Consider the following 455,245-nt stretch of genomic DNA (forward strand, 5'->3'; position numbering starts at 1 on the left):
GCCGGTAAGACGTTGATATTATTCTAGAAATAGAGCAATTAAGACGAATCCGTCTCTTGTCTCCGTCCCTCCTCCTCCTCCTTTTCCTTCTCCCTTATTTCTTCCCTGTCAATAGCTGTCACGTCAAATTACAATCGTTGGGCAATTAGCTCGCGAATTCCTCTAAACAACTTATTTCTTTCCCCTTCGTGCATGAACGTAGATTTATAACGATAAAGGAAGAAATTACGACGCGTTTACGAGTCCGAGATTGATGGAAATTATTGATAATATACATAATATAATGTGATATAAAACGAGATTCCATTTGACAAACTTTTTCCCTCTCGAAATTCCTTTTTTTCTTTTACCGATTGTATCGATAGAAATTATTCAATTATTCGAATAAAGAAAAAAAAAAAAAGAAACTTGAGAGATGCGAGAAAAGGCAAGCAATAATCCAACCAATTATTCGTAAAAATCAAACGATATCTCCTCCTCCTCCTTCGAAATTAAATAACCAACAATAATTAACACTCGATATTCTTCGATCCGATCTCAAATTTTCCAAGAATAAAAAAAGAAAAAAATCCCGATTCGATTCGAAATTAATTAGATACCATTTCGATTCTCTTTCGACGTAGTTGAAGCGCAAAAATTGCTTCGCCGACAAACGATTCCATTTGGAAACGTTAAAGTTAATACAGGAATGAAGACAGGTTTTTCACTCGAGCGTGTTCAATTCAGCGTGTTGTTTGGGAATCGTTCAACAAATCGGTTCGGCGAGAGGTTGCGGCGGGCCGTACGGGGAGGCCCATTGACCGACGGGATGGGCGAGGGCTGTGGGTGGTTGCTGCCTGTCTAGACTGGGAACCGTGGTTCCCGCTGGATGGCTGGCCACCGTCGTCGGGTACGCCACTTTGCCGAGCGCCTCGGCTTGAAGGGACAGCATCAACCGATTCGCCGCCTGCCTCTCAGCCTCTCTCTCCTCCGCCGTTTGCCTCCTGGAAACAGAAGACGCAAGATCAATCATCTCTTCGTTTTATCGAGGTGAGGGAATGAATTAATTTTCGAATTTAAATTTGTAAATATTATAAGGGGAGGAGAAGGGAGAGGAGGATTATAAAATCAAAGTTATTGGTTGTTTTTCTTTCGAGTAAAAGTCACGAGATCGAATGGCACGAGAGATGGAGAGGTGGAGAGCACACGAGGGAGAAACTGTGGGGAGGAAAACAGAAGACAAACGTAATAAAGTTAATTCGATTCGTCCGTGGCGCGGCGCTAGCTCGGCGAGGGGAGGCTGCCTGTTTTCTAGCGCTAAGTCTATTAGAGAACCACAAAATGGCCGACCCCGTTGCCAACCTCGATAGATCCGCTTTTGTCGCGTCCAACCTTTTTCCACCCTCCTCACGATACGTACGATTACGCTTTACCATTTCTATTTTCTTTTCTCTTTTTTTCGGGATTACGAAAGAATGACTTCATTCTCGTTTCACCCATCGAAAGCGATCCCTTAGTCGTAAGTAACACTCGATCTTCGATGATCTTTCACGAATTTAAAACACAACTACTTATATCAATTGGATTGGCATTAGATTTATGAAATTCGCTTTTGTTGAAAGCAACTCTTTTTTTTTTACAATCTTTTTTTTTTTCAGAATTATCCAAGCTTTTCTCACCGAGAAAGATTTATCCATCGAAAGCGACTCTTATTCGTAAGTAACACTCGATCTTCGATGTCTCCACGAATTTAAAACAACTCATATCAATTGGATCGGCGTTAAAGAGACTTCTGAAATTCTTCTGTTGAATGAAAGCAACTCTTTTTTTTCTTACAATTCTTTTCTTTTTCAGAATTATCCAAGCTTTTCTCACCGAAAAAGAATGGTTTTACCTACTGAAAGCGATCCTTTACTCGATCTTCGACCGATCTTCGATGCCTTTCATGAATTTAAAACACGACTCATATCGAGGATCAATTGGATCGGCGTTAAAGAGATTTCTGAAATTCTTCTGTTAAATGGAAGCAATTCTTTTTTTTCTTACAATTCTTTTCTTTTTCAGAATTATCCAAGGTTTTCTTACCGACAAAGAATGGGTTCATCCACCGAAAGCGATCCTTTACCATTCGATCTTCTATCAATCTTCGTCGTCTCTCACGAATTTAAAACACAACTACTCATATCAATTAGATTTCTCAAATTCGCTTTTGTTAAAGCAATTCTTTTTTCTTACAATTCTCTCCTTTTTTTCAGAATTATCCAACCTTTTCTCACCGAGAAAGAATGGTTTCACCCACTGAAAGCGATTCTTTACCCGTAACATCCGATCTTCGATCGATCTTCGACGCCTTTCATGAATTTAAAACGACTCATATCGAAGATCGATTAGATCAGCGTTAGATTTCTCAAATTCGCTTCTGTTGAAACAATTCTTTTTTCTTACAATTTTCTCCTTTTTTTTCAGAAGTATCCAAGCTTTTCTCACTGAGAAAGTATGATTTTATCCATCCTTTACCCGATATTCGATCTTCGTCGCCTCTCGCGAATTTAAAAACACAATGACTCATATCGAGGATCAATTGGATCGGCGTTAAAGAGACTTTTGAAATTCTTCCGTGAATTGAATGGAAGCAACTCTTTTTCTCTTACAATCTTTTTTTTTTTTTCAGAATTATCTCAGAGAAAAAATTCGACTTCACCCACCGAAAGCTTTACCTTTACCCGATCTTGGACCGATCTTCGTCGCCTCTCGCGAATTTAAAAAACAAACCCGTATCGAGGATCAATTGGATCGGCGTTAAAGAGACCTCTGAAATCTTGCAGAGTCTCGTCCTGCGAGGAGAAGAGGGCGAGCCGAAAAGTTGCCCAGTCTGAAAGGCGCCAGACCGGATAACGCGGCCAATCAGCGAGCCGTTTCCATACGGGCCACGAAACACCGTCGTTCCATTAGAGTTAATCTCCGGCCCTCGGTAATTAAACGGTTTCGTTGTACCTTTGTTTATCTCTCGGTTGTGGAGCGGTTTCAGCCTCTCCTCTCCCCTTCCCCGTTGAGCCACGAGGGAGGAGGGGAAGGCTTAACCCTCCTCCTCCTCCTCCTCGGTAGCCCCCGATGTATCAAGGAACGAGGCGGGATTCGATCGGGACACAACTCGATCGGTTGTCGGACGATTAACGACTAGAACAGCCGACGATGTCGAGCAGAGAGATTTCAGATAACGGTCGATCTCCCCTCCTCCCCCTCCGCAATCAACATTCGATCGGGTTCGTTTATTTTATCCTCGTTACTACCGAGTCGCGATAATTGTGCATATACATATATATATATGTATGTATGTATGTATGTAGGAAGAGATCGCGGGCGCACACAAGGGCACATGACTGCGTTATCTTTCCGCGGCTCGCGCCCTCCCCTCCCTCCCCCGATTTACGATTTCATCCTTGAATTGTTGAGATATCGGAAGGGGAATTAAACGAAGATGAGGATTTACGATTTTGCGCTCGACGGATGTATCGGAGAATGAAATGTGAGAGGAGAAAGATGAATTTTTAGAAGGGAATTTTCTTAGTCAGGGATTATAAGATTGTGAAATTATTGGTTCTTGATCATTTTTCTTTTTCGTATCTATTGGAAGACGCAAAGGGGAAGTTTATTTGGAAAGTTAATCATAAAGATGACAATTGTATAGTTTGAAAAATAAATTAGATTTGTTTGTCCTCGAAATGTAAAATTTTTGTCAGGGATTATAAGATTGCGAAATTATTGGTTCTTGATCATTTTTCTTTTTCTGTATCTATTCGAAGATGCAAGTTTATTTGGAAAGTTATCATAAAGATGACAATTGTATAGTTTGAAAAATAAATTGGATTTGTTTGTCCTCGAAACGTAAAATTTTTGTTTTGTTACTTTCAACTTGGATTTTCCTGTACATTTCGTCCTATATATTTCATCCTTATCAACGTTTAAAATTGGGGTCCTACGATTTTCTAATCGAGAAACGCGTGCACGAGATTTCCTTTAAGATTGTTGTTGAATTATCGTTCTAGGGAGGAGGGGGGAATGAATGGCGATTGGTTACGGTTAATTGCAATCGAGGTAGTCGTGTTTTAAATCGTAAGTTAATCTCGAAGCTATAACCGATAGTGTAAGTGGAAAAACTTGTTAGGCACAGTTTCAGCTTCGTTTAATATAACGATGAAAATTAATGGCCGGGGCATGCCGTTTAACAGTATTTCGTAAATTTTTACGTGTACACAGATATAATATTTTATAATTATTCAAATTGCCCTTTTATCGGGTAATGAGTATATTACGATCGCGTGTATCACTTTCCTCTCTCGTTGCGAGAGAGATCACGCGTTCGAAAAACCGACGATTAAAAATAAAAGAAGAAAAAGAAAAAAGGAGGGCGATCCATCAAATATTATCCAAGCTTTATCCAACGTATCCTCCCGTATCAATTTCCAATTACTCCAAATTCGAGATCCGTTCAACCACGCTACTCGTAACACTCGCAATATCTTAACAAGTTGCAGATTTTATATAAACTTTCTTCCCCTATTAAATTTCTCTTTACCGCAATCTTTATCGTCGCGTTATCCGAATCCTATTAATTATTCACCGAGTCACGATATTAGATATTAATTTAAATACAAAATTATAGAAATAATTACTTGTATCTTTCAAACTAGCCACGCTTCGATCGTAAATCTCTCGAAACTGGTTCCCTTGCGCAACAACCGACACCAAGAATCAAAGACCGGTAGCCGGGTCGCCTCCCGTGTGTATTCTATTGGCTTGGCAACTAAGTAATTGCGGATTTCAGTTGAAGTTGACGACGACCTGATCGAAGCAATAATCGATTCGAATCGTCACAATACAACTCGTGAGATTGCAGAGAAGCTTCGTGTATCGCGTACACGCATTGAAAACCGCTTAAAACAACTTGGCTATGTTCGAAAACTCGATACATGAGTTCCTCACGAACTGAAAGAAAAGCGTTTAACGCAACGCGTTAACAGCTGCGATTTGCTAAAGAAACGTAATGAAAATGATCCATTTTTAAAACGACCGATAACTGGCGATGAAAAATGGGTTGTTGACGACAATATCAAGCGGAAAAGATGGTGGAGCAAGCCACGTGAACCAGCTCGAACAACATCAAAAGCTGGTATTCGTCGAAAGAAGGTTTTGTTATCAGTTTGGTGAAATTACGAAGGAATTGTCTATTTTGAACTCTTACCACCCAACCGAACGATCAATTCTGTCGTCTACATCGAACGACTAACGAAATTAAACGATGCGGTTGAAGAAAAGCGGCCCGAATTGACAAATCGAAAAAGTGTTGTATTCCATCGTGACGATGCAAGGCCACACACATCTTTGGTCACTCGGCAAAAATTATTGGAGCTTGGTTGGGATGTTTTGCCACATCCACCATATAGTCCTGACCTTGCACCATCCGATTACTTTTTGTTTCGATCTTTACAAAACTCCTTGAATGGTAAAAATTTCAATAACGATGATGATATCAAATCGTACCTGATTCAGTTTTTTGCTAATAAAAACCACAAGTTTTATGAACGTGGGTGATGCTGCCTGAAAGATGGCAAAAGGTCATTGATCAAAATGGGCAACACGTTACAGAATAAAGTTATTTAGTTCCATGAAAAAATTGTCTTTGATTTTCTAAAAAAAATCCGCAATTACTTAGTTGCCAACCCAATATTTATTTTTTTTTTTTTCAAAAATTCTGTCGAAGAAAGAAAAAAAGAACGAACGAAAATTCGTTTTGTCCTCGTAGATAGAAAGAAAAAAAATATATAGGATTGGAGGATAAGATTCGATTTTGCTTTCGTTTTATCGTAAATTGAGAACGCGGCTACGCCGTTGCAGGGGGCGCGCCTACTGCAAGTAATTAACGCGGTTACCAATTAATAATTGAGGGCGCCGTGCCGATTACATTTTCCAGCCTCGCCCCATTCGCCACAATCCCCTCGCGCGCATTACTCTTATCGTTATCCATTGCCCTATCGTCAACTATAACTTTCGTCCAACGCTCGCCGCCTCTTCTAAACTCGATTTCGAATGTGCGCGTATGCACATCATTTATCCGTATTTCAACCACCGTTTCTCACTTTTATCTTCGGTAATTGGAGGAGGAATTTTAACTGATCCGAGAGAGAAAGAGAGAGAAGTGTTAAACGAAGCGTTGAGAGAAAATAATTCGACGGAAAAGGAAACTGTTATTCGAATTCGTAAATTTGCATATAATCACAAGTCGGTTTTTTAAAAGAGTTTAACCGCGATTTAAAATTATCCTTGATTTTATTCCTCAATAAAACCTATCCTCTCACACAATTTTTTACAAAAGTTTCGATTTCATGTTTCAAAGAAGAGTGAGGAATCGAAAGAACGGACAAAAGAGAATTTTCATCCCCGAAAAAGGAAGAAAGGAAAAAAGAGAAAGGATTGATTTTGCGTGGCGGCGGTGCTCGTGTTACAGCCGTGATCCAACACGGGGAAACGATGAATGTTTAACGAGGTGAACGGCGGTAGATCGAAACGATCCGGAATCGCGGATTCGAGAGGGTTTGACACTTTAAAAGCGGCGGAGGCAAGGAGGCCGGAGAGGAAAGGAGTCTGTGACCGGACTGGTTCTCGCGCGAGACGACGAAGGGGTGCCACCGTCAACCGACAAAGGGGGGAGGTAGAGAGAGAGAGAGAAGAGTTGGCAGTCAAAGCAGGGGCGGACGAGGGTGCACGATGGGGTGGATAGACTGCATTATGTACGGGACAGGGCTAAGCTGTTAGGTATCTGAATTATTGAGACCAAGTTATCTCATCTCTGCCTACAGTCATCTCGTTACTTTAAACGCAGCTGCTCGCTGGACCGCGTCGCGGATGTACAGAGAACCGAGGGAAGGAAGCGGTATTTTTCTCTCTTCCTCCCTTCCATTATGTTACGTGTACTTTTCTCTCTCTCTCTCTTCCACGTTAAAGCGTTCCATATTCGTACATCCTTATTTCTCTTCTATCGAGTTTTCAAACATCACTCGACGTATCGTTTTGTAACGAGAATAGAAGGTTTCCCTGGCTTTCGACCCGAATTTACAAGTCGAGAGATTGATTCGGATTGAAGCGGAGATGTTTCGTTCGTTTAATCGCATCAGGAAGAAAGTTTATTTTGTTTTCCAAATTTGGATACACGGGATAGGAAAAGGCGTTTCCTCCTTGAAATCCGATTTGATTGACGGTGGATCGTTTCGCGATGGATTATAAAGTTGGTGTGCATCTCCTTGAAACGGAGAAATTAAATTATTATTATTATTATATCCATTGAACAATTTTTAATATCGTACGGTTTAATTTCGTTCTCAAATTTGTTTCCGATTTTCGAGTATATGTCGGATAATTTTCAATTACGATTCGTTTGAATGGAAATTTAATTTGACAATGAGACATGTAGACACAAACGCGTCCACCTGTCACCGCGTTTTCCTTTTCTCAACGCATTGAGACGGATAACACGTGTCGTCGCCGTACAAATCGAATTTCACGCTCGAGCCGCACGGTGCACGACTGCGTAATAAAAACGCTCCTATCTTCTCTTCCCAGTAAACTTTGAAAAACGATCGCAAGATCGTTGAAAAGTAACGAGGGATCGAGATCGAATGGCCGACGAAACCAGGCCAAACTCGTTCTAAAATTTATTCAAACTCTCGTAAATAGGCAACAACAACAACAATAATAATAATAATAATCGTTATAAGCGCAACGATGTATCTCGATAATTTTTTCCCTCCTCTTTTTAAACGAATCTATCACTCGTCCATCGATCGTTGCACTCGTTCGATCATTTCAATTCTTGCACAATTCTTCTTCCCTTTTCTTTTTCTTAACTAGCTCGAATAGAGCTAAGAAGATACAATATTGCGTCCGTGCCGATCTTACCTTACGGCGAGAAAAGAAAATTACCATTGGCCGGTTTCCAAGTAAGAAGCGTAATTTTCATTTCTGCGCGCTTTTACGACAAATGCAATATCGCAGTTTTAAACGGCAAGAAAGACAAGAGATCCCGATGCAACGGCATCGAACCCCCGTTTTTTTTTTTTTTTTTTCTGCGGCCAGTCCTGTTATCGATCTCTTATTAGGTCGTTACACCAACCTCCTGGAAGGCGGTTCTCTTCCGCTTTTTATTCCACCGCGTTTTACATTCCACGTTTTTTTACCTATTTTGCCCCTTTATTGCCGCCGGTCGAACAATGGCCAGGAGTGGTAACGGCACGCTGCCTCTGCTAAACTTCGTCCACTGTTATCCATAAAAAAGGCGAATGAAACTCTCGCGAAGGAAATTTACAGCTCGATACTTTTCGATGATAAAGAATTTTATTGAGTTTGACGAAACTGAGATAGAGAGAGAGAGAGAAAGAAAATGCTATAAAGCGGAAGTATTTACTCTAATTATTCCGAAATTTTAGAGAAAATCTCTACGTTTATCGCATTCCGTACAAACATCATTTAAGTAGTTTAAGTTCTGTGATTGATCGACATTTTTTCTTGATAAAACCGAGATGGAAAGGAAAAAGTCGTTTGTTTTTTTTCTCTCGAAACAATCTTCCGTAAAATATTTATTAAAAATTACATTGTATTTATAAAAACAATTATATAATTCATATTTCTCGTTCCAGTTTCTTCCAATAAACTCTCGAGAGAAATATCGTCACGGAAAACCGATCAAAATCCTGAAGAATCGTTCCAAGAATTTTAAACGACCTGGTCTACACACACGATGTAGAAAGAAAAAATGGCTAGTATTCTATCTCGTCGAACACGTCTGCGACCAAAGTGTACCAGATACCTACTAAAAAGCACGACTACGACCCTCGATCTTGGCCACTTGCTCCTCGAGGAGGGAAAAATACGAAGAGGAAAGTTTGTTGTTCGTCAAAGCATCCAAAGTTGGATCATCGCTTCCCGGAACGTTTTTAGAAATTGGTTGGAGAGGGAGGGAAAGGGAGGCAACTCGGGATAAATGCCTCTGGGCCCGTCTCGCCGCGTAGACGCCCCTGATATCGGGGGACGAACGCGCCACGAACGGGCCCCGTTTTATCTAAATGACGTGTTTTCGTCCTCCGTTATCTTGAAGAGACTCCAATACCGGGGACTTTCGATGCCTCCTCGCCGATACGGAGCACGTTGTTGTTGACCCGCTATTAACATTCCAACCGCGGTTTCCACCTCGCGTTTTCCCTTTCGACTCCTCTCTCTCTCTCCTCGGATGAATCACTCGAGAAAATGGAAAGATCGCAGCATTTTTCCCTCTTAATTATTATTCTCTTGTAAAAGAAGAAAAGTTCCCATCCAGGAATAACACAGGAATCACTGTGTTTATCAGGAGATTGTTAAATATTGGAGATTTAACATAGGAGATAATACAGGAGATTCAATGGATCACTCGAGAAAATGGAAAGATCGTAGCATTTTTTTTTCATTCCTCTTAATTATTATTCTGTCGAAAAAGAAGCAAAAGAAGAAGAAGAATCGTCCCCATTGACGAATGACATAAGAATTATAAGTGTTAGTTTATCGATACCAGGAGATTGTTAAATATTTCTTTTTGTATTTTCTTTCATGCGAGATTCGATAAATTACGAGAGAATTTCGACTCTTTTCCAGAGATTCGATGGATCATTCGAGAAAATGGAAAGATCGTAGCATTTTTTCCTCTTAATTATTATTCTGTCGAAAAAGCAGAAGAAGAAGAAGAATCGTGCCCATCAATGATTGACACAGGAATCACTGTATTTATCAAGATACACACCAAGATTATTAAATATTCCTTTTTGTATTTTCTTTCACGCAAGATTCGATAAATTACGAGAGAATTTCGAATTTCTTTTCCAGAGATTCGATGGATCATTTCGAGAAAATGGAAAGATCGCAGCATTTTTTCCTCTTAATTATTATTCTCTTGTAAAAGAAGAAGAGTCCCCATCGAGGAATGACACAGAAATCACCGTGTTTATCAGGAGATTGTTAAATATTCCTTTTCGTATTTTCTTTCTCGCGAGATTCGATTAATTACGAGAGAATTTCCAAAGATTCGATCATTTCGAGAAAATGGAAAGCATAGCATTTTTTCCTCTTAATTATTATTCTGTCGAAAAAGGAGAAGAATCGTCTCCATCGAGGAATAACACAGGAATCACCGTGTTTATCAAGAGATTGTTAAATATTCCTTTTTGTATTTTCTTTCTCGCGAGATTCGATCAATTACGAATTTCGAATTTCTTTCCAGAGATTCGATGAATCACTCGAGAAAATGGAAAGATCGCAGCATTTTTCCCTCTTAATTATTATTCTCTTGTAAAAGAAGAAGAGTCCCCATCGAGGAATGACACAGGAATCACTGTTTATCAGGAGAGTTTATCATTGTGTTTATCAGGAGATTGTTAAATATTGGAGATTTAATATAGGAGATAATATAGGAGAAATACATATAGGAGATTCAATGGATCACTCGAGAAAATGGAAAGATCGTAGCATTTTTTTTTCATTCCTCTTATTATTATTCTGTCGAAAAAGAAGCAGAAGAAGAAGAAGAATCGTGCCCATCAATGAATGACACAGGAATCACTGTGTTTATCGAGATACACACCAAGATTATTAAATATTCCTTTTTGTATTTTCTTTCACACGAGATTCGATAAATTACGAGAGAATTTCGAATTTCTTTTCCAGAGATTCGTTCAAGAAAATGGAAAGATCGTAGCATTTTTTCCTCTTAATTATTATTCTGTCGAAAAAGGAGAAGAAGAAGAAGAATCATCCCCATCGACGAATGACATAAGAATTACTGTGTTTATCGATACCAGGAAATTGTTAAATATTCTTTTTCGTATTCTTTTTCACGCGAGATTCGATCAATTACGAGAGAATTTCGACTCTTTTTCGGAGATTCGATGAATCATTCGAGAAAATGGAAAGATCGTTCGGTAGAGCTTTAACGGTAATTTGAGATTTTTCTATCAATTATTATTCTCTTTCGATTTTTCTCGAATGGAAGAGGAATCATCATCGACACTGAAATTATTAAATATTTCTTCTTCGCGAGATTCGATAAATTACAAGAGAATTTTGATTCTTTTTCGGAGATTCGATGAATGGAAAGATCGTTCGGTAGAGCTTTAGCGATAATTCGAGGTTCTATCAATTATTATTCTCTTTCGATTTCTCTCGAATGGAAGAGGAATCATCATCGACACAGAAATTACTAATCAACATTGACATTATTAAATATTCCTTCTTCGCGAGATTCGATGAATTACGAGAGAATTTCGAATTTCTTTTCCAGAGATTCGATGAATCATTCGAGAAAATGGAAAAATCGTTAGATAGAGTTTTAGCGGTAATTTGAGATTTTTCTATCAATTATTATTCTCCTTCGATTTCTCTCGAATGGAAGAGGAATCATCATCGACACAGAAATTACGTTTATCGACACTGAAATTATTAAATATTTCTTCTTCGATAAATTACAAGAAAATGGAAAGTTTTTCCTTTCGATTCTTCTGGAGATTCGATGAATCGTTCGAGAAAATGGAAAGATCGTGGTAGGAACTCGAGATTTTCCCGTTAATTATTATTCTCTCTCGAATGACACAGGAACGACAAGTTACAAGTTTATCAAGCCTATTAAATTCCTTCTTTCCTTTCGAACGGGAGATTCGATAAAATACGAGGGAATGTAAAATTCGTCTCCATTATTCCATAAAGGGAAAGGATTAACGATCGAAAATATCTGGAAAACTTACCTCCACTTTGTTCGTCTGTTTTGAAACCACGTTTTCACTTGGGCGTCGGTCATCTTCAAGGTTTTAGCGAGCGCCGCCCGCTCGGCCGACGCCAGATACTTTTGTTTGTGAAAACGTTTCTCCAGTTCGGCGATCTGCAACCTGGTGAAGCTCGTCCTCGGCTTCTTTCTCTTCGGTGGCGTCCTGTTCTGATAAGGATGCCCGATCCTCCTTGGAAACGCTCCGGCTACTGTCGACAAACAAGGAAAAAGAAACATAATACAACTCTGTAACAAAATTTAATTATATTAACGTACAACAATTTCGCCAATATTCATCTTGCATATAAAATATTGCAAAAGTAACCACAATCGATCGCTTACGAATTTGAACCAAAAAAATTAATAACTCGACGATGGAAAAAAAAAGTAAAATTACAAATTAATTTTACATCTTTCTCTGTGCTGCGAAATGATAATTCCAAGAAAAAAGAAATAGATAAAGAAGAAACGCAAACATTGACGGAAACACGACGGAGGCGCGTTTCGAAGCGAGCGGAGTTAAAATTCCAGGATAAAGTGGCGACGCCGAGTTTACGCCGCTCGAAGAATTACTTATACACGCGATAGCATACAACAACGCTCTCCCTTCCTTCTTCGAGAGAAAGAGAGAGAGAGAGGGGAACGATTATAGAATCGTAAAAAAGCGGGGCTTACGAGTTACACGGAACGATTTGCCGGCCGGGTGCAAATTGTAACGCCGATCCGCCGGCAGCAGGTGCGCTTCGCGATTCGATGGAAGGTTGGTATTAATAAAATTACCGTTAGCCCCGATAGGATCGCGCTTCCATTACCGACAACCAAACCTCCAACAACGGCGCACGAAATACGGGAAATCAAAACGAAGCTTTATCGTCCACTTACGCGAAACTAGCCGCGTAAATCGAGGAAGAGGGGGGGGGGGAGGAGGGGGATTGAAACTCGCGCGCACGAGATTGCAGCCTTATCGACGTTCGTCCTTTCGCTAATTATTCCACGAGTTCGATACCTGGATCTGGAAATATCGAGGGACGATTTAACAAGAAAGGGCGGTGGTTCTGGCAAACTTTCGTGTCTTCGTACGACTCCGATTATCGGAATATAGGGAATTGGAACAACGAAAGTTTTGCCTATTCATGTTTCCCTTTCGTATCTCTTTATTCGAAGGCGTTTCGAATTCGATAATTGCGATAATTGCGAAATTCGTATCGCATCGAAGGAGATTTTTGAAGGAAAACGAGAGAGATAAATTGTTCGCCGCTTGAGATGATTAATGAAATTATTATCGTTACAAAGTGGTGCTCGATCGAGTTCGGATTCGATAATAATAATTTACAAGGAATGAGCGATTCGGAGTCGGTTCACCGAGCACCCGAATCGCTGGAACATGACAAAAACCCTTCTCCCCGTTTTCCCCGTTTCTCGGAAAATGAACGAACGAGTAAAATATAATTTCGAAACTGTTGCGATCATTGCCGCTATCTATCTCCGTAATGTCGTTTATGACGCGTCGTACACGTGTCGTGCGTTCTGCGTTCTTTTTTTTTCTTTTTTCTCTCTCTCTCATAATTTAGTCTCGTTAGCGAAATATAATTCGGAACATCGTATATCGTTTTCCGTAATTCGTTCCCTTTGAAGCGTGACTATCGACATCATTAAGCATTTATCCGTCGTAGTAATAGCGCATGAATAACAGAAAGTGCATTTAATGCGATATGCATACCGGTAGATTTAATGCTTGGTGAAACATGATACGGGGTATGTAATAATGAGAACGAAGAATGCGATAAATGCATTATACGCGAGATTCCAAGACGAATTCTCTTCTCTTTCCTTCTTTTTTCTCGTTTGTAAAATTGGAGATTATTACAATGTGGCTACAAAAATTATTACTCACGCACGGTTACGATATCGATAAGCGAAATAATAATTGTACGATAATTATTAAACCCGAGTATCATTTAGTTATTCGATCGAACGATCTTGGAATTTTATATAGCAATATCGATAAAACTCGATCATCAAATTCACGCTCGACTCGATTCTTTCTTTATTTTTCCTTACATCGAGTGAAAAGTAAAATTTGTTCCACGAAATTGTACACTTGTGACTATCAATTTATGCCTCAAGGCAAATCGAATTACATTTCTCTTTTTCTTCTTTTTTCGATATGCAAATCAACGACGCATTTCCATCAAATCTTCATTTCCACGCGTAAATTAAACAGAAACGACTTCCAATTATTTCTCCTGGATAATTGCTGGATCCAATCGCGTCAAATCTCTCGCCTGTTTCATGAAAGAAAGAAAGAAAAGAGAAGGCTTTCCCCATCAATTCCCCCCTTATTTCACGTGTGATTAAAACGAGTAATTTCATCGATTCGATGAAAGAATCGCGTGCGTCTAAACGACGTTTATCGACGCTGGATCGTCGCGTTTTAACGTAACGCGCTGTTTCATTTCCCCGTGAAAAGGTGCAAAGGCTTACCAGATTATTAAACGCGGCGATAAACTGGCAAATGAACGGATGAGATATGGACGACCTTGCACGGGATGTTTGATTTGATTTGAAAAGTCAATCTCAATTCTCCCCTTATTATTTCTTCTCCAGATATTTCACTACTTTTTCGCTTCAAATTAACCGCATTTTCCCCTCCCCTTTTTCTCATTTTCCATCGAGGAAATTTAAAAAGTCACGTTGGAGAATCCAAAGAATCTGCTCGTTCGTAGAATGAGCAGAAGAGAATTTATTTATTCGATCGATCTGTAATTTTAAAACGCCCTGCGTGTAGCTGAGGAAGAGGGGGGAACTACTTTGGATGAGAGCGTGGCCCAGATGTCGCTGAAATATGGAAAAAGATTACGAGTGTACCGCGAAAACCACTCTTGACGACTGGTACGGGTCCCTGTCACGGATACGCAATAAAGATAGCGGCCCGATTAAAGGGGGCCCCGATATCCCCCTCCCCTTCCTCGAGATTAAGTTGTTCGTTTCACGTGCAATAAAAACGAATTAATAATCGAAGACGAGAAATCGCGAGGAACGCATTTGCCTCTTTGTTCCGAATCTCGTGACGCGAGTGAATAAGATAAACTCTGGGGGGAGGTGAGCGAGTAAGCGAGATAATATTTCACGTGATTTCCAACCACTTTATTATTCCTTTCTTCGATTTCACAACGATTTCGAAACGAAGAATTGAACGCGGTCTTTCTTTTTTCCCGTTCGATCTGAAAAAGCGAATATATTTTTATGCATATATATATATTAGGTTTAGCGGAAAGTTTTGTCCGAATCTATGACATCATTTTCGCCACGTAAGCACATGTTTATTTATTGCATATGTTCGGCTCTATATTTTTAACGCTTAATATTTACATATTGACGTAGCAAATAAGCTATAATAAAGTTGATTCACATTAGTCTTAAGTGTGATAGTATACCCATGGCGACTGATAAAGTTCATTTACGCCACTGTATTTTATACGAATTTCAACGAGGAAGAAATGCTACGGAAGCATGTAGAAATTTATCGAAAGTGTTTGGTGAAGGTACAGTTTCTGATAGGACATGCGGAAAATGGTACGAAAAATTTGAAACGGGTGATTTCGACCTTTCCGATAAGCCACGTTCTGGGCGACCATCTTTGATCGACGACGATGTTGTCAAGGCAATGTTGGAGCAAGATCCTTTTCCGACAACATCGGAGATCGCGGAAAGGCTTAATTCAGCTCAACGAACCATTTCTGACCATATTCGGAAGATAGGATTGGTGTGGAAGTATTCAAGATGGGTGCCACGTGAATTAAGTCGGAAAAATTTGAACGATCGAGTTGTCGTATGCACATCTCTGCTCGCTCGGAACAAAATCGAGCCCTTTTTGAACCGGATGATAGCTGAGGATGAAAAGTGGATTACATGCAACGACATTGTAAGGAAAAAGGCATATTGCGAACCCGGAAAACGTAGCCCTTCCACCTCTAAACCAAATTTGACTCCGAATAAGAGAATGTTGCGTATATGGTGGGATATTCGAGGACCAATACATTACGAGCTTTTAAAACCGAACGAAAAGCTCGATTCGGAGAAGTATTGTCAGCAACTGGATAATTTAAAGTCAGCGGTCCAAAAAAAGAGGCCGGCAATGTTGAATAGGAAGGACGTGATACTGCACCACGATAACGCCAGACCACACGCTGCTTTAGGGACTCGTCAAAAAATTGCAGAAGTAGGCTGGGAAATTCTGTCGCACCCGCCATATTCTCCGGACATAGCACCCTCTGATTATCACTTGTTTTTATTCTTACAAAATTTTTCGACGGGCAAAAAATTCAAAAATGAAGAAGATGTCGAACGAGTACTGGTTCAATTTTTCGCGTCAAAAGATGAAACATTTTTCAAAAATGGGATATACAAATTGCTCTCATGCTGGCAACAGATCATTAATAATAATGGCAATTATATTATTCGATAAAGTTAATTGGCGGTAAGAAAAAATTTGTATTTTGTTTTATTCCAAAAACGGACAGAACTTTCCGGTAGACCTAATATATATATGTAGATATAAGAGAAGAAAACAAAATTTTCCAATTTAATCAGGGATGGAGCATTTCGAACACGGCTTCGAAATTAACGATTAGTACGTAGATAATGATCCGAATGGCGTTTCCATTCGGAAGAGGAGAGGCGGAAAATTTCCCGTGAAATTCAATTTGACGCGTAACCGCTCTCTCTCTCTCTCTCTCTCTTTCGAAACCGAGGAATCATCGTTAAAGGGTAAACGGCCATCAGGCGGATATTATTCCATTATCCATCCCTCTTGCTCCGCCATCCACTCCGCCCCTCCTCCGCCGGCCGCCCTTATCCGAAAATACGATCTTCCGTAGAAGCGTAGAATTTTGCGAGACACGAAATAATCTCGTCGATAATGCCTGCTCAATTAAAATATAAATATACACCGTGAACGGGCGTTAATTGAGACACGGACTGGTTCCATGCTCTCCTCGATAAAATAAACCGATAATTAGGATAAAGTATAAATTCGATCGTTTCCTTTTCTTCTTTTTTCCCCCGTGATTTATATCCAACTAAACTGTTAACATTTGATAACAATTCTTACGTAATAAGAATTTTACGTGATTCGAAGAAGGGACTCTGATCACAGATAATAGATTATAATAACAAAGTTCGTTTCCTTCCACGATGGGAAATGGAGTATATCTCGTCCAGGTATTTTTCGAGAGAAAAAACTAAGGTCTCCTCCTCCTCGTTTTTCGACGAGGAGCGAAAGGAGAAGATAGATAGAGAGAGAGAGTGGTTGCGTCACAGTGTCGCTTTTTCCTCGCGATTTATATCGTCGATCCAACTAAACTGTTAACATTTGATAACAATTCTTACCTAATAAGAATTTTACGTGATTCGAAGAAGGGACTCTGATCACAGATAATAGATTATAGGGATAATAACAAAGTTCGTTTCCTTCCACGATGGGAAATGGAGTATATCATCGGTATATCTCGTCCAGGTATTTTTCGAGAGAAAAAACTAAGGTAATCGGCCTCCTCCTCCTCCTTCTTGTTTTTCGACGAGAAGCGAAAGGAGAAGATAGATAGAGAGAGAGAGAGAGTGGTTGCGTCACAGTGTCGCTTATTAGGACGATAATCGCGTACCGGTCATTATACTCTCCGTTACATTATCATGGTTGTGTACCGGTGGCACGGTTTCCCGTCCCTCTCGTAATTCATTCGTAATTACTTTCGTAGAATAGGTGGACGCACGCACGCCATTCCACCGTCCATTCCTCCCTTCCACACCTTCGACGGGAGAGGTGGAAATTTACGAATTGGACAAATCGGGGAGGGCTAATGAGACGCTGAAAATTATCCAGGGAATTTTCGATTGATAAAAAGAGGGAGCGAGAAACCACTTGTTCCTAACTTGCATCTTTCTTCTTTCTCCGATTATTATTTACGTTAATCGAACAAGTTATCGAGAGAGATAAGAGAGAAAAGATTCGTGTGCAGCGACGATATCCGCGAATATCACGTCCCGTCGTTAGCGTGTCTAACGACAGTCTGGCCGCTAAAACTTGTCCAATAGCGGCAGCACTGGTGGCTGACTTCGCCTTGGCGAGCCTGTTACCGAGCAATTTTGGTTAAAATACCACGGCGACGAGTGTTTGCGGTCGAAGTATTTACCCTGACGATGTAACCTTACGACAGAACCGCCGCCGCTATAACGCGTTTCAATGCCTCTAAAAAGGAACGGTTTTAGAAGCGAGGACGGGAGCCCATTACCGGGCAAATAACGCGAAGAATTATCTTCGAGAAGGGAGAGACAGAGAGAGAGAGAGAGGAAAAAAAAAGGAAAGAAAGGGAAAGGAAAATTCGAGGAGAAAAATAATGGGGGGTCGATCGTAAGTTTAATCGTAAAGCGGACGGTTTATGGGGGAGGCGCGCGTAAAACGCGACCTTCGCGACGGGGGTTGAATTAGAGTTAATTGTCGGTTCAATTCTTTCAACACTTTCTTCGCGATTATCGTTCTCGATCTTCTTTTTCGCAGAGAAGGGAACAAGGAATAGGCGTGGTCGAATAAATCTGCATACGTGGGAGGAGGAGTTGGAATTAAGAGGAAGGGATTAGAGATTCGTTTCGCGAGAATTATTTTATTCTCGAGTATAATCGATGTATCGTGTAGATCGATACAGAGATGTTGAAAGGTGATGGCGTGATCGGGGAAGGAAGAGATGGTGTAATACGCGTTCTATTAACGTGTAATATTCTTGGTATTCTTCGAACTATTATACCCGACACAAATTGTCAATTTGGACACGTGTTCGTAAGTTGTGTTTAGATTACACTGCGAAATATAAGCAGCGATAACATCACAATTTCCAAGTTTAATAGGTACATGAATATAAAACGGCGTAATTCTCGTCGCGCACGCGACGAGTGTGTCCGTTCACGCGTTCGCGTATTATTGCGCTCGCAACATTTACAACAACAACCGTTGTAAAACGAACGCCCGTTTGATAAAAATTTCAATTTCGGCCCGTTATCGTTCAAATTTAACGGAGAAGGAAGGCGGTCGAAGGGAGCGATATAACTCGTAAAACTTGGATAGAAACTTAATATATACGATGACCGCTATTAATAAGAAGTTTTATATAGAATTTTATATCCGTGCGAACACGGATATATTCGCGTATAATTGAAACACGATTTATTTTTAAATCCCCGCTTTTGATATCTTTTTCTCCTTCCATTTCGAAATATTTCGAAAAATATAACCTCATTTGTATCGCACGAGTAGTATAATCCTTTCCTCTTCAAATCTCACGTTCAAACGAATACGTTTTTCTACCCTTTGAAAAGGGAAAATTTAGAAAATTGGTGGAAGCACGAGGTTAAGGCAGCGAGCCCTCCTCCTCGGGGTTAAGTGGATGGCGGCGGTCGGCGAGGAATGCGTTTAAAATGTAATCGGGGCGGATCGACGGATCAGTCGGTGAATAAAACAAAGCGGGGGGGTGTTCGTTTCCATCCTGGAACGGGAAGAGTGGACGCGAATCTCGGCGAGGAACGGGGGCGAGAAGACGACGAGAACGTTTCGAGACGATGAAACGGCGGGGGATCCGTATATATCCGCATGCGGATGAGAAGGAGGGTTGGCACGACGTGGGGTGGCCGTAAAAACAAGATGGCGTTCCGTCGTGCCGCAAAATGGCCGGCATAAATAAAAAGCGGTATCGCGTGCGCGCGCGCGCGCCATACTCCCCCTCCGAGTTTCGTTCGTACGCAAGAGACGTACTTTTCCTACCTTGGTTTTCGAATTTTAAAAAAATTCCTTCCCTTCGAAGAAAGGCCTGGTTAATTATTTTTAACGAATGTGTTATCAAGATTATTTATGGAAGCTGGAAGAAGGGATTGGACGAGAGGAGCGCGATGACCTACTGAGCTTGAGACAACCTTTGCCCGTGTACCATCAATCGAGGAGAGGAAATGAAGTCGAGTTGAAGTGATGCAATCGCGAGCTGTGACACTAGAGAAAGTCGTCATTTTGCCAACCACGCTCCGCTCGGTAATAGAGTTTGCGGCCTTCAAAGTAAATTGTTTTCTGCGCGCCACGAGAATTCTTTATGTACCGAGCGAACGCTACGACGGCCGCCGCCGTCGCTGGAAAGGAAGTCGTTGTTGCGTCCTGTTTTCGTCCCTCCATTTTTTTTAATCGAACGATCGGGGGAAAAAGAAGAGGGAAAAAAGAGAGGAAGGGAAGGAAGAAAGGAAAATCTTCTTCGATAACGCGTTTCGATTCGATCGAAAGCAAAAAAAGGAGGGAGGAGAAGGATCGATGGAATCCCGACTCCTATTGCATCGAATCCCAATCTCTGACAGGGAAGAAAATTGAAACGAATCCGTCGAATTCGATTCGCGTCGGTTCACGCGGACGGAACAACGGGTTCTCGTTGCACACGCCTTGGAAATCCATTTTCGACGTGCAATTTCAAACGCAATACCAAACGCTACGGATCTTTACGACGTGCGTTATAAAGGGTTATCGTATTCTCGATATTCCAGGATAATCAAGGTAGTAGTATTTAGAAAATACGGCCGCCGCGAATGTAACGAGTAATGGGAAAGAGAGGCGGTAATTGAACAGACAGCTAAACACCTTTAAACGGGTTCTTCTTGGAACGCGCATATCCCGCCGCATAAAAATTTCCTCGTTTCCTTCCCCCTCCCCATCCCTTATTCTCTCCTACCTATTTTTCTTTTCTTTCGAAAAAACGCCCTCCCTTCCCCTCCGATAAATCCTGTTCGATATTTTTCTCAACTCTTCGAGATACGTTCGAATTGTAATTAAATTTATTATCATATTCGAGGAATCATGCGCGCCTCAGGGACGCGGAAAGTCTAGGGATAACTATATACGCCGGTGTTACGGTAATGGAAGCGGTAATGGTGGTTGCTAGTTAACTTAGGGAAAATGAAAACCAAACGTTTCCAAGAATGCGAAAACCGATGCAATTCCAATATGGAGAAAATTGCGGCGCGTTGGAGGGTGTTCGGGATTTATTTCCGCACACTTCGGGGAACGTTGAAGGAACGTTTCGGGGAGGGAACGAAATATCCCTAGAAATATCGCCGCCGCTTCTTCGAAAACGGCTCTCCTTCAACCAACGTGTTATGCAAACGCGGTGGGGAAGAATCAGCCCACGGGGCGAATATCATCATCTTCGAAAATCGTTTCGCGCGGAAATTGAAATTTTTTATCTCGAAATACTCTTCGAAATACTTTTCTCTCTCTCGGCGATCGTTAATTTTTCGGAATATTTTTGAAATACGAAAGAAATTGTGTCCCGTTTTATTCGCTTCGAATAAAATAATAACAAATTCATCGAGCGTTTAGAAGCCACTTCCGTATTAAAAGGCCGTTTATTCGATGAAAATTGGCAAAGGGGAGGGCCTCGTAACGCGGAAAACTCGTGGCAAGCGAGTTTTATCGCGAGCACGTGGGGGCTTGCTTAATTTTATGCGATTTTTTATCGACGCCTCGTAATATCGATAATGCAAGGCGCTGCCGCTTCACCTCTCGCTTCCCCCCGACCCCGCGCACGTAGGTCGAGGGATGGTTTATATCAAGTTATAGGAGTTTGAGAAATGATCGCCGCATCGAACCTATCCTTTTCTTCCGTCCTCCGATCCGAACCGCATTCGCAAACTTTTCCTCCCCTCTTCCTCGTTCTCGTTAATTCTTCCTTCTCAAAAAAACAACTACTTTCGATAAATATCGCGCGTGTAAATAATTTTCGCGCGACTTTTTAATAAAAGTTTTTAATTTTAGGAAAAGGGAGTAAAACGATCGAGTAAAGCGGAGAGCTCGATTCGACCAACTTCCTCTCTCATTTCGCTTTAAATATAAAGCGAGACCGTTGTATTATTCAAACTTATCCCTCTCTCTCTCCCCCTCCCAAGACGCCCCAACTCGTACGCATCTTAAACCGTATCGTAACCGTATCGTGCCTCCTCCACGTTTATCTCCCGTTTATCCATACGCGAGAATTACGAGTTTTTCGTGCTATTTTCCCGCTCGATATCGGCCCGAAATGCAAATTTACATCCCCCTCCGTGACTCGAGATCGTAGAATAGAATAACATCTCGAGAATCTAATATAGACTCGTCTTCTAGACGTATCTTTTTCTCTTACCAGGATTTCGTGGAAAATAAAAATCGAACGATCGTTATCCAACCATCAATTTCGCCCGAAATTCCGACTTGTACACCTGTATGTTCGAGGAAGAAAAGAATGGAGGAACAGCTCCCTCTGGGGAATTGTTAAGGGCGCGAGGAAGGAATCGGATCATCCCGTACATCATTGATCGATCGGCGCGCGCGAATAATCTACGCGTTATGGAAGGGTGGGACGATCGGGGCGGGCGAAATTTAGCCTGACGTCGGTGAAGAGCCCGCCGGCAAATCCCGCGATTTCTCCAGGGACGGCGAAAAATCGCGAATGATATGCCGGGAACCGCGCCCGTTCCCGATGCCTGCCGAATCGGCAAAAGTATCGTCACCGCTGGGGCTGCTATTTTTTTGACACGCTTCACGGATATATCGTCGATATATATATAGATAGTGATGCCGTATTTTCTTCTTTTTTAGAGGGAGGAGAGGCACTCTTGGGATGGCGGCCGAAGGATTGGTTAAGGATTTCACCTGATTTCTCGTATATTTCATGGGGTTTGCTCCCATAGGTCGAGCTTCGAAACTTATCGTGGTTCGTTACGTTAAGTCTTTGACCGAAATAGATCCGTCAGAGTTAGCTATTAACCCGTTGAAAAACTTTATGTAAAATGCTCGAATAATGTTCGATTTGCAATTACAATTAACTTTCGATTATCACTCGTAACGTGGATCGTTAAAATTTTCTCCGATCGAAAAGAATTGTGAGCTTTGAATCGAAGAAATGGAAAGAGAGTATCTCGAATAGATATGGATGAATGTCCAAAGGATACGAGTTGGAGAAGGCGAAGCGATCGTCTAAACACGACTCGAGGCAGGATATACGGTCTCTTTAGACTTTAGCCAAGGTGAATGGCTCGGCTTGCTAATTGTCCGGAGCAAAATTAAACCGAAGTCGCGTTAATTATGTAACGCTTCACTCTCTGTCTCTCTTCGGAGAGAAAGAGAGAGAGAGAGAGGCGGCTACGTACGACTGGTTTCCGGAGGTGGAAACGGGGTGATGATGGACGAGCGGAGCCGACCTTCCGGGGGCTGCCAAGCTCGAGCAGCGAAATCCCTAACTCAACGCTAACTCGATCAGTCAACGCCCACCGTGGCGTTGCCCGGCACTAATCTGCCTCCAGATTAATTACTACGTAATACCGGTTTGAATAATTATCGTTTCTAGGGCAACCCAGACCTCCCCCTCTCCCGCGGGCACACCTCTCTCCGCGCCCTCTCCTTATACCATTCCTCCGCTTTTAGCGGTTTCACGTATCCGGATTGTTTCCCATGTTTCTCGTTCGGGGAGAAGGAATCTTATTATGGGCGGCGCTCGCAAAAATTACGCTTTAAAATTACCCGCTTTTGCCCCGCTTATCGCCCCGTTCTATCGTACCGCGTGTAATTGCAGGATTCGGTGAGAAAGCGTGGCGAATGCGTTCCTTTTCTCCTTTTTTTTTTAAATAATATAAATGTAAATTCTTGGATCGAAAGGAGAAGGGGAGTTCTTTTTTTAATTGTTTATTAATAATTGGAAACGTTGAGCGATTTCGAGTGAAGAGAAGTTCGCGAGAATCTAGTTCTTATAAGTAATAACGAGTTGCTAGAATCGAGATGAATTTGCAGGATCCAGAAAGAAGAGATACGAGTGCGTTCTTTCTTTAAAACGATATAAATACAAATGATCGCTACTAATAATATTGAAACAATGAATTTAGAGTTCGTATTCTTTGTAAATGGTAACGAATTGTTAGAATCGAGATGAATTTGCAGGATCCAGAGAAAAAAATGCGTTTTTTTTTTTTAAATAATATAAATGTAAATTCTTGGATCGAAAGGAGAAGGGAAGTTCTTTTTTTAATTGTTTATTAATAATTGGAAACGTTGAGCGATTTCGAGTGAAGCACGCGAGAATCTAGTTCTTATAAGTAATAACGAGTTGCTAGAATCGAGATGAATTTGCAGGATCGAGAAAAAAAAAATTGTACTTGCATTCTTTTTCTTTCTTTAAATAATATAAATGTAAATTCTTTGATTACTTGGAAGGCGTAGGGAACTTTTTTTTTAACTGTTTATTAATAATTAGAAACGTTGAATTCGATTTCGAGTGAAGCACGCAAGAATTTAATTCGTATGAGTGATAATAAATTGTCAGAGATGAATTTGCAGGATCCAGAGAGAAAAGATACGAATGCGTTCTTTCTTTAAAACGATATAAATGCAAATGATCGCTATTTATAATTGGCAATGTTGAAACAATGTTGAATTCGAGTGAACACGCGAGAATCTAGATATTGTATTCCTTGTAAATGATAACGAATTGCTAGAATCGAGATGAATTTGCATCCAGAGAAGAAAAATTCTTTTTTTCTCTCTTTCTTTTCTTTTTTTAAATAATATAAATTCTTTGATCACTGGAAGGCATAAAGAACTTCTTTTTTAACTGTTCATTAATAATTGAAAACGTTGACCGATTTCAAATGAAGCACGCAAGAATTTAATTCGTATGAGTGATAATAAATTGTCAGAGATGAATTTGCAGGATCCAGAGAGAAAATACGAATGCGTTTCTTTAAAACGATATAAATGCAAATGATCGCTACTAATAATTGGCAATGTTGAAATAATATTGAATTGCTAGAATCGAGATGAATTTGCATCCAGAGAAAAAAAATTCTTTCTTCTCTCTTTCTTTTTTTTTTTAAATAATATAAATGTAAATTCTTTAATCTGGAAGACATAGGGCATTTCTTTTTTAACTGTTTATTAATAATTAGAAATGTTGAATTCGAATGAAAAATCTAGAGTTTGTATGATAATAAATTGCTAGAACCGAGATGAATTTGCAAAGAGAAAAGATACGACTGCAATTTACTTATTTCTTTCTTTAAAACGACATAAATGCAAATGCATCGCTATTAATAATTATTAATGTTGAAACAATGTTGAATCTAATAAATTGCCAGAACCGAGCTAATCACGATCTAAAAATTCAATCGATCAACTTCCGTTTTCCCTTCTTCTCCTCCCTCCCTCCTTTTCCAATTACGTAAAATTCCGAGTCGTAGAGTCGCGCAACAATTCTTAATTATCGCAATAGCGCGGAACAGGTCAGTAGCCTTTCGCCTGGGACGAGATTCGAGAAATGAAATGCTCGCCTAATAACACCGAGCGACTAACCGAGCTAGAAATTACCCTCGAATACTCGGAAACATTTTTCCGGCCCGTGGCCGATGCCGAGAAGAAGCGTTTCCGTAACGCGGCGGCAAGAAACGCTTCGAATCGCCTCTCGTACATCTCATCTCGTCGAGGAAAAACTCTCCCCACTTCTGTTTACCATCGACTTCTCCTCCTTTCTTTCTTTCGTTCCCTTTACGAAGAAAAAAACCTTTCTAAGTATTTCTCTTTTTTCCCCAAACGAACGTTAAAATTCTTCGAAACTTAACGGTACAAATACGTATATATACTTTAATATCTTTACCTATAAAAATGTGGAATCGTTGGAATTAACGAGGGTCTGCGGATCGAAGATAAGGGCGAATAGTGTCCTCTAAAACTATTGGGTTGGCAACTAAGTAATTGCGGATTTTTTTTAGAAAATCAAAGACAATTTTTTCATGGAACTAAATAACTTTATTCTGTAATGTGTTGTCCATTTTGATCAATGACCTTTTGCCATCTTTCAGGCAGCATCATAATCCCACGTTCATAAAACTTGTGTGGTTTTTATTAGCAAAAAAGTGAATCAGGTACGATTTGATGTCATCATCGTTATTGAAATTTTCACCATTCGAGGAGTTTTGTAAAGATCGAAACAAAAAGTAATCGGATGGTGCAAGGTCAGGACTATATGGTGGATGTGGCAAAACATCCCAACCAAGCTCCAATAATTTTTGCCGAGTGACCAAAGATGCGTGTGGCCTTGCATCGTCATGATGGACTACAACACCTTTTCGATTTGTCAATTCGGGCCGCTTTTCTTCAACCGCATCGTTTAATTTCGTTAGTCGTTCGATGTAGACAACAGAATTGATCGTTCGGTTGGGTGCTAAGAGTTCAAAATAGACAATTCCTTCGTAATCCCACCAAACTGATAACAAAACCTTCTTTCGACGAATACCAGGTTTTGATGTTGTTCGAGCTGGTTCACGTGGCCTGCTCCACGATCTTTTCCGCTTGATATTGTCGTAAACAACCCATTTTTCATCGCCAGTTATCGGTCGTTTTAAAAATGGATCATTTTCATTACGTTTCTTTAGCAAATCGCAGCTGTTAACGCGTTGCGTTAAACGCTTTTCTTTCAGTTCGTGAGGAACCCATGTATCGAGTTTTCGAACATAGCCAAGTTGTTTTAAGCGGTTTTCGATGCGTGTACGCGATACACGAAGCTTCTCTGCAATCTCACGAGTTGTACTGTGACGATCCGAATCGATTATTGCTTTGATCAGGTCGTCGTCAACTTCAACTGAAATCCGCAATTACTTAGTTGCCAACCCAATATAACGAGATATATATATAGAGAGACGATGTTGGATGGAAAACGAGGAGGAAACGGTGTTGGAAGATCGCGCGAAGGGAAGGACACCGAGAGGTAAAAGAGAGTAAAATGGAGGCAGCGGGGCGGAGGAGAGGGGGAGGAGGGATCGCCCGAGGCCGAAGATAACCGGGTACCGGGAACAGAGAAAAAAGGCATCGCGTGACCGAAACCTGAAAACCAGAATCCCGATGGTGTTGTAGCCGGCCGGCCGGCCACGAACGGCCTCCTCCCATACCTCTCCTCCTCGGATGAAATCGAAGCCGGGACACGCTTGTATATTCGGATTCCATCTTGTTCGTGTACGTGTATATACGGGTGTACGCGTATATATACGTGCTGTGTCGTTTTTAATTTTCTACCGAACTCTACCGGTAGCCGGACGGACAGATATTCGGCTACCGAATTGGAACTCCCACAGTGAGGATCGAGAGGAGATCGAAGGTCGAATTATTTCCTCTTCTCTCTCTCTCTCTCTTTCTTTCTCCTTCTTTCGTTCGATCGAGATCTTTGATACGAGGACACGAGCGTTGATAATTGTAGCAAGAAGTATCGTTATTTCCTTTTTTTTTTCGAGAAAATTCCTCGAATTATTTAATTATCGCGAAACGATTGTTCGAAGGACGCGAGCGTTGATAAGTGTAGCAAGAAAGATCGTTCTTTTTATTTTTTATTTTTTAAAAAAGTTTTCGAATTTAATAACGCGACTGATAACGAGGAAGATTCTTCTTTTTCTAAAAAAAATCTTTGAATATTATTTGATTACGTACGATAATGTACGGTTTCATTAATTATTTTTTATCGAAAAATAAGTTTTCGAATTTAATAACGCGATATGATAACGAGGAAGATTCTTCTTTTTCTAAAAAAAGTCTTTGAATATTATTTGATTATGTACGATAATGTACGGTTTGATTAATTATTTTTTATTGAAAAGTTAACGAGGAAGATTCTTCTTTTTCTCTTCGAAAAAAAATCTTTGAATATTATTTGATTACGTACGATTGTTGTATCATTTACTTTCGTACACATTTACCGATTGTAATTAAATATGCTACGAGTTGAGCAGTATTCAGAGATTGCTTTCATCGTTGCGAATTTTCCCGGATAAGATCTCGTACGTGTCGTTTTAATGAATCGTGTAAATTACCGCCTCGTGTTTCGCCTCGTGGAATCGGTTCTGGGAACGGGGAAATCTACTGGCTGGAAATGGAAAGCTGGGGTCTCTAATGGTAATTGTCGATCCTGTCGTCGATTCCACGAAGGACGCGTGAAACGAGAAAATTATAGAGAGGTATCGCGGTCGTATTGTCACGATTGAAACGGCGGAGTGACAATCGAGCTTTAATAATCGGAGGGGAGAAGGGGGGACGAAATTGGGGTATCGTTTCGTCGACGAAATGAAACGGTTCACCTGCGTTTCATCGTTAGCGGACAAAAAAGGATTGACCTTCTTCAAAAAAAAAAAGTGAGAGAAGAGATTGAGCTATTTGTTCCTTTTTCTTCTTTTCTTTTCCTTTGAACCAACCATCGTGTACGATACGAAACGTTAGATGACAATTATACGTAATTTCGAATCCAAACGAATTTTCTATTTTAATTTTAGATTTAAAGATTTCGCGTGTAACGGAGGAAAAAACGAAACGCGCGATGAGGATAGAAAGAAGAAATCCGTATAAACTGTGCAAACTGGTCGTGCAACATTTTCAACTTATTATTTTTATTCATCCTACCTTTTTACCTACTCTTCGTCGCACGCGCGTGATAATAAATCTATAAATTATTTATAGATCGATAATTTTCCTATCTCTTTTAATCGAAAACTGACCAAAAATTTTCCTTCGATGAAAGTGGAAAGAAGAAGAAATACGAGAGAGGAGGAAGGGAAGAGGAAAATATCCGAAAATGACGCAAAAAGAAGAAAAACAAATGTATTATCTTCAATATATTTTTTTCCATGCATCGTCGCATGTAATAACAAATATATAGAATTTATTTATAGATCGATAATTTTCCTATCTCTTTTAATCGAGAACTGACCAAAAATTTTCTTTCGACGATCGATGAAAGTTGAAAGAAAAAGAAATACGAGAGAGAAGGAGAGGAAGAGGAAAATATCCGAAAATGATATTTCAAAAGAAGAAAAACAATTCGATATATTTTTTTATGCACAGTCCATGCATCGTCGCACGCGCGTAATAACAAATATATAGAATTTATTTATAGATCGATAATTTTCCTATAATTCTCCTTTAATTGAGAAGTGACCAAAAATTTTCTTTCGACGATCCATGAAAGAAAAAGAAATATGAGAGAGAGGAAGAGGAAAATATCCGAAAATGACGCAAAAAGAAGAAAAACAAATGTATTATCTCCAATATATTTTTTGCCATGCATTGTCGCACGCGCATGATAATAAATCGATATAGAATTTATGTATAGATCGTTAATTTTCCCATCTCCTTTAATCGAGAACTGACCAAAAATTTTCCTTCGATGAAAGTCGAAAGAAGGAGAAATACGAGGAGGAGAGGAAGAGGAAAATATCCGAAAATGAGGCAAAAAGAAGAAAAACAAAGATATTATCCCCGTCCGATATATTTTTTTACGCACGGTCCATGCAGGTGGCGACGATTTCATCCTACGTGTTGGCCGAACTCGATTCTTTTGCCGGCCACAAATTGCAAATTGTTGCACCTTTTACGGCCGATGGAGTACGAGCCGGCCGATGTTGAAGGTGCAGTCACACCTGACGTCGCTCCGAATCATCATCCTCTTTGAAAAACTCGCCGGCAACATGCGAATTTATCTTATTCCGAGTAACTCGGTGACGTAGTACACGCGTATCGCGTGTCTCGTACGCCGATCCGATCGAGAGTAAACGTCTCTCTCTCTCTCTCTCTTTTTTTTATTACATTTCGGAAAGTGAGCCATGTTTCGAGAAAATTTTACACGAGTTTTACACGAATCGATCGAAAGAATTAAATCGAAAGATACGAATCACGAATTTCCAATTCATTCGAAACGAAACGATATTTCCAACGAGAGATGTTAATTTCTTCTGTGTATACTTGAAAGATATCGAGTAAATCGAAATAACAAGATAAAGACGTTGATATAACAATGATCGAGAACGGATTTCTTAATTATCTGGGGGATAAATTAGAAGAATTTCGATGACGGAAATTGGAAATTTAAATTTCGGAAGGGAAATTGGTGTTTTTTAATAAAATATCAACGTAAGAAGGATCTATTCTTAACCAAGCCTCGGGATGCTTCAATTTTGTCGCGCGTTTAAGAAATTCACAACGTACATACGAATCCCATCTCGGAATTAATTTAAAATCTTATTCGATTGAAAATTTTATTCGATCGAAATGACACGTTACGATTATTCTTTTTTCCGAAATTAATAATAATTTCTTTTTTCTTTACACTCGTCGCTTCAATCTGTCTGTTAATTCCTTGTCCCTTCTCTCTTTCATATTACGTGTACAGAGTGATAAAATTCCCAAGAAGAAGAAGAAAAAAGAAAGGAAACAGCTATACAAATAAAAGGACGACGAGACAAAAGGAGAGACGAGTTGCATCTATACGTATATCCTGTTGTGTTGTGAACTCGTTTTACACTGTGGAGGGGCCCGCAGGCTCGAAAGCAGTTTTTAGCTTACAATTAGAGAAACGATCCTGTCAAATCGGCAAGATTGTTTCTCTGAACGTAGATTGCCTCGCGCGGCTCCGCTAACCACCCGACATTTCGCCCGGTATATATATAATCCCGGCGAAATTTTATAGAACAACTTTTACGATAATTGGAACGTCGAAAACATTTTGGACGCCTGAAATTTTCCGTAACCGCGAACACCTAATGTGGAATTAAGCCCCGTCAAGAATTAGAAGTTGCTCGAGCGGAACGGACGCTATTTGTCCGAATGCTACGAGAATTCACGGTGATAAATTCTAATCCTCTCCCCAACGTGAGAAAGCGGCCAACGCACGTTTCCAGTTAACACGCTGTTCCGCAGATTCGAGGAACGAAGCGTTATTTCAAATATATATATATGTGTTCGAAAAACTCGTGGAAGGATCCTTTTAATCTCTCGTCGAACGTTTATTCCTTCGCTTCGTTACGAACAACCTGTTACACAAACGTAGTTGATACAACCGTGTTAGATTCCGTTAGACTCTCTGACGCCGCGACGACAGCTCTCGCGATCTCGGCCGACCGAGGGAATAATTTCTTTCCCACGTTTCCCGAGGAGAAAAAATGGCGGATCGACACCGTTCGATACCCACGATCTGCCAATGTTACAACCGTTCCGTTCTCCTCCTCCTCGTTCCACGAGCCACGCGTCCGATTCCGAGTGAAATTTATTATCGAATTTAATATTTTTTTTTTTCTTCTCGTTCGAAATTCTCGAGGCGAGGATTAAATAATTTTTCTCTTCGAAATCGAGGAGAGGAGAAATCTTTCGCGCGTGTTCTTACGTCACGAAGAGTAAAGGCAGGTTTCTAATTACGCGCACGAAAAATTCGAAAATTGGCAACGCGTTCATTACGCATTCCTTCTCGACGTTTTATATTTCTCGCGCACAATTATCGAGTCGTGCTCCTTTTTTTTCTCCTCTCCGATTAACCGAACCTGTTAAAAACATCGTTGGCGAAAAGATCGTTTTTTTTTTCCCCCTTTCTTTCGAATGTTCGTTTCGCGAGCGAAACTATGTTTGGGGGGAATCGGTGTTATTCGTTGGCGAAATTATACGATTCTGTAAATACGTTTGTCGGGGGAACGATAATACGGAGGGAGCCGGTTGATAATAAATTTCTCCTTCTTCTCGTTTCGAATTATTAAGACGGTTAATGGGACGAGATAAGTGGAATATCGGGTTAAAAAGGAAAACATTTTGGGTGAAAGAAATTTCGGGAAAATTTAATTGCGTCTCCTCGGCGCAATTGGTATTTTATTTATAAAATGTATAATTGGACGATCGTAAAGATAAAAAGGCGAGGCGATCACTCGACTCGATAGCCAATCGACGATTCGAATCGGTAATAAAATAATAATTCGAGCCTCGTTTCGAATAGTTAAACGAGAGTGAAGAGATTAACTGTCGTATGTAAAAAAAAGGCAAAAATGGTAGAAATTTTATACAATTTTAACATCTTAAATATATAAGTCATTTTGGGAATAAAACAAAATACCTAGCATCCAATTTGAAACATATCTAAAAGTGGGCAGAGAGAAGCTGCGCTCGCTATCGAAGAATTCATCGAATGTACCACGCTATCGTTCGAATTAATTAACGCGTCTCGTTAAGGGAAATGGTCGTCGAATACGAAAGGTTGCACTTTGTTCAATAACAATTTCGACCGATTAAAATGCTAAATATCAACAATTTTACACATACAATTTTACATTTTTTTCTCTCAATAAAACAAAACCTAAAAGTGGAAAACAGGAAAAAGTAACACTCGCTATCCAAGAATTCATCGAATGTATCGTATTATCGTAAAGCAACGGTTGCAAAATACTAAAAGTTAAACAATTTTAATCCTATTTAATAAATATATCAAATATATAAATTATCCAATTTCAAAACATAACTAAAAGTGGGAAACAGAGAGAAGCAGCACTCGCTAAGAATTCATCGAATGTATCGTAAGGCAACAGTTGCAAAATGCCAAAAGTTAAACAATTTTAATAAATATATTAAATATAAATAATAAACTTACTATCCAATTTCATACCTAAAAGTGGAAAGCAGAGAGAAGCAATATTCGAAGTATTCATTGAATGTATCGTACTATCGTATATAAAAGGCAACGATTGCAAAATGCCAAAAGTTTAACAATTTTAATAAATATATTAAATATAAATAATAAACCTATCATTTAATTTCGTATTTAAAATTGGAAAGCAGAGAGAAGCAGCACTCGCTAAGAATTCATCGAATGTATCGTATTATCGTATATAAAAGGCAACGATTGCAAAATGCCAAAAATTTTACAATTTTAATAAATATATTAAATATAAATAATAAATCTACCATCCAATTTTATCATTATCGAAGAATTCATCGAATGTAACGTACTATCGTAACAATTGCAAAATGTTAAGAATTAAACAATTCTAATTTTATTTAATAAATATATCAAATATATAAATCATCCAATTTGAAAACATAGATAAAAGTATGAAACAGAGAGAAGCAATACTCGCTATCAAAGAATTCATCCAATGTATCGTACTATCGTATATAAAAGACAACGATTGCAAAATGCCAAAAATTTAACAATTTTAATAAATATTAAATATAAATAATAAATCTACCATCCAATTTCATCGTTATCGAAGAATTCATCGAATGTATCGTAGTATCGTAAGGCAACGATTGCAAAATGCTAAGTTAAACAATTTTAATAAATATTAAATATAAATAATAAACCTATCATCTAATTTCATACCTAAAAGTATGGAAAGCAGAGAGAAGCAACACTCGAAGTATTCATCCAATGTATCGTACTGTCGTATATAAAAGGCAATGATTGTAAAATGCCAAAAATTTAGAATTTTAATAAATATATTAAATATAAATAATAAATCTACCATCCAATTTCATCGTTATCGAAGAATTCATCGAATGTATCGTAGTATCGTAAGGCAACGATTGCAAAATGCTAAGTTAAACAATTTTAATAAATATTAAATATAAATAATAAACCTATCATCTAATTTCATACCTAAAAGTATGGAAAGCAGAGAGAAGCAACACTCGAAGTATTCATCCAATGTATCGTACTGTCGTATATAAAAGGCAACGATTGCAAAATGCCAAAAATTTAGAATTTTAATAAATATATTAAATATAAATAACAAGTCTACCATCCAATTTCATCGTTATCGAAGAATTCATCGAATGTATCGTACTATCGTAAGGCAACGGTTGCAAAATGCTAAGTTAAACAATTTTAATAAATATATTAAATATAAATAATAAACCTATCATCCAATAACCTATCATCCAATTTCATAATATACCTAAAAATATGGAAAGAGAGAGAAGCAACACTCGAAATATTCATCGAATGTATCGTACTATCGTATATAAAAGGCAATGATTGCAAAATGCCAAAAATTTAACAATTTTAATAAATATATTAAATATAAATAATAAACCTACCATCCAATTTCATCGTTATCGAAAAATTCATCGAATGTATCGTACTATCGTATATAAAAGGCAACGATTGCAAAATACCAAAAATTTAGAATTTTAATAAATATATTAAATATAAATAATAAATCTACCATCCAATTTCATCGTTATCGAAGAATTCATCGAATGTATCGTAGTATCGTAAAGCAGCCGGTTGCAAAATGCTAAGAGTTAAATACAATTCTAATCCTATTTAATAAATACATCAAATATATAAATCATCCAATTTGAAAACACAGGTAGGAAAGTGGGAAACAGAAGAGAAGCAGCGCTCCAAGTTATCGAGGAATCGATCGAATCGAATACGCGTGTACCTCGCTATCGTTCGTATTAACTAACTCGCGTCTCGTTAGCGGAAACGGTGGTTAGATAAAAGGGAACGGTTCGTTGGTCCGGGGACTGGTTTCCGTGGCGCGAAGTCACCTTTCAGCGAAGTCACGGGGATGCCGGTCGTTCTCTCCGCGGGAGAAAACGAGGAAAAGAAAGAGAGAAAAAGAAAAGGTAGTCGCGAGGGTTTATCGAGCGAGTTCGGAGGAACGCGAAGGCTTCAACTTGTCTGCACGCCATTAAAATGTCATAGCCGCGACCGAGCCTACACTTACACGTGATATCCCCACACGCGTGTGATGTGACGCGGATCCGTACAAGGCGATTCATAAAGCGCCAATATCCAACTCTAATGTACCCCACTTTTCCAGCACAAAACGTTACGTTCATTTTCTCTCTCCGATCTTGGAAAAATATCGAGCAGCTGTCTATAAATTTCCATCAATGAATTACACGTTTTGCAATCTGAACGTAATTAATAACAAAAATAATCGAAGAAACTCGCAACACATTGTTTACAAACGAGAGGAAAAATCGATCGAAAATTTTGAACGCGAGCAACAAGATGCACCTTCTCTCGTTCCCTTTGAACCGTTTATTCCATAAGGAGAGCATCGATAACGCAGTTGTGAATCATCCTGTACGCATTCCCATACGTGTCTCTCTCTCCACAAGTCCGAATATACCGGATATATGTATTACATATGCCTTTTCAACGGCTCGGGGTTGATCGCGACGACGGGGAAGATTGAATAATTTCCACCGCTCGTTTAATAATTGATATCGACTACACGCGGTTTAGCCATCCTCGCGAGCCATCATCCTCGAGGCCGCTGCTTGGTCTAAAGATACACGAACCCAATTAGAGGAAATTCATATTCCGATCGGTGCTACCGATTCCTCCAATATATATATATATACACACACGTATATATCACGCCTTCTCTCGTTCCTTCGTTTCCTTCGTACCCGTCGCGAATTAATAACGATCCCGTTAATAATGATTTTCCTAAATCCGTACGTTTCCTATCCGCGCACCCGCGTCGACAACGTACCTCCACACGATTAAAATTATTAATGAGAATTGTAAGGGAGAAATTTTCTTTTTTTTTTTTTCCTTTTGAACAGCGTCGATGGATTTTTGAATCTTTTAACGCGGGACGAATGTGTTTTGGAGGATTATTATTTTAATTTTCGGATCGGATCGGTGAGGCGTGTAATTCGCGCGAGCGAGCAGTTTGTTTTACGTGGAGAGACGGGAAACGAAGGTAGTTACTACGAGATAAGTCTGGATAAGCGAGCTGTTTCGCTTATTTTTAACTAATTAGCGGATATGTAATGAGGGAATTTTTTTTTTTTTCCACCGCGTCGGATAAAATTTCTCTTCGCAATCCGCGTTACGGATACTTTTGAAAACGGATTTTAAACGGGTAGGCGTGTAGGATTAGCCGGAGACGCGAGACATAAATCGTCTGGGAGAAATGATCGATAAATCGGGGAAGGAAAAAATAAAATTAGAAGTGGAATTTAATTACGTAACAGGATTACGTATATACTTCTATTTCTATTTATAGAGAAACTTGGCAAAATAAACGCACCTGAATTTAAACCGATCGTAACTTTCAAAACTATTCGATGAATGCAAGAAAAAGGGAGAGAAAAAAACAGGTACTCGATTACCTATGATCGGAAATTCGCTATAAACATCTGCCCGAGTATTTGTATTCGAAAATTAAAATATCGCTTCGTTGAAAAGTGGACGAGAAAAAGAGAAGAAGAAATGGAAAGAAATAGAACGCGGAGCTTAACCTCGACACGAAACCGCAAATAGTTATGAATTCTCGGATCGTGAATGCGCAATCTGCGGAATTAGCGTTGAATCGATCCATATGCGCCTCTTCTCCTCCCCCCTCCTCTCTCCCGCCGATGACGTGGGAATCGTCATTGCACGCATTGACATCTCCATTATCCGTCTACGTATTATCGAGCGAAACCGCAATTCGTCCCGAATCCCGGTCGATTTTTCCCCCCTTTCTTCGTCTCGCGTCCGAATGATGGCACGAGCGAGTAAGGATAATGGTAACGGCGAATTGTTACGGGGAGGAATCGAGGGGACAGGGGAGGGAGACGCACGGCGATACACGGCTCGTCGTTTACGTCCTAACGAACCTAATCATCCCGCGTAGTTAATTCCACACCAGCCCCCGTGTCGTTGCGTTTATTACGAATAGAGGAAATTGAGTCAATTTCGAGGACGAGGGGAATCGAATGAACCGATGGAAAATGATAAAAGTATTTCGAAGTATCGTGGAGGAGAAATATTTAGATTCACGAGGAATTATTAGGATAAATATGAGACGAGATTTGATCGGAAGAATCGTGAGAATAAGAAATATCGTGGAGAAGAAATATTTAGATTTACGAGGAATTATTAGGATAAATATGAGACGAGATTTGATCGGAAGAATCGTGAGAATAAGAAATATCGTGGAGGAGAAATATTTAGATTTACGAGGAATTATTATTAAAAATGAGACGAGATTTGATCGAAAGAATCGTGAGAATAGTATTAACGAGTTTAGACACTTTCTCGTATCGTGATTATTGGTTAAAAGTTTAAGTAAAAAGGAAGAAATGGCAGCGTGTCGCGATGATCGAAATCGAGGAACGTTATTGATACGTATCGACGCCGATACTTTAATTCAAATACAGATGAAGAATCGTTTAAAATTCGCATTTTAAAAGGAAGCAAGCCGATAACGCGTCGAGATCGAAAGCGAAGATTAATTCCAAGACGGATGATTGAAGTTAAAACTCTGATCGCTCTCTTTTCAACGCAAGATCTTTAATTTTGAATCCCGTGCTGGTCCAAGAAAATCGGGTAAACCTTACGGAGGAGTATGCTTACCTGCCAGCCTGTCCTTGAGGTGCGGGTGTCCCTGGAGCGGATGCGCGGCCAAGTTGGCCAACAAGCTGGCCCTGTGAAGGCCGGCCGCCGCCGCCGCCTGTTGTTGGCTGTGCTGAAGGGCCTGTAAACTCCAGGGCGGTATCAACGCCTGTGCCGGCAGGGCGCCGGCCGCAGCCCCATTGGCGCCGGGTGGCCGATGGGCAGGCACCCTTATCACGCCGCCGCCCGTGTATATCAGTCCGGACCCGGTTGGGAAGAGTCTGAACGGCGCCAACAGATCGGTGGCCGACGCGCAGTGCAGCGACGAGGCCGAGTTGGTCTGGGTCTCGGCCGTGCTTCCGGTGTCGTCGTCGTCCTTCTCCGACAGTTTCTCCTCGATCTCGTGGCCCCACGACCCCCTGCCGTCGTCCAGCGCGGCGGACGAGCCGCCGTTGTTGTCCTCCCACGACCACTTCCTCTCCTTGTCCTCGGCGTCCGGGTCCTCGGACCCGGAGGGGCTCTTGGGGTTCGGGGGCCGATTCTCGCCCAGCAACCGGCTTATGCTGAACGGGTGGCTGCGGGGCGACTCGTTGTGCAGCGCTCTCGAGCCGGTTTGACTCGGGGGCGGGGAATCGGAGCACTCGGAGTGGCCCAAGCGGCGGTTGTCGCTGGCGTAATTGCGGGGGCTGCGGCTGGCCGAGTCCGAGTCGTCCACGTTTATCTCTTCCGTCGCGTCCGCGTCGCTGTCGCCGTGAATCGACATCATCTCCCGATCCAATCCGATCGAATCGAATCGATTTGCGTCCTCTTCGTTCCCGATCCTCTTCGTTCACCGGAAATTGCTTCGGATGCTCATCCTGCGCTCATCCATCCGGCTAGTTTCTTGCTACGTCGGCTAGGTATCCGTACTCTGATAAGGGATACGTATCGTTCGAGATCGATATAGTTATATAGCTCGAATGGCGGAGGAACGAGGAAGGTAGTTTCCGCTCCCTCAGCTTTCGGATCTCATCGTTCATCCAGCGTTCGATCTATCGCGCGATCCGATTCGCCTGACGGCCATCTTGTCCGCCGATGTCGTGGATTTGTTTCTTCTACGAGAAACTTGGAGTCATGATTACCGTTGATCGATCTAATCCTTACTCTCAAACTCGTCACTCCGTCGGGGCACTGTTTCCACCCACAAACAGTTTCGCTCAACCATGCACAAGATCACGTTTAATAATCGGTCAAGACTACCACTACTTTCGTTCTACTTTCCGTTTCACTGTTCCCCGTTCCTCCAGCAGAAGAGATGGAACGATCGGAAATACAACGTCCGGTGGGGAAAAAAAAAAATATCACGAGGCCGGTGATCGAACCGTGCGCGCTCTCAGTCCGGATCCTCGATCCTCTCGACACCCTTGGTCCATCGAGAGTCGCGCGATCCGACGAGCGGAAAAAGAAGGGAAGGAAGGGATCGATCGATCGCCAGATTTACGCGAGGGGGTGGGGCGGGAAAAAAAAAGGGGGGAAAAGTCGGCGAGATAGGAGAGAGAGTGCGGAGGAGGTGCTCACGTGGTGATCGAAAGGGCCGTGTTTTCCGCGCACGGGGAACTCCGGATCCGTGGCGAGTCGGGACGTGAATCCAGGTCGGCCGCGGCGAGAGAGACGGGACGTTGCGAGGGAAGCGGAGAGACCAGACGCTTCATCCCTACCCCACGGTTGCGCGGCGACTCGAGCCGCGACCCGACGTGCCGACCCGCGGCATCGCCCACCGCCGCGCCGCGCTCCAATCCTGTCCAACGTGGCCCCGCCCACCCGCTCGCCGATTGGCCGCCGTTAAATTGATACCTATTTAACATTTGAGCAGAATGTTGCAGGCGATCGCCTTTTTCTCCTGTATTATTTATTGCCCGATCGTCGTGCCTCCTTTTTTCTCTCCTACTATTTCCTCGCTTCTTCCTCCCTCCACGCAACGGGGCACGTTCCTCCTCCTCCTCCTCCTCCTCCTTCTTCCTCTTCTTCTTCTTCTTCTTCTTCGTATTCTTCTCCTCGCCTTTTCTTCCACTCCTCGTTGTCCTCGTCCCTCTCGCCGCGGAAACGTGCCGCGTTCAAGAAGCGGAGGGACTTAATTACGACGAATATCCTTTTGGCCCCCTCCACGTTTCCCCCTCGATCCCCCTCCTTCTCCTCTCCGCTTTTTTTCTTTTCCTTTCCTTCCTTCGAACGGCTTCTCTCTCTCTCTCGTCTTCGCTCTCCTCGTGCTCTTCCGTCCCTCCCTCCATCTCCTCGCGCCTCTCCACGGCTTTTATCGCGATGTTGCAATGGAGTTTTGCCCCGTGTTGTGCGGCTAGGTATGCGCAGCCCGCAGAATGCAGCCCGAAGCAAAAGGCCAGCCAGCCAGCCAGCCACGCCAATTCGTCCCCCCTTCGACCTTCCAACACCGCGGAGCAAACGAGAAACCGATGCCGTGTTGCGAGTAAGACTCGAAACGAATGCACTTTCGCGTGTCTTCTTCTTCTTCTTCTTCTTCCTTTTCTTCTTCCTTTTCTTCTCCGTGCATTGTCCTGGGTAATGAACCGTTTGCACGCGTTTCAACGTGGACGGACGTCGTTCGATTTTTCAGGCGATGACCGATCGATGGAAAATTTTCCATAAAGAAAAGAAATCGATCTCCCTTTCGATTTCTAATCTCTCGAGAGAATTACAAATTGTCACACGTTGCGAGCGACGAAAGAAAGTGTTGTTGGCTCGCTATTGATCGATAGTTTCCACTACGAAAGTATCGGTGTCTCCTCTCGCAGCCACCTCCTTACGTACGAGCCAATTTAAAATGGTGACCGCCCCGCCATTTTCCTCCTCTTATCGAGCGATTTTATCCAAACTGGAGCGTTGCTTATTAAATCGTTACTCCGATAAACGAGAGGAAAATTAAAAGCGACACGACTGTCGAACGAAAATAAATGTTTCTTAAATTAGTAAAAGAAAATATTTACGAATATTTGTCATGTTTCGTCGCTTTGTGAAAATTTAACTCTACGAAAGAGTTAAAGCCGCTTAAAAAAGAAAAGTATATTCTTCGAATGTTAAATCCCTCGAAGAATATTCCTCTTTTCCCTCCTTTCACAATTGAAACAATAATTTAAACAAGGATAAAGATTGTTTAAACTTTACGACTCGTTGCGACAACCCGTTGCAATCGCGTAGAAACGTCGTTGGTTGCGCAAGAAATATTTTTCGATCGGCAATTCATTTGAGAGCGATCGAGCGGTGTCCAGCAAGCGGCGTTGCGCAACGAACGAAACGTTGCGGTAACCGGGGAACGATAATGGCGACGAAATAATTTGCCGCACACGTAGTGGCGAAACACTCGAACAGCCTTACCTTCTCACCTTTCGCGTCGCCTCTCGTTTCCTAATAGCTGGCCATTATTACACGCGCGTATTATTTCCCCGCCACGCGTATTCAACGATTCCTATTTACATTATCTTCTCGTGAAATATCTTAAAACGCGCGTCGATCTGAAATTTAAAAAATTCTTCCGGATAGGTTATTTATTACGTATTCCTTTCTTTTTTTGTTTTACATTGAAAAATTTTCAAAGCGAATTATTATTATCTATCCAATAACGTCAATGATTATCGCCCGATGCAAATTTTAAACGGAAAATTGTATTGGAACGGCACAATCAATTATTTCGAAATGGATTTTAAATAATTACTCCCGGTTTCCCCCTCCTCCGCTAAAAGTACTATCGGCTGTTTATTCAAAACGACATTTTATTCCGTTTCCGACGGACGGAAAAACGAAACGAATAAACGGGGAATGATCGATATCGGCGTTCATCGATACTAGGAATCGATTAGCCACTTTATCCTCCGAGAAATGGGATATAAAGCAGTCACGAGCGTTAAGAAACGTCTGGAATGGCGATAATTCAACCTACTGAACGTTTCAAAGTAAAAAGAAACCCGATTACGAGTTGCTCGATCGATTTAACGTTGTCGAGGAAAGCAATTTAACGTACTCGATGAATTCGAGAAATTAACCTACTACCTAACTTCCATAAAAATAAGAAAAAGTGTTACATAAAATATTGAAGAAAAAAGGAATAATCGAGCTTGTAAAAACCGCTTAAAATTCTCGATCGACAGAACCGCGGTCGAAATTCGCGATTCGACAATTGAACTTGGTTTGATCAGCCTCGATGCGTATCGAGAATAAAAGAAAGTTAGACAAACGAGCGGTTCGATTTACATTCGATTGCGTTTCACGGATTAATGGGATTGGGCGAACAATGCAGGGAAGGTTTTACTCGCGCCTACACCCCACCCCCTTCGCCTCGATCCCAGTTTCGATCGAGGATCAATTCGGATGTCAGACGTCCGCGTGTCACTTAGGCGTTTTCACCGGCGCCCGAATAATTCATCGCAACCCTTTCAGAAACGCTTACAAATCCCGCGATAGCGTCGCGACGGAGGGGAAGGAGAGGGAGGAGGGCGGCCAGAAAAGGTTAGCCAGGAGGGAGGGGGATGAAGGGGTTGTCCTGTCGCGCGACGAAAGACGCGGCGACGTGTAAAAGGTGCACGCGTGCACCCCTCCTCGAAAAGGATTACTCTTCATTATTCAAAAGGTGTCCAGGGTTTTTCGAGCCGTGGAAAAGCGCGGGAATGATTCGAGTTAATCGGCCCGTTTTCTCCTTGGACGACCAGGAAATCGTTTGGAGATTCGCTGCAGAGACAATTCCTCTTTCCTTCCATCCAACTTGGGACAACGAAATTCGACGATTTCCTGTTGTAAATTGGTCGCTGCTTTTCGAGAGGAAAAAAAGTTAATTGCAAGAAAATCTTTCCAATTCCCCCTGTATATCGGTCCCTCGCGGCCCGGAGACACTCGTTACGCGTAACCGGCCACTCGTGCACCTCTCCCCGTCTCGCTCAACCTCGCACCACGCGCCGAGAATATTTATCCCGTAACGAAACACTGGCGAGTGGTAAATAATTGATTGGATCGGAGGAGGGTGGCGCGTTCTGCGTATCCATCCGCTCCCATCAATGGGAACCGTTCGACTGACACAGGGGTCAGGAAAACGGTGCATCGGGATCCATACCTCTGTTCTCTGTACTTTCTCGAAAGAAAGAAAAAAGGAAAGAGGAAAAGTATTTCGATTAAAATCTCAATATCTCGTCGTCTTCCACTACAAGGCAAGCGAACGTCGAGTTCGAATGTTAATCAAAAGCCTGTCTCGTTCCCTCCAAAAGCGTCCACTCGTCGAGGGTGCGATCAAGGAACGGGGCAACACTCCCCTCCCGTGGAACGTGATACGAAACAGAGACATCAATTTCGTTACGGCCGTGTGAGAAGCGGCGTGACACCTAGCGGCAGACTGTACGCGAAAATGTTATGATTCCCGGCCCGTCGATCTCCAGAGAATCGAGGGGAGACTCGAAACGGTTGGAAACGAATTGAAGAAGGGGGAGGGAGAGAGAGCTTTGTTCTCCTCGAAGGCAAAAAGGCTTCATCGAGCGAGCAACCGCTTGGACGAGGGAGGGAGGGAGGGCGTGCGGTCGGACTCGGAACGATCGGCTCGTTGTGAAATTGGGGGATCGTCGAGGGGGGTTGTTGTACACGCTCGTTACCGGTCCACCGCTCTTCTTCTTTCGAAACCCACGGGTCTCGGTTACAGGTTGCAACGGGGAGAAAGTGGAATCAAACTGTTGGCTGCGACCAGATGATTTCGGGATGAGAAAAGGTCGAGATGATTAATAATTCGCGGTGGGGTGGGGAAGCAAGTGTACGTGACGCGATCTTGGAACGCATTCTGTGTACGAGAAATAATAATAACAGACAATAATAATAATAATAATAATAGTGATATAAGGTAAGAGAGGCGTTCGAAGAATTTTTAACGTTCCAAGAAATCGTTGCTTGTGAACGACGAAAAAATTACGGAGCACAATTTGAAAAAAAAAAAAAGAAAGAAAGAAAAATCTCCATTTAATCGTCTACTACGTTACGCTAAGTTAAATTACGTTTTTTATCGCCGTTTAAAAAAGAGAGGGAGGGGGAGAAGAGAGATGGGTGGCGTAATTACAGACGCTTGACGATGCAGAATTTTCAGAGTTTTAACAGGCACTTTTGATTTACGGGTTATTATTTTTCGAAACGGGCTCTCTGCCCGTTGGCCGCAATAACAACCGGCAATAATCGCGATAGGGATACCCTTCGAGAAATCGTTCTCTTAGGCAATAAGCAATTTAGCGAAGTACGAAGTAATTCGGCCCGGACGATTTTCGCAATCCACCATCGTTTTAAGATCGTTGCTCGAATCTAGCGCGCTTTGTGGAAAGCCACCTCGATGGAAAGAATGCATTCGCGTATCGCGCTGTTACGCGAAATTTTATACTCGCTTTTAACGAATCGTTGTGCTCATGCGCCGCTAATAACAAAGTAATAGCGAGGAGAAACTTGAATCTTTGCTTCGAACGAATGTATTTCGCTCTCTCGCCGCGATAAAAAAGAAAAATAATTTATAATCTTCGAATTAAACCGATAAACACGATTTCGATCTTATCGACCGACGCGTTGGAAGAACACACAACAAGGAAGAAAGTTAATTTTAACCGTGGGAGAAAGAGGGGGGAAAAGCTGGTGTTTTGCAGCTTTCGTCGTTTTTATATCCGTTTCAAAGATTCATTCGATAACAGGATGTATCCCACGTACGCCGCAGCGGAATGGAAAATCGACGTATCTCTGAATTATCCTGCGCAGACTGTACGACAAATGGAGAAGGAAGTTTTCTTTTCTCCCCGCGGATTTCCGATCCAGATTTCCGGAACTTTAAACTTGCCCCTCCCACGAAGGATCGCCCTGAGGGGAATCCTGTAAGGTCCTTCGAGTTTGTGACGGCGAGGCTGCGAATACGTTCGTGAAACATTGAAAGAAAAAGTTTTACGTCGAGAAGAGACGGGGGCGGGGGAGGTCTCAAGCGGAGGGAAGAGATATCGCGGTTGCGGTTACCGTTTTGATCCGATCAACGATCATATTAGCTCTCTCTCTCTTTCTTTCCTTTTTGCGAAAGATGAATATGAATTTCCACGACTTGTAATCGATCTCTTTCATCTTACTATGTGTATCGATTGGAGTGTACTTTGAATTTCCTATTTTGTAATATTATATATATATGTATAAATTAGTGGTTACAATTTACATCAAAAGAAATTATCTTTACAAACTATTTAAATTTCATAAAATAATTTGCCATTATAATCGTTATTATCTCCTAATCACAACGAATTTTCAATATTTTCATACCGAAGGGAAAATAAAATTCTAACATAACCTCTAAATTAATTTCGGCCATTTTTATCCATCGATAATAAAACCGAGCGTCATCTCGAAAACCATCCTCTCGTTTCGATATCTTTTCCATCAACGAATAAAAAAAAATTTACAGTAAAGCAAACCAAAAAGACACCTTACCTTATCCCCACTCAACCGATATACGGAATACCTTAACGGATTAATCTTCGTTGCGGACGAGATAATCTAGCGAAACCCCTCGGAAACCGATAACCCCGTACTTCTTGCGAACACCTATATCCCGACATTGTTTCGCTCGAAAACTGGCAAGTACTGGAAAAGTATATATATATATATATATATATATATATATATATATACAGGTGCAACATACGATGGCGCAACACCGCATACAAATATACCTAGGCCAGGCCGGCCAGGGTGAAACATTTATTTAGCGCCAAGGGATTTTCCAAATGGAGGCAAAGTGGGGGCAACAGCGAAGCTGCGGGTGGGGGGGAGGGATAACTCGGTTAGCCCGGCAGACTTTCGATCTGTATTCCGTCTACCGAGGAGTTTATCACCGACCGCATCCCTCCCCCCAAACCGCCCTTGTTATCGTCCGCGATGTGCCGGGACGGGCTTCCTCGCATGCCCCACGTCGATTTCTTTCTTCTCGCCATTTATCCGCCGCCCGATGGAGATCCTCGCCTTTTTTAATCGCACGAACGAATTTTGGAGAATATCGGGCAAAGATGCACGCACCGTATATATCTCTCTCTGAATTCTCTACGATGAAACTCAATAGTTTTTGAATTGTGGAACGCGTGGTATTAGGATTGTTAGATCAATTTTTGATCCATAATGGAAAATATATATTAGGTCTAAACGGAAAGTTCTGTCCGTTTTTGGAATAAAACAAAATACAAATTTTCTCTTACCGCCAATTAACTTTATCGAATAATATAATTGCCATTATTATTAATGATCTGTTGCCAGCGTGAGGGCAATTTGTATATCCCATTTTTGAAAAATGTTTCATCTTTTGACGCGAAAAATTGAACCAGTGCTCGTTCGACATCTTCTTCATTTTTGAATTTTTTGCCCGTCAAAAAATTTTGTAAGGATAAAAACAAGTGACAATCAGAGGGTGCTATATCCGGGGAATATGGCGGGTGCGACAGAATTTCCCAGCCTACTTTTGCAATTTTTTGACGAGTCCCTAAAGCAGCGTATGGTCTGGCGTTATCGTGGTGCAGTATCACGTTCTTCCTATTCAACATTGCCGGCCTCTTTTTTTCGACCGCTGACTTTAAATTATCCAGTTGCTGACAATACTTCTCCGAATTGAGCTTTTCGTTCGGTTTTAAAAGCTCGTAATGTATTGGTCCTCGAATGTCCCACCATATACGCAACATTCTCTTATTCGGAGTCAAATTTGGTTTAGAGGTGGAAGGGCTAGGTTTTCCGGGTTCGCAATATGCCTTTTTCCTTACAATGTTGTTGTATGTAATCCACTTTTCATCCCCAGTTATCATCCGGTTCAAAAAGGGCTCGATTTTGTTCCGAGCGAGCAGAGATGTGCATATGACAACTCGATCGTCCAAATTTTTCTTAATTATTCACGTGGCACCCATCTTGAATACTTCCACACCAATCCTATCTTCCGAATATGGTCAGAAATGGTTCGTTGAGCTGAATTAAGCCTTTCCGCGATCTCCGATGTTGTCGGAAAAGGATCTTGCTCCAACATTGCCTTAACAGCATCGTCGTCGATCAAAGATGGTCGCCCGGAACGTGGCTTATCGGAAAGGTCGAAATCACCTGTTTCAAATTTTTCGTACCATCTTCCGCATGTCCTATCAGAAACTGTACCTTCACCAAACACTTTCGATAAATTTCAACATGCTTCCGTAGCATTTCTTCCTTGTTGAAATTCGTATAAAATACAGTGGCGTAAATGAACTTTATCAGTCGCCATGGGTATACTATCGTTTCACACTTAAGACTAATGTGAATCAACTTTATTATAGTTTGTTTGCTACGCCAGTATGTATACATTAAGCGATAAAAATATAGAGCCAAACATGCAATAAATAAACATGTGGCGAAAATGATGTCATAGATTCGGACAGAACTTTCCGCTAGACCTAATACAATATATACCCCGATATATCGATATTATAGAAATACGTTTACATTAGAATTTCAAGATGCGTTGTAATATTCGCGAGAGGAGGAATGGGGGGTTATTGAAACGATTCGAAAGTTTCTCTCGTGGAAATGGATCGTTGATTTAATCATTGTCTCGAATTTTCGCGGGGATGAAATGGTATTGTTAGAGCGGATACAAAAGAATTGGCGGAGAGAAAATTCTCTCGGTTACGGATGTTTCGCGAGCCGAAAGCGGTGATTCATTAAGAATTAAAAATAATCCTTTGCCTGATAAATTAACCGAGAGAAGAGAGAGAGAGAGAGAGAGAGGAGAGAAAAAAAAGGGAAGGAAAATCGCAATCAGCGAGCTATCAGTGCGAAACAATATTAGCAGTCGGTGTAATAATTATCGCGTTAGCGGGTCCCGGTGCACGCCACCGTGTGTGTAATTTACGGTAATTAGCGCCGAGATAATTAAATGAAAAAATATCTTGGCTATCGCCAAGAATATGGAGGGAACAAAGCGCGCGTTTTTCTTTTTCTCGCGCGTCTTGTGTAAATTTCACATTGTATTCGCGCGGAAGATTCTCGATAACGAGGTTTGTTCGAATCGAAATTGAATTGAAATAGAAAAAAAAAAAAATTGAACATTGCAAAATGCAGAGAAGAGTTTCGTTCTTTTTTTTCTAGTGGAAATATTTTTACCATCTCGCGAGTGAACTCGAGATCGATGATGTTGGAGATAAAGAAAAATGTTTTTTAAACAGGCGCGTCGCTTTTTTGATTTATACCCTCATGATTTTTTTGATTGATTAAAAGCAAGTTCAAGCTGAGACGCGTAAAGGACGGTGTAAGAAGATAAAAGAATGCTTAATTCCCGCCGGCAAGCTGTCCGTGTAAGAACGACTTATTCCCCTCTCGTCTTAATCGTTATACCATGCTCGTTTATTCGAGCGAGATAATTGCATCGTTTCTCGATCGAATTTAATTCCCCCCGCCGTTTTTTAATTAAAAATTTCCACCTACCTAGGAGAAACGTTCTTCTTTCTTTTTTTTTTTTGAATTTAAATTTTTCTTTTATCATCCCTCCGTTACGAATTCAAGAAGGAGGATTATTCAGAATTTTTTTAAATTCGTAATAATAAATCGAATTGATGGATATTCGAAATAAATTTCAAGCGTATCTCCCGTGTATTAGTATAAATACGGTTGGTGTTCCCAAGATACGATGGAATTAATCCGTTATGCTGGATTTATAACACGGCACCCCTTTCTCTCCCTTCGCTCTCCTAAATCACCGGCAGAAAGTCTTATTCGGTTGCCCGTTCGTCAAATTGCATTCTAATTAATTAAAACTTTGCACCCAGACCCAAACAGGCTGATTCCCCGAACGATAAATCCAGTTTTCCAAAGATTGTTTAAAAAGAAAGTAACAACATACAATTGATAAAAAAATCTCATCTCGGAAGAAGAAAAGAAAACGCTGCGAAAAATGATTCGGAGGAAAGTTTCGAGTGCGAGAAAAAAAAGTCGAAAAAAATATATGCCGAGGGGGAAGGGAAGGGGAGGGTGAAAGAACGAGCCCAAGACTTAATAGAAATACAATAGAGCCCGTTCAGGGGGTGGCCATCCCTCCCCTGGCGGCAGTTTGCCACGGAAAATAAATCAAACTCCAATACGCTAAGTGGTTACGGGTGACGTAAACCAGACTTCTGCCGAGGCTTGAATACAGGCCGCAGTCCCCGAGATTAAATTCTATTTAATTTCGAGCTCCATGAAATTCGCTCGAGGACGTGCCCGCGTACTTCTCTTTTATAGGAAATCGGATTAACGACCGGTTCGACTTTACCTCACGGAAATTGCTATTATACGCCGCTGCGTTATTGTTGTAACACTCGTGGATGACTCTCTCCCTCAAAACTATATACAGATACGTGTCGTTGAAGAATATTGATCGTCGTCGTTAACGATCGAAAGGACACGAAAATGAGATGAGATTAGAAAATTATTAAGTCGTATAGTTGATCGATTCGATAACCTAAAATATTTTTCATTTCATCGATTCGTGCGCAGAAAAATAAAATTATTATTTTTTTATTTGGATTAGCTCACAGAAATTGCTATTATACGCCGCTGCGTTATTGTTGTAACACTCGTGGATGACTCTCTCCCTCAAAACTATATACAGATACATAATGTTGGAGAATGTTGATCGTCGTCGTTAACGATCGAAAGGACACGAAAATGAGATGAATCGTATAGTTGATCGATTCGATAAGGGATAAGTTCCTTTCCAGGAAATATTTTTCATTTCCTCGATTCGTGTGCAGATTGAAAAATAAAATTATTGTCTTTTTATTTGGATTAGCTCATGGAAATTGCTATTATATACCGCTGTTATTGTTGTAACACTCGTGGATGACTCTCTCCCTCAAAACTATATACAGATACATAATGTTGGAGAATGTTGATCGTCGTCGTTAACGATCGAAAGGACACGAAAATGAGATGAATCGTATAGTTGATCGATTCGATAAGGGATAAGTTCCTTTCCAGGAAATATTTTTCATTTCCTCGATTCGTGCGCAGATTGAAAAATAAAATTATTGTCTTTTTATTTGGATTAGCTCACGGAAATTGCTATTATACACCACTGTTATTATTGTAACACTCGTGGATGACTCTCTCCTTCAAAACTATATACAGATACGTTGGAGAATGTTGATCGTCGTCGTTAACGATCGAAAGGACGCGAAAATGAAATGAGATTAGAAAATTATGAAGTATAGTTGATCGATTCGATAATCTAAAATATTTTTCATTTCGTCGATTCGTGCGTAGAAAAATAAAATTATTGTCTTTTTATTTGGATTAGCTCACGGAAATTATACACTATTACTATTATACACTGCCGTTATTGTTATAATACTCGAGGATGACTCTCTCCCTCAAAACTATATACAGATATATATATAATGTTGGAGAATGTTGATCGTCGTCGTTAACGATCGAAAGGACGCGAAAATGAAATGAGATTAGAAAATTATGAAGTATAGTTGATCGATTCGATAAGGGATAACCTGAAAATATTTTTCATTTCCTCGATTCGTGCGAAGAAAAATAAAATTATTGTCTTTTTATTTGGATTAGCTCATGGAAATTGCTATTATACGCCACTGCGTTATTGTTGTAACACTCGAGGATGATTCTCTCCCTCAAAACTATATATAATGTTAGATATATAATGTTGATCGAGAATGTTGTCGTTAACGATCGAAAGGATGATTTGTCGCGAAAATGAGATGAGATTAGAAAATTATAAAGTATAGTTGATCGATTCGATAAGGGATAAGTTTCTTTCCAGGAAATATTTTTCATTTCCTCGATTCGTGCGCAGATTGAAAAATAAAATTATTGCCTTCTTATTTGGATCCACGCTCGTGGGACAGCGATCGTCCAGGGACTGCGGAAAGAGGGACGGAGCGGTTTTTAGTGGACGTAAAAATGGCTACGGTCGATTAAATAATCGATGAACAACAAGTGTGGGGATGTGATTTCGTCTTTAAAAAATCGCTTCTTTTATTGCCAGGGATGGAAACGATATTGTATATTTAATGCCCGAATCCACCCCAGTCTTTTGTGTATATCCGCGATATTCTCGAAAATATCTTCCCCTTAATCGTGAATCGCAAAAAGAAAATTCAAAACGATGTTTAAAAAAGAATTATACAGATATAACTCGAATTATCAAAATTGCAAATATTATTCGTATCGTTTAATACCCCTCCCTTTCGAACAGCGTTTTACAAGTATTTCGGCTCGACCTCTCTTCAAAGCAGTGCCATCGAGGATTTCCAGGTGGCGGCCATGTTTTCATTATACCGCACAATGTCCGGTACTCGATCACGCCGGCTTCCATTTCTCTCTCTCTCCCTCTCATCCGTTTCGTCCGTCCTTTTCTCGGCCGGGCGGTTGTTCCACCTTTTGCAAAAGCAGTGATATTTCAACGGGTGTGTGTTCCACGTTCAACCTCGCCCCAGTCAACGAGAGAACTCTAATTTCATTATCGCGGGTCTCTCGGGTCAGGGACAGTGGCGTAGCTTTCGTGGGCGAGTGTTGCGCGCGTAACGCGCGCAACAAACCTTCCCGCTTTCCGCCATCGGGAGCATCATGATTCTTCTGACTATTCCATTCCGTCCAGATGTTTGAAACGGATACGCAGAAAATTTGATTTGAATTAAGATTGGACGTGGTAACGACTTATCGTACGAACCATCTTGCTCCCTCGTAATTTCACACGAGATCGAAACGCTCGTGCAATTAAATTACAATAATGATAAGCGGAGGGAAGAGAAAGGAGTAAAAATATTTATCTTTTAGCGATCGAGGAAAATGGAAAGGAAGAAATATAAATGATCGCTTATCTATGATTGGCTCGCGTGTTGGCATCGAGAAACTGTTATTGAACACGGAGACTGTCAATCGTCTCGAGAGATATTGGAACTTCTTACTCGACATCATCCTATTTCTCGATCCAATCGTGATATTTAATCGATCGAACGCGCTCCTTCCAACTGTTAAATTATACGTAGAAAATGTAGATAATCTTTCGAGACAACAATCTTTCGATTCGTTCTCTGACGAACTATACGATCGCATTGTAACTTGCTTGCACGCGTGCAAGAATTCTTATTGGGCAGTGAAACTGCCAATTGTCTCAAAAGCTCGGACCCAGTCCCGATAATGAGGGATTAAATATTAAGAATTGTATTCTGGCCGCGCGCACGCTCAATGTTCCTTTGTTTTACGGCGATACGTGAGCAGAAAGCAAGATGGCGAGCCGACCATCTAACGCGATTAGGCCCCCAGCCTTTCTTTCTCTCGGCCAGGCCAAGCTTTAGCATGGTTACGCTCCTCCAACGATAACATCGGATACGATACCATCGGGGATGAAGGAGAATTTTCGAAAGATTGGAGGGAATCATTGAAACGCGAGTTGTCCGTGATTTTTCTTTTTTTTCCAGAAGAAACATTAAGAAATTCGTTTCGAGAAATTTATTTTCATACAATTCCTTCCTGCAAAAATTTAGAATTTATCCAATAATAAATTTTCGTTCGATCCTTGAAAAACAAAGAATTTCCAGGCAAACAATTGATACTATTTTTCCATTATCGCCGAGTCTCGCCGCAAGAAAGATCGACGAACGTTCGTCTCGTTTACTCGACGGCCGCAAAAGCGAAGGCATGACTGCCGCGAGAATGAAGAAGTGGAGGAGGAGGAGGAGGAAGTACGCGGAAAGGAGGAAGAAGGCGAAGAGGAGGAAAAAGAAGGAGGAAGGAAGAGGGAAACGTGGAGTGTTTCTCACGTCCGTTTTAGGCGGAGCGCGCAATGCGATTCTCATGAAGAATGCAGAGTCGACAAGGATACCGGCTCATTCGTATTAGGCCAACAACGGGGCCGCGCGGCAACGAGCGTTCTTAAATAATTCACGAATTCCTTGTGTCGACATCGATTTTCAGAAGTCGTAAAAGAGAGCAACGAGCATGAAACGCGGGAACGCGTGTAAAACACCCGGGACGGAAATTAAGAAAGAAGGAAGGATGCGCGAAACGACCGACAAAGGATGGAACACGTTAATCCGCGTTTCGCTCGAAATCCTAGAATCATCTATTCCTTCCTTCCCTCCCTTCTTCTCTTTCTTTATTTCAATCCCCTCTGTGTGGCATCTTGATGTGCAGGCACGCCTCCCTTATACCACGTCTCCAAGGCTATCCCCTCGAAGAGAAGGTGAAACAGCGGTCGAATGAAAGAGCGAACGCAGACGGGCTTAATAGCAACCGACCACTCGTATATCCGATTATGCGCTCAGGTATCAATTTTAATCTACGCTTACCGACCGAAAATTTCGATTCGCTCCATTCCAAGTGCGATCGAAGAAATTAAAGAGAAAGATTTGTACGTATATTTTTAAGGACACGAGGATTCGAAATTACCGACGTATAAACGTATAAAAGCTGGATCCGGAGGGAGGACCCAGTGGCCACGGGACGAAGTGATTTCGCCTGATCACAAGTTGGAATAATTAAGCTCGCGGGGAAATAATTCGGCAAGGGCCGAAGAACCGTGCAAAAGCGATGAGAAACGGTGATCGCGGTGGAGGGACGTTTTAAATATTCACAAGTTGCAATAAGCGGCGCTGACATAAAGTTTCCAGCGGAATGAAATTTAGCCGAAAAACCGATTGCCCCGGGCAGATTGCTTTTCGCCCGTTTTTCCATTATTCAGCATCGATTTTAAATCAACGATATATATATATATTCGGCAATGCGGTCGAGATCGGTGAAATAAAATGTTATCGTGTTCGGTAATGCAATTGGATTTTTTTTTTCTTTCTCTTTTTTCTCTTTCTTTCGATCACCCGATCAACACCTGACCCGATTGTTGCACCCGATCGTTGAGCCGATTTCACTTTACGAAAAGTACTCGTTCGACTCGATCGATAATTTATCCGCCGATAAATTACCACCCACGTTTATGCTTCATCGATAATTTTTAACATCGCGTCATCGTCGTAGGTTATTAAATAGATCACCGAAGAAGCGCCATCGATCATCGCGAGATATAACCCCTCCCCTCCCGGGGAGGAAGGAAACTTATCGAGCTATTATCTCGGCTCTCTAATGAACACCCGTTCACGATCCCACGAACGTGTGCAATATCCCCGGCGAAACGTCGAACACTCTTAAAACCGTATTCGTAATTCGAAAATTATTCGAAGGAGAAACGCAAGACGGTGAGGAGAGGGCGAGGGGGGGCCCGGTATGAGATCAGGCCAGGACGAACGAGGCGCGTTTCGGGGCGGAGACAAAGGGGAGACGGACGAACGGAGAAAGACGACGCGTAATCGCGTGCATTCACGTGTCGAAACGGCCGAGCCGTGTGTGAGTGCGCGTATATGCACGCGCGCGTGCATAAGGATGACGGGAACGAGACGGAGGCGAAGGTGAGCGAAGGTTGGACGAAAACGGATAGAGAGAAGGGATGAACGAGAGCGAGAGAGAGAGCGAGCGACCGAGCGACCGAGCGAGAGAGAGAGAGAGAAACGAAGAGGAACGAAGCCGGAGAGTACTAAGCTAGAAACTCATTACGAGTTCGCTCCGCCCATGCTGTTCGACGAACCGCCGACCAATCGGATACTGGCGTATCGTAATCGCGCCTGCACGGTTAATCTCGGCATCGCGTCCAAGTATAGCCGTAGCCCTATTGCTACAGTCTGACGGCTCGATGTGTTATTACGGCGTTGGGTCGGTGTGAGTGGATCCGTGTGCGGCGGGCGGGGGGGCTCGAAGGGGTGGCGTGCAGTACGGTTTCTCGTTTACAGACGGGCGTCGTACGAGTCCACGGACGGTCCCTTTCCAATAGCCGAGGATCGTTAGAGCTTCGATGCTCTTTTGCTTCCGTTTTTTTTTTCTTCTTTCGGATCGTCGATTATCATCACCGTCTAATTTATTCGAGATAATTAAAGCGATATATCGAAGAGGAGAAAGAAACTTGAGAAAAAATATCATCTTATCCGAATGGAATTTTCCAGATTTCGAATTTTTCGTAAAAATAAAAATCGAAGATGCATATTCGAGGCATATTATTCGCACGACTATTATTTACTATTATTACGGTTAATCGGGGAATAATCGATTCGTAACTCTCGTATTTCGTTAAAGCCTGTTCGATCGTATTACGAAAGGGATAGAAAACGCGAAATTATTTTCCACGTCGTTCGCAATAAGTGGAGGCCACCCATTACAGGCCGAATAATCGTATATCTCTCGTGATTCAATCTGATCATGAAAAGGCTCCGGGTACTGGCCGGCTTAATCGGCAAATATGTTTTCGATTAGTTCCCTATGCGCCTGCAAAGACCCCCAAACACCGTGCAATTTCGGAGGGTTCTCTCGGTTGTGTTCTGCGCAACGGGATTACACACGTCGATCGAACCTAATGACCTGTTGCGGCTTTATCGTATCATTGGTATCGTTTCTATCGGTATTGCAGTTTCAGCCTCATAATTTCGAAATGGTAAAAGCGGGCCGCACGATCATAAAAGAATTATGTAAACGCGAAATGCATTAATCTTTCGATCGAGTAGACACGATTTATCGTCGGGATCAAATAAGATATATTCCTTGTCCTTTCTTTCTTTTCTCGAGATAAATAAATAATAATTTAAAATTAATTATTAGTTATTCCATAATACAATGGAAAAATTAAACACGCAATTATGAATTGCGTGATGAATTAAAAATCGATTAAATACTTCGATAACACGTAGAAGATAACTTAACACAAACTTGCTCCTCTTATGAAAGCGAGGTAAGGAAGTTGGTTTAAAAAAAATTTTCCACAACTTTTCTCATTTATATAACGATAAAGCACCCTGTAAAAGTTTTTCGGGAGGCGTTTGACTTCCGGGAGGAAAAGAAAAGAAAAAGAAAAACTTGCACGACATTTAAGCGGTAGTTAATAACGCGCTTAAATATTCCATCGTAAAGCGTAAAAGAAATTAGGTTTTTTTCAAGTTTTTTCCTTTTTACCAGTTTTTCCACAGAACTTCTATCTACATCACCTCCCTAGCGTAATAACCGTCGTAATAAAGGGAATAACTTTACCACCGGGTCAAATTGGTCATCGGAATTTCTCGAACGTTCGTAAAGTTAATCGATATTGATTAATCGTGAGTTCAAGTAAATTCTCTCTCTCTCTCTCTCTGTGTGTGTCGCATTTCTCGTTCCAATAAATTCATCAACTCTCGAAAATTTGCTTTAAACATACGAACGAAACGAAGCGAGAAGAATCAACAAACGGTAAAAAATTCAAGGGGTTGAAAACGAGAGAGTAATAAAACATTGTTGTTTTTCGCGTAAACTGGTTGGTCTCGTATTCGTTCATCATATTCCCGGTCACCTATAACAATGTCGAGAACGAAACGAGGAAAAACGAGAAAAATCGGAAAACACGTTCTCGCGGGATAGGAGATAAAAAAAAAAAGAAAGAAAGAAAGAAAGAAAGAAGGAAAGAAACGAAACGTTTCCCCATGAAAAACGAGACGCTAATTGCATTTAAAGCTTTCGCGTGTAAAATATTCGTCAGACTGAACAACGTAACGTCTGCCTCGTAACAATCCGAGTGCCATTCCTCGTTTTTCGAAAGTCACCGAGTGAAACAAACGAACTGACAAGAAGAAAAATTCGACCATTACTCACTTGCCTGCCGATATTCACCGGATCCGTTGAATAATTAACGACAATCAATGGTTTTAAATTTTCGGGGAATGGATAACATTCGTGAATTGTATTTTTCTTCTCTTTTTTTTTTTTTTTTTTTTTTTTTAAAGGTCGCTGAACGAACTAATTATTACACGCTTGTACACGTTTGTTTGGAAAAAAAAAAAAAAGAAAGAAGAAATTCTTTCTGATCGATTAATGTTAACGATTCGATTCAATAATCGTTCGTTAATAATCGAAAAGACACGAATTACATTACATTATATCGCTGTTAAATCGTTGCGAAATTGAAATATTTCTTGATAATACACCGACTCTACTATATATATATATATACCAAGAAAAGAATAAAAGAAGAAATAATTACAAGAATCTCATTCTATTATAATTACGAGAATATTGCTTAAACGACCTTCACAGTAAATGAATCATGCATTGCGGAATCGGGATAATAACGTTGGTAAGCACTACCAACGTTTAATCAGACTGTTCATCCACGAAATATTCTTTGCAATTGTAAAAGAAAAAATTATTCGTAATTTAATCAATTACCCTTTTACGTAAAAAAAAAAGAAAAATCCTAAAATGCATCTCCATTAAATTCCATCTTTCCGATGATTCAATCCTGCGACGAATGACGAGAGAGAGAGAGAGGAAAAAAAAGAAAACCTAACATTAACAATCTCCAACTTGAATTACATAATCCAAAAAAGACAAATGCCAACATCTGTGAATATCTACCAAGCAACAAAGTCAGATTAACGAAACGAATCGAGGAGGACGAGGATAAGCTAACTTTTGACTTATTCTCGAAACGGCGAAAAAGAAGAGAAAAAAAGGAAAAGTTGATAAAGTTGACTTTAAACTGTTAAACTATTCGAGATCGTTCTCTGTGAACCGACGTGGGAAGGAAAAGAAGGAGAGAAGAAAGGAGAGGAATGAAAGAAAAAAGAAAAAGAAAGAAACAGGAAGAAAACGATAAGTTTGTACTTTTAGTTTAAACTCTTCGAATCGGGTCGGTTTTTTCGGCGTTTCCATCGTGGAAAACGCCGCGATGGCACGGAAGAAGGGGTTGCGCGTGGAGGAGGTGGTTGTTGCCGCGCCTTTGGAGAGAAGAGGGGCGGGGAAAAAGAGAAGAAGAAGAAGAGGCGGAAGAAAAAAAGGACGAGGCGGAAAGAAAAGAAGGAAGATACGCGCCGCTTTGGCGAGGAAAGGAGGAGGGAGAGAGAGAGAGAGGAAGAGGGGTCACTCGTACACGGTGAAATTGCCCGGCCATTAACGATACTACGTTATTACGCTCGTCCTTTTTTGCAGCGCCAGCCTCTGCTCGCTCGCTCGCGCGCGCAACAAACCGGCGGCCATCTTGGAATATGGTAACGAAAGAGAGGAAGAACCGAAGAGAAGAGGCGAAGAAGAGGAAAGAGGGCTTTGTCCCGTTCCGGATCGATCGATCCGATCAACGAGGATCGATCGTCCGACACCCGGAAAAACTCTTGACGCGTTCGCACCTTTCGACAACCTCTTTCGCGATTGATCAGATTCGTTCGATTTGAGAATTATAAGGAGAGGATAGATGTTAATGGAGATATTAATGCGTAATACAAAAATAAGTCTCAATTTTTTTAGATGGAGAGGAAACGAATGTTCGATCGAGTATAAGATAATTGTTAAGAATTATCGATGAACATCAACAGCGAGCTCTTTTTTTAAGAGGAACTTACTAGTGGAAAAATCTCGATTAACGTATAATAATCTGAAAAGTTTTAAAACTAAACACTGTAGTTACGTGTATTAGCGAATTCTCAGGACTCGAATAAAGGTAATTGCGTGTTAAAATCTTGAAAATCAAAAGGTACACGATAAAGTTAAATACTCGAAAGAATTTGGTCTGTAAAAATTGTCAAGGCTGACGTAAATATATCTAATATAATTATCTCGACTAATAATAAATTCTAACAAAAATGATTATAATTCCTGTATTTGAAATCTTTGAAAAAAAAAAAAACGATGTATTCTGTGTAACGCGATTTATATAAAATTAATATAAAAGAGCTCTAAACGTTTTTTTTACACCGATGGAGAAATGGAGAAACTGGGAAAGGAATAATGAAAATGGCAGACATCAATTACTTAAGCCTGATCGGCTCGGTTCGATTAGCGAGTAACGAATTGAATATAAATCGGTATTTTATGCAAAACCGATTGACATCGATATCGATGGAAATATACGGGTAACGATTGAATTAGCGGTGTCTATACCTAACCACTCTTCATTTCACTCTCTATTGGATAGCTCGAAAAAAAGATTCGTAATGCTATGTTGTGGTTCGACGAAAATCTTGTTTCCTGTAATTATTTATAAAAAAAAAACATTTAAGAAAGATATTCAAAATAAAAAAATGTCCACAATTCCAAACAATTCTTTCGATCTTAATAAGAAAATATCTTATATTTAATTTTATATATATATATATATAGTTAGAAAATTGTTGGTATGTAATCGGAATTTCAACTGGGTCAGACTTCAATTTCTATAAAAGCAAAATTGCGGAAAAGTCGAGCGCGAGTATCGATCACACGAGAACACTTATCACCTCTGAATTATTAACTGTTAAATTTTATACACCGGGAAGGAGAGGAAATCTTATCGCGCGTTTCACCGCTCTTTTCGAGGAGGAACAGTCGATTCGAAGGCAGGGATTGGCGGTATATCATTATTAGTCATTACCTATAATCTGCAGTTGGTCGCTCCCATCATCCCCCGTATCGATAGTGATTTCGTACCGACATTTGACCCAAGTCCGGGGCTATAATCAAACGTAAATCGTGTCCAGCTCTTTTTATGGAACGTTTAAAGACGAAAAATGGGACCCGGCCCGATTCCCGATATTTCTCGGCGTTGTATTTGTCCCTCCGATGCTCGTCCACGTTGCAGCGCCAATTTTCCCAAGACCACCATTCGTAGTCATTAAATTATTTTCGACTCCCATCTTGCTTCGAGTCTTGACTCTTGACCTCTCCCCATAGCATACGTATAACCGTGTAACCTACACGGTTAGAAACGGCTGTTTCTTTTTTTTTATAAAATGGCTATTCAAATAATATGCTACTATATTTTGTCGTTCTTTTTTTTAATGCGTTCTCCGTTAAAAATTTGAGTAAAGTATGTCAGACTTTGCAGTTGTACGTGTGTTTTCGTTGTATCTAGAAAAAAGGAAAAAAAAAATTAATTCAATTACAAACATGTATGATAAAAATTTAAAATACACAGACATATTGCACGTCTTGTTATCTTTGATTTGATTGATAAAAGTTTATCAACAGGATTAGCGATAACGTTGTAAAATTATATATATATATATTTATCAATGTATATATATATATGTATATAATAAATTTTTTATTTATTAAATCTTATATCCATCTGCATACTCTTCAAACTGATAAAGCGAATGATAAAGTAATTTATCGTGTTTCGAAATGGATTAATTATACGATCGACTAAAATAACATAAATTGATATTCAGAAATGAAATATCAGTGAAAATTTTAAAATTAATTTTAAAAAAAACGTAAAAAATTTATAAAAATTAATAGAAACTTTATAAAAGTATTTATATTCGCGATTATTATTACGTAATTTTTTGCGTTGTTGATAAAAAAAAATAAGATAACAAAGATTTAAAAATCATATCTTGAAAGAAATATAACACGAATAATAACAAAATAAATAAATCATCTTTGCTTTCGAAATATTTATATTTCATCATTTTTATCTGATACGATCACGTTTCTCTTCTATATTCTATAAATAATAATCAAGTGCTTTATATAATAATTCAAAATAATATCTTGAACACATTTCCATAGTCAAAACATTGATAAATTTCGACAATTCTGAACCGAATGATACATTCTATCTCGAATAATGTTTCCTTAACCTCAAAATATTTCCTTAACCTCACAATATTCAAATAAAAGCAAGTGAAATTTCTAGAAAAAAAAAAAAAAAGAAAAAAATATCTCCCATATCCACAATTTGATTACATCAAGCTTCGAGTTAACTCATTTTCAGCGATTAAAACTCTTAAGAACACGAATTTTTAATCACTCAACACGATCTCTCGTGCGCCTATCTACGTGTACTTTAATACGCGTACACGTACGTTCGTAAAATCACAATCTTTGATCCTAAGATTCCTCTTCTAAGGAAGGAACGAAGGTACGTTTAGATTTTTCTTACGATGAACTTATCTGGTGTTCGATTTAAATTTTCAATCAGCCTTGAACGTTCCTTCATGCACACGAGCGGAGGATATCTCTCTCTCTCTCTCTCTCTCTCTCTCTCTCTCTCTCTCTCTGCCTTTCTCACGCGAGAGAGACGAGGCTGGAAGCGCCGATAAGATTCATGCATAAAAACGAATCTGGTTTACGAGAATGCTCGTCGTCTAGAACACGATTATTAAAACGTGCCGTGCCGCCAGCTCGTAGACCCCAACGAAGGAAACCTCACGGTTCCCGGCCTTCTTGGAACTTTAAATTAAAACCGCTCTCGTTGTTTTGCGATCGGTAAAGGATCCCCGATCGGTGCTGGAGGAGTTGAGAGCGTTCCGGTGTCGTTCGCAATCGGGGGCATAAAGTGTCCGCATAAAGCAAAGTCCGGCGTAGACACCGAACCATCCAGGTAAGGACACGCTCGAAAAGGTGCCCCACGTCCTCTCCACCGCCCGAGGAAAATCCTTCTTTCCCTCCTGCCAAAAAAATACCACACTTCCCTTCCACGGGATTTAAATCGTAATCTGCCGAATTAGAGCGATAGATTTATAAATTTGAAGACAAAGAGTATAATTAAACGTGTAAGAGGAGGATAATGCGAATAATAGCGAAAAGTGTAGGTACGAGACTGTTTTGTTTCCTTTCTTTGAAAAAAAGAATGTAAACGTATATATGTACGAAAATTGAAAAACGAAAGCAAATGTGAAATTTTTAGCGATAGAATTAATCGAAAGAAAAAAAAAATCGACAATCTATAGATCGATTATTTTATTTATTTACGTTCGTAAATAAATGGCGATAAATATTTCTTAGAAACGTTTCTTTTTTTTAAAACGTTGTGTAAAATTCTCTCGTTCGAATTAATCGAATTAATCTCGCTACGCTTTAAACATTTGCGTCTTATGTCCCGTTTTCTTTCTAGGCGCATGCATGCATGCGTGCATGCATGCTCCCATGTTGAAAATTCATCGTCAACCGTGCTGTTGCTACGGGTTCGTACGAATCTAAATACCTGATCCAACTTCTATAATGCAATTTCAATGTCGGTAGTCGATTACAGAACGCTATAAACGCGTATCTCCGGTAAACCCGCTAATTGATAACGTATCTAACGTTTTACAATCACGATAGCTAAAGATATTTATTATCGATGAAAATGTAGAAACATCTTTGATATCGATCTTCCTTTTGCAATCAGATCTGTACATATGATTGCAATTTTATATTCATATAATTTTTTTTTTTTAATGAAACTTTATTCATTGCAAGAGAGAGATATTCCATATATCGATATTTGTATTAATTTTGGATTAAAGTTTAGAACGAATTAACAATTGAACGCAATTTTCCCTAATTGAAAAATGATTTGATAATTGGTTAATTTCGATAATTTTTTTTCAATTTTATCCTTAATATTCGAATCTTTTAAAACCTGGTCTCGAAAAAACAATGTGAAATATTCCGACCCGTTCCTGTTCACCAGGAAGAATCTTATCAAGTGGACAAACGGCGTGCGGCCCTGCAGGGTTTTAATTCGAATAAATCCAAGTTGATGAGGAGGCGGCCTTTTAAAATTCCAATGATAACGGACCGGATCTACGGAGCTCGTCAACGACGTAACCGTCTACCATATTATCTTTCTCCATCCTCCATATTTTTTTAAATCGCTCCTCTGAATTATTGGTATCGTGGTATTTGAATACGAAACAATAACCAAATAAAATTTTCGATACGATACAAAATTCAAAATCTATTCTCTTTTCTGTACATTTTGATTATTTCAACGTTTCATTTGTATCTTTAATGAATCGAATAAATAGATAATTAATTACTTAACTACTTTATATAATACTTTATATAGTAATATCTATATAATTACGTTGATTATATCTAAATAGATATATTCGAAAGTTTCGTCGAAATTTAAATTAATATTTTTATATTGAAAAATGATAATTTTGTTTAATTCATTCTTTGTAATATGTTAATTGCAAACTTTTTACAATTAATCAATAATTTGTAACAGGAAAAAATAACGTAAATTGAAGATAAATTAGATTAAATAGATTAAAATTAAATATGTGCAATATATAATAAATCACCCTATATATTTATATATTTATATAAAAATTATTATAATTTTTTATATAAATTAGTTAGTTTTTATATAACATACAAATCATATATATATATATATATATATATATATATATATATATATATATATATAATACAAATAATACTAAAAAACACTAGCATAACTAACCTAGTAAATATTTATGCAAAATTAAAACGAAATATATTGAATACTGAAAAATAACTCACCGTTCGTGTATCGTTGAACAAACAATCGAAACTTTTTTGTTATTAGTTTTTACGGAAACAAATAAACGATTATTCATTTTAAGATAAACTCCCGCTGCAATTTTATATAATATGGCGCTAACACAGTGACCGTTAAACAACATAAATCAAAATAAAGATAATATTTCTCCTATAGTTTTTAAAAATTCTAAATATTAATTTAAGATATTGTAAAAATAATTAAAAAACAAAATACGATTTTTATTAATATTAATATATGCATTAAAAATTGAAAATAGATATTATTATTATCATTTCATCAACTAATATTAGATACATATCGATAATGTAGGTATTACATCTTTATAAAAAGCTGCCCAGAGGTCGCTAATGTATATATATAGAGATAGCTTATGTAGATTTCTACTTAACCACATAATTTTCTTTCTATATCTTCATAGTTAATTTTTTAAAAAGAAAATTTATAAAATTTTAAATGAAAGTAAAAATAGTTAAAAAATTTAGATACTATTTCATTTAAAACTATTTCTTTATAAATAAATATTACAAAAATTTTATTACATTTATTTTTAACTATAATATATATAAAACATTAAAATTAATTTAATAATTAATAAATCTTTAAAATAAAATTTTAAAATAATTAATATTCTTTAAGATAATTGTTAAATATTAACGAATAAATGTATATATTTTTATTATATGCAATCACATCAAATAATGATTTAATAAATTTACGAATTTTTTTTATATGAATTTTTTTAAATTACTTTCACTATTTTTACCTTCCTAAATTCAATAATTTAATATTATATTAACAACTTTATAAGACTAATACTTAAAAAAAATAAAAAAATAATATTATGAATAATTCCATATTCTGCTCAGTTCAATATTCGGTTGAAAAATATTTTAAATGACAGAAATTTAAATCTCTGAATAAACGTTAACATCGCCATCTAGAAGATATAACCGAATATATCGGAAGGTCAGACATAAGAATATTGTTCCATTCTTAATTGACGAAATCGATAAACTTACATATATGAGTTCGTAATGTTAGTGTTACATTACATATATATTTAGCAAAAGTGATATTGTGATGTAGCTACAGTTGTGGTATCAGTTACGTATATAACATCATCGAAGTAACGTCTCCTGTAACATTATTAGAATTTTGTATTACTTGTCTATAAAATAATATAAAGTATTTTTATTAGTGTTGTTTTAAACGCATTCTTTACTGTTTCAAGAATCAGGATTCTTCACGGATTCATCAACTATCTTATTATACAGGTACAAGATTTTTCTTAAATATTTTTTTTTTTAGTTTTTATATATATACTTTTGAAATAATTTTTAAAACGTTTTATTCTATATTTTGTATTGTATATTTTGTAAAAAAAATAATACCGATTATGAGTAGTAATGCAATTTAGATGGAATTCAAATTTATACAAGTACAGAACATAAAAATAACATTTACTACGCCCATTATTCGCATAATCATTAAAAAGAGTATCTTTTATAAAGTTCTTCTATAAAGTTAAATAAATCTTATAAATGTAAATATTTTTTCTTTTATATTAATTTATGTGTAAAATTTAAAACATATAATTTGTTTTATTATATATAAATATATATATATATATATATATATATATATATATATATATATATACATACATTACATACGTACATACATATATATACACACGATGTATTACGTTTTATTAAAAATATTCATTTTACAAATGATAGTAGCAGTATTTAATTAATTCACTTAATAATATAATAATAATATATATATTACGTAACTTTATTATAAATTTTTTTCATATATATTATTTTCTTATTAATATTAAAAAAAATTAAAAAACAGTATATTATAATTAAAGAACATAATTAAAAAAAATAAAAGAAATTTTTAATACGAAATATATTATATATTTATATATTTAGTTATATATTTATCATAAAGAAATAATATAACATATAATTATTCTAAAAATTATAACAAAAATATAATATTTAATTAATATTAATAAATATTAAATATTAAAATAGTATTATATTAATGTTTTATTATACTGATTTTAATTTTTTAATATATTTTATTATTTATAATAATTTTGAAAAAATTGTTTCATAATAATTAAAAATTGACTTATGAATAATAATAATAAAATAATAAAATATTTTATCTGATTTATTATTATTATTATTAATAAATATGATATTAAAAATTTTATATATATATGTGTATGCACATAAATATGCTCTAATATAATAAATATATTTATAAAACAATTTAAAAACTATTAAACTATTTAATTTTTTTTTTAAATCTATTTTTACTTGATAAATCATGCTATTTTTTAAGCATTTAATTTGAGAGATACAAAATTATCTCTATTTAAATGTATATATAATTGTCTTTGCATTAATATACAAGGTCATAAGCTATCATTCAGACATCATTAAACCATCATTAAGCTATCATTAAGCTATCATTATAAAAAAAATGTATATTCAAATCTATTTACATAATTATCATAATAGATAATATATAATTACAATATTAATTTCTTTTAATATTAACAATAATCAATATATATATTATAATAGGTGACTTTTAATTTTTTATTTTTAATATTCATATATAATAATTAAATAATTTAAATAATTATTTTTTTTATAGAAAATTTTATAAATATTCTATGTAAAGAAATCCGATGAAATGAAAGAATTATTCACACTATAAGGAAATGTATTAAAGGAATTTATCCTATTATAATAATCAAATAATATCAAAAGAATACAAATGTCTGTATTATCAAATTCAACAAAACAAGTATTACAAAATACATCATCTCTTTCAATGGAAATACAAGATGATAATACAATAATGTGTAATAAGGTATTTTGTTGAATATTTATATATAAATCATAACATTTTCTATTATATTTAAAATGAAATATTTATTTGAGTTTTTATCTCTTTTATCATATTTAATTATTAGAAATTTTAAAATTAATTTATTCAATTAAAGTATATTACAATTAAATTTTCAAACAAAATGGATCTGTTAAATTTTATTTTACAAATTTGAAATTCATTACATATTTCATTTCAGTCAATGGAAAATCTAATATTCAACTATATCATACACAACATTAAATTGTGTATTTCAGAAGAAGCAAGAAAAAAATATCGGGAGCAATGGTATATCTAATGCACAAAGAGTATGGACAAGTTTGTTATCAGGTGCTATTGCAGGAGCATTGGCAAAAACGACAATAGCACCTTTAGATCGCACAAAGATAAACTTTCAAATTTCAAACCAACCATTTTCGGCAAAAGCAGCAATTAAATTTTTAATAAAAACTTTTAGAACAGAAGGTTTACTAAGTTTATGGCGTGGAAACAGTGCTACTATGGTTAGAATAGTTCCATATTCTGCTGTTCAATTCACAGCCCATGAACAATGGAAAAGAATCTTAGGAGTAAATGGATCAGAAAGGTAAAATTTACATACAACATATGAAATATTTATTATAAATTTTTTACATTATAATAATCATATGTACTTAATATTATATTTTTCAATATAAGAAACATTTTTTCACATATTGTATCAAATTAATATTTTAAACTAATTTCCAAATCTGCTTCTAATATATTTGCAATGCGATTATATAATATTTATTTAATTATTTATAATAATTATAAAAAATTATTTATTCTCTTTGATAGAGAAAAACCAGGATTGAATTTTCTTGCCGGTTCTTTAGCGGGTATAACATCGCAAGGTACAACTTATCCTCTGGATTTGATGAGAGCAAGAATGGCTGTGACACAAAAGACTAAATACAAAACCTTACGACAAATATTTGTACGCATTTATATGGAAGAAGGAATAGCGGCCTATTACCGTGGATTTACTGCAACGCTACTTGGTGTCATTCCTTATGCTGGTTGCAGTTTCTTCACCTATGATCTACTCAGGAATTTATTGACTGGTGAGTCACTTCTTTTACAAACTTATTCTACGCCGTGACGGTGCTTGTACGCAGAGAAAAAGTCGTGATTTATACGAACGAGAGTGGCTCGTATATAAAGCAGGGTACCCGTGGGGCACATCGGGGCTGTTTCCCGATATTGGGACAATACTTACTTTAATAGCGACGCTTGTCGAGACAAGTCCGATGGCTGTGTTTTTCAAGTACGTGCTTCATGTTCGATGATGGCTACGTGTCGATGAACAGTGTACACGGTGGCTATTCCTGGCTTCTCGACATCACTGATTTGCGGCGCCATTGCCGGTATGGTTGCTCAGACTAGCAGCTACCCTTTGGACATTATTCGGAGAAGGATGCAGACTTCGGCGATGCATGGTCAACACTATCACACAATCAGATCAACTATTATAAAAATTTACAAGTGAGTTTTTATTTTTTAATTTGAGTAAAAATGATTAATATTAAATTTAATGTAATTCTAATACAACTTATAAAATATAATTACATTTTTTCATTGCATTTAAATTTTAAAATATAATATTTAAATAATTTAAAATATACAAAATAAAGAAAATAATTTTTAAATGAATTATTAAATGAATAATTTTTAATTTTTTTTCTATTACAATTTTAGCATATAAAATAAAAATGTTTATATAAAATATTTTTTATTATTTTCAGAGAAGAAGGTATAATGGCTTTTTATAAAGGACTAAGTATGAACTGGATAAAAGGTCCAATTGCTGTAGGAATTAGTTTTGCAACACATGATACGATCCGCGATACATTAAGAAAAATTATTATTTGCCAAAATACTTCATTAAAAACATAAAAATGATATAGGCAATTAGAAAAACTAATAAGAAATATCTAATTACATCTCATTAGAAAAGCAGTAAATATATTTTTATCTGCTAAAAAGTCCTTTGAAATATAGAATGTTTGATAAGAATTGCATACAAACTTTATCATTGTTTTGCTATTAATAACAGTTATATATTAGCAAAATTTGTACAGAAATCTATCAAATACTCAGACATCAATATATATAAAATTTATGATCATATAATTAATAGATTCATGTAATGTAGTAATGATTTAATAAATATTATAGTTTTCAAAGGACATATTTTTAAAAAAATAGAAAATAGTACAAATTGTTGATGTACATATTGTTAATCAAAATGTTATAAAAATTGTTAAATTACTAAAAAATGCATGTCATATAAGTATATATAAATCACTAAAAAGCAAAACTATATTGCGCAAATATTAACATTTAGTTTATTTGTAATGTGGATATTATGCATAACAATGCAACTGCCCTCACAAGATGTTTTTTAATCATTGATAAACAAAGTATTTTTTTCGTGAATTTCAATAATCATAAAAATAATTTTAAAAAACATCTACATTTTTACACATTAAATTACAGATATACAGATATAATATCTACAATTGTTAATGTGATAGTAACAGAATAGTAGTTGTTTTATATTATTGAATAATTAAATAATCATTAAATTTTGTATAGAATAACGCATTATTTTAACAATAATAATTAAGTTCTGACAATAATTTTATAAATATAAATGTGCAATATTAATAATTAGCACAATTACTTATACTGAAACAAATTATTATAAAAATTATTCATATCTAATCTTTTTTTTTATAAAATGATCTATAATTATTTTATAAGTTTATAATGATCCAAATTATTTTAATATTGTATACATTTGAATTAATATCTCATATACTGTAAATTTTTATTCAAATATATTTTAATTAGAATAAAATATTTTCTCAAATATCTAATTTTTTACATAAATTTTACGTAGGTGTTTTAAATATTAAATATATATACACACTTTTATACTTAAAAATAAATGATAAAATACAACTAATATTACAAGTAATAATAATATAACTGATGATGAAATAGACAATAAAATTTATAAATATTTAATATGTAGTATACTATTGAATAAATCTATTACTTTAAATAAAAATAATATTCTTTACAAAAAGTTAATTTATTAAAATTGACTAGTCTAATAATTTTGAACAGAAATTACTTCATTTCTAGAATTTGTATAGTCATCAATTATTTAAGATATAAAAATGTAAAATAGACAGAAAATATTGTTATTATATATGTTATAAATGGTTATTAATTTTTGTGAAAAGATTTTAGCATTCAGTTTTGCTTTGATAAAGCAAAGTATAGTTAAAAAATTTTTACTTCTTTTTTTTTTATATAAAAAACTTTGTACAATATTATTTAGGTTTAGTTTCTTGATCATTCACATATCTTATATAAATTTCTCTTTCATCATTTCCACCTGGTGGAATTTCAGCTTCATTCAAATATGATACTCCTATAGCAAGTACAGAACCATCATGACTGAAACTAAGAGCAGCAACACCAGCATTGTATCTATGAAATTGACATAAACGTTTTTTGTTAAAACCATCCCAAATATTCACATAACCATCTGAACCACCAGTTGCAAATGTATTATAAGTTGAATGAAAACTAATAGCATTCACTGGATATATATGTTCTACATTATTTTCCTTTATCCTATGACATTTAAAAGCATATTTCTTTTTTTGTGCTTCTGGTGTTGTATCAAGATATTCAACAGCAACACGACCCTCTATGCTACTAAGAACATATCCCTAAAAGTTATTAAAAATTAAAAACAAAAAAATTTAATATCAGTATTAAATGAAATTAAAATTTAAATTATTTCATTTATTTAATTATTAAAATATCAAACCTACCTGCTCATTAGGAAAACCTTTAATACAACGTGTTTGATATTTTAAACTGCTTTCACGTCTTTGAAACATACCAGCCATGTTTCTCAAATCCCAAATACAAACTTTGCGTTTAGCTGTACCAACTACAAACTTATCTCCACATACAGACAAAGCAAGAACAACATCAGGTTGTAAATAACTACCTACACAAGTAGGTGTTCTAGGATCCCAAAGTTTTACTGCTGCATCCCATCCTCCAGTTAATATTGCATTGACTGCGGCAGAATATTCAATTTTCCTAATTGGTTTATCATGTGTTCCCATGACTGATTCTATAAAATAATTCCTTTTTATGATATTTATATATTGAAGTAAATATAAATAAAGATAAAAATAGAGAAATATCAATACCAGTATTACTATTTATGTCATACATCTTTAATGTATTTCCTAAACCTCCACTATAAGCATGTACAGCATCCTATTAAAACAAACTTTTTTATTCTATTGATATTAAAAAATTTTCAAAACAACTAATATTATAAAGATAAAAATAAAGAAAAAAAATATATAATTATATTTAATGTATAATATTATATTAAAATTTATATTTTATTTTCTTAAATATATAATATTTTAATTCTTATTTTTTTTTTTTTTGCTTAAAAATACAAATATAATAATATAATATTAAATATTATATATGTTGTAATAATATTTTAAAACTTGTTTATATCTTATAAATACATAATATATAACATGATATAAAAATTTCATTTACCTGAAATGCAACATCTAAAACTGGTAAATCATGATTATATTTTAATCTCATAGTATTTGTATGAATATCATACAAGCGCACTGTACTATCCCATGAAGAAACAAGAAGAAATTGTGTTGAATTCCGTCCAAATTCTACTGCCGAAATCGCATCAGTTGGAGGAGATTTTATTTTGAATTCTGTCCGAGATTCCATTCTTAAAAAAGAAAACAAAAGCTAAAAGAATTAATAAGAAAAAAAATATATATATACACATATATTAAATAGTATAAATAAACATAACCTATAAATAGTAAAATATTCACATACATTTTAAAAGATTATTACTATTCTTAATAATAGACTTATAATGTTTCTTCGCTATATCAATAAATTCTTATATTATTTAAATAAAATTATAGATTGAAAAAAATGATTTAAGTGAAATTAAATATCGAAAAAGAAAATAGAGATATCCACTTCCATACACAATATAAAGGGAAATGTAAATCGAAGTTAATTGTGATACAAATGCATACAAGAGAAATTAAGAAATACAATCTTATTTCATTATCATGCTATTTAAAAATACATTATATGAAAGCAACTTTATTATGTAATTTCAATTAGCGATTTTGAAATATACAATTTTGTATGAAACTTTAGTAAACATTTGAATTTCAGGAAGTATCAAGAACTCCATTTTTATTCGTATTATATCCGGGACACATGGTTATTTTCTAACCTTAATAATACGTTTTAGTTTGGGTAGTGATTATTTAGAAATATTGAATGGAATATAAGATAAAAAAATCATGGTAAGCTTAACATTTTGATTATATTTTTAAATAAATTAGAAATATAACTTTTTTTAAAATTATTTTCATTTATGCCTTTCAAAACAATATATTAATTTTGATTTTTTGTAATAAAAATGTAACAATTATAAAATATGATACAATTGTAAAATATTTTCTTATAAATTAAAATTAAAATAAATTTTTATGTATTAATATTGAGAGTTTTAATTGGATTATTAAAAAAATATGTATAACTAGATAATTAATAACAAGTATGATACAAAACTTTATTTAAATAACAACAAAAGTAATTGTAATATGTTTGAAATTTTTTAAATAAATACATGTTTTTATATTTTAATATTTTTTTTTAACAAACATCGTTTTTATTAAGAATATTATATTATATTACCGTAATATTAAAAAAGATTATAATATGATAAATACATTTTAAATCAAATTTTTAAACATATTTATTAAATAAAATTTTTATTAAAATTTTATATTTTTTATATAATTAATTTCTAAATTTTTTATAAATTTAATTATAATATTATATTTTTCAGTCAAAGCTTTTTGTTTTATTTGAACATGCTGCTGGCTATGCCATATTTTCTGTCAGAGAATTTGAAGAAGTGGGAATGTTATTGCCTCAAGTTGAAGCATCTGTAACAGATTTGTCTCGTTTTAACTCAGTTGTGAAATTAATTGGATTTTCACCTTTTAAAACTGCTTTAACAGCTCTAGAAAGTATAAATAATATTTCTGAAGGAATTGCTCCAGAAGATTTACAGTTATTTTTAGACTCATGTATACCAAAATCTGGAAAAAAAGATGAAGTTGTGCTTGGAGTAGCAGATCCAAAACTTGGAGCTAATATTACTGAAGTATTAAATATAAAATGTGATCACACTGGTGCCATTCCAGAAATTATTAGAGGAATAAGATTTCATTTTCATAATTTGGTAAAAGGTTTTACTGCTAAAAGTTCTGGAATTGCACAACTTGGACTTGGTCATAGTTATTCTAGAGCTAAAGTTAAATTTAATGTTAATCGTGTGGATAATATGATCATACAAAGCATAGCTCTACTAGATCAATTAGATAAAGACATTAATACGTTTAGTATGCGTATAAGGTAATTATTTTAAAAAATATTAATCAATTTTTTTATATTTACAGATAGATAAAAAAATTCAATTATATTTTTAGTTTATTAATTATAATTTTATTATTTACAGGGAATGGTATAGTTATCATTTTCCAGAACTTGTAAAAATAGTTCCTGAGAATTATATGTATGCTAAAGTTGCAAAATTAATAAAAAATAGAAAAGAACTTACAAATGAAAAATTAGAAGCTTTGGAAGAAATTGTTATGGACAGTGCCAAAGCTCAAGCAATTATTGATGCTTCTAAATCATCTATGGGAATGGATATCAGTCCTGTTGATCTTCTTAACATTGAAATGTTTGCAGTACGTGTTATTGCTTTGGCTGACTACAGAAAACAATTAGCAGAATATTTAAAATCTAAAATGACAGGCGTAGCACCAAATTTAGCTACATTAATAGGTGACCAAGTGGGAGCAAGATTAATAGCACATGCTGGATCTCTTACAAATTTAGCTAAATATCCTGCCTCTACTGTACAAATATTAGGGGCAGAAAAGGCTTTATTTAGAGCCTTGAAAACTAGAGGTAATACTCCAAAATATGGACTATTATTCCATTCAAGTTTTATTGGTCGTGCGGGTACAAAAAATAAAGGTAGAATTTCAAGGTATCTTGCCAATAAATGTTCTCTTGCATCAAGAATTGATTGTTTTATCGATATACCAACTAATGTGTTTGGTGAAAAATTGCGACAACAAGTAGAAGATAGATTGAAATTTTATGAAACTGGAGAAATACCTAAGAAAAACATAGATGTAATGAAAGAAGCGTTAGAAGAAGCTGCACAAGTAATAGCGAGTATGGAACAAAAATCAGCTAAAAAGAAAAAGAAAAAAGATAAAAAAAGAAAAAGTGAAGTTTTAGAAAATGGAAAAGAAAATGGATATATTGAAAATGGAGTGGAAGAAGAAACTGAAGAACCAGTAAAAAAAAAGAAAAAAAAGAAGAAGTCAAAAAGTTTAAATGAAAATGAATGAGAATTTATATATTGTCTTTATATAATTATCATGCTATAATAATTGTATCAATTTTTCTTATTCATAACAGTGAACATTATATGTTGAATACTTCATCTTTTAATATAGTTTCAGTTGTAACTCTATTAATTCATGAAATAGTTTATTTTTAATCATATATTTTCATTGTAAAATTATATTAAAATAAGATTGACAATTAGATTTATAATTTAAAAACATATTTTCATATATTGCATATATTGACCCTTAAATCTTCTTCTAAAAGATGTATATTATTTTATGAAGAAACAATTGTAAAATATAATTCTTTATAATTTAAATTATTGTGTACATACATAGTATATATTATTTTTCCAATATAATTTGATTTCCTATTTTTTTTTATTTGGTTTTTATTCTTATTAATATAATTATTTTTATTAAAATTCTAATGTATTATTATGATTAATATAATTAATATAATATTAAATTAATTTTTTTATATATTTTGATATTAATATCTAAACATGTAAAATCTTTATTTTATAATGCTTATTATTTTAATTTATACTATTTTTTAATTTAAATTTTTTAACATTATATTCTTTAAGAAAATAATTTTTAAATTATATTATAAAATATTTTTTTAAAAAAGGAAACATATCCATTGATTAATCATAAAAAATAATTAAATTATAAAATTTGAAAAAATTATTAATATAAGATAAATTTTCTTAAATTTTAAATTTTGTAATATTTTATACATGTTTTATATCTAAGACTAAATTATAATTTGAAGGAAATTGGTAGAATGTAAAAATAAACATTGCATATATAAGGAATAGATGGTACTTTATGTTAAAAATGAAAATAAAACAGTTGACAATTTATATTAACACCAGCACCAATGAGCATTTAATAACGATAAAACTGTGATGTAAGTATAAATACCAGAATTAATAATTACAATTATCGCGACTAATGTAAACAATATTCAGTCGACAAGTGAGCTATTAGTTATCATTCGCACGTATGTAATACTATAAGCGACATAATAACTGTCCTGAATTTCACCAGAGGAACAATAATTTTCATTTTGTGTAATGCATGTAATACATTTTACATAAAATTGTAAGGCATATGTAAATAGCCATATATTTTAAACGCGCGATTAATATTGATATGTACCAGAATATGTACGTATTGCTTAATAGTTGAATATTTCTTACTTAAGTTTTCTCTGATAATAAATGCAATGTTACAAATGTATGTATGTATGAATATATGTTAAATTAATAGATAATTGTAATTTAATTAATATATAAATAATAAAAGATTACAAATTTTATATAATTTTATTTGTAACGAACAATAACGAATACTAATAAAATTATTGAGTTATATTCGTAAAATGTACAATGAACAATATCAACGCGCGCAAATAGCATAAAAATACATATCTAAATGTATTTCAATAAAATAATATTACTTTTACTTTCTATTTTTTTTAAATTCAGAATCAATAAAATTTTTTGAATATATGTCAATTTTCCAATATCATTATATAAAAATTTATAAAACTTATTTGCTAACAAAAAAATGTTCATTTAACTTTCATGATCTTAATTTTCATCCAGTTTGACTTTATAAAGGCCTCTGTAATTCTAGACTGTAATCGTGCTTCTTTATATTAATATTTATACGGATCAACTGACAATGATACCGCACTTATTGACTATATTTTTTTTATATTTGTACAATAATACATACATATATATGTATTTTAATACATATATATGTATGTATAGTTTAATACTTTAAAAATATATTCCCATCTACATCAAATAGTACACTTTATATAAAATACTCAAATAATGGAAAATGTAAAGAATTATTTTTCCCTTATATATACAAGATTCAGTCTCTGATACTCGCATAGAAGCCTGTAAATTAATTCCACATCAACTTTATGAAATGATTTAAACAAAATTTAATAAAATAACAATAAAATTTCTATTATGATTAATTCATAAAAAATGAAATACTTTCAATCACATAAAAAAGTTTTTGGGCACCTGTTCTATAGATATTTATATAGAGTACTATATAAGCAACAAATTATCTAAATTATTTGTTTAAAAACATATATAAATATGAATTTCAACTTTGCTGCAAATTCTGAAATATTTTATAAATTAAATTTTAATTATTTGATAAATAATAAACAAGTATATCTACTATGCTAAAATATAATTATAAAATAAAAATTTTATCAATTATTTATGTAATATATGTCATACATATATTATAGTAAAAACAAGAAATAGAGCATATAATTTTTTTTAATATTTTCTGATGAATAAATATTTTAATATCTAAACATTCTATAAATTATTTTCTAAAATGTATTTCAGTATCATGCAGCAAAGATATATCAAATTACTGATAATAAACAATACATAAAATTAAATGGATCTTAATCTATTAATTAATATCTAATTATTAATAATTATCTTTTTTTTTACTAATCCCACAATTATCTTAAAAGATATGCATTTCATCATTATTAGTAACAAAGAATTAAGGAAATGCTATTTAATTTTTACTTTCTCCTATTTTACAAAAATTGTAGAATATCATTATTTAATCACATAAATGATTAAATTTTTTATCACTATATAATTACACAAAATCTTTAAATAATTTACAATAACATAATATTAAATCACCATGCTGAGTGGAGCGCTTTTGAAGCGCAATAAATCCCGCTGATTTGTGCTTCTGTGCTTCTTTTTAAGATAACTTCTTGTATCCTGCATTATGCTTTCATATTTCACCTATTTTTTTTTCAATAACTACTAATTTTATATTATTTTCTTCGTGCAAAACTAACTATAATAGGGAAGCACTTATATCATTAGTAATGTTATTGCGCCTTTGTTTTTTTTATAGACGAATATCATCAATTGTCAAGTAATTATATTTATATAGAAAAGTGAAATCATTCTTACAATTCAAATTATCAATGTGTAAATGCAGCTTTCTAAAGTCTGCAATAATTCTATTTTCTACATTCAACCCCTGTAAAAGCATTTTCTTTTCTTTTAAGACATTGAATAACATTTAACAGAATGCCTTATATCCAATAGTAAATAAAAGTAATATACTACATTTTCTCGAATATCTATAACTCACTTTCATGCATACATTACTTATAATACATTATATATGTAAGGCATAATCTTGATTCATTCACTTTACATTATGTATAAAAGATTTAAGACAAGTCTGCCTGATTTGTTCCCACATGATTTGAAGTAACATAATTCATTAAAACATGATTCATTAAAAAAGTACAACATTCGTATTGCGGAATGTTATTGGGAACATATATCTAAAATTCTTATTTCAACAAATATGCATTAAAACTTAATGTACAGAGCTGCTCTTAAATTAATCATATATTTTATGTAGTATTCACGATTATATTTATCATAATTTTCAATAAATTTCTATTCTTCTCTTATTAAGTCAAATAGTAATCAAATTCATATGATATAGTCATATGTTAGAAAACTGAACAAATTTTTAATTTAATTCAAAACATAAAATATAGAAATGAATAGTTCTCTTTTTAACTATTTGTGAACACATAAATTATGCAATATATATTTCATTGACCATTTTGCTCTGACATTTACAATATGCAATTTTTTACAGTTGCACCCTGTATAATGAGATTGCTTTGTCCAAAAAATAGAAAATTTATCTTCATTTTTATTAAATAAATAGATTGTTCATAACAAGCCCTATTTGTTTTATAACTTCAAGTTATTTCATTTATGCCTTCTGTTTTTACTATTATCACCTTTTTTTATTTATTAAAAAAGCTTTCATTGAAATGCAGGAAAAAATGCTGGATTTATATGCTGCTGTTTCTGCTGTTGAGATTGAATCATTGGTGATGTATATCCAATTGTTGGTGATGCTAAAATAATTATATTTTTAATAATAAAATGTATAAAATTGAATTTTCTATAATTAACAAATAAATATATAAATAATTTTAAAATATATAATAATATATACTATATATACATATAATGAAATTATTTATATTGTTTCAAAAAAATATAAAATTAATATATTTATAAATATTTAACATAAATATAAAAGAAATATAAATATACAATTATATAATATATATACAATATATTTAAATAAACATTAAATAAACAAAAATTTAAATAATACAATAAATTCTTCTTAAGAAAAAAATTTTATATTTTTATTATCTTTATTTTATATTGAGTGCTTTAATTATATGTATATATTCAATACTAATTTTCATTATAATTTATTAAACAAAATTAAACCAAGTAGAAATTTCATATATAACTCACTCATAAGTTTAATTTGATGTTGTGGACTATTGCTTGCCAATTGATTCATTGTTGGTGCAGGTCCTGTTTGTTTTGCTTTACTTCCCATTATATTATCGAGATCTATATTTAATCCTGAACCAGCCCATGTAGATCCAATTTGTGTGGATGTATTTGATATTTGATTTTTAGAATTGGTAGATGTAGGAGTAAGAAGATTTGTAACTGATGATAATCCAATTGTTCCTAAATATAAAAGTTCTTTTAATTTTAATAACATTTTCTTTTAATATATTGTTCTATTCTTATGTACAAAATTTTATTAGATTGTAAAAAAAATTAAATCTTGTATATTAGTAACACATAAATCATCCCTTATTTTATTTATTTATAATATTAAGTAATTACAATTTTTTTAAAAAAATGAATTATAAAAATTATATAAAGTATTTAATAACATAAATATATTTTTTACACAATATTCACAATATATTATTCATATAAAGAAAAAAAACATGCAAAATTTTAAAATGAACTTTAGGAATTATTTTGCGAATATTTAAAAAAATATATATATTTTCATAAATAATATTTATATCTCATTAATAATTATATATCGAATGTTGAACCTATGATAGAATCAATCAAAGACACTACTTTGGCACCTAAATTTCTACAGTCTTCATCATGATCGCCGCTAATCACATTTTGGGATAAATCTAAAAGCCATAATCTTATTTCCATACAAATTTCAAACAATTCATTTACAATCGTATCTTTCGGTATTGCAATAATTACGGCTGCAACATTTTCTATTACTGCTAGTCTAACTTTTGCTTGTTCGTGATATCTCAAAATCCACGATAATTCCAATATTTCTTTTCCCATTTTAGAAGCTAACAAACAATTCTGTGCTGCTATCATTATAGTAGATAAAGTTTCTAAAAATCGAATTAATAAAATATTTTCTTGATCTGTGAAAATTTGTAATCCACTATTCAAGCAAGTGCTTTCTTTGCCAAAACCATAAAGTAATGGATAAAAAAATGAGGACGCAATATTTCCGAATTTATTTTCAAATGTTTCAGACATTTTTATACTATGTGCATATCTTTTTGTATTTGATTCAATTCTTTTATTAACAATTTCCCGCCAATTTTCTTTTACGTCTAAAGATTTTTCGAATTCATCAAAATCATCACTATATAGTACTTTGTATTGTTGACTTTTTTCAGTATTAATGAAAAGTGAAACTTTGTTTGAAATTTCTTTTGTTTTTTGTTTTATTTTAGTTTCATTAATTATGTCTTTTTTATTTTCATGAAGTGGAATAGTTGATAATTTTCTAGCCGAATATGCCAATATATCAAGAAAAAATAATCTTTGACTTACAGAATATTTATCTACTTCTAAATAAAACTGTCGACATAAAAATTCAGCACACTCTTTGGGATAAACAGTTACTATAGCTACGCAAGCTTTAAATGTTAATATTTCAAAATTTTCTACATAACAAGATTCTTTAAGCGTGATGAAAAGTTCTAATAACTCAATTGCAAATGATACATCATCATTTGGTAATTGTGACAATATTAATTCTTCACAGACTTCTAAAGATTCTGAAAAAATATCTGGATTGTTAGAATTTTTTTCATTTACTAAATTATCACGTAGATCTCGCAAATATGCTGGTCGTAATTTTTTACTAATTTTTGTATCGTGAGACATATCATATGGTATTAAATCATCATCACTATCTAATTCTGAATCGTTCTCAATATTACTTTTGTTAATTATATTATCTGTCAAATTTTCTTTATTCAATATAATCGATTCTTTCGAATTGTTAATTGAAATTTGATCGTTTTTATTATATTTTTCTTCTATATTCTTTTTAGATAAAACATTACATTCAATGCCTAATTCATACAATTTTTTATCACCCAATGTATTAAACTCAATATTTTCAATAATTAAATCATTTTTTTTAATTTGTTCTTTTTCTTTTGAGACTTTGATTTCTATAGCTAAATTTTTTAAAGATTGTACTAAATTCGTTATTTCATCAGGCATATTGTTATATTCAAATGAAAGTTTTGGTGCATCATCAGATTCGGATAATTCATTAGTAAAAATTTCACCAACAGACATTCCCATTGCTCTTAAAATAATATGTGTAGATTCGAGATGAACAGATATACCAGAAAATAACAATCTTTGAATATTATCTTTTTCATTTCTGTTTAAATGATGTTTACATTTTCTTACACATATAATTATTAATTTTGTAATATATTTATGTTGTTCTACAGAAGTATGATTTAAAGCACTTTTATTACCCCATATATCTAGAAGTTTCATTAATAATTCGATCAGAATACGATTATTATTCAAAAATTGCGCTAGATATGAGATCAAATTTATTACTAAATTATCATCTTTATAGTAACACATTAAAGGAATTTTTGTTGTTAATATATATTTCCAATTTGAATTTAATAATATATCGCCAAAAATTTGATGTATTCCAAGATTGATATCGCAATATTTTAAAAATAATACAGCTATTGGTTCTATGCTAGATATATCTAATGCTTTTAATATATTCTGAATTATATCTCGTTCATTATTTTTATTTTCAAAACACCATTCTGTTAAAATATTAGTAAACGGTAATAAATTTTCTGAGTTCGTAATGATTACTAATTTACTAATTAAAAATGAGAGTAATTTTAGTTCTGCTTTGATATTATAATGTAGTCCAATATTTATAAAAGATATTGCATGAGCAATATGAAAACATATAATTTTAAAATATTTTTCTGGAAGAAAACTATCAAATATTTTGTTTTTTAATTTATTAGCTACGCGATTAGGTAATGAAACTAAAATTTGTACTAATTTTCGCCATGTTTCATCAAATTCTTCTTTTTGTATTACATTCTGCACTCGATATTTACATGAATTTACTATTGCAGAAAACAAAGAATCACTTTTCAATAATTGTTCTAAAATAATCGAAATTACAAAAATTTTTCTCTCATTCTTTGTTTCTTTCAAAGCCAAAATTAAAGCATTTAAAGATTCGGTTAATATTAATAATGTAGCACCATCAACAATTAACAATTGTTTAAGTATTGGATCTAAAGTATTTTCTTGTACTGGCCAATTATGATCAAATTTTTCAATAATCTCTTCTAAAATTTTTCCATACAATATAGAATCAATTTCTGGATTAAAATCAAGGTTACAGTACTTTTGTGGAGTAAGTGGTCCTGGTAAAAATTTAATATATTCAGAAATATATGATTTCAGCTTTTCCAAACTATTATGACTTTTAATAGGACCCATAGAACATAATTCTTCTAAAAGTCGATTTGCAGCATGTTTTGAAAGATTTTCAGCTGAAGTGATGCTTTTTTCCATCTTGGTTGCTGTAAGGAAAATCTTTCTTGGGGGCATTACATTATCTCCAAACATATTCTCAATGTTAAAACATGCAAAAAATTTTTTAATAAAAATTTATGATTTTTTTTATAAAATATATGTATAATTATAAAAAAAACAATAAAAGAAATATTAGTATTTTATTCTCCAAATAAATATAATATTATTTAAAAATTTTGATTTTATGATCAAGTAATACTAAGATGTGCATTTATTAAAATTTAAAATATATTTAAATATTTTTAATTTCGAATTTCATATTGTTAGATTATATATTTGATATCATAATATAGTATATACTATATATATATATATATATATATATAGTAATGATTAGTATAACTAAACCATAAAATCATATTTGAATTTAATATGAATTATTTTAATAAATAGTATATTTTTACCTCCATGATTAACTGTAGCAGATGTTGAACTCATATTTATGAAAAGATTAGTATTGTTGGAGTTATTTACTCTTCTATCCATAGAACCAGTAGTCAAAGAATTTAAGCTATCTAATTCTGATAAAAGATCTGTATTTGAAGATGCTATAAAAGAATCATTTTGTATTAAAATAAATAAATGTTAATAAGTAAATATATTAATAAATAATAACACAATATCATTCAATTATTTTTTATAATACCTGTATTGTTGTTCAATGATTGCTGATTATTGAGTACTTGTGGTTGTATGGTATCAAACAAATTGTTACTCATACTAGGATTTTGAGGAAGTGTATTCGTAGTATATGAGGGAGTGTTTAATGATTGGGCATTAATAAACATTGAATTATTTACATTATCTGTTATTGAACTATTAATATTTGGTATTGTTGCGCCCATTAAATTTACTTGTAGCTGTATTGAGGGATTAGATATTGTAACAGAAGAGTTAAAAGCTGATGTGAAGTCTGCAAATTCATCATTAACATCTTTCGTTTTTACTGTAGTATTACCAAATGCACTAGTAAAATCTCCAAATTCTGCATTTGAATTCTGAGTTTGTATAGTAGTCTGAATATTTGCTCTTGGATTAAAATCATCATCATCATCAACAATTGATTTGGTATTATTCTCATTTTGAGAATCAAAAATATCATTTAAAATGTCATTTTTATTTTTTTGTTTGCCAGATGAAGAGTTATTTTGTGATCCAGATATACTATTCTGTAAATTTAATTTTTAATCTTTAATATATATTATAAATTATTACAAAATCTACAATTTCTTTATCTAACTTTCTTTTACTTACATTAGATTGTTCTCTTCCATAATTTGCAGCAGCTCCTAAATCTACTTTTTTAATAATTCTTGTCATTCTTGCTGGTGAAGCATTAGTTGAAGTTGTAGATGTAATAGTTTTGCTAACGCGATCTATACTATCCATTGTATCTCTATATTCCCTTCCACTTCTTTTTGGACTGGGATGAACATCATTATCAGAATCTTCTCTTTCACCATCATCACTATTTCATAAAAATATGCAATAAAGATATTTAATTATTATATATAATATAAATATAAAAATTAATATTTACCTATTATTTGTATCCTCAAAACCTTTTCCTCTACTATCACGATCCCAATCATTATAAGTATCTGTATTAGTTTTATCCCATTTTAATCTATCAGACCATCTATCTACACTTCCAAATCTTATACCCATTGCTTCACTTGATAAACCTACATATTTATCTTTATTTTTCTTAGCTTTTTTTCTTTCTTCTCTTAATTTGTCATCATCTTGAATAAAATCAATTAATTCTCTAACTTTATGCCTAATATTTATTCCTTGATCTTTTCCAAACTCATCAATCCAAGTATAATTTTCTAAAGATCTGAGATCATAAATGTGTTCTCTAGATGATGTGACTACTCGTTCTGATCCATTACGAACTAAATAATTCAACAGCAAAAGAGACTAAAAACAATAAATTATAAATAATTATTTAAATAAGTATATCAGTAAAAATTATATAAAAAATAAGAAATATATGCAAATATCAATACAAGATATTATAAATATATTATTTATTGTATTGTTGATTGTTAATCTTTACATATTTTATTTTTGTTTATTTATAATTCCATAAAATATTATATATATATAATTTATATAATATATTACATTAATATAATCAAGTATTATAAAAAATTGACATATATGTATAGTAGAAACGAACTTACCTTGTACGTTCGACGCCAATTCCGTTTATTTTCTTGCAACATCCTTTTCCACAACATAGACATTACCTCGGGAAATTGCTCGTATGTGAATGTAGCCTGAGCCAGTTCTTGCATCATTGCCCCTGAAGTAATACATGCAGTATAATTAATTTTGCCATATGTCGAATTTCAGCAAAGAATAAAATTATAAAAAATATCAATCAGTAAATAATTGTAATATATTTAAAAAAAAACAAAAAATAATTATTCGTTTAAAAAATTATTGATCAAATTCTTATTATTTTATTGTTTATCAAATTATTGATATAAAAATAAACAAAAATATGGATTTATATATAAATTATAAAGAATTATATATATAAATATAATTATATTATATAAATCTTATATAATATAAAAATACAATATCAATATAAAAAATAAAATCGGATCAATAAATATTATCTTCATAAAATTAAATTTTACTATAATAATAATTATAATATTATAATTTAGTTTAATCATTTATAAGTATTCTTAAATTTTAACAATTTTCAAATTATATCATTAAAATAATTTTATTTTATATAATAATATATTTTTTATTTATAATAAAATATTATAAATAATTTTATCACAAAGTTTTCTATTTTTATAACTGCAATTACAAATAATTATTGTTTAAAAAATAAAGGAAAAAAAAAAGATAAAATTTAAATATATTTTTTTCAATATAGATAAAAAATCAATTTAATTAAATTTATTTAAATATTTAAATATAATTATTAATTAAATATTTAAATATAAAAATACCGGTTGGACCCCAAGCATCGTCATTTGTTGCTTCTCGAACTTTGGCCTCTGTTTCCGTGTAATTCATAACTACATTGGTCCTATAATATTAAAATTTTATTTTCATTAATATAAAAATTATCACTTATATAAATATTTTATAATATATGACAATTTCAAATAGATTATATAAAATAGTATACATGATGATATTAATAATATTAAAATAAAAATACTTTCACTACATTTACGTGAATGATATGGATACCTGTTAATTGCGCAATATTTTTACGCTTTTGTTTATACATAATATTTTTATTTCTATTTTTCAATAACATATATTTTATATATAATTGTATATTATATATAATTCTATATTTTATTATATATATTTATCTAATTGTACATATATTTATATCAAAAGAATTGTTTTCACAAAATTTAATTCATTATTACAAATGAAATTGATAAAAAAAAGAAATTGATCTTAATTAAATTAAATACTTTATCAATAATTTTTTATGCAATATAAATTTATTTCAATACCCTAATTATTACATAAATATGCTGTTAAATATTCTATATATTTATATTTATCTTTTTTCAAATATTTATTTGATAAAAAATAATGTAAAATAGCATTTATTTCAAAATTCATAATTTTACTATACATGAAAACAATCTTATCATATTTTTATTAAATATAGAAAATAATAAAAAGATTAAGATTTTTTTAAGCTTTCATTAAAAGCAATTTAAAATATTTTATTTTATATACAGCGATGATTTATATTTCATAATATATGATTTGTTTATTATTAATAAATATTTAAAAAAATATTTAATACAATAATTTGGAAAAAGAAAAATAACAGAATTAATATATTTCTTATCATAATAAAAAATTCCCTATATATATATATATATACAGAATTATATATATATATTTTTTAAATAATTGAACTTATAAAATTACTTAAACTTGTTATTAAGTAAAATTATTAAGTATACATTATTTAAATAATATTTATATTTGGAATAAAAAATCTCTACGTATATATGGTTACGATTGCATTTATATTCAATAAGAGTTGTTAGAGATAATAGTATTCTTCCGTTTCTTTTTTTACAGATGCTAAAATATCTCACGTTTTTCATGATGATATAAACTAGCTAGTAATTATTTATCTTAACTAAATAAAAATATGAACGATAATAATATATTAGAAACATAATAATGTATATTATATTTTGTTATTAAATAAAAAGTAAAACAAAAAATTAAAAAATAATATAAAACGAAAAGATATAAATATTACTGATGTTTGAGAACTTCTATTCAATTCAACAATAACCTTATATGCATACGTTATATAGGATATATAAGAACCGATGTAATAATGATATTTAGATTTTGTGATTTCGTAAAAACAAAAGAAGAAAAAATAAGCGAGAAATATAGTATTTTAGTATATACTATATAGTTACGATGTTAATTTTTTCGTATATATTTAACGTATATATTTTCAATTTTTACAAATATTTTATGTTAATATAACGGTATATGTGTATATATATATGAAAGCGAAACTTAACAGGTGTGAGAATTACGTGCAAGAATTTGATATTCTTCTAAGCAAAGACAAATATAAACAGTAAATAAGCACAATAATAAATAGTATAAACTAAATATTATTTAATCATGATTTTATTACAAGATATTTTTTTACCGATATTTGATAACAGTTTTTATACATTTTAATATATTTGCATATATAATAAACAATTAATATATATGATATTAATAATAAATTCTTATTTATGTTAGATTTTAAAATTATTTTTTATTAAATAAAAAATTGATATTTTCAATATATTATCAATATAATTATTAATATAATCTATTTCTTTTTTTAATATACAAACACTTATTCAACGAGCAAATTTATTTATCATGGAGAATAACTTTGTGAGATAGGGTATTGTTAAGTATAGCTTATCAGTTAATTCTAATAATAAAATTCTTAAATAATAAAATACTTTCTTTTTTATATGTTTTTATTAGAAGGAAAAAAAATTAAAAATAACAAAAAATTATAAATAATTGAAAATTAAATCGATTTGAAATATAAAAATATAAGAAAAAATAAAATAAAAATAAAAATATGTAATTAAAAAAATAATAATTTCATGCAGAAATATAGTAATTTATAAATATAAAGATATTTATAATACAAAAGTAAACATGTTATATAATTAGCGATCATTATATTTCCAGCAATACAATTTATTGTGATAACTTTCGAACTTTTACATTTTTGTATTTAAGATTATATTGCTATTTATGTAAACAATATGTTACATATATTTAAATAAATTTCATAAAATATTGCAATAACAATAATATATTAATAATACTACAATAATAGTAATAAAAAAAAAAAAATATTAGATAAACGAATATTATTAAATTAATTTCATTATTGATAGATCACATAATTTAAAAACAACGTTTATTTTATTCTTTTATAGTCATATTATTTTCTTCAACGTTATATGTTTTATGTTATATAAAATTTTATATTTAATTAAATAATTATTTTTTTTACAATCTGCAGAAAAAATGTCTTTCTACCATAAAGCGTTATAAGAAAAATTTATTTGAAAATAAGTATAAATAATTTTATTTATTTTCCATGAATATTGTGAATTAATGAAAAAAAAATGTTTAAATGAAATATACATTCATATGCATGAATAATGAGTTAAACAATGTAGACAAAGTGACTATCAATCAATGTAAAAAGGTAGTTAAAGGTAAACGAAAACTTGTGTAGCGTATCGAAACAAGTAGAGTGGAATGCGTCGAAAAAAGTAAAAGCAAGGTTAGATCGCATGTAACTGACTTAATTGTACTTACGCCTTGTCCATTAACTCTCGCACTTTCCACATGTTCATCATCTTACTTTATACTCTTCAATGAATATAATACGTGTTTTTCGCGTTGAAAACTACAGAACTTGCACTGATAAATGTTCACCAGCTGTTTTCAGGAGCATTTGATATCGCGACGGCGACGGCGAACGAACGTCACCAGGCGGTGGCCATGTTATCCCTTCCACGTTCCATTAAGCTAATCGTCACAGGTGTTTTACGTGTGCCAACCTTAGTTTTCGTTATCGCAAGTCTTTCCACATAACATATTTATTATTTTTCCATAATATTATGTACCGATTCATAACCAAAGAAAATCCTGATTGGTTTAAACAATTGAAAAGAATTAATTTCTATTCGATGTAGTAAATTACAAAATGCATTTTTTACCTTGGCAAATACAATTAATGTTTATGTACACATTGATTAATTACGAACTACAAATTGTTTAATATCTAATTGTATTCGATTATTTAAAATAGGATTGTTATTCTCTGTATTCTGGTATGCTCTACGTCTTATTTAAATATAACATTTATTTGAACTATTGCCAATTAATTATAAAAACTAAAAATAATTGATTAATAATATAAATAATATTCAGAATATAACTAAATTATAAGATAGATGTTTGAAATTGAACATTTAATGTTTTTAAATTTGCAAAATGTTTTTTTAGAAACATCTATTTTTTTGTAAATAAAAATCATGTTATAATTTTACTATTTCCATTAACATTAATATTTTTATAATTCTGTGTTACAACATAATTATATAAAAAATATTCAAAATTATAAATTTTTCTTATATTAAACTATATTTCAAATTATTCATAAATGGAAATTATTTTAATACAATAATATTATAATATAATACAAAAATATAAAATTATTATAAAAGATTAATGAAAAATGAAATATATACAATATATATTATTTGTTATTCTGATATTTTATATAATTTTATATAACTTTATATAATAAAATTTTATATAATTCTAATATTTATAATTATGAAAATTTTTTTAGTATTTTTAGAAATACCAAAATTTGAACAAAAAATGACGAAAATATTTTTATTAAATAATATTAAATAATTTTTATATTATTCATGTTATTATATTATTATTCATATTATTATATCATTATTCATATAAAAATAAGATTTATCTAATAAAATCTAATTAAATTGTTGACTGAATTTTAGCTTGAGATATTAAAATTTTGGAAAATTTTTTTTAACGTCTTTTCATAAATTTTGATAAATAATAATTTGAATTTAATATATACTATTTCTATGATTTAAACGGATTGGTTAAAAATCCAAGATGGCATCATGTAACTCGTGAAAAACCCTAAAAATATGAAATTATATATGTATATAAGTTCAAATTAAGAAATTTCGACTGTTAAAACTATTATTTTCGGATTTTAAAAAATACTTTTTATTAGAAGTTCTATAAAAACTTATAGAAAAAAAATTCAAAATCATAGAAAAAATCCAAAGAGTCTTAAACTAAAGTTTAACTCATTAAAAACATCATTATAATCGATTCAACTGTTTAACAAAAAATTAAATTATTATAGATACAAAAAAAAATAATAATTTATATAATTGATCTATAATATAAAAAAATGTATATATCAATTTGTATAGTTCATTTGTGATTGGTAGACTAATGATCTTACGGAAGTGATTGAAAATAAACAAACCTATCATATAACTAAAGAAGATATTTTCATATAACTCATGATCTTATTCATTCGTTGTACAATTAAAACTGAATGAATTAGCAAATAAAATTTCACTTTGTGAAAGTTGTATTATAAAATTTTTTATTGAAAAGAGGTAAGTAAATAAATATTTTCTTTAAGATTTTCATAAAATATGTTTGACAACTTAGATATAAGTATAACCTACTTGATGCATCATCAATTTTTTAATAGTTTTTAAACTAAAAATCTTTACAAATATACTTATAAATTATTTTTACAATTAAAAACAATATTTTATACAATATAATACAAATAATAACAATAAAGCTATACAAATTAATCACTATAATATTATATAAAGGTTATATGTACTACTGTATATTAATTTTTAAATTATATACAATTCTATGCACTATATAATTTCTTTTATTTTAATATAAAATTATTGAATTCTTCTTCAATTTTTTCCCATTCCCATTATTTTAATATAATTATTTTTAATATTTTATAAAATAATTTATTGTAAAACATTAAAAAATATATTTTCTTAAATATAATTTTATATATTAATTAATTTGTAAAGACATGTTGTAATATAATGACATATTGTATATAATTATGTCTAAAATAATTAATTAATATATTAATATTAATTATTTATTTAATATATAATGAATATATAATGTATAATATAATAAAATATAAAATAAATATTATCATTATGGATAGATGTTAATCAAATATAGAATAAAAAATATTTTATAAATATGTATTCATATTTGATAAAATGATTCAATTTTTGAATAATTAATTTATTAAAATTTTATATTTATAGATGTCATTAACTTTTCAACAAATTATATTGGATGCTAAAAAGTTAGTTATTAAAATATCAGATCATGAGAATACAGCTGATAATTTGATAAGTGAGATAGAATCAGTTTGTAGTCAAATTGCTAATATGAAACAGGTAAATTTATTTATAATAATTTAATTAAGAAATATAAAAATAAAATATTATTAAAGTTCTTTATTATGAAACTAATTAAAATTTATTTATTTTTTATAGTATCAAGAAGAAGTAGAAATTTTGAATACTGAAGCAAAACAAAGACCACATATACAATTAATCTCAGGAATACAAAGAGAGGTCAAACATTTACAAGAACTGCAAGCTGAAAACAAGGAATTAAAAAAAGCATTAGAAGATCATCATCATGCTCTTGAATTAATTATGTCTAAATATAGGCAACAGACAGCATCTTTATTACGTCTTTGTAAAACAGATCTTTCTTCATTACATAATGCAAAATATGCTAATGTAAGTAAAAATTAATTAAAAATTAATATTTTTAATATACTTATAATGATTTATAATTCAATTTTACTAAAATTTTATTTATTATACTATTATTTTAAATAACTTATATTTTAGTCTAATTTAGATTTTTTATTACTTTAACATGAATAAATAACATTTGAATTATATTTGATATTATTTATTTGAATGAAGTATTTATTTACAATTTTATCTTACAATATTATTATTATTATTATTATTATTATTAAAAGTGATTTATATATTACAGATAATTACCAACCAAGCGGAAAAAATTAATGAAATGGCAGCAGTAATGAAAACTGCAGTAGCTTTAGATGAGGAAAATGAGATGAGAGAAAAAGAAATATATAGTAGTTTAAAAGTAGAAAATACTACATTACGAGAAATAGTTAATATTGCAAATAAGTATTGCTCCTTAAATAAGGAAACTGATGTAGAGAGTAAAACTGTACAAACAGATCCAATAGTATATTAAAAGAAATTTGTAATTTATATTTCTCTTATATAAATTTCATATTATTTATTTGATATTTTATAACATAAATAATGCTAGAAAAAAATGTATTACTTATATACAATAAAATACACATGTAAAGTATGATTTATACATATAAATTTTTTTTAAATGAATTTAGAAAAATGTAACTTTAATTTTTTCATTTAATATTATTTCATATTATTGTTTCATTTAATATTATGATCTAAAATTATTAAACTTTAGATCTAAAATTGTTTTTTTTTTAATTTTAATATTTATATACATTTTGTACATTTAATATATTTACATTAAGAATATATGTAAGTATACATTCTATTCTATTCATAATGTTATTCGAATACTCCCGCATTTGCGCACGCGCTTAAAAACTTTAGTAATAACAGGTTTGTTTTCCTAGGGAAAAGATGTCTCGTTTTCTATATTTAAAGAATTTGAAAACTCACGTTTATATATGTATATAAATTAATTGATAAAAAAATATATAATGTAAAAGCTAAATAAATTTAAATCAGAAATATTATCTCTTCAATATTTAATATTCACATTTAATTACATGATCGCATAATATACATATATGGTATTTATATATAGTATAATAACCATAGTTCTATCTATATTCTACTCTCTTATAGTAGCATCGTTAATGTACGTCGTGTTGTGAGGTGTTAGCCAGATACGTTTAAAGAAAGTGTAGGTTGGTGTGGGTGTGCATACTGCTGGAAGACAGCCGCACAAGTGAAAGGGTAATGGCAAGGAGTGGAGGTGATTTTCAGTGATCTTTAACAAATGGCTTTGTCCGAGGTGCACAATTTGGCTGCAATTATCGGCAACAATGGTTTTACTGTTAGCAAGGTAAGCATCCGCGTCTCTGACTTCATTGCCGAAAAAGTGACGTTCATTTTCCTTTACTGCAAAGTACAATGCGATAATTCCATCATAACGTGCAAAAAGGCGTAATTCTATTGCATAAAAGATATTATTTATCTAATAAAAGAAAGATATGTTTAACGTATAATGTAAAGATCATAACTTAAATAATAATTACTTAATAATTTAATTGATAGAAACTATTCGATTTTAGTTTGTTGCCGATGTATACGATACGTAACTGTACTTACTCATAATAGATTTAAATTTGAAATTGTTATTCTTGAAATGGAGTCATGAAAAATTATATTTATTTTAATAAATTTAAAATTAATATTATAATAATTATTTTAATCATTATTAATATATTTTGATAATATTTTTATAGTATATATTATTTCATATAAAAATTTTAACACATTTATATTATAATAATTCATAATTAATACATGATAAAAATAATTATAATAAAAGAGCAAATATTTATGTAATTGCTAATATTATTATAATATAATTAGAAATTTAAATTTGATTCAAATGCAAAATGATCTATTTTTTTTTATAGAATAACGTGGTTGAACGCAACATCAACATGTTGGAACCACGAAACAATTATCCAGCTGATAGATGTAATACAGAATATAATTATTGGAATTATGACTTAATGGAATGCAATACACAAAAAAATGTAAGGAACTTAAAAATTATTCTTAATTTTCATATAATTAATAATAAAATTAATTTTTGTATACTTTACATTGTTTTATTAAAAAACTATCTTTATACATAACAAATTAAATAAAATTATTATTATAACTTATATTAAAGATTTTATAATAATAAATGTATATATATAAATATAAATATATATATATATATATATTATATTTTTGATATAATTTAAATATTGAGTTATTATTATATATTTATTTTTAATTTTTTGCAATAAAAATAATTATTTTTTTTTAAATATTAAAAACTTGCTTATTTTCTTTATAATATTTTCATTTGTTAAATATGACATTTTACTGAATAAGCTATATACATGTAAGAAATTTCATTTCACTCTATTTCATTTAAATATAAGAATTAATCTTACATAATCTGTGAAATATGTGTTTATTTACACAAATCTATATATTTTATATATATAAAAAGAAAAAATTTAAATTTAATAAAATAAGATGTTATATATATGATATATTAGGTTATTAATTTTAATATAATTTATAACTAAATATATTATAGTTAAAAATATTATTTGAAAATTTATTGAAAAAAGAAAAAAACATTATATTATGATACTAATTTAATCTTTTTTATTCACTTATTCATATAGATGAATGTAGAAGATGAAGATAGTCAGGATTTAAATAATCCTATGGTCAATGATTTAGTGTCAAAAATTCTTGATGATGATTCAATAGTTGGTGACAACGCTCACAATAATAGTTATAATGGCAATATTCAATATTATTCAGATACTCAATCCTGTATTATGGAAAATAAAATGGAAAGTAATACTGATCCTAATTTTACTATGGATCGTTTCAATATGCATTCGACATTTAATAAATTACAAAATAATATTTCTAATAATGCTAAACTTGAATGTAATTATAACACTCTCTGTGGAGAGCTCAAAACATTGAGTCTCAATACATGTGTAGGGCAAGTATCAGATCAAGGAAATTTATATAACAATGGGATTGGTGCATATTCAAATATGTATCCATCCGATTCACAATCTTACGTACTACGTCCAAGTAATGAAAATTGTTGTATTAGTGGAAATACTATGCCTATATGCAATGATTTATTAACAACTACAAATGAGACAAATGTAGGTAAGCAGTCTGCTAACTGGACAGAAAATTTATCGACATCAGGATGTACATCAGACTTATTTGGAAATTATCAACGAATACAAAATTGTACAAATCCAGATCTTAACTTTAATATGGCTCTAACATTGGCTTTAGATTCTCCTGATCCAATAACTCTAAATGAATTAGAGTATCATAATAATATTGGACAAAATGGAACTAATACATATAATAATCCAACACCTTCTATGCATGAATTATACAGCATGACTGCCAATAATCAAACTTATAGACCAAGTTCAGCAATGACTGATTTGAGTATCGATTCTGGCTTTCTTTCAAATTCTCCATTACAACATTTTTCTCCAGCTGATACAAATTTGCATAATTGTTTTGGAAATAATATACAGCGGAGTAATGCTAATGATTATAAAGATTTACATGATTCAAATAGATTAAGCATGACAAATATCTCCATACCAAATGAACAACTTCAATTTTTGCACCAACAAGCTCGTAGCTACAAATTAAATCAAGCTGTGGACCAAGAATACAAACAATTAATTGACTATTATCCAGGTGTAAGCGATTTCACCACATCATCAATCAATAGTTTAGACACAAATGAAAATTGTCTTACAAATAATGATTATAAAATTGATAATAATTTACTGAAAATTATCAGTCCGAAATCAAAGACTATTGAAACTAAGACATATTCACCAATTGGATTTCCAAAAAATCTAAGTTCGCGTAATACTCACCAGTCAATTGCAAAATATGGATATCATAATTATCAACATTACACTGCCAATAACGGCGAGACTTTAAAAATGTTACCACAAAGTTCCACATCTTATCAGGATTTGAAGCAGCCTAATAATACTAATACATATAAAGTGGAAGGATTTGATCTTACCAAAGAAATAGCTTTTCCTTCTGTAAGTCATTTGACGAATCAAATAGCAGGGTCTTCAATGAACAAGGATACTTTTAATTATCTTATGAAACAACGACATCATATGCCAAGAATACAAAATAGTCCTGGTATTCCATCTGCTGATGTCCTTTTTAATTCAGGAATAGTACCAAATCCGGGTACAGTAAGATCTGGAGTATTCCCACCAGTAATGCCAGTTCCTGTACCACTTCCAGTTCCACGACTATTTTCCGTATTATATGGTGGAGGTTTGAGCCTTAGAAATGGAAGTGGAACTTCTAGACGTACAGCACCTTCAAGTATATTACACTTTAGACTGGAGCAAACTTATGAACAGTTTAAACAATTAGAAAAAGAACGAAAAAAATGCGAAGCGGGATTAGCTGCTCATTTTCCTGGTAAAAGAGTGACGAGTGCAAACAATATACCTATTCCTCGCCTTCAAGGAAATCCATCACGCGTTGATCGTTTAGTCATTGATTATTTGAGAGAGCATGCACGCGTTATAACTCTGATTGCAAAGGTAATATATTATTATAAATTTTTTTGTTTTCTCATTGATAGAAAAGCATAATTGCATTAAATAACAAAGGAATATTTTTTATTTAAAAAGATGGAACGTTTACGAGGGACCACGATGAATCAACGTGTACATAAAGCTATGGAATATTGGTTGGAAGCAATAAAGTTCGTCCAAGAATGTCGTAAACGTGAAGTTGCAAATGCTACTAAACGCCAAAAAGAAAATCCACCATGCATTCTTGTATACAATGATAATGGTACGTTCATAGCTTATTCAATTTTAATTTTATTCAAGATATATATTTTTTAATTTATTTAATATTAATTAGGAAAAGTTATGTTATTATTTTTTTTTATTTTTTTAAGTATTATTTTTAAAATAATAAAAAAAAATTACTTAAAACACTTTTAAATATTTTTATTTATAGATATATTAACATTGGCAGCCAGTGTATATGAATTGACGAAGGCATCTCGATACGCAAGAACTGGTATGTATAACGCATTACAAGCTACATTATTGTATGACTTGGAAATAGAAAAGAAAGTCGTTGAAACTTCTAAAGATCCAGTTCTTGTGATGAAACGTAATGAAAGTCAGGTAACACATGATGCTGGTGATTATTCAAACAGTACCTAGCAAGATTTTGAAAACCGCTTTTCCATTTTGTGTGAAAAAACATAGATCGAGTCCAGCAGCTTTTTACTTACGTATTCCGCGTTACGTTAATGAAAAGCTTTTGCTGGCGTTTATCATAATTTTATCGCTGAGAAAAAACAATGCCGCCCACTAATTGCGAAATTTTCAAAGCATCATATGGAGAAGTACACATACTCCCGCCGAAATAGGAAAATCATATGCGTATCTACTTTTTACAAGTTAATAGTAACTCCATAGTTTTCTACTGTACATATTTTTATCCCTACTATATAGTACAGTCTTGGGAGTGTCAGTTCTTGGAATCCAATACTTGTGATTCAATTGTCTATCACACTTTTCAAGTGATTTTGCTTGTTCTTCGCTAACAGACTAACGAAAAGGAAACTTACGAACGTCAACATTTTTTATCTTTGGATGTGTTGTGTTACATATTTCACAATGCCAAAGATAATTATCTCAAATTTATCGAGGATCCGATACTCGTAGAAAGAAAGAAACGAAGAACAAGATTGCTCAGACGTACTAGAAGAAAACAAAAAATGAAAAAAAGAAAAAGAGAAAAAAGAACGTTCGCAAGAATCTCTGACTATTACTCGTTTGCGTATGTGTCATAGGCTAGATAATATAGGCTAAATTTTACCAATATATTTGTTCAGAGTGCTAGGCAGTAATTTCTTAGACTAGTTCAATGTGGCCTTCCTTAAATGTGTGACCCAAGATGTATGTCAGGTAGTCAAAGTACATCTCGAAAACTTCGAATATTTCGAAAAACTCAAAACGCGATGCGGTAATTTAAATCGCAGATCGGGTGAGCTTTTTCAATCTGTGAAAATATGTGTAGCCTTTGATCTGACTCGATATATAGATATACATATATATATATATAAATATATATATATATATACATATATATATAAATATATATATACATATATATATATATGCGTGTGTGTGTGATAACGCAAATAATGTCCACTAAATATACTACACATAAATCTTTGTTAAAAGAGAGGACTTTTCTAAAGCATACTTGTTACACGCATACACAAAATCATGCTCTGGCGTAACATTTACGCACAGTACATAGTCGCATTACATTTAATTGCAAGATATAAAATATAAAATATTCGTGTATATAATTACACATAATATGTGAAACATTATATATATATATACGTACATATACGTATACATGTCTATGTGTGTGCGTGTACGTATGTACACATAGATTTATGTGCAAGTACGTACAATATGTATAAGATATATAGAGAATTTTTAACGTGCATACGCAAAAACATACATAAAACTATTCCTACATACCTACATTATTACGTACTATACGTTCTAGACAAATTGATTAGCTCTATAACAGCCGATTCGCAAAGTTCAACATTTTCTCTACTCAATACTTTATTAAATAAGCATCTTTCACACCTGATATAATTATTCCTAGGCTCAATATATTTTAACGTTCCAATCTGCGTATGTACGAATGTTCGTACGAATCCGTGTTTTATTATAATTTAAAAAAATCGCGATATAATCGCGTGCAAGTTCGAGTTCCACGGAAGCATCAAATCGTCGTTTCGTTCTACGTTCTTGACGAGACTTCAACGGTGATGATTATTTCCGTATTCCTATGAGAAATTACAAAACATATATTCGCACAACGATGAACAAAAGATACTTCGTGTTTAGAGAGAGAATTAAGAAAAAGGAAGGGAAAAAAAAAGAGAAATGTAAATTTATACAGTGTCCAACGCGTAGACGCATGGATGAGGACGCGCATGGAGACGAACAAAACTTTGATGCAACATTTTTGCTGTCTCGAGGTCTAACTTTCATAAATATTTAAATATTATTTTGAATCGGTCGGCCTGTATTATCATTAAAAAATGCTCGTAAAAAATCGGTTGATGTCGGTTGACAAATGGTGAAATATTAAATATAATCATCTCTGTATATATATCCGTCAATTTCCGTCTGAACTGTATGATCTACGTAGTGATTCCCAATGATAAAACGAGGAAGAATGGTGTTTCGGTTTAATTCCTCGGTATTTCTATATCGATCTTAGATGAGAGATATTATTAGCGAAGTATTTAATTTAGTAATAGTGATACTTGTTACGAATAGAATTTTCTGGCTGTCTTTGTTGCCGATCACCATTAACGAACGAATATTTTAATTTTTTTTGACAACGGATAAGTTTGTTTTTATACATTGATATGTTTTGCAAAATTGTTAAAACTTTTACAAAAAAATTTTATATCGGTTACTCAAAATGATCAATCGATCATTTCATCGAATAAAATCCGTTTATTTTTATACATTAAAAGACCGTATATTAAAAGTTTAAATTTTAGTAAAAGGATTGTTAATTCAAAAAAAAAATATCTAATAACTTTGAATCGAATATTCTAATCGTAATAATCGAAAAGATATAGAAGTTTGTTAAACATTTTTAGCAGACAAAATTGTTAATTGAGAAGAATATCTTGTTGATTTTGTCTTCGAACTCGAAATATCTAGACGAAATTGCTCGGCCGCAAAGACAACCCATTCTCGAAGAATGGTCCGGTACTCCGATCTTGTAAAAGACGCAAGATACACATACAGACTGCTTTTACATAGCGCTTACATAATCATTGGGGACCATCTCGAGCATTGTCTCCGCGTATATATCAGCATATCTTAGAAACTCATTTTTCATTAACACGAAGGAACATGCATTTGCATTTCTTCACAATTTCTTCTTCGTTATTTTTCTTTCTTTCTTTCTCTTCTTTTTTTTTTTTTTTTTTTTTTTTTTTAATCTAATCTCAGAGGTGTGCGGTTGTATAAATTTAACTCCTTTCCTCTTACGTTAATATCTTTTCGTTTGCGTTCCTCTTTGTCCCCTGTCTTTTCTTCCCTTCTCAAAATACGACGAGGGCAAAGTTGAATTAGAAGAATCGGAAGAGAAACGCGTGTGGTGTTCATTATGATGTTTAATCCTGTTCCTTTTTTTTTTTTTCTCTTTCCATTTCAAAAATATCAAACGAGATAAATGATTAATAAACATGCGTCCGGAAACGACGAAAGTATAGGCTTAATGAAAACTTTAATGAAAAAAGAGAAAAAAAAAATACAAAAAATATGTGTCTGTTAGGATAGAATAGAATTATCGAATTATCGCTCGTTAAGAAGAATTCTCACGAGGGATGAAAGGGAGATTAATCGTCGCTTGTGCGTAAAAAAATTTAGAAAATAGAGAAACACGAGTATTCGAGGCGCGCGTGATATTTCAGGCTGAAGAAGAAAGCAAAGCAATGCTTTACACAATTTCCTTCCGCATTTGTCAACGTGTTTATATTATAACTGTGATATATGTAATGCCAATTTGTACATAACTTAAAAAGCTGAAAAACTTACTTACTTGTCGCGGCAACGATACGGTGAACGCGGTCTACACATTAATTTTTCTTTTTCTTTTTTTTTTTCTTTTCTTTTCTTGTTCATACGTCAATATTTCGTTTCTCTTCTCTCATTTCCGCTTCAATCAATCGCTTTTTACCGCTCCTTTCGTCCTTATAACTTGGAATGTGATACCGATAGATAAAACATAACGTTCGATTCTTCGTTTCGATTAAAAAAAAAAAAACATTCTCTTGGGAAAAAATTCAGAAAGTATCGACGTGTATTTATATCCCGCGATATAAACGAATCGAATTTCTTAATAAGCGTTTCACTTAACGGATAGTACTTAGCACGAACGAATATTGTCAGTATCATGCATCTGAAATATCTACGCCATTTACACTCATTCGATATTTTTAAAGTAGCTTCTTTGTAGTTTTGGTGGGAAAAAGAAAAAGAATAATTTTTTATCGCCCCTTTCGATCTCAAAACAACGTGTAACAATTTTTATTTCGAATGCAATTCATCCTTGCTCTGCATTTTATTGACATTTCTTAATTTTTTTTTTTTTTAAATAAAATTTAAAAAAATAGATTTTTTGACCAAGCTTCTCAACATCAGATATCATAATTGTTCGAAATAAAAAAACTTAGGAATCTCGATAATCGATATATCGATTAGAAATTGATGGAAGAGTATAAAATTTTTAAACCGGTGAAATCGTGGAAAATTTGTTTTACGGATTTTCCAAATCTTGGGAAAAGAAAATGAGGGAATAAAAGAGATTAGGTAGCAAAGAGTAACGTCACTTGCGTTTGTTTCCTGTTGCGTGCACAACCCCCCCTTCCCCTCCACTCTTCTTCCTGTGTTCGAAAAAAAAAAAAATAAAAAAAAAAGAACACGAATAATGCTTTCTCGCGTGAAGTTATTATACATATGTGCATGTGGCACGTATTCAGTGATTACCTCGTATCATATTTATTGTACGCAGCATCGTTAAGAATAGGAACACTATCTGCACGGATAAGTGTTTGACAATCCTATTTAAATTGCATGTGATATTATATATTACCGAATATAGCTAAATATATATATATATATCTAAGCGGATATACGCATTTGTACAAATTGTTTCACTGATAGAGCGTATTAACAATGTTTAATCTTTGCTCTTATTAAGACTTTTAGAGCGTGAAAAATATTGTATTTACTCGTGTTGCGAACATAATAAGATAAAGTTTTTTAATTTTGATTTCAATTATTTCTTATTGAAATAATTTCTTTCTTTCACTGCGTGGTATAAAAGAAGGAAAAAAAAAGAAAAAAAAAAAAATTAACGTTTATCGATCGAAATTATCTTCGATTTCAATAATTGTTTTATGTATTTAAATCTTTTCTTAAACATTGGTTCTTATTTAAAAAAAAAAAAAAAGAAAAAAAAATAATTAATCTTTCTTAACTAGTAAATGAAAAATCGCATGGAAAATCATCTCTTCTTATCATTAGTTACATATTATTCATAGTAACGTTTGACGACATATTGACGACGTTTCCCCTTTGCAGCCTACTCTTGCCACTCTTCTTCCAAGTGTGTAACTCGCGTATTTTTTTTTCTTCTCTCTTACGGCTGAATAAAAACTATGTTGTTATATTTCTTAGTATATCACGTCTATATCTTTTTTTTTTTTTACGATTAATATTAATTAATCGATGAATTTTAAAATTAAAGTTACGTTTTAAGTGACAGAACGATCAGTGAAATATTCTGTACATGCGTATTCGCGCGTCTACACATGCTCGTGTGTGAAAACGTATACATGAATACACAACTAATCCTTTGAGTTATCCGCGACGAAGCTACGTAAGAGAAAAAAAATCTAATAAGCGTCCATTACACAGATGTAATAATATATAAAAAAAAAAAAGCAAAGTAATAACGAAAGGAAAATACACACAAAAAAAAAATAAAAACCGACCAATGTTCTAACTCACGAAAACTCTCAAGAGACGTCTCGTCATAGCGTGTAATTGTAAGGCTCAATGATTTCTTTGCCGATCGATCCGTCGGCCGTTGATACGCGGAAAAAAAAACACTTTTCGCTTACGTTAGATAACATTTGCGAAAATTCCGAACTGGCAACTATGGATCAATATACAGGGTCCGAATAATTTTCAACCGTACGAACTGATACGCAATACGAAACTGGACAGTGTTTAATTTCGTTTATTACATTTTTTTTACTTGGCGAAAGTTAGAATTCCTTCAATATCCTGTTTACGTACGATTGATCGATTTTTGTAGATTTTCTGCTCTTTTTTTTTTTTTTTTTTTTCAATTTAATTGTACGTACAATAAATTGTACGTATTATTTATCTTCGATCGTTTAAATTTATCATAGAGATACTTTAAAATTTCTTTTGTATTTTTCTACTTCTATAAAAATACGAAATTTTTAGATATAAAATATAATTATTTTTTTATGGAAAATTCAAGGAATTGGTTTCCTTCTTTTTTTCATGCCTACATTAATTTCGAATGATGAAACTTTAACATTAAAAATAACATTCGAGAAATCACAGCCATTTTTTCTTCAAACTTTTCTTCAAATTTTTCACTGCCAAAGTTGCTTTAATTTTTTTCTGTGATCATTGTTTTCTATCCGAAAAGAAAAATACTCGTGAAGCTCTGAATCAAGGACTGTTTGGCGTTAGATTTTATTATTTCATAATTTTGTGCGATTATAATAATAATTATAATTTATTTTTAAAAGATAGATAAGATATTTTTAAAAAGGAAAAATGCACTTTTTCGATATCCAAAAAGTTATTTTAATTTTTTTTTAATAAAAATCTAAGATTAAAAATAAATTGCAATCTCGTGCCTTTTTCTCGGTTCAGAATTAGTCTTTCTTTCGTGAATTTGTAAATAGATTCCTGTTATCAGATACGAATTATATTAACCTCGAAAAACGGCATTGTTTCACCTTAGATTGCCTATCGTTTTCTTAAATCTGACACGTGTTGTATCGTGACCATGGCACAAAATGTTGTATATCAAAAAGACTTAATAACTATTGTACGTGTCAGAGCAACGTTTCATGCTAATGAAAACAAATTTTCCGCTTATCAAATTAACGTTTTACCTGTTTTCGATTTTATATTTCTTATATAAATAACAAACTGTTTGCTGAATTGACATTTACCATATGCATTTTTCGTGCCCATTTCTTTGCCATTATTTGTATTTGTAAAATAACACTCAAGTGTTCAAATATCTATTAGATGATTTTATAAGAATTTCTAGCTTTCTATTTAAAAAAAAATAAATAAATAAATAAATATATTATATTTACAAATAAGTATTATAAACGATATTAAATACTGTCTTAAATTGATATCTCTATTTTTTCTTTTCTTTTTTTTTTTTTTTCTTTCTTTCTCCTTTTTCAAGCGTGTAGATCTTAATTCCACAGAGTCAATAGTCAGTCGGTCCAGATCATTCCAATCGACAAGTGTCAACGATTTACTTTCCACTTGTTAGTTGTCCGTTTTTCGTTCTCGATTCGCTCGATCATTCGACATTGCACGAATTGCCACGTTAACTCACGCGTTTATTACATGGATACATTCAAAGTACGTATTTAGTTATTTTCACGTGAAATTGAATTGAAGTTTGGTAACTCGATTGAAAAAAAAAAAAAGAAAAAAAGAAAAAAATACAATAGCCAGGATATCGAATAGAAAAGATGGATATACGCAATAGTCAATAAAGGTGTTTTACAGTTTAATCTTCCGATCAATTAGCACCGTCGATTAAATAATTAATAGATTGACCAATAGAACAATTTCGCCATAGAGAGGTGATTAAATGTGGCGCTAACTAACCAAGCGTTGTACGTTCAAAATTACCTACTCGGAGAAACCGATAGATCCCCGCAAAGGTTTCTTGTAAAAGACGAACACCCGTATGCCTAAGATACACGTATTACGCGCAACGTTAAATATTTAAATGGGAAATTTGTCCAATCGAAATGCAATATTTTTCTCGGAAAAACGATCGTGATTGATCGTTTTGTACACACAGGAACAGTATGATAGTATTGTATGATAGTTTAACAATTTTTATCGCGTACGCCCTTCGAACGCCAGTACAGCTTCAAAGGAATTTTTTAAAAAAAAGATGATGGTGCGAAGACTTGTTGTTTTGGGACAAGACTACCACGGCCACAATTTTATTTCTCTCGTGTAATAATCGACCGTGTAATACGCTTTAATGATCGTGCACAATTTAACTTAATTGTAGTGTGAATTCTCTTTCTCTATATCGACTCTAATATCGCATATCAGATGCGGAATTCATTTTATGTTTCAAATTTTTATATATATATATATATATATATATATATACATAATTTTTGCATAGACATGATCTCGTTCATTTGTTGATATTTTTTTCAATATTTCAATGAATTATTAAAATAAATTGAAAAGCTATTTGAAATTTCAAAATTTACCTTCTCTTTATTATCTCGATATCAATTATTAGAGAATTTGAAATGTTTAATTTTTTATTTTTACGATTTTTGAAACAAAGGTAAATATAATAAAGATATGCAATAAATATGTTGAAAGAAAAAAGTATCGATATAGAGAAGGAAAAAAAAAAGTTATAAGTAGATAATATAGTATTCGAGAACGTAATATTAGTGTTAAAATGGCTAGCTCTATCGAAGTTTCTGTATTAATACCGGTATAACTTTCTTTGATATTTGATAAAAAAAAAAAAAAAAAAAAAAAAACAAAAAAAAGAGAGAATGTTATAACAAGATATAGAAGATTATAGATATTAGGATAAACTAAGAGTTAGGTAATTCATTCGCTTTCTTCTAAAAGCTTTTCGAAAACTCGACTTTTCGAAGTATCGAAACTTTCGAACACTTTTCGAAAACTTTTGAATTGAATGGATTCGAAGATCTTGAGACGCTGGAATGTCTTAAAAAAATCTTAAGAAAACGTTATTACGATACCAGCACATAAAAAAATATTATTTTCTATATGAGAGGATTAAATTGACGATCACTTGAAGATCTTTATGATCTATTAAAAAAAAAAATCCAAGTTTAAAAATTAAGAAAAAAAATTTGTTTAAGAGTGAAAACTTTGAGTAAAAATGTTTTCGATTATGATATACGCATGGTGTATTACATTCATCGAGATATATATATTTGTGTCATCTTAAAATTAATTAAATCGTTTTTTCTTTCGATCGATCATTCTCTTCTTAAGATCGAGGATCGCTGCGTAACGATATAATGTTCAATACTCGACGACGTTCCATTCGACGATTTTTTTAAAAGATCGTTGAATCTAATTAATTAATTTTACGTGAAAATAGAAGATTCTAGCGGTCTAGTTGCGTGTTCGCGTAAAATTTATCGAAAGTCTGTTCTAAAATATGCATTATTCACGCACGCGTTTTCGTTCCTTCGTGTTTTCTCAATACCATTGCTTGGGGGACTGAGAGGACAAATTCGTTCCTTTCTTCGCAATTTTTATTTAGTCTTAGTATTACATTTAGTTAAATATAGTGGCCTATGCGTTATTAACGGGTTGTTTCGGAATTATTGGTACAAGTTTGATTTGTTGATAAAAATACATAATAAAAATATAAAGATATAGAGAGAAATCGCGATGGAAAGTGAATAAGAAATATTTATTTTCTATTTATATTATCTATTTACGTATATCTATTTCCATCTATTTTACCATCTCCATTGAAATGGAATACGTTTCAAAATTATTCAAATTTCAACGAAAAATCGTTCGATCGATTTCTTTCTAATTAAATTTTACTTTTTCTACGATAAAATAAATTTTTAGCATATCAACTGAACGCTTATTCACTTAAGAAAATATCTATGAATCAAATCTGTACTTATAATTCGCAATCCGAATTCGAGTGTTCGTGCTTTTGCCACTCTCTTCCTATCTTCAGTCAATAATTTAGTAAATAATAACATTAAGCCGTTATTTAGCGAATCGTAAACGTTTCTATTAAATGATTATACGATCGATTCCATTCGAAACTTGCACCCGATCGTATCAGACTCTTGAGGAGACCCGAAATACACGTTGTCGCACAAGACATTTATCGATTCCTACTAATAACTATTAAAGTATAGCTAATAATTGGATTGTACATAGAAAGCTTTGTCTTATGTGAGATCTTACGACGAGGAAAAAAAAAAAAAAATGGAAAACTGCTCAATCCGCGACGATAGAAATATTTCAATGTTCATATTTCATTGTTCGTACCACTTCTTAAGATAACGATGTTATATCATTTTATCAAAAGACATCGATGAGCTCTTATTAATTCTTGGACGACGAGTCTATGGTCGCGGAATTGCTCGTGAAACATTAACATCGAATATCAGTATCGATTCGCAAAACTAGACAGACTCGAGGGAGGACAATTATCGAGAAGCTATACGCTAAAATATTTCTGATACGAAAAGAAGCCAAGGATCGTAGGGAAGTTTGTAGTCAAAGAGATGCAGAGACATCTGTAATTCCTGATTAGAAACAAAGTGTAGTGAAAAGTTTAGTCACATCGGTGTTAAATATAGGTTAGTTTGCAAAGAGTTTCGACAAAGGAAAGGAAAGAATAAGCGAGTGACGACGTCGCGAACGAAGTAATCGAAAGATGATTAGTAACAATTAGTAGATAAATACATATTACACGTACGTATACATATATGTAAACATTTACGTGAATTATTCGTAGTAAAACGTCGAAAGAAGACGATTAGACACGTTTAGATAAATATTTGTATGCGTGTACAAGGGAAAGAAGATTTATGAAAATTCGAAATTGCCGGTGATGGGCACTCTAGAGAAATTTGATAGGAATACAAATTTTAGATATTATTTAAAATATTCGATGTTAAACCTCTGGCGAGATTTATTATTTTGTCGCTGATACGACAATAGTTATTTACTCGTTGATACACCTCTCATCATTTTGAGACTTTATAGGTGACGCCGAGAAAACAATTGCCTAGTTCAAATTCTTAGCAAAATAATTTTCAGCTAATCCTAGATACGTATAGTGCAACATTATTCCAATGATACGTGTCGATGGAGGGCGACGCTTTTAATTGTAAATACTCCTAGTGATTTTTCGATTGACGCTCTTTCCAGCGAGAAAGTTTTAAAAGAAAAATGAAATTACGCGGTATAATTATCCGCGTATTGCCAGTGATTTCTCTTGGTTTCGTTTTCGTCCTTTTTGATTTTCTTGCCTGTGAATTTTTTTTCTTCTCCCTTTTTATTTTGTTTATTTCTCTTTAGTGAATTTAGCTTAAGAATTCAATATTTGCATTAATGTCGTGAATTACACTCAATAGTATATTATTATACTGTTTTTGATCGGTTTGTAATTAATTCTTTTTTTTTTTTTTTTGCAACCATCAAATAAAATGCGTTAAATAAAATGAAATAATATTTGTTCTCGTTGAATTGAAGGAGAGTGAATAAAAGAGGAAGAGAGTTTCTCAATTTTTTTGAGATTGAAAACTTCCTGTTCCAATTCCTGTTCTTTTTTTTTTTTTTCCTATTAATAATTTTAGCTAATTTATTAGATATAATTAATAGATAATTATATAGTCGAGATATTATTATTTATTTTTCTTCCGATCATTAGATGACAATTAGTTTAACGTTGTTTGTATACCATAACACGTGGTCACATATCGATGATTAACTGACAACTATCAGCGATATCTTGCCAGTAGGTTTACGATCAACATTATTCCGCTTGTTTCACGTTTAGAGAGAAAAATTTAAAACAAAAAAAAAGGAAAATTATTAAAAAATGCAATCGTTAAAAATCGTTCGTATCGTTAAGAAAGATATCACAATTATTAATAGATTTAATGGAAACGAATAATTAATATCTCTCCTTGTCTATGGGGTTGGGGCTAAATGGTGAACGGAGAACGATTCAGAAAATTCGTTTCTTTCCTCCTTTTGAACGCGTTGACGAGGGGATATTATAGTTCGCATAGTAATCTTCTAGAATATTCTCTAGCTTAGCGATGCTTTTCACGTCAAATAAGTAATATTTCATCCCGACACGTTCCAAATTGTATTATTATCAAGAAGAAACGAATTTTTCGATTTCACGTTTTCTCAAAGCTTTTTCAAGCTACTATTGCGAAATACTATCTCTGCATAATAATATACATGTATATATAATATATGATGGACAAATGGAGGAAAAAAAAAAAATAATAATAATAATAATAATGGACACACAATCGTATCCATAATCGCATAAGTGGTATAAAATTATATGTATATTGGTTAGAACGTGCAGGATTGTTCGCTTTCGCCGCTAAACTAAACTATGGATCGCTATGGATCCTCAATCAAATTCAGCGATCGAATGTCGCAAACGATCGGTATATACGCTTTGGTGTCTAAGAAAAATGATTAAAAAAAAAATATATATATATAAATATATATACAATATATATATACATATATGAAAAAAAACGAAAAAAAAAAACGGGAAAAAATAGAAAAAAAAAAATAAAAGCAACGTGTTGTTCGCCAATGTTTAGATATGTCCAGCGAATAATCGAGGTCGCAGGCTGAAAGTTCTCAGGGAAATGCAACCGAAAGAGAGGATATAATTGTGAATGCAGAATTGCTTGCCCTGATCAATATTTTTTCGTGGTGCCAGACAGAGGATCTTGACAATCTCGAGGAGAATCGAATCGATGAAAATATGTGTGCGATGATAAAGCGATTGATAAATTAATATCTCGTTCGTTTGAAAAAAAATTATTCCATGCTGATTTAAAAATAGTTCTTGGAACGTTTTTTGTATTCTTGAATTTTTTTTTTTTTATTTTGTAATAACGGAACGTTAAAATTAAACAAAATCGATATATTCTTGATCCTAATGCTCTCTATATAATTGCTTTATTCTTTGTCACTGCTGATATTTTCTTATTTTTTTTTTATCTTTTAAAATAGTTTACGCGAAATATACATATTTTCTTAATAATTATGTAAAAGAAAGAATGATTACGAAGTACGATTCGGAGAGAATTGTCCAGATCCTTCGAGATCGCCTGATTGAACGATAAAGAAGAAGCGTGATCTCGTGGCCGTCATATACTTACTTATACGCATAAATTTATTTGTTCATATGAAGACAATCGTTTTACCGCAGAAAGTAAAGGGGAAAAAAAAAAAAAAAAAGAAACAAAAAATAGCTTTGCAAACTTCAGGGTAACGAGTCAACAATGGCCGAATATTATCGAGAAATTAAACAAAAAAAAAATAAATAAATAAATAAATAAAATAAAATAAAATAAAAAAATCTAAATAAACATCGACGTTGCGAGGGGAATACTGCTTGGTTTGCGGACCATTAAATACCAAATACTATACAACGATCGCGTTACAATAATTATTTAACATAGGTTGGAACACTGGAATATGGAAATGCAGTGGTGGATGCAGTGATTTTGCATCCGAACGATGAAAGCTCGATTGAGAAAGCGTGATTGAAATCCAAATTGGGGATTTCTTTGCCGTTTTTGCGGTTGTCGGTTAGTAAATTTGATTGAGGACGTAATTCGTAAAGAACCAGCTATAATTCATGTGCGTTTCTTTAGTAGTATATTTCGAAGTTCGATTAGTTTTTCTTACTGAAACATAATTGTTCAATGAATAATGATCAAGGTAGAAACGAGAGAGATAGGGAGAGAAATAAAGAGAGAATGCGAGTTCGGTCTTAGAAAACTTGTCGCATAAGTCTTGAATACTTTTACAGATGTACAGTTTCGAGATTTTGACAGAGAGAAAATTCTTCGGTGATGTATGATGTAAAAGTTTCATGATCAACAATTTCAATTCAATTTTTGGTTCTCTTATTTTCTTCCATTTGAATCGAAGCGAAAAATTCGCGCTTTTCATTTTCTGCTTATGCTCTTTATATTTTTTAAATGCTTTTCGCAGACTTTTAAATCCGATATCGACATTTGTAAAGAAAGAAAATTAGTTATTTTAGTTTTAAACGTCGATTCGGCAACGTACAATGGTGTAAAAAAGTTTTCAAGCTAGACAGATTATTTTATTTATTCTTAAACATATCGATTTAAAAGTTTTTTTTTTAAGAAACTTTTTCTTTCTTTTGTTGTGCATCGATTGAGAAAAAAATTATATCCATCTATTTTGAAAGTTTTCACAATTATTATATTGTATTATATATTATATAAAATTAAGTAAAAATTTTTTTTAATCTCCAAATCTGAGAAAACCTGTCCGCTCGAAAACTTTTGCACGTTATTTCTATAATGAAAGAATGATCTTTCGCATAATATAATCTAGATGATCTTTTTGAAATTGTGTAAAATTTCACTCGATTACACTAGTCTATCATTGCTTACGTAATTAACCGAAATTCAAAGCTCGGTTGCCAATTTTATCATATTTCAAACATATCGCAAAATCTTCGGAATTCTTCGCGTGCTATTCAAGATTACACTCTCTGCTCGCGTATAATCATACACCACTTGCCATGAAGGAAATAAGTATGTAACAAGTGCAGAATTGTTTCCGATTGTTTGCTCACGCGTTTGTATACATACATATATACGCGGGAGGGCGATTTATCATTCGATCTCGAATAATCGTCATCGAATTTTAAACTTCCCGCGCGATTCTCACCGATCATGCGCATCAGAAAGATAAGGACGAATGAATCCTTTGGGACATATTTTGCCATGTCGTTCGATCGCAAAAACAGAGATATATGCTTTGTAATGTGTAATCTACGTACACGCCCTGGACGATTAGGATTACGTTTTTCAGGGCACTATTACTTAAATAATCCTCCTATTTCGCGTGGTGCTTAAAATTTGACTGAACATTAACATTGCGTCCATGTGTATCAAATTTTAAGCAAACAAAATATCATGGTGTATAAGATAATATTGCGGATGAAATTAAACTAGAAAGTCAGTTACATAAATGGTGAATAATAATAAGAATGATTGAACAAAGATGGTAAAAAAAGAAAACAGTTAATGAAAAAAAAAAAAAAAAAAAAATAGTGCTCAAATCATAAGTGACTATGCGTCTTGACGTGCATCTTTTTAACGCATTATGCGTACAGAACGTTATATATTGATACACACCCATACACATACACACACACACCGGGCGTGCACGCGCGCGCATATACATGCATACACACGCATACACACACACTAAAGACTGTAGAAATTCTTGAAAAGAAATGACGGTAGCTTGCACCTTCTGTAAATTGCACAAAATAATTTTTTACAGATAACATTATAATTGATGTAAATGCGTTATTTATGACAGTGCCACCGAATTGCAAGATATGAAATGAAAAATAAAAAAAAAAAAAAATCACTTTTCTCGTCGTTTTTTCGCAAGCGATCGTGTACGTTTGCCTATACTCGAATGAATTTTTATATTCGTTACGCTTAACTCGTATTAACATTGCGTTACTCTTCGACTGTTTTTTAAATAAAAGAAAAACTCCTGTCAAGAGATTAATCGCGATAAAATATATACTGCCGGAAAAAAAAAAAAGATAATAAAAAAAAAAATCATTAACCGAGGTACATCATCGTGTTTTAGACCAAACGATGATTCTCGATGATTAGCGCTCGCCGCTTGAAGTGCAAGCGTTGTATGGGACGAAATGGAACAATGGTACAATAAAAGTAATTTTTATTAAAATTCCATTATAAATTTCTTATTTGAATTCCTCAGAATTTCTCAGATAATTAATTAAATTTCGAATAAAAAATATTTTTAGTTAATACGGTATTTTTTAGTATTATTTTATTAGTTAAAGTAAATCTGAATATTTTCATATTACACAAAGAAATAATTTTTCAGCAAATTTTATAAAATCTGTCATTTCCACTTATGTATTTCTTTCTTCTTTTCTTTTTTCTTTCTTTTTTTGCATATATTTAATAAAGTTTAAAGCCTGTAAAAATTACATACCATTGAAACCTTCAACGCTACAATTTTAAAATAGCTCATAATAAATATTAAAAAGAAAGAAAAAAAGAAAAAGAAATTCGACCAATCTTTAATATCAACGCATTCGCTTTTTGCTCTCGTAATGTTTTTTCTTTTTTTTTTTTTTTTTTTTCCCGCTTACATTTGAAATTATATTTCTTTCATATTATGTATTCATTTGCTCGTGACAAAACGAAAAAAGGGTTGTTCGAAATCGAAGCTAAGGCAACGGCAATAATTAAATTGGCGGATCGAATCGTGTCTGATCGATTCTCTAGCTTGTTCGTTTGTTCAACTTCTTCGATGTTTTTGGGCTGTGATTTTACAACGCTGATAACCCAAAACCGCATTAATTATTCTCAACTGAATCGACAATCCAAACCAGAAAGAACTTTTAAGGACTTTAAAAAAAAAAACGTTTTCTTATTAGCCCTTTCTTCGATATTTAGACAAGAGAATTCTTCAGCATCCTTTAACTTAAGCGCCAGTGAATAGATGTTTACCGTGAATCGTACAATTTTTTCGGATAAACGAATAATGTATATGTATAGTCACGAAAAAGAGGAGAGAGAGAGAGAGAGAGAGAGAAAGAGGGAGAAAGAGAGAGAGAGAGAGAGATGATGCGAAAGAAAAGAAAAAGAAAAGATGAAACAAATACGTGGTAGATGTGTAAGCTTGGACATATAAGAGAGGGAAAGAAAATTAACTGTCGTTCTTAGTGTTTTTTATATATATATTATATATGTTACGTTTCAATGTACACTACGAATCGTATTAATGATACGTATATATGATAATATAACAATAATATATATTATATACATATATATATATATTATATATATATATATGAATGATATATCGTTAAATGGGCTGTGGTAGAAACCTTTATATACTTTATATACCGGACGAGTCGGATCCTCTTGTTTCTTTTGTCTTTCTGGAGAAATGAACAATTTACTGATTATAATGAAGGAAAATGAAAGAATAAATACCCAAAAAATGAAATGAATAGTAAGATTTAAGAAAAGAAAAAAGGCAAAATGTATATGTACCCATGAAAGAAGGAAAGAGAGAGAGAGAGAGAGAGAGAGAACGAGGGAGGGAGGGAGAGGGAAGGGGAGGAATAGAGAGAGAGAGAGAGAGAGAGAGAGAGAGAGAGAGAGAGAGAGAGAAATGGCATCATTTTATAAAGACGCTTCAATGGTTTGAGTGCATAGCCACTTGTCCTATATTCTGTCACACAACGATTACCTTGCACAAAATGTACCTAATTATATTTAAATAGTAGGATCCGTCTTAATGATTGTCAATAATACTGTACCTATTGTACCCGACACGGGCAAATTATGATATTAGGCTATAAGGCTGTAAGGCGTAACTACGATTAGATAGAGAACCCAGTCGCTAAAAAAAAAACTGTATAACTGTGATGTACCTGCTTCGAAGACAAACGACTTAAATTCTCTAACAAGTATACAGATCATTAATTTTTGTATGGACTAAAATAATGTCATTGCGATTGTTTCATGTATCTCCCTTTCCCTCTCTCCCTCGTATTGTTTCTTTATACTTTCTTATATTAAATTAAATTCAAGGAATAAATGCTATTTTTAAAAGAAATTGTTAATTATAATATTGCATATAATATATAATGCAAAATGAATTGATTTTGATATTTGAAAGTTTTTCTTTGCAATGTTATTTTTCTGAAAGAAAATAATTAAATAATAATATTGATTTTAGAAAATATTAACATTGATTGTATAAAATATACTTAATAAGATTTTGATAAAAAATGTTAGAAAAAATACTTTCGACTAAGAAAAATATTTGTAATCTCGTTTTAAGAAATTGGGTACTAATTTTATTGCGATTAAATTCGAATAATGTAACAGTATATTTATTTTCATAATTGGTGTTTTTCTTTTTTAGTTTTAAAAATTTAATTTTTTTTTTATTTTTCTTCTTTTTCTTATTTTCCCATTTTCGATTTTACGAAAAACGCGAAAGCAAATACTAGCTCTTTTTCAGTTAAGTAATTTTTCGCAAAGATATGCAAATCTTCGAAGCAGCGTGCACGAATAATCGTTTATATGAATGTCATAGCCTTAGTTTCGCTAGTTGAGAAGAAGAAAGAATGTTTTAGACCCTTGCTCAATAAATAAAATATTAATTTCGATGTCAAAAATTATATATCGATATTAATTTTAAGTTAAATTCCCAAAGCAAAACAACATCGACCATTTTCGCTAAACAAATCGAATGGACAACGTAGGTTAATATAATATACATATGTATAATTTCGAAGCGAGCAATGAATTTTCGTATTCTCGTTATCGATAATTAAATAAATTGTAGTTGTCCGATCGACATCTATCATCAAAGTTTCTATAATATATTTAACATGTTTTTCCAGCTTTTATTTTGCTTATTTGTTTTGCGTCAGCATCTTTATGAGCAAACTTTGTTAATAAAGTTTGTCTTGCGTGCGTGTCTAAAATTACATTCTTAAACTCGCGCCGATTTCCGTCGATTTCTATTCACTCTTTCATGAAATGACAAAGGATTCATCGGAGAATTTCAAATGAAATATTTGTCGCGCAAAGTTGGACACACACAGGACCATGTTTTCGTAAAAGTAGAAATAAGACCTGAGCTTAATGTATTCTCTCGTAAAACCATGTATAAAACTCCTGTTTGTACCTTACTAGTTTACTATGACGCTATTATAGATTACGTATAGAGGAATTGAAAGTGAAAGAAAAAAAGCGATCGAATAAATAAAATGAGAACAAAAGAGAGCGCGAGAGAGAACGAGCGAGCGAGCGAGCGAGCGAAAGGACGAGAAATAAAGAAATAGGGATGTTTAGTGTCCATTCGAAGATCACGTTATAAGTCCTTTATTTTTCGCTACAAATCGACGAAAGATTAGTGTTAATATGATTAGTAACGAAAAATGCATATAATTATCGTGCTTTCGCTTCGAAAATGTTTCATAATTCTAATTAGATTGTTTTATGGCGCCGTTTTATGGCCGTTCGGTGAAAGACTATATCAGCAAGGCTGGTGATTAGACTTCGATTAGTTTCCTTTTTTATGTTAAGCATGATAATGACTTAGCAAATGTGTTTTACTCAAAGTGTCCTTCCTATGTAAATTTACTTGTTTGTCCTCATAAATTATAAATAAATAATATCTTTCGTGTTCACGTATCTCCGCAATCCTCTTATTTTTCTTGGAAATAAATAATGGCAACAAAAAGGTATGTAATAAATATTACTTCTTATATATTATAAATATTTCTTATTTATAATTAATTAAAAATATTTTAAAATATATGAATTTAAATAATTTGTAAAAATAATTAATAATTTATTTTTCTAAATTGAATTATTCTTAAGTTTTTTTATGTATTATTTATATTTTATGAATTTATAATTAAATTTGAAGTTAAATTATTTCATTTCATATTACGAAAAATTATAATAATATAATTTCATTTTTAAAAGGAACATAAATAAATAAAATATAAGATATAATAATAAAAACAAATTTTGATTTGTTGTTTTTTTTTTATGCTCTTTTACTCATTAATACACTTTGTACATTTTGACAATGTATACAAAGTAGGATATGTAACATCTGTTTAATAATACAACAAATTATATTTTTTAAATTTTTAATTATTGCATTAAAATCGTATAATTTGCATAACCATTATTATTGCCGTTTAACAATTTCATTATGAAAAACTCAAAGATAATTTAACAGTGATAATAAAGAAATATATATAAAAAAATAGTATTAAAGATCACGTATGATTTTTAATAAAGATAATAAGGCAAATATGAAAAAACAGTTCGCTGCAACATGGTAATATATAAACATTTATATAAATATCATGTACAAAATGCTTTATATGGCAGCGATATGATTGAAATAAGATAAATCTGAATTAGAATATACAAAAGGAGTAAGTTATGTATGTATAGTATATACAATACCTATTATTATTGTTATAATATATTCAATAAAGCTATGATCATATATTATACAATATCTTGCATATATTTGGTTGAATATTTAATACACAGTAATTCTCATATTATTATTGAAAACTGTGTAATATAAGTGAATGCAAAATATTAATGTTAATAACATTAATCTTGATCATATATCATAAAGCTCAGAATCTTTAATACTGAATAAAATCCACTAAACATTGAAAATTTTGAAAATATAAATAATAATTTTTTTTAACAATAATATCAATAAATTCAATGAACATTTATATAGAATTTATATTACAATCAATTTTATGTTAAATAGAATCTCATTATTTAAGAAACAAATAAAAACCAATTATATTCTATTTTAATTTAAAAAATCAATATTACAATTTGAATGTCTTCTTAATTATTATTTTACTATCATTATAAATGATGATACTACTGTGTACATAACATATTTATTTCGTATAAGCTTTATTTTATATGTGTAAATAACATTATTAAAATAACAAAATAATTTTATTGTAATTTAATCATAATAATTACTATAAAATAAAATATCTCTTTCTTACTAAGAAAGTAATTGCTTATACGTAACAAATAATGAGTATACATAATAATAATGATTAATTCGTTAAACTCGAAATTTCCTATCTTTGGTATATAGGTTAAAAAAGTCTAAGCAAACAGTTTTAAAATTTTTTTGTTCATATGATAATTTAATGAATAGTATAAAAAAAAGATAATATAATTTTTTTTACTAATTAATTTGATTATTTTTTTTTTTATTATAATTTATGATCGAGTTATATGTTTCTTTTTGTTTTTTTTTTTTTTAATATAAATTATAATTATAGATTCCTGAAAATTGAATCTTATAATTAAATCCGTTTATAATTTAACAATTATAAAACAGATTATATGTTTTCAATATTAACTATAATAATTCAATGATATATTAATTTCATTTCATTTCACATTAAAAAAAATTTGAATTTAATATTAATATTAAATACTGTTTGCTTTAAATATAAATATAACTATTTTTAATTATTTCAACTCTCTATTATCATTGGTAATTTCATTATTCGTTTTTTTTATACTACATTTTTCTTAAAAAAAAAAAAAAAAAAAATGTATTATATATTTTTGTTCATTATGTATAATATTACACAATGAATTGTATTAATTTTTATGTTGATGTAATTAATCTCTGTACATGTATACACAAAATGAAATCTAAGGTATATATTTATAATTATTTTAACATTATATGTATACATGTTAAAATATTAAATAAAAATACGTATATCAATTTGAAAAATTTTAACTACTTATTTTTAGATGTTCAAACTATTCTACGATTTAACATCAACATTATAATAAAAAAAATATGAATTTTGTTTATTCTTTTGATACTGTGATTAAAAAAAAATAGTATGTATCACAATTAACATTTGAGATAGATTATTTATCTCTGACTCACTCATTTAAAATATTAGTAACATTAGTACTAATATTTTATTAATAAAGCTTTTTCTATTATATGTTATTAATAACTGATTGCAATATCATATTGAAGTTGATTCAGTATTCAATCCTGTTATCATGTTATAGTGTTGTTGTAAACGTTTTAAATTAGCTGTTAAACAGGCATTTTCTATATATAAATCTTTTACTAATATATCAGTTTGTGCCAATCGTTCAGCCTATAAAAAATAATAAAAAAAATTAAAATTTATTTAATTATAAATTCTATATGAATGAAATTATATTATTTAAAATATAATTACATATTAAATATTAATTACATATTATAATATAAATTAATATAAAAATATTTCAAATTTTAAAAAAAGAAATTATGTACCTGTTCTGCATTTGTTTGAAATTCTATTTGAAGTCTTTCTTGTGTACTACGAAGAAGACATTGTAATTCTGATATTTCTACTTGATGTTGAGATATAATATCTGAAATAACAATTTAATATCTTAATATACACTACTATATATATATATATATAATTTAAATATTCAATAAATTATATATATATATATATATATATATATATAATTTAAATATTCAATAAATAAAAATTTCAAAAAATAAGTAAAATCAAAATAAAAAGAAATCAAAAAATTTCAAAAAATAAGTAAAATCAAAATAAAAAGAAATCAAAAAATTTTAAAAATTAGTAAAGATAAAAAAGTTTTTTAATTATTATAATTATATTTACATATAATTATTTTAGTGAAATTATAAAATAACTCACGTTGTAATACATGCTCAATGTGATATTGTTGTTGTTTAAAACATTCTTGCAATTGATGTCTTTTACGTTCTTGTGCCTGAAGTTTCATATTTAAATTCTGTAATATATTAATATTTATACAATCTACTTGTGTATCACTTCGCATGCACTGACAATTTGATGCTTTTAATTTTAATGTATTCTGTACAAAATCATATTCTGCATTGTGAACATTTTCTTCTTTTAAGATTTTTCCATTATTACCTACTATTTTCCATTGTAATTCTGGCGTTTCAACTTTAAATACATCATTAACTTTCATAGAATACTGCATTTGTAAATTACAATTGCCACTATCTATATCATCTTTTTTTAATCGTGGAATAAAATCATTTGATAAAGTTGAAGATTCTAGGATTCCATTATATTTAAATTCTTCAGATAGATTGCGAATATTATCACTACATTGAGTTAATTTTGAAACTGATTCACTGGACGGTTTAACACTGAATGAATCATTAGGAACATAATTTGATTGTGTTAATAAAAATGGAAAAATAAATTCATCTGTAACTTGTATAGACACATCAGTCATTATCGGTCGTTCTAAACACTTTATTTTTTCATGTAAATCTTTAATTTCTTTATCTTTTTGAGAAATTTCTTCTTCCATTTGTAGTTTCCATTTTTCAAATTCTTCTTCTAAATCTAAATACTGTATAAATAAAATAATGTAAGTGAGCATAATAAATAATAATTCAATTATAATTTAATGAATATTAATATAATTTTTTTGAATAATAATATTAAAAATAATATTAAAAGAAAAACTATAATAATAGAATACAAATTGTATAGAATAGAATGTAGTATATAATAGAATGCAATATATAGTAAAAATAAATAAAAATATATCTTACTTGTTGTTCTAAATTAAATTTTTCTTCAATTGGAGACAAACGTCCACCATTTTTTACTTTGTCAATTGGACTAATTAATTCTTCATATTCTGCCATTTTAGCTATAAGTTCTGAAAATTTTTCATCACTAATTTTTTGTTCTTGCTCAAAAAGTTGTCTTTCTTCTTCTAATTTAGCAGTCCAATAATCTTCACATTCTTCATATTCTATTTTAAGCATATCTAAACTTCTTTCTAATTCTGCACATTGTTCAATTAATTGTTTTTTTTCAGCAGCATGAGCTGCTTCAAGTTCTTTGAGCTTTGAGTTTAAAAGAATATTTTCAGATGATTCAGTTTTTATTAAATTTGAATTAGCTCTTGTATTAATTTCATTATTAGTTTTTGTGTTAATATAATTAATAATTGAAACATCTTTTTCTTTATTTAATTTTGGATTATCTGCATTTATATGTTCTTCTTTACGAGGAGGATAATCTCTAAGACTTAAAACTTTATTTTGCAACGAACTTTTTATATCTTGATTGAAATTATCAACATCATAATTATTATCATTACTATTGGATGTTATTATTCGTTTCATACAAACAGAATTTTTGTGTTTAGGGACAACAAAATCTCTTAAAGATTCACTCGTTCGTTCTTCACATTCTGTTTCTATTTCAGATGCAATACTTTTAACAAACTCAGCTTCTTTAAAAATTTGTGTATTTGAATAAGATTGTAATCTCATAATCATATCTGATATTTCATCTTTAAATGCACAATTGTCTAAAGTACATTTATTACTATTAATTAAATATATATTTTTTAATTGCTTTATAACTGTATCTTTAAATTGTTTTAAATCTATCACTTTACAATTTTCATCTTCATTGGAATTACTAGATAGCTATACAATAATAATAAATATATACGTTTAATATTTGTTTTTTTAAATTAAATATAAATTATTAATTATTACTTACAGATGTGGAATGTTTTAAAACTACATCTAAATCATCTTCCTCAACAAATGTTTCTTTATCTAAAAATATGTTAAATATTAATATATATAATATTAAAATATAAATGAAAGAATATTTAAATGAAAGATATATTAATTTTTTTTCTTACTTTCATTTTCATTTGACTGTGTATTCCTTGTATGAGTTATTATATGAGTACCAGAAAAATTATTCGGTCTGTTAATAATAAAATATAACAAAATTAATGTATATTATTATTTTTAATATATATTCTTATGTTTAATTTATCTTTTATTTTAAATGTTACCTTATATCTTTAGTATGACGATCATGCAATTTTAAACTTTCTATTTCTGCTGTTAATTCATCATTTTGATCTTGTAAAAGAACTGCTTCTAATTGTAATTGTTTAATACGATCTACCAAATATATAACTTCTTGTTGATGTTTCACCTCTACATTTTGCGACTAAATAAAATCACCGATTACATATGAATATAAACATAAGATTTAGATCATTTTCTTTTATTTATAATAAAATTATTTGAATACCTCATCATGCTCTGCCGCCAACATTTTTATTTGAGTTATTAATTCATTGTTTGATTGTTTAAATTTTTCAATTTGATTACGAAGATTTTCATTTTCATTTTCTAAAACTTGATTTTCTTGTAATGTACTTACAAACTTATTTCTAATCTCATGATTTTCTTTTTGTAATATTTGTATTTGATCATCTTTTGATTTCAGAATGCTAGCACTCATTTCTCGTTCAGAACTAAGTTGGTTTGATAAATCTTGTATAGTTTCAGAATGACGTTGTTCAATTTGTTTTCGTAAATTTTGAACAATCTCTTCTTGTCGAACATGTTGTTCATCAATTTCTTGAGCAAGAGTATTTGCTCGTTCATTAGCTTCTACAGCATCGATACGAAGTTTCTCTTTTTCACTATTTATATTTTCTATCATAAGGCTAAAAATATAGAAACATTTCCATTAATAAACTACATAATTTCTATATAAATTGTAATACTTACTTTAAATTATGTAATTCTTCCTGATATAATATGAGAACATCTCGTAATAACATTATATGAGATCGAATTGCAGAATAATCTAATGAATCATTAAAATTTTTTAATTCATCACATAAAGTAGATGTTAAATCTGTTAAAGAAATTTCAGATATTTTAAGACCTCCATCCGTTAATAAAGATGTATTTGTAATATTAGAAAATTTCCATGTGTCCAGAATAGTATTATTCCTTGTAAAACTATTGTTTAAAATAAGAATAAGAAATTAAATAAAAATTTTGTGAAATAATAATATTATATAAATTGAATTATACATGTTTATATTCAAAAATAATGCAGTACTTAGTTTTGCGGGAAGTATGTATATCAAAGTTTCGTTTTCTAAAATCCAATTTAGTTAGCTCTTTTGTGGAATCATTATTTTTATCTAAAGTTAATTGATCTTCCATTGCTTTATTTTGAAATATAACAAGAAATTCATCTAAATTAATCAATCCATCGCAATTTTGATCAAGTTTCTCAAAAATACACTGTGAAATCTGTAAAATAATATTTTGTGATGTAACTTATATTCATTTAATATATAAATTATATAATAAATATTAATATAATATTAATATAATAATATTATAATATTATATTATATATAATATTATAATATAGTATTAATATAATATTATATATAAATAATAATATTATATTATATATAAATAATAATATATCATATAATTATAAAATTATTATTATTATTACATATTATTATATAAAAATAATATATATAAATAATTACCTGTTTTGGAAGAGCTGGGATTCCTAAACAGTTAGATATAAAAAAGATTGTTGCAGAATCCACATTTTCTTTTAAATAAATATTTATCTTTTCCCATAAACATTTCAGTCTATTTTCATTTATTGTTACACCTAGAAATTAATAACATATATTTTATATAAATAAAAATAAATTACAAATATAGAAAGATAATGAATTATTTAAACATTATAATTACCTGTTTTTCCATTTAAAAAATCTACATTAGAATTAGAATTATTAGATGCTAAAGAATTACATTTTTTATTATCTATAATATGTGAATTTATATCATTTTGTGATTCTGTTATATTATCTTTCTCTGTTTGTATAATTGGATTTTGTGTTTTTCCTAATAAAGTTAATAAAGCAGTTCTAAACTCTTGGAATGATATAGATTGTTTTTCTTGTCCATGTTGTTGGATGCATGATTTTAATTCTTCACTTTGTTCTGCCAAATGTAATTTGTGGCATAAACTGAGCCAATTATCTTCTCGTAATTCAGTTTCTCCCTTTATTAGACAACTTTGAAACACAGCATAAAGCTGTTGTTCATAAGGATCATTATTCTGTTCATCCATGGCATCCTTTCACTGTTTTTTGATATGATATAAAATAAGGTAAATCTATAATATTAATATAATTATATAAAATTATTAAATTGTTAGATTTTAGGAAAGAAATAATATCAATATTTATAATTCAAATTCTATATAAAGTTTAGAAATTAAGATAAAATAAATTAAAGTGTATTTCTTTATTAATAATCTTCAAAATTATTAAATACTAATTTTCAATTTTTAAAATAAAATTTTATTACTATATAAAATTAATATAAAATTATATTTTTTTTTATTATTTTTAAATATATTTTCAAATAAAAATTTTCAATTTAATTTTTTTTATATTAACAAAAAAATTAATCATTTCTTTTTAAAAATAATTCATTAATTTATGTCATATATATAAAATATATGTATATAATATATGTTTATTAAATTTATTAATATAAATATTTTCAAAAATATTTTACTTTAAATTTTTTTATTAAAATGATTATTTAATCATTTATTTTTTATATGTACATACAACATTGTATATATTGTTATTAATTAAAAAGAAATAATTAATATTACAATGATTACAATAAACAAAATATTCATATTATTTTAATTACTAAATTAAATTAATTTTGTTCATTTGAATTCAGTGAAGTTTTTTTATATTAGGAAAATAAAAAAATATTTTAAACAATTAAAATATATTTAATCGAATATTATATAGGATATGTTAACCTAAAAAATATGTTTAAAATTATTAATTTCTAATATATAACAAATTAACATATTATAAGTACATATATATATTAATAATTTATAAACTATATTAATAATTAAGAAATATATATAATGTTAAATTTTTATTAGTTTTAGATTGCGTAATAAATATGTTTCAAAGTAAATTATGTTTGCAGCTAGATAACGGTATGTATAAATTTTAAAAAAGTTATTCTAATCAAAAATAAAGAAATAACAATTTAAAAATAATAAACTTTGTTGCTATGATTTTTTATTATATGAAAAACTAAACATTTAAATTATAAAATGATTATAACCTACCACTAAATTATAAGTTCGTTTCACAAATCACGCAAACATATTCTGTCTATTTATCTATATGTGTACGCATATATATATATATATATATGTATATATAACTAAATGTATATATACATACATATATGTATATGAATTTTATGTGCGCGCGTGTGTTCTGTATTTAAGTATATAAGTATGTAAATAATCATATCAAAATATATCTTATATTTATTTCGTTCTATTTTCAACTGTAATATTTACATTTTTTTTTTGAGTTTTACAGACAATTTATGAATTGTGCGCGCACATATATATATATATATATAATCACATAGTCACATAGTCATATCAAAATATATTTTATATTTATATCGTTCAATTTTCAATTATAATATTTTTTTTTTTAATTTCACAGAAAATTTAAAATTTCCCTTCTCATTCATACGAAAAAAATATATAGAATTTAAATTTATTAAATTATAATAACGAACGCTAGATGGTAGTATATTTCAAATTTAGTGATTTTATAATAAAAAATATATATATATTTCTATAAATTAATTTTTACTATTTAAATAATAATAATAATAAAATATTTATTCAAATACAATAATAATTAAATATTATTAAATTAAGTTTCTATTTAAAAATTATTATTTATCATTTATTATAAATTTTATAATAATTATTTTATAATTATTATAAAATACAATAAAAATTTAATAATAAAATAAATAAAATAAAAATTTTCTTAAAAATATTATGTTATATTCAAATATTTATAAATAACATTTTAAAATTAATGCAAGAAAATAAATAATGCAAGAAAATAAATAAATTTAGTATAAAATATTTTTCATATAAGAATAAAAGATTGCCATTTATGAAGATATTGATGAATAGAATCTTTATTTTTATAAAATCATTTTGCAACATAGAAAAGTTATTAAATAAATTAAGTATACATTTTTTTATAATAATAAAATATTCATGATAACAAAAAAGAAATATATGTACATGAAAAATTTGAAAAATTGTATTTTAATATAATTTTTATAATAATAATAATAACTTAATTTTTTTTTAAATATTAAATATATTAAATATATTATTATACATATATTTTTTTTTCTAAAATTAAAATTTTTTTTTAAATACAATTTTAATTGTTTGGACTATTTGGTTCCTCCCATGGTCGTGGTATACGAACATTTTCCCAATTATCAATGTCCAAAATCTATAATAATATTAAATTAAACATTATTATATAATTATTTAATATATTGATATAATTGCAATATTTTGTTCAATAACAATAATAATATTATTTTTATAAATAAAAGAATAAGATGTATTATCATGGATTTTCATTCAATAATACATAATATATGTTAATAAATCTTTATCTTATTATTTTAATTTTTTTTCTTATTGTTATTATTATGCATTTTAATATCTTTATTATTAATTTTTTGCTAATAATATTTAAAATAATTTTTTCTTTTTAAAAAAATAAATTATATTCTTGAATATTCAATATTTATTTTAATATAATTTAATATATACATTTTATTTAATAAACTTTTTTAAACGTTTTTTAATTAAAGTCTCACTTACCTTTATTTTTTCATATTCCTCTTCAAGAGTAGAAGATTTTTTCATTTCAATACCTTTTTTTTTCATTTCCATTTTGAAATCCTGTGATGTAACTTTTGAATATTTATATCTAGAAAAATTGAAATAAATTTTTAAAATATTATATTATTAAATATTAAAATACATACTTTAATTTTGTAAATTCTTGAATGAAGAATGAACCTCCTATAATAAGTATCATAAATGGTAAAAACTGCCGAAATAATTTTGTTTCATGAAATCGTTTCATTATAGGTTATGTACATACTGTCACAAAATTTGAATTATGAATGAAACATTATAATTTCAAATATATTAAAATTGTATATTATGATTGTAATAATTTTAATTAATTCAAATATTTCTTATTAATATTATCATTACTTTATAAATAATATTCATATAAATTTATAATTTAAATTAAATGCTTGTTTATATTTACATAATTTTATGCGTATTTTTTTTATATATATTATTTATAATTATTTCCTAAATTAATAAATATATATTATAATTAACATATTTCGAAATAATGATATTATTATATTTAAAGAGTATATAATATGAATATTAATGTTAATTAAATTAATTTAATTATTTATTTCATACTCATATTTTTATTTATTTTTATATATATGTTTTGATTTTTGTATATTAATCTAATAATTTATTTATACAATTTAATTACAAAAAAAGTTAATAATAATATAATAATTTTTTTAGTTATGACAATTACATTTTTTGTTTAGTTTTTCGATGATTCAAATTGATTTTATTTGACCAATAAAAAGTCAGCGAAATATATCGATTTATATGGATCTTTTAAGTGAGAAATGTGAAAATAATAATGATTATAATTTTATTATCTTCACTTTATATAGTTAAATAAATTTATTGATATTATTCATTCGGTAATTAAAAGTTAAAATAATTCAAACCATTATTGACTCTAAAAAAACAAAATGATTTTAGTTTTAAATTTCACTACAGGTTAAGCTGACGTATAAAGTTTTAATTTTAATTTGAAAAATATTTCTGCCAGAAATATAAGAAATTTCAAAATGAACATTTTGCCAGGAACGGCATCTCTACTTGAAGAACTTGACAGTACGTATTTATGTAACCTAAATAACGTTATAAATATTTCATTTGTTAGGTTATACCGGTATGTTATTATATTTTTACATTTAATCTTATTAAGTGCAATTTTTATAAAATTATTTTATAAAAATAATTATATTCTATATAAAAAACTATTAATATAATATAAATCGTTATTAACTTCTATTATCATATTAAAATTATATTATTTAAACTGTTCTAATCAAAATTTTATTTATAAAATTTAAAAAATTAAAATATTTTTTATAAAATTTTTCATAAATTTGTAAATTTTCAATAAAACTTAACACTTTGTTTATTTTAATATTTATTTAAAAAAAAATAAATAAAATTATTTTCATTGAGATATTATATATAATTCTTGTTTAGAAAAACTTATGGTTTTACTAAGAGATGGCAGAACATTAATTGGATATCTTAGAAGTGTTGATCAATTTGCTAATATTGTGCTCCATCGTACAATTGAAAGAATTCATGTTGGTAAAGAATATGGAGATATCCCAAGAGGCATTTTTATTGTCAGAGGAGAAAATGTTGTCCTTTTGGGGGAAATAGTAATATAATATATACAAAATATATACAAAATTATATTATTTAAAAAAAAATTTTGTTTAGTAAAACATTGTGATTATTATTATAGGACAGAGACAAAGAAAGGGATTTACCATTAACTGAAGTATCTGTTGATGATATCTTAGATGCACAAAGACGAGAACAAGAATTAAAACAAGATCAAAAGAGATTAATAAATAAAACTTTGAAGGAACGAGGTTTATCATATATTCCAGATATGGGTCATGATGATATGTTCTGACCCATATCCACATCATTAACTACTAATACTTTGTCATCCACATCTTCACATAATTCTGAAATGTGTGATTCATGTTATACATCACTATCTTTCTGATAATATTTAGTGATGATAATTTGTAAAATGTAACTATATTACATAATTGTGAAGATAAAAATAGTTATTAATTATGCCCAACAATTTCTTTATAAAACTATATTAGTACAATTGAAATTTGACTTAAGCTATCAATAATATGAAAATTTATATAGTTTACTTTTATTATATTAATCCTGTATTTATAATGTAGAAAATGTATGGACTATAATTGTATCATACTTTTAAAGATCTTTAAATTTCTGCTATATATAAATATTATATTTAAATGAAAACATTATAATTGATATATAGTCTTTATTGACTATATTAAATACATAAGTAAATATATTGATTATATTCACAGATTATATATTTCACTAGTAATCATATATTTTTCTATGATCAGTTTTAAATACTTTGTTTTATATAAAGAATTCTTGTTTGAATAATTTCCTTGTATTTTGAATTAAAAATAAAGATGAACAATTTGATTAAAAATTTGATTGAACATAAAAGATATCATGTGTAAATGTTACTTATGTATTAAATATTTAATAAATGTATAAAATATATTTTGTTAAAAATATATAAGATCATTTCATGATTTAAAATATTTTATTTAAAAAATCTAATATATTATGTAAAATTTAATTCAAATAGCACATATTTATGATAAATAATTTAATATTATCATTCTTTGGCAGTTATAGTTTTTTGTCTCCTTGTTTATATAATATTAAATATAATATTGTTTAAATGATATTGAACTTATTTAGGTTTTTTACAATATTATATTGTATTTTGCTTTTACATATCAAATATAAAGATATGTTATATATTTAAAGATATTAATAAAATATATGATTTTTAAGTTATTGTATCTTTCTTTTCATTAAGTCTATTATAGACTTAATAAAATTAATATATTATTCATAAAAATCATAAAAAATGAATATATTCATATTAAAAATTATATACAATTGCATATCATTAATAATATATATATATATATATATTAAATATATATATATATATTAAAAAATAAATGTTCTTTGTATTATCTACAAAGAAATCACATAAATATATTACAAAATATATTTTATTTTTTTTTTAATTCTATATTGTTAAAATAATGCATTTAAATATAAAATGAAATAAATGTATTTATAATCATTGCATTTAATATGAACTCATTAATTTATTTTTTTAATATATGCATTTATTAACTAATTTTAAATATAATTACAATATTTTTGTTTTTTATGCAAAAAAAGTTTATTCATATAATGAATAATTATAAATTAACAAAATATATGTGATGTATAAATTTTTAGAGCATTAAATATTACATCTTAGTACAAATTATTTACTATATAAATATTACGAATTCAAGTATATTACATATTTATGTATTAATCTACTTTTATTATAAAAGCACAAAAGTAATGGAAATCCCCAAAAATCAGTAACAATATACTTTAAAATTTTGTTCTACAAACACAATTGAGTAAATCTATCAATGTTATAGATTTTTATGTTCATTTGTTTGTCTAAAATAAAAATTATTAAAATAAGTGTATATAAAGATATAGAAGTGAACATATTAAAACTTTTATATGTTTAAATATTATTTTAATTTTTGGCATATATTGTGATTATTTCACAATCAAAATGAAGTTTCTTGAAATGTGTCTCTTATTTTTACTAAATTTAATGTTGATTCACTTAATTGCTTATGTCTAAAACCTTGTTCTTTTTGATGTATATTTTTTGATGTTTTAAATTCCACTATTGATCTTTTAGAATCATTACGTTGCAAACTAGTTGCTCGTTTTCTTGGCGAGCTCGCCATTTCGTCATTTTTTTCCAACGAATTGTTCGCACTATTCGTACTTCCAGATACGATACCAGAAGTATCAGATTCTGGTTGATTTCCATTTAAACAACATAATAAGCTTTCAGAAAGACCATCTTCATTTAAAATGTTTAAATCAGATTCTGATTGTTCAAAGTCTCCTGTACGCGATGAAAAACTGAGATCAACAGGACTAGCAGTTAATACACTTCTAGACAATAAATATTCTCTAAATGTGCTTGTTATAGACATAGTACTTTGTTGTTTGATTGCATAACAATCATCAGTAATCGATGTAACAAATTTTTGTTTTTCTGTTGTATTTTTATCTAAGTTTTCTTTATTTTCCAAGTCAATAATTTCACTGTATACAATTTCACTGTTTGTGTTATTGAGTTTTTGAGATTCTTCTAGAATTGAAGTATAATTCATTGAACTAATAATATCAATATTTGATCTATGTATGTTATTAGACATACTATATTGATTCCAACTGTTATTAATAGAAGCAAGATTACATAGATTTGATCCAGAAATCATCATTACTGGTTTTCTTGATCGTGGTGTCATCATTGTTTCCTGTAATCAATATAAAAAATTACTAATTCAAATTTATAATTATACATTATAAAATATAAATATATTAAATAATAATAAAAGTAAATAGGTGCAATAATAGAAGAAATAATATTACAAATGCATACCTGCATAGCTTTTGTCATTTTAGTAGCACTTTGTGTAATTGGACTCATGCTCTTATCATTATTAGTAATAGGAGTTAATATATAATCGTTAGTAACTAAGCTTTTACGTAATAAATTTGATGGTGTTGATGTATGTGCAACATACACATTCCAAAGTCTGTTCTTTACAACAGGAGATAAATGGACACATGCACTATCAATTTGAGATTCCAATTTTGAATGTTCCACTATTTTCTTGTTGTCTTCAATATAATTTGTAATTGATGCCATGTTTCCATGAATTGCTTTTTGTGCTATTATAGGTTCTGAATTCTGTCTAAATAATTCACTTTTACTAGTTTCATACAAAGTATTTTGGGAAGAATACATATCTGGTGGTTCACTAAGTTGTCTAGATGTTCTAATAGTATTAATTGCAGTATTATTATCTTCAAATTCCTTGCTATTAAAATCTTGTAAAGATATATTTGTATTACTTGGTTTTGAATTTATAGATTCATCAACGTATGACCCTTTATTTGATTTATGTACAGGCCAGTTATGATATTGATCATTCATTTGTTCCTTTATATTTATAAATTTCATTAATACAGCTTTTCTTTTGTCTTTGTAACTTTTTAATGTAGAAGTATTAAGACTACCAGTGCTATTACTAATATGTTTAGTGTGAAGAAAATTATCATTATTTGTATCATAGTTTTCCATACTAAGTTCATCATCTGATTTACTAAATAAAACTTTTGTTTGAAGTAATGACTTTTCTAAATTCTGTATAATAACAAACATGCATATAAAATATATTAATTATAGATTGTTATAAATATTTAACATGCATTATAAAATTAATAATGCTGTTATGAAATAAACAAATATTGATCATAGAAAATATTATATAGTATATATCTTACCGATGATAATATATTTTCTTCACTATTAGATCTAGTAATATTGCAACCTATATTAATATCAAACTTTTTATGTCCCAAAATCTTTTTCTGAAATATATGTTTTTTAATTGAATCTCCAAGACTCTTAGTTCGAAAGTGCTTAACTTGTCTTGGTGTTCCTTGACCGTTTTCCTTATTAAATTGTTTTACAAGTCTGCGTTTTTTAGCTGATTCTGGCATAGCTTGTATGTGAGCATAAAGTTGTGCTAATGCTGCCTGAGTATCTTGTGTAGAATTTGCTTTTGCTGTTAATTTATGATCCACAAAACTGAAAACTGTATGTGCTGTACCTGTTGTATCCTGTATAGATTCATTTAACTGTAATAATAAATAATTATTTAAACTATACATATAATTGTCCTATACATAATAATTGTCCTAGTTAAATTTAAGATATTATTAAAGATTTAAATAAAAAAAACTTACATCTGTATTTTTAGGACTAAGTAATTTTCTTTCTTGTTCTACCCAATATGCTCTAATATCTGTAGCTAGTTTTGGTGGAATTTCAAATAATTCATTTTCTTTTCTAATCATAAATGCAACTAAACATGATAAATTTTGAGAATTAATATGTAAAGCTTCTGGTGATAATTTTCTTGGACACATTAAATGTGGAGTAAAAAGAGTAGCAAGAGTATCACAATTCATTTTATTATTAGATTCAAAACTAGCCGTTTTATTAAGAAGATTCAAAATATATTTAAGTAAAACTCTATTTATAGATGGTAGAAGCAATAAAAGTAATTGCAAAGATCTTAATAATCTAGCATCATTCCCACTTACATCAGAGCTACATAATTCTAAAATCAAGAATAATAAATTTTAAAATAACATAATTAAAATTAATTTAGATTAATTAATTTCTTACCAGCAATTTGACAATGTGCAGGATAATGTAAATCTGATAACAACGGTTCTGGTAAATCAGCCAAAAAACCTTTTAATACTGATGCACAATCATGTACACTATATCGACCATCATTAAGATTTAATGGACTACCTTGATATAGTGCAATTTTTAAATCTTGTTGTCTTGTCAATTTACCAGTACGTCGAAATATACCTTCTTGAATAATATCTTTAAATTTAGATATAAAAAAAAAAAAATTATTTAAATTTTATTAATAATTATTATAATTTTATAATATAAATTTTTATAATAAATTTTTACTTACTTTGTTCTTTAGATAAATATTCTATTAACTGTTTCACTTGATTTATTCCATCTTCAGATAAACTAGCACCTTCAATTCCTTTTTGTAAATTAATTGTCGATTTAGGTTTTTTTGAAAAACTTAAGAGACCCCATTTTTTTAATTTCGTCTTTTCATTGATACAGTCACTGCTATAATATAGTAATTTTACAATTTATAAAATATATTTTATTTTGACAAATAATATGCAATTTATAATATCAATATTTAAATTCAAATTTAAATAATTTAAATAATAATTCATCTTACTCTTCGGTATTAAGGTCTAATTCAAAAGATAAATGCATTTTGACGAGAGTGTGAAATTGTTCTGGATTGACTTTTCGCATTCTAAAAGCCAATTTACCATCCACACCATCGTTAAAATCTTCCATTGTTAATTCCATAATAACGATAATTTAAACACGTTTTGACATTTTTGAATTATTATATACACATTTGTTACCGTTTTGTTAACGGCGGTTATTTTCATTCTGAATGATTTCTGTTTTGATGTAAAATATTTATGCACCCATTATAAATTATCTTTTATAAAATAATTGGTTAATGTGAGAAATAAAACATAATGCATTAATATTTTCATTCATTCGTAGTTTTCTTAAATACGTATTCAACCAATATTCAATTATCCGGATTTACACAAAGTAATAACGGTTTTATAGTAACACAATACTAAATCTTATTCTTAGCACCATCTGGTGGTGATATTGTACAAAATGTGTAACGTGAAAAAAGATGAACAATTTAATTAATTAATTTGGATTTTTAGAAATTTTTTTTGTATATTTAAATTCTGATGTATAAAAAAGTAGTTATTTTGAATAATTAAATAAAGGAAACAAAAAGATTAATAAGAAATCGATATCATCTTTCGAACATATTTGTAGAATAAATATAAAGAAGAAAAGCAAATGAATAAGGATAGATATAGGATAGAAATGTTAAAATCAGCGCCATCTTCAAAGTTTCATAAATGAAACAGAAAAAAAATAGTAGAAGAAGGATAAAGATAGGATAAGAATTGACTAGCAATGCTATCTCTCGAGTGCCAAAGATATCTTTTTTTCAAAATAAAATAAAATAAAATTTAAGAGATGGCAATGATATTCAATTCTTACTCTAAATCTTGGTTTTAAAGAAAAAAATTTTTGAGAGATGTCGTTGTTACTCAATTCTTAATATATTTCTATTTTCCTCTCATTGTTTTCTGTCCTTTTTTTTTTCTATGTTATATTTGTAATAAGATAATACTGATTTTTATATTTTTACTCTCTGTCTTCCTTATTTAAGCTATTTGCTTTCCTTGTCCATATTTATTCTTGGTTCGTGACCATAAAGAATGGCACGTCTATTAAATATATCTTTTATTATTTTTTTTTCAAACAACTTACATTGTCTTAATTTTGTAAAAAATATAGATATTGCATTCTTAACTTAAAATGTATGAAAATTTTTTAAAATACTTCGATATATTGTACGTGAATATTTTAATACGAATCATTCATAATACAACTCATAATATGAATATTTATAATATTTATAAATAATTATAATATTTAATATATTATAAAAATATAGGGCACTAATAATTAAATTTTAAAAAAAAAATTATATTTTTATATATTCATATTTTATTTTCAAAATATATAATATAAATAAATATATAATATAAATATTCCTGAAAGAACATGATAGAATGTCAAAATGTTTATTAAAATAGTTTATTTTGTAATATTTTATATATATTTTATATATACATATATTTGATAAAATCTTTTGTGTTCAATTTTTTTATTCATAAAAATTTAAAATTTAAAAATTTAGGTAAAAAAATAATTTGTAACATGTATATACAATAAAAATATAAATATAATCAAATATTCAATGATTCTAAATGTATCATAAATACTAATGTAATTACCAATAAAATTTTTTTATGTTATAAATTATCTATTTCCATTGCTGGATTATCATAAGATCTCTTTGATTCTATGTTTTCCTTTTCATTTTCTTGTGCCCATTTTTGTTTCTCACCAGATGCATATAAACCATATATTACAGCTCCTATTAAATAAATTGCACCAGCAATGATAAAAACTATTCTCCATTCTTCAGGACTCTGTAAAAACATTTTTTTATTATTAAAGTTTTTAGTTTAATTAAAGATAAATATTTTACAATTAAAACTTACTTTGTTTTGAACAATATATCCAGTAATAATAGGACTTACAACTCCAGGTAATGTGGCAAAAGTATTTCCTATTCCCATAAGCACACTTGCATGCTTAGGAGCAATATCTAAATGATTTACTCTATAATAAAAACAATTTATAAAATATGAATTATGTATAAAAAATTTTTTTTCTCTTTTGATAATAATATTTTTTATATAATAAATAATAAATAATAATATTTTTTCTTATCTCTTATTTATTTTTCTTCTATATTTATATTTTTATATAAAATTTAAAAAAAATTACCCAAAACCGGACCATGCAAAGCCACCAAGACCAACAGCTATAGTAATAGAAATAACAACCCCTGCTGTTGTTGAAATGAAACCTGTACAGGTCATAAATATAGTTTGAAATAAAAAAGCCCCGCAATTGAATAATTTACGCACCTGAAATATAAGTATGATAATATTTTCTTTTACATTTTCATTGTATAAAAAATGAAATTGAACAAAATTTGAAAACAATAAACTAATGTAATCATTTTAGAATATTTTTAATATTAATAAGAAAAAAAAAAGTTTTAAAATTTTAAATATTTAATAACCGACCTGTGTAGTCGTTAAAATTTTTTTCACTCTTAAATAATCTGCTAAATGTCCAGAAAATTGAACGACGAAAGTCATAGCTAAATATGGTAATGCAGATAAAAATCCAGTTTTGTCCAATTTAAAATCAAGTACATCTAAAAATAAATTATTTAAATATAATTTATATTATTGAATATGCTCATTTAATTAATTATTTTATTAAATATCAACTAACCATTCATAAATGTTGGTAACTGAGTAAGCATAGTATAGAAACCCCAATTTTCGCTAAAATGAGCTACGATAATTGCCCAAACTGGTGGAGATGTAAGCATAGCTTTCCATGGATGTTTAATTTTCTATGAAAGAGTTATAAAAATTATTGGTAATAATTTATAAAAATGAAAAACTAAAAAACAATATACGTGTAATTTTTGAAAAAAAATTATTTAAATTTTTTAATTTTTTATGAAAAGTAAAATTGATAATAAAAATAAAAATTAATAATATTGTAATTAATTTTTTTTAACATTTACTTCTTCTTTCAAATTTCCAAGACTATTTTTAATATATTCAAGTTCAGCTTTTGAAATAGATTTATCGTCCTCTGGTCTATCTTTGATGACTATCCACCAATAAAAAAACCAAATAAGACCAGCTCCTCCAAAACCATAAAAAACAGAAGGCCAACCAAGATATTCAGTCATCAATCCGGCAACTGGCATGGCAAATACAGTTCCAAAGAAACTTCCGGAGAATGTAATGGTTGCTAATTTTGATCTTTCCAATGGAGGTGCCCATTGTGCCCATATTGCATGTATACAAGGATATGTTACACCCTGAATTCAAATTATTACCTTCTATGATATATGTACCTATTTTATAACATATTAAATATACATATCTTTGAAAGAAATTTCATAATTATTCTAATTTTTTAAAATAATAATTATGGATTTATTTATTAAATAAAATAATTTAAATAATTAAAAATATCGTCTACCTCACAAATTCCTTCTATAATTCGCAAAGCGAGCAAAATGTAAACGCTCACTTTAACTAAAGGTGGTGTGATAATTGTAAGAAAAGCAGTAATTGCAATTCCAAAACCAAAAACTTTTTTCCCGCCAATACGCGTGCTAAGCAATCCTCCAAGTAATTGAGTACTTATATATCCATAGAAAAAAGAACTTAAAACTAGTCCTTGTGTTTTTGAATCCCAGTCGAATTCTTTTTCCTGTAAATAACATGCTAAATGCATTTTAAAGTTAAAATTTGTTATCTATTATATCTATTATATATTTTTTTAAAACTTTCAAAAATTTATGATAAATCATAAATAATTTATTGAATATAACACATACAAAATATGATAACACAGCATTAAAAGATAAGAGATAAGAAAAATTTTTCATTTTAATTCTTTGCATTAATATATTGCTATTAATCCATTAACTTACTGAATTTATGATGATAACATAAATGTTACAATCTGTTATCAAATTTTTGTTAATTTATTTATCTTTATTTTTATAATATTCCCAATATAATGACATATATAAATACTACGTAACATAATTTTGATAAAATTTCAAATTTAAAATTTTTATATTGTAGTAAAACAATAAAATAATAATAATAAGTAAATTATATATATCTTATAATTATAATAAAAACAAAAAAAAATTTGTAAGAAATAATAACAAAAATTTGATCTTAAACCAATTAAAATTTAATTCAAACTTACAAAATATTCATTTCCATTTTTATCAATTTTGCGAACTTCCGCAGTCATCGCAACGATGGCTACACTTAAATTTACTCGAAGAATATAAGACGTAAAACATCCGAGAAATGTTAATATTGCGACTACATATCTTCTTTTTTTCCAAAATTTCCAGGAAGATACAAGTTCATCTTCATATTTAACGCTAAAAAATTATCAATATTATAAATGTTAATATCTCGCATTAAATAAATATAATTTCTATAATTTTTTAAACAATAAAAATTTTTCTTAAATAAAAAAATATTTTTTAAATTAATTATTATTATTTAAATATAAAACATTATATATTAATATATTTATACATTTGAGTTCTTTGAATAAACAAAGATAAACAAAAATAATTCATCAATTTTATTGCAACAAGTAATTTGAGTAATTTGTAATACTCACGTTCCATAGTCAGTATCTTTACCAGATTCAATCGAGGATTTTTTTCTTTCCATCGTTTCCTGAAAGATTACTGATTTTAAGTGAAATTTAGAGGAATCTAATAAATTATGACAAAGTTATAAAAGAATTATGATACGTATCTCTATTTACATTACTTACAAACCAGATAAAATCTTAAAAATGAAGTATGGATATAAGTCTATGTAATAATGTGTTTTTAATAAAATATTATCAAGGTTAAGATAAGATTTTTTTAATTATATTTTTCATATTAAAAAAATTTATTATGAATATAATAATTAATTTTTTATTTTTCAATTTATTACAATATATTACAATTTATTACGAACATTGTATAATAAATAATAAATAAATAAAGTAATACATAGATAGAATTAAAATAATACATATAATTATATGTATTATATAAATTTTAGCTATTAAAATCGAAAAAAAGATTACTATTATCAATGACCTATATATTTGTATTACGTATGTATTTACAAATAGCATACTTCGAAAGTAGAAAGTTCCGCACTAAACGGACAATATACAGAGAAAACGATGCAAATCAATTTATGTTTGTTTCACCAGAAATATAATAAAAAAAAAAAAAATGTTTAAATTTTAAATGAAATAACAAGAATTGTAATAAATAATATTTTTGTTTGTTCAAAATTAAAAACGAATTATTATTAAAAAATGAATCAATCATTTTATCATTTGTAATTTCAAATTCATTTTTCCTTTTCATTTGCATAAGAGACAAAAGAATAGAAACCATATTGCAGTGTCGTGCATATTAATTGAAAATATCGTAATAAATTCAAATTATTTTAACAATTATAATTCAAACAATTATCGTGTTTTTATATTTTACGATACCTCATTTGAATAGAAAATTAATTTTTCAAGTACACTGATATCTATAAGCATTCTATTGATATATTCACAAAGCTTTTACACAATAAATATTACCGACAACCTGTTACGCAAAGCAACAATTGTGATAACGTATATGTATTTCCGTCAATGTAGTCAAATTTAGCAGTTAAGTAATTTTTAACATTTTATCACATTTGAGATAAATATATTCTTTAAAACATATTATGTATTAATATTATATTACACACCTGCATGTAGATTATATATTTGAAGAATTTAAGAATATATCCGTTATTTTTTTTTTTTTTTTATTTAAAATAATATCAGATATTAAATTATAAAAACACGTATTCATAATTCAAATTAAAGTTTCTATTATTATCGTTCTATTATTAGATGAAAAGATGAAAATTTTTGCAAATTACAAATAAAATTTACAATAACTATTTTAAACATATTTTCTAATTTTGTGCGATTAAAAAATAATTGATATAATTACATTTTTTTTTATTAATACTATATTTAAAAAATTATATTAAAAATCGATAATAATATATATTAATATTACTATAATTTTATTTAATTTTATTTTGATTTAAATTCGATTTATTTATTAATTTTACGTTATATTTTATTAATTTTTACACTATATTTGATATAATAGTTATCCATACATGATAGATTATGTTTTAGTATGTTTATTAAATTTTGTACAATTTATTTATAAATGATAAGTTGAAAATTTAAAAATATCAATGAAATGTATTCGTGATCTAATCATGATGTAAATGATAGAACTATACTTGCATCTGTAGATTATTGATCGTACTTCATTCCTACATTCACTTTCATTTTCTACATTCCATTCTATTTCAATACTTTAAAAAATTATTGGATATGCGTTTACATAAAATTTATCGATAACAAGGAATAATTGAATATTTATTAATTCATTTAATCTTTATTTAGATTATATATATATATGTATGTGTATATATTATAAGTGATTGAAATCTTATGATATAAATATAAACAAATGTTAATAAAAAAATTTTTCTTTATTATATGACATATAAGACTTTATTTTTATTTTTTAAAAAAAGTATTTTGCTCGATTAAAATATTGATTTGACAAATGATTTTATTACGTTATATAAAATTAATTTAATGTATTTATTACCGGAATTCAATTAGATTACTGGAATTGATTATGGATCATAAATTTAAAATTCTTTCTCAATTAGAATATTTTCCAAATTATAAAGAAATTTAAAAAATTTTTTATTATTTATTTAAAATAATAATGAAGAAAAATAGAAATAAATAAATCTTATTAGAATATTTGAAATTTTTAAATTTTATAAGAAAATTTGATAGAATTAAATAATAATATTACTGTATTATAAACTAGAGTTCATTAAATCATAATTGTTATAATTAATATTTTATTACAAATACATTTGCATATTGTATAATCATATGTTTTCCAAGTAATTTAGAGAATCTCAATATCACGAGGAGCAAAAGAAATTTCATGAATTATAAACTAAAGTGAATCATATTGCATATCTACATGTCAAGTTGTACTATCGTAGTTAATGAATTATGCATTGTAGTAGTATGGTAATTCATAAAAATAATTTTTATTAGACAATTTACATATAAATATAGATATTCATAGCATTAAAATTTAAATATTTTAATATAATAATATATTTTTCGTTATTCAAATATAAAATATATTATAATTTTTTTTATTATATAAAATATACATTGAAATTTTCTAAAATAATTTATTAAATCATTCGATATCTTTATATAAACATTTATATATGTATATAATATCATTACAATATCTGTAGAAAGTCTCAAGGAAATCCAGTTCATGAAAGAGAACAGTACAACGGGACATTTAATTAATAAAAAAATCGAAATGGCATTTGATTAAAGATAATCTAAAACCGGATATGTAAAAGTTGATTGAATATTTTTCAAATTTTAATTTAATAGTTTTATTTAAAAATTTACTTATCGTAATTTTGCTAATATTAATCTTAATTTAATATAACTTTATAAATAAACTTTTCTAAGATTTTTATTAATAACTATTTAAAAATATATTTATAATAATTTTTTTTTATATATAATTATATATAATATTTTATTCTTTAAATATTATAAAATGTTATATTGAATTTTTAAATAATTTTATCTATTTCTATATCTATTTTAATAATTTTATCTAATTATAAAAAATTAATATCGAATTAATAATCATTTAATTTCAAAAAAATAATACTTTCTTCTCATTATATGTAAATTAAATTTATTTTCATATTTAAATTATAATTATTTACTTACTGTTATTAATCTTTCTAAATAAATCCATAAACGTCACAAAAATTTCACTTATCACTTATTTACAAATTTACAATATAAAAAAAATAAAAATCATATTATCATATAATTATAATATTAGTAAAAAATTACAAAATATGTTTGTAACATTACTTAAGAACTAATAAGAAATTCCGCAATGGTACACGTTAAATGACCATAAGCTGTTTGAAATAAACGGAAATGTTAAGTAGGTAAGTAGTGAACTGTACAGGTAAAGTTGAACATATAGAAGGCTGGAAATTGTTCTTTGCGAGGCACCAATCATAGTATCGTATTGCATTTGTAACAGTTCGAATATTATGCAATATTTTCGACATTATGCAATAATTCGTAAATATTTCTTTATTTTCGATAATCCCGTTATTAGCATTTATATTTTTTGAATTGTTTTAAGTAAAATATTCTATATAAATATTTCATCTTTTTTTTAAATAATCGATAATTTGAAAAAAAATATTTTTATATATTTATAAAATTTAAATTATTAAAAATATATGATTTTTTAAATTTTTCTACATTTTTTATTTTAAATATATTAAAAATTATTTATAATTATATTATCTCTATTAATAATTGTTATTATTTTTCTATTTTATACATATTATTATTTGATTTAAAAAACTATTTAATTCACAATAGAATTAAAAAAGAGAAAAATATCAATTTTTATTTCGATATATATTTAAATTATTTAAATTATTTTTAATATATAATAAATATTGAAAACATAAAAATATAACATTTTAGAAAACATATTATAAAGATCACGTATTCTTTTTTATCATATATAATAAACATATAAATATATATATATATAATTGATTGTAAAAAATTGACAAACAAATTTAATTTTGATAATTATTTAATGAAAACAATAAACGAATAAATATATATGCATAAAGAAGTTTATAATACGTGCTCATATATGTTATATATGTAATATGTATGCCATCTAGTGTAAAGAAGAAGTATTTAAAATACATATTTTGCAAAGTGAAATAAAAAGTTACATATATGGGATTAATATGTGCTTATTTGAATACAAAAAGAATATTTCTCATTTTATTATTTTTAAAACGAAATATTTTGAATTAAAATAACACATATTTTATGTTATATTAATACCCGATATCATAATTTACAAGAATTATAATCGAAACTGTTTTCGATTATATTCAAAATCTTTATTAATCAACTGGATTGTTGATATGGCATTATTGACATTTTTTTAAAGTTAAATAACATCATCATATTAGTTATTTACCAAAACAATGAAATCTACGCTCAATGAGCAATGACCAATGCTCATTTTGCCAAACTGAAGGTGGTTGTATTATGTAGAATATCATTCTTTGATAAATACTTAACCTATTTCAATTGCTCCTTTTTTTGTAGAAAAAAACTGTACTCTCCTTTATGTATAATTGTAGAGTAACAAAGCATTTCATCTTTATAATAGAAGGATTTTAAATCACGTAGATAGTATTTATATATATTGTGAAAATGGACAGTCTTTTCACACAAAATATTTCAGACGAACCAGAGGATATACCACAAACAGATGAACCAGTTTGGGTTCTAGGAAAAAAATATAATGCCATAAGAGGTCTAATAAACAGTTACATTAAAAAGATCTTTAATAAATTAGATATGTAAGATCTTAAATTTCAGAACTCGACGCAATTCGTAGGGATATAAGATCCAAATTATGGTTTACTTATCGAAAAAATTTTGTACCTATTGGTGGTTACAATTCTACATTTACATCCGATAAAGGTTGGGGTTGTATGTTAAGATGTGGTCAAATGGTTCTTGGTCAAGCTTTAATTATATTACATTTAGGTAAATTTCATTTTTATTTAAATTTAATAATTTTAATATATCATTTAATATTTTTACTATTATTTTAAATACACTTTTTATTCATGAATGTGTTGATAAAATTTATTGATTAAATTACTTTATAAATAATAATTCTAAAATGACTATTTATAAATTAAAATGGTAAAAATTTAATTATTATATATATTAATTTAAAATATTAAATAATTAAATAACTATTATATAAATATCTATATATATAAAATAGGTAGAGATTGGCAATGGAGTCTGGAAACTAGAAATAGTACGTATCTAAAAATTCTAGAACGCTTTGAAGACAAAAGAAATGCTCCTTTTTCTATTCACCAAATTGCATTAATGGGAGCATCAGAAGGAAAAGAAGTTGGTCAATGGTTTGGTCCTAATACAGTAGCACAAGTATTAAAGTATATATTTATTATATTTTAAATATTTATGTATATAAGGTTTGATATTTTATCAAATTGTAATTTTTAGAAAATTAGTTGTGTTTGATGAATGGAGTTCAATCACTATACATGTTGCTCTTGACAATACATTAATAGTTAATGATATTTGTAAGTGATTAAACTTTTCATTTTAATGTGCTTATATATATATTTTTTTATTTTAAAATATAATTAAATATTTATAGTAAAACAATGTAGAGTAGAAGGAGGTACAACAGTGGAAGCCGATGGTGATGCTCCATTAAAAGCACCTAGCCAATGGAAACCTTTATTACTTTTAATACCCCTTCGCCTTGGATTAAGCGAGATTAATCCTATCTACATAAATGGTCTTAAAGTAATAAAGAAATAAATTCTTGCATGAATGGCTAAAATTGGAGTGAAATATGGATGAAGTTAAGGATAATCTATTCATACCTATAATTTTTCAGACATCATTCAAAATTCCACAATCTCTAGGAGTAATTGGAGGAAAACCCACTCATGCATTATATTTTATAGGATGTGTCGGTATGAATACATTTGAAAATAAAAATTATTAAATTAAAGAAAGATATATATTAAATGAATTACTTAATTAGAGAGATTATTTATAAAAATTAATAATTTATTTTGTAATAAATTGGTAATTAAATTTAATTTCAATGTTATTTGTAGGAAATGAAGTGATTTATTTAGATCCTCATACAACACAAAAATCAGGTAGTGTTGCCAAAAAACTAGAAGAAGAAGAAATTGAAATGGATGCTACCTATCATTGTAAATTTTCTGGTCGTATTCCTATTATAGAGATAGATCCTTCTGTAGCACTTGTTAGTAAATAATTAATTCTATTTAAAAACTATCAGAAGATTAAATAATTAATCACATAATATATTTTTAAAAAATAAGAAAATAATATATAATATATATTTTAGTGTTTCTTTTGTGCAACTGAAAAAGACTTTAAATCTTTATGTAAATTTATTCAAGAAGAATTAATAACACCAGAAAAGCAACCTTTACTTGAATTATGTGCAGAGAGATTAGCACAATGGTCGGTTGAAGATGTTGCTTCAGAAGCAATAGCAGCTTCAAGTTGTAAGTATTTTTAAATTTGTACAATATTAATAAAAAAAAGTAAAATTTTATATATTTATAAGAGTATAAATAATTTGAAGTTTTATATTTCATATATATATATCATATATATATATATATATATATATATATATATTATATATATATATAAAGTATAAATAAATTTTAGATAAATGTTACAATTAAATTTATTATAGTTGATTTTAAAAATTTTTTTATAGTTGTAGATTTTGAACATGTAGATCCACAATGTGATACATCTGATGAAGATTTTGAATTACTTGGTTGATATTTCATTATTAACAAAATCTACGATATAAATAATGTATATATAACATCAAAGAGTGAAATGGTCCACTCGTACATAAAATACAACCATTCATTCAATACTTAACTAGTACTATTTCAGTACTGAAAGTTGAATAATAAAATAATTTATACCAAATAATTAAAATATTGTATATATTACTTATATTTATAAGTTTTTTGGACATGAGTAATTTATATCGTTAATAATAGCATTGATAACATAAAATAATTTTGATATAAGCAAAATTTTCTATAAAAAAAGATATTTTCAAAATACAAATTATATTTAATTTCACAAACAATATAGAATATATTTACTTTTATACCAATTATAATAAAATAATATTAATATATATTAAATATTATAAATGATTAAATTATTAATAATTATGTATTTAAAAATCTAAAGATGAAAAAATGTTATATTTAAAATAAATTTATTTTAGCAGAATCTTCTATATAAAAATATTTAAACATAAAATATGCTATATATGTATAATATTCATTTATCTCTCTTCCAACTATAATTAAATTATATATTAATTTTAAAAATATATTAAAATTTTCTAAAACAGTAATTATATAATGAATTGAATTTGATACAAAAATTAAAAATACTCATGTCCTTAAAATATTTTTGCCTTCTTTAACAAATAATGCATGTGATGATTTTAATGGTGATATAAATATATTTCGTAAAATATTAAGAAAATCAAATTGAATTCTTAAAAGTTAAATAAAACTTTTTACATTATTTATTTCAAATATATGCTAATAATTTATAATGCTAAAGTTTAAATATAGAATATACATATATGTATACAAAAATAAATTGATTTTCATATTGATTAATATTATATATTATTTGGATTAATAGATTTTTAATTTTATAGAAATAATTACTTAATACATAATTACTTAATTTTATAGAAATAATTAATAATAAAAATTTTTATAATTTCAAATTTAGATAAGATGCTTAAAATTATTAGCTAAAATTTGATTAAAAATATTTATTGATATTTTAGAGTTCAAAATATCATTAAAAATTTTATGAATCAATAAAAATATTGCTATTTCTATATATTTATGCTTAAAACTATTTTAATATTATGTTATTATGTTTAATAGTTAAATTTGCATTCAAATTATAATGAAATTTATTGCAATCTAATTAAAATATATCTACATTTTTATAAAAATTTATAAAAAAGGAAGTACTATTATTATTATAAACTATATAACTAATATTATTAATAATAGTTTAAGGTTTTCTAAATACTTGTTACATTATTATTTTGTTAAAAAATAAAAATGTAAAAATTAATAATCATGTGATATATAAATATATAGTTTCATATTTAAATATGGAATCTTTAATAATTTTTAATAAAAGAATATTTTATAATATAATCTACATATAAGATAAATTTTGGCTGCTCTTTATAAATAACAAAATATATTTATTTGAATAGCATAAAATTTACTGTATTTCAAATTTTATGTAATAAAATAAAATATACAGTTTAAAATTGTTGCTATTTTTTTAGCAATAATAAACAAGATTTTGATAATATAAAACATGTGCGCATTATAGTTTAAAAATAATTTACAAATTTTGTAATACTCTTTAGTAAGTGGATTCCGATTATTTGGGACATTGAATCTTTTGATCTGTTTAATATACAATTAATATCTAATATATTTATAAGAAATATACATTAATTATTTATATAGGGCAGGTAATCTTTTATTTTTTCCAATATAATAATTTTTTCAATTAATAATAGATCATAACATTTTTTTTATTGTGTTACATATTATTACATTTTAGCTTGAAAAATTAAAAAAAAAACACAATTTTTAAAAATTACAATATTCAATATATTCTATTTGATTCTGAAATGTATGCACAATTAATATTAATTTTTTTAATTTCTAGAAAAATAAAATTATAATGAACAAAAACAAAAAAAAAAATGCAAAATATAAATAGTGTGACTTAGAAAAGATGGCAAGACAAGGGAATGATTGGTTATTTCTAATTAGATCCATATAATCATACACATAAGTATGCATTTTGATTAAATTATAAATAAAATCATATAGTATGATAACTATGGATGGAATGAGGAAGGATATTCCTTGTATTGTCCCGCTTGTTATTTTTTTTATAATATTGGAATTATCTGTTACAATACACTGTCCCAATTGAGAGGAAAACTATGAATGATTATCTCTAATGATTGGTTTTTGTTCTTCAAACTTAATTTCAAATAAACAACTACCCGATTAATCGGTGGCTCAAATAAGCGGAATCTTCTATATAAAAATATTTATATAGTAATTTATAATAAATTACATTATGCTGTAATTATTAAATTTTCAATAAATATTCTATGTTTTCACATTAACAATATTATTTAACAATCATAATTAAATTTAAATTAAATATTATAATACAATATATAATATAAATTAATATGGTTATAAAGAAATTATATTTTTATATAACACAAACAAAAGTATATTTTCATTTTTTTCCAGATTTACACTTAGTCGTTAATGTATAATTAATGACTAGAATATCTTTGGAAAAAAACAAATTCATTGTATATTACATTATTGATTTTTTTTGGCCTCTGATATGCTATATTTACGATCTTTTAAATTAATTACAACTACAGTAATATTGTCAGCAGAACCCCTATATATAAAAAACAAATATACAATATATAAAACGGTTAAATTAATATTAGATTAAATTGTAAAGTGAAGTTATATATTACCTGTAATAACTTTGTAATGTAATACTTTTTGCACCAAAATGTGGTTCATTTATGCGTTCCTTAATAAACGCAACAGCCTCTTCATTTGTAAATGTATCCCATAAGCCATCTGATGCCAAGACAATAAACATTGGATTATGATCACTAAGATCAAAAGTTAAAATATCAGGATCAGCAATAACTAATTTTTTATCTTTTAATGGATAATCTCCTAAAGCTCGAGAAGTTGCTAATATACCAGCAACTCTCCACACACCATTGAATGTCACTAAACCACCAGCTTTATTTATTCTTTTTCTTTCTCTTTCCTAAAAATTATTTTTAGAAATGAAGTGTATTTTAATAATAAATGCGATTTATATAAATAAAATTATGTACTTGTTGTGGTTTATGATCAAAGGATAAAGGTATAGCATTTCCTTTTCCATCACACATCACACCTCTTGAATCTCCAACATTTGCTACAATTAATTTATTGTCTTCTAGAAGAGCAATCAAGGCAGTTGTGCCTTGTAAAAATTTTAAAAAGTTATTTTTAAATTTAAAGAAACTTAATAAAATTATAAAAATTATAAAAATATATATATAATTACCAGCTATATCCATGTTTTTCTTAGCAGCTTCAACTAATAATCTATCCACTGCTAGTACTTCATCAGTTAATAATCTACCATAATTTATTTTATTTCCATCAAGATAATTTGCAATATCTATTTTTTGAGGCTTTTCTATTGTTCTGCATGGTCTTATCTTACAATTAAAACAAAAAAAATAAATATTTTTTTTATAACTTATATTTAAAAGATAATAATTAATCATACTTCTCTTGTTATTGGTCTTTGTAAACTATCCAATTTATCAAGCAATTCTGGATCAGTTACATCAATATTTTTTTTGCAATCATCTGTCAATGATGTGCTTACAGTTTTACGAAAAGATTTTTTACGTTCAAGATATCCTACATCACTTTTTTCTTCTTTTTTTTCCATTTCTTCATTTTTCTGTATATTTTCGGATACATATGATGTTTTACCAGCTATCATATTTTTTAATTCAATCACTTTTTTATTAATATTTGGAATAAGTTTATCACGAGCATAATTTGCTGCAAACTATTGAGAGAAAAAAAAATATATTAAAATTTTGTATTTATAAATAACAAAAAGATTTAGAATATTAACATATCAGTATACTATATGTCTTAATAATATCTTTTGCTATATTTAAAAGTAGTGACAAATAATAAACTACATTAACTATAATTATATAATTTAACTATTAATATATATTATATTTTTTACTAAAAATATTAATGAAAAACAATTTTTCTGTTAATTTATTTTTGCATGCATACTATTATAATAATATTTAAATTTTTCTATTTAAATAATTATATAAACAATAACAAAATGTAATAATGTAATAATATTTGAAATTAATCTATAATGATATAAATTCTAAGAAATTAATATATATATATATATCTTTACTTATAATATAAATATATATATATATATACTGTTAAAATCTATATTTTAATATTTTATATTTTTTAATTTAATTTTCACTATTATTATCTGACTTTACCATTATAACTTTATATTATAACTTTACCATTATAAAATATTTTTACCTTATTTTTGTGCCTTTAATCTGCAATTTTGAAAGACTATCATCATATCATATCAATAATGTTATAAAAAAATTACAATAAGAATTTAAAATATTATATAAAATTTCAATAAATGAACCTTTTAAAAATATTTTCAATAAATAAACTTTTAAAAATATCCTATTAATACAATTGATTAAATTTTTATAATATCTAAATAAATTTATTTTTTAAATATTTTTTAACTTACTTCTCCACCATGTCCATCAAATATTGCAAATAAAGATACACCTGTATTGTTCATATCTTCATTTACAACAAAACGATCTTCCATACGAGCTCTATGACCTTGAACTGCATATGCAGCAATATGTCCTTGTTTTAATTCCCAACTAAGTTTCACCCCATTATTTACAGAATCATTAACTAAAAATTGTAGTTTTGATACCTAAAGAGATAAAATATTAAGTAATAAATAATTTTTTAAATAAATTAAATAAAATTCAATTATATAACTAATATTATCTATTTAATTATAAATTATTATATAATTTATTTTTTTATATTTATTTTTTACATACTTTTGATGTTGTACGACCAAGCGTATATTGAATTCTACCTAACAATGATCGGCTCCATACATCAACAGCTTGTATATAAAATAGAATTATTGCCAAAACTGCACCACAAATTAACACTTCTGGCTTAAACGCATATACTCTCATGATCTTCCAAAAATAACCCAAAGGAGTATTTATTCCAGCATTTAATCCTGTGGGAATACCCACTGCAAACTTTGATACTAGCTTCATATATGATACATATGTCTGTTACACAATCCCATAAATGTAAAATTAACGATATGTTTGATATTTATAAAGAAAATTTTATAAATAAATTTTAAATGTTCAAACATATAAATAAGTAAATATTATTATCTATTATTGATTAATAAAAAGATGACAAATGAACTTATATTGTTTTATATGTTACAAAAATTTGAGAGCAATCAATCGAAACTATTTTTGAATACAAATTACGCGAAATTGTAGATCAAATATATGATAAGTATTCTTACAAAAAATATTTTTCTAAAAAAAAAAAACAAACATTATATTTGATTATTTTTATATTACCTGATATAAAATCTTGTCTTCTAGTTCGTCATCCATAATCTAATACAAAAAATATCTTGAATTAAGCCAGTTTTCTTGTAAATTTGTATGTCAATTATATTAATAATTATTTGTGAACAGATAAATATTATAGAGCACCAAATATACATGAAAATTATAAAAAATTAAAAAATCATCGAAAATTCATATAATTATTTCTTTGAAAAAACTTTTAAAATCTTCAAGAAAAAATCTTCTGTATATTATTTAATATCTACAGCAGACGATGCCAAATTACAAACGTTGTTGTAGATAGATGTTTGACCTCACGCCGCAATTTTAAGCGGCATTACAGTATTCCATATTATTTATAATTAATTAGAATTATCTTATTTATAAAATTTAAATATTTTTCAATTATATATAATATTTTTTAATATTTTTTAAACTAAGTTTAAAACATTTATTTCTTTCAGATATATAGATAAATATAGATTAAACTAATAAAAAAAAATAAAATAAAATTTATTAAAGTATATTTTTATAGAAAAATATTGAAATATATTATGCTTTTAATTTATTTAATAATATATATATTTTTATAATCATAATGCGATATAGATATCTTTAATTGTAATTTTTATATTTATTTATTTTTATATTATTACAATTTTTAAAAATATTTTTGCAGCAGAACATATAAAAAAAAATAAAATTTAATATTATTAAAACGAATATAAATATGATTTTGATTATTCCATTATAATTAAAACTTTATTTGGTTGTAAAATTAAAAATTGTAATTTATTATGATTTCTTATAGTTATAAAAAGACCAAGAATTTCAATAATATAAAATTATAATAATAAAAAAAAAATCATTATAAGCATTAGTCAAAACTTTATAATACTTTACAATACTTTATATTTATAATATTAATTAAATTAAAACTTAAAAACATAAAAACAGAATTAGAATATTTAGCTATTTAACTTTATTTGAAGAATAAGTAATTATTGTATTACATATATTTATATATCTCTTATGTATATTTATGTAATATATAGTATATATAATTTCTAAGGATAATATTATATAGGTTGCAACGTGTTTAAATAGTATTTTGTATATAATGTATATACCGGATATATATATATATATATATATATATATATATATATATATATATATGTGTATTTGCAGCGATGTATTACGCTGTAAACTGCATAGAGAGAACTGTCATGCGTTGCTACGACGTGAGTTTAGAAGCCGCGTAAATATGGCCGCGGTAATAATCTGTGGTTAATATTGTCCAATGTAATGAGTATGCGTGATGTTCATGATTGCTTTAGTTGGCGAACGGTGATGAGATCAATGTGTCATCAACTAAGATGAGCGAAAGGAAGTTTACCCGCGGCCTGGGTAAACCGGGTATGGCCGCTCAATTACGAGAGACTGTCTCTCAGGTAGTACGTGAAAGTACGGTACAGGTAGGTTTCTCTACCTGATACATTTGCCGCTAAATTTTATACAGATTTTTTTATTATTTTTCGAAAAAAAACATGTAATTAATTAATACTAATGAAAATATATTTTCCTTTTAATTATTTATCAGGAACTTTATAACATCATTAATTCATTATTTATGATAATTACTGTCAACTAACCCGGGAATAACTATAAATATTTCAAGCTAAAGAAGAGATAAGCATGATGCTAAATATCAATTTTTTACTTGTATTTTTTAAATTCCATCCATTATTTTAATTTCTTATGTAGTAAATTGAGATTCTTTTAAAGATAATATTATTCACATTGAAACATTTCCATTTATGGTAATAGCTTCATTTATTATTTGTTAAATATTTTTTTTAGTTAAAAAACAAATAATTTCTTATTTTTAGATAAAATTATATTTTTATACAAATTTATTTATAAATTAATATTTAATTCTTAAATATTATGTTAAAAGTTTTAATATACATATATATAAATTATATATTTATATATAATAATTATTATAGCTTTTAATTAAAAATGTATAATTTTATAGTTTTTAATTATTATAATATTTTTTTTACTTTTTTATTATTTATTTTATACAAATATTTTAATTTCAGAATAAACCACATTTAGTAGAACCTATAGATTTTGAAAGTTTTGTATTAAAGAATAAAACTTTATTACAAAATGATCCTCAGAGAGAGCTTCTATTATATCCTCAAGATGATGTTTCAGTGAGTATTTCTTATCTATTTAAAAAAATTTACATCCGTTGCATGAATAGATAAATCATCATATAGATTCATATATAGGATATTAATAATATGCTACTTTTAAATCTATTTTTTTAAAATTATAATACAGGATTTTTAAAAAATTTTTTTATTTATAAAAATGTTATATTTTAATGTCTTATAACATAGGTATATTTATAATATATATGATAAATATATAATTAATATTTAATAATAATATATATTTAATATTTATTTATTATAAATGTATAATTACATATATAAAATTATTATATAAATAATTTACGAAAATATAATAATATATATATAATTGTAATAAAAAAAAGGAAAAATATGGAAAATTATAAAAAATATTATGAAAAAATGTTAATTTGATTTTAATTATTTTTATTGTTTTGTTATATCTTTTTTTAATATAGCAAGTGGTATTACCTAGAAGATACCGTACTCTTGTACCAACTGTATCACAAACTTCAGATAATGAGGAAGGAGGAGAAAATCTTCTTACAAAAGAATGTTTACGAAGTTATACATCTAATTGGAATCTCATACATTATAAATATTCAGCATATAGTGGAACTTATCTTGAATTACCTAAGTATGTCCTTATGTTTCTAGTGATATATATATATATATATATATATATATATATATATATATATAATATTGACAAATATTTTTAAATGTTTTAATCATGAAATAATTTAATTAATTAATAATAAATTAATAATATAATAAAATAATAAAATAAATAATATTTCATATTAATGAAATAATGTTTTGTACTTTAATATTAATTATTCCAATATTTTTTTTGATAATATATTATATATATATTTTATATTAAATATATAATAAAGTATATTGTATTAATTTTTTTATATTTTCTTATTTTTTAGAATAGCAAAAATAGAAGATCTGAAAGATGAAGTATATGAAATAGATACAGAAGTAGATCAGGTTGATGAGGTAAAATATTTTTTATTTTTTTTTTTCTTTTTTTATATAAAAACAATTTGAGATAAAACTAATTTAAAAAAAATTTAATTTAAATATTTATTTTTATAACATTAAATAAAGCTAATTTTTATATTATTTATATTTTGTTTTTTATTGTAAAATAATAAATTTATTTTAAAAAAGATATTAAATTTATTTAATTTTATTAGGAATTAACAAAGAATAATGGAATAACAAAAGAAGGTTATTTAATGAAAGGACCAGAAATTGGTAGTAGTGATCGTATGTTTGCAAATATTGGTTCAAAATCATTCAAAAGAAGGTTTTGTCATCTTAGGCAAGAAGTTGATGGCACATACATTCTTGAACTTTTTAAAGATGAAAAAAAAGGTGAAGCTAAATTGACAATAGTAATGGATTTTTGTACTGAAGTTGTTAGAAATTCAAAACGTGGAAGATATTGTTTTGAATTAAGAATGAGCGGGACTCATAAATCATATACTTTAGCAGCAGATAATGAAACAGATATGCAGGATTGGTTACTAAAATTGAGCTCAGTATTACAACATTATAAACAACAAGAAGAAAAACGTGCTGCTTCATTAGAAAGAGCATGTAATACACCTCCTCCTTCTCCACAACCTATGCAGGTATTAGAAATATAAATAAATATTATTTGAATTTTTAATATTTGAAATTTATATAAATGAACTATTTTATATATAATTCTATTTGATTTTATTATTTGTAGGTTTATGGAACACTCAAAGGCTTGGAGCAAAGTATGAATCCACAATTGATAAAATATTCTAGGGAAACAGATACTAGTATAGCATTAGCGAGACGAGAAAATCGTAAACAATTATTTAGTATTTATCCTCATATACCACATATTAAACAACAGTTGGGAAATTGTAATGAACAAAATATTGATCCATATAAAGAACAATTTGGACAAAGAATTTTTGTAAAATGTGAAAGTCTTAAATTCAGATTACAAGCACCAATAGATGAAAAGGAATCATTATGTCAAGTGGAACCTTATCAAACTACATTAAGTCTTTATGATGCAAGAAATGGTAGAAAACTAACTGAAAATTTTCATTTCGATATTAATCATGAAGTTATTCAAGAAATGATAAAAGAATTAAGTCCTGTAGGTATTATGACAGAATCTACAGAAAATATTAAACTACCAAATGATTTGAAAAATATACCGTTAGATTGGATTAAATATCCAAAACAGGTTTGTTTTTTTTTTTATTATTGAATTTTTAATATAATATTATTAATATTATTCTATATTATCAATAATAATCTATATTTAATAATAATAATAATAATCTATATTTTCTTAGGCCATATTTAGTATTAGTAATCCTCATCCTGATATATTTTTGGTTGTAAGAATAGATAAAATATTACAAGGAAATATATGTCAAACTTCTGAACCATATTTAAGGGCTACAAAAGATCCACGATTAGGTTTAAAAGTACATAAACAAGTTAGAGCATGTTGCCAAAGGTAATCTTATATATAGATATATTATATTTAAAAATTGTATATTTGTTTGTGTAATATATTTTGTTTAATAATTATAATTAAAAACAGATTGGGAAATTATAGAATGCCATTTGCTTGGGCTGCTAGACCATTATTTAGATTATATAGTAATGAATTAGATACATCATCAGATTTTCCTGCAATATACAGACAAGAAGGGAATAAAATAAAAGATGAAGAACTACTCAAACTTCTTTCAGAGTATAGAAAGTATGTATTATAAACATATATAATAAATTATTCAAATACATTTTGATATTTTTTATTATAGGCCTGAGAAACTTAGTAAATTGACTGTGATACCTGGTTGGTTGAAAATAAAAATTGAGTCAATTACAGATTTGTCTGATAGTATGTATTTTGAAGGATTATTAATATTTTTCTAATAGATATAATATTTTTAATATATAATACATTTTGGTTTATTTTTATTCTTTTTTTATAGATACATTATCTACATCTTTAGCACCTTTAAAACCATTTCCATTACCACCAATATCTGAACCTACTTTTGAAATTGCAGAATTTGAAAGTATTTCAGAAAAAGATGTTCATCCATATACAACTTATATTAATCATCTTTATGTATATCCACAAACTCTTTGCTTTGATACTCAAAAAATATTCACGAGAGCTAGAAACATTGCTTGCATTATTGAATTACGAGATGATGATAGTGAAAATACTACACCTTTAAGAGTATATAAAATATTGCTTTATAAATAATTGCGTTATTAATAAATACTAATTTCATCTTTTTATAATAGTGTATATATGGAAGACCCGGTACTGCACTTTTGTGTTTACGAGCGTCTTGTGCAGTTTTACATCATAATGCAATTCCTTCTTGGTACGAAGAAATTAAGATACGGTTACCACCGAAACTTCATGCTAAGCATCATTTACTTTTCTCTTTTTATCATATAAGTTGTGATATGAATAAGAAAAAAGAAAATGGTGTTGAAAATTGTGTTGGTTATGCTTGGTCTCCCTTGTTACATAAAGGAAGGTATGCTAATTGTGATTTATATTATTAATAAAATTAATGAATCTAATTTTTGTAATATATAAATGTAATATTTAAAAAAAAAACTATTTTAATTATTTCATATATATTTCATATATTTAATATATAATAATATATATATATATATGTATATATATATATAATAATTATATACATTTTATATAGATTAAATGTAGATATGGATATGAATGTACAAACACTACCTGTAGCGACACATTTACCACCAGGTTATCTTTCAATACAACCTCTTGGGTTAGGCAAAGGGGTAAAAATTTTTGTTTTATTAATGTGAAAAAATAACAGAATATAATGATTATTTGCAATTATTATTCCTAAAATTTAAAAAATATAATTTTCATTTTAGAATGCGGGACCGGAAATTATATGGGTTGATTCCCAACGGCCAGTATTTACAGTAGCATTTCAGTTGATTTCAACAGTATTTACTCGTGATGTACATTTGCATAATTTATTTGCTCACATGGAACGTATCCTAGATACAAAATTAGGAGCAGTACCAGCAGATTCAGAAACCTGCAAAATATTAAAAGCTGCTCATGCTGTACAGTTAGTTACTGTTATTACATTTCTTCCTACTATTTTAAATCAATTATTTACTTTATTAATTTCTACAACAAATGAAGAAGTTGGTTTATATATTATAAGAGTTTTAATACATTTTATAAATATGGTACATGAAGCTGGTAGAAAAGAAACACTTCAAGCTTATATCAAGGTAAACATTATTATATAATATAATAAAATTCATTTTATTAAAATGAAATTTATTAAAAAATTATTTTAAATATTTTACATTAATTATTTTATATTAATATATTTTACAGTTTGTTTTTGTACCACCTTCTCAAGGAAACTACATTTTCACAGTTCATGAACAATTAGGAAAACATCTTCCTACATTATTGCAACTAAGCAATACTGATTTTTTAGTAGTAAATAAATTTATGCATCACTCTAGTTTCTTTTTTGAGATAATGATTAAAAGTATGGCACAACATTTGTTATCAACAGGAAGAATAAAAGTAATAATAAAGTTTTACAATATATGTAAAATATTGTAATTAAATCATATTTGGAATGAAATTTAATTCAATTAATAATTTAATTATTTTGTAGATGCATAGAAACGAAAGATTTTCTAAAGAATATCATGAAAAAATTCGAAGTTTAGTGGAAGTTATTATGCCTTATCTTATGAATAAATATAAAGAAATGCCAGTTGAAACTCATGAATTGAATAAAAGTCTTGCACAATTCTTAAAGGTAAATAAATGCAATATAAATAAGCAAAAAATAGTAAAATCAATAATTATTAATCTAAATATTATATCATTTATTTTTTTTAAATGACAATATTTTATTATTTTATTGTGATATATTTATATTTATACATTTATTTATAATAGAGATGTCTTACATTTATGGATCGTGGATTTGTTTTCTTTTTAATAAATTTATATATGGATAATTTTTCTCCTGGTGATCAACGTACATTACATGATTTTAAATTTACATTTTTACAAATAATCTGTTCACATGAACATTATATATCATTCAACTTACCAATGATGCAATCACGAATTACTTCCAGAGGTAAAATTAATTAATATTATATTATATTTGATATTTAAAATTATAATATAATCATTTTATGCTTTATTTAGAAGATACAGAGAGTGATCCAGAATGTGATGGTATGTTAAGTCATACACTCCCGTGTTTATTGTTATTGTAGCTAGTGAATGGGAGTTGCACAGAATTATCTCGTTATTAATCACTATGAATCAGTAGATGTTTAGAAAATAATTTCATTCTTATTTATTGCTATGCAAGACTGTTTCATTATATTATATTAAAATGCACTAAAAATTGTGGAATTTATAAAATACTATATAATTTTGCAATATTTAATACAATAAGATAGATTTACATAAATTTATTTTATATTGGTTATTATTATTAGATAATTATCATATTTTTTTATGTAAAATTTTATATTTGTATCTTAATATTTATTACTTAAAAACATTTTAATGCAAAAGAAATGCATGAATTTGCAAATAAGATTGCAATTATAATTAACGAAATAATTAATATTATTAAATGATGAACAATTTTATAAAATATATTTTTTTCATTTAAATAATGTCTATAAAATAATTAATAATTTATAATAAACTAAAGAAAAAAATTTCATTTAGTTATTTTAATTTTATTTATTATCTTCAATATAATTAGGTGGCCCTTGTATGTGCATATTTTTCTATTCTCATATTATTTAAGATTATAATATATCAAATAAATTAATTTTAAATATTTCTTACAGATTTAATAAGTGAATATTGTTTATCTGAAGATTTTTGCAAACATCATTTCTTAGTTGGACTTTTAATGCAAGAAGTTAGAACATCTTTAAATGAAATTGTACAAATTCGTAAAGTAGCAATAGCTACATTGAGAGATTTAATGGCAAAACATGAACTTGATGAGAGATATCAAAATAAGGTAAACTATTTTTATTTATTTTTTTATGTTTTTATAAATTATATTTTAATATGATTATTTTTTAAATACAAATATTATTTAAATATAATTTGAAAATAATATAATTTTATTATAGGGTCAATTAAGTAGAATAGCATCCATTTATATACCATGGTTAGGTATTGTATTAGAAAATCTACATCGATTACAATCTATACATGACAATAGTAAAACAGAAATTAAACAAAATGGTGCCAATAGAATATCAACTAGTAGTTCATTTTTGGCAAATAAAGATACTGCAAGTAATGTTACAACCACTGGAACTCCAAAATCAATTCATAGGTATACTTAAAGTGAATTTGATAGTGTTATTTTGTTTGAAAAATATCCAAGTGAAAAAAATTAAATTTATATAAAAAAATATATATAGGCTTACATTACATTTGGAGACTCAATCTCCGATAAGAGCATCTATGCATCTACGAGATTCTACATACTTCGCAGCCATAGCAGGTCAAGGTTTAGTTAATGGATATTCTTGTACTAGTATAGAATCAGATACATCAACAATATCTGGTGCTTCTCAATCTAATATATCTCAAGAAACTACTATTATTCGTGAATCAATTGAAAATGGTACTGGCGAAAAAAAAAGACATTCTCGTTCTTTAAGTGTTACTCAATCATCACCTAGATGTGATAAATTGCAGTCATCAGAAGTTAAAGATATTTTACTTTGTTTTTTATTTGTGATAAAATATTTGGGTGATCATCAAGTTATTGCTTGGTGGCAGCAATGCAGTGATTGTGAAATTTTAAGTTTTTTTACAATAATAGAGTAAGTTAATATAAGTTAATATTAAATTAAAAAAAAACTATTTTTGATATAAATATATTATATATTATAATATATTTATATTATTAATTTTTGATTTTAGAATGAGTCTTCATCATTTTAAATATATTGGTAAAAGACAAATAGCTACAAATATGGTAAATAATTCTGGGAAGCCTCGAACAGTGAAAGCAATGACATTACCAGCTAGAATGGCACCTCCTGATTTTTCTAATGAAGGACCTACTACTAGTACTTTGCAGCCACATAATACTACTGTAAGAGAAAATCTTGTTGAAAATGATAGTGGAAAGATGCATCAAGTTTTATTAGAAGCGAATATGGCAACAGAAGTTGGTCTTATTGCATTGGATTGTTTAGGATTATTTTGTATTCATTTTAAGGTATAAAATAATTTTAAAAAATTTAGATTTGATATATTATATTGTATGTTTTTTATATTTTAAATATATTTTATATTTTTATATTTAATTTTTATATTTTTTATACTTTTTTTATAGGATGTACTTTTAGCAACAGATGGTGACAATCCCATTATGCAAAAAGTATTTAACATATACTTATCATTTTTGCAAGTTGGACAGTCTGAAACTTTATTACGTCATGTTTTTGCTAGTTTTAGAGCTTTTTTGAATAATTATTCTATAATTCTGTTTCAAGGTATAAAGTTTAATAATTAAATGGAATTTTTTTGAAATAAAAAACAATTAATATTTAATAATTTTAATTGAGTGATTATTATTTTATTATTCTTATAGGCAATGCAATTTTATGTGGTCGTTTATGTTATGAATTATTGCGTTGTTGTAATAGTAAGTTAAGTTCTATCAGACAGGAATCCTGTGCTTTACTTTATCTTCTTATGAGAAGCAATTTTGAATTCACTAGTAGAAAAGGATTAACTAGAGTTCATTTGCAAGTAAGAAAAGATCAAAAAGATAATTTTTCTTTTTTGGATTAATTATAATTATATTTTTTATAAATATTAATACATTATATTTATAAAAAGGTAATAATATCTGTTTCTCAAATGCTTGGAAATGTTATTGGATTAAATAATTCAAGATTTCAAGAATCATTATCATTAATAAATAGTTATGCTTCATCTGATAAAGTGATGAAAGGTACTGGTTTTCCAGTTGAAGTTAAAGATCTTAATAAAAGAATTAGAACGGTTTTAATGGCCACAGCTCAAATGAGAGAACACAACAATGATCCTGAAATGTTAGTAGATTTACAACATAGTTTGGCTAATTCTTATGCTAGCACACCTGAACTGAGACATACATGGTTAGAAACTATGGCTAGAAATCATGCAAGAGATGGAAATTTTTCAGAGGTATATATTTTAAAATTTTATTAAATATAATTTTTAAATGAAAAAATATTTATGATATTATATTCTCATTATTTTCTTAGGCTGCTTTTTGTCAATTACATATTGCTGCATTAATAGCTGAATATTTGAAATTAAGAAAAGTTCATACATGGGGAGCAGAAGCCTTTGATAAGATTTCCAAAAATATTTCTAGAGATGAATGCAGTCTTAAACTTGATGCTGGTGAGATTTGTATGTTTTACATGTATTTATATTTTGTATTTTATATTTTTATTATTTTTAATTCTCTTTTTCATTTTCGTATTTTTTAATGTATATATTTATTAATTAGAAATTTAGATTAATTTTAAAATTTTTTTTGATTAATATAAATATTAAAAAATTATTTGAAAATAAAAATTACATCTTTTAAAAATAAAATTTCATAAACATATATAATGGAATTATTTTAGGTGTACAAGATATTCATTACAACGAATGTATACTTCTTGAACAATTAGAAATTTGTGCTGAGATGTTGGAAAAAGCAGAACGTTTTGAACTTCTTGGACATTTATACAGATTAATAGTTCCTATGTATGAAGAGAAACGAAATTACGAAGCGTTAGCAAATTGTTATTCTCATTTGGCACAAGCATGTAATAAAATTGTTGAAGTTACAAAATCCGGAAAAAGACTTCTTGGAAGATTTTATAGAGTTGCATTTTTTGGTTCAGTAAGTATTAATATTTGATAATGTTCTTTTTATTTATATATAATTTGTAATAATTATATTTTTCAGGCATATTTTGAGGATGAAAATGGACAAGAATATATTTATAAAGAACCTAAAGTTACATCTTTATCAGAAATTTCAGAACGTCTTCATCATTTATATTCTGAAAAATTTGGCTCGGAAAATGTTAAAATGATAATGGATTCTATACCTATTGATATAACTGAATTAGATCCAAAAATAGCATATATTCAAGTGACGCATGTCACACCTTATTTTGAAAAATTTGAATTAGAAATACGGCAAACAGAATTTGAGCAGAATCATAATGTATTATGCTTTATGTTTGAAACTCCATTTACTAAAGAAGGAAAACCAAGAGGTAGTCCAGAAGAGCAATGGAAACGTAGAACAATTCTTACAAGTAGGTTTGTCTCAATTTTATTTATGGTTTTATTTATAAATATATACTTTAATTTGTATTATATGATTTTAGCACAATATTCTTTCCCATATATTAAAAAACGTATTTTAGTAGTTGAGAAACGAATAATGGAACTGAGTCCAATTGAAGTTGCTTTAGATGAAATGCGACAACGTGTTCAAGAATTAGAAGATGTAGCTCTTATAGGTCCAACAGATGTAAAAAAATTGCAATTAAGATTACAAGGAAGTATATGTGTTACTGTGAATGCTGGACCACTTGCATATGCCTCTGCATTTTTAGATCCTGCTCTATCTCCACAATATCCAGATGATAAAGTTGAAGAATTAAAAGATATCTTCAGGTATATTTTAAAAAAAATTTTTTAAAAAATATATCTTATGAAATATATATATATATGAAATTATTTCTTTAAATATCCCGTATTGATTTTTGATTATTAAATTATAATTTCATATTATGCGATTTTTTCAGAGAATTTGTTAAAATATGTTACACAGCTCTTCAAATAAATAGCAAACTAATTACATCTGATCAACATGAATATCAAGAAGTATTACGTGAAAATTATCAGAAACTTTGTCAAAATTTATCTTCATTACTTGGAGAACCTATTTGGCCTGATGAACAAATTGGAAATTTTAAACGTAACAGCGCTGCTTTATTTAGTGCTATCAGTGGTGCTAATAATCATACAAATACAGCTTAAAATAAAGAACTATTAAAATGAAATCATCTGCAATTAAATTAGCTTTATTTTTTATGCATTTTTTTGTATAAGTGAATGGTACAAATTGGGTTCTAATTACATTAACCCATGATTAATTTGCATACACTAAAACAATTTCGTTATAAATAATGAATAAATGAATGTCATTTATAATCATGTTTATAATCGTAAGTAAAATTATTATTATATATATATTTAAATTTCTTAATTTTTTTATCAAATTTTTTTATAATCAAATTTATTTTTTTTTATATATTGCTGATATATCATGATTAATTTTATTTATTTTTTTTTCAAATTATAAATAAGAAATAACTAAGATTTTTCTATTTTTTTTAATAGAACAAGAGAATATAAAAATATCATTCTAAAATATTATTAAAAATATTTAATTTAAAAAACATTTTAAAATGACATATTGCTCTCTTTAATTAGTGTAAAAATATTACTCGAGGCCTATTTCTTAGAATTAATTCACTGCCATTTTCATATATTTAATACATATTCTGTCTTTTTTAGATAATTGTGTCAATTGAAATTTTATATATAGACAAAAACGATAAGATACAAAAAAATACTATTTAGATATTTTATTTCTATGAAAGATATTAAAATACATATTAAAATTTTCCTAGTTGCAAAATTTATAATAATCTATATTGATATATAATTAAGAATATTATATATATATATTTATTATTATACATTTAAATCTAGTTAAATGTAGTATATTTTGGTGTCAAGCACCTAAAGGGGCATTTATACATATACAGAATGTTATTAAATATATGGAATCTTTAGAGAATAGATTCTAAACACTAAAAAAATGTGAAAGTTGATTAAAATATAAAAATTTAATATGATATGACATGATCCAATATGATTTAATTAATCAATATTAAATCGTTTATAAATCATTTGAAAAATAAACTTCAATTAATATTTTTAAAAATCAAATTTTATATTTGTTCTGATATTCGAATCGATTTTTCAAAGATATTCTACGAGTATTTAATAGTATTCTGTATATGTACATATTTCGTAAGAATTCAATGATTTGTATATTAAAATATGTTAAATGTGTAGAGTTTAATTTGTATATATTTGTATAATTTATTCTATATATATATATATATGTATATATGTATTATGTAAAGAAGATGGAGCTAGCAATTTTACATTTATTCAATTATTATTAATTGAAGGAGGAGATTATAATATAATCTATTACATGTGTGAATATGCACATATCACAAATGTGAACAAATTTTAATTTTTAAACTTTTGTATAATTTTTTTTATAAATTATGTTTCATAAAAAATTAAATTAAAAATAAAAAAACAAGGTTTTATATAGTAGATTATTTAAATGCATGTGAAATATTTATATCTCCTCATTTTAATTAATAAAATTTTCTGGACTATGTACTTAACAAGAAAGTATTTTTAATAATTAAACAAATTTTTGTTTTATATTGTACGCATATCTTCTTTATATAATTTTCTTGTGATAAATTTCTAACAGGGAGTAATATTTTATCATATTTACACATTAACTTGATTTTTTTTAAAAATGTAAATAAGAACACAAATATTTGAATTTTTACAATATATAAAAAATATAGAATTAAATATTTAATATTTCATAAAATTGAATAGCTTATTATTTTTATTACATACAAAATATCATATTAATAGAAAAAATTTTGTTTTATACAGATTTTATTTTTTATTTAATAAAATTTCGCTGAATATTATATGTATAAAGCAATGATATTAATTGTGTTATAAATATTATTCGAAAAAATTTTTGCAAAATTTATGTATTATTGTATGTAATCAATTTATATTGTATATGCAATTGTAATTAGTATATATAAAATATTATGTTTTAGAATTTATCTCATATGTGCAAAAATTGTTTTATTGAATACACATTTTTTATATGCTTTATACATTTGCAATTTTGGTAGTACAAAACTGCTTATATAATACTGCAAATAAAAAATAATAAACGCACAAATATACAATTACAAAAAAATGATTCATTTTAAAATTTAGTGCAATTATATAATATATAATAATGTATTAATAGTTTTTATATTTTATTCATTATTGAATATATAATTATGTGATTTTTAACATTAATATTTTATTGTTAAAATTACAATTTTATTATATATTTTAATATTAATTTGAGAATTTGCTAAATGGATGTACAGTTCTCATATTATAGAAAAAAAAAGGCTAAGTGAGAAATTATATATTTCAATATGTAAATTACAAAATACTAGGCTTATAATAAAATTTAGTTATAAAATAAAACTATGAAACTATGAAATATTCGACTGTTGTAAAACTTGTGTGCCATGGCATATTATTTCTTTTATTCAGACTGCACTTAGTGATTAGTTATAATATAAATTAGTATTGCACAGATGAGTCTGAATATTTGGAAATACATGTTGTTATTCGTCTCAACTGATATAATAAATAATACTACTAAAAATAGAAATAATTATACTTATTAAAATTATATTATAAATTGTTTATGTTAAAAAGTAATTATGTTTAAGAAGTAATTATATTTTGAATATATGATAACATATTGATTTAGCAGGAATTTAAGTTAGATTAATTTTCAAAGAGATTCATTTTTTTTTCAAGTGCAAGTTTTAAAAAATTCTTTATATAAATAAATGAGGCAATAACATTATAAAATTCATTAAAATTTTTAATCAAGTATATATATATATATATATGTTCAAATTATAATTATAGTAATTAAAAGATCAAATATATTAATTATTATAACATATTTAAAATTAATTATGTATTACAAATCCTAAAATTATGTTATAAATATTTTTTAAAACTGAATTGTGAAAATTTAGTTATATTGCTTTATTTTATACATTATATGCATATATATATACATATATATGTGTATGTGTATTTATTTGATTAAATTTTATACATATATATATATATAATGTAATATTTAATTGATTATTATATAAACGAATATATGATAATGACAGAATTGTTTCAAATTTATTATGTGAAATTTGAAGATATGTTTTGAGATATAGTGCCTCTTTAGTTGCAAAAATTTGAATAAATGAAAGTCAGAATGCTGTCCAATATGTTAAAAAGAATGATTTTGATAACAACTTAAATATAAGTCTGACCATAGTTTATAATATATTGCACAAAATACGTGATTAATAATATGAACTTTTATAAAAAGAAAAAAACATGTAAACATATAAGAAAAAAAAGAGTTCATAAGTATTCAATAATAAAAATGAATATGGCGCATGAAATAAATGTTGCAATTATGTAAGTAATGCAGTGTAATCATAAGTTTAACAGATAAAATTGAGCACTAATACTATAATAGAAAATTGCTTTTTGAATTTTGTTTTTTTATCTGTTACATATATATTGAATTTATAAATAAAGATATGTAATATCAATTAGTAATTGCATTAAAAATTATATCAAATGACTTTGTATGTTTTATTGAATCTTAATATTGCGAAAATAACAAAATGATTTGTTTATTAAATTAAATCAATATAACAATAAGTTTACAGTGTAAGTTTATATATACTAGCTTATTTCATATTTAAATTATTCTGATAAAATATTATTTATTGTGGATTAATGAAGTCATAACTATTAGTATATTATAAAATACTATAAAAATATAAATTATTATGTTATTGATATTATGTTTATTGATTCATTGTGATTAAAAATAATAAAAATAATGATGAAAACAATATGATTCTTTTTTATTGTTAAAATAAGTTAAAATTGATGAATTACATTAATAAATTATAATATAAATTATAAAATAGATAATTTATAAAAATAATTATTTGTATTATTTGTAATATAATTAGTTGCAGAATATTCATGGTAACTTCTTATCCGAAACTGGTTTTAAATTTTATATGCGATTTTTAAAATCGAATGGTATATCGATTTATGGTTTACATCAACGACCTCTAGTGAGAATATACTATTTACGATATCATACACGAAATAAAGATAGTCGATAATATTTCTTATTGACGATCAGCTGTTTTGAAAACGAACAAACAAATATTACATTAAGAAGAAAACTTAATCGAGTTTTGTATTGATAGATATTCAATATTTTATAAATAAAATGACAACGGCCGCAAGACCTACGTTCGAACCTGCTAGAGGAGGACAAGGACGCGGTGAAAAAGATTTAAGTGCAATATCAAAACAATACAGCAGCAGAGATTTACCATCACACACGAAATTAAAATACCGGTATTATGTTATTTTTTTTATTTTTGTGTGATATGTATTTATTTTTATTTTTATTTTGAACAATTTTTTGTAACTTTTTGAAATGAATAATCAAACCTAACCTTATTCATTTACAACATTAATGAATTTCATTTACAGAGAACATGGACAAGGAACTATAGAGGAATTGCGAAATCGGGATTTTCGTAAAGAATTAGAAGAACGTGAACGTGAAAGAGAAAAGGAGAAAAGTTCTAACCGTCGTATGATAGAACCACCTCGAGAAACTTCTACAACGAGTGCTAAAAGACAGAAAATTGACCAAGTACCTACAGCAAGTTTAGATGCAGATGATCCTCTTGACGATGATGATTCAGAGTCGGAAAGCGATGAAGATGATACTGCTGCTTTATTAGCAGAATTACAACGTATTAAAAAAGAAAGGGCTGCGGAACAAGCTAAAAAGGTAAAATGTTTGTATATTTTATTCATAAATTCAATTTTATTCTTTTATATATGTATGTAATTAATATTTCTATTTTATTTTATATTTTTTATTTTGCAGGAAATGGAGAAACGACAGGAGGAGGAAAGAATAAGAATGGAAAATATTCTTTCTGGAAATCCTTTACTAAGTTATTCTTCCCAGAGTGGAAGAACAGATATGAAAGTCAGACGAAGATGGGACGATGACGTTGTATTCAAAAATTGTGCTCGTTCCGAACCAAAAAAGAAACATGATGTATTCATAAACGATTCATTAAGAAGTGAATTTCATCGTAAATTTATGGAAAAATATGTTAAGTGAATGAACTATATAAAAAGTACATTATTTGTTTGTATATAGTTTTAAGTTAATATTACCGTATGTTAATATGTAAGTATCTCATGTTATGCTTACAAATAGTATAAGAAATTATTCTTAAAACTTTAAAAATGGATTACGGATGGCTACAACTTCATAAGCATGTTATTAAATTACATATTATTATATCCAATTCTGTGTACACACGTATATACGTATATGCGTGTTGATTAACGACACGTTACACACACACAAAATTTACTAAATTAAAATACGAACAATTAATAGCCATCGTACAATTTGAATCTAAAAATAGAAGGCGTCATCAAAATTTGCGATATTTTATTTCATTGAACAAGATCCAGAAAATTTTATTGCCCGCAATTTTTCTTTTATGCACGCGTTCGTTTACGTACTCTCGATCTATCTCGAGGAGGTCCACTCTAACAATTTCGCAAAGAAATCGTTAAATACTTCATATGTAAAAATAAGCGTATAAATAATTGGAGTGAGAGAGTAGAGGGAGAGGAGCAGGGTGAGCTAGAGTGGGGTAAGGTGAATCAAGGTAGAATGTATTGGTCTGACAGAGATGGTTGATTGTGTGAGGGGGGAAAAGGAAGAGAGAGAGAGAAAGAGAGAAAGAGGTAGAATAGAGGGAGAGAAAAAGAACAAGCTAGCCGAGTATACTGGAAGTTTGTCCAGGCAATGTAGGTATGTGTTTCGGTAGCGGTGCGATCCGGCCTCGGCGGTGGTGGTGCTGACGGCAGCGCGTGTAAACCGCTGGGTCAAGTATAACCGGTCCCAGGGTCCCCGGAGCAGCCGGAGGCAGCAGGCAGTCTACCGGTACGACGCGCAGCTGGTTATCGCCGGTAGACTCCCTGGCACCGACCTGGCCAACTAACGCAACAGGGACACACGAGGGACCGGCTCGACTCGACCGGCAGAGAGACAGAGAAAGAGAGACGACCGTTCACTGGTAGATCGCTTCAAGATGATTTCTGGGAAGAGATATGTCGTACGTTACGGTACGACCGATCGGTTCTCTGTGCGGTTGAATTCGTCATCGCCAATTTCATCCTCTTCGCCTTCTTCTCGAACCTTCAAATTAGGAGAGATGCCGCTTAAATACCATTTTTCGGATCTGGCTAACTCGCGATCCTCGTGGTAGTATTTACAATTTTCATTGTGTTGATGTGACTATAATTGATATTTTATTCGAGAAGTTTCATTCCAAGTAATTCATGCGTGTCGTTCATGTGTAGTAATATAAACTTTGAGAAGATTTATTTTCACGATAATTAGATCATAGATCGTTACATCTTTCTTGGACTCTTTAAAACAATAAAATTAGTGTATGACGACTAGTTTTATAACTTGATCACGATCGATAAAATAAATAATTTAAATGAAATTATATAACAATCATGGTTCGCTTTAACCAATTGCAATAACGATGAAAATTTTCAAATGCGAAAACAATTATTTCCCATATTTTCATATCATCAATCGATCAACAAAGTTTAAATAAAAATCTGATCTCATTTTATTTTTCGCAAAAATTTAAATTATCGTTAAATTTTCTTGATGCGAATCTAATATCTAATTTTTTGAAAAAATGAAACGAAAGGAAAAAGATATATGCTGGAGGAAATGCAATGGTAAATTGGTAGACACACTGGTCGAACTCGGTGCGCTAAAAATGCAGAGTTGTCGAGTTTTCTTCAAGAGGATAATCTCCGAGGGAGGGATTTCCCCGGTGAACGCACCTCTGGATTCTGCAGCGGCCGATGCTCGACGGGAATTCGCCCTGAAGGCACTCTCCCTTCCTCTCCCTCTCCCTTTCACTCCTTTCCTCTCCCTCTTTCCCTTTAACTCTCTTTTTCTTCTTACCTCCCTCCCTTCCTCTTGTACACTCCTCTCTCTCTCCTCTGCTGCCACATTTTTTATTTACCTCCTATATTCCTCTATTTACTTTATTTATTCCGTTGCTGTTGGTCAGTCGAGAAAGAGTGTTGGACGAAAGAGAGCGAGAGAGAGGTAGAAAAAGAGAGAAGTATGGCGCGAGAGAGAGAGAGAGAGAGAGTAAACTGCAGCATCTCTTGCTTTTCTCCAAGAGTTCCATCCATGGACGTGCAGAATGACGAGCCAGGGCTGTAAGCTACTAACATTTTATTGGGTGAGCCGACATGCATCGATAATGGAATCCCCCATCCTCCTCTTCAAACATGCTTTCAGGATTATCTCCGTGGAATTGAGATCCGAACATTGCGGAATAAGCGGATGGTATGCGTGTGCCCCGACACCTGTAAGAAGAACATTGGTATGTGCTTAATGCCTGTCACATGCAACCGGCCGAGTTGTTTGCGCGACCAAGTAGAATTTTAGTGTCGTCGCTGTTAAGATAGAGTTATTATGTTGTATTATATTTGATTCGTAATTCGATCCGAATAATATAATCATATTTATATTACTATGTATTTTCAATAAATAATCAGAAGAAATATCAAGATATTCACTCGATATCGAAGTATCACGATCTTTCGAAAGAGAAGAGATGTAATTTTTCATAATTTCGAAATACATAGAAATACATTAAAAATATCTATTTTCTATTTATTCGCGCATTATTCATCACCAATCATAGAAACATGATATGAAAATGTTATATAGATAATCGAATAGTCGCGAATTTTTTAGATGCGAAGAGAATCGAAAAATCGGACTTTCTTTTTTTTAATCTCGCTTTATCGATTCGCGAATACCCAGCGGAGAGAAGAAATTGTGCCGAGTAAACAAATATTTCTTACAACAAACTGGATATTGTAAGACTTACGTTGACTTTATTGGCAGATTAATGATACTACCGAGTCAGATTCGCTTTCACCGTCATCCGCCCACCCCGATCCCTTCTACGTTTATGGTCGATTGCGTATAAATATGACACGCGACTTATTTTTTTCTCTCGTTTAGTTCTATTAAAAAAATTCCCTATGGAAACATGATATTCGCGACGTTGATTTTCCGATCCGTCCATCCAATTTATTTGATGAAAATAAACGTGCACGTTTATTAATTTGCAACAATAATTTAAAGTCTTCCTATCCAGGAAGGAAAAAAGTTCTTTCCAGTTTTTCGTTTTTTTTTTTTTTATTTACCGAAACGTCCTCTTATTCTTTACGAGTTATAACTTTGGTGAAATTATATCGTTTAATAGTTATAGTTACGAGCTACGTATTATTGGAATCCTTTCGTAATGATTTACGATAGTCGTATAATTCGACGTGATGTATTTCGTTACAACGAAATACGTCATATATCTTATATAGAAGTACATCGTGCTACGATGACGAACAGATTATTTATTTACTCGTCGCTTATTCGCACGATTAAAAATGTTGAGTTCGTAACAAACATTTATACACATCTTTCTCACGTGTTAAAATTTAATCCAACCTTATACTCGATCAATATTATTATCCAAACCAATCGTATAAAACGCGTAACGCAATTTTTTCGTGAGGGATAAAAACTACGCATTGGCAATCTTCGATTCGACCGTCCCATTTATATACGAAAATATCCAGAAATATATTTCGTAAAGACGAATAAATCAGCTGTCGTCAAATTCTGTTTTCACGCAATCTAAATCGATACAGGATACGAACACGTTTCCAAAAATAAATGTCTGTAAAGGTTGCGTGCCATCGAGGCGCGCGTCTTCGAATGGAATTTCTCGTACGGCCAACTTTCGTGTCAACCGCTGCATACCATCCCGCCGCTGTTACCTGTAACAGCCTGTAAACAAATTCTTTGCCATATCCGTCCATTATCCGAGGCGAGTTACATTTTTCGAGCGTTACGCGTGTACGGATCGGGAGCGTTGGGGCATTTTCCGAGCGGTGGGCCGCATTCCTCTCGGGCCGGAAACGGAGGATGGGTTTTCCCGGATCGAAAACACACACGGGTCGGTAGCGGAAATAGCGCGCAACCGGGCGATCCATCCGATAAAGATCGAAGGGGTTGAAGAAGTGGAGGAATGTTGGAGTTCGGTCGGCCGCCATCGCACGCCGTGTCCTCACTAACCCTGATCTCCGGCACCACGTTAGAGTGCCGAGTAATACCAACGATCAGGGCTGGTGAACGCCGCCTACTTCTTCGGCAGGGGCGGTCCTATCTCTATGACCCAGGGACGTGCAAATGTCTTCGAAAATTCAGCGGGATCGGTCGGGCGGGAAATTATTTTATCGGACAAATCGTTGCACGCTCGTTAAGGCGAGTTTATTTTCCTTTTCTTCCTTCCCCGTTGTTGCTTTTTCCCTTTTTTTCCTTTTTCCTTCCGCGCGTTGGATACGAGTTGGAAAGTTCTTTCTTCCTCGATTTTTACGCTCGTGCGACGAAGGTAAAAGCGCACGAGGAAAAGTAGGTGTAATTCGTAATCGAGGAAACACCGAGTCCACGAGCTCTTCTCTTTCTCCGCTATAAAAATCCGCTCGAACGGAAGATTTTTATTTTTTTAACGTTACACTTCCGAAAGTTGCGAGCGTGGCGGACGCGGGGAAGCGAAGAAATTTATTTCGCCCGGTGAAAGCAACGGATTCGTCCTTTTTTGCGAGTCAAACGATGTTCAACGTCGTTGAGCGAGACGCGTTTCGTTCGACATTTTACATTTTTCAATTTTCACGAACTTAATCCTTTCATTTACTCATTTTTATTCATACGAAACGTTTCTTTACCTTATAAGAAATGACGGGACCGCGTTCTAAAGAGAGAGAAAGAGAGAGGAATTATAAACATAATTCTTTCGATCGGTCGGATCAAAGTTTCGAAGGAAGCGGATCGAGTGGAAAATCCGAGAAAATGGAAATCGACCATTTTATTTCTCACGTATCTACTCTACGTTCCATCGTGCACGATTCTCCCTTCGTGTTTCTTATTTTCAGCAGTCGAGGCACGCGTAAAAAGGTCGCGAACGATCCCCAGTGAAAGTAAATCAAATTTGCAATCGTCTCATGTGCTCCTCGCGGCCGCGGCGAGGCGACTTGGTTGCAGAAGAAATTTGCGCTGCAGATCCCGTGCGTATGTAGATTGAATTCCCGTCTATCTTTCTACCACCACTCGCATTACGTAAACGAGTTACATTGTAACACGCGTCCGCGAATCTCTTCGGAACCTTGCAAACATCTGGTGTTACATGCAACATTCGAGGAATGTCGCCGCGTCGGGCGTGCGACACGAGCGTTGGTCGCGTACGCAAGCAATCCGATCGAGAAACATTTTCACCGGCTATCCTTCATTTTCGCGGCTCGCGTTATCACGACCATCACAGTCTCGCACGTTCTATCGAACGTTATCACGATAAACGCGCGCATACACGCGAATACATTTCAAAATCGATCGAGCGCGCACGAATACTTTCCCCTTTTCTCGTCGTTCACACGTGACCGTTCGAAACCTTCGTTCTGTTACTCAATAGTTGCTTCGAACCGGGTGGTGACAATGTTAGGTGCAACGACACCCGTTCCTCATTAACCGCTTCCCCATCTCCCGTGGAACTTTCGATTCAAGCAGGTGGAGGAAAAAAGCTGGATGCTGGATCCAAGTTCAGAAACTTTAGAAACTTTAGATACTTTGAGGAGGACGATTACGATCGTGGAACGTCTCCACGATAAGTCGGAGTTTACGTTTTCAATCGCGTAAAAGTCGTCAGAGGACAACTTCGCTAAACGCATTCGGTGACACTTGATGAATAAAGAAGCGAAGAAAAACACGTATGGAGGGAACGGCACGTAAGGAGAGAGAGAGAGAAAGAGAGAGAGAGAGAGAGAAAGGACGAAGAGCGCGCAAAGTGTAGGACGCGAAGGGAAATTTAAACGAGAGGCAAGAGAAAAAGGAAGGCGAGAAGAGTGGAGATAGCTTTAAGAAACGCGATTAAAAAACGTGGGCAAACGTAACTCGATACGCGCGTCGATCGATAAATTCTTATTTCGCGAAATAAATTGAAAAAAGAAAAGAAAAGAAGAGAGAGGGAGAGAGAGAGAGAAGAGAAACGAAGAGGACGGCGCGGAAAAAGAGGAAAGGATCAGTATGTACGCGTGGCTAGCGGCGTGGCAAGGCAAAAGCTGTGGCGAGGTAAGTGGAAGCGAAGCGAGGCGAGGCGAGGCGAGGCGAGTCGAGGCGAAACGAGGCGAGGCGCGAGCGAGCCGATCCAAAGAGGCAAACGCAGAGAGGAAGGCGAAGAGCGAGGCGTGGCTCTGTCGGAGGAGCGGTACGGCCCTGGGAGGCGGTGGTGAGGCCTCGCGGAGGAGCAGCGACGACGAGGAGGTGCACGGCACGGGCCAGACAAACAGACTGGCACTGGCATCGCGGGAGTCAGCGGCAGTGGTCACCGCTGGTCACCGAGACGGTCTCTCTCTCTCGAGAATCGGCCCGCGTTTCGCCAACATGCGCCCCGTGTCTATCCTTTGAGTCGCGGAAACGGGCAAAGTGCGCGCTCGGCTATGTGCTTCGGAATCGATCCTCGATCGCGGTAACCAGCCAACCGACCGACTCAGCCGGAGAGAGTATCGCCGTTCGGAATCGGGCTCGATCGACCTCGGGATTAGTTGTGTATCCGTGCGCGGATAAATTCATCTCTTGGCGGGATAAAAACGGGAAGGAAAAGTATCGATCGGACCTGTTCGGATCAACGGTTTTCCAAGAAGGAGGAGGAGGAGGAGGAGGAGGAGGAGGAGGAAAGTTGGTAGCAGCTCGGTCGAGAAGAGAGAAGAGAAAAATCGGGGCGACTAGGAGGGAAGGAGTCGACGGAGGAGGTGTGGAAGCAAGGGGCGAGGGGGAGGAGTAAAGAGACAATCGGCGCGGTATTCGGGAGAGTGGCGCGTTTCGGTGTAACGGTCGGTGTACGGTACAACGACAGAGTGTGCGCGGTGTCCTCGAAGGGCGATCGATCGGTCGATCGGCCCGGTCGTCGATCGCCGTCCACGCTGGTGGCTCGATAGGGACGACGGCGACGACGACCACGTCGTCGTCGTGCGAGCGCCGACGTAGGAGGAGGAGGAGGGGAAGGTGGTGCTGGTGGAGGTGGTGGTGGAAGCGGGGGGAGGTGGGATGGTGGCTTCCGGCCCGTGCCGATCTCGAGCGGAAAGAAGACGCGCCGAGATGTCGCCGCGCCGTCTCGCGCCCCTGCTGATCCTCGGCACGATCCTCGCCGGGCTGACGAGCACCGCCGCGGCGGACAGGATGAGCGGCCTCTACGTCGACAACGGTTTCGACCAGACCATCGTGCACAGGGTGGTCAGCCAGCGCGAGAAACGGGAGGTCGAGCACGAGATATTGAATCTGCTCGGATTGCCGGATCGGCCGAGGAACACGGCCGGTAGGCCGCCACAGGTCAAGAGGTCGGCGCCCAAGTTTCTCTTGGACATATACAAGAACGCTCTTGGCGAGGACGAGGACGAGAAGCCGATCGGCGAGCAGCAACGTAGGGCCGGCGAGTTCGACCTCACCGGTCAGGATCTCAGGGCCATCGACCAGAGCGACGTCATCATGACCTTTGCCGCGCACAGTAAGTCATTATTCCGTTTCTTTATTCCCTCTCTTTCTCTTTCTTCGTATACGTGTACCACGTATATATATATATATACACATAACGTATGTATGTATATATATATATATATATATATATATATATATTATATATATATATTCGGATTTACTCGACAACGCGTTCGAGGATGGTTTGAACCACGTTTGGACCGAGCAGTACGTATGCGGGATCCGCAACGTACTCGGGGGATCGTCTCGTCCCAAGATGATCCGGAGATGAGATGGATCGTGGTACAAGCTTTATCTTTTCGCGGCAAAATGAGGGGAAAAAAAAAAAGAAAAAACTCGTTTGATCGTCGTACGCTTCGACTCGTGACGATGAATAATCCATACGTGCGTGCGTATTATATACACCAGCGCTCGCTCGATATCGCGCGCTCGTTGTTCCTTCGTGTCGCATCGCGTTTACGCGTCTCGATCGTCATTATCACTGTTGCTCGTCGCGTACGTACGTACGTACGTACCTACGTAAACGTACGTTGGTACGTAAGTTTACTCTTGGCCATCTGCATGCAACGTACAATACGCGCACTGTGAAGAGAGAAGAAGAAGAAGAATCTGCGGGAGAAGGAGGGGAGACGTGATGACGTTTGTCGTCAGCGACGACGTCGTCGTTTCAATGCTCGAGATATTGGCTCGAGATGACGTCTCTGTTTCGCTGGATCGCGATTCCGACTACACCGTCCGGAATCCATCGGAATCGGCCAGAACGAATTCTTTCTCTCTCTCTTTCTCTTTCCTCCTCTTTCCTTCTCCTTCTCCTCTCTCTCTTTCTCTCTTTCTTTCTCTCTCTCTCTCTTTCTCTGGCTCGGAGGTTAACAGGTTCCGCGAACGCGTTTCCCGATGGCATGCGTCTAGTTTGCGCGCCGCGCGGGCTGCCGTCCAGAGATCCGTCGATTTTCATTTCACGCAGCCTCCACGCAGGGGCATGATTCTTGTTCTTGGAGCGGCACGTTTCTAATCCGTGTTTTCCGTTGAACGCGAGCGGATCACGTTTGCGGCGAATCGATTTGTATTTTCTTTTTTTTTTTTTTTGATTGGACTATTTTTGTTTCGTTTTTATATAGCTCGCGCATACGAGATATCGAGAACGATTACGGGTTGGAAAAGTTGGGAAAATTATCGACGATCAACGGGTTTTAATTGGCGAAAGTGATCGTTCCGTTTCGATTATTGTTAACGTTTCGAGAGGTTCGTGAGTTTTGAAGAGTTTTTCAAGACTCGATCGACTCGTTTCCCTTTTAACATATGCCAGAGATAAAGCAAACTATTTCATCTCGATTTTTAAAAGAGATAATACATTTACATCCAGATGTTTCGCCTTTTTCTTTTCACGCGCGTGAATTCTACAGGGGAAAATACGTTGGAGCGACAGATCGGGTCGCGTTTTATCGATAATATCATAAATTCGGTGGAACGTGGAGCCTCGTGTCTTAAAACGACGGAGAGCTGTCTCGTCCGGGCGAAAAGGTATAAAAAGAAAAGAAGAACTTTTGGTTGAGAGAGGGAGAGAGAGAGAGAGAGAGAAATGGTGGAATTGGTGCGAGAACTGGTTTCTTAATCGTCGGATTTGAATTCAGAGATACTTTGAAAATGTTTTCAGCACCGATCGATATAATTAACACACTTGTATGAGTTTACTCGGGGATTATAAATCGCTTTACCAACTGGATTCTACCGGTTTAGAAGCAGTTCTCGTGGGTGTGAGCATTCTGCGGCAAGGAATGCTCGTCTAGCGTTTCTTCGACGGCGACTTTGGCAGATCCTCCGCTCGATTCTCGAATATCGTTCAACCCGTATCACCGCTATATCCGAACGCTCCAACATTCCAAATCTTCTTTTTCTCGCTCGATTTTAAGAGGAAACCCAAGTTTTTTCCCCTTCCCTTTCTCCCGTTCGAAATATTACGAATCGGCGCGAAATTCTGCAATTAACAGCACAGAGAGAGAGAGAGAGTAGGTATATAGAAGAGAAGAAGAAAAGATAAAGATACGTTTCGATGATTATTGTGGCGATATCTCGCGAGACACGGTATATCGCGATTGATCGTAAGTAGATCTCTCACGAGTTTAAAAGTAGAACGTCGATTTCCGTGGTTATTCTGCGGGTTGCTGCTCGTCCCCGTATAATATCGTCGAAGGAACAGTAAATCGATCCCGTGTCGCGCTTTTTACCTTAATTGCTCTTATTTACAATACGGAGAAAAATTGTTGGATCATTTTTAAACACAACTTATCGGTTGATCGAAAGAAACGAACGAACGAAGAAGAAGAAACGAATTTCCATTCTCAGTTCGCGTTCAGATTTCAGAAACGCGAACCTGTTTCTCGCGAATCTCGCGCTGTGCTTCCGCATGCATATTCATCGGGGCATAATAAAATTTGAGGCCGTGTCGATTTCTACGAAATCGTGACGTCACGCGAAAAACCGTATTTTTCGAGTTTACGAATCGAGAAAACGCGTCTCCTCTCGTTAAAGTGTCACGGAATTCTTTCGAACAAACGCCCTCCCCTCTCCTCCCGTACTCCGACACACTTACACTCCCGACTCGAATTCACGCTCGTTCTATGACGAAAGAAGCAAGACAATTCGATCGATCGATCTTCCGTCTCTCTCTCTCTCTCTCGAACGAACGAAATTTTTACGCTTTCTCCAAAAATTTCTCGAATAACGGACGCGATAGATTAATTTTCCCCGTGATAACGAAATCGTCCTCGTGGACGGCGGCGAAACTCTTTCGATCCGGAGAATCTTGGAGATTCGGACGATTACGGAAAGCCGGAACGGGCCGGTGGAAACTTTCTATTCGGCCAGATATTTCCCGCAAGGTTCAACCAGCTGACGCGGACCGCCCATCGTGAATTCTTCCACGGAGGAGCCCCCGGACATAACTCTTGGATTATGTCACGCTTGCTTTCGGGTGATCGAGATCGGCGCGGATATTCTTCTTCTCTGAAAATCGCCCGGTTCGCGTATCGTACTCTATCGCGCGTAGTAGAAGGCGGTTTCCACTTTCGTTGCCGTCCACTTATGCAAATAAAGCGGCCGCCCTGCCCGTCCTGGCAAACTTTCTACTCGAACGGAATCTCTTTTCGTCGCCTCTCTCCGTTTTATCGTTCCTTCCTTTCTTTCTTTCTTTCTTTCTTTCCTTCTTTCTTTTTAATACCTCCATCCTCTCCTCTGCTTTTACACGTTACGAACTAGTACCGGTGAATTCTTCTAGAAAGTTCGAGGAAGATAAATTACAAGGACACGACGAACCACGTTCCCGATGTGTGAAATCAGACGGGGAGACGTGTCAGGCCGGTTATAGCGGATTCGTGATCACGAAAACGATCCGAGTCAATCGAGGCTAACGCGTGAAATTGCCACGTTTCTGGTCCGCTTTTATTAGGGGACCAGGGGGCATCCTGCGCTCGATTTAAACGTTCCAACCTCTGTTTCTGCCGTGCCGGATTCGGATCGTTCTTCTTCCAATGTCGTTTTTTTCGCCTTTTATTATTCCAATAGAGAAAGAGAAAAAGAGTGTGCTGTGTGCGTGTATCTATGACTCGATTCGATGATTAACCGAATTTTAGTAATTTCTTTTTTCTTCTTTTTCTTCTTCTTTTTCATATAGTTGTATATTTTTATCTATTATCATTCTTGATCCCCCTGCTGCGAATCACACGAAAGAAACGAGAGAGAGAGAATATGAATCCAAGGAATAAAGAGAGTCGTCTTTCTAATCTTTCCAATACGACGTAGTACAATGTTTCTTCCCTCCAACGTGTCTCAACGCGCTCATACATTTATATTGACAATTGCAACAAAAAGAACGTGTCTCCTCCGGTTCATCCGGTTCTTTGATATCGCGAGATCTCGCAAGATCAATGATACTTTGAAACCCGCGCTTTGATTTGATGCAGGATAATCGCTTTATTAAGAAAAACAAAAAAAGCTAGAGAGAAACGTGGAATAAAATTAACATCAAGCGCGACGAACCCGAACGAACAATCGACGATTCTCGAATTCGTGGAAGCGCAAATGGGAAAGAAAATCGAGCAAGTAAACGAAAGATTCGATCGTGTATCGAATATTTCTTATTGTTGGCCTATTAAAATTGTCGATCTTCATTTCCTCTCCAATCTGAGAGGGGAAATATATTACGTTGCGAGAAATTTATTCGTATATGAGATAAATCTCGGGGTCCGATATACATTCGAGGTTCAACGAACCTCGGAAAAAGGGGGAATCCCCTGTAGCAGCAGCTCGGAGGAGCTGCCTCCTTTCTCGAAAGATGGCATCGTAAATTGTTCCGCGATCGAGGAATGGTAATTTGCGAGCAACGAGCAGGGGAAAGGCAGGACATTTTCCTCCCACAAATTCCTTCCTCCTCGCGTGTCTTCTCTTTTTTCTTCGTTCGGATTTTTAGGGGCGGATTTTCCTCCGTGTGGAAGAAACAGAGGCTTCGCTCGAGCGAAGTTGGATGGAAATTAATCGACGATTCGTTCGATATTGGGATATTGATGGAAGAAGGATGGAAAAATACATTTTTAGCGCGATATTTAAGGGAGAGAAGAGACGATATAGCTAAAGATCGAAGCGTTTCGAAGAAGGATAGAAAAATACATTTTTAGCAACAATATTTAAAGGAGAGAAGAGACGATATAGCTAAAAATCGAAGCGTTTCGAAGAATGAACGAAGGCGAAGCAAATCTCTCTTCAAGTTTCATTATCGATTAATTACGAAAATAGATTCATTTGCATAAATATATCTACATTATAACTCGTACCTGATTACAATTATATTTTCATATCGAAATCGTAACGAAAAATTGAAGGCAAAAGAAAATAAAAATCCAAATCCAAATCTTACTCCATTAATTTCTCAATTAACCAATGAAACATGGTAGATGCATTTGCATAAATATCTATTTATAATCTTATACCAAACCGCAATTTTATATATACATATATATTTTCGAACCGCAATTTAACCGTTATTTTCTCTCACAAATCATTATAGATCTACGATCCCTTGAAAGGGCGTGTGCATAGAAAGGAAACAAGATGAAAGATATATCTTACGATTTGCACGATCATCCTCTACGTACGCAGAAGCTTGAATGAATACTCGTTTTCGCGTTTCGTTCTCAAACGAAATTTTCTCAAAAAGCAATGGCAAAAGTTTCGTTGGTACGTTGTTTCTCTCCCTTCGAGAGGGAAGAGGAGAGAGGGAGAGAGAGAGAGAGAGAGAGAGGAAGGATGGTTAAGGGATACGCAGGGTCGGGAAAGGCGATGTTTCATCGCCTGTCGCGGGGAAGATCTTCGAAGAGATAAGATTTTTACCTGGCGTATATAATCCACCTGAAACTGTTAACCGGGAACATCAATGGAAGCGCCGCTTGTTCGTAATATGAAAGAAATATGGGGATTATCGGCTCGGTTATCGCAATTGGTTTCGTTATTTATTCAACTCTCATAATTGAATTTATATGCGCCCTCTATCTCCTTCCTCCGACCGAGGTTCCAAGTTAATTTTCGATGATGGATCGAACGTGAATTCCTTTAAGAAGAAAAAAGAAGAAGAAGAAGAAGAAGAAGAAAAGAAAAACTAGCTAGACGAATCGAACAGGAATTCGATAATATTAAATAATCGCTCTCCCCCTCCCCTCCCCGACAAACAACGCTTAACGCTCCGCGAAATCGATTATTCCGCGAAAAAAATCACCGATAAAAATCTTTATCTCGAATTATCCAAAACGAATGTGAGATCCAAGATCGGAACAAAGAGAGAAACGACCCGCGCTGCTCGATCCAGAGGAATCGTGATCGTGAGAGAGAGGGAGAGAAAAAAAAAGAAAATCGCAAAAAAACCGCGCGCTCGATCCGTTACACGGCAATGCGATCAATTCGCAAAGGCGAACGCGTTGTGTTATTTCTTCGATTCGCGCTCATTAGACGATCGACGAGCGTGTCGTGCTAATTGACAACACGCGGGCACTCGCGAGTTTCCCGATCGTGCAAATTTATGCGGGGGAAGGGGGGTCGGAGGCGGACTCCAGTTCGAGCAACTTTTTTTCCTTTTCTCTAAATCCGTACTTTACCTTTATTCGCGGGATGAAACGCGTTTAAAACGTGAGAAAGTGATGAAATTGTCATGATGATGATGATGATGGTCGCTTGGATTCGTTACCTCCCTCTCCCCTTTACCGCGTCTATCGGTGCGGATCGAGATGCAAATGCGAACGAGTTTACATGCGAGCGTTCGCTCGAGTTCGAGGTCGTATGAATAAACGAGATAAACGCGGAAGGCTGGGAAATTATATATATATATATATATGAAATAGTTTGTTGGTATTCGCACGAAAAATGGGAGAACGGAGGGATTGTCACGATACGTTTTCTTGAAATTCGATCAATCTTATGAAAGGGTTTTAGATGGAATAAGGATTGTTATATACGTGTTGTTCGTTGTCAATTGGTTGCGATCGAGAGAGGAGATTAAGGCGTTAAGATATTGGAGGAGATATTGTAAGTAGAATGGGAAGTTTGTTTGGTGCAACTTGTTCGATCAGAATAGGTAGAAAGTAGAGTGGTGTTGAGGCAGTTATTCAACTCGTTATCCATTTGTCCGACATGGAAGGGAAGGGAAACCGGTCGATTTATTCCTGTATAATTGAATTTCCAATTATCCATTGCGTTAATTTTTATGCTTTTATATATATATATATTTAATCTAAGGATATTTTTAACGGGATAGGTTTTATCTTGTGTTCTTTTGAAAAAGAAAAATAAAAGTAAATCGAAACGAACTTAAGAATCCGCGAAGGATTGGAGCTTCCGTGGAATCGAAATAATAGAAATAGGAGAAGGAAAAAGGGGAGAAAAATATAAAATTCTATCGGGCATCCGGAACACGCGAAGAAGAAGAGGTCTGTCGGGTAAATTAGAATTCTCGGCAAGTGCAATTCGTCAAATCGCGGTGATAGAATAAATTGAAGGAGGGGGGGGAAGAAAAACGTTGCCGGCCGAGACGCGAAGATAATCCATAATTCTAACGTGTCTCAGGAAGTGAACAGCGAAAAGTCCATTCACCGCGAATAAATGAATTCCCGAGAACGAGAAGTGCACGGGGGAATAAGAACTCTTTTCAAGGTCTTTCAGATTATTCCACTTCGATTCGATTCGATCCCCTTCCACGATAACTAAATGAATACTTTAGAAAAAAAGAAGAAGAAGAAAAAGATTCGTCGATTTTTAAAAATTTAAAAAGAAAAAAATCAATTTCGAATCTCTTCCGTATCCAAGATTTCGATCATCCAACGTCAAAAGAAGAAATGCGAAAACATACGAATATAAATATTAAAAATTCGATCGTGATTCGATCGTATCGTGGAAATCCACGAACGAGAGAAAAACGCGTCCCATCGCGCGAGAGATCGATTCCGAGATCTGTTTTCATCCGACAACGGAATCGAAGAGGAGAGAGAGAGAGAGGAGTGCGCGTTGTTCGCGAGGGTGGCAGAAGAAGCGCGGGTCGAACGGTTCTCGGAAAGTATAGTCGATCCCTGTCCCTCGTCCACGCTTATCTGTCCCTCCTCCTTTATCTCGGACGACGTCTCATGCCGTGGCTCGCGGTGAGAAACGTTCTAGGCTCTTCGACGCGATATGCGGCATGCATATAAATTGATACCCATAACCATAACTTATTCGACATATGTACCCAACCCAGTACTGGGAACTCCGGGCGTCCGATAAAAACCGGCATAAATTAAAACGCGTTATTACGTTATACGACGCCCGGCGAGTCTTAATTGATTGCCATTGCTCGCGCTCCCTTCACCCCCTTTTGTCCAATCTCTTCTCGTCCGATCTCTCTCTCTCTCTCTCTCTCTCTCTCTCTCTCTCTCTCTCTCTCCAACGAGCACGTCAATTTCGTGCTTGTTTCGTGGCCGGTTACGATCGGTTCCGCTATATTTAAGTAAGTCGCTCACCGAGTAAGGGGAAAAAATCGATTCGAATGTAATTTGCTACCGTTGGGCATTTGTCGTACTCTCTCCGTCTCTGTGTAAGGGGGAGGAGGGAGCTCGGTTTCGGGACGAGAGAAGAGGAGGATCGTTGTTCTCGAGATTCTTTCACGATTCGTCGACGTTTGATTGATGCACGATAGGTCGGCTCTTTTCTTGCGATCGTCGTTTCGGAAGTCGTTCACGGGAGCGCGCTTCCTTTTCGTTGGAAACGAAAGTTGGAAAATATCGGATAAATATATCGTCGATTAACCATCTCGACGAGATTAATCTTTCATTTAAATTTTCGAGCACGTTCTTCCTCGAGTTCGGAATAAATCTGAAAATTTCCGCGGCCGATCGCAAAGTCATCGATATTTAGAGAAGGAAGGTTTTGTCGCTTTGACATTTTCGAAATTTCCAATCTCGAATGCTAATTCGGCGACCGAAACTATAGAAACGTTATCGGCTCGATCGATCTTTTACCCATTTTTCGTTGATCCGTTGAGGGGAACGATTTCGTTGGGGAAAAATGGGGAGGAGGAGATAAAAGTTACGATACGTGGGATATTAATTGGTGGCGTAATTAGTCCCGGTGATCTTTCCATTTGTCACAGAGGAGGAGGAGGGAGGGGGATTCGCGATTACTCCCCTAAAAAGTATGGGGCCCGATTTATGGGCCGGTTTCGGTCCCCCTTTCCCGAGAGGGATACGTGCATCTGGACGAATTTTGCGGGCGTGTGGTCACACGTACGTGTGGAGTCGCGGCGCGGCCCATATATTATACAAAGTTTCTCCCATCGGCCTCCCCCTCCGTCCCGGCGAATCGCGTGGATACCCGTACGGGGAAGACGAGTCAATATCTCTCCCCACGTGAAGCCGCGGGCAGGTAAAAATGTCTCAACTTGGGTGCCCTGCCTCGTCCTGGACGCTCCTTTTGCTCCCTTTCTTCCCAGGCCCTCTCCTTCTCTTCTCCCCTATCTATCTATCTTCCGCCGGAGGGCGGCTGCCTCCTTCCTTGCCGCTCGCCCCGAGGAGGAGAGCAGCCGCGGGGAGGGGAGGAGGAAACGAGAGGGGAACGTAGCGGAACGAGATGGATGGACCGTTCCTTGTTTCTGCGCGGTGTTTAAAAGTGGCGAATGCCGCGACCACTCTGCCCGTAGTTAGACTAATGATCAGGCCCGACGTGTGCGACGGCTGTCGAGTTTCGGTTTCCGCCGCTCTTCCGCTCTTTAACTCCTTTCACCACGGACAATTCTCCTCGCGAGGAGGATTTCATTCGGGTTACGACTTTCTTTTCAACTCTTCTTTCTATTCGTTCGTTCATTTGTTCGATCGATCGATGATTTCGAGAAATTTGATCGTTTCGAGATTGGAGACTCATTGGGAGACGAGAGATAATATTTGAAAGGAAAAAGTAAATTGGCCATCGAAACGATTCTTTCATTCGATCGCGATTAAAGATATACATTTCTAATCGTAGGTTTCACTTCGAAATAGATTAAAAAACCTTGGTAGTTTTGGTAAATCTCGGTAAACCAAGGACGCTCGATCGATCGATCGAGGGCGCAATTATGCAAAGTATATACGCATAAAAGCCTGTAAACGCGGCGGGGCGATCTTTTCAGGGAAAGAGGCGATATTCCCACGGTCGATGCCGCGTGCGCTCCAACGATCGTCCTTCCAACTCTAATAATCCAACCTAAAATCGAAAGTCGTCGAATGATGGTGGGACCGATTCATCATCGATCAACCCGCGAAACTAGCTGCATCTCCTAGAAACGGTTCACGGATATTTCCAGGAAAATATCGCAAGAACGAAGAACCGTGTGGAGCGTTCCTACGAAAAGAGAAGAGAAGAGAGAGAGAGAGAGGGCAGAGCTTACGGTCGGAGAGTTGGTTCGATCTCCTCCTCTCTATCCGCTCTTTCTCTTTCCGAGTTCTCGCGTGTGCATGTTACTACGCTGCGGGAGGAACGAGGAGGAACCGAGAGATTCGGGAGAAGATCAGGACCTCTGTTCTCTCTCTCTCTCTCCCTCCCTCCCTCCCTCTATCTCGGAGAGGATGATCGGAGAGTTAAAGAGAAGAGGAGGAGAGGGGCGAGAGAAAGAGTAGGATGTCGGTGGTGGGGTAAAAAACAAAAGTCCAGTCGGTCGTGGAGCGGTCCAGGATGGTCCCAAGCTATTCGGGACCACCCCGAGAGCCGAGGGGTCCAGCTCGGCTCGCGGCAATCAGGTGCCGTTGGAATGCGACCGTCCGGAGAGAAAAACAAAACAAATTTTTATGCCCTCGTCCTCCCATCTCCCTTCCTTTCGGCTTTCTCCTTCGCTTTTGCCCCTCTCTCTCTCTCTCTCTCTCTCCCCTCTTCTTCTCTAGCTCTTCCCCTCGTCGTGAGTCGGCCTCCTCGGGAGAAACATTAGGCATTACTTAAGGGGGTCCCACGGCTCCTCCTTATGCTATGCCCGGATACCACAACGTGGAGGAACAAGGGTACCTACTGCTCCCTCCCTTTCCTCCTCCCCCTCTAACGGAGAGAGAGAGAGAGAGGAGGGGGAGGGCAGAAGGCGCTCGCTTTGGCGGTAGAAAAAAGGACCATTTCACGCTGCGAATTGTCCACGGCTCGTTTCTCGACCCCTCTCATTTACGAGGGTAACGATTCCCTTATCGATCTCGTGCCGGAACGAGAGGATGGCCGGTTATCGGTGTCGGGTACAGGGTACACGACCATCCGTTTTTCGACCATCCCTTCCTCCGAATCTTCGTTCGATCGACGGGGGAGAGAAAGAGAGAGAGAAAGAGAGGGGGGATTTTTGCGCGAGGGGATTGAGACGCGAGCGAGGAGATCCAAGTCGTTTCGGGGAAAATTGATTTGAAGCCGTGAACGACCGTGGAATTACCGTCGATGGGGGAGGAGGAAAGGGGAGGAGGGAGAGAGAGAGAGAGAGAGAGGAAGGTGGAACACGGTCGTTGATCGATGTTTGTCGAAAGTCGGATCGCTACTTTGGAACGATACGTCTTTTTTTCCTTGGGCAGAGGAGGAGGTTGGTCCAGGGCCACCTCGTTGCGAACCACCTCGAGTCGGTGGTATATGCGCTTCTTCTCTTTTTCTCCTTCCTTCCGTTCCTTTTCTTGCCTCCTCGTCTCTTTTCTCTTCTCTTTCGTATTTCTCTTTCTCTCTCTCTCTCATTCTTCCCTTTCTTCTCGGCCGTGTAATTAATTAAGGGTTTCGTAATCTGATCGCAAGTAACACGTAACGCATTTGCGCGTGTTACGTTGTCCGAGTTAACGATCAAAAGTGGAAATTCTTTATCAAGATCATCCCATTCGATTACGTTTATCGAGGGATGATCAATTTTTGCAACGACAAAAATTTGATAACGCGCTTGTTCCGCTTGTCTGAATACAATTTAGAAAGAGTTGCGCGGTTCAGTCAGGAGTGGATGTTTTTTGGGATGGAATGGAAGGAATCCCGTGGCAATATCTGGACGACAATTAGGGACGACCCGGTTCAAAATTTATCGTAAGTGAACAGGTTTTGCTCGGTTCACCGAGAATTATCGAGATTTTCGACCTTTTTCCAAACTTCCATTTTTCTTCTCGTCAAAGAGAAGAAGGGGCAGGGGAAGAGAGATAACGTCTAAAGGCGATTTACAGGAGGACGAGGGAAAACGGGAGAGGAATAATTACTTTTAAACTGAGAGAAAAATAACGGAAAACGAAATCGAACGCCTACTTTTTCCGCCTTCGAGTGTAAAGGTTAACCAACGATCTACAATTCGTTATCGCGCTTCCCTTCTCTCGTCAACCTTTACTTGAACGTAATTGCATCGTTTCGTTTACTTTTCCTTTTACTCTCTCTCTCTCCCTTGCAATCCCATCACATATCGCGTTCTATCTACGAGATAAAAATCCATCCACGTTTGCAAGGAAGGAAGGAAGGAAGGAATTTGTCGGAAAGAATTCGATCCAGCCGAGCGATAAAGATTAGAAGAACGATTTGCCAAGTGGCATTCGACGATCCCCCACCCTCGGTTCGAAAACGATTCACGTTTTCGAAGGATCGTTGATCCCTGGTTGCTGGCCCGGTTAATGAGACGCTTTTTTCTCGATCCGCAGATCATCACGTTGCCGGAGTGAGGCACGAGCGCGGCAAAAGGCTCTGGTTTGACGTCTCCGAGGTGCCACCCGGGGAACACATAATCGGTGCAGAGCTCAGGCTCTATCGCAGCATGGACGTGAAGAATCGGAGGAATCGTGGATCGTACATGATCACGGCCTATCGGGTATTGAGAACCGAAGACGGGTGAGTCTTGCCTTGCATTTTTCATTCAAATTCGATATTTTACGATACAAAACTATATATATATATAAAGATGTATACAAGGAAGTATGGTTGAAAAATATGGCGAATCGCGTTTTCTCTTTCTTTCATTCTTCGTTTCCGTCGAGCAAGTTTGCAATGAAATTCCTCTCTTCCCTTAATGTAATTGTCGTGTCGGCAATTAGAAGGTTTCGGTTCCCGGAAAAGTGTATCCAGGTATCGGTCCTACCTGCACTCAACTCTGGTTGACTGGTGTTCCCAGACCGAGGAACGATAGTTTCGAGTTTGATCTTTGAACCGCTTAGCGAGGGAAGAGGGAAGGCCGGTGGTGGAAAAACGGTACTCCTTCGCTCTCTCTCTCTCTCTCTCCTCTTCTTTCTTCACGAGGTTGTCAGCAGGAGAGTGGCAGGGTGGGTGGCTGGCCGGCCGGCAGGCCGGCTAGCTATAGCCAGCCAGCCAGCCAGCCAGCCAGCTAGACCAATTTCGTGTTCGCCTTCGGCCAGAGTCCGTGGTTTTTGACATCGTCATCGTGCCTCTAATTAGGCCGTCCTTAAGTCGCCGAAAAAATCTCAGGTATTTGTTCTACCTGTGAGAGTTTCGAGGACCAGCCCACCCGAATCTCTCTCCTCCGATTCTTTATTCTTTCTCATTCATATCCAGGGCCGTCCACCGATGATTCCCCTTTCTAGAACTCTTTCCATCTATATTATTTCTCTCTCTCCCTTCCCTCTCTCGTTCTATCCAAATTGAACTATCGCCTTACGTGATACACATTTCAGGATTACTTTTCACGTATCGATCGTGTTTAAAAAAGAAAAGAAATGATTAGAATTCGAGAAAAAGCAGTAAGAAGCTCATTATCCCTCGCTTCGAAACGTGCACGCGTCCGTTTGGAAGAGGTGGAAGGCCGGCGTGGCGGATGGCGACAGCTAGTCTAGAGCCATCCCTGTGCCCGATACCTCCGTAGACTTTGGTACTGCGACCTGACCGATATACAGGCCCCCGACAGGAAACGCTATTCCGTAAATTGAGGTAAATTAGCCGTGGAGACGGGCTCCGAGCTCCGGAGAGTTAAGAGCTCCACGAGTTACTTGGCCGTGCCTACGCAGTTACACGCACGCACAGCCCTCTCTCCACCACCTCCTCCTCCTCCTCCATCATCTTCCTCCTCCTCCTCCTCCTTCTCCTCCTTCTCCTCCTCCTTCTACTTTTCTTCTTCTTCCGTCAAACTCGATGCGTGACGCATCCTCCTCCACCTCTTTATCCTCCTCCACCTTCTGGTCCAGCCGAGACAAGCTGGCGACTCTGGTTTCTTACGTGTGCGCGCCGGCCAGGTTTCCATAAGAGCTCCCTTCCCCCTCCCCTCGCCGCGGGGGTAGGGATACCACCACGCAACAGCGCGTCAGCTGTCTATGGAACCACGGATAAGAGGAATCCGACTCCGACGAAAGTCAGACAGCGACACTTGCCTCGTAACGAGGCTCAGGGTCTCTCGTGCTTTTAGACTCAATTAGGGATTCGTCAATTTTTCTCAACGGTTTCTTACGAGATTTCTTCTTCTTTCTTCGTTACGCTCGGTCGAAAATCGCCTCGGTTGGAAATCGTTCCCAAAATATCGTATTGGATTGGATGGAATATAATTTAATATTAATAAAATTTTGATTCCATCATTTGTATAAGAATTAATTTCTCGAAATCGATGTAGGATTATGGGAAGGAAGGAACGAGTTTGTTTGATGTTCTTTTTTTCACGTTTGTAATATCGATAATTAAAAATTTCGATTAATTTTTCAAAATTTTTACGAATTAGATTTGTTGTATATTTTATTTTATAAGATCGAATCAATGTACGTTTTTATTTCGAGTTAATAAATTCCTCTGAATGATGAAATTGGACAATTGACGCGTTCTCGTCGCTCGCCGATTGTTTTTTCCAATTCAACAATGCAACTCGCATTCAACAAATTGTTAAAGATTCAATTAGTTATTCGTCATAGATTAATGGTATTCAATTTGCCGCGGAAATAATGTCCCCTTCGATGTGTTACGATGTAACGGCTGCGCTTTGAAATTCAAATATATACGTAACACCAACAGGAAAGCTAAAAGTTGATTGATAACCGCGTGATTTCTTCATCATCGATTCTCTTGCGTTCTTCTCTCGGTGCACAGCTGCGCGATGCTAAAATCTATTCAATCCTTTGGAATTCAACGATTCATTCCTGGCCGAGCATGCAAAACAATCCAAGAAGAATTCGTTTCGTTTAAACAAACAAATTTTTCTCAACAATCTCGATAAATATACGTATGCACATACACATATACACGTATCACTTAAAATCATTCCTCGCAAAAATTTTAGCAACAACGAATATTACTCAATAAAGAAAGAAAGAAGAATTTAATTCGATAAATGACGATGTAAAAAAATTCTTAAAAAATATGGATCGTTGAAGAGAAAAAAAGAAAAAAAAGGAGGAGGAGATGAAAAATAATAGCGCGGATGTTTGTGTTGGAAGATAATGCGCACAATGCGACGGTGAAAAAAAAATTTATGCAGGAACGTTGTGGAGGATTCATCCGTATACATTTTTAGCGTTCCCAATTATTCAATTACGGGAACGATAATCAGTCCCGGGAAAAAGATAAATGCGTCGTTTAAGGAATGTGTTATAGTCCGCGGGGATCAGAGGTGAGACCCGTTCCCTCAATGAACAATGATTAGTGTGTTTCACTGAAATCTTATATATTGACACGAGGCACGCGCAATGGATGGATTTGCGCGAATCGTCGAGTCACGATCCGTGGAGGAATCCACACGGAGCGAGGAGGTCTTCTCCTCGTGTGGCGATCTCGGTTCACCGTCGATCGTTCCGTCCTCGTTACGTAAGGATTCGATTTCCTATTGATCGATTTTATCGATGAGTTGCGCGGCTCGAAACCGTGCAACCATTCCTATTAGAGAAACAATATACGCCTTTGACCGTCTAACGTCGTTTCCTGCTCTTTGCCAATTAACACTCTTCGTCCTTATCGTCGATTCCCAGATCCCGTACACTTGGCCGCAAAAGTAATCGAGCGCTCTTCTTCTTCTTCTTCTTCTTCTTCTGGATCTTTTCGTTTCTCGATCGGAAAAAAAGAAAAGATTTTTAAATAGAGAGGATAAATTGGTTTTACGAAGGGAAGGGGGACGCGTTGATTTAAATATTCGCGCTGTCTCTTCTTTTCGTATTCACGTTTCGTTATCGCGATCGTTTATTTGTTCGCGAGAATTCGGTAATTTTCGCGGACGGAGCGAGAAAGAAAAATATTTGAGGTTCGAAGAGGTGTTGAAAGGTAAAGAAGATGTTTGTTTTGATCAGCGAGATAATTCCCATGTGACGTGTGTTTTCTGCTCGCTGTCCACACATACTGCGTGTTAACGTAATGAGTGACGCGAGTTTTTCCTTGATATATGCAAGGAAAATTGCATAGATATTAGTGACACCGAGCATTTAGCCGCTAATGCGTTGCAATGCCTTATTGTTAGTCAGGAGGTAACATTAGAGCTGGAGGAATAGGATGTTTGACACATTGTTTTCAAAGCCTAATATACCTATTTTGCTTCGCTTATTTTCCAACCGTTCTCAATGAATTTATCTATTTTTCTTCTTTCTTTCTTTTTTTCCAACAAGGATTTCTGAAACTACTTTTCGATAATAACTAATTCTAACTAAGAAAAGAAATGTATAGATTTACACAGAGATTGAAATTTGTAACGATTTGTTGTAGAACAAGGGAGTTGCAATACGTGGACGCAGTGAACACGACGACGGGAAAGGAAGGGTGGTTGACTTTAAATATTAGCGAATCCCTCTCCCATTGGGTCAATAATCCCGATGGAAACAAGGGATTATATCTGTCGGTACATCCCGCGGATCGTTCTGGTGAGTAAAAAAAAAGAAAAAGTCTACCATTTTCCGTTTATTTTCATATTCTCCCGTTTTCACGATCTTTTTTTTTCTTCCTCTCTCTCTCTCTAAAATTAAAGCGAAGAAACGTATATATATTCGATACAACGTGGAGGGCTAATTTTAAAATGTCTGTGATTTATCTTTCGATAAGCCTGTGAAACGTCGAGGAGGAACAGTACATCCTGTGCACTTGCCAACTTCAATGCGATTAACACGATACACGTTTCCGTTTATATTTCACCAGAGATTTAAAAATTTCAAAGTTTGCCATAATAACTTTTCTCAATAACTTTTCCTCCGCCAACCTTGAAAAGTTTCAAACCAAGCCACCGAAGAATCAACCAACGTTTTATTCCACAAATTCCACTTTATCTCTCAATGGATTCGTGTAAGTGGAATTTTATTCGCCAAACTTTGACAAGTTTACGCAAAAACTTTAATTATACGAATTTTCAATCGTATAAGAAAACGATCGAATTCTATTAACTTTAAAAATTATTAAATTTAAATTTCATTTTCGCTTCGAAGAATCGTTTTACTCCACAAACTCTCAGTTCATTTCTCCATGAATAAATGGAATTCTATTCGCTAATTTTGAAAAATTCCAAATCTCTCCATACTTCGAACACTCGATGAATACTCATTTCAAAAACTATTCTCTATTTCTCATATAATTCGTATAAGTGAAATTTCACCGAAATGTCGAAACAAAAAAAAAAGAAAATAAAGATACTTTCGAAAATCGGAAAGATAGATCGAAAAGTACGTTCACGGATCATTTTACACGAGAAAGAGAGAGAGAGAGAGAGAGACTGCGTTCGAACAACACACAAGAGGCGGCGCACGCTTCGTATCGTGGCAATAGATCGTGGCTAATAAACTTACTTCGGGGTCACAAGTTCGACGCGGTGAATTCCGATCGTTTCTTGTACACCTGGCACCTGGAGAAGGATGTGTACGGGATATATGCTTTCTCGAGCGTACACCTGTTCCACGCTCTCACTCACCCGACGCTGAAAAGCGTTCCTCGCTCTCGTGGTACACCTCGTGTCTCGCCCCCTATGTAACACCGATCCGCTAGCGATGGCTTCGTACCAGGCCTGCCTTTCCGCTCCATTTCTCTTCCTGCGATCACGCACGCGTCCAATCCGTTTCAACCGCCATCCTTTTCCATCCTCCCTTCCCATCCTATCGTCCAACCGATTTTGCCAACGTTTGACGTTTCTATCGATTTTTAATTCTAATCCTCGACTCTTTCATTCCGCGAAATGCGACGAAACTTTGAAAACTTTCGAAGGAAAAGAATCATAAATGTCGAAGATTGTTCGACCAGGTTTCTTTTTTTCTCTCTCTCGAAATAGAGAAACGTAGATTTTTGGATAGCAATGGAAAAAGAAGAGTCGTAGGCGTTGAGACGTTGCTCGGTGTTTTCGTGCGTCACTCGAGGTCCTTCCTACTCGAGGCAACCACCACGAATACATCATCGAGAGACGAGAGAGGCCAAGCCGTGGCGTCGTCTTGTCTTCCTATACTGGCGAGATGCGCGTGCGTGGGATATTCAGCCCGAGGAACGGACGAAGCGGGACGGCGGGACCACCGTTCGAGGAACGAGGAACGAGAGAGAGAGAGAGAGAGGGGCATGAACGGGAGAGTGGAAGACCCAGATGGTGAGATAAGGACGCCCCTGAATCCAATTCTGCCACCGAATCTCAGATGAGAATCGTCGCGAGCCGTACGAGGCAAGATTACCTCGATTCGATCGTTCGGATAAGGTACACCTGTTGCCCGGTTGAACCGATCGGCTTTAGATCATTGATGATTTTCCTTCCCTTCCACCGACCTTCCTCTTCTTCCTCTTCCTCCTCCTCCTCCTCCTCTTCTTCTTCTTCTTCTTCTTCTTCTTCTTCTCCGCTCGCTCTGTGGGAATGTGGTAGCCTTGCCCGATTAAATCTCATCTCGGGATAACGCACGAAAAACAACCCGGCCACGAACGTCTCGGGCTAATATTCTCGGTGAACACGTGTTTTCTCTCGGTGTGTATCCGACCGGGAGAAAAAGTGGCAAGATCCATCGATGATCTTTATATCGGGCTTCGACTCTTAAGGAGTTGTTGCCGCGCGAGATGAACAGGTTTTTCGAGAGCCGTTTCGTACCTTCTTTAAAAATCGTTCTTTAATCGCTCTTTAACGATCCCTCCCCTCCCCCCCTTGCCCGGGGGGGAAATCGCCAACGAATTTTCTCTCCAACTATTAAACGTAATTCGCGCGCAACAATCGTTCGTCATCATCGTCCAATTTCTCATCGAGATTTCTCGATCAGGTCGAAATCACGATTCTCGCTTTATCCTACGAGTACTACGCGATCCATTTTGCTCCTACACCGTACACACACACACGTACGTAACGAATGGATCGAAAACCGATCGCGTTCGATATTCTGAAGAATGAGAAACGATCGAGATAGGGCGGCTCGCATTAACGAGCCAGCAAATTGGATCACGATCGTTGAATAATTGGATGATAGTAGAATGCTCTGCGTCACGTCCCACCTAATTTCCTCGCACAAGTCGCCATCGAATTATTGAATTATCCTTTTTTTTCCACGCGCACGAATTGGAACGATATTTCGAGCAATCAGGAAATCCGATCTGGGCTTCGTCGAAACGCCTGTTCGACTTTTATCGATCAACGTCCCTTATCTCTTTACAGGATTGGAAAGAAGAAAAGGGAGGAAATTAAATTTTCTCCCTTATCGAAAACAAGCGACGACTTGCCTCTTCCTGAAATTCCAACCATCTTCCAACCTCCTTCTAAATACCATCGAATTATTTAATTTCCCATGGTTAAACTAGTTTGACATACCGGCAGAACTAGTATCTTCTTCCTCTCGACTCGATCCTTAATGCCGAGATATTACGCATACAAAAAAGGTACAAGCGAGTCCAACTTGACGCCTAAATCTACTTCGCGTATTGTACGATGTTGAAAAGAGCAAACACGAGCGTTAAATACTTCACATCTGAACATCTTTTCTCGAGCACTATTTAAAAACCGCAATTCATCCCGTCCCCGTGATTCCAAGATCGTTCTCTTCCCTACGAAGGGAAGCTCGAACGAAAGAGAGAAAGAGAGAAAAAAGGAAAAGAGAGAAGAAGGAAGAGAGAATAAAAGTCAAACGAAGGCAGCAACTACTAACGAGCCAACCAGAACGAACCAAGTCCAAACCCAGTCGTTTCGTTCCATGTCTCAGTTCGATATCTGCCCGATCGAATTTAAAAAATTGTTCCAAATTTTTATTTTTATCTGCCAAAAAACAAAAGAAAAAAAAAAGAATCGCACAGCAATCGACTCTAAACAACAACGTCGACTCGCTCGGCTCGATTACGCACGAAAACAAACTCCAAGTCGAGTTACCTATATACGGATATCGAAGCGACTCGACTCGATCGAACGAGGACTGAGAAACGAGCGTTTGATGGATACCTGGCGTTGTTCGGCGAGGCACGGCGCGTGTCTAGCTTGTAATCCTTGTATCCTCGCCGCGGTACACGCTGCTCACGGTAACACCTGAGAAGCGTGGCATTATAACGACATCGTGGATACGAAACGAGGCATTGGGACCGCGTACGCGTACATACATACGTACGCGGCGTGAAACGCCCCGGTGTGAGTGCGTACGGTTTGTTGTTTGCCGCGCCTAGATCATTTTGTTGCTCGCCTCTCTCACCCCCTCCCCGGTTTCTCTCGCTCCCCGCATCGATCCTCCCCTCTCGCACCTGTATGTTTTCTCTCTTTCTCGCTTCTCTCCACTTCTCCGCTCCTCTCGTTCGCGAGCACAACCGGTTTACCTTTGATCATTCAATATAAAACACAAGATCGGAGGCGCGTTCACGCGCACACAGGTGAAGCGCACGTGTGTATATATGTGTGTATATATTCCTCTCGATAATTCTCTCTCTCTCTCTCTACTCGCTTCGTCGTCTTCTCTTCTCTCCTCCTTGCTTTACCGCCGATCCCTCCCCGTCTTTTCGCCCATTCTATCCCTCTCGCGCGACACTCGCCCATCTCCTCCGCCCCTGCAATCCTCTTCTTCCCTTTCGCGCCTCCTCCTCTGCTTCTCCCCTCGCGCCGCGTCCTTGTTCCGCTCGCTCGAGCGGTCTCCTCCTCGGTTTGTTTGCACTCGGTTCGCTCGCGGATGCGCGCGCGGAGAATCCTCGGCGTCCGCCCCCTGCCGGAGGAAGTTTCCTCCTCGGTTGCAGAAAACCAGATGCTTTCGAAAGTACAGGCCGCGGCTATCTCTCTGTGCAGCCTCTGCAAAGACCGGCTACACACCTCCGCGTGATACGCCCACGCGCGCGCTCGTCTAACTGCGTGCTCGTTGCTCTCTCGCGAGCGAGACTTGCGACACCTCGCTATCACCGCCAACGGGTACGAGCCTTTGTCGCGGATGCCTTCGCGGATTTCCTCCCCTCCATCCATCCTTCCCACCGTTTTTCTCTGTCTCGATACGTCGCATCGAGGGGGAAGATCTCTTCTTCCCTTCGTCTCTTCTATCTTCGATCGTTATCGATCTCGTGGCCAGAAAACTACTCCTTTGCTACCATTAGCGTCCTCCTAATAGCGGCTCCAATCAGCATCGCAATAAGCGAAAGACACGGTATTAAATACGCGACGATCGTCGAACGCGAATTTCTCTAAAAGTCGTGCTGTCGGCCACCGTGCCCGCCCTCCCCCCTCAATATCTAAATTGTCCAATAAACTCGTGGACACTTCTCTCGAACGGCGCATAAAATCTGCTCTCTCGGTGCAGGAGGGAGGGGAGGGTAAAAGATAACCGGAAGAAGAGAGAAACCGAGCCATGGTATTCTTGAATCTTCGCCAACCGCAGGCCTCGACTTATCCATTCCCAGACAAATACTACCGGATCCCTCCGTCCATTTATTTACCTACGAGCACCTGTTTTCAAACACACGTGCCAACCATTCGATGAAACGAAACCAAATATTATCGTCGTCGTCGTCGTTGTTGTTGTTATTATTATTATTACGATTGTTATCAAGATTATTTAAAGAATCTTTCGAATTCAATTCAAACGTGGATTGGATCCATTATTTCGTTCGATCGAATATTTATGCGACGAATTTTATCGAAGAAAAAAAAAGAATAACCGAAGTAAACGACGTATGTAAACGAATGCACTGGCTTCCGTTTACCGTGTCAATAATACACGTTTTCAGAGCACGTGAATCGTCCTCGAAAAGTATTAATAATTCTTTTTTTTCAAAATGAGTCGCGAGATTGTTACCGGTTCCTACGCGTCCTTGACTTTTCGAAGTATTGCGAAAGCGTGGCCGGCTCATCTAGGACCCTTTCGTAGGAAATCGTTTTATCCTTGAACCTCCACCACGGGACACGCCAACGAATTATTACCCTTTTATTACTCTCGCCTAACATATATATATATATACATGTGAATATATATATACTTGCACACGTACAAAAAGGATCCAGGATAGAAGGATAACTAGATCGAAAGGAAAGAAGCGCGGGATGGAAAACGCATCTTTGGAATTCGAGCTGACGTTAAATTTTCGTAGTTTCTTCTTATTAACTCTGTTCCGACAAATTGTCACGATTTTTATACACTTTGGAAAGATAGTTTCCAAGTAACTCGCGTGGACTCGAGTAAAAATCGAGATTGTTTCCAATAAGAAAAAATTGTTCCAAGAAGCAAGAGAAATTTTTGCGACGCGGATAATGCGCGCTTTCAATCGCGCGAATCGCACGAATCGAAATTCGGTTCTGGGAAATCGGCGTATCGCGTTTTTTTTTTCCTCACTTATCCAGATCGCGCAACAATAAATAAACGCGAAATCTCGCTAACGATGTTCGCACCTCCGCGAAACGTTGGATGGATCTTATTTATATCTTTGTTCTCGGACAATCGATCGGGGATCGATGGTTTATTTACCGAACGAGCGAGGTGTTATTCTCGCGAGATTCCTTCGCGTATAATAAGATACGCGCGATTTTGATACGCGCTTTTCTTGGCAACGCGGAATATTTCTTTCCCGCGCGCGTGTCCGTGACATTATGATAAGCAGATGGAAACCATTTCTTGGAATTGTTTTTATCTTTGCTCGCGCGATTACGGCAGATTAAATTTTGACAAATTTTTTCACGAACAAATATAACGACTTTTTAACACGCTCTTCGATCGTCCCCCTCTCTCTCTCTCTCTCGAAAAAATTTCAGAGAAATTTCACGAAAATTGATCGAAATGTATCGATATTTTCGAAACTTTCGTCGGAAGGAAAAGGGAAAGGGGGGGAATAATTGGATCGAATCGGCCACGTGCACGGTGTCCGCATCGGTCGGTCGGCGGACAAACTGGTCGATTCTGTAACGGCGCGCAAAGTGCAGCGGCAGCAGGTGTCCGCTGCAATCACGGCAAATGCGCATTCCTGCGAGCCAATTTACTAGCTTTCTCGAACTCGCCACTCGGTCGTGCTCGTAACAGGGATCATTTGCATACTGCGGCAATGCTGCCCCGCGGAGACGAGCCGGCGGCGGCGGCGGCGGCGGCCACAATGAGACCGTTTGGATCGCTCTCACGTACCACCGCTGTCCTTTCCTTCGAATTTCGATATCGCGCGAAAAACGCGCGACCAGCATGCGAATCGAATCGGCGAGAATCCACCGCCGCGCGAAAAATCCACGCCTCGACCTCTCCTTTCTTCTTTCCTCTTCTCCCTGCCCTCCTCCTCCTCTTCTTCCTCCACGCGCCTCATTGTTTCCAACCGAGTCGAGAATGCGTTTCCCGCTTTATCGCGCACCACCTGTGCAAGCGCGATATGCTCGGCCATTTCTGTGGCACGCGCGCGGATTGCGGATGAGACGATCGAGAATCATTGCCTCCGACTTCCAATTTCTTAACTCTCGAGATCAAAGTCGGAGAGTTGAGGTTATTTCGTAAGGAAAGTTGATTGAAAGTCGATGCTTTGAATTGAACTTACCTTTTATCCGATAATCGAATGATCGAAATTACATTTACGTTACGATAGAAAATGGATGTGAAGCGTGGAGTTTTCTTTTTCTCCTTTTTTCTCGAATCTATCTTAAACTCGGAGATCGGAATTGACGATCTTTTTGGTAGAATCGTTACACGTTCGTTTCTTTTTTCGCTTTATAATCGATACGACACTCGTGCGGTAACTTTTAATCGAGTGCAGCACCGACGCTTTTTGCTATTCAGCTATTTCTATTTAAATGAAGGTCAAACAGGTAATTTGTACAAGGCGTGTGAACTATGATAATGCGATAGCCTACTCAACCGAGCCAATAATGCGATACGGAAAAGCAAGTAACGCGAAGAGTTCGCATTGAATGCAAATTGTCGTGAATTATGACACGCGTTCGTGGAAATCTCTTTTCGAACAAGTTGTAACAAAATTGTATTATATAGTCTACACTCGTGTTCCTTGATTGCCGATTATTTACATTAACGCGAATTATTCTCTCGATTCGTTCTGTTCGCAAATTAATGACGCTAACGAGTTTCGATGATTTATAATCTTTTCTCTCTTTAAAAGATTCGTTTTGAAAAGAATAAACGAAGGGAGCGAGACGAAATTTTCTGGAGAAAAATCTCGATACACTTAATTCCTACTCGATAACCAGCTCGAGTTGGACTGCGCAACTGGAAACCTGTGTGTTTTCTGCGATTTTTCTTAAGTAACATCGATCGCGATCCGTCACGCGAATGTCTCAATTCAGAAGCATGTAGCGGAGGAGGATGAAAAATACGAGCCACAGGTAATCGAGTACACACCGAGTACTATTTATAGGTATCTACGATCGCAACTGTTTCTCTGTTTCAACCAATACCTGTTAAATAAATCATTGGCCGGAATGATGCCTCGTTTGTAACGTAAACTTGTCTAATAACAGTCTGATGAATTGCTTTGCAGAGAGAGAGAGAGAGAGAGAGAGAGAGAGAGAGAGAGAGAGAGAGAGAGAGAGAGAGAGAGAGAGAGAGAGAGAGAGAGAGAGAGAGAGAGAGAGAGAGAGAGAGAGAGAGAGAGAGAGAGAGAGAGAGAGAGAGAGAGAGAGAGAGAGAGAGAGAGAGAGAGAGAGAGAGAAAAGAAAAAAAAAGAAAAAAACGCATAGATGTTTATCCGTCTGAAGAATTGCCGCCTGACCAGTTTATTAATCATTGTTGTTTTATTATCGTTCTCGCATTGTCTCGCATCACAGATGCTTATTCCCACACGTAAACCCCTCGTAAACCAGAAGAATATAATTCCTCGTAATAAATACAACAATAATTCGATAATAAATATTTCAACAATGTACACCTCTTGTAAAATAAAATTTCTTTAAATGTCGTACCGTTCAAAAAATCCTTTTTAATTAAAAAAAAAACAAAAGAGTATAATTCCTCGTAATAAATACTTCAACAATGTACACCTCTTGCAAAATAAAATTTCTTTAATTCTCGTGTCATATCGTTCAAAAAATCCTCTTTAATTAAAAAAAAAAAAAAGAATATAATTCCTCGTAATAAATACAACAATAATTCGATAATAAATACTTCAACATCTCTTGCAAAATAAAATTTCTTTAATTGTCGTATCGTTCAAAAAATTCCCTTTGATTAAAAAAAAAAATAATTCCTCGTAATAAATACAATAATAATTCGATAATAAATACAATATAATATACACCTCTTGTAAAATAAAATTTCTCATATCAAAAAAAATCATATCAAAAAATCCTTTGATTAAAAAAAAAAAGAGTATAATTCTTCGTAATAAATACAACAATAATTTGATAATAAATATTTCAACAATGTATACTTCTTGTAAAATAAAATTTTTTGTATCATGCCGTTCAAAAAAATCTCCTTTGATTAAAAAAAAAAAAAAAAAACAAAAGAGTATAATTCCTCGTAATAAATACAATAATTCGATAATAAATACTCCAACATCTCTTGCAAAATAAAATTTCTTTAATTGTCATATCGTTAAAAAAAATCCCCTTTAATTAAAAAAAAAAAAGAGTATAATTCCTCGTAATGAATACAACAATAATTCGATAATAAAGACTCCAACAATATACATCTCTGCAAAATAAAATTTTTCGTGTTGTACCATTCAAAAAATCCTCTTTGATTAAAAAAAAAAAAATATAATTCTTCGTAATATATAAATACAACAATAATTCGATAATAAATATTTCAACAATGTACACCTCTTGTAAAATAAAATTTTTTTAATTGTCGTACCGTTCAAAAAATCCCCTTTAATTAAAAAAAAAAAAAAAAAAGAGTATAATTCCTCCTGTAATAAATATAACAATAATTCGATAATAAATACTCCAAAAATGTACACCTCTTGTAAAAAAAAAAAATATAATTCTTCGTAATAAATACAACAATAATTCGATAATAAATACTCCAACAATATACGCTTCTTTCGAAATAAAATTTCTTTAATTGTCGTGTCGTATTGTTCGAAAATTCTTGCTCTCGTTAAAAAGAAAAATCTGGAGATTTTTGTTTTTCCCATCGAAAAAATATGTCCTGCCCGACAAGAGGAGATTAACGGCCCTAAATTAAATACCGATACAATAACGGTGCGGTGTTATTCGCCGTTCAAGGTGCAAATTTCCCGGTTTGAAAATACGATCCCATACTTTCACGTTGGCCTCCCCGTTCCAATGCCTGGATATCGCCTATCGCGCTCCATGGAAATAATATTCTTGACATTAATATGACCAATACGCGGCTGAGCCACGGTATTGCGACAGTTCATGCTAATGCATGTAAAACGCCTCTATTTTTGTCATACACCGCGCCACTGTTAAAGGGAGAAGTGTAATTATTACCGCATGAATAATTAAAGCGGTTCCCGATAATTATGATAAACAAGTGTCATAACTTCTTCCAAGTTCCGATTACGTTACGAAATGAAACGCGCGTCCACCAACGATCGAGATTATCCACGGATATATAAATATATATATAACAACCACGCGCCTTTTAACGCGTCCCTTTTTCTACGTTCACCCGAACGTTAAAATTTCTCAGAGAGAGAAGAGACCCGATCTCGTCTCTCCTCTTTTTTCTGGTTCGGATTCACGATTTAATCGAAAAGGATGGATCGATCGACGTGCAGGGAGAATCGATTAAACGCGCGAAACGTTGGAACGGCGACTTAATTGCAGGGCCAACGGTGTTGGGAAACCGACTGAGCTGTCGCCTATATATCGGCCAAGTGAACGGCTGCTCTCCCCTCGATTCGAGAAAAAGAGTAAGAGAGTGAGAGAGAGAGAGAAAGAGAGAACGAACCAACACAGCTCGAGATTCTTAAATAGTTAATATTCCTGAAGGTTGCCTATTAATAATACCAAGTGGCAGCCCATGCTGAGTAAACACGTAATCGTTCCCCCCTCGTACAACACGCTCCACTTGTGGAATCGAATCGGGGGTAATTGGGTATCGCCCGATTCAAACATTCTGAAACGCGAATGCTTCCATTCCATTCCATTGGATGTTGATCGAGACGAATCTCCGCCTCGATCAGATTTCTTTCTACAAATGTATCTAAAGATATGAAACGAAATAGGTTTGAAAATGAATTTGAAAGAATTCGATTCGAGAATTGGAATCCTGGAATCGATCGATTGACTCAAATTAATTCGAGTTATCGATCGAGAAGAATCTCTACCGATTATCAGATCAGATTTCTTTCTACTAATGTATTTACAGAATATGAAAATAGATTTGAAAATGAATGTAAAAGAATTCGATCGTCGAGAATTGGAATCCAGGAATCGGCCGATCGTCTCGACTCAAGTTAATTCGAGGCAGAGACAAATCTCGATCAAATTTCTTTCTACAAATATATCTAGAGAATAGGTTTGAAAATGAATTTGGAAAATTCGATTGAGAATTGAAAGTGAGATGACCGGTGATAAACAATTCCGTTTATCGAGGAATCGGCCGATCGTCTCGATCGACTTACGTTAATTTGAATTATTGATCGAGACGAATCTTTGCCTCGATCAGATTTCTTTTAAATGTATCTAGAGATACGAGAATAGGTTTGAAAATGAATTTGGAAAAATTCGATCGTCGAGAATTAGAATCCTGAAATCGGCCGATCGTCTCGATCGACTCAAGTTAATCTGAGTTATCGATCGAGAAGAATCTCTGTCTTGATCAGATTTCTTTCTACAAATATATCTAGAAATACGAAAATAGATTTGAAAATGAATTTGAAAGAATTCGATCATCGAAAATTGGAATCCAGGAATCGGCCGATTTCGATCGACTTAATTCGAGTTAATTCGGTGGTAATCGGATAATGCGAATCAATTTTCGATTGAAGAGACGGATTAACTGTTCTCTCGAGAAATAAGATTCGATTTCGACTCGAGATCCAATTCATCGTTGTTGAATTTCAGTGCACGAGATGAGACCGGAAGACATCGGGATCCTCGCGTTCAGAGGCGATCCCGACAAGCAACCATTCATGGTTGGTTACTTCAAGAGTTCCGGCATCAGAGAGTCGAAGGTACGACAGAAACGGGATGCCAGGAGAAGAAAGAAGAGCGAGTCATCGAGCCTGGATTATAGGAATAATCCGTACACCGGTAAGCGTAATCGTGAATTTTATTAACTTCGCGGATCGAAACGAAGCAGATTTTTCCTTCTTGATTCTCTCAACCGATGATATCGCGAAGAGAAAGGAAAGAATATATATGTAGAATACGCGTGCGTTACGAGTAAGATTAATTTTATCCGATTTTTCTTTCGATCATTCTAAATTGAACGATTAAGATAACTGATTAGACGCGTTTCACTCGCAAGAACTCGAAAAGATACAAACGAAAGGTTAACGCGAATCGTTGCTCGAATCGAATGGTTTGCTTGTTTTTAAAAAAAGAGAAAAACTAAACGATTAAAAGAGAGCATCATGTTGCAATTGTTGTCCAGATCCCGGTACGCAGTACAACTCGAGGACCTGCAAAATCCAAACGTTGTACGTGAGCTTCAGGGATCTGAAGTGGCAGGTAAGGGCGGCTTCACTTTTACAGCATCACTATCGGGCTCGAGACGCGGCTCCAGCCTCTCTGGAGTGTGCTCGCTTAGTCCGGCGACCGATGAATTATTTATTTTTCCAGGACTGGATCATAGCACCGGACGGATACGACGCATATTATTGCAGCGGCGAGTGCAATTTCCCTTTGAACGCCCATATGAACGCGACCAATCACGCGATCGTCCAAACCCTGGTGCACCTGGTCAGCCCTGGTAAGGTACCAAAGCCTTGCTGCGCCCCTACCAAGCTCTCGCCGATCTCAGTGCTGTATTTCCTCGACGAAAGCAACGTTATACTGAAGAAGTACAAAAACATGGTCGTGAAGAGCTGCGGTTGCCATTGATCGGCCGGGATTACCTCGGGCACGCGTGCACGAGTTGTTTCCAGTTGAACGTATGCGTATCGCGACGCCGCGCATCGAATCTCGACCGACTGAATCCTGATCCGCAACCCGCTGTTTCCCGATCCAGCAAAATCGTCAAATCGCTTTCGATTCGTCTTTCCTTTTTTCCTTTCTTTCTTTCTTTTCGATCGAGTTATCGGGGAGTTATATCGCATCGTTGTGAAAAATTTAAGAAAGATCGTGGAACGATTGGATCGGTTGATGAAGAAGGGAGAGAAATTGAAACGAAACCGAATTTAAGAAAGATCGTGGAACGATTGGATCGGTTGATGAAGAAGCGAGAGAAATTGAAACGAAACCGAATTTAAGAAAGATCGTGGAACGATTGGATCGGTTGATGAAGAAGGGAGAGAAATTGAAACGAAACCGCTGGATCGCTGATTCGGCTCGATTTTCGGTTCGGATCGAAAGAGGGAATATCTCTTTGAGCGTCGGTTCTTTGTCGCCCACGCGAAAACGACGAATGCCGATCGATGGCCGGTTAACGAGCGCCGCAAGAAAATCATCGGTCGTCTGGTGCCAAATTCTCGACTAGTAGATAGTGTAATTTCTCGAAACGAGTGCTTCCGTACTAACGATCGTTAATAATAATAATAATAATGATAATAATGATAATAATGATAATAATAATAATAATAACAATAATAACAATGATGATAATGATAATAATAATAATTATAATAATTATAATAATAATAATAATAATTATAATAATAATAATAATAATCTCGTCGCTGGCAAAGGTGAATGTTCGAATACGTTTTTTGGGAAACGATCGATCGACGAATACGTGCAATTCCAGATCTTTATCCGGTTTTAGTGGATATCGTTGTAATATACATACGTAACAATAGGGGAGGGGGGTCACAATTTTTATTCGATTTACTTCGAATCCTTTCTTCCTTTCTTCTTCTTCTTCTTCTTCTTACTTTTTCTTTTTTTTTTAATCTTAACTTAAATATCTCATCCAAACGTTCGGTCGGATTAATATAATCGCGTAATACGATTATTATTAATTTAACGACTTTAACGAACGAATTCTGAGAAGAAAAAAAGAAAAGAAAAAAAAAAGAGAGAGAGAGAGAGAGAAGTTTCCACTTGGTCTGTCGTATCATCAATCTTAGGCGAAGAAACAAACGAAAACAAAACACAACGCATCTTGTATCCGCGTTTTCGAAAGTATTTATGCATAAAGTAAACCTGCATAAAGAGCAAAGAAAAGATACTTCACTTTTTCTTGTAATTAGACTTATTTATGTTTGTGTAAGTAATAAAAGCATCCGTGTTTAATAGTCGTACGTATACAGGCTGTTTCGTAAGATGAAACGAATGAAAACCAAGTGAGAGAGATTCTTCGCAAAAAAAAAAAAAAAAAAAAAAAAAAAAAAAAGAAAGAAAGAATCGAATCGATTCTCGATTTACTTAGCGGAAATCGATTCGATCGAGAATCTAATTCCATCGTAACGTAGTCTACAGAGTAGTCGGGTAATTGTCACCTTGATTATTATTTTTTTTTTTTTTTTTTTTTTAAGCTACGAAGGATGAAGAAGAATTTATATATAGCGAATACTGCGCGGTACAAAACTGTATGGTACCAAGTATTACGGTATGATAATACCTAGTTTTTACTCGTTATTTATTAGGAAGAGAGAAAAGATTTTTTTTAAAAGAGATGTTAGAAGAAGATTTTATTAATCGTCGTAAAAGTATTTTAACGCGTTGAATTAACCGATGAATCCACAACAGTTTATATTACTTTTAAAGTAATTATTTTATATTCGTATATTTCCTTTTAATTTCCTTAAATCCCGTGTATCGTGATAAACAGCATCTGTAGTATTTTATCACGAAAGGATATAAAAATACATAAAATGTTGAGATTGAATGGTTTTGGAATTGAAGGGAAAATCCAATTCAAATCTAATCAAAACTGTTGTGATAAAAATAATAACGATAATTGCAGACAATCAAGTTCTCAGTCAATTAAATTAATTTAATACCGATTATACGATCGAATCTTTTCCACTGTATAATTATTGTAAATTAAATCTTTTTCTCCAGCTTCTTCCTCGTTCCGGGGAATGGAATAAATTCTCTGTAACCAAAATTTTATTTGCTTATGAAAGGAAAGATTCGTCGATGATCAAGTAGAATTATTTTTTTTTACTTTGCTAAAGTAAAAATAAAAATAAATAATTATCGGAGAGAAAAGTAAATATTTCGATATAAATAATACGTGTAATGGTATATATTAATAACGCGACGCACGATGTAAGCAAATGAAATAATATTAAAGAAGAATCCAAGCAAAGCGACGTTATAGAGGATTAAGATGGCGACAGTTACCGAACCACCCTGTACATACTTGCACACCCGTGTAACTCAACTTTCTATGTACATGTATGTAGAGTGTAAATGTATTTATATATACGTATATAGAAAGTGGAAGATTCTTTAATTTTGTAATGTCGCGAACTTCTGTCTAATGTGCGAAAGGCAATCAAATTTTTTGAATAAAAATATCACAAATACAATGTCCTTCAACCGGAGCGAAATATCACAATGATGCAATGAGAATTTAATTTTTAATTAACGTGTCCACTGCCCAACGAATTTTTTTTCATTATCTGTGCGCTGTGTGTGCCAACATACGTATTGTTCGAAATATTTTGAAAAATTTGTCAATTCGCCGTACACATCGTAATGCACATCCCGTAAAAATCCCGTCTTAATCCCGATTAAAATTGATAAATAAGCGCAGTGAACGTGTTAAATCGAACGAATAGTTTTTTCCGCCCACTCTTACGTTTTCCTTTTTTTTTTCTTTTTGTATAAATTTCCATTTTTTACAAGCTCGTAAGAAACATAGGAGAGTTATAGTCATACTTAATCGACACACGCGTGAGATTAAAAGTTTTAAATTATTCCGACGCGAAACTCGATTGTGCTGCCGCCGCTGCTCGAGAAATATGTGTCAGCGTTGTTTAAAAAGCGATTAACGAGCGTTTAACCGTGTGAATGGGAATGAAGAAGCATAGTCCATTTTAGCTCGTGGGATGCGTGAATGCCTTTGTGAATGCGATCACAAATCAATCGATGAATATAATAGTCTGTGGTATCATTAACACAATTTTTGTAATGACAATGTAAATATATCGTTGTAAATACGTTCTATAATACATACTACATATAACGTGTACAATGTATTTGTGTCAATTTCTTTTTTACCATAAATCAAATCATTTACACGATCTACATTGATAATGTTCTACATTGATCTCATGATTCTAAAATGCAAATGCTTCGATAAAGTAGAATCTATAATTCGATTCTATCTGTAGTTCACTTTATCCGTAGATAAGCAAAATATTCAAAAGAAATTTCGCATAATCTAAACTGAAGATGTTTCACAATTCTTAGCTCGATGTTTTACTTTTTTAAAGTGTTATGAAGTCAATGGCAGGCATATGATGCTTAACTTTGACCGAGTACTTAAAGATATCGATCGACGCGGACCCTCGACTGACCACCGGAAGTAAAGCACCAACCCGACGATTTCTGTTACTATTGTATGATACGGTCACTCGAGAAAGAACGAGTTATAATAAAAACATGATGACATTTCAAGTGAACATAGAAATGTAAAATGAAGAAGAAAAAAATGGAAAATCGTTAAAATAATTATAAGCGTTCGAAACAAAAAAGAAGAACTCGAGTAAAACAATTTATTTTTCGCTTCGAATTAGAGAGCTATCTTTGTACGAAATACGTCGTTATATCTTTTACAACATATTTAAAACTAAAAAGATATATGCGTATTAAATCTGAAAGACAATTTGTGATTTAAAGCGATAGAAGAAAATAGCAATGAATGCACAAAAATTGATAAAGTTTTCGACAAAGAAAGAAAATAAAAAATGAGAAATAATTGAAAAAATATTGGGGGAATATCGTACAAAATTTTTTAATACTTGTATTCCAATCTAATAATAATGATTCAATAATGCTTATAAGATTTAAAATTATAAATTTGCGTAATTTTTTCCTTAACATCTTAATTTTATAAAGATAATTAAAATATTATAAAAAATATTGAATTAATAAATATAATATAATAAAATATAGTTAATGAAATATATATTTCGAAAAATCAATTATCAGATTTCGCTAAATAATGAAAAAGTAATTACATATTGAGATCTATTTGAAAAGAATATAATTCTATTAAAATGTTTTATTAATCGATAAGTTGTATAACGATGTAATAAAATTAATTAGAAATTGATACCATCTTATAAGTCTATGAATATGTGAAATAAATATAGATAAGGAAAACAAGTAGTGCAACAAGGACAGAGATAGAATAAAAATGGTGAAATCAGCGCCATCTGCAGAGTGCCGCAAATAAAACATAGAAAAAAATGAGAAAAAGATAGAGATATGGTCAGAATAAACTATTAACGCCATCTCTTGATTTATTTCACAATCTTGATAAAAATATATAGTTTGAATTTTAAAACCAAGAGATGGCGCTGATTCTCAATTCTTCGTTCTTTTTACTTATTTTTTAATTATTTTACGATTTTCTATTTATTTATAAGTTTATATATTCTTTTAATTTATTTCTCATGTCTTTCAGTTTTTTTTTGACTCCAGAAATTGAATCCAATCATTTCCATAATACTGAAAGAATTTTGACCACTTTATATACACAACACTATTTTCAAAACGCGATTTCATTTTTAACGCAACACTAATATAAAAAATAATTGATATGATCGAGATGGAATAATATCATAACTCAAATTATCCTTGAAATCCACATTATTAAAAATTTATTTATTACTATATTGTAAAAGAACGAATATATAAATTTAAAAAATTTATATATTAATAAAATAACTAGAAAATAAATGAATAAATAAATGTAATAAAATATAATAAAACAAATATAAATTAAAAATCAAAAAATATATATAAAAATAAATAAATAAATAAATGAATAAATAAATAAATAAATAAATGAATAAATAAATTAATGAAAATATAAATTAAAAAAATAAATGAAAAGTAAATGTACAAATAAAAAATCAATTGATTAAATAAATAAATAAAAATAAAATTAAATATAAAACTAAACAAATGAATATAAATTAGAAATAAATTTAAAAATAAATCAAGAAATAAGTATAGAAATAAATAAATGAATGAAAATATAAATTAAAAAATAAATCAAGAAATAAATATAGAAATAAATGAATTTATAAGTAATTAAGAAAATAATGCAATAAAAAGATATTATTTAAAGAGGTAGATGAATAAATAATATATAATATATAACAGCATTTAACATATTAAATGTTAATTTCGAATAAATATTATAAAAATAAATAAAAAATAAATAAAATTATTCTGTGATAAGAAATTAAAATATTATAATATCGATCCTTCGCACACGAAAGTTCGTTAAGAAATGATCGGTCTCGCAATTTACCTCGTATTTATAGGTCGCAAAGACAAACGAACTTCGTCGAAGACATACGTCCTTTGTCGAATATACTTTTGAATATATTGATCAATTATATTATATTTGATCATTAAATTGTTAATTTATATCTCTAATAATTTATTATAATTATAAATATAATAATTAATATATATTTTATAAACTAAAATTAAATTTATTGTTTTATAATATTAATTTTCGATTTATAGTTGTGTTAAAATATTTTAAGTTATTTTATAATGATTTAAATTTATAAATCATAATCAATGATTTATAAATTTTTTAATTTTTATTATTTGTTTGAAGCAATTGAAGCAAAAAATGAATTTTCGATTTAACGTAACTTAACACGAACTAGCAGTAACTTCAACGATAATGATTGACAAAAATTGCATAAAGCAATTCAAAAACGTTAATTGTTTTTATTATTATTATTATAATAAATAGATTATTAAATAAACGAAATTAATAGTAATTTATAAATTTAATAATGGAATATGAATAGAATTGCTTACTGTATATCGAATTATTGGTTATATCACACATCTCACCACAATTATTTTCCACAGGACACTAACGTACGTTATAATAATCGAAGTCGTTTTTTGATTGGCTAACGTTAAAACAATTTTACAATCGAAATTATTCATAAAATTAAAATATTGCATGATCTATTTCAATTATTTTAATTAAATATATATAAAAGGAAATTATTATTTTATTAAATTAATAATTATTTATTTGATTTATATATTTATATTTTTTTTAATTAATTAATTTATTTATTTTTTTATTTTTTTATCTATTATTTACCAATTTATTCATTAGTGATTTATTTGTAAACTTTTTTATAGGTTTCTTTGCTTTGCTTATTTATATATGTATCAATTTATTTATTTATTCCTTCATTTATTTAGTGATTTATTTATTTATTCATTCATTTATCATATATCACTAGATATTTATTTTTTGAATTATTTACCTATCTATTTATCTAATATTTTCATTATTTATTTATTTATCTATTCATGTAATTGTATTTATTTATTTATATATATTCATAAAAATATAATTATATTTATTCATAAAAATATAATTAAACAGTTGAAATTGAGATATTATATATATATATATATATATTATATTTCAATTATTCGAAATATTGAATATATATTAAGAATAAATTATTAAAATTAATTTAATATAAAAGTTTAAAAAATAACAATAATTAAAATAATAATTTTATTATTATAATAAATAGTCAATATTTATTAGTAATAATAATAAATAAATTACTAGAAAAATTTGTGAAAACACACACACACACATACACATATTATACACATATATAATAATATATGTAAATGAATAAATAAATTGATACATATTCAAAAACAAAGAAGTTCATAAAGAAATTTAAAAATAAGTCAGAAAACAAGACAAAAAAATAAATTGGTAAATAATAAATAATAAATTAATCGGTAAATTAATAATCAATAAAAAAAGCAATAAACAAATTAATAAAATATGTATAAATCATTATTAAATTATTAAATTAATAATATAATAATAAATTATTAATTTTACTTAATTTTTTAAATTTAATTAAAATAATTAAATATAATATATTATGAAAAATTTCTACGTGATTTTGATTGTAGAATTGGCTACGACGTTAACCAATCAGAAAACTGTTATTCGAGTTGTGGCGCGTGGCATCAGTCTCCTGTGGAAAGTCATCGTGATAACAATCATTTTCGAGTACGCAGTAATTCTATTCATATTCTTTTATCGAATTTATAAATTATTATTAGTTTATTTTATATAATTTATTTATTGTAATGATAAAAATAATTAAAGAATTGTTTTGAATTTCTTTATCCGTTTTTTGATTCCGGAATTTCATTTATTTATCCTGTTGAGGTTACGATAATTTGTATTTCGTTGAATCGAGATTTAAAATCACTTTTTTCATCTTAGTATGATTTTTTTATACACTTGTTTTATTATTTTTATATTTTTGAGGGCTAAATTGTTGTTTGAGTCTTTTTAACTATATTAAAACAAATGTACAAAATCGTAAATTTATCAAATTAGATTAAATTTATTCTAGCAAATTAAATTATATCAATAATATATATTACATTTCCAAATATATTATTTTTTATATTTTTTTCTATTTTTCGTCAAATATGCTTAAAGTTGAAGATTATTTCTATATTGTGTTATAGATATTCATAATGATTAAACGTTTATTCCTGAATATGTGTAATTTGTTTGCTATATAGATCGTACGTAATATTTTCTTTCATAACATATTTTATTATTTGTATATTATTATATACGAATACGTATTTATTACTATAATTAGCAATCTTTTGAAAATTAGATCATTCTTTTTTCTTTATTTGACGAAAGTAGTTATGATTTTCTAAAATAAAGTTTATATTTGATTATTATTTTAATTTCATTGATTAATTTTATATATTTTATACAATTATTTTAAAGTTTATTTTTTTTTCATTCAGTTTCTTATTTGATTATTGATAATAATTTTAAAGATGGGAAAAATTTCAATATGGAGGCTATCGTACTTTTCCAAAGAGAAATTCATTATTTTTCTTGTATATTGTATATATTGTTTTTTTCGATTGTTTTTATTTTATTATTATTTTATTATTTTATTATTATTATATTATTATCATATTATTATATTATTATTATTTTATTATTATATTATTTCAAAATATATTTATAATTTTATAATGATTATTTTTATATTCATTAAAAATACAAATTTTAATACTTCTATTTAAATAATATATGAATTAAAAATATATATTCTATTTTTTTATATATGAAATTTGTAGTCAAAAAAGAAAAATTGATAATAATCCATAGATTAATAAAAAAATGATAATATTATATTTTATGAAACAAATAAATTCTTCAATAGAAGGGAGAAAAAACTATGGAAAAAATATTTTGTTTTTTTTTTATAAATTATACCATTTCTTTCTTTCATCTTTTTTCTTACTAGTATTTTTACTAATTTTAGTAATTATTTTAGTAATTTTATTTTCAGAGGACTTTTATAACCGTATGTAATATAGTTGGTAAATTCAGTGTTTGCTTCGTAATTTTTAATATTTTAGAATTTATGTTAGTTTTAATTAAATAATCGTAAAATTCGAATCAGTGTTTGTTCGTTGATTTAAATTAAACGCGTTATTTGTTTCTTATATTTTTTTAAATATTTGTTTTTTTACATAGGATAGAATAAGTATCAGAATAAAATTTAATAGTAATAAGACGAAGACATACTTATTTTTATATTTTTTTTATTTCAACTCTTTCAAATAATCAGTATTAAAATATTTAAAATGTTTTCTATATTTTGTTACAGTTTCCATTTCTTGATATTATTTGATGAATATTTTATGATGGATATTCTATGGATTACAGCGGCATTGATGGCAGTACAGATTCTTCGCATGTATTATTGGTGAGTGTATTTGTATTCCTTTGGTTTTTCAATCATGTCGTAAGATGAAAAATCGGAATCGATGATTGATTTTATACGTAGATTTTTGTATGAATATATGAATATAATAACAAACGGGTATTCATATTCTTCATTTATGAATAGTAATATTAGATATATTTAATATTTTAAATTTTATATATAGATATATACTAAGATAGATTAAAGATGAAACGTTTTGTAAATCTATTAAAAGAAAGATTTATCATTGATTTTAAATAAATTTTTGCATAGATAGATAGGATTAGGAATAGAATGGATTTTATGAATTTTTTTGTAAAGGGCATAAAAAGGCTATTTTTTTTTGAAATCGGTATTTCAGAATAGGATGAAATTTATAAAATATTATTTATCTTGTGTATCTCGTGGTTTGACACGTATATACGATCCTTTTCCACTAGGTAACTATTGCTCAGCAGACAAAAATAACTGCTGTACCGATAGCAGTGCAAGTAGCTTACAAATTTTTAATAAACATTTTAATATGATATATTTAAATATTATATTTTTTTATTTCCATTTATTAATTTTATAATTTATAAATATAGTATAATGATTTATAATGTTATAATTAATTACATTTATTAACTTTATAAATAAAATTTTTTGTTATTATATAAGATATCATTTATTAAATTTATAAATTTTAGAATTTTAATTTTAATTTGTTAAAATTTAATACTCAAGAATATTTTTACATGATAAAGACTGTTAATTTAATTTATAAATTTTTATCTCAATTAATTTTCTGAATGTAGATGGCACTGTATGTACACGAAAGCATAATTTTAACTGAAATTTTAAATTCAATATGTTATATGTTATGTTATATGTTATTAAAAAAATATCAATTTTGAATATTATAGGAATTATATAATATATAAATTGTTTTATATATAATTTTATAAATTTTCAATTATATTATAATAATATATAACTTTTATATAAAAATAATTAATTATATATATATATGCAATTATATTACAATAATTAAATAAAAAAAAATGCAATGCTTAATTATCGTAAAAATTGATTTTATCGTTGCATTATAAAATTTTTATAATAAAATATAAGTTTTTGGAATGAATCTAAAAGAAGCTTCTCATTCGACGATTTAGATAGGCACGTGATTTTTTAAACTGTATTTCAGCCAATAAGATTCAATCACGCTTGGTATAATATATTCAAAAATTAATTCAATCTTAGTTTTTACTTGTTCATTATTTGAAAATTTTTTAAGTTTTATTACAATATCTTTACACTATTGAATATGTATAAAAATATCTTTCATACGTTTTAGAATTAAAAAAAAAGACTAATTATAGTTCTCTTAAAATATCGTTGCCCTGAATTGATTTAACTGGAAAGAATATGGCTACTGCTCTCGAATCTGTTTCGATGTATCGCTGAACGATATTCTCGTTTCAAATCGATGGTCGTTTTCACGATGGACGGCGAACGTGCCGTGGACTGGATGTTCGTGCGAAATGACGATTTTTCGTGCTGACCATGTTTCTTATTTGAGAATTAACGTGCATCGATATATGCAATCGTGATTTTTGAGAGTTTCGTGCGAAAAATAGATAATAACGATTGTATAAAATCAACGAATCGTTAGTGGTGCTAATATGAAGTGTGTGCTGTGTACGACAGTAGTCTTCTCGTGTGCTTTCGTACCGCTGTCAACGAGAATCTGATTATTTGGATTTTAGATAAATTATAAAGAAAAATTTTATGAAACGAATAAGAAGCACGTCGTGAATTTAAGTTTAAAAAACAAAAAAATATATTATTTATTTTAACGAAATAGAATCGCGCAAGGTACGCCCCTTTTACAGGTGCCAATAACAATTTTGCAATATCAATCGAAAGAATCGACTAATAGAGACATTTCTCGAAGAAATTAAATTTGAAGACGTACCCAAAATTTCTAGTGTGATATGTTTCTGCAACTTTGAATTTAATGCCTATTCTTGGTTTTTCCACTGTTTCGCGCAAAATCGATAAAGAAGCTCGCACATTGCCCGTGGAGTGCAGAACGCGCGAGGAGAATTGCTGACAAAAATAGCAGAGTCCTCCGTAGACACAGTAGAAGAATATCCTTAGATTTGCTATTCATCCTTTGCATCATTTTGTTGTAACCCGGCATTATTTTAAGTGCAATTTTTAAGTACACTGCGTACAGCGCTGCATGTCGAGGGAACGCTGCTCGAAGTTTCAAAATATCGTGTCTATTGTAGCCTTGTGTGTGTTCCGGCACGAGCCATAAAGTTAGCCTGTGATTATTTAAATTTTTTCGTTACTGATCTTATTGTAAATATTCCGAATCGATGATTTGCATCTATCGAATAGACTGGAAATCGAAGGTGATATCGTTCTAATGTGAACAATCTATTCGTAAGTGATATTACGATCGTCTAAGCGCACACTCTAACCTTATTTCGAATGAAGTTGAGCGGTGTTCGTGCTACCTAACCTTCGCATTTTTTAAACGGATCGTTCGAATTGTTCGAAGTAAACTCGTAAATGTGCCTGATGATTCCGCGATAGAAGAAATAATCGTGTATACGTATCGAATAACGCGAAATACTTTGAACGTAGTGTCTCGCCGGCTATGACGAGAACAAGGACTCGTTTGAACGGATCGTTGCTGCAACCGTCGCGAATGCTGTGATTTCATTGAATGTGGAGTGCGATCTCGCGCCTCTTCGTTAAGGGCAAAACAGAGGAATCTGCCCTGAGCACGGAAAATCATACGTGTGACGGTGTGCCCGATACGGTCGTCCATGTTTTCGACGCAATGGATCGTAACGCGGGTGATGATCGACGTAAGGGCCCTGCCGGCGAGCAACATCACGGCGGAGCCGAATTTGAACACTTCTCCGACGCCTATGATTCCCGTCAGGTATGTACTTATATATAGATATCTTGTACATTTCAACTTTATTATTTTATTGAATATTTATAGAGATATTTATTTGATAGATTAGGAATTTAATAAAAATAATGGATATAATATTTCTAATAAGATAAAGTATTATAGATAAAGTAAATGCTACTTTATGGTACTAAATAAAAAGAATATAATATATTATATAATATATATATAATATGTAAATTATTCATTTAACATAATGTAATTACTTAACATAATAATATCGATATAAGTTTTGAGTTTCAAAATGATATATTAATGCTTTCACAGTTGTTAAGTTGAATTGATTTGAGGTTAGATTCTATTTGATAGAGAATAGAAGAAGTATATATAATTATGTTTTTTATATATATATATATATATATATAAAATATATATACAATTACAATGTATATATATTTAATATATATACGTGTAATGTATTAATATATATATATATGTATGTATAAGATTTGCTATTTATTTTAAAATATTACTGTTGGATTTTTTGATAAATCGTGTGCCATTAATGTTTAGGATTGTCACAAGTTTTATTCGGACATTATTCAGATTTTATTTAGATTTTATCGTTAAAGATGCATTTTTTAAAGATAATTTTTAGTTAATGCTATTTCTAACGTTTGTGTTTTAATAGATCTTGTACGAATCACATTATATTTTCTAAAATAAAAAAATAAATTAGTGTATTTACTATTAACTTATTATTTAACTTTTTATATATAATTTTCAAAATATATTATGCAGGTATATATTGGAAAGCTTGAATTTTATATTTAATTTTTTATTTTGTCATATTTTTTTCTAATTACATAAAACTTTTCATTCTATATTCGTATATGCAAGTTTTCTCAAAGAATATTTTCATATAAAAGGGATCATTCACTATTTTGATCGTTATTAAAAGTTTTTTATGACGTTAGAAGAATACTAATAAATATAGTAAAGTAAGCGAATAGATAAATAGTAAAGTAAATAAAATAAGTAGTAGTATAAATATAATAATAGAGTAATAATACTTCAGAACATAAATAATTACATTACTTAATATATGTAAAACAAATAATATATAAAATATTACTTAATATAAGAAAAATATAGATAGATAGTTAATATTTCTAATTCAATTACAATCTAAGTCAATTACAAAAATTAATTTGTTTCAAGAACCGTACATTTTTATTAAAATAGTTTCAGTACATTGTTGATTTTTATTTAAAATTTTGTAAAATACTATTTATTAATATAACTGATATATTTATTACTGATTTAATATGAAAGAATGCTTTTCAACTGTCTTTTATCTTCAAATTTTTCGTTTATATCATTTTGTGAATCAAAGCATGAAATTCAGTATTTTAAATTAAGAATTGTAACTAATTAATCTTTAATGTTCACAACAATATCTTATAAAAAATTGTTAAAAAAGATATATTCAGCATGAAGAATTCATTTTCTTATTATAATAATTGTCTCAATAAGTCAAAATAAGTTAAACTTATAACTTATTATATATAATTAAAAGTTGAACTTTTTATTAGATTTATCTCTTTGAATTAATCAATTTTCTCCTTTTAAATTGTTCAAATTTATCACGTTATATAATTATTTAAATTATTATTATAATAATATCTAAAAAAATAAATATACTATAATACTATTAGTAAAAATAATTCACGAAAAAGTTTGAGATAATTAAATCTATTCAAAATAATGTATTCACCGCATTCTTTAACACGTTGGTCATCGATAATCTACGTCGAAGTTTAGTTATTTTCATTATTCACATACGTACTATGAAAAATCTTGATACGTTTAGAAATTATTACGCATTTGAAGAAGAATCTATTTCACGTTGCATAATAATTTTCTTTTCAGACTAGTAGATTCTCATCAATTCCTTTGATAATTTGTAACTTCGTATTCTAATAGTAACAAATGAGAAATCATAATTAACATATAATCGATTTTTTATGATAAAAAATACTTGTCATCACTTTTCCGTAAACAAGACATGAAGTTGTCTTCAGTTTGTTCACTGAAAATTCTTGTACATGATATTTACGCAGTTCACGTGCACGGACAGCCGTGCAGACGACATTATATACGAAAGCTATTCCCGAGCTGCGACGCTATGACGAATATGGCGTCGTTTCCTGTACGCAAGCTTATTTATTGCACGGTAAAACGAGGCTGGATCTCCAGGAATCGCGTCGCGCGATCGTAATTATCCGTTTAATTACGCCACTACCGGTGACTTGGAATGAAGCGACTCGTCCTTGGGGACCATGGAAACATTCTCTTCCTGAAAACTTGACCCTTTTATTCCATGTCATCGCGAAAAATGATTTTTCTCGCGTAGAACCTGAAATGTTCAAATGCCGGTTAATTTTTTGCCATTTTTCTGGAGAAAATATTTTGATAATTTAATGGAGAATAATAATAATAATAATAATAATTAAAAAATTAAAAATCAGATTTCTGTATTTAAAAATAATCTGTATCGTCACGAATTGAAATTTTTTATTTTCAAAAGATGAAGTAACTTTGATTATAAATATTTTCATTATTTCATTTCCATAATCTCTCCTCGTTTTGCCTCCATCACGACATTTGCATACACGATTTATTTATCGTACCTTTTATACGATTGTACATGCATTCGAGAATACTGGGTTACTAGGTTACGCAGACGCGTCGAACGATTAGAATAGTATTTCACGGTGATACGCGTGATAGTTAAAGAGAAATTGGTAAATTTTAAACGCGAGATAACCTCCAAGTATAAATTCACGTGTTGCAAAAAATAGAAGATTTAAAATAGATGGCGGTTCGATGTTCTTTCTATTTTCTCTATCCTTTTCTTTCGATCGGGTAGATCGTTTCTATCTAAAGTTTAAATGTAATTTTAAAGATAGATCCTCGTCGTCCCTCCCTCCTTTGCTCTTTATCGATTATCGCAGATAAAAAAGTAGTTCTAAATATAGTAATTTTTGTCACATTTGCTTTATTCTTGATTACTTTTTAATTAAAATATCAAATTGCATATAAACACATTCATATTTTATTATTAAATTTCTGATTACTTTTAGAAAACTGCAGCAAAATTAATTAATTTTAATTCAAGATAAAAATTAAAAATTAATTTCACAAATTACTTTACTTTACTTTTATTTATTTTATATATAGTTTTTATTATTTATAGAAATTTGGTATTTATCAAATTTTTATTAAAACTTAAAGTTATAATTACTTCTCACTAATACTCTTCGAACAAAAAATACGAATGAATTTATTACTCAATCTAATAGATTAAATGTTCATAATTATTGTATTATTTTTACACTTGATAAATATTCAAAACGCAATACTTTTCTTGGTGAATAACATTCTGCCCAATTATTCAATTATCCATCCAACACGAAAGTTGAACTTGCCATTGTCCTGTACGGTTCGTGGTTTGGTTTGCACCGTTAATCTTGGCACATGGCAGCTTGCGCAAACCCGTAGCAATAAACAATCAATATGTAAGCATCATAGTGACCTCGTTATCGATGGTCAAGCTTGGCCTCCACCCAAACGAACCAGCCGTGTCTTTCGGTTCCTTTTAAAAAAAGGTGTCAGGAATCTAGCTGGCCGATATAAGAAAGCGACGATTGTCGTTTGCCAGCTAATCCTTCTTTTCTTTAACGCGAAACAAATCACGTTTTAATGTCGGTTAAATACGATTTTAATGACGCCAATTTTTGAAAAATTGTTGCATTGGCATTTGTAAAACAGGATTATCGATAGTCTTTTGTGAAAAGAATTGGGCATCTTTAGAAAAAAAGTATTCTATTGTGTTTGTTGCTCTATGTATTTTTGATTTTTATTTTTATTTATTTATTTATTTATTTTTTTAACATAACGCAATAAACGATACTTCAAGAGAGAAATTAAGCAAATAAAATTTAATTTGAGACAATAAGTTAAATAAAGAAAGGAAAGCAATTCAAAGAAAAGGAGAATCTAATTGTTCAATTTTTATTATCTATATCATTGATAATGGAAAAATATGTTTTCTTTCAAATGAAAAAAATCTAGGCTAATGTAATAATTCTGCAATTATTATTTTTCTTTTCAATATATAAATATTATTCATTTATATCGTGGAATGCACGATTTTGTTTTCTTTTCTTTTCGATTGTTTCCATCCCAATAATTTTCTCCGGTGAATCTCATTTCATACATTTTCCATCCGACAATATCTTTGTCTCGTCGATTCGAGACTTACGTACAGGTCGAGCAAAAAATGTAAATCGAAGTCCAAGTTATTAGATTGGCTCGATTAATTCATTAACATTATCGATCGATGATAAGGATGTCATTGCACATAGCGGAGCTCGTATTTAGATTTGTCACGATTTGATATATTCGTCATTCATTGACCAACAGCTGTAACTATTCCCTCGTGTACAGCTGTGCGATATCGAGAGACTGGCGTTCGAAAAACGATCTTGTTTTCGTTCGTTCATTCGTTTCTGTGAGAATTATTCATTAGCGCGTGAAATTATTTTTTACGTTACTTTTCGTTTAATTATCTCGAAGTGAAAACTGTGAAAGAATATTGTGGAGAGAGAGAGAGAGAGAAAAAAAAAGATCGACCGTGGTTTGACACGCGTGCACTTCAATTTAAATAAAGTGAAATTGGTGGAAGAAAGCGATTTTCACAACGCTTGTTCCGAATATAGAGATTGGCCAATATAACGAGTTATTATTTAGAGGAGAACCACGCGAATTATTGAATTCGAAACGAAATTTCATACGTGAACAAAAGATTGAAAATTGCCCGAATAAAAGTTGAAGTTGTATTAAATATCTTTTGGATTGCTTTTGATAATAACCTAATAAAATATATATAATTTTTACATTTTTACTTGTAAGAATTATTTTTATAATACTTGAGTGCAATACCTTAGTTGACAATATAAGGTTACGTTATATAGAAATATACAAGATGTTATGGACGATGGTATCTTTAAGAAGAATCTTTAAGCCTGTTTAAATTGTTTCCGCTGATTAATGTTGCGGAAACGAACTACTTAATCTAAGGTGTGTCGTTTAATTCCACGCGTTGCGTTGAAGAAAATATTGTAACATTGTCACGAAGCGTAACAACAATCAATTTTATTGAAATAAAAAAATTAAAATCGGTGAAATTAAAAATTTTAATATACAACGCGAGGAAAATTCTACGTTTTTATATTTGTTCTTTTTTTGCCAATTTATTTAAACTTTGTTCAAAGGTAGTTTCTTGTCAATTGTCTAAGAAATACGTACCTCACTCAACTTTGATCTCTCGTGTTCTCTCCAATTTCTCTCAAACTTCGTATGCAAACTTTGATGGCTGACAGACTCTGCATTCCTCCTCAGTTATATTCCTTCCACAGACTGTACAATCCACAAATTGGTCACTGGTGTATTATTATACATTCCAGAAATAGTCGTGCAACAGTGACTCAGAGAATCGTGTTAATTCGAGCGAATGCGGTTTGCAAAATGTATTCAATCACGATGCATCTATGTGTGCTCTTCTTCAGGGACGACATTTACAACGTTGTGTCGCACCCATTGATACACATCAAAGTAACACTGTTTCTATCTAACCTGCTATATCTAAAGTCACGTGCAATTCACGTATTCCTGAAAGCAACAAGGATGTTCATTTTTATCAATTTTAGAAATGTTATAAAGAAAAAAAAAAGCAGAATTTCAATCGATATATCTTACCCACGATAAATACTATCCAGAATCTAGAAATGAACAGTTATTAAGATCAACGTTTCTTAGAAAAAAAGAAATCTTGTGCAATCAAACAACAAATCACTTTCTATTTGCATGCAAGAAATTCCAAAATCAAAAGACGAAGTATAAGTTGAATAACTTTCTCTCTGATATTCCAAGATTGGCAGCAAGGTTACTTTAAAGGATCTAGTAATCGATGATCTACTATTGGTCGACGTTAAACTCGTATAAGAAAAAAAAGAAAAATTCTTATCTGCGAATGGAGAGCAACCGAATCGAACAAATGGATATAAAAAAGTATATAGGCGAAAACAAGTATAACGAGGAAAATTACTAGAAGGAGAAAAGTTGGGATATGAAGTTCGGTTAGTTGGATACTTTGGATTCGAATATCTGGCGAACGAAGCGAGTTCGGTTCCGAGTAGCTGGATCTGTAATCTGGGTCATCGGATTCGTAGGGATCTGTTGTGCAGCTTTCGCGAAACTAGGAAACGCGTACTTCCATTTCAAAGTGAAAGTAAGTGCTGACAATTGGCAAAAATCTATGATTTATCGAATTAATTTTCCAACTCTCGAGTTCGATTATCGTGAAAACAAGCGTATTCCTATTTCCGATCGTATGAGATCGGTTCAAACGTTCTTCCAATTCTTTTCTTTCTCGCGCATTTTTCGAAACAGTGTTCCGAGAAAAACGGATTTACAACGCGCACGTGTGTAAACTTGTGGAATTTAAAAACGCCGTAAACGTCAGTTTGAAGAATTTTAGCTTCTAAAAAGATTGTTTCGAGGCCCACGATATCTTTGCTCATCTCCTTAACGTAGTGAAATTTTATTCGAGAAAAATCGATTTTCTACTTTTATCCAGGTGTCGTAATCAATTTCTCTTTCTCTGGAATTCTCTGGAATTAAGTAACCTCCTCTTACGAGTAACTCGCGATTCCTTAATTCCATTCGACAAAGAAGTGTTTCTCTTCCGAATTCTTCTGAAAGTATTTGAATTCCTCGATGATAATTTGCCCGAGGAAAGGGAAGGAAAGAAACGATTTTCGAAGCTGAAAATCGGTCGGTCTCGTCTCATTGGTCCTCGTCATCGTCGTTTCACACGGTCGAACAACTTCGTTGAGAGGTTGGAACGCATTCATCTCCTTCGTCCCCTATAAATAGCATTCGCCATTTACATTTTTTTTCACTCTATCTCTCTTTCTCTCTCTCTCTCTCTCTCTCTTTGGTAGCGGATAAATAACTGAATGGCGCGGCCTGGTGTTTGCATTGAAGAAACAGTTGGTTCGCGCATTTAGCTCATCGTGCACGGCCCGATTCCGGAACGAGAATGAGACGAGATTAATGGAACAGTTCGACGCTCCGATTTCTTCGTTCATCTTCCATCCAAAGCGTATCGCTTGAAACTTGCCACCACGTTTGGATACTTTTGCGTCGAAATGTACAGATTTGTGCAGCTAGTTTGAGCGTTAAAAAAGGGAATGAATTTACTTACTTTGCTGTTTCGAGTAAAGTTGCAGATTAAAAGTCGGAACGGCGATATAACGATTTAAAATGTGTACGAAGAGTTTTTCGTCGACTCATATTGAGAATTAAATTTATGGAAAAATTATTTTTCTTATTATTCGAACACCGTGAAATCCCTTTATAGATGTAGTTGATCGCGATTGATCGATGTCATTGTACTCACTGCGTCTAAATAAAGCTGTGCTTGTTCCAATGATCTTGACAGATGGATCGCGTTTGGTCACGACCGGTCCTCCTCTTTCTAGAACGCTAGAACTACTTAAGATCGAGGTTTTTCCGGGACGTTTTACATTGAAATCGACCCCGTCACATATCTTTCCAACAGGAAAATCGCCGCGGCACACCTTCGCCATACCTTGTACGGTAATCGAAACGTTCGTGATGTATGCCTCTGACTCGTTTCACGTACGACGCGTTGCATCAGTGGTTCTTAATATCTTTTTTCCTAATCATTTCTCACCTTCGTAACGAAGGTGTTGAGAAAGGTCGCGTTGATGCAGCCATCGTCATTGATGGGTTTAAACAAGTTAAAAGTAATTGTTAGTAATTGACGTTGTTTCAGATCCGATGGATTATTGGTTTTTTGTTCGATAATCGTTGAGAATTGGTTTTCATCAGCGGAAAAATTCAGTCACTGAAGAACATTTTAACGTTCTTTTTAAACGCACGCTTGATCGAAAATATAAATTCATAGAAAATGTCTAAGAACCACTGCGATGCTGCGATTTAAATCGCGTGGTTTCATCCTTGCGAGACGATCGAACGTTGTATTATATAAGATAACGTCGGATCGGTCTTTTTCTTTTAATAAACACGCGTAGGCGTAATCGTGGGCAATTTTTTTTCTCTTTCGCTTTCTCTTTCTTCTTCGTAATTCATAATTTCCAATAATATAAAACTCCACAAATTTTTTCAAACTTTCATCGATATACATAAATACATCTTTATCTCTGTTAACAAACGAGCAATAAGATTCCTATAAATACGTGCGTGCGAGCCAACTTTCACCTCTCTCTCTCTCTCTCGTTTTCCTCGCGATGCGCGTCATTAATTCAGTTTTTCTCGAGAGAGAAGAAAAGAAGAGAAGCAAACAAGAACAAACCCTGCCTGAAAAATCGGGTTTTTGATTAAAAACGACGAGGCGTTCGACTCTCCGCGAGGCGCGCCATTCTTTTCAATTTCGAAATCCGGTAAACCGTGACGGATAAAAACATCGTGGAAGGTAATGGCGTGGGTAGCAGAGGCGAAAGCGAGAGCTCACCCGTTGCTGGAGTGGATCGTAAATGGTTTTGTTGGCGCGGATAGGTTGTGTTGTTGTTGTTGTTGTTGCGTTGTACGCGCGCCATTTACACCGGTTCGAAGTATCCTCGAAGTCCGTGGCGGGCGACACGGGTTCGGGGGCTGATACGCGAAGATAAATCGTCAGATTCGAAGGATCGGCAACGAAGAGAAAACTGTTGCTCGTGCATTCCGCTCAATTACGAATCCAGACTTATCTTCGCGATGATAAACGCGATGTCTGGCCGCTAACGAACGAGGTATATTTCATTTCGATCTCGAACATCGAACCTTTCCATCTTGCGACCAATTTTTAATTTTAATCGACTCGTAACTATTTTTTTAGTGATATTCTATTTGCGATAAGATTGTTATTTCTTTTTTTTTCTAATTAGATTTGTTTTTTTTTTAACTTGGAATATTTATTACAGATAGAGATATCAATGAATCGTTTGTGTAATCGGACAATAAATTGTTTGTTAGAATCGTTTAGCAACCGGTGTCGTCGAGCTACTATAATGCTTCTCGATATTTATGGAATGTTGTTCGTATCTTTAAAATGTGAAAATAAAATATGAAACAATTTGTAGAAGTTATAATTGATTTTCCTATTTATACGACACACGAGGATTATAATGATTTTACACGGGACGTATATATTGAAGCTATTATTATTATACTACATTGAATCAAGTTAATATTTGGTGACGCTTAAACGCGTTAGAATTAAAATTCGTATCGAATCGAAATTATTTAATTTCGCGAAAACTATAATACAATATTCCAAGATAATTCCAAAAAATAAAAAAAAATAGTAGTATTACAATTCATCAATATATGATATTGGAAATTAATTTTCGACGCGATTTACTCAATTTACCAGTTTATTTTACGATAATGAGATTACTCGTGTTACGATAGAAGGCGTGTGTGAGCGTAACCGTCTCTATATTCTCCGTTAATGGTGTAGAACAACAGACGCGGTATCGTGAAGTTTATTGCCGATTAGGTTTCCTTATACTCATAACTCGTAACTGCACTCTCTTTCCTTCATCTTCGTGGTAAATCGTCGTTGGTTCGACGACTGTATACTTCAACCCTGACAGATACGCGTCGTCCCTTCCGTTTTTCTTAAGAGACAAGATTTTTCTCGCGAAATATTTCACAAAACCGATTCGTTTATTAAATACTCGATGAATTATTTAGTTATTTCGATGAAACGACGACGATTAACTGTAGAGTGATTTGGTGAATTTTAACCTTCCAAATTAATATTAATATCACTTTATCTTAGATAACACCAAGAATCGAATCTCGATAGCAGATTTGAACTTGGATAAAACGTATGCGTGTTCAAAGATACATAAAGATTTTATTAAATCACATAGCGGTTACGTATTAAGGATCCATCGGATTAAATATTAATGATGCGGTGTAGATCGGGTTGAAATTCCATTCCATTCCCGTGACGGATGAAATTTTAATTCTCGATTCGTCGTTTTGCTCGTCAATTATCGCGTTTGCCGCGACGTTACGTTAAAATTACATTTATCGCGGTTCAAATTCCTTGGATCGATCCCGTCATCTTCGACACTTTTTTTTTTTTTCTTAAGGATCGACACGAGTTGGAGAATAATCGTAACCGACGCTTGGCTAAATTAAATTATTATTATTACGTGTTGTTATATTACAATCGATTTCCTTTGGGAAGTATTATCCAATTATATGGAGATTGGTGTAACTCTGTTAATCGCGAGATGTATTGCGTATTTCACGTTCAAAGTTCTCGTTTCGTGGTAATAAATCATCGGAACGAGCTCCCATGGTACGAGAGAAACCGTGATGGGATTAGATAAGTCGTCGTTCGCGCTTCCACCCGAGGGAGAAGGGAGAGCCAGCACGCAACAACGTAATATCGTCGCGAATTTTTTTCCACCAACGATTGCAACAATATTTTCCCCTTTTTCTCTTCGTTCATAATTCGCGAGACCGTTTTAAGAAAAGAAGGAAAAGAATTTTTTACGAGATGTTTCGAAATATCCCCCACTGTTGGAATTAATTTCGACCCGTTTTTAGGGCAAACAACAAATTCAGGGAAATTCGTGATCGGACGCTGAAGTTTCTCGGCAACGGAATAACTAATTGCAGTGCGTACAGAGAGTTGGTGGTGGTAGCCGAAGGTATACCTAATTGCATCGAGCAACACTTATTTTATGCTACCTTTTGATTCCTCTTGGCTAGTGTATTTCTATCGGCTATTTAAGGAACGGACGGGGCGAATAACAGATGTATTTCCATTAACCGAGACCCGTGTTCATGCTCGTTTATATATCGAGCCTCTATTAAACAGCTTCGTTTCTTCTTAGAGAGCGAAAAGTGTCCCCCGGTGATGACGGAACGAATCTCCACTTCCTTTGTGCGATCATCCTCCACCAGATGTTACCGGATCGATCTTCCACCGTGTCGTAAATCGAACGCCGCCTCCGCTTTACGTTCTCTCCATTTTTTTCTACGTACCCTTGTATATACCTTCTTCTCGCAAAACGCCTTTCGAAAAACGTTAATTCTCCACGGTGCACGGTCACTCAACGATGAACACCGATCGTACAATTTTACTACATCGTGTCTTGCGTCTCTGCGGAGAGAGAGGAGGAGAAAAGGAGGAGGAATAAGGTTTTCTTCTCGTCGAGTCACGTCTCCCTTCGTCAAAAGCCATCCCCGGCCACGTGAATCACAATTCTCCCCTCCTCGTTCCACCTCCTAAGAGGCCTAACGATCCGACTTTGCACACACGCCAGCCTTAGAGCACGCCAGCTGACTCACGCAGCGAACCACCGCGCGCTCTCCTCTCCTCTGCGCGTCTCTCCTCTCTCTCTCTCGATCCTCTTGTTGCAGCGTGCATCGAGAGAATGAAACCACGCTTCGCCTCTCTAGTCTCGTTCCATACTCGGCACACACTTGTGGCATTCAGTGGCCGGCCAGTTCCGTTCTCCGTTCCTTCGTGGCACGCTCGTGATCGACGTCGTCGGTTCACCTCGATTTCCCTCGTCGATCATTTCCTCGGAGAGGATGATCAGAATCGGAGAGGATCGAGGTAACACCGAGGTGTGGATTATCGAGACGTTGGCGGATCCTGAGTGGAGGAAAGAGTAGTGCGTGTTTCAAGTTCGTGCGTGAATTTCGTCGAAGCGATGGTGTTTGGATAAATTTACGGATCCGATTGAACTGCTCGACTTCGTGACGCGAAGAGAAAACGTTCTTTTGACATGATTTGACCTGACATTCCATTTTCCTTCCTTTATAGTGATCCTGGAACTTCAGAATTTCTCGAACAGTTTTTCCACGGTGAAATTGGTGACTTTACGGATCGAGAGTGACTTTATATTCGCTTCTTTTGTTTTTTTTTTTTTTTTTTTCCGATTTAGTTAGCAAATCGTCGAATCATGGGGGGGAAGGGCGACGAGTGTACGCGGGAACCGACGACGATTCGCGAGACGAGAGTTCTTTTATCCGACGCCCAATCGGTTTTTCGACGACTGCTGCGTTGAAATCCGGCGTTCCTGGCTCGTTGCCATCGTGAAATTTGATTCACACCGAGGTCCAAGTGGAATCAGGAATGCATCCGACCACTCTGTCAACTCTGGAGATTATGAGGAATCTCGGCTTGGATCGATACCATGCCTCGATTATTCCGACACGCTGCTGCCATGTTCCATCCAGTCTTCTTTATCGATACTTCCGCGACGCGACAAACGTTCAATTAAGTGCCCGAAACTAGCTATATGAAATTTACACCATCGTCTGGACGAATAATTCTAGTCATTTTTATTTCTTACTTTTTTACCATCGACGAACCCACAGAGGAGATTAGAAAAATTATTAGAATCATCGAGGGGAAAATTTCAAAGGAATTCTCTTATCTCTCGAATCGTTGGAATATCTGGGAATTTTAAGAAAGAAATGGGGAGAAAGATCGTCTTGGTTTGATGCGAAAGTGTCGATATCGTATCGTAGTTTCGTCTATTGTGTGGATGCGAGGGGAGAATTCGCAGGATGGCGAGCAGCGAAGTGATGCTGGCGCCCACCACGGCGCCTGGAACGTCGAGACGGGAGATGGACGACGTGAGAGATATGGTTAGAAACGCGACCGTCACCACCGTTTACGTAAGTCTTAGTAAGGGGATAATCTTACTCGTTAACGATAGCGCCATCTCATTTGTAATATGGGCCACGAGATTCACAGATTATTATTAATCTTCCCTCGTCAGCGAACTTATCTCTCTTTTCTTATCTCCATAACCGATATCGCTTATCGATATTCGATGCCAGATGTTTATCGAAATTCCGATTTCCATCGCGATCAATGTACCTGAAAGTAAACCAAGTGTAATAAAAGTTGTTATACACACGTAGATTATTAACGTAATTTCGATAAATGGGACGCGATTTCTTTTCCAACTGGAACGACACTGGTTAATGGTTGTAAGAAGACGGGGAGGAATTTCTGACGAAAGATTTCTTGTGAAAAACTTGTATCCATTCTTCTTTCTTTTCTGTACATCGAAAGAATGTTCCATCTTTCTTTCTTTATATTTAAATTTTGCGTAATCAGAACTTGTTATCTCGTGTACACGTTATCACTGTTGATAGTGATAAAATAGAGAAGAGTATCGAAATCGAGGTTTAACGATAAAAAATTAAACTTTATACTTTGGGATGATAATATTTCATTGCTCGAGATTTTCTTGTTAAGTCTTGTCCAATGGTTAACGGCGTTATTTATGCGCGTTCTGAAAGGCGGAGAGGAAAACTGGGTCGCGTGGAAAATTAATAATGACCCGGTGATAACGCACCGTGTTTCGTGGATATCTCTTATTCGCACGGAACAAGCGTATTGACTTCGATCGCGCGTGGCAAATCCAACGTACAGCAACGGTTTATCGTTAATCGATGGAAAAAATCTACGCAGCGCGATTTATCGAGAACCGCGGTATTTTAACTCTGGTAAAAAAAAAAAAAAAAAAAAAAAGAATTGAAAGATATCGCGTATGTGATTAATGTTTCTTTGATTTTCGTTTTGGATTTCGTTGGAATTTAAAGCGTGAACCGATATGAATTTCATTTTAAAAAAAGTTACGGATCAAATTTTCGAGATCGACGTGTTCCGTATTTTTCGTGCAATCATTTTGAATGGGAATAAAAAGAAAAAAAGAAACAATATGAGTTGTATAATCGACCATTGTGCGGAAGAATTAATTCTTATTGCACGATTCATCATCGTGAAATTGCTTGAGAATTATTAGATAACCGAGAAATAGTACTAGATCCGTGAAGATTCATTCATCGAATTTTTTGTTTTCCTCGCGTGCGAACGTTTAAAGAATTTTTTTTTAAATGAAATGAAAATTAAATGAAATTCATCCCTAAAGGAGGAGGAGGAGGAATCGAATTATCCGTTCGAAACAATCCGACCACGTTAATAATAATAATAAGATTCTCAAATTTAAATATAATGACGAGCGAGCAAAAACGAATGGAGAAATACACGTAAATTAAATTCGCATGGTTCGACGTACTTGTGCGAGATTACGTTTCATCGTAGTCAGTTTTATGATACAACACGGCCTTTCATATTCAGTCGTGGCAACATCGTTTCGAGCCATTAAATGCATTTTAAACATTTCGTTGTTGTCGCCGGTTATTACCGGCCACCGCTTGTGTCTCAGTACTTGGCGAAGGACAATAGTAGTGTCAAGGACAAGATTTCACTCTCAAACCATGAAATGGTCACGGTGCCTGAGCGGTAATGATTGTGGATGGTGTCATTTTTAGCTGTGCAGCAGCATTGGCTGTTTTTATTCCGCTACGCAAGCGTTACGATAAACGAGGCTTTTTTCCTTTTTCTTTTTTCTTTCTTTTTTTTGCCGAGAGAATTGGTTTCGGTCGATGCTCGAACAAAGGATATTTTCCAAGGAAGGAAGACGTTTTCTGGGGAGGAAGAAATATAATTTATAGCCTTTACTTTGACGATGGCTCGCAAATTATCGGAAGCTGCCGAGAAACGAGAGTCATTTATTTATTTAACGTTTACGAAGGTGTTCGATTTATGAGAGGTTTGAAAAAAAATATACACCCTTGGTCCAAATTTAATTCGAAACTTTCTTTCGACTACTGTGTTATTGGAAGGAAAAAAAAAAAATGTAAACCGCATTTGGAAAAAAGGTAAAGGATAAAAGAATTTAAAGGGAAAAACGTATTTAGTTGGACCCGGGCCACAAACTTTTTTTTCCCTTCCCGATTCATACTCCAAATACTCCCTTTGATCTTTTCGAGCTACGAGTTTAGGAAAAAAATAGAAAGATGGAATAGTAAGTGAGTTAAATTTATCCCTTTGGGAACGATATCTAATTTTTTAATGTAATCTCTCTATTATTTATCAATTCTAAGAAATATTCGATGGAAATATCAATACCGTGAACAGATATCGATTTCGAAGACCAAGACTTTAATTGTGAAAATATCAATTAAATACATTTCTTATATTCTTTTCTGCATCAACTCTTCCCAAAATTAATACAGCAAAGACTCTTCCAAACCATTTCAACGATCGATAAAATTATCCCTCAGATGTTTCCATCTCGAAGAAGCAAAACGAAGCGAGTAATTCACGGTTGAAAATATTCGATACGTGACAAATCGTCGCCGGTGTATTTTTCGATACGGTTCGACAGATCCTCAATGCTCCGGGTGTTGCGTCGACTCGCGTTGCACGATTAATTAACAGCTTGATCACGTATTCGATGTATACTGGTTTTACGTGCGCGTGTGGATCTCGGACTTCCTTTCGGTGTTGCGTGGACTTGCGCGGCGTAGGTTTGGAATGACTGCCTACTTCTAGTTCCTTTCTGTCCATTTTTTTTTTCCACAATGTTGCGAGAAATTGTACGGGTTTGACAAATAAAAATCCGCTGGGCGTAACTCTGTCTAGCCGCCAGCTGCTGTCAAACGATAAATGTGGACACTTTCCACCTCTTGTTACAACAATGCAACGCGGTTTAAACGCGCGTGGGCGCGTTGACGGTGATAGATCGACGCGATAATTTGTATTAATGAATTTTTGATTCCGTTCTTTTTTCTTTTTTTTTTTTGAAACAGGTTTTTCGGATATTTTCCGAAAGGATTGTTGATTGTGTTTTTTCGCGAAGTAAATTAACCAAGCAAAGTATGAATATCTTAGAGGAAAAACTTGCGCCGTTAATGGTAAAGAGAGATTAAATTGTTCCTTGGGAATGAGTTGAATTTTTTTCTTCCTTGGAATCGTTGATTGTATTTTTCTTGAAACCCAGAGATATTAAGAGAAATTAAGTATTATTTAGAAATGGGAAAATTACAATCGTCAAAGTTCGCTATTCTTTTACTTCTTATCCTTCAATTTTAATAAAAGTCTAGTGAAACTTAATAATCTTTAAAAAGTATTATATATATATTTTTAAAAAGCACGTTTTTCAAGAAATGATTTGTCGTAAATTGTTATAATAAACCTTTCGACGAGGAGGAATTTTTCAGGGAAAATTTCCTGGAAATTATGATAATATATATTATTACGACGAGCAGGATTATATTTATAATAATTGCGAGGAATTTATAAATGGGCGTTTTTTTTTTTTTCTAAGGTTAATTAGAATATTGAACGACGGATGCAAAGATAAATGATGATAGGATGCTATTCTTAATTCGCTCTTATTATTCCACCTCTTTTTTACTCTTAATGGATTTAACCCTTTCTTAATTACACGTGGCATTCCCATCACCGCTTTTCTTCATTGTTACAAAATTTCAAGATCATCCTCCTCCTATAGAATTGTATACATTAACTTTTCTCATCTTTCGTGTCTCCTTTATTCCATTATCCGTTCGACTTGCGCTTTCGTTCTTCACCTTCACTTTTGCATCGTGTTCTCTTCACGAAATTCGTCCATCATTTTTTTTTTTTTTTTGGATCGAGTTGATGCGAGTAACTTCATCTTGTATCGAATGAATCTCGAAAATACTGGGAAGAATTTCTTCCACTGTTCAAATTTTATTCGCAATAAATTTTATCGAGAGTCAGTGGAGCGAAAATTTAAGTTAAACATATTTCGTTTACACGAGAAACGTAATGCAACGACTTTATGCTGCAATCGACACACGATATCTGACTCCGTTATCTGAACAGTAGTTCAATTTCGTCTCTGAAACAAACGTGAACCACTACCTTATCTACATGATTTTTCCTGGCCTAAAAAATTAACTGGTCGATCAACCGAATAAATCTTCGAGGAGAGTCAGATGCATTTTTTTTTCTTTCTTCTTCTTCTTTTTTTTCTGTCGACAAAGAAATCATCGTGAGATTAAAGATATTAAACGATCACGGTGTTATTCTTTCTCGTTTGCTCTCACCGTGAGACCTTTGCGATCCTTGTAGGCGGATCGAAATGTGAGAACCGACCGCTTCCTTGTTTGGTAACGTCGATCAACGACGCTTTCCAGTATTTTTTTATTCATCCGTGACACCACGAGCATATCTGCTAGCCTCTTTAACGCACAATTTTCTTGTCTTTTTTTATTCGAGGAAAGTTTAAAAAATTTCTGACGCATAATGCAATGAATTAAAACTGGAAAATTTGGATTTAATATCGTTCCTGAATTTTTAATTTCCTTCAAGTTAATTGATCTTTCTGATTATTATAATAAAATCAATTAATTATAATTAGCATCGTGCCAAGATGCTTCAAAATTGTTTTCTACGCGCCAGAAAGAATCTGGTGGCAAATTACGTTTCATTAGCAAGAAAGGTGGCCAATTAAAACGTTTATTCTTGTTCCATTATTCATTTTAGACGACGAATATTCGAAACGGAGAGAAGACAGTATTTTGGAATTTCGAATTGGTACTCTTTTCGGTATCTTTGACCGTGTAACGATTCGTTGCCCGAGACGGGCGCTTTAACGATCTCGGTGAAATATCAAAGTGGCCACTTGGAAATAAATTCTGAAAAACTTTTCGGTATCACGGCACGTCGACGCGTTGAAGAGTTTTTTTCTTTTTTTTTTCCCCCACCCCTCTTTCGACTCTCGGCGCTCTTTCTAAGCAGCAGCTCGTCGAAACGCCACTCGAAGTTTCTCGAGTTCCCTTCGAATCGTCACCCCCGTCATCGCCTCGTAACACGCATCTGGCGAACGCTCGTAAGATCGGTGAAAACAAATTGGTATACGAGTATTTCCCTCTCTCTTTTTCTTTTTCGAACGTTGTGAGAAAAAGGATACGTGTAATTTTGAATTTTAATCGATCGTAAAGGAACGAAAGTATTTTGAAAGAGGCAGTTCGAGTTTGAGTCGATAAAATTATTCTTTTTGTAAAAGGAATCGTGCAAGAATCGATTATATCTTTTGCATAAAAAAGAAAATTTTGATTTCGAGCAAACTATTTTTTTTTTAGAAGAAATCGAACTTTTTCCAAAAATAAATCCACGTAGAGAAATGGAGAATGGATCGAATAAACGAATTCACGGTTTCTTATAAATTATTTTCTTCCTTACGTAATCGAAGATTTCGAAGGAACAAGGATCGCACACTTGGAGGAAGATCGTCCTGTCGCGTGCCCTTTCCTCGAATATCACGCAAATCGAATATCAAATTCGATCGGTTCCACAATGTGAACGCTACTCGCGATAGAGGATCACCTTCAACTTTCGAAATTACACCGTATCTTGTGCAAATGGGCGGCGTGGGCACGCGTGGGCGTCCTACGAATGCCGTCGTATCGTATATTTTATGTATATGTATATCCTCGTGCTTCGGACAATAAAACTAACTTCTCGATATCGTTGTACATCGATTGATCGCGCACGATCGTTTCGAAATCGTGTTTCTTACGTTACGGTTATAACGCGATCGCGTTTCCGGTATTTGCTGGATTAATTTCCTCGTTAAATTACACGCGAATATCGACGAATCTCTTCTCGCATTCGTGATTAATTCCTCGCGCACCACGTTTACTTGATGCCTGTTTATTCGATCGTAGATAGGAATACGGGAAGAAATATTGAATTTTTCGGAAGAATGAAAATTTTTGTGGAATAAGACGATATATTTCTTATCGCGTGGAAGGAATATTTTTACCGAACAGCGCGGACAATGTTTCTCGAACGGTCTATCTTATCTTCTCGGGAAGCATTATCAAAAACGAAATAAGAGGGTGGTATTTGCGTGAGCTTATCGTTATCGTTATTCTAGCTGCGACAAATATGCAAATACGAAAGTAGGAACGCCTCGTTCGGTGTTCGTGCCTCGCGATGTATAACGAATATTTTTCCTTGCAAAATTACAGTTTCGAATTAATCGAAATTAAAAGAATGAACGCAAATAATAGTTGTTTGAAGGTGGTAAAAAATTAAGGAAGGAGGCAAGGAAGAATCCAGGAATAACTCTAACGATATCCCTTTGGGATCAGGTTTTTCATCCTACCCTTTCATCCTGTTTACGGTGGAACGTTTCACAAACGAACGATCGTACGGAGAAATATTCGACTTTCTCCCCTTTCCGTTCTTCCCTCTTGTTCCGCGAATTAAAACATTTCCATTCCGGTGAGAGGTTTCGCCTCGAGTTCGAGAACACCGAGTCCCTCGAAAAATCGTCCTTCTTCTCTCTCTCTCTCTCTCTCCACCACGCGGCGCAAGCTCTCTCCACCAGTGCTTGGTGACTCATCCTACTCACGCACCGGTTTTTGCGCGTGTAAGTACGACGCCGTTGCGCGCGCCAGCTGACTTTCCAGACAGTACTCGACGCGGTCACAAGGGGAGAAGAGAACTCTCGGTTTCTATTCGCGGAAGAACGGAGGCAAAACGGAGCCAAAACCCTTTTAGCTAAAAGGGAACGTAACCAACGGTACAGGTGCAAAGCATCGGTCAACCGAGCCTCTTTATTTTCCACAAATTATTACGTTCGATCGATAACGTTCGTTTTTATTTTAGGATTTTAATCGTGATTTGATGATCGATGTTCAAATCGATAATAGAGAGAAAAATAAAATAAATTTCATCCGATTTATTTTGACGATTCGAATCAATAATTTTTAAAGTTAAAATCTGATGGAGAAATTATCCGAGGAAATGAATCAATGGATTTTCTGTAACGAATATGAACATTCGCTTTTGACAATTTTAATCGTAATTTTTGACGTTTAAATCGATCGATTTATAATAAAGGAAAAAATAAAATAAATTTCACCCGATTTATTTTGATGATTCGAATCAATAATTCTTAAAGTTAAAATCTGACGGGGAAATTATCAATGGATTTTCTGTAACGAATATGAATAACGTTCGATTTTGAGAATTTTAATCGTGATTTGATGATCGATGTTCAGATCGATCGATCGATAATAGAGGGAGAAATAAGAAAATAAATTTTATCCGATTTATTTTGTATTCGAATCAATAATTCTTAAAATTAAAATCTGACGGGGAAATTATCCTAGAAAATGAATTCTAAATAATCTGAAATTTTATCAATGGTTGGTGCCTATGTTATTTTGATGTAAATAAAGTAATAGAATGGTACGTTTGTTTTAGCGAGAGGAAAAAGGATGAAATTTTTTTATATTGTGAAATATCAAGGGAGTGAAAAAACGTTTTTTTTTTTTTGCTTTATTGCACTTGCCTTCCTATTTTTTTTTTTTCAAGTCGAAAGATAAAGGAAACAACTCTTGTCGATTTTTGTGAAAGGATTTTATGATGCATTCATCGCGTTGAACGAATGAGAGTACCATTCAAGCCAAGTTTATTATTGAGATCAACTCTTTTATTCCTTATAACTGTACCTTTTTACATACCTTTTACAAGATATTTACGTAGCATCATTAACAATGCGGTTTCACAAACAAATATTTCAATATCTGGCGTTTGAGATGATCGATTATTACTTTTAGTTAATCTCTTCATAGATTTTAGACAAAGGAATTTTCATTTCATCGCATAGAGAGATTTTTTTTTCTTTTTTTTTTATGTCGAGAAAACTTGTTGGTTTGCGCCTGGTTTTAATGGTTCCTTTTTAAAGTGCTACAGTAGCTTAAGTAATGTACATAACGTGTAACGTAAAGAAACGTGTGTTGTATCCTATTTTGATTCTAAAATATAATTTCAAAGAGCACGCGGTTTTATTGTTACAAGAAGTCTCCGTTTATGTGAGAATATGCCTCGTTAAGCGGAGCCTTTTGTGTCGTTATAATGAGACGATTTTGCATCTATAATTTTTAGTTCGACCATAAATTTTTCTCGTAACTTAACTAAGATTATTACGACGCTTGCTTTGTCGACAATTAATCATTAAATCGCATTAACTATTAATTATTTCGATGAATATCGTTACTTTGATCGATCCTTTGGGAATAAATATTTTCCTGCATTCACATTTTATATCATGATTTATACCATGAATCGAGTCAGCAGTTATATTTTAAATGTAAATATAATAGCGTTACATTCATGGTAGAGTAAAACGAAGAATTTTGTATTCGTACGTGTCGTCGTTCTGACGATATAGAATACGTTCTTCGAAGTTCTTGAACGAGAGTTGGCTATCTCTTGCCTCTGTAGATTTAGCCATAGATGTGGAACGCACAATTCATCTATTACGATTACGTTTCTTATTCTTACTGTTCTTATATTATAGTAAAATTTCCATTTAAACAATCTATTATCATAAAAATATAATAATCTCTTTAACTTCTTTTTTGAACCAGCATTCACTATATAACTTTATCCATAAATTCAATGTTTTAAAAAATTAAAAGTTATACTAGTTCTCGACTCTTACTTCCTTGCTTCCTTTAATCATAAATTCTATCACGTTTCATCAACAATCAAATCCCATATGGTATTTTAAAAATCCCTAATCCAAACTTCAATTTCTTATTCAATATTTAACCACAATTTCTACCCATTTATTATATATCGTCGAAGCAAAATCTCTTATATTTTATATCAATCTTTTCAATTTCTTAATCAACATTCAACTATCCACAAATTCAATGTTTTAAAAAATCAAATACTAATTCTCGATTCTCCCTTTTTTGTTATTCATTCATAAATTCTATCACGTTTCATCAACAATCAAACCCTATACGATATTTTAAAAATCCCTAATCCAAACTTCAATTTCTTATTCAACATTTATCCACAATTTCTACCCATTTATTATCGTCGAAGCAAAATTTCTTATATCTGATATCAATCTTTCCAATTTCTTAATCAACATTCAACTATCCACAAATTCAATGTTTTAAAAAATCAAATACTAATTTTCGACTCTCCCTTCTTTGTTATTCATTCATAAATTTTCATCAACAATCAAACCGCATACGGCATTTTAAAAATCGCTAATTCAAATTTTAATTTCTTATTCAACATTTATCCACAATTTCTACCCACTTATTATCGTCGAAAGCAAAAACTATATCGATCTCTTCAATTTCTTAATCAACTATCCACAAAATTCAATGTTTTAAAAATCAAACACGAGTTCTCGACTCTCCCTTCTTTGTTATTCATTCATAAATTCTATCACGTTTCATCAACCTCATACGGTATTTTAAAAATCCCTAATCCAAACTTCAATTTCTTATTCAACATTCGACCGACAACATTCGCAATCTCTGCCCGTTTATTATCCGTCGAGAGCAGAAACATTCGGCGCAGGTGTCGCTTCGCCTCGCAAGTCCGTTCCAGGTATCCAAACACACCTCTGGAATCGACGAGTTTCCATCACGAGCAGCTAGTGAATGGGCTGCTGCTCCCCTTCCGGCTTCGGATACCTGTCCAACGCGGAGATAATCGCGAAGGGATAGCCTTGACGCGGCATCCCCCCCCGGGGATATCTCGGTTTCGAATCTTCACGCCAGATTCACCGTTTTCATTAATTATGACAGCCAGATGGCCGTTCGGTTTCTTCGCCCCGTTAATCGTCACTCGCTCCTCTCCCTCTCCTCTCTCTGGAACACGCTCCACCCGGTTAATCTATGCGCGTCTTCAACAAAGGAAGTTGTAGCATCCCAGCGTGACCGATCCGTGTATATACAGGGTGTGTATCGCGCGTGTATTCGCGCGCCATCTTTCGAGGAAAAGGAAAAAGAAAAGAAGAAAAGTGGGTGGCAAATGTCGATCTATTAATCTGTATTGCAGTATTAAGGAGGATGGATAATGGGACGATACTTTTGATTCGAGGATTAAGTTGAGAGCAATTGAAGTTGGAGGGAGCGAGGGAAGAGAGATTGCTCTGTCTGTGTGTTTGATTAAAATTTGGATATTTTTTTATTTTAAATTAGACATTTGCGGAAATATCCATGGAGTAATGGATAATAAACCTTCGATATTTTTGTATCATTTTGGACAATGATAGTCTCTACGAATAACATTCTGTATTGTATAGATATAAATATATATAATATGGATGATACTTTCGATTCGAAGCGATAAGTTGTAAGCAATTGTTTGAATTTTTTTAAATTATAATAGATATTTGTAGAAATATCCATGGAGTAATGGATAATAATCCTTCGATATTTTTGTATGTTAATTTTTATATAATCTTGGATGATGATGATAGTTTCTAGGCTCTACGAATAACATTCTGTATTGTATAGATATAAATATATACAATATGGATGATACTTTCGATTGTTTGAATTTTTTTATTTTAAATTATAATAGATATTTGCAGAAATATCCATAGAGTAATAGATAATAAATCTTCGATATTTTTGTACCATCTTGGACAATGATAGTCTCTACGAATAACATTCTGTATTGTATAGATATATGAATGACACTTTCGATTCGAAGCTGAGATAAGTTGTAACCAATTATTCGAAGTTTGCTTTTTAGAGGAAGCGAGAAAAGAGGTTACTTTATTTAATTACTCGAATTACTTGTAATTTAGATATTCATTAACGTACTTAGTGCAATTCAATTATCTATTGATCTTTTTGAGCTTTGTTGTCTCTCTCACCTAGATAAAAAAAACATTTTACAAAAAGACATAGCCTTAATTTATAATTTAAACCTCGATATTTTTTCCACACGAATTTTCATTTCATACTTAGAAATCTTAGACATCCAAGACTCCAGGAACAACACCCTGTATATAGGCATAAATACGCTATATGCATATTACGATGCGTGTCGCGTGCAGGATCGCGCGAGCGTGTACGCGAGAGGTGGCGACGAGTGTGTTCACGTTGGCCGGTTTAATCGTAAGTGCGGTTGCACACGCGCCGTGTGCAGTTGCATTTTGCAGTGATGCAATTCAGGTCATTGACTCATCGACAGGAATACATCGGGGAAAAATGGAGAAAAGATTGGAAGGTGGTGATTTTGCGAAACTCCTTTGGCTGTTCAAAAATCTGTGCCGATCGCGCATTTGCAAACGCAATATTTCGAGTGTTGCTTTGCAACTTGTTCGAAAGATGGTGGAAAAGTTAGTGAACTTCGATGAGATTTGAAAGGATTGAATAGATTTTTCGCGATGACGATGTTGATTAATTTGATATAACTTTGTATGAATGAATGAACGATTAAATTGAAAAGGATCGATATTGAAATTGTTATCTTCTCTGCTCGATTTTCTCTGGTTTTTCGAGCATCTTACCGATGTTTGAAGTTATTCTCTCGGATGCACTCGATCGATTTTACAATCTCGTTAGTATTCTTCGCGTAACTATATATTTACTTGGTGCAGTTTCTACGTGAAAATTCGGTTCTTATCTTCTCTCAAGTTTGTGTCAATTTGCTCGAACGTGTGAGCCTCGATGCATGACTGTTTTTACGATCTTTATATTATATTATATATCCTGCTATGTATAACAATTTATACTTATATCTTGTATTACCGTGAATAGATGTTGAAAATAGATAATATTTTCAAAAAAGAAAAAAATTGTACGATACAATCTTTCCTCTCGTGTTCGCAGGAAATATATTTCTAAACTTTATTTTCGATAGTAGTGAAAAGTGATTTTAAAAAAATTGATAGAAAATATTGAATTCGAAGATTTGTATTGCATGTTCGCGTGTTATAAATATTGCTTCGAATTTTTCACTTATGTGTAGTTTCATCCCGAAGGAATCGTGACAGATTGATATTAATAAACGTATTATCAACTTATACAAATGAATAGAATTATCGTAATAATAATTAAGATGAAACAACAAGAAAAGTATTTTTGTACAGTGTGTAATATACGTGTAATACATAAACAAATAAAACGATTATCATGCGGCAGTTAATAAGGTAACGAATAACTGTGACGTGTTAAAGACATTCAGAAGACATACTTATTCGCTGTGGAGTACCAAGTCGGCGGTCGTTAACCTCCTGTAATTAACGAACAACTAGCCATGGTCAGACGGTCCTGACTCGAAGCGATCGTTGCATCGAACGAAGAAGAAGAACGAGAATCATAGATAATCAGTTAGAATTTCCGGCCATTCGTTCTTTACTTTTTTTTCTCTTCTGAAATTCCAATCATGGAAGAAAGAAAATCATCTTCGTGAATTAATCTGTAAAACAATTTGTAACGTGTTAAGATATGAATTGTTAAATACATTCGTGGAATACGTTTGAAGACCAAAAGAAAGACAAAGAAAGTTGATATAGAAAAATCTCGATTGATTTGTTAAGTTTATCCAAGTTCGATGGACTGAATTTTTAATCTAAAGCATTTGTATTATATATTAATATCCTGTGTATGTCTCATTCCTTCATAAACCTTTCTTTGAAATGAATATGAAAAGCGGAATCGATACAAGAATATCGTTGCAAAGAATTTTCGTTTGTCGTTGATGACGATTGGACGCGACCGGTTCCCCGAAATCTCGAACGAGAGAAAAGTAGAAAGTTGCCGCCGAGTTTACACGTTATTTTTTACGCGTGAAACCCGCGGCAATTCTCTCCTCCTTGCGTTGGGGCTCGCGTTTCGAGTTATGCGCTTTGCGTACCATTCTCGAACGCTTTATACGCGTCGTCCGTTCTGTGCCTCTCGCGTTTCGTATCGTAAGGGATAACGGTATACCATTCCGATCGACGGATTTTTCGATCGATTTTGCCATGCTCGATATCGTCCACCATTCTTATAGAGTTATACGATTAAAGGAATTAAAGATTAGTCGGATGTTTTAATAATTTTGAGTATCTTTTATTAACGAGCTTTTGAATCGGTTAGAGATATTTTCGTTAACTTTTCGATTCTTCGTATCGTATTGAGATAAATTAAGGCAAAGATTAAATTAGATTTATATTATTGTAATTATATAAATAGGATTATTTGAAGGTTTTCGAAGTTCGTATCAAAAGTTTTATACAGAAGAAGAGGAGTAATATTTGTCAAATTCGTTTCAGCATTAATGAAAGATATTTCATTTTGAGATAGCCGTTTAAATATTTTGAATCGATATTGATATTACGTGAAGAGGATCGTTGGAATATTTCTCGGATTAAGCGGGCTTTAGCAAAGGAGTATTTTATTTTAAAACAGATTACTTTGCACGTGATATTATCGATTTATCGAGTATCCTCCTCGATATATTTGAGACGCGTTCGAGTGCTTTTAAAGCGCGCTCTTATTCCTTTAACGTTTTTTTTTTTTCAGATTTCAGCAGAATCATCAGCAGAGGATGATTGAACGACGAGGAAAGTGAATAATAAGAAATTTCCGCGATTATTCTTGTTGCATTTACGTTCGAGCTAATCTGCTACTCGTCTTATCGAGCACTCCGTTTAATGCTTTTTCTCCACTTGTAAGCAGTTTATCTCGAAACTTCTCTGCAGATTAGTTTACCGTTATCACTGTCCGCTCCGGGTTTAAGCCCGTTCCAGACGGTGAGATGGAATTTCAAAGCGCGAATTCTTAACAAAGCGCGCGACTCGGCCGTTGTCGCGATTACGATTATAATTCGATGAAATTATCACTTCGAGTTTATACGTGCTATATCCTTCGAGATTTAAATTTTCAGATTTTTTTTACGTTAAACGTTTGACTAGCCGAAACGAAAAATGCACGCGACTCGATTCGCAGACGCGCAAACTGGAACATTTTAATATCGTGCAATTTTGAAAATGGAATAAGACTGGACTTAATTAATCCCATGTTGGATACTTTTTTTTTTCTTACATTAATTATAAGAATTCTTAATTTACGACACTTTTTAAAATTGTACAACCTGTATCTCATTGTCAGATTTGGAAATATCTTGATGATGAATCGATGGAACGAGGAGATGTTATTAGGATGTTATTAATTAATTAGTGGGAATGAAAATTCCAATGGAGCGAAGACGCGTATCCCTTAATCTCATTAAGAAAGTCGGGACGGCCTTGACCAGTCGGTCGATGCGCCTTTCGCGAACAATGCTATCCAATTTTCATGCACGTGTTATCGTTGTTACGCCCCGACCACGACACGAACGCACACGTTGCACGTTGGAATATCGGGAATAGCGATTTTCCCGATTAACGCCATTTCTCCCGACTGTTTACGATGCGATGCGACAATTTTTTAACTTCGAATCCGATAAACGCGCGAAAAACACTCGTAAATTTATCGTATCGTCGATCGAGTCGAAGATGGATGGTTAAATCGAGACATCGTCAAGTTATTTTTCACCCGACCGATCGCTCTTCCGTTTATGGAAGACTATTTTATATCTACGACACAATTTTCAATTTCGAATTCAGTAAAAAACATTTGTAAGTTTATCGTGTCGAAGATCGACAGTTAAATTAAATTATTTTTTACTCAAACGATCACCTTTTCGTCTCGTTCTTCCGAATATTTTGTACTTACGACAATTTTTAATATTTTCGAATAAATGCGGAAAAAATATTCGTAAATTTATGGTATCGTCAATCAAGAAGAAGAAGATCGATAGCTAAATCGAATCGAATATGAAACATCGTTAAATTATTTTTCATCCGAGCGATCATCTTTTCATTCTTCCGATTATTTTATATTTACGACACAATTTTCAATTTCGAATCCAGTAAAAAACATTCGTAAGTTTATCGTGTCGTGAATCGAGTCAAAGATCGACAGTTAAATCGAATTATTTTTCACTCAAGTTATCACCTTTTTGCCTCGTTCTTCCGACTATTTTATATTTACGACACAATTTTTAATTTCGAATCGAAAAAACATTCGTAAGTTTATCATGAATCAATTCGAAGATCGACAATTAAATCGAATTATTTTTCACTCAAGCGATCACCTTTTCATTCTTCCAACTATTTTATATTTACGACACAATTTTCAATTTCGAATTGAAAAAACATTCGTAAGTTTATCGTGTCGTGAATCGAGTCGAAGATCGACAGTTAAATCGAATTATTTTTCACTCAAGTTATCACCTTTTTGCCTCGTTCTTCCGACTATTTTATATTTACAACACAATTTTCAATTTCGAATCCAGTAAAAAACATTCGTAAGTTTATCGTGTCGAAGATCGACGATTAAATCGAATTATTTTTCACTCAAGCGATCGCCATTTCATTCTTCCGACTATTTTACGACACAATTTTCAATTTCGACGAATCCAACGAAGAAAAAACATTCGTAAGTTCATCGTGTCGTGAATCAAGTCGGAGATGGATAATTAATCGGGGCCGTGCACGAAACATCGTCGAATTATTTTTCATCCGAGCGATCACCTTTTCGCTTCAACGCACCGAGAAGAAGGTATCCCTCGGCCGTGGAAACATCGCCGATCTATTTCTCGTCGCTCGATCTTCTTCGTTGTGCAATGCGCTTAACGACTGTGCGTTAAATAATAGTTAACGTGGTCATCGGCGCGTGGATCGCGATCCACATACGAAACAGTGCGAAGTTCTTTCGTACGTGGAACTCAGCCAGTCTTTCTCCGGTCTTTCCTCCGGCAGTCAGCCCTGTTGTGTGCACCTCTCCTTCTTGTCGTTCTTGCTTCTCGTATCCTTCCCTCCACCCCCTCTTTTTCTCTCTTCTCTCTTTCTCTCTCTCTCTTTCTCTCGCTCTCTCTGTCTCGATCCTCGAATTCACCGTCGAATATTATCATCATTGTTGTTATCATCGATCGATAAATCGCGTCGATCGATCGAGACAAAGATGGCCGCGCTCCCGGAAAAGTAACGAGAGAAGCGGAGACTTTTGCGCGCCAACGAGGCTTTCCGCCTGGATGATTTGGATACTCAGGCTCGTTTTGGTAAGGACGTTGAACCACGGGAAAGTTGTATACCCGTCCGCGGAAATCGCGTTATTCGGTTTCAGAAATCGGCCGGTTGCGCAACCGATCGCGCGGTTTCAAGTTTTTTCTCTCCCTCTCTCTCTTCTTTTATTTCTTATTTTTGTTACTTGTCGTCTCTCTCTCTCTGTCTCTTTTTTTTTCATCATTCGTTTCTCTTCACATTTCTTCTCTCGTCTTCGTTCGCTTCTCTTCTTCCTTCCTTTCTCTCTCTTGCTCCTCGATCGATCGGGATACGACAATTATCCGGGATAATTCAGTGATCGGTGATTCGATTTCCGTGACGGGATTTTTTTTTTTTTTTTGGTAGGAATAAACACTACTCGCGTGTGCAATTCGCCAAGGGCAATATGGAGATTCTGGAATGGGTCGGAGCGTTTTCACGTCGAGTCGCGTATCGCGTGCTCGATCTGATTCTCCGATTTGCCCGTTCTGGAACGGGCGAGGAAGCAAGTTTCTGGCGCAATTGCGGTTTTAAGGAAGGTAATTGTTGGTAGACGGGGGTTGATCGACCCTTTCGCTCGATCCCCTATCGAATTCGATGTTTTGGAATCGCATCTTCCCAGAGTGAGTCCCTATTCTATTAATTGTAATGTAACGTTTGGATGAAAAAATTGAACGAAATATCGAGTTCGATTTCGATCGCGTAGGGATCAAAGCAAAGGGTTGAACCTTTTGATCAGCGAGGACGAAGAATCTTTTCTTTAAAGAAGGAAAGAAAAAAAATCTTTCTAATTTGAAATATAAGTTAAGTGATAATAATTTATCTTTGATATTTATAGAATTTTAGTTTTATATCCTGTTTTAATGATATTAACGCTGGTTAACGGGTTAAACGCGTTCAAGAGTGCGAAAGAGTGGAAGTGTAACAAGCCGATCTTTTTTTATTCGCCGGAATTTTAAATTTCTGAATTCTCGTGATTATCCAATAATATGATTATCGGTCGCGATGATTTGTAAAACAAGTAACGCCCAGATGGTTAATCGCTTCTTTGCATATATAGAAATACAGAGAACGAAGTTCTGTTCCACTTTTTCCGCTCTTGAGCGTCGTAGCTATTGTTATTCTCATTTGGGGAGGCCGTTAAACTTCGCGATGATTTGTTATCTTAAGCTCAAGAGAAGAGGAAATTCGCTCCTTGGCGAAAAAATTTACCAGAACGATTCCACATTTGTGCATAATTTTTTTATATCCCCCGAGAGATTTCAATCTCTTTTGTATTCCGACAAGGAAAATCGAATTTTTATTATTCTCATCGTTGAGGTAAAATTTCATTCCTCTTCGAATTATTCATCCGAAATATTTTATCTCGTTCCAACAACAGGATAAAATTGGTATTTATCGTGGGTACAGGGTGCGAGGTACAGGGTGAATGATACAATTGGAGCGAACTACGTTTCGTGGTTGGGTGAATGCAGACGTCGCGTGACAAGTGCTCCACGAACCGTTTCTTTTCTATATTATACACGGTTTATCCTTTCGAAGAAAGGCTTGGAAGAAAATTCAGGAATATTTGCTCCTCGTTCGAGGACTAATTTTTTTTTTTTTAGTCGAAATATAAGATAAAAATTGTACATATATCTTGCATTATTATCGCAAAGAAAATAATTTTTTTTTATCTTCTTCTTCTCGAACGGTTGTCAACTTCGCGATAGCAACGAGTCGTTCCAATGAAATTGTTTAATATGCAGCGCCTGTCTAGCTGCCCACGCCGTTGTCTTTTTTTCTCTCTTTCTCTCTCTTTCCTCCCCCTCCCCTCCGGATAACGTTGCGCGCGATACGTAAAAGGAGCGATGCGTGGCGGCAACGGCAGGAGGGACGACTTTCGTGTCCTTTGGTTTCGTTGCTCGATTCGACCATCGATTTTGGCAACGCGACAGATATGCAAATTGCAAAGTCGCGTTTATTTTACGCTTGCACGCGTCCAATTTTTTTTTTTTTTCTACCCCCGATTTTCTTTCCAATAAAATCCATCCAAAAGAAATTGGATGTTAACTAGAATTGTAATATATACTCTCAAGAACGATAAATTAATCGAACGGATAAAGAGAAATTTTAATCGAAAAGTTTCTTGATTTTTCCCTCCCCTTCTTGGGAGGAAAAAGTGAGGAAATTTTGACGACGAGTATCTTTTTTTTTTTTTTTATCTCCGATTTTCCTTTCAATAAAATCCATCCAAAAGAAATTGGATGTTAACTAGAATTGTAATATATATCCTCAAGAATAACGGATGATAAATTAATCGAACGGATAAAGAGAAATTTTAATCGAAAACTTTTTTGATGGGAGGAAAAAGTGAGGAATTTTTGACGACGAGTATCATTTTTTTTTTTTTACCCCCGATTTTCTTTCCAATAAAATCCATCCAAAAGAAATTGGATGTTAACTAGAATTGTAATATATGTCCTCAAGAATAACGGACGATAAATTAATCGAACGGATAAAGAAAAATTTTAATCGAAAAGTTTCTTGATGGGAGGAAAAAGTGAGGAATTTTTGACGACGAGTATCATTTTTTTTTCCCCGATTTTCCTTCCAATAAAATTCATCCAAAAGAAATTGGATGTTAACTAGAATTGTAATATATACTCTCAAGAACGATAAATTAATTGAACGGATAAAGAGAAATTTTAATCGAAAAGTTTCTCGATGGGAGCAAAAAGTGAGGAATTTTTGACGACGAGTATCATTTTTTCTACCCTCGATTTTCCTTCCAATAAAATCCATCCAAAAGAAATTGGATGTTAACTAGAATTGTAATATATGTCCTCAAGAATAACGGATGATAAATTAATCGAACGGATAAAGAGAAATTTTAATCGAAAAGTTTCTTGATGGCGGGAAAAAGTGAGGAATTTTTGACGACGAGTATCATTTTTTTTTTTCTACCCCCGATTTTTCTTCCAATAAAATCCATCCAAAAGAAATTGGATGTTAATTAGAATTGTAATATATGTCCTCAAGAACACGGACGATATTTTAATCGAAAAGTTTCTCGATGGGAGGAAAAACTGAGGAATTTTTGACGAGTATCATTTTTTCTTTTTTTCTTTTAGAGATTTATAGATATTTCGAAGAATTATCTTCTCATCAAAGTATATCGCATACAATTTCGATTCGATTCTTTATAACTCAATTAAGCTCGATTAATCCTTCTCTCTCTCTCTCTCCCTTCTCCGGTTCGATCCACTTCTATTTATGGATCAGATCGTTCAACTCGCGAGATTGAGATTTTATCGGCGTGGAACAACAATGCGCGACGAGAAATCGGTCCCGAATCGACGGGGATCGGTTTTATTTATCGAGCCGTAAATAAAACCGTATCGTCTTACGGCTAATTGTCTCGATCGATCGATCGATCGATTTTTGCGAATCTTTGCGAACGCATGCGCCGCTCCCCTACGGGGATGTAATTATCCGCGGCTGGAGAAGGACTGCTCGTTACCGTTAACCACCGGCCGATTACCAGTTTACCAAGCGAACGCCGCTGAATTCTTCTGGTTTTGCTAGGATTCTCAACTACATTCCCGCGCCGCGTCCACTTTTTCTCTCCGCGATTCACGGAATTTTCCGTTCACCCGTGAGTTTCATCCAACTCTCGAGGGGATCGTATCCTTGAACATTGATTTCGATTTCCATGTTGCAATGTTTCCAATAAAATACAAATCCACAAGATTACGAAATTATTCAAAATCGATCATTTAAATTTCCTAATTTCATTCTCAAAATTACATTTTTACAAACACTCGGAGAGGGAAAGAATTCGCAGAAGATTTTCTCCAAGGTTCAACGATTCCATCCCGTGCACGACTCTGTATTCCAAACGCTGAAGATGTTGCGTAAACGCTCGGTCTATTTTCGAACTCGCCGGCTATTGTTGCGTGCAACAACCAAGAATCAAAACCTCCGCCCGTTCCATCCTTGCCCCGGATGGAAATTCGCTCCCTCGATCCGCCGCGTAATTTTAATCCTTTGCCCGCGCGAATCAATCCGAGAACATTGGGAGGGGAAACCGACCCATGAAACCTGCGCTTCTCTCGACGGTCAACGTACTCGAATCGTTGACCAGCTTTCGTTGGACCTCTCCTTCGTTTTTTCCTTCCTTCTTTTCTTTCCTTAGGCAACGATTCCTAGTTCGTTTCCTTCTTCTGGTTTTCAGGGGATTATAACGATCCAGGCTAGGAGTAAGTTTGCGTGCAACGCTTGCGTGGCAGAAGGAATTGGAGAGCGAAAAAGAAAATGAAACGGTGCAAAATGTCGTGATGTATCTTAAACGGGGGATATTTTATTAGACGAAGTTACAATTTATTTTGTTGTAATGAAACAAAATGATGAAATGATCGTAATGGCAAAGCGAGAAATTGATAATAAGTAATTACTCGAAGTGACTTGACTTAAGTTTTTCAACTTTAATTAATTGGATATTTACGTTAGATGGAAATTCACTTTTCAAAGTTTTGACAGAATTACGTATTTGGCGCTTTCTTATCGCGGGATAATCCGAGATACGATAATTTGATGCGTGTTTTTGAATTGATTAATGGGTAAGAAACGCCGGTTATCAGTTTACAGAGATCTTCCTGATCTCTCTGTGTTGTATAATCGGGATTGGGCTCGATCACGGTAAATGAAAGATTGGAGAGAGTTTATTTGGAAGATTACGTTCACGATGCAAGTTGATGTTGCATAATTGGTTATTACGAGGAGTAGCCGAGCAACCGAGTTGTATAGAGGTCGTAATTTGGTAGGAATGTTGCATAGTTCGGTCGCTCTTCAAACGTGAACGTTGAGAGAATTATGCGAGTATTTTTTTTTTCCAATATTTTTTCTTCTTCTCTATTTACGATAATTCTTCCAAGGTTTCGTGTGTTTTTAATTTTCGTCTGTTCGATTGTTTCGATGGTTTATTCGTCATGCTCCGTGAAGATAAGGAAAAAGACACTGGAAAAAGAAAGGTAATGGTGAATAGGGACGCGTACAGTATTTGCAATCGAACATTATGCCGCAACGATAATCGCTATTTACCGTGCGTAAATTTGCAAAAGATTACATACGATTCTCTACCTTCAGGCTGTTTGCTCTATCTTTTGCATCGAGAACCACTTTCTACGAATAATCTTAATGCCTGCTAAGTATATATTCCATTGTCTATCGGCGATAAATATGGCGCGGACCGAGCCCCATACCCGTCAAACTTGAATAGACTATCAAAATGTGTTTCATATTTATACATTTATGCGAGTACACGATGCAATGATCGTGCAATTGTATTCTTTTTTGTTCCATAAAAGAATTGGAAATGGAATATGTACAAAAAGATGTAACCATTGGATGATGATTAAGAGATAAAATTTAGTTGAATTTTTAACTTGACAATTTATTTCTTTCAATTTTAAAATCTGTAGATAAAATTATTAATCATTTCACATCTTTCCTTCTCTATAATAAAAGCGAGTACAATTTCCTTGGAAAAAGTTTCAATATCTGATTATTATCGTTATCGTTCTGATTCGATTCTGAACTTGAATCATCGTTTTAACTAATGATGAGTAAGACGTATATATATACGATTTGTCATTTTGTTATAATTTGTTTAATAGCGTTCAATCGTGTCTTGATCGACGCATACCCGTCCAACGACGATTTTAATTCAAGAATTTATAATAATCGAGGATATCTTTGACCAAGTTTTTGCTCGAAAATTTATAATCAAGTTATTTTTTTTCCAACTCATAAATATCATAAGTACAGAGAGATAAAGTTCAAAAAGTTGCGCGTTTAATTTAAATTAATTTAAAATTCAATTTCTAAATTGAATTTTCCGTTTTAAATCGAGACATTAATTTAATTAGCGTTTAATTAACTTGCTACGAATTAAGAATTAATTTTTTTTTTTTCCATCTTGTATCTATCTAAAACATACACAACTGGAAACTAAAATTAAAATTTCTCGGGCAATTTATTCAATTCACTTTCACGTTTAATGGAATCTTCTTCCCCGGAGAGAATTTGGCCTTTGAATTTCTCGATCGCATATTTACGCTGTATTCACGCAAATCTGACGTTACATATTATATTTTATCGCCTCTAAATGCACTGCAATTCGCCATAATCCGCTCCATCCAGTTTTCTAATAAGATAAAATAAAATCATCGGAGCGTCGTTCGTAACAACTATTCAGTCGCGATTCTCCGCGCGTTTTCAATGCCGTAAAATTTTGATTTGCCTCTCCTCTTCCCCCTCCCCTCGAGGCTGCTCTCAGGCCTTGGAAACCGTAGCAGAACTAGCGTTGGCGATCATCCTCGCGATCTGCTGCCTACGCGATCTTGGACGCAGCATCTCGCCCACGCAACGACAGAAGCTTTTGCAAAACCGTGAAACGATCGTGGGATCGCGATGTTTGTTTCAACAAACTTTGTCACCCTGTTTATTGATCATTAAAAATTATTATTGGTTTCAAATTTCCCGCTCTAAAAATCTTCCCTCTCCTACTCTCCAGCGTTCTTTCGCTTTCACCCGTCAACTTTGCAGCCATTTTTGTTTTAAGACGTAGATAAATGGATTGAAAACGCGAGTGAAAATCTATTCCGATACGTGGAATTAATTTTTTAAAATATTCAGATTCGAGTGGATCGTTTGAGTAAACGAGAGAACAAATGATGTATCTCTGATGCTAATATATTTGTATTAACTAACTAATGAACTAATTTTTAATAATTATTTCTTCGAACGTGAGACTCGTGCGTTACGAAACGACGCTCTACGTAAATGAACGTGTGTCATATTTATTTTCGCTTTCACGCGTTGCGGCCAAGACAACTGTAATTATTATTCCCAAAATATTTAAAATATTTCGTATGTATATATATAGTTAATAGTATTTTCTTGAATTATTTTACGAATAATCGAGTAAAATTATTCCCTTTTTTTTTTTTTGCGGACATTTCATCGAAAACCACCCACTGTTTTACATTCGTGTCCAAATATCCAATTGTTTCCAATGAATTATTCGATCTCGTTTTCGAAAACGAGAGATGAATTATGATATCGTTTCGGCAAGAACGAACTCGACTCGATGATTTCTACTATTTCAACGTGGCGCCGAATTCTCGGCTATCGATCAACAACAGAACATTCCGTTTCGAATTTTCACGGGGAATAACGAGGTTTACGTTCGTCGGAGACGCTTTCCACTCGAGAGAAGCCATTTCATTTCCGAGGATATAATAATCGCGCGGACTCAAACGAGGAATTGGAATATTTGTTAAACGGAAAAATTATCCTTTTTCGCTTTTATTTATGTCTCTGTTTCGATATTTTACTCGCCCTGTTTTTGGAATGAGTTTCTTCCAGAGTTATACGTATAAGGTCAGACGATGAAAATATCAGATCTCTCGAGTCACGATTCTCTTCTTATTCTCTTCAAAAGGAAAAACTTTCTTATTACAAACAGCATCCAGTCGGTATGTTTCTCCCGTTACTTCTTCAGGTGTATTCGCATAAATTTCACACGAAACTTTCCAAAAATAAATGAATTTTCACAGATACGGAAGATAATATATTTCAAGATATTCTTTTCGAATCTTTTTTTCTTCTCTCTCTCTTTCTCCTCGAATCGTTATCGAACTTGGATCGATGTTCGAAAAGAAAGAAACGGGTTTCCGGAAATGGTGCGCTCTTAGCTCTCTTAGATGGTCGGATGTTATGTTTGAAACGACCCTCTACTTTTTCTCCACGGATGTATGCGAAATTTCTGGACAAAGAACGGGATCGCAACGACGACGACGACGACGGGAAGTCGGACGTTTGTTTGATTGAACGATAACACCCCGGCAAAAAAGCTCTCCGTCTGTCAACCCTTTTCATTCTTGCCTTCTTTTTTCCTTCTCCCTCTTTCTCATCCGCCTCTTTCGTCGAACGGAAAGATTCGTGCAAACAATCTGACAAAGTTTTCTGGTATATTTTTTTTTAATTTTGGAATTTCGTAGAAAAATGAAAGATCGAAAGATTTATATTCTAGGAAGGAAACTCTTTTCCTCTCTTCTTTTCTTTTCTTTTTATTTCGATTTCGAATTTCATCGAAAAGTCCGCAGAAAATTAAAAATCCGATAAAGTGCGGGTTATTTTTGAGCTTTGAAACACACTTTATTTCGATGTGCATGGTTCGCAGGCCTTAAATAGACAAATGTGCCATTGTATCACGTTGTATCACATCTAACAAAAGAAAGTAACGCAGTAATGTTTTTGATTTCCAGTCCCGATTTAAATAAATTTTCGCATATCGAAATTTTTCGTCGCGATTCCTTTTTTCGCGAAAGAAAGAACTAATAATCGGCTTTGGAATTTTAATTACTTCTATCCAAGACTATTACGCCTATCATTTTAATGCACGGAGGGAACACTTCTGTGAAACACTTCGCCACGGCTCATAAAGTTAAGGTTCCAGTTACAGTATGCTGACTCGTGGCATGACTGCTGAATTTCTTTCGGTTACTTTTATTTTTTCTCCTTTCCTATGAAAGCCTTTTTCTCTACTCTTTGCGACATTCTTAAGGTTTCTTCTAAGGAGAAGAAGCGAGCTCTTAGATATTGTCCAAGCTTTTGAACGAGAATCTTTCAAGAGATAATTCTGATGTCTCGTCTCGATCGAGATGCTATTTCGTTTGAACGAAAATTGTATTTTTTTTTTGTCTTAAATCTTGCGAATTAGACAAATCTCTCGTATGATCATCACGTATGTATCGTTACTTTTAATCCTTTTTTCGTTATCGCGTTCCAATTCTCATTGAACATTCATATCTTCTATTCAATTTCATTCCAAAGATAGAATGGTGGAACGGATGGATTTATTTGGTCGAGATAACGCCGAGTGAAAAAGTGTCGAGATTTTCGCGGGGATTAAGCCGCATTTTCGAATCGCTCGTTTCGGAAATTATTGAAATGGATGTTGCCACTCTCGTCCACTCTTAAATGTGCGTCTCTTCGGCGAACGGTCGGAGTGCTTCTTGACACGAATTCTAACGCGAGAAAGAGCCCGCCGCGTTTTTTAGAACGAAGTTCTTAAAAAAATGATTAAAGGGGACATCCATTTCTACTCGAAGTACTCGTCGCTCACTTCGATTCCTTTAACGTCCCGATTTCTTTTTCCTTTGTCGATTTATATTCACGATTTATATTTGGAAAAAAAAGGAGAATAGGAAAATAAGGAACAGAGAGAACGCCTTCTTTTTTTTTTAATATTCAAGGATCTGAATGGAATTGCAAATTTTTATTCATGTTTCACGCGCATGCAGATTAATCGTTGATTATAATATCTTACTATTTTCTACGTGTTCTGCGAATATAAACGATAAATCTTTATGGATAAATCTGCACAATTTCGAAGAAATACAATTTCAATAAATAAATAAATACCTATTCTTACCCAAATTTCTTTGTTAAATTTTACAAAAGAAAGGACAATATTGAAAATTGAAAATTGCTCCTGATTTTCGACGTACGATAAACAATAAAATCCCCGAATTACCGGAAGATAAAATGTTGCTCCTCCTCGACCGAGGAGGAGCGTGCGTTTTCACGAGAAAGAGAGAGAGAGAGAGAGAGAGAGAGACGTCTGGTGGAATCGTTCAAGGCTCGATCCAGTTCAACGAAGCTCGACGACGCGACAAGCCTGACGCCATCGACTGTTCGTCGCCGAGGATCGTCGAACCGAAACCGATGTCTCGATGGGATCGATCGACCGCCCCTCCCCCTCCTCCTCCTCCTCTTTGTTGGTTCGTCGAGGCTGTGCAGCGCTCGATGTCGTATAACGACTAGCTGTTAGCGATGACACGGCTTCTTTTTATAGCGGCGAGCGTAAACGCGCGCACGCACTCACGCACGCACTCACTCATTCGTGCCCGTTTTCTCCGCGCGCATTAATGCTTCTGTGCAACAACGCACGTGTGCGCGCTTGCGGTCGTCGCATGCAACGAAGTCGTCTGCAACCATAGCCTCGGGGGAAAATATTTTTCCATTCCATTCGATGCGTTGTGTACGCGCTATCTGGGCTATCCGACGTGTGTGCTCGCTTCGAGGAGAGAGAGCAGTTCTTCCTAATTCTCTCTCTTTGTTTTATTCTTCCTCTTCGATGAATTGTATGGAGTCGGTTGGGAAAGCGCGGAATTTCTTCGAAAATTCCTCGTCCTCGTGTTTACGCGCATTGTTATTGGAAATCTGGCTATTTTCTTTTTATGTTTTCTCTTTTTTCTTTGTTTGGTAAATAAATATTTTTGAAATATTTATAATTTTTCTATAAATGGTTGTTATATATCGATGTAAGGAAAAAAGGAAATTATGAGTGGCGACCTGGATCATAAAAGCAGCAATAATTAGATCATTGCTCAGGTAGCAAAAGTCAGGAGAGAGAAAAGGGGCTTAATAGGATATTATTTTCGAAAATGTTACATCGAGATTATTATATATATATGTATTTTATTATTTTCCAATACGATTTCTCCGAGATTTTGTAATTTAATTTATAATTTTATTCCGCTTCGTGGTTGATTAAATTTCTAGATTATCTTCTCCAGATGTTTCTCCGATTGTTCCGAAGATATTTATTTCCGTTTCAAATTGTTTGTACAGTTGATATTACAGTGATTGGATTGGTCTTCTGTTAAATTGAAGATCGGGTTGTTTGTGAAACGAGTAATTGGGACAGGAAGTAATCGCGAGTGATTATAGATTTATAAAATGTAGGTCGAGCGGGTATAATGGATTAATCGTACAAGAAACGAAAATCGAAGGATGGAGACGCAGAATTAGATGCTCGTTTTTCGAATAAATTCCCTCCGCTTTCTTTCCATCCAATTGTTTATTTCGGAAATATAGAATACTTCGTTTCAACAAATTACGATACGTGCTTGTGAGAAAAGAGTTTAATATTGCACAAGCTTACTTGGAAATTCTAATTGTGTCGTTTCATCCTCGTTTTTTTTCGAGATAAAATTAATTACAATTATCAAAAACATTTCTCTCTCTCGACCTACTCCACTATATTCCTTTGTTCTCACATCTTTCAAAGTTTCAATTCTTCAAAAAAAAACAAGATAACAAAAATCAATCCATTCTTCGTATTCCATTATTCTAATAATAACGTAAAATTTCGATCTCGATAAAGCAATAATATCCAATATTTTTTTCCATAACGAGTGAGAATCCTTGATATGAAATATCAGGCGGTAAAAATCAATTTCGAACCGCGAGAGAGAGAGACAGAATGTAATTTCGCGTACGAATGAGAAACGAGACAAAAAAGGGGAGGGGGGGAACGGACGATTCTCGAACAATCGTCGCGGAGACGCTGCGAATCGTACGAGAGAAGAAGATATATATCGAGCGCGATAAAAAAGAATCCTTGAACGGTTTGTGATGTTAGCCAACGTATAACATGGAACGAACGGCTTTGGTTTTGTTACACAATCGCGTTGTTACCTATACGCGTATGATGGCTGTTCGAGTGGAATAACGATCTCTATAACGATCTACACGGGTGGAATAAATATTCGAGTCACGGCTCATCATCGCGCGGGATCACGTAACTTTATTGGGCTGTCGATCGACCAGATCCTCTGTGTATTGTCGAGATATGTAACTAGTTTGAGCTTCGAGATTAGCAAATTTATTTTTTTATTCCTCGTGGAAGGGAACAAGTTTCTTCGTTTATATAATGAAGAGATGAAAAAAAATTGTAAAAATCGTATTCCAGCGTTTTTATTTCTAGATGAGGAAAGGGATATGTATATTTTTCAAATTGTGTAAAATTTATAAAAAAAAAAAAAAGAAAGAAAGGAAAAGAAACACGAAACTGTGGATTCTCCCCACGTTTTTCTCTACGTCACGATTTTACGATTTCGTTTCCCTATCGAATTTCAGTTATGAAATTTAAACTTGATATCTTCCTCCACGCGAATTTACGTGGAATTTTATGGCACGTGATATAACACTTTCACGGTTTATTTAGCAGATATCTCGTTCCGGATGGGACTGATAATAATTTCTTGATAAATCCTGTCTTCACGCTCAATGGAGTTGGATATACATCTAACGGTGATGATATCGTTTTACTCGAATTATTCTGTTTCATATAAATATAGAATGTTGAGGGGAAACATTTGGCCGGGATCAAAAGTTTCAATCGAGTTTCGATTACGGATAATGAAACGAGTTCTCTTTCTTTTCGAAGGCCGATTGATATTCTTTCGTTAATTATCGGAGAATTAATCGATCACTTTGTGATGTCGAATTGTAAAATAGAGTAAAGAATATAAAATTCTTCTTGCGTGAAAAAAGGCGCTGTGTTACAAATAACATGGTTAAACGGAAATATCAAACGGAATAAAAACGACGCTTCGCGTAATTAATGCCATCACTTTCACACGCGCTTTGAAATTAATAATTGAATTATCGGATCGATAATTTCTAAATAGATAGCTTGAAACAAAATACTCGAATAGTTTAATTTTGAAATTTTTTAATTTTACAAATTTCAACGATACTCTTTTTTATAACTTGAAAAGAGTATTTTCATATTAGTTGAAAAAACGTGTTAGCGTGAAATTATCGACCACGCGAAACCGCGTATATTTTAATATATTTTTCTTCCTTCAACGGTACCGTTTTCACGAGGCTTGCCGGGAGAAGCTTCCCCCGAGGGAGAATATCTAATATTGCGAAATTCTTTGAAAAACACGGGAGGAAGGTTCTTTCAACCGTCCTTAAAAACGTTTATACACCGACTCGATTACACTATTACTCTCTTTCTCTCTCCCCATCCTCGTGCACTTTCCCAGAGAAGCAAAAAAGAAAACAAAGTATATCTCTCCCTCTTTCTCGGGTCGTATATATTTATCGCCGAAGTCTATTTATTTTGACGACTCGCGTCATCTTTTTTTGCGCACCGTGGATAATGGGAGAGCGAAGAATTTGGAATAACGAACAACAAGTGAGAAACGTTGGCGATTTCGATGTTCGTTCCACGAGTTCGTCTTCTTCGATGGGAACAAGAATTGGCGATTTTCAACGAGCGAACGAAATAAGTTCCGTGCATGCACGCGGTTCTATATGGACGAAATGGGGCGTAAGGCGGGCATTCACGGTCGGTCTATATTGCGAAGGATGACCACTGTATAACCAACAATGCCTCTGTTGGTCGATAACAATGATTGGCCGGACTTCGTTGACCCCCTTCAACTCGTTCGCGTTCCCGAGCCTCGCCCAACCGAACCCTCTCTCTGTCTCTCTCTGTCTTTCTCTCTCTCTCTCTTCCTTCTCTTCCTCGCCCAAAAATATCCACCGTACGTACGGTAAAGCGCGGTCAATGACGTAATCGTCCCTGTTATCGTAATTAAATTGCGGCATCATGCGGACAAGCATTTTCGGTTAATTAATAAAATCGGACAACTCCTTTCTCTAACTCGAAATTCGGGATGCGTAATCGATCAGAAATTTGAATTGGAAAATAGGAATTGAGATTATAAAATTTGCAAGCTTGATCGTTCTTCCAATTGCTTTACGGGGAAGTTCGAACGGAATTCGAGATGTTAGATTTTGGATTGATACGAATTAAATCCGCGTAACGTATGTTCGATGGAAACTCGACAGAGAGTGAAATACATCCGTGAAAGAATTTGAATTCGTATTGCGAGCATTAATTAGTTTTAACAATTTCTCTTCCGTGCTTTTCAAATCTGCATCTTGGATCGAAGTCGATTCGAGATTTCTGATTGTAATTTTGCGGAATAAAAATGAATCGAATCTTTCGTTCGAGATTGGCGAATAAATGGCGGAAGTTTATCCACGGTTGAAACGATATCGGAAAATTTGCAAACTCGTTCTACGTTTCCATAGTAGCGTCACGGTGGTGGATCATGTGTACGTCATCGAGATAAATCGTCGCGAGATTACGCGACATTCGGGTCCATGAATATTCCTCGCGCGCGTGTTTCGTTTCGAACACGGGATTGAAAAGTATCAGTTTTCGCCAGTTTGGATCGAGAGTCGTTCGCGATTTTGGGAAAGAAGGGTGTGGCGATCCTTGAATATTTTAGCGTACAATAAGAAGAAGCGTGAAGAAGCGTCTCGAGTGGGTGGTAAAGTGGCTTATCTTATTGTTAGGAGAAAGGTGCACACCCGGATACAAAAAGTACGATGAAAGCGCGCTACCACCTCGTTGAATGCCCGTTGAATTTTAAAAATTTATCTCGCGAAACGGAGGGAGTTGCTCCCATCTTATTTTATTCCTTTGAAATAATTTTACATCTATCCTTTGCAAATATTTCGAAGAGAGATATATATATATATATATCAATTTTCACGTTGAAAATTTAATTTCGTTCATCTCGATGTTACTCGATATAAGTCGATCAATTTTACGAACATTCGCAGTACCAAGCGTCTCGAACATCTCCAAGTGCTAATTATTGATTTTCTCTTCTATTTATTGTTGCAGGCCAAACAACGTGCCTCCGTAAAATGGCTCTTGTCGAAGGCGTACAACAACCGAGTGCCAGAAAACCTTCGCGAGCCGTATTATGTCGATAATGAGGTACGTAATCCTGATGATTTCACCACGATATTATTATAACAATTGTTCCAAAAAAAAAAAAAAAAAAATACAAGAACTCTCTGCCTAATTTCACCAATTCTTGTCGCGTTATTCGAAGCATCGAAAATCCTGCTTTAACCGAACGAGGAGGACGTTCTTCGACAGGTCCCCCCTCCATTCTTCTGGTTGTCCTGAAAACTGTCTTTTTTTGCCGCGGCACGTATCGTTGGTGTTTTTTTTCTCTCTGTCTCTTTCTCTCTCGCATTGACGACCGCGGTGAAAACCGGCCGCGTAGCGAAAGGCCGGTAGACAAAGTTTACCGAGCGCCAGTTTTCTCGGTAGAGGTTAATAAAGTTCCTTGAAAAGAATTCTCTGCCCGAACTTCGAACAACTTTCTCGAAGGAAATGACACAGATATCTATTTAGACGTGTAAGATCGTACATCTTTTCACCGCGACGAGGAAATTGAGAGGTGGAATCGCCTTCAATCGCAAATATTGTATCGTTTCGCAATTATTTCTTCGCTCGAGGCACGAACCTTGCTGTCATTTGTCATCGATCATCGTTTTCGATTAATCGATCGAAGGGGAGAAAAAGTGGCCGCGCCACTTTTATCCTATCCTAAATACAGGCCAATACGTTGCTAATTTCTTACCGTCTCTGTCGATTGTTACTTTCGCTCGGGGCGAGAGTATCGATTCTTTTTTTTTCCTTTCAATAATTTACTATTGAAAATATATATCCATAACGTTTTTAGAAAAATTGTAAATAAAAATAGTAAAAAGAAGAAGAAGAAAGAAACTCGTATCGATTATTGCACCATTAGCTCGCAACCGCATCCTACGTTTGAACGTGCACAGACCCGTACACGCGTGAAAGCCTGGTGGTTGTGTGGTTGATCCAGTTAAGCCAATCGAATTACTTTACAATCGTTCGCGTACGACCTCCTTCTCTCGGGCGCTCAGTAAATCATGGAACTGCCGTGGCGAACGTTCCCGTAACATTTATTCGTTCCTTCCTTCCTCGCCGCGTTTCATGATCCCAGGATGCATTTAATCGAGGAACGGCCTCCCTTCGCGAAGCGGAACCGCGCCACCACGACCAGACGCCGATTCCCCGTTTCGACGCGATCGAAATCCACGGCCAAGAAGGGGTTCAAGGTGCACCGATGCCGCCAGGTGAGGCTGCTCACTCTTTTTTTGAAAACGTCCTAAGAAAATTCAACATCGAGCTAAGAAACAAACCTTGATAGAATCTCAACCATGCCAAGAATGTTAATCGATTTCTTCTGTATTTAAGAATTAATTTACTTATTACGAATCCTCCAAGATCATTCGTATCGCGAGATATCAATTGCACGACGAGTGTTGGTCAGTTTACGAAACGAAATAAGAGGAGGAGGTGGTTGGCAAATGGGTTGGAACGGAGATAAATTGATAAGGGAAGGAAGGATCGATTATCGGGATATATGGTTCAAGCCCTGCTTGCACAGGTGAAGAAAGAGACGGTAATAATAACGGGTGGCTCGAGACGAGCCATTCTCCATTGTTTCTTCGTCGAGAGTCGTAATCATCCTAGGCCTTTTTACACCTTTAAGGGGAAAGTCTCGGGGAGACTGAGATTATATACGAACGAAAATTCAAGTGTGAAAAGGACGTGGTTATGGCAGGGAGAGAAAGAGAGAGACGGTTTTACGAGGAGGAGTTACGAGGAGGAAAGAGGATTTCTCGCCGGTTCAATCAAGCGAGATCATCGTGGCTTTTGAGAGTGAAGATACCTATTGTCGGTGGATTCGTTATTCTTCTGGAACAAAAGGGTATCCGAATGTGTTCGGTCTCGTTTCGAAAAGAAACTGAAAGCCTCGATACTTGTGCTCTTTACCCGATTAATATTAACTCTGAAGGAACCTGAATGTAGAAAACTGAAAAAGAAGTGGAAAGAATTACATCCAATCTAAAATTCTGGAATTAAAAGTGAACGACAAATAATTTTCTTGAAATTTTTGGAGCGAGAAAAGTAATATTTTTTTTTTCCTCTAATAATCTTCGTTGATCTTTTTTGGTTAAGGTTTTTTTTCGTTACATAATTTTGTTTATATAATCGGGTTAACCGATTTGAACGATTCGCCTTCAACTTGTGAGAAAAATCGCACGAATTTACATAATACACCGCCCTTTTCCTTCGTACGATTCATTTTCAAATCTTCTTTGCTCAAAGTGTCTTGTAATATTTAGCGTGAACGTTACGAACGTACGTTTAGAAATGTTTTCCTCGTTAAATATTATTCTTAAACGAGATGTTTGATCTCCCTTTGTGATTGCGAAATACACGTTCTTGTACGATATTTATGAATCGTTTGCTCGAGAAAAATTCGTACTGGTTTCTTCTTCTTCTTGCCGTTTTCATTCGCCTCGTAGAGAGCCTCTTTGTTCGAGAATCCGTGATTTCCGAGCCACAATCGTGGTGAAGGTTAATTGGATAAGATAGAATGGAATGCGTGGACGAGAGTATAAACGAGTAAGCAAACATTTTTTTTTTTTTCCCATTCGAAACTTATAAAGTATTTTAAAATATTTTCCAACTTTTAACGCTACGAAAACTTTGTTTATTTTTCATCATTATCATTAATTCGTGGGAGGCACGTTTTATCGTCGTACGAATTCATTCGAAATTCTTATGAATGAGTATAACAATTTTCATTGTTGAGTATAAATATGAATATGAATTTGAATAATTGTTTACTACAAAAATACTCGAAGAGATCGCACAAGTTACGATAATTGGCAAATGTAGCGTACAAATCTCGATACTTTCTACATTTTATACGAACGATTTTATCTGTGGTTTTCAACAATATTTTTTCAACCAAGAATTCTTTTTCGAGCCTTTTTCATGAAATTTAATTGGTCTGCGTTTTATTACGCAGGGTTTGGTGGCCTATTTAAATGGCCGCTGTTAAAGAAATTTAACGTAAATCACAATGATCATTATCATTATTTTTCCGTTAAATCCTTGCATCTTTTCCTTTGATGGAACAACAACCAGCTTCTCACGCGCGAGACGAACGAATCGAGAAAATAAATGATTGGCGCGGAAATAATTGCGACGATAGCCTATTAATTTTTTCGCCTCCCCCCCATAAATACTTATTTAAGATTTCTCGAGTTTTAATTTAAACCTTGGGAAGTGGTGCGAAAACGGTGATGCAAAACTAATAATAGTCGAAACGAATTAACTTTTCCGTATCCCATGGTGTACGTACGCGAGCACGAAGGTTGGAGCAAACTGGAGGAACGTCACGTTCCTGTCGTAAAGTTAAGTCGATAACTCGAATGAACGACAAAACATCAACTTCGTCCCAATTTCTTTCGAGACCAACAAGTTTCCCGACTCTTTTTTTCTTTGTCTTAGATCGTGTTTTCAAACGATACATCCAGTTTCCAAGGCGTTTAATCATTATCTCGACGTTGTTTCATGCGTCACGATAGAAACAAAAGATTATTATTATTATTGTCAAAAATTGTCAATACACAACAGTCATCGATATCTGTTATCTGAGATCAGCCTATGACTCAACCACGCTCAAAACGAATAATAGTTTCGCGATAAATTCCTTTTAGGATGAAAAAAATTTCCATTACCTTAATAATTAATAAGTTATTATTAATAATTCTTATTTATGTAATTGTTTCGAATTTATTCGACAATCAGAAGTGTGAATTTTTGAAATCTCGAAATAGAATGGTCGAAATCGAGTCAACATTCTATTGTAAAATATAAAATTGGAAAAAGATAATCCAACATGTATTAATTTCTAACATGAGAAAACGCAGGATTCGTTGCAGCAAAGCTTTCCTCGATTTTACACGCGATACTCTGCGGCTCGTTGGCGATCGTTCGGCGACAATGGCCGCGACCAGTGTATTTCCGTTACCACGGTGCATCGTCTCGAGTTCTTCGCGTTTCCGCGCGCCACGCCGGAAATTACAGAATACTAATATTTGCTCGTCGTGTCGGCCGGATATTCTTATGCGGTTGCGGCCAACCTATGCCACGATATTGTGTTTCAAACGGCCACCAACGCTCTTTTGACACACGTCTGATTTCTTTTTGGGACAACTATTTTTTATATCTCTCTCCACCTTTTTTTAATCACCGAGTTTTCTTTAATTTGAAACAATTTCGATACCTCAAACACTCGGTTCTTTTACGTTTAAAAAAACTTTTAAACGTAATATTTTACACGAGACCCTTCCACTGTCCGCATTGGGTGGCTATTATTACGCTGATACAATGGAATCGCAGCGGGGTAATACCAATAGTTAGGCACTTTGTACGGTTTCTTGAAAATACGCTTACGCTCGAACGTACGTACATCGACAAGATAAACGCGTACTGGGGCGCCGATCTTTCTGAATGAGAACGAGGATAAAAAAATTAAGCGGCAAGGATTTATATTAAAAAAATTTCTGTTTAAGAATCAAGAACACCTGAAGCCGCAGATCGTCCACGCACTTTCCAATGCGGAGCTGTACTGTTTGGCGCTGGCGAACATCTATTCGGATCCAAATTATCACAATCAGAATCACTGCGGCATCCTGCAGGCCCTCGCCAGGAAAGGTGTTTACCTGGCGGAGCCGAACAACACCCAGCTCACCGAGACGATCCTCATTCAAAATTCGCCGCTCAAGATGGTGAGGAGAGAGATTTTTTTTTCAAAAAAAAAAAAGAGTTTCGAAGAATCGAATCCGATCCGTTGCCGTTTTTTCAGTCCGCTCATATGGCTGTGATAGAGGGCCTGATGGTGTTGTACGCGAAGGAAGTGGTGACGGGCGATCGAGTGGTGTCGGCGATCCGGCGTTTCGATCCCCAGGCGGAGGTGGAGGTGCCGGGGGACCACGAGAAGGGCCTCCTCCTGTGGATCAGTCACGCGTCGCACGCGCTCATCGCCAAGATCCAGGCGGAGGAGGGCGGCGGCGACAAGACGCGGCTCCCAGAGCTGCCCGCTGCCAAGGATTTCCAATCGTTGTGCGACGGCGTGGGCCTGGCAGCGGTCGTCGCCTTCTACTGCCCCGGCGAGCTCAACTGGATGGACATCAGGGTGTCGAAGAGACCCTCGGTCGCCGACGCGCTGCACAACTTGTCGCTGGTCCACGCCTTTTGTAACAGATGCTTACCCTATTCCATTTTCCACATGCAACCCGAGGACGTGACGTACATGAGGGGGTAAGAGTTTCTCCTCTTCCGATTGTTCTCTAATTGGAGGAAAGTTTCGATTAATTTGTGATTGATAAGTTTTTGATAGAAAGTTTGTGAAAGAATTCTCGCGTTCAATTTAATCTCGCTGCGTTGCAAATGTAAATATTTTCTTGTATAAAAATTGTGAGAGGAGATCTGGCGATTTAAAGCTCGATTTATCCGAACGAAAAACGAAAGTTTTGAAAATGAAAAATCTCTGTGCCAGGTCTATGAAGCAAAATTTAGTCGTTTTCCTGGCGGACATGTACAACGTGTTGGAGATCCATCCTGCGAAGTGTGTACGTTATCCGGGCGAGGAGAGGGCGATGCAGTTCTTAGATGGTACGTAAAATGGTATTGAAACGGCAGAATGGCGATTCCCGGTTAAAAAGCATTGGAGAGAGACTCGACACTATACAACTTCCTTTAATCGGGAAGGAAATTTTGGTATCGGATTAAATGTGATTGGTGAAGGCTGCGTACATTCTGTATTGGACTTACCCGTTCTATAATTTATTTTATTATACTTTTTTTCCATGGAATCCCGTTCCTGTTGCGAGCAATCTGCATATTTTTTTTCTTCTTCTATGTATAACTTGGACAATTGCTTGAAAATTATTTAAATTCTTAAGAAGATCTTTCTTCTTTCACTAAGAATTAGGAAAATAGAAAGGAATATTGCTCGCAGTTGGAACGGTGGTCACGCTTTTTATCAGTGTCAGTACACACACTCGTTCCCAGTCTCGAGACCCAGGTCCTTAGCAGCGACTAATAAACGCATCTTTCTTATATATATGATAATAAACGACGATCAATTCCAAAGAAAGTAAGAAAAAAAAAAAGAAAACTGAAGAAAAAAAAAAAGAAATAACAAAACAACAGCGACGATCCTCCACACAGTAATTGTATCACTTAATGTTAAAACTGTAATATTTCTATATATTTCTATGGCGTAACCTTCTTGATGCTTGACAACAACGCTATCCTCGCCTTCTTCTTTCGTCAACTTCCGGTTGCCAATGAACGAATACGGTGCGGTGACGGGTGCAGCCTGCCCGCGCAATAGTCATGGCGTAGCTCATAAAAGAAGTCTGCCACAGTCTATAGCTCCGATACCTGATCTGAGAAGCAACCTCTCCGTATCCGCGCCAGGCTTCACAGGTACCCACACCTTACAAAACAAAAACAAAAATCATGAAACTAGGTGGTACGTCTTCTTCTTCTTCTGTCAATTCGCGTTTTTTTCACGACGATTTTTCGTGATATTCGAAACGAGAAAAAAGATCGAAATGCCAAATTGTGACAAATATATTATTATTCGTGTCCTTACATACGAAAAGTGTCTTTCAGGTCTGTTGAGGAATCAACAGTTTGTCGTTTGTTCCTTGATGGTTTTTTTTTTTTTTAATTCTTTTCTCTCTTTTTTTTTTTTTTTTAATATATATATATATATATATATATGATCATCTTGATTGATTTGATTCCTGTTTTTTCCGTTCTTTGATCTTTAAATTTATTACATTTTAAATGCGACGCATTCCCCTATTTCGTTTGATTGATTTTCCTATAAACGATTTCAAATGTAAATGGAATATCCTCAATTTTTGTTTTTTTTCTCTCTCTTTTTTTTTTAATATACGTATAAATATTTTTTCGAAAATCTCGCGATTTTTGTCCCACGTATTTATTACCATCGCGATATTTGCATATATATATATATATTTTTTTTTTGAATTTATATTCCATACGTGAAAAAAAGCAGGATAATATTCTACAACAAACGTTGCGAAAGTAACGTTTCGATTCAGGAACAATCGAGCAAAAAAAAAAAAAAAAATAATATCCATTCTTTTATCATCCGCAAAAGAATAATAATAAAAAAGATGAAATTAAAAAAGACAAGATATAGAAAAAGATTAAAAAAAAAATAATAATAAATAATGCGTTTTGCATTTAAAACGTGGCCAGATGTTTAGATTTAGCTGTGTAACAAAAGCTGAAAATACTATTATAGGCGCACTGCTTCTTTAACTAACCATGTTACTTTGCGTATAATGCCGTGATGACATAACGATCCTTTAACCTTGTTGAAATGCATGCAAGATGTGTGTTTGCCCATTTTCGCGGTAATAAATGATAAAATACATACCTATTTTCATTTTTGCTGTTCCGTTGCCGCTTTGCATTGACCGTTAGCTTTCCGTTCCTTTCGTTCTGCATGTCGCCTCCTCTTTGTCATATCGTGACATATTGATCGATACAGGAAGAAATCTCGACGATTCATTATAAATATAATCCATACTCCATATTGAGTTAGTATATTTGTTTTGCAAACGTACATTGTCTACGTTATTGCCGTATCTGTTTGTATATTTGTTACGTTTTATGCCCATGTTTTCTTTCGAACTTCTTTTTTCTTCCCCCTCTTCCTCGTTTCTTCTCATTTCTCTTCTTCTTTGTCTTCTTCTTTTTTTTTTTTTTATTCGTTCACGAATGGGTTGTCGAATTGGTTTTTTTTTTTCCCCCTTTTGTTTTATTCTTGCGTGACACATCACCACCGACGAGTTAGAAACGAGTTACAGATTAGTTTTTGTTATAGATCCGATTAACTTTTATTACCATCCGACGAGTGTATATTTTTCCAGTGTATGATAACATTAGCTTTTATTCCATATAGATATTTTTTTTTTTTTTTTTTTTTTTTTTTTTTTTTTTTTTTTTTTTACGAAATTCGTGTGCCTTGAAATTTCTATGATTAATTATAGATCACTTTTTGATTAATTTGTGTAATCTCGTAGAGATAGAAACTTTTAACTTTTTTTTTTTCTTTAGCCAAAAAATGGTCCCCGTTCATAACGGATAGAAATTTCTCACATGAATTTTATTCGGTGTGTGCATAATGCAACTTTGAATTAATGTTTTCACACCGACATTATCGAACCGATCCTTATCGAATTTATTTATTATTCTATACACGTGAGGAGTGATTATTGATTATAGATATTGATACTATTTTCTAGATACGTAGGTAAACGATCGCTACAGCATTGAATTATTTTCTAGTTGCAAAAGCATCGTCATCTTCCTCCGTCAAGAAGTCTCAATCATTACAACAAACTGCCGAAAATTATTCTCACGACGACAGGTATGTGTTTTTTTTTATCTTTTCTCTTTCTCTTTCCTTCTGATATATTCCCTTTCAAAAATTGTTAATTAATCAAAGAAATTGGTTAAAAAGAATCTCCAACTCTTACGAATCACGTAAATTTAAAAAGATGATCAAAATAAGTTTCCTATCAATTTATTTATACAATTGAACGCATTTGGAACAAGAAGAATAGAATTGAATAAACTGATTCATTCTCCTCGAGAATTATTATTCTTTTCTCTCATCGAGGATATGATCGCTGTAACGACGATCGAAAAAATAGAGGCAATGAAAAAAGCAAGATTTTTTTTTTTACCTTACCATTGTAGTAGGATATGGGTCGATTCCGAAGCGTGTAATCGGCGTATTGCCGCGTTCACACGAGTTAATCGCACACCCATTACGCTTCTCTTACCATTATTTCCCTACACCTTCTCTTCTGACTCACCATCACTTCTCACAGACGAGCGGGGAGCGAAGAAAGCTTCGTGGTCCATCGCGGAAAAGGCATTCCTACGTTAAGCTCCGTGGCGGACGAGAAATCCGTGACCAGAGCGGACGCCGCTGGCCGGCCGAGCAACTGGGAAGATCAGAGGAGAAGCTCGTACGCTGGCCGACGATCCAGGCGTAACAGCGTTTCGGACGACTCTCAGTTGACAATAGAGAACTTTGGCGGATCCCAGGTGAGGGCGAAGCGTGTAACGAGAAATCGAAAGAGTGAAAAAGGACGATGGAATGATGATCGGGTGATTTGTTCGTGCAGGATAATTTACACAACTTCGGCAGAAATCCAGACAAGGAGGTCGGGGCGCACATCGGGAAAAGGAGCACCACGGAGCCGACGTTACCGGCGAGATCGAGCGTTCAGGACGTGTATGGTAGCGGGGTGCAGCACATTTTGTCGGACAACGGATACGACAAGGAAGAGCCGCCAAGATTGAGAAGGCAGACGTCCAACTCGAGCTTGGACAACGTCGCGCTCAAGCAAATTTTACATTCCAGCGAGAACGTCAATTCGGAAGGTGACACGTCCAAATTGGCCAGCTTCGCGAATCTGAGCAGGCAAAGCTCGGAGAAGGGGATCAACTTGACGTACACGGAACAGGATCGAGATGACGGGAAATCGAATATGTCCGGTAAGAAGTTTGGCCAGACGAATGGTAATGGGAACGGTAATGAGAAGAAGACTACGTTCGCCACTCTGCCGAACACGACCACGTGGCAACAGCAGAGCAGCCAGCAATCCCAACAGGTGGAACAACATTCTGTTGGTATGTTGCGTTTATGTTGTATTTACGTTATATTGCGTTTTTTTTATATTTCGATGATACGAACGATATAATCATATCCGGCAGATGAAAACGGTGGTAACACCATTATGGCCTCGCAACTGAATAACATTAGATTGAAGCTGGAGGAGAAACGTCGGCACATAGAGAACGAGAAGAGGAGGATGGAGGTCGTGATGTCGAAACAGCGTCAAAAAGTTGGCAAGGCTGCGTTCCTGCAAGCTGTCACGAAGGTAAAATTCGTGATTACGCTCAAAAAAAAAAAAATGATGGCGATCACATCTCGTCATGTTTTCCATTTTTGAACTCCTCACTATCAGAGATTCAGCCAGATCATTTTCATGGCCTCTTTAATGATTTGTTTCATTTATCGGCGGAGTGATAAGGATGTAAATGTTTTTCAAGAATGAATCTTTTTAAAGGAACGAAACAGAGCATTGAATATAAGCCATGAGGTATTTAGCCACGGGTGTTTAGTATAGAGCAATGCATAATTAATATTTAATAATTGTATCGAAAATCGAACAGTTTCTTTTTCTTCTGCAGAAGAAGTTTTCTTAGATTCACGAGCAATTCGATATTTATTGTTTATATTATTGCCTATATATCGTTTTATTTTTATTTCATATCTGGCTGTATTATTATATTCGATTATTTTAAAGTAGCGTGCAAGTGAGTTTGCAAAAATAATGTTTTTATTTCAGGTAAATGCCGCATATTTTTTCGATATTTGTTCATCTTTTTCTTTCGTAACATAATTATATATATATATATGTATATATACACATATATATTTATATATATATATATATATCTCATTAGCTTCTAAAATAATGAATCTTTGTGTGTAGTTTGCAAATGTGATATAATCTTGATGCCTATTACGGTTAATGCAGATAATCTTTATTGCCAGTTATATTATTATATTATTGTAATTTGTAATTGTTTTTCTTTCTCATCTTTCAGCTGTACTTGGTGGTAAGTGCATGCTGACATGATCAAGTTTTATTGTTACAGAGATACAGAATTGAACGTAGACTATACACTTTGTACAATATAGACTATCAATTCCTTGGATGCCACTCTCGTTTTCCGCTTTATATACTCTGTGTTAATAAAGAAAGATCTCTAAACAATTACTGTGAATATATTAAATAACTGTTTAAATTAATATGGTGACGGTATGCATGCTTTATATATTAGTAATTAGTAACCGAGCAACTCAAATTGATTTATTCTTTATCTATTGATAATAATAATAATAAGTTTAGGAAAAATAAAAGAATTTTTAGAATTAAAATTAAATTGTAACGATTGTAGTTCCTAGTAAAAATATTAAAAATGATAATAAAAATGCTACATTCCCTTTCCAAATTTTTCAAAATAATCGGATAAAGAAGTTATTTATTTTAGTTGAAAAAGATTAGATATTACGAAAGTTCTATTATATTTTTTTTTTTTAAAGAATTACTAAGTCGTATAAATAGTGAAGAAAGCCATTGGCAATGAAGTATTTGCAAGTATTTGAATTGGCTTTGGCATTTAGTGCTTGAATGTAACGTATACTTGGCCGTGAAGAAGTCCGACCATGGTGTGGTGGTTGATGACATATTGGACTCGGTATATGCGGACTCCAAGTACTTAACAAGGCACGGTGCTTGGGCTGGTTGCAGGGTAAGGTTAAATCTCCCTCTTCATCAACGTCTGGGGGGGACAGTCCGGCTGAAATTGGTCCCCCCACTTCTGTAACCTCCGGATCTTCGGGGGAGACCCCGACAAGTGTTTCCGAGACGACCCCTGTAACCCAACAACCCTCTCAAGAAAAACCACAGAGACCCTTCTCGCTCAAGGTACGATATTATACAACAATGTTCCTGTAGATGAACATTTGAAAGAGAAATATTTGCTGATTTGTCTAGCAATTTACATACATAGCTTATGTATGGCTTCTAGACATTTGTTAACTTCTTTTTTACCTTTGCTTTTACGAATATATTGTTAAAGTTTATATGGTTACTTATTTTTAATTCTTAATATATGAAATACATAAGGAGCAATAATAATAAATGCCTTGATGTATTGCAAGTAAGATAGAAAATGTGCTTTCTTTTCTTTTGATCAGAAAATGATTTCGGTTGAATCTTTACTTTTATTTATTTATTTATTTTTTTTTTTTTTAACAATGAATGATTCTTATGCTTCTTGTTGCTTACATTTAGTCATAGAGGAAAACGAAACAGTCCCAATGCATTCTGTGGTCTTTGATCAAATTTGCTACTGTGTTCCCGTATTTTAATGCAATCTCTTGTACAATATCGCTCTCGGAACGCATGATGGTACAGTACTAAACACTCCCTGGACAAAAATCTATAGAGATATGTTTGGGATTTTATTTAAAATTATATTATTTGTGGTGGCGGTTTTTTACACTTGTGTTCTAAACATATTTTAATACAAGAACATTAACAACAAAACCAAACTTATACTGTAATACATATGTAATCTGTATGTATGAGAATATATTTTTAATTGGATTGATCTATTGTTATATATGTATATCTTTATCTGAGTAGCTAAATGTAGACATTGGTCTGTGTTTATTGTAATTTAATCTATATCACTTTAAAGGAAAAATCGTATTTAATGACAAGTTTAGCATAATTATAAAGAAATAAAGATTCGTATATTGATTCTAAATTTTAGGTCAACATCGTGGATCTATAATTTAAATAATCATCAAAAAAAATAATATGCTATTATTTATATGCATTGATCTTCTATTTATCTGTACATCTACAAGTAGATTAGATATTTATAACAGAAATGTTTAAAATGTACATTGTATTATAAATTTATCATTAATTATTAAAAATAATATTAAAAAGTAAAAATAATCAAAAGTAATTCAATGTACCTGTAGGTGTACATTAAATTAAAATTATCAGTGAACATTCCCTTGACAATTCTGTACAATCATTCAATATTTATACTGATGACTGTAGGAAATTAGTGAAGATGTTCGAGATGTTGAACATAAATGGTTGGAACATGACGGAAATGCGCCATTTATTGAAACAAGACGTACTCCAGATATTGAGAACATGGATATTGAACAGTATCATCAATCCATATCACAGTCAGTATCCATTTATATTTTATGATATATAAAAATTTGATTTTTCAAAGTTTATTGAATGGGCTTCAATTTTTCTACAGAATGAATAACAGTCTTAGTGAAATTCAAGCTGACATACAACGTTTAGCAAATCAGCAAAATCAAATACAACAACAGCATCTAATGACCCAACACCAACAACAAATGCAACAACAACTTCAGCAATTGCAAAGTCTTAGTCAGCAACATATGCAAGTATGTATTATTTTTGAATTTCTTATATTGATTTATTTTATTCTAATGTAACATTTATTTTTTTATTTTCCTTTATTGTTTAGAATTTCGGAATGGCACCTATAAATCCATTATCATCGAAATTACAAGATACTCAACAATCCCAATTCTATTTACATGATCAACCTCAATTACAAAGACGAATGTGGGGTCAACCACCTTCGACACAAAGTTTAGCAAATGAAATGGCTGCTGTGGGTTATCAACAACCAATAGATCCTCGATATGGAACTCAACCAACAGGTATGTATATTTTAATAAATTAGTATTTAATCATTGTTGATTTGATCATTAATAATTAATAAATTCATATACAATCATTAAATATATACATATATTATAGTTTTGATATAAATATTTTAAAATTTTCTTTAGCTTACCAACAAGATTTGCGTTTATATCAAGATACACGGAATTGGGGAACACTTCCACCTCAACAAAAAGGATTTGTTTTGCATGATAATCAAGAATCAAGGTATCTTAATGGTGGAGATCATAGTCTTTGTAATAATCAAATGAGCCATTCTGGTTCTACATATCCATCATCTGCATCTATCTTCAATCAAACACCACCATCTTCTGCTAGTCCACAACATCGTAATGCTGTGAGTATAATAATCTTTATTTATTTTATTTGATCATAGAAAGCAAAAAATAAAAATTTATTTTTTTTAGTTATTATTTAAATCCTAATTTTATTTATAAAAATAATATAAAAATATGATTTATTTATTTATATTTATTTATACATTCATTAATGAAATTTTATGAAATTTTATTTTTTAAGTATTATTTTAAATAAAATTTATATTTTAAACATAAAAAAGAATAAGAATAAAAAGGAACGTGTATATATATATATATATATATATATATATATATATATATATATATATTTTGATAATATTAATAATATTAAATAAAAAAGAAATCACGTTTAAGGATTGTATATCGTTCATTTTTTTTTTTTTTTTTTTTTGGTCAATTAGGTAGTAAATGAATTGCTTGATATATATATGCAAGCAACTGTCATGGAACCAGTTAGTGATGTAATGCACATTTATAGATACTCTTTTCATACTCAGTATAGCAGACGCTACTTGAAGTTTCGACGTTTGTCTTTTATCTCATAATTATTTCCATTTTTTTCTTAAATTACACAGATATATTTTAAAAATGCAGTTTTTTTATTCGTCGAATTTTATTAATTCGTGTAATTATCATTATGAGGTTCGTGTATTTTGTGTATTTATTTATTTATTTATTTATTCGTATATTTATTCGTGTATTTATTTATTTATTGTGTATAATTGTTATAATACATATATATCGTTATAATATATATATTATTTATGTTATTGTATTATTTTAATATTTTATATATTTATTTCATTTTTAATTTTTTAAGGTTCATCGAATAAGTCAGTTAATGAGTGAAAGTCCCGAACCAAAAAGGCCAACTGTACATCATATACCAATTAAATGTGAAAGCCCTACCGAAAAGCGACAAATTACTGCGTTACATGCACCGGTTCCAGCTCCGCCTGTAGATGACATGAAACCTCAGAATATATCATTTATCGGTAAGAATTCTTTTTTTTTTTCTTAATAAGAATTCTTTTCTTCATTTAAAAACATATCATAGTATAAATATTTTCAAGGAATTCATTACATTTATTGTTTTGTTCTCATCCTCTTTTTCTTCATTCATACATATATTTTAAAGGAAATGATGATGAGCTTACACAAGGTATAAGAGGTTTAAACATCACGTCTGGCAGCCGTACATATAGAATTCCATCACCAACTAGACCTTCAATATCACGTAATTCATTTCAACCTCATCCATCATTAAGAGAAGCTACACCATCTCCATCAGGTACACCAGAAGTAACGCCTCTAGATCCAACAGATGCTGGTGAGAAAGGATTTTATATTTGTTTCGACAATGACGCACCGAAAAAACCAAAACCGACTCTCAGAGTGAAAAGAACATCTCCGAAAAAGGTAAGTATATACAATGTTTTTTAAATTTTTAGAATTATTCGGATTAGGAAAAAAAACATCAATTTTTTTTTCTTTTTTTTTTTTTTATAGGAAAGAAGTGTATCATCGTACGTTGAAAATGAAGATTTTACGATGCGTCCTGATTCGCCTTCTGCTATTGCTATTGATAGACAAAAGCAACTGGAAGCTCAACGAGATTTAGATCGAGAAAAACATCAGATAGATGAGAGAGATTTCCAACGACAAGAAATTAGAGACAAAGAAATTCAGAGGGAAGGAGAAAGAGAAAAACAAAGAGAACGACATGATATCACTGGAGAAAATCGACAATCTGGAGTCGGTTTAATAATTGGAAATCAATTAGCAAATCCTGATCCTGTAAGATTATGTGACAAATATTATTAATTTCATAATTTCTTTTCGTTTTATCTAACTGATATATTTTTATAGAATTCTCTGGACGAAATGGAACGAAAAAAAGAACGTATAATGCTATTGTCATTGCAAAGAAGACAACAGCAAGAAGAATTGAAAGAGAGGAAGGAAGCGGAAGCTCAAGCTCGACGAGAACAAGAGAAATTAAAAGCAGAAGAAAGAGCTCGTAAAAAAGAAGAAGAAAGGCAACGAAGAGCAGCTATTTTAGAACAACATAAAGTAAAGAAGGCAATAGAAGAGGCAGAAAGAGAAGTGAGTTTTTTTTATAGTTTATTAATTATGATATTTTAATTGAATTAATCAATATTAAACATCATTATTATTTAGGGTAAGGTTATCGATAAGGAGCTTCTCAATGCAATAAAACCAACAAAATTGCGTAATAAGACTGCGACTCGACCACGACCCAAAACAATTCACGTTGATGCTGGTACAGAGTTGGATTCTGGGGCCCTTACGCCAAGTCGTGGAAAAAAGGGTTCTTCTTCCAATTTAAGCACAGGTATGACAATATATTTAACATGATTCGATAGTGACATAATTATTCATTGCAATGATTAGTGTTTCTTGGAGATTAATTATTGTCACATAAAAAAGTCGAGGAAGATACAATATATAATAAAAACAATACTTATATTCTAATATACCACGTATAAAGTATCTCCAAGATAACAGTTACCACTGCTATCGTATCAAGTGTATTCCTTTGTTATAATCTTCTAATAGTAATACTTTCTCAGTGTTGTAATGTAATTGCATTCAGTTTTTGCATGGCAAAAATTCAAATCGGAAAAATTTAATTTTTTTTTTTTTAGTAACGCCATATTTTTTTTATATTAATTTTTTCATTGTGGTTTTCTTTTGTTTTATGAGATCTCACCCAGTCACAATTCTACAAGCTCAAAATTTTCTCGCCTATACTAGTTTATTTCGTCGTTTCAAGACGGAAATTTTTGCATAATACAAATTAATAAAAATCTCATACATTTCCTAGACTCCCATTTGAATAAACTAGATTGGTTAAGAAAATTCGAGCTGATTGTTTTGCACTAACACACTTACTGTAGCGTCGCTGACTTCCCCGACGATGAGGCGAGACTACTACCGAGGCTCGCAGGACAGTCTCACTGCTGCCCATTTCGATGAACGACGTTCCGGCCCTCTTTATCGGGGCGGCAGTCTCAGGGGTATGCACAACACACACTCTCTGACTCGCATAAATATTTAAAACATCATATATATATATATATATATATATATATGTATATGTATATATACGTATATATTTATTAGATTTACATAAGAAGAAACATTATAAATATATAAAAAGTTAAACAAATATTAAATTATTAAATGTTTTTTTTTTTTTTGGTTATTAACTGATTGGAGTGGTTATAACTACATGCTAATTTCTAATATTTAAAATGATGAAATTTTATGATATTATGTTTGATGTTATATTTAATATAAAAAATATGCGCGCACAAATATGTTAAAATATAAGTAGGATTTTTTTAAAAACGTTGAATGATATATTCAATATTTTCTTCAAAATTATTAATTTTTAACGTGTGAATGATCTATATTATAGCACTTTTTTTTATTTACGATTTTGCATGCTTCAAATTTATTTACTATCTATATTTATTAGTGTAATGTGGTAGCATATTTTTTAAAAATATACGTAGTGTTTTTAGTATCACATCCTGGAGAGGAACTAACTGATTGTAATAGAGGTACCCTATTTTAGTATCTTCCGTAGATTCACCCGACGATGGTAGAGGTTCCTCGCCTTGTCGAAGTATGAATCAACTTGGCCGACGTGGTTCCTACAAAACATCTAGAGGTGGGTTGATTATTATTTATAGAAAGAATGCCTTAAATCATATATTCCTTAAACGTTTGGCTTGATGAAAGTAGACTCGTTGCAGGATGTATCACTATGGTATGGGCAGCTACGTATGAATCTTACAATGTTGAATATTTCATTAGCATTTAATTATAATTCTTCAAATTACCTAAGTAAGGTTACTTAAGGGTATGATTCTTTATTTTTAAGTAGCGCCTTATAGTAGAAATCTTTCAGTTGGAACGCAACATTGTTCTGCACCAACCTGCACCAGCTACCTTGAATTTTTGATGTTCCTAATGGACATGGCTCGTAGTTAGACTCTGCCCCTGATGCAATGACGTACGATTGAAGCATCCCCTACTAAATTAATCTTTGATCGTACATAGCGTTTGGAATGTAACAAGGTAAACATTGCATTATTGCAGATGTGCAGGAGCCTCAGCAACAGGTTAGAGGCAGGCCTAAATACCCGAGTTACGAAAACTTTAAGGGGAGAAAGTCTAATTCCTTGATGAATTTGTGTGGTAAGAAGCACCAGTGACTTGGAATACGTTTAATCCCCCCTTTTTATCGTGCAACAATATATTTTACGTGTCCCGTACACTGTTCCAATTTTTTGTAGGCTATATAGCACGTAGTCGCATGGTGGCAGATCGGAGCACAGGTGGCAGTGATATACTTACACGCATACACCAACAGCACATTGTTTATATGTGTATATTCGAAATTCTATCTGCTACGTTTATATTTTGTTTCTTTAATCGTAAGCAATAATACGTAAAATGCTGCTTTTTCTCTTTTTATTTTGATTTTAAATTGTTCGTATTTTTTCCAGTAGGAAATGGAATTTCGATTTTCATTCACAGGATAACTCATTTGCCGCAGTAGATGAAATTAAGTTGAAGCTTGGTTGGGCTTATTGTTGTACAGCACTGGTTATGGGTACCGATATTTTCAATGTTTTTCAGATTATTGTTGGTGGTTCCAGTTTTCCATTTTAATAACCTTTCACTCTGACTCACATTTAGGTCCTGTATCATACGATTATCCCATCATTTATGTTGAATATGTATTTGTTCTCCTCTCTATTTTTATTTCCAGGTATTATGGTAATACAGCATAGTAAATTCATCTGGGCGATGAGCATTATATACTTTTCAATAGAACTCATAATAAACGCTGCACTAGTTAATACATTTATTAACGCATTTAACTATTACTATCGTTAGATGAATTTGTTATGCTTTGTCCGCCTAAGATCGCAAAATTATCATTAGTAATCATATATATTTTAATACAAATGAATCTGTCCACTGTTTTACGTGTTACAAAATATATTAGATAAAATAGTACCCGAGTCAAAAAAGTCAAAATTTATTAACAATTTTCAAAATTCCTGATAAATAGTTCCTTAGATCGTCTTAGAATAACGAAAAGCTTCCATTGTTTTGTTTTTTTGAACAAATTAGACGGTATAGAAACAAAAAAATACATTTTAATCCTTAATCGTTGTTGATATGATATATCAATATTTTTTTAATAAGTTTTTAATTGGACGCAAGCTATGAAGATGGATATTCTTGAAGGTCCTTCGTAAGTCTAACAAGTGACTAATATCTCACAGTCTATATCAGGGACTAACCGATTAGTAATTAATAAAATGACTCAGTTCAGAATCCTTTTGCTTGGATGGGTATAAACGTTTTATACATTGGACTTATCGTTGAAAAATCGTATCTCTTTGTTTCGTGGACGGACACGTACGTTCGAGTCTCTCTTTTTTTTTATTTCTATCTTCATATATCGAGCTTGCGTTCGCAGGTTCGAGTAGTGATCAAGACGGTATGATGTGTCGATACACAGATACGGACAGCGGACTAGGCAGAGCCACACCTCCAAGGAGAGCGCCGAGTCCAGGGATGGGTAGCATGAGGCATCTTCCGTCACCATCTGGGCCTGGCTCTTTACCTCCCGGTTTGATGACCAAGAGACGAGTATTCGATGATGGTAGCAGCGACATCAGTAGCACGCCAAGTTCAATGATGGACTATAATGGTGAGGAAATTTAATATTAAACTTGAAATTTTAATTATTTAATTTTAAAGGAATGGATAGTTATAGTTTGAAATTAAATTAGTATTTAATTAAATAATTATATTTTGATAAAATTTTATAAACTTTATTCTTTCTCTTAATAGGTCCAAGATTGTATAAGCAACCGACGACTAAGTCAAACCGCGGTATTATGTTAAATGCTGTGGAATATTGTGTGTTTCCGGGTACGGTGAATAAAGAAGCGAAAAGAAGAGTTCTGGATGAAATTGCAAAATCAGAAAGCAAACATTTTCTTATTTTATTTCGAGATGCTGGTTGCCAATTCCGGGCTCTCTATTCATACTGCCCAGATAGAGAAGAAGTTTCAAAGTTGTATGGTACCGGACCTAAACAAGTCATTGATAAAATGTTCGATAAATTTTTCAAGTAAGTCCATTACCAAGTTAGATTAAATTTTATTACAAATATATTTCCATGATTTTATTATACACTGCAATATGATCTTATTGCACAAGAATATGTGAAAAACATACATAACAACATATCTTTTCTCTGAAACGTAAGTTACATTAATTACATTAATTATTAAATATAAATAGACGATCTCAAGTGATAGAATAGAGTCTAGAAACTTAGTTTTTTATATTTTTTTAAATAATTTAATATATAGCTTATGATACTTTTGTTATATTCATTAGATGCTTATATATTGCAAATAGAAAATCAAATTTAGAATATAAATAATATCGGTGTAATAATTAAATTAGTGATATTAATATTTTATGTGGAGTATTATTACAAAAATGGTTCTATTTTTGTATGTTTTTTAATATAATAAAAGTCATACATATATTCTGTACAAATATGATAGTTATTATAATATTATTAAATTTTTATAAAAAAAATATATATGTGTATTTGCAATTATATTGTATTATATTTGACTAAATATAATTCGTTTTATGTCTATAACTTTTTATTTTTTTCTAGATACAATTCAGGAGCAAAATGTTTCTCGCAAGTACATACAAAGCATCTGACTGTGACCATAGATGCCTTTACGATACACAACAGCCTTTGGCAAGGTAAAAAGGTGAATTTACCGAACAAGAAAGACATGCCTCTCGTCATATAGTTTTACACAAGTGTCACATTTTATGCCCTCTGTTGTTCATAGTTACTATTTTAATACAGGCCCATATTAAATTAATGCAAACGTTGCGTTCTTAGTCAATTTTATAAGGACAAATGATTGATGCTGACTCGATACGGGATGCAATCATTTTCAGCGATTTTTTACGATTGCAAACCAAATTGAAACGGCGTAATGTTACCAAGTATACGTTTCTTCTTCTTCTTTTTTTTTTTTTTTTATAATTTTTTCTATCACTATTATTCTGGTATTTTTTTTCTATTTTGTTTTCTTTGTTTTAAGTTAAGTTGTTGGCATCAATTATTGTGTCGTAAATTTACCAATATCTAATTAATAGGAATGGTTTGTTGTCAGTATCTAATATCTTTGCGGACTAACTCGACATGTAACCGCCTTGTAATCGTGTAAGCTGCTGTGTTGTAAATGAAAGTTATGACTGATTGTAAAAGGTATTGATTTTTTTTTTATAATCGTTTTTTCTTTGTTCGTTAAGAAAGAGAGGCAGGGCTTTCATAAATATCACATGATGAACGTTTTGTCTTTATATTACATGAAGTAATTCGCACATATTTCCTCATTATACGCGTAAATTAAAACTGCTCTTAATTATTATAATTATTATTATTATTATTATTATTATTATTATTATTATTGTAATTATTATTATTATTATTATTATTATTATTATTATTATTATAATTATTATAATTATAATTATTATAATTATTGTTATTATAATTATTATAATTATTATTATTATAATTATTATTATAATTATTATTATTATTTTTATTATTATTATTATTATGATTATTATTATTATTATGATTATGATTATTATTATTATTATTATTATATGTCTTTTACTGAATACAAATAGAGGATCATTAATTTAAATGTACTTTTGACAGAGTCTATAAAAGGATTCGAATTTTTCAATGTGATTTTTGTATATGATTAATTTCTATTTAACAGAATTTATTTAAAGATGTAAAGAAGAAAGTAAATAAAGTGAAAGGCTTGTCTTGCATGAAAATCTATTTCATTCATAGAACTGTAAGTTCTTCCACTTTTATCAAATGAATCGAAGTTTAACATTGTTTCGTATGATCCACTGTAACTGTCTTAAAAAACTTTCTTTTCATTGTGTATATCATTGTCGAATCCAAATTAATGATTCCTCATTAACCATCAGATTTTTGCAACTGTTGACAGTTGCAGCAGCATACGTAGATAATGTAATTCATTCGTTGAAAAATGTTGGAAAAAACCAACTTACGAATAAATGAGAAAAAAAAAAATAAATAATGTGGATTTGTAAATATATAAATTGATTCTGATTAGTGAAAAAAAAAAAAAAAAAAATACCAAATCAGCCTTAAGATCGATCTGGATGTAATTGATGTTGTGCGAGGATGTTTTTTCTTTACAGTGTAGCTATCATTATAATTTATATAATGCCTCGTTGATTTGAATATCTTGAAGCAAGTTTTTGTGAAGTGTGTATTGGTATAAGATTATATAAATAAACTTGTAAGGATTTGAGAGAGAAGAGAATGAAATTGTAGAGAAACGTACCAAAAGTAAAAGTTCATTTCTTGAAAGGACAGTAATAATTTTGGTAACTAGTAGGAAGTATCTGAATATATAAAGAGCTGCGAACTGCGTAAAATTTTTTGATTGAATTGCTCTTTTTCTTTCCTGCGCGCAATCACATACTTATTCTTATAATGTATCAAATAGTTTGAGATCTTGTAATTGTTTTGAAGATTGTAAGAGGAAAGCAGAAGATGGAATGTAGAAGTATGAAAAGAACGAAGATTTTCATCTATATTCAAAGTTTTTTATTCTTTATTCTTATTAAATAATTTATTTGAACATCCTAGGCCTAAATATTTATAATTGAAATTTGATCATCCACTGTCTGCGTTCCTCACGATCGGGACAAGAGATTCTGGAAAAAGTGTTAATTATTTATTTATAAACGTCTTAGCGTATTATTATAAATTTTAATGAAATGGACTAATTGTTTAACCCGTTCATATCAGTTTGATGATTCTCCTTACGAGTTTTGTCAACAGGTATATAGATTCTTTTTCTTTGGATAATAATCGTTTTTTTTTTTTTTTTGTTTTTCATTTATTTTCTAATATATTATTCTCATTTCCTAATGGAACGTGTCAGTCCAATTTTAAGCGAAGCTAAATATGCGGTTTTCACATTGTACATGATGGATAATTAGCATAATAATGTAATAACGGAAGAACTATTTATTGTGCCATAAATTATAAATTGTCCGCTGTTCGTGTGGGACTGGCACTGATCTTCCATCTTGACGATTCAATTTTTTTAACATATATACAATTCGATTTTTCGTAATACGCCGATAGGACGAATGGATAGAAATTAGATAGAGGTAAAATACAATTTTTGTACGGAAATACGGAGGGTCTATAAATTATAGAATTTGTTCTTGTATTCTTGAATTTAAATTGTGTTAAATATTTAACGTATATTATAGCATTTATCGATTTATTGTTCGTTCGATATTTCTATAATGTATTTTTTAGCTTAATAATGGCTATGTGCATGAAAATGAAAAAATTTATAAGAAAGAAAAAACGGAAAAAAAGAACAAAAATTTATTTACAGGAATAAATACGACCCTCCTTATATCTGTAATGGCATAACACAACATGATGGTATTGATTATTCTTAAGTAATTATGCAACATATCGAATTTCATGTTCTTCACGATTAATGATCGCGAAAAATATATTTTTAATTCGCAACGATACGATACTTGGTTCAATCGTCCCTTTAGATTGTTTTATTCAACCTATGCGAGGCATGTGTCTCATTTAAGGGACATGCAAAAAAAAAAAAAAAAAAAAACTCTAAAAAAGAAAAAATCCGTCGATCGTAGTATCCAAAGGGAGTTCATTATATTCTATTCTCGTCTATTGTAAATCTATTGCGTGTATCATCGTAAAAAAATGATAAATAGAGAAATTTTTGCGAGCTTCAGACTCCGAAAATAGTCCGACTTGACAATATTGAACGCGAAAATTAGTAAATGCCATAAAATGAATTATAAGATTTGAGGTCATGATAAAAAGTCTACGATAACAATGAATGAGTAAAAGTGAACGAACAATGAATGAAGATTTGATGATTAACAATATAATAGTCACTAATCTTAAGAATCGATGGAATGATATCGGTTTGTGGAGAAGGGATTGAAAATATTATGGGGGAAAAAGCTACAAAAGCAAACGATAAAACAGTAAGAGAAAGTTCGAAAAAAAGGATGTATAACGGTAGTTAAAGAAGGGAGATTGCTTATGCTTGATATTTATATTTTTCAAAGCAGAGAAATGTTATTAGTGAGCTGTTGGTAACTGGCGTGATAAACAATGAAACAAAAAAAAAAAAACAGAAATACGAAAAAATGGAATATAATATAAGATCGCGCTTACTAATAATAAATGATTACCTTTATGTAATAATAATCCTTCATTTTTATTGTCACAAATGAAAAAAGAAATGAAAACTGAAAACTTTGTCAAATCATACTTGTTCGATTTATCCATGTCTGTAAATATTATGTTTTTATATATGCATAAATGAAATTATTACTCAATGATATATATTTATTGAGTACGTCAACTAAAAATTTGGGTCATATTTTACTGTTAACATCTTGCAGCGAATGTCATCAATAAAATTTAATAACCCACTTTGCAATAGACTTTTATTCTTTAATGAATAATATATATATTATAATATATATTATAATATATATCTATATAAGTGTGTCTTCTTTATCTTAATTGGTTGTATAATGTAAATGTATATATATATAACTTTTGGAGTACAGAAGAGGGTGAATTAGATGACCATACTTTCTCATTGTTATATATTTTATACACAATAGCGAAGGCGTCATTGTTAATTTTTCTGCATATGTATAATATATTACAATTCAACGAATAAGAAAAATACTAGATATAAATATTAAAATATTCTTGTAAAGAACATTTTTTCCTACATATATACTATATTTAATTCGTTAAGGGCACTTTATTACAGGGCGCAATATATGACTTTTCTTTCGCTATTAATTATTTTAAATATTAAAATATGTTATTTACTATCACTAAAATAATACAAAATAATTTTATTTCGTTTATTTTTTTTTTTTTTTTTTTTTTTTTTTCTAAAAAATATACGATTTCGATTGAGTACAATTTCATATTTTTTATTATGCTCTTAATCGAAATCGCTGATTACACTTACATTAATGATAATAAATAGCTTTAAATACTGATGTACAATTCTTTCATGACTTACATAAATGAATTACAATTAAACTATATGGCAGTGATTTTGCTACTTACACGTATATCGTGACGTTTGTTTTATATATTGAATCTATAATACAATTCGATTTAAATTTGTGCCATAATTTGTTAATGCTTTAAAAAACGTTTCTCAAACTGTGTTTTATAATATTAGTATAAAATATCAAAGTTGTAAGAAACATTCCAATAGTAGGTAACAATTTAAATTTACTACGTGATACGTTGATATCTTAATATTGTAATAAATTATAGATTTATATAAAAATTTTTATTTTTATAACGAATTTAAATTAATTTTAAATTATTTTAATTTATTTTATTAATTATGATTCTCTTATAAAGTTAATTTTCTATATATCTTTTTACCTTAAAATCAAATTTTGATGAACGTTGTGCTTGTTCATGAAGTTGTCAGTGTTCAAAGAATCGTGTAAGTGCGCGGGAAGATAATATTTTTTATTCGTTGTGTTTTAATAAATTGTTTGTGAATATTATTATTAAAATATCTATTGGAATGATAATACAAGTGCAATGCATTATTTTTACTTCACATCATTGTTTTGAGGTAATTAATTTATTAATAATAAATTTCTTTAAATTTTATATATTGATGGATAGATAAAAAATATATTATTTTTGATCGATTTGTTTTAGTAGAATAATAAATTATATAATTTTTTGTTAATTAATTTTAAAATGGATATTTAAACAATTAATTAATAGTGTTAATTTAATATTAACTTTTTAAATGTTGTAATGTTAAATGAATTTTCTTAATACATACTAAAAAAGTTCTTCGTTCTTTTCTTTTTTAGTAAAAATTTATTTCAAAAAGATTTAATTAAAATAGGTTAATGTAAGATTTTCTATGTACAAGTAGCAAATATTAACTTATTTTTTTTTTTTTTTTTTTACATGATGTTCATTGTATCTTTATCTTTTCTCAACTTATTTTTAATATAAATATAATTTGTTATCAAATACGTATAAAAATACAAAGGATTTTCATTAACATTTTGTAAGAATTTGTTATCATAGAAATTTATAACAAGTAAAAACAAGTTTGAGAAACATTGATACAAACTTCATGCATTTGCATGTTAGCATCTTTTGGCTTCGTTTAATCTTATGTCTTAACAATTAGAGAATTTCCCATCATGATATGGCACTTGATCCTGGTGTGAAATCGTATTTGAACACCGTTCATAGAAACCTTTCATTTCATTGTGCATCCTTTGAACAGTCTTTGGAACTAAATTGAATGACTCAGAGGAGTTCACACATTGTACTGATTATCATTGTACTGGGCAGGAGCTCAAGTGAATGTTATGCAATTCATCCATGTCTGTCCAATCCCGTCTTTCTCCCCCTATCATTACATTTCTTATACATCCATTGAAATGATCTCTTGTCATTAATGTTCCTTTTGGTGCAGAGGCTGTAAAATTATCATTCAATTTATAAAGATAGTAAATTCCATTATGTTTTTTCATATTTTATAAATATAAAATCTTTATAATACGTATATATGAATGCTAGATAAATATGTGAATCAATTAATGCTAGATATATAACTTATTATCATAGATTATTATTATAGAACAATTTTTATTACAATTTTTGATAGTAAATTATGAATTGATAAGATTGATAAAATTTTACCTGGCAAACCACCAATGTAGAGAGGTCCAGAGATTGTAGAATCCATCATATGATAATTGACGTTAGGTGGAAGGCCATACTTCTGATCCATCTCGTCAACCTTCAATGCTAATTCCTCATCATTATAAACCGCTTGTATTCTGTGCCATCGATTGTCACAGATCGTGTATGGACTAGTAAAACGTTGCTCAGCATATAATGGATTGTTATCTCCCAGATCACCCGACATGATCACTTTGCCATTATTCAGCTCCAATGACAATGAAGGCGAATTGCCGGGTGCCGTTATGGAAAGCAAAACACCTGACAATTCCGATGTTCTAAATTCCAATTGAAGTTCAAGCACTGCACCTAATTCAAAGTTTCTCTCTGTAAAAAAAAAAGAGGAATTCAATTTCTCATTTTTTCTGTTACAATTTTTTCTCGATATCACGTTAACATTTATAATTATATTCCAAAATATATCTTACTATATATGGCATATGCTTCATCTTGGAAATAAGCCCCACTTTCCACATTTGGGAAGCATTGTCCAACTTGATAAGCTCTACTCGTGGAACCAACCATATCAAACACGTTTCCATTGATCCTCAATCCTCTGATGCAGCCTTTTAGGGTTTCAAGTTTAACCACAACTTGTTCAGGAATCGGTGTGCCACTTTCAGGTAGACCTCCTATATACATCATAGAAGCCAGTCCAATCTTTCTTGGTACTTTAATAGTATGCGGTGTTAGAGAATCTACGAGCAACGTCAATTTCCTTTCATCGTGACTGATCACTACGTGATGCCAATTACCGTCATTAAACGGCATTTTAAACAATATCTCTTTCTTCTGTTTGCTCTTCACTAAAAGTAAAAGTTGTCCATCCCGTATCACGACCATGAGATAGTGCTTTGGTCTAAGACCCTACAAAATCAAATAAAATATTTTAATCTGAAATATTAGATATCATAGAAATATGGAATCTCGTTTTTGATCTTTGAAGCTTAAATTAATATTTTAAAAAAGTTTTACACATACTGGTGTAATGAACAAAAGACCATTTGGATAATACGTTCTGAAATCAAATTCTATGGCGTATTTCTTCTCCCAAAATTTTTTAAAATTTAAATAGAGTTGAGTGTGGCTGTTTGGTTTGTCGCCAAACTTTAGAGCACCAGCTTCCAGAGAATAATACGGTACTTTCTGACATCCTTCCGGTTGTGTAGACATTCCTCTTGATAACGAAGCCGATGGTGTATAAGTAGGTGGATCTTTTCCCATACTTGGTCCAGAACGACCGATCAATGCATGCTCGAAACTGATAACTTCGTCGAATCGAATAATACTATAAAGAAAAAGAATTATTTCTATTCCTTCTTTCTTTCAACATCATGAATCATCATAAAATTTAAATATATATATATTTAACTTACTCGTCGTTAAATATCGCGTCTTTAATAGCACCATACAATGGAGTCGTGGTGGAAATCATTTCGGTATTGTTGATAAGAACTGGCAAACCTCCGAAGAATAATCCTCCATTCTCTTCAGGAGCTTTAATAGCGGCACTAGTCGGTAATTTACCCGCCGTCTGATAAGCATCGTCTATTCTCAACTCGATGTCTTTCCGCCTTTTAATTATTGTCACCGAGTGATACCTTCCATCGTTGAAAGTGTCGTTCGATTGTAAAACGAGCTCTCCTTTCCCTGCGTTCAAGCGCACTTCAACTTGTCCGTTCATTATGCACACGGAATAATAACTCTTTTTCTGGAATCGAAACGGAACAAATTAAGGATCGCTCGTTCGACAAATTTTCAGACTTGTTTCATTCATCTTACGTTTGATTCGTCGTTCATGTGTCGTATGAGTGGCATACGTTCTTCTTGCCCTTCAAACGTGGAAAGAAGGAGCACGGCCTTCTCCTGCATCGTTCTAAACGAGAAACTCACCGTCGAGTTTATTTTGCGTAGAGTGTATGCTGCATGTTGCAAATAACCGTCTCCGTAAAATCCTACCAACCTTAATGGCTGCAAAAATTTATTAACATTATCCATTTCTTCTTCTTTTCAAAATAAAACTTATCCTTACCTTATTCGCGCAAATAGGCTCAACGCCATAATACTGTTCCGCCATTGGATCATAGCCCACCTCGATTATGATATTAGACATACAGCCAAGGAAAGACACTTGGGAGGGTAGCATTAACTTGTCCGCGCGAAAACTCGGTGGGACACCGCCGATGTAATATTTAGCTTGAAGAAAATTGGGAATATCCTCCTTTTTGGGCTGAGTAGCGGGTGCCCCGATTCTCTTGTCGTTTTCCCCTACGCTCAAGCTACACTTTTCAATGTTTTTATGCAATTGGTAATATCTGAATGCATCCACCTTTGTCCAGTTGCCGGTATTATATTTAAAGTTTGAGGACATTTCCATGCTGACGTTACTACCGTAACCAATCTGCAGAATCACTTTCCCTTCTCGAAGGAATATTATGACGTGTTGATTCTATAATATCAAATAAAAAATAAGATAGTTTAATAAGATGAAGATCATTTCAAGAAATTATTATTTGAACGTTACATACGTTGTCCGGATTGATTGCCAGAAACAGCAAGGCGTTCTCGTCGTAAGTCCTGAAGTTAATCGATATTACAAACCGGTACGGATTGTAAGGGCCAGAAGAAACTCTGTTTCTCACCGCGTATCCCTCTCCGTTAAAACTGTAAACCGTGTCGTCGCTGACATCTTCCACTCTACAAACATTGAAGCGGAGATTAAAATCATTTCCAATTCTCGATGATAAAAAAATGTCTTGCGCGCATTACCCTTCCACGCACGCCTCGCAAGCCATGTCTGGCGCGGTTGTAACAAAGTTCCAAAGGCCTATAGGTTTCCCGTCTAGGATGACTTGATGTATACAACCGGGAAGGCCGGTAGACGCGATAAGCTCGGTCCTCCTCCGCTCCGGTCTGGGAATTTTCCCTATCCAGACACGATCCGACGTGGTAATGTCGAAACGACCGTACTCGGAGCTGGTCGAATTCTTCACCACGGGATACCCCCTAGATGTCGACACTTGCTTTCGCACGTGTAATTTACCTACGTGCCGTACCCTGAAAATTATTTCAAATCAAGGAAAGGATATTGTTATCGATTGCAACACGATTTTATTACTTTACCTTTCAGCCTCGATGCGGTACCAGAACTTGTCGTCCTGAATATCGCTGCTGTGTATGATCTCGGGATGCGTAAGAATGCCCGTACCTCCTCCAACGTTCCATACGAATCTCACCTTCCTGTCGACCAGCTCCAGAGCGATGAAGTCGTCCTGTAAGTGATGAACACGAATGTATTTTTGTTCGCTTTTTTAATTCAATCTCGATACGCTGCTTACGTTTATGCTGCTCGGCAAATAAAATAGAGAGCCTTCTTTCTTCCCTTTTGGAAGCGCGAACGTCATCACGATTGTATTCGTCGACGTTGGCTGCAATGTAGACGGCCTGTAGGAGCGGCTGCATTCCTTTCCTTCGGCCGATTTCAAAGAAACGCGAATCTAAAGGGGAGGGATATTTTATTCGAATATTTATTCTGTATATGTATTCTTATTCTGTTATTTGACAATGTTTAAGAAATAAGATAATTACTCCGTCAGCGGTATTTCTAGCTTCGGCAATTTTGTCTTTGAGATTCTGCAATTTCGTGGCCAACGTATCGTTCCACTTGTCGAATACATTCTTCCTCTTCGCGGCAGCATTCGAGAAGCTTATCAATCTCGCGTCTGCTTTTTTCGTGTTGCTGAGCGCTTCCGTCACTGAAATAATTTTTTTTTTTTAAAACAAGTTAAAAATAAAGAAATGCGTAAAGATTCTTACATTTTTCGCTAGCCAGGCTAATCTTGGAATCACCCTCCCTCTTCAATTCGTTCAGTTTCGGTTTCAATCTATCGGCAATTCCTTCCTCGTAATCCTCGACAAGTTTTCGCGATATTTTCACGTTCTCCAGCACCATCTCGTTCTCTTTCAATATATTTTCTACATCTTCTCGTACTAAATAAAAGAGGGGAAAAGTTGGAAAAATTCAAAAGCTTGGAAATTTACGAACGGAATTGTTAGAAAATGTGGAAAGAAATTTTCCTCGGACAAACGGACACTCACATTTCTTACTATCATCTTTCAACTTTTGCAATTTTAGATTAACCTGATTGTCTCTGATTCCAGTGTTGTTCAAAGTATTTTTCAAAAGGGTCACAGCTTCCTTTTGCAATTCCAATTCAACACTCGCCTTTTTTACCAATTCCTCGTGCTGTTTCGCTCGTTCCAACTGTTTGGACGATGCCCTCGACACCTCTTTGGCAATGTCCAACAACGATTTCGAATTCGGCCCGTTGGGGAACGTCTGAAATTTATTACACGGAGAGATGATCGATCGACACAACATTACACAACAGTTGTTCGATCGTTCGAGATATTTTTCTTTTTTTTAATCCCTCACCTTGTTGTACGCGTCGTTCGTAATCTCTTTACCTTCCATCGCTGTGATATTCGCGCTCCTTATGTTATCGACGATATTCTTGTACGCTTGGCTGGCCTTGAGCGGGCTAGCTGCGATGTTTCTTGTCTCGGAAAACAGACTGCTCGGCAGAAACGCCAAGTTGCACTTTATCAAGTTATCGATCGTCAATTACGTAAATTGATAGCGTAAACAGCTAATATAATGCGATTATTAATTCGCAACTGGAACTGCGTTCGAAATTACAGGACCATTTTGCGAAATGTATATACATGGATATATATATTCTTTTCCTTTTAACATCACTTTTAAACAGTCAAGCAAATCTCAGGACAGGGCGAAAGAACGCTCCCGATGATAATTTTAGAAAAAAGAAACGAATTTAATATTTAATATTCTTTTTTCTCGACGATTATAGCAGGTAGTAGTCGCTTGACTATCTAAATATTAATTAATATCGCGATAAAGTGGATAGGAGGAATAAAAAAGTAAGGAAGGAATGAGAATAATAAATAATTTCTTCCCTTACCTGACGTACTGGTCAACGTAGCTCGATAAATTCTTCACGTGTGCAATCGCGGGTATCACGTATGTGTCGTTATATTCGTAATTTAATCTGTACAGCAGTTCCTCCTTCATACCCAATTTATCAAACCAGTATGCTAATTTGTTTCTCAGTTCTGGAAGATCCTGCAATTTAATACATTTCTCAATTTCAGGTATTCCTTCGACAGCTAGGCGATATAATTATTTTTACTTGTAATTAATATTAATAATCGAGATAACGCGTTCTTTTTTTCTTTTTTTTTTAAGGTGTACAAAATTGAATAAAAATTCGATATAACGAGCGGGTAAATGGTAGAAAACGTTGGAAAAAATGGATGATAATCTCGGCAAAATGATCGATATCGTTCCAATTTTCGATTCGATCGATACGTACTTGAACGTTATTTTGGAAGTCGAGGATGAAACCGCGCGTCTCGTTGGTCAACTTTTCCCCTTCGACAATGGACGAGTTATTGCGCAACCCGTTGATCTCGTCGCAATGATTCTTAGCCTTTGAAAACGTTTCATTAATATCGTTGTACAATCCGTCGTACGTGAACAACGTTTCCATCGTCTCCTCTATGATGCTTCTCACGTCGTTCAACTTTATCGAGTATTCTTCCGCGTCGTCTTGAGCGATCGCGAGTGGCTCCGTTGCGTCGTACAAGGATTTTAACCAACCGATCGTCTCCTGGGCATCGCTGTTAATAAGAAACGATGATGGATAGCAATACGAATTTGATAATTATTTCGACACGAGTCTCTACTAACCCGAGAAAACTCTCCACTTCCATTCTCTTCCTTGTTAAGTTCGCTTCCTTCATACCGTTTAAAATCATCTTCGCCGTTTTCAACGCCTTCTTCAATTCTATCCTTTTGTTTTCATTGCTGTATTGATTCAACAGTAGAATCGTGTCTAAAAGGAAATAAAAATTATCGTTACGGATGAAATATAAAATTGGAGTGCGTTCTTTTTTTTTTTTTCAAGACGATCACCTTCTATGTACTTCTTCAGATTATCCATTTCGATCTTTGCGCTGAATATGTTATTCTTTAAATCGTTGCTTTTTGAATTTAGATTATCCGAGCGTTTCACTTGTTCATTAGCCTGAAAAATAAAATATCGCGTATATATATTTTTAATATTTCCTTGGAATAAAAATTCTTTTCAATCAATCACTCACAGCTCTGAGCAACACTTCCACTTCCTTCAATAATTCCCTGTACTTGTTCCACGGGATATTTTTCATCCTTTGCTTCAATCTGTTCCGCCGATTCATTTCTTCCAAATACTCGGTCGTGTTCGAATCGATGTACGACAATTCCTGCCACGGAGGGGGGACGTATCCGTCCGCTATGTGCACGGTACCCTCGGCTAATTCTTGGGAAAGCGCAGCCAAATTGTCGAGCAGTATACCGGTGCAGTTATCGTTGCACGCTGAAGAGAAAAAGAAAAAAAAAAATAAATAAATAAATCGGTTTCAAAGATTCGAATGAAAAGATAACAAGATTCCCTTACACGTGCAAACGTTGTTTATAAAAACGTGGCGATACGCCGTGCATTCGGAGCAATCGCGGCCCGTGGACCCGGCTCTGCACCTGCATTGCCCCGTTTCCGTGTCGCATTCATCGTTCAAACTTCCAGCCGGGTTGCATTCGCACGGTGTGCATTTTCCAGCGGGCAGATGAGGAAATCCGTAATAACCGGCCGAGCAACGCTCGCATTTCCTCCCGGTGTAACCTTGCATAAAAGCGGATAATAAAGCACGCGAGAAAAAAGGAAAAAATTCATCTAAACGGATAGGTTTTCTATGGTCGAATGATAAAAGAGTACGAACCAGGTTTGCAAACGCAGATCGGTTCCGCGTTGGCGAGAATCGTGCAAGTACTTGAAAATCTTTTGTCCGCTTGCGGGCAGGGGCACGGTTTGCAGCCGAAGTCGGCATGCCCGTAGAAACTGTCCGCGCAAATGTCGCATCTTGGTCCCGCGGTATTTCCTCGACAATTCTGGAAACGTGTGTTTTTGCTTTCTTATTCCAAACATTACGTTACGCTTAAATTATGCACTTTTTTTCTAATCATTTGGAAAAATAAATTAACGCCTGATCATACATTATTTACTTCCCTTAAATTAGCACACAATTGTTCTATCTTGGATAACAATTTATAACGATTTGCATGTTAATATTAGATAATTAATTCTATGTGTTAGTTATTTCCCCGACAATTCTAGAAACGTGTGTTTTTGCTTTCTTATTCCAAAGGTTTGATTACATTTAAATTATAATAAGTCGATATATGCACTTTTTTTTCTAATCATTTGGAAAAATAAATTAACGTCTGACTATACACGGTTTAGTTTCCTTATTTGCGTAAATTATACATAGTTATTCTATCTTGGATAATGATTTGTATATTAATATCAAATAATTAATTTCTATGTTAATTATTTCCTCGATAATTCTAGAAACGTGTGTTTTTGCTTTCTTATTCCAAAGGTTTGATCACATTACGCTTAAATTGTAATATATGCACTTTTTTTTTCTAATCATTTGGAAAAATAAATTAATGCCTGATCATACATCATTTACTTCTCTTATTTAAATTACGATAGCGCACAATTATTCTATCTTGGATAACAATTTATAACGATTTGCATGCTAATATTAAGTAATTAATTCTATGTATTAATTATTTCCTCGACAATTCTAGAAACGTGTGTTATTGCTTTCTTATTCCAAAGGTCTAATTACGTTGCGTTTAAATTATAATAAGTCGATATATGCATTTTTTTCTAATCATTTGGAAAAATGAATTAACGCGTGACTATACACGGTTTACTTTCCTTATTCGCTTAAATTACGATACACGATTGTTTTTATCTTGAATAACAAATTATAAAGAATTGTCATTAATTCTACGTTAGTTAGTTATTTCCTCGACAATTTCATAGAAACGTGTATTCCTTTTTTTTATTCCAGAGATTTGATACGCTAAAATTATAATGAATCGATATATACATTTTCTTTTCTCGATTCAGAAAAAATAAATTAACACCTGACCACGGTTTACTTTCCTTATTCGCTTAAATCACGATACACGTAATACACGGTTGTTCCATCTTGGATAACGATTTATAACGATTTGCATGCCAATATTACATTAATTCTACCGTGTTAGCTAGATCTTCGATACAGAACAGATTCGAATAAGGTTTACCAAGCAATATCCCGTCTCTATGTTGCAAATATTGGATCTTCCGTTGCACTGGCAGGCTTTTGCCTCTCCGACTAGATCGATGACGATCGTCGACGTAACCGTCGTATTTTTGTACCATCGATAGTAACCGATGCTTGGATCCTGGCAGGATGTGCTGTTGTACTCCGGGGGACATTTGCAAATCTCGACACCGGTTGCGAGTTGTGGGATGTGTGTAGGTGTTAAAACTGCGGCGTCCATAGAGGCTTCGAGTAAACTGAAACGCGACGCATGCGACGAGGTTACGAAGGAGGAAACGGCTTTCATTTTATCGGGGGAGGAGAATGTGAAAAACGTACGTCGCCTTCGTAAATTCGGCGTTGTCGGAAGCTTTTATCAGAATGTACTGCAAATTTTGCAACGCAACCATCAGAACCTCCCTCGTCACTTTGTAATCGGGCCTGTTCTGCAACTGCCACAACGACTCGTGAAATCTAGAGAAAGAAAGGAAAGAAAAGAAAAATGAGGGAGACAGGTTATATACTCGTCTTTATACCAAGAATCGAACGACGATTCTTCAAATAGATTTTAGATTTTTTAATCGTGATTACCTGACTTCGTAATGATTATCGTTGGCAGGCACGGGTAAATAATATTCCAGGACAATTTTATCGTTCCCCTGCAGTTGCACTATCGGGTATTGAAAAGTCGACCTCAAAGGTATCCCACCCTCCGTCGAGCTTGTAAATCTTAAAAATCCTCCGTAAGATACGACCTTCGAAGTGAAATTTCATTTTACACGCGTAGAAAAGAAAAAAGAGAAAGAGAGAGAGAGGGAAAAAGAAGAAAACCTTATCGCCAAGAAAGGAGTCGGGCAGCATCCAATAGAGTGGATAATTGTAATACAAGTGTGCCGGTATCGTGACATCACCTTCGGTGTCAGGAATCGTGGAGAGTCCGTTGGTCATGTTCAAACCTCCGTTGACGGGAGACAAAAAGATTTTCGACCTAAATTTGCTCACCTGTAAACATTTTTTTCATTTTTCCAACGAATTGATCCCGGGACAAACCCGATCCTCACCGCTATCTCGTTGATGGTGTCGTTGACGTAAAGGGTTCGTGGACGCGGCAATCTCCGTTGCCCCCAACTAAGGCCAGCCTGCCGGCAAGAAGTCGTCCTCCCGAAACAGAAGCACTCGGTGCATCCTTTCGGATTGTCCACCGCCAAACCGAACGTACCTTCCTTGCATCGATCGCACTGCCTTCCAACCGCGTGTTCCTAACGAACGAAAAGAAGAACAACAACTTCAAACTCCTCCAAAATCCTTACTTCTTCGTCTTGCAAATTTATTTACCTTACAAGGGCACTGTCCCTCGTCGTCGCAATCGCAAGTCTCGCGGTCGCAGCGCGTTGTACCGGCCGCGTTGCAACCGCACGGTCGACACCTGGGGTAACCGTAGTACCCTTTCGCGCACCTCTCGCACCTAAGCCCCGCGTAGCCTATCCTGCAAGGGCATTGTCCCCGGTGGTCGCAGTGGGGTTTCGTGGAGCCGAGGGTGCACGCGCACGGCCTGCACCCAACCCCCGCCACCAAATCCCAGGAGCCGGGCCTGCATCGGTCGCAGTGCTCGCCGAAGGTCAGGGTCGGGCACACGCAGCGACCTGTGTCCGGGTCGCAGATGTGACCTGGACGTACGCACGGATCGCACGCTGCAAAATAATGATTCGATTATTTTCCTTCTCCTCTTCTTTTGTTTCTTCACGACGCGATACCTTGGCACCCGTTCGAGGAGAATCCGTAATATCCGGGCAGACACGTGTCGCAACGCGTCCCACCCACGCCCTGCTTGCAGTAACACTGGCCCACGGCCTCGTGGCAGGAAGAGTTGCGCGCCCCGATCGGGTCGCAGCCGCAGGGGGCGCATCCGGCTCCCCCAGGCAAGCCCCAGAAGCCAACCTTCTCGAACGAAGGAGGAAGATTTAAAGATCGATTTATTCGGGGGCGAGATTTATTTACTCACCGTACATTGATCGCACTGCCTGCCTGCCACGTGAGGCTTGCACTGGCATTGACCCGTCACGATGTCGCAGGTGGAGCTTACCGAGCCAACGGGGTTGCATCGACACCCTGAAAATATTGATTAAATATTAAAATAGTAATTAAATATAAATGCACTCAGTGTTTTGTTTCATGCTCTCGATAGAACGAGATTGGATTTAGATTTACGAATCCTTTCGAGGAACGACGCGTGTTCGTTGAACAGGCTCGAAAAACAGGACGGTATCGAGACAAGCAAGCAATATCTCTTTGGTCGGAAACACGGTGCGTCGATAATGTCCCACGTTATTTCCATTCTATGGGAGGGGGATATCGCTCCTTTTCTTCTGGGGGTATAACGGAATATATAAATCTACGGGTGTATCGTGATCAGCATCTATCGGGATCCCAGTCATGCGTGACTAGGCGTTTGCCGATGCGCGATCGATCGCGTTTCGCAATTAGCGATCCCGTCCATGCGAATATCGTATTGCGTTCGAACAAAGGCCTCGCCTTCACTTTCACAGCCTCGAAAGAGAAAGAGGGAAAGATCGTGTTCGAGGAATTTTTACGACACGCTCGCAAGTCGCACATTTGAATTCAATTTGGCTAACTGGTGTCAAATAATGCTCGTAATTGTTCCGTTTTTTCGAAAGATTAAATCGTTTACACGAAAATTACGGGAAATTTCGTTCGCTGGACGAGTGGATTAATCGTGACGTGTCGCTCTCTTCTGTAGTGCTAAATTATTAGTAATAAACAAACGATTTAGCTACCATTATCTTTCCCACGAAGCAATTCAATTTGAATAACTCTCGCGGTTGGAGAGTTTTATTTATCGTTCGAGTTGAATACTTTCGGATTTGCAACAATCAATCTGTTCCAGCTCCGTGTAAACGTGAATTAAAGGATCGTATATTTTAAATATCATAAATAATTATTCGTCGCATGCATACATCGATTACTGCTGTAATAATTCCATTCTTGCCTGCTCTTGCACAACTTTGCCGCCGATCGATCAATTTATCCAAAAAAGAGAAAGAAAGAAAAGAGAATACGTTAGAGTATGATTAATTCAGGACGTGGTTGGCTCGAGACCGCGCGACCGTGCTGCTGAAGCATAAATAACGATCTCTCTAATCCCGTAACGGCGTTCAGCCAATGCGCTTGGATAAATAAATAATCGTTCTCGTTACAAAGCTGAAAGATCGAGAGGAGGAGGGGGAGGAGAGGCTGGCCGTTGACTGCGACGCTGCGCTTAAATCGCGGCTTAAATATCGATCATCCTTTAAACCGATAAGCAAACTGTCCGTTCCCTTTATTGGGTGAACGGTTCAATCGGGAATCACTTTGCGCGTCCACTCCTTTAACGAAGCCCATTCACGACGGACGGATGGGGAGAGATAAGGGGATGATACGCGTAGCGTGGAGGCGAAAGTCGTATTGATTTATCGATCGATACGTTCAACGAGACCCGTGATTTTGATCGTGCTTTTGATTATGGCGAAGGGGGTGGCGAGGGTACGCGGGGGTGGCTGCGATTTTCGTTTGACAAAATTACCGGGTATCGAATTAGAATCATCTGGCGTGTAATCTTATCCGTGTGAATACGGTCGATAAGTTCGTTAATCGACCGATTCGAGTAAAGTCTGATTTATCGACCGAGTATTTGCTCCACCGATTCGGTATCAATGAGGATTCTGTGTTATTTTATTCTTTTAGGATTTTTGGGACTAAAAAAGGGAATATTCAACGATATCTTCGATGTCTGAGCTGTGATATTAAGCTCCATCTATCTATCCATTAGCCTAAAACTCGATAAATAATTAAGATTCTTGATTAATTTCTTTCAAAATATATAGAAAATGAGAGAGGCACGTACGAGGGATAATGACCAGTCGCCGATAAATAATACAAAAAATATTTTCGTCGCTCTGATATTGGTTTCCAACTTATCGATCTAAAACTCGATATATAATAATTAAAATTCTCGAGCCAACGATTGTTAAGCAAACGAGAGAGAATTCCACGGGTAAATCGAGGATTTTCGGTGAGAACGTAAGAAAGGATGACGAAAGAAATAATTATAACATATTTTCGTCGCTCTGATATTGACTTTCAATATCTATCGATTTGAAATACGATAGTTTCGTAGATAATTAAAATTCTCGGACCACTGGTATGTACGATTGTTAAGCAAATGTAAGAATTCCACGGTTAAATCGCGGATTTCGATGAGAACGGATAGGAAAGAAATGACGCAAGAAATATTTATAACATATTTTGCGTCATTATTGATTTTCACTTCCAAACTTATCGATCTAAAATTCGTTATGACGATTGAAATTCTTCTGGACGTACGACTACGTTGAGCAAACAGAGGATTAAATCGACCCGAAGAAATATAAAGAAAGATGACGCGACGATTCACACAATCTATCGATTTAAAATTCGACGACCGCTTGGCAAATAATTAAAATTCTTGGACCATTCTTGGTACGTACGATTGTTGAGCAAAGAGGGAACCGTTAAATGGTGGATTTTCGATGAGAGCTTAGATAGACGAGGATAGAAAAGGACGACGATTTATTAGCCGATAAATTGCCGCTCGTTATTGCACCGGTCCCCATGGAACGTCATTAAAGGAATCGAAGAAGTGTCGAGACGCGAAACAGAGACGCGAGAGCTTTGGCGCCATTTTCAGTTTCAAATTCCTCGTTACGCGTTAACAGGGCGGAAGTGGATGGTATTATACTTTGTAATAAAGATAAGGGTACGGCTTATTAAACGGGAATTTACATCTATCGGGTCGGTGTTATTCGACGTTTAATCGTGTTGGTAATTGAGAATCCGAGTGGCAATTAAGGGGTAATTAGACGATGGTTTCTCGGGTTTCACGACTCCACAGGAATCAGGATTGAAATGGCTTCATTTGAATCGCGCCAAGAATGATAAGCAAAAAACGTTTGATCGATTTTTCTCATCGATCCAGAAATGATCAAGATTATCGAAACAAAATATGTATGAAATATCGTATGGAAAAATTATTTCATTTTGCAAGATCCGAGTATCGAAGGAAAGGGGACGGGAACACGGGATTAATGTCTTCTTCGAGGAGAATTTATCGCATTGTGCAGCGCGCGTTTCCGTGATCCTGTCTCCCTAAGAAGATATAAATTCGTTCGCGTAACGATAAAAGTGGACAGATTTAATCCCATCGAGTCGATCGATCGGAAAGAATTCCGCTTTTAACCGTGGATTGGACGGCGACCGAGATTGCGCGGAAAGCGCGGGAATGCGGCGAGTTACGAAGCGAGTTATAATCACCGTACCGATGTCACAATATATCGTCGGGATCCGATGGTAAAAATTAATCGGCGCCGAAGATAGTAAAACTCTTTGCGCAATGGATACTTAAAGTCGTGGATAATATGGACAATTTGAGCGAATGTTCTTTAAATCAATTTCGATCAATCTTTAACGTTTCTAAACTTTAACGACATACCGAGACCGAGTTGAATAATTAATTTGGCTAATGGCTTGAAATTGCAATTGCTTCTCGCGTGTTTAGATATTTTTGTTTGTGCGCGCGTGCGGTTTAAATTTCTTGGAAAATTATTATATCTCAGGGAATGAAATTGAAATTTGTCTTTTTGAAATTATTATTAATCGCGAGGGATACTTTTGGAAGGAACGTTTATCAATTCTTTTTTTTTTTACTTTTCGCGCGATGCAAATTTTTGTATCGAAAAAAGGAAAAGAAGAGAAATATTTGATATCCGTAATCTCGATCGAGAATTTATTATCGTCGGTTCGCGCGTTCGTAAATGCAGCCCGTACGAAAGCAATTCACACGAGAAGAAACGCGTATAACGCGTCGACACGGTTGATGAAATTGCTATTAAATCGGCTATTAAACCGATCGATGCAACGAAACTTGTAAAAAGCGTGAATCTTATATATTTCGAAACGAAAAAGGCTATCAATTATTCTGGACACGACGAATTAACGCAATCTGTGCTTTTTTTCACCCATTCGTCGTTATTTCTATCTTTATTTCTAATCTAATAACAGTTTCTCGGATATCTATCCTTTCTTATATCATCATCATTTTTCTTTCTTTTTTAAACCAATCAATCTTTGAACGAACTTGATCGTACGTATACCTCTTAAAAAAACTTCTGGAACTTATTTGACCGTGTTTATTTATCAACGATCCAGAATCGTTTCCGCTCGATCCATATTTATGTATCTTCCCTTTGATACTTCCCGATAAACAAAATTTAGCTAAATTATTAATAACATTTCAACATCTTCCAAATCTTGCTTGCCTCCCAATCTCTTCCCCTTCAGTATCTCTCTCCGATCTCTTCTGGTTTCGACGATTCCGGTCAAAAAAAGCTACGATACACTTATCCCGGAATAATTGTTTTCTTCGCAGAAGAACAGAGCAGTGGCAGTTGTAAAGCAAGAACGAGCGTCGGCAAAAGTAGGCGTGCACAATGGACTGAAACGCGAGAAACACGGTTGATAACGAGCCGCGGCCTCTTTGGATGTATCGGATCGTAAAACGTGGCCACGGTTAACTGGAGAATAATTCCACGGCAATTTTAACTGTGCACTCCCATTCCTCTCCCCCATCCACCCGCTAATCAATCGCTCTTTACGCCTCGCCCGCTTTCTCCTCGAGCCTCGACCTTTCTTCTTTCGAAAGGAAAAATTTCACGGATGCTCTTTCGAAGGATCGAGATGTCGTTGGGCGAAAAATAAATCCGCTCTTCGTATGAGAAATATTAGGGATAAAATGTAAGGAAATATTTTTTTTTCGTTGAATTGATTCGTTGCTTAAATAAATTTCGCTTTTCTTGCAAATAAATATTTCTCAATATTACAATGGATCGAATCGTTTCATAATATTTAACCGATAAAGATAGATAGTCTCGACCTTTCTTCTTTCGAAGGATCGAGATGTTGGACGAAAAATAAATCCGCCCTTCGAGAAATATCGGCGATAAAATGTGAGGAAATATTTTTTTTTCCCTTCGTTGAATCGATTCGTCGCTTAAATGAATTTCACTTCTCTCGTAGATAAATATTTCTCGATATTAAAAACGGATCGAATTGTTTCGAATTGTTTAATCGATAATGATAGTTTCGATCTTTCTTCTTTCGAAAGGAAAAATTTCACGGATATTCTTTTGAAGGATCGAGATGTCGTTAGGCGAAAAATAAATCCACCCTTCATGTAAGTGAGAAATATCGGGGATAAAATGTAAGGAAATATTTTTTTTTTCTTCGTTGAATCGATTGGTCGCTTAAATAAATTTCGTTTCCCTTGCGGATAAATATTTCTCGATTACAACAGATCGAATTGTTTCATAACGTTTAATCGATAGCATTCATAACATTTAATGATAGATAGTTTCGACCTTTCTTCTTTCGAAAGGAAAAATTTCATGGATGCTCTTTCGAAGGATCAAGATATTGGGCGAAAAATAAATCCGCCCTTCGTATAAGTAAGAATATTGTATTTAATACAATATTTTATTAATTGTATGTAATAATAATTTTATTGGATAAAATGTAAGGAAATATTTTTTTTCGCTTGCTATAATCTTCGTTGAATCGATTGGTCGCTTAAATAAATTTCCCTCGCGGATAAATATTTCTCGATATTACAACGGATCGAATCGTTTCGTAACCGCTCCGATAATGATAGGACGGGCAGAGCTTGTCGTATTATCGCATACGCCGAGTTCAAACAGTACGAGTTTTGTTTGAAGCGAAACGCCAGATGCCACGAGGGTACTCGTAACCACTCGAAAATTTGTTCCAATACGTTTTCGTGCGATCAATTTTCGCGCGAAAGGAAGGAAGAGAAAAGAAGCAACGCTCGTCGTATCGGCGCGAACGTTGTCGATCCACCGCGTTATCTCTTCGAGTATCTTCTATTTATACTTAAGAGAAAAAAAAACAGTGAAATCGTCTATTTCGAACGCCAGACGCCTTAGATCTCTCTCTCTCTCTCTCTCTCCACGGTTGAAAATTTGTTTTTAGCGATCATTGGGAGGGAGGAGGAATCTAGATCAAGCTGAACCAAAAACCTGTCACGGATTAAAGAAAAACAGATCCGCCGATCGTCGATAGAATAAACTGTAATGCCAATACCGCTTCGAGCTTGAAGCATTAAGATAAGCGGCGTTGACACGCGAGTGGCGCATCGAAACTTATCGTTGCGAAACGTTTTCCCTTTGATCATCGTGCAAAAATTCTCGCGCGAAAAATCGAGAATTGTTGAAAGAGAGGAAGAAGGTATGTTCAGAAGTCAGAATTTTCCGTGAAAGCACGGGATTTTCGATCCGTTATCGAATGGATCGCAGCGTAGGAGGATCGACATGATCTATGAGGCACCGTAGCGACAGCATTAGCGTGATGTACGGCGAACGAGCCACGGCCTCCAATCCATTATTTTCCAACGTTGCTCGATCGACCGGTGGAAACGGAAGGTGTGTTGCATCTAATCGGATCCATAGATCCTCGAACAAACTTTTCCAGTGCTTTGCAAAACGAGGATGAAAGGTTCGATTCGAATTTCTTTCTTTCTGCACGTTTCTTTTCTTTTCTTCTTCTTCTTCTTCTTCTTTATCTTCTCGACTCGGTGTTCGTGACTTTGCTTCGTCAATTCTGTCGCGCGTATCCGAGATAACTCGTTAACAAAGTTTTTTTTTTTGAAAAAGAAAACAACTCTTCCTTATTCGATATATATACACACGAGGGACACGGGAATATCTTTATCTCGCAAAGATTGAGGATCTCTGGAGAGGAAGATTTCCTTTTGCACGCCCATACGCCAAGCCGCCCACGCGCGCGGTATCTCGCACGCAGATCGTCGAAAGAAAGAAAGAAAGAAAGGAAGGAAGCTCTCGTTTCAACCTTCCTTCCTCCCCCTATCTTTCGAAAAGATGTCCAACTACTCGACTGGAAAGGGTGGCGAGATTGGAAAATAGGAGGAAAAATCGCGATCCAAAAGCCGCGAGAGAGATTTCTGTCTCGCCTACGCGTGTTTGTATATCTATGCACACGCCACGGGGGATTCTAATCGGAATGCGATAACCGCGTTGGTAATCCATGGCGAACCACTCGTGGGATAGAAAGGAGTCGAAACTCGCGTGGCTCGAGATACGTGTAATATTAATTAGTCTGTCTTTCGTGCCGTTAACTCGTTTTCGAGCAACGGCTAATCGATTTCACGGGGAGAGCTTCCTTTCTTTTTCTTTTCTCTTTGTTCCATCGAACAATGTCCAAAATCGTACGAATCTAGCAAAAATGTGTTACGTCAGAATTGGCCATTAAGCAATCGCTTAAAGTAACTATAAAAATAATATAAATTATAATGATATATATAAATTTTTACTTCGTATACGGTTATTTCCGATTATTATTAACGTTTCGAGTGAAATAAACTGTCGAAGTATAATACTTTATTCGTCACTGTTACGCGAAAGGATAATTTTCGATCAAAATTTCTTCCCCCGACTTGATCGAAACGCCAAGCCCGCGTTTCTTAATGGCCCTGTTCCCACGAAGGGGAACGCGTGCTTTTCCAGATTACACGAGATTTCGCCCGTTCCTCGCGACATTCTCAAACATCCGAGTCGGGACAGGCAAAGGCAGAAACGAGGAGAGATACGAGGGGTACGACGAGGCAGAAGCGTAAATCTGCCGAGCCCTCGTTTCCCGTGCTCCTCTCCTTTGACCGATTCGTCGGCGACAGCCGGCTTTAAATCGCGGGTGAAAACGTTCTTTTTTTCGAATACCTTTCTGATTCCCTGTACGTATGTATATGGCACACAGCCTCGGCGATCGATCGATCCGCGAACGGAACACGACGCGGGATCGATCGAGCTTAATTTATGCGCGCTCGTGCGTCCAGACATATGCTCGCTTCGAGAAAAATTAATCCCGCTCGTAGATTTCCTTGCGAGTCGAGAAATTAATTATCTCGATATTAACCTTACTCATATCCATCATATTCGTTCTCTCTTTAAAAAAAAGAGAGGAAGGAATTCGAATCTTTTCTTCGAGATGGATTTCACGAATATTTTGAATATTTAGAAAATTACAATTTCCTGATACAGTGTTTCGATAGGCAAAATTGATCAGATTCTTTTTTCGAGACGAATCGAATCTCGATTTTCGAACGAAGGAGGATCCCATCTTTGATATTCTTCGATTTTTCTTTCGGGAAGAAAGAAAGGATGAAAGGGCCGGCAGGCAAACCAGCTGCTGCTCGAGGAAAAAGGTACGGAATTTTATCGAGAGTTGGGTTAAAAGTGCGCGATTTCTGTGCTTGATCCCAGCCGCGTATAAATAGATGCGTGCGTGTTGAAGGTGCGCCGAGGTATCAAACCGACTGTTTCTGTGTCCCGCGAATTTATCTCTGCTGACGGCTCGTTACCCGATAACAGTTAGACAGCCTCGAGAAAGAGAGGCAATTACGAAATTCACGCAGACGAGTCTTCTGTACCTCTTCTTCTTCTTTCCTTTGTAAATAAGCCATACAGGTGGAAAATTATAACGTTTACGAGCGAATATTACAAATCCCTTCTTCGTTCCAAGAAACACAGGACGCGCCACGATTGATTTATTATTCGATTGATATCTCTCGATATACGAATCTTACTACTACTATCACTCCTCTTCGAAACCATTCTCGCATTTGCGATGCGTAAATTTCCACTTCTCTAACTGTTATCGATACTTCCTTTTCCGGTCACGTAATTCTCTAACCGCGTTTACACGCGAATATCAAATAAGAGGACTCGACCGTGCGGTTCAGTTATCTATCCAGTCGGAGTACAGTATCGGTAATGGAGAAAAAGAAGAAGAAAAAAGACAACGCATCCCTTGTTGTTTAACCACGACCACTTCACGCATCTTCTTCAAAATCAAAAGTTGCACAGAGAGAAAGGGAAAGAGAAAAAGACTTGTCTTCCTCTCTCTTCTGTCCACGTACTCTCGCCATATATATATATATATATACATATATATACACATATATACGCGCGTACATAAGCGGCAAACGTTCGACTCGATACACCCGTTTGCTTGGTGCCCCTTTATTACCGCGCGTACGAGCCGCGGTACGAGCAGTTTGCACACGTGTGCGATGCTCGTTTTTCATTCATCCTCGGGCGCAACGCAGAATGGCAGAAACGCGCGCAGGTGGTCTCTCCCTCCCCCGCTCGGCCGACAAATCCCTGGATTTCTGCATTTCCTTTTTCCCCTCGTCCCAACAGAAGTTGTACGTATACGTATATTTTTCATTTCCCTTCTTTTCATTTGTCTCGATAACGGGAGAAGGTAAAATTTACACGATACAGGGATTTTTATAATATTTTGCGAAAAACACAACGGATGGGATCATCGCGAATGGGAGGAGGAAGCGAAAGTGTCGGTTCGATTGAACGCAGCTACCAGCGAGCGGGTGTTGGATGGTCGTAACGTTGACAGGGAACAATGAGGCGCGTTGTAGGAGGCGTGTTGGCTTGCTTCGCGGCTTTCACGTGGGTCGATATGGGCCGTTTCGGAGGAAAATGCCACGCAAATGTCTTTTCAGTTCCGCTCGCGGAGGAGGAGGAGGGAAATTGTTTATAATCGTATTCGATTTTTCGAGTGAAATGAAAGAATGGAGGGGAAGGATGTATCGAAATGTAATTAAAATAAATAGGTTCATGAGAGGGATCATTGGAGCAAAGCGAAATACGAAAAATCAATCTCTATTTCCCTTCGTTGAGAACCGGTAGTGTGACTACTCGCGTAATGTGCAACACGCACGCGCGTACACGTGGAATTGGGAATATACCCCTGTTATATTTTTAAAGAATAGAGGGAAATCGAGGCAATGGAGCGTAACAGAAATTATTATGATCGGTGGGCAAGATACGGAAAATTTGTATCGATTAAGATGAAACGATTAGAGCGATCATCGGCCCTATCATTGATCCCTATCTAAGCAGGGACAGTGTCTCTGGTGGTGGGCTGGATCGCGTCTCGATTAAGTTACGAACGATCGATCGATCGATGTTGATAGCGACGTGTGTACACGTGTGTGTGTACATGTGTGTGTTACGGGAACTCGTTTTAACGGAAGTAATTATATTTTAATCAATTTTTCCCCTAATATCGTATAATATCATTACGGGAGATTACGAGGATTCCGTTTCGTTATTAAAATATGATAAAAATTTTCCGGAGGATAAGAGAATTCTACGTTTAATTGTTTGTTACGATATCGTTGTTCATAAAGTTAGTGATAGAATTATAATTTAATAGTAAATGTCTGATTAATGTAAAGGAATTAAACTAAAAATATTCACAATTATAATATACAATATTAATCTAATGAATAGATTGATATTTAGATTTTGAGATAATTTTAAATTCATTATATATAAAATTTAAAAAAAATTTAGGATTTTTTGGGAAAACAATAATTGGAAGTAATAATCAATTTATTAAAAAATAATTTCCACTTGATGAATCAGATATTTCAAATAAATTTATCGATTTTTTTACGATACCGAATAAAAAGAAAAATCGTGCAAGAAATTGTGCGTTCATACATTCATATATATATATATATATATATAAATCGAAATTAGAGTTTGAAGGTGAATATTATCACACCTCGCGCGATTATAAAAATCCGAGATGCGATATAACGGAAGGATGGAGAAAAAGCGTGGTAATTTTTTCGATCGACGCAAGCTCCCTTCCCCTTCCTCTCCCTATTTCCTTTTGTTCCCTTTGCTACGCGTATCTGGCCCGCCATACTGCAAGCGGGGTAATAACTCGTAAAGGGTACATGAACGCAAGCGAGCGCAGCGTCGAGAAATTATACGCTCGTAATTTGAGTTTGCTGGAACCACCGGAGCCTCGAACGAGTTCGCGTTCGAGATTGCTTTTACCATCCAACGATCCTTTATTCGCTCGCAAAATCCGATATTTAAACTTGCCTGAAGAATTCTAAAATTTTTTTTTTTACGTACTTTTACACTAGAAATATTATTTACACTTTTATCGATCCGTACGAATACGAATTTTATTCCGAAAATGATTTCTTTTTTTTCGATTAACTATATCTTCCCTTTCTTCTAGTTTCAACTTACTAATTTCAATTTTCTAAAAAAAAAAAAAAGAAAAAAGAAAAAGAAAATTACTGTGATTGAACAACTTGGATCGCGGTCGTGGAGACTAAAAATGGAGAAATAATTTGCAGTCTTCCGTAATAGAGGTAATATTTCATTGCTAAGTACTAGGCGCTCGTTAGGTATCGTTAGAGAAAGGGAGGGAAGGCGCTCTCCTCTCCCGGAATAATCGAGACTTTGCTTTGAACGGCGTTAGATCCAACGACGCGTCAAAACGACGCTCGTTAACCGCTCGAAAATATATCCATAAAGGACGACAACGACGACGGCGATCGTTGATTAATCGCGTGTCAATTTGCCGACGACGACGACGACGAGAGAGAGAGTTTGCACGAGGAGGGCGGGAGAAACGGTGACTCAGCCGTGGTTTCATTTGAAATTCAAAACGAGCCGCGACGGATTAAACGTTCGCCCTCGAGGAATTCCTCCTCGATCGAAATCGTTTCTGTCCTCTCCTCGTACGTACCCTTTCGCGTCCACGACAAAGTGGCTTATTGATTTCGCGAGGGTTTCGTTCGAGCCGATTCCGAACAACTATCAACAATCGTAATAGCCGTATAAATAACGCTCGGTATTAATCGGTCGTGACTCAATGATAAATTATCGTCATCGAAACCGACGATAAATTTGTATAAAAGTGAATTTTCTCTCTTCTTAAAATCGTTGTAACATTAAGAGATTTCTCAAAGCGTAAGATAAAGCGTAGGAAGAGTGGATACGAGAGTGTAATTGAGATAGTAATTCGATCGTTTCTATAAGTTGTTACATAAACTATTTTTACGACGCGTAATTGGTATTAGATAATTTGACGAGGTGGTAGCGTATTATGACATTTATATATATACATATATATAAAGTTTCGAATAATTATATCGCGTTGGCGCTATTAATTATTCATCGCGATATTGGAAACTAGCGCGTGATTTATCTCCGCGTTATTTTATTTTAACAAGGTTGACGCTCAATTTCTAGAACTGTATTGGTAACTGTTTATTGCCGTGAAAAAAAAATACGAGATATCTCACGTACCGATGTAAATAAGTGCTAATTTGTACCGTTGCATCGGTGGAAAAAAAAACACCTCGTGACGTTCGTATAATACGACACTTTTCCGTATCATTTATGCATATGCATTTTACACGTGTATTTATGGAAACATTTGCTTAGTCCCTGTACTGTAAAAATTAATTCTAAATTATCTAAATTTGAATTTCTAATCTACCCGATACGTGTCATTTTGTATCAAATGATTTCGTATTTGACATTTTTTCTTTTTTTTTTTTTCTATCCGGGAGGATAAAATCTGTCGCGATACTTCTATCTAGGAAAAAAAAAAAAAAGAAAAAGAAAAAAATCTTCCAACAAATTACATTATCATAACCAATGACCATTTTACGAAAAAAAAAAAAAAAAAAAGAAAAAGAAAAAGAAAAACGACAGAATCCCTAACCGAGACACGCCCGTTTAATAACCATTTAGATAATACATCATGTATCCTTGACGTTGGAAGGTGTCACGCAGGTGAGATAATATTAATAAGGCCCCCTATATACGAGCAATTTTAATTGATATGTCAATGTGACAAGTGGCTAATGGCTATTCGGCACGATGCAACGCTCCAATCGTATCCTTTCCCCTTTCTCCCTTTTAAAACTGAAGAAATTTCAATTGCCCCGCTCGACGGGCGCATGGGAAAACGAGTAAAAGAGATCTCAATTTTGATATATGCATCTGTCGACTTTTCGCTATCGGCTAATATTTTTAAACTCTTAACATTGTTCGACAAAATGTCCGAAGAAGGAAAAGAAAAAAAAAATTGAAATTTTTCTCCATAGAAGAAAATAAAAAATGCCACTGTTCGACGATATTTTCAGTATAGAACACCTCTCTTAAGAATTCTCTCGCTCGTAGAAAATGGCGCACTTAATAATCCGAGATAACGCGTGTATCGAGTTTTGAATTTTTCGAAACGGCGCCAAGTATATTTATTACTGTCGCTTACTGTTAATTAAGATCATGTCCGTGGATTGAAAATAATTTAATCGGACGTGGACGGTGGACCCATCGAGTCGAGGGGGTCTATACGATCGACTAAATCAATCTTCCTTTTAAAAGCCGAGATCATTAAATTAAACGTAGATGTAGAAACTTAATACTCGCGTCTCTAATAACGGCCACGTATCCACGCCAACGCAGGGTTTCGCTTCGATAATTTCACCCGTCATTTTTCAACCGCGTCATTAACGATATTAAAACGATCGGCTCATCGGTCAAATCAACGCACGAACCGTTTCGAGAGCTCGCTTTCGCGGCCAGATTAATGATCCTCTCCGATTCTTTTCTTCCATTTTACCTTATTACACACGCTCACGGTAATGTTCTGCCTTAACCCATATGCATATGCGTTTACTTCTATTACTAAATTACGTCAATTATCACACCTATATATATATATATTTTTTAAGAGAAATTAAACAAATACTCGTGTCGCCTAACCAAGTTTATTCTTACGTAACTTTTACTTTTATTCCCGTGCTTCGATAAACCGTGTCAAACCTCAACTCGGGAAAAAAGATCGTCCACTTGGCGAAAACAAAACACGTTTCCCACCGACGCGACCGCAACGACACGCCATACGCATCATCGTGCAACCCGCAATCGTGGCACCCCCTCGCTCGACACCCCCTGCCAATACCGACCGAGCCGCGACCGTAAACCGTTTTACACCGTTGCGACAACGTTCGAAAATTCAGCATCTCTTCTGCGTTGCAATCGTAGCAGCAGCGACGCTACGAGAGAGAGAGAGAGAAGACCGGTCCACCGCACCGTTCGCGGTGCACCTTGCGGTCCCGCGGCTTCTTTCCATCCAATTCCTGGTAATTCGATACCTGGAAACGATTTCGCGTGTCGTATTACGCGTTTACACGACGCTGGTCATTCCCTGGCCAGCTTGTCAGCCGACCCACACACTTTGCTCGCGCAAAAGCAACGCGTTCGCGTGTGGGGGTGTTGCGCGTGTGGCCGGAACACGAGACCGTAATAATGACGACCACCTGTCGAGCGCGCCGATCCAACTTCGCTCCCTTTTTTTTTCTTCTTCTCCTCCTTTTTTTCTTCCACGACTCGTTTTACTATCGTAATCCCTCTTTTCATCCCGCGTTTTTACACTGTCTCGTGCTATTACGACGTTACACGGTTTATTATTAATGTACGTTCGCGGAAGATGCTGACTTTCGAGAGTCTGAGATGAGATCAGAATATATAGGAATATTACGTTAAGGAAGTTTCGATTCGAATTTAGAAAACAAAGATGTTTCAGAACTCGATATATGTTCGAGAAAAAATTTTGAAGCTTTATTCGATTGATTTTATTATGTCGAAAATTGTTTTGTCGATTTATCGATTAAAGAAGGATTTACGAAATAATAAATTGGATTTTATAGAAAGAGAGAGATGTTTCAGAACTCGATATGTATATATTCGAGAAAGAAAAAATTTTGAAGCTTTATTCGATTGATTTTATTGCGTCGAAGAAAATTGTTTTGTCGATCTATCGATTAAAGAAGGATTTACGAAATAATAAATTGGATTTTATAGAAAGAGAGAGAGAGAAAAAATACACAAAGACGATCATTATGTTGGACGCAAACATTCGTTCTTTGCTTTCAGTTTCTGCGCACGTTGAAAGTAGTTTGCCGTCGCGCACTTTTATCCCGGTTTCGATCTTAATTAATTTCAGTTGCCTATTAGCCGACTTAAGAAGTACGACCTCGCACGTGTTACGTCACCGCGTAATGGAAAAACGATGAATCGGCTTATTCGTTTCTGCGATAATAGAAAGAACGATGGTTTCGCTCGTGGAAATTCCAACGATTCTTGTTTTTGTTATTTTTCTTTTTTTTTACATCAAATAAAAATACATACATTTTCGAACGATGAATCGCGATCCGTTCAATTCTTCAAATCGCGCATCCCAACGAAGATACATTAATCATCATTCAAATTAAATTGATCGTTCCACGTTAAACGTAATTGATAGCGTTATTCGACTCAATTGGACGATTCGATGAGGAAGGCCTCCCCGATTGACCCCTCCCTCCATGACTCACGCTCTCGCATTTGTTATTACTCGTGCGAATTACATACCGTCTTCTTAGATTGTTGGCAACCGTATTTCAGATTAACATTTAACGTGGAATGGCGCCAGCGTCAGGGTGAATAGTTGTGTGCCTTTCGTTGATAAGCTTGACTTATGTCAGCACAAAATAAAACATGTTTGTAGTATACACGCACGAGATTATCCGGGGACAAGGAAATGGTTCTTTTCTTGGATTGATCAAACAGTTTTTTCGAGAAGAAAAACAAAAAAAACAAGAAACAGACGACTGTTCTGCTCGAATTTTTTTAATTCAAACGAAGAGAGAAGAGAAACGAAAGAAACATGCGCGGATTCTTGCAATTTCTCTCTTCGTAATTTCACGAATTAACACAACTTTTTAATTTTCGTGAAAAACAATCTGAGAGTGAATATCTTTTCCAAATAAAACGGAACAAGAGAATTGCACATATATCAAATGATATATCTTTTCCAAAATAGGAATGAAAATCATCACACGGATGTTTAGAATTACCCTGTTGATGATTTCGTGAAACTGTTCGAATAATAATAATAATATATCTTTTCCAAATGAAAACGGAACAAGAGAATAGCGCACGTTATTGTATTTTTGGATACAACGACTATCCAAATAGCTATTTATTGTACATTTAAGGCATCACTTGTACCTCTTCCTTTCCATACTCCATTTATTATTGTTCGAATAATGGCCGCATTAAATTGTTAAATCGATCGATAAAGGCCGGCTCAATTGAGATAGCCGCGAATAGTTTACGACCCCCGGTAATAGATAACTTAATTTCTTCCTCTTGCCACGCTATCAATTCGCGAGACATTGTAATTTAAATTGTGTCGCGTGTACACACACATACACACAGGCTGCCTCTATCTAAATAACCTAAGTGCCTCGTTTTAAATTGATGCTCTCTTTATTGAACGTTGCACGCGTTTTACACCGATCGATCCTTTCTTTTTTTCTTTCCAAATCTTTTCCCAACGCTCAACACTTGCCGCCAATTATTTGTCACGCGTTGTATATATCCCCGCTCTGTTATATAAATTATGCAGATTTTCCAACAAACAAATTGCTCCACGCTTGTTGAAATTATAATATAAATGATAATTCACCGAGAAGGGTAAATTTTATCATCACGGCTCTCCCTTCCTCCCCTCCCCTCTTTAATGCAAATCAGATTAATTTAATTTTTCATCGATTATGCAAATAGACGTAACGTAGATCGCGTATCGGATCGAAGGTTATCTATACTTAAGATTGGAACACGTAATCCTTGCTTCCTGTCCCATTGAACACGATTCAATAGATCTTTTACGCGGATGAATTTTATCGTAGCACGCATCCGTGCTTTATTTACTTGTACAAATCTTCCTCTCCTCCCGTTAATTCTTTCTCTTTCCTCGTTTCAATTTTGATTGGACGATCTCCAAAATTTTCTCATCATCTTATTACACGTTCAATTGTGTACTTTTCCACTCGGTGTATTTATATATGCAGAGGAAAGAATCTGACTTTTTTTATTATTAATTATTATATTCTCGAATAAAGAGATCGGGATAAGCTGGATCTCGATTAATAATCGAATTTTAAGATATTTCTCGAGAACCAATCCTAGATCGAACGAGGGATCGAAACGGAAGAAAGAGAGAAAGGGAAGAACGTCGAGCAAACATCTTAAACATTCCACACGCGACGAACCTAAACGGTTTACCTACCTATTGATTCCCCAATTACATTAACCAATATACCATTCCCTCTGTCAAAAGCGTTCCACCCTAACTACCTCCTCTCCTATATAATTATCCATTTATCCCATTCGACGTTTTAATTCACTCACGAGAACAACGCGAAAAAACAACGCGCCAACTTTTTCCTCTTCCACGACCATCTTCCGCACATCTCTCTCTCATTTTTTCCACATCTCCTTTTTCTTCTTCTTCTTCTTCGATGTTTCAAAGGTTCGATGAGGTAATAAGCGTTCGAAAGGTATTTGCACAGGGGAAGGGAGAGGTAGGCTGGCCGATCGTGCAGGATTATGCATGCACGTGATTCGTGCGTGCATCGCCTGTAATTTCGGATTATGGGAATTGGAACAGGGATCCTCCTCGCGGTTAACCACGGACAAGGGGGGGTGAAAAAAAGGTGAAAAATGAAATATGCGCGGGCTTGCGTCGGCCCGATCTCGCGGAAACGCGAGACGATCTTGATTAAGAATCGCCGAGAGACGAAAATTTGATATAGCGCGAGATTAGCGCGTGCTTCGACTTTCCGCGATTCGACCGCCTGCGATTCTTTTTTTTTTTTTTAGAAGAAACGTGTTAGCTGTATAATTCGTGATATTTTTACGACGCGAGTAGCGTCAAGTTTCGGCTTTGAGTTTCTTTCGATTATTTTTAAGAACGTGAAACGGATAAAATTATGTCTCTTATTTTGTTTTATAACGATGAAAAATATAGGTAAGGGGATCGAGACAGCAACATATCGACGAAATTTTCCTTTTCCTCTATTATTTGTGAAGAGAAAGAGAGAGGATTGCGTAGAACTCTTACTTTCGTTAATTAATTTGAACTTTGAATGAAATTAAAAGTTAAAATTTTTTGGTTCAATTTAAAATGTTCGAGTAGAATTTATTCGCACTCTTTTTTTTCCATTTTTTGTCTAATCTTTGAATCCTTGAATAAATTATACAAATATTATTCAATATTCATGGTTCGGCAGAGATAACTTTAAATGTTACGCAAAAATATGTATCGTTTATTTTATTTTATTTTTTAACGATGAAAAGTAAAGAGAAATAGCAGAATAAAACAAGTTTACGAATTTTTCTTTTTTTTCACCATTCATTTTTCAAGACTCCATTTTGATTGTTTGCAAATAACATCGTTAATTAGTTAAAATTTGTTTAACTTTATTTAAAACGAGTAGAATTTATCCGCAGCTACCGTAATTAATCCTCGTCCAATGTTTGAGCAACGATAAATTATTCAAATATCATTCAATTTCATGGTTCCCGGGAAACAAACTTGTATTAAATATATCCTCGACGATCGATCATTTGTCACCGCGTGCGTGTCGCAATTAACTAATTTTTCTCAATTTTCCACGTACGTCGTGCAATAAATCCGCAGCGCTGCTTCTCTTTCTTTCTCTTTTCGCGGCGAGGATTTTAGAAACGCGTTGGAAAACAATTGTACCGAACACAAAAGCAATTATTACGTAGGAAGCTGGTGGTTCGCGTTATCGCGTTAGGTACGTGTTTCTCGCTTATCAGTCGCTTTGGTAGCAGGAGTGGCTCGTAGGTGGTAACACTCCCAGTCACCCAGAACAACGAGGTATCTTCTACAGGATCTCCTACAGGAATCTTAGTAAAATATGCATCCATTGAATCATTTCTCAATTATATTTTCTTCTTCTTTTTTTTTTTCTTTTTCTCAACTCTGGATTTATTTATCCGCGTCCCGAGCCGAGCCAGCCGAGTCGTCTCGCGTTTCAAAAGTTCACGCGTGATCTTTCGCTCGTTTGATTTACGATGTGTGTATATTCGCGTGAAAGGTAAAGATAAAGATTTGTTAATTTAAAAATTGATACACGAATATATATATATATGCGTGTGTGTGTGTGTGTATAGAAGAGGAGTACGCGAGACGAATCACTGTTTATAAAATCGAGTGGTTGTTTATTAAAATTCTAAGGAGAAAATATTTGAAGAAACGAGTAAAAATAAGAAGGTGTTGACATATCGAATGTCATTACGAAATCGTCCCCTCTAATCCTTTTTTCCATCGTCTTCGAACGATTATGAAACTAATGAGAATATTTACGAGAATTTTAACGCGTACTTTAGAGACCGTCGCCGAGGCTGCTGGCGCGCGATGCGCCATTAATTTATGAATATACGATTATTAAGTGTTCAACGACGCGGCAGGAGAATGACAAGTGAGAATGTTCCTGTTAACTTTCCAAAGCAATTGAGTAAATTTTGCAATTGTGCCAATCTTAATAATCCTACCCTTTTAACGCGATATTTCTTACCTCGAATCGTTGAATCATCAATTACGGCGGGAAGAAGCGTGTAACGTAAATTCTAATTATCGGTTCAAATCGGTCGACTCGTATCGACACGACCGATACCTCGATCGCTGCCAACTATTCCGACAATCGTTTCGTCGTCGAATGCACGAAATACGTTCGCGCGTATCTTTGCTCTGGGAGATAGCGCGGGCTATAATTATCTCATAATTCAGGGAACGGGGTGATAAGAAAATTACATCACTAGGAACACGCTAGAAAACGGTTTCTTTCTTTCTTTCTTTCTTTTTTCTACGTCTACGGCGTGTAACAGTTTGCCTTTTAGATTTGTTCGCGGAGAAACTGGTATTTTCTCTCGCTTCGCGATCGGAACTTCCTCGTTCACCTTTGCATTGTCGAGGGTCAAGGCTCTCCGCTCGCCGCAGATTGTCAGACGATTAAATGCCGGAACGCGATCGTACACGGATTCAGATTCAATTCCGCGCGTGTAATAAAATTTAATCGAAATCTCGCGCCCATTTTATCGATCGTCGTACAATTAAAAATGTTATTAGAAAAATGTTATTATATATATATTCCTTTCTCTCCTCGCCGAGAACCGTCTCATTATCGATCTCATCCTCTGAATAATCGATCGAATAACCGATCGGCTTATTCTGCTATAAAACGATTTATTCCAATAAACGAGAAGCGGTTTCCGTTCTGAATAAATTGCCCCGTAATCTTTCGTTTCGTGGTTAAGATAACGCGAAGGAATCGTCGAAGAAGAAACGATGGATCCACCACCGCATCCTTAATCGCCGACACTTAATTGAGAGAGGCTTGGTCGTCGCCCAACGGACGAGGAATATCGGGATTTTCGATATCGTGCAATTATTTATGCGACTCGTATCCGCTCGCATCCTCCGGTTTCTGTTTCGTCCCTTCGACGAAAGGAGGAGAAGGAGGAGGAGGAGGAGAGGGCATCGGGAAGGAACTGGAGGGGAACGATGGCTAAACTGTGATGGCCGCGTGACGGACGTGGAGGAACGTGGCAAGTTCCTCGCGTGATGAAGTTTGCGAAGGATACGAGAAAAGATATAAAACAAAGTTAAAGTGGTTGTAAAAATTTTGTTAAAAAATTATACGTCGAGTATCGCTACTCGTAACGCGAGATTCAAAGAAAAATGAAGAGGGGGAAGGGGATATAACGGCTCGATATTTCGGGGATAAAAACGTGGAAATTATCGAAATTTATAATGTAATATGGAAATAAGGATTCGATATATGTATTTTGCTATCATTATTTAAACGGCGTTAAATGTAAATCGCGCTCTATTTTCATATTTTCTAATTATTCCTTCCAGATTTTCTCCGCAAGGATATTATATTTGCATAACACCGTAGAATTCACTGTGGTTGCACACTCGCAATTTTCTCTCTCACTTTGCGACCAATCCGTTTCCTGCTCCGCATCGTTTCTTTCTCCCCTTTCCCCTCCTATATCTTTCTCTCTCTTTCTCTGCCGCCCTCATTCGCGCAACTTTACGTCTCCTTCCACCTCCCCCTTCTTCTTTTACTCCCTTGTAAATTTCTTTTCGGACCAACCTTGTTCGCAATTTACGTCACGCGAATTAAATGCGGTGCGAATATTTCGCGAAAACTGAAAATACGAGACGTACGTGTGTTCGTTTGCCACACTCCAACAATTATACGTTTTTTTTTTTTCACTCCCTCGATACTCTGTTACTAATTCAAAAAAAAGAAAAAGAAAAACAAAGTCTATATTTATTAAATTAAAAAGAGAGAGAGAAATTTGCCAATTATTTCGCGTCCGGAATCGTGCCTCATAGCTTCTCATACCCGCGCATACGTGTCTTCCAGTTTATGCGCGCAAATACACAAGGTATATACAAGGTGTTCCAGCCAAGTTACAAGCTCCTCCTCTCCTCTTGAGCTCCTTAAAATACCGAGAGAGAGGGGAAGACTTGGTGAGAGAGAAGGAGAAAGAGAGAGAGAGTTTTAAATTATTCCGTTACACCATAATTCTTTACCTGAAACCACCGCACGAAACCACGATACCACGTTCGGATTTCCATCGAACCGCAAACAGTGCGATACCGCTCTGCCCGTTTACATAGTTGATCCAACAAGCTAGGTAACTGGAATCGGTGGGATTAAAAGGCGCGCAAAATCGGAGGAAAGAGGATCACGGGACGAAGAAACGTCTATCTGGAAATCCGCTCTCTACTTTTCACGCCCGAAAATACGTTTTCGTATTTCCTTCGACATCCCCGTTTCGTGCGCGTAACGATCGGCCTCGAACACGTCCGCATCTCTCTATTTCTCTCTCTCTCTCCGACCCTTTGGTCGGATCTGAGCGCACACGTGTTATTATTCAATAACAGGTGTAATGCAAGCCAGCGCTATGGGCCTCTAATCCATGTGCGTGCGAGGCAAACAAAACGTAGTAGATGCACCACCGGATACCAACCTCGGGTATTATCCGCATACGTGAGCGTACTCGCGGTTTATACCTTGTGTTATATGGTGTACGTATACTGGCTGTCCTTGCCAATGTGTCCTTCCCCCTCCTCGAGAATTTTCACAAATTTTTCACGGAACAACGGCAACGATAATGCTTCTACCTCGATAAAACACGTTTTTACATTTCTTTTTTTTTTCTCGCTTCTTCAAACATCTTCAAACATCTTCAAACATCTTCAAACATGGTCGAATTTATCGAGGGCGGATAAATCGTGAAATTGAAACGATAATTTCGACGGGTGTCCTTTCCCTCCCTTTTTCGAGAATTTTCACGAATTTTTCACGGACAAACTCGCGCTTCCACGTGTGATAAAATGCATTTTTTTCTTTTTTCTTTCTTCAAACATCTTCAAACATGGTCGAATTTATCGAGGGTGGATAAATCGTGAAATTGAAACGATAATTTCGACGGGTGTCTTTTTCCTTCTTCCCCTTCCTTTCTCGAGAATTTTCACGAATTTTTCACGCGCTTCCACGATAAAACGCGTTTTTATATTTTCTTCTTTTTCTTTCTTCAAACATCTTCAAACACGAATTTATCGAGGGCGGATAAATCGTGAAATTGAAACGATAATTTCGACGGGTATCCTTTCCCCTCTTCCTCTCTCTTCCTCGAGAATTTTCACGAATTTTTCTCGCGCTTCCACGATAAAACACGTTTTTATATTTTCTTCTTTTTCTTTCTTCAAACATCTTCAAACACGAATTTATCGAGGGCGGATAAATCGTGAAATTGAAACTATAATTTCGACGACTGTCCTTCCCCTTCCTTTCTCGAGAATTTTCATGAATTTTTCACGTGCTTCCACGTGTTCCACACGTTTTTACATTTTCTTCCTTTTTCTTTCTTCAAACATCTTCAAACATCTTCGAATTTATCGAGGGCGGATAAATCGCGAAATTGAAACGATACACACGAATCTTCAGGGACATCGATACGTTGGATACGAAGCCCTTGGCAATGTCGGGAAGGAAGGCAAGATTCGCGAGGCACGCGGATACCGTTATCTACTTCTACTTCTAGTCTCTCTCTCTCTCTCTCTCTCTCTCTCTCTCTCTCTCTCTCTCTCTCTCTCTATGTATATATCTTTCTCCGTCTCTCTGCCTTCGATCACGACCATTGTCGCGTTGCCATTGTACCGGATACTCAACCGAGAATAAACAAGCCGATTAAGATACGCAGGGCGGGGAGGAGAGGGGGAGGGGGGGGAGAGAGACGCGTGTTGCTCGGTCGCCACGAAGAATTTCAGTTAACGGCAGAAATTTACCATACGTTATCATGGTTCCCAGATTATCCACGAATAACACGCGTGCCTCCCTCCATTCTCGTTTCTCTCTCTCTCTCTCTTTTTCTTTCTCGAGACGACGGGAGACGTTGAAGATGGCAAAGAAGGGGGAGAGGAAGGGGGATAAAGGAGGAAGGAAACTCCCTTTAGGAATTTAATCGAGGCTGATTTACATAATTATAAATGCCGGGATTATAAGTACGATTCCGAGAATATCTCGCGTATGCGTCCGAGATGTGTAAAGATCGAGTGTAACGTCAGTTGTTGATAAATTATCAGGGAGGAAAATGAAGTTTTATTTTCCTTTTCCCCCTCTCTTTTTAATTAACCGTATTTTTCCTGTAGCCAGGCGAAACGTGCTATTTTTTGGGAAGAAGATCATTGAGATTAAGTGGTGAAACAAGGATCTCAAGGGTGTAATGATATGTCCGAGCTGGGATTGTGAGTTTACGATGGTTGCTTGAATTGGTGAGAATGGTTTGAAAGTTTTTTCAAGTTGGTTTTTCTCTCTTTTTTTTGTCAATGTCGCGGTTAAACGTTTTAAGGAAGCAAGTGTAAATTGCACGTTACGAGAACGTGATACAAGAGAAAATATCGAGAAGAGCGTATATTTAATAATAAGTCTGAAAAAAAAAAAGAAAAATATAGAATGAGAAGTTTTTAACTATGCCGCAATAAATTATATTCTATAAATTATCACCTCGTCTCAATCGCGATATTGGCTCCATTATATATAATTCATGCATAAACAATTCTCTTAACAATAGAAAATTGTTATTATCTAAGAATCAGAAGAATAAAATTTTCGTTGGAGCAACGATTTATGTATATTCGTTACGAATATTCATAGAAGACGAGATACCACAGGATAAAATGTATATAAGATACATATGAATACACCGCAAGAAGAACGGTTGAAAAGCGACCGCGAGTCGCATCGAACCGGCTCGAATGCAACTCCTCGCATCGCATCCTCCCGAGGGAAGGAAACAAGGCCGGCCTTCGTACAAGCCTTCGTACCCTTTCTCTAACCTCTGAACTTTCCAACCGTCTCACCCTCCTATTTCTTTTCTTTTTTCCCAATCCGTCGTCCGTCTTCCGTTCCCGCCTTAGCCCGATCGTGGTCGTTGTTTTGACCACTTCTTGCACAAATAGCCCGACCAACCTATTTTCGCCTCGTCTGCCGATCGACAGAATTCGCTTGGCGCATAGTTAGGGGAGAGAGAAGCGTTAGATTTGTTTGGGTCCTCCGTTGGAACGGAGATCGATCGAAAACGAAGGATCGAATTTATTTTATCGTAGGTAAGATTGGTATTCGAAGGAGGAGGTTGTGGCAACGAAAGAACGAAACATCGGCTCGTCGAAGCATACATCGCGACAGTGATAAGCGTAATCTACGATGATGTTACAACATTCTCTCTTCAACTCTTTATCCAACCGCGCTTTACTCCTATTTGCTCTTGTTTCAACGCCATAACTCATCCCTCGTTTGCTTAAACGTGAGAGAGATCATAGATACGATCTTCTTTTTCCTTTTTTCTTTTTTATTCCCTCTAGTAAATAAAACACCGCGAAACGAGATGATTTAGCCTTGCCTGGTGAAAATGTGAACTCTCGTGAAAATGTAATTTACTCGATTAACCAATCAAGCTTTGCTAAAAAATACTTTGCTCGACAATTTGCTGATTTTCGTGGGATGCTGCGATTCTACTGTGGATATTTGATACTTTATTTCGATCGATTCTTTTCGAGTCTACGAAAGAAAAATATTCCTTTGCGTTGCGACTGTAATTTAATGAAAATCTGCCGATATAAACGCAGTTCGTTTTTTATTTATACTTTTCTTTTTTATATCGGTAAATGTATGAAGTAAGTTCAAAAATTGAGGAGGAAATGGTCGGTTAAAACGTTAACGGAAAATATAAAAAGGGATGATGAGTGAGTACTCGATCTGGATCTATTTTTTTCTTTGATCTTTCAATAATTGCAAGTAATTGTACGATAGTTAAATCGACGAGGGTAATCTTATTGTGTTTAATGATACGTAATTATAAGCGAGAAAAATAATCGAAACGATTCTAAGCACGTATACATGGATAAATATACACTTTTACTTGGTTTACTTGTCTCAAAAATTGTTAAGATAGCTCGATATTATATGTTTAATAACGAGGTAAAAATCTTACCCGTTTGCTCACGATATTATTAATCGCGGAATTAATATCTCACGAGAATTTTCAAATGGCGGTGATCAAAAGATAATTTATACATTCATTCGTTATGCAATTTGTACATCGTGACAGGGGTCAGCGGCAACAATTTTTTAAGCGGTCGCCGCTTAACTAACCAAAATGACAGGTTCATGTTTAATATAAATATGCATTGGATATACCTTGCTGAAATATTAAATGTAAAGTGTCCTTTGTCATAAACCTGTTATAAACCGGGCTACTTTGCTCGGAATAAAGGTCGACGAACCTTTTCTCGACGAAGAAAAAAAAAAAAATTACAAATCTTGTCCAAAAGAGAATCTCTCCTCGATTTCTACTTCGATAAAAGGAAACGTAGCTGACATTTCACAGTTATTTGTCGAAATGTGTGAAATTTATCTACTAAATTGCTCGAGACTTTTTTCTTTTTTTTTTTTTATCGCTCATTTTTCATACTTGTCGCTCAAAAATTGCGCGCACGTACGCAATCGCATTATTCTTAAATTTATATTACTTCACTCTTGCGCCACGGTGATTTAGTGATTTCCTTTTTTACCGACGTACAATCAACGAAATTGCGTTGTTTCTTCGACGCGATAAGACGGAAAAATTAAAGACTGGAGAGCGATTTAACTTAAGAATTGCGGATTTATCGTTTGGCAATAACCGTTTCTTCCTCGATCCAAGTAATTTTTTTTTTAAATATAAAACTATACTTTTATCTGAAAGTTTAAGTTTTCGAAAGAACTTTGGAGGGGTAAATAAATTCGCCTTACAGGAGAAATAAAATTGAAAAACACGGAACAGAACGGAAGCAACCGTGATTGCAAATTGTTACACGGAACACCAATGCTCGATTCGTATCTCGCTGCCATTAATAACCAAGAAGCGTAAAATTCTGTACGATCATCGGCGCATCCTCTGTATATCGACATCGTTGCACCGTCGCCGGACGGAATGTTAATAAAGGTGTGCGAGCGGTGCGCTAATAAAGAACCGTGTTACGAGATTCTTCTCACAAGGCCGGTACAACGAATGATTCTGCATCGAATCTACTCGCTCGCTCGCTCGCTCACGCGATATCTCTTCCCTGTCTATGATTAAAAATTTTTTTACGGAACAATAATTCTACGTTTCGAAACGAATTCAATTGAGAATTGGGAATCCTTGGATCTCGCTTTTATCAAACTCTTGACCTTTTTTCAATCTTCGATTAAAAAAAAAAAAAAAATTCCGTATCGAATAACGATAGAGGCGATAACAACATCGTCATTAAATATCATTAAATGTCATTAAATATCTAATTAATCGGAACAAAGATTTCTTTCTTTTTTTTAATAATCGTTCGATACGATCGCTCGATTGGATGCATTATTATCGGCCGCTAATTGCGGCAATTCTTCGAAAATGCGCGTTAATATTTGGAATTTTAATCGAGGACCACCACGAGTTTAATTACCACACGCGCTTCCCACTTGTCAATTTCAATATCTAATATCGGATAAATAATTTTAAAATTTGTTCGTATCGAAACGAGCCGAGTGTAAATAATAATCGAGATAATAATTCGTCAAAAGATACTCCATCGCATACGAGGAATATATTGCATCGAGTATACATAATATAACTATATTAAGATAAATTTTAAGAAAAAAAAAAAAAACGAAAGTGCCTTTTCCTTTATCGTTTTCTTAAAGGTTAAACGAAATCAGCGAATCAGAGATCCGGGAAGAGAGAAAGAAAAAATTAATTTCATAATAATGAAAATGGTGTGTGTGGGCCAGATAAAGGGAAAAAATGTAATTAATATCGGTTGATTAAAAAAGGCAGGAACAAAATGTTGGTGGCGGGGCCAGCGAAGAAACGGGCATTTCCACGCTCCGCCGTCGTGGAGAATCGGGATTCAATTCGATTACGTCGTAACGTTCTTGTGATTGATACCGGTCATTAACCGCATTCGTGACGTAATTAATGGGAATCCGTGAAACGACGAGGAGCGGATAAAAAATTGGCGGAGCGGCGTGAAAACACGTTGTAAAATGTTAATTGTTGCTGGACAAGTTGGCGGTCAAATTTCAGAGATTATTAGAAAAGTTAATTAATCTCGATTTTACCATAACGTTCCAAGTAAATCAAGTAATGTACGAAATATTCGTTTTCGATCATTTAATTATAAACAAAAACTGTAATGTTTGCAAATTGAATATTCGAATTTCAAGATAAGGAAACAACAAACAAACAACTATTTTTAGAAAAAGTTTGAAGAAGCAGGATCGATGGTAAGGCACGATGAATATGTAACAATTACGTAAATTAATCGTTTATTCCGCAAACACCTTTTCCGTTTCCGATTACCGTTTCATCGAGGAGAAGGTAAACTCTGATTCGTATCGTTCAGAAACGCTCGTTTCCTGGATAAAGCGAACGTGTTGAGACATTGATTCATCGCTCCACAGCGATGGAGTCAAGTTCAACGCGTTTATACGACGCATAAACGACTCGGTTTATAATTTATAATTTTTTTCGTACCCGTATAAGACAAATACTTAAGTTATCAAACGTAAGCGTTCAAATGTGAGTGTAACGTGTGATTGAAAACAATAATTTACTTTATACATCCTTATATAAATTTTCTTTGTTAATTGTTAAGATTGTTTGTTTACAAATTTATGCAAAATATACGAGAAATATATTCGAAGAAGGGGAAAGAATTTTCTTTGTACAAATTTCGTTTTGCATAAACATTAGATTGATAAAAATTCGTACAAATATCATCGATATTATCGTAGATCGATTAAAAGTGCAAGTTTCAGATTAGATAATTTTCTAAATTTTTAAATAAAATCGAGTCTTTATCGAGCGGCCTTGATGATATTCCGATCGAGGAGTTTATTCACTGCGATCGATCGAGGATGAACGATCCAGATAGATAAACGTGAAAAGCGATAGAATTATCTTTGGAATTTGTAAATCTTGGTGTCGTTGTTCCAACAATTGCTCCCGAGTCACTCGAACCCATCGCTACTCGCGCGCACTTTCGCCCAGACATCACGCACTTTTCTACGTGCGAATGCACGCGTACATCTGCCGCCGCCGTTGATATGCCGATATTTTTAGTTTCTCCACCGTTCCTCAATGGTACGTGCCTATACAACTTTCCTTTCCATTTGCCTTATTCATCCTTATTATTCCTCTTTTACCCGGCGAATATAATCAATACTTCCTTGAAACATCGAAATCAATAAACAAGTATTATTGCTTAAGAAGTTGCATGGATGGAACGTTGATGGCACACTTAGATAATGGAATATTATTTTATTATCTATTTATATATATGTATCCTATTATCCCATCCATACCATTAATCATCGCGTTTCTTTCTCCTCGACAAATGAGAATTATTCGAAGAAAGAAAATTAAGTAATAATACCGCGTCTCGAAGTTATCTAACAGTAAGACGATAAATCGAGTGGAGAAAAAAAGAAGAGAAGATAGTCGAAAAGCTCGATTCCACGAGGCGAACGTTGAGGTGTGGGGTCGTCTCCCGACGACGGACGGGAGAAAAACGGAAGTCGAGTGGAGTCGAGCGGTCGTGTCGGTGTCGTATCGAGAGATTCGACCTTCGACCCCCGCGAACTCGAGGAGGCCTCGAGCGCGAGCCTCATTAACCGATGTTTCGTCCACGTGGTTTTTCTAGGAATGAAACGGCGCGGCGATAAATTGCAATCAACGTCCGGGGACGATGGACGAGGTTTCGGCGAATTTCGCGAAAAGAAGTAGCGTAAAAAGCGTTTAATTAAGCCTCGTTTCTTAGCGACTTCGAAGGATCCTCTCCGCGAGGAAGGATGATATTATCTTTCGCGCGATATCAACGTTGCGTTTTTTCCTTTTTTTCTTCTCCCTCTCTCGAAAGGAAAAAAAAGGAAATAGGATTAAAGTGGATATATCACTGGTATCGTATAAGTATAAACGTACGTTTAAACGCGCGCATTCTCTTCATCGTGTGTAACGGCGCGGACGTAATCACAGTCGCTCAGGCTGCGACTATAATTAGAACTAATAACACGATTCCATTTGCAACGACGCTTTAATCCTATCACGATTAGAAACTTCCCCTCCGCTTAATACCTCCCCTTACTCGTTATAATTAAATAAATATCGAGTACGTACGCGTGTAATCGCGATTCCGTAGACGCGAGGTATTCGTTCACTCGATCACTTACCATATTTAAGCCCGAACCACTTGGAAGCCAGCTCCTGATACTTATACGTTGGGAAAGGTGGTTGTCTAGGCGTGGATGGGCAAGGTTTGTAAACAACCATGCATTGTACGCACTTCCTGTTCGGCGGTGGGGCCTGCGCCACCGGATACACCGGTTGGATGTGCACGTACGCCATGGGGGTGGCGGATTGTTGCGAATAGTAATTCGCGTACCTCCTTCGACGAATTCGACCCGCTCGTCTCTCAAATTTCTCCACCATTTCCTTCGACCATTCGTCCCCCGTCTTCTCTTCTCCCCCCACCAAATTTTCACTCCATTCGCGTCCCAGATCCTCCTCCTTTCCGTGCCTTTCCTCCACCGCGCTCGGAAACTCCTCGTCGAACGATTCTCTTCGCAATCCTTCCAAACGCGAATCATCACCGTCATCATCATCGTTATCGTCGTTGTTTTCTAATTTTTCGTCGATCCCGCGAATATCGATGGTCGGAGAGTGGACGATGGGAGGTCTCGTTCCTTCGAGGATATTCCCTCGATCCCGATTCCCTTCCCCACGGCCACTCACGAACGTGTTCGCGGAGGATCCGTGATCCCGGCGAAAAAAAAGATCCCGTGGCGGCATCGGCGTTGCTGGAGGGTAGGAATCGGGCGAGATCGACTCCCCGCCTCGTCCATATCCTTGTTCTGCCCGCTCGGAATTATGGAAATCGGCCACGATCTCGTTCCACCGCGTCCCAACCTCCTCGATCGAGATCGATCGTTCGTCAACATGTTCCTCCTCCTTCTTGTTTGTATTCCACGGGACTCGTCTCCACCCTCCCCTTTCGGTGGACGATGAACGAGGTTGGTTCGAGGGATGGTGGCCAGATTCGGATTCGGGGGGAATTACGATACTTTCCGCTTTCCTCGCCTCGGTTTCGCCTCGGTTCGCGCGTGCATCGGACGTTAAGGAGCGGCCCGAGCCGAGGTAAGTTTGCCCCGAACTCTTCTCCACTTCATTCATCGATCGCCCATTCACCTCGCGCGACAAATTCTCCTCAACGTCGCTGCTCCTTTCACTCGGCCCATTCAACGTGCCCGTCCTCGTCCTCTGCTCGTCGTCGTCCGTCGAAAACCGAGTTCCATCCTCCTCTCCCCTTCCTCTCTTTCCACTCCGCTGCGACGACGGGAGGAGATCGATCCCCTTTGTAATCGGATCCTCGCTCGTTTCGCGGTTATTCTCTCGTCTCCACGCGTTTTCGTCCCCCCGATAACTCTCGTTTCTCCTCGCTGTTCGTCCACTCGCCCGTTCCTCCTCCTTTCCATCCATTTCCGTTCCCAGGAAATTTCCTTCCTTCGAACGACGATCGATCCATTTCTCCTCGTGATTTTTCTCGAAATTAATCGACGGATCCCTCTTATCCTCGAGATTCAACGACACGTCCTCGATACGTCGCTCCTTCGTTTCGACGTTCGATAAGAGAAGCGACTTTTCCGCGGGATAACTCGTCCAACTACTCCTATCGTCCTTTATTCCGTCTTTTTCTTCCTCGGGATCGAGCGACGCGAGCGAGTCACGATCCACCCGTAATGGAGGCGAGCCCGACACCCAATAACTCGTCGATTCTCGATCATCCTCGAAACTCTCGCGCGAGCGACCGACAACCCTCTCCAAGGAATACCTTCTCGACCCATCCGAGTTTTCATCCTCCTCTCTCTCCGGATTCCATGGAAACGAGATTTTTCTTGAATCGTCTACGCGATTACCCTCCTTCCTTGCGAGATCGCTCGACAACGAGCTCGCGACCTTATCTCCCGCATTCCCTCCCCAACCTATACCTCTGCTCCTCGATCCGTCCTCCCTTTCGTCATCGTCTTCCTCCCTCTCCTCCAAATTTCTCGTCCAAGGAAAAGACAACAACTTATCCGTGGCCCTCGATCCACTCTCCTCTTCGTTCTTCTTCCTCCCAAAATCGATCGTCGAACCGTTCTCGAGATTTGGGGGAGGATTACTCGAGCTTCCCTTCGAACGTTCCTCGGATCTGCCATTCGAACGCGGCGCGCCTCTCGTTTCTCGGTCGGCCGGTGAATAATCTCTGCTGGGAGCCGATCGATCCTCCCTCTCGATCTCTCCCCGCTCTCCTTCCTCCTCCTCCTCTTCCTTCTCCTCCTCCTCCTTCTTCTTCTCGTCTTCTTTTTCGCGGCGAACGCGAGCCCGGGGCCCGGACGACGCGACGTCCACCGCGAAATAAGGCGAATCGATCGGCGTGGACGGAGCAGACAACGCGTCGCCGCCCGTGCCGATCCGCCATCCGACCAGGAACAAGGCCCCTACTCCGAGGGCCACCACGGCCAGGGTCCAAGCTGACCTTCCGGGCCGCATTTTTCTACCCCATGCTCCCAACGTTTCCTCGCGCCCCTCTCATCGCCGCGCCCCTGCCATCTTCCCTCCTTCGGGGGGATCTATGTCGACGAGGAAAGGGGAGGGGAGGGGAGGGGAGGGGAGGGTCCTCCGTCTCTTGCGTTTTTGTCCCTCGATATTTCGGACGATTGATCTCCTCTGTGATTCGCGCGCCTCGAATCTCTTCGACGACGAATTCTATTAATCGAGTTTTCCTTTTCGACGGTGGAGTTTCCTGTTCTCTGAAAGGCAGTGCTGGAATTTGTTTTCACTGGTTGAGAAGTAATCGTTCGCGACGAATTTCGCACAAATTCACACGCTCTCCCCGGAAGGGAGAGAGGACACTGTTTGAGTCACTCGCGAATGCGCTCGCTGCTCTCGACGAGGGGGTGGGTGCGCGAGGGATCGAAAAATCGGATTGTTAAATTTCGCGAAGACGATTTACGACGATCGACGCGTCGATCGTTTCGATTTCCTTCGTTTATTCGTCGCGAGAGAGAGAGAAAGAGAGGAGAGGAGGAGGAGAAAGAAAAGAAGAAAAACACTGGACATGTGTCTTCGATAACGTTAATTGGAGACGATCCCCTCCAGTCAACCTCGCTCTTTAATTATACTTGCTCGCGCGGATGATGATTTAAAGAGCAAACATTTGTCATCTCGATCACTGTTTGCATTCGCGCGTTGATCACATCGGAATGAAACGTTTTATTAGGATTTTACGCGGCCACGATTTCGAGACAATATATAAATCTCCGAGGTCACTCCGCTGCTCCACTCTTCTGCCTCTATTTCTTTAAAATAATCTCAATCTTCGTTCTTCTCGTCGTCGATTCGCCGATTTCGTCGCCGGAAGAATGATGAATTCCATTAAACGTATTTGAATACGAGTCTTTCATGAACGATGCCTCGTCCGATGTCTTCCCCTTATCTTTACGATCCACCAATTTATCACGATCCAACCTTACTACTCCCTACCGTCTCATTGGACGAGAAGAGGGATAGATCCAAAGATCCCCCTCCCCCTTCTTTCACGATCCTTTTTTTCGCCTAAACGCAACGCCGTCCCAGGATACGGGATTATTATATAACCGAAAAAAATCCGAATTCCGATCCGATCGAGTCGTGCTCCTTCCTTTTCTTTCCTTCCTTTCCTTTTTCCTTCCTTCCTTCCTTTCTTTTCCGCGAAGCGGCGAACGAACACCCTCGAGAGGAGACTCGACTCTCTCTCGCCGATACTCGATCTCTCGATCGTAAGAGAGAGAGAGAAAAAATAAGGAAAAACGTGAATCGCGGAAGAGGGGAGAGAAGATCTTTGACGATTTCGATGATACAGCAGGGCAGGTGGAAGAGAGATTCGGAGACGGCAAAGGTCGGATCTCGGAGAGAAGGATATCGGAGGAGGAGGAGGTGATCTCGAGGGGGGGAGGGAGCTCGGTGACCGGAAGAGAAAAAGAGAATCGAAGAACCCGTCTCCGCTCTCGATCGACTCCTCCTCGAAGATGAACGGTTCCAACGGCAGCAGGGACACGCACGGACACGCTCGGTCCCTGCTTCCAAATCCTCGAGGATGAAAAAGCGAGCGAGCGACCGAGCGAGAGAGAAATATAGAGAGAGAGAGGAGAGAGAGAGAGAGAAAGAGAGAGAGAGAGAGAGCGAGCGAGCACACGTGGACCACGACGTGGATATGTACCGGCTTGGACGGCGGCCCGAGAGACACTGGCTTGCTACCATTACCATTAGCCGCGTTTGCCCTCTCCTCTCGCGTCCTCTTCTTCTTCGTTCGCGGCTCGCGTTCCTCCTCCTTCCTCGGGGAAACCCGAATATCCTCCTCTCCGTGGCTACGAGGCAGGCGCACGTGGGTGTACAGCCACTCGAGCTGATCGCCGACCTCTCCCTGGATCCATCGGAGATGGATCTGTCGCGAGATCCGGTGCTCCCGTTTTTTCCTCCTCCTTCCACGCGCTCTCCTTCCTGCTTTCCTCTCCGCCTCGCTTCTTCTCTCTCTCTTTCTTTTCTCTCCGACTTCTCTCCGCTCGAGTTACGTCACGTCGCGCATCGCGTAAACAATCGCGTCCAATTTTGATCTGCGTTGGAACTGTTTTTTTTTTTTTTTTTGGAGTAGAGAAAGAGAAAATTTCGCGTCGAAGGAAAGTTCTTTCTTCGGAATTTTTTAAAATTGGAGAAAAGTGGAATTTCGAGTCGAGTCGAACGAGGAAGCAATATTTCTCGAAGGAACGTGTCCAACTTTTGATCCAAGCATCGCGAGACTTTTCGAAATTGAAGAAAAAGTAAAAGAGAATTTTTCCCTTCTCGTAAAACGAGAATAATATTTAGAAAAGCTTTCGTCTAAACTGGTCTTGGAATTTTTTAAAATTGAAAGAGGAAGAAGAGGGAATGGATTCGATTCTCTTCTTATTTACAAAATCGTTGATGAATTCATCGTGAACGATATCTTTTGTATGTATTTCCAATCAAATCCTAGACGAGTTTATCTTTCCTAATGCACACTTGATAAACGATCCACGTGTTTTACGAAATCTCTAAGTAATTTGCAACGATGATTCATTTTTCTTTCCCTTCTTATAAATATCTTCGCGCAACGTTACGCAACGTTACGTTGTTCCTTTTATAATCCAATCCTCTTCGAATCTTCTTTCATCTGTCGCGAAATATTATACGCATATACGTCTTTTTTCCCCTCCCCCCTAATGGATCGAGTGAAAATATCCGCTTCGCGATTTAAAAATTACGCGCTCCTTTCAAGCCGCGTATCTTTTGCCGTGAATAAGCATTAAAACCTTCACTGTTCGTATTGTAGATAGGTAAAGTAGGTCGAACTCAATACCGCGGTGTTATCGATTGTTTAGCTGTTAGATAAGATGATGTGTTTCACGCGTGCGAAAGATAAATCCGTTCTCTAATGTTTGCAATGACGTTTAACGTGGTTGAAAAAAAGAATCACGATTCTTATATCTCGAAACGAAATATTCGAAATTCCTTCCGATCATCCTATCAACGATTTCGATTCCTCCTCTCGATTGATCGAGAGAATCGGTAAAATCAACTCGATCGTATCGTATAAATATTAATCGCCTTTTTTTTTCTCTCGCCCCGATGGTACACGCGTTGTTCGTACATCCGTTGCATATTTATAAACCGCCTCTCGAATCCGTCCATTACGAATGCGGCTCGCGAGATCTCGTTTCGTAAGGCCTCTTCTTTTCTGTGTTCCTGTGTTCGATCCCGTGTAATGGCCGGCGACCACAGAGGTCACCGCGACTCGCTTTTACCAATCGATTACGACACTCGATCATCATCAAATTCTAATCACCTCTCTCTCTCTATATATATATATTTCACAATTGGTGAAATCTTTCGAAAAATTGGATATCGAGAGATTCCTTTTTCTAGATATATCTAGAAACAGTATCTAGTGAAAAAGAGAGAGAGAATGACGCGCAATTAAGCCTCGATAAGCGATTTATCGTGGCGAATGCGAGGCATTCCTTTTTTTTTTTTTTCCCTTTCTTTCTTCCCTTTTTTCTTCTCCTCCTTCGTCTGTATATCGTCTAAGCGGCGAGGATCCGTTGCCGAGGAGCCGTGTCGCATTCCACCCGGTTCCTCGTCTGAAATTCTCGGCTGTCTAGATGCCGGAAGCGTAATCCGAGCGGTATACTCGCGAGCGCGCAATTAACGGGAGTTCCTCCTCGAGAACCTTGAGAGGATACGGAAAGGACGAGATAAAGTATCGGCAATTTTTTCGAAAAGATCTCTCTCTCTCTCTCTCTCTTATTGGAAAATATTTCTTCCGCTCGCCGCACGTAACCTGCAGCAGCACCTTCTTGGTGGAAAGAGTACATCCTTAAGGAATAAAGTTAATTTTGATGATTTATTTGCTCGAAACGTAATAGTGAATAATTATGAAAATGGAAATTATTCAAGACCATCTCCACTTCACACTCCACTTTTTGTTGACAATCGTGACGTCATAGAAAAGCAGAAAAGAATCTATAATTCGAATATTTTCATTTACGTAGGACTGAAATATTTTCGAAACTATTAATTATTTCGATATCACTATATCTATTTAATATATCTTAATTCATTCGTATTTTAATTACGTAATTAACTTGCTCGAAATTACGAGAAATAAACAAAATTTTAATTAGAGATCGTTGTTCATACGTGTCGAACACCATGATAAAAGAATTCGCGTGACAATATTTCCTTCCAAATCAAACTTCCGTTCTTTCTTCCGCAAAGTGAACTCGTTTACCTGTTCGACCAAATAAATGGGATCGAATAAATCCGATCAACAGGTCCAACTCGCATCTCCTCGCTCGACAAATATATCGCGCATTTGTCACGAGGAAAACGCGCTTATGGAATCGGCTCGCCTCGATTCGAGACGAAAAAAGAAGAAGAAGAAGAAGAAGAAGAAAAGCGAAGGTAGGAGGGGCGTAAAGAAAGCGCCAACGCGTATATCACCTCGTATTCGCCCTCCTGGCAACGTAACGTGTTGTTAACGTTTGAATCAATTTTATGAATGAATACATTTATACGTAATTGTAAAGCGTGCGTGAGTTACGATTTGAAATTAGCATAGTCAGCCCGGTACGTATTCGCGTCGTGGTTGGGAGTCGTGTTCTTGGGAGAGGAAAGGGAGAAAAAAAAAAGAGGAGGGAGGAGGGAAAGAAAGGTGACACTACGTACCGTTACGGTGTTCGCAATTTTTGCCACGGTAACGATAAATTATACCCGGGTGAGCAATGATTAACAGACGGTTGTGATGGCAGGAATATAAAATATGTCACGATATGAAGAATGGTTTAATTCACTGTAACTTACGGTTCCCCTATCGTATTCAAATCGGCCCGATTTATTTCGTTTCGACCGACAATGGATTTCGACCCTCTCTTTGAATTCGCGCTGCCGACGATCATTGGCGCGCTCTCAGAGCCTCTTCCAGACTCTTGTAGCCAATTCGAAACGACGATCTTTCTAAATCTTAATTTTTATTCGAATTTCCTCGAAAGAAAAGGGAACGGAAGAAGATTGGAAACGAGATCGATCTTTTCAAGAATCTTCCAAGAAAGATCCTTTTCCTTTTTTTCTTTTATAATATCAAAGCGAGGCAACAAGTGGAGCGATTATTACGCTTGTCAACGAACTCGCACTTCGTAACGAACCGATAAACACGCTCCCCTCCGATGAGAGAACGAGCACCGGTTCATTAATTATCCGATCGAGTCTCTTCCCGTTTTCTTTCACCTCGAGACCACCTGCGATAACTTCATAAAATCCATCGTGTATCATTGCGTTCGATTAACGAGAGAGAGAGAGAGAGGGGATTGCTTTGTATCGCTCGAGAGGAATGGCGAACTGCTCGACCACGTGCGCGTCCAACAGGTGGTCTTCTATTATTTCTACGCTGCTATTCATAAATCTTCTCGAGGATCGATACTCTTTTTTCGATAGCTTCCCCCCTTAGATTTATACGTATCTGAGATGGAAAATTGAATTCAAATATTTAATTCTTTGGATAATCCTAGCTTTCGAGCAAAGATATTCAAAAATTGAAAGAATATACGGATTTCGAATCTAAATATCTATAATTCCTATAATTGTATTTTACGCAACGGTTCTCATTGTGCGCAGGTATGTTTTACGAGCCGTTTGCGAAATCTAACGAGTCGGAGGAATTTATGATAAAATCGGGGAATTTTATGTTTACGCGTGACACGCTATTTTTTTAATGAAAACTAATCTTTTCGATTCGTCCACTTTCTCTCCTCGATCGAAATTTTAAACCCCGATTATTGGCCGATCCAATCGTTACGATCTGGTTTTCTGGCCGGATACGCTGATATCGGATATTCAACCATCATTGAACTTTGGGTTTTCCTTTATGGGCCGTTTAAAAATTGTTACGCGGCGATAAACACACGTTTTATGTAACACGTTTATTACCGCGAATTTTTATCGAGTCGAGTCGAGTCGGAAAACGTTCGTTCGAATTAATTATCCCGAGATAATCGTAATAATAGTACGATTATTATCGCCATTATATTTCCTCGTATAATACCTCTGAAATTCGAGCATTTTTATTAGATTCGCTTTCACGAGCGCAGACCAAGCTATTTTTCTCTCTCTGTCTCTCTCTTTTCATTCTACCCGTCTTTAGTTTGCCCACGATAAACATGTTTTTCTACGTAAGTTGATTAACGCTAACTAGCACCGCGTTTCGACACGCGTAAATTCGAACGGAGCCTCGTTGGCATCTTGTTTCCGTTTATACTTTCATCGGCGGAATTTCGTTTATCTAAAAATAAAAAATAAAGAAGAGAGATACGATGTAAAGAAATCTTTCTACCGATTTGAACCGATTTCCAGAGAAAAATTTACCCTTCGAATTATCGAATTCCATTCTCTTCTAAAAAATTGAAGGTTTATCGTAACAATTAACCTTCTGCAATCTTCTGCTGCTGCGCCCATTCCGCCACCATCTTCGTAATTACCTTTTCTCCTTCTCTCCTACGATACAATACCATTGCGATACCACTTTTGCTAACGATTTATAACGTACGATTTAGAGTGGCGTTTATGTGCCCACATGTTACTCCCATGCGAACGATTTATCCCGAGTTTCATGAATCGTCACCTAGACGAGAACGACGACGACGTTCGAATCGTGCACCGCATCTTTCATCTGCCTACGTGCTCGTCTATTCATATAGGTTAAAGCCCTCGCGCGTTACGTGAGCAAACACTTGTTATAATAATGCAATAAAGGAAAAAAATAAGAGAGAGAGAGAGAAATCCGCGTTTATATTATGCCGCACACCTCTACGGCTTCGATGGGTTTAACGGCTCGATGATTCATTGAGATCCATTAATGCTCGGAAGAAGTGTTTTTGTTTCGTCTTTACCTTTTGCACATGGCGAATCGATTACACGCTTTTGGTCACTCGATTCTTTTCTTTTTCTCCGTTACGAACGAAAATATTCTATTCTTTAATTCAAATCGACTTCGATTTATCTTTAACGAAACGATATATTTCGAATTTTTGATAAATAAAAGTAAAGAAATTGCCGAGAAGAGAAAGATAGTGATCAATTTCGAGCAATTGTTCCTTTTCAAAATTATCGAATGGTTTTCGAAGCGTTAAGAAAATGTTACAGTTGTTGTTGTTGCTGCTGCTGACTCGTTTTCTAGCTTCCGGGTGCGTGTCTCCTTTACTAGGAATTTAATACCTACCAAGTTTTGCTAGCAACGCACAGCTAGCTTCCTCAGAGGTCGAACGAAACACCGATATTCCGTGTCTGCTGAACTTGCGTCTCTCTCTTTATTTCTTTCTCTATACCCAGAACCATGGAACGCAACTAAACCTATTCTTAATTCGATTGATTCGTTAATCGAAACAACAAGATCGAATTCTTCACACAACAATCTCTTTACCATCGTTTATCTGTTAAATCTATCGTTCCAACTTTCGCGAGCGTAAAATAATTCAATCTTTTAAATGAGAATTCTTAATCGAGTTAGATTCGAATTTTTCTTTTTTTTCTCGAACCAGCTAGGAATCTTACTCGAGTCGAATTGTACCACGAGTTGCACAAGCCTCGGCACTGAAAATGTTCAGAAACCGCACACCCACATCTTCCAAAACCGGATCGATAAACTAAGAGAGACGCAGCGTAAATTTCACGAATTTACTACTGAATGAAACCGTTTGCTGGCAAAGAGCGAGCAACGCGGTGGAACGCGTAGCGATAGTTTCACTTTTATATAAACCCGTACACGGGTTTCCTCTCTCTCTCTCTCTCTTTACATTAGGGATCAAAGGTCAGCCACGGCGTTAATTAGCACCCGAGTGAAAGCGTTAACTTGGAATTACACGGGTCCACTCGGCCATGGCGATTATCTTTCTTTTTATTATACACCTCGCAGGATAAACTTTGATTTCGATGAGAAAGAGATAATCGATCGAAACGTAACCTTTCGTCAAAGAGATCAAAGATTTGAAGAAACGATAAATGAAAAGAAAAATAGATTATCTTCTTCTCGCAATTTGCGATATATATAATAAATTTTCGAATTATTCTCTGTGTTAAAATCTTCTTAGGACGGAAGAGCGTGTATATGGTCGATTCCCAGCTACCTAATAAATATCGACTGGCCCCACGGTAAACATCGCGAGTCCCACGACCACGCCTCTCAGCCTATTCTGTTTCACCGTGCGCCAGTCGCCTTCAATGAGCATAAATCGAAACAGATTTTTCCGCGATCCGAACCTGTTCGTTCCTCTCCCAAGTAAGCTCTCCACTTTCTCCGTTGACCCTTAAACCGAGGTTAGAAGCAACCCCGTTTCGATCCCCTCGTGTATCCTTCTCAGGAACGTTCAATCGAAGAAGAAGAAGAAGAAGATCTCAAAATTTCTCGATTAAATGTACGATTAAAATTTAATTCCTGAAACAGCCTCAAGAAACCGAGTGTTTCTTGAATTCTCTTTCGAAGAAGAAGAAAAGATACGAAATTTTTCATTTCTATTCTCTCTACATTACATTACAAACGATACTGGAATTTCTTAAAGAAACAACGTTTTTTTCTTAAAATCGACTATATTACGATTGATTCGAAGAAGGAGGCCAATCTCGAATTTTGACTTTCGTTTCTCGAGAAGGCGAAGAATCTAAAGATCAAAAACTGCCAAGATACTTTTCTTTTTATCTATCTATCTATCAAATGATCCATACGAAACGATGCTGGTAATGTTAAAACCTTTCGTCGTTCTTTCTGGAACCTGAATTACCGATCGATTCGAGGAAAGCACGTGGCCGATCCGAAAATTTCCCCATATAAAATATATCATTAAAATTGAAGGCGGCGCCCCGAAAACTGGCTTTTGTTCCCGGCCGGCACGAGCCAGGAATGAGAGAGCGACGCACTCTCTCGGCCCGGTCGAGATCGAAGAAAGAAAAGCAAAACGCGATTTTATGGTATATTCATGGTGGCACAGGTGGCCTGGCTACGTGACGATGAGTATCTGACGGCGCGCATAATGGACAGGGCCGCGTGGGCACGGTTAGTTTTATAGAGCCCACACGTCCGGAATACAAAATTCTCGCGGTGCACTTCCGCGATGAGATCACTCACCCCGCCCCCTTCCTCGACCTCGTGGCGGGCGTGTTTGGCAATTGGGAGGGCCTAGGCCGTGATGCATGGACTTTGGTGGCTAGATCTGCTGGCGAAGAAGGGGGGAAAAGGGTGGCCGAGACTAGCCATCGACGACGACACTTGATTTACGTCCGCTCCTTGCGTTCCTTGTCCCCTCGCAATATATGTTATTCATTCCGTGGAATCGAATTGGAAGAGCAAGGAAGGAAGGAAATGGAAAATATTTGCTCTGATATTCAATTAAAAATCGTCGATCGATTGGAATAGAATGGGACGATCCTGTTGTAAATTCGTGAAACGATCGAAGATGATCGCGGTTTAATATCGAGGCAAGGTTTCGAAAGAGATTTATGAAACTTGGAAACTTTCTATCTCGCACGATGCACCACGGTGTATGGTATATGAGAAGGGATGGGCGAAGCGCAGGTGCATCGATATCACTGTAGATAGGAGACAGAGTGTACGGTTTGGTCGTTTAACAAGATGGAATTAATTTTTATATGGTATATAAATAACGGTCGTAACAAAGTTGGATACCGATCCCTCGCGATTTCATTAATAAGGAGGCGGTGCCGGGGGATACGTGGTTTCCGTGTTTCGATCTTCCGCTACACAAACTTGCGATGTATAAATTACTTTTCAAATTGTTCTCCTTTATTATATTATTTAAATTATGCGTTTCTCCGTGTGCAATAAGTATAGCCAATTGTGAGTAATAGAAGAAGAATACTTCGAAACTTTCGTTAATTACGTAGACAGATATTATGTAAATTTACCAATTAAAGAGGACACACTTACAAAGATGATAGAATTGCGGAAACAGGAATTATAATAATTGAAAAATTTCCTCTCTTTGTTATCCTCTCGCGATGTATAGAATGTAAAAACGAATCCCTCAATTTCGAATTAGTTCTAGCGGAGATGATCGGCGACACACCTCGATTAAATCTCGCCAAAGATGAAGCCCACGCCTCACACACACACACACACACACACGTACAGCGTCTCGAGAAGGGATCGAGGAATTAGCGTTGATTCGTGTAATTAGAGTTCATCCGAGTAATTATATAGCCTCTCACGTCCAATCGAGAATGCTGTGCCGCTAGCGTCATTAATAAATTTATTGATAAATACGTCAGACTCCAACTGACTCCCTTCCTTCTTTTTCTCCCTCGTCTCGCCCGCCCCCCCTCCGTCTATCAATATCCTTTACCGAGTCCAGCTGATAATGCGAGTAATTACGCCCGCTCATTCGCCTCGTGTGTTATTAACATGTTTGCATAAATTCCGTTCCTTTTCGAAATGGAACTTTATCAGTTGTGCGTTCCGCGACACAACATTTTTCTCCGGCTAATGCGCGTCACTTTTCGTGGAAGGTGAGTTTTGCCGGATCGATCGATAATTCAGCGTACGCGAGGTGGAAAGAACTTGATTTTCGTGGAATGAATAAATTTTATGGAGAGAGAATTTTTCCTTCTCCTCCAAAGAAGATGTAACTTCGTTATCTTTCGCTTTCGATAAGATTCAAGGCTTCGTGCGCATGGAGGCTGAGTTTCGTCATTGATAGTGAAAAGGAAATGAAAGAGGACGCGATTGAAGAGATTTTCTTGATTTTCGTGGAATAATGAAATTTCATGGAAAGAGAGTTAAGTTAAGAATTTTTCTGCTCCTTCAAACAAGGATTTAACTTGGTTATGCTTCGATAAGATTTCTATACGGACTGAGTTTCGTCCATTTTTAATACACGAAGAAGAAGTGAAGAAAGGCGCGATTGATTTTCGTGGAATGAATAAGTTTCATGGAAAGAGAATTAAATAAGAATTTTTCTTCTTCGCTTGGATTTTCTCCATCGAAGAAAAAAACAAGACGAGATTAAAGTTGATTTTCGTGGAATAAATAAATTTTATGGAGAGAGAATTAATTTTTCCTTCAAAAAAGATTTAATTTTCGATAAGATGCAGCTTTCGTTTCGTTCATTTTTTGATAATTTTGAAAAGGAAATGAAAGAGGACGCGATTGACTTGCTACGGAATGTAAGTTCCGAGTAAATTTCGAAACTAAGCAAAGAGTTTCCTTTTATTCCTCGAAAGAAGACTGGAAGGGTCAGGCAAAAATTCGTGGATCGAGCAATAAATCAGTAATGACCGTGTCGGAATCGCGGGAAGCATTTGGTAAAATCGGAGTAGGATCCGAGCCTCCGTTAGAACGGCGCTCGTGGCGATGAAACTATCGAGAGAATCGATGCCCGCTTTCTCTAAACACCGATCGTCGATCCTCCCTTTCGTTAACGAGCCGTCGACGAACCCGCGTCCACCTATATTAACCGCGCCCTGCTTTCTCATCATCCGCCACTAAAAACACGAATTTCGACCCATTACGAAACGTCTGGCACTCCCAGTGAGCCAACCACCGTCACGCGATTTCTTTCTAACCGATCGACGAGTCGAGAAAAAAAAATATTATCGACCGAGCGAATTTTTCAATTTAAAATATCGTCGAGATGTAACCTAACGAAATCGATAAAATATCGAGACGAGAGAAAGAAATTTTTGAGAATGGAGATGAAAAATCGGGTAAAATAAATATCTCCTCTTTCGAACAAGATCATCGATCATCCCGACGACACGTGTTTGCGCGTGGAACACGAGTCGAGCCACGCGACGACGGATCAGTTTCCCTGGGCGAAGAATTCGATCTCGTTCGAATTCGATCCACCTTCCGGGGGCTTATTGACGGAACGAAGCACCGGCACGCGGGAAAATGACTTAATACGAGCATACGAGGGAGTTGGGGAGGAGAGATGGCCCCTGGCGATCGGCCGGACCACCCAGCAGGTGATTGCCGTGGAGAGCATCTATCCGTGCACCGCTCTGCTCTTCCACGCTGCTTTAATAGTGCCCCGCATTCCTAGATCCTCCTCTAAGCCAGACGGAAAACTCTTTCGTTCGATCTTGCCTCCCAGGCATCGAGACTCGTTCGTGTCTCGTCGATATTTCCTCCTTCTTTCTTTTTATTCTGTTTTTTTTTTTCTTTTGTTCGATTCGCTCTTTTTAGATCACGTTTCACAATTATTCGTCATAATTTCACATTCGAAGGGGGGAGAGATAGATTCGAGAGATAGACATTTTATGACGTAGTAGTATTGTTAATGATGTTTATAGATCGTTGCTTTCCTCTCCTTTTCGTAAATAAAATTTATTACCTGTAAGAAGGGTTCGGCTTTAGAAATGATTTCGAGTCGAAACTCGTAATTTACTCGGCTTTACGGTACTTTGTAATTACAGTTTCAATTACGTTTTGATAAATTGGCGCTATGAATCGAAGTAAAATCCTAAAATCCTTATAGACGATTCCTCGAATACTTTCGACGAGCTGAAATAAGTTAAAACTCGTTAGCGCATTAGCTTTCTGTATTTAGATGAGGATCAAGGCGAGGAAATTTGCCTCGTAAACGAGACGCTACAATGCCTTTATCGTTACGTGGCATCTTTTGTTACCTATCTACTCGTATCCGCATCGGGATATTTGTTTTTAAAATGTATCAACATTGTAATTAGATGGAGGGGTAATCAGATAAGCCGCCGAATCGCTTTCGCCAAACGAAATGTAAATTCCTTCCGCGGAAAGATCGGCTATCGGCGGCGCGAATGAAATGCAAATTTCGATTCGATACAGATGAGAAATCCGATACCAAGGCCGTTCCTCGCCTCTTCATCGGCTGACACCGATCTCTCGATCGGCCACACCGCAAAGCCAAGCTTTTTTCGCAACGCTTCGCCGATGCCATCTACCGGCTCCTCTCCAAGGATTAGCCTCGATGGAAAAATTCATGGGCGTTTCACACACGTGTGTATATATGTATGTATATATACACTGGTGTATGTGACACACGTGTTTGGAAAGATTCTCTAGAGGGTAAAGTTTGTAAACTGAAATATCGGTTTTATTTACGAACACATGGAGGACGTATTTTCTGCGCGCTTGATCAAGCGAGAATTCTTGGGTTTTCATTGTTGTCGGTAAACGGTATTCGTATGAAGACATATCTGGCCATAAAGCTCGCAATAAAACTATTGGTTTGGCGATGCGTGTTAAGTTACGAGTGAATTGCGGAAGTTTATGCAATTATGGAAAATGTGGGAAAAAATTCGCGGAATATTTTACGATACGCTAAAATACATAAATACTTTTAAATACGATGTGTATTATGACATTTAAAGGATGAATAGATCTTTATTTCAATTCAACCTTTCTTAATTACGTTCTTGGAAATATTAATTTGTACAAATATCCGGAGTTGTATTATAAAGATTATATATTACGATATTTAATAGAGAAACAGATTCTATTTCAATTCCACTTTTCTAATTACGTTCGTGGAAATTATTAATGTATATAATGCCGTAATGTGGTTACAAGCGATTGAAGTTTGCGTTAAGCGAAGCGAAACGCAAATAGAATGAGATTGCTCCGTTCCACTGCCGTCTCGCTTCATCTAAAATGCTCACACAACTTAATAAATAAACCTGAAATATTTTTGTGTATCATCTTTTGTGTTTGTTTTCGTCTCTATAATTGACTCTCCAAAGATGTTTCATAAATATATATATATATTCAGCGCGGGGATATCGTTCCGTATTCTAATTTCTATTTATATTGTTGGCACAAGGAAATAGCGTATTATATTCGTATCAAAAAACGTGAGAGAATTTGCAATTGATATTTGTTATACGTCTCTCTACGTGATTTTTTTTTTTTATTTAAAATTTACCGAACTTATTAAAACGTATTATTGATCATTCGTTTTAGCAAGGCGGTATTCAATTATCCGAATAAAAGAACGTTATGCCGGGGACGCATAGTAGTAACAACGAAGCAACGATCCATGCGTACATTCTATTCAATTTTATGTCTAATTTATCGTCACTTTGACGTTGAATATAATGTTCGTTTTATTGCACGGAGAAAGTGCAGGGTAAGTAAAAAATTTTCCAACAATTCACCGTAAACTTTATCATTCGTTCGTTCGTTGTGTAATCCATTGCCTCATTGTGAAAGAAACGAGAACGATTGTGCCGGGGTTTAAATTATTTGAAAAATATTTCTCGTTTCAATCTATGCATAAATTAAACCTCGATCATTCGACGTACGATGAATAACAGTGCCGTGTATTAACATTGAACGAAAACCATTCACGATTTTCGCGAACCAATTACCATTACCAACTCTTGAACGAGCTTAAAAGAAGCGTGGTGGGTATCGCCGACGGGAAAATTCCACGCGACATTTTTCAACTTAATCACGCGTCGTAAAATCTAAGCGGTTTCGATCGTTTTACAGACCGCGTATCTTTTTTTCCTTTTTTTTTCTTTTTTTTCGGAAGGAAAAACGCGCATTCCTCGAGATCGATCTTGGAAAGTTGCACGACACACTGCTTAACTCACACCCCCCCAAATCTTCTCATCTCCATCTCCAGCAAATCGATGAGAATGATATATCTCGATGAATTGATACAAATTGAAATTGCGCGCTTAATTTAAAAGAGAGAGAAGAAAATTTGAATTTTGAAAATAGAACAAATAATAATCCGACCAATTAATAAATTCTACTCGAGAATATTCGAAGCGTTCGAAGTATCGAGAGAGATTGTAAGAGATTGGAGATACGTATGTAAATTTCTGTTGACAAAATTTGTTGATTTAACATTTAATATCTCTGCTCGCCGTTCTCCTTCTTTTTCTCCTCGATCACTCGTTACCGGTACTAGAGTTGCGATAATGATAGGTATCGGATCGTAATAAAGACAGGGTTGGGGCGCGCAGGACGTTACGCTGATTTAATGACCCGTTCCTCGAGTTGTCGTTGGCCATGGGGTCAATTAACAGGCATATTTTTCATGCGACGCGCTCCTTGCCCGGAAGCTGCGACGCCACACGCGATTTCGATCACCATCGGGACAGTGTGCGTGTGTTCTTCCCGATAAGAACGAGTTTTTTCTTTTTAATTCGATTTTATTAATTTATTAGACGAAAAAGGGACGCGAGAAAGTATCTTTTTCTTTATATTTTTTCTTTTTTTTATATTTTTCTTACGACGAAAGTTGCGACCTGAAACATTGTATTCAAACCATGAATAATTTTACAAGATTTCGATAAGAATTTATTAATTTACTAGTTTTTTTGAAAATTAATTTAGTTTAATTTGCGAACAGGAAGTAAGTTTCTTCCTTTTGAATATTTCAATTTATTTGAGACTTGAAACTTGAAGAGGGACTTGTTCTTCTTTTGATATTTCCGTTTATTTTCCACGCCGTAGATAAAAGTTGAGACGTAAAACATTTTGTCCAAACTAAATGAATAATTCTACGCGACAAAGTGCAATTAACATTCGTTCCCGCGAAGACAAAGAAAAAGGGAAGAAGAAATTCAATGTCGCTGCTCGAATCCACTACTCGGCCAAGTGCACGCGCAATCAAGCGCATACGAATCTAATCGTTATCCACGTGTGTTGGACGCGTGGTATCTGCGTGGACTTCTTCATTAACGCGAGAGGGATTCTTTATCGGCTCGTGGTTCGTCGAGTTTTAGCGATTCGCACGACTATTAGCATCTCGTTTCCTCCTTTCCTTCTAAATCAATTAATCGTCTCGTATTCGAGCATAAATAATTTATTTCCAGTAAATTGTGGCCTCCATCCTTGGTAAGTAATCCAAGATTGATGAATACGCGATTTTATTTGAACAGAATTTGAACGAGAGAAATATATAAATAAAGATTATTGATCAAGGTTTCGAATTTTTTTTTCGATTAAAAAATTCTATAAATATATATTGAAATATTTTAAAGTGTAATTATGATGTAAAATGATTATGATTATTATTACTTGTAATGATAAGTATTTTGTGTGTAAATAATTTAAATAATTGGAAATATTGATTTATTTCGCTTAACAATTGTTGTTCAAGTTACTTGGGCGTAGAAATCAATAAAATTGTGTTTATAGGGGCTTAATACTTTGTTAATTTGTTGACAAATGGAAAAGAAAGTGGGAAAAATCAGTTCAACAACCATTCTTACTTCAAAAAATGTCTTTAAAAAATAACTACTCTTACATTTCTCTTCACAGTCATCTTCGACATTTGCAGGAACAATTTCTAGAATTTTCTGATTTAATTCTTCCACATTGCAAAGAGCAAAAAAGTCAACGTTTTATCAAGTGGAAAAATGAAATTAAAGAGATGATAAAACGTTGAAAGCAAAGTAAGTACAGCATTATTAAATTCTAAACTAAGAATATTTCAGATTTCACGACTTTTGAAGCAAATACAGATTTATTAATTATTTTAATATTCTTTCTTGTTGCAGTATAATTGGATAAGAACAATCTCGAGTGAAGAATTTAGAAATAATAAAAGAGCAATTCCTATTACAAAGAAGTTTTGCCATCCGATGATTCAAGAGCAACAAAAAGAGTAGAGAGATTCTTCTAGAAAAACGAAGAAGAATCTCTCGACAGATTGCAATATTATAGGACTGCAATCAAATTATAAAAAATCTAAGACAGAAAAAGGAATTCGTTCAATTTTATTCTTCTGAAACCACAAATTTATAATTACACATACTGTGAAAAAAGTTATCAAATATCTCTTAATATCAAATAGATAATTATTTTATCAATTTTAATTTTCCTTATTTTTATTTGATTTGATTTTTTCTTTATTCTATATCTCGTCATTTTTAAATATATAATAAAATTTAATAATAATATAATGTGTGTAAATATTTTTTTCTCCTTCGTTCCTAATAGAAATTTCACTGAAAAATTACAGATAGAAAAGAAATATTATTTAAAAAATGACGGTTCTTTTAAAAATTTGGATATAGAATTTTGAACAAATATATATTATTTTATATAAATAAATAACCCTGATATATTTAATACAGAAATTTTAAAAATTTATTTACATATTAAAATATTAGCAGATTAATGCAACGTTGATATCCAATTAAAAAAATAAAATTTCTTATTTATATTAATAATCTTGAATAATTAAATGAAAAAAAGTAAAATTAAAAATATATTTAATATGATTTCATGCAAACGTAAATAAGTAGATAAGGCCTTCTAATGTCAGACAGCATCTGGACAACATCCCTGACAATTGAAATGTTACCAGTGTTCTTATTTGTTTTTATTATAAAGCAGATAAAATAAACACTGATTCTCTTTCGATACGATTCCGATCGCATTTGCATAGTTAAATCGATTAATTACGCTTGTTGAAAAGCCGTACATACATCGTATAAAATTACCACCAATTTTAACCAAAAGAAATGTTACCAATGTTCTTATTTGTACGTATTATAAAGCAGATAAAAATGAACACTGATTTTCTTTCGATACGTTCCAATCGCATTTGCATAAGTCGATTAATTACGCTTGCTCTACATCGTATAAAATTACTGTATCCACCAATTTTAACCAAAAGATATAAATTGTATTATATCATATGCTAGTTTGCATATATTAGTTCTCGTAAAAAAATTGTTTAACACTGTCCCCTGATTTCAGAGAAAAAGTTATGCTGTACAAATTCCAATTTTGTACGTGGTTACATTAATATCGAGATCGTCAACATATTTTTAAAGTTTACGGAATTGTTCGCTATTTTAATATCTAGTTCATTTCATTGGAAGAAACAAGGGATCAACAAGAAACATCTATAATAATATTTCAATATACCTTTCTAAAAAGATAAATAGAAGAGAGATTACAACCATCTACCGGTAAACATTTATAAAAATATTCTAAAATTGTTATCGAATGCTAAGAAGAAGCAAACAGAATTAACAACAAGAAGATTCGAGAAAAGTAACATTTTTACTTAAAATTCGCATATATATGATAATTGAGGATGAAGGAGATAAACAAAAATTAAAAAAACAAAAAAACAAGAAGATTGACTATGTTTAGAAAACAACGATTGGAATTAAACAATTTATACACTTGTTAAAAATAAGAATATTAAAAATATTACGATATTCTCGAATGTTCGATTATATTTGTGATCGTAATTAAAATTATATTAAAATTTTATATCAAAGTTTCATGTTGAAATAACTATTACGATAATTTTGATTATTTTGTTGTTTCATTTTAATAAAAAATATTTTAATATTGTTAATTTATAAACAAAGCGAAAATAAAAAGAATAAAATATTATTTATGAGAAAAAGCTTAACAGAAGTTGAACAAAGGAGAAGAAAAATCTTGAACTTGAAAATATAATATGTAGCAAGTGTAAAATGATACATGGTTTTTACTTTTATTGCTAAAGTTTAAATTTGCATATTGTATATTATATGTATATTTTACCGTTTTGACCGTAACGGTAAATTGTACGTATGCCATTCAAACTCGATCGCTAAGAACTAATAATAGCAAAATGTTTAGTGACGAATGCAAAGTATTATATAGTATTATAGTATTATAAGTATAATACTGATTTTTACTTTTATTGCCAGAGTTTAAATTTTGCACGCGTATTGTGGTTTTTGACCATAACGGTAAATTGTACATTTGCAAATTCAAGGGTTCATTGTTAAGGGTTAATCATATCAAAATGTTTATTCACTAAATCTCCTTAGGTATATCATAAATTTTCTCAGTTTTGACAAAATCTTGATTTATTGACCGCACAGCTGTATCATGCTTCTTTCTTTGCTGTTTTGAAAAATTGCTATACTTTAATTTTAATTATTATACTGAATACACACACACACACACACACACACACACACACACATATATATATATATATATATATTTATATATATATACATACACACTTATAATGTATTTTTCTTTCCTCTTTTGATTCCTTTGATTTTTCTTCTTTTTTTATTTTTTTTTCTCCTTTCCTTCTTATTTTCTTTTTTTTTTCATTTTCATTTCGATTAATATTTTCATGGAAAATAACGAAAAGGAAATTATATGAATCTATTCTTTCATCCTTACGACTAATTTCTAAATTTTGATTGTAAAATTTATCGACGAAATGGCAACAATTGGAATTTATAAAAGAAACTTTTGATAAACTGATAGCAAATGAATTCTTCTTTACGAATTTTGTGTTACATTACTTATTAGTATTTATTAGTATTTAGTATTTTAAATTATATTAGTTATTAGTAAATATTATTTAAATTATTAGTTATTATATATTTCAAATTATATTTCAACTAGAAAGTGAAGATCTGAAAGTGACCTTGAAATATTTCAGCAAGTCATTCAAGAATAATAAATATAAATATATCACTTGATGCATCAATATAATTTAATATATAATTTTATAAATAAAACATTTTTAGTTTGTAAAAAGTGAACGGTATATATTTTTTTACTTTCTTCGTACGAACTTTTTATAAAAAATTAATTATAAAGTTTCGTTAGGAAAAATTCGAGATATTTCTTTAATTCTTTCAGAATTTGTTTAAATATTAAAAAATTTCAGGGAGAATAAAATACGTATAATTTCCCGTATTAAAAATAATAATATCTACTGAGAAAAAAAATTGTTTTAATTTTGACATTCAGTATTTATCAGTGTTCTCTTTAAAAGAAATATCTCAGTCTTGAATTCTATCAGTCGTTCTATTGTTTTTATACATTTACTTTTCGTCCCAGATGACTCAACGTGATTCACGAGAATGTTGCATCATCAATATTTATCTGTAAAGGTTTTTAATAATAACACAATTTTTTAGGTTTTAATTAATAAGAATATTTTATTCAATTGAGAAAATTTAACTATAAAAGTGTCAATAATATATACGAGTTTATTCATATTTATATATGTACATAGAAAAAGAAATATTACTCGATTCGTTTGATAAATATTATTATATTATTATATCACAAAGTTCCTTATTTATTACATATTACAAAGTTCCTTATTTATCACAAAATTTCTTTTTTATTACATATCACAAAATTTCTTATAAAATATCTTCCAAAATACTATAATATTTTACAATTTTAAAATTATATGTATAATTAAATATAAAAACATAATTTATAAAAAATTAAATACATTAAATATAAAAACAAAATAAAATTTAAAAATACAACATAATGTAGAATACAGTATACGTACAATAGTATACATAAATATACAATAATATACAATCTATAATCTATAATCTATAATCTATAATCTATAATCTATAATTTATAATCTATAATCTATAATCTATAATCTATAATCAATAATTTATAATAATGTACAATAATATACAATATAATATCTATACAATTTATAATTAATATACAATGTAATATCTATACAATTTATAATTAATATACAATGTAATATCTATACAATTTATAATTAATATACAATGTAATATCTATACAATTTATAATTAATATACAATGTAATATCTATACAATTTATAATTAATATACAATGTAATATCTATACAATTTATAATTAATATACAATGTAATATCTATACAATTTATAATTAATATACAATACAATTCATATGTTACAATCAATAATTGACAAATTGTAATGAATTTCAAATTATAATTTTAAAATGTAACAAACTCAAATGTAAAAAATTATTAATATTTCAAAAGGAATCTTCATCATACAATTTTTTCATTATATCCTAAAGTCTTCTATAACAGTCTTCATTGAATTTTTGTTCTATTTAAAAAATTATAAAAAATTTCCTGAACAATTATAAACCTTCTATAATACATGTTTTATATATATATATACAATAATTAATATCTTTAAATATTTTTAAATATCTATAGGTTCTTATAAAACTATTGATAATATCATAATACAATCCTGAGAATAATCTTTTCAGATATGTCAAATTTTTCAATATAATATAAATAATATACACTCCAATCTAATTCTGTTTCGACTAAATCAACGAAAAGAAATTGTATATAATTAAAATTATAAAAAAAAAAAAAAAAAAAAGAAAAAAAGAAAAAAAGAAAAAAAAAAAATTTATATTACCGAATATCACTAATCATTGTGATTGCAGACTCTCAGTAGGACTATTTTTTTCAACAAGAATTTTTTTCCTGAACAATTACAAATCTTTCTATAATACATGCTTTATATATACACAATAATGAATATCTTTAAATATCTTTAAATAGGTTATCTATAGGTTCTTATAAAACTATTGATAATATCATACATAATACAATCCTGAGAATAATCTTTTCAGATATGTCAAATTTTTCAATATAATACAAATAATATACACTCCAATCTAATTCTGTTTCGACTAAATCAACGAAAAGAAATTGTATATAATTAAAATTAAAAAAAAAAAAAAAAAAAAAAAAAATTTATATTACCGAATATCACTAATCATTGTGATTGCAGACTCTCAGTAGGACTATTTTTTTCAACAAGAATTTTAAAAATTAAAAATTGTTAATCGGTATCTGTTGTGATGAAATAATTTTCAACGATGATCCATGATGATTTCACGAGGATCGTAGTAATGGTAATACTTGTAGTGCCTGCGAAGATCACTAACGTTGTAGCATCGCCTTCCACAACATTGACACCGCAGTAATTGCCTCACATGCTTCACATGATGTTTGCGCCATATTTTCTTGTCGTAAATCAGTTTGTTGCAATACATGCAGTTAAATATTTTCGGTACTAAGAAATGATGTTCGTCCTTTGGAGTCTGTTCGATCTTTGGAGTGTTATCCCCTTCTGTTTTCTCTTCTGTCTCTGGTGGCCGTATATAAGTTTGTTGAGAGCTGCTAGCATCTTGTTGACTGTCTGTCCCAAGTGTCGCATTAGAGATACAATCAAAGAGATCGAAGTCAAAATAACTCGGATCTAAGATCATGTTCTCTAATTGTGACAACATTGGGACATCGTCAAAAGCTGCTAAGAGCTGTAAATAAAAAATTTTCTATTACGTACAAATGATAATTTGAAATATTATTATAATAATTAATAATAACAATATAACGTAACATATAATATAATAATAATAAAAAATCACTGAAATTTTAAATCAATATATATTATCAATAAAATTTAATAAATACCTCAAGATCGATGTCACCAATGTTGTCTTTCATGACTTCTTACTCTTCCATCATTTTGATCGATGAAGATAGAAAAATTTTTCGAGTTTTGTACAGTAACATGATCGCGAATAACTTTGCACTTTCTTCTACGACAACTAGCACTCGAATGATAAAATTTAAGAAAGCCGTCTAATCTTGACTACCCCTATTTTCGGTGGTAGGGGTATCTCATTATACCTGACGAACCCGAAAAATGACTTCCGATTGGGTATTCCGTTTTCAGGGAAAGGGAAACCCAACAAACTATTGGCCATTTGTATGAATTTTGAGCTGATTGGTTAAATATCTTCTTCCGGAAGTCTTTTCATCCTGTACATTGTAAATTTTCACGTGCTAATTTATATTGGAAATTATAAAGCAATATTGGAAACGTGTTTGCAAAAATACATATTTTATAAATACAAATACAAATATTAATAAAATATTGAGTGCAACAATTAATTAATTATAATGTTGCATAGAATGCACGAAAGTGGTTGAAAAATTTAATCCGAAAAAAAATATATCGAAAATGGAATAAATTTTTTCTTTTTTTTTTTCTAACAATCGCGTCTGAAAATATGAATCGCTCGATAATCACGTTTGATTCAATAATATGCTTCGATAATCGAGCGCATATACATATATTGCAAGATATGAAACAGGACTACACGTGTTAATCTATGCGGAAACGATAAGAAGTAGTTAGCTTCGATGATTTCAACGGTTGCATCGATGCACGTTGCAATCGTAACATCTATCATAAGATAAGATTTTTGTTATTTAAACTCTTATTTATTAAAACGATCTTGAAAATACGCTGCGATAAAAAAATAGATTTCTCTGTACGCAAAAAAATTATTAACTTCTTCCACACCGTACGATTTATTATATTATCGATATCTTTGAAAATGATATTCAATATAGAATTATCGTTCCACCCTGTATTTTCCACCCTTAAATTTTCTCAAACATCAAGAGTAAAAAATATTAATTTATTTATTTTTTTTCTATTCAATTACATTTTTATTCGTATCTCGCTTCGAAGTATATCCACACATTTTGCAAAATATCATTCATTTTGAATTCGACTTTCATTAATTGATATCAACCGCAAGACGAGGCATTTTTTGTTCTCCTAATTCCTCGACTCGTTTTTTTCGCCCTTAAATCTGAATCATTTGGATCGAATCGGCGCAAGTATTGTCTTTTATCGAGGCAACGTGCGGTATCTCGCCAAGTTGGAGCAGAAATAGGTCGTGAGTATAGTGGACCCTAGAGCAAGTGGGTGGTGGCCGAGTAATCTTGTTCTCATACATAAAACATACATACAGAACGGCATTATGCCCGATCTTCTTATCGTGGAACGCGATTCGCGGCCATTTCTCTATTCTATTCTATTATCCACAGATTCGAAGAGTTCCTGTTGCTCGATGCATCGTAATCAAGCGGGGAGTAAACTTATATTTTACGAATTTTTTCCAAAATTCGATTTAAAGAGTATAAAATCGATATTGAAATTTGGCTTCATCCCCTAAAAATCGTAAGTTGAGAGTGTAAAGAAAACTTTGCACTTTCAAAGATATTTCTCGATTAAAAGTAATAGAAGGGTAAAGATTGTTCGAAGAGAATCGGTGTTGAAGTTCGATTATACGTTCTTAATTCCAAAAAAATGGTTAAAGGAAACAAGAAATGATGGAAAATAAATGGAAGAGAGAGGGAAAAAAAGAAGAAGGGAAGAATTAAACGAGGTTCACGTTTTACGCGCGTATCTGCATATTATGCCCATATATCTGACGATATTTTAAATGGCGCATCCTATTACGGTGTTGACAGATTTGCGCCAAGCAGCGCTGGAACGATCGGCCGGTGAAAAAAAGAAGGGGTGGAGGGAAAAAAAGACCCGGCAATCAACCCTTCTTCCCTCTTCCACCGATCATGTGTTTTATCAACAAGCCCTAACGCGGCAATGATTAACGAGGATATTCTCCAAGAATGACGCGGCCGAATTTCACCATCGTGATCGTATAAAATCGTCCAATATACACGGTGTCCCTAAAGTCCACCATATATGTATACCACAAATAGAAAAATTTTTCCCAATTTCCTTTTTTCTAACAATAATATAACGACGAATATCTTCGATCAATCGCACTTTGATCTTGATCAGTGGATCGATCGAAAGAAAGAAAGCGAGGGAACAGAAAAATTTCAATTCTTCCCAATTTCCTTTTCTTTTTTCTAACAATAATATAACGAATATTCTTCGATCAATCGCACTTTGATCTCGATCAGTTGTGATTGGATCGATCGAAAGAAAGCGAGATGAAACGATTTGAGAATCACTGAGAAGCAACGGATAAAAATTCATTCGATGAACGGTCGATTTGTAAGCGGAATGTTATTACCGCGGCGGAACGGTATGCCCAGGTATTAATCAGTGATGTACAATTATTGCCACGTATCGATAATTATTGATTTGATGGAGATCAGCTACCCACGTAGCTCGGGTCTCCCGATCGTTAAAATACGATCGTCCCGAGGTCGGGCAGATCGAGCGAGACCTCGCGTCATCAACACCACCGAGTTTCGCGAGTGGGTGGATTGAATCGCTGGACGATGATATCGCATGAAGGAGCAAGGCGCAATTACAAAGAGGCGCGGATCGGCAAACGGTCGGATGGCGGAGCGCGAGCCCTCCTCTTCGTTCAATGCGCTTCTTGTGTCTTTCCTTTCGTTCCAAGGCCACGTGGGGTGATTTGCGCGGCTCGATCGAGGAACTTGGCGAGGAATGATTTATGGGCAATGGATCGAAGATGATAATCAGGGATAAATCGGTATCGCGTCAAGATCGAAACCGTTGAAGCTTCTATTATATTTGCAACATTTTCCTTTTTTTTATTTCGCGAGGATTTGGAGTAATTTTCGAAGGATGAAATTCTAAAAAATAAATACGTATCGATGCAAAGAACCTCGACAATATTACGTTAATTATCGTTGGTGTTGTCACAGAAGAAATTTATAAAAACGTATAAAAAATTTATTTAATATTCTCTTAGAGAATATTGAGAGAGACTTTCTCTGCTCGGTCATAAAAGAGATTCTCGCTATGAAATTTCGTTTATATCGACCTTTCGCTCCTGTAACATTCATAATTCATATTTCGTTTAAAATCGTAAGAAGCGAAAATTTGAAACGATCTCTCGAGCGGTCCGCGCATTTTCGAAAAGGTTTGAGAAAGTTCGAAAGAACAATTTTCCATCGTGCGAATCGTACTTGGTATGACTCATTCACGGATTAAACCGATATTTTGAAATGGCGTATCCACGCTGTGTGGAGGCCGCTTAAAGTTAACAGGTAACCGATCTCTACCAATATAATTTGCATATCAGATTATCGATCGGAGTAAATCATTGCAAGTCGGCAGGCCTGTAGAGCTGCCGGAAGGGAAGCTGATATTCCCCCGATAATATTGATTCCTGATTGTTCTTTCTTTAATTACATCATTCGTCTCGTGCACGAAAACGGTTAATTAAAAGAAAAATTTTCGATCGATCGACGATCGATGAGTAGCTTGTGGGGAAAATTCAACATCATCGATTCTCGGTTGAAAGGTAGATCGAAATATGATTTTTTTTTTTTTTTCGGTAATAAGATATTATTATCTCGAACAGTTGCTTGCATTGTATTCTTAGTTATCGGTATTTCCTAAAACCTGTACTTTTAACCTATAACTTTGCTTTTCAATACCTCAGAGAGATCGGTAAGTAAGCAATAAAAGTCTTTGCAAACCTTTGCAAATCTTTTCCCAAGGAAATTCACCTCCATTGTATATAATTTTAATGAAAATTTGAATATATATGGACCGTGAAATCAATTTTTTCATGTTTCATTGTCATCGTGAAAAATATTTTTTACTACAGCGTATTAAAATTTGAATATTTTACAACTTAAAATTATGTTGTCTTGTACTTATACGAAGGAGTATATTTTAGAAAAATTTCAGGACAGTGATATTCCACAATAAAAAAAATTATGCTTCGTTTCCGATAACACAACTTATTAAATGAATTTAAAAAGACTTCTGCGATTGATCGTGTTTCTCGAAAATTTTAAATACCGTTCAAAGTCTTCTCTAACTTAGAATATTCTTTTTACGATTCGTAGAGTGAAATTTCTCGAATAAAATTGTCCTATATCTATATCGATCTATATTTGTATATAATTATTTCAAGGACACATGTACATCTACCTGAAATTTTACGATACATCGATCGTAAAAGATGTGAAAAACAAGGTCGTAAAATTGCTTCTTGTCGTCAGCCTGAAAACTGAAAATTCTGCCACCATAATGACTCATTCCAGGGACTTTTCAGCGAATGTACGCCGTTTCCACGACAGGAACCAAGATTTATAAGTATACTAAGAGATGTGCCGTTATCGCGTAAACAACGTGTAAAACTATCAAATGATAATGGCGCTCTTGAACGTGATCGCGATCGAATATGTGATTTACAGGAATAGCGTGTTTGGATCTGTTACTTTAAAATAGAATTTGCACATGGTCAGAGTTGCCACGAAATTTTCACGATCAATCCGGTAAGGGGAGTTGGATTTGCATAAATTTGCAAAGATTTTTATGGCATTTTGAATATTGTTTAAATAAAATATTTGGAAAAATGAACAACAAATTGTAAGATTCAAATGCAATTTAGGAAATATTGAGACAAGATGGATTGAAATTTGCATAAGTTTTTATTTAAAAATATTTTTATGGCATTTTGAATATTGTTTAAATGAAATATTTGGAAAAATGAACAACAAAATTAAAAGATTCAAATTTAAAAAATTAAAATTATTTAAAAATTAATTGTTTAAATAAAATATTTGGAAAAATGAACAACAAATTGTAAGATTCAAATGCAATTTAAAAAATATTGAGACAAGATGGATTGAAATTTGCATAGGTTTTTATTTAAAAATATTTTTATGGTATTTTATATGTATTGTTTAAATAATATATTTTTTTTTATAAAATAAAAAATGAATAAGAAATTAAAAAATTCAAATATAATTTAGGAAATATTAAGAGAAGATAGAAATTGGATAGAAATTTATATAGATTTTTATTTAAAAATATTTTTATGGCATTTCGAATATTGTTTAAATGAAATATTTGGAAAAATGAACAACAAATTGCAAGATTCAAATGCAAGTTAAGAAATATTAAGAGGGAATTCCAATAGATTTTTATTTAAAAGTGTTTTTATAATATTTTGAATATTGTTTAAATAAAATATTTGGAAGAAATGAAAAAAACTGAAGGATTCAAATGCAATTTAAATACTGGAAGAAGATGGATTGAAATATATAAAGATTATATTATTTGAAAATATTCTCAAAATATTTTAACACGTGGAATTCAATATTATTATTCAATATTCAATTTTCAATATTATTATTCAAAAGGAAATGTTTGGAATAATAAAATATATTTTAAAGTAAAATTTCAATAAAGTAAATTTCTACTTCATAACATCTAATTCATAAATCATCTAAATATAATCCTGGTACCGTTTTAAGCAAGCACAATGAACAGGTAGGATTATTTAAGTTAATTACGGGAAAAATCCGACATGAAGTAAGTAGCTTCTTGAAATATATTATTTCAACGTGCGACCATACCTTTTATTGTACAAAAGCAAGTGAATAAATATTTTCTAAGAATCTAGGTAAAAGTTGGTTCATGACATGTCTCGTTCGAAGTTACTGTCCATATTAAAATAGCAGGTAGAAAAATATGAAAAGGACATTAGAAGGACATTTTCTTCCAAATACCAAAATAAGGTCAAACCTATCCTTAAATTTAATGTTTCGTTCTTTACACCTTTATTGTTCACAACAAATAAGTATTATAACAGTACATTTCCATTTACCCGTACGAAAATATCACAAAAATATCGTTCTATAAACCACGAGGAAAATTTAATAGTTTAATAATAGTAGAAATTACGAATATTTTGATAATTTATCGTTCCAAAGCGTGATAATAATTGTAGCAATCAAATGAACGAATAAATATGTTATTCCTAATCTTAATAAAATCTTAATAAAAATAATCGCTCAAAGTTAACTTTATTCGAAATTTTTAACTAGTTATTTTTTTCGATCGATACCCAATTCCGACCACAAACTCACGTATATAGAAAACTAATTTCTATTTAAAGAGAAGCTAGCACATTACGGTTACTATGCAAGTATGAATCATCCGATGATCTCACGAAAAGTATATCGGCTCGTCTCAAAGTAAATATTTAAACGAGGAGAAGAGATTTGGAAATTCTCCGCGGTTTATTTTATCTCTGTCGAAGAAGAATGAAAACCTTGTTTCCTGTTCCAGGTTACAAAAACTGGGTTACAAAGTTGTGTCGAAAATACGCGGAAGGAGAGAGGAAAGGAAAGAAAAGAAGGGGAGAAAGAAAATTGGATCCGGATTTGAAAAGTTATTATACACGAGTGGTGGTGATTAATACGAAAAAGAAACCAGATTCCAATGCCACCCTCGGCCATCGCCGCGTGGGCAGGATTATTTTCTGGTAACCGCGTACCGCGTTACCACCCCGTAAATTAACCATCGACTGGGACGCGTGGGTGTCGCTGATCGTATTATTACACCGCGAGCCGATAAATCCAGCTAAATCGCACGGTCTCGCGTTACAAATTCGACCCCTCTGCTCCCGTTGCTTCTCGTTTTCGAATCTGGTTTCCGCAACAGTTAAATTGCGAAAACAGTTTCGAAAAACCGGCCAAGCAGTAGAGTAACTTGGAAGCTTCGGTGACTAATTGTCGAGAAAAATTTTGAGCCGAACGAAATGCGAAAATCGTGATCCACCATCGTTTCGAGCATTGCGTTTATAAGATATCGATAAAATTCTGAATTTTCTCGAGTGAACGAAATATAATTGTAACGTCCATCGGTTCAACAACGTTCCCTCAAATTGGGTAAAATCTTGGTTAAAAAGGGATGGGCGAGATACGTTTAGATAGGAATTGCGCCGCGAGACATCGATCCCATTATCGAGCTTTACGTTCTAAAAACAATGCATCGAGGGATATCTGAGGGGAAATTACCGGAACGGGATCGAGAGCTCGATCGAAAGGACGACGAGGAAAGGGACGAGACGAGAGGAGTGGAATGAAATACATGGGAGCATAAATCGTCGGCGCATAAGTCGGCTTATAAATCGTCGGGTTGGAAAGCAGTTGGTACGAGACGCGGATATGGTCAAGCAAGCCTGCCTCTTTCGAAATTCTGCCAACCCCGGTGAAAACGATATAATGAGAATCCTGTCAAAGTGGCGGGTGAAACGGCGGACAATGGAACGATCGATAAACCTTCCAGATTGGGCAAATTATAGACGAACTCGCGAATTTCCGATCTTCGTATTTTTTCCCCACTTTCTCGCCTATTGTGTCGACCGGTTCCTATCGACAAACATCTAAGGAGGCGAGATACGATCTCAATTTAGCGAGCGTAAGATATTAAATAGCGATTGAAAGAGAAGGAAGTTGGAAAATTTCGATTCTAATTTCTCTTCCGATATAATCGGAAGAACTTTTGTCTTGTTGATCGTTCGGAGAAATTGAATGAAAAGACAAATTTCAAATGATTTATGAAGTTTCCATCGAACGAATATCGGTTTCCATTCTTCGAAAGTGGAGGAATCGTGCTCTACCTGACATTGACGATTCGACCTCTCGACACGGCTCGTGTACCTGGCTCGCTCGAGGCGAGAATTTACAAACCTGCAACTCGAGTCGTGCTCCCCCCCACCTTGTGCACGTGCATTCCACGCCCAAGGAAAGTATAAACCCTTTCACGACGATGGGAAACGAATTCGTCGTTGCTGGTCTCGAGTTCAACTCGATCCAATATGTCAACGAAATCGATTGTTTCCAATCGGAAATTCGAAACGGATTATAACGGATCTACTCTACGTAGAAAGATTTTTCCTTGAATAATGAATAATATACGAATAATATCATAACTAATATTTTATAATATTAGTTACGATATTTTATAATATTATATATTTTAATATTTTATTATATAATATTAATATTTTATAATATTATTTTATAATATTATTATTAATATTATTATTTTTTTCTTTTGCAACGTAATCGCGTTTAATTTCGTCTTCGATACGTTCACACGTCGTTGGCTGAATTTTAAAAATTCAGCAATTTCAACATTTGAAAAATACGTTCATCAACGTCGTTGGCTGAATTTTAAAAATTCAGCAATTTCAATATTTGAAAAATACGTCACGACGTAAGTAAGCAAGCAAGCGAGCGAGCGAGCAAGCAAGGTGGAGAGGCAACGATCGTAAAAATTCAGGAATGAACAAAATTGTTTATTACTCGCTGGCGAGTAACGTAGACAATACAGTCGTAAAATGGTAGAGTCTGTGGGTCACGGTTTCCGTTATGAGGGATTAGAATATGCATTTCGGACAGTACGCAGTCATTTTCATATTTAAGTGGAAGCTAAAGCTTATGGTGTTTTATGGCTTTATTGCTGCGCGTGCCTTATTGCACAGCTTTTTCGACAGATTAACTGTCGTTTCTGCTGGAAAGGAAAAACGAGTTGTAAAGTTACGATTTCTGCTTTTTGATTAAAAGTCACCATCTACCAACTTGTATTCTATAATCGACAATATGTCGACTGTGTGGGACGGATTTATAATTTTCATATAATTTTCCTCTTCAATTTTATAATTTTAAAATATTCGCCGATAATTTTATTCCGAAATTTTTCATCATCAGAATCAATGAATTAATTTTTTGGAAAAAAATGTATTTACGAATAAATATTCGCAATGAGAAGATTGTCTAATTCATCCGTGATTTATATCGCGTCTTTTTCCATCTATTATCGATATACGAAATCAGATTGTCGATGTTCGACAAAACCATCGAATATTTATCTCGATGATGTCGTTTAAAGAAATTATTTCCGAGGTGAGCACAATAAGAATGCAATTAAAGGAAAGAAATACGGAAGTTGCATAAAATTTATAGATATTATTATCGAATTTTACCTTTGTACATTTCTTTATTATAATTTGAACAACATCCTCTATTCACTCTTACTTATTTTTAAATATATATATATATTTTTTTTTCAGAAAATTTTATTAAAAAAAAAATTTGATCCAGATAAAAGTTCGTCGTTTCTATACAAATTTGTTTTTTTCTTTTTTAATCAAATACAATAAAAATAAAATTCAATGTAAATTTATCGTTCGAAAATTTTAATTTTATATTTTACAATGATAAACGTGATACTAAATCTATTCATTCGATAATTTCATATCTGTAAAAGCAACAAAATACATATATATAATAATTAATATATATTAAAAAGATCGATAATCTTTCAAAAAACTTTCTCGATTCGTATACGACGATATAGAAATAATAAAATATCCTCCCTTCAAAATGATATTATTTCGCTAGAAACATTTGATTCGAACCAAAAAGAAAAAAAATTCAAATACGATCTGCGAAATCCGTATCAGAATCTATGATCCCTTGCGAATCTAAATTGGCAAGTAAGCAGCAAGCTTATTTAAATTAGTTCATTACTTTATCCGTGCGACATCCACCAGATATTTGTTTGTCCATTACCGGTTCGCGTATCGCGATAACAAATCGAATTATCCCGCGGATCGATATCCTGAATCAAAGATCACGAACGATCTTCTTGATCCATTTACTTGGATCGCTCCCTAACTGGTGTGGTTAATGAGAGATAACTTTGATAACGTAATAGTTGGACTGTGCACGCTGTTCGAGTTAATAATTCAACCGGTGTCAATTGCTCTCGATCGTAAAACTACGATGACGACGACGACGACGACGACGACGACGACGACTTGTTTAGCGGCCTCTGGAAAGATCGACGATCGACCGAAAGATCGTAACCGTTTTGCCCGTTGCACGAAGAAGAAGAAGAAGAAGAAGAAGAAATTTCATACGCGTTTCTTTTCCTTTTTCCTTTCTCTTCTTCTTTTTTTTCTTTTTTTTTTTTTTTCTTTCCCCGTTTCTTTTTTTCTCACAGTGTGTCGAATCGGTAATGAATTCGTAATGAGATATCGGTCGAGGCGAGTTACGAAGACAAAGGGGAAAAAAAGGCGATTGGATGTTAATGAAGTTTTTACGTGGGACTATAAACATTTCTAATGAAAGAAACTATTTTACGGTGGCTTAGAAGTTAATAATTGTGAGTCGAATATGATATGTAACCAATCTGTATATTAAAGTAGTCTTTTATAGTGTATTTTCTTCTCTCTCTCTCTCCCTTCCTCCCTCCCTTCCCCTCTCCCTCTTTCAAACTATACCCCGTCGCTTCACCGGGGGTAATAAACAAATGCGACTAATAAAATTTTAAAAAAAGTGGCCTCTTTGGCCAGGGTAGGACAACTGAATCGTCCTACGAACGTTCTTACTTTCAAAAATATCTTAAAAAAAAAAAAAAATAGGTAATTTCTTCGATCATTTGCGTAGATTATATCACATTCAGAATTTTTCTGATCTGCTTTTCGTGCTGCTGGGTTGTTCAGGACCAAGTTCTTTTTTTCTGAAAATGCGAGTAAAAAACAAATATTTGACGAATAATAAAGGAATATTTCGTTTTCTATTTAAAAGGAGGAAGAAAAAAAAAATGGCAATATTTAAAGACTAGAGTAAAATTGCAAAAAAATCTAAGAAAGAGAAAGAGATTTTACTTTTCTGAAATTAGAAACTTTTAATTGCACATATTGTGAAACAACGTTTAGAAAACGTTTATATCAAGCGCGTGATTAATACGACATAAAAATTTCTTATGTAATCATCGAGTCGATAATTGTTAATTAATTTCAGTTTCTCTTATTTTTATTACATAGTTCTTTTTGTTAATTTATGTTGCTGTATTCTTGCATTACACATCTCGTAATTTTAAATCACATCACAAAACCTAATAATAATATAAACGATATATTTCTTTTTGCTACAAATTTCAAGATAGAAATTCACGACAGAAAAAGAAACTACTTTACTTACAACTATTTATACCCTTTTAAAAATACGAACATAGAATCGTTCGTTCAAAATTCGTACTGATCAAACGAGACACAAATCCTCCTCCTCAATTTTTATCAAATCACTACCAATCAAGAAACATAAATTACTAGCCTAACTTAAAAAGTAACGTAAAACATAAAGTAAAAACAATGTATCCTTCTTCATTTATACACGTCTTGGCGATTCCACCCCCATCGAGTCGATCTGACAATTCTCGTGTCAAACCACCTTGAACCATCGTTCAAATAATCCTCGAGATTACATCGATTCCATGGATTAATCCCCGAAGAGAGAAACGAAGGGATATCGTTGACTGCGCGATGAATGGAATGCCACGAGGCCCCGCGAGATAGAACGAAGCGGATGCCTTCCTTCTTCCCTTCTCCTGGGCCCGGGAGCGCGTGTTGCACGCGCGCGACACCGCTCGGCCCCGCTCCGAGGCAAGAGAAAAACGACCCCGAGCATCGCCTTTACTCGAGATCAACGGCCAGTTTATGGAAATTGGCTGGATGTACGGAAATTGATTGGCTACAAGTTGGCGGTATGCGCGGGTGGACCACCCGCAGGTGCTAGAATGGCTTTTAGACGTGGTTACACGCATGAGACCGCGGCCGTGTTCGTCCATTTTCCCGGGGAGGAGAGCTAGCTACCTAGAGAAGGAGGGGGAGGAGGAGATGGGAACGAGCATGGCAATCCTTTGATCTCTCCAACAAGCTCTGCGCACGGCCGAGGGTACTGTTTGGCCTCGAGAGGCGCGAGTTTACTACCGATGCATTCACGATTTAAGAGTTATGGTCGAGTTTCGATCGAGCGGTAAAAAGTTTTCTGTTTCCGATTCGAGGAAGGTGTATGTATATGGATTTGACGGGATTTTTTTGAAGAAAAGGAGAAGAGGATGAGAGTAATTTTGTATAGTTGGAATTTTGTAATAAAAGAGAAAAGAAAAGATAGTGAATCTTTTCAAAATACGAGATGATTGTAGAATTTATAAATAATATGTGAATGTAGTTTTGATTCGAATTAAACTTTAATTATGAATCCAACGATACAAGAAACAAAATGTAAAAAAAAAAAGGAAGATGTATATATATATATATATATAGTGGATTTGACGGTATTTTTGAAAAAAAGGAGAAGAGGATGAGAGTAATTTTATATAGAGAATAGTTGAAATTTTGTAATAAAAAATAGTAAGTCTTTTCAAAATACGAGACGATCGTAGAATCGTAGAATTTATCGATAATATGTGAATGTAGTTTTGATTCGAATTAAACTTTAATTATGAATGCAACGACACAAGAAACAAAGTGTAAAAAAAAAAAAGAAGAGAGACACGGTAATCTTTGGAAAATACGAGAGACGATTGTAGAATTGGAAAGGATTGGCGAGGCATTCGATTTACAAGCGAATATACACCGTGAACGTAGTTTTAATTTAACTCGAAGTTTAATTGGCAACGAGCAATACGCTAACGATGTTTCAATTAACAAATTGAAGAAGTAGGGACACGTTGAGTACGAGATCGAGGTGGATGTTAAACGTCCAATATTTCCCTATAATCGAAACGCTAATATGGACGGGACTGTAATTATCGTAAGATCCCATCCGTCGCGTCATTTGTTTCTCGTCTCGGACCAAACATTTTCTCCCCGTTTAATTATCGTATTCGAGAGAGTACAGTGGAAACTGGAAGGATGTTAATAGATCGTTCGTTCCTTCCTCTTCCGAATAAATATAAAATATTTGAGCAAAGACTTCCCTCCCATTATAAATCTCCTTATATATATATATATATATATATATATTCGATACTTTTTCCAATATCGATTCAATTATCGAAGATTTATTCGTCGAGGAACGGATGGAAAGAAAGAAAAAGAATAATTTTAATTTTAAATCCACGCTTATCTACTCCTCTCCCCTCTGACGCGAATTTAAAAAGAACTCGAGTTTGTTTCTCGCAGGTTGGCGCAAAAAAAAAAAGAAAAAAGAGAGAGAGAAGAAAAGAAAAAAGAAAAAGAAAGAAAGAAAGAAAGAAAAGAAAAAAACGTTCCACCCAATGAATTTGTACCAGTTATGATAATGCGTTTTTTGCCCGGCCGAGCGAATAATTTTTGAAGTCTCAGTTGACATGTTCCGCGACTTCGTGACTCATAAGTATTTACATATTTATCGAGGGGAAAAATAATCAAACACGCGTAACAAAAATTCCTCGATAATTAGATTCGATTAATCATCGTGCATCATCGATGTCCCTTCTTCCCAATAATATAACTCGATACGAGATGAAAAATTGCCAGAATTCCGCGAATCTAAAACGTTTATTATACGAGATTATCCTTATGCTTATGATATTTTCGTACCAGCTCTCGATACTCCCCAATCGAATCTTCGATCGAAGCAATTTAATCCACGTCACTCGCGAGTACAAACAAAGGGATCGAGCCTTTCAATTTCACGCACGATTTCATCTTAGAAATACGCAAGTCGAACGAAGAAAACTCGCGTTTTCGCATTGGCAACGAAATTACATATGGCTCGTGTAATTTCTCGCGTATGCTTTATGCCGTCTCGTAATTAACCCGATAATAGAGCAGCGCAACGAGGGTATAACAAATCGAATAAAATCCTACATTCTCCTCTCTTTCTTTTCCTTTCCATCCTTCTTTCTCGTTTTGCCACGACTTTTTCCGCGAGAATTCATGAATGAAATCGCAACAGGCCGACGACGGATCAACGTTATATACCATCCGACGTTTGTGCGTCTCTTGCCTCTCTTAACCCAGGAATCCTGAATCACGTTGCACGGCCAGGTGTCGAGTCACTCTAACGGGTGTTTCAAAACGAACGCGGTTGCGTAATCGCGCATACTGTCAATTCAATCGGGATAACAACGCTGGAGATTTTATCGGGAGATAAATGGAACGAGTCAAAAGGTCGTGAGGATGGAGTTGAATGAATCGGCGCGTGTTTCGTGGCACGCCGTTTGAAGGCGAGGTAATATAATGTCGCAATTAGATAAAGTCGAAGCGGACAAATTTATAACGCGATTAATCGTGATTTTATCACGTTACAAACTTTTTCTTATTCGATCGTATAAAGATCCTCCTTTAAGCTTATCATTTAAAAGTTTCTATTATATTTTCCTCCACGTCTCGCAGATTCATATTTTTAAACATTTTTTTTTGGAATCAAATTTTTAAATACGTATAAACTTTCATTTTCATTCGATTCTAAAAATAAAAGAAGTCGATATCAAAACGGATTCATGATTCATAAAAATGTTATATGATTTATATGATTTTTCAAAGAGCGTTTCATCGGATATTAATGCTACTGGTATTATTGCTAACGAAAAAATTTTCAGACAAAGACATCCTTTTGAACGAGATATTATCTATGAAAAAAAGTATCAATCTTAACAATACAAATATTAATAAATTCACAATTCACTTTAAGTTCTGAAGTTGACGAAACTTGTCATTAAAAAAAAGAGAGATTGTCTTCTCTCTCGTACAAATTTTACCAATCGATCGAATATTAATTAACAATTTTTCCCTTCCAGAAACAGATTCGATTCCACTTTTTCTTTTTCTAATGGACAAAAAGAAACCAACGAATCGAGGACACGACGATATTCTATCGCAATACAATCATCCTACGAACCTAAACGTACCATTACATTCTACGCGAAACGAAGAAGACAATAACCCGTCGAGAACCCGCCGATTGCGAGAAAAAGGCGATATCTAATTAAAGGGGAGCACCCGTTACACGAGCAACCCACGCGCTCCCCGGACAAGCACCAGATGATCAGGTGAGTATATATATATATATATATATATATATATATATATATATATATATATATATATAAAGTATATATATATATACAAGCAGCGAGGAAATAAGGAGCAGCCGGTCGAGGGCTATCTGATGGGCCGATTGCATCATTAGCGAGGGTTACGTGCTCGCTGGAAGAGAAACTCAACGCGCGCCACTCGCGCAGAATGCACCGCGATACGCAGGGGAGGGGAGGGGGGAGGAGAGGAATCGCCAATTAAATCCTACGGAGGACGGATTTCCCGGACGATATTCACCGCGAATGACGCCTTCTCCCTTTCTCCTTCACAGACATCAGAGATAATCGATCGATCGAGAAGAAGAATCTTTCGATCGTAATCGATCCGCTTTCGTTAGATGATAAAACCCTTTCTCTCCCTTTTCCTCTTCGATATTTCTGTCGAAGGAAGAATTTCGCGAGGGAGGGGAGTTGTCGAAAAATCTGAATGAAAGGAAAGCGTAATAATCCGCGAGGTGGCACGAAGGAGGACGAGAAGAAGGAAGAGGAGAAGAAGGAAGAGGAAAAGGAGGAGGAGGAGGAGCCGTGCTCGTGGACGGCATTCCGCGGTTTCGTCGAGTTTTTGCGGCCGTGGATCGAGAGTGAAAGAGGGAAAGGGGAAGCAAGAACGGGGCACGAAATGTCGCCTCCGTGTCACTGTCCGCGAAGGGTTCCTTATACAGAGGGCCGTTATCGGGGCGGTGGATCGCCGCCACTTCGTATTGTGTATCGGCGCCGATTTAAAAAGGGAATGACGTTTTATCGTGCGGCTCGATCGATAAGCCGTGCTCGGGAGGGAGGGAGGAGGAGGTCCGTCTTTTCTTCTCCCGCAGATGCAAGAAATGACTTAGTGGCGACTTTAAGCGGCGCTTCTACCGAAAATGTATACATTTCCCTTCGTCGCATCTCGAATAATTACGTTTCACGTTGGATGTAGACACTTGGCGTGTACGCGAATAGATTACTCGTAACGTAACCTTACGTAATCTAAATAAATTGATATTTCTAATTGATAATTGGAGAGAGTTTCTTTTCAAGTTCCTTCGATATATATTTATATTACTCATATAAACGTGTCGATTACAAACGCGACTTAGCATAAACGATCGCTTATCGATCCTTTCGACCCCGTTTGATTATTTATTTCTCCTCTCGTTCCCATAAGTCGGTCCACGGTTAATTCTTCCCCGTTAATAACAGTTTTCGATCCTTTCCACGAGGCGCGAGAACCGATAAGATAGGCGATAAGGTGCGGATCACCGATGATAAGTGGCCGGATGACGAGAACCAGATCCGTCGCGGGGGAATTGGGAAACAAATCACCGAGCTTTTATCTCGTCCACGATAATGCTGTAATCTGTACGTGAAAACGTAGATTTTGCAGAGAGAAAGTAGCCTAGATCTATTTTCTCGTTTCCAAAATTTTATACGATAACGGGAATCGTAAGAAGAAAATTTCCTCTTCGATCGTTGAAGGAGAAACGCGAGACGGTTTATATATACAACGTTCGAAACCGTATCTGTTGCTTTTCATTCGGGAACTTTGTTGTTCCTTGCTGCGCTTAGATCCTTGGATCGGAATGGGGCGTGGGTGGAGGAGAGAAAGAGAGAGAGAGAGATCGAAACGCGATGGAAACTCGAGAAGCGCGAAAACGGCGTGGCCAAGGCTCGGATAATCGCCGACCCCCTCGAGAGTCGCGTTTATTACAGAGCGCGATTGTCGCGGAGCAAGATTCGTGCGTAGGGAGTGGCCCCTCGAAAACTGGGTGGAGATATTAGAACGGCGATACGTTACAATGGTATGTCGCGCTCGTGTCTTCATTTTTTTCGAACGGTTAATCGAGGAACGAGTGGATTTTAACGAGTGGCCGGTCGACGTGATTTAAATCGTACGTTTTCTCCCGCAACGAATTCCTTCCAACGACTTTCTTCCACCGTTGTTTGGGAAAAAAGCTTTCTAGAATCTGAATGTTTGCGAATCTGGAATTTTTACCCATTCCACTACGCGGACAAAGTTATTGGAACGATTCCTTTCGAAAATCTTTATCTATACCTTGAGAACGTAATCGTTTTATTATTCTATCGTGCAAAGTTGCAATATTACGGAATTCTATCGTTAAATCCAACAATTTCCCTTTGCACCTATCATACTTTCTTCCATTCCTTATCATTCGTCGTAGAAAAAGATTATCAGAATGATTCGTTTCTCGTTTCGTCGAATTCTATTCCTTCGATTCAGATCGTATCATTTTATTATACAGCTTCTATCGTTCTTGCAAAATTGCATTATACAGAATTTTATCATTAAATCTACAATTTTTCTTTTCATATACATATACATTACCATACTTTCTTCCATTCCTTACCATTAATCTTAAAAAAAAAAATCACATATCTACGAAGAATTTTCAGACTTAGAATTCGCATTCCATATTCCAACTCTGTAAAAATTCGCTCGAGCGTACGTTTCATTCCTCCTTCCCTCTCTCTCTCTCTCTAAAAAAAAGCCAGCAATAACAAGTTATCGCGAATACGAGAGCCCGCCGCCATTCCCTCCCAACGCCGTAGTATCATTTCGTTTGAAATGCGAACTCGGGTCCACTTGTAAACTTGGACTCGAGTCGGAACAAGCCTCGATACTTTGTGGAAACGATCCTTCCCCGCCCGATCGAGCAGCGCGCTACGTTACGGTAAAGGGCGCGCGATCCAATCTATGCCCTCGTCCCGGGTATAAACAAACTCGAGCGTTGGATACCACAATGCGAGCACCGCGAGCTTTCATCATTTCCGCCAATGGAGAAACGTATCCATGTCGCCCCTTCCTCTTCCCTGCTCAACTATCCAAAATATATATGTATGTATGTATGTATGGAAATATAAAGAGTAAATATTAAAATAAAATATAATATAAAATAAAATATTTGTCGTATAGGAGGAAGATAATTAACGTCCAGCGGACAAGTAGAAGAGTGGCTCGTGTATCTCACGATATCTATCCCCTCTGGACGCTGTTGAGAGATACGGTGTGCCTTTCGACTAATCGTAAATAAGGATTCGATCTCTTGCCGGGGATAAGATGGCGAAAACGATAAATTCCTTTTCTTTTTTTATTTTACGCGTTTCATCGAAAGAGAATGTATATATTTTGATCGAAGTATAAAATTTAATCTCCAATCTGATTTTTCGAAACGTAAAATATACGTAGATAATATACGTAGATTGTCCGATGGTTGGAAAATGAAATAAGAGAGAGAGGGGGGGAGAAATGAGACGAGGGACTACATCGATCTCGTGGTCGCGATGGGTGGATCGATCGATCTTTCGAGTTAACGGGATCTCGCGAGTGGATTACGCAACTGAATCACGATCCACGGTTGGATCACGAGCAAAGGGAAGCGCGAATCGTTCGCCGAATGATTACGATTTATGGGATCGTAGCCGGCCCAATCTTCCACGGTCGAGCTACCAACATCTAAGGGTGCGATCACAACGGAATACTCGAATCGATGTTAATCTTTTTCGTTATTAATCGCTCTCATAAAATGAATACTATATGTATTATACGCCTACTAGAGTTACACGTACATCGAGTACCTTTCTTTTCTAATCATTTGTTTCTCACAATTATTGTATTCCGTAATGCTATTCAAAAGTAATTAATTAAAGTTTAAAAGTTACAAATAATCCCCCATTTTGAAAATTTCTTTTTTCAATAGACACTGTAAAAGCAGTTTTCGATCTTTCTCGAGTGCACAATTTCGCGAAACGAGAGATACAATTGACAGAGATTCTTTCGAACGGAAACGATCGATCGTAGATCGAAAGCCGCACGGTGAGAAGAGGATAGCTGGCCACTCGTGGATCTCGAGCGCAGCGTCCTCGACTCGGCCAAGTCCATCCGGATAAGTGGCCCGTCGCACTTAAGCCTTCGAGATAAACGTAACGCAGACAAGACGATGCTCTTCCCGTTCTTGTGTCGCGCGATTTTTGCACACAGGGAAGAATATCGAAGAATGATCGTCTTTAACCGTTTAAGTGCCGACGAGCGCCATAGCGCTCGTGAAATCAGTTGCTGTTTAGCTCGCTGTAGGGGAGGTCGCTCGCACACATCACTAATTTTTTATTTGTCTTCGTGTTAAATAAAGTTCAAATTATAATTATTATCCTTTTTGAATCCATAATAATGTCGGAATACGAAAAATAATTCGGATGAAAATAGCTGTTCTTCAAGTTGTGAAGCAACTTGATTTGTGGTCGCTGTAAGAAGGAGGCTCCATGGAGTCTGTGCGGTAAAGCACACGTGTTAACTTTTTTACTTTTAGATTCCATTTTTTTTATAATTTTTGTTCACAATTATATTTCCATAATTTATTATTCTTGTACAAGTTTTTATTAATAAAACACCGGAAAAATTATTTATAAAATTGGACAATTTTTGGAGGAGATACAGTTTTTTTTAGAGACAAAGATAAATGGCATCGACACGACAAAAATTTCTTTGGCATTTTTAATTAGATATGGGTAAAAATCAATGGCACTAAAACGGTTAAAATCGATGTCTCTCTCGAAAAAAATCGCGACACAAGATATATGAAAGAGGAAGAAGGAAAAATGGTACTTACCTTTGCAGCCATCCGCGGATAATCCGTAATGGTCGAGGTGGCAGTGGTCGCAGCGGAAGCCAAGGACGCCGTCCGCGCACCTGCACTCGCCTGTCACGGGATCGCACATCTCATCGAGGGCACCCACGTCGCAGTCGCATTCCCTGCAACCCGCGGTCACGTTCCCGTAACCTTCGACGCAGGAGGAGCAGTCGCGACCCTCGAACAAAGGCTTGCAGGCACACTGCCCGCTCTTCCCGTCGCATTCGGGGGAATCGCTGCCTCCTGGATCGCAGTTGCACGCTGAAATCGAATTTTCCCGCGTTTTCGATCCATCTTTCGAAGAGGTAAAGGATCGTTCGAAATCGAAGGGAGAGAATATATATATTTTGATCGAAGTATAAAATTTAATCTTCAATCAATTTTTCGAAACGTAAAACGTAGATAATATACGTAGATTGTCCGATGGTTGGAAAATGAAATAAGAGAGAGAGGGGGGGGAATGAGACGAGGGACTACATCGATCTCGTGGTCGCGATGGGTGGATCGATCGATCTTTCGAGTTAACGAGATCTCGCGAGTGGATTACGCAACTTCGAAATCGATTCTAAGGTTAATTGTATTCGTCGTTGGCAAAGGTTTTTATCTCGAAAAAGGTGAAACTCGTTTCATCTTCTTCTGTTTTTCTTCTTCTTCTAATCGAAAGGATAATTAAGACGTTTGCAAATATATATCTTGAAATATATAAAATATACAAATGATCCGTTAACGGATAATATAATAATTTAGCGTATGCGAGATACGAGATTTGTAAAATTTATATATACACGTATACACGTTAACGATGAAATATGTATTTTGAAATTGGAAATTCTTGTGTTTCTGTATATCTGGTCTCAATCATTAGCTTATCGCCGAGTTAAAGGATTCGTTTTTTTTTTCTTTTTCTCTCTAATTGGGAAGATTGTTTAAACCACAACTCCTCTTTATTAAATACACGGATGGCGTATAATTTGCATGAAATATTGCGGATTTAGCAGATCGAGAATCGAACGGTTCGATATCGCGTGTTGGTAAATCGATGAAAATAACGAACCAGAAGTAATCGACGATACTCACGCAAACAGCTCTGTTCCAAGGGATTTCCGTAATGAGCTGGTTTACATTTGTCGCATTTCCAGCCTTCCGTGTTACCGCGACACTCGAGGCAGCGCCCGGTTTCCTGATCGCAGGGGCCGCCGCCGCAGAAACAGGGCTCGCACGTGCCACCCGGTATCAAAGGATTTCCAAAGAATCCTACGTCACAGCTTTCGCACAGATAAAATTGAATTTATAAGTTTTCGATCGATACAGGTAATATTATTTAAAATTTGTTTTTATTTTTCTCGAAAATATCTTGGAGGAGGAATTTTCATACTTTTATCGGATCGGATAATTAAAATCCTCGACTGTGCGATGTATGAAAATATAATTTCTATATTTATCCTGTTACCTCTCGCAATGATCGCCGGTGTAACCGTTTGGACATTGCGTGCACACGTATCCGCTATCTACGTCGGTGGGGTCATCGAGTTGACAGTTTGGACTGAAATTGTTGCTCTCGATCAAAAGTGGGCAGCCGCATCTTTTGCAATCGTTCGGTGTGCCTTGCAGAGCAATACCGTAAAAACCGGGCGCGCAGCGATCGCATTTCGGGCCCACGGTGTTGTGTTCGCAGGTCTATCGGGTAAAAATAAGATTGATTTTAAGTTGGAACGCTTTGTCGATTGAAAAAGAAATATGGATGGACTCTCTCGAGATTTTTGAACTTCGAAAAGTTAGGCGAAGAAAACGACGAGATTGATAAGTTATCGGAATCGTCTCTCGAACGCATAGGTTTTTGCGTTTTAAAATTGAAGCAAGTGTAGGCAAGGATAACGATTAGTTGGAGAAGGACAGAGATAGGGTAAAAATATTGAAATCAACGCCATCTTCAGTGTGCCGCAAATGAAACTCGGCGGGCAAGGACAGAAAATAGAAAGAAAAGGATAGAGATAGGGTAGAATGATCGTTGGCGCCATCTCTCGAGTATCGTAGATATTACATCGCATTTCGAGGCAAGATAAGGTAGACGGAATCGAACACTGGCGCCATCTTTCGAGTACTTTCGAAAGATACGATCGAAAAGGATACCTGTAACGCTCGAGAGATGGCGCTGGTAGTCAATTCCTATCCTATCTCTATCCTTTTCTTTATATTTTCTGTCCTTTCCCACCGAGTTTCATTTGCGGCAAACTGAAGATGGCGCTGATTTCAATATTTTTATCCTATCTCTATCCTTTTCTCGCTACTCTCTATCCTTGTCTATCGCACGTGCTTAGCACATGGCCACGAACGAAATACAATTTTCATTCGAAACGATATTTTTTCTTCGACGATTTCGCGTTATTAAATAATTATTTCGTAAAATAAAACGCGTATTGTTGAAGAAAAAAACATCTAATTTAATAGTTTGAAGAATAAATATAAAAATACTCACTGTGCATTCTCCGAGAACAAGATCGCAGGTACTCGCGTGCCCGTTGCAATCGCATTTTACGCACACGTGATGATCTTGATAATCAGACCCGTTTTTGATTAATTTCACGTAACCCCACGCACAATTTTCGCAAGACAAGCCGGTATATCCTTGAGGACATTCGCAACTCTCGACCAAATTGTTACTCTCTCCATCGGACGAAACCTCACCGATCGATAGGACTGCCGACTGTAAACTGAAACGAATATAAACATATTCAACCTTGAAAACACTCGCACAAGAACTTCTCCTCTATGCGTACGCAAAAACTTGTTTACTCGTTATAATAGCGCGAGTTTTACTTCTATCTTTTTTTTTCATCCACTCAACGTTTTTTACGTACCTTCCCTCGATCTGCTCGGAATGATATTGCGCTCTTATCAAAAGATACTTTAAATCCACGAGAACGTTCATCATTTGTACCCTGGTAACGGAATCTCCGCGAAATTCGGTTCTTCTCAGCCTGGTAGGTATATCTTGAATCTCGCCGCGTACGTGATACCAGCCATTTTCGCGTAGAGGCACCATGATCTCTGCTTCCTGCCCATTATATTGTTCCTCGCCGTAAGCTATTCGCATCCCATTATTACCCTGTAAGGAAACGAGACGGGGAGATTAATAAGAAGAGAGAAAAGAAACGAAAAGGAAAGAATGAATAAAAGTAACGTAATCTAATCCTTTCGGGGCAAACTAAAGACCTAAAAAGATATATATATATGCTTATTATTTAATCATTTATCGTATTGAGAATATATATTTACGACAAGAATAACGTTGGGTCCCGTGGTAGGTTTCCCACTGGTGTCACCGCGCATAACGACCCAGCTGACGGAATAAGTAAGATTGCTCCCGTAAGCCGAGATTCGATTACCGCAATAAATTCGCGGAGCTAACCAGAACGGGCTATCGTATTCGACGTCGAACGCCGCGATCGTGAGCCACCCGTTATCCGTGTCCAAAATAGGAACAATCGCGCGGGTTGCGTTCATGTCGGTCACCAGCCAATTCTCCATCGAAGATATCTGAAAATAATTGACGAGAATGGATCATCCGGACGAAACGAATTTTTTAGAGGTGGAGATTTTTTTGAAAATTTCAAATATCGAATAATAATAACGATAATTGTAATTTGAAAGGAAATAAATTAACAGTTCGTTTCGAAGCGCGAAATACGATTTACGATTCTTTTTAATTTATCCCCCCCGTTTAATTTTCCCTCTTTCGCGTTAAAACGATAACAACGTGCTATTACACGTTGATACTCGGCGTACAACACGCAACTCAGGAAAGTTGTCATGCGACAAAGTAATTGGCCGCTCGTCGTTTGCTCGTGAGTAGATAAATGCAGATATTGTCCGTTTGTCCATCTCACGTTGAAACGTTGAATCGTGGCGAGTCCGCAAGAGCGTTCAAAACCCGAGGGGATCGGATTCGAGACGTGGCAATTTTAATTACTTTCACCGATGCGGCGTAATGAAATACATATTACACATTGCGTATTTCTCTCCAATACTTTTCTTAAACGCTCGTTAGTTTCCGTTCCTTTTATGGCCAACTATCATTCTACGCTTGTCAGTCGTATGTTTCTCGTTAAGCACGTTCTCGAAACGCGCATTTTTCTTAAATACTCCGATATCCCCGTTACTTTCCATTCTCCTCCCATACCATTCTACACTCGTTGCAAACCCATGACCTTTTCGTTTCTTTCGAACCTGTTGTAACAGTATATAAATTTCAACCGAACCCGAAGCTCGATCGCTATCGATCCCCACGATAATGTAATCGATATTTAATTACAGTGAAAAATCTTGACTGACGTCGCTTCTTCGAGGCAGATATCTTGGAATAATTTTTCGTAAAAACGTACCGCAGAGTAGGACAGTCTAGCTATGGAACATCGATCGGTGATCCCGAAACAGTAACACGGAAGGCATCCATCGAGATTCTCTTTGGTGAGCGCGAAATGTCCTGGTTTGCACTGGTCGCACAGCTCGCCGGCGACGTTCGCCTTGCACAGGCAATCTCCTTCGCAGTCGTGGGACGGGAGGATCCCGCGGGGATCGCACGGACAGGGCATGCAATCGGGAAATTGGCGGTAACCGGCAGCGCACTGGTCGCACTTGTACCCCGAGTAACCCGGTTTGCAATCACAAGCGCCTGCTACCTGGAACACGATCGGTGTTTAAACTCGCGAATGGTAATAATATCGATTTATGCATATTTATACATATAGTTTCGTGTAATTGTTGGATGCCATTTTCTATATCTTTAGAAGAGTAAAAGTTGGTCAATAAATTGAGTTATAAAATATATTGTAATTTCGATTTTATAACGTTGGAATTTATAAAAAAGAACTTAACGGAATCTAGTTAAGTATTTTATTCAAAAAGGATCCGAAGAATAAAAGTTCGTTGGCCAATATCGAGTATAAAATATATTGTAATTTGGAAGTTACAGAGAATTTATAAAAAAGGACATGGAATCTAATTGAGTATTTTATTCAAAAAGAATCCGAAGAATAAAAGTTATAAGATGTACATTGTAATTTTGAACTTACAATGTTGCAAGTTAGAGAGAATTTAGACAAAATATCTAGTGGAATCTAGTTGAGTATTTTATTCAAAGAGGATCCGAAGAATAAAAATTCGTTGGCCAATATCGAGTTATAAAATATATTGTAATTGCGATATTGGAAGTTTACAGAGAATTTATAAAAAGGGACGTGGAATCTAATTGAGTATTTTATTCAAAAAGAATCTGAAGAATAAAAGTTATAAAATATATTGTAATTTTGAAGTTACAATGTTGCAAGTTAGAGAGAATTTATAAAAAAAGGATGTGGAATCTAGTTGAGTATTTTATTCAAAAAGGATCTGAAGAATAAAAGTTGGCCAATATCGAGTTATAAAATATATTGTAATTTTGAAATTGCGATATTGGAAGTTTACAGAGAATTTATAAAAAGGGACGTGGAATCTAATTGAGTATTTTATTCAAAAAGAATCTGAAGAATAAAAGTTATAAAATATATTGTAATTTTGAAGTTACAATGTTGCAAGTTAGAGAGAATTTATAAAAAAAGGATGTGGAATCTAGTTGAGTATTTTATTCAAAAAGGATCTGAAGAATAAAAGTTCGTTGGCCAATATCGAGTTATAAAATATATTGTAATTTTGAAATTGCGATATTGGAAGTTTACAGAGAATTTATAAAAAGGGACGTGGAATCTAATTGAGTATTTTATTCAAAAAGAATCTGAAGAATAAAAGTTATAAGATGTACATTGTAATTTTGAAGTTACAATGTTGCAAGTTAGAGAGAATTTAGGCAAAAAATCTAGTGGAATCTAATTGAGTATTTTATTCAAAAAGAATCTGAAGAATAAAAGTTATAAAATATATTGTAATTTTGAAGTTACAATGTTGCAAGTTAGAGAGAATTTAGGGAAAAATCTAGTGGAATCTAGTTGAGTATTTTATTCAAAGAGGATCTTGAGGCCTTTCTTCTATATCTTTGGAAGAGTAAAAGTTCATTGAGTTGTAATTTCGTCGATTTTAATTAATTAAATGCTTCATTCAAAAAAGAATCTTGAGACATTTCTTGCAACGGTATAATCACACGTGCATACCTTTCCCATGTGTGTATAGGAATCATCCGGGGTGCAGTAACCCGTGCTACCGTGCTCGTTGCAGTCGCAGGGCAAGCACGGTTCAGGTGCATCAGGGGTAACCCCGTTTGGCCTGTAGTAACCAACTCGACACTTCTCGCAATTCACTCCATCCGTGTGCTCCTGGAACACATCGTTTTACCCAACGAATCTTAATAAAAGTGAAATTTCAAAATCATCTAAAACTACTACTTTGAAATCTGAGTATTAGAGAGTACATACAATGAAATCTGTACATTAGCTGTTGAATGAATTTTTTTCCACTGAGAGAATTAATTGAGAGAAAATAATTAAGAAAAACGAAATTTTGAGTAGAAAATTTTTTTGAAATCGGATTTCATTTAATATAAAGATTCCATTGTATCCGACGAAGCACAGAGACGTAGATGCCAATTCTACGAAATACAGAAATTACACAGGAATGGAAGGAATTTAGTATTTCAAAGAATACAGAATTAACGGAATTTCATTTAATTTCGTTCAAAGAGACAAGAATACAAAAAATAATAAAACAAAAGATGCAAAATATATGCAATCTACGGTTATTCACACGATTATTCGAAAAGTATTTCAGAGAGTAATTCGCGCGTTTTATTTTCGTCGAAACGAAATAAAACCCTCCCCGAAAAAATTCCACGATAAATCGCGTAATACGTCACTCGAGAAATTCGGGCTTACTGTGCAATTAATGCAGACGCCACCGCCACGAAATTTCCCACGAATGTCCATGGACATTCTTCCATCGGCCACATCCTGATCATATCTGCACGAGGTTGCATGTCCATTGCAGTTGCATTTCTCACAGTGAAAGCCCTTCGCAGCTGTGCCAGGTTTCCACGGAATTTGATTGTACATGGGACAGCATTTTTCGCATCTTTCGCCGCACGTGTGGCGCTCGCATTCGCATTCTTGATGCTACGGACACAATACCACCTCTTAATGCAATCCCTTATTAATCTTCCTCGCCGAACGAACGTGAAATACTCGATTCTTTTATCTCTTATTGGGCAACGATTATTCATCATTCTTCAACTAATCCTCGGTAAACTATTATTTGAGCATATTTTTTTCCTTTTTTTCTTTATGGTATATAAAATAACAGAACGCAGAATACAACGAATGATGTACTCGTTGGAATATATTGAAAAAGAATAAAGATGTATGAAATTATATTGCTTCTCGATGGATCGGTAAAAAAAAGTTTAATCCTTTATTAGCTACCAAGCGTCACGCATATGCGACGCATATTGTGTTTCAATTTTTTTTATTTACTATTAAAGATACTTCCATATGTTTATCTCGCACACACAATTATCAAATTATCCGGCATCGCAACGGGTTATTTTAAAACGTTATTTTTCTTCAGAAAAATTCTACAGAGAAGAATCGTCCAATACCAAGCTTAGATCAATTTTTTCCAAATATTCACCCTTTTTATATAAATACATATATTAATATATTACGTTCATCCGTTATTAAAAGAAAGAAAATCAAACGTTGATCGATGCAATTATTCTATGCACAATGGATACAATCAATTAATCCAATAACGATGTTTCTAGAAAAAAGAAAAAAAAATATTCCAATATAACAATCTTCGCCAGAAAATAATTACAATAATCGAATCGTTTCCAAGGAACGAATCGCCCCGTTCACGATTAATCTGTGGAAAAAAAGAAACAAAGTGGATGACGAACCCGCGATACCGCGCTTCCGGTCTCCAGCGGAGCCGGAGGAGAGGATCAGAATCAATTAACACGGGATGGACATGATCATGGCACGCTTTGTAAAATCGCCAAGATGCTTCTTTATTGCATCCCGCGATACAGATATCCGGTATTGCTTTCGTATTGCGCGCAATCTCCTCTTTCCGACGTTTCGAAATTTATTTACGAGCGTTAAGATAGCCTGTTATCGGCCGCATTAATTCGCACTTGGCGGCTCCATCTTATCCTTACACTTACATCGCCGGCCAAATGCGATCGATTTTTCATTTCACGTTTTCCACGCCTCGTGAAAAACGCGTCTCTTTCGAATCTTTCGTTTTTAGGGCAGAACGAAATTTTCTAAACATCGTAAATTCTAAGAAGAATATTTTGTTCCGCTATCTATTTTTCAACTGTCGAATGAAGGTTGATGAGATGATTTCTCTAATGATAAATATTGATCTGAATTTGGAATATTGTGAATATCGAAAGAAGCGTTGCTGGATATTTTCGATGATTCGAGTTTTAGATAAAGTTGCGCTATTATCACGATATAGTAAATTATATCAAGCTTCTAAGATGGACCATCAGCGTTGAGTTTAATCCTCGTCTTAAATTTATCGATCTCGAAAAAAAAAATATAATAAGAAATTTTTCCAATCTTCTTCCAACGTGTCATCAAAATTATATTATTAGACGAGCACGTGGGGGAAAAAATAAATAAATTGAATCGAAGATGAAAGAATTTCCATTCCGAGGGTACGCGCATTCATCGAGCACGCGGTTCTTAATAAATTATTAAAGATCCATTGTGAAGAAGGATCGTAAGCGCTACGAGCGATATTACAAACCCATAAAGCGATAACGCTTTACGAGACGTGTTTATACGGTAACTCGGGGAGATATTCCCAGCACCAGATGGGAGCTGGTGAATCGTAACTCACGCTTTTTTCTTTCTCTTTTTTCCCTTTTTCTTTTTTTCCACCACGCATCACAGGCCTCATTGTGTTTCCATTAATGACCATTGCCATTCACGACACAGAATAGACGACGACGTATTCCCCTTCTTCCTCCTCCTCCTCCTCCTCCACCTCCTCCCGGAGGGAACGGTTAACGACTGGGTACTTCAATGAAACGTTATCGTATGATTTAGTGAGATCGATGCACCGAGGCTTTAATTAACGTCAGTTGCGCGCCGCAATAATACGATAATCGAGAATGATTCCACGATTCTTTTCTTTTTTTTAATTCGATTCAGCGTGTACACTTTACTCTTACGTTTCTCTTTTCTCTCTCTTACTCAGATTAATCAAAACTTGGAGAAATATTGAAACGCTCGTCTCAATATTTCGAAGGGGAGGGAAAAGAGCGAAGGGTTGTACGATGATTTAATTGAGACGTAAGGAAGGGGAATATCTGGGATGCTCGCGGACCAACCGTGTTTCGTATTCGGCAATGCGATCGAGATACCGCGCGCCCCTCCAAAAAACGTTATTTAATTCAATTTACGGCGAGCAACGCCAAAACTCGATTCTAATCGAGACCGAAGGTTGAAGAACCTTCGATTTTGATTAATCACCCGTTTCATCGATTGTTTCGTATCGTATAAATATAAATTTTCGCGATTTAAAAAAAAACTCGTTCTATCGAGAGATTCGATAACCGATTGCGATTCCTTCGAGAAACGATTCTTCCGATTTTTTCCCCTAACGGGACCAACGCGAGGAAATGATTGATTAATGCGCATCGTTAGAATGATATTTCGCAATAACAATACGATTAACAATACGATATTTATTATTTCATAAGAAAAGATTATTCAAAAATGAAAAGGAAATGTTCCAATTTTAAGGAAAAATATAATTTGTATTATAAAATTGAAAATATCTGTTTTAATAAATCTAATTGATGATAAGTAAATAATAATTATAAAAAATAAAAAGATTCTGGAAATTACTGATACTATATAATAAATTAATCTTGGAATTTTATTTGTAGATTTAATATTAATTAATCTAATTCTAATGATAGTTCCAAATTCTATTAGTATTCATTGGATAAAGATGTTATTGGAATTCATTATTAAAACAAAAATGGTAATTAGTAGATAGATAAATCAGTGATATTTAAAATTTATAAAGAAAATAAGTAATAGTATATAATTAAATATACATTATAATATTTTATCAAAATATTTTTTTTATCAGACATATTACTATCTTTTTAGATATAATATATTTATATTAATTTTTAAATGCAATTTAAATGTTATAATTATTTATTAACTAATATCCAATTTATTAATTTAATTAATACTATAAAATTCAAAATTTTATGTGCTTGAACACTAAAATAAATTTATAGATTAAGTAGAAAAATTATATAAAAATTATTAATTTATAGATTAAGTAGAAAAATTATATAAAAATTATTAATTTATAGATTAAGTAGAAAAATTATATAAAAATTATTAATTTATTATGGAGGAGATTGAAAACGTGAACTCGAGATGTTACATATTAATAACACGCGAGATTCTTATTATCGTTACTCTATCGACTTTGTACGAGTTTCCCACGAGGATGATTAATCTTTAATTATTATGTAAACTCTCGAGGACAACTGTGAAATTGTTGCCTGTTACGATAGAAAGAAAATCGATTTCTTCGAGACTCAGAAAAGGGATCGTAAATCTCTCTCGAAACAACCCAAATCCTTCTCTCTTCCTTGTAACGTTTACCTCTCATTAGCGAGACGAAAAAAGGAGGAGGAAAAAAAAAAAAAAAAGTTGAAACGAAAAATTTCGGTCCACCGCGATACAAGAAAGCAAGGGGAGAAGGTGGGGGCTGTGGCCAATCTGTAACGGGGGAACGAACTGGAAACGAAGGCGATCCTGCCATTAGTAGCGACGGTAGACAAAGGTCTGACAAGTTTATGGCATTTCCGACAGATTTATTCCCTGGACCTCGGTGGCCGCCTCCTTCCAAATCGCAGATTATTCTAACTTTAGAGAGGAAACTGCCCGAAAGGAAATGGAAACGCGCGACGACCTCTCTCTGGTGGCCAGTGATGGGCAAAATTTAATAGTTGCTTCGATAATTTATCGCTCGAGACGATAATAATAATAAATTATTCGTTATTCCAGCATCTTAATAAGCAATTATTCGAAGTAATTTTTGGTTAGTTCTAGAAATTCTTAACCTTTTCGTAGGATTGATGCTCAATTTCTGGTAAAAAGTTTGCTCTTTTTATCTCTTTTGCAACGACGAATCGTTTGATTAAGACTTTAGATACCCTCTTCGAGGATTATTTATTCTTTTCTTTAATACAAAATAAAATTAGCGGACAGAAGGGGTATCAAAATAAATCTATCGTTGACATTAAACCCAAGTTGGATGGTAATATTTGAAGAAGAAGTCAAGAGGGATAAATTACGACGAATATTTTCATATCGGAAATTAAAGTCGTCTCTTAATAGAAGAAATGTGTTAAAATAACGATGACAGACGTTCTAATTAAAAGCTCTGTTGAATTTCCAGCGTGTGTTTAATAAACCGTTTAACACAACATTGGTCGAGAGAGGAGGAAGAATCGGGTTGCGATTCCTCGATGGGGAATCCCGCTACGCTCGTGTCGAACGTGATAGCGTTAATTGCAGAACTTGTAGCGTTCATCCAAGTGAGTCAATGTGCGAATTTTACGACTTTTAATTTAAAACGAGTGAAACGTATGAATTATAGGATTCGTAACTCTCTCGCCTCGAGATAAAAGGCATAAAATTCGTACCAAATATATTTAAAGTAACGTAATTATCTCGCCATGTATACACGAGCCGACAAACTGAATACACGAGTTGACAAATTACAAAACACAACAAGTCTGTTACGAAAATTACATATTATTGACATCTAATTTACTTTCAATAAAATAAGTAAAATACACGATTAGTTGTGAAAATCACACGGTATTATTAACTCTCATCCGTACTTCGTGTCGATTTGAAAAAACACGATATTATTTCGTTATTTGTAAAAAATTAATCCGAGGATTTTTTATTTTCTTAATACGAAACGTTTAATATTTCTAATGATAAAAATATGTAACAGAAAAGACGTCAATCTAATACATTACATTTTATTAGATCCTTTGTATTGAACAATCTCTTCAGATTACAATTAAATATTTATATCTTTGATCAAAATATGCGAATCAAAATTCAATATCTTGGAAAAACTCGAGTAATCTAAAATATATTTATCTCTTTATTTTCAACAAACTAATTGATAAAATTAATCGCTCGTATTTTCATTTCGATGTTTTAGGTAGAGAAAATTAGGGACGGATGAGGGTTAATCAACCTACCCTCGATCACGAGAGAAAACAAGATTGAAATTTCTGAAAGCATCGTTCAAAGGACTCACCCCGTGTTGGACGCTGTAGCGACATCTGCCAGCGTGGCCGGAACACAGGCACCTTCCGCCGACGTTGATCTCCTTTATCGAGTAGAAAGCGCGCCTTTTGTCACCGATCGTCTCCCCGTTACGTCGAACACCCTGAAGACGAAGCCGCACGTATCTCGCCTGCGTGAATTCCTGTAGGGTCGTGCTGTGATTCAGGGCACCGGGTCTACCGTTCACCAGATGGGTATGGATCTAAAGAAATCGTTTGCTCGTTTTATTATCGGAGGGGATTGCAAAATTTATGATCGCGTATCGCGTTCGAGGCAAGAGAAACGTTCGAACGCGGGTGGAATAAATCGCGTGGAATAGGGTGAAAAAAATCTTCGCGAAAAAGAACAGAGACATGAGAAAGTGTAGGCGCGTCTATTCCCTGAAATCTTCGTGTAATTGTTCCGTATTAGGAGCCGCGGGCTGCCATTTACGGGGACCGCGTTTTCTACTTAACGCGCGGCACCATTCGCCAATGATTTACTCCCTCGATTCCATCCTTCTCCTCGATTTAATGCCATCGCGGACACGAACCTTTTCTATCTCTTATATTATCGATCCGCGTGTCGCTTTACGTCCATTCCCTTCGCAGGGACGAATAAGATGTCTCTGTTCTTTCGATACAATTCGTTTCGAAAATTGGAAATTATTCATTCTTGAATATGGAAAATGAATGGAGAGCAACATTGTCTTTCCACCTATGCAGGATTAATTTTATAAGTAAAACAAAATGATTTCTCCTTCGAAACCACATTTATATAAAATTGAAATTTCGTTAGCGACGAAGAAATGATTTCCACGACATCTCTCTTCATCACCGTTTCTTCTAAAGTCGTCCGTGTTCACTTTTTACTTAAACTGAAAAATCATATCGCCACCCCGTTCCAATCCGTGACGCGTACACGACACCGGTTCCCTTCTCCCGATTTTTTCCCGCCCGGCTCCGTGGCGCGCCGTACAGAAGCGTAAAAGCTGGCAATCCCCCTCCCTCCCACCCCCCGTCCCGATAGGAGTGCGTACGTGATAGCTCCATATAAGGTGTGCCTACGCCATACATGGCCGGAATGTAGGGATCGCCGTTTTTGTATCACCGATTCCTTCTCCTTTTCTCTCCACCTCCTCTCTTTCCACCATCGATCCGCCCGCCCCCTCTCTCCTCGTCTCGTCCAGTTTACACAAAACCGATCTCGTGCGCGCCTGCCTCGCGCACGGCCATAAGCTCTAATTATCCTCTCCGCTCTTCCGAGAACCCCGTCAATTCCCCTCCCGGCTATCCGATGCTCCACGCGTTTTTCGTTATAAATTTTCAGTTCTGCGAGACAATTGCGAGATTTGAAAGGGAGGAGGGAGAAAATGGAGAGGGTGTATAGAGTCCCGTTAGTAAGCAGAGATTCTAAATTTGAGATTCTCTCTCTCTAGATTTAAAGAATAAATTAAATTGGAAATTGAATTATACGGAGATACGAGGATAAAGATTTATACGTGTACGTTTATTAAATATATATATATATATAGAAAGAAGGATCTATAAGGATTCGATCGAAGACGTTCTAACCAGTTTCGTCGAAAGAGCGAGAAATAAATTATCACTGGGGCAACGATCCCCGCTAACGATCGTAAATTTTTTCTGAAGAGAGAGAGAGAGATTCGTTTCAATCACGGTGAAAATCACTCTATAACTCAAGCTGGAGCTGGATACGGAGGGGAAAAAGTTGGGTTGGCGAGAGGAAATACCTTGGGAGAGACTTCCGCCTAGCGAGTTATCCAGCGCGAGTATCAACAGCTCGGCAAAGCGTCGGCCGACTAATCGTCCAATCGTATAATTACACCGACGATCGCTCGAGACAAACGATAATTAATCGCCTCGTCCTGGACGACTAATCAGAAACGGGTCGGGGAAGAAAGTGACTCGATATTCTCCAAAGTTCTCCACCAATCTACTTAAACATTACTATGTTTATTAGGCAAGTTTTCTTTTCTAGATTTTCTAAAAATTTAACAAATTTATTATAGCAATATTTATTAAACATTCTTTAAAATTATTGGAAGGTGGATATATTAAAAATTTAGCACAAGATCAACGTTCTTTTTTCTATGAAATTAACCTCACCTCTCCGTTTTCCATAGGTGTCTGTCTGGAATAGACGCTGGTGCATATCACGTCGTCGTCACCGATGAAAATGGGTTTCCCCGTCACTGGAGGGACGGAGTAACGCGTCCAACATTCTTCGTCGCTGGGCGCGTAATACTGCCACGGCTGGAAATTTTCCCCGTCCACAGATTTCTCCAAAATCCACGCGGCCGGCCTCGGTGAATTCGCCGCCTTCACTATCACGTATTCTATTTGATACACCTGGAGAGGAAGGGAACGTATCTCATTAATAAAATTCTATAACGATGAATCTTGTCTCGGTCTTATACAGGTATGATAAATTTCATTTCTCAGTTCTCCGGCCTTCCAGGAAGTAACAATTAGGAAAATATTTGAACGCGCGGGTAATTTTCAAGGTATATAAAGGGGGTCGATTCGTTCATCTTCGCGACACGCGAGAAGGAGAAATATTCCGATCATCCGACGCGATGTCTTGTAAAAGGATCGGCCAAGGCGGTGCGCAAGACGCCTACGATACCTGGGGCCATTTTGTTCCGTGCGTGCAATAGTGGAAAGCGAGATAGAGGACAGGGAGAGATTCATAGATATCCTGCAGTTTGCCAGAAATCCCCCGCGGTGTACGTTGAATTTTCTGAAACCGGATAATTAATTCCAACCACGCACAAATCGTATGGAATAATTCACCGGCTGGATTACACACAATCCATCCGACTTTTACCGACGTTTCTCCCGCCGCGCCAACAAATAATCCAACGTTCCGTCCTTTAATGCCCGAGATTTACGCTACTTCTCGCTAGAAAACTTCTTGCTTCTTGCGCAATCGAATGAAATTCATTTCTCAACGACGAGTTAAATCGATATCAATTCTTCAACATTTCTCGATATACAAATTCATTTAATCTCGTTTCACGTAGAAAAAAGAACTCGATCCGAAGAGAATCAATCTCTTTATCGCATCGTCTCGACAGAAAAATGAACGCGGCCATCCAACATTTTTCTTTTAATAATTTGTCGAACGGTGGTGCGCAAGCAACTCACGGAGTGCTATCATCCCGAACGGTCGGCGTCGGTCGTGGACGTGGCCGCGTCACAGGAGAGACACGCGTCGCCCTGTTCCGTCGAGTTAACAAGACAGGAGGAGTCCCTCATTCTCTCTGCTACGGGCCCGTCGTCTTTGTCGTTGTCGTTGTCCCCGTTGCGTGTCGTCGTTACGCGGCCATTGTGAGGCCCAGACCGACGCCCACTTTCGGACCATAAAGACAGATCGCATGCCCGCGATACCGCCGGGGCCCGCTTCCTTCTAAGGACTTCGCTCTGAAACGCTCGAATCCGCAGGAAACGGACGTTCAATTATCCGATCCTCTTGCTTGCTCGAGCCCCGAGTATGTAGATGCCCCGGAATCGACTAGTCGAATCGTGCAAATCCGCCTCGTTAATATCAAGGATGAATCTGTTTTCGTTCCAACTCGTTCGCCCGACTTTCTTCCCCCCCACTGTTATTGTTTTCTTATTCTCGAATACAAAGCGACGACATTTAGATACTCGTACTCTTTGTCGAACGCTTTGTTGACAATCTCGCACGCTACATACAAGAGTTGTGTAACTCGAATATTCAAAATCGTAAAAATTATTTCTCATTTTATGAAGTTTATCCAAGAGTGGAAATATTTTCGAAACTTATTAATTATTTTGATATAATGTTGATTATTTATCTAGGGTGTCTAGATTATTCGTGCGAATAATTATAATTAGATTATGAGAAATAACAAGAATTTTTATATATACTATTGATATGTTAAAGTATTCTGGATTCTGTGTACGCTAATGCATCGAAGTTTAGATTAATATATGCGATAAATACTATATGTGGAAACAAAAATGTGTGTAAAAATAAGCATTTCTTTTCAAATTAATCAATCAGATTCGCATTCCTTTCGCGAGACTTTTTTCCATCAATGAACAGTACTTCATTGATAAATGTATTGCTCTTGGTGCTATCGAAATCTGTTCTTCCATTTGAGAATTTTTCGATTAATAAAATACAGATATCCCTGCTATTTTATATAAATATATCTCGAATCTTAATTCGTATATTTATATTGCACGTTTTATTTTAATACAGATCGATACGATCAAACGAAAAGTTTCGTTTTTAAAATTGGTTCTTCACTCTCTCACAATCCAATTGTTTGGATATAAAAACATGTATATCCGTGTGAAGGAAGGAGAGTGAAATAATTACAACGATTCATGGATTTTCACGTGCCGAAAGCATCGATATAAAAAGAAAAATGGAAATAAGCCTCTCTTTCATGTTGGAAAGCCGGGCACGTATGGGGCAAAAAGTGATCGCAAGTATCACGGTCATCGAGGCGAAATAACAGTTGGCCGTTTAATAAAGCGAGGAGACGTATCAATCAAAGGGCTGTCACGTCTTCGAAAATCGTCGCTTTTTAATCATCCATTTACGATTTCCAGACTCGTGCTCGATATTTACTCGACACGAGGTTGTCGTGCGCCCGAATCGAAACCTCGAGAAGAGGACGGAAGACAAAAGTAGAGGAGGGAAGGTAGTAATAACGCGGCAACCACACGCAGCGTGCAAACGTTCCAAAGGCTAAATATTTACACTGGGTGCACGTGTTCGTCTCCTTCTTCAACTCTGCATATCAGCATCGCGTGTCTCGTCATGGGATAGGTCGTGTTCATTCGGAGTTCAAGGTTGATCCCTTCTTCTTCGTGGCAGGCGCATATATACATATATTGAATTCTCTTCGCAGCGTGATGGACATCGATGAACGAAAGGTAAACAAGCATGGTTTTCTACCGCCGTGTGTTATGTTTCGACGAGAATGGAACATTGTTTGGTGTTTGATTTCGTGTTCGTGGTTATTTTTAACCACGGTGCATTCAAGTGATGCGAGAAATGGGCTCTTAAGAATCTTTTGATGGATAGGTATCCAAATCGTTCGATGAACAGATAAATAACAAAAGGATTGAAGGATTTATTATTGCGAATGGACGATTGTATTACGTAAGAGTATAAGAAAATTTTATATCATAAAAAAAAGATGGTTTTACACAAATAGCGTCAAGTAATCTTCTATCATTTTCTTCAAAATTTTCCAAAATTGAACAGAATAGAAAGAGAAATTTACGAGTGAATTAAATTTGATATTTTGGATAGAAATAGAACATTGTTCGCCGTTTTATCGATAGTTTTTTTCATTTTAACGTGAACGAATAAAAATTATATAAAATTCTCACAAGCGAGATACGATAATTATATTTATCATTTTGAAAGAAAGAAGAAAAATGAAAGAATACTTGCTAATTTCTTTCGGAAGAAGAAGAAGAATTTATCGAGAATGGAGGATACAAGACTTGGAATATAAAGTCATCGAGTAATGGCGTTAATTTTTAACGGATCGTGTGAAAAAAGTGTTTGGAACCGGTCTTCTCGGTTCAAGGGCCAGAAGCGTTTATACCTCAGAGTAAATAGTAGACTCGATTGGATGACCCTGCAAGAAAACACGTGAAGAGCAGCACTCGACGCACCTGATCCAACGCGATCTTTACACAATATCGCGAAAACTTCGACCGCGCTCAGCTTCGTAAGTAGAAATTGCTTATTCTCGTCCGGATAAGTACCAAGTAATCTTCTATCATTTTCTTCAAATTTCTTTAAAAAAAATTGAACGCGCAAATAACGATCTACATTAAATTTAAAAAGAGCGAAAATTGCGAGCGAATTAAATTCGATTTATATACATTTCATCATTCGATCTAATCTCAAATTTATAAAATCTTGAACACGCACCAGAGAAAAAAAGTGGCGGAGGAGGGAGAGAGAAATTTAAAAAGAGCGAAAATTGCGAGCGAATTAAATTCGATTTATACACATTTCATCATTCGATCTAATCTCAAATTTATAAAATCTTGAACACGCACTGTGGTGAGAGAAAAAAAGTGGCGGAGGAGGGAGAGAGAAATTTAAAAAGAGCGAAAATTGCGAGCGAATTAAACTCGATTTATATACATTTCATCGTGACGTTCGATCTAATCTCAAATTTATAAAATCTTGAACCGTGGTGGGAGAAAAAAAGTGGCGGAGGGGGGAGAGAGAAACGTTGCGAGTCGGTTCGAAGAAAATGAAAAGTGAGCACGACCGCAACCGTCACGCTCGATCTCGCTCCAAACAGCCGAGAAACACGATTTTTTTGCAACGGAGGGGCAGAGCGCGAGAGTGGGCCGTGAAGAAGAAGCGGGCATCGCGTCGAGGGGGGAAGGCTCCCACGATCGGGTCGGCGACTAGTCGCCTCGGTTCGAGCACATCCACGCAGCCTTGTAAGGATGCGGCCGGTATTAGCATCGAATGACAGAAATGGCTTTATAGTGGAAGCTCGGCGGACGAAGAAAGTCAATAATGATCGGATCGACGTTCGGTCGCCGATCCCTTAGCCAAGAATGCGTGTAGATCGAGCCAGATTGCTGTTGTAATGGAACAGATTTTATCGTCCGTTTGTACAGGATGTATAGTAAGCTGTGTCGGGATCGAAACGGTTGGGTGTTTCGATCCGATGTGAATTTCGATTTTTTTTTCTTCTCTCTTTTTATTTAATCCTCCGTTTAATTTATCTTAAGTCGTATTATTCACTGGCAAAAAATCGGTTCAACAACTCGGTTCCGTAATCGGAATTACTGCTCGCGCCGCTTTGAACGACCGCTTTGCAATTTCGTCGGTAGCCGATCCGGAGAACCGCCGCATCATCATTCCGGTGCTATTCATCCCCTCTTCCTACACCCCTCCTCTACACTACTTTTGTTTTCGCGCGTCGGATGATATAACGCCAAAGTAAATTGCGCGCTCTATTCTCGGTGTAGGGCAGATATTCTGAATACACGAGCAATCGCTATTTTCCGACCGAGAGCGAGCGTTAAGCGTGTATACAGGAACGAGTAAAAAGTCCTGTGGCGATAATGGACTGGCAATTTTCACACGGGAAACTTTCGCGCGAGATACTTGCCAACTATTACAACTGTTATAACTCGTGTGCCTATAATTTATAAACAATTATCACTCTCTATTTATCTTTTTTCTTTAAATCCAAGACTTTGAACACACTTTTGTCCAATTTTCGTAATTTCGAATTAAAAAAAAAATTGTCACGCTTTCGCAGGAGATTAAGAAAAGCAAGAAATAAACAGGCGTGTATGGTCAAGTAGAATTTCGATTTATCACGAAAGCGCAGCATCTGAAAAAGGCTTTTTCTCGGATGTTGTCACAACGGATTCCACGGAACCCGGCTCGTCCAAGAATTCTAATAACGACAAACGTCGCCCTTTCTTCGATGAAAACCTCTCCGACCCTGAGGAACGAGTCCCCGGCCACGCAAAGAGGAGCACTTCAAGCCTTACCGGCTCCAGGAACCGTCTCAGCTCCGGTAAACTTTCTTGCCGCTCGTACCTCGGCGCACCCCATTTACGGAGCTTGCAAGATAGCGCACAATGCCAATTTATTAGTGGTGCCCCTTAGCCTCGCTTCAGCGGGGGTCTCGCGTCTCGCCCATAAAGGGATGCCCGACACCGTGACTCGTGAGAAACATTGGCAACGATACCACGTACTTTACCACGCTCCATTTGTTCCGACTTTCGAAAATCTCTACTTTTTGCACAGCGCTCCTGAGAAACAAATATTCCTCCTCCAGGAGATTTTTCTCTCTCGTTTCTTTTTTTTTTTTTTTTTTTTTTTTTACACTGAATCGTATATCTTAATACGTGCGTATCATTTACCGGCAGCCGATCAACAGGCTTTATACCGACCGGGTTTATTGACCGATAATTTATATATCGGCGTTTCGGTTATCGATCAACAAATTTTTTAAATTTATTGTAAAAGTGGTAATGGAAAAATTGTCAAACGCATTTTTCGATGTTATAATATTTCGAACAATATTTTATTAGTTTTCTTTCCAAAAATGAATCGAACGAAACGGACGATGAGATCGAAGTATTTTTGGATCATTTGTCGGAGCATTTCTAATCGATAACAATGACGAGAGAAATTGAAACTGATAATAGAAAAAGTTTTCACTTTCCTCCTCCGGAAACGGTGCAACACTCGAAATGAAAAGATTACGATCTCGAACCCTTTCACCGGTCACATCGCGATGCAAATAGTAGCGGTGGTAAACGATGGCATACACAATGGCTTATTGTCGGCGACACGTGCGAAAAGCTCGCGTGGAGACACGCGTATAAAGTCGCGTACAGAGGTGTCGTTTCTCGAGATCCTATCGCGGATAACAACGCGACGCGAGATCTGTTTACGATACAACCTCCACTAGACCTTCTTCTTCTTCTTCTTCTTCTTCTTCTTCTTCTTCTTCTTCTTCTTCCACGTCGTTCGCGGAACGGAGTCTGAGGAAGTGTTCATTTCGAGCGACGGTGTACATCGAAATTGAAAATTCATCTTGGACATTTAAGTCAAATTAAATTTAATTTCGTAAAAGTTATACCGATGTTTTCGCAATAACGGGCGTAAAAATTCGATTACAATGCGAAAAGAAAAAGAGAGAGAGAGATGGGATCGAACCACAAGATCCCGTAACCCTATATTCAACCAGAAATCCTCGTCGTCGAAACTGACGTCTAGCCGACACGAGTCTCATAATCGGATTATGTCGTCTCGCGTTACCTTAAATCCATCTGCAATTAATACGTCCACCTTCCATTTGGTAACACGATACCACGATCTAAGTATGCTTGTTTCACGCGCACGTATGCTATATGGGGCCTAGGGGAATCGAAAGGTGGTAGCCGCGATATGACACCCTATCAAAATAAAGTGTACAACAGGTAAACATAATACGCGAAGACTGGTCGAAGAACCACCACCGTTTTCACTTCCATTACAATTAGAAACTCATTAAGGATTTCTAACGACCTTCCAATAAAAAACGGATTTAAATTGAAAATTAATCATTAGAAATAGATCTTCTATCTCAGCATTATTGAACGAAATTTTCTATTCCATTGTAAAAAAAAAAATTGTACTCGTTATTTCGTAATTTTAAAGATTGTTCCTTTTTCTTACACAACGAAAATCAAATCCAAAATATATTTTCGATTTTTTGTTCCGCCAACGGGAGGATATTCATTGTCCTCCAAAATTTGTCAAACGTTTCCAAGCGTCTACAAGTACAAAGTGTGCTCGAGAGGAGACAGTTACCCGACATCCACGGTCGAGGACCGAGCGTTGAAAATCGAGAAGCGGACTCCGCGCGGTCTGCCGCGGAGATTCCACACGTCCCTTCCTCCTGGTCCCTTGCCAAACGTGATCTTGGCTTGGACCAACCCCGTTTCGCGATGGCACCATTGCCAAAATTCGCGTGAACCGTGAAAACGCGCAGGTTAACTGGAAATCCGCGCGTGTAGTGGATATATATATATATATATATATATATATATATATATATATATATATATATATATATATATATATATAGCGGGATATATATCGGTGTTGGCGAAATTAGTCTGGGACACGAGGAAGCGCGCTCGAATCCGATATAAACTTCCGCCGAATGAGGAGGCCAAACGGCGGACCCATACTTAGAGATCATTAATCTTTCCCCGTGCACCTTTGAGCGCGTGCACTCGTGGCGAACTGGTGTAGAACGTGTTACGTATTACCGCTTCCGGTCCCACTCCTCGTTTCATTTTTATTTCGTTTGCTCTTCCTCTCTCGTTTGCGATCCACGTCGATGTATCGAAAATTAAATCCACAATTTAATTCCTTCCTTCATCGTAATAAATTATACTTTCGTCTCTGGCAAATGTTAAAATCTTTTCGTATATATGTATTCCATGTATGCTTATTATCGGCTCGTTAAAATTCAATATGTTTAATAACATCTCATTGCACCGCTAATCTTCTTTGTAAATACCGCGGTTGAATTGAACTTTTGCCGAACGATCGAAAAATCATTGGTATCAAATATACGAGGCAGGCTGGGCGTAAAAAAATTTGCGAAAGGATCGTTTACATCGCTAATTACGAATCGTGACGTTGCCCAATTTATGTTTCTACGTATCGTGCGCGATCCCCGAAGAGGATGCACGCTCTTTTCCCACCCATTTCACGGCCTTTGATTCGTTACCGACCGAATCGTCCTCGTCGGCCGAGAAAGTCCTAAGGAACTCCGTATTATCGCTTTTGGTTTTGGGTGGTCCTCGATCGTCGATTTTATTCGATTCGCTTTCACGAGAAGGGGAGGAGGAAATATCTTCTCTCGAAGAATCCAATTTCAATTCGAGATTTAGAAATCTTATAAATTATTTGAATTAAGAAACGAGGCATTACACGACGTCGCAACGATTTTTTCTAAAAGAGAATCGCGAGAATCCGAATCGATCTTTTCGCGCCGAAATCAGCATCTCAAGAAGCATCCATGAAGAGGAGAGGTCTCTCTCCCATGGATCTCGAACCGTTCACCTTTTTTTCTCCTCTCTCTCTCTCTCTCTTTCTCGAGGGACCACGTATACTTGTACGTACGATCGGCTACGTGCGCCCGAGGAGCCGAAAGTATGCAGGTACCGTGTACAACCTGCGCGGGTAAATACCTGCTCCAGTATATACCTGCGGCGCGACATAAGCCCTCCTCCATAAACGGCTCGCTATTGCATTCGTTCTTTCTCCGTTCTGTTCCTTGCATCCTTGCCGCGAACGATCACGCCTCGAATCGAAAGGTAAACGAACAACTCCTTGGATAACGGCCGCCGATATGCCGGTTAACCGCGAGTGAATCCTTCTTTTTTTTTTTTATCATTCGTTGTTTATTTCGTAACGTTGGGGGGAGGGAGAGGGAGACGTTTAAACTGGTGATGATGATGATGCGAAGGTGGAAAGAGGGAAGGTAGAAATATCTCAAGTATAGCGTTGGAAAGATTGGACATCCGCGTGAAATGATATAAGAAGAGTTAATTTTTTTCGTATATTAAAATATACAAATATAAAATTATGATACATATTTGCCAATGTAATAGGGAATTTGGAAGAACGAAGCAAATCTCTATTTGAATATATATTTTTTTAATCATATTTATAGGAAGTTGATTTTGCATAAATATCCCGACAATTGTATGACAATAAAATTTGAAAGTTTTCGTGTCATTAAAGTAAAAGTTCAACTAACAAATTGTGTTATCAAAAGCACCGATAATTTTACGTAGACAATGCTTATACATATATGGAGTAATTTTTTGATAGAATATCGAGGAAACGAATTTAAAATATTATTTTTTAAATATAATTTCGCAATGAGATCGAACAATTAACAATTATAATAATTGTTATCCTGCCATGAAAAAATAAAAAAATAATAGGAAAAATTTGATTCGTTCAAAGATAAATCGCTCACGATTCTTCATTCAAAGTTTTTCAATAGAATAACGTTTATCGTTTCCGATATCGTGAAGCACGTTTAAAAAACGAAAGCCTTGATCCATACGCGCGGATTACAAGGAGGAGCATCGTTTGGAAAGCGTAACACGTGCGGCGGAGCACGAAAGCTCGATCGGTCTCGGCCGATTAAAGGGCGAGCGAGCTGAAACGTCAGGTGAAATAATCGGCTCGTCGTGACGTCGCGCTCTCGCCTTCCCCCCCTCACGTGCCCCAATGCAATTATTTAATGCAACGTCCAGGCCGCCCTCCCTGTGCACGTGCATTTCGCCCGTTGCGCGCGTACACGTTTAAAAATAACCAGAAGCCGTGCGGCACGGGCTTAATTGCCGTGAACCCGCCTCGATCGTGTGTACATGCGCCACGTAGCAGGGACAGATCACGTTAAACGCGGGGAACGATGGAAAATTGCGCACCGTTTTAACGCCCTTCCAACACGCGTGAACGAACTTCGCGCTATACTGTAGTAGGGAGAAATCGAAGAGAATTTCCGCCATTTCGATTTTTCCTGTCCCGATAATAAAGGAAAATGGAGAGGATATCCTTATCGATTTTTTCTTTTTTCTTCTTTATGAATTTAGAAAGTTTACGAATTTGCAATTGGATACGTGGGTCACGATTTTTTTTCCTTTTACAAGTTGCATTTGCGGTTTTTCGTCCCTCGTCGATCAATCCCGCTTGCATAACTGTACTTTCGAAATATCGTGTTTTTTCCGTCGTAATGATCTCGCACGCTATACGTATTGTGTGTCGTGTATCTTTTTTCGTGTGTTCCCATCGACGTGCCACTTACGATTCGGAAAGAATGAAGAGCGTGGTCGCCGTTATTCTCAGAATTTATCCTCAAACGTTAAATATACGTGCATCGTGTAATAAAATCTGGAAACACGGCGTTTTCCATCATCAAGACTCGAGTATCAGTTCTGGCCGATTCATCATCGTCGGTCCGTTTTCACCGTCGGACAACTTTTCAACCGGTCACGATCCTCGCGTTTTCACGTCCTCGCGACCTCGTCCACATAAACAATCCTAATATCCGTTATAAATCAGCACAACGATGCGCACAACAACCACACAACAAGCAGTGTAAAACTTCCCCTTTATCGCTTTACTCCGACGTATTCCTCTCGGATCGAAGGATTTTATCACTTTTCTCTGCGTTATATCCCGACTACAACTCGTAGATATTATTTTTTCCCAACTCTGGCAGCTTTCTAAACCACTCTTCGGGTGAAAAGCGCGCGTCCAAAGTGACGGTTGGGCCGCTACCTGGAAAATGGCTTCCCTCTGTTCCATTATTATTACGAGAAGAAGCGTACGGTCGTCGAACAGGAATTTATGACGCGCCTCGAACGCGCTAATTGGACAGCTGTTACCGGTCGCAAGCAACCAACGCTTTGAACTTTTACAACTGGCCGGGTGACCGACAAATTTTTCTCGATACCTCGAACCACCGCGTCGGGGTTAATCGAACGTGAAACTGTTGTTTCCACCTGCTTGTTGAAAATGGACTTAAGTTAATATTTCCTTATTTATCCCTGTTCCTTTCTTCTTTTTAGAATTTTCAATTGGGAAGAAGAAGGGATTAAAATTTTTCATAGTGATCGAATTCTCGATCTATTTGTAAATTGGCGAGTTCGATCCAGATAAATTAATTATCACATCCACGAATCATATCGCGCGGGAATCAATGGAAAAAGTTTGGAGTATTTATGGAAGCCGTCGAAATTGGAACGCATGATCCGATTTCACGATTTATATCTTTCTTCCTATTGAAAAATCGATAGGAATTGGACGGATTTCTTCCGTGTTTCTTCTCATTTCCTCCTATTCTTGCAGAGAAGGGGCCTAACGGAACGATAATATCATTCGGGGCTCCGAAATATCTTAATAACGAGTTGTGCCGTTCGACCGTGGCTCGAGATAATAATTCACACCGGTGCTCTCCCGCGTGCACCGCGGATAGGGAGGAGGGAAGAGAGGGGCAACGACGGAAGGGAATATAGTCGGCGAGAAAGAAGTGGAATAAAAAGTGGAGGGGATATAAATCGGGGGAGGAGGGATGAGAAGAGGGACGGCGAAAGAATGCGCGTGGAATGTAAACGAAGTGGAAGAATCGCATCTCGAAACGGACGATTCCTCCTTTAATTTTTAACTCCCTCCCTCCCTCTTTTTCTTCGTCTTATTCAATCCATCTGCATCTGGAATGAGAACGATCCGTAAGATTATAATAAATATAGGAATAGAATAGAACAAGAGACAGAGAGAGAATTAAGGATTGGAGCAAAGAAAAGGAAAAAACATTGTATGAAAACCAAGATATTAAAGAGCGAAGTAAACGGTAGAAGAAGAAGAAGAAAAAAAAGAAAGAAAGAAAGAAGAGAAGGGAGCGAGAATGGTAAGGTAAAGGCGCGAATGAGGGCGAGGCAGTGGAAGAAAAAAAAGCAGGTAAGAGGTACAAAGTGAGGATAAAAGAAGGAAAGGGGAGGGGAAAGGAGGGAAGAAAGACGGAGGAATAAAAGGAGTTGAGTGGATGGAGAGAAAGAAAGAAAGCAAGGGAAGAAGAGGAGCGCGGTGGTTGGCGGAGAAGGTGCACGGGAGGGGAATCACCTGTGCGGCGAAACAGAGCAAAAAGATGGCGCGGTGATGCGCCAAGGTTCAGCACCGCGGCCTGTAATTATCGCCACTGGCCGTGGGAATTGAATTACGAGGTAAATTCGTAACGTGGCACGGCGTGTCCGCCGCGAAATCAAAGAGCCGCCTCTCGCCGGATCTCTTAAATCGTTTCGTAAAAACTCCCTTCTTCCGACTCGATCCTCGACCGACACACTTTCAAATCCTCTTCCCGTTTACTTTCTTCTTATTAACGACCCAACGGATCGAGACTCGCAAGATGATTTATTCGAAACGGGGATACGAAAAATTAAGAAATAACAGGTTTATTTGGCTAGACTAGTTTCGAATCGTTTCAACACCTTGAAAAATAAAAATATCCTGATTTACGTGAAATAACATTTTGCCTGTTTATCGTTTCTTTAAGATGTATATATGTTAATCGTGAGAAGGAAAAGAACATATTTACACACATTTTATCCAAATAATAAGCATCGAAGAGAGTTAGAAAGATTAATAAAAGGTACAATGCAGCGTTGAAAGGGTTAACCGAAAGGTAGAAAAATCTTGTACATAATGAATTCGAGGAAGGATGGCTGGGATATCCACGGGGGTTAAAACGCCGCTAAAAATTCATAAGACCGGAGGGGGAGGATGGAGGACGGGGGACCAGTTCCCCCCCAGTTCGAGTATCACACTCGGCGGCGGACGCGATTCGCACGGGGCCCGCGATCTCCGATAAAGGAGGGTTCCTCGTGTTACAGGCCGCATCATCCGCTCGAGAAAAGGAACAAACCTAACTTACTCGAGAACCGATCTTCTCTGCCCTCGAGGGTATTATTTACGCGACCTCGTCTTCCTCCATTCTTCTCCACGGTCGAACGAGAGATGATTCATTCAGCGGTTGGAAGAGCGACCGGTCAGGGCCTCTTCAGGAACGCACCAGCCATCTTACGGCCACCGCGACTCGACTCGTTAATCCACCAACAATGAGAGATTTCGATCGTCCATCATATCTCATACTCTTCTCCTCTTTTTACATCCATCGTCGATCCTTCGTTGCGATCAAAAATTAACGTTTAATTAACGTCGTTGCGGCCAAGTTTTATAAAGTAATATATGTAAATGAGAGTAATAAATATACTTTTATTATATACTTTTAACATTAGCTAAGTAAAAGTATCATCGAAATATTGAACGTATATTTGAATATAATTAATTTGAGTGTACAAATTCTACGATGGATCTACGAGTGTAATCAAGATTTTGTTTCTTCCCTCCCCGATTTTTCGACCATCATTTGTCTAATAATTGCGTAACACGTTTCCAGCCGGTCGGGTTGTTCGAGGAGGCATATTTGGATATAATTAATTTCAATGTACAAATTCTACGATGGATCTACTAGAGTGTAATCAAGATTTTGTTTCTTCCCTACCCGATTTTTCGACCATCATTTGTCTAATAATTGCGTAACACGTTTCCAGCCGGTCGGGTTGTTCGAGGAGGCATAATAGGCAGCCCATCAACACGGCCATTTTAGGTAGGAACAAATTAATTTATTTCGCCGACCGTGTCCGCGTGGGCGTCGATCTCTCGTTGTGTACCCTCGTGCCAATCAGAAGCGCAAACAGAAGTTAAATTTAAAATGAGCCAGCGACTCGAGCGAAATGCGCGGAATGCCAGGCGCCCCGCGAATATATTAAGCGTTGTTCGTCGCCGCTTTTACGAAAGAAAATGGTGTCACGTCGCCCGATTAATCGCGATACTAATTGCGCGAATCTGGCCTGAAAGTTAATTCGTTCGTATATTGTGAGAAAAATTGAGTAGAAGTTTGGTGTGAAATCGTAAATATATTTGGCAAATGAAAGATTAGAAATTGAAAAGATAAAAGGTAATTATTTACAGGAAAGATTAGCACTTTTCGATGACATTATGTTTTTTCTTTACTAGTTATACATTTTATTAGATTGGATTAAAAGGACTAATTTGAAGCTGAATGCTGAAAGTTTGATTGAATTTAGATGAAATTAAACTTGGAATTATCGTGAATTAATTGATACCAAACGAAAATTTATAAACCTACTTTGATTTATATCAAGTTTGCTCTTATTTATTAATCTAACTAATCTTAACCTGATCGAACTATTTCAAAAAAATATTTTTGTGAATGAATAACTTTCAAATCAAGTAGAATCCGCAACATTATATTAAAAAATTATCGAGATTCTCTGAATAATAAAAATCTTCACATTATCTAGATCGAGAAAAATTACTACGAATCCCAATAAAGTTTTTCTAGTTCGTGTTCTCGTTTCGTTAATGAAACATATAATTGAAAATCGTTGGAATATTATATATCCGTGGCCGATCCGTGGAAAAATAAGTTTTGATAAGAACTCGAACGGAGGAGAGACAATGATACGAATGTCGATTCGACGTTGGCTCGTGACCAGACGAAAGAAAACAATCGGGAACACATGCGACGACCGCTCGTAAAATTAATAAGCGCAATGAACGTTAACGAGGACCATAAATATGGCCACCGCGGCCTGCTTATCCGCCTGATTATTAGCATAATCACTCCTGATACCCGTGGACCGTAATTTAAAAAATATCTTGGTGTACACGGCCGTTTTACAAAGGGCCTGACAGGGTCCGTAGCTCGAAAGTTCGATGCTTGGATGATATATGGCAATCCCCCTCCCCCCCTCCCTCTCCCTCTCTCTCTCTCCGTTCTCTATTTTTTAATATTCAATACCCGTTGTAACGTGAAATAGCCAATTTATTTAGCCGGGTTTTAGATTGAAATTTTTCGATCGTTATCAAAAATGTTTTATGAATTTGGTGAATTAACGACGAAGAACATCGTTAATGAATATTTATAAACACGTATCGTTACTTACATCTCCAATAAATAATTTTTATCATTCCCATCTATCGTATCCATTATAATTTTCGCGATTAATTGAAAAAAACAAATAATCATCGTCGCAAACTAGTATAAAATTATTCATTAGTAATTCCATATTACGACTGTATTAATAACAAATACGATTTCACTACATATATATCGTGTTAAAACCACTCGTTAACGAAGCACGTTGATTAATTATTATTATACCGAGAGGATCACCTTTCACAGTTCCGCGATTGTTCGTCAAAGATATCTCTCCTCCGTGAAGGGATTAGCTTTGGCAATCGGTATCCAATTAGAGGCCGAGCCACTAATTACTTGCCAAGATTTCGTCTACCTTGACGTGTCCATTATTACTCCACTCAATGTTTATCCTCGTTATTATTTATAATACAACGATAATTGTAATCGATAATTATTAATTGGACTTGCAATAAACGATCATTTCGAACTGATCGCAAGGAAAAATCCCCTATATTCTAATTTGCATAAGAGAATCCGGCTCTTGCGTGGCCATTGTCACGGAAGCGGGACGAGTCATCGCAAACTCGAACTCGATGCCAACTTGCTCTAACGACTTCGAGAATATCTTTCGTTTCGTCAACATTGTATCTTAATAGTCGCGCTATAAATTCTATTCCCCGAATACGTTCCCATAAATTCCGAAAATTCGTAAACGTAACTTCTCTATTAATTTTTGTCTCGAATATATATATATATATAAAAGAAAAAGAAAAATTTTCTTCTCAAGAGAATCAACATTCCTTTAATTCTCACTTTCTCGACCCTTCTCTCATCGTCCTTATTACCAAACAGAGGAGGAGAAGGTTTGCGCCGCTCGTTAAAACGTTTTTCGCCCGCCAATTTGCTCTTGGGGTCCCCAGGTATATGTATATATATATATATATATACCCGACTTTGCTCGCTGCACGCGAAATTCCGAGAAAGGGGCCAGAAAGTACCCACGGTCTCTCCTCTAGTCCTCCCTCCTATCCATCCATCTCCTTTCCTCCCTCTTCCATTCCATTCCTTGCAAGGGCATAAATTCGTAAATAAAGAGAGGAGTCGGAGGGCACAATGCGAGAAACGAGGGCTAACGAGGGAAGGGGGAGGGGAAAAGCGACTTTACGATTTTTTCGGAAGGGAAGGACGGAGAGAAGGGACTTGTTGCCGGCACACAACACTACAAGGCGACCCTTTAACGTGGCCGAGCAACGTGAAAGGGCACTAGAGTTTAGAAGAGAGAAAGAAAGGGGAGGAGAGGGTGGATAAATCGTTGGGTATATATCACCGGCCTCTTTGAATAAAACGCGGTTTTCTCACGGCGGCGCTGGACTCCATTGACGTCATCCTCCCCCTCGAACGAACGGGTTTCTTTCGGCGAAGAGCGGAGGAGAGAATGGATTCGAGATTGGATTCGAGAAGCTTGCTTTCGTGTACGACGTACCTGTTTCAGGTCGAGAACTATAGTGACGTACTCGTAGCGATCCCCCCTGGCAAGGGTGGGGCTCTGCCACCACTTTCCAGGGCTCGAGTCGAGTATGTTGCTGATGTTGTGCCTCTTGCCGGGATCCGGGCTCCTCGCGTCGCACACCCCGCACCTCGACGATTCGGAAGGTTTGCAGAAGGTTTCCGGCCCTTCCTCGCCGCAGGTCGCGTTCACGAAAATATCCGCCTTCGCGGCAACGTTGAACGTCGACGGAAATATCCCGCCACTTTTTAGACTTCGGTTCATTCCGTATAGCGCGGAATGGCCTGCAAATTGGAAATAATAACAATTAATCGGGATTTTAAAGTGCAAATACGTGAAAAATTGGGATGATCATTGAACAATTATCGTTTCGATCATCGAACAATTATCGCCTTCGCGGCAACGTTGAACGTCGACGGAAATATCCCGCCACTTTTTAGACTTCGGTTCATTCCGTATAGCGCGGAATGGCCTGCAAATTGGAAATAATAACAATTAGTCGGGATTTTAAAGTGCAAATACGTGAAAAATTGGGATGATCATCGAACAATTATCGTTTCGACTTCAAACATTTAAAAACATTCCTTGTCTACTTCGAATGGCAATGATTTTTCAAGAAAAAAAAAACATAACTTTCGTATCGTAGGCTCAATAGGCAGATAGAGATACACAATCATCGTCGTAAAATTCTTGTCAGTTTGTTCCACTTTCGATACTTCAAAAAAAAAAAAAAAAGAAATAAAATATTAGCTTGATAACAGTGGAATTCTCCTACCTGAGCTCACACCGTACAATCAAACGTAAAATTCTTGCTAACGAGTTTATTCCACTTTCGATGCTTATTTCGAATGGAAACTGGCAATTTTTAAAGAAGAGAAAAATATGAAATATTAGCTTGATAACAGATCAGAATTCTCCTATCTGGGCTCAATAGACAATTAGACACAATCAAACGTAAAATTCTTGCTAGCGTTTTGTTCCGCTTTCGATGATTACTTCGAAGGGAAACAGGTAATTTTTAAAGAAAGAAAAAATATAAAATATTAGTTTGATAACAGTCGAATTCTAGGCTCAATAAGCAACTAGGCATCAATCATGGTCGAACGTAAAATTCTAGGAGGGAAACACACGGAGAAAACTCGTTGGTCGATCCATCGGTTCGGTTGTTTCCCCGGGATAAGTACTTACACATGGACAGGTTTTGACAGAGCTCGCAGCACGGAACCTGTCGCACACGAACGAGCGTGGATCGGTGAACAGGTTCATCGTGCACACCTGAGCCAGGTTAAACGTGCGTAATCGACACGCGAGAGTCTGTGCCGTGTCTAAGGAACGTGACGGCCGATCGTGTCGCCGCCAATCATCCGATGAAACCTAATTCCTCCGCGAATTCCGTTCGAAAATTCTCTAGGAGGAGATACACGTGCAATAAGAAAATTGTAAAGTTGTTTAACTGTGATTCGATGTTCATATCTTTGATCTTCCATGATTCTTTTAATATTCCGTCATTAGATTTTAGATTTTGCTCGTTCGATATTTATATTCCTTACTAATTAAATTGTATATTATTGGAAAGAAATTTCCAGGATCTGTATTATTGTATATTAAATTGTATCGATTGTTTAATTTTCTTTGAACGGAAATCTCCGTAATTTAAGTCAACGTTTAATTTAAAGTCAGCACCCAAGAAAGACACAAGTTATGGATTTCTTGGATCAGCATTACATGATAGCAAAGAGAGAAGATTTTTCAGATGGCTTAATGATTATGCCGAATGTAAATTATCGCGTATTGGCAAGGAGGAATCGAAGAGTGGATCAAATAGCTTTGAAAATGTCCTGATTCAAAAGTTCATCCACAGAAAAATATACGAATCTTGGCGCTTCGTTTTTTTGAAATTCGAAAAAATATTTATTATTCGCGTATCAACAGACCGCATACGATAACAAAAATTCTTTTTGCTGCTAAATTCAGAAAATCCAGAATCTATACATGTTTCTTATAAGATTCCATTCCAGATCTGACAAAATTTAGAATTCCAAGTAAACGTTTAAACGTTTAAAAAAGATCCAAACCTGAATCCCTCGACTTCTACATAGTTTTTCAAAGTTTAGAATTCTTGGTAAAAAAAAAAAAAATTACTTAAACCTACATCGAGAAATGCGTTGAAAAGTTTGACGCAAAAAATTACCGATAAATCGCTCTGTGTTGATAACCAACTGACTAAAAACGTTTTGTACGCATTCCATTCCCCGACTTAAAGGGGAATATTCGCGTATGACTCAATTGGATATTTAGATCCATTAAATTTCCCAATCGTCTCCGGTTTTTCTCTCTTAACAAGCGCGCTGATTCACCATCCACGCGATCGATTTCCTGGCTGCCTCTTTTCCCGCGTCAACGGGAGTCACGCCTACATCCTTACGCTCTCCTCTTCCCTTCCTCCTCCACTTTCGTTCGATCTTATCTGAAAAGCAGAGAGCCCCGTCCCCTCGTCGAATTCTTCGGCCGCCTTCGCTCCACCACAAAGAAACGGACGCCTGTTCGCGCGTATCGAGATGAAATCGTAGCTCGAGAACGCAACCGCGATCCACGATAATCGATGAACGCCTCCGACGAGACAACGGAGATCACGCATCCCTCGATCACGATCCTCCTCGATCCTCCTCGATTCTCTCGGTAGTTGGTTCTCCCGTATCTTTGACGTGACGAAATCTCGAGATCCCTTCTGACGTGTCGTTTATATTACGAAGCGGCCATTGAAATCGAATCAAGCTTTCGGCCGGATCATTGTGATCATGCCAATGGCTTCGATATCTTCTTGGATCAATTTGAACGCGGACGAAACGATTTTATAAAAAAAGAAAAAAAACCGCGGAGAAGAAAATGGAAAATTCTGAATCTCGAGTTTCGAAAAATGTCGGAATCTTTTCCGTCTTTACACTTTTCAAAAATAATAAAAGAAGAAAAACTTGCAACGACGAAGTGTGAGATAATTTGGATCGTCTAAAAATTGAGGAGAATGAAATAAAAACCGAACGGTTAATTGGGAGGATGTTGTTTCATTCCGCGTATAAGGTATAAGTTAAATACGGGGATCGTTGCGCAAAAGCGGCGGAAAAGGAGCATATCCTGGTGGTAGCCGGCATTGTGTTTTGTCTCGCCGCCAGAAACCGGCCTGTTTCGCTCCCTTTCTCCCGTGGTGCCCGTGCGCCAGGGGCTCGAGAGAGCCCGCCACGAGTGACTGATGACGACAGAAATAACCCTGTTCCATCTTTCCGCCGGCGCACGTGTCCACGTTCGTGCAGCAAACCTACGCGAAAACGACGCCGGCCAACACGGTGTGCCGGAAACAGAAGGGAAACGAGCGGCGCGATTCGAACATGCCGCGGATCGACGCGCGAAATATTTCCACGTTTGAGAATGGAATCGATGAATCGTCAATTGAATCGAAATTTTGGAAAGATTAATGGACGTAATTAATGATTGAAGAAAAGGTGGAAGATTCTTAGAGATTTAGTACTTGGAAGAAAAATTAAAAGGTTTATATTCGTATTTCGGGAGGAAAGTGCCTCGATATTTCTGGTGAAAAATTCTTCGAATTCTTGCTTAGAATTTTTCTCCATTCTCCAACAAGGTTAAAGTTATTCCTTTCTTTCTTTCATTCCTGGAAATATTTACCTGAAACCACTTTACCAATTACTTTGACGATCGAGGTGAAACATAGTTCGTGCAATTGGAGCTAACAAAGCTAGTGGATCTTATTCTGCTCGTTATTAATCACAGATACAATATCGCTTGATTAGCATGAAAAAAATCCTTTCACGAGTAATTCTATATCTCGAGGAATTAAATAAAACATATTGCATTTCGATTCATTATGCAATTATGCATTGGAAAGGATGTAATCGGATTTGTTCGAAGGGAGAATATAATTCATGATAGAAATTGGCGTCGATTTAACGTGTCTTGCACACGTGACTACATCAACTAAATCACGGAATAACGATATTTCGGAGGAATTGAGATTAACTGGAAGAAAAATGATTTCGCCGTGTGCACGCTCGCAACATTGTGAATACGACGAGTGTGGTATTAAACTTGTTCAACAGGTTGCTAAATGGTTGTACACTTGTCGCATTACGCGGAATTAAGAACGTCGACGATATAAATTTTATCATTTTTACGTTACGTAAAAACGATTTGAAAAAATTGCGTAATAAAATAGAGCAATTATTCGCGGAGATATATAGATCTTTATATATTATTCGAAATGATTCGATATAAAAAGTTAAATTATTCCCTTGGGATAGAGTGATAAACGAAGAGAGGGATAAGATAAAATCTATTTTCACGAAAAACAGCACAGCGATGACATCAAACCTCCCTGCGAATCCCGCGCCATGAATTACCGCGGAACACGGTGGACTGAATCATCAAAAATACTAATGGCACTAAAATATACCGCGCTCTACTGTATAGCGTTAGAGCGGTAGAGGAGATCGAGGATACTATGACTCACGTTTACGGTTCGTTTAACTGGTTACGAGCTCATTGTCCTACGCTAAATTGTTCTATTCACGATCGCGTCGATCGGGCACAGCCGACGAAACGAAGAAAAGATTCGAACGAGTTCTTCCTTCTCTCGAATATTCCATCGAATATTTCTATATAAAATTATTAAAAAAAGAAAAAAAAATAGTCAAATTTCTGTAGAAAAATTCAAATCAAAAATTCCCTTTATCAGGGGAAAAGGAAAAAGAAAAATCGAGGGGAAAAAAGACACGGCGTGGCAGCAAGTTGGTTAAAAATATCAACAGAGGAGGTGTCTAACTCATCTCTCAAGAGACTACTCTCCGGCTGTCAGTACAGCCTCGCCGTAGCGATTTATGTCCCGCTAAACGAGCAAAGCCAAAAGTGGATGGAGGACGGAAAACTTTTTCCAAAAAGCCTCGCGGCCGCCCACGCTTCGAATCCGTCTCTCTCGAGAGGAGATCTCCTCTTCCTAGAGGAGACCGCTACTCCGGGAAGAGAGGAGCCACGTTTTCGTGTTCACGATAACGTGTTTACAAAATATCCAGCGGAGGCATGGGCCACATGCCGATGGCCCACGAATGGCCCCTCGCACGGTGGTCCTTATGACTAATAGCCCCGGTGGCCGTGGCTTCTTCCATTCCTGGTCTTCTGCTCCTCTCTCTCTCTCTCTCTCTCTCGAAAAGAATCCGTAGACGAACGAAAGAAAATAAGATCTGTGCGAGGCAGTGACCCACACCACTCGTTGTTCCTGACTGACACAATCTCACAGGGCGGGCCAAACTCGAGGATAGGAAGAGTTGGCGGGAAACTCGATGTTTGTCCATTAAGTTATCGTGGGCTACGGGGCCACAGGCTACGCCACGTTATCACGTCACGGCGAGTTTCAACCATGTCCAACTAGCTGTGTACGGGGAATGACGAATGCACGGATGTTATCGAGTTTCTGCTGCTTTACAGCCTCCTTTTTTTCTTTTTTCTTTCTTTTTCTTTGCCTCTCGATAGAGGCTACCTTCGTTAGAATATTGGAGAGAGAGAGAGACTTTTGGTGTATATATATATATATACATATATTTTTTGACAGGTAGTAGCACAGGAACTTTCTACTCATTTGCATAACGTCGTTGAATGGAAGAATGGATAGATGGTACAATGGGCAAGTAATAATGTGTAATAAACGACAATAGTTTTTGTGCGGTTGGATCTATTTGGATTCTGTCGCTAATTTGTCATTGTATTATTATTGTTATTGTTATTGATGTTTTCGAAAGATTTCTTAAATTTCACCGGAAAGATGGGATGAAAAAGACGTGAGAAGGAAAAGGTTAACTTTCGATCAGGATCGAATAAATCAATAGGAGTCGATTTCGTGACAATGTTGCAATGGTAATCGTTCGATAAATCATAGGCAAATCGTAAACATAGTCTAACAAACGAATATATAAATAATGCGATACTTTATCATTTCGTTATACGTCATCTCTGGCTACCGTAAAACCCACTCGACTTTAACCATCGCCGCTCCCATGCATTCGTACGAAACTCGATGCAATTCGTTTTGTCTTTTGCTCGAGATATTCAGAATTCTAATAAAAATGCTCGAGAATTTAATCTTTATCTTAGTTTAAACATTTTTCGGATGATCGAATCGATCAATGACTCATTGATCTTTTCGAGAGACGACTGTCGAGCATCGATTGGATCGATAATAAATTCTTCTGCGCGAATATAAGAATTGCGCAAATTGATACGAATATTAAAATGTAAAAGTTCAAGTTAGTTTCAAGAAAAGAAAATTCGTTTGGAAAATCGGTTAATAAATTCCATTTCAGGTGGAAATTTTTAGAGATCGTGTTGGATGATTTCATTGAGAGGCACTGGCTCGAACGATACTTAAATCTTAAAGCTCGACAATTATCCTGCCCACAGACAAAGACATCGTCCACGATTTTCGTTTCCTCTTCGTTCACGGCTGAGCCGCGCGCGACCGAGCCATTCATCCTCCGCTATCATAAACCGAAACGCGCCCATTAAAAAGTGCCATTAACAACGATCTATTCTCTTCCCCTACGGAGCCTACGTGCACCGCCTCCGCTCCTTCCAAACCGAAATGCATAAATAATTCCCCCGTATTTGTGTTGCGCGTGTGCAGGGAACGGTTTGTCTAGCGCCTGTTGCGAAAACAGTTTCATTGACCGCGGCGAACCAACGACGCCCCACCAATGAATGAGCGGCGTCAATGAAAACGCAACTCTCGTAAAATGCGAGTGTCACGCGTCCGTAAATTCCAAACGAGGCGTAGTTTTCGCGATCCGCGCCGATGCGAGACGCCGCGCACGCCAGTTGTCTGCCACGTTAATTATCGAACAATGGCGCCCCTAACGGCACGACTATCAACGCCTGTTGCCGTCGATCGACGCGTCTGCCTGTCCACCCGATCGATCTTGAAAGCTCGGCGAATATAAATGGGGGACAAAAGTGAAACGAGAGAGTCGAGGAGAAAGAAGTTAGAAGCGTTACGAGCGTTCTTCTTCTAATCTCGAGGAGAAATCTCGTTTATTACTCGAGACGTAATTCGATAGACGCAGCGTTTCTCGCGGCGGCAGAGATCCTCGTGCGCAGAACGGTGTGCGCACGAACCCGTACCGCCTCGCAGTTTTTACGCACAGTGTTCTATTGACAGTGAAAAGAAGCGGTCGCGACCACTCGAACGCCGACAAAGTCAATTTCCTGCATTCAAAGTGGCCGGGTGCGCTGCACACTGTCATCGGCCGACTTGAAACCGCTTTTGTACGCGGTGTATCGCGTTTAACGTAGCCCCGTGTTTATTGAGGGTAATTTGTCAGGGTGAGCGCGCCATCCTCACAGCTCTCCTTTCGTATCTTACCACCACGCTAGTCTATTACCCGCAACCATTTCGAAGCGTATCGATCTTCTGGATATATCAAAGCTGCTCGGTTTATCTTTCGCGTGGAATAGGAATCTTTTTCTTTCCATCTCGTCTGATTAAAATGTGCACATAAGTTTAATTTTAGAAATGTCAACGAAGTTATTTGGTTCATCTTTCATGTGGAATAGATGCGATCTTTTTCTTTCCATCTCTACTCCTAAATTCCGTCTGATTAAATCATTAAAGTGTAAGTTTAGTTCTGAAAATGTCAATGAAGTTATTCGGTTTATCTTTCGCGTGGAATAGGTGCCATCTTTTCCTTTCCATCTCGTTTACTCCTAAATTTTGATTAAATCGTTAAAGTATGGACATAAGTTTAGAAATATCAACGAAGTTATTCGGTTTATCTTTCGCGTGGAATAGATGCCATCTTTTTCTTTCCATCTCGTTTACCCCTAAATTCTGATTAAATCGTTAAAGTGTGGATGTAAGTTTAGAAATGTCAACGAAGTTATTTTGTTCATTTTTCATGTGGAATAGATGCGATCTTTTTCTTTCCATCTCTACTCCTAAATTCCGTCTGATTAAATCATTAAAGTGTAAGTTTAGTTCTGAAAATGTCAATGAAGTTATTCGATTCATCTTTCATGTGGAATAGATGCGATCTTTTTCTTTCCATCTCATCCTTAAATTCTGATTAAATCGTGTGGACGTAAGTTTAGTTTTAGAAATGTCGACGAAGTTATTCGATTCATCTTTCATGTGGAATAGATGCGATCTTTTTCTTTCCATCTCATCCTTAAATTCTGATTAAATCGTGTGGACGTAAGTTTAGTTTTAGAAATGTCAACGAAGTTATTCGGTTCATCTTTCGCGTGGAACAAGTGCCATCTTTTTCGTTCCATCTCGTTTATCTCTGAATCCCATCCGATTAAATCACTAAAGTATGGGCGGAGGGGGTTCATCAATGTTGTCGCGATTATTTATTTATATATAATCGGGTTGGGTGATTTAACCGAGAGGGGATACAGGTGCGTCCCTGGGCCGCGAGAAATCGATTATCGTGGCCGGTGAACTCGGTATATAAGTGGCGTCCCGCGGCGAATATCGGGCCGAAAATGAAAAGCTGTCCATGGGATATAATTAATGCCGGCCGGTCGGCGAACCGTTCGTTCGATTAATCAGCCACCGCTCGCCGCAAGATTAACGAGGCGCGATATTAATGGTTTTCTTACAGGGGCCGTTCTAGAATTCACGAGTGGATACTCGAACAACGGATACGGACGGATTAGGGCCCAACTTTGACAGAGGATGCTCTCTGTTCTCGTCGGGAACTGCTCGGTATTCTTCGATATCGCGAATTATTTCTTTTCTTTTTAACGAAAGTCTGAACTCGAAATTTCCAATCGATGAGATAGTTTGCGCACGATCGAATCAACATTTCGTTTGTATTATAAGGATAAATCATTTACGTTCGAGGTAAGAATATTTAATTATAATTCGAACAGTGTATTATTTTTGCGGTCAACGACCCCAGCAACGGTACCGCGAAAGAAGGAGGTAATTTCTGAATTCGAAAAATCCTTGGATGTAAATCTCTCTCGTAGGGTGGAGCGAAAGGGTAATATTCTTACGTGTTTAGCTCGTCTAACGTGAATCCCATTAGCAAATAAATTTATCGTCGACAGGAAGAGATCAAGCGGCCTACACGCACACTACTATTGAACCACCTAAATGCTGAATAAATCTCTATATGTCACCGTGCTTACCATTAATTCGTATAAAGGGTTCTCGCCAACGTAATTCACTCGGATAAAATACGAGCTATGAAAGAACAACCGGAAATGTATATTTATTCCGACATAAAACTCGCAATCCACCTGCCTGATTTTTCTAAATATTAAAATTACCACAGCTCGATGGAACTAATTCGACGAGATATTGAAAATGGCACCGTTAACTTATTACCATATAAATACAGGATAAATACATAAAAAAAAAATTGATCCATGGTAATTCCATATCGTGTATTTGAAATTTTAATAGAATTTTTTGTTCCAGATAACTTCCAGTATATGGTTTTCGTCAAATTTCTTCCCACGCTGACCCGATGTTCACACTTCTCTAATAATCCTTTTTAAAACAGCTTCGTGACTAATCGAGTAATTGGTAAAATTTGTTATCTGGGCGATAGCACACCGTCAAACAAAATCGAACGAACCGCTTTATCTTATTCTCGATATCGTCGAAGCCTGGCTTTCATAAATATTTCACTTTATCTTTTCTTTCTTTTCCCAAAAATGTCTCGATTCTTAACCGCGCAATGAGTAATTGTACTCAGAAATTAAACTCTTTTCCCCATTGATTCGAGGTGGCCCGATTATTAATCATCGAATCGCTTTGTTCGACAACTGTTTTCAATTCAATTCAATATTAATAATTTCATTATGTATTTATTACATCGATCCGTGGATGTAGATCTTCGCCGTGTCATTTCACGGATTGGATTCACTCCTCGCGTTTTGTTTCTTGTAAATAAAAATTCGAGGAGTGAACTTTGTACACTTCCTTCATCAACTATGCATCGATCGATCGATCTTCATTGGCTAATTTATCGGCGATCAATGAGTTCCGAGAGGAGAGATCAATCATCATATCGACTGCTATTCAAACGCAAGGGTGTTGGAGTTGATAATCGAATTTAATAAATCGAGGGATAGAAAACGAGTCGATGGGGAAAGAAACTGTAGGCTTCTGATCGTTCGAAACGACGCCGGCAGGATCGAGAAGGATGATCGTGTCGTCGGTTGTCCTTTCATCCGGATAGGAACCGACAAAAGAAATCGCGATCCTTGGGCCATGAATCGCCGCTTCTTTTCAACCGTGGCACAAACTATCAAACTCTCCGATGCCTTTACTTACGACGCGTACGTACGTCGTTGAAACGAACACGGGAGAAGACACGCTGTAAATCGTCAGTTTAACCGCCTCGTCCCGCCATTTCGTTGTTTTTCAGCTAGTTTCCGGGTGGACGCCATTCACCTGCTCACAATGGAACGTAATTGGCCATAAGCATGAATAAATATTTTCAATTATGGCATTCGTTCCATGGAAATGCGAAATTATAAGAGAGAATTAAGATTTTTCTTCTCTCTCTCTCTCTTCCCGTTTCGTTTCTTTCGAACACTTCGAAACTTCGTCGATATTATTAATGGCGATACTTTTCTACGATTCGTTGGACGAATTGTTGGATGGATAACACTCTATTCAAACTAATGAACTCAAATTCTCTTAAAAGTATGGAAAGCATACAACGTTATATTTAAGAGAAATGACTGACCGTGTTTAATATATTGACAACGAAGAGACGTCTCATATTCTCTTTTCGTGGAAAAGAAAAAATAAAAAAAGAAGAAATGGAGCCACTTTTAATGAAGAAGTATCGTTTTGCAGTGGTATCACATTTTCTGACTACTACTTTCAACTTTCCTTCCAATATTAAATGAGAATTGTGCAAGTATTAAACTAAGGCGAATTACATTTCAGCTCACAATTTAACTGAATCAAGCGAGCCGTTCATTTGCTCGTTTCTTTGAGTAAAACGGAGAGCAAAAAGGAGACGTCTCTCCGTTTGACGAGTTCAATGGCAACGTCAATTAACGGTCTTAATTGCATGCTTACCAGAAGTTCGTTCACTCTTAATTACCGCATCGACATCAACCGTTTAAAACGCTCCCCTCCCCTCCCTCCTTTCGACGAATCAAAGAATTATCCCGACGGAATGATATTTATGCGGGACACGGCCGATAATTTTTAACTGGTATTTATTATTTTTACGAGACGCGGTTCAACGAGCCGAGTGTAATTAATTATGCGAAGGGGTACATTAATATTTCAAATGTCCGCATCGGCCTCCGGTTTGAAACTTGCGCGGCTTTTGCACGCGAAGCCTCTCCTTGTCGGGTGTTGCAGTCGGAGAGATAGAATTGAAAACCGTCCGCGATATTAACGCGAATAAATTACGTGACGAGACGTCGATATCTAATTAAACGATAACGCGTTAAGAAGAAGAAGAATTTTGGAAATATCACGATTGTGGATAAATTATAAATTATATTACGAGATGTCGATATCTAATTAAACGATAACGCGTTAAGAAGAAGAAGAATTTTGGAAATATCCTCGATTGTGGATAAATTATAAATTACGTTACGAGATATCGATATCTAATTAAACGATAACGCGTTAAGAAGAAGAATTTTGGAAATATCCTTCACGATTGTGGATAAATTATAAATTACGTCGATATCTAATTAAACGATAACACGTTAAGAAGAAGAAGAATTTTGGAAATATCCTCGACGATTATGGATAAATTATAAATTACGTTATGTCGATATCTAATTAAACGATAACACGTTAAGAAGAAGAAGAATTTTGGAAATATCCTTCACGATTGTGGATAAATTATAAATTACGTCGATATCTAATTAAACGATAACACGTTAAGAAGAAGAAGAATTTTGGAAATATCCTCGACGATTGTGGATAAATTATAAATTACGTTATGTCGATATCTAATTAAACGATAACACGTTAAGAAGAAGAAGAATTTTGGAAATATCCTTCACGATTGTGGATAAATTATAAATTACGTCGATATCTAATTAAACGATAACACGTTAAGAAGAAGAAGAATTTTGGAAATATCCTCGACGATTGTGGATAAATTATAAATTACATTATGTTGATATCTAATTAAACGATAACACGTTAAGAAGAAGAAGAATTTTGGAAATATCCTTCACGATTGTGGATAAATTATAAATTACGTCGATATCTAATTAAACGATAACACGTTAAGAAGAAGAAGAATTTTGGAAATATCCTCGACGATTGTGGATAAATTATAAATTACATTATGTTGATATCTAATTAAACGATAACACGTTAAGAAGAAGAAGAATTTTGGAAATATCCTCGACGATTGTGGATAAATTATAAATTACGTTACGTCGATATCTAAGTAAACATAACACGTTAAGAAGAAGAATTTTGGAAATATCGATGATTGTGGATAAATTATAAATTACGTTACGAGATGTCGATATCTAATTAAACGATAACACGTTAAGAAGAAGAATTTTGGAAATATCCTCGACGATTGTGGATAAATTATAAATTACGTTACATCGATATCTAATTAAACGATAACACGTTAAAAAGAAGAAGAATTTTGGAAATATCACGATTGTGGATAAATTATAAATTACGTTACGAGATTACATCGATATCTAATTAAACGATAACACGTTAAGAAAAAGAAGAATTTTGGAAATATCACGATTGTAATGATAAATTATTAAAATATTTAAAAATTCGAATTTTTAAGTTTTTCAAATTTATATATACGTATCTTTTTTTTTCTTTTTTTTTTTAAAGAGAACTGTGAACATATCTTGGCTCTGCTTGGCTCAAGCAGAATATTGGAAATATGGGGATGATAAAACGAAATACTTATCTCGGGGACATAATTCAGGTTGAAAATGTACGGGTTATCGTATTTATGGGCCGTTTCTTATGGATTCGAGTTGCACCTCGAGTTTTAAGTTTCTAGTACATAGAAATGTATACCACACCATTGAGATTTGGGGACACGTGGTAACAATATTTTGGAAACTCGTGATGCCTCGTTTATAATGATAAAGCTGTCTCTCATTTTAGTCCCTTTTGGAACATTATTTCCGTGGAAACTCGGATTAAGTTATTTATCGAACGATATATTTTACTGTCAAGGAATTCTTTCGCGAAAGAACGACTCGTTTCGATGCGTGGTGTCGAATGTTAAAAAGGGGAAGAAGGTAACGAAATAAGATCCATCTTCTATGTGAATTTCCATTTGCATCTTCGAAACGTTTTCTTCCAAAATAACGTTGATGAGATCGATTTTTCATTTCGATGAATCTCTGTTAATTGTGCTGGATAACGAGAATTTTAGAAATTATGAATTAATTCTTTATCATATAGGAAGGATTTTCTGTCAATGTAATTATAACGTTGAAATCAATAGCAAACACGATGATCCAATTCGAAAATCTTTTTAACTCGTCGTCTGTGTGAGCGGGGAAAGAATTTATTTGAATGGTCGATTGCGACCACGTGTGACGAATCAGCAACGAACAAAGTATAATTTCGATTCTCATTTTCCCCGACAATTCGAGTAATTAACCTCGATATGCTCCATTAAATTTTTTCCTCTTTCCGTTATTACAGTTTGAAATACGGAATTATATAAGGAGATTGGACGGTTGTTTGAATAATGTTGATGCCGTAATTTCAATAAGCGAAATAAAAACGAGAATCTTTTATAATTCTTTCACATTTTCCTCCAACGAAAAAAAGAAAGAAAAATTACAATAACCGATGAAAAGTAATCGAAATTGAAACGTAACGGTTAATTAAAGTTTTCCTCAGCTTCTTAAGAAACTGGCTGGAGCATTTCTTCTTTCATTTATCTTCTCGTTTTCAGGGTACAGGGTGGTTAGAAAGAAGAAAGAGAGGAATAAAGTTCGCGATTAGTTATTAACTTCGCTCGAACGGATTATTTTCCAGAACGCGATTATTAAATAAAATAACAGCGCGTTCCAGATTTGCTTTTAAAATAGCGGGAATGCGAAATGATTGTGCAGCTCATCGAGCTTCTCTCCCCGTCAATTTTGCGTGAAAGTGCTCGGTGAAACCAGATTTCCGAGTTGCCCAGTTCACTTCAAGATCAATCGTAAAGGAATTCAAAGATGAATTTTTACGTTTTACGAGATCAGATATCAGGCACCGCGATTTCGCTCGAATTCGTTCCCTCTATCTTTGCTTATTTATCTTACTTCATGCATACATTCCACAAAGAACGTGCAAAAGAACAAATTTTAGATGAATTATGCATAATGCCTCAAGTAATACTTTTCGCTACTGATAGGAATGAGAATTTGAAGAGGGACAGAAAATGGTAGCGAAGAAAATGTTTAATATCGTTTATTAATTTTCTTATATCAAACAGCAAATCGAGCGAGGTTTTACACGCGCTTACAATGCCTTAATAACGAGATCGCGATTTCGCTCGAATTCATTTACTCTATCTTTTATCGTATCTTGCTTGTACAGTATAAGTAAAGAATATGCAAAAGAACAAATTTTAGATGAATTATGTATAATAAAATCTCAATAAGTAATATTTTTCGCTACTGGTGGGAATGAGAATTTGAAGAGAGTTTTCGAGGGATAGGAAATGGTAGTGGAAAAAAATGTTTAATGTCGATTAAAAAAATTACCTTTCGATTTTCTTATATCAAACAGAAAATCGATCGAGGTTTTACACGCGCTCACAATGCCTTAATAATGAGATCGCGATTTCATTCGAATTCATTTACTCTATCTTTTATCGTGTCTTGCTTCACGCATCCATTATACAAAGAATGTGCAAAAGAACAAATTTTGGATGAATTATGCGTAATGTCTCAATAAGTAATACTTTTCGCTACTGATGGGAATGAGAATTTGAAGAGGGACAGGAAATGGTAACGAAGAAAATGTTTAATATCGTTTATCGATTTTCTTATATCAAGCAGCAAATCGAGCGAGGTTTTACACGCGTTCACAATGCCTTAATAACGAGATCGAACACGTGTCGATCTCTTTTTCTTTTCTTTTCTCTTGCAGAGGTAAGGTGAGCAGAGTCGCGCGGGCTGCACGTAGAGATCTTATCGTGGCGATCGCCTCGATCTTATTTGCATTCGCTGACACGGGCCGGACTCTATTAATTAACACCGCGGCCAGGAAATTGCGATCGATCTATTCCTCGCAAAAGAACAACCTTTCCATTTTTCTACACATACTCGGATGAACGAGTCGACGTGTATCCGGTATCGACGTCTTTATAATTTCTCGAATTCGATTTTATCGAAATTAAAAAAGATTTAACCAAGGGATCTAAGGATCGGAAGAATATTACTGCATCAATGAAATTTACAATTATGTAGAAAGATCATGAAAAATTTCGACGAAAGGATGCGTATGTGCCAGCAAATTCGATGTGTTATTCCATAAATAACCTATCCTATGTACTTTATGATTCACTTAAAAAATAAATATTTAAAGATTAAAAACTCTCTTTTATATTTAAATCAAATCTTGCGTTAATTTTGGGACCCTTTATTTTGGGACGTTTATTTGCTTCGTCCAAGTGCAAATTTCAACTTCACTACTAACTTCATCAATAATTTTTGACCGATATTCGTCCTTATTTCTCTACACAATCGATATACTCCAAACATAGAAATCGGGAAAATTGCAATAGTTGAAATTTATCGTAGCTATTTCAACCAACAACTTTAACAGCTATACTTTATTCGAAATGTTTAACTAAAGCTTACTTTTGTACCCTCCAACGTTAACAACGTTCAATCTCCATTAACGAACAAACGCAAATCTCTGTCTCCTCTCCTCGTTCTCAAACATCTCGACAAGATCGATCACGCGTGGCATCTCGCGTTAAAGCTAATAATTCATCGAAACGCGGTGACAGGGTCCGTGCGCGGCGTCATCAAGAAACCGGGCGTCCGTCATCAATCGTCCCCAACATTTTCATCGAATCGAAAAATTGATGAATTGGTTTAACGCGCTGAGTATTCGTAATTAATAATTGGCAAGATCCCTCCGAATATGGGGAAGGAAAAGGAAGATTTCTTTTTCGTCAGCCAAGAAAAGGCCGAGAATGAAAGAAGGGAGTGCGTTTGCCAGGCTGAGCGTGGTTGAAAAGAGAAGCCGTCCCTTTTCGGCCTTAGGCGCTATCTATAGATAGGTCTCTCCCGATTGATGCGAAAACTGATTACTAAGCTTTGTGTCGGTTTTTCTTTATTGACAAACGAAAATGTGGACGAACGAAAGTGGTTGATTACATGGATGGAGACAAGAAATAATCTTAACGAATGACTAATCCCTTGATTATCGAACTATTGAATCATCGTTCTTTTATCTCTGCTCCCAGTCACTTTTTTTCCTGTTGTGCAAATTAGATTCCTCAAGAGGAGTCTTGAAAATCCTCGATATCTCTGGTGAAAGCGAACTTGTTCTCTTCTTCGAGTCCAATGCTCGGCTCGGTTCGATCAGACTTTAAAAATCTCTCTGTTACGGACGATCTGTACGAGAGGAGCGAGAGTGTAAATTGAAGAGCTAATGCGGCACGAGATGAAATGTACGACGATGCAATTACGAGTGCAATTATTTGTTGATTGAAGCGCAAGTAAGTACGAAACGCGCTGCGTGGGAAGACACTTGGACTTTCGAAAGAATGCGACACTTGAACGAATAAATGGATGGAGATTTAATTGTATTAATATCGTGTCAGACCATCTCGTCTAAAGTCCAAAAATTTTCCTTCTTTCTCGTCGAACGAAGAATTATATTAATATCGTGTCAGATATTTAACCATCTCGTCTAAAATCCAAAAATTTTCCTTCTCTCTCGTCGAACGAAGAATTATATTAATATCGTGTCAGATATTTAACCATCTCGTAATTAAAAATCCAAAAATTTTCCTTCTCTCTCGTCGAACGAAGAAATTCTCTTTCTCCCGATCCCAATGCAAATCGCGAAATAACTTGAGAAGAAAACACCTGTCAGCAAGAATGTCACGTCCGGCTGCGAAGATTTCTTCCTCCTTTCTTCCTTTTTTTCTCCTCTTCTCCTCGCGTGGCGCGCATTATTTACGAGGCAAGAGAAAGAGAGGATCGTCAACGGGAAGAGCTAATAACGGTGCTTGGAACGAAGAACAGAACCTCAAAGATTTCAGCCGTGTGCCGTAAAATTAGGAGCGGTGATCCGTTTCCTGTTCCCTCCTTGGAGTGGCGCCTCGAGGAAGAGAAGAAACGACGAGAGAAAGAGAGAAAGAGAGAGAGAAAGAAGGCAGAGGCGGAGGAAAAAAAAAGAGGAGAATAGGCGCCCTCGATCTCGAAAAGGTGCAATTTCGGGCGAGTGGGCGGTCGCGAGGCCGGGGAGAAAGAATAGAGACGAGAAAGAGAGTTGAACGACCGAGCGATCGAATGGACATTTTTACATTTTGCACCACGATGCCTTCGGCTCACGCGAGAAGGTGTCGCATTCCAGCTTCCCCCTTGCTTACGACTCCTTTTTTAAACTCGATCTTTGTTTCCAATTTTCTTCGCTGCTCCTCCATTCTCCATCATACGGAATCGTTTAACATTTAAATTATATTTAAATTGTCAAACTATATACGTATATATAGTGAATTTGTATTATTTAAGTAATGTTTAGATACTACAATACTGCTTCGTTATAATTTTTTTAATTTTAATTTATGGCAAAGAAGAAGTACATTTGAGAAAATTAAAAATCTCGAAGGATTGATCGAAGTATTCAAATGTATGTGTCACGTTTTTTAGCCGTCGAGTTGTATATCCCGAGAGGATCCGTCAATCCGTGTCGTTTGAATCGGCGCTAAATCAACGAGAGAAACGAACGATAAACGGTTCGTTAGCAGCGTCGCTTTTACGTCACGTTTGCGATTCGGGTAAGTGGAACTCGCGTTACCCCGTCATTGAACCACGTGTCGATACCCCAGCGTGTGTCGATCGTGAATGATGAACGTTAAAGCGGATTTATACGCGACATTACACGCGTGTACACGTACATCGTTTCGAATAGAATAAACATCGGTGACACGATGATGTTGTAACGCCTGGCTTGGTTAACCCTTATAAAGAGAAGAGGCTTGGCTTCGTACGTGTGATTAGGCCGAGATGTCAGCGCGCGATTTTGAGGCAAGAGGTAAGGTTTCTCTCTCTCTCTCTGCGAGAAATTCCTTCTCTAAGATTTCTTTTTCTTTATTTTGTGTTCGTATTCTTTTAACAAATATTAACCGTATGATAATTCGTGTAATCCTCGAATGGATTCGTTCGGGGAAAGGAGACTGTTCGAGTTCTGGGATAAGCTATACTTTTACGTGTACGGTTAATTGTATTACAGTAATTACAGTTGATAAGTACAGTTTGCATCATCGATGCATTTAATCGTATTATAGCTCTCGCACGTAGCAATTTGGCGGAGTTTCACTTTGGTAGATCGTCGAAGAAAATTTTGTACGAATTACTCGGGATAAATTACTCGGGTGTTTTTCTTCTCCCTTTGCAATGCAAAATGAATTTTCTTAAATATTTATGTCAGACAGACACACATTTTACGAGTCGAGTTTGAAACGAGGAGTAAAAATAACAGGGATTCGCCTAAATTCATTCGAGCGAACGAACGTTGCGCGTTTTTCTTCTTCTTCTTTTTTTACAACTTTATTTGCATTTTATTATGCAAATTTATCTTCATTCTTTTCGAGCCGCAACGGATAGGGTATGGAAAAACAATGTAATAGCGAAAACCAGTTGGTACAGGAATTCGCAATAAGAATAAATAATGTTTAGAAATAAAAATGGCAAATAAAAAATACTTCGGGTAATATATACCCTTCCTATACGTGTTTCTTATTTTCCCGTTTGAAACCTATACGTTGAGGTATCGGAAAAATTTATGCGACGTAAAGTTCCTTTTTTCTTTTTTTTTTTTTACAGAACCTTTGTTCAGTCGTTGAGAGGTTGCTAAATAAATTATTTATCTTTAAGCGACAGTAACACTCGTTATTGTCCCCTCTTTCCATGTTTTCTCTCTCTTAATAAATTAATAAATCATTCGCTACAAGTAGTATTTCTGCTGCGTCGATTGCAAATAAACGGGACCCAGGCACGCAAACCGTGCCACCATCAAACTAGAAAACAGGTATCTGCTTTGCACTCACTAGTTTTTCATGCCTAAAAGAATATAACAATTCGCACGCACTCGCTCATCTTTCATATTAATCATCCTTTTTTTAATATATTCGAGCAACAAAATTTTCATAATCTCAAACAGAGAATACTCGACACAGCTCGTGAAAGATCGATACTCGTACGAGCCAGCTACCGAATCTCTTCTTCCCTCCGTTTTCCTTGAACAAAAGAACGGAGAGAAAGAGAAAATCCTGTCTCTCCCTCGAGGCACTTATCCTCGAGGGAGGATTTACGCCATGTTTCAAATTCTAAACAATTTTGTGACTCGATAAGAGACAGAGAGAAAAGACGAGGTTGGTTGGCAGATGTTATCGCGGACAAAACGGCGTCCATCTTTTGTCGGAAGGTGGAAATTGTGCCAGGGACGCATGGCGGCATTCCGGCGAAGACCGATAACGATCGGCAACGCGCGGCCAACAGGGCTGGCTGGGATAATCTTGGACGAGTATCGCGCCAACGATATCCCCCTGGAAAAGGAAATAGGAGCGCGAGACCGCACGCATCTCTCGCCGTAAAAAATTCAGACAAGGATTACAATTCGGCTACTCGTCACTTCGTATCAGATTTGTCGTTGCATCATCTCGAGCGAATAAAGCGACGGGGGATGAATTTTTTAAATAAAATTAGCGAAAAGATTCTATCGAGACGAGAAAATTAAGAGAGGAGGGAGGAAATTTTATCGTAGCAAATTGTACGAGACTTTCTGGTATTCGCCTCTCTTTCTCTCGTCTTCGTTTCTATCGTTCTTTGGACCGTGAACGTTGGCCGTAATGGGATCGCGCATGACCATCAACATCTGGCAAGACTTCCTGTCGCAGCCTATTTACGAAGCGCGCCTCTACGAGAGTTTTACGCGCAAGGATCCCTCCTCCCTCTTCATTGCTCGCCCACCTTCTTCCACCACTTCCGCTAGATTCGAATAAAGCGGTACGCGTGATTTCATCTCGAACGAACGCTCCCTTCTATCTTCTATTCACGAGCCGAAAGAGGAAGAAGAAAGAAATATTCTTCTTTCTCCGCGTTGAATTAGACTTTGACTGGATTCTCGCGACGTACAAAAATATCGTTTGTAGAGAGTGCAAGTTGACGAATTTATTAATTTTGCGCGGAAACAGAAACTTGGAGAAAACAAATTTATACTTTTCAGATTTCTTGTAAATTATTATTGTAAATTATTATTGTTTTTTGATTACTTCAAATGGACCCTTTTGAATGTTTGCAATTCAATATTTCTAACAATTTTCTGGTAATTTTTCAGCAGATTGCAGTGTCTGAATCGTATCAAAAAACGAAGGTGTGGAGAAAATGGGATGTTGAACGCCCTGGGACGACGACGCTAAGCTCGACCCTGCTCGACACGAGGCGTGCACGTTGGTGGCATATCTCGTGTTAATTGCACAGTACTCTCGTGGTACACTCGTTGATGACACTCGCAGGTAGTTGTCAGAAACGTGTTTCACTTCCGGCTTCTAATCTCGTGCCACCGAGCTTCAACCGAGCTATTCGTCTTGCATAAAGAAAATTCGAGCGGAAAAATCAACGAGATTCCTTCCAGAAATGAACGAAGAGAAACGTAATCTCGAGACGAGTTAATTAATAAACCACGTTAAAAAACTTTAAGATCCTTGTACAGTACATAATAAATAAATGAATATACTCAACGAACTCGTCGATTTACTTCTTTTTCCTTTTTCAACACGATTCTTTTATCGGTAATTATTCGTCGTAAATGACGACTTCTTTTACAGATTCTTCATCCTCGTTTTCGACAACTTTAATTGATTATTAACGACAGATTCCTTCATTTTATTCAATTACAATGCCATTCTTTACAGATACTTCTCTCGCGTCTCCTTTCACTTGGACCGGAAATGGAAGCACTTTACCGCGATCAAAACTGATCCAAGCAACTGAACCAAGTAAGTAACACGTTCGGCCGAAGCAATAATCCACCAATTCCCAGCCATATTTCTTCATCCCCCTCCAAATGGAACGTTAACGCTTGGTCCAGCCACGTGATTTCACTTCGAGATCAACGCGATATTTTTAACTTCCTGCCAATCTAGCACGATCTCTCGCCCGTGTATAATATAGCCTAACGCATATTTGAACCAGTAAGTGTGAAACTTGCCCGCCACTTGCGAACGAAAAACGTTTAAAAGTTTCACGAATTAAAAATCCTCCTCTCCGTCACTAGTCCCCGTAAAATTAAAAATAACGGAAAGGAAGAAACTTTCACAAATAATATCTCTCTCTCGTGGCGAGTGGCTCGTGTTAAGAGCCGAAAAAGAGAGAAAGAGAGAGAGAGAGACGTACGAGACGCATTTCTGCGGAGCACTTAAAATCTTACTTCCAGCTACCGGTTTCATCGCCATCGTATCAAACAAATTCATTTATTCCCAAAGCTAGTTTCCTGCCAATCTACGGTAACGCACGATCTTTACAATAATATAATAATTCTACGCGCGTTTAAAAACTTGAAACTCGCTTCGGCTCGGAAAAACATTAAAATTTCTGAGATTAAAAATCCTCGTCTCCATTTACTCGAATCATAAAATTAAAAATAACGGAATTGGGAAGAAACTTTCACAAATGATATTTCTCAACGCGTCGAGACTTCGAAAAAGAAAGAAAGAAAAGGGAATCTTTTTTATCACAGATTCGTCATTGTCAAACTTCCTCCTGTCAATCCACGATACGATCTCTCGATCATGCAACATTCCTTGTTCAACATTAACTCAGAGAAATGCCAAATATTCCAGTAAAAACTTTCACGAATACTCGGTCACGTGCAAGAAGGAAAAGAAAGAGAAGGGGCGGTCAAAATCCTATCGTATCTCGTGTTATCCGTTCGGTAGGATTCACCCGGTAAACAGATTCCCCCAAAAAGCTGTAGATAAAAGGGATGGAGGAGGAGCTCTTCGAGAGGGGCGGGGGTAGATAAGGCAAGGTAAGAGATAAACGTATGCACGGCACTGGCCATCTCATAGCGTGGATCGGGTATAAATAGCTTCTACTTACGGGGGCCCGGATTTTGCCGGCTTAATGCGACATTGCGATCGGTGACAGTCGCCGGACGAAGCTGTCCACTTGAACACCACCGTGAATCACGGCCATTACTATTCCGACTTTAAACCATAAATAATAAAGAGGGGAGAGGGGGGGGGGCCTCGTGATTTCCACCACCACCACCGAGATGTCTCGATCACGGCCACCACCCTACCGAGAAACTAACCGTTTCTAATTTTCCACGAACTCGCTGGTCTAACCGCTGGTCTCACCTCCGCTTCTTTTTTTTGGGGAGGGGAGGAGCGCTATTGCGGGACTCGCGGAAATTGCTTGCTTTTTCAATCCGTTTCTATCCGTGGGAGGAAATTGGTTTCGGCGAGGAAAGATCACGGGACTAAAGGGGGATAAATTTGGAATTTAGATGGAGATTGAACGTTTCTTGGGGGATAATTTTAGAGCGGAGCAAACGCGTTTCTGGAGGAAATGATTAAAGCAGAATGCCGGTTATTCCACGATTTTGAAACGTTTATAAGCGTTTAACGAATATTTTATATTATTTGAGTTTTTTAAACGTAAATGATTAGAAATTATTCGTAAGAAACGAATTTCTTTTACCAATAATTGAAAATTAATTTAATTGTCTAATTGTTTCGTCGACTTTTCGAAATTTTATTCTATCCAAAAGAATTTGTTTTCCAATTATTTCAAATAATTTAAACCGATTGTTTCATAATACGTACATATTTTAATTCTGTAATACATATTCTTTATTTTATTAAATATTTGCGTTTGAAAGTTTTTTCTTATTTAATTGTTTCATTTGACTCTTCTTGATTATCCTAAAGAATTTATATTAAATAATTAAATACTTTATTGTAAGTGCACAAAGTGCAATTTCAAAACGATATTTCGATATTATTAATTTCTTTTTCTAAATCATGTACAATAAAAAGAAAAATTAAAGAAAGATTAACGAAGGATACATATTCCCTTTCTCAACTCTAAATCTCTAAAAAATTTTTTGCAATAATAACGTGAAATCAAGAAAAATTACAATCCAACGTATCATCCTACGCTTATGAAATATCAATATCGCGAGACAAACATTACCACAAAAATGTACAAAATGTTGGCAAACGCGGGAAGGCGACGAGATACGATGGGCGATTTCTTTCTCGGTGGGAGGGGAGGAAATGTCGGCGTGAAAATTAATCTCAATTTGAAAACGGCACGCTCGAGAGCGGCGATCAGAGCATAAATCTGACGTTTATAAACGACACTTTAATGATATCTCGGCCGCGATCAGGGTGGCAAGGTGTGGAATGGATGTCGTCCGGCAAATAAATCTTCGTGACGTAGAACAATGAACCGCTATCCGATCGACTTAAAATAGTAATTACACCAACGCAACGTTATTATCTTGAACGAGCCAGCGAGATGTCCAACGTATCGATTAACAGCCTCTGGATACGAGCGATCTATCGATCCGATCCGCGTAGGATATACCGATTTAACGGGTAGGAAGGTATCCGATCTCGAGATGGAAAAGCGGAGGCAGCGAGTAAAAGGCGCCGGATCGAGCAAGGAATCGAATCTTTCCTCTTCGCAGTTCTTCTTCCGCGTGATGGCAACGAAAAATCGCGCGAAACAGAGATAATTTAAACGAGATGAACGGAAAGAATCTTTCGTTCGATTGAGTCGTTCTTCGACGCGTCGTTACTCAGTCGGGATTATTCTGGCGGAGCTTCGATTTTATAATAGAATTAGAGAGTTGTGAGGCTCGAGAGTGTGACGAATCAGGGAAATCTCGAAGGGTCGAAATTTGGTATTTCGTAAAAACGAAGGAATAGAAAGTTTTTAAGTGGCGAGAGTGTGGCGAATTCGAGGAAATCTTGGAATTGTTGGAATAAGCGTGTGTAATAGGATAATTGGATACTTTTTATGTATTGTTTTATGCCAGGCATTATGCAAACATGTTTAATCCTTTAATTGAAATTTCTGTCAATTTTTTTTTGCATGTAATAATTAACTCGTTTATCAAGATTCGATGAAAAGGAGTGAGGATCCGAGAGTAGAAGAGTAAAATTCCAAGAAATTTTATCGCGTTTACACATAAATCGATCGAGACGAAAATCCATTAATCGAGTTGTTGAATCGAGAAAAATGAAGACGTCGCTACCGTAAAGAGGGATTACAGTGCCACGAGCCATAGGGTGGTGAATCTCATAAATCATGCGGGCATCAGACGTAACGAAATACCCGCGAACATCGAGTCAAATTCACTTCGATGGAAACGAACGTGTCAAAAGATTAAAAAAAAAAAAGAATAATAATAATAATAATTTTTAAAGTTATTCGTTCGATCGATTCTACGTACCATTTAATATTACCCGATATTTCTGCTTCGATAAGTTCTCGAATGTACGAATCACATGAACTTTCAATCGCTTAATTTAATTTTTCTCGATTACGAGAACCGGTTATTAATTAATTTATGAATAAGATTTATTTAATTAAAACGACATTATGGTAACATTTGTTCAAAAAACATTTTTCAAATTATTACGATATTTTACGATATTTCTATTCGTTCTTTTCTTTTTAAATCGTTACACGCGTTTCAATTTTAAAATGTGAAATTAAAACAAGATTGCACTCCCGCGTTGTTGCGGGATTTTCGCGACTCCTCGATGTCTTCCATCAGACTTCTTATCTCCTCGATAAGAAGAAAAGCTAGTAATTTAATTAACTGTAAGATTGAACTGAATAAATTAAATTCGTGTGTAAATAAAACTAAACAATCGCTATCTTATCATAACTTTTGCATTATGAAGACCGAGTTTCAAAATACCGAGTTAATTCCAATCACATATATCAAAATGTAATTGAATTTAAAATTGCACAATATATTTCACCTTTGACATTCGAAAAAAAAAAAAAGAAATATTCGCAAGAGATTATTCTCGAAACAATCATTTTCAGTTGTTTTGAAATTAAGAAAATTGAATTAAATGTGATTCGAAACGAATCATCGTTTCCTCGCAACAAGTAAATTGTAATTTTTCTTTCTTCCTTTTTTTCTTCAAATTATTATTCACCGCGAGTTATGATACGATGCGTAAATTTACCAATATTCAGCTAAATTTTCTCCAGTTTCATGCCTGGTGCGCAACAAAAGCTGAAAACAAGAACAAAAGAGAGCGAAATAATCGAGACAATCGCTGTTGGCTTTCTAGATTTCACAATTTACTAACATAATTCACTCTGAAAGTGACACCAAACGTTTCTCTACCCCGAATCTTCTCTATTTGAATAAAAAGCAACTCGATTTAATCAACGTATCTCGAAAAAAGATTATTACAATTACTCTAACTAACATAATTCACTCTGAAAGTGACACCAAACATTTCTCTACTCCCGAATCTTCTCTATTTGAATAAAAACCAACTCGATTTAATCAACGCATCTCGAGAAAAGATTACAATTACTCGAAAATGTACATGCTTGAATCGATATATAAAAAAAAAAAGGAGCACAAGGAAAAAAGTTAATTTTATTGCAAGCGTGGGCGTGTCCTCGCCGTGTTTATAACAAACGTGATTCGATTGTATTGAAAAGCAATCTCGTCGAACATTGTCCGTGAAACTTGTTCTTTTCATCAAGAAGTCGTATGTCGTGTAGAGGAATAGCACGTTACAACATCGAGTTTCTCTCTTACATTACGCTTCTCAATAATAAACGTTTGATTGAGAAGATTTCTGAAGAAAAAAGAAAGAGAGAGAGATTCTCGAAATTGTAGATTGAATAAATCAAAGTGAAAACGTATATTTAAAAAAAGAAAACCTTACGATCTTACCACTGGAATTTTTGGAAGCTTTCTCCAAAAAGGAAGTTTACACTCTGTTTTCAACTCCAACAGGGAGCCCTGTTTACGTGAACCCATCGTATACTCAGGCCACGGTGAATTTACAACTCGATGCGTTCGATGCATTTCCCTCCTCCTTCTCAAACCATCCTCCTCCAATCCTAAACGTCCGTTCGAAAACAATTTAAACTCGTCACATTTAAGAAAAAGAAGAAGAAAGAGATGATCAATCACGGCACGATTAACGTCGACGACGTTTCCGAGAAGGGAAGATGTCTGTTTCGAGACATCTTCGAGACGGGAGAAGAATTTCTTTTGAGGAATTGTTGCCTAGCGGTGTTCTATGAAATATTTCAATTCGTTCTGCGTGAAGAAAGAAGGATAGGCAGGTATATGACGCGGCCCGTGCAGTAGCAAGCGCGTGCAAATAATGATGGAAAGAACAGTTGCGTGGCAAAAACCGGTGGCAAACTTGGTTTCCGTATAAACGACTGCTGCGGGGTATGGCAGTTTTTTTTTTTTGCGCAAATATTAAGCACACAGAGCAGGGAAAAATGTGTAGTTTCGCGGGACGAGAGTGCACGAGGATCGCGACGTTACGACTTCGACGTCAACACAAGGATGCCTGTTTGATCTTGCGTTAACGCGTATATCCATTCTCGTATTTTTATTTCCAACAAATAATGTGATCCGCTTGAAAAATTTAAATTCTCTCGCGGGAATGAGATGCAGAATATATAATTTCTATCCGTGTGGGGAAGGGACGGAACAGTTACGACAACAGTTATGGTCAGAGCAGAATGGTGTTGTTGCAATTTGTGCAACGCAATCAACCAATGACTAATAATAATAAGGAACTACTACTACTAAAAATAAAAGACGAAGCGTAAATTAAACATTCCTTCGGCTCTAAAGGATATCAAATTGTTCCAAGAAATATAAACTCTGATCCGAAGGAATTTGGTTAACGACCGAATAATCGATGACCACTTTGAAGAGAAGAAAGAGAGAGAGAGAGGCGAAATAAAGAAGAGGATGAAGAAATCGAACACCGAAAGGAAAGGTCGTCCGACAAACTTGTCCAAATCAATTTCATACGTGTCAATTATGAATAACCGTTCGAAGAGGAAGAATGACGCAACCTCCTCCTTTACCAGACCGCCTTAACGGGGATTTAAATATGAAACTCGTCTAGAAAAGAAATCTCGAGTTACCGATACGATCCTAGATAAATCGAGATCGAGAGAACAAAAAAAAAAAAATCCATCCTTTCCCTCCTCTTCGGATAGATATTTCGACAAATAACGCTTGGATTCGATTCGATCGGGATCGTTGGAGGGTCTAAGGGCAAAGGTTCAAGGCGATCGCCCTGAAATAAAACGGGGAAAGGGCACGAGCCTCTCCCTGAACCCTCGACGAGCCACGTACATACGCGCCGTGTTACTTTGCATGGCCAGCCCGACGGCATTTAAACAAGAAGAAAACGGGAGGGCGATACGCAGAATGACGACGAGAATGAAATTATTTTCGAGAAAGAAACGGGGATTACCGCGAGGATCCACCGCTTTTATGGGGGAATATTTTAATGGCGGTTAAACGCCACGGCCGTAATTCCCGCAGTATCTAGTAGAACGGTGAATGAGCGCGACGAGGGACGGATAATCTTCTGAAATATAATCTTCTAAGCCGATCGTTTGACGAACCGGCGTCTTCTTTATATTTCATGACAGGATTTCATCTTGTTTTCGCGAATGGAGATCGTCTCGCCGGGGGGGATGAATGGGAAATAAACCGAGTTTGAATAAATTTCGTTTCTTGGAATCGAATCTTTGAAAAAATTTTAATTATCCGAAATTACGTTCGCCGAATCTTCTACTTTATAATCATTTCTATATACTTTCTCTCTCCTTTCCATCGATTATAATATGTTTACAAGTAAAAAAATATGAAAGAGTTCCCATTCAATCCTTTCATCTTTCTATCAGCTCGTTTACCCGCATCGTAAGAAATATATTTATCGAACTGCGCCACTTTTCGAGGAATATAAACGCATTATATCGAGGAATAAATGTAGAGAGTAACAATTAACTAACGCCAATATATATTGATTGGCGTTTTATAGAACGGATCGAGATAGAATAGAATCGTTTGAAAAACGATACAAAAAAATCTCCTGTGTCTTGGTCGAAGATCGGGATATCGAGTTATCTAAACGACGTTTCTCGGAGAGGGATCGTTAATTTAATTAATTTCGACGAAATGATGAAATTTAATCGTTCGTTCGGGCGAATCGATGCAAACCCTCGTCTGTTCGCGGGACAGCGACGTTTCAGATCGAGGGAAGCTTGTCGTCTATCTACCAAGCGGTCGAAGAGGATCGACGATTTTACCCAAGTTTGAAATTCCCGCGCTACTCCAAACGGATTTTCTTTCTTTTTAATTTCGATTAATCCTTCGATCGATTTCCCCTGAAACTGGTAAAGATTTCAATTCTAATAAACGCGATCACACTCCGATAATTAGAGTTCAATCGACTAGTAAATAAGAAGAAAATTACGAAGCCACCTTGTGGATATCGTAATGACAACGTTGAACAATACGAGCGTAATAAAACGAAGAGAACCGCGATGATATACGATGCAAATGCCATTAACCTACTTCCAACCGCGTTTAATACGTTTATTTTGCCCGTAATTAAGAGTTTCTTTCCTTTCTTTCCTTTCTTTCTTTCTTTCTTTCTTTTCCGATTAAAAATAAAAGCAAAATTTTCGTCAAAGAAAAATTATCGTATCGCGTGACTAATAATTTATCAGTTAACGGGAAAAACAAATTAGAGCGATGACGCAAGGTTATAAGGCTAATAGTCTTATTTTCGTCGATAAGAAACGTCCCGATAACCTCACTTGTTACAAATGTTACTAATAGAATATTAATTGGGCAGCGATGAAATCATTTGCGAATCTAATTCTGGAATTGTTATCGAGTAATCCCGCTTGTACGCTCGATTTAATCGATGATCCATTAGCTCACCGAAACTTAAACAATTTCGTTCCAATCCTATTCCAATTGTTCATTATCTCATTCGATTGGGAAAGAGAAAAGTCGAGGATCATCCTTATTCCATTAAACCGATACGTCTCTCGATCTTTTCCTTTACTTTCCACCAAGAAGAATCTCTCGCACCTCCGCCAATCGTCCGCCGCGTGAATATAATAATGATAATGGCAATGATGATGATGATAATAATAACAACAACAACAACACGACGAAAGATGTGCAATTACGGTCTTGTACGTGATGGGCCCATGGTTAGGCATTAATGTCGGGTGTAAAGAGAAACGATCGGCCCGATTAGAGAAACAGGAAGCGATACATGGGCGGGCCGACGAGTGTCGGCTCGATCTCTCGATATCTCCAAGATCCGATCTCTCGGCCGCTGTGTGTGTGTATATATACGCGATCGATCGATCTCCACTCGACCTCTCGGTGAATGTTAATTATCAAGCGTTATTCTTATTTATTATCGATTGTTGTATCTCGCCTATTCAAACTGCTGTTTTCGAGGAGAGAAATGATTCGAATTTAATCGATACAAGTTCCACGCGGATGATTCTCGTTTGTTCGATATTATTTCGAATTTTCTAATTTCATTCCTTATTTATAAGCTATTTATTACACGTTTGATTACGATTTATTATATAACCGAAAAAGATTAGATAAATTTAAGGATTGATAGGAAAAGAGGAGTCCGAATAAGATATTTACGAGATTCGGATCGTATTTCGCCATTTCATCGGACATAACAGGATCGTAATTTGATTAGAATTGCTCGTGTTAAGTTTACGAGCATCGAATTATTACGCGTTTCTAGTGTTTATCGCCTCGTGAAGTAACATTAATTACCAGTTTCTGTCTGAGCCATTAAAATTGCAATTCTCGATCAAGTTCCCCGCAATAAAAAGGAAAAGAAAGTGATTCTTGGAAACTCGGAATTTTATTGCGCCGTTTCGTCGACAATGATGCGCGTATTTAATATTTACGTTTGCGTATTCTCGTTTTTTTAAATCAACGTTCCCATTGTCCGTTCCAATTTGTTATTCGACTTAATCTTATGCATGAACCGCCGATTTCAGATCAACGTGAAAAATGATCGATAAACTTCGTCTTCGATCACTTTAAGTGTCGCGCGAAGGATGCCCTCGTGTAAGCATCCGATGCTTTAGCGGTTTCTAAATATAAAGCCAAGAGCTGGGAGGTGCGGAATATCCTGACACTTAATATTTTTGGAGCAGACGCGTGTTTTACGAGGTCGTTCTGATTCGTTTAAATTTTCACTCATATTTTAAAAAGGACCACACGCGCGAGCATTCTTCTAACCAACATTCTTCTAAATCCAATCTGATTAACTAAACTAGAAATACTAGTATTGTACATGATCAAGATGACGTTAAATATTTGCAAGAAGAGTAAAATTTTAGAGGATAAAAAAATTCTGAAAATGTATTTTGCGTTAATCCATCGTAAATCGGTTCTGAAAAAAAGAATCTAAAAGAATCTAATCGCCTTCTTTACGTTTCTAGCCTAATTCGGTCCAGAGATTCGGTATACCGATATACCGAAATCCGGGCCCTTGAAAAAAGAAAGCTACGAGGGAGCTTCGTTCGAACGAGGCAGATGTTGGCGGAGAGGAGACGTTGAAGGCTTCAATTAAAGGGGGAAGCTGCGGAAGTTATTACGGATATTACACAGAAACGATTCGGTACGTGTTTAGGAGATTAAGGGTTCAAGATTTCATGGAATTGATTACAATAGAGCGCGAAGGAAAAAAAAATTAAAAAGAACGAAGAGAGAACAGAAAATTTAAATATTATAAAATGTTGAACGCGTGGAATCGAGATTGAAATTTTTAAAAAAATTCCACGATTCACAACAGTACTTCGTCAAGCGTTCTCAGTGTATAAATTTAGGTAGATGAATAAAGAGTATAAGTTTTAAAATACATTCTCGTAGAAATAACGGCAGGAATCGAATAAAAGCCTACACACGTGTGTGCGCTTCGGGAAATAGCGCGTAAAACTGTCGCGTCGGCTATAAAAAATTACACTTTCGCGTAACGAGGCGCACGCATGAGTTGAAAGGAACGAGCGCGAATACGATTTCGAAGGAGCGATTTTGCTCCGCGCCAATAAAAACCTTCTATCTTGATCTGTTCGAGTGGCGTTGCACTCTTGGAATCTGCATAACATCCCGAGACATTACGAATAAACGGCAATCCGTTCATGTGCATTATGCCTTACGTGTTATGCAAATCTCTGTTATGCAAATAACTTTGAGTCACGTCATTGGTCTATATCTATAGCAATCTGCCGAAAAACGTACCAGATTGAGTGATGAGGTTCGTTCACCTTTTGCACGTACTTCGAACATTTTTACCAGAAATAGTTGTTTATGATATTTGCAGTAGGCAAACATATTAAAACGAGATATTACCAGAATCTCAAGTAGCTAGTAAATTTCAATTTGCTCGTGCACGTTTGAAGAGAGTGGAAATCGCGAATAAACAATATTTAACTTTTTAACTATTTAACTTTTGCATAGATATATGCGAATATCAAGATTTACAATAAGGTGGACCACCAAAATTTCTCAAAGAAATCAGGTTATAATTTATTATCGTTATCGAGTGAAATTAATGATGCCAATTTAAAGCTACTTCGTTGTGAAAATTAAATTCGGCGAGAATGAGAATGATATCGACGTTATTGCAAGTAACATTAACAATAAAAAGATACGAGATAAAAAGTGTACTTTTTGTATCGTAATTTATGTATCGCGCAAAGAATTGCAGAATATTATTGCGATAAGAGTGGTAATTTATAATGAAATTTCGAATTGTTGTCGATATCGAATAAAATGATAAATAATTATGAGAATATATAATTATATAGATTGCAAATTCTTTTGCAAATTTTGCTAAACAGGTGAGGCTTAAATAGAAATTTATATATTATTTATATAATTTACTGACATATTATTATTACAATATAACGTTCGCGATCTAATTACGAACAATTCGATGTATTCTAAGGTTAAACGTTAGCCAGATCGCCAGTGCTGTTTACTCGATTCCAGGAAAGTAGAAAAAATAAAAATAAAAATATAACACAAGCGAAAAGAAACTCACCGTGCCTCGTGTTGTGTCTAAATCCACGAGCAGCATGCGTGACATTCAGATTCCACGGGAGCAACAAGAGAAAGAAGAAGCTTCGTAACATTAAAGAAGAGCGATGCATTCGAACAGCCATGATTCACGAGAATATTCGCAATTCGCGATATCGACGAACAAAGGCAACCATTCACGCACACGCGGGTCATAAATCAAAGAGAAAGCAGCGAAATTCTTAACTAGTGTTCGTCGTTGGACGAATCGTGGGTCACACCGATCACAACGACACTCGACATTCGTTACGACAATCGCCACGGATCATTCGCACCTTTATCCTCGTGTCTCGTTTCCACCGACACGCGAATATCATTTCCGATCGCATGGGTCGATCACTCGCGAGCTCGAATCGTTCGAATCGACGTTCATTTTTCGCGTTTCGAAACACGTAATCGAAATATTCGAACGCGATCACACACCGCGAAGAAAAGTCTCGCGACGCCAGAGACACCGAGAACGATCGATCGATAGATTCGATTATCGAAATATACGCCGGGATCTCGAAGTAGTTGTAACGAAGTCGTTTCGCGCGTCGTAACACGAGGGAATATTAACGCAACGGAATCGAAAAACACAGATACGTTCAGCATTTATCGAAGTGACACACCATTCGCGAAACTTTCAACGATCGTCGATACACCGAAGAATTCGTTTTTCCACGTGACGGCGTTCACTTGTTGCACCGTGACAGGTTAAGGTACTTCTTTATCTCTCTCTCTCCCGCCATTTTCGGAACTGTGCTTTTCACTCGTAGGTAAAGATGGTATTCCGCGTGTCGTTTCCGTGAATCTCTTCGTATTTATTTTTTGTGCGGTAAATAGTTCGATGTGCATGCACGCGCGAACGTATATACGAAACAGGTCCCTTTCGAGTGACGGTTATGACTACGAAATCGTTCGAAAAGGAAAGCAGGACGTACGACAAGAAACACGAACCGTGTGAGCGCCGCGAGCGAACTGAACCGAAGTGTTGAGCTACCACCGAGACAACTCTTTGAGCATCCCCCCACCCTTCACCTTCGTGGCTTCTATCGGTTACGCTACCCTAAGTTTTAAGAAATATTTTGATCGAAGGATTATGATGGATTATAATTTCGTCGAATTTTCTCCTCTCCTCCCATCAGGTAACTTGTAATATTTATTAAACTTTCAAAACGATCTCTATGTTCCTTTTACGAATTATTTTTTTTTGTACGATTTTACGAATATAATTTTTTTTTTCTTCGCTTACTGAAAATTATACAGTAACGTTATTTCGATGATGTATCGGTCAAGTAAATTTAATTTTAAAACCATAATTACATCCTGTAGTTTTATTAAAAATGTAAAAAAAATTATATTTGCAACGAAAAATAATTTTTTTATTTTTTATCTTTTTTCATTGGAACGGTAAGTAAAATTTTGTTGTAATCATTATCGATTTTTTAAAATCTTTTACGTTATTAATATTGCATAATATTTATAATTTTCTCTTACGAATATATCATTAAAGTAAAAAATAAGATTCACGCTGATAATAATAATATTATGTTTCTTCATAATTTTAGTTTATTCGAGGTATCGATTTCACCAAATATAGTGTTAAAATACCATTAAAAGATATTTGCAGTGGCAAATATCCAGTTCCAATGTACAAGATATCAGATTTACCTTTATCCGATATAGGTATCTTACCGGCTATCGCCTGCAGCCATTGCCCTTATAATTCGTGATTTCTAAAAGGGACTTGGAATTTATACATTGTTATCTACGATCAATACACGTTTACCTTCCCGTACCTACGAATAATACCCATATTCACGATAGTTTTGTAATTACAAATTTTTTTCCCCTTACTTTGAAATATTATCTCGATAAAATTCTCATCGAGAACGTAAATAATAATCCATGGAAATTTTCAATGGAAAATCAATTTTATGAATTATATCGAATATCGAGCAGTTTATAATCAGGAATATGAATTTCAACTAAAGAATATTATTATTAATGTATTAATAATGTATTAAAAATTCTCTCTTAAATTAATGTTAAATTATTAATAATATGTTTTAACTCATTTCCTTAGAAACATGATTATTCCATTTTAAGAATACTCGAGTTTAGCAAACGTCAAATCAATCGTAACTAAAATGGAACAAAATCTCTTCAAACATTTCTTTGAAGTACTTACTCCGTTGACTCGCGCCCATATCTCTGCTTGCTTGTTATTGCAATCCTCCCTCAAAGGATTAACGTGGATACAAAGGGAAGATATTAAATAGTCATAGATTTAGATTTTTAAGCATTTTTTTACTAAAGAAACATATTTCAATAACGAACACACACGGACAAATCAGTGGTCGAACTAAACCATACAAGATTAGGTACTTCTCTATTTCTTCTTTGCCTCTAGAAGGTTACAATGCTTTGGTTATCTTTTTTTTTTTTTTCTTTTTTTTCTTTTTTTTGGTTTTAGGTATATAGGATAGTTATGGATATAATTAGTGTTCTTTCTTGTATTTTTTTTTCTTTTTTTTTTTCATTTTTTTTTTTTCCCCTCTTTTTTTCCTTTTTTTTTCTTTTTTTTTTTTTCAGCACTGAAATTACCAAGCGGCTCAAAGTTTCCCTCAGTTTCGCTCTTAAATCGCTCTTCTCGGCTCCTCGATCGCGTGATCGATCTGACACGTACAGTACTACTATCGTTATACAATAATTGCTATGAACTATCGACTCGCCTCGACAAAATTCCTCGATCGCGATCGCGCGTATCGAGGAGCCATCACTATTGCTTCGCGTTTTTAAATTAATAAACGTACGATGCGCCCACTCCAATTTCCATTATCCTCTTATTATTACAACAAATGTTACACCAAAAATTCACACGTTTCGAGAAAGCGACGAACGAAACCCTTGCCCCCCTCTCTTTGCTCCGGAGCGGCAAGGGGTCTCGTTCTTGATCCCCCCTCCCCGATCTCGAGGGGATGCTCGATCGACGAAAATAATATGAAAAATGCGAGTGTCGCATCACTCTCATCGCAGTCGTCTATCGGTTTATAATTTATCGTTACACGCGTGATACGCGCAGACAGATATTGATATGGCGTTTAGATATCGTTGCAACACGCACGTACTTAGAAACTACAAACGGTACAACATCCGATTTATCGCGCCTCCTTTTTATATATATATATATATATGTGTTTATACATATATACGGATCGCATAGTTTTATATTTATCCTCTGCTCGACTTTCTTCACGCTTTACGTAGGCTCAGTTTCGTTCGGCAGTGACATCTACCGTGTCTACGATGTCGCATGGAAGGTTCGATACGTTTGAAACTGTCGTGTCAGCAGGTTGGCAGTTTTTCCTAAGATAAGATTTCTCTTCTCCCTGTGCATTGACAGGATATGATTTCCAAGTGTTACTCTATTACTTTCACACGTTCACACACGGTGTTATCTCTAATTTGTACGAACGCGATACAGACATTTTCGAAATATCGTTTTGATATGTGCGCGGAGCTCGGAGAGATATGTGTGTAAATCGATTCGAATCGAGGAAAATTTCGAAAAATTTCTAGAAAAGAAAAGAAATTGAATATACTCCAATCCAAGTTTCTTCTTCTCAATCGAGTTACACGATGCAAGAGTTTGATAGAATACAGTTGTACAGAAAAATGTACAGAAATTGCGACAAACAACGGAGGATCGTTCCATCGAGTCCTCTCTCGTTTCTCTTCCACTGTCGAGGGATTTGAGAACGATTTACACCGAAAGCATGTTATCACGCGATACAGGGTGGCGACCTCTCGTGTGTTCCACGGTCGGATGCGATGCGTATCCTTTTATTCCCGGCGAGCAGAAATAGAAACTCCGTTCGAAATTCCGTAACCGTTAATAACGATGTTTTAAACAAAGAACACTGCTCCGAGAAAAAAAGATCTCTCTCGCATCTTTCGTCTAAAATCCATATACATACATACATACACGGTTGATTTTTCTTTTTATTCCAAATCGGTCCGTCCATGACCGGCCAGAAGGAAGGAAATCTGTCTGCAATGTGATTATCGCCGTTTCTCTCTCTCTTCAATCGGGAAATAATACGCGTTTTATCGCCTTCTCTCACTCGTTCTACGTACGTCGAGCGAATCGCTTGAATACACTCATTCGCGCGCACAGGTTACCACGAGAAATTGGTTGTCTCTTTTTTTTTCTTTTTTTCTTTTTTCGTACCTGTTTTTCCTCTCGTTTTACAACACTACAGACGCAGACACGCAACGCACGCGCATGCACGCTTAACACGCACCATCTACACGAACACACGCGAAATTTCTCTACCTCTCACGTATATATATATATATATATATATATATATATATAATTATTATATATGGAGCGAATCTCTTTGCAACGGTTATAAATTACAAATTATTTATTTACGTTAGAGAGCAAGTAATATGTACGTCGGTGTACGCGTGTGCGCGCGCATTCCAAGATGTTAGAAAAATCCGACACGTACACGGTGTTCGTATATATATAAATATACGTGATAAGTGTAACATTGTACAGTCGTAAGTAATCATAGTAGTAAAAAGTAAAAACGGTATGAAAAATTATTGTATTGTTTCCCATTACTTATTATTATTATTATTAGATCATGCTCCGAAACAGCTGCACCGCGAACGCGAATACCTGTATCTCCATTTCCAATTCTTCCACGACGAACAAATAACATATCCGAGTTAGGGAAAATGGGAAGAACTCGAGCCGAGAGGAGTTTTAACGAGTTAGTCTTTAAGCGAAATCACGATTTAAATCGCGAAAAAAGGGGGGTTGAATCTGTTGGAAAACTCTCGGCTCTGAAACAATTTCTTCTTTCTTAAGTTAGTAACAGTTAGTATGGCGTTTGCTCGTCCGATGATTAATTAAATTTTGTAGATTTTAGACATTATTGCAAGTCTTTCTTTCGATCGCGATTCTTATATAATCTGAAATATCGCGTCCCGTCAGCTTGGAACAATCGTATAAATACAAATATCGTTCGAAATATCGTAATATTGCGCGTATAACGAGATTGGTGATGGTCGATGCTTTCTCGTGGTGACAATATGACAATGCTATACGACTAGGTAATTATAATGATTCCGCGAATGACGTTATTACTTTATAAATACAGAATTCCATAACATTTTTTTCCAGAGTCGAGAAATGATCGATATCGTTATTCCGAATATAGAAGATGGAAATCTGTGTATACACGTCGATTTTTACAATAGAAGAGTTCAAAATGTTCAAAGACGAAATAGTTTTTTTTTTCTTTTCGATTATATTTCTATGGTGAAGATAATATCGAGAAAATTTTAAGGTTAAACGTTTATATAAAAACATTCATCCAAGATGAAGATGCACATTGTCGATCGATTTTCTTCGTCACGAAAATGAATTTCATGGAAATTAGTCGTAAATATCATTGGACAATCGTTTCAATTTGAGAAATGTTTTCGATGGCTTGAATGAAATGTTCGCAACAGTGGATGATGTTGATTTCTGCATAAGTATAATCGTTCGTAAATGATGGTATATTATTGTCCGTTTTCTCTTAAAGGAATAAATAATATTAGACGTTAGCCCAACACGTGAAAATACTTTTTTTTTTTTTACTTCACTCTGACTAATAGTATCATTTGTTTATGCTCATACGTGACTCTCATACATGACTCTCATTAATCGTTAATCGATATTCCACGGAATATTCGATGGATAATATTTTTTTATGGCGATGAATCATTCTTTCGTTTTTGTTGAGAGATCACGGTATAGGGAAATACGAACAATTGCAACAGAAGGATATTTAATCGTATCCTTAACACACGATACTCGTTTGGAATAACACTTTTGGCTGTCTTGATATTTTTTTTTTTTTTTTTTTTTTTTTTTGGTAAAATTACATCTATCAAAAATTTTGCAAACATCTTATTGTGCGACTTAAGGATTAAACAGTTGGAAAATATTTCTTCAATGCTCGTTTTCGATGCAAAGATGCATTCTTAATTTAGTTTATGAATTCGAAACATTTATCGTTATTGTTAAACACTAATTTGAACGTTATTTATTGATAGTCGGGTGCAGCACCTCGATGACCTCGTCATTAAGCATTTTTATTCCCTTTGAGGACAAGCGACGATTCAAAAGCATGCAACACTTTAAACAAACGCGAAATGAAATATATCCTAGAGATTTCTTCCTAACCAACGATCGTTAAGTAGATTCCTGACTAATTTACAAAGCGAAATTTATAGAAACCACCTTTACCGACCAATTCGGACACCATCCACTCAATTCCAATCGATCGAAATAATCTATATTCTTTTCTTCGTTTAATTGACTAAAAAATTTAAAGTATGCAAATAAATATTCACAAATATTTGCATACCGAGATTGACAAGAAAATTCGAATTCGAATTAACGTGACATTTGGTCCTGTCGATAAGTTCTTTCTAGCGCTGTTTTCAAATTTCTTACAATCCGTTTTTTCTTATCTCGAATTTTTAATATTATTCCATTTTCGAAAACACTTTAATTCATCTAATATTATCTAATAAATAAGATTTAATAAAACGAAACGGTATTAATTGTCGCGTACTTTCCAATTTCATTATTTAAAACCTACGACTACATTTTTCCTGTAGTTTTTAAAAATAAAAATCGTGTATCGTTGCATTTTTCACTAAGATTGCGCTAATATGCGGCAATCGTCAATAAACGATTCGCTATATAAAGAGCCATCGACAGATTTTACAAATCGATGCTGCTCCACAATTTTACGATTACCTTTTTGTATATCCTACGACAAGTTATAAATTACCATACGATAACAAGTGATCTAGATTCGTAGCAACCAATTTATCCTAGCGATTTTTTTAAATTTTTCTTTTCTTACGCGATTGATAATTAAGAAATTTCACTAATATCGATTATTTTATTATCGTACAGACGTACAGTCTTTTCTACAGCATTTATCTGGGTGTCGTCAGGCGAATGAACAACACGCCAATTTCGCGAACGTTTCAAATGCCCATTTTCATTATTTCTTGGCGCGTCTCGAACATTATTAATTCTACTCTAATAAAATTTATTCGATTCACACGGAACGATATAAATATTATCGAAAATCATTACAATCGAAGTCATTACGAATTTATTAAATTTATTAAATTTTCATTTAATAAGAAGAACTTTTCTAACTAAATTACGCAAAATGTTTCGTATCTACGTACATTCGCCTAGTTCGCATCCCAGATACGCGTAGTCAGAATCAAAGCAATCGCATAGCGAGTAGAAAGCAAGCGCGGAATACGCGAGAAAATTGATCTAATTTAAAATCGAAGATTCACATAAATTCGAATAGATTTATTCTTTCGAAAAAATTCTCGAAAAATCACGGATTCACGGCAGTACACGTTTTTAAGAAAAAAACCCATATTATATTCTACGTAGATCACGATTTACACTTAAAAGGAATGGTTTTTAAAAGCTGTTTAAAAATTCAAAATCCAAAAGAAAATATTACGTCATCGCTTATTTCGCTCGAGTATCGTTCCACCCCATCGTTTATTCCAAGTTGAATAATATTTATGGCAACCCTTAACCGTTCATGTTTCAGATGATATCGCTTCGAAACGTACGCGTAAAAGGGGCTCCTGTGCGTTAATAACCCTTTATTTCCTCCGATATAACACGTGGCAAATGTCCTCGCGATTGTTTGCTCTCGAATTGTACGAGCCACGCTGGCCACGCGATCGTCGGAGATAAAGGAGGAAATAACGTTGTTGTTGGAAAATGCAATGGAGGAAAACCACGATCGCCAAAGTAATAATCTATCTCGTGGCGATCGAGAAAGAGTTTTGAATTATAGGTCTGGAAGCTTTATTAAAAATACGTACGATCAATCGCGATATCGATTAGAATTTTATCAAGATTAAGAAAAGAGAGAGAAAGAGAGAGAAAGAGAGAGAGAGTGGATTATTAATTTGCCGTGAATTCGTATTTCGAGAATTTTCCTTGCGAAATACTTTGTAATTCGCAATGCGAATGATTGAAATTTAATTAGAGAGCGAAGATTTTTCAATTCAAACGTTCATTTCTTTTCAACGATTCCTGCGCTAAAAAATTTTTCGCTTATCGAATTGATAAAACGACAAAGAACGTAATTAACGCGTTAATCGAGCTCTTTTCCTCGAGAGAAGGAGCCTCAAGAAAAGGTTTCGAATCACTCTTTTGTTTAAAGCACGGACTCAAAATGACCCCCCTTTATACATGTAACTAAACCACTTCCCTGACACATTTTCGAACAATGGGGCGTAGTTAAACGTACTTACTAAAAAAAAAAAAAAAGGTATTTCACGTCAATTATAAGAGAATTACAATCTCTTTCTAAAATCTCTTTCTTAAAAAATGAATAATATACCATTCGTATGATTATTTTTAAATAATAATAAAACTTACAATAAAATTATAAAATCCTATTATAATTAAACCTTATCTCTTACTAATATATTGTACAATATATAAATAAATTATATACATATAAATAAAATATAAAAGAAATCGAATAATAAATTAAATCTCTTTCGTTCAATTTAAAGATCGATTCAAATCTAGAAAAATTCGATCGAAAAAAATACCAAAATTTTGGCAAGAAACGCATGTCAAGGCAGTGGTGAATTTTTTTTCGCTATAAATTTTCACTTATGTCCATTTCTCTACATCATTCTTCCAACATGGCAGTTTTAGCTAGCTTCCGTGTGTCCGAATCCAACTAATCGGAACTTCTTACCTACTCGCTTAGCCTAATCGCGGCGATCAGCCGCAAAGGACTGCGAATGCATCCAATCACGCCCCACTTCTCCGACATTCGCATACTCTCATTCTCTTTTTATTCCACGCGCACTCCTCATTCTCCGCCAATTTTCGATCTCCCTCGCTCTCTTCGATTCTTCACGCGCTTCCTCTTTGTCTCACTCGTTTCTCTCTGTCTCACGCATACACACACTCTCTCTCTGTCTCTTTCCCTCTCTGTCTTTCCCGACAATCGATATCGGTCTCGTGCTCTCGTGAACCATCGGCGCATCTCATTCAGTGGCGTACAAGTGAGAAAGTAGCTAAGATTAGAGCCGAAAGGATCAGTCTGGCTACGAGAAATAGTGAAATACTTCTCCTCTCTTCGACGTTATCCGTCAGGATTATGCCGAACGAGTATTTTTCATCATAGTTCTTTTCGCGAATCGAATGCGAAAGGAAACGCGTGTAATAAATAATACTCGGAGAGATTTACATTATCGCAAGCACGAATTACAGAAACGAACGATGGAATTCTTTTTCCTAGATCTAATATATTATATTAATCTCGAAATCGAAAGAGGCATCGATTCGACATAATCCTGGCAATTATTATTATTATTCGATCTTCGCCAAACGTGTGATCAATCTCTCCCTTTCAAGTACAAATCCGCTTTTTCGTGTCTCGCAAACACGATAAATCATCGATCGGTGATTTAATTTACTCTCGTGATATGGATTTCTCTGTTCTAATATATAGTCGTTCGATAGTTAAAAAAGAAAAGAAAAGAAAAGAAAAAAGAAAAAAAAAGACTCGTTATTATTTATATATCCGCTCTTTCGCTCACATCACATTTCTATCGCATCCATCCTCGCTTCGCTTTTAACATTTCTTTCTCTCCCGGCTATATATATACATATCATGTATATATATAACCTCTATATAACTATATATGCTTTTTTTTTTCTTTTCTTTATTTCTGTAATCTATGGAGACGGCACAAAGCTGAACGGCTAGTAGTAGATACAAATATGTTACACGTACACAGAGTACGATCATCTGACGCTTCGCGTTTCACTTCGTGTCGCTGGATTGTGTCGGGCGAATTAAAAAGTTGGAGCTCGGACGATGAAGAAGACGCCTCCCCATTTCTGTTGTCCGCGACAATTCGACCACGGATCCGTCGAATTTTTATTAATCTTATTGTCCCCGTTTTTTTAAAAGGCAGTGAAAGGATTCAGTTTCGATTCCGATATGTAAAAATAGGGTATTCAAAAAGTTAGTGGAATTAAATCATATACACTTATTATAAATTATAAACGTTCGAATATGATTTTCTCGTTTCGCGATGAGTACTTTCATACCTTCTTTTTTTTTTTTCTTTTTTTTAGTTTTTCTTTATCTTTACTCGATAGAAATTTTGTGCGATTAATTTACATTTGTGCACAAGTAACGTAAGGAATTGGAAAGAATTCGTTAGTTAGTACAAAATAGGGGTTTCTCAGTCGATGATATTGGCGGATGGATCGTTATCGTTCGATTCGTCTATTTCGATCTATCAAATGTATCGAAAAAACATATCTATATATATATATATATATACGAACATTGTTTCCTTTAACATTTTTCGATAATAATCTCCGCTAAAAGTACACGCTACAGCGATTGTCGATTTTCTTCGAACTGTCTGTTCTCGCTATCCGCTCTAAAATGGACAACAAATTGTTGGGTCTCGCGTGGCGAGAAAAAATTTCGCCCACGTTGATCGATCCGCGCGTCGTAAATCACGTATCGTTTTGCACGTTCGTTCTCCGCGGGGCGCGCCTCCTCCTTCTATTATCGTCCGAAAAGAAGCGAAAAAGAAACGATCGATCTTTTACCGTACGTGGTAAAAAACGAATCATCGACAAGAAAAATTGTAAACGAATCTAACCGAATCTACGAAGTCTCTCCCTTTCCTTCTTCAATTTCCTTTCAGGGACGAAGCGAAACGCGAGCGTTACAGAACGTCGTACTTTTTTTTTAAAATTTTTCTTTTTTTTATCAATCCTTGCCCCTCCTGCGTCGCGATTTTTCGACACCCACGCGCCAACGCAAATTTCGCCCACACGCGCGCACTCACCCCGCGACATTTGACCGCGCTCACGCACACGCGGCCCCCAAGGCTTATAACGATTTTCCCCAAGCGGAACGTTCTCTCTCCGCCGATCGATATCCGCCCGTGTGCGAGTATCGCCGCGAGTGAACGGCTGCCGATCCCAAGTTGGCGGCCGCCGTTGAAACGCGGCGAACGTTGGAAAGCTCGGCACGGTACGGGAGAAATTGACTTGGAACCGAGAACTGTTCGTCCGCCGCCGCGAGCCTCCGTTCTCCCTTACGCGCCGAGAAGATTTCGCCGAACGTGGAAATTTCTCGAGAAGCGAAGCGAAAAGAGAGAAGGGAAGGAAAAAAGGAAAAAGTGCTCATTCGATTATAATTTCGTCCCGACTCTCTCGCTCTTTTATTAACGAGAATTATTTTTAATAAAGGACTATCTCTCCCTCAAGTAGAATTTCCCCTCCGATTATTCTAATCTTCGAAATCATACGTACGTATTATTCATAGAAAAAAAAAGAAAAACTCGTTTCCATCCAAAATCGGTTACCGCGTGGAGACATCACGTTCACGTGACTAGATTACGCGGAACTGAAAAAAAAAGGAAGGGAGGGGGACAAATCACACCTCTCTCTCTCTTTCTCTCTACAAGTACACACACACGCACACACACAACGTATATTCGCGCTGCAACGAAATTTTGTCCAATTATCCGTCGGATCACGTGTCCACGCCTCGCGTCGCCACCCGAAATTTCCGCTCGAGGAACGCGAAGATCGGAGACGAGCGACTCCGCACGCATACACGTTTTCCCGTTGCACGGAGATCCGACGATCCGGGGAGGGCACACGCGCCTCGCCGCTTCCCATCTCGCTCGGGTTGGACGCAGCTGGTCGCGCCGATCCTTGGACGCGAGAGGACGCGGTTGGAGAGTAGTTGCGTGGCACGCTCGCCAAGATGATGATGGCCGGTAACACGCGATAGCCGATGTGAACAGGAACGAGGCGACGCGTCGCGTCGTCACGTCCCCGTGGGGCGGGAGGGGGCGGTGAGGGCACCACCGCACCGGTTCACCCTGCGGGCTCTGGTCCAGGCCTGCCTCTGTTACGATCAACAACACACCATAATACGCGTTTAGTTGTCAAGATAGTCGAACCTTTCTTTCGTTCAAGATCGTTGAAATTTTTGCCAGGAGCGAGGGCAAGGTTTTTGTTGTAAGCAAGATCGTTAGATTATTGTTGTATCTTTACATCTCTCAGAAAGGTCGAATCGACGATTTCAGATGCCATGGATCTCGGTTTGGAAAATTCGTTCGAACGAACGAAAGTTTTATATCGCGGTAAATGTATCGGATATGATTGGATATTCGTTGTGGATCAAGTTATTCCAGTAAAGTCTGGTTTCAGATCTTATTTTCCTTTTCGATCGACAATAAGAAAGATTCGACCGATAAGAAAGATTCGATTTTGAAAATTGTGCGGTTTTATACGATGCTAAAATGTATCCAATGTGTTCGTAATACGTTTCTTGAAAATCTTTCGTTCAATTTAATAAACTTCGATCCGATTAACGAATAACCAACGTGTGCAAAATTGTTTCACGGATTCGTTGAATTTCTTGTACGAGGAAATGTAAAAATATTTCGATAAACTAAAATAATAGACACGTCAGATTCAACAATAATCAACACGATTAGATTGGAAAAACTTACTTCTTTGAAATTTCTGATCGATTATGATCAGATAGGATCGAACGAAAGATTTGCTTTACAAACGATTATATATATATCGTTCATCTTTCGTTGCAGATCGTTAAGATATTTTTAATGGAAAGAGATATAAGAAATCCTTTCGTTCGACCCAATATTTCTCGTGAAATCTGCTAATACGGCTCGGTGTTTTTCGCTCGGTGTAATCAAGCTGATCGTGATTGCGCGGCGTGGATGCGGTTGCGGAGGACAAGCGAGCAGGAGAAGGAGGGGGGGAGGGGGGTCTCTTTTTTTTTGCGAGCAGGATTGGAAGCGGAGCTTGGGTGAATAAGTGGATTTGTATGGCGTGGATTGTGCGAAGTGGATCGATGATTGGGAAGGGGAGAGAGGAGAGAAGTTTGTTTGCCTCGCTTTTTTCTTTATCGTTTCACGATAGGTGGTGATTTCTATACCCTGGCATGGTTTTGTTCGCGTGTTGGGAAGATGAGATGGAACGAGATGTTCAGACGGGGAGGAGGGAGGGAGGGGAGGATAAATCGAAGAGATTCGACAATGAGTTTATGGTAATTCAGTTAACTCACCTACACAAACCATTCGTCTTTTTGGCTGGAGGAGATGTCGCTACAAAAAAGAAAAGAGAAGAAAGAAACATTTTATTAAAAGTTTTTTCGTTGTGTATCGAAGATAATTATTTCGATAAATAATGGCGGTTCGTTCTATTACTAGTTCGAAACTATTTCTGGATCGTTTCACGTGTCTCGTGATAGTCTCTCGAGCCGTGAAGCGAAATTAAACTTAAAAATTTAATCAAACAATCACGAGAGTGTGAAATATAATAACCGACATCGATGCAAACACTCGTCCCAAAAATACGATCAACTTCGAAAGCTAGAAGTAATTTTAACATAATTCCCCGTCCTGAATAGAGTTTTCGAAATCTCATTTCAAAATGCATTAATTCTAACGCGATCTCCATATATAAGTTATATTACTTTGAATTTTAATTCGTTCATCAAACTATGAATGGGAAATGAAACTCGTTTTAATTAAAAAAAAAAAAAAAAAAAAAAAAGAAAGAAAAGAAAAAAAAAGAAATTTATTGAAATGAAATAAAATAGAAAGAAAGAAAGTAAGATATTGGACGAAGAATATTGGAGGTTGAAAAGATGGAGCAAAAGTAAAACTTCCAACGTGTCCAAGCATAGATCTGTTATCGCCATTGTTTCGCGTAACATTTCTTTTACAGTTGGAGCACTTATTTTTTTTATCCTTCTGATAAGCACGAGTTGTGGTCGCTTCGCGATTGGTCGATCGATAGCCGAAAATATCTGACAAATATCCTTATCTCCGGACCTTTATTTTTATCTCAACCCCCTCCCAGAAACTTTACTTTTGTTCAGTATCATATATCTTACGCTCTAAAGCTCTAAGGCACGACGAGAATATTCCCGCGAGACTAAAGACGAAGATCACGTTAGAGATATTACGTCCATATTCTTCTAACGTTGATCCATCAAACCACTATATATGCAGATTTTTGTTAGTTAAGATTTGTTGACGTGGAAGAGACGGAGGATAAAGGTTTAAGACAAAGAGAAGGTATTACCAAGACTCGAGAGAGGAGACAAGTCGCATTAAATATATATTCGTGTGCTTTCAAGCTAAAAGATAAAAGGAACGTATTAGGCATCGAAGGAGAGACAAAACAGAGACAAATATCGCACGTTTTAATGTTAGACAATCGAGCTTTTAACGAATTCTTGCTATGATTCAAATTTCGACAATACTATAAAATTGCTCGATGATATCATAAAAATCATAAAATCCGATTTGTTCTTTGAACGTTTCTCTATGCATGCATATAAATGTTTTAACTTTGGAATATTAAATTCGATACGACTCATAGCAAACAATTTTCTTTCTCGTACTTTTAAGGAATTGATTCTCAAATTCGATTTATCATAATTTGATAACATGAAACCAGAGATGGCCAAATTTTAATAATCTTAAAAATAAAGTTACCTTTAATAATTTACACGAACAACTGTATCAACTATAATATCTACGGATATAATAAACGTTACTATTAAATAATCTTAATAAAACAATTTTATTTTACTTTTTCACCGATCTATTTATTTCTAACGCGAATAAACTATAATATCTACGGATAAACGTTACTATTAAATAATCTTAATAAAACAATTTTATTTTACTTTTTCACCGATCTATTTATTTCTAACGCGAATAAAATGAACCTACGTGAAATTCCAAGTCTCATTCGCATCCGTCCCGTGAAAACGAAAAAGCAGGGGTATATGGAAATATGGAAAGGATGGATCGATAAGGCAGATAGATATTACCTGTCGGAACCGTGGCTCCTCACTTTGCCTGGCAGTAGAGGCGGACCCGGGCCGCGCTGTGCCCGTGCCTGAGGCCCGCAGGGCGCAGCCAGTTTCCCGGCCGCGGCAGGGTCGTGGCACCCGTTACCCCCGATCCGAGGGCCGAGCCGTAGGTCCCCAGTGATCCCAGCGCGCCTCCCGACTTCAACGTGGTCATGCCCATCGGCAGCCCTGCGCTTGCCCCGTTCGATCCGTACATCTGTTGCACTGCAATTCCGTAAAACGCATCAGTCCCGCCATAGGCACCTGCTCCCTTCCAAACTCCTTCTCCCTTCCCTTTCTATCTCGTAGAAAGATAGATCGGAACGAGACGAATCATCTCTTCGATCGTATCGAAACCGAGTGTAAACTTTACTCGAACTTTTGGTAACTCGAATTCTAGATTCAATGCGAATCGATACGTGATTTCCAATCGGATTCGAGATCGTCTCTTTCTCGTCATTCGATCGTATTGAAATAGCCATTAAGCATGTATAAAAACCTTTATTCGAATTTTGATAATTCGAATTTTAAATATATAAATCGATTTCTAACGTTTATCGTGTTATGAGTAAATATCAATTACGTAGAATTAGAATAAATCAAGATCGTCTCTTTCTCGACATTCGATCGTATTGAAATAGCCATAGAACGTATATAAACTTTACTCGAACTTTTGGTAACTCGAATTCTAGATTCAATGCGAATTGATACGTGATTTCAATTGCGAGTAAATATTAATTATAGAAGAATAAGTCAAGTCTCTTTCTCGCCATTCGATTGAAATAGCCATCGAGTGTATATAAACTTTACTCGAACTTTTGGTAACTCGAATTCTAGATTCAACGCGAATCGATACGTGATTTCCAATCGTGTTGCGAGTAAATATTAATTACGTAGAATAAGTCAAGTCTCTTTCTCGCTATTCGATTGAAATTGCCATCGAGCGTGTATAAACTTTACTCGAACTTTTGGTAACTCGAATTCTAGATTCAACGCGAATCGATACGTGATTTCCAATTGCGAGTAAACATTAATTGCGTAGAATTAGAATAAGTCAAGTCTCTTTCTCGCCATAGTATTAAAATAGCCATCGAGCGTGTATAAACTTTACTCGAATTTTAGGTAACTTTTCAACGTATAAACGCGAATCAATTTCCAACGTTTATTGTGTTGTAAGTAAATTGATGTTTATCAATCACGTAGAATTAGAATAAGTCAAGATCGTCTCTTTCTCGCCACTCGATCGCATTAAAATACCCATCGAGCGTATAATAACTTTACTCGAATTTTAGGTAACTTTTCAATGTATAAACGCGAATCGATTCGTTTCCCGATAAACACCTGATTTCATCGTGTGCTGCAAGTAAACATCAATTACGTAGAAATAGAGCGAGTTGAATAAGTCAAGATCGTCTGTTTTTTCCCTCGATCGTATCACGCCACGAATAACGTATATACGTTATTCTTGATAATTCGAATTTTCAGCTGTCTTCTCAACATACGTGTATAAATGCAAATCGACACATTTTCCGATAAATGTATTTGCAGCGTTTATCACTGATCGCAGGTAAACATCAATCACGTAGAATTAGAACGAGTCGTTGAATAAATCAAGATCCTCTCTTTCTCTCCAGTGTTAAATCGCTCGAAACAGCGATTATATAAACTTTATTCTTGATAACTTTAGACATATTTTCAACGTACAAGTATAAAAATCGACACGTTTCCCAATCATTCGACCAATCCAGGAGGTGGAATTATCGGTGTAATTCTTCGAGGTATGGGGAAAAAAAAAAAATACCTTTCGACGAGAACGCGTTTAACGCGGGACGAGTTTTGAAGAAAACGCTCGCCAGTCGGATATACGCGGCGGACGTGACGAGGGAGGGGGGAGGGGCCGTTAACTCGCGCTGAGTCCATACAAGTTTCAGACGCGTATTCGTCATGTTTCCGGCATTCATTGCTTTTGTTTAGTCGACGCGGGACGCATCTGCCATTTTTATGGCGCCGCGCGGCCCGCTCCGTGCAAACGCGCCGTTTCAAGGCTGCGGCTACGTGATTCGAGGCATAGACGACCTCCGCATCATAATTCTCGTGTGAAATCGAATTGCTCGAAAGAGGAAGGAAAGGCTTTTGCTTTTTCCTAAACGCGAAAACTTCTGTTTCTGTCGCGGGAAAAAAAGAAATAGAAATATAAAATAAATTTAATCCAACGTCTGGAGGAGAGGTTTGCTTCTTTGAAGAATTTTGGAATTTTTTCGGTGTACGTGTGAATACTCCAATGTGATTCACTTTTCGTTTTCGTTATAATTAAGTAAAACATGCGCGCGAAAGTACATGCGCATATTGATTGCATCACGCGTATATTTTCATTTTATTTCCCTTTGGGAAAAGGAAACACGGGCTTAATTCTTCTTTATTTTATTATTAATTTAAAAGGAAAACAGGTAGCATTTAAAATTCCTTTCCTTTTAACAAAAAATGAACACGTTATGAATAATAAAGAGGGAGGAACTGCATAAAAATTTATTTTCGAAATTATAATTAAGAAATACGGTACACTGTGGCTACATTTAAACTCTATTATAAAGATTTTGAAATGAAAGTATTATTTTATCCTAGCTCCGTTACCTCGTCTCAAATAGAAGAGCAGCGAAGTTTACTTTAAAAATTATGAAAATTATATTTTTTAATTAATTATTTGTTATACTTTTAATTAATTCATCGTCGTTAAGTTTCATCATAGAGTTTGGAAAATTTCGTTATTCACCCTTTCTTATACGAGCTTTTTTCAAAGACGCTTTGGATCTATCGATCGAGCTGTCCACGCGAAACGAAATAGAGGCCATCGACTCGACGTTTTCCCGCATTCTTCGTGTGTTTGCTTATTGACGTGATTTACTGATTTTCCTTTTTGCTTACACTTTGAGTTTAATATTACGGAAAGTCGCGTGGAAAGCTCGGTATATTGAATTACCTTGTTGCCTTGCAATCGCATTGCAAAAAAAAAAAAAAAGAAAAAAAAACGCGACGCGAAGAAAGCATATTTTACACGATATAAACGAGATAACGAGAATTTTGCGACAAAGCAAAAGATTCTCGTTATACGGATATTTGTGAAAAAAATTACTTCCCTATTTTCATCCGGAAAATGGTGGAGAAAATAATCGAATACATTATCAATAATTTTCTTCGTTATTTATAAATAACCTTCCAATCTTGAAATTGCGATATAAAAATAATATCTTTCTGGTTTCCCAACTTTATCTTCGAAAATAAAGACTCTAGCTAACGCTATAAACTCGTGAAACTATTTTCGATTTATCCATAGATCGATATACAGCGTGAGGTTGCTATTGACACGAGGGGGGGTGGAGGGGGAGGCCGAATTCGAAGTGGAGTGTTATCGACAAACTAAGTGCACGTTCTCGTTTAGCGGAAGGAAACTATTAAAAAATTCAACCACGTCGTGTGGAAACGCGTGCGAAGCTACGTCGTGTGGATCGTAATCACGTTAAATTAAATAAACTTCATTTATAGAAAAACATTTTTCAAAACGTGGGAGACAACAACGATTTAACGAGCGAAAAGAATTAGAGAAAAATTGGAAAATTTTACGAAATTCCCTTTCTGTTCGATACAAATAACAGCTCGATCCAAGACACACATTTTTTCTTTCCCAGATTTTAAAATCGAGAACAAAATGCGTCCAGCATCTCGAGAGGATCGAATAGCACACAGTTACGATCCACTGTTGTCTAAATAATCGATTTCAAAAACTGTCGACTTTAAGTAAAAAAAAAAAAAAGAAAGGAGGATAAAAAAGGGCAGAGGAGAAGAAGAGAAGGGAGGAAGAAGGAAAAAAGGTCGGCCGATAAAAATAAGGGGGAAATGAGTGGGGGGTTGGAGGGGAGGGAGAGGGGTTGACCGAGTAAATTTAGCGCCGTCCTCGAAATACCCGAGTATCGATTCGCACGGGCGCGGTGACACGGAGAACTAATTACTTTCGCGTTTCCACTCGGCCCCTCTCGATTTTTATTTCGATGGGCCTGGCCCCGTTGTAACCGTTCAGAGGCTCGTATGAATACGCCATCGAGGCTCGATGATCGACGACCGTTCCATTCCGCCCTTTTTTTCGCCAGTACATTTTTTCCTCGTATTTTCTCCCTCCTCCTCCATCTCTCTTCCTTTTTTTCCCCCTATTTTTGACTATTTGGTGCAGGGGGAAAGCATGCTCGGAAAATGAAAACCGATTTGACGTGGAAAACGTTGGCGAGTCCCGTTATGGCTTATTTGCCCCGGATGTTTTTTTTGCTCCGAATGTACAGCGGCCTTGTTTTAGGGTTATCTCTTAGGGATATCCATGGATGTGTTTTTTTTCGAATTATGCCTTGAACGAGAAATCATTTACTCGAGACCTTTTTCGCATTCGAGACGTAAAATCCAAAGTATTCTAAGTCACGTATCGATATAATAATTTTAGGTTAATTTCTTACGATAATTTAACTTAGAAATGTAATTTTGTAGTTATAATAATTGTACATATGCGAATAAGTTAGATATATATATAGATAAATATAATTTTTACGATTTTGAATATTCAAATTGTAGCTCTTCTTATCGTTATATATAACGTGTCATGTCAGGATTGTTTGAAATCCTTCTTTCTAGCGAACAGATATAATCGTATAATGTCTCGTTCGATTTTATTCTGCGTATCGATGAGGATATGCTTAATCTCTTTCGAGAAACGAGTTTATCGAAGAAAGATCGGAAAAAGATCGAGTCTTATTTTTCATTCGCTTAAAAACATTGGCAAAGAATGTTCCGCGATATACGCATCGTTACATTACACCCGATTCTCTCACATTATTCTTCCAAAAAGAAAAAATGAAAAGCGCGTGTACCATTTTCGAAGATTACCAAACACGTAATAAAGGAAAAATGTTTCGTTCACTCGCTTAAATTTTCGTAGACGAAGATTATCAAAGACAAGTCTGTTTAATAAAGGAAAAATTCTTGAATATACGCTCGTTTGAAAGCGCTGACAAAGAATGTTGGAACGTTCCACGATTCTCTCCACATCAAATACGAAACATCGATCACGATTGTTCCGGGGAAAAATGAAAACACCGTTGTACTATTTTCGTAGAGGAGAAGATCTCGATTACCAAAGACAGGCGGTGTAATAAAGGGAAAATTCTGGAATGTTTCGTTATGCTCCAATTCCACGTACGTACGTGGCACACGTGTGCACATCTATATATATATATATTTACTCATTGCCCATTATCACGCGATTTCGAGGTTCAAAGCGGCTTTGTGCAGCTGCTGGTAGCGTAAATTAAAAATGCCACCTAGTAGTTAACTGGAGGGAGGGGTTGAAAGGAAGTCGGCATGGTTTGCGGTGTGGAGATTATTAGTCGGGATAAACTGTCTGAGACCAGACGTGAAATACAACGAATCCGCCTTTATCCCTCGCCAAATTTGCGAACGTGAAGCATGTGGCGTTGGTTCAATTTTCCTTCAGAATTCGGCAAAACTCGAGGAAAATACAAAAAAAAAAAATATTGTTAATATCGGCGTGAATAACTCGGAGAAATTCCCCGTGATAAGAGGCTTGCTTCGTTTATACATTCGCGCTCGATGTATTTCGACACGGACGTAACCTTATTACTTATTATTAATCATCCTCTTAAATATTTCATTTTATAGGCAATATCTTGTTTATCGATACCCGGCTGCGTTTAATTAATTAATATGCAGCGACGGGTGTAGAAATGATTCGATTATCGATACACGGTATAATAATTATTATCAAATATGTATTAAATATATCGGATATTCTATGATATTAACATCGGGAGAAACTGATATTGTAGAAAGAGCAACACGACGTCGTATACAATCGTTTCGATATTTCCGATTTTTAAAGCGGAAATGTTTATTTTTTTTCAATCTCGAGTGATTCGCCTCCATATTATTATTATTATCATCATCATCATCATGGAAGGCTGTCCAAAATTGACTCTACTCTTGCCGAATATGGAACATATTAATACAAATAATATTTATCGTTAATTACCCGACAAACGCACGAGTGATACCATCACCAATATCGCGAATACACGTGAAACAAGAAAGAAAAAAAGAAAAAAGAATATGGAAATTAAATTTCGTTGCAACAACGACGCAATATAATGGAAAGTTAAAAGGTTAAAATGCGGCGTCGGGCGCAGTTGTTGTTCATCGTTGTGATTTCACGGTAATTTCACGAGCATGCCCTTCCCCTTAGGCCGTGCCCCCGTTGTTAATTAACCGTGGACAGGGGTTTGCCCGATAAATAAATTTCGCGCGAAACAATCGGGCGTCGAAGGCAGTGGCGCGCGATCGATTATCGTTATTGTCCACGAGTGTGTACGAACACCGAATAACAATTATTCGAAACGGTGGCTGACGTGCAATTACGAGTAAGCTCATTAACGGCGAAACGCGCTCATTATCCGATTGCCCGATATCTATCATACGCTTTACACTTGCTCCTCGTTACTCCATTAAATTTTCATAACTATCCCCGCGCGCGGATTACGTTTTCGAAAACGCGATCGGCCAGAAAATAACCGCCTTCCGCCGGGCAACAAGCTGGATCGGAAAATTAATCGATGGTGATAGCGACAGTGATGGTTCTGGAAAATCAATCTCCTCCATCTTGATGATCCTACGATTGATAAAGTTTTCGAATTTATCTTCGCGTCGAGGAGGGGAGGAATATACGGAATATGGCCCGTTTTCGTTTCTCGATGCAGAGGATGAAGAGGAGGAAAAAGTTTGAAGGATTTGAAATGTGCTGTATAAATATTTGAACGGAACGAAATCGGGCGAACGAGTAACACGAGTGTTTTACTACGAGGGAAATAAGTTGTGAAAAAGTTTGTCAAAGTATCGTATGGAAAAATTTTAATGAACGATGCGATAGATAGCGAAATGTAAATTTCTTTTTTTTCTTTTATCGATCGGTTCGTTAATTAATACGATTTAAAATTTTAATTATATCGCTGTCGATCAATTTATCGTTTCACTTTCTCTCATCGTTATAATTAAAAACACGGATGCTTTCCTTTAATATATTAAAACAACGATCATCATATACGCACGATTTAACTTTTCCGTTCGAAAATATCGTGAAATAAATTTTATTCGAAATATCACGTCCGTCGAACGAAAGAAAGATAATTATCGATAACCAAATTGTTAATTGAATTCAATATTTATCGATAATCGATATCTCGTATTCCTACTCCGTATTACCTCTAATATTTTCATCTTTTATACGTACATATTTTTTCTTCTACTCGCAATAAACATTCACGCTATTCCATTATTCGATATTTCATTGTTCATCGTTTAAAAGATACATTTTCCGCCTGGCCCGCTTTGCATCCTTCGAATCCATATTTCAAAAAAGTTGTTCGAGTTTTCTTATCGCGCGCGCATTCGAACCAAGTTTTAAATCGCAGATAAAAGATACCACTTCATAAATAATTTACCCAACTTTTAATACGCGTTATAACTCGTCGCACAGCCGAGAGATAGAAGGGGAGGAAGAAGGGAGGGGGGGTTGGTTATCGATCGAAGAAAATTCGCGGAATTTCGAGTATCCCGGTAGATGTCGGCCAACTATGCGTTTCATAAATCGTTCCATAATTTACCGAAGATTGCGCCACGTTCTACGCCCGAGATTTCTCATATCTCTGTCAAATGTGCCCCCCTCCTATTTTCAATTTATAATACAACGCGAGGAAACGTAGAAATTTGATTAAAGAGAAAATAAAGAAAAAAAAAGAAACGAAGAAGAAAAGGATATATCGTAATAAAATTACAATATAAATCCGTGACGATCTAATCGTTGTCGAGTATTGTTGTTCCGTTTTGGGAAGGAATAATTTTTTTTGGGATAAAGTATATAATTTACCCAACAATTTCGAGGGATAACAGACGCGTTGCTGAATATTCCCGGGGGAACGTATCCTCCTTTTAAAAAATTAAATTCAAAGCTTGCACCGCGACACACAATGCGCGCCGCCACGTTGCGTCACGTTTCCTCGACCTCCTAATTTCTCATTCGTTTAAATGGACTGGAAGCACGCTTGTTTCGCCCCGTGCAACGGTCCGTTCGCCACCACACACAGGCAAAAAGATCCCGAAACGTTGCATTAATGATACAAAATGTGCACATTCGCCTCTCCCCTCGCCGCTGAACGTTGAAACGTTTGCCTCGCTCTCTGCTTTTATTTTAAAAATTATATTTTACGAGGGGGGGGTTTTCGTTTCGTAATTATAGAAAATTTAGAAATATAATTATTGGAAATTTCGAATATTTTGCGTAGTGTACATACGTAGAAGAAAGAATTAATTCGAATGAATTTACGCGCGGGTTGTTTATACGTAAATGGCGCCGCCGTAATCCCGAGCTGTAACAATTGGATATTTTTTAACGAATTAGTCGGTGAATCTTTTTTTCATGGGGATCTATAGTGTTTGGCATCACGTGCCAGCTAACGAGAGCCTCGTTAGTTACTAACGAATTGTTTGGGTACAATCCAAACTTCCAAAACGTGCTTTCCATTTGTTTAATATTCGAATTGGTGATGATTCAATTTCAAATGACTTACACAGGGCAGGAGTAAATTATTTGCTCGACTCCGTCGATGAAAATTGACGAATCGAAACAAATTTTACACAACGGATATGTTAAAAATTCTTCTGGATTTACAATGCGAATTATAGAACGATGTATAATAATATATTAATGAACGGAACAAAAGATTTCCTATTTATCGTGAAAATTCGACGCCAAGGAATAAACGATAAAATTAATCGAAGCCTCTCTCGCAGAGTCTTTGACTCGAAACGTTGGATTTATGCTAGCACGATGTACCTTTTTGTCTTAAAGTCGGCTTTAAAGAATCGCTAACAGGATCGTGCACTAAGGCTTCTACATCTTTAGATCA

The 455,245-nt window shown here is 34.8% G+C and overlaps 20 protein-coding genes and 1 long non-coding RNA gene across 52 annotated transcripts; 10 read left to right on the top strand and 11 right to left on the bottom strand.

The window, feature by feature from the left end:
* Window positions 1–714: 714 nt before the first annotated feature.
* On the bottom strand, window positions 715–38,949 carry LOC724148 (homeobox protein MSX-2). Its single transcript, XM_001119904.4, has 3 exons — window positions 37,018–38,949; window positions 11,796–12,024; window positions 715–983 (listed from the first exon to the last, which is right to left on the bottom strand). The coding sequence occupies exons 1-3, from the start codon at window positions 37,760–37,762 to the stop codon at window positions 746–748; spliced, it is 1,212 nt and encodes a 403-aa protein (XP_001119904.4). The 5' UTR covers window positions 37,763–38,949; the 3' UTR covers window positions 715–745.
* A 21,198-nt stretch (window positions 38,950–60,147) lies between these two features.
* On the top strand, window positions 60,148–67,267 carry LOC413551 (mitochondrial coenzyme A transporter SLC25A42). 3 transcript variants are annotated; one of them, XM_396993.7, is made up of 7 exons: window positions 60,148–60,400; window positions 63,570–63,612; window positions 65,018–65,236; window positions 65,512–65,840; window positions 66,074–66,339; window positions 66,586–66,760; window positions 67,021–67,267. In XM_396993.7, exons 3-7 carry the CDS (start codon window positions 65,141–65,143, stop codon window positions 67,169–67,171), a joined length of 1,017 nt encoding a protein of 338 aa, XP_396993.3. In that variant the 5' UTR covers window positions 60,148–60,400; window positions 63,570–63,612; window positions 65,018–65,140; the 3' UTR covers window positions 67,172–67,267. The 3 variants fall into 3 exon arrangements, 2 of the variants coding, with proteins under 2 accessions (XP_396993.3, XP_016770770.1); XM_016915281.2 differs by lacking the exon at window positions 63,570–63,612; XR_412205.3 differs by lacking the exon at window positions 60,148–60,400 and having other exon boundaries at window positions 63,200–63,612; window positions 66,440–66,760.
* A 1,276-nt stretch (window positions 67,268–68,543) lies between these two features.
* On the bottom strand, window positions 68,544–70,337 carry LOC410050 (mitotic checkpoint protein BUB3). 2 transcript variants are annotated; one of them, XM_026446159.1, is made up of 5 exons: window positions 70,199–70,337; window positions 69,890–70,105; window positions 69,520–69,589; window positions 69,130–69,440; window positions 68,544–69,024 (listed from the first exon to the last, which is right to left on the bottom strand). In XM_026446159.1, the coding sequence occupies exons 2-5, from the start codon at window positions 70,082–70,084 to the stop codon at window positions 68,620–68,622; spliced, it is 981 nt and encodes a 326-aa protein (XP_026301944.1). In that variant the 5' UTR covers window positions 70,085–70,105; window positions 70,199–70,337; the 3' UTR covers window positions 68,544–68,619. The 2 variants fall into 2 exon arrangements, with proteins under 2 accessions (XP_026301944.1, XP_393536.2); XM_393536.6 differs by having other exon boundaries at window positions 69,890–70,085; window positions 70,199–70,334.
* A 5-nt stretch (window positions 70,338–70,342) lies between these two features.
* LOC100578005 (nucleolar protein 56) lies at window positions 70,343–72,944 on the top strand. Its single transcript, XM_003251721.4, has 4 exons — window positions 70,343–70,484; window positions 70,553–70,686; window positions 71,235–71,806; window positions 71,910–72,944. Exons 2-4 carry the CDS (start codon window positions 70,684–70,686, stop codon window positions 72,817–72,819), a joined length of 1,485 nt encoding a protein of 494 aa, XP_003251769.2. The 5' UTR covers window positions 70,343–70,484; window positions 70,553–70,683; the 3' UTR covers window positions 72,820–72,944.
* A 4,688-nt stretch (window positions 72,945–77,632) lies between these two features.
* Window positions 77,633–86,939, bottom strand: LOC413132. Its single transcript, XM_006571632.3, has 8 exons — window positions 86,508–86,939; window positions 83,609–83,688; window positions 82,817–82,938; window positions 82,168–82,550; window positions 81,882–82,095; window positions 81,274–81,796; window positions 81,032–81,175; window positions 77,633–80,614 (listed from the first exon to the last, which is right to left on the bottom strand). The coding sequence occupies exons 1-8, from the start codon at window positions 86,546–86,548 to the stop codon at window positions 77,790–77,792; spliced, it is 4,332 nt and encodes a 1,443-aa protein (XP_006571695.2). The 5' UTR covers window positions 86,549–86,939; the 3' UTR covers window positions 77,633–77,789.
* Window positions 86,940–88,206: 1,267 nt separating this feature from the next.
* On the top strand, window positions 88,207–90,101 carry LOC411546 (FGFR1 oncogene partner 2 homolog). The gene is made up of 4 exons (XM_395017.7): window positions 88,207–88,369; window positions 89,072–89,206; window positions 89,306–89,557; window positions 89,826–90,101. Exons 2-4 carry the CDS (start codon window positions 89,072–89,074, stop codon window positions 90,051–90,053), a joined length of 615 nt encoding a protein of 204 aa, XP_395017.2. The 5' UTR covers window positions 88,207–88,369; the 3' UTR covers window positions 90,054–90,101.
* A 541-nt stretch (window positions 90,102–90,642) lies between these two features.
* LOC100578146 (meiosis-specific coiled-coil domain-containing protein MEIOC) lies at window positions 90,643–99,177 on the top strand. Its single transcript, XM_003251722.4, has 5 exons — window positions 90,643–90,929; window positions 91,510–91,632; window positions 92,284–94,233; window positions 94,324–94,489; window positions 94,661–99,177. Exons 1-5 carry the CDS (start codon window positions 90,864–90,866, stop codon window positions 94,870–94,872), a joined length of 2,517 nt encoding a protein of 838 aa, XP_003251770.2. The 5' UTR covers window positions 90,643–90,863; the 3' UTR covers window positions 94,873–99,177.
* A 16,414-nt stretch (window positions 99,178–115,591) lies between these two features.
* On the bottom strand, window positions 115,592–122,087 carry LOC412745 (blastoderm-specific protein 25D). Its single transcript, XM_026443045.1, has 13 exons — window positions 121,988–122,087; window positions 120,568–120,994; window positions 120,351–120,481; window positions 119,903–120,099; window positions 119,563–119,799; window positions 119,078–119,498; window positions 118,833–118,993; window positions 118,674–118,741; window positions 118,526–118,584; window positions 117,559–118,449; window positions 116,660–117,353; window positions 116,257–116,357; window positions 115,592–116,095 (listed from the first exon to the last, which is right to left on the bottom strand). The coding sequence occupies exons 2-13, from the start codon at window positions 120,947–120,949 to the stop codon at window positions 115,958–115,960; spliced, it is 3,480 nt and encodes a 1,159-aa protein (XP_026298830.1). The 5' UTR covers window positions 120,950–120,994; window positions 121,988–122,087; the 3' UTR covers window positions 115,592–115,957.
* A 1,011-nt stretch (window positions 122,088–123,098) lies between these two features.
* LOC726259 (cytochrome c oxidase assembly protein COX16 homolog, mitochondrial) lies at window positions 123,099–123,911 on the bottom strand. Its single transcript, XM_026445202.1, has 3 exons — window positions 123,751–123,911; window positions 123,584–123,692; window positions 123,099–123,203 (listed from the first exon to the last, which is right to left on the bottom strand). The coding sequence occupies exons 1-3, from the start codon at window positions 123,849–123,851 to the stop codon at window positions 123,129–123,131; spliced, it is 285 nt and encodes a 94-aa protein (XP_026300987.1). The 5' UTR covers window positions 123,852–123,911; the 3' UTR covers window positions 123,099–123,128.
* A 491-nt stretch (window positions 123,912–124,402) lies between these two features.
* Window positions 124,403–125,717, top strand: LOC552260 (U6 snRNA-associated Sm-like protein LSm1). The gene is made up of 4 exons (XM_006571633.2): window positions 124,403–124,512; window positions 124,592–124,708; window positions 125,093–125,277; window positions 125,364–125,717. Exons 2-4 carry the CDS (start codon window positions 124,663–124,665, stop codon window positions 125,535–125,537), a joined length of 405 nt encoding a protein of 134 aa, XP_006571696.1. The 5' UTR covers window positions 124,403–124,512; window positions 124,592–124,662; the 3' UTR covers window positions 125,538–125,717.
* Window positions 125,718–126,812: 1,095 nt separating this feature from the next.
* Window positions 126,813–131,014, bottom strand: LOC413855 (rho GTPase-activating protein 24). Its single transcript, XM_006571634.3, has 7 exons — window positions 130,588–131,014; window positions 130,300–130,469; window positions 129,993–130,202; window positions 129,548–129,924; window positions 129,083–129,439; window positions 128,175–128,942; window positions 126,813–128,049 (listed from the first exon to the last, which is right to left on the bottom strand). Exons 1-7 carry the CDS (start codon window positions 130,722–130,724, stop codon window positions 127,282–127,284), a joined length of 2,787 nt encoding a protein of 928 aa, XP_006571697.2. The 5' UTR covers window positions 130,725–131,014; the 3' UTR covers window positions 126,813–127,281.
* Window positions 131,015–132,048: 1,034 nt separating this feature from the next.
* LOC412220 (vesicular glutamate transporter 2.2) lies at window positions 132,049–138,793 on the bottom strand. 3 transcript variants are annotated; one of them, XM_006571635.3, is made up of 10 exons: window positions 138,528–138,793; window positions 135,282–135,351; window positions 134,850–135,033; window positions 134,106–134,339; window positions 133,639–133,941; window positions 133,338–133,461; window positions 133,124–133,257; window positions 132,819–132,961; window positions 132,530–132,650; window positions 132,049–132,457 (listed from the first exon to the last, which is right to left on the bottom strand). In XM_006571635.3, exons 1-10 carry the CDS (start codon window positions 138,553–138,555, stop codon window positions 132,278–132,280), a joined length of 1,521 nt encoding a protein of 506 aa, XP_006571698.1. In that variant the 5' UTR covers window positions 138,556–138,793; the 3' UTR covers window positions 132,049–132,277. The 3 variants fall into 3 exon arrangements, with proteins under 3 accessions (XP_006571698.1, XP_395682.4, XP_016773387.1); XM_395682.7 differs by having other exon boundaries at window positions 135,282–135,340; window positions 138,528–138,791; XM_016917898.2 differs by lacking the exon at window positions 138,528–138,793 and adding an exon at window positions 136,167–136,242 and having other exon boundaries at window positions 135,282–135,340.
* Window positions 138,794–139,560: 767 nt separating this feature from the next.
* On the top strand, window positions 139,561–142,403 carry LOC552197 (cysteine protease ATG4B). Of its 2 annotated transcripts, none has more exons than XM_624574.6 (10): window positions 139,561–139,890; window positions 139,962–140,172; window positions 140,238–140,408; window positions 140,656–140,833; window positions 140,904–140,983; window positions 141,061–141,212; window positions 141,307–141,385; window positions 141,533–141,687; window positions 141,793–141,955; window positions 142,177–142,403. In XM_624574.6, exons 2-10 carry the CDS (start codon window positions 140,070–140,072, stop codon window positions 142,242–142,244), a joined length of 1,149 nt encoding a protein of 382 aa, XP_624577.2. In that variant the 5' UTR covers window positions 139,561–139,890; window positions 139,962–140,069; the 3' UTR covers window positions 142,245–142,403. The 2 variants fall into 2 exon arrangements, with proteins under 2 accessions (XP_624577.2, XP_006571701.2); XM_006571638.3 differs by having other exon boundaries at window positions 139,568–139,893.
* Window positions 142,404–144,751: 2,348 nt separating this feature from the next.
* Window positions 144,752–148,101, bottom strand: LOC552068 (protein phosphatase 1L). 3 transcript variants are annotated; one of them, XM_006571641.3, is made up of 8 exons: window positions 147,802–148,101; window positions 147,247–147,492; window positions 146,916–147,113; window positions 145,875–146,165; window positions 145,647–145,803; window positions 145,432–145,535; window positions 145,054–145,361; window positions 144,752–144,971 (listed from the first exon to the last, which is right to left on the bottom strand). In XM_006571641.3, the coding sequence occupies exons 1-8, from the start codon at window positions 147,835–147,837 to the stop codon at window positions 144,887–144,889; spliced, it is 1,425 nt and encodes a 474-aa protein (XP_006571704.1). In that variant the 5' UTR covers window positions 147,838–148,101; the 3' UTR covers window positions 144,752–144,886. The 3 variants fall into 3 exon arrangements, with proteins under 3 accessions (XP_006571704.1, XP_624449.2, XP_006571705.1); XM_624446.6 differs by having other exon boundaries at window positions 145,432–145,562; XM_006571642.3 differs by having other exon boundaries at window positions 145,432–145,562; window positions 147,247–147,437; window positions 147,802–147,965.
* Window positions 148,102–148,995: 894 nt separating this feature from the next.
* LOC410777 (dedicator of cytokinesis protein 9) lies at window positions 148,996–160,184 on the top strand. 4 transcript variants are annotated; one of them, XM_006571644.3, is made up of 29 exons: window positions 148,996–149,270; window positions 149,901–150,017; window positions 150,458–150,636; window positions 150,938–151,007; window positions 151,208–151,648; window positions 151,750–152,244; window positions 152,357–152,523; window positions 152,611–152,772; window positions 152,834–152,913; window positions 153,008–153,261; window positions 153,330–153,571; window positions 153,755–153,854; window positions 153,954–154,325; window positions 154,435–154,632; window positions 154,727–154,873; window positions 155,017–155,203; window positions 155,275–155,304; window positions 155,937–156,115; window positions 156,231–156,439; window positions 156,528–156,935; window positions 157,036–157,336; window positions 157,454–157,613; window positions 157,712–157,872; window positions 157,963–158,292; window positions 158,373–158,514; window positions 158,745–159,007; window positions 159,074–159,431; window positions 159,504–159,795; window positions 159,927–160,161. In XM_006571644.3, exons 1-29 carry the CDS (start codon window positions 149,172–149,174, stop codon window positions 160,159–160,161), a joined length of 6,378 nt encoding a protein of 2,125 aa, XP_006571707.1. In that variant the 5' UTR covers window positions 148,996–149,171. The 4 variants fall into 4 exon arrangements, with proteins under 4 accessions (XP_006571707.1, XP_026298308.1, XP_006571706.1 ...); XM_006571643.3 differs by having other exon boundaries at window positions 149,172–149,270; window positions 158,373–158,523; window positions 159,927–160,184; XM_026442523.1 differs by lacking the exon at window positions 155,275–155,304 and having other exon boundaries at window positions 158,373–158,523.
* Window positions 160,185–164,189: 4,005 nt separating this feature from the next.
* LOC408632 (spliceosome-associated protein CWC15 homolog) lies at window positions 164,190–165,921 on the top strand. The gene is made up of 3 exons (XM_392172.7): window positions 164,190–164,493; window positions 164,632–164,938; window positions 165,038–165,921. Exons 1-3 carry the CDS (start codon window positions 164,363–164,365, stop codon window positions 165,278–165,280), a joined length of 681 nt encoding a protein of 226 aa, XP_392172.1. The 5' UTR covers window positions 164,190–164,362; the 3' UTR covers window positions 165,281–165,921.
* A 5,452-nt stretch (window positions 165,922–171,373) lies between these two features.
* On the top strand, window positions 171,374–204,852 carry LOC410776 (protein 60A). The gene is made up of 6 exons (XM_394252.5): window positions 171,374–172,838; window positions 184,987–185,173; window positions 188,963–189,117; window positions 200,613–200,801; window positions 201,145–201,221; window positions 201,333–204,852. Exons 1-6 carry the CDS (start codon window positions 172,382–172,384, stop codon window positions 201,591–201,593), a joined length of 1,326 nt encoding a protein of 441 aa, XP_394252.2. The 5' UTR covers window positions 171,374–172,381; the 3' UTR covers window positions 201,594–204,852.
* Window positions 204,853–212,127: 7,275 nt separating this feature from the next.
* On the top strand, window positions 212,128–278,219 carry LOC408631 (patronin). Of its 19 annotated transcripts, none has more exons than XM_006571647.3 (26): window positions 212,129–213,608; window positions 257,019–257,114; window positions 261,593–261,808; window positions 261,886–262,340; window positions 262,579–262,694; window positions 263,403–263,513; window positions 265,416–265,497; window positions 265,964–266,183; window positions 266,264–266,771; window positions 266,856–267,022; window positions 268,463–268,639; window positions 269,792–269,925; window positions 270,006–270,159; window positions 270,243–270,441; window positions 270,574–270,803; window positions 271,607–271,781; window positions 271,925–272,205; window positions 272,296–272,583; window positions 272,656–272,892; window positions 272,968–273,142; window positions 273,708–273,827; window positions 274,391–274,486; window positions 274,918–275,016; window positions 276,314–276,547; window positions 276,691–276,973; window positions 277,538–278,219. In XM_006571647.3, exons 1-26 carry the CDS (start codon window positions 213,387–213,389, stop codon window positions 277,680–277,682), a joined length of 5,220 nt encoding a protein of 1,739 aa, XP_006571710.1. In that variant the 5' UTR covers window positions 212,129–213,386; the 3' UTR covers window positions 277,683–278,219. The 19 variants fall into 19 exon arrangements, with proteins under 19 accessions (XP_026298058.1, XP_006571710.1, XP_006571713.1 ...); XM_006571650.3 differs by having other exon boundaries at window positions 276,356–276,547; XM_006571648.3 differs by having other exon boundaries at window positions 274,403–274,486.
* On the bottom strand, window positions 214,918–226,387 carry LOC102654381. Of its 2 annotated transcripts, none has more exons than XR_412211.3 (3): window positions 221,110–226,387; window positions 218,955–219,317; window positions 214,918–216,000 (listed from the first exon to the last, which is right to left on the bottom strand). It is a non-coding gene; the product is annotated as an uncharacterized LOC102654381 (long non-coding RNA). The 2 variants fall into 2 exon arrangements; XR_001705461.2 differs by having other exon boundaries at window positions 219,405–226,387.
* A 4,787-nt stretch (window positions 278,220–283,006) lies between the features above and the next one.
* Window positions 283,007–399,104, bottom strand: LOC410775 (laminin subunit alpha-1). 2 transcript variants are annotated; one of them, XM_026442277.1, is made up of 41 exons: window positions 398,802–399,104; window positions 382,362–382,604; window positions 380,225–380,455; window positions 374,059–374,220; window positions 372,298–372,594; window positions 371,192–371,452; window positions 370,774–371,021; window positions 370,392–370,626; window positions 369,366–369,592; window positions 368,993–369,180; window positions 367,895–368,176; window positions 293,988–294,094; window positions 293,740–293,923; window positions 293,321–293,676; window positions 293,047–293,244; window positions 292,817–292,987; window positions 292,577–292,740; window positions 292,325–292,459; window positions 291,987–292,242; window positions 290,606–290,774; window positions 290,287–290,508; window positions 289,952–290,205; window positions 289,764–289,875; window positions 289,539–289,683; window positions 289,162–289,468; window positions 288,751–288,911; window positions 288,204–288,342; window positions 287,867–288,107; window positions 287,585–287,758; window positions 287,357–287,523; window positions 287,107–287,265; window positions 286,892–287,040; window positions 286,538–286,825; window positions 286,297–286,465; window positions 285,801–286,217; window positions 285,551–285,739; window positions 285,145–285,479; window positions 284,750–285,056; window positions 284,197–284,635; window positions 283,727–284,095; window positions 283,007–283,502 (listed from the first exon to the last, which is right to left on the bottom strand). In XM_026442277.1, exons 1-41 carry the CDS (start codon window positions 399,087–399,089, stop codon window positions 283,360–283,362), a joined length of 9,288 nt encoding a protein of 3,095 aa, XP_026298062.1. In that variant the 5' UTR covers window positions 399,090–399,104; the 3' UTR covers window positions 283,007–283,359. The 2 variants fall into 2 exon arrangements, with proteins under 2 accessions (XP_026298062.1, XP_026298066.1); XM_026442281.1 differs by lacking the exons at window positions 367,895–368,176; window positions 368,993–369,180; window positions 369,366–369,592; ... (6 more) ...; window positions 382,362–382,604; window positions 398,802–399,104 and adding an exon at window positions 323,622–327,706 and having other exon boundaries at window positions 283,012–283,502.
* LOC100578543 lies at window positions 347,541–352,342 on the bottom strand. Its single transcript, XM_003251723.4, has 2 exons — window positions 348,281–352,342; window positions 347,541–348,123 (listed from the first exon to the last, which is right to left on the bottom strand). The coding sequence occupies exons 1-2, from the start codon at window positions 348,311–348,313 to the stop codon at window positions 347,677–347,679; spliced, it is 480 nt and encodes a 159-aa protein (XP_003251771.1). The 5' UTR covers window positions 348,314–352,342; the 3' UTR covers window positions 347,541–347,676.
* Window positions 399,105–455,245: the final 56,141 nt, after the last annotated feature.

The sequence above is a fragment of the Apis mellifera genome, linkage group LG1 (genome assembly GCF_003254395.2).
Source record: "Apis mellifera strain DH4 linkage group LG1, Amel_HAv3.1, whole genome shotgun sequence".
In the NCBI taxonomy this organism is placed as follows: domain Eukaryota; kingdom Metazoa; phylum Arthropoda; class Insecta; order Hymenoptera; family Apidae; genus Apis; species Apis mellifera.

What these genes read in the sequence shown, in the direction of transcription:
- LOC724148 (XM_001119904.4), bottom strand. Translation starts at nt 37,762, where the DNA reads ATGATGTCGATTCACGGCGACAGCGACGCGGACGCGACGGAAGAGATA. An exon ending in CCTCAAGGACAGGCTGGCAG is followed by an intron (nt 12,025 to 37,017) that starts GTAAGCATACTC and finishes GTTTGTCGACAG; the next exon opens with TAGCCGGAGCGTTTCCAAGG. An exon ending in AACAGACGAACAAAGTGGAG is followed by an intron (nt 984 to 11,795) that starts GTAAGTTTTCCA and finishes TTCTGTTTCCAG; the next exon opens with GAGGCAAACGGCGGAGGAGA.
- LOC413551 (XM_396993.7), top strand. Translation starts at nt 65,141, where the DNA reads ATGTCTGTATTATCAAATTCAACAAAACAAGTATTACAAAATACATCA. An exon ending in GGAGTAAATGGATCAGAAAG is followed by an intron (nt 65,841 to 66,073) that starts GTAAAATTTACA and finishes TCTCTTTGATAG; the next exon opens with AGAAAAACCAGGATTGAATT. An exon ending in ACTCAGGAATTTATTGACTG is followed by an intron (nt 66,340 to 66,585) that starts GTGAGTCACTTC and finishes GTCGATGAACAG; the next exon opens with TGTACACGGTGGCTATTCCT.
- LOC410050 (XM_026446159.1), bottom strand. Translation starts at nt 70,084, where the DNA reads ATGGAATCTCGGACAGAATTCAAAATAAAATCTCCTCCAACTGATGCG. An exon ending in TGACATAAATAGTAATACTG is followed by an intron (nt 69,441 to 69,519) that starts GTATTGATATTT and finishes ATTATTTTATAG; the next exon opens with AATCAGTCATGGGAACACAT. An exon ending in AAGGTTTTCCTAATGAGCAG is followed by an intron (nt 69,025 to 69,129) that starts GTAGGTTTGATA and finishes AATAACTTTTAG; the next exon opens with GGATATGTTCTTAGTAGCAT.
- LOC100578005 (XM_003251721.4), top strand. An exon ending in ACGTTTAGTATGCGTATAAG is followed by an intron (nt 71,807 to 71,909) that starts GTAATTATTTTA and finishes TATTATTTACAG; the next exon opens with GGAATGGTATAGTTATCATT.
- LOC413132 (XM_006571632.3), bottom strand. Translation starts at nt 86,548, where the DNA reads ATGATGAACATGTGGAAAGTGCGAGAGTTAATGGACAAGGC. An exon ending in CGAGAGTTAATGGACAAGGC is followed by an intron (nt 83,689 to 86,507) that starts GTAAGTACAATT and finishes TTAATATTATAG; the next exon opens with GACCAATGTAGTTATGAATT. An exon ending in ATCATTGAACAACAATACAG is followed by an intron (nt 81,176 to 81,273) that starts GTATTATAAAAA and finishes ATTCTTTTATAG; the next exon opens with CATCTTCAAATACAGATCTT.
- LOC411546 (XM_395017.7), top strand. Translation starts at nt 89,072, where the DNA reads ATGTCATTAACTTTTCAACAAATTATATTGGATGCTAAAAAGTTAGTT. An exon ending in AAATTGCTAATATGAAACAG is followed by an intron (nt 89,207 to 89,305) that starts GTAAATTTATTT and finishes TATTTTTTATAG; the next exon opens with TATCAAGAAGAAGTAGAAAT. An exon ending in ATAATGCAAAATATGCTAAT is followed by an intron (nt 89,558 to 89,825) that starts GTAAGTAAAAAT and finishes TATATATTACAG; the next exon opens with ATAATTACCAACCAAGCGGA.
- LOC100578146 (XM_003251722.4), top strand. Translation starts at nt 90,864, where the DNA reads ATGGCTTTGTCCGAGGTGCACAATTTGGCTGCAATTATCGGCAACAAT. An exon ending in ATGGTTTTACTGTTAGCAAG is followed by an intron (nt 90,930 to 91,509) that starts GTAAGCATCCGC and finishes TTTTTTTTATAG; the next exon opens with AATAACGTGGTTGAACGCAA. An exon ending in TCTTGTATACAATGATAATG is followed by an intron (nt 94,490 to 94,660) that starts GTACGTTCATAG and finishes TTTTATTTATAG; the next exon opens with ATATATTAACATTGGCAGCC.
- LOC412745 (XM_026443045.1), bottom strand. Translation starts at nt 120,949, where the DNA reads ATGGATGAACAGAATAATGATCCTTATGAACAACAGCTTTATGCTGTG. An exon ending in TTTTTTAAATGGAAAAACAG is followed by an intron (nt 120,482 to 120,567) that starts GTAATTATAATG and finishes ATTAATTTCTAG; the next exon opens with GTGTAACAATAAATGAAAAT. An exon ending in TTTTAAAACATTCCACATCT is followed by an intron (nt 118,450 to 118,525) that starts GTAAGTAATAAT and finishes ATTATTGTATAG; the next exon opens with CTATCTAGTAATTCCAATGA.
- LOC726259 (XM_026445202.1), bottom strand. Translation starts at nt 123,851, where the DNA reads ATGAAACGATTTCATGAAACAAAATTATTTCGGCAGTTTTTACCATTT. An exon ending in CAAGAATTTACAAAATTAAA is followed by an intron (nt 123,693 to 123,750) that starts GTATGTATTTTA and finishes CAATTTTTCTAG; the next exon opens with ATATAAATATTCAAAAGTTA. An exon ending in AGGAATATGAAAAAATAAAG is followed by an intron (nt 123,204 to 123,583) that starts GTAAGTGAGACT and finishes ATATTATTATAG; the next exon opens with ATTTTGGACATTGATAATTG.
- LOC552260 (XM_006571633.2), top strand. Translation starts at nt 124,663, where the DNA reads ATGAACATTTTGCCAGGAACGGCATCTCTACTTGAAGAACTTGACA. An exon ending in TCTACTTGAAGAACTTGACA is followed by an intron (nt 124,709 to 125,092) that starts GTACGTATTTAT and finishes ATTCTTGTTTAG; the next exon opens with AAAAACTTATGGTTTTACTA. An exon ending in TTGTCCTTTTGGGGGAAATA is followed by an intron (nt 125,278 to 125,363) that starts GTAATATAATAT and finishes TTATTATTATAG; the next exon opens with GACAGAGACAAAGAAAGGGA.
- LOC413855 (XM_006571634.3), bottom strand. Translation starts at nt 130,724, where the DNA reads ATGGAATTAACAATGGAAGATTTTAACGATGGTGTGGATGGTAAATTG. An exon ending in TGCACATTGTCAAATTGCTG is followed by an intron (nt 129,925 to 129,992) that starts GTAAGAAATTAA and finishes TCTTGATTTTAG; the next exon opens with AATTATGTAGCTCTGATGTA. An exon ending in AAATGACAAAAGCTATGCAG is followed by an intron (nt 128,050 to 128,174) that starts GTATGCATTTGT and finishes TATTGATTACAG; the next exon opens with GAAACAATGATGACACCACG.
- LOC412220 (XM_016917898.2), bottom strand. Translation starts at nt 136,217, where the DNA reads ATGCTTATAGATATCAGTGTACTTGAAAAATTAATTTTCTATTCAAAT. An exon ending in AAAGATACTGACTATGGAAC is followed by an intron (nt 135,034 to 135,281) that starts GTGAGTATTACA and finishes ATAATTTTTTAG; the next exon opens with CGTTAAATATGAAGATGAAC. An exon ending in TTGGAAATTTGAAAGAAGAA is followed by an intron (nt 133,462 to 133,638) that starts GTAAATGTTAAA and finishes ACTCTTTCATAG; the next exon opens with AAAATTAAACATCCATGGAA.
- LOC552197 (XM_624574.6), top strand. Translation starts at nt 140,070, where the DNA reads ATGGACAGTCTTTTCACACAAAATATTTCAGACGAACCAGAGGATATA. An exon ending in TTTAATTATATTACATTTAG is followed by an intron (nt 140,409 to 140,655) that starts GTAAATTTCATT and finishes TATATAAAATAG; the next exon opens with GTAGAGATTGGCAATGGAGT. An exon ending in ATTAATAGTTAATGATATTT is followed by an intron (nt 140,984 to 141,060) that starts GTAAGTGATTAA and finishes AAATATTTATAG; the next exon opens with TAAAACAATGTAGAGTAGAA.
- LOC552068 (XM_624446.6), bottom strand. Translation starts at nt 147,837, where the DNA reads ATGGATGACGAACTAGAAGACAAGATTTTATATCAG. An exon ending in TTGGTCGTACAACATCAAAA is followed by an intron (nt 147,114 to 147,246) that starts GTATGTAAAAAA and finishes TTATCTCTTTAG; the next exon opens with GTATCAAAACTACAATTTTT. An exon ending in AAAGACCAATAACAAGAGAA is followed by an intron (nt 145,804 to 145,874) that starts GTATGATTAATT and finishes TTTAATTGTAAG; the next exon opens with ATAAGACCATGCAGAACAAT.
- LOC410777 (XM_006571643.3), top strand. Translation starts at nt 149,172, where the DNA reads ATGAGCGAAAGGAAGTTTACCCGCGGCCTGGGTAAACCGGGTATGGCC. An exon ending in AATTACAGATTTGTCTGATA is followed by an intron (nt 152,914 to 153,007) that starts GTATGTATTTTG and finishes CTTTTTTTATAG; the next exon opens with ATACATTATCTACATCTTTA. An exon ending in GAGATGGAAATTTTTCAGAG is followed by an intron (nt 158,293 to 158,372) that starts GTATATATTTTA and finishes TTATTTTCTTAG; the next exon opens with GCTGCTTTTTGTCAATTACA.
- LOC408632 (XM_392172.7), top strand. Translation starts at nt 164,363, where the DNA reads ATGACAACGGCCGCAAGACCTACGTTCGAACCTGCTAGAGGAGGACAA. An exon ending in CACACGAAATTAAAATACCG is followed by an intron (nt 164,494 to 164,631) that starts GTATTATGTTAT and finishes TTTCATTTACAG; the next exon opens with AGAACATGGACAAGGAACTA. An exon ending in CTGCGGAACAAGCTAAAAAG is followed by an intron (nt 164,939 to 165,037) that starts GTAAAATGTTTG and finishes TTTATTTTGCAG; the next exon opens with GAAATGGAGAAACGACAGGA.
- LOC410776 (XM_394252.5), top strand. Translation starts at nt 172,382, where the DNA reads ATGGTGGCTTCCGGCCCGTGCCGATCTCGAGCGGAAAGAAGACGCGCC. An exon ending in ACATCCCGCGGATCGTTCTG is followed by an intron (nt 189,118 to 200,612) that starts GTGAGTAAAAAA and finishes GTTGAATTTCAG; the next exon opens with TGCACGAGATGAGACCGGAA. An exon ending in TAGGAATAATCCGTACACCG is followed by an intron (nt 200,802 to 201,144) that starts GTAAGCGTAATC and finishes ATTGTTGTCCAG; the next exon opens with ATCCCGGTACGCAGTACAAC.
- LOC408631 (XM_006571647.3), top strand. Translation starts at nt 213,387, where the DNA reads ATGTGGAGTGCGATCTCGCGCCTCTTCGTTAAGGGCAAAACAGAGGAA. An exon ending in CGTATTATGTCGATAATGAG is followed by an intron (nt 257,115 to 261,592) that starts GTACGTAATCCT and finishes TTTCTGTTTAAG; the next exon opens with AATCAAGAACACCTGAAGCC. An exon ending in AAAGAACATCTCCGAAAAAG is followed by an intron (nt 272,206 to 272,295) that starts GTAAGTATATAC and finishes TTTTTTTTATAG; the next exon opens with GAAAGAAGTGTATCATCGTA.
- LOC100578543 (XM_003251723.4), bottom strand. Translation starts at nt 348,313, where the DNA reads ATGAAAGACAACATTGGTGACATCGATCTTGAG. An exon ending in TTGGTGACATCGATCTTGAG is followed by an intron (nt 348,124 to 348,280) that starts GTATTTATTAAA and finishes TTTTATTTACAG; the next exon opens with CTCTTAGCAGCTTTTGACGA.
- LOC410775 (XM_026442277.1), bottom strand. Translation starts at nt 399,089, where the DNA reads ATGAACCGAAGTCTAAAAAGTGGCGGGATATTTCCGTCGACGTTCAAC. An exon ending in TCTGAAGAAGTACATAGAAG is followed by an intron (nt 289,684 to 289,763) that starts GTGATCGTCTTG and finishes ATTTCCTTTTAG; the next exon opens with ACACGATTCTACTGTTGAAT. An exon ending in GAAAGATGATAGTAAGAAAT is followed by an intron (nt 287,759 to 287,866) that starts GTGAGTGTCCGT and finishes TCTTTTATTTAG; the next exon opens with TACGAGAAGATGTAGAAAAT.